Source organism: Sphaerodactylus townsendi, linkage group LG03 (genome assembly GCF_021028975.2).
Source record: "Sphaerodactylus townsendi isolate TG3544 linkage group LG03, MPM_Stown_v2.3, whole genome shotgun sequence".
NCBI classification, from domain to species: domain Eukaryota; kingdom Metazoa; phylum Chordata; class Lepidosauria; order Squamata; family Sphaerodactylidae; genus Sphaerodactylus; species Sphaerodactylus townsendi.
In genome coordinates, this window is record NC_059427.1 from 137481826 (window position 1) to 138058541 (window position 576716).

The window sequence follows — 576716 nt, forward strand, 5'->3', positions numbered from 1 at the left end:
TTAGAGGGATACTTGGAAATTGTAGACAGTTGTGATCCATCACTTAGCTACAGGTTTATGTGACATTTACAACAAATGTGTATATTTGGGGAAAGTTGACAGTGACATCTTTATGTTTCTGTTATCAAAACTTCCATCTTACAAGCCCCTTTGGTCCGAAGTGCTATTAACAGTGTCCCAGGGTTATGGCCAGTCGTACCTTTTGCTTTCTAAGTGGTACACTGATGAGAGAAGAGCAACATTTTTACAATCTCTTCAAGGCATTTGAAAACTATATATAAACTAAGTGACATACAGAAAGGTTTCAAACAACAATAGCAAGAACCCATTCTTCAATCAAGGGGCTGTCTCCTTACTTTTTGGTTTGCACATCCAAGTTTCCGCAGGATCTGCCCACCAGCAGCACTTTGAGGCACACAAAATATTTTAAGCAGCAGCAATTTTCAGCACTTAAACCACTCTTTGTATTTCCAGAGCATTTTACAAACATCCTTACATCCCCATACCGTTTGTACTTTATATCTTCAGTTGATAGAAAAGGAATGAAAAGAACGAACTACTTGGGACCATTAATCTCCTTGAAGAAGCAATTTAAGTAACATTTGCTACTCTCCAGTCTTCTGGCACAATGGTTGAATTTAGTGATATGTTACATGTACAGGTTAGTACATCAACCATTTCACATTTCAGTGCTCCTAAGAACCCTCCAGTGTATGCCATCAAGACCTGTGGACTTACTGGATTTTAATTTCCCCAATAGGTCTAGAACACCGTTTTCAGGAAATGGTGTAGCCACACCACCTCCTAAGAGGCAACTTGGCCAGCAAGCCAAAAGTGATGCTCCCAACCTCTGCAAAATACTGATACGCAGTACAACATGTTGCGCCTACCTTTTTGCTGATGCAAGTCTGTGCTGACAAATGGGGGCTTCCCTGGGATGAAAGGGCTCAGAAAGCCAATTGAAGTTGGCCCCGCCAATGGGAATGCCTCCTTTGGTGCTGCCTCCTCTGCTGAAGAAGTGCTGGGACTGAGGCAGCATTGGCACCCAGGCATCTCACTGCTGTGTAGCTCCCCAGAACTGGCATAAATGGCACTGTGCCAGTGTAAGAGGCATTTGTGCTGGCACAGGGGTCACATTGCCTCCTTAGTGGTTTTACACACATGCCACTTTGGATTGCACTATCAACAGCTAATTCAGATGAAGAAGTATCCACATTCTTCCAGCCTGTAATCCAAAATAATGAGTAATAATAACAACACACATAAAATTGTCTTTCTTTTTCTCTTTTTCTTAAGGTAAAGAAAAGCGGTAACTGCTATCCCCCTGAAAAAAAAAAAACTTTACCAGTCTCTCATGTAGCTACTGGAGAAACATCGGAATTATACTAATAGAGAAAAATTCAGAATATCCTGAAGCTTTTTCCTGATTTGCAGATTATTCAATAAATCATTATGAAAATGCCACGCAAAGTCTCTTTTTGCCTATTAAAGTTTAACATAAGAGCTATGGAAATGTGATCTGCATGAGACATTGGTTCTACTGCAAATTTCTTTATGAGTTTTGTAAATTGATTAGCTATCAAGACCTTATTTAGTCCTGAATAGGTGCTATGATCTGCTAAAAAATAAGTGCAATCATGGGTCTGAATTTTTGAACTCTCTAAATATCTATTAAATGAAAGAGCTTAGATATTTTTCATTAAAACTGATAGTGCCTTGCTATCACTATCATGTTTTCTGGCAAATCCGTCTGTATAGTTACTCACGATGACTATAGCATTAAAGTCACCACCACTGGCACTGGCATGGAAGGAGGGCAGCTATGAAAATCCTCTTCAGGTGATTTAATGACTGGAAATCCAGTTGTCCATGGAAAGAGGTGTATGTCAACAGCAGCACTCACCCACTCCTCTCCAACCTGCATGTTTTCCTATGTCCTGCTCCCCAGGACATCCAAAGTGGCCTCATCCTTTGCCCCACTGAGATCATACCAGTGGTGTGTGCTCCAAAATACTTTCTATCTGGAATGGACATCAACCATAGGATAAGGAAGTCCGTTAATTTGTTCTAGCATGGGAGATCTACCTCTGAAACCCTACCATTGCTGAGACTATTATCAACTTATTTGTAAGTAGTCTTGAAGACTTAAATGATAAAAAGGAGGGTGTGATGGTTTCCTGAGCCTAGAACCACCCAAAGGATTTCTGTGTCATAATTCACGCTTTCCTCACTAGGTAATCTCCAGCAGGAATTAAAGTTCAAAAGAATAGATCTTGGGGTAAACCTACCAAATGCTGAGTTGTTAACAGAAGGAAAGGATAAACCTACAAGGACAACATAGTTCAGTTATAAACTGAACAAACCCCAAATTTATTTAGACAGGGGTGGAGGGACAAAGACTGAGGTAAATATAAACAAAATAAATACAGAACTAGGGCAGCAGTATAGAAACAATACATGTCAGGAAAGGAGTGGGGAACACTTTCCAGGCAAACGTTATCATTTTGTTACATTCTTCATAACACTTCACACATAATCTACAGCTTTCCATTTTCATTCAGCAACTACCTCAGATTAAGGCAGCCCCAGAGCCAGAACTCTCTTCTCAATTTCGACTCCTATTATAAATCCACAATGTACACTGTAATTTGTTACCCAATCTTGGTTTCTATCAGGTATTTTAGATTTGTGGCGAATTTTAATGATTGTATATGTACTTGTGCTTGTATTTGGCTAGATGCCATATTAAACTATAAATAAAATAGACTCCTACTATGCTAACCCCTTCCCAAACTCTCCTTTTTTGTCATCAACTTACACACATAAACTTTGACAAAGCTGTCCTCACCTAAACCAGGGGTCACCAAAGTGGTGTCTGTGGGCACCATGGCACTTGCCAACACCTTTCCTGGTGCCCATCAAGTGCTTTAGAAGGTGGGCAGGGCCAGGTGAGGCTTTTGCCCAGCAAGTTTTCTGACTGGCCACTGAAAATTCGATTAACTGAGTAGATTTTTTTTAAAAAAAATGTTACTTTGGCAGCAGCTGCCATCACAGCACTACGATCTTCACTGAGTGAATGTAGGTTAGCTGCGGCAGCCATTTTACAGCTGGCTCCATCTCTTGTGGCAGCCAACAATGCTGTGCCTGAATTCCAAAGGTGCCCACAGACTCAAAAAGGTTGGGGACCCCTGACCTAAACTAAGTCTTGTCTCCTCAGCCCTCAGTTTTTTCAGAGCATTTCTCTCATTGGCTTTCATGTTGCTGGGGAAATTTTCATAGCCCCACATAAACAGTGCAGTGCACAATCCAATTCTGGAATCAATGCTTCTCAATTTTGCAGGTTAAGGCTCTCCCAGGCTAGATGAGTGAGGAATTCAAATGGGAGGAGTGACACCTTACTGTCTAAACCCCACAAAATGTCTCATATGCCCCCACCTGTATAGGAAACAGTAACAACTCTCAATGAGTCTTCTGTATAACACAGCAGTTTTCCATATCAAATTACCTGAAATGTTCAGTCACTTTATTACACATTTCCCTGTGTTCCTCCCATTTCGCTCTTGTACAAGCATGCTTAATTATACTTTCATTACGTGTTTTTAATAAAGAAACAAAAGAACATGAAAAAGGAGGGCAAAATTAAAGAATTAGAAAAACAGTTTCCATTCAATAAACTCATCATATAGTTCTCTAAACTAAATATAATCATATTTAGTTGTTCAGCCAGAAATCATTACTGTAATCTTCATTTTACAGCAGAGTAATAGGCAAAATGCAGTGGAGTTTACCCAGGCAAGCAAAGATGCTGAGAACAAAGGAAACTTGGAGCTAGTTTGTGGTTTCAAACTAATATAAGGTGTCTTTATTGAAGAATTCCATTCTAGATAGGAAAGTGAAAAGACAGGTTCTTGATTCTTATTTGAATAGATGGATGCAATGCATCTTTCCCTTCATGATGCTAGATGGAGAAGTGTGCATGATGGTGTGTGTAGGATGCTAAAAGTAGAACATTTCAAAAGCTTATCCCTCAAAAATTATATTGGTCATTATGGTGCTACTGGACCAAAACCTCAGCAAGATCTTACTCAGCCGCTGCAAACTAACTAGCAGGGTCTTCCGCACTTCCTCTCCTTGCAAGCTGCTGTTGAAGCAAAGCTATTCTGGATCTGAACTGGGCCCAGATGGGAGAACCTTATGTACACTACCTTGAATTCCATGTAAGCAAAGAAAAATATCAAACAATGATATAATACTCAAGACCACTGTATTCAATGGTGTCTGCTCTCACGTTAGTCTTCACAGAACAGCAGCTTTAAAAGCTGTTTAGTTGGATCGGATAGCAGGTCCATCTCATTCAGGATTCTGTTTCCAACAGAACAAACACAGCTTAATAGGTTAAACCCAAATCCATTTACAATTTCACAGTCTAATCGTCCGTGCTCTTTACGTTCCCACAATGCCTTGACTTGCTAATATGCCCTTTTATTTTTTTCATGCTCAAAAGTAAAATAATAATGGTGGTAAAAGACCAAAGGTGGCATATCAAAGTGAAACACAACATTCTTCTAGTTCACCTGTATCACCTGGACACCTGTAACAAAATGTCAGATAACTTCGGAAGAAATAATTTTATGTTACCTCTCACCCTTCTTGAAAACAGGAAAAACTGTTGCTTTTGTCAGTACCTCTTGATTACTTGTTATTGTCTCTCCCATACAAAGCCAGATTATGTAGAGTTATGTCAAACACACACCAAAAAAAATCATGTTACATCCTACCATTTTGTTCAGTTAAATATGGAATCTTCGCCCTGTGCAAGAGGTTTGCCTTCAGAGGGAAAGCCTCTTTTGCTGGAAGAACACTCCTTAAGTATTGGGAAAGTATTGGGAAAGTTCTGCAAAGTAGTTGGATACAGCCAACATTTGTGTACATGCTTAGTGTGATATCAGATGGAACTTCCATACCATTTGCTATCTCCGATTCACCTAAAGATGAATGTTGCAATTGATAGAAGAACTGAAACTACCTAGTTCCTTAGCAAAGTTATAAAAAGGAGTTTTAATAAAGTTCTAAATATAAAGACTCAGGCTACAAAAATATACTTACAAAAAGAAGAAGACAAAATAGTGGTCATGTGCTGAAAAGCACTTGGCAAGCAAACAAGCTTAAACAGATAAGCAAACAAGGAAAAATACAACAACACAGCACAGCATACAATCATGCAGCATAAGGATAAGGAGCAAAAGGTAAAGGAGGAGAGATAGGAAGAGGAGAGGTACGGAGCATGGAAGCGACACCATAATATACAACATTAAAGGTCAATCTCAATCAACCAGTTAACTGCTCATCTGCCTTGCATTAGCTCACAGTAACCCAATAGTGCAACTATCTTGCTCCTGCAGTTACTTAAACGTAAGAGATGCCAAATATTCTAACAGTAATTGTACAAATCAAAGATACCCAGTGAATACTCACAGTCACCTAATTGAGATTGCCAAGGTTTACCAAAGTATGGTTGACAAGAGTGGAGAGAAGCAAGCAATCCTTTAATAATAAGCAACCCCCACCCAAACAAATACTAGAGGCCAAAGATGTAAATTTGATGGACTGATTCTCAAAATATCATTTATCAAAGGGTATCATAAATACATTGATGAATAATTGTGCAATGACTAATATCAATAATTAAGAATTAACAGCACGGTGTCACACATCAATAATATATGATGGATTAGATCTAAAGTTTGGTTTCCATGAATGAAGGACATTTCCATCAATAGAACAAATTTTGCTCTCCTACCCCAGTGCAATCCACTAAGATCCCTGAAATGGTCCTATCCCCAGAAGAAGGATTTTGGGGAGATACGTGGGCTTAAGCTAGGGTGGTGGGGAGGCAGAAAAGTTCTGTTCCATTTCTAGAAGTGCCTTCCATTAACAGAAAATTTATTCTGTATTCAACCATTATTTACAAATAAACTGCTGTTGACCCAGGAAGTCTTTAAATATGGGTACTTATTTCCTACTTTGAGAAAGACATTAATCAAAATGGATTTAGTCTTACTTTCCATTGTTGATGTAGGGTCATTTTCATCAGTGGATATTCTGTTTATGTTCACCATTAATATCTGATTAATTTCTATACAAATATCCCTAATTCATATTGTTCAATGAACATTTTATTCATTGACATGTGCGTGGTTGACACTTGATGTTGCAATTTTATTTTCATTCATTGACATTAACTGGTGCCTAATTGTTTATTGACAAATGCATCCAATTTAATGTTTTAAGTGATACTCAATGCATCATATTTATATTTGGGTCAATAATACCTGGCACTTTTTTAGATATATTCCTGACCAGACAGCTGGAAATGTACACCAATTTATGTGGCCATTATTGTGACGTTGTCAACATTTATTGAATTTCAGGCATATTGTTTGATCCAATAGATCCATTCCACTAGTGAGGATGCTTTCTCAAGAAGGAGTCTGATGCAAGATGTTTTTCTGAGTGACTTGTGTTAGATGACTTTTTTTCTACCAAAGGAAAGCATGTCTGCTAGCAAAACTGAACTGTGAGAATCAACTCATACATTTTTCTGTACAACAACCTCTTCTGAATCTTCTATCGTTTTGGGGGATTTTCTAACTAAATCCATCTGTTGGTTAACAAGTGGGACCAAATAATAACCTGGCAAACATTTTTTCCTGCTTAATTAATCTGATGTTGAGACCCTAAACTAAGATTTTGATTTCATGTCCTTTTGAAACAAAGGAAGAAAAATTATTTCACGCACATATTTGATATCTTCACACTAAATCTTTAGAGAGACCAGAATATGCTAGATTGGCAGTACATTTGGAGATAATAATTCACAAGAACAAACACTGACTGACAGCCAACTGCTGAGACAATTAATCAGCATCTTCATTTTTCTCTTTTAACTTCTGAGCGTATGGCACAGAAATATTTATCAACAGAAAAAATGCAAATACTAGTGTGATTTTGATGCCACCATCAATACAGAAAAAGAATTACCTTAACATCCTTTGTCTTGTTGGATCCTTAGAAACTCTCTATGGTGATTACACTAAATTTTTTATCAATTCCCTTTGTGGGAAGATTGGCCTATTTATATAAACACTGAGGATATTCTCAGAAAACATAAGAATGTATGTCTGTAATGCTGCGTAAAATTACAGTGCCAGAGATAAAACAGAAATGATTGTAATTATTAGTACTTACAGAGAGCTTCTTATCTTCAGACATTAGTATTCTTAGTATTCACAACACAATATCATAATATATGAGAACAATTTCATATTATTTCTATTACAAATCCTATAAAGTCTCATTTCAGCTCAAGTCCACTTCCTTGGAATTTGCCAACATGCTTATCATTGGATCAAATAATAGCTCTAAATAGAACAACTCAGTTGCTTCTATCAGACGACAGCTACAGATCATTTTTCCAAGATAATGGGGTACCTCAGTGCATCATCCCCATCTGGCTGACAGAGAGACTATTTGGGGAAATCAAGGAGAAAGTAATGGTAGACTTGGGAGACAACTATACATCCTTTCAGAAGTTCACAGTCTTTGAAGAGTCTGAGACAGTGATACTTCATATCTTCCAGGAATTCCGGTTAGCAAGGATGGAAGAGACTGGTCTAAAATCTTTGAGAGGTGGATATCCAATATTACCAATCCAGATATATCAGTTGATATATCCTTGGCTGTGCTATGGTGGATTCCGCATGGCAAATATACAAAGGGTTGCAGTCTTATAAAGGAACCCGTTTTCCTTTTTCCTGTTCACATGTGTGCCATGCAGTCAGCAACTGGAGCCCATGGAAACAATCCAGGTTGCTTCCGCGCCTTTGCACGGAAACGCTTCTTTTTTAAAAAAAATCCTGCAACACATGCATAGCTTCACAGGCATGCAGAAATGAACCTTCGTCCCATGCCAATCGTCCCACAATATGATTGGTTGCACCTGCATACCTGTGCACATGCAACATTCAAAATCTTTTTTAAAAGAGAAAGGAACCCCTCTGCAATGGCAGGGCAATAATGTATTGCTGTGGATCAATCATACTTGGTGCCACGGGGACAAAACATGCTTAGGGGGCTTTGTACCCTGTGGGGCCCTCAGAGAATCTGCCCACAACCTGCTGGGCGACCTGCACAGAATGACAGGCAGAAGGATTCTCCCTAACTGTGAATGGTGCAACGGAAGGGATGGAAATAAAGCACCTCCTGCCTGGCCATTCGTGTGGCAGCAGCTTCAATCCAGGAATTTGCAAAAGAATAGCTGGTTTAGTGATTTTCAAAAATCCTGGGTTGAGGGAAATAAAATGGGAAAAACTCATTTTGGGAGTGGGACCTGTACAAAGCCCCCCCACACACACACACACATGGTTTGTATTGCACTCTACACCCACTATATTTACCCTGTGTGTAATCCACCTCTCAGTTACATCCCCTGTTTTCTTTCTTCTTCTCTACCTTTTCTGGGGCAGGACATTTTAGGCCGTTTGGTTCACTGCAAAGTTAATACCAAATAATACACATTACCATCCTAAGCAGAGTTGCACTCTTCTTAGCTCGTTGACTTCAGTGGACTTAGAAGAATCAAAGTCTCCTTGGGATTCCACTACAATAATACTATCATGTGTCTGATATTTATAATTTTATTTACTACACTTTTTAAAGCCACACTTTCTCCAAGAAGCTCCAAGGACAGCACACAAAATTCCTTGCTCTTCCATTTTATTTTATTTTATTTTTGGAAGGGAAGGGCTATGGATGGATTAATATGACTTTAAGATAGCTCGGGCATATCTGTTTGAAGTGAGCCATAAGATTGTATGCTACATTCCCACAAGAGGGCTGACAATTCTACTTTGGTGAATGGTAGAGATAAGTAGAATCAGCATACCAATGTTCCCCATTTGGCCATCATGTCATGAACATTGCTAATGTTTTCCTGGTGTTTACCTCGTTGCACTTGACACCCCTTGAGTGCCCATGGCCCTTTATTTTGGTGAGGAGCACAACATCCCTTTCATCTATACTTTTGAATGGATAGGTCAAACGTCTCCTTGGAGGAAATTTTGAATCTGTGCTGCAGGTTCTGATTGGTCCAGGGAAGGACCTCCAAACCGAGAAGGAAATCCTATCAATAAGGAAGCCTGGGTGCAGTTCTTTGTTCATGGTTTATTCAAAACACATTCAAAGCACATAATTATTTCATATCTGGATTTCTGATATGGCACTGTTTTTGTATCCTGATTTTTGTGTGTGTGTGTTACAGGTTCAGGTTTTAGTACAGGGTATTTTGTCATTCCTCCCTCCCAAGGCAGCAATAAAGGGGAGAGCAGGAGGGAGAGGTAGCCAGTCCCAGACTTAAAATGCCAGCATTGTCTCCACTGTAGGCCTCTCTCTACTGCCAGCATTGTTGGTGGCAGGGACCACTTCTCAGCTGGCAGGCTCTCACATTTTTTCAAAGCAAGCCTCTAGCTCCATTGCTATCCATATGCTATTGAACTGCCAATTAAAAACAAATGATGGGGAGGAAATGGCCACTGCAACAACCAAGCCTCATGGGAGTCCCGGAGTCTGGCCACCTGCCTGCCATTTTCCTGCAAAGGGGTGGGCTCTGCTGCTCCTAATGCCAGCAGTAGGGAGAAGCTTCCAGAAAAGGGATGCTGCCAGCATGGTAAGTCTGGGGCCAGTTTGGTCATTTCCCTTCTAAAATTTAAAGGGCCATGGGTGGACCCCAGGTCTGCCCAATCATTAGCTGTTAGCCATCGACCTGAAACAAGTAATGTTGTATATAATTCCAGCTTTGCTGTACTCAAATGCACATCCCTAGAAAGTATTTCAATCTTTAAAACCACTTTCAGGCTTGAGGACACATTGAGAAATATTAGGTATGTCCAAAGCATCCTCAGCACAAGAGCAATAATGCTATTCTTTTTAAAGAAAAAAGCATATTGTACAGTTGGTTGTTGGCATTTGCTAAGGTGGCAAGTTCTAGTGATCACTTTGCTCCCCCCCTACAGAGCTTTATTAAGGTGTGCTAAATAGCACAGGCAGCCCAAAGAATGGAGGGGGGGGGAACAAGTCATGTGTACAACAGGTTTTCAGATCAGGCGTCTTCTAAATGCCACACAGCTTTCCTTCTTGCCAACTGATTCAGGCTATCCATTTGGAAATGTTTGAAACAACTGCCTGTATGTGGGGTTTAAGCTTGATGAATATTAATTGTGCCAGATGTCCTCTAGGCCTAGCATGATGTGAAAGAGTCAGCCAGTCCACAGGTCACTGGAGTGGAATTGTTTTTGCCATCCATGAGTATGACTCAGATTAGCTCAAGGGCAACTTGAATGCTTGGTAAAGTCCATCTGATTCCACTGGTCAAAGCCAGAGTGAAATTTCATCCTTACATTTTAGTTAAGTAGAATGACGATAGATGCTTTCGAGGTACATTTTCCTATACTTTTCAGGGAAGTAGAACCAGCTTTCCCTGGATCCATCATAACATGACTCCTTAAGGACTACAGTAAAAGACATATTTGATGTGAGTCATAAGTTGTTCAGTCTTCTGTGAAGCCAAGAGGGGAAAGTATGTTTTCCATTTCCCAAGTAATCCACAATCCCTCTTCCTGCATGCAGGGTAGACAAGAAGAAGGGAAGGGCCATGATTTTCCCAATGTTGGAACCAAAAGCATTTTCTCTTTTCCAGATGGAAAGATCATGCTGTACCACCACAGAATTCAAGGTGGATTCTTGAGATGGCAAGCTCAACCTGACAAATGCACCTGGTAGCCTTTAAAAATGAACAAATGCATCATGCATACCTATCTCCATGGGATAAGTATACCATTTACCCAGGAGTGGGCAGTCACACTCCAGTTATTTTGGCCCTCCTCCAGCACTACTGTAGTTTTTTTGTCTTTCCCTTTAAAGCAACCACCACAGCTTCTCAAATCTGTCTCTTTCATGCATACATATTTTTATTTTATTTATTTATGTTATTTATAATCAACCTTTCCCACTTGGACTTAAGGTGGATTAAGCAGAGTAAGTCAATACAATCAACAGATGGGGCATTCAACACACAATGCAATAGGATTAGGGTTGTAAATCTAACCAGAAGTCTAAAAACAGAATCGAAGCAAAGCATGTTTTAATTTGATGCATTAAATGATGCAAGATTACATAATAGGATCCAAGTTTCAGCAAGCTATACACAGTAGTATATACCACAGAGCCTAATATTTTTAATTAACTTTGTGAATCACTTAGTACAGTGCAACTCCATTCCCTGTGTAGAAAAAGCCCTCTTAAATAATTCAGTTCTGCAGAGTTTGTAGAAGGCCAGGAGAGTGGGAGCTTTCCTGACCCCCTCAGGCAGGCCACTACACAAAGTAGGGGCCAAAACAGAGAAGGCCCATGTATGGGGAGTTGTAGATTTTGCTCATTTGCAGGTTCGCACTTGCAGAAGACCCTGCTCCGGAGAGAAGCTGTTGTGGCAGAAGATAGGGGGAGAGATGTTTTCATCAATATGAAGGTCCATAGGCATGAAGGACTTTGTATGTAATAGCTGGTAACTGAAGGGCAGCCAGTGAAGTGCCTCCAGGATGGGAGTAATATGCATGCTCCATCTAGCTCCCAATAGCTGAACTGCAGCATTCTGCACCAACTGGAGTTTCCAGAATGATTTCAAGGAGAGAACACTGTACAATGCATTTTAGTAGTCTAGTCTCAGTGTCAGTTAATTTACTTTCAGTGGCATGGATCAAAAGGTGAAGCCCAGAATCAAGGTGTAATACCAATCCGGTGGAGTGGGGATGGATCAACGCACTTGGGCTGTAGGGCGCTGAGGTTTGGAAGAAAACTTTTTTAGCAACTGCATTAACTTGCTTCTCCAATAATAAACTTGGTCCAACATGACCCAAGGCTCTTAACTGAATCAGCAAGTATCAACTGAACTCAGTCAAAAGTGGGGAGCTCATTGCCCTTCAAGATCGCTACCTTCCCAACCCATATTACCTCTGTATTTTCAGGGTGTAGTTTCACTTCGTTCACTTTAAGTCAGTTTACCACATAAGCCAGGCAGTTATTCAGGATCTCTATCACATCACCAGGGGTTTGCATAAGGATGTATTTAATTGTGTTATCATTAATCATGCACATATTGATGACATCCAGTCCCAAAGGTCTCAATGATCTGCAATATGGGCTTTTCATAGAGATTGAAAAACATGGGAAACAGGATTGTGCCCTGTGGAACCGAGCAAGATAGGTCCCACACTGATGACAACTGGTCTCCCATAGCAACCCTTTGAGTCCAATCTGCAAGGAATGATTTGAACCTGTGTAGTGAGCATCCTCCTGGTAGTTAATTCTGCTTACAAATACCTCAACGTGATAGCAGGATCTACTGTGTCAAAGGCTGTAGGAAAGGCCAATAAGAGCAACAAGGAGGCATGGCCTTTGTGCTCAGGATGGGAAAATGACAGCACCAGCACCCTTTCCCATCAGCCTCTACTCCTTCTTCATGCCTGCACACATACTCTCTTGCTCTAAATGGGAAAGGATTATGCTGTTTTAATGCCTCCTTCATTAAACCTGTTTTTTGGCGTCTTCCTGGGAAAATATATTTTCCCTTTGCATGTCAAGTTACAATATGGAATGATGGTGATGGTGAATTGCTTTGGGAAAACAGCCTGGGAAAGTTTCTTGGAAGGGTGATTATTTGTGTTACATTGAGCCTCAAATTCAAAGTTTCATCCTTTTTGAATTCATGGGAAATTTCTGTAGAACCTGTATTTGACATTTGACTTTGAGTGAGAATTGGCCATGTTGATAATTAGATATATTGGCGAGCAGCAACTTACACGGGGTTTCTCATAATCTCCCCCTCCCCATTACTTCCTCTCTCTTTTCTCTAATGTCTTTCATTACGCTATAAAGGCTTGTCTGTCAGTAATAATAAAAAATAAATGATTTATAATTTCATAGTTATAAGTAGGGAGCAAATGATATATTTTAACTGTGTTTATATTTGGTGCAGGGAAAATCTGGAGCCCTCCCTTTTCCCTTTGTCTCCGGGGTTTTTTTTCTCTCTGTCTTTAAATTTTTAAAAAATAAAATTATATGCAAAAAAAGCCTTGGCTCTCCATGAGGAGAGCAAGCATTTCATATGACATTGTTTTTACATTCTATTATTGCCATTTTCAGTTGATGAATGTTCTTAGATCCTAGAGAACCTGGTCACTGTCAAAGACAACTTCTTCCTTCTTTGATGACTTGGGCAACAGGCAATTTTCACAATACAAGGTGTTTGCTTAATGTATTTCAAAATGAAAAAAAGCCCACATTATGATCCACTTACTCAAGCTGAGGGATATTTAAATAACAATTCTCTAAATTGACTTCCCTATGTACAGAAGCCCTAGGATAGTAAAACTGACAGAAGGGGGCAGTGCTTCCTTATAATGTGTAACCAAAACCTGGACTGGGCAAAAGTCAGGGCCAAACTAGGCATAAGGATGATGCCACCATTTTAAAGTCCTTTCCAAAAGCAGCAAGGTGCTCTTGTTTTCCACCTTTCAGAGTGCCAAAACAGCCACACCTGGGTTTGCATAGCAATATTGCTGTGGTTGCCTAGCAATTCTCAACAGACTCAAGTTTGCATGGACATTCTTTTCTTAAAGCTACAGGTGTTGTTTCTGTTATTTCGAAGTGTTTTAACACCCCCCTTTTATACATTTCAGATTCTTCTGCAATCCTAAGACTTCCTTCAGGTTTGATGAGAAATTCCTCCAGTCTGTCTCTTGCTCCATTTTATGGCTCTATTCGTTATATCATCTATGACATGAGTCAAAAATAGATATATTGACAAGCTGGGAACTGCAAGAGTTAAGGGAGAGGGACGATTCACTCAACTCCCCCTTTGCTTACTCACAGTCAGCTCCCTACAGGCACACTGATGTGTAGGGAAATTCTTGCTTTATGCCATCCCCCCACCCCCCACCGCCATTCTGCTTGCCTGCTTTATGCCAAGAAAGATACTGACTGACTGCTTGCCTGCCTGCCACCACGCCTGCCTGATCACAACTTTTCTATCCATCCTTCTCTACTACTTCCCCCAACACCCTTCTCATTGGGCCCACCCATCTGGCTTTGGCCTCCTTTCCCACTCCACCTATCCTCTCTTCTCCCTACTGCTCTGCCTTCGCAGCAACTTGCCCTGCTATCCCTTGTTTCACCATTGCCCCCGGTCTTATTCTGCTCCCTACCCAACTGGTTGAAAGGGTGGGGGGAGGGAGGATAGCGGCTTCAGTGACTCCTTTTTCTCTCCGCTGCCTGCCTTAGAGGAAATGATAGCAGGGCTGTTGTTGTTGGTGAGCATTTGGGTGATCCTTCTCACCTCCCCACTTATGGTGAATGTAAGCTATTTTACAGAAAAGTGTTCCTGTCTTTTGGGGAGCAAATTCCCCCCCCCCCCCCCCGGCCACAATTTTTTGTCATTTTTCAAATTTTTCTGCAAGCCTAGGAAAGTCCCCAAGTTCTTCAAATGATGTTTATTTTCTATCAGCAGGGCCCTGATTAGTGGATTTATGTATAGTCAGATGGGGCCATGCTTACTATTAGATAGGTTGACAAGAGGGAGACCCATAAGTATTTTGGGGAGCCATCTCATTTTCCCTCCTCCACTATTTCCACTTTCGGTTCCCTACCCCACTCCAAACAGAGTCTCACTTTTCCCTGTTTCATTCTCTCCTTCCTGGAGACCCAAATATCAAAACAACCCTGGAAAAAGGCCCAACCCTTGCTGTGGCACCAATCTTTGGATTTAAGTATCCATATATTTGGTCATGTTGATAATTAGCAAATCAGCAAACAGGAATTTGCCGGACTTCCATGGGGTCCCTTCCACATTATTTCCTCTCTCTTTTCCCACAAAGCCCCAAAAATCTCACCTCTTTTCCTGTTTCCTCCCCTTCTTCCCACCCACCCAGCCTTCTCTCCTATTTAACTGTCCCTCTTTAGCTTTCTCTCTTTCCTGCCCCTGACAGCCTCTACCTGAGAAAACTATGGCTCTGTTGTGAGGTGCTGGCCAGACTCAGTTTTATGGTGTCAGCTGCTAGGCTAGGCCCAGTTGCATGGTGCCAACAGCTGCATCAGGACCAGTTGCACAGTGAGAAATGAACAAAGACTTCTAGGAAGCACCTCATTTTCCTCTGTATCCCCTTCCTCAATCTCCACACTTTCCCTCAAACTAGCACCCCATACCTTTACTTTCCCCACTTCCTTCTCTTCTCCTTCACCAAACAATCAGCTTTTATATGTCTTATGTTTATTTGTGTCATGTTTTTTTCAGAACAGAGACCCAAAGAAGCTTACATCATTCTTTTCTTATACATTTTATCCTCACAACAACCCTGCGAGGTAAGTTAGGCTGGAACTGTGTAACTGGCCCAAGGTAACCCAGTGAGCTTGCATGGCAGAATGGTGATTCAAACCTGGATCTTCCAGATCCTAGTCTGACTCTTCCACAGGGGCCAATAAACACAGGTGTAGGACGATTAAAAAACATTTGGGGGGGGGGACTTCACACAGATCCCGCCCTTAAAATGAGCCTTCCCCATGTTATTTTCCCCAAACTGGTTTTTTTGAGAATTGCGCTACTAGCAAGTCTTTTCAAAAATCCTGGGTTGCAGCTGCTCGCAAGCGAACAGCTGGGCAGGAGGTGCTTTATTCACCTCCATTTTTGTGGCTTACGTCTGCTTAGCTACGCAGGTGCACATGGTTGTTTAGTGAGACATCAGCATGGCTGTGGGTGTTCATTTGTGCATGCCTGTGTAGCTATGCATAGGTGGGAAGTAAATAAAAAAAGAGAAGCGTCTCCGTGCGAAGACACAACAGCTACCCGGATTGTTTTTGTGGCCTCTAATTGTTGCCTGTGTGGATGCATGTGAATGTGAAAACAGGAAAATGGGTTCTTTTATCCTGACTGCAACCCAATATACATTTGCTGTGTGAAAGGTGCCTAACCACTACACCACACTGGTATTCATGGAGTGGCTGCTGCCAGAGGCATACCAGGGGAAAATGGCACCCGGAGACATCCGTTCTCTAGGCACCTTCCTGCTACACCAGGGCCTCCCACCCCACCCCATCCCTGAGCCCCGCCCACTCCCCTCCCAACTGTTGGCTCTGAGCCAGCAGCCAGCAGTCCCTTCTGCCCTCCGCTCTGAGGAGGAGAGAAGCAACTGGAAGGCTCTGTGATGGGGTCTTTGCTTTTATATGCTTGGCAGTGGGTCCACATCCCCAAGCTTATAAAAGGAAAGGCCCCAACACAGAGCCTTCCAGTTGCTTCTCCCCAAAGGGGAGGGCAGAAGGGAAGCGGGCTGCTGGCTCGCAGCCGGCAGCCAGCAGCCGGCAGCCGGGGGGGGGGCAGGGTTTGGGAGAGCCAGCAGCCGGGAGGGGGGGGGCAAGGGATGGGGAGGTCCTCTGGCGTCCTTGGCCCCACCCATGCTGATGACGACATGGGCAAGACCAAGGGCGCCAGAAGATGACAAGGCAGCAGGACTTCTTGCTGCCTTGCTGTCTTCCTGGTCACGTGGGAGACCTATTTTGTGCCCCCCATGTGACCAGATCAGTGGTGCCTGGGGACAGAGGGTACCCCCCCCCCGTCCCTAGGCAAATACACCACTGGCTGCTGCTGAACAGCAGCAAGCAGTCACTCCTGGGTGCATCATGCAAGATGCATGGTAGTAGGTCACCTGGCTATATGTATTCTCATTCAAGGGGCAAAGTATTCCTGGAAAGGGCCTTGCTTCTCTTCTTCCTTTTACCAAGAGAAACAAATGCTGGAAGACCGGCAAAATTATTGCTGTGGTTGCTTACACATGGCCACTGAGAACAATCATTTATGGAAGCTACAAGTGCTTCAACTATTAGTTAATAGGGGTTTAATCTCTCCCAAAGTCTTTATTTTTAGCTTTCAGATTTCTCTGAAACCTGGGGCCTTTTTCAGGTGTGTGGAAAGATCTGTGTTCATTGCTCCAATTTCTGGATGTAAATATCCACAGATCTGGCCACATTGAGAATTAGATGCATCGATGATACCATGCATTCTTGACTAATAGTTCCAAGGCAACTTACAAATCTTCATGAAAACCAAACCAATAAAGTATCATAAAAACAACAGAGCTAAAAACATGAATCATTCAGTAATATTACCAAGCAGCAGAAACATAAATTAGTAGTTACTATAAAACTAGCAGTCAGCCAAAAAAGAGGAAAAAGCTGCAAACAAACAATGCATAATAATGGGTATAGAAAGAAGCAAGGCACTGCACAATTGCCTAAGTCTTCCCTTGTGTGTCTGCATGCTCTCTCTCTCTCTCTCTCTCTCTCTCTCTCACACACACACACACACACGCACACACACACACACACACACACAAACACACACACATTAATTCCCAAGCAACAGTGCAGACACACATGTGCCAAATGTTTGCAACCCTGTTTGGAACTCAGCAAAAATAATCTCTTTGTCTGTGTGTCTCTGTGTGTGTGTGTTCTTAGATTCTGCTCATAACTGGTAACCCAATTAAAATTCAGATGGAAGGGAATACACAAACCACTAGTAAGAACAGAAACACAAAATGTGAGCAAGCTGTACTTCCGGCTTTCATCTCATGCATGGATCTGCCCATAAGGAGATGTGTGTATTCATGACATGGGTTCAGCTCCTGCAACTTTCCGCATAGGAAAGCTGAACCAGTCTACTCGTCTTCAGTCCATGGATTGGGACCCTCAGGTAAGTGCCAGGAACGTGGCAGCAGGCAGCAGTCAAATCCAACCTTCTTCTGTGAGTAAAAATATGCTGCCGGCAGGCAGGGTGTGGTCAGGTCCAGCCTTGCAAGGCCAAACAGGTGGCAGGCAACAGTGTAGTGGGAAGACAGTTCAATGGGTCAAGGCAAGCGGCAGGTGAAAGCATAGTCAGGAAGCAGTCTGCAGCTCATGGTACAGGAGAATCGATAAGCAGGCTGGGAATCAGTGATAAATCAGGCATGCGGAGGTCACAGATAACACACTTGTTGCACCCAGGCAGAACCAAGCTCAAGAATAAAGCTTATATACAGAGCCTTGTCCATGAGGCTGGAATTCTGCAAGGAGTTAATCCTCATCAGATGCAGACACTTCTATCTTCCCATATCTTGCTGCAACAGAGCACTTCTCCTTTGCTCCTGCAGCAGTTGCCTCAGCTTCTGCCTCCTGTGAACAGCTGACTCATTACTGAGTTCCCCAGCAGGATCTGCAGGCTCTTCCACCTGCACTGTCATCAGGCAGGGAAGGGCTGGGAGCTGGCTCTGCTGCCTTGTCTTCCTCAGGAGCAGCCAACTCTGGCTGCACTGTGTGTTGTCAGGTCCTCTGTGTCCTGGTAAGTACCCAGGGGCTGGCTCATGACAAAAAACTTCCATATTACAACATACTCAGTTTCCCAGGAAGTTTTCTCCCCACAAAATATATAATTGTCATCAAATCCTCCCCACAAGGAGGTCAGAAAGCACTCTACCCTCACAACAACTCTGCAAGAACAAAAAAGGTCTTGTGGCATCTTTAAGTCTAATTAATTTACTATGGTGTATACTTGTGTATACTAGAACTCACTTTATCAGATGTCACTCTTTTGAGATAGATTATACTGACTGGCTCAAGACCCTCGCCCCCAGTCAGTTTTAGAGCTGATCAGGGATCTGAGAGCAAGTCTCCTCAGTTCTAGTCCAATGCTTTTGAGACACTTTAAAGACTAACCTGTGATGATATAAGTTTTCATGAGATAGCCTTCCTGGGCTGGCTCAAACTCTCAAATTGAGTGAAATGGAATTTAAACTCAGTTCTTCCAAGTCCTGATCCAGCAGTCTTGTGGCACCTTAAAGATGAAGTTATAAGCTTTAATGGGCCAAAGTCTCCAACCATGGCTGAACAGTTAGGAAACCAGATTTCCTTAATCCAGAACATTAACCATCAACACAACAAATATTCTGCTCGAAATAGCTATAATTTCTCCCTTGTTTATGCACCAGATAGCATAGATGGGAATTATAAGAATTCCAAGCTAAGCTCGTGATGTTATGGGAATTGTTAAAACAAAGAACGAGAATACCCAGTAGGAATAATTGGAAGCGCCTGAAGGCACATTGGGTATAATGGGAGGAAGGAATGCCAGTTGACTTCAGTGGGTTCCATTGTGATTCATTACAGCACACAACAGTTATCATGAAAACACAGAAAGCATTTAAATAAACCAGCACTGAGATTACAAAGAAAGCCCCCAGAGTGGAATGACAATCCCTGGAGTACCATAAGTGGTTTGGAAGTGGAATAATAGCCCCTAGAGTGGAATAATGGCCCCTGAGAGTAGAATAGATATGGAATCAAAATAATGTCCCTGAGAGTTGCATAAGTGTTGTGGAGCTAGAATGATAGCCCCTGGAGTGGAATAGCAGTCTCTGGGAGTAGTATATATGTGGCATTGGAATAATGTCCCTGGGGCTAGAATGACAGCCTCCAGAGTGGAATAGTAGTCCCTGGGAGTAGCAAAATTGTTCTGGGAGTGGAATGATATTCCCCAGAGTGGAATGATGGTCCCTGGACCCAGATAAAAGTGCTTGGGAACTGGGATTACAGCCCCCAGAGTGGAATGATAGTGCCTGGGAGTATCATAAATCTTGTAGGATTGGAATGACAGCCGCCAGAGTGGAATGCTTCCTATCCTCCGTAACAGGAACATGGAGGAAGAAAGGAGATCTGGACACTGTGGGGCTCTGCAGAAAAATAGGAAGGGGCAGGAAGACAAGATTTATTCTCCCAAAAGAATTAAAGCTCTTGAAAGGAAACAGAACCGCTAGCAAGCAGAAGAACTATTGAGGTGGACCTGATTTGAGTTTAACTGCACAACCTCACAAAATATTAATTGGAATGCAAGGCACTTTATTCCACTCCAAGGTTTGTGATTGCAGCTGTAGAACACTGATTCAAATCCCGAGGGGCCTTGTTCCACTCTGGAGGATATTTTTCCAGTCCCAGAACATTTATGCTATTTCCATGGACTGTCATTTCACTCTGAGGCCTGCCATTCCAGTCTCAGGACATTGATTCCATTCCTAGGGGCCATCATTCAGCTCCAGAGGTTCTTATCAAGTCACAGAGCAGTTTATCTGAACCAGGGACTGCCATTCCACTCTGAGAATGGCTGACATGCCAACCGCAGATTTAAACTAGTGCCAGGGACTTTCCTTTGACCCACACCCAGGGCAGGTTTCTCAAAATCCGCTCCACATTTTATTTGTAACTTCTGTGGACTGTAATGAATCTTAATAGATTGGGTGCAAGTCAATAGGCATTCCTGCCTCCTATTATACCAAAGGGGCCTTCAAGCACCTCCTGTTGTTCCCAATGGGCATTCTTGTCATTCGTTTTAGTATATCATGCCTGTTATTCATCCACATTCTGGACCAGCGCTTCTAAACAGCTGTGCGCAGCTGGGCGATCTGTTTTCCCTCTCTCGATCTCACTGCAGGAAAGATCGTCTCCTGCCCTCGCTTGTTGAAACCGCGGATCTTATAGTTCCCCCTTACCGGATCGCAGAGAAATTTGGCCAAATTTGATTTCTGCACCCCCGCCCCCGGCATTATGCACTCTTAAGAACTATAGAAGACCCCCCCCCCTTTCCCCCCATTTTTTAATTCAGCTAGATCAGCCAGATCAGAAAGATCACTTTCCTTTTAAAGCTCAAACCCAGTGCAACTTTTAAATAAGGGCATTTACTGAATGCTAGTCCTAAAAAGGGAGGCCGGTTTGCGCAGTGCCTCGTCGGTGCGCAGCTCTGGGTTTCCGCCCGCAGCCTTGGAGCTGCTTTGCCCGTCTCTCCCGTGATCTTGCGCTGCTGGCAAAGCAGGCTTCCAGCTCCGGCGGCGGGCCCACCCGGGAATCCCGGCAGCTGCGGCTCGGCTTTTGGCAGCACGCGCCACCTCCCCGCGGCGGACCTCTGGCTCGCGCCACGGCTCGCGCCCCTGCGCGCGCTGGCTCGCGCCTCCGTCCCTGCCGGGCTGTGCACGGAACGGCGAGCGTGGCAGACTGGCTCGGGTGGTCTCGCAGCCCCCAAGCAAATGCTTCCCCGAAGTGGGGCGGCGGGGGGCGGAGGAGAGAAAATAACCTCCGTGACCAAAGGAGCATAACGCAGAGCTTTTGTACAGCGCTGAGGCCGTCTGAGGCTTGACTCCCAGTTCCTTTTTCTCCGGGGGAAGCGCGTCTGCGGGCACACCGGAAAGTGGAGCAATCGTCCCATATGCGCTGAAGGAGAACCAGGAGGTTTGAGGACAGGGTAAGTATACCCCGGGTCCAATCCGGATCCAGTTTGAGGGATTCGCCTGGGCGCTCGGTGGAACGCGGTGCAACGACTTTCCTAACTATTGCATGCAAAAAAAAAAAAAAAAAAAGGACGCTTGGAGGGGAAGTTGAAGGCGTTGCAGCTTTGCATCCCAGGTAGCTGGGGAGGTCAGCTCCTGCAGCCGGGCGCTGGGCAATTCGATGCAGTTTGCCTACGGAGCAATGTTTAAAGAAAGACGCATCTCAAATTGAAACCGAGTTATTATTGCCCTACATTGGTCTGCAGATTGCACCAACCCGAACAAAGTGGTTTTATAAAGTGCCAAGCAAAACCCGAGAATGCATGTGGAGTTTTTTTTCCCGCGGGGGGGGGGGCGGCGGGAGAGAAGGAGAGAGTTAGCGAGTTATTTATTTATTTGCACTCGGCTTTCTTCCGAACAGCTAGGAAAGGGGGGGGGGGGATTGCTTAGACGAGGGAAGAACGACCCCTGCAGTTGCATTGCGGAAAACCTCCTTCTGCTCGGCGGGGAATTACGGGCGCTGAGCTGTTTTTTTGGCAAGGAGACCCGGGCTGGGTATTTGCGTCCTCGGCTTTAGCTGTCGGTGCGATCGCACGCGAAAGCCCCTGCAAATCCTTTGCAATGTGTCATCTGAATCTCTTTGCTCTCCTTTCGTAGCCAGCGGGAGAGGAAGAGGAGACACCGGGATGGTGATCGGCGCGGCGATAGCCCGGTGAGGCGTGCGGAGTTTGGGGACAACTTGCCGTCCGGGTCCCTTGGAATCGAGAGTTTCCGGAGCGGGGGATCGGTTGGGGCTTGGTCGTCTATGTCTGGTTGGGCGATCTGGTGGATTGGTCTCGCTCTCCTGGAGGAAGAAGCCGGTGCCGGCGGTCGGCCCCTTGGTCTTGGCTGGAGGGCGAAGGCACGGAAGGGATCTGGTGTGCGTGCGGCGAGAGAGCTCGGACATGTGTCAGCACATCTGGGGAATACAGGCTGCAAGTCCGACAGGAGGTTTTCGGGGATTGCAATATTGATCTTTGGTATCTTTTTTCGCCGAGGGATGCACTTGGCATGAGAAGCGGAGGATGGAAATTGTTTGGGAGGTGCTTTTTCTTCTGCAAGCCAATTTCATCGTCTGCATTTCAGGTACGCCGCGAAAACATCGCCAAGGAGAGGGAAAATATTCTCTGCACAGTCGCTCCTCCCACCCCCCCATACCTTATTGTCCCATCAGTGCTAACAGTATATATTTAAGGAAACCACCAGGATTGCATCGCATTAGTTCTAAAGTGGGGGCATTTATTTAGCAGCCCCGGAGATGTTTGGCCCCATGATTAGTTTATACAGTCCGTTGGTTGGAAGAAGGAAATGTGGTTATTACTGTTGCTGTTCTTGGTCCTGAACCTGGATTGCATTAAATGAGCTGCTCTGTTTCATTCATCTGGCATAAATGTGCAGCTTTTAAACTTGTTAAACTTCTGGTTTTGAGAGGTGGGGTGTTGTGTTTTGGAGGGTGCTTTGGTGCTCTCAAAAGCGGTGGCTTCAGATTTGTAGATATGGGGCATTTGTTTATTTTCTTCCCCCTAGCAGTTTACTCCAGGGGCGTCAAGCTTGCATGTCAGTTTCTGGATTTCTGGCATCTGTGGTTTCTCCTTCCTTGTTTTGCACACAGCAGGTAATTCCAGTTGTCAAAAGGACCTTGTCCAATTAATGTCTAGGCATGGCCTGGCATCTGCCATTGAGGATTATAGCAATTTATTCTCCAGGAAAACACACTCTTCTCCTTCAAAAGCCTGCGCTGCTCTGTTAATGTGTCACGTCATTCATACTGGAATAATTATGTTGCAGCCAGGGAAGAGCAGGGAGGGGAGGGGAGGGGAGCTTTGGAGTTTGGGGCACTTGGATCTGAGCCCTCCCTCAGAGGGGATCCTGCCACTCTGCTTTTCCTACAGATGGATTCTCATGCCTTCTTTTTTGAAACTGGAAGGGGGTATCCGTGGAGACAGATGTCCCTTTGGTCAAGCGGGGAACGTCTGGGGAGAGGCCTGCTGAGGAAGTGCCAGCAGAACTTAGACCTGTGTCCGTCTGGACGCGGTCTGGAATTTGATCTCTTCTCACTTTGGGGGCAGCTGCTTCTGGGTCCAAAGATGAGCAAATTTCTCAAATCATCTATGTGTTGCTTGCTTTAGTTTGTTAGCTATGTGTGTCCTTCTGTGCCTGGCACCTTTAATCCCTGGAGAGGTATCATGTGAGGCTATCCTTTGCCCCAATCTGCCGCCTCAGTGCCTGACCCTGTAGTGCTGACAGATGTATCAATTTGGAATCCTTATATAAGAGCCTTGGCATTCAACCGAGTGAGGGGGATTCCGCCCTTAGCTTGTTTGTACACCTTTTCTTTTATCTTACGATCATTTGACCATCAGAAAGGGCCTTGGAGAGGTTCACCAGTACCATGCTCTTGGGCAATCTGTCTTCTTGGGGAACAGTGCCATATCTGTTTTCTCTCACGTCTGACCTCACTTAGAGGGGTGAAGGGTTCCCTCCTTATCTTGCAAAACCCTCAGTTTTTTCCCTTCTCTGCTTCCTCAGCAGCAACACAAGAGGGAAACAGCTCCCTGTTTACCTGCATTAGTAGAAGGAAGGGATTTTTCCACCCCTTCCCTCTACAGTTTTTGCTATAAAATGGTATTGGTTTTGATACTGTGAAAGAGGCACCCAGCAATTGCCTCCTTTGGATATGTGGGCAAGAACTGCTGTAGAGAAAGACCAGACAAAAATACTCTTTAGCCATCCGGCACTCTCTCCCATGCACGTTTTATTACCTGGCATTAGGTAGGAATTGCCCTTCCCTAAATGTTGGGCACCCAATCTAAGATTGTATTGAGCACACCAGAATTCTCATGTGCTGGCACGTGACAGTGCAAAAGGTTTCAGACTGGTTCAGTGTCTTGCGCGTCTGGCAAAACCGCTGTCTCCTGCGCCCTGTGTGACTGGCACTGATCTCTGCCCGTAGGGTCTGTCTGCAAGGCTTCAGCAGGTTACATCAGAGCCTATGTAATTGTATCTTGAAACTTTCAACCTCAGGGGACAACTGACTAACCCCATTGCTCTTTTGAAAGAAAGTAGTTGTCCTTTGGCCCTCATACAGTTCAGTGGCAGTGGAGGACATATCGAGGACAAAACAAGGGAACTAGAGTCCCTTCTGGTAGCTTAAATAGCACAGTAGTGTTTTGAGAAGCAACGGATGGGGTGTTAGGTAGAGGGATTCTGTCTATCATCGTGTTTATCAGCATATGAAAACATTCCCTGATAACTGTCTTTTTTATTAAAAAAAAGAATATGAGGATTGCTAGTCTGTTAATTGTGTTAAGATTTAAAAATATCCAAGTACTTTATGTTTAACTTCCAGCCCTTTACTTTTCAAAAATCTCCCCTCCCCCCAGGAATCTTCAATATTTTTTACTAACAGAAGGCATTGGACTAGTTCTTTAGAGTATTCTAGTCCTACAGGATATATAGGACAGAATAGCATTTTCTAGGAGCTTTTACTGTTATGATTAGATAATGAATGAAGAGCTAGAAAACATAAAGCCAGCCTGCTGTGAATTGTTCAGGACTGACACTCAATGAAATCTTTCATTCCTGAACCTTCATTTGTTTTGCATCAAGCACATGTTCAACCTGGGTAATGTTTGGAAGGAAGAAAATAAAGATTTTTTTTAAAAAAAATCTTCAACAACAGGTAAAAACGACAACAGCCCTGTAAAAACGAAGGAGAAATAAATTTATCTCTGGAAACACAGAAATAAATTGGAAACAAAACCAGTATTTTTCTTCCTTTGGTGAATTAGCAAGCTGCAGATGAATGACTATGCTGGCTGCTTGCATGTGTGTTAGAGAGATCTGAAGCAATCCTGGGTTTTTCTGCCCTTGATCTCAATAAGTGCATAGCCCTGTGAATGGGTAAGATGATCTGGTTGAAATGACATCATGACTTTCTGTCTGATGTGGTGGTTCGAGTCCTTTGATAACATTCCTTGGGATCCGTAATACAAATGGTTGCTTTATTCATGGCATAAAACACATTTTAAAAGAAAGCAAAAGGAATTTCTGGTGTGTCCTTTTGTATACTATTATAGTAATTGTATAAGGAAAGCTTTCATTGACAAAAGCTTCTTGCCTTGGTGCAAACTCATTTTTGTGGAGTAGCTGAAATTAGGGACCTTGAGTATTTGCCAGGGTTTCCCCCTGCTTTCATTGTCCATTTTGCATAGAAGACAGACCCTGTAGAAAATTGATGGTGCCTGAAGGGGTAGGTCACTTAAGTTCTGAAGGAATGTTAAGGATGCTCCATATGCACAGGGGGACTGAGTAATTGCATGGTCATGTTGCCAATCTGCAGCCACTTAACACACTCATTCATTCATTCATTTATTCATTCATTCATTCGTTCATTCATTCATCCATGTAGGCAATTCATTCAGAGTCGAGGGCTTTTGGCTGAAATGCTGGCTCAGTCTTATTGGAGTAGACAGTTTTGGGTTGGAGAAGCCAAATACACTGTGAGAGTGTCTCCTCCCGACTCAGAATAAAATGACAATATTTGGAGGCTTCCTTATAATACAGAACAATACTTTTTTGCGGCTTGTACCTGTAATTTTTTAACAGAAGTGAGGGATTTATCGTAACAGGTTCAGAGAACAGCAGCAAACATGTTAACGAGTGAAACCCTTGTGATGAAGGAATGTGAGTGGTTTTTCCCTATCCTGGATATCTCAGGGAGACAGTTTCTGTCAGATATTGCAATGTGGCATTAACCGAATGTTGTGGAGCCTCGAGAAATGCTGCCCTAAAAAATGTTAAAATGACATCCCATCTGGCTGCGGGTCTCTGAAACCTTCAGATAATCGTGACACTGTGTAAAAGGCGTGTGGATTATGCTGTGTTCTGGCCCAGATCCTTGTTCCGTGTAATGCCACGACAGATTAATTAGCAGCAACATTCGCAGCTGTAGGTGGGATGCTCCTGATCACATAATGGCTGACACATTTCTTTGCACAGTCATTTATTTTGCACAAGCCTTGAGTAATGTTTTCATAATGTTAAAAACGAGGCAGCCAGGTGCAATAGAAAACATTAGAGCCTCTTAAACATTGGCAGTAAGCAGTCTGCCTGTAGTGGAAAGGAGGAGTCATTTTGTTGAGGTGTGCTTGTCTTGGAATCTTGTTCTTGGTTGTGATTCCTGTTGATTCAGCTTGGTACACAATATTCTGTTACAAGTAGTAACGATGTGGATGCAACCCACAGACAGTTGTATGATTCAATCTGAAGGAGATGTGTGGGACTTTGAGTATCGTTGAAGATATTCTTGAACTCCATGGTTTTGTAGAGTTGCAAGCATAGGTAATTGCCTCTGGATAGTTTTACCTTGTAAATTAAAAAATGTATATATTTTAGGCATATGGGATAAACTACACAAGCTGATGCACTCTGGCTATAACAAATCTCTCAGGTCACATTTATATATTCATGAACTGATATCATTAATCACAGTAACATATTTAATGAGTCTATGTAAGTAATATTTTCAAGTAACATCCAACAAAGAAATTTTCAATTTTTTATGGAGTTCGATATGGAAAGAAAATCTTCAACATCCCACAGGTAAGTTTATCCCATATTATTGACTGCTGCACTCACTATTTGTATACTTGATATATTTTAGGCATGCCAAGAATGAAACACATCCAGATTGTTATGGTCAAGTATCTTCAGACGTCTTGTGACTTTGCAGATCTAGAAACCCCTTTCTCTGGTGCCCAAGTAATGCTCTGTAAGCTTTGTGGAGAGAACTTGATGGTTTACTAGGTCTCTGCCTTGGAATAAATTCTTTTGGCCTTGTGTGGAGTACATTGAGTATATGTACACTGAGTATATGTAATGCAACCAAGTTGCTCATGTCTGGTATTAGGGATGGGAGACTGTTTTCTGTCCCTAACTAGCCTTTTCAGATATTCACCAGTCTTCTTCCCCTCCCTGAGAGGATATGACACCCCCCCCCCTGAATTCCTGCCTCCTTTCTTTCTGTGCTATTGCTATGGGATGATCCCACTGAAGAGGCAGGGAGGGCTTCTGATTTATTTACTTATTTAGATTTGATTTAGATATTTATACCCTGCTTTTCTCCCCAGTTGGACCCAAAATGGAGGACAGCTTTGATTCCTTGCCTCCATTTTATACAACATCTGCCCTGTGAGATAGCTTAGGGCAGTGATGGCGAACCTTTTTGAGACCGAGTGCCCAAATTGCAACCCAAACCCCACTTATTTATCGCAAAGTGCCAACCTGGCAATTTAACCTGAATGCTGAGGTTTTAGTTTAGGAAAAACCAATTGGCTCCCTCTTCCTCTGCCCCACCCGCTCAAGCAGGGGCCAGTCTGCTCTAGCCTCCAGCAAGTCCCATGCTCTGTGCCTCTCTAGCACCTCTGCCTCCTCTGCACCCCCTCCCCCCAGGAAGCAGCCACCCAGAGCACAGGCACCAGGCCCGCCAGTCGAGTCCTCCCTGCTCACCGTGGTGCGCGCACGTTGTACTCAGTGGCCCAGGTCAGTCTAGATGTGTGTGGGGGGTGATTTTCCGCCCCCCACATGATGAACTCTGTGTGCGTGTGCCCACAGAGAGGGCTCCAAGTGCCACCTCTGGCACCCGTGCCATCACTGGCTTAGGGCTTAGCTAAGAGAGAATGATTGGTCCAAGGTCACCCAGCAAACATCCAAAGCAGAGCAAACATTCAAGCCTGGAGCTCTTTATTCCTAATTCACCACTCTGACACTAAACCACACCTTTCCATTGCTAACTTTTTGGAAGAGGTTACAGTCTTGCTGCTTGGGATGGCTTTTCAGTGAAGGGTTCAGATAAGTGGCTAGAGAACTAGAGTGTCTGATGATGGGTAGGGGTATCTTTTGCAGGGTAGATTAAAAGGGGTGTTAAAGTCATTGGGAATATTTTAATTTTTAAAAGAGCTGTTATGGTTAACCCTGGGCATTGTTGCATGAAATACGTTGAGCCATGCTGGGGGGAAATCAGGATACTGATTTTGAATTAAAACATTTTGTTATTTTTACTTCACAAATGAATTAGAGGCATTCAGGGCAACATACAATAACCCCCCTGCAGCTGTTTGACATTCTTGTATCTGTAATTCCACAGACCCAGATGTCCTGTTCCATTTATCTTTTTTAAACCAAAATGTCAACTTCTTAATACATTCACAAGCCTCCCCCTGCCAAATGATTATGGAGTACCCCCTAGTGCTGGGGTGGGTGGTGAGTAGTTGGAGAAACTCTGCACTTTCCGCAGAACGATCAAACATTTGGAAGTGGCAGTGACCAGCTGGCATAATCTCCAGCAGGCGTCTTTATATGGTGCCAGTGGCTGCAGTGATTTCCAGATGGTCTCCACAACAGGGAAGGGCAGTGACTATATAAATACCTTTGTCTGATTTCAACCAATCCATTCATATGCAGATCTGAAGCAAGTACATCTACCCAGGCCTGAGTTTTCCTTTGGCTATAATAGCATGAAGCATGAAGCACCCATAAGCAGAAGCATGAATCTCCCATAAGATATGAACCTGCTATAAGTTTTATGTGCCACTACAGTATGGGATGGTCTGTATATACTTGGGCAGCATTGACTTAGTTTACTCGGTTTTTTAAAAGAATCTGAAGGGGCTTATGCAAGCACACAGCTCAGGTTTTGGTATTTGCATAACTTGGCAAACTTCAAATATCTGAAAATAAGTTATGTCCCTTGAAACTTGGTACATGGTGTACCTCATGATGTCAGTAATTCAGGCACAGAGGAAGCAAGGCTAAGATGCAGTGGAGTGCTGAAAGTAGACATTCCATACCAATTTTGGATTTGCGGTGGCTACCAGGAACAGAAGACTGAAAATAGTACACACCACACATATGTAGGCTTTGCTCTTTTTCAAGCTTTGAAAAAGCTCTCACTTTACCTGTTTTTTTTTACATCTCAAGTGTTGAAAGAAAATAAACATTTTCTAGAAAAATGTTTATTGCAGAATAGATCCTGTGTAAACTAGTGGATAGATAGAAGGCTGACAGACCATTATTATTGCCTTCATTTTTTCATTGTGTGGTTGGTATTTAATAAAACTATTGATAACATAGCCATTTATGCATGAATGATCTCCTTCACTTTGAGCGTGCATTCCCTCCAGGTTTGATTCTCAGTTACACACGTTTCCCCCACTGTGGCACTCACTATGTTCTCAGATCAGAGAATCCCTACAGTTTCCAAAACCTGTTTAACTGCAACTTTTTTCTCCCTTTGCAGGGAAGGTGAAGGAGATCTGTGTGTGCTAGTGTGCTCTTGGGTTTTCTCACTCCTCTCCACCCTCCCCTGCCCATATCACACTACCTCCCACTTTACTGGCTCCATTTCAGAATGATCAGGTTCACCTGCTGGTTGCTTCTTCTTTACAGGATAATTCTATCTCTGGAGTGGGTGAACCCATGGAATTGAGAAGGCTGAGTTCACCCTTGCTTGCTTTCCCTTCCTCAACTCTCCCCTCCCCAGCTGCTGCCTCCTTCTTTAGTCCCTCCCTCCTGAGCCTCCAGCAAGACATTATGCTGTTATTTCTCTTCCCAGGTTGGTTTGAGAGTGCCTGCAGGGTAATTCGAAGATCTATCTGTCTAGTGAACTATCAGTATATCAATGGCCCCCAAACAACTCAAACAAACATGCAAAAACCAGCAGGCAACCTCCCTAAATGCATGGCTATGAAAAAGAAGTATGTATGTTAGGTGCGGGGGGCAGGGGGATGACAGATCAGCTTGGATTGAGATACTTCAGGGGAGGTTAACACCAAATGTAAACAAAAAGAAGTTGGGGAACCCCCCCCTCCCCCGCTGAAGCAAAAATTGTTTCTCAGCCACGTGGTAGGGTGATTGGTACAACATTTTTCCAGAAGAGTTTGATGTTTCTATTCTTTACATATTTCTCATAAGTAAGTTCCACATCTGATGTTATTTTCAATAAGGATGTTTCGGATTGGGGTAGGAGAACTACAGTCTACTTCTGACAAGATAGAGTTACTGTAGTTTAGGATTCTCAGTATCTTACAATTGATTCCCTAGTTGGGTTCAGTTAGATAGGATTGTGATCTGATGAAATCCTACTTCCTGTAGTATGCTTGAGAATTAATTATAATTTGGAACAAAACAAGTCAGCCTGGTTCCTGGCTGCCCAGGTAGATCAGTGTCTGGAGAGCTTCTGTGGAGCAAACCCGTTAATTACAGAAAGAGCTGGTGGGGATATGTCAGAGAAGGAAAGCTTAATTGTGCAATAAAAAACAATATTATTTTTATCAGAGAACTAAACCTAAGGCAAAAGGCTATCTCAGTGGGTGTTTTACCAGACCATCAGATTAAAATCTGTTGCTTGTAACTATTTTTGAGTTTTGTCCTGGTATCTTACTGCTAATTAAATTACAAAAGAACATAAAGACATAATTATTTTAGAAACGCTGCTCTTAGGGCTGTAAAAGATATTGTAGTTTCTTGAAGGCACTGGTTTTTTATTCAGCGAAATCAGTCAGTCAATCAGTACTTTTGTTGACTGAAACAGCTGAATAATTTCTAGAACCAGGACCTACCTTTTATCCTACAGGTATCAATATGGGACCAACAGGAAGAAGATTATATTGACAGGGCCAGGACCATAAGCAAGTCGACTGAAGGACTTGGAGATAGGAGCAGAAGACTAAAAGAAGAAGAGTTTGGATTTATACCTCACCTTTCTCTTCTGTAAAGAGTCTCAAAGCAGCTTACAAGCTCCTTCTCTTCCTCTCCCTATAACAGGCACCTTGCGAGATAGGTGGGACAGGGAGTTTTGAGATAACTGTGATTACCCAAGGTCACCCAGTAGGCTTCATGTGTAGGAGCAGGGGGACAAATCCAGTTAATCTGATAAGAGTCTGCTGCTGGTGTGGAGGAGTGGGGAATCAAACTTGGTTCTCCATATTAGAGTCCACCACTCTTAATCACTATGCTACACTGACTCTCAAATACAAGAAACTATACCATAGTGAGAAATAAGCCAGCACATAGAGGTCCAGAGAAAACCTTTCCCTGACAAAGCTTTTTCTTGTCTTTTCTGGTTTTCTCCCTTCCCAGTCACTATGATGGCTGTCCAGGGCTTCTCACCAGTGCACTTGTGATGTGCACTATGAAAAATCAGCTAGCTTTTCGGTGGAGGATCTGTGTGGTATGCCTGAATGGTGGGGTGGGTAGTGGCTGGCCAGGAAAGGAAAGGGAAGAAAAATGAGCTTGCTCAGGGAGAGGATGCTGTTTATTGCAAGACATGAGTAGAGCTTGAAAGGATTGACTGGCTGGAGACAAGAAAGTGAAGCAGGGCTTTTGCCTAATTTTTGAATGTGCCTAAGGTAAAAGAACTCTTAGTTATTGAGTGGGCCTTGCCTTACTATCCCGCTGCTCTTCTCAGCATGTATGGGAAGGGAGACACACACTAGCTGCATGTCCTTCCAAAATTAGCAGGCAGAAAGACAGAGAAAGAAAAAAGGAAGAAAGATGTTTCTATAGGAATTTGTGATCCAGCAAGTGGGGTTTCACATCACACTTGAAGATCTCAGCTCATAGGTTCAGGTATGATTTGTTAAGACAAAATGGCTGGTTAAGGAGGTTGAGCCAACCTCAAAATATCAAGGAGAGAAGTTATGCATAACTGAAAGTAAATCTTGAACATTTCAGGCAGAAGTTTTCAATTGGATGTGTTTTAGAATTAACATATTTAAAAATATTTTCGTACGAACACAAAATAAATATATACAAGTTCGGGACCTGTAAGATCTTGTGGAGGACATCTCGTTTTCCCCTCCCTGTTTCTTCCTTTCCTTTCTTGAAAACATGGATAGCCTCTCCTTTTTCCTGTCCTCTTTCCTTCACACCCAACAACCAGCCTACCTTTATTCGCACCCTTCTTCAGCTTTCTTTCCTTTCTTCCCTGCCTCTGAAAGTCTCTGTCTGGGAAAATTACTCTAGTTGTGTAATGCTGGCCACTAGGTCAGGCCCAGTCATGCAGTGGGTTTGGTGGGGGTAAGAACACCTTATTTACCCCCCTCTATTCCCTTCCCAACACTACTTCATCCTTCCCTTGCCCTGCTTTCATTCCTTCTCACTCACCAGTCAACCTGCCTTTTATCTGCTTCCCATCTTCCACTATATTTATTATTTATTTACTTTATTTATACCCTTCATTTCTCTACAATGGGGAACAGCTTACACCATTCTCTTTTCTTCCATTTTCCCTCAAAATAATCCTGTGAGGTAGGTTAGGCTAGGAAGGTGTAACTGGCCCAAGGCCACCCAGTGAGTTTTCACAGCGGAGTGGAGATTGGAACCTGGGTCTCCCAAATCCTAATTTGAAACTCTAACCACTCCACCACACTGGCTTTTGTGAAATGGCTGCTATTGAACAGTAGCAAGCAGCTAGTTCTGAGTGAGTCATTCAAGGTACCTGGCCACTTGAATCCTTTTTCAAAGGCTGAAATAGCTCTGGAAAGGGCCCCATCTCTCCTCCTTTTATTGAGAGAAACTGGGGCTAGAATGCTAACAAATCTCAAATCCCATAAAGATTCCCTCTGCTCCCCCCCCCACTTTTCAAAGATTTTTCAAGGATTATGAGCATGTGAAATGTTTGACTGTGCATGTGAAATGTGTGAGCACAACCATCCAAAGGGCGCTTAGCTTGCTTGCCTCGAGACACACTGTTGAACTGGGAAACCCTTCCCTCCAACCCACTTGTTGAGGTTATGCCATGGTAGGAGAGAACCACACAGAGGCTGATTCCGCATGGGCCAAAAACAGTGGTGTGAAAACCGTGTGAAAACAGTATAAACCCCTTTACACCGTTTTCACACTGCTGTTTTTGGCCCATGTGGAATCAGCCTTAATCTGCCCAGAGATTCTTCCCTTGTTAGATTGTGCTTTCTGCAGTGTTTTAGAAAATGAAAGCAGTGGCCAGGGAAACATGTCATCTAATAGGTGCTCCTTCTGTCCCAGACAGGCAGTGCTTGCAATTCCACAAGCTGAACGTGTCCCCTAATGCAGACCACAGTGGTGGGAGATTGTCAAGCAGGCTGCAAGGAATGGCTTGTGTAGAGAGGAGGGTTCCATGCATAGCCTATCAAGGAGGACCCCTCCACACCTGCCGAAACAATATATAAATTGATATATGATTATTGAAGATGTTATCCAATTCTCCCTGAATTTTAATAATACATTAAAACTGGGAAGATCTGATGATTTTAATAAGAGTTCCAGTTAGATGCATGGGACATTTTAGCCATGCAACCCAACTTTGCTGTGTTTCGTTCAGATCATAGGGAGAGGGTCCTGACTGACATATCGATCAAAGAGTTTCATGGGTATATGTGAAAGAGACTTTCTGGTGGCAGCCGCACAATTAGGGTTTCAACAGTGTGTCTCGAGGCAAGCAACCTCCCACTGGATGGGGCTCCCGACCCCTTCGCTTTTAATGTTTATGAAGCAGTTGAAGACAGTTTCATTTAGAACTGCGTTTGATAAATTTCATTTTTATAAAAACTGACAGCCCTAATTGTGATTTTAAATTGTGGTCTTTTATCTTTATCTTGTGGTCTTTTATATCTATTTTTATAGGTGTTGTTTTGCTTACATTTTAAGCAGCCTTGAGTTCCTGAAGGTTGAAGGGACTTTCTGGTGGCTGCTAAAAAATGTTCTAAATTAAAAAAAATTAAAAGTCAGAATGAAGTTTTCCTCACTCTGCTATTTGAGCAGTGAAGACGTTTTACATAAAGCCTCTGTCTGCATTATACCATCAACAAAAAAACTTCAAAAAACCCCATCTGGTCCCTGCTCCCTTTCTAAAGATGTGTGGTGGGCACCAGGACCCCTGGTTTAAATATGCATGATGCAGCAACCTTGCTGAAACTCAGTAGGCTTGGGTATATCCATAGCTGGATGAGAGTCCTGGCAACTGTGTGTGACTTTGAAGGAAGAAAGGTGAGATACAAATTTAATAAATAAGGTGGTATGTTTGAGTAAGACGGGGCAACCAGGAATCCACACGGGCCTACCCATTCAAATTATATTTGTCAAGGCTCAGCTTCTCTCTAGCATTCCTCACATATAACATAAGTTTGATTCTACTAGTTTGTCCAATTCTCTTCCAATTCCCCTCCACACTGCAGCCACTGTCCTGTGTCATTTTGACCCCATGAGTCCGACAATAGATGGCATAGCCTTTTCAGTAATCAAAAGGGGCCCCTTTCTTTTCTCCTGTAGAAAACTGATAGAATACTGCCTATAGTTTGCAAATAGGTCTTTGCAATTTACAAGTTTACTATTACATTTACCACACATTTACCATTTGAAGTCTAAAAAGAACAACAGATTAGCATTTGTCAAACATTTCTGCCTGGTTGGCTGGAGACAGTGGCTTGGATCCAGAGGAATGGTTCCGCTGGTGAAAGGATTACTATTCAGGTAATGTGACTTTCTTGCTTCACCATGTCTACTGCAGCCTAGAATGCCTCCTGCATGTTTTTTTTTCCTGGAAGGGACCACAGGAACAGCATTTCAGGGGGAATGTAGGGCTACAGTGCAGGGGTGGTGGTGGTGGTAATAAGTTGCTCTGCAAAAGTGAAAAATGGAACCAGTACTTTCTTATCAACCTACATGAAAGTCCTCTGGTGAATACTATAGTGTCATGGTGGTGAACCTATGGCATTCCAGATGTTCATGGACTACAATTTGGCCATGCTGGCAGGGGCTGATGGGAATTGTAGTTCATGAACATCTGGAGTGCCATAGGTTCGCCACCACTGCAATAGTGTTTCTGCTGCTGGATACTTTAGTGTTCAGATTACAAGCTGAGTTGTTTCCCTGGAAGAGGTAATTCAGGACATTCCTAAATCAGTAGGGGTTATCTGGTGTGCAAATTGCAGGTCCTCATGCTGAATATCCCGTCATTTCCATCTGCCATGTGGGCAAATGAAATGAATACAGATATGGATGGGATGATCAATACAAGCACAACTAATCCCTGCCAGATGTCCCTGCAAATATTTTTGGTTCCCTTTTGCATAATCTTCTAGCGCTTATGGCTTGCATTTAACCCTGTCTATCTCCTGTCATCTTATTCCTGCTTCTGTGGTTTTTGCTTTGTGCAAAATCACTTGCTCTCTGACTACAATACCTCTTAATTCCTTGTTTGCCAACATACTGAGAAATTATGCACTGTAATAGAAGAGCACATACTTGTCATTCAAAAACTGATAGGCCAGGCTTAGTGTGCAAAGTCTATGGGGTTACGTGGTTTGAAGTTCCAGGTGTCATTTTTTTAATCCTAGGCATACTGTTGGTTATCTTTTCAAAAGCAGGTGTCAGATTTCATGCTGTGTTCTTGGGAGGCTCTGAATTGGGCCACTGATTGACAGATTCATAACTTAGAGAAAGAGAGCTGATTCCAGAGTTCAGCTGCTTATCTGAGGGGAGAAATAAATCTGCTGTATAGCTTTCTGTTTATAGAGATCAGCAAGTTCATGAGAAGCTAAATTCCCTTTATTGATGGTTGTGCACTATGTCTTTTGGGGACTTCTGGTTTCTAATCGGAGCTATACTCTTCTACGTCTTGGGGAATCACATCCTAAGTCACTAATGACACTGCTAGGTAAAGATCACCCTAATTAGGAACAGAAAGCTTCAAGGCTTTCCTGATGCCAGTTCTCTGCCATCTTCTACTGTGTACTAGATTGTCATTCCAGATTTTCTTCCATAGAATTCAGTGGCGGAACCATGGGAACCCAATCCTGTCTGGGTTTCTGCTTCTTGGGAGGAGCATGGCAGAGGAGAATGGAATGTTGAGAAATTGGCTTCCTCTACTCTATTTATTTTTACAGCTTTTGAACATAATATTTAAATTATGGGTATCAGTGGAAGACCTGGAATCCTGGTTTGTAGTTTGGGAGAGGGGAATAGTAGTCATTTGGTGTTATGTTGTCTGTATCCCATTTTGTATCTTATCCCTACTTGTATTTTGAAGGATTTTGAATTTTATTTTGATTTGGACACAAAATAGTTGGCTTTGATTCTGTTTGAAATTCTGTCTGATATTGTGATTTTCAGCTTGCCTAAAAACATACATTAAACTATGAAAATAGAGGTGTGGATTGGCAGGCTTTAAAAAATATAAGTTTCTAAACGCAGCACTCATGATAAAAAATCTGTACAGAAGATCAACTTACAATGACACCTTTAACCATAAATTATATAATTTATATAATTATAATTATATAGAAACATTAACAATCCTAAATTGAAAACTTCACCTTATTGCAATATCCCAACTTTACCTCCTGTAATTCACTGTTTTGATTATTTTTGTGCAGTTCTGAGTTACAATAAAAGAACTGACATTGCAATATCCACACAAATGTTTCGTGTACAAAAATCTCCCAAGATTCATTCTGGTTAAAGCATCTGTTCTAATATTCTATGAAATTATTCTTTCATAGTTTTTGAATGCTTTTATTAGTTTTTCTGCCTTCTCTAAATATTATTCACTGAGTCAGTACAACAGTTATTACATTCAGGATCAACTTGGTGGATTGGATCCCAGGTAGGATTTTCACAGCGTGAAGGGATAGTGATCTTTACCAGTTCCCCCTCCCAAAGCAGACCTCTGCCATCTCTCATGCTATTCCTGTGGGTGTCTACATAGAGAGGGTAGTGATGATGGTGGCGGGAGGCAGTGGCCTAGCGCCAAGGGGGAAAGGGGGTGCGCGACACACTGGGCATGCGCTGGTGCAGGGGCATGGTGGGGGTGTTCTGGGGTGGGGGTGGGTGGGGGTATGGTGGGACGTGAGGTGCATGCGTGCCCCGGGCGCAGTTCCCCCTTGTTCTGGCCCTGGTGGGAGGTGAGAAACTTTTGCATTGTGGACAGAAACACAATCATATGTAGAAATTCTCTATTGGATTCAGCCCACTCTGTTCTTAAAATTTTGGTTATTTCACTTATTCCAATAACATCTTCAAAAGTGAGCAGTAGTATTACAGCTGAAGTTGTAACTGAAATGCTTTGAACTACTGGATTCAAGTCCTCCAGAACCTACCTTAAAGACAAACAAGATGTTTGGGGTGTAAGCTTTCAAAAGTCAAATCTCTCTTCCAAACCTTTTAAATGTTTTCATACTTCTAGCAGATGGGGATATCATCAGGCGCTGCACATCTCCTACACAAATCTGGAATGACTTGATTACATTTATTTGATTTTGTGTAAGTAAGGTATCACTGATATAATACTTTAAAAATTCTTAAGCTAACTGCAACCAAACATTTTATTTTATTGAACCATTATTGTCTACATTTTCTCTGTTACTTATGCTCTACATACTAGACTACAATATAATTTCCTTTTTTAAACTTTTTTTTACTAACTACCTTCCCTGAGAGGAAAAAACAGTGTGTATTCAAAGTTATTTAGCCCATTTATATCCTGCCTTTTTGAGTACCTGCCTGATGTTACCCATGGGAAAAAGAAACCGAGTTATGAATAATCAAAATTTAAAGTAATGTCAAGGCAGTGATGCAGCCTCCTTTCCCTCAGCCGTCACACTGTGTATCCTTGGTTTCCCCAGGCTTCAGAATAGGGATGGAGGGGTTGAAGCAGGGGTTACTGCCCACAGGTCTGCCTTCTGCTCCTTAGCAGTATAGTTTTCTGGCTAACACTCCTTCCAACTCCCCTTTGGCCAGTCCTGGAGCCTCCATAAATGTTTTCACTCTGCCCCAGCTAGTTAACTCCCATTCCATGTCTCATCCCGCCCTACAACCTGGGCTACAACCTGTAGAACACCACCCCTTTCAGGTGCCCCTTTCAGCCCTACCTGCCATCTTTTTCCCTCTTACTGTCCCACTGCTTCATGGCATCCCACCAGACTGTCTCTCGTTTGCTCTCCCAGCAATCTGTTTGACCTGCGTTTGGCCTCAGCTGCCCCAGTTGGGTCACTGCTGGTTTCCAACTTGCCTGTCAGCTTCTGTTGAGCTGTTCTTTGGCACCCAGACTATCGTTGCAATGTTGGGTGATGATACCCTGGAGTCTGTGCCTTTCCAGGCTCAGGTGTCCAGTGTGATCTTCAGCTCCTATTTGAATATTTCTTTTAAGCTGATCTGCAAAATGTCTCAGGTGGAAATACTAGAAGAAAGGTAACCATTTTATATCAAAGTGACTTGCAGTGGAATTTCCGTATCTGTTTGATTTGCCCCCTGCTCCATTTTTCTGTGGAATTTCAGTAAACCAAGTGGAAAAAGCAAGTAAATATGTGGCTAGTTAGTAGTTAGAAAGCTCAGGGATAGTTTGTCCTAAACCTTTCCCCTTCATGGACATATTTCTTAAATTTAATTGCCTGCCATCATAGAATCCTCATTGGAATATGAATGGGCAGAGATTAAAAGTAAGATTAGAGCCTTGCCTTCTACGCTTGTAACCCATTTTCTGTATTTTTGTGGTAAGCCATGTCTTTTTTGTTTATTTGTTTGCATTTTGTAATTTTAGTATTGTTGCATTGCTCATTGGATGTCTTATGCTGTTGTAATCTTTCTCGAGTGTCAGTGAAAAAAGCAGGCTATAAATGCAATAAAAATAAAAATAAATAAATCATATAAATGTTGCAATGTATGCTAACCAAGGCAAGTTTTATCTCCCATACTACTCTGTTTGATCATTACACAGTTATAATTTAATTCTGTATTTGCCAATCTAGTTATCACCATAGACTTCACAGCTTTTTCCTTGCAGTTACACAGAACCTTGAAATGTCTTCCCAAGTTTTTGAATGAACATTCAGACTTTTGATTTGAGTTAATTTATAACCTGGATACAATATATCTATAAAACACAACACTTCTTTAACAGAATTCACTGGAGCTAGTAGAGTCAAAGCAATATAATGCACTCACTGGCAAACTCAAATTATTCGGTCTTTATGGGCATACTTTTTTCTTTCAATCTTTTGATAATAGCTAAAACCTCAATTCAAAGGGCAAAATGAGTTTGGGACATATTTCCACCCTCTGCAAATACATCTTGCTTTCCAATATTTATTAATAAGAATTAATGCAAACAGAACCTTAGAGAACATTGCAATCCATTGCAATCTTAAAATCATTTTCAAAAACAAATTTATCCATAACTTTAAAATAAGGGCCACTCAACCATATCAAAAGCCTTCTGGGCAGCAAGGAACATAAAAATGCCTTGTGTGTTATTTTCTGCTTCAGCTATCCAACTAAGTAATTTTCTAACATTATCCAAGAGGAATCTATTTTGAACAAAGTCATATTGGTCATCGTTTTTATACCTACACAAAATCTTAGTGACCCATGGAAAAATAACAAAAGCTAATAGTTGGCAGTTCACATTTAGAAATGGTATTGGTCTATAAGATTTTGTTCTTATAGCATGCTTTCCAGATCTGGAGATTAATAGGATTGTAACCTTCTTCCAGGACTGAGTTATCCCTTTATTTAATAGAGATTCATCAAATATAAACTGGTACATTTCTAAATTGTTTGCAATATTTGTGAGCAACTGTGCTATAATGATTAGAGCAGGGGCAAGTAGTCCACAGTCCATACTCCAGACCATCATCAGCTTCCGACCAGCAGAGCAGAGCAGAGCAGACCAGCCAAGTTCAAGTTAAGTCCCCAAGATGCTGTTGCTGCTGGGGCTTGGCTTGCTCCAAGTGTGGCCAAGTACAAGCCTCCTCCCTGCATACTGTCTGCTAGCACATCAGCATTTTCATAGTTAGAGGCTGCCTTTGTTGGCACTTGGGCCAAAAGTGTCGGCTACTTCTAGATTACAATGTCAGATTAGGATCTGGGAGGCTTGGCTTCTGGTAGGAACCACGAAGCTTACTGGGGGACCAGGAACCAGTGGTGGGATTCAGTAGGTTCGCATCACTTCGGCAGAACCGGTTGTTAAAATGGTGCTTGTAAACAACCAGTTGTTAAATTATTTGAATCCCACCACCAGAACTGGTTGTTAAATTATTTGAATCCCGCCACTGCCAGGAACCCTCTCTTAACCTGACCTACATCATACGGTTATTGTGACAAGGAAATAGGGAGATAAGACCATGCACACTGCCCTAAACTCCTTGGAAGAAAGGCAGCATAATAGATATTCTGTGTGGAAAAATCTATTCCAACTTTCTTATTTCTTTTGTACTTCTTAACTGATATTAAATATGTTCATGTGTTAGATAGAAGATCAAACAGTGTGGCTGAGAGAGCTAACAAGATTTTTTAACATTATTTTTTTTGTGGGTTGTACATAAGTTGTTCTGTTTGATATCTCTACAGGAGCAATTTTTAAAGTGTTGGTAATTTCTTAAAATGTTTGTAACTTGCCCTTCCTCCATTGGAAACGTGGGACATTTTGAAGCCTATCTCCATAGACTGATTTGGAATAAACCTGCTTACTTTCATAAATGAAACCTCTGAAGATCATTCTCTAGTTTAATAATGACTTTACTACTAAGATTTTGCCTGCCATTTGCTTGTATTAAAGTTTTTTTCAGTGCTCTGCTAAGGAGATGGTCCAGGGGAGATAAAGGAAATGATACACTAGTGCAGCCATTGGTAGTGGTAGTTAGTTAGATGATCAGGCATTATGTCCAGTAGAGCAAACACTGAGTGATGTTCACATGAAAAGATATTTGGATCATACAAAACTTGATTTATCATTTGCGTGTAACCAGTTGAGGTCTATAGAATTCCATTTTTAAGTCATTTTTAAGTCATGGTTGGGACACAGACAAGATATTCTGGATACATTGTACAAATTATATATGTTCCCTTTGATATACCCGCTCCAGTGCTGGGATTTGCAACAAGTTTGGGGGAAAATGAATATGCTGTAAGATGTACAGTTTGTGTGATCCTGTTGAAGCTCTTAAATTCATTTGTATAGAAGAATGAAAACCTAGCTTTTCTGTGGCTGACAGCATGGTTGGAGAGCACAAGTGCTGGACCTACCTCATTAAACTGAATATCTTGAACGAGACAGTGATGAAAGGTACCAGCATGAAATGCAAACTGCTTTTCGCATCAATATACAATTGCAGTTTAACTGGCTGAACCTTCTGAAAGTTTGGCGCACTTTTGGCTCAAATTGACTGTGTTTGGTTTATAAAAATCTGTGCTAAAATTGCAGTCAGTTTTTAATATGTAGCTGAACTGCTTTGATGGTGCAGCACAGGGGGATACTGTAGACTGACAGCCACATTTTATATAATCCAGGATATCTAATAGATCATTATTTACTTGTGAAACATTTTTGGTTCAAAAAAAAATCCAGTTCCAATCCTGTTGCATTAATTGTATATAGATGCATTAATTGTATATGTTTTTCATCTTCTTTTCCTGGTGAATTAACTGTGCATCCTTACACTTTTGCCATTATACTAGCTCTCCAAAATATAGGGTTCTGGAATAGATTCAGAAACACTGTAGTTTTACTCTGTGCTCGGCCTTGAACCTTCCTGGAAGATCTAGGGCTAGTCACGGTTGGCTTAATAATCTATCTAACAGTGGTGGTGGTGGTGGTGGTGGAGGGTCGGGGGAGATACATCTTGCCATGATTTTTTAAAAATGTCTTCATTCTCTTACATCTTTGTCTTTCTGTGTTGTTAATGACTTTGCCTTCTATAATAGCTGACATTCAGAAAAGTTTGTTAGTAAACCTAGTATATATATCAAGGTCATTATTTTCTACTCTGATTGGGAGTGGCTCTGTAAGGTCTTAGATGTAGGTCTTTCGCATCACCTTCCTACCTGATCTCATTAACTGGAGTAGCCAAGGATTGAACTGTGACTTTCTGCATATAAAGTGGATTCTGTGCTGCTGAGTCTCATTTTCTCTCCAATGTGTGTGTTAGGTGCCATCAAGTTATAGTTGACTTACGGTGACCACAGCAAGGGGTTTTCAAGGCATGTGAGAAGCAGAGGTGGTTAGCCATTGTCTTCCTTGAAAATCTCCTATCCAAGAACCAAGCCTTCTTATCTTCTGAGATCTAACAAAATCAGGCTGCACCATGTCATCTTCCCTCCCCCTCTCCCCACTAACGAGTAATATTTCTGTACAAGGGAGAACCAAATTGTTTCTGTATAATAAATTTGTAGTTTGAAGTGATAGGGATTAAGTGAGAAGTGGATCACTTAATAAATCCTGTGCTTAGTGATCAGAACAAGCAACCAGGAAAAGTAAATGGGTAGGTTTGTGTGGGAGTAGAGCTGGTGGCAATACCATGTGTGTGGATTGTATTGTGTGGAAGCAAACTGGTGGTAATACTAAGGGTGTGGTTTGTGTTTTGTTTTGGCTGTTTTATTCTGAGGTATAATTTGTGCTTGGCTTCTTGGTTCTGATGTTAAATTCTACCTGGAGTGAGTTGATACATTGATTTGAGCAGTGAATAGTTGTTAATCATGTATCACTGAATGGACAAAACCAAGTTAAAAATTGCAATTTATAGATGTCTTTTTGGATTCCTGTCTTTAAGTAGATATATGACTAAGAGAACCATCCAAAAGGGGACAAAACGGCATTTGGGAGCAGTAGGCCCTCGCACAAGGGTCTTTTCCATCCTTGGGGCACTTACCCCTGCAGAGCGGGGGACACACCAATGACTGGCTGTTCCACAGATTCACTGCTGCAGAAGTGCTGCAGCCCAGACTGCCCGGAAGTCTGGGTTGCAGCAGGGCTGTGCTGATGTCCCGCTCAGACACCAGCATGGGAGGGGATGGGCTGGGGCATTCCTGGGATTAAAAGCCAGTAGTACAGCGCATTGGCCCTTGGATGCACACCATGCTTTCTGCAATGTATGTCCTTTCAGTTCTGTGGGACTTTATGGTGGTAGCAAGGTTTCAGGACTTTTTCTGGCTCCCTGCGCCGCTGGAAAGCCCTTTTGGAGGTGGCAGAGCTCTGCTGCATTGGTGCCGTAGCCCACCGCCTCCAGGTTTGGACGAGACTGTAAGTGATAAGAATATGTATTGGCATGAATGTGCAAATATGGTGACATTTAATGACTCCTGAAATTACCATACAAAGGACACTCCAAAATATTAAACAGGTTCAGATTCATTCTTTGTATAGTAATCTAAGGAGGCATTAAATTAAAATAATTGGGATGAACAGGTGCACCATGCTCTAAAGGCAGAATTTTGGTGTTCAATTAATCTTACATGATTTCTCAGTAAAGCAAATGCTTCATGAATGCCCAGGTCCTGGACTGTGTCCAGTTTAACACCAAGAGCCAATAATTTCTCAAAGACAGTCTTTAACCATATTGACCTATAATGGTCCTCTTTCAGGAGTGCCAATAGCTCTTACTTTTGAAATATGATTATGAACAATCTAAATGCTTGTAATCATGCCATTGCCTCAAGAAAAAGTTTGCCCACTTCTGAAGAAACAACAATGCCAGCAACACAACGAGGAATATTCCATAATTTCTGCAAAAACAATAGAAGATGGTCAATATTTCATTACTCTATAGAGAATAATTGGGAGAACGTTTAAATTAAAAACTTGAACAGCACCTGGAACATAGTTTCCACCACCATTTTGGAAAAAAGTGATTGTGCTGCCAGTGCATTTTTCTTCTTTGTTCCCCTTATTGTTGGCTCATGTGGTTTTTGTTTTAGTTTAGATGGAAACAATGCTCAAATCTGAAAATTCCTTCACTTGTTGGATTTCTTAACCATTTGGAGTACATATGAACACTGTAAAATTTCTCTTTTTGGAGAAGACAGCTATTTTAGATTTCTGGTAGTTTATTTTCTGGCTGTCCTAATACAATAGAGAAAACGTTTAATTATCTTGGCAGTCAAACTCTTGTATGAGAGAGCAAAGAAATATTGTCAGCATAAAGTAAAATTGGTACATTCCAATTGGCCATACGAGGTGGATGACAGAGCTCATTCAAGAAAGCTGAAAGATTGTTCATATATAGGTTGAACAAAAATGAGGCCAAAAGGCCAACCCCTTTCCCAAGGCTAAATGGCTCAGTTAGCTTGATGCCATAACTGCAGCAGACCTGAGCTGGAAGATCTGCATGAAGTTGTTGCATGAGCCTCAGCATCCTTTTGTCAATTGTGATGTGTTGCAACTTTTCCCAAAGTCTTGTCCTAGGGATGGTGTCACATTCTCCTTTCATTAAATCATATGTAAAAGGAGCCATTTGGTAAATAAGCATATTTTTTTTTGTGGTGTAACATTAGGGAATGGTCCAAAGTTGAACTATCCCTTCTGAACCCTGGCCCAGAATGTCACCTCATTTAAGCGGATCAGTTAATTTATCTGGCAAATGTGAAGAGTATAGTTTGTCAAAACATGTTAATAAATTAATTGGATGGTAGCATCATGAGTCCAAGTGTTGACCATTCTCCCACTGAACGGAGGACATCTTGTGAGGATGTTTCTCACCATCCAATTGGGGAGGCAGGAAATAAACTTTTTTTCCTTACTGGTTGTGATGAGACCACCCATCTTTCCCTAGTTCTTTTTCTGCCTATCTTGGGAAGAGCCACTTTAAGGTTATCCTTCTCACTACTCTAATTTTATTCTATAGTCTTTTTTCTCTGTTCTGCTGTATAGTCTATTTGCTCTGTTGTTTGCATCTTTATTGCTTTATTACTAATCTCAATCCTATTAATCTCTATCCCACTCCTACTTTTTGTTTCTATTCTCTGTTCTGCTGTATAGTCTATTTGCTCTGTTGTTTGCATCTTTATTTATTGCTAATCTCAATCTTGTTGAGCTCTATCACACTCCTACTTTTTGTTTCTATTCTCACCTATTCCTTTCTCCCCCCCCCCTTCTTTGGGCAAGAAGAGTGGGAGTCAACTGTTCTTTATCTAATCAACTTGTAAGGTGCTCTGAATGGGTGTCTAAGCATGCAGGGCTGCAAAGATTCTGATCTAGACTACTTGTTGGGAGGCTTGTCTTTGCAATAGGGCAGGAATTAGCACCTGGCTCAGCTCATGACAGTGGATCCACTGTTCAGTCCATCGTTAGTGCACATGCTCAAATGAATGTCATGGGAACATTGCTTGAAATTGCTTCGTATACATCGGGTTACTATGCCGTTTGAATGATATCCTTTCTCACTGGGACTCAAGGTGGATTACATAGAGTGAGTCAATAGAATCAACAAGATGGAGCATTCAATAAACATTGAAATAGGATTTAGGTTGTAGAACCAACAAGACATCTAAAAAAATGAAGCAAAGCATAAGTGTTAACTTAATACATTAAATGATTCAAGGTTACATAGCGAGAGTTAGCCTACAGCAAACCATGCACAGTAGCATAGACCACAGTCCCTAATAATTTGTCCAAGTAACTTTGTGAATAATTCTGTACAGCGCTCCCTATTGCCTGTGTGGAAAAACCCTCTTAAATAATTCAGTTTTGTGTAATTTGTGGAAAGCCAAGGGACTGAGAATCTTCCTGAGCACCTCAGGCAGATCGTTCAGCAAGGAGAGTCTCACAATGGAGAAGACACATGTATGGGCAATTGTTGATTTTGCCCATTTTCAAGTTGGCACCTGCAGAGGGTCCTGTTCAGATGAGCAATGCTGTCATAATGGGGCAGAGGGGAGATACAGTCTCACAGATATGAGGGTCCAAGGCCATTAAGAACTTTGTATGTGATATCTAATAATTTAAATTGGGCCCAATAACTGATGAGTAGTCACTGGAGTAACTGCAGAATGGGAATAATATGCCTGCTCTATCTGACTCCCAGTAATAGTTGAGCTGTGGCATTCTGAACCAGCTGAATTAACTTATGTCTTCAGCAATAATGTTGACTCCAGTAAAACCCCAAGGCTCTTAACTGAGTGAGCAAAGGTCATCAAAAGTGGGGAGCACAATGTCCTGCAAGACTCCCCAACCAGCTTTGCCTCTTTGTCTTTCCAGGATTTCAGTTTGTTCATTCTTGGCCATTAAACCACAGCAGCCAAGCAACTATTTAGGACCTCTTCCTCTTCACTAGAATATTTGGATAAGTACAAATTTAGCTGTGTATCATCTGCATATTGATGATAGCCAACCCCCAAACTATGAGTGATTTGGCCTAAGTACTTTACATAAAGGTTGAAGAGCAGGAGGATAGCAAACAGCCCAAAATAGTGGGACATAAGCAGGCAGCACATTATGAAATGATTTACAGCAGCTGTTAATGTGCAATCAGACGTAAGCAATGAGCTGGTTGTTCTATTAAGGAGGTTGGCAGACAGAAGTTCATATGCCAAATATACCCATAGCAATGATACTGTCTCTCTAGCCTAGTTGCTCGTCTGGAGTCAGTGAGAGCTATAGAGACAGTCGCAGAGGTGATAACTTTTATTTGACTTCTATCCTGCCTTTCCCAACCAAGGTTGGGCTCATGGTGGCTTGTCAGCTCTGAAAATTGCTTAGATGACAGACATACATCTGTCTGTCTGTGTTGGTTGGAACCCTCAACTGGGCTATTGAGTCTATTCTTCTGTAGGTGATAACACCTACAGAGCTACTATTCTACTGTGCTGTATTTTGGGGAAGTAAGGATGTCCTGTCTGCATGTATGCTGAGAAGAGCCTAATTACAATGAGGTGATAACACTCAGTAGGAGAGGATTCCTTCCTGATTTTGACCCTTGGCTTGTTCCTCACTGTAGTATGCCTCCTGATGCTTGGCTTGTGTTTTCTGTTCCTAACTCTATGGGTCTGTTGCTCATGACCCATACCTTGATGCTGCCTTGTAGCTATGGCCTGCTATTGTTACATGGCCTTGATTTCACATGACTTCCTGTCATTTGCTTACAGCTCACTTAGTCTTGGGTCCAGAAAGGACCACTGTCTTCTGGTAGCTATTATACAAACCAAATTAACTTTGGCCGTTTCCGCACAGGCAGAAAATGACGGCCTGGAGATCGCAAAACACTCGTCGGTTCCAGGGCCGCCATTCTCGCATCGACGTAGGCGAAGCTGCCATGCCAGGCCGCCGCTTCTCGCCCTCGGCGCCGGCCACTGCCTGGAGCCGGCGTTTCCCCAGAGCGCTTCCTAGCGCTCTTTTTGGGGAAACGCCGCAGTGAAGCCGCTGCCAAGCCAACGGCAGCGGCTTCACTTCGACTCCCACCCGGCACTCACCTTTGTCCTTTGGGCCTCCGGGCGTCTGTCGCCGGAGGCTTCCGGGGATCACGCCCCCCCGTTCTGCGCCGCTCGAGCAGGCCAAGAGCAAGGTCAGGGGGGCAGGTCCCCAGGCTCCCCGTGGACGCGCTCGAGGCCCAGGGATTAAAGTTGGTCGCGGCGGCGCCAGCGCTTCCGCTGCGCCGGCTGCCCGCCTCTTTCCTGACCGCCCTCGGGCGCGGACGGTAAGCCAGCGTCTTTCGGGCTCTGGCGCTGTAGAAGCGGCCGGACTCCAGCCGTTTCCGCTGCCATGCGGAAACGGCCTTTCAGGAAGGGGATGGGGTGGACTTCATTATGTGTTTGAGATATTGCATATGTTATGTTTCCCTCTTTGCATCAGATACATGCAAAATTGGCACAGTAGAAAGAGGTATTCTCCTTGAACTGCCCAGATATTTTGACCTGACATTTCTGAAAAAAATATTTGCAGCTCAGGGAATAAAAAGCGGTTTTTATGGCAAAGCTGAGGTAATCCATGAGGAGCTGCAGGGCAATCTTGTTATCAGGAGAAGGTTGAAGAAGGATGGAGTTCCATATGCCCCTTCCAAGACTTCTGCTGAGGTCTAGGAACCTGACCAATTTTCTTATGAGAATACCGTCTGGCAATAAGAGTGAAATCCCTTTCTTCTTTTACCTAACAACCCACATGAGTGACTACCTGGGACTTTGAGAGAATAGAGAGGGGGCAACAAGCATATTGGCATAGCAAGGTTTGATTCCAACCCTCTTCTCTCATTTATATGCATATATTTCTTGAAGTCTATGGAACCAAACAGCAATCATCCAGCCAGTCTGCCAAAAGACCCACATTCTTAAGTCACAGACCAAATATAGTATAATAGAATTTCCAGACAGTGTAAACAGGGAATAGAAAATAAGGGGGGGGAAGGACAAGAAAAATGCAGCTCTCCTCTACCACCAAAGACCAATAGCTGGTCAGGTTGGAGAAACTATTTCTTCCATATCTTCCCTTCCACGCCCATTGGCTTTGGTTTAAAAGATTCTTCCATTGATGGAGACCTCCTTCTGTGAACAGGTGATTTCTCCATTGGAAGAAAGACACCAGTGGCTTGAACCATTGGATCAAACCTATTTAATTTACCAGGAGGGCACCCCTGTATCATTATTGAATCCAACCCATTTAATTTATAATTACACCTCAGCAGTTCATGTATTGAACCTTGTAAGTCAAGGGTTTTCTTTTCCATTTTTGTAAAGTTGATGTCTGTCTAGAATTCTAAGATTCTCTGAAATCATTAAGGGTTCAGTACATTTGAAAGCATGCCAAAGTGTAGCTTGTGCTTCGAAATGATTTTCATAAATCACCTTTAGTGCACATTTAAGCTTTGGCATTATGAAATCTAAGATTTTTTAACAGCAACAATGCAGTTGTTTTTTAATCTGTTCGAGTGAAGTCATTAGAGCAAATAAGCATTTCCTGGCTGTAGCTGTTGTGCCTTGGAAAACTAAGCTGGGTTGGTGCTTGGCTCTCTGGTTACTTCAGCGGTAGCATCTCCGATTAACAAATGCAAATAGCCCAAGGAACTCTCCTTATAGGACCTCTGAGGTTGATTGATGGCAGACAAAATAAAATTGCAAGCTCAGTGGCCTCCAATTAAGGGCTCATCTAGGGATTTAATGGTGCATTCTAAGAATACTTGGCTTTTCAGCAATGTCCTTTTGAGGTATAGACAAAGAACTGAAGCGTGGCATTAACACCTCTTTTCAAATGAGGGCAAGAAAGAGGACAGTTACTACACAACACTGCAGTAAGTCATTCATTGTGACATTAAAAGGAGAGAAGTTTCCTCATGAGGTTCTTGCCAGTTATTACTTACTACCACTCTTGTTCTATATTGATGCAGATAATTTTATCGAGCTGCATGAGGGAAGCTTCAGTTGAGGATGCAGAGAGCAGTAATGCCCTCCTTGCTTATAATATTCTTGCAGCCACCCTTTAAACCACCAAGAGGAATTTTGTTCATAACAATTTTTCTTTCTTTTTTGTTATTGTTAATTTTATTCTATTTATAGACTCAAAGTATTTAAAGCTGCCACCCATCACTATGTCAGCTCCTGCCCATAAGTGCTACCCCCCATCTATCCCCCCTTTCCACTCAGGCACATGACACTGAACTGTCCCCACCCCCCATCTAACTCCTCCAGCCCTTTTATGGCAGTGTGTTTCTCAGCTCTCACCTAGGAAACAACTGGAAACTCCAAGATTCCAATGAGAAACAGAGCACCCACTCTGGCTGCCACCTAGTGTGGTTCCCAACCCCTGTTCCAACCTCCCACTTCGGCTACTGACTCCTCAATTTCTGGGTCCAGCCTCCCAATATTGGGATTCCAGTCCACCACCTCACCTTTTCGATTGTTGGGCCGCCAGGGGAAGGTGAGGGAAGGCAGTGGCTGTGGCTTGGCCCATGTGCAGCCGGGCTGGCCACCCAACCACCAAAGGGGCCGGGCTTCTTTTACCAGTCGGCCTCAGAAGGCAGCCGACCTCAGAATGGGCCCCACACATTTCTATTGTCTAGAGATCAGTTGTAATAGCAGATTTCTAGATGGCACTGGAGGTTAACAATCCTAGTCTAGAGGCTGTGGTGGTCAGGGGAAGTGGGTGACATTTCTGTCTTCTTCCTTTTCCATCAGTGGAGTTTGGCTCAGGCAAGAGGCACAAGGGAGTGATTTTACCCCCTTCCTAATCCTCCACCCATATGACTGTTTGTCAGTGTGAGTTCTGTAATCCTGGGAATAAACTTTCTGGGGTCCGATATAGCTGCTGAGTGCTTGGGAGGAAACTGGGAAAATCAGCAACAATCAGTGTCTTTTATCAAGTAGATACAGCCTAGGGAATGGGAATTTGATCCCATCAAAACAATAAATTGCAGAGTGGAGGGATGTGTTTTTTTAATTCCAGGTAGTGGGGAACTCAGATAAGCCAGGATTTGGGGCATGGCAAGTGAGATTTCTACCTTCAAATAAGGGATGTGGGGCAACTCTTTTGAATTAGCCTCTGGTTGTATGGATATACCAGAATCTATCTCTGTTTTAGAATACATGTACATTTAAAACAATAGTTGAGGGAACCAAATTCCTTTACTGTGAAGTGCTAGATATTTTGACAGATTTCTTCTGCTACTCAAGAGTTCAAGGCTATTTAAGAACCTTGTGAAAAGGAAAGATTAGGGATATTATGTGCCAGTATTTACAAAGGAAATTGCATCTCCCATGCTGAATGTAAGTAACTTCTTTATGTAGAAGAGGACAACTGGGGCTGCAATACCATATGCCATTTGGGTAAAATGCTCTTTAAAACAAATGGAGCTGTATGCAGGCTCCACTGTGTTTCATATCTAAATATTTTAGATTAGCTTTTAAACAGCAATTTAAGTCAATGGGGTGTTTCACGGAGTTGAGGTATGGAAAATCAGCAGTAAGTATTCAGAAAAATACACTCCCTTGCAATGGCTTGAAGAATAGTCACTGTCTATTTGCATATAGAATGAGAAACAAGTAAACTTGGACAAAGTATAGTCTTCAATCATTCAGGGCCCCTGAACTTCAAGGTAAATCAGAGAGGAGTTTTCATTTTTCTTCCAGTGACACGTTTCAAAGGAATAAGCCATTCTGAAGAAGAATTTTGGGCTGTGTTGCTAGATAATGGCTGGGGTGATTGATTAAATAGCAAACTGCCTCCTGATCTGTCACACAACCAGCTTCCCTGTGCAGGTAAAAAATTGCAGATAACTAAACTTCTGTGATCAGCTCTTCCAACAACTATGTAGTGTAATAAAACTTCATGAACTTCCTTTTTTTTTGTCTGTGAGCAGCAAGGTTGGAAAGGAGAGAGAAAAGGGTGGGCTTATGGACGACAGGCCAGAATGAAGCAAAAAGAATACTGATCACTTCCCAGATTATTTTTATCCCCATCATTCAACAGAAGTCTTCCGTTGCTCACATTCTTCATTGCTTCTGGTCCCTGTTCAAATCCTGGAACTCCAAGCTTTAACTATTCATGTTTTCTTCATTCTCTTTCCCAGTTTGCCTGTTCCTTCATTCTTCCAAGGCCCCAGGCTAAGAGCCACAGGCCAAAAGCCCAGACTTTAATATGTGAAACAGAGGAAAACAGAAGCTGTGTTTTGATCTTCTATGGCTGACAGACATTTCCCAGGGTTCCTCTCCCTGATCTTTTTTCTTCCAGGGCTGCCGTCATTGATGGAATCCATTGGTCATTCATCTTTTGCTTGTATTTTGTGCATGTATAGGTTGCTTGTATGGGTCAGTTGACCATAATAAATTAAACTATCAGTTCTTCCCCAGACAAGTTAATAGTGAGGTGGCAGAGGCCAGTCTGCATTGGATTCCTTGTGCATAGCTAGAACAGGCATTCTCATTTATTTCAGCTCATTTTTGTCGGTTGCTTCTTTAAAGTTGCAAAGCTCTTTTTTCACTTTTTAAATGACTTTTTAATTGATTTTTATAAAATCTACAACAAACTAGCACAAAACTACCAAGCAAACAGACAAAAACTTACGCAGAGGAGATCTAGTCACCCTACTCTAAATAAACAGAAATGGACAATACAAATATCTTATTTGACTTCTTGCCCATCACCCACTGCAAAAATAATTCACAACATGGTAAATTTCCATTAATGCCAAGGACCAGAAGGCTTTAAAATCTCTGTAGATAGTTTAACCCAAATTTCACATACAATATACAAAGCAGATAGTAACATATCTAATTAACATCCTTATCTTCCTAACTTAATTCTGGAGCTGAAGACTGGTATATAAAATTTCTCCATCCTTCTGTCATTTTATATAATCAAAATTAGCATCTGACGTATCTCTATTTTTAAAATATCTAACATTTTAATGTTTTTCAACTAAATACTTCCTAATTTCTTTGGCTAGACATTTTTAGTTTACGTCCTCCTTCTTGAAGAATTCTTTAGTCATAGCTATAGATGTGATTCTCTGCTGTTGATTGTTGTATGTTAAAAGAAGGCCCTCCCTTTTAAGCCCAGTAATTCTTATCTGTTTCTTCTTCAGAGCATTAGTTAGAAAAGCATAATTTTTTTCCTCTTTTGTAAGATTCTCAATGGTGTCTCTCTCATCATGATAATAACCTTGTCTTCCATCTTCAAAAATGACTTTTGATGGGTCACCAATATTTGATGGAGAGTTTCTTTTGCCAAGAAGACCACTGTATCTCTCCAAAATCCACATGACCCTGGATTCTTTGCATTAACTCTGTAGACTTTTTCAGTTTTTGCTGCCATTTACTCCTCCTCCATCTTTAAAAGGTCAGCCAAAGATGAGATTATTTTCTTTTAAAGATTCTCTTTTGAGGGATCCTGTTCCTCTGCTACTCATCTTAGCCTTACTACTTTCTCCTTTGTCTGCTATCCAAGATGGAATTTGGCTTGGCTGTGAATTTTCAACTCTGTTTATACACAGTTAGTACTTTTTTCAGATCTTTCACCTCATCCTTGGTTGTTTTCAAGTCTTCTTCCAATTGAATAACTTTTTAAAACTTGGTCTTGATGTCTTTGAATTCCTTTAATAACTCCGCTGTGGTTGCAGGTATACCCCCAGTTCTTTACATGGGGTATTTGCAATATTAGATTTTTGAGAGTATATTTCAGATTACAAAGTCTGCATATTGAGAGACATAGCTTTCAGATTTCCAGATAATTCCATTATTTCCAAAGAGACTGACCTTTCCTAGTTTAGGCCATTATATCTCTTATATATTCTTATACATCTATGGTGAGGCATGGTCAACCAGTTGGAGTCAGGGCAGGCAGCAGGCAAATGCATAGCTGAAACCAGTCCAGAGTCAAGGTTGTCGAAGTCATGGAACAGCAAGAGGTAGGCAAGCTGAGAGCTGGAGGTCAGAGGGAGACCAGACCCGTGGAGCTTACCAGGAGGTACACTTGTTGCACCCAGACAGAGCCAAGCCCAAGGCAGGGTTTATATAGGGAGTTCTGGTTATTGAGACTGGGAACCTGCAAGGACTCAGTCCTCCTCAGATGCAGGTGTCTACATTTCGCAGAGTCTTCTGCCATACCTAACAGCAATGCAAGCACTTTTCCTTTTATCCTGTAACTGTAGCCTCTGCCCCTGTCTCCGTCTCAGCTGGCTCGTTACTTGGCTTGACAGAGTCCTGATGGTTCTCCCAGCTGCATGGCATCAAGCTCTGCCTTGGCTTGCAGGAAAGGACTTGGAGCTGGCTCCACTGCCTTCACCTTTTTGTGCAGAGCCAGCTCTGACTTTGCTGTGTCTTTAGGCTCTGCAGCAGAGTCCTCAATGACCAGGGACTGGCTTATGACACCCATATAGCTCAGTGTTGTCTGCTGTGACTGGCAGCAACTCTCCAGGGTCTTGGACAGGTCCTACCCAACACTTGCTCCCTTAAATTTGAGACACCATGGATTGAATCTGGGACTTTCTGCATGCAAGCGTGTGATCTGTTGCTGTGCTATGTATTTGGCCCTTGTGCTGAACTACTAGAAATAATGAGTTGAAAGAGGCCACTTTGAGAGGATTTGTGTTGAGAATTCAGGTGGAAGTTGAACTTTGATGACTTTACCTCATAAATCTTCCTGTAGCTTTTATCAGCTTCACTTGCGAGAGCCCAGAAGGACCTCTCCATTCACATCAGGAAGATTTTGATTAGAACCATGTCTGGGCAGTCAGATGTTCAGAAAATGGATTAAGGGGAATGATGGCAGCCTTCTTTAATCAGTCTCCTTGCCACCAGTCATGCTCCAGTGAGTGTGTCCTATTAAAGATAGGGGGCTGTTCAGTTGAAAATAAGTCAGACCCAGATCTTGAATTATTTGGCCAGTTTTACAAGAACTGTTTCATTATATCTTGCAGGCATGAATATTTTAGCATCGAAACTACTCTGTAACCTATAACTACAGAGTATTGGATCTCTGGGGGATCCTTGCTATTTATTGAGATTATTCTATTAGTATTTATATTGCAGCTGCCTGCCAAAAGGTCACTAGTTTTTTCCCTTGCATGGTTTTGTCCATTTTGAAGTCCATTTTGAACCCCACAGTGAGTAGCAGTGACTGCCATGGGAGCAGGCCAGTCTCAAAATGGCTGTCAGTGGTGTGGCGTGAGGCAAAAACACTGTATTTGTGCTGATACATTATGACATCCTAGGTTCTTGAAAAGAACCTGAAGTACACGAAGTCCAACACTAACTGAAGATCTGGCTGCTGTGATTTCATAAATTGAGGTAGCACTACACTACCTTATTGAGAGTGCTGAAGACAGCTGAATGGCAGTTAAATAGAGATGGTTACTCACCAGAAGCCCCAGAAGTGAGAAGCCTGAGGCAAGTACACAGCCATGGCAAAGAAAAACCCTCACACACACAAAAGCCTTCCCAAGCCCTCAAAAAGCAAACACACAAGCCCTCCAAAAATGCACACAGTTAAAAATTTGATCTTAAGAATACCCTCCAAAAGCACAGCTTACCTTTTGCTTTCTGCCTGCTCCTTTTCTGCTTCCTCCGTGAGTTCAGGGTGCTTGCCTCTGCCTCGATTGAGATCAGTTCCCTTGAAGAAAATGGCTGCTTTGGAGATGGACTTTTGGCATTATACCTTGCTGTGACTGCTTGCCTCCCCAAACCTCACCCTCCCAAGGCTTCGGGAATTTCCCAACCTGAAGCTGGTAACTCTAAGAGCAACTGATCTCTGTAGTTGGGAGAGCTATTGAGATTTTACTGCAGCTGCTGCTTGGTAGTGGTGGGCGAAGCGGATGGGCAGCTGCTGCTATGGGAAGGGAAGATGAAGCAGATGGGAAACTGGGAGGTTGATTGTGGGCAGAAAGAGATAGTGTAGGGTGGGGGCATTAAGAGAAAGAGTGATGAGGTGGGGGAAGAAAGACAGGAAAAAATGACAGGCATGAAGGAGAGAGACTAAGAAAAGGGGCAGCAAGAGGGAGAAAGAGGGAGAGACTGAGAGAAATAAGTGGAGGGCGATGAAGTAAAGATGAGGGGAGTGGAATAGGTGCTCCTTCTGGTTTCTTGCCAGTCCCCACTTGGCTACCACAATCCAGACTGGTGCAGTGTACCAAAAGCTAAAACAAGGTGGTGGATGCAGTGTAAGGATTGAGGATGCTCCCTGCTTTGCCTTCCTCCCCCTCCAGTATTTATTTCTGATCTCTGTATATGGTTGGTGTTGTGGGACATGGATGGTATAATAGAGCCCACAGGTCAGTGGATTGCATTGAGGAACAGGATGTGGTGACATTGATGGCAAAGATAAAGTTTTGACTTACTGTGTCTTATTTCTACTGTGCAAAACCTAATATTGTTGAGGTATTTTATTGCTCATTTTTGTTATGATTCAACGAGCTCACTTTGGTACGGGAAGGTAGAATACAAATAAATTCTTCTTCCTCTGCCTCATCCTCCTAATGCATACAATTGTAGGCTATGTGTGCCTTAATTCTTCATTGAACTCGGTGGGAAATGCTTTTATGGGCAAAAATAGACATGAAGACTATGAATTTCAGTTCATCTGTAAAATTCAGATTACAGGATGGTGCAGCCCTAGTCTGCATCATGGTCATGGAAGGAGAGGAAAGACAGTTTAACTCTTCTGTCTGTCTGCCAGTTTTGCTAATCAGAACAAAAAGCCTTAGCATTTTAAGGAAAATACCTAAATCATACATTGGGAAGATTATTACTCTGCTGATTGCTGTAAATTTTCAGGGAGCTAATTTACTTTAATTGGAGTAGACAGTAGGTAAAACCCTGCCAAAGTTAAATGACTGGGGATAAGACCAAGGACAGTTCTCTTCTTAGAGGCTGGTAGTTCATTGCTGTCCAAGGGTGCCCAAGTGTTTAGGACCCCAAAAGGTGCCCTGTGTGGCAGAGTGCCTCCTGTATCAGACGTGCTCTTATACGATCTTGCACTCAATGTTCAGGGTGTTCATGGAGGGGGGGTATGCTGGGGCTCATGCCAACACTGGCAAGTACCTGGAGACTTGGAGGTGGGGGTGGACATGGTCCCTTTAAGGGGTGGATGTGCTGCTGACAGAATGCTAGCGTCCTTGCACATGCCCCTTTTTGTTTCTGGGCTCTAACAGGAGCTTGGTTCAATATCCTTGCCTGATGACCCCAATTGGTTCAGTCCATCTGAGCTCTGCTACCTTCAGACAACACTGCTACAGACCACCACAGTGTTGTTATTGGGGATGCTGACTCGATTGCACCCAAAACAGCATTAAAAACCTTCTATTTCCCAGCTGGCTGCTGCATGATGAAAACCTTTAGGGAGCAGACTATACCCTTTTCAACAAAAAGAACTAGGTAGAATTGTAACTTCATCTACCATGTGCTGGACTGTCATTGTTTTAGAATGCTCCGCTTGGGTCCTAGTTTGTACAGGTGGATAAAGTTACTTAGTTCTTTTTGTTGAAATAGTATAGGGGCATCAGAGTTGTGCTGCAGTAGCACTGATATCCCTCAGGATTGCTCTGCCCATCCCTTTTTTCAGTAGATGAGATCTATATCAATGTTCAGAATTACCTCTGAAATGACAAGAGCATTACTGAATTAAATTTCAATTACTTTAAGATTGATAAAGATTTTAAGGGTTTGTTACGTTTAAAAGGAAAGATAATAACATTTGACTTTATTCTGTGACATCCATAAAAACCAAATTATCATTAACAACATTGACCAGTTGATAATAAAATTACAGCAAGACTTGAATCAGTAATCTAGTATCTTGATTAGAGAGAACTGCTATTGTAAAAATGAATGTTCTACTTCTGTGTTATTTTCTTAGCAATACTGACAATGTTAAAAGTCCAAATGAAAACATTTAACAAATATTAAATTTAATACATCCATTCACTACTTTACAGAAAATAATACGTTGCCAAGAACTGGATCAATAGGTATTCAAGTAAAGCTGTTGAACAATTGTAAACTGAAAACAATATCATGTAGGAGCATAATAGTGGCAACCTGCCAGATTTTTGTGGGGGATCTCACTTTGTCCTCTTTAGCTTGCTTGGTTGCCCCCTTCCACCTTTGATGTTATGTCCCACTGCTCTGCCCGCAAAAGAAACTCCTGGAAGTGAGGGAATTTTGTACACTGCTCTCCCGTTCTATTTTCCTGCTTCCTTTCCCATTGTCCTGGCCTCTTGCTCATTGCCCTCCCTATTATTATGTCCCCCTTCCCACCTTTTCCCCCTGACACTCCGCTTGGCCACCCTTTCTCTGTCATCCTGGCCATCTGCCTCTCCAACACCCTGCCCACCCTCTGCCTACTCCCCTGCTCACCCATCCTTCCTACCACTCTGGCCTCCCATCCATCTCCATCTTTCTCCCCTGCCACTCTGCCCCATTCCCAGCTGCCCCCCTTCCTGCTGCTCTTCCCACCCAGATATGGGGACCAGTGGAGACAGTGGCCTCCTCTTACATGCAGTGGAGGTAGTCTTCTCCTCTTACGTGCAATTCTGCCTCTTCCAGCTGTATTGGCATGCCAATAAAGGTATGTTGCCCGTGGTTGAAGAAGCAATGCTCATTCATTTTGGTGGAATTTTAACCTTCCTTCTTTGTTCACTTTTCAATTTTTTTCTGCAGATCAGGCTTGGGGGTGTCCCCCTCAAGCTTGCTGAAAAAAAAATCCCTCCTGTCTACATGGCCCCAGTCTGTGGATTTATTTATCCACATATGGGGCAATGTTGACTATTAGATAAACTGATATTGATTAATTTTTCTTCACCAATGTGCATGGTATTTTACAGACCACAAGAATTGACTGGAGTTTAAAATTTTATATGAAGGAAGGCAGTTGAGATAAGTGGGGGTTCATTTCAGTTATCTGTGCTTAAACAGTTTCAGTAGGGAAGTTGAGATAAGTAGGGTTCATTTCAGTTATCTGTGCTTAAACAGTTTCCGTAGTTTCCATAGGGAAGAATGACTACATATTATTTCAGAAGCTTCATGTAAAAAGTAGGTTTTCAGAAGGGATTTTACGTGTGAAAGATGGCATCACCAGGTGTTCTGGGAGGCAGTTCCAGACATAAGGGGCAGTAAGGGATAAAGAGAACACACTTGGATGGAGCAGGAGATCCCTGAACCACCAAGAATGGGAGAGCTAGAGAAGTGAATGTGGAAAGATAAAGAAGGGAAAGGCTAATGGAGTGTTTTGAAGGTAAGTATGAAGAATGGTGGATCCAGAAGTGGAATGAAGGCCAGTATAGGCATCATATAGTTAGAGTGGAAAGGGAGGTGAGTTTGGTGGCAGAATGCTGGACTGTGGGACCAGTCTTTAGGTAGGTAGGTATCAGTGGTGGTAACCACTGGCAGCAGTGTTTAAGACTGATTGATCAAAGAATGTGGTATAAATGTGCCACAAAAGAAACTGGTCATGAAAAATAAAGCTTGATAAATAAATGCATAAATAAGCAAGTATGTTAATAAATAAATATGCTATATATCAAGCTGGTTTGCAAATTGACTGGAATGGCACAGGCAAAGGCTGACTAGTACACTATTGCTTAATTCCTCTTGTAATTTATTTTAAGGTATTTTCAGTAGAGAACAAAGCAGGTGACTTCAGTGCACGTGATAAAGCTAGCTTAACAGGAACCTACGATCTGATGGATGAGAATGGGCTTTTCCTTATATAATTATGTAAGAATTCAAAGTTGTGATATCTTGAATTTTCAGTATGTGGGAATCAAGAACGTAGAGATGATAACTTGAACAGAGAAGATTGTATCGGGAGAGAGTAAATAGAGTTTGAGTGCTTTCCGTATAATTTTAAATCAAATAAAGGGCTCCAATCTATAGCATCCTGATGAGGTTAACACCTGAATATGACAGTTACAAGGAAAAAACCTTAGGAGAGTGATAGTTATTTATTGTCTTAACGGTAGATTGGAAATATATTTGTGAAATTGGTTCCTCAGAAATGTGGCTTGTAAATATCTCCTTTTCTTTGATAAAATGCCAGGCCTGTGTTATTACACTTGGTCAAAACTAAAAAAATTTTTTAGAAATTCTTCAACAATGGAATGCTTTAATTATCATCATAGACCAGCAATATGAAAATGTATGTGCACATGAAGGACATGCATAGCAGACAAGGGCTTCTTGAGATAGGACGTACCATCTGAGTATTTGGCTGGGTCCACTAAATACTTCTGAGGGAGTTAATGTTGAATTGCATGGCTGTTGACTACAGAAAGGGAGGGAGAGAGGAAAAAAGGTGAGACTGAAACCCCCTTTGCTGTGCACACACTTCACAGGTTGTCCAGAGACAGCCTAGGAGAGAGCAATTTTGACAGGTACTGACCCAGACCCAAATGATTCCTTTAGTGATGGCAGGCCACCTACCTAAGTTCATCCTGAGGAAAAGGGTGGAAAAGAATTTTTTTTAAAACCACAGAACTGCTTCCTGGCCAGTTCCTTGGTGTGTATAGCTGAGAGGAAAGAGTTGGAGTTTGAAAAAGACAGTGACTAGGGATGGTCACAAGCTGTGCTGTCTTGAAAGTGCACACAGCAGCGTGTTTAGAAATCCAGCCCTTGCATATAAACACACTGCCGTTCCTCTGTTATTGGAATCGATATAACTAACTCCAGCTTCCTCAGAAACTCCTGGGTCTGCAAGATTAATACGTTAATCTCCCGGAGTGGCCTTTCACAAGTAGAATTGAAATCCAAGGACCTATTTGCCGACAAGGGCATTAATTAAATCTAAACTCGATAATACCACCATACCACAAGACATGACAGCAGTTCAGTCTTCTTGTAGCCCCTGAGGCACTTTAAAGAAACACACGAAATTAGAAAGTTACTTACATGATCTATTTTATGTCTTGCAATGCTTTCAAAAGTATTAGAAATACAGTATTAAAAATAACAAAGAGTTAAATTTAGAATTTACAAACCAAATAGAACAGATATTTAAGAGTTAATACAGAGTTAATAGCAGCAGCATGAGAAATAAATATATTGAATTGTCAGCTAATATTTGATGGTTAGATGTGAAATTGTATATAGATATGACAAATTATTGTGATATAGATGAATGTAATTGGATGTGAAAAATACTCAATAAAATTATTTTTAAGAAGTAACAAAGAGTTGTATCGGTTGTCTTTGTAGATGAGGAGGAATGTCAGATCTGTTTCCTCTACTTCCCTGTTCTGCAAAGTACATCATAATTCTTTAATTATCTCTTACTTTCAAAGATAGCAGTCGTAAGCAGGTGTACTCAGAATCCTACTCAGGTATATTCCGGGGTGTTTACTCCCAGGAATGTGTTCTTAGGATGACAACATTCCCTTCAGTCCACCAAGGGCAAGTTCTTGCCACTGACCTGAAGAACAGATTTTTTCCCCCACTTCTGTGCTATGCAAAAACCCGTTATATTCGATTCTCCTTGCGGAAAGAGGGGAAGACAGGGAGAATCCTCACAGTAACCCTGCCATTGCTGACTGGTGTGACCTGAACACAGAAGCATTTTAGAGTGAATGCCAGCTATGCAATGCTATTAAGCAAATGTGCAGAAGCTTGGAGAAATCTCTTAGCCTGACATACAAGCGTTCCCACTGTAATATTAATCCCTGACCTCCCATTTAGTTTTTAAGGTTATACTTGGCTCTTGTTCTGGCCTCCCACTGTTCTCCTAAGCAGGACTATGCATACAGTGAAGTCTTACTTTTTTCCCATGTTTGCTCATGGCTACCATTCAGGGATATTTCTACAGAAAATGGCGCCTGGGGCAAACTCTCAAAGTGTGCCCTCCCCAACCTCTTGCAATCTGGGTGCTATGTCCCTATTCATGCTTAACTTATTATACACCCATACCTGAAGTTCTTATTCTCACACACTACTACCCAGTAGTGTATCCTCCATCCAGAAAGAATGGGGAGAGATGAAAGAGAAAGAGGGAGGGACAGAGAGAGAAGAGGGAAAAAGAGAGAGGAAGGGTAAAAGAAAAAGAGGAAAAGGGAGAGAAAGGCGGAAAAGGAACAAAGGGGAAAGGGAGATAAAGGGAAGCAGAGAGGAGGCACAGATCATTTTGGTAGTGGGTGGGAGGAGGGGGAAATGCCACCCACATTTCTACCGCCACCACAGCAAAACCTATGGTTGCTTTAAAATTAAGCTTAATTTACTTCCAGGTGAGCAGCACTGTGGCTGGGAAGAAAATGGGGGCAAGGATAAGGCCAGGGAAGGCCCACAGTCCCCCCCACCCACACACACACATACTGCAGGCAGTGGAAAAAAGTGCATGGTTTCTTTAAAGTTAAGATTAATTTATTTCCAGGTACACGGCAGCTGGGAGGAGACTTAGGGTGGGGAAAAGGCCAGGGAAAACACACCCTCCCTGGCTGTCCCCGCCCTGGTCTCCTCCCAGTTGCAACACTGCTCACCTAGAAGTTTCAGGCTTGCTTCACCTTCATCCAACCACCAACCTTTTGGCAGCAGTGGGATTGGTGAGGAGGTTAAGGCAGCCAGGGCACCCTCAGGCAACTAGTGCCGGGGTAAGAGCCCTCCCTTGCCACACTCTCATTACGTTCCTGCTACCATAATGTCTCTTTCACTATGTATTTCACAGTATTGCTCTCATTGTCCTTTCCTGTCTCTTGAAGGCCTGGGAATTAACAGTGACTCACTGTAGCTGGCCCAGTTCCTCCCTGCTAGTTAAGTCTGAGCTTTTGGGTGAGATCTGTCTCCTTCTGTTTACTTTCTCCTGCTTTCATCATGACTGAGCATTGGAAAGAGATATGAATGGCAAAGTTTTGTGATTCTTTTCTGATCAGTCACGGATTATTTGGCTAGTTACTGATCCAAGAAGTAACTGCAGCTGCCTGGAATAGCTTTCCTATGCAATTTATTGCAAAGCTTTTTACTGAAAACCCGTTATGGTTATGCAATGTATACAAAAGGCTCAGAGCTTTCTGTTACATAATGTTCTTGGGATGAGGTCAACTCAGTCATGATACTGACAGCAACATTCGCTTTTTAAAGAGTTGGCTCTGTGTTCCCCAGACCCAACTCTGGTTCCCCACAGCCGCACAGCACCTGTGGGGAATGTCTGTTAAAAATAAAGCAGAACCTAGAAGGCCTGGAGGGTGGGGTGAGAGTGGGGAGAGGCAAAGCCTTTCTCTCCCAGTTGTGTTCCATGTTAAAACAATACTGGTGGGGAATTATTTCCCCATTTTCTATGCTCCACACACAGAGAATATTTCATGTGGAGCAGCAAAAATGGGGGAATCTATAATGTTATTTTGGCATAAATATGGTGGGGTTGCCGGGGGGGTCAGTCCTTCCCCCCCCCCAAGGCAATTCAAACCCATTTGGGCTCTCTTTTATTTTTAATAGGCATTCTTGAACCCAGATCCAACTCTTAAAAAAGAAGAAGAAGCTAACATCTAATTTGGCCCTGACAGATATGCGCTCACAACTCCTAAGAGTCTTTTCAGGAGCAGAACTATATGTTGTCTCACTGAAAGAAAGAATGAAGCTAAATGAATCTGCAGCCCCTTCCTGGACCTTCTTGCGGTGGAATGTTCCTCTGTGGTCCCAGTGCCTGCCCAGTTCTCTCCCCCAACCCCCCAATGGGGGGGAGGATTGTTAACCCTTTGTTGCTGTGCCGTTTCACAAACCAAAATGACTCAGTGAACCATCATTTTCCCTGTTAGCCCCAGCAGCGGAAATAACAATTGCATAGGACCATTATAGGTTGGGAAAATGGCAAAGGGAAAATGGCACAACAAATATGGCTGCATCTTTTATTGAAAACAAATGGAAATTTGAGACCTCCTAGTATGAAGCTTTTGGTTCACATATGGATTAGCCTTAAGACTTAGCTGTGAAAACAGGTTTTAGGGGTTAAATAAGTCACAGCAAAATGCCATGCATTTCATTTAAATGAAGCCAGAGCAAAACTCCATGCATTTATTTATGGTAAATAAATGTTAGTTTCAGCACAATAAAACTAGACAAAGTACTCAAGAGCGAAGATGAAGAAGAAGAGTTGGGGTTTTATACCCTGTTTTCCTCTACCAAAAAGAGTCTCAGAGAAACTTCCCCCTCATAACAGGCACCTTGTGAGATCAGGGGAGCTGAGAGAGTTCTGAGAGAATTGTGACAGGATTAATGTAAAGGAGCTGGGAAACAAACCCAGTTTACCAGATTACAGTCTGCTGCTCATGTGGCGGAGTGGGGAATGAAATTCATATTTCCAGGTTAGAGTCCACTGCTCTTAACCACTACACCATGCTAGTGACATTGTAAGTCCAAGGTTTTCTAGATGAAACTTAATAACTGGGCAGTATGCAGTACAACTTTCAGCTTGCTTATGGGACAGAAGTACCACGGTCCTCCTACGAGGGGTAGCCAATAATGCTTTCCAGCATTTTTGAGCCAGAATCTGTGATTCCAGTATGTTGTGACTGGCTATTTTTTAAAATCACATTTTAAAAGGTTTTGAAATAGATTTTGAGAAGGGTTAATACAAATGTTGGTAAGAGCATAGCTTTTGTGGAATGTTGGGCAGAAAGATGCAGTGAGAACTCTCTGCTTCCCCCCTCTTCTCCATCCTATGCTGACATGTGCCAGTTATGCAATGGTGGGATTCAAATAATTTAACAACCGGTTCTGGTGGTGGGATTCAAATAATTTAACAACTGGTTGTTTACAAGCACCATTTTAACAACCAGTTCTGCTGAAGTGGTGTGAACCTGCTGAATCCCACCACTACAGTTACGCACAAGGCATCTGCTGCGCGATGGGGGCAAATGTGCATCACCAGAAGATTTCCTGTAGGACATATTTTCTCAAGCCCCACTTTCACTTTCTATTCTCCCCACAGAAAGCGAGACCACTTGTAGCACAAATTTAATTTGGTTTTGCAGCCAGAGTGGGCAGATTGGCCAGTGGGCACAGCTTTGCTCTGGATCTCTTCCCTTCGCCCACAGCCAGCCCACCCAGTCTTACCCTTTACACTCCCTCATGCTGCTTTGAATGCTTCTACTCACCCTCCTTTCTGTTACCAGCTCCTTCCCACTTCTCTAAATGCCTGTATTGATACATCAGTATAATAATAACAAAAAGTTGGCTTTTGCAGAGGAATAGCACAAGCAGGCTCTTTCTGGATCCATCCCACCTCCCCTGCTCTGCTTCTATCCTCCCCCATGATTGGAAAGGCATTTTTAAAAATTTCTTTCCGACAGGCTTCTATTTTAAAAACAAGTCTCTCTCTATTGCAGCAGCAGCAGCAAGAGAGAGAGTATGTGTGTGTGTGTGTGTGTGTGAGTAAGGGAAGGGAAGGGAAGGGAAGGGAAGAGAATATCAGTGAGATCTGTGCCTTTCAGGCTGTTGAGGGATGGACTTAAGAGAAGCAGCAAAAGGACAGACCAGTTGAGACTTCAACAACCAGCTGTGGGGCAGGCACTGGGCTGCCTCCTTATGTGTAAACAGAGGAACATGAGGAGAGCTCTCCGCAAGCCCACTGTGCAGAGAAGAGTCCCAAGTTAAGTGTTCTGTGTATAATCGGCCGTGATGAACCTTCTGCTATTATTAAAATAATAATCACAGTTTAGTGTGCAAATGAGCTCAATCTCAAATTCCAGGGAAATAAAATTAGACTTGATGCTGCGCGGATACCAAAACATTTTAGGCTCCTTATAAAATAATATATCCTCCAGTAGATGTTTTGGTAAGATCCTATTTCAGAAAGATCTTAATTTCAGAACATAATGAAACTGGATTGAATTCAAGCACAAATATAAAAACAGAAAAGTGGGCTATAAAAAAACACAACAAAGCTGATGGAGCTATTTCCCCTTCCAGCTGTAGAGTTTCTTAATGCTACTCAGTTTATTCCTGAAAAGCTTTGAAGGCATGTCTTTAATGGAGCAGAAAGATGTCTTGCTGGTAAAATCTCTTTTCTCTGGGCCAGACTGCAATTCCTTCCATTATGTTGAGGACTAGATTAAACCATGGGCAGTGTTCCTTAAATCGATGCAGTTTGTTCCAAAGTAACAGGGTAATCTAGACAATGGCACAGTAAGTCTCCCCGACATCCGTGAAAGGATCCATTTGAGAGTCAAGCCCTTCCCCCTCCATTGATCTTGATCAAAATAAAACATGTTCCTAAAGAAATTGTTCCTAATTCTGTTTACCTGGATCCCAGAAAAAAAAAACAAATTAATTGCAGCCTCTCAGAAAAAAGCTTTGCTGATGATAATTAGCTTACTTGCAATGGTTACTGTGCTGAACAGGTTACTGGTTTACAGTTTTCTGAATTCACCCCCATGCCCACAAAAAAGTCCAACAATATATGTGGGGCACATAAATAAAATAATTGTGCAATTATTCAAAATTGTAAAGTCTGGTTTTGAATGTAGAACATTGCAGAATAGTCCCATCCATCTTCCTAAGTTTTTTTCCCCCAATGGGCACAATATTGTGTGGTTTCCTGTTGCCACTGTGGCTTCAATACAGTTCAGAAGATATAGGTCATTGGCATGGCTGGTTGTCCTGTTGTGTGCCTGCCCCAGGCCCCCTGCAGTGATTTTCAGCCTTTCCTGGGTCCTGGGGCTTTTTTTGGGGGGGGGGGCACACATACAATTTCTTGGGATTATATCAATATATTTGTACAACAATAATTAAAAATGATTTTGTGAATTTCCATTTAAAAAAAGAAGTAGGAGGTCTGGATCCCCTTCTGTAACTCTTTTCCCTTATGAGTCCTCAGTGGAAGGAGCTAGCTTTTTGTATTTAGTGTTTAATGATATACCCTGCTTCCCCGAATATAAGACATCCCCTGAAAATAAGAGGTAGTAGAGGTTTTGCTGAAGTGCGAAATATAAGGCATCCCCCAAAAGTAAGATGTAGCAAAGTTTTTGTTTGGAAGCATGCCCGACGAACAGAACACAGAAAAAATAAGACATCCCCTGAAAATTAGACATAGTGCATCTTTGGGAGCAAAAATTAATATGAGACACTGTCTTATTTTTGGGGAAACACGGTAGTGAAATGATGATATGGAAATTCTGATTTTAAAAGCTCCCTGGTGGTAGGGAGAGTGAATTGCTGCTGTGTGGACAGGGTTAGGGAGAATCCAAACATTTCCACCCACAGTTTTTCTGCATTCTTTTCCAAAGCTGCGCAGCAAAGCAAGTTTCAGAAAGATCTGAGAGAAGCCGAGAAAGCCTCAGCAGATTCACAAATGGTCCATAATTCTGCCAGAAAGCAGGTTAACAACCCTGACAGCATTTAACCCAGGGCAGAAAACCTGTGTGGAAATGGCCTAAATGAGGCTTCTGTGATTTAATTAAAAATTAATACATAATTGAAAACTCCTGTTTAAAAATGCATCATTGGTTTAATCAACCTTGAACGAAGATCACATGGGGGTAAACCCTAAAGGACGCTGAGTTATTCCTCCTATTCCTAAATGTGATCCTGCAGTTCTCAGCTGGTAAAAGGAATCAAAAGCAAATACTCATATAGCACACCTTTAGGTATTGCAGTTTTGTTAAGAATTCCTCAGAGACTGCATCTCTTGCCTATCTATTCACAGTTGTCGTTATCAACTGAACTTGAAAATATCCTTGTACTTCTCCCCGGTCTGTGCTTGCTATCTCAGACAGCCATGTTTCCTTACTGTGCTGGCATTCTGTTATTTGAGGAGAATGCATTTTTCATGCCACAACAATACCATCCCTGACTGATGATTAGACAATATCCTTGGCTGAGAAAGATAACTCATTTTGATCCAGTAGGGTGAGGGTCTCCTTCTGAATTTGTTTGCTTTCCAAGCAAAGGCCTTAAAGGTGAAGTGAGCTCTCTGGACTTGTGACATTATGGAATGGTGTCATGCGTCCTCATGCTTGAGGCCAGAGGGTGTTGCTCAGTGGCAGAGAATCAGCCTTGCTTTCAGATCTTTGGCGTCTTCAGTTAAACAATCTCAGGCAGCAGTTGATGGGAAAGCCCCTTCTCTGCCTGAGAGCCTGGTTTGCCACTGCCAGTCAAAACAGAGAGCCCTGAGGTAGATGAACAAATGTTAAACTCAGATAAAGGCAGCTGAACATCCCTAAAAGCAGGAAGGAAACACCACTGCCTCACTTCTCTTGGGCTGGATCAGACTCACTTCCATACTTTTTAAAGCAAAGAGATTTCTTCATTCAAAACCCAGGAAAATATAACTCAATTGTACATTTTAAAGTTTACTGTTTGAACTTCACATCTTCTTGAAGGAAAGCTGCTAACAGGCTATTCCTTGCCCTTTTGACAACACAGATTTCCTTACTAGATTCAAGAAAACCAGAGGCACAAAATCAAATTCAGCTGTTGGTCCCCATGATTTATATGAACAAGACCTGCATAGATGTGGAAGAACAAGCCTGCATAGATGTGGAGGAATCCTGTTGAATCAGTAGAGTCTTCATTGAGAAGTGTGCATTTAGCAGGAGGGAAGGTGGCATGATATAGCCTGATCTCATCATATCTCAGAAGCCAAACAGCGTCTGTACATGGAAGGGAGACTACCAAGGAAGATTGCAGAGGAAGGCAATAGCAACCTACCTCTGCTTCTCACTTGCCTTGAAAGCTCCTTGTTGTCATAAGTTGGCTATGACTTGATGTCACATCATACATGCACATTTGCATTTAAGTTTGAGGTGGAATCCTAAGCAAAATTATTTGCAGGCAAGTTCCACAGAAATAAAAGGCTCCCAGTTTAGCAGTGTTTTGCACACCACATCCTCAGATTTTGATGCTGTTAGCAGGAAGAAAAGAGAGGCACCATTCCTGAGAGTAAATCCCAGAGGAAACCTAATACAAGACAGGCCCAGCAAAGAAAGTAATGCCACTTCTGTTATCACCTTTGAGTCCAACCAGTGGTGGGACTCAGCAGGTTCGCACCACTTGGGCAGAACCTGTTGTTAAAATGGTGCTTGTAAACAACCAGTTGTTAAATTATTTGAATCCCACCACTGAGTCCAACTTACAGTTACTTCAATGCATCATTACTAACTCCTCAGTTTCCCAAGTGAGAATTATAAAACCATTTCTGAGACAGAGGCCCTTTCCGCATGGGCCAATAACAGCGCCCTAGGAACGGCAAAATCGCCGTCCCTGTGGAGCTGTTCGCATGAGGGGCCCAGCTGCACTGCAGCTGCACTGCCCTCACTCCCCCCCAGTGGCACGAAGCCACTGTTTCCCAACGCTGTTTCCTCCCCGAGTGAGGTTTTTGGGAAACAGCGGCTTCCAACTGCTGCCGTGCGAACAGCAGCAGCTGGAAGGCGCCATTCCCCCCCTTTCCCAAACACCTTATCGTGTCCTCCGGCCTCCGGCGCCTCACACAGGCCAGGGGACATGCCCCCCCGCCCTGTGACTACCCAGCTGTCGCGCAGGGCAGGGGGGGGCGTGTCCCCTGGCCTGTGCTACGCGCCAGAGGCTGGAGGAGACGGTAAGGCGTTTGGGGGATGGCGCAACCTGCGCGGAGGCTGCGCCGTCTTCCCCACCACAACCGGGATCGTTCATTCAAACAGTCCTGGGGGGGTTGGGTCGGCGTCATGTACGCCGACCCAACCCCCAGCGTGGCCGTGCGGAAACGGCCAGAGTTATTTGGTTTTGATTTTCGTTGGGTGAGAAATCACAAGACTAAGGGTGTTCTCATAATAATTGCTTTATTATGTACAAATAAACAAGTGGTGTCTATGTGGAGGTGAAGAGGCAATTCTGCAAGTCGACAGATCTGCCACCCTTCAACACATTCTGAAGGGTGATCCTGGGAGATCCTGCACTCCAAAAACATTTTAGATTTGACTGGTTCAGGCTTGCTATGAGACTGTTTCAGTTTCTCTCTGTTCTGTACTCCAAAGTGTTGTTTTTCCAGATGCGCTCACGTAATCTGCCTCTTTCCCATCAGCTGGGAGGAGAGATACTGCTGTGTCTGAATTCTGATGGGTCACTGAGCAAGAGAGAAATTTTAAGATCATCTCCTGACAATTACCTCCAATCTGCAGCTATTAAGGAGCATTAATATTCTTTTGTCAGAGGTCCAGACTTCTATCAACTGTGTTATTCCATGCCAAACTAAAGCGATAGATCCATTCAGAGTAATTAGAAAACAATGATCTGCATCCAACCTGATAATGGGACTTCTCTCTCAAAAGCCATGGATAAAAGACTTATCCTTGCCTACAGGTTGGTTCTAATCTGAAGCAGCGGGTCAGCAAGGCCATCTGTTATACATCTTAACCTAAGAACTAACCTTTGCTCCTAACCCAGTTGCCAGTATGTTGCCAGACCAACAGTGGTGGTGGGTGTGGGGGCTCTGTTTTAAGAAAACTCGCTCTACGCAGGCCTACCCCTGAAGTTGATCCGGAAATTGAAACTGGTCCAGCATGCGGCGGCTCGTTTGCTCACGTGATTGCCTCTAGAATCACGCCCGTGTTGCACTGAAACACTGGCTCCCAGTTGAATTCCGAATAAATCTTCAAGGTATTGATGGCCAGAGAGCCTTCTGGGATGCAGGACCCTCGTACCTTAGGGACCGTCTGGCCCCATATGTCCCACGTCGGTCTCTGCGCTCGGCAGAGGCCAATTTACTGGAGATCCCCGCCCCCTCTACTTGATGCGGCTGGCCTCCCACGAGGGGCCAGGGCTTTTACAGCCCTAGCCCCTGCCAGTGGAATGCTCGCTGCCTCCAGCTGTCCAGGGCCCTACGGGACCTACCTGGGATTCGCAGAGACCCCTGTGAGACTGGAGTTATTCCGCGCCGGGCTTTTGGGGCAGGCTGCTGATAGAGTGCCCATTAACAGCTGAGACCATGTTCCCCTCTCAGAAGGGACCAGAGGAGGTATGGGTTGGTATATCCTGTTTTAAGCCAATTATGATCTATGGCGCTTCACATTTAATTGATAATAATTTTTAGTTACATGCTTGTAGCATCCACTTGTTTGTATTTATGTTGTGAACCGCCCTGAGCCCTCCGGGGGAGGGCGGTATAAAAGTGGAACCAATAAATAAATAAATAAATAAATAAAATGATATCTTATTCATCAGGCAACCCCTTGGGTATCTAGCACTGCAGTACCAAAATGGGAAGCCCATTCTTTGCATTGGCTAGTACCATGGTGGCGAACCTTGGGCACTCCAGATGTTTTGGACTACAATTCCCATCAGCCCCTTCCAGCATGGCCAATTGGCCATGCTGGCAGGGGCTGATGGGAATTGTAGTCCAAAACATCTGGAGTGCCCAAGGTTCGCCACCACTGGGCTAGTATACCCTCAAAGATGCAGAAACACTTGTCTGGACTTGCCTTTGCCCACACCTGCCTTGCAAAATCTGCTGCACCCTTCTTGAAGGGATTAAGAGAACACAATACCCCTGCCCTGAAGAGCATCCCCATCCCCAGCCCTGGACTGTACACCCCTGCAGAGACAAAGGATTTGTTACTGTTTTCCCCGAGTGTTCCTGCCAAAATTGTATTAACCCAAGAACTTCTTCCTCTGACTAATCTCTCTAATGATTACCTTATTTCCATGGTCATTGTTAGCTGTAATTTAACCAGCTACCTTCCCCTGTCAGGCACTCCCAATCTTGGCCCATGAAGCTAATGTCGCAACCTATTAGATTAACAACCCAACACTTAAGGTTGATGTTTGCCTCTTGTCCTTTCCCAAAAAAGGAAGGAATCCTCTTTGTCCTGGGAGATTAATCTCTTTTAGTGTGGCTAGAGGGTCTGATCTCCTCTATAAAATAGGCCCTCTCCATTAGTCAGTGTTCAGTGTCTGGACCACTGGTCTGGCACACTGTCTGCCCAGTATTTCAAAGCCATCAAATAGTTCAGTTGCTGCTGTGTGCCACCTGCTTTCTACCCTGCTTTCTTGGAGCTCATTGCAGGTCGCTGGACTCTGCTGTATCAGGATCTGGTACAGTATCAATCATAAGAATTTCCCCAATTTCTCCACTATTCCCTACCTATCCCCTCAACACTGCTTTTATCCCAGGACTGTATGTATGTTGTGCTGCTTTGATTACTTTGTGCTTCTGTACTCCTATTATCCCTAAATAAAAAAGGTTAAAAAATTATTCACTCTCCTGCAGAATTTCTGGCAAAAACTGATTTGCATAAACACAGGCAACCGAGATCCTGAGCTTGCCTGACCTTTTTGCTAAGCCAAGAGTCTGTTTTCACTAATTCCCCACTCTAAAAGGGAGAGACTCCCACCATTTTGAATAACAGGTGGTTCTCCAGTCTGCTCAGATAATGTTTTTTTGGACCAAATAACATCAGCTGTGCCATCAGAGACTAATCTTCCAACACGAAATATCACATTATCTGCCAAGGATGCCCTTCTACTGTCTACTGCTGTTTATATAAGCCAAACAAATCAGTTTGTGTGCAGAAGACTAAACTGACATTTTTCTGACTACAAAGATTGTAGTTATGGGTTGGGGAATTTCTGTTTCATCAGAGCATCACTGATTAGGAAATGACTCCAAATTCCTAAAAAGAGGTGGGAAAAAACAGATTGTTGAATTTCAGCAAAAAAAATGGACAAAGAGGAATTAAGAGACTTTCTCTTAATAACCCTAAAGAAACTCTAAAGACATCAACCTTCGGAGGCTAGGGAACATTTTAGTATCTCAGGATATTGTGCTGCTGACAAGAAATCCATTTTCTGAAGAAAAAGAACTTCAAAGAGGGTCTTCAGCCTGGAGTCTTTTACCTGATCTTGCCAGCAAGCTTGATAATATTTATCTGGTTCTCAATTGCTAGGAAGGATTTATCCCTTGCTGTTGGTGTTAAACTAGCTTAGAAAAGGCAGCAAAATTTTTACAGCTTCTTATAGAAGTATTACGAATTGTACTGTTTGCAGTTCTGGCTGATGGTCCTTCTATTTATGTTTTCACTGGTATCTATATTTCTGTGTGTATTTATAAATCATCCATACATATTCTTATAGGAGAAGAGGAGAAATCTGTGTAAGATTTTCTTTTTATGTTTGCATAAGACTCTGGAAAATGGCCGCTTGTCCCAAGCAGAATTAAAGAATAATTTCTACATCTTGGAGAGGTTTTACTTGTGTAATTTGTTTCCTCTCTGATGACTATTTAATTTTTTTAAAGTATTTTAATAAATTTAAAGAATATTTATATGTCCATATTAATAATAATTGTTGGTCTTTTCCACATTGATAACTAGGCACCTGCCTAGCAAAAAGTAATCATTCCCTGGGTCAGAACCAAAGTGGCCCCTCTGTACCTTTTTCAGAATAATGACACCAAATTTTAGAATTAATTTGCCATTTCCTGGACCATCTTTGTTCTAGAATGCTTAGTTTGGGTCCTGGTGCCTACCAAGTTCTGTCCTCAAGGCACTAGGGAGCATTCTGTACCAAAGATGGTCAAGGAAAAGGTGGACGAATTCTCAAATCTGGTGTCATCTTTAATATCCCTGAGAAAAGAGGGTAAGCCACAGATCATAAATAAAATGCAGCGCCATATTTCATTTGAATGTTTACGCATGCCACTAAAAACTGTGTATTTCTGTACCATTGTGGATTAGATGGATCTAATATCTGATGATGCCTTTAAGATATAAAATATTGTTCAGTTGTTTCCACTGTAGAGAGTAGAACGTTCACTTTCTTGCTGTGTTGGTGTAAAACAGCCAATGTCCTATTGAGGATTTTGCTATGTGGGCAGACTGACACTTAGGTTGTGTTTCAGGCGTTGATATTCATACTGGTAAAATGTAACAGATACGTGCTGGTGGTGCGGCATGTAGATCAGATAGTTCCAGAGATGACAGCGTATGGAAAACAGGCCTTCCAGTCCAAGGAATGTCCTGTTTTGCTTGGCATCCCAAGCACCACCTTACAACAAAGGTGGGGTGTAACAAGCGGGATAGGTTGTAGCCCATAGGACTGCTCTTTCAGCACAGCAGGGCAGGGTTCTAAGTTTGTTTTGTTTGCTGCGCATGCCACGCGAGAGCCTGGGCACAGTGCATTGTCACCAGTTCGCTGCTAAAATGCTTCCTCCTGGTGGACTCCATGGGGCAGGCCTACAATGTCCCAATAAAAAGGAATTGGAATCAGATTCTCAAGTTCCATCTCTCCTGTTCCTGTTCTTCATGCTAATTAGCTTTTTTCAGTTTTTAGTAAATCATCGTTTTCTATTCTGTCTGAATTGGCAGACTGATTCTTCTTGCCCTGCAATCCATGCAAACTAGCCTCAAAATATAACTTGCAATTCAGGTTTGGAGGGTAAGTGTTAACCATGTACAACCCATCTAATTACACAAACACATGAAGCTGCCTTAAGCCAAGTGAGACCCTGGGTTGGATTTGCCTTCTCTGTCATGGTCTTATAAGGAATTTTTTCTCAACATTGACTACCACACCCTTTTAACTGGAAATTCTGGATTTGAACCTGAAACTTTCTGCATGCAAAACAGATACTTTACCATTGAGCTGTGTCCTCTCCTAGGCCAGCATCCTTTATACCCATGAGGAGTCTTGGGCTGATTCTGCATGGGCCAAAAACAGTGGTGTGAAAATGGTGTGAAAACAGTATAAATATACACACCATTTTAAACCCTTTTACACCGTTTTCACACTGCTGTTTTTGGCCCATGCGGAATCGGCCTTGGATTTGAATTTAAATATTCTGTGATGGATGGATGTTGCTAGAGAATGGAAGTGAAGACCCAAGGGAAAAAAAGTTAACAAAATATCCTGTTTCTGTATCCTCTTTGAAAACAACTTGGTGAGAACAGTTCTAAAGATAAGTAAATAAACCTAGAACTATTTCAGCATAGCTCTGTGACCTGCAGTTGAACAAGCTTAATGGTGGACTCTTCACATATTATTACACATTTATACCTATATTTTCGCATTGTATTTATGTACTAGAATTTTAAACCACTTTTTATGTGGCAGATCATGTTTTGTTATTACTGGAACCACTTTAAGTCAGACTGCCTGCCAATTAATATGTATTCCTAAATGATGAATTTTTTTTAAAAAAATGATTAAAAAAGAAACTGTGGTCACTATCACAACTCATAAGCTGAACTGATATTTAAAACTGAGATTGTTTAATAGAACGTAATTGCAGGTTGTGACACCTTTCCCATTTTCATCGCACTTATGTAAATAAATTGCAGGGACCAAAATATTATTGGAGATGCTATTTGGGTAGTGTTGTTAAGGGGAAGAATTGTGACAGTGTAAAAGGGCATGAGGTATGCTTAAAAAGAGAAGGTAAGGCCCTGGGAAGTTGAAACTCCTTCAAATGAATATCCAGTTAGGCACCCTGAAAAAAAAATTAGTCATACATAGAGTTGACTAATTTGGATATAATGATAAAGTATAATTTCTTGAAAGTGAGAAAATAATTAATTCATGGCCTGTGCAAGAAGGCCAAGGGAGAAGAAGCACTGAGACTGAATTCTGTAAGCTTACAGAGCTAATTTGATTTTCATTTCGATTCTCCTTCCTCTGTTGCTAGCGATTAATGAGTCCTTATTTTCACAACCCTTTCTGTTTCCCTGTACTGACATTTTCCTTTTAAAAATCCACATTTTTAATGTGTTTGTTCATTGTGTATCAATTGCTAGTCCTGAGAATAGTAACTTGCAACATTTTGGGGGGTCTGAAAGTTTTCCCAAAAGCCTGCTACTGGGTTTATTCAGTGGTAGTAACAGTTGACAATTGAATCATCTCCCAAGTGTTGGCTACATGTCTCAGTTTCCAAGCTGGATGGAGAAGGCAATTGTTTTGTTAACCAACTGACATCTAATAATCCTTTTGAGTAAGCCGCAGCAATAACAAATAGCTTGAGGACACTTCCAGTACAATCAGGTGGATACTCTTTGGGCAGAGCAATCTTGGGACGGGGTTAGTTGTGTCTGGGAATGATGCCATCATGCCACATCCTAAAAAGCTTGCTATAGCCACGGCCAGCAAGTCAAAAGTGATGCTTCCCCAACCTCTGTGATATCCCCCTATGCAGCACAATGGGCTACACCTACCTTTTTGCTGGGATAAGCTTGTATCACCAAATGGGGACATTTCCAGCCCAAAAGAGCTCAGAAAGTTGACTAAAGCTGACTCCCCTTCACCTCCCAGGAACATCCCATTTAGTGCCAGTGTGGGTTTCCTGCACTGGAGGAGTGCTGGTCCAGCAACTGCATTGGCACCCGGGCATTGATTGTGCTGCTGTGTGACCCCCTTCACCAGCACAAACGTTTCTGCATTGGTATAAATGCCCCTTATACTGATGTAAGGAGTATTTATGCTAGTGCCAGGGTCATGTTACCTCCTCAGCAATTTCACCCTTCTCGGACTGCAGTATAAGTCTGTTAAAGCCAGTGGGTTTAGAAGGGTGTCACACTCTTTAGGATTGCACTGTTAAATGCATTACACAATTGTGTTAACATATAACTATGGGCTGGTTTGTTTAAGGGAAAAAGGCAAATGTTACTAGATAAATATTACTTGTATTGCATTATGTGTTTTACCCTTTCTTCAAGGAGGTCAGAAGAGCCTTTTTAGCCTTCAGGAGTTCTGCTTGGGAGGAAAGGTGTAAAACATGATGAATTGCCCAAGCCACGGCCAGGATGCACTTACACCGCCAAAGGTTCTGGCGTGGGAACCAGCATGAACAGGCGAAGGCGGCAGGCAGCAGGCTGGCTCACTGTGAGCCGCCTCTTCTAATCCCGAGCCCCACTCACGGTGTCCTCGTCATTAGCCTGCTGGTCGCAGCCCACGCCACGCTGCCCTCCGACCCCTGGAGGTGGTGAGGTGTGTTGCTGAATGGCGGGTGAGGAAGACAAATCTTCCCGGCCCGGTTACAGCACAGCTGAGCCTTCTCTAACAACAATAACAAGGGTTGTTGTTTAGAACAATGGCCGCCCCTGGGAGGAAGCGCAGTCAGGTCACCGCTGCTGCAACGGCGGCCTGGGGGCTGTGTTTTTACCGCCCCCAGGCCATCGTTAATGGGACGTGCGGAAACGGCCTTAGTTTTGCACCGGAGCAGTGTTGTTGCATCCAAACCCCACACCGTAGATGAAGGATGAGCAGCTCTTTTAGCCTGAAAGGAGAAAGCACAGACTTTCCTCAGTCAGTTCCCAGAAGTCTAGAGTTTCCTCTTTAGTGACAACTGAATTTCCCACACCAAACAAGCTTGCTTGTCCCTTCTTCTGATGCCTATTTCTGACTCAGAATTGCATCTGCCATGTAAAAAAAAGTGGATAGTTCTTCTGAGCTCTCTCAGCCTCACAGGGTGTTTGTTGTGAGGGGGTAAGGAAAAGGAGTTTGTTAGCCCCTTTGAGTCTCCTACAGAAGAGAAAGGGGGGATATAAATCCAAACTCCTCCTCCCTCCTTTTCCCTTTTCCTCCTCCTCCTCCTCCTCCTCCTCCTCCTCCTACTACTACTACTACTACTACTACTACTACTACTACTACTACTACTACCTGGAAATACAGCATTGAAATCTGCAGCATTTAGAGAGTGCAACTGTTTTCTTAGCCAGTTAGGGGCTAAGTTTGTAGGAATACCTGTGTTCTTCAATCTTTAGGAATTAATGATGAATAACCAGGGGTAAGGAAGAATAGTACTAGCTTACCCTTCTTCATGATATGTAGGGACTATTTTGGTGTGAAGAATCATTCTGTCCTGCAAACCCTTCCCTGCAGGTTCAAGTGGTAGAGCCCAGACACTTATTTACTGGTGCAAATTGCATCCACTTCTTGTCAGATGTTGTGCAATTGCAGCTCTGTAGCAGTAATTCCCAACTAGATTTTCCTCTGTGGGCAAGGCCATCTGGTCACAAATTACTGCTACAGAACAATAGCCAATAATGTCTGGAGGCTGCATGTGAGTGAAGTCCCTTATTGTACGGTTCTTGCTGTTCTTAGCCTCTTTATGTTCTAGAAAAGTCTGAAATCTTGTGAACAACTACAAAAAAAATAAAACTTTTTATATGAAGACATTTTAAAGGAGCAAAACCAATTATAATGTCTTGATGTATTGCACTACTTTGTATTCTCATAGGAAATAACCGGATGAATTACACTTACTGAAGGCAGATGATTCTTATCTTTATCCCTTGCTTCTTTGCAGTATCTGATTTTGCTTCATTCTAAATAATACATTGTGTTTTTATTAAAGAGATAAAGCCTTGTTTTTTGGGCATGTGTTTGCAAAGACAAGATGTAAATTCTCCATTGGAAATAACATTCAACTACTTTGCCTAGGGAATCTTTTTTATGCTGGAAGCTTGGAATTACATATGCACAACATTCAGCTGTCTTGTTTGGAGCATTGCAAGTCATCTGTGGATCAGTCTGTTGAGATCAGCTTTGCATCACTGCATGATGGCTTATGTATCCCCAAGGGCAACCTTGGTGGGAATGGCCAAAGACCTGCTAGTGCCAGGGCTGGAAGCAAGATGGAGAAAACTGCAGGCGTTATGTTGACCACAGCATCATAATCATGTCTGCTTTTGTTTTGGAAGACAGTTAAAAGTCACAGATCTGATGTAGGACCTGATGTAGCAAATGGACCTTTAAGGTACCATGCTGTTCATCTTAAGCCAAGAATAGCATAGAGCCGTGGTGGTGAACCTATGGCACTCCAGATGTTCATGGACTACATTTCCCATCAGCCCCTGCGCCATGGCCAATTGGTCATGCTGGCAGGGGTTGATGGGAATTGTAGTCCATGAACATCTGGAGTGCCAAAGGTTCACCACCACTGGCATAGAGTCAGTCGATTTGGAGCCTGTCATGCTGCAGAAGGAGACATCAGTAATTGTGCAAGTAATCACAATAGTGTATACAATAGTGTATGAGTGTACATCTGATGTACAAGCATCTGACACAGATTCTGGCATAAGAGGCAGGGGTGGGTAAATGGTCTGTAGTTAGAAGCACTAAGCTTCTGAAAGCTTTTACTATCTGAAGTACAGTGATAAAAAAAACCTTCTTCTGATTACCTGTTTGCATGGCAGATAACCAGAGGTGCTCTGTGTCCATTTCTCTGTGAGCAGCCCCTATTTGGTTGACGTCAGTCATCATCCAAATGGTTATGTTTAGTAGTAGTACTGGAAGTTCTGTTATAGCACACCTAAAACAGTTAGGCCTGTGACACTGAAAGTTTTATTTAATCTGTAATCTGAACTGCAAAGATGTCAGTTCATATGGACTGACAAATGGAAATAGGTATTGGATGTAGAGAATTTATGGAGCCTTTAGTCAATATAGCTGATGGAAGGATGCTGAAGAAGCAGTAGGAACTGAGTGGTGGGTAGGTAGAGACTTGAGAAAAGGGGCAGTGGAAAAGGACCATTATGGTAAGAGAGGGCTTTGAAGAACTAAATGTCAGGAGAGGTTGTATGTGTGTTCTGTTCCCTGAAGGAAGATGCAGAAGCCAATGAAGTTGATCAAGACACAAGAGTATTTAAGAGAATACAACAAAGTAGACAGTTGTTTGAAAATAATAGTCCTGAGAAAACTGTTGGTAGTGAGGACACGTTAAAAACAGGACTAGGATATGTATTGTCGAAGGCTTTCACGGCCGGAATCACTGGGGTGCTGTGTGGTTTCCGGGCTGTATGGCCGTGTTCTAGCAGCATATGCTGCTAGAACACGGCCATACAGCCCGGAAACCACACAGCACCCCAGGACTAGGATAAATCAGACATATGCTTTAGAAGCAGCAGGAAACATATGATGTTCTGGGCACTGAGGATTACAGAGATTTAGGAGTTAGGGTCCTGAAGTACAGACTGACAGGGCTTCTGCATCTTTAAGAGTTTTGTGTACAAGGGATTCTGCTGCTGTAGCTTCTAATGTCACCCAAAGGTCATCTCCATGGTGAAATGTTGGTGGTAGGGGTCAATGTTGGCTAGAACAAATCAGCCAATTCTAGATCTGCAAGTTTTGAGTGAATGGGTTTTGAAGGTGGATCTGAAAAGCTCAAATGATAAGTAGCCAGTGTAGAGTAGTGGTTACTAGTGACCTTGTACTAGTCACTGTTTTAGTCTGATGTCTCATGGGGTTGTCAAGGTAAAAATGGAACAAATACTAAAATACTAACATTTGGAACATACAGAGAAAATAAACGATGGAAATAAACATGATACCATGTCCTCCCCTGCTTTCACTGAAGATTGATACAGGAAGTTTCCTTACCCGGAGGGACAATGCTCCTGTGAATCTGGACAGGAGAATATGTGCTCCTTCAGTGATAGTACTATAAAGATGTACATACTAATTTCATTTCACCACTGCTGCACAGATTCCCAGGTCACACAGGACAAATCTGTATTTCTCTGTTGATTACAAATACCAACCTGCTATAATATCCAGCATTGTCAGGTTGTGTGCCATATAGCAGGCTTAATGAGCATCATTTGCCATGTCAGAATGCACTAATTTGATAGTTGGGCAGCCCCATCCAGAGCTCTGGGGCAGACAGGAATGGTGCCACTGTAGTACTGCCCTGTCATCTCTAGAGAACTTTTCGGTGGTGCAGGAAAGCAAAAAACAAACCCCCTTTCTGCTGCTGAAACACCTTCCATTAAGCTCAGTGGGCTTATACCACCCAGAAGAGTGGCATAAGTCCAAGCCCTGGGTGCCGGTGTCTTGGGAGGCAAAGCTGGGGTGGAAACTGACTAACATCAGCTCCACCCAGGCCATGCCTCTGGAACGCCCTGCTACAGCTCTTTGCGCCATGTCTGGCCATTATGGAGGGTCATTCACTGGTGTAAGTGTCCTGGGGAGGGCAAATCCTCCGGCATAGGGTCCCACTGTCTCCACAACTCCCTTTCCCCCCACCCCAGATTGGGCCGATGGTCTCCCATCTGTTAATTTTAGTGCTCCTCTGCCCACCTAATGTTCCTACCTCCTTTTTTAGTTTCTAAAATTTTTGTGTTCTTAAAAAACTATTTATGATTTTATCCCACCCTCTCGATGTTCCTATTTTTTCTGATGCTCCCATCCCTTCCTATTGACTCTTTCAGATACATATTTACTGTTTTAATATGCCTTATACTTTTTAATGGTTGTAAATTATCTACCGTAGGCCGTCTCTGATCGTAATAAAGATGGATCTGGTGTGAAAACCAAACATTAAAAAACAAGGAAAATTTGTAGTATTTATTTCTTTGAAGTAAATAGATCAACATTTTGACATAGTTCAGCTCAACCAGTCGGTCCTGCTTAAAATTCCATAGTATCACCCAGAGAGGGAACTTGTGTAATAATCATTTCTAATTGTTTTGGGTTCCCATTACACAAATCATTGATTCATATGTCTACAGAGTGGTGTGTACATGCAATAGACAATTAGCAGTCTTACTTAAGAGACTTCTTACTTGCAGTCCTTGCAGAGAATTGTCCTTTGACTAGGATCATGGTGTAAAAACATGGTTTGAAACTTGCAATTCAAATTGCGGGAGGGAGGGGGTGTTGTGTCATTTGTGAAGAGAGGTTAGCTAAGGTTGGTCAAAGGTATTTTTAATTTTATTAAAAAACAGAGTTTCCTTTGAAAACAATTTTATTGATGTTGAATTAAGTGTAGATCAAGAATCAGTATGAGTCTCTATAAACTGTTGATGAAATTGGTTCTGGTGGGTTTTTCGGGCTGTGTGGCCGTGGTCTGGTGGATCTTGTTCCTAATGTTTTGCCTGGATCTGTGGCTGGCATCTTCTGAGGTGTATCACAGAGGGAAGTCTGTTATACACGTTACAAAACATTAGGAACAAGATCCACTAGATCATGGCCACACAGCCTGGAAAACCCACCAGAACCAGTTGAATCCAGCTGTGAAAGCCTTCGACAATACATTGTTTCAAGACCAAAAAAAAAAAAGTCTGAGGAAATTCAGGTGTGGTTGAGATTGCAATTTATAAAACACTCTGGATACAGTGATTTGTTACAAATTAACATATCTGAAAAAAAAAACCCTAAAATTTGATGAGATTACTATGGGGGGTGGATTAAAAGGCCAAAAAAGAAAAGCTTTTTGTTGTTGCTATCGTTATTCTGATAGCTTTCTACGCAATTTCACCATTTCCCAAGATTGGTCCATGATTGAAAATATACATGAAAGGTCAGTATGTGTTGGGTGTGGGAGGCACAACCATATATCTGGCAGGTAAGATACACATTTGTGTGCACAAAAGCAGAAAAATAAGTGCTTTGCCCTGTTCACACAAAATAGCAACTGCATGTATTGGAAGGATTACCGATCAAATGCTGTCCTGTTATTTAGGCCCGGAGCACCAAATTAATAACACCTTTGATATAGAACGGAAATTAGGAGATCCTTCTGTGAAGCATCGGGCCAGTTGTCTTCTGCTGGGCAAGAGCATCTCTGGATCAAGGTTATAATCCTGATATACATTATGCTGAAAGAACTGCTGAATCAATGTACGTTGGGTTCTCTAAAAACTGAAGCACCTTATCATTGTTATTTTGGGGTATGTCTGGATTGCCCTAGGTTTATTCACCTCCAACGTAATGTAAAGTAATGTAAGGTAAATGTGAATAAACTGTATCCAGTAAATAGTTTTTACAAGGTGCTACAAAACACTATCCTGGTTTGTTTCATTCATTCATTCATTCATTCATTCATTCATTCATTCATTCATTCATTCATTCATTCATTCATTCATTCATTCATTCATTCATTGGATCAAGGCATATTTAGGCCACATGGAATATGTAGGCAGGACATATCTTCTTCTTTCTTCTTCAGGACACATTTTTTTCCTTTCCTAGAGGTTGGTTTACAGATCACAAATTTCAGATTGTGTTGGCCACAGTAGCAGTCTCCTATCAAAGTATCCATCATATTAACAGGAGAAGGTAGCGTTGTTTAAACACCAGCAGATAACAAAACAGTACCTCAGTTTGTGAAAGCAACGTGGATAATTGAAATACAGTAAAGCAGCAGGGCATGGTTATAAATAATGCAATTAAAAATAGATGTGAACAGAGGAAGTGTGAAAGGGGGAAAAGGATTGCTGGGGGAAATAACTTTTTCTGCCATCTGAAGCTTGGTGCCAGGTGAACTGTTGCAGGAAGAGAATTCTACAGCTGAGGTACCACCACAGAGAAGACCCTGCCCCTGGTTGCCGTGCAGAAGGTGGGCATGTACAGAACAAGGCTTCCACAACAGATCTTAGTTGAGAATTGCAAATGAGTGTCTTGGATACCTTCATTTTGTGTTTCTGCAGGAAAACCCCTCTCTATACAGCCAGTGGTTGTAGAACACTGAATACAAACAGTGGTTGTAGAACATTGAATAGAAATGACAATTTAACATTCTTGTACTGTTTTACTCTTTTAAAAAAATACTTTCTTTTAAAAGCTTTTAAAAGCTGTATGGTCTGTGTAATCTTTCTTCTATATGTCTTCCATAAAGTGTGTCATTGAGAAAATGCCAATGTGGGTGGGAATTTTGTAGGAAGGGAAAAAACAGACCATTCCATCCAGACAGCATGCAAATGCACTTGCACAGTGTTCTTTTCAAAAGGATCAGAGTAAAGCAAGTTTTGGAAATGGTATACTACTGGAGCAATCGTAGTCTTTGCATGTGTTTTTCTCCATACCTGAGAAATCCCCATAATATGAGGAGCCCTGAAGTTTGTCTGTTGGTGATTTGGTTGTGCTGTTTTTGTCAGTGCACCAGGGACAGAAAATTGACTGTCAGGAATAACAATTGCTGTATTTGTAAAAGCAGTTGGTATATAACTGTTCTTATCCCTCATTTAAATATTGTTGTTGGAGCAAGAGGTCAAGCTCATTAAGCTGTTCTCTGTATTTAGGAGTTAAATAATTGTTACTAGTTTTGCATGTGAATCTAGAAGTCTGAATTTGTGGCAAGTGTCCCAAATCCAGAGCCTGTTCTCCTTTGCTTCTGAATGTAATCATAAGCCCCCTTATACTTAAGGGAATGTGGTTGCTTAGGTGAGAAGTTAGTTCAACGTAATTTGTTGGCACTGATTGATTAGGCTGTTCTTAGACATAGCTGCTCCTCTGACCTCCACATTCTGTTACGTTCTTTTTAAATAGTGACAATTTGAGTAAGCTTACAATATCTGAACTCTTTATTGGGTCTGTATGGTGATACAAGTATGTGAGTTTTTGAATTATGCGGATTTCTCATTCATCCCTTGTTTCTTCTGCAATCTTCTTTTCACATTCTCCACTGCTACATGTGCTCTCAGAATCTAGATTGTAAATTCTGTGTTTCTCTTCCCAATGAAACTGTGCTTATGAATGGGTGGATTAAAACTTTCTGCAAGCAGAAAGAGTTCAGAGAAGCAGCGTTTACTATATTCCTCCATTATCTGACTTCCAACGACTGAGTGTTTGGACTTTCCAGAACAAAGCACTATTTGATCAAGGGGAGATATACCAAGGGAGAATCTTTTAAAGTCCTGCTCTCTTGTTTTTGTGAGAATGGATTCTCCCAGACTGTAGAGCTATATGGCATATTTTTCTTCCCCCAATCCTCAACATTGGCTTTGAGTCTCCACATATTAGCAATCACATCCCTCCTCCACAAAAGGATCAGAGCAGGCTACTGCCCCCCCCCCGAATAAGAGTGAGGGGAAACTATGCCCAGGGTGTGCGCGAACCCTGTGCCCCTGCTGCGGCATTGCCCACCCCGCCATGCCTTGGAATGCCCCCACAACACCCCCTTGATGGCCCAGCCATACTTCCACCACTGCTCCACCCGGGGTGTCACACACCCTGCCCCATGAGCGCAATCTCATCAGTGTAAGGGGCACCTGAACCAGTGGAGAGGGCAAAGACGCTGGCATGGGGGCTGCGATGTTCCCGTGGTGGAGCTGACCTTAGTTGCTTTCCACCACACTTCCAGACTGGGAATGACACCCTCCATAACTACAGGTAAACAATACTGAAAAGTGGTTCTGGTGGGTTTTCCGGGCTGTGTGGCTGTGGTCTGGTGGATTTTGTTCCTAACGTTTCGCCTGCATCTGTGGCTGGCATCTTCAGAGGTGTATCACAGAGAAAAGTCTGTTTCACACTGTGTCTAGTATGGTATATTGTCCATGTCCCAGGGTGGGGAACCAATAATTGTTTGGGTGGAACTTGCTATGCAAAGATGTGGCTGAGTGCATTGTATTGCGGGTGGGATTATCAATCCATTTTTTAAGTACTGGGAGCCAGGCTTTGCTAATTTTTAACGTCTCTTCTTTCTTATTGAAGTTGTCCTGGTGTTTGTGAATTTCAATGCCCTCCCTGTGCAGTCTGACATAGTAAGCTTCTGAATTGTCCAGAATGTCAGTGTTCTCAAATAAAATATTATGTCCAGTTTTGTTTAACACATGTTCTGCAACTGCAGATTTTTCAGGATTGTTAAGCCGACAGTGTCTTTCGTGTTCCTTAATACAGGTCTGAATGCTAATACTGAAAAGTGTGGTGTAAGGTTTTGGGGTGATTGAGATGGCAGGAAAGTTTTCTGGGGTGTAAATTTCTGTGTTTCGCCCATGACAGTGAAGGTGGTAAATGTTATTCCTATGAATCTGCCAGTTTCCTGGATCCAACCCTATTTTGCTTAATTCTATATTAATGGCACTAGTTCTGCCATCCACTGGTTGTGGAAAAAAGAACATCCAGCCTGAAGCAGAGCTCTGTGTAACCTGAAAACTTGTGTACTAGATTTTAAACATTAGTTTGTCTTAATCAAAAATTACTATTTCACTGGCACCTACAATAGATACACTTTTTCTGATAGTAGCAGACTGGAACATTCCAAGATAACAAACTGAGAAAGTGCAATGACAACATGTTTTTCTTAGTTTTCAGCATGGATATTGTAGATTCCTAAGAAGATTGTCGTTAGCATCTTTTCTACTTATTCACTGACTGCTCAACTAATGCCGGTATCAATATTTATACCTGGATCAACACTAATGCCAGGATCAATGTCTGGTACACACCTGCAGATGGGTAATGTTCATGGCTTGACTATAATTACATGTCGTGCTGCCACATTAGGGTACAGCCTGGTATTAGTTGTCAGAATTGAGGCAGATTTTCACATATCTCTCTTCAGCATATTAAATTCAGTGTTGATGCCAGTTGGAGCTTTTATCAGTAGCACTGCAAAATCCATCACAGAAAAGCTGTTTTAGTGTTAGTTGTTGTTTTGCATGTATAAAATAGAGCTGCTTGAGTTTGGTCCCTCTGATCAATAAAGTGTTCAATCTCCCACTGAGAGCCAAATGGGCGAAGGGAAGGCTAACATAGCAAATAAATAACCTTGCTGTTTTAGAATGGGCAGTAGAGCTGGAGGAGTCCCTTAGGCAAAAGCAGTTATTTCACTACTGTTATGAACTAAGATGGATGCAAAACTTAGTTAAGTCACAGAGAAGATTTCTGGTTATATTAACAACAGTTGTGCAAACTTTTGTAAGTGGAATGGATTCCCTTATAGAATTTTTTTTTGGGGGGGGGGAATAAATTATAGCCCCGTTTCACTTTCACAGCACATATGCAAGATGAGTTTTTGCTGTCAATGCATTATGTGACCTTGGATCAGTGAGCATACTTTTCCTCTCCCTCACATTCTACATCAAAAGGAAAACTGCCACCAGCTTATTTTGTAAATAGTCTCAAGAGGCTAATGCAGTCTGTACTTCATCCCTTCTGTCCTCATTTGTGCAGCATGCTGGTTTCTTTCTTTGAAAATGAGCACCTCATTAAAGAAGTACCAGCTTTCCAGCAATTAAGTGCTAACTTTCCCATAGTCTTTTTTGCTCATATTTATATGAACACTTTGTCATGTTCCATCTCCTGGCTGCAGCCCCATTTCATTTCTCATTACTGAAGCCTTTTCTTTTTTTTAAATTTAAGATACTTATTACTTGATGCTTATTTTTTTATTTTCTATCACATTTGTCTGCCTAATGTAGACCTAAAATGGTTTATTCCATTGTTCTCCCTTCTCCATCCTATCTTCAGCTACACATTGGCTGTTAAACTTACTGGGACATTTCCAGATGGGCTACTGCCCTGAAGGTCAGTGGTGAACCCCCCGCTGTGACCCTCATGCAGTTTCAGAATGTGGCCACCAAGCATTTATACCTTCCCCTTCCTGCAACACCTTTGCAGACTCTCCCTGCCTCTCAGCTCCCCAAAGTCCAGACAAATGAGTGAGCAGGTAGCAAAGAAAGTGTGCCAAAACTTATTTGACAGGAGCCCTTTCCACACAACACAAATACAATATTTTCAGGCATGAAATGAAACATTTCCTGGATGGAGTTCCACATGTTTTTTAGCCAAAAATGTTTTATTTCCTGTCTGAAAATGTTTTATTGGCATTGCTGTTCCCGAGTGATTTTTTTTGAAAACATTTTGAAAACATTTTCACTTGTTTGATCTCTTTAAAACATTTCCCATGCCACTCCACCATCCACGGACTTTCTCGTTGGCACCATTTTCTGAGTCATGCCGGTCATCTTGTGCTATATTTCCATCAGGGTTTTAGAATTTCAGGGGGTTGAGTCTATGGCCCTTTCCGCACGGGCCGTATACAGTGCCCTAGGGATGGCATCCCAAGGGAGCTGTTCGCATGGGGGGAGCAGCTGCTTCGCAGCCGCGCCACCCTCGCTCCTCCCCAGCGGCGCGAAGCCGCCATTTCCCCACCTCGCTCCCTGAGCGAGGTTTTTGGAAAACGGCGGCTTCCAGACTGGAAGGCGCCATCCCTCCCCCCCTTTCCCGATTGACTTACCTTTCCTGCGACCGTCTGGCACGTCGCTGAGGCCTGGGGACACGCCCCCCTGCCCTGTGACTCTGGAGCGGTCGCGCAGGGCAGGGGGCATGTCCTCTGGCCTTGGCAATGCGCCGGACAGTCGCAGGGAAGATACGTCGATCAGGCGACGGCGCTCTGCGGCGCTGTCTTCCCTGTCGTTTGCGGGACCGTTCATGCGAACGATCCCAGGGGGGTTGGGTCGGCGTCATGTGCGCCAACCCAACTCCCAGCGTGGCCGTGCGGAAGCGACCAATGTAGCTACATAGACACAACCCCTAGAGGATTGTAGCATGAGGCTTGGAAGCGTTGTAGCTACAAATCTAAGAAGTTGTTTAAAAAATGGAATGACCACAAAATGGTGGCTGGGAAGCGTTCTTAGGGGGTGAGTGTGGACAAATGGGGTTTTTTGAAAACATTTTGAAAATGTTGACAAAACGTTTTTAGGGGCTTGTATGGAAAGGGTCAGTGAGAAGTGCTGCAGATTTCTAGCAACAGGGCAGCTGAGGTCCACCAAAGCACAAAAGGGAAGATGGTAAAACATTGAAGGGTGGGGGGAATCAGGAAGCAGCCTGCTATAGGCTACTGGCAGCAGTAGAGAAGCTAGCTCACAAACAGAGAAATTGGGGACAAACTTCTGCTGGTAACTGGGAGAAGAGAGTTCAACCTCTGGCAGGCAGAAATTTCTGGTTACTGGATTCTACCGGATCTCTAAGAGGGAGTTAATGTGACCTGCCAGGAAGCTCTTGGACACATGAGCAGAAAGATTCTCTCAAAAGGTGACCCGAGAAGAGGAGAGCTTCCAAAACCTAAGGCAGGAGTTTTTGATGAACCAAGACCATCCTGTATTGGATGTTTGTATCTTGTTTCCTTGAAAAGGAAAATATAATTCCCATGATGCCTTGTGGCATTGAATGAGGAAAAGGGCAGCCGGAGATTAAAACAGAAAGCCAGACTAGGACAGCACAAAGCAGGTCAGCTAGAAACAGGAGGTTGTTGTCTGTAAATTTCTGTACTCGGGAAATGATGGGTTATAAGGCAGGTGGAGACCAAAAAAGCTGTCAAAAGTGGCAAGATATTGGTCAGTTCTGATTTGGAAGGAAGCTTAGCACAGCTTCCAGAAAATACTGAGCAGACCTCTGAGTTCACAATTATCTCTTTAACGGGTTATATATTCTCCAAATAACAATAAAGGCGTGAGACAGGGACAAATGACGCTGCCCACAGATGGAGCTTCTAATGCTGCCTTGTAAGAAACAAGGGTAAATATTTTAGATAAAAAATTTCCTTTTGCTCCTTCTTTTGGAATAGTCAAGGAGAGAGAGAGAGAATGCATTTTGCAGTCTGAAGTGGCTGCATTTGGAATACTGAATCATTGAGGTGTTCTGCCACTAAATGTAGTATTCATGTATGATCACTTGCAAGAGCAAGAAGCAGTGTATGATCCAATAGGAATAGAGGCAGTAGCAACTCTTGCCAGATTCAAGGTATCACCTGCTTGCTGAGCCAATTATACAGCAGGGGACAGAACTGAAGATGAGTTCTCCACCTGCCACTGTAAACAACTTTTGGACACATCAGTTCAGAACATTTCCTTGTGTCTGATACACTTCCTGTAGCAAACTAAATGAAAATATGTGTTATGGCATCCCAGGACATGCTCTGTTTGCTCGAGTTGCATTTTCTTTACTAACTGTCACATGTTTCTGTAGGACTGGCATCAAAAAATTGCTATGGTTTAGGCTGTCTGTTTTTAAAGCCCTTCTTGGTAGCAAGAATCAGTAACCCATTTGCAAGGTCAGACAGACTTTGGAGAAAGTCAGGCATAATGCCACCTCATCAGAGGGACATGAGATTAGATAGTGTAGGCTCATTGTGTGTGTGTGTGTGTGTGTGTGTGTGTGTGTGTGTGTGTGTGTGTGTGTGTGTGTGTGTGTGTGTGTGTGTGTGTGTGTCCAGATGCATATGTGTGTGCCTCAGACAGGATGGCCAGCAAGGAGTATTCATATGCTTGTCGCATTCTGATTTCGCAGCCCAGTGTTTTTGAGATTCCTGTCACTAATCCAGTTTTAATGCAGATTAAGGTTTTAAAAACTACCCAGCTTCCTTGCTCATCATCTAAGACCTCTTGGCCTTTTACATCTGACCAGCTGGAAGAATGGGCTAGATCAAAGCACCATGCACCCCTCCCCTTCACAGTTTCTGTAAAAACAGAAGTTCTGCTATCATTTCACATAGAATGGCCGACACTGCTTCGTGGCACTCGGAGTGAATTTCAGATGCTTATCAGATGTCTGCCATGTTCTTAGGGTGCAGTTTTCCCAATAGTGTTTTCTAAGAGCTGGTGCCAAATGTGGAGGTTTCAAGGTTCGCGGGTGAACATGGCCCTGGAGATCAGCTCCATAATTTGCTTGCCTGGTAGCATAAACACAGTCTTTGTTTTCCTGCCAGCCTCTACAATTCAGGATTGGCTCTGACTGTGTTTTTGTCCTTCCTCTGTTATTTTAAACGACCCGTACACAGTGTCTCTGGCACCTTAATCCTTGGGCAGTTGCTCTAGTGTATCTAGCTTCAGCATAATCCCCACAGAACATTAGCACAGCCCCTCTGAACTCCGCAGTTGCTGGCACAGCACGATATCGGATTGGGTTTGGTAGTATTGCCTCCCTTGAGCTTCTTTTTAGCATGCTTAACTGGATGCTTGTTGACCTGATAAGGATTTTATAAATGTCAAATAATGACAGCCTCTCCAGGTCACTGCCTGCTCCTACAACTGATATGCTTGCACTCCCAGCTAGTAGTTTGAGTACAAAACTGTTATCTGCTTTCTAGTACTTCTGGAAATTCAAGAGCAGGAAAATACATACAAATTAAATTTTTAAAATCCCACTTTCCCCCTATCTTTCCTGCATAAATTGACAATAAATAATAGAGTTCATGTGTATATGCGTGTTATAGTTATAGCTAATGCTATTAAAGAGAACAGGACAGCATTTATTCTTCTAAATATTTATATTTTTCTTTTCTCCCAAATGTGGATCCAGAGTAACTTACAATGTATATTTCTCCTCCATTTTTTATTCTCACAATATCCCTGTTGGGCTGAGAGAAATGACTGGCTGAGGTGGCTCAGTGAGTTTCCATGGTAGAGAGGAGATTTTAACATGAGGCTCCCCAATTCTGGTTCCCTACTCTGATATTTGAGTACCCTTTCCTTCCTTGGAATTTCATTTATTTATTTCCATATTTCTCCCTTGGCATGAACCAACTTTCATGGGCTTCCCAAGAGGTTTCCTAGCTAACCAGACTCAGATTTGGCTTTAACAGAGTTGCTGTATGTCTTGCTATCTGTTGGGACCCCAAAGACAATATGACAGTTTAAGAATGTAGCTCCCAGAAAGTCAAGTGGACTGTTTCAAGATATTGCTATCATGACATTTGAGTCTATTTTATGAAGAACCCAATGCTGAAAAAATGTTTTTCTGCATATCTGTACACAGGTACATCGCTAAAAATAAATAAATATTTAAGAATATGTATTTTTTGTTTCAGTGGAATTCTCAATAACCTATTATAATATTATCTAACAAAGCATTGCAATACATAAATTGACCCAAACCCACAATTACCTGAAAAGGTAAATGGTTGCCTAGCAGTAATCAATGCCATATTGAGGTTAGAGTTTTAGTTCAGGATCTGGGAGGGGACTCCAGTGTCAAGGTGTCATACGGTTGTGTAACTGGCTTAGCAAACTCTGATGGTACTCATGGAACTCTAACCCTAACGCTAACTCATTTTATGTGAGAGGTGTCAATCAATCCCACATTGAACAACTACTGAGTATTTTTAAAGAAATTTGATACGTGTTCCCCAGTTTATATTCATCAGACAATACTTTTAGGAGAGGAGCAGGGACACTGTTGGGTCCACTAATCAGAACCTGCCAATGAAGGAAGAGGGTGATGCGTAAAAGATTAATATCTGAATTGCTTGCCCCACCATTACCTCTAATAACTGATTATTCCAGCTTTTTAGTGGTAATGTATTTAATGAAGCTTCTTTCATTGTGTAATACTTCCTATCACATACCCATAATAGCGTAGAGCTTTGGATTGGATCCTGTAAGCTTTTCCACTAACGTTAAGAGCATGGTGTAATGGTTAACGTTTGGGGGCTAGGATCTTGGAGGCCCCCATCTGAATCTCCAGTCTGCCATAGAAGCTCACTACCTGCCCCATCTGGGGAATCCGCCAGTAGGAGCAATGTGGAGCCACACCATCAGATTTGCCCTTTCCAGGACATTTTGCCCCAGAGGTGAATCAGCCAGCAGGTGGCTGCCGCAGCCCTCCCTGATAGTGGGACTCAGCGTGGGTTGCTGCACCATTGTCCCTATACCCCCACTGCCACCATACCAGAGGTGGTCTGGGGGCATGGCCAGGGGAGGAGACAATGTTAGTTGGCTTCCTCCCGGACTTTAGCCTGTTGTTCCATCAGCTGTGGCTTCAGACTTATGCTGCTTGTTAAGCCCAATGAGAGTTTCCCAGCAGCGCGAAAGCTTATTTGCATTTTAAGCCTCCGCACGATGCCGGGAAGTCTCCTTGGAGGTGGCGGGTTGGTGTGGCCCCAGCGTCATAACCAAGTATTCATTCATTCATTCATTCATTCATTCATTTATTGGATGGGGCTGCGGATGACCTTGGGCCAGTCACACCTTCTCATCCTAAACAACCCGACAAGGTTCTTGTTGTGAGGATAAAATGGAGCAGGGGAGAATGATGTTGTTAGCTCTTTTAGGTCCCCCTTGGGGAGAAAGGCAGGATATAAATATCTGAATAAATAAGATGGCGGTGCCATCTAATCTAATATGCACTCCTGCATTTCTCCCATGTGGGCTTTTGTCAGTGCAGACCTCATGACCTCCAGCATAGTCTTTCCAGTGATGAAAAGGAACCCCTCCTTTCCCTTTTGTCTGCAGAAAAGCTGGTAGGATATGCATCTTAACAACAGATTTTAATTGCTAGCCCCTTTGAGAGCCCATCTGACTGAAAAGATAGATCAAAATATCAAATAAGCAAATATGTTTCCTGATCTCAAAAACTAAGGGAGAAGGTGTTCGTTCAAGTACCCCAGAGTCAGGTGTTAGAAGGGTTGAAAAGTTCTAACCTTTCATATTCTATTTCCCAATATTGCATTCTGCTCTGCTGTCACAGTGTAGTGCTACCAAGAAACAGAGTCTCCATCTTTAAAGCTATTAACAGTAACAGTGTTCAAATGTCATATTCTCCCAACACAGCTATTAAGTTAGTTTGAGATCCAATTTACAAAAACAATAGTGCGGTGTAGAGTTTTGCTCATTTTAACATCATATACGAGTCTATTTGACTGTGTTCAAAAAGATTTCATCTTTTTGATTTTTTTTCCTGCAGATGTTGGTATTAGAATTTAGCGTTTTCTGTGTAACAAGTCTAACACTCGTTCTAATACTTCCTTTCCACTCAAGAAGATTGATGATCTGATGGCTAGGATTATCTATTGTTCTTGGGTGAACTGGATTGGATGAATTGCATTCCAATCTCAACTTTTTCCCCAGGAAAGTTTTTTACTATCATTTTCATGATTTGGGATGCAAGTCTCAGCAGTTCGTCTTATCAGCAGATTTTTCTAGTGTAGATAAGCAAACAAACCAGTTTGTTTCCAGCCATAGAGTTCTCATACTGATTTAAGCAGTTCACAATTCCTGGCCATATACTATTAGCTTTCCCACCATTCTCTCTCTCCCTCTCTGGCCTTTTCCACACAGGTCACTTACAAGATTTTCAGGATGATAATGAAACGTTTCTTCTGTAGAGTTCTGAACTAGTTTCTTGCTGTTTGGTTCCAGAAACTTTTCCAAGAAACTTTTTCTCCATTGTTTCTGGAAACACTTTTACCACTGTTTCTTGCTGAAATGTTTCCAAGTTGGTTTGCCTGATATTGCAATCATACTGAAAGATTATTCCTTTCCTGGCAAAATGGCAGGCCATTTCTTACACCCCTGTGTGGTCATCAAGCCTTCCTTTCGGCACTTGCTCCACCATTTGTTTTGGGTCCCCAACCTCACTCATCTCCCCCTCTCCTCTAAAATTGTCCTGTTTTTGTGCATTCCCCCCTCACCTTATTTTTATGGACCATCAAATCAGTGAAGCTATGTAGTATCACTGCAGCATGTGCATGGAAAAAATGAAATAAATTATGGAGGCCAGAAAACAACATTTTAGCGAGGGGAGTGCAGACAAACATCAAGGTAAACGATGGGACTGAAAACACCTTCAAAATGGTGTAAGTGCTGTGTGCGGGAAATACCTCTCTCTTTCTCCGTCCTTCCCTCTGTCCCCCTTTTAACTGTTAGCCAGTATGTATCCCTCTGGCTTTGACCTGGATGGCCCAGACTAGCCTGATCTCATCAGATTTTGAAAATTCAGCAGGGTCAGTCTTGGCTTCTACTTGGATGGGAAAACACTAAGGAATACAAGGGTCGCTATGTAGAGGTAGGCAATGGCCTACCTGTTAGACTGTTGCTTTGAAAACCCTACTGAGTCACCATATGTCAGCTGTGACTTGATGCCAGTTTTCACCGCAAGTCCCTGTTGTTTGTGTTAGCTCAGTGGTAAGCAATCATCTTGGCCCATGTGCTGAAAAACACTGCCGAGTCTACCTGTGAGAAGGTGGAAGAAATACAAGAGTTGTCGTCTAGACACATTTGGAGCAAGCTGGGCCAGTGCTTCAGGGGCTTTTCTTTGACCCTACTGTTGGCTGCGTGAGTCTGGGAGATCTGATAAGCAAAAGCCGTGTTGTTGCCTTCTCCCACACAACCAACCTCATCAGCAGTAACATCACCTTGTGGGCTTTCCTTTGTTTCTGGGGGAGAAAATTGGTTCTGCTAGCTGAGCAAAATTGTGTGGTATATTCATTCAGCTGTTTGGTATCATGTCAGGAAGCAGGAAATATGATTCTGTGCTGCTAGCTGCTGTTTGGAACCCTTGTTGCACATACAGTTTGATTAATTTGCTGGACAAGTTTGTATTTATTTGTGCCTGTCATCATTTAACAAGCAGAACATCGACTGTCTTTTGGGGAGTGCTTTGCAATGAAGTCTGAAACTCTTTGATACGTGGAAAGTTATGCCAGAGGTCTTGAAGGTTTTAATTCCACGGTTTTCTTTTTTCAGCCTCATTGACAATCAGGGTTTGCCATGCAGGAGCAGGGTGAGCTTTGGCCTATCAGTTGAGAACCATCGTTGGTGGATGTTGCTGCGGGGCTGTGAATAAAACAATTATAATTATTTTGGTGCGTGGCGAATGAAACCTGGCATAAGTATTTTTTTTTCTTTCCCTTTTTCTAGCTCAGCAGAATTCACCGAAAATCCATGAAGGCTGGTGGGCTTATAAAGAGGTGGTCCAGGGAAGCTTCGTTCCAGGTAAGTGGGAAATAACAAATGTCAGCATGTCTCATTGAGTTGTACCCTATAAATATAAACGTATGCATTATAACACAAATAAGTCGGGTGAAAATCAATAGCATCCAGTTTCCCACTTTACCACAAAGCATGTAATTGATGAAGACCCCATAACTTTTTGTCTTCGTTTTCTCCTTAAACCATAAGTCAACAGTACTAATTCTTGCTTGCGATGTGAAAGCAGAAGCAGCACAAGGAAGACCTTAGATTCAGTAGTGTCACTTAGAACAAAAAAAGAGAGTAAGGATCTTTAGTTCTTCAGAGAATTTGCAAGAAGTCCTAAATAGAGTTCTACCCTTTTAAGCCCATTTAAGTCAGTGGGCATATAATATGTTTCCTGAACTCAGACTTTCCTGCTAGGGAGAATACATTAAGTAAGGGTTCTGTTTTCCAAAATAATAGGAACATCTCAGTGGCAATTCTGCTAATAGAAGGTTTTGAATGAGATCCCTATGCATACCTGCAGCAAAACGCTATAATGACTGCAACCCCTCTATAGGATTTTGCTGCCTATGGAACCACATATGGCTCTTTAAGAAAGGAAATGAAACAAAGGATATTAAGGAATATTAGAGTGATGCATGTGATGCTAGGATAACCAGTATGTAAAAGGAATGGTAGGTAGAGGTTTCAGTGGGACTAAAGACCTTCTTAGAGGTGTTTTGCAGAAAGGGAAATTATAGAAATTAACAGTTGCCGGTAATCTGAGTGTGAATGATGCACAGATTTGTGCCAATGCACTAAAACAGTTGTACAGGGTCTCTGATATATAATTATTGCCTATTGAAATAACTTGCTCAAGCAACTTATATTGTACTGGGTTTTATTTGCTATATTTGTATGTTGTAAATTGCCCAGAGCTCTTTGGGGTGGGCAGAATAAAAAGTCTAACAAATAAATAAATAAAAATAAATAAACTTCCAAATAACAAACCATGTTTGAGCTGCAAAAAGTTTATGAACTATACTTTTACATTACTTATCAGTAATGTTAAGTTGTATGGTTCTATTATTCAAGTATGCTTTCCTACACCAGCTCTTTGCTGGTCTCTTGCTCTGAATTTTGATATCGTTTGCTTCTTAATATAAAATATTGCTGACATTTAATTATAGAGATTACCAGAAAGTGCCGGGTGGTGTGTATGGGACAGATGTTAATGTTGTATCAGAGAGCTATGAATTGTCCAGCATTCTTTGGTATGTGCCCAGTGTGGACCCCCTGTTTAAACATGTAAATCCCCACACTTTCTGGTGTTAATCTCTTCTAGCACTATTGCGAACAAGTCATGTGCACTTGCTCCATGAGTTGTGAGCCACCTGTTGGATCAGAGGATTTGTTAGGTTGTGTGCATAGTTGCTGCGGATGATTTTTTACATTAAACGAAAAAGACTCCTGTTTTGATCACAGTGACTTGAAGCCTATTTAAAATAATGATTTATTTTGCTGGAGCAATCCTTGAATACATATGATTTCTTTGCTGTCCATGGGCTGATAATAGAGTGTTGTGGAATTGCTGATAAGATTAAAGATTATTTCCCCCCCCCCCCAGGGTAAGTGATCATGTAAACAATAGATTAGTTATATCTAGTGTATGAGAAACTAAGTGGTCCAAGTGAGAGGCTTTCTGAATATCTTGTTTTTTGCTGTTCCTGTATCTGGAGATGTGAGAGACCAAACCTGGGACCACTGAACCTCTTCACTCTCCTGTGTAGGAAGTATCTAGTGTAATGATCAGTGATTCCTCAATAGATCCAAAAGGCATGGTCATCGCTTCCTAGTATTGGTCTTCTGAACACATCTTAGAAATGCTTGAATTAAAATAAGTGGCCACACTGTCCCATTTCTACAAGTGTGTGCATAGCTGCCATTCTGCCTCATCAACTGCATGCCTGAAATGCCCAACAAACCTAAAACTATTCCCTAAACATCTAGGAGACGTAGAACCGAAAGTAGAACACGCTAAAGCAATTCTGCATTCATGCTCCAAGTCCTGGAGAGATTTGTCTTTGGCAAGCACTTCATAAAATGCAGCCATATGTTTTGTTCTGGATAGTTTTGTTATTCCTCCAAAAGATGACAGGCCATTTCTGCCTTTTAGTTTTGTTGACCCTTTTGCTAAAACATTACATGGATTTAGCATAAAACGAACAAGACACAGGAGATGGCAGGAACATATCCAAAAAAAGCTGGTTTCCTTGCCTAATGTTCCTTTTGCTTAAAGAATTTTTTAAAATGTGCACAGCTGGAGAAAAAGCATGTTTCCTGCTAGGTCATTCACCATCAGTTAATATACTACATTTAGAGATTGGCACTTGATTCAGTAAAAATAAAGCTTTTAAAGAATGCCTTCTATGCATTCTTCTTTAATGTTTCTCTTAAAATTAGACTTCTATTTTCATTGTTCTGCTCTTAATTTCTGAGTTAAGAAAGAGATCAATACAATACAATCATGATAGATACCCTGAACCATCTATCTGTCCAGGGCAGTTTATTTGTATCAATGTGAGATACGAAAGTAACTCAATCCTGGAAAATAACCAGAGCCACAGTCATTCATTGAGAAATGTTATCAGGCTACAGTAATCCTTGCTCTGATTTAGATGACTGAGATTGGCCCTTTGTGGGTCTGCCTTGAAGGCCCAGAACCTTCAGCTGGTCCAGAATGCAGCAGACAGTTTATTTGTGGAGGCCGGATATGAGGATTGTATCACCCTGATGCTGAAAGTTGCTCCTTTGTTTCTGGGCACAATTCAAAGTGATGGTTCAGACTTTTAAAGAGCTAAATGGCTGGAGCCTGGTGTACTTGAAGGACTGTCTCCTCCCATATTGTCCACCACACCAGTTAAGATCTGTCTTACAAGTCCTGCTGTCTGTACACGTGCCTTCAGATGTGAAGTTTCTCAGTAGTGGCACCTCGCCAATGGAATAACCTTACTCATGAGATTTACTGGGTACATATACATTACTATTTTTTACTATGTTAAGCACCAGCCCAAAATGTTATTCGTAAGGAGATCATCATTTATACCGCGGATTGGGCGGTATAAAAATCTAAATAATAAATAAAAATAAATAAATCATTTGACAGTGTGCTTTTTAACCTGAAAACTATCAATTTTAAGTTGTTCCGTGCTTTATTCAAGTTCAGTGGTACCTTAGAGACCAACAAGATTTTCAGGTTATAAGAAGAGTTCCGATTTATACCCTGCTTTCCTCAATCATGGGGAGTCTCAAAGTTGCTTTCAAACTCCTTCCCTTCCTTTCCCCACAACAGACATCTTGTGACGTAAGTGGTGCTGAGAGAGTTCTGAGAGAACTGTGACTGGTCCACAGTCACCCAGCAGGCTTCATGTGTAGGATTGGAGAGACAAATCCAGTTGAGTCCAGATATGCTTTCTGGTGAATAACCACAGGACACGTTCTTGGAATAAAATTTATTATATTTTCATCATTTATTTATTATTTATTTATTTATTATGTGATTTATAAACCGCCTCACCCCCAAAGGGCTCGAGGCGGCTCACAGGATAGCTGCACATACAACGACAATCAGCAAAACATATCAACACAAGAGTGCAGCTCAATTCATCAACACTTAAAACTTAAAACTATAAAACCCAGTATAGTTTCGATTACATATTGGTTAAAATATCAAAATATCAAAATATCAGAATATCAAATATCAGAGCGCCCGATCCACAGGCCAACAAAGGGAGGGGTAGGTCGGCCCAAGATGGAAACCAGGGCCCGACTAGATGGTAAACGGCAGCTTCAGTGGGGGGTGATAAAACCGCGGCCAGCCCCCCCAAAGGCCCGGTGGAATAGCTCAGTCTTACAGGCCCTGCGGAACTCACCAAGGTCCCGCAGGGCCCAGACAGCTGGAGGTAGAGCATTCCACCAGGCAGGGGCCAGGGCCGTAAAGGCCCTGGCCCGGGTCGAGGCCAGCCACACCATCGCAGGGCCAGGGATCTCCAGTAGCTCTGTCGCCGCCGAACGCAGCAGCCTATTTGGGACATAGGGGGTGATGCGGTCCCGTAGGTATGAGGGCCCCATGCCGCGTAAGGTCTTAAAGGTCATCACCAACACCTTGAAGACGATCCGGAACTCCACTGGAAGCCAGTGCAGGCAGCGCAGTACAGGGGTGATGTGATCTGAATAACCACCACCTGTCAGAAGCCGGGCTGCCGCATTCTGGACCAGCTTCAACTTCCGGATCAGTCGCAAGGGAAGGCCCGCGTAGAGAGAGTTACAGTAATCCAACCCCGAGGTGACCGCAGCATGGAGCACAGTGGCCAAGTCGGACTGGGAGAGATAGGGGAGCCAGCCGCCCCTGGCGGAGGTGAAAGAACGCATAACCGGGTGACATGGGCCACCTGGCCTCCATCGATAGTGAAAGAGTCCAGGCGGACCCCCAGGCTGCAGGCCGAAGATACCGGGGCCAACTCAACCCCCTCCAAGACAGGCGGCCGGAATTCCCCTGGTCTCTCCCCCCGGCCCAGCCAAAGGACCTCCGTCTTCGTTGGATTAAGTTTTAACCTGCTCTGCCTCAACCAACCAGCTACCGACTCCAAACAGTGCTGAAGAGCTACAGGGGCAGAGGCCGCCCCCCCCTCCATCAACAGAATGAGCTGGGTGTCATCCGCATATTGGTGACAACCCAGCCCAAAACTCCGCACCAGCTGAGCGAGGGGTCGCATGTAGATGTTAAATAAGAGCGGGGAAAGCAAGGCCCCCTGGGGGACCCCACAACTAAGTGGGGCCCTATGGGAGGCCTCCTCCCCGCACCATACCTGCTGACCCCGACCCTGGAGAAACGAGGCAATCCACTGAAGGACAGTGCCCCGTACTCCAGAGGTGGCCAGGCGGTGGATCAAAAGGTCGTGATCGACCATATCAAACGCTGCTGTAAGATCTAATAAAATCAGCAGCGCCGATCCGCCTCGGTCTAGCTGCATGCGGAGTGTATCTGTGACGGCGACGAGGACGGTCTCCGTCCCATGTCCAGCACGGAAACCGGACTGGAAGGGATCAAGCGCCGATGTGTCCTCCAGGAAACCCTGAAGCTGCTCCAACACCACTCTCTCAATTACCTTCCCCAGAAACGAAAGATTCGAGACGGCAGAAGCTGGGCACGCAAGAGGAGCACATCTGATCATCGGCTGGCTAGCGCCCCTGGCTGATCCGGGGACCACCCCAATCCATCTTGGGAAGGACAAAAAGGTCAGGGCCACCGGGGTCCCTGCCCTTTGTGGGCCCCTAACTGCTGGGGTGTCAGGCTCAAATTCGCAGAGGCCTCCGCAGCATGCCCATGAGCCCGCCCCACCCCAAGCCTCTTAAGGAGGAGGTCCTTGGCGTGAGGAGGTCCAGGCGTGAGCCCAGCCTCCCCACAAGGATGTGCTCCTCTGCCCAAACCACCAGGGCTGCGACAAACAGAGCAGCCAAACCCAACCCTAAAATAGGGAGGGTGAGTGGGTCAACTTTGCTTCAGGCGTCGAAGAGGCTGGAGCAACCACATGCTGCCTAATATATAGGGAGCGTGCTCCACCCTTCCAGCTTGTGCGTATCATGCGATCAGGGCCAGGACTGGCTCAGCTGCCCGGCCAGCCCAGGGCACGCATTCTCACCCACTGGAGCTCACCACGTGCCCTACCCCCTGTCGCAATTATGGCCTAGATCAGGGGTAGGGAACCTGTGGCTCTCCAGATGTTCAGGAACTACAATTCCCATCAGCCTCTGTCAGCATGTCCAATTGGCCATGCTGGTAGGGGCTGATGGGAATTTTAGTTCCTGAACATCTCTAGAGCCGCAGGTTCCCTACCCCTGGCCTAGATGATTCTAGGACCGTTATTTCACTGAATAAGAGTCTGCCACTCATGTGGAGGAGTGGGGAATCAAACACAGTTCTCCAGATTAGAATCTACCTTAACCACTACACCACATTTTTGAGAGTTAAAGCTCCCTTTAGCTTTCCTTTTTTCTTCTTCTCAGCATCTCTGTGAAGAAAGTTGGTTTGTGATAGTGTGAGTGGCCCAAAGTCTCCAAACAGCTCTAACTGAATTCAACCTTGGTCTTCCTGATCCTAGTTTAACATTCTGAAGGGAGGAATCCATTCCTGGAATTTTTTAAACAGTGAACAATCAGAAAAAAATGGTTTCTGATTCCTTGCCTACCTATAAGAAATCCAGAAATAGATTCCTCCCCAAAGTCTTAACTTGTTTTTCAATATTATACACCATCATTTTAATCTTAAATACTTTTCTATATTGCTGTTCATTTCTTTAGGACTGGCATTGGTTAACTAAAATGTATTTTTTTTAAAGACAAATAAAATTTCTTTCTGTCTGAAATACAAAATGCAAAGTGGCTTACTTTTACAGATGAAATAATTCTGATTAAAGAGAATAAACCTTTTCAGTGTGGTTTATAGCTTGCCTTCTTGGTTAGTCCAAACTGTTCAGATGATTGAGAGGATGATTTGGCAAGTAAACTTTTTATTGTAACCACAGTTGTATCTTTTATTTAGCCCAACCCAGATTGGGGTGGACGGAATGGCCATGGGAGGCAGTGCGGTCTTGTGCTGATGCATTTGGTGTCTCAGCGGGTGTAAGTGGCACTTACGCTGACCGAGAGGGCAAATAAGGAGATGGGCTTGCCTCTGGCCACTGCTTCCAGGTTGTGTTGGCCTAACTCATAGGCCAGTGCAACCAGGGGGATCCTGGGAGTGTTCCTGGACATTGGTCAGCTCCCACCGGACTTTTATTTAGCCCAGTCCCCCAGGATTGCCAGTTGTGGGGAGGAAGACTTAACTCCGTTTTCCCCACTGAGGGCTTTCAGGTGGCCAGGAAGGCTTTTTGGTTCTTCTGCCTCCTCACACCATCTGAAAGCCCTCAGGAGGCAGCGGGATGGTGTGGGTGTGTTGCGGTCCCTGGCCACCTCCAAGTTATGGATTGTGCTGATTGTTTCAAGTACAGTTGCTTTAAAACAATCTTACCAACTTTGTGTCAAGCACAGTTGTTTTAAAACAGTCTTACCAGCTTTTCCGCAAGCCAAAAAGGGTGGAGAGGTCTATTTTGGCCTTCAGAAAGACTCTGTGAAATATTGTGGGTCTTGAGTACTGAACCAGGATCACAATGTAAGGTTATGTAGCACCTGTCTCCATAAAGAAATCTCATGGGATGTATTGTATCTCTCTTGGTTTTCTCAGATTTCTCTGCTGTTTTGCCTAAAGAACTCTCAACTTTACATCTTGCATTTTGCTTTAGGCAAAATGTTGCTGGTAGCTCTAATCTTTGTTTAAAATCACAATAACAGCAAAACCCAAACATTGTCAATAGGCTTGATGAAATTTGTGTAAAAAGCACACAAATCCATGCCCTTCCAGAGAAATGTGTCTAGAGTAATGGGGATGATTTATGCCTCATGTTGCCATCAAAAACAATCATCATTTACTACAAAAGCCTGGGAGGACAGCAAACTGTCAGAACAGTGTGACCTAAGTGGGAAGGGGTGGGCAGCTTTTGCTTCCTATAAAGGGAACTGGAGCATACAGCATCCCTGTTTGGTGCACAGTTGGTTTCAAAACAGCCTTTTGGTAGTCTTTCCACATACGCTGTGAAAGAAAAAAAGAAAAGAAAAGCATGGCAACTGGGCTGAACTTGCAAAATGGGCAACTTTAGCTTTTGGGGGCACTGTTGCCAGTTCTATATTAGGGATAGATGACTATTCCCAATTTGTTTTTATATTAGCTTGTGCTTTGGTGAGTGAGTTCGGTTTTCTTTTCACTGTTGCTTTTGCGAATTCATTTATAGTTTATACCCAAGATGGTCAGTCTTTACACTGTATTTTTTCAGGCAATCATTTAAATGTATATTATGCATGAATTGTTATTATTTTTAAATTTTGTTTAATATCACAGCTGCCAATTGTTTAGCTGGTTGTTGGCCTTTCATTACCATTTGAGCCTCGCCCAGAGGCCTATGACACTGTATTGGTGTCCTAGGATCCCAGCAGGGCTGCCTTCTGAATCTGATGGATATTGATTTTGTCGATTTGATGATGATGATGATGATGATGATGATGATGATGATGATGATGATGATGATGATGATGATGATGGTGGTGGTGGTGGTGGTGGTGGTGGTGGTGGTGGTGGTGGTGGTGGTTATTTCCCACCCTTTACCATAGCCTCAGGGCAGGTATACACATACTGATTTCATGTTGTACAAATAACTTTAAAAATGCATACATTTTAGGGGGAGAAAACCATGCTCAGAAATCAGAAATAGTGTTTCATGGGTTCTGTTTGCATGAAGGAGAAGTAAAACCTAAATGATTTTTTTTTCAAGTCAAACAGCTGGAAGAAATTTCAAAATCATCCCTGTTTTACAAGCTAGAATATCCATCATTTGGGAAGCCATTTAGGAATATCCATCGTTTGGGAACTGCACAACTCCCCAGTTATGCCTTGTATCCCCAGTTATGCCTTGGGTCTTTTTCCAAGAGTGTACTTTTAAGAATGACTCTTACCTAAAAGGTTCCAACATGACAAAGAGAATTACTTTTCCTTCTATCTATGGGGAGGACATGCAGATACTGAAATGTAGAAGTGTAATGACTTTCTGTTTTCTTTTTCCTTACATTCCTTCTGGCAAAAGTAAAGTGTTTGTTTTGCCAGAAAGTAAAGTGTTTGTATTTAATCCAAGGCCACAAGAAGTCATGTGAGGCCTGTTCCTTGTAAGTTGTTTGATAGTTCAGTTTGAGATTCTTCAAGGCATTGCCTCACAGAGCTTGACCTTCTGGCCTCTTGTTTGTAAAAAGCTTGTAGTTGAGTTGAAAAGTGCTGTTGTGAAGTGTATCAAAATACCTTGTAGAAGTAAATGCGTCTTATTGCCAGTTTGCAAGAAATAGTTCTTTTTAGTTACAAGATAAATCTCAGAGGCAGTTGTGAACTGCACTCATTTTCTCAGTCACAAGGCAAATATACCACAATGTGGTCCCTCCCACGTGATGGAAATTCCTCAGAAATCATTGGTGGGTTCAGCCAATACACTTTTTTCCTCCATGTAATTAGTCTTGACCTTCTATGATACAAGATGACATGGAGAAATATACAAACAGGTGGGTTTTCCACTTTTTAGCACATTTATATTCCACCTCCCCCGTAAATATATACAAGGAACTCAGGATAGAGAGATGATCTCCCTTTATCAGTACAACGACTCTTCATAGAGCTATTGGTTAAGCGCAGAGATAGTGACTGATCGCAAGTCAATACAATGACCTTCACAGCAAAGGATAATTTATTTTATCAGGAGTTGGATCCTGCCATACTAGAAGCTTTACTTAAGACAATTGTGCCAGAGTTACTGTAAGATCAAGCACTGGTTTTCCAATTGTTGTCATATACAAAAACAAAATGCTGTCAGATGCAATCATTACAGTCTGCTTGTGAATGTGATTTGATTAAAGATGGTCATGGGTGATTTTGTGATGTGATTTGATTAAAGATGGTCATGGGTGTGTTGGACTGACTGGACTGCTTCTCACACTGAGGCTTGCACAAGCAATAATGCAATAAAATATATAGCTGACTTTGTGCAAGGGCTATTTGTGATAACTTTTGTATTCCCTTGCTCATGCATGAATAGGAATGTTCTGTGGGATTCAGCCCCAGAGTTTAATACTCTATTGAATAGGACTGTAGTTTAGCCATTTTGTGTGCTAGTTCTATCGGTTCCTGTTAGTACTGCTTTTGAGTGAGGTACAAGAAAGAAAGAGGAATATCCCTGGGTAGAAGGATTTCCAGAATCAGCTGGTTTGATGACCTTAAGTGGCACAGACTTGGTATAGGGATAGATAGTTCTTCAAAGATGTGTGCTTCAAGTCATAAATAGCTTTAAACTGGCACATTCAGGGACAGGACTTGGAGCAAATATTCCCTTTTTAGCTGGTATTGAATACTTCTGTATACAACTTCTCATTTACAAAGCTATCATAAATAATTCCGTTTAAGTGTTTCACTATGCAATAGAATAGACTTGTCATAAAACATTAAATACATGGTAATAGGTTGTATTCCAATAATGTATTAAATTCATCCATATTTGCAAATGTAAAGTTAAATCACGTTCGCTGATTAGGGCTTGTCTAATAAAAGTTAATTTTTCTATTTCAGCTTCTTAGCAAACGTTTACTATTTATTCCTTCAATACTAACATTCAGTTTGATTTCCCAGATCTTGCATATGCCGTCTTTGCTTCTGGCAGGCAATTTATTAGAAATAATCTGTCTTTTGTACTCAAGCCGGGCAAACATTTCTCAAATGAGTAGGTGCAGTTATTTCTGTTGCTCTCTAGCCTCAGCAAGACGATTTTCGATGCCATCCTATGCAGTTATTCCATTCTAAAGCTATTAAGTAAGTCTGCATAGGATTTCTGTATAAATTGGGTTTCAGTTTGGCATTTTCTGACTGCCTGCACTGACTCTGACTGTATTAACTGCAGTCATATAAAAAGGGAGAATGTGAGGATCCCAATTAAAACAACATTGAAAGCGATGCTGTTCCAATGTGGGGGATAATCCACCTCAAATCAGCATCACTTTCAATGTTGCTTTAACTGGGGACTCCAGATTCTCCCTTTAAGGTGGATTTAAAAGGAGAATTTGGTCTCTCTAGTTCAGGGGTAGGGAACCTGCGGCTCTCCAGATGTTCAGGAACTACAATTCCCGTCAGCCTCTGTCAGCATGGCCAATTGGCCATGCTGGTAGGGGCTGATGGGAATTGTAGTTCCTGAACATCTGGAGAGCCGCAGGTTCCCTACCCCTGCTCTAGTTTAAACACCATTGAAAGTGATGCTGTTTGGAGGTGAATTCCAGCATCACAGTGGCCGCCCATGGTGGGGGGGGGGGCACAAAACTCATATTTTGCACCGGGCTCCATTTTCCCTAGCTACGCCTCTGCCCAGAAGGAAGGTAGAAGGGGCTGCTGGCTGCTGGCTGGGAGCCCAGCTGGAGGGGGGGTGGGGCAGGGGAGTCTGCTGTCCCCAGCCTCGGAGAGCTGCTTTTATAAGCACTGAGGCCGGGGCGGGGCTTGGGGAGGTGTGACCACTCCCCCAGGGGCAGGTGGGGGCATGGCCCCCACCTCCGAACCCCCCATAACAAATCTGTATCTACGTCCCTGCAGCCAACCTTGCTTTCTTCTTTGATCAAGTGATGAGCTTACTGTCAATGTACCATACCTAGATTTCAGTATCACTTTTGACAGGGTTCTTCATGACATTCTGATGGGTAGATTGGAGCACTGCAGGCTAGAGTCCAGGATTGTTAAGTGGGGAGGGAATGTGTTGGAGAACTGCACCCAAAGAGAGAGTCAATGGAATTTCATCTGATTAGAAGGAGGTATCCAGTATGGTGTGACAGGGCTTGCTTCTGGGCCCAGTACTTTTCAGTATTTTTATAAATGATCTGAATGAGAGGGTAGAGGGACTACTCATTTAATTTGCAGATGACACCAAGAAGATAGAGGTAGAATTCAATGAAGTCTGAATACACTGGAAACTTAGTCTGCAAAATAGCCTGACAACCTGAATTTTGGACACTCCCCTCTACCAATATGGTCCTCTGCTCCTCCAAAGGGATAAAAGGAATACCTTGACAGCATTCTTTATTTGTACAAATTTACAGAATCATAGACTTGGAAGGGGCTGTACAGTACAGGCCAACTAGTCCAACCTCCTACTCAATGCAGATCAGCCTAAAACGTCCCTGACAAATATTTGTCCAACAGCTGCTTGAAGACTGCCAGCGAAGGGGAGATCACCAACTCTCTAGGCAGATGTTTCCACTGCTGAACTACTTTTACTGTAAACAAATATTTCTAATGTGCCGCTGATACTATAATTTTTGTCCATTATTGGGAGTCCTAACCTCAACAGGAACAGCTCCCTACCCTCTCTGTGACAGCCTTTCAAATACTTAAAGGAAATTATTGTGTCCGCCCTCAACTTCCTCTTTTCTAGACTGAATATTCCCAAGTTCCTCAGCCTTTCCATGCAGGTTTTGGTCTCTAGGCCCCAGATCATAAGTCTTCTTGTTCTCCAGACCCACTCTGATCATAGGTCCCTTTGTCCATATGCTTTTTGAAGTGAGGTCACCCAGAACTGCACTCAATACTCCAGGTGCAACCTGACCAATGCAGTATAGAGTGGGATTATGATACCTTGAAATTAGAATGTTATGCCTCAGTTGATTCAGCCCAAGACTGCATTAGCCTTTTTTGCTGCTGCAACACATGGGCAACTCATATTTAACTCACAAGCCACCGGTACCTCAAGATCTTGTTCACACACACTGCTCCCCAGAAGTGTATCCCTCATTCATTATGCATGCTTCCCATTTTTGTTATCCAGATGTAGAACTCTGCACGTACCCTTGTTGAATTTCATTTTATTCATATACATCTACTGTCTATCTGTAGGAAATATGTTACAAATAATTGAACTACATGGTGTTAATAACCGTGACATCTGTCATCATCATCCTGGCTTTTCAAGTGCATTAATGCATAAAAGGGAGGCTATGATTTTCAGAATGCCAGATTGATGTGCCAGTTTATTTCTAGCCAGCATTTTGACCCACTTAAGCACAGAAGGTGTTTGATGACAAATGCAGCAATAAACCCTTGTACTGAGAGTTCAGAGAACCTCACACTGGTTCTCTTTTCCGCAAATGTAGTAAGGAAGCAAATTGCTGCAGCTGTCTCTTTTTACTTGTGCATTCTTTGCAGTCAGATAAGTGGACGCTTGTAACACCCTTTTCAATTTCACATCCCCCCCAGAAAGTGCAAGAAAGGAGCACTTACCTCAGAAAATAAATAACAGCAAATGTAGTTGTACAGTGAAGAATGTACTGTTGTGGCAATACAATTTCATTCAGGTCTCCATTGAATATCATAATGAACAGCCTTCTTTTTGGAATTATTCTAACAAAATAATTCTCTCATCCCTCAGTTTGGTGTTCTTAACATAGGGCCTGAGTACTCTGCATTTTATCTCTAAGGCCTACAATCTTCATGTTTTTAGACGGCTGCTTTTATGCTGGTATGGTACCTGCTGTTTTTACTGATAGTTGTTTCAAAGTTCTGATGATGGGTTGTGTTTATAGTTTATTGAATTATTTTGATTGTTATAATTTATATTTTTAAAAAAAATGGCATTAGCAGCCTCGAGAGGGTTCTGTATAGTAATGGATATAAATATTTTGAAATGTAGTTACCTAACATTAACCACATTAAAATGTATTTAATAATACATACACGTGTTTGTATTTGCAGAATCATGAAACATATTTCTAGAATTTTTTTGTATTTAATTGTGAAGACATGTTAAATATATCATATTAGGAATTATAAGAAGATGCCTCTGTGCCATGGAGTCTTTTGCCCAGTAATGTCTCCTCTGGAGGGCTGTGGGTCTCCTGTCTAGCCCTACAGACTGATATGTTTTTTAACTGCAGGTGCTGTGAATTGAGCATTGGACCTTGTTCGTACTGTATTTTTATCTCTGCTTATTTATACTTCACATAAGGTTTGTGGATAACTAGCTGATACATTGCACAAGGAACTGTGTTTCTTCCCTAGGTGTTAGCAGCTGTTTAATCTGTTGCTGTTTGTGATTCCTGTTGCAGTGTTCCCTTGCAGTATTTTAGTTGTTTGTGTGGCTTCACTGTTTTTAATGTTGGTCGGCTGCTTCAGGCATGGACAAGAGGCAGGAGAGCAGTTTATAAGTAAACAAATTGAACAGTGGTTCTTGCAGCATGTCCAGGGAAAAACCTCCCATTCTTGTTTGGATTGTAAACTGACCCCATAAACAAAGCTGGGTTTTTCCCTTGGATACATACTCTTTTAATCAGGAAATCCAGCCATGTGTCATTCCTCATTTTGTGCCTTATTGGCCATGCAGAGACCAGGTTCCGCTGTGTCAACTGCACAGGCAAAACACCTTGTTGAATGTGTGGCTTTACACACATAATAGCATGCGGAGAATGAAGAAGAGAGGATACATGAGTGTGCTTGTGCTTTCTTTTGTCATGTCCCCCTCAAAAGAGGAACTTGCCCAACTCTCCCATTAGGGAGGAGATTCAGAATAGCTAATTGCCTCTTGCCATGGAAGAAATATGTCTTTTCACTTGAAGAGAGCAGGTCACTAATGATTTTGTATTCATCTACTCACAATCCCAAGAGGTAAGAAGTAGGTTGTTTGTTCTCTGTCCAGTGGGGAGGGAGTGCCCACAATTTCCAGGTCAGTTTCCTTCCACTCCTGACAGCAGGACAAGGGAAGAGCTCCACATTTCTTTGTCAATTTTTTAAAGTTGCTTTTTCCTTCACACGCCTTTCACTTCTGGATCTGTCTGCTCTTCTTCCATGCTCTACAAAAACGAACAAATAAAACCTGCTTCTTTTGTACTACTTTCATTTCTCATTTTGTACTACTTTCACTTCTCATTTCTGACTCAGCCATGGTGATGGCCAAAGCAGATGCCATCAAATGCTGCAACTTTTAAAATAGGGAATATTTGAGCAGTCGTCTCCTGGCAATGTCCACACAAGCCCACACTTCTTTTTGCTGTTCAGCAACAGCTGTGCAAGAGAGACCAATAAGTCCTGCAGGCTCTGAAATGGTGTCAGTGACCATTTGCATTTTGGCCAAAAAACCCAAATTCCCCCTGGGACACCCTGAATATCACTGAGACTTTGCTGAGGCTATACCACTGAGCATGGGCAAGCTCCAAGATGGTGAGAAAGCAGCATGTGGGATCTCCCTGCAGTTTTTGAATCAGCAACAGGGTTGGGGGAAGAGGGTCTCTCAGTCTTCATAAAACAGCAGTCCTCGATGGAATGCTTTGTCAACATGAAGTAGGATTGCCAAGAGAGAGGTGACACTGAACAGACCCACCATGTTCCTTAGAAGTGCCATTCATCCCAACGGGATACTAGTCAGCAAAGTACTAAGGCAGCCATGAAGGCCTCAAGCAGCCTCACTACAAGCAGTGTAATTTCACCCTGAAGGGCTCTGGGCGGTGTACAAAATAAATTACCATAGAACACTATAAAACCCCAATAAATGCCAATATGGAGGTTAAAACATAACAATCAACATAACCAATTAAGAAGTAAAAGAACAACGGATAGCGAATCATGACTACCATACATACTCAAGTATAAGCTGGATTTTTCAGCCTTTTTTAGGCTGAAAAATGCCCCCCTCAGCTTATATGCGGGTCACCCACCCCCCACCCCCCTGCATGGAGCCACAGTGCCTACTCATGTGTCACGAAGCCTCGTCTCCCTCTGTAACTCACGCTTTCTTTTGGGCAGGCTCTAAGTTTAAGGCGTGGTTTTAGGGAAACTGCCAGCTTTCTTTCTTGCAGGCTCTAAGTCACAGGGAAGCTGCTGCTCGGGGCAGCCTGATCTATGGTTTTCTTAAAAGGGCAATGCTGCAGCTAGAGTTAAAGAGGGGGACGAGGCATTCTCTGCTTCGCTTTCTCCTGTATTCAGCCACTTTCCCTCTCCCCAGACCCGTGCACACCCGCCTCGCCCCTCCTTAAAAAGCCTCCCAAAGGCTTCTGGGGCACTCCTTTCCTCCAGCTGTGGCTCCTTTGCCGGCTCAGCACCCTGCCTCCTGATGGATCTATCCAATGGTGGGATCCAAAAATTTTAATAACAGGTTCCGATGGTGGTGGGATTCAAACAGTGGCGCCGCTGCACACACGCACCTCCAGTCCCTATTGAGCAGGGAGGTTGCTTTAGTAACCCCTTCTTGGCACTCAGAAAAAATTAGTAACTGCTTCTAGAGAAGTGGTGTGAACTGGTTGGATCTTTCCTACCCTCGGCTTATACGTGTGTCAGTAAAATTTGGCAATAAAAAAAAATCTCACTGTGAACCCACTCTCGTGCAAACACTGTGGGATCCAGAATTGGAAAGCGGGGGGGGGGGCTTCGTTTTCTTCCCCTGCCACCCCAAAACAACAGCCAATCAGAACATTTGACACCAAGGATGTTTGTGCATGCACGGATATGCTTGCAGTGTAAATACAAAACATCCTGGCTTGTGTGAAACAAACTGGAGTATTTCCTCACCATCTTAACTTGATTCCTTCACAGAAACAGGCAGCCATGTGAAGGGAGAAACCAGGATAAAATAGACCTGGATTGTAAGCTACTGATTGTAGCCCAGTATAATTGTGCTGTGCAGAAACAGCTGAACAGTTCTTCCAAAGAGTCTTTTTAAATGTAAAAGAGGAAAGTATTCAAAGGGAATAATTTATAAAGGATTCTGTGCTGAAGGCTCTTACTTGAAACAGTTCAACCCCAATTGGTCATATTTTGCTATTAAGTAGTTTTAGAAATTGATCCAAAACATTTGGCAATATGAACGCCAGTTCCTGCACTCTGATCTCAGTTACAAAAGGATGTATGAACTCCAAGCAAGGCCTAGATCTATTAGCATCATTTTGATGGTTCCATGCCATGAAATGATCAGCATAATTTGTAACAATATTCTGCAAAAAGTGTTTTTCCTCCAAACCCACAAAGAATGAAGTATAGTTTTAAACTTAACTGAAGTCTGTCTTGACTGGAAGTTGGAGGCGTCTGAGCGAGACATGCCGCTTTACCTTCTGTTACCAGCTTGGTGCGTAGACAGAATGCTGGCAGGAGGCTGCTGTATGGATCAGCACTTCTTTCTTTGATTCAGCTGCTGTGTCTCAAAGGCCCCAGCAAGCTTTTCTATGCTAATGTTCCCAAAATGAACTTCAATCAAGGCATCTGCCATCATTCGGCATGTGGGACAGAAATATTATCAGAATTAATTAACTTAGACCAGTGCTTTGCTTCTGTGCCACTGTTCCTTGTAATTCAGAGTTGTGCAGAAGATGGACTGAGGTAGCAGTAATTGCTCCCCCAGTGCTGTGATCTGCCATTTTGTTCGGCACTTTTTGCATTATGTACCAAAACAATGTTACAGAGAATGAATGCCACCCAGAGAAAGAAGCTCCCAACTAATGTGTACCAGCAGAATTTTAAATTTGCTTTTACCAGTTCCTCCTCTGAGAGTCATACCTACAGTGTCAGGTCCTGTGTTATCTTACCAAACTGTCCATTTCATTATTTGGGGGGGGGGGGATTTCTTTGTAATGACAGATTCCTGTTCTGGCATTTAACTAGTTCACTGTGGGATGCAAGTCAGATCTCTTGAGGTAGGCTACAGAAATTCATGCACTGTGAGGTAAATAATCTCTTACAAGTCCACAAGTTTCCATCTTTGTGCTGTAGTGGTCTAATTTACGTTGTGTGTCTTTAGGTAATTGTTACCAAAAACATTGTTCTATGTACTCAGAGAACCCACACCACAGTAGTGACATCAACAAGCACTATTTGCATGGATTTCTTGATTCATATGGCTGCTTCTCATACCAGCATCATCAACCTTAGTTCTCCAGAAGAAACCAGCCATTCAAATTGTGAGAGCCAAATGAGGCTGTATGTGTATAAAATGGCTTCCACATTAATAGAATGTTGCATAAAATAACAAACTGACAGTGGTAAAAAAGCCCTCTGTAAAATAATAGTTTTCAGCCCAGTCTGAAATCAGCAAAATACTAACTAATAATAAACATCATCATAATCTAATTGGTTGGATTAGTGATCCATTACTACAGTCTCTGTCTCAGATTATTTTTGTCTTTGCAGGTCTCATATAGGTGAGCAGAGACAGCCCTTTTTACCTGGTGAAAAGCTGATTGGATCCATTATATGTGTATCAATCTCTACAATGTGAAGTCACCACTCACTGGAAATCTTCCACTTTCATTCACTTAGGCATAGTTTTGTAAACTTCACTGATACAGAGTAGGGCTGTGCATCTGGAAAAAAAGGCAATGTAAAAATAAATCTCAAAAACCTGTTTTGACCTTTTCAGATTTATTTTTGGCCAAAAAGATGTCTATAATTTAAGGGAGCTGAAAAGCTGATTCTCAAAAGGCTTTTTCCCCCGCATTTTTGGGCCATTTCATTCTGAACTCCATAAAAAAGTGGGGGAACCTCTCTTCCCCCTCACTTACTTGCTGAAGGCTGCCTCCAAAACCCACATGGGCTCTGAGATGGCAGACTGCAGAGAACTAAATGCTGGACTCGGACAGGCTGGGCCCAGCATTCAGCTCAGTGCTGCCCACCTTCCAGGGCCACATGAATTTTGGAGGTAGCTGAAGTGCAGAGCTTGGCTAAACTGAGCCAGGAATTCATCTTGCCCCCGCTGCCTCTGCCCCCTTGGACTTTGGAGGTGGCAGGGGAGGCAGCAGTACTGAAGAGTTATGCTACCTGGAACCCAATGCTTAAGAGTTATGCTACCTTGAACCCAGTGGCTTCAGTGTCTTACACAATGGGCTCGGCTGAATTGAGCCCAGGATTCAGCTGTGTGGCTCAGAATGTTGGTGGTTCAGATTTAAAAGCCCCCAAAATTGTTGAAAACACTCCAAAAGCTGGGGGAGTTAGCTCCCCCCCATTTTGAAAATTTTCAAGTTATTTAACCTGGAATCTGAAAAGTACCGAAAAAAATGCATAGTCCTAATACAGAGTTAGATTCTGATTCTCAAAAAAGATAGAAGTTGTTGATCTCCCTTGCATTTCTCTTCCGCCAGAAGTCCCGAGTGCATACTGCTGATGATCTGCTACCTCCTGAGCGATGTGTCACAGGAACCTGTGCTAAGGAGGATGCTTTTCCTGCTGCTGGGAAGATCTGCTTCTATAAACTCATTTCATTTGTAGGCGTTCGAATCTAAATTAAACCTCCTTATTTCTCAACATAGCTGCGCAAAAAGAATCCACTAGCTCAGAATAATTTTTGAGAGGTTGTTGCACAAATGTCAGCCCAGTGTGCAAGTCACTCAAGCCACTGGGTTCAAGGTAGCATAACTCTTAAGCACCCTGCTCAGTTTGCTTGTGATTTCTCTTGTGAGGCAGAAAGGTTAGCATGTGGCAAAAGGCATGACAGGATTCTACATATGAATATTCTCCACACGGAAATGCTCTTTTATTGTTGTATACTAATTTTTTTGAGAAGCCATTATAGTTTATTGCTTAAATACAGAATAATAGGATTTTTACTGCATGTAATGTTTATAGCATGCCAAAAAGCCTCTGTTTTCTTAATTATATTTTATCAAATGTTGGATTTAATGGATGGTTATGGCCTGCAGTTGCTGCTCATTTATGTTGGGGGGAAAAAGTAGAATTCAACCTACTTTGTTTTCTTCCAACATGGGTTTTTTAATCTCACTGTTGAAACTGTTCCCCCGTATTTCCTTTGGGAATTTGCAGCGCCTTGACATTCAGAAATTTTGATTCTTACTCATCAGAAATTATTGAGCTTTACCCCAATTCAGTCATTTCGAATACCCTCAGGGTATTCAAAATGTAGACCTCCTAGAAGCTGGGCTCTGTAAACCATTGCATAGTGGTTCTAAATCATACGACATAGATGGTCTGGGACTCAGGTAACATGACTAGCTCATTGATGTTGTGAGAGGCTTCTTGAACCTTGTTTAGTATGTTTGAATGGCTGCATCAGACAATGTTGCTCATCCTGAATATGGCAATATTTGTTGGTTCCCCATTCTTTGTGATAAAGATCTCCCTTTCTTTCTGGAAGTAAGAGAGCAAGTGCAGTGCACTTGGGGTACATTTATATTGCAAACCCATTAAGCATTGCTTCTCTGCAGGCCTACTGATTTGACTGTAGTTAGACTGGAGTAACTCTGCTTGATTAGCTTCTCCCTCCTTTTTTAAACTTTAGTGTTGAACTCATTATGTGCCTCTTCTTTTGTGTTTAAATTTTGATACAGCTAGGCTAAATGCAAAGTACCCTGAAGAATGTTGCAGGTCTGCTTGCAGACAATCTGCCGAACCACTGAAATCTTTAGAATTCTCCTGGGAACATCAGGCTTCTAGGATTTTAATGAACTCTTTAAATCGGTTAACTGTGATAATAAATTAAAATAAAGTAGTAGAGGAAATGGACTTCCTGATGAGTTTTATCACTTCTTATAACTTTCTATTTTTATGATGGTAAAGGTGGGGGGAGGGGGCAGAAGCAGGAAACTTTGCCTGGCTGCATATCTTTAGAGTTTGATGTAAGGACTGTTGCAGACAGTGGACATTTATCCAGGAATATCAAGTAGATTTAGAGAACACCATGAATTGGATTGTTTAAATTACCAAGAAAAATATTTAAAGCACAGATTTTTAAAATGAGTGATAATATTTATTTCATCAATGAGTTGAAACATATGAATTAGTTGCTTTAACAACTGAAGCCTATTCCTTTGAAACTAGATGGAACCATCATACAACCTTGCACCTCTGACCAGACATATCTTTGGTTTGTGTTGCAAAATAATAGACTTTAGAGAGAAGAGACAGATTTCCACCCTACTATAATTACAAATATGCAAGGATACAAAGCAAGACTGCCCAGTTGAAGGCGGCAATCCTACACGGTTGGCCTGGGAGTTCCCACTGGGGCCTTCCCCACTCACGCCCGCCGGTTTATCCACTGGGAATTACCGCGGGGTCCCTTGGCAGCTCACTGCCCAGCACTTGGGCGACGGCTTCAAGCCCGGCCTTGACGCAGCCGCTCTCTCGGCCCTTTTGGCTGGCGCGGCATTTCTGCCCCTCTTCGGAGACTGGGACGCCGGGAACCCTGCATAGAGCCAGCGGGGTTGTGGGGAAGCCTGGGTGGTCACTCCGGGGTTGGGGACACCCGCCACTTTCAGTGGCGTGGACCCTCTCAGATTGCAATCCAGGCGAAGGCCCGAGGCATGCGTGCTGCGTCTGCGCATCGGTTTCTTCCCACATTTCTTTCCCCATTTTCTTCTGGGTGAGCCCGGCGCCCTGCTCACTTGAACTCCGGAGAGTCTGCTTGTACCCATTTTGCATCGTTACCCGTTTCTTGCCGCTGCTATTCCACGGAGGGCTTTATTCCACGGGCATCGCCTATGGTTTCTTCCCTTTATTCACGGGCTCGAGTGCATGCGTTTCTGCATCGTTACTTCGTTTCTTCCCTTGTTCCGCGGGCGGGGTGCAGCGGCCCATTTACGCCGTTTGCTCACGTGTCTTCATTTTGACTAAGGAGACCAGCGCCCAGATACCCCACTCCCCTACCGAGCGGTTTGGGGCTTACGCGTATCCAGCCAAGGAGCTGCCTTCGCCCACCTACCCCGGCTGCTCTGGGCGTTTGGCTCTTTCGACGGCGGCTGGCGGCTTCACCACCATCCATGCTTCCCTCCAGCTAGCAGAGCTGAGAGTTTAAGGTGCGCGCCCAGCGCGAAGCGCGTACCCTGGCGAGCCATGGAAACTGGCAGGACAGGCTGAAACCAGCCCAAGGTCCTGCCCCTCCCTCCCGCCCAGGTCCACTTGGAGATGGTCGCGTGGCCAGAGGGCTGCTTTGTGCCTGCCACTGCCCCGGCTGCTCTGGGAGTTGCGTTTGGCCACCCTTTCGACCCAGGCAGCCTCTCACCATAGGCCCGGGCTGCAGAAGCCACGCCCTTACGCCATTGGGGCATTTAAGCGCTCCCTCCAGTGCCCAGCCGGGGGGGACAGGGAGCAGAGACCCGGCCCAGGCCACCCCTCACTTTTCTCCCAAGCAGCCGGGGCGGACCCCATGGCAGCTTTTTTTCTTAGCAAAAAGCCAAGTAGAAGCTGATGAAGTAGTTAAATTTCAAATGTGCATTGTGACATCTATACGTTTCTCCCGGTTTAAACGAGCTGTTGAGCCCCCCAAACTAACCAGGGCCAATGGGATGAGTTCATCCCTGCCCATCAGGCGCCGCGGGGACTAAAATCAAGTGGAGACCCACCCCTGACCATGTGATTGGCAGTCGTGGGAAATCTTATATATATATAAACATCCCTGGCATTGTTAGCACCAGATTAAACTAGCATTGAGCCAGTAGACCTCTGGGGAGTGGGGACCGACTGCGCTCAAAACTCCGTTTTGGGTTACGTTATACCACACGTTATTCCTCATAGGAAGGAAGGGCCCACGGGCCAGCATCTGGGTTTGTAAAAGCCAGGAATTTTCAGGAACCAAAGTACACAGAGTGATTACTTCGTGGGACAAAATAGTGTTTTCTATCTCTAATTGAAATTAGGATCACATCAATTATATTTTAGAGCAATTCATTACAAAGCTCAGATGTTTAGAGATTTGCGCCAAAATAGCCACCAGATGACTGAGAAATGATCCTCAAGGGGTGATCTTCGGTGCTGCTTCACATGTTGGCAGGGGGATAGTACAGTCCTGAAGGAATACTGTGTACAGTTCTGGTCCCTGCATTATCTCAGAACAACCTTATTGCAGCCCTGGAAAGTACATAGGTGGAGACAAACAAGATGATTTAGGGGGGTTGGAGCACACCTTTCCTATGATAAAACTGAAGAGTCTGAGTTTTTTTTTTTCCAAGTTTCAGGGGAAAAATGTGAGATGGCCAAAAATCCCCTTAAAATTATGTACCAAGGTAGAAAGAGTTGGACACAGAGTGTTTCTCCATCCGAGGTTTCCTCCTCCCCTATACCACACACTGGGAGCTCTTGGATTGGGCTGCCCACCAGCTGTAAAAGGGTCAAAGGTAGAGGCTGACCACAGTGCGGCGCTAGGTGTTTGACCCATAGATTTGATGTCACATCTAGCATTACCGGGCCTTCATGTGTTCACGGGTGGTGTTTACCTTCCCCAGTCATCTACACATTACCCCTGACCAATGGGTACTTTAATTACTTACTGGAAGATGAAAGGCTGAGTGAACTTTGAGATGGCTACCTGAACTTGACTTCTGACAGGATTGAACTCAGGTTGTGAGCAGAGCTTTGATTGAAGTACTGCAGCTTAATCAAGTCCAAGTCCAAAATAAGGCTGTTTCTGCACGGCCGTTTGAAACTCCAGCCAGCAAAATTCTGCCAGTGGAGGCGGAGGCGGTCGCCCATACGAGAAGCATCACGGACTGACCCCTCTAGGGAGGGGCACCGAGCAGTGGCGGTGAGCCGCATGGAGCCGCCTCTTCCTCCTCCCCGTCCGACTCACGCGTACATCGTGGGCGCGGCGGTCCATTATACGCTGCCCGCTCCGACTCCGGGGTCCAGAGGCCAACATGAAGCCGAGCCAACGACCAACAAAGGTAACGAACGAGGGATAAATAGTAGATGAGGAAGAAGCGTGTTCCCGGCGGTGCTGTTCGCACCGCTCCCGCCGAAGGGCTGCTGTTGAGGGAACAACCAACACTTTAAAGGGTTGTTTTTCAGAGCGACAGCTTGCTGCCGCCCTGGGGGAGAGGGCAGAAGAGTGGGGTCGAAGCTGCTGTACTGCTTAAGCGCCATATCTGCGAATGGCTCCCTGGGGGTGGCGTATTTCCCGTCCCCAGGGCTCCATTTAAGGGCCGTGCGGAAACGGCCTAAGAGGGGTCTGAGGATTTGTCTGGAGGAGAGGATGAGGTCCTCACAAAAACTTTAAGTACAATCAATGAATAATTACATTCCTGTCTCAAAACATTCTGTTTTAATTTTGTTTTTTTTGTTTTTGTTTTTGGTGAGGAAATATTCTATATTATTTCTAGAAATTGTTAAGGAGTTACTGATTTTTTTTGGGGACAGAATTTTGTCCAGTGGAAATTATAATATCTGCCCCAAAAGAGCTTTGTACCTATAGTTATTACAACACCACTAGACTGAAGCATTGATAGATATAGATACCCAAATGAGATACTTGGCAGTTCTGCTACTCATTAAATTGAAGAGATGTGACACCTTTCCTCCCAGCATATTCCTTTTCTTGCTAATGTCCTCTTGGGCTCCTTATATGAAATTGCAGAGCACTTTGAATACTAAAACAAAATCCTTTAAGAAATGTGTGCCACATTTTTTTTATTTGGCTAAGGTGAACATCTTTACATATAGATGCATATTTTATTATATCGGTATTGTTGCCCTCTAAACTGCAGTTGTTCTTCTATAAATATACTACTCAGAAATCCTTTAGACTTTCTAAATCAATGAAGTGTATCTATCAGTAATGCTAATTAGGTGGGACATGTGGTATAGTGATGGTATAGGAGACACCATGTATCTCTTGTAAGAATTTAGTGTTTTCAAAGGGGAAAGGAAACCAGTGAAATGCATTTATTCTCAAAACAAAAGCACAACTCAGTTACCTTTTGAGATGCAAAGAGATGGAGAAACTGTATTGTGCATAATAAAACCCACATCTCCATCAGAAAATGAATCAACATGAGAAATATTTACAGTTTTAATTTATGGTGCATGGAGACTTCCCTCAGAGACAAAAATACCTCATTGGTTTCCAAAGAGCCTGACCCTCCTTTATATATATTCTACAGTTATTTATTTATGTATTATTGTGACAGCGAGCAACTGTTGTAAATTTTTTTGGAAACGATGTAGATTTATAATGATGTACTCTCTAGGAGAAAATGATACACATGAATCAAGTGGCTCTACAGGGTTGCCTATTTCAGTATTTCTCAACCTTTATTCACTCATGCGCCCCTTGACAATCTGCTTCCCTAACATTGTACCCCCATATTAGCAAGCCCATTATGTAATTTTTTGCATACCCCCAAATACTCTGACGCATACTCGTGGGGGTCCACATTCCCCAGGATGGGAACCACTGGCCTATGGCATCAAGTGGTTCTGCATAGGCAAGGAGTTGGATCCAGTCTAAAAGGCAATTTCTGCTGATTTCCCATTTTTGCTGCAGACCCTGATGTGTAATTCCTGAGGGTCCCCTATCCACTGAGCAGTATTTAGGCAAGAAAGTTATGTTCTATCATTGAAAAATGTAGTCTGGATCCAACCAAAGGCCCTCCACCAAAGAGAGTCATGATATTCATTCATCATGAAAATTGTATAAAGAGTAGCCCAAAACAGTGAAAAGAAAGGGAATGCCATGTTCTCCATTGAGCAAGAGGACATCTGGGTAGTTTGGATCTCCATTCAGGAAGGCAGGGGTTAATAAAAAAATTTCCCGGGCTCCTCCTCTTTCTGAGGTCGGGCTCTTCTCTCGCTCTCCCAGTTTGTTCCCTGCCTCAGGAAGAGCAGGTTCAGTGGCTGTTTCTCAGCCACTGAAGTTTGTTTTTTCATTCTTTTTTCATCCTTTTTTCAACTCAGAGCGCTGGGAATAGGGACTGGCTAGTAGTAGAATAGCCATTTACACCCTCAAACGGCACAGCAGCTTCTCCTGCCTCCAGTGCCCCGTTGAGAAGAGACTCGGGCGTTGGAGGCTTTTACGCCAACGCTGGGCTACAGCGCTTTTTTTTTCCTTCCTCCCCTCCGCAGAGCCACAGAGACATGCCGTAAACGGAGGGAGGCTCTCCTGTCTTCGGAGTGGAAGAGCAGCGAAGGTTCCTGCGAATGCCTCCCAGCCTGGGAGCTAGCAGCCTTGGCAGGAGGGCCACAGAAGAAAGCAGCCGGGGCTGCAAGGCAAAATGCAAACGGGCGGCTCCCAGGCGAGCCCAGAGCTTTCGCGCCCAAAGCGAGGGAGCGCCGCCAGAAAACGGCGCTGGCAGCAGCCATGTATGCGACCCGCTCAGCTCCAGCCCACCGTACCCTGGGTTCCCGGGTCTGGGCTTTTTTTCACTGTGGCCACGTACGCGAAATGAGGGAGAGACAAGGGATATTCTCAAGCTGGAACCGCAGGGGAGAGGTAAGCTCTCGGTGAGAGAGTTAAAATCTGGAGCTTTTTGAATTCCTTAAAGGGGCATTTGCAGCAAGAAAGAGCTGTTATGAGAGAGGAAATGCTAGAACTTTACAGATCCCTCCCAACCACCTGCCCAGCTAGTCCCCCTACTAGTTCCATAGTAACCCTTGCAGAAGCAAGGGCTTAAGGGTAATAAGAGAGCTAGCACCCTTATGGCAAACTAAGGCGAAGCCTTAAAGAAGGCCAAAATTAATTCCCTGAACCCTCTAGCGCTCCCACTCCAGATTCAGAGCCGTAGTAGGGAGGAGGGGGATGTCCTATCAGATCAGGAGGATCTGGAGGAAATGAAAGTTACTACACAATCTTCCCGTCTATTTCAGATGGATGACTATCAATATTTGCTATCGTCGGTTGCTGCGCTTCACCTGGGGGAAGCTTCAAAGTGGAGAGGGTTCTTTCTAAGCGTAAATCCACTTACATACACAAGGGAGATGAGGAATTTTTTCCTTCCAATAACGATTCCAAGAGGGTTTTTCCCTTCCCAGAATATTTTTTTTGAGACTCAAGTCATTAATCAATGGGAAAAGCCAGCTGCTAACAGAAGGTGCCCCATTTTTTTGCGAAAAGTGTATGATTTACCTGCATATACTAATAATATTTTACAAGAAGTCCCGATTATAGATGGCCCAGTAGCTGCGTTTGCAGAGCTCAGGTCTTGTATCCAAGGATGGTAGAAGAGGGACAAATCAAAGAGACACAAGATAGAAGGGCGGAAACAACAATTCTGCAAAAGGACTCACGAAGCGGCTACGCCATGGCCATCAGGAAACCTCTACCACTACCTCCGTTGTTTCCAGAACATCGATGCGTCTGGGCAAGCGAGGTGTTGGAGATTACCTGCCTCCCACGGAGACCAAAGCCATAGAGGGAGTTAACTACCGGATGACGGGAAGGCTGCCAGTTTTACGCCGCTGATGCCGCTTACACAAGACTCATGTCTGCTTCTCCAGCGCGTTCCAGCTGACTCTTCCGTTTGCCACTTGGCGGTAGGCTGCTATGGCTGTAGAGCGTGGCAGGCGGTTCGGAGATCTAAAGCCATAATATCAGAATGCGCCTTCCAGGGAGAAGAGTTGTTTAGGGGAAGACCTCAAAAGAATTTCTAGTGGACCCCAAGGAGAAACCTAAGCACCTGCCAAAGCCCTCTCGGAACTTCGACAGGAAACCATCCCTCTAACTGTAACAGGCTGCGTCCCCAACAGGGAGCCAACCCAGTTCAAGAGAGAGACAATTTTGGCCTTCCCTACGGAAACCAAAGGCTGACACCAGGACGAGAAAGGATTCCCCGCCCTACCAGAAGAATCCAACTTACGATCGCTTCTATGGGACAATAGCCAATCCAAGGGCATGACGCTAAATACGCGGTGGGAGGAAGACTTCAAAGATTCACCGCAGGAGTGGCGATCCTCTCACACAGGCGCTTGGTCCCTGGAGATAGTAACTTCGGGATATGTAAAATAGAGTTCTGCTCTCTCTCTCCCTCCAAATTCGCTTCGCAGTGTCCCCATTATCCAAAATTCCAGGTGAGAGGTACAGAAAGCTGAAAGCCATCTCACATCTAATAGAAATAGAGAGCTGTGGAGCATGTGCCATCCAGACAGAGGGAGCAGGGGAGTCCTACTCCCATACTCTTCCACGGTGCACCCAAGAAAAGCGGGGAGTGGCGCCCAATTTTAGATTTAAAAGAATGCGTCAACCAATTTGTCCAAATAAAACACTTCAGGTGGAAACTCTGCGTTCCATTGCCGACTCCCTGCAACCGCGGGTTCCTCACTTCCATTCGATCCTAGCCGGGAAGCCTATCTTCCTTGTACACTTACATATTCGAGGGGCCACAGAAAATTCCTCCGATTTAGCGTGGGAAGAAGATCATTTTCAATTCCAGGGCTCTAGCATTCGGGCTTTTACTTTCGCCAAGAGTGTTCACCAAACTGCTCATCAACTTAGGTGGAAATTGCTCAGGGAAAGAAACATCAGACTGCACCCCTACCTGGGCTGATATCTTAATTCGATCAAACTCTCAGGTTCAAAGCCGCGTTCAGACGTTCAGGAGACCTTGCTATGCTTAGAGAGAAACCACGGCTTCTTAGTCCAACAGGGGAAAGAGTTCTTTAAACCCGGTCCAACGATTGGAAACATCTGGGTTTCATCCTAGACACCTAGTCGAAATTGCAAGATTCTGGTCCCCTCTGTAGAAACAATCGGACCCTGAGGACCAAGATACAGCAGGTTCTCAAACCAGAGAACAAATGCTCCGTCCTCACTCCTGGCCAGCCTGATGGGCCCACATGCTGTTAGCCTACTCCGAAGCCATACCCAGTGTAGGACTGGTTCGAAGATCCAGACCATTACAGAGATTCCTCTTCCTACCTTTTCAGGAAATTATTTTCCAACAAAAAATTCATCAGTAGGTTGTAGTGCACCGTAGGGCCGGTCAAGTATTAGCCTGTTGTGGTGGACCAGACCTGTCCAATCTAAACATCGGGAGAGACCTTCTGGATACCCCTCCACCTCAAACAAGATGTTTGCTCAGATGCCAGGGCCTTCAAGGTTGGGGAGCTACACTAGAGGGCAGAACCCTACTCAGGGGACCCTGGTCAGCATGGCCGAGACTCATCTCCCACATCAATGTGTTTGGAGCTGCGGGCACTGCGTTTAGCCTCAAAGCGCTTTCAACATTTGCTGGGGTAGGGAGCCCATGTTCTAGTTCTGACAGACACATGCGTCAGCTAAAGTCGTACTTGAAACAGACATTAGGAGGTTCCAGGTCATCAGCCCTACAGAGGCTTTTCGTCTTGCTTTTTCAATGGGCAGGAGGCTCACATATCACTCCATCAGAGCCGCTTGGCACATTCCAGGGCAATCCCCTGAACATTCAAGCGGACTGGCTGGAGCAGACGAAAGCCATTCACCCAGGAGAATGGTGCATCCTTGAAGGGAGGAGATCTTTCCTAATGGATCTCTCAGAGACTGGGAACTCCGATCGTGGACCTCTTTGCCTCCAATCTAGTCACAATCAACTTCCCAGATTCATGTATCAATGCGTTTCCTATCACTTGAAAGCCTGGAGGATTACACAGATGCCTTATCCTCCAAATGGCTCCTCTCGGAATTCTTTTAATGCCTTTTCCTTCTCCCTTTCCCACTGAGTCCCCAGGGGCTCCCCAAGCGGAAGATCCCAAAAGCAGGAACTGAAGCTGGACGTTATCGTCTTGTGGCCCCCTGGTGGCTCCAGGGCGCTCATGGTTCACCAACATGCTTGCTAGATGTCAGTACTCAAACCCATCCGCCTACCACCTCAATACTGACCCTGCTCAGCCAGGAAATCCTATAATTTCAATCCAGGATCCAAAGCGCTTGGAACTTGACCGCATTGAGATTGAACGAGCAACAACTAGTTTCCAGAGGCTGCCTCCCACAGCAGTATTAAACACCATGCCTAGCCTCTAGAAAAACCTCTTCCACTTAAAAGAATATATATAAACTACTCATTGGAAAGCCTTCGTCAGATGGTGCTGTGGCCGGAAGAAAGGTCTGCGCCCTCTCGGAGCCCAAGATTGGGTGACACTTGTCTGGCCTTCTTACAGGATGGCTTAGAGACTGGCTCCTTAAAGGAGACAAATACACTCCATGCAGACAGGTGGCAGATAGCTAACCTCCAGTGATCCCTAGAATCAGAAGGTTTTTCCCCTACAGTTTGCTCATCCACACATTGTCAGGTTCCTTAGGGGAGCCTCCCACTTAGAGGGTAGAGCCAATCAACCCATCATTTTCCCACATGGAGGTTACACACTAACTGTTTTACACTGTGCACTTGCTCACTTCGGCTCCCTTTGAGCCCATTATGGACATTTCCCTCAAATACCTCAGAATGAAGGTTGTCTCTTCTAATTGCCATTACTTCTGCCAGAAGAGTTTCTACAAGGTTAGCAGCCCTTTTAGATCAGAAAAGCCACCACTATGTGTTTTTCACAAGGATAAGGTAGATGCACTACCCGGATCGGACCCTGCCTTCGTCCCCTTAAGGTTAATTCCATTTCCACGCTTCCATGAAGACGTGCCAGGGAAATTTTTCTGCCAACTTTTGTGCAGGACCCAAAACACCCCAAGGGGAGGTGTATTGGCATAAACTTGATGTCAGAAGGGTCCTGAAGGTTTCTTTTCTGATTAGGGACCCAGGGAGTTTAGACCCGATCAGAATCCCTATTCATTTCCCATTGCCAATCATAATAGAGGCCAAAAATTGTCCTCCCCTCTATTAGCAGAAGTGCCTGAGAGGAGAATGCATAGCTGAGGCATATCCCGGGTACAAAAACCCAACCGTGATGACAGTCCTCGTAATTGGGATTACGGCTCATTCTGTCCATAGCACAGCATCCACTCAATGCAGCATTTAACAATAATGTGCCTGTGTCTGAAGAATATGTAGAGCTGACAGCGTGGTCCCTCTCTTTCCACGTTTGTTGTCGTCATTACAAGACTGGGAATAGTCTTCAGATGCGGCCCGCATGCAGACTAACGGTCGTAGGGTGTTCACACAACACATCATAGGAGAGGATTTCTCAGACCGCACCCTTTAATTTGTCAGTGACACTGCTAGGGGAGGTCACCCAGAATTGTCCTCTTGCTCCAATGGAGAGAAATAACATTGGTCTTACCTGTGAAGGAGACTTCTCCATTGAGCAATTGGAGGACATCTGCCCACCTGTAATAGTCATACATCCTCTCCACTAGTTTATATGAGTCGATTTTCTAGAGTTACATTTTCCCCAAGAGAACTAACTCCTCCCGGTTTTTTTTTTTCTGAGGGACCTGCTTAAATTGGGATTACGTTCGTCAGTTTTTTTTTTGTGGTTTTTTCCTTCCTGGACTATTTGTACCTTCCCCTGGTTATGGGAGGCTGTTGTTGTTCCAGGAATCCTTTTTATCTGCAAGTTTTGGTTCGGACCCTTCTTTACTCAGGCATGCACTGCTTGTTGGAGAAACCAGAACTGGGAGAGCGAGAGAAGAGCCCGACCTCAGAAAGAGGAGGAGCCCGGGAAAATTTTTTATTAACCCCTGCCTTCCTGAATGGAGATCCAAACTACCCAGATGTCCTCAATTGCTCAATGGAGAAGTCTCCTTCACAGGTAAGACCAATGTTATGTCTATTTGCATTTCAGGAAGTCATGGATTATGACAAGTAAGGGTAACAAAGTGGACCAGCTGTCTGGGCCCTGCGGGACCTCGGTGATTTCCGCAGGGCCTGTAAGACGGAGCTGTTCCGCCGGGCCTTTGGAGGGACCAGCCACTGATAGTGCCCCCCCCTTTTCTGGCTCCTACATCTGGGCCTATAACATCTGATGAGATCTGCCGTTCCTCCCTTGGGGGAAGGATTTAATATTAGGTCATCGGGCGCCACCTACGCTTATATTCATGCTTTTATTCTAACTGTTAATGTTTAGTTAGTCTCCTCTGCTTTTATAAGTTTTAGCCAATTTATGATGATTTTATGATTGTATTTATTATATGCTGTACACCGCCCAGAGCCCTTCGGGGACAGGGCGGTATAGAAGCCCAAAGTATAAATAAAAATAAATAAATAAAAATAAAATTCACTGAATATGTAGCTCAAGGGCTCCTGTATTACTTTTGGGTACAGATGGGTACCACTCTCACTTAAAAAAAGTTTGTTAAGAATAATTATACCCATATAGCAAGAGAAATGAACAGGGACTGGATAGGTTAGTTCTTGCCCTGTCTACCAGTAGAAGCTTTACTATATTTGGCATACCCACAAAAAACAGTTATTGGCCTCAGGGGCATACTGCCCTCAGGGACAGGGGTGCTAAAGGACCCCGGGCACACCAGCGGGAGAGGGGAGTGCTAAATCGCGCCACATCCCCCTCCTCCCCTGCACCGACATGGGGTAATTTGGCCCCCCTGTCCCCACGGGCAGTACTCGGCGCCCGCCCAAGCCACCCCCGCCCTGCCCTTGAGCCCTGCCCCAGGGAACGCCTTCCTCCCTAGTTTTGGTGTTCTTTGTTTATGTGTTGTCATAATTTTAATGGTTTTAATTGTTTCAACATTTTAATATTTTATGTTTGCTGCCTTGGAGACTCTGGTCAGGTGAAAAAGCTGCATAAAATATTTTAAATCAATAAATAATAAATACATATGTCTGCTGTGGGGTAGGGTGCATTGAGGAAGCTCTGGGGCACTTTTGCTGTGCCTCTCAGCTGTTGGGTGTGAAACATGGCCACACCCATAGAAACTCTCCTTCTCTTGACTCACAAAGCAGTTTCAGGACAGGATTCAAGTTGGTTACCAGGCAAGAGACTTCACCAATGTGGCCTGTCTCCAGATTGATATGTAAGGTGGCTCATTTATGTTTCACTCCCGGCCTGTTTTCATTTTTGCTAGAGGCTTCATCTGGTAAATGGACTTGTGATTGATGAGGATATTTTTGCCTGGGGTTGATTTCTGGCCTAAACTGTTGGAACGCATTTACAGAGCTTGCTGTGTGAGAGGACAGTGAGTGTGAACTGGTGCTGGTAGCCTGATGGAGAGGGGGATTTCTGTTTGGTTTTGTAGGTTCTTATTGTCTGGTTTGTTACTGATTGAAGAGCGTCTGTTTGTGTGGGGTTGATTGCTGGCCTTGCTTCCTGCTGTTGCTATGTCTGTTGAGAGGCTGGAGCTGTGAGCCTTTGAATTGTAAGGCTGTTCCTCATCAGAGGTGTGAGCTTTTGGCGTGAGCCAAAGAGCTCTTGGCTGGTGGCTCACAGTCTGGGAATTGGAAACCTGTAAGAAGTTATGACATTTTTACATTCCTATATGTAATACCTGTTTTGGCTGTGGTAGACATTAGAACAGTCCTGTAAGTTACATCAACCCAAAGGTAATTCTAGGATGAAGGAAGTTACTTGCAAGGTGACAATGAATGCTCAAGGTCCCTTTCCAGTCACCTGCAAGGATGACAGGTTTAAATTACAAGTCTAAAGTACAGGCTGGATATTTGGATTTTTTAACAATAAGAGTGGTTCAGCAGTGGAATCAGCTGCCTATGAATGTGTTGAGTTCCCTATCATTGGCAGTCTTCAACCTGAAGCTGGACAAGCACTTGTCAGGGATGCTTTAGGTTGATCCTGAATTGAGCAGAGGGTTAGATTAGATTAGATATTTAATTTATATACCGCCCTCCCCTGGAGAGCTCAGGGTGGTGCACAACATAATAAAACACAATAACATAATAATACAGTACCATAGGGCTAAATATAATAACAATACCAATTTCACTAGCCCCACAAACCAGCAATTCAATAATCAATAATACTATCAGGTTAACAGCTCATAACAGATTAATCAATTTATGGCAACACCAACAACATTAATATAGCATTTCATAACAACAATGACATGATAATTACATAACAATAATAGTATAACATTTCATAAGATAGCAATAATACAGTAGCAATGACAGTATAACATAACAATATCCTAACTACAATTCCACAGCAGTTTAAACCCACAATAAATCTTATTTCATAACAATTTAACATATAGCATCACCAACAAAAGAACCTCTTATTTAACCTGACATAGCATAAAATTTGAAAAATAGATGGCGACTTCCTAATAATTTCATAATCCAGAAACAACCTAAACAGAATGAGCTGAACAGCAACAACTGTCCTACCTACACTACCAAAACCAATTTAGTGAATACATATTAGTCTAACCCTAATTCTCATTTCACTAACTAAACTCTACCTTTGGTACCCTACAAAATCTAAGAACCCTAATTCAACTACATCTACTTCGAAATAATGAAAAATAATGACCAGGTCCACAACATTATGCGTCGTGAGTTCCAGCGTTCTTACAGGGCCACCGCCAAGATTGCCTTTATGGCCCCTTCCAACTCTGTGATGCTCGGATGTTATATCTACTTTCAAGTAGAGTTCCAGGTTCTCACCTTCCTCACAGAGAAATATTTCCACTTAGTACTTGATTAGTTCTGGGTTGTACTGTACTGACGTATGTCACACTGGTGTGCTTTGGCCATCAGGGAGGCACCATAATAGTTGGGATATCCTCTCTTTGTGACATCCCCAGTGTGTTGCATCTGCTGCACCTCACACTTGGTAGCAGTGGGCAACCTTAGTGTCTCCAAGCTAATTCCACTGTCTCCAAACTGATTCTCATGCCTCTGCAGACAAACTGAGATTGTAGCTGGCAGCAGCGCTCAGCCATCTCTGTTGCCTAAGCTCATCATCATAATAAAGTTGTGGCCAGTTTTTAAGCCAGTATGGTGTTAGTTTTTGTCTCATTATTACCTTTCCCTCTCATACACTTTAGTGCCTGCTTGAGGCAAATTTTTCTTCATCTGCAACTTCAAACTCAGTTTGCATAGTAGAATTTTGCCCGCATTTGATAACTGCCTATTGCATAATACTGTTCATAATACTGAGAAATAGAAGAAGAAGAGGAGGAGGAGGAGGAGGAGGAGTTTGGATTTATATCCCCCCTTTCTCCCCTACAGGAGACTCAAAGGGGCTTACAATCTCCTTGCCCTTCCCCCCTCACAACAAACACCCTGTGAGGTAGGTGGGGCTGAGAGAGCTCCGAGAAGCTGTGACTAACCCAAGGTCACCCAGCTGGCGTGTGTGGGAGTGTACAGGCTAATCTGAATTCCACAGATAAGCCTCCACAGCTCAGGCGGCAGAGCTGGGAATCAAACCCGGTTCCTCCAGATTCGATACACGAGCTCTTAACCTCCTACGCCCCTGCTGCTCTTAAATAGCCTCTCTGCCATAGAATAAACTATCTCATTAACATCTGTGCATCTAAGTTGTCTTGGTCGTTAATTTTCAGGTTGCACAGCATTATACTAGTTGCAATCCTGTGAGCTGCAATTGTGCAGCAGCTCTTTTAAAGTGCCCCTATTTCGACAACATTTCCCTGAACTTTGTTGGATTATTAGTAGGCAACCTTTCAGGATAGTTTGTTTTTACACATAGGAGTAATTTTATAGGAACATTCTTATCAATTAGAACAGTAACCTGAGAAAGAACTCTGAATGTTTCCTCTTGCAAGGTGAGGGCAGGATGAATCTCATCATGGGAGAAAAAAGTCAAGATCCATTAATGGAAAGTAGCAATGAAATAACATATTGCTTGCGTTCCTGTTCTTCCAACAGCCCTTAGCATTCCCCTCTCCTGAGAATCAAAGTGTCCTGGTAAATCAAATGCACCATGGCATGGGTTGGTGCTGGGGCAGAATTACCCTCCCCTCCCCACCCATTGCTGTTCTATTGGAGGAGTGAACCTCAAACCTCCCTTAGGAAAGACTACTCAAAATTTAGGATCTCCTTCTCACCCTTCCGACTCCTCCACTCTTCTGTTCCCTTCTCTCCACCAGCAGTATTATTTCCTGTTTTCAGAGTCTGACATGCCTCTGTATACATCCCTAAATAACAGGGTTGTGATTGAGAGGACTTAAACACTCGACAGCTCTTGTTATGACTTAATATGATGGTAGGGATCTGTGTAAAAGTCATTTTGAGCTTATGAAGTTAACGACAGGGGCTGAGAAGAAATATATTTTGGATTCTTCGCATACCCATTGTGGAGATGATTTCAGATTTCTCATTCTTTCTTTTTCAGCTCCCAAATTCCCATTGCAATTTTGACTCTTTTTGGTGCATAATGAACTAGTGACTCTTTGTTTTGTGTGCCATTTTGGATTTCCTCATTGTTGTTTTTATCATTTGAAATGTGTACGTTTTCAACATCAAATGTGTATATTTTCAACATTACTTGTGCATAAGCTGACAGCAATGAAGATTATGCTATATATAATATAATCTATGTATTGTGCTACACATTATATATAAAAATAAGATACATTCTGTATAAAAATTCTTTCAAAATATTCCACATGAGTCCAGATAAAAACCTTACAAAAACCACATTGAAAAGAAGAGAACCAAAATGGACAACAAAAAAGCCCCCTCACTAGTAACTAAATAGGAATCAAGTGTACATCTTTAACTCATAGTTGTCTGATGGTTTTAGACACAGGAGAAATTTGCTTTCAGTACAATGATGTGACCCAAGTCAAGTACAGGGAAGTACTAATAGTGTGATATCTTATAGCTATACTCTCATTTTTTGTCATTCCAAAATTGTAAAACTAACACTTTAGGGGTAAATCCAGGTGGAAATCAGGGGTTCAGGAATCAAATACTTAACAAGTCTTGATATCTGTACTGTAATGAAATATTTTATAAGTTTCTGCCAAGAGGGGAGACAGATCAAAGAATACTGTTCACTGTCTAATGATAGATTGGTTTATAAATGATGAATAATGACAATTTATAATTCTTTTCACTAATTAAAGAAAGTTATTCCAAATGTGAATCTGAAATGAAAGGGCGCTGTTTGCTGTAGCAGGAAAAAAATGCTTTAAATCAGAATCCATTGGGAACAGTTTTAAGATGTAAATACAAGGGCTTTTTGCTGAATTATGTAGAGAATGTATTGTTGAGGGCTTTCACAGCCAGATTCAACTGGTTCTGGTGGGTTTTCCCGGCTGTGTGGCCATGGTCTGGTGGATCTTGTTCCTAACATTTTGCCTGGATCTGTAGCTGGCATCTTCAGAGGTGTATCACAGAGGGAAGTCTGTTACACCTGTGGTAGAAACCACAGATGCAGGCGAAACGTTAGGAACAAGATCCACCAGACCACGGCCACACAGCCTGGAAAACCCACCAGAACCAGTATGCAGAGAATCTCTTACAGTGGTGGTCTTCAACCCATAACTCTAGTACTATTTGCTGCATTTTGGAAGGGTATGTTGCTAGTGCACATGTTTAAAAAGCATAGATAACCATGGCTTTTGATTATCTTTCAATACAAGCTGAGGGAAAAAGCAGTGTAATGGGATGAAATCTCTGAGGCTTGTTTCTCATTAGGGTAGACCCTGGTGCTTGGCATGTATTTCTTGCCCATTCATTGGCATGTGTCTGCTGCCCATGGATCTTACCTTGACATGATGGTGTCCTAGTTCCTGTAGTCGACCCACGTGGTCAGCGCAAGAACGAGACGAGACGCGGAGATAACATCTGGTGGAGATCGCCAGCAGCGGGAGACCGGAGGTCCGTGCTCCTAGCGAGTCTCCCGCATGCCGGTTCCTGGCACCTTTTATTGTTATTCTATCGGGGGCGTGTAGGAGGGAGGACCGGGGGGAGTTCCGGGAGAGCGGGAGGCGGGAGGTCGGGAGATCATCATGTGATGCATGATCTCACCTGGCTACGTGCGGAAAGGAGCGTAAGCGTCTGAGCCTAATCCTCACCTGGGGGCAAGACCATTGTCTCTGCCCGGTGATTGAGCCAGACAGTTCATGACCCGTGACTCATGGGGGGATGAGGAGTGGGGGTGCGGTGCGACCGGCAAGGCCGTAGGTCCGTTGGCGTCCCAACGTTCTACCACGGTGCTGCTGGGTCGGCAGTGCATTACTACAGTTCCAGTTGCCCCTCTTTCTGTCATGAATTTGTGATGTACACTTCATGTACAGTTCAGTAGGATCTGGGTCTAGGAAGGTACAGTTCAATAGGATCTGGGTCTAGGAAGGTACAGTTCAATAGGATCTGGGTCTAGGAAGGTACAGTTCAGTAGGATCTGGGTCTAGGAAGGTTGAACACCTTTGTCTTATAGCATTTGGATAAAAGGCAAATACTATCAGAAGAATTCCCTAGGAAGAAAGTGCCATAGAGGAGAAGATGCCTTTTGAATTCACAAAAATAAATGTCTGGGATGCGATCTCAGGAATGAAGATGGGGAAATATTCAGATTTTCAAAGATTACTTTTTTGTGTCTTTGAGGAAGAAAGTATTCCCAGAAGGAATGTTGAAAACCCAGCTTGGTGTTTACTTTACAGATGATAATTAATGTAAAAAAGAAAAGAAAAGATCCTAGGATCAAAGACTCATTTCTAATGGAACTACCCTCCACAACATCAACGTGCAGACAAAATACAAAAACCACCGGAGAACTGAGAAAGCACAGAAAGAACAGGGGCAACATGTTGCATTTGGCACTGATTTCAGTTCACACATCAATCTTTTCAATCATGAGTAGCCATGTTTAAATTTGGAAACATTGCCGACTTATTTTTGATTATGCATTTGCACAATCAAGGTTCAGAGTTTTTCTGCCTCAGCATTGCTGTGGCATCTGAAGGAAGGAACTGCATTAGTTGCATTATTTATAGTCCATTTTTCTTACTAACAGCAAAACTCATATCTAATAGCAGAAAGAAGGTTAAGATCAGCTGGGTCTTAAGTGACAGACCAGAAATACATGGGAAGGAGATTTGGGTATAGGGACAAGAAGGAGCTTGCTAAAATTACTTGGGTCTATGCAGAGGTGGGATCCAGCAGGTTCTCACAGGTTCCCGAGAGTAGGTTACTAATTATTTGTGTGTGCCAAGAGGGGGTTACTAATTGGTGATTTTGGCACATGATTTTTGCCTTAGTTACACCCCTCCTCTCAGCAGTAGCACGCAGAACTTGAAGCAGTCTAGCAGGAGGTGCACCGGCGTGCGTGGCAGCCTGCGCCTGCGTGCATTCGTTTCCCACCCAAGGACCGGCGCAGTGGCTGCGTCCTTGCCACAGCCCCGGCCAGGAATGCCCCGCCCCCGGAATGCCCGGTCATGCCCCCATCGTGCCCCGCCCAGCCCCATTGGTGCTACGCCACAGTTTGAATCCCACCACCATGGGAACCTGATACTAAAAATTTTGGATCCCACCACTGGGTCTATGTAAACACAGCTGAGTTCCTTAAAGAGACCTAGTGTTCAAATCCATCTCCTACCACTGCTTCTGAGGGATGGGCACTCTGTTCAACACGCTGTAACAACCACATCACCACTTGAATGTAGAAACCCTAAGTCAGACTCTTAAATCAGTAGTAACTGTATAAACAGGTACTTGCAAAGTACTGAGCTGAGTTTATTTTTCAAATTAGGTTTGATGAGAGTCACTACCTGTGGGGAATAAGAGGTCAAAAATTGTTTATGGTGAGGAAAGGCTTTTTTGTGTTCATTAAAAGAAATGGGAAATTCTTTTACATCATTATTATCTGGTGATGTTAAGAAGCAAAGAAATTTCTGAGCTGCCAGGGATTTGGCAGTGAAATCTACAAGCAGTATGCCTGATAAACTGTGTGGCCAGGACATTTCTACACATTTCTAATAATAATACTACTTTTTGTATGTTTGCAAAAGGTTGATGCAGTCTATTTTTTAAGTTACGACGAGCATTTTTAAAATTATGATTTTTAACTGTGATGTAGGTTTAACATGTTGCTGCTGCCCTGATCCCTTCTGGGGGCTCTAAAACGTAAACTAAAAACTAAAACTAAAAATAAATTTAAAATTTTTTTAACAACATACTCATATTTGGCAAGGGCTCATGGGTATGCTGTTAAAAAATTAATTCATTTTTATTTTTATTTTTATATCCTGCCCATCCCAGAAGGGCTCAAGGTAGCAACAACATTTAAACCTACATTACAATTTAAAATCATAATTTTAAAAATGCTCGCTGTAACTTAAAAGATAGCCCAAAGGCAGGACCATGCCTGCTAAAAAACAACCCTTTTAACAGAGCCAGTGGGCCTGTGTGTAGCCTGGGTGTCTGAGGCACTCATGCACTGCCTGGCTGGGGTGTGTGGCTATGTGGGGGCCATTTTGCGCCCCCATGTGACCCCATGTGGCACCTGGGACAATTGTACTTGGATGTCCCCATTGTAGCTATGCCGTGGCTGTAGTGGTCCCATGTGGAAAGCTTTTGAGCAGGTGAGCACATACACAGATACAGCCAGAGATAGAAAAATGGACAGGTTGATTGTGAAAACACTTATGAGTACAATTCATGATTGGAACCTCATAGGTCTTTGTATGGGAATGGGCTAGGCTGAGTGACTCAGTGATAGAGCATCTGATTGGCATTCAGATTACCCAGGGAGCCATGCTTATCCTACTGGATACTTTGGTCATAGCTTTGATTTAAAAATCTGCAAAGGGTATTTTGTTCTAATTGCAATCTTGGCCGTTTCGCAAAGATCGGGTAAAACATCGATAAGCTGGGTCGGCGTACATTACGCTTCAATCCTGTCCCCCCGGGACCGTTCGCATGAACGGTCCCGGTTGCGACAGGGAGGACTGCGCAGCATCCGCACAGGCTGCACCGTCCCCCAAATGCCTCACCATGTCCTCCAGCCTCCGGCGCGTCGCACAGGCCAGGGGACACACACACCCTGCCCTGCGCAACAGCTCGGAAGTCACAGGGCAGGGGGGGCGTGTCCCCTGGCCTGTGCGACATGCCAGAGGCCAGAGGACAGGGTAAGGCGTTTGGGAAAGGGGAGGGGGAATGGCGCCTTCCAGCCGCTGTTTCCCCAAAACCTTGCTGGGGAAGCAAGGTCGGGAAACAGCGGCTTCGCACCGCTGGGGAGGCGCGAGGGTGGCGTGGCTGCGATGCAGCTGCGCCCCCCATGCAAACAGCTCCCTGGGGACCATGTTTTTGCCATCTCCAGGGCGCTGTTTATGGCCCATGCGGAAAGGGCCTTAGCTTCTGTGTGAGAAGTTTTGCAGTAATTGTAGCATGAGTTCCTTCTGTTCCTTCTGGGTTATTAACATAATATGGGATTTGCATCAGTATCCCTTGATGAAGCCTCTGAAAATGCACTTCATAAAACTTAAACAAATAGTTAGGAAAACAGTGTAGTTTCTCATCCTCTGGACTCGGTCAGTGGAGCATATACTGTTAAATAAATCCTGGATAGCAAGGCTGGTATAGAAAGTGTCAAAGAATTTGTCAAAGAAGTGTCAAAGGTAACAATAAGAAACGTCAAAATAAATATTTGCTGACTTCCTTCAGTCTGGGAAGCTGGAAAACAAATATCTACAGCTCGGAAACCACATAACACCCCAAATATCTGATTCCTTCATGCCTTTCTGTTGTCTATGGAAATTACTGCTAACTTTTTTTTGGTGAGGGGAGTGTTTTAAACATTAACGTAATCATGGAATGTTTATGTTGTCAGGCAATATAGAAACTTTCCCCCACATATTTACTTATTCCAGAATGTGCTGCAGTTGCAGGGGTAGCCATGCCATTGTGATGAAACAGATATTTTTTTCTACCGTAACTTCTGTATTGTTGCAATAATATGTTCCGCCCGTTAACCCACAAAAGCGCTGCATAGTTTTTGTGATGGCAGAATCTTCTAATTGTTGGCTTCTAGTTTGGATGTTAGCACCAGTGTTTGATGTTGCCCATTTAAACTCAGAAAAACCTACTTGTTTGAACAAAAGATGTTCAAGCACATCTGTTCAAACTGCAAATCAGTATCACAACTGCTTCTTTCCAGTCCTCTTGCACAGACCAATTTTAGCAACATGTCACATATACCTATAGAGCAAAAATGTCACACTGTAGTTCCTTTAGAACTATACCTGGACCCAGAGACTTCTTAGTTTTCAGTTTGCCTTGTAGCCCTAGAACTTTATCTCTCATCACCTCAGTTTTACTCAGTTCTTTCCCAAAAGCAGTGACTCTGACATTAATATATGCTTTGAATTTCCCCCAGTAAAAATAGAAAAAAAATAGAAAAAAAATCAGTTTTTCTGCCATCTCCTCATGTTACTTAGGTATTTTTTCGTTATTTTGTGATCCAAAGGCCCAACAACCCCTTGCAGATTTCCTGCTCCTATTTGAAGAAATTTTTATTGTTTGTTTTACTGTTAAAAGGTTGATTGGCTTTTACTAATCCAGCATTGTTGGATAGTATAAAGGTGCTCAGAACTGCTGACTTCCTTCAGTCTGGGAAGCTTCTCCAAAGACAGAGGCGCTTTCCGCACATGTGTGGAAACGCACTTCCACCAGCATGAATCATGCCGGTGGAGGCTCAGGGACCATTCGCTAGCGTGTGAGCGGCCCCAATTTTCCCCTCAGCCAGAGAGGCGACTCTGTACAGAGCTGCCTCTGGTCACCGCCCTCCACTCACCGTCCCATCCAGCGTCGCTCTGGAGGGCAGCATGGGTGGATTGCTGCAGCCCTCTAGAGTGACACTGGATGGGACGGTGAGTGGAGGGAAGGGGGAAAGCAGCGTCTTCCTGCTGGTGCTGTTCGCACAGTGCCGATGGGAAGATGCTGCTTTGCAAAAACCTCGCTCATTGAGTGAGGTTAAAAGCAGCAGCTTCATGCCACTCCCTGGCAGCCAGGACGGCGCTGCTGCGATGCAGCAGCACCTCCTGTGCAAATAGCAGCCCAGGGACAGTGTTTTTGCCGTCCCTGGGCTGCTGTATTTCGCCTGTGCAGAAAGGGCCTGAGGCTTTTTGGACTAACTTCCCTGTATGCTCTAGAGTCTAGAATACTGATTTGCTTATCTCTGTGATACCTACTGGCTCTTGAGTGCTTGACACTATTATCTCTTTATTCTGAGCCAGCTCTACTGTAACTTGCCTGTGTTATTAGCTCTTTTCCACATTTTCCTTTGGTTTTTTGTTTAAAGAGTTTCCAGTTGGATTTAATAAGTTTGTCTAGTGTTTGTCAGACTAGAATTTCTTTTTCCTTTTTTTGTTGATTCTCTCACAATGCAGGAGGTAAACATAGTTGGCAGTGTTCCCCTGAAAACTAAGGCAAAATTTCCCATGTTAGTAGTGCTTTAAATAGACTCCTCAGAGCTGACATGCAGTTTACTTTTGTAGTTGCCCTATTTAATATCGTTGTAACTAGATTTCTTATTCTTAATTCCCTCTTTGGTTTGTTAAGTATTCTTTTGGTGGACTTGGGCAGGGGTGGAGGCTGGAATCTGAAGTCTAATTAATTAATAGTTACTATTAATGAAATATCCTGACCTGAATTGTCCAGACTGGCCCAGTTTCATCAGATCTCATATACTGAGAAGAGGTGGCCCTGATTAGTACTTGGATGGAAAACAACAAAGGAAATCCAAGGCTGCTATGCAGAGGCAGGCAATGGCAAACCATCTCTTTGTGTCTTTTGCTGTAAACATCCTATATGGGAACAAAATACTCATGAGAGTGCACTTCTCTCACCTTCCCAGCTAGAAGTCTGAGTGATATTTACAGTTGATGCAATGACACATGTGGTAGGCTTGAATAGGTAAACTCTGCTCCTTTTTTGGCCAGCTGTGTTGTCCAAAGTGGTGCTTATGAGCAATAGCATCACAAAAGAGTGCAGGGCTGGACTGGGAGGCGGAAACAGACCTGGAAAGGTCCCCTACCTCATCAAGTTCACTCACTGGAGGGCGGGCTTGCCACATGATTTATCTGGCTGTGGCAGCATTTATGCTGGGCAATTATTAATTTACGCCTCCCCCAATCATGATTAATTAGCATATGTGAAATTAAATATGAAACGGTTTTAGATTCCCACACTTTGCCCATTCATCATCTACTCTTAGCTCTGATTGTTTAGGGCAGTTTTTCCCCCTATCTGTCTGTGAGTGTAGGAAGGGCATATCCATTTCTCCTTGTTGGAAATAATTATGTGCTTTTGTAAAGGCACAAGTATACAGTGGGATCTTGAACCAGTCCGATGTGTACACAGATACTTGAGTGGAGGCTTCCTTATAGATAAAAGGATGAAACACACACACCCCTCCATAGGAGTAGAAAGGAGAACAACCTGTTCTCAATCTTTCATAGAGACACATATTCATAATTCTCTTCTAGGCTGGGACTTAGTAGTGCCTGATTGCTTTGTCTCCTGATCAGAGGAAGATGAATGTCCAGAGGGAGCATCTTCAGAGGATCATAGTTCAAACAGAGAAGGATCAGAAAGAGAAGAAGGGCTGGATGCTACAGTGTCCATAGACAGAGTTTTTCTATTGAAGAAGATTCGATTTTTCAGCTCTCCTTGCCTTTTTTCCACTGTGGTGGTATTTCAGAGCTGGTACGTAGCTGGTTCAGATGAGTCAGATGATTCCCCAGAGATCCACAGCTCCTACAGTTGTTTGACTGATCTCTGGTTCAACTGTTTGAACTGTTGGGCTTTCTTCTTTTAAGTCTGTGTTTCTTACTAACTCGTGGTCTGAGAATTAGTAGGTGGATCCAGCTTCACAATCTTGTCTAAATGACTTATTTTGGAAAAATACAAAGTACCTTAAGAAGTACGCTCTTGTTTGTCTTCCAGCGGAATCCCAGAGCAAACAGTCTGTTCAAGTAACAGAGCCATCTAGCATTCCCTTATCCAGCTGAAGGGGATGTCACTCCCTCATAGAGCTTATGTGTGTATGCAGAAGACTCCTTCTACTCCTCCAGGGGTAGCACTTTAGAGCTACCCCGGAGTTTCAAGTTCAAATGTCAGCTCTTTCCTGGAAGTCTTCTGAATGTCCATGAGAACCTTACTCTCAGACTGACCTTACCTTAAACACTTGAGCTTCTGAGACTGCTGTTGGTCAAAGTGTTCAAAGTGTTCACCTTCATAGATGGTTTGGCTGAGATTCATGTTTTACTTTAGTTGACAGTGGAGTCTTTCATTATATGCCAGTGGAGCTGCCTTCACTCTGAGTGTTGAGTTGGTCTTTGGCCTTGTGCAAAGATTCCTGACGGGGTTGCCGAGTCAATTGTCAGCTACCCACTGGAAGTTACTAGAGTCACAGGATACAATACATTTGGTGTATCATGGTGACTCAGAGGATTACCTGCACCATTTTCCTCTTTCTTCTGGCTTGCTATGTAACTATAGTCAGGCAACTTTCTTTTTCCCCCTTTCACCTGTAGGTGAGGGTAATCCATACAGGGTTTTTTTTTAACATATGTAGGTTTCTACATATGCTTTGTGAGGGTACTTTACAGAGCTGTTGTGATTGAAGTAGGCAGTTCTACAAATGATAGGCTTGCCTTTTCCATAAGGTTGAGAAGATCTGGGCTCTAAAGGATAGTTGTCATCCCCTGCCCCCTGCTGCAGCTGAGAGTTCATCAGATGAGGACCTACTTGAGTCTCAAAGAGATGAGCCAGCTGTGTCAACAGAGCAGGAAAGTTTACAGTCACTGGCACCTAGCTTAGAGCTTATCAGAAGTACCAGGCAAGATGCCAACAGTTCTTCTGGTTCTCCAGACACAACACAGCACTGTAGGCAAAAGCTGGGCCTTGCTCTGAAGGAGAGAAGAAGCTCTGTGCATTTGCAGGGCTGGTGATGTGCAGCAGAGTGTGCTGCGTTTTTGTAGCAGCCCTCCTGCACAAGCAGCCCAAATAGATTTAATTAGCTGCTGTGAAAGCCAAAGCTGTGGATGCAGCATGTTTTCCCTGACGCTGCCTGCCTTGCACTGCTCCGCTTCCAGATTCTGCTTTGACCTTGGACTGTTTTGTGATAACCTTGACTTTTGCTACTCCCCTTTGGTGTGTATGTTTCTCAGTGTGTGACTCTCTGGCTTGCTTGACTCTGCTTCCTGGACTCTCCCACTGGACTTTGCTTGCTTCTTACCAGCTTCAACTGTCTTAGGGGCAGCTCCCTGGCTCAGGCCCTGCTGCACCTGTTGCTATTCCTGGCCTCCTCAGCGCTGTTGCTATCCCTGACCTCCTCAGCCTCCTCAACCCCGCCAGTTCCTGCTCCTGATATCTCAGCAACTGCTGGAGACTGAAACCAGTACGCTGATTCTGAAGGACAGCAGTGGGTCCTGATCTCTTTTTCCTTGTGGTGGTGATGGAAAACTGCCATCAAGTTGCATCCAACCAGTGGGAACTCTGAAGGGTTTTCAAGGCAAGAGATGTTCAGAGATTATTTGCCAATGTCTGCCTCTGTGTAGTTACCTTGGTGGTCTCCCATTTAAATACCTTGCTTAGTTTCTAATATGTGATGAGATTGGGCTAGCCTGAGCCATTCTTGTACATTCAGATAAATGGACCAATTTTTAATGAGAGTCTCCAGGATGTGGGGTAACTCTTGGATTGTCTAGAAGACCACAGGTGTCCCAGTTTTTCAGTTAGCAAATTCCACTTTGAGGGGTTTTCATCAATATCAGTAAAAATTCCCATTCTCTGCTTGCATTTTTTGTTTGTTTACAGTGGAGCACAAAAATGACATGAAACTGAGAATTGCCTTAAAACAAGTTGAAAATGTGCACTGGCTACATTTAGACATCATCATTAACTGTTGTGTAACAGAATCTGATTAGTCTACCATAAATAAGGGACAGATCCTAATTTGTGCAGAAACTCTGTGTGCATCTTACCTTATTTCTGTCTCCTGACAAAAAGTATATTCTCCCTCCATCACTATCTGTGTGACCAGGCATCCGAAAGGGACAGTGTTGTTCAAGAAACAAGCTTTGTGAACTCAAGACATCACAGGAAGCCATAATTAGAATAAATAATGGCTGATAATGAACAAGGTATCTGGTACACAATGGGGTTGAATGCCTGTTGTGGCAAGATTCTTGGTAGAGACATATTTCCTAGGGCCCCGCTTTCTCTCCATGGCAAGCAAGACCACTTCTAGCATGACTTTTAATTTGCTTCATGGGCAAAGCAGGCAGATTTGCCAGTGAGTCCAACTTTGCCCCCAGCATCTTCTCTCCACCCATGGCCAACCTGTCTAGCTCCACCCTTCCCAAGCCCATGCACTGCTGTCCATGCCTCCCCACTTGCCCCCCTTCCATGTTGTCAACTCCTTCCTGCTTCTCTAAATGCTAATATTGAGATATTGATATCTCGATATAATAATGACAGAGAATTGGCTTTTGCAAGGAACAGTACAAGCAGGGTCCCTTTTTGGCTCCACCACACCTCCCCCGCTCTACTTCCATCCTCCCTGCTGATCAGGAGGCTATTTAAAACTTTATTGCAAACAGGCCTCTATTTTAAAACAAGCCTCTGTCTTTTCCTGCAGCACAGCAAGAGAGGGAGGGAGGGAGAGAAGGGGAAAAGAGGAGGATCTAGCACATGGTTCCCTTCTTCAGCAGCATGTAGCTTAGGAAATTGCTTTGCCTGTTTCATTTGGGGGTGGAATCATTTTGGGGAATGGCTAGAAATCAATATAACTACAATCACAGGTACATCGATATAACTGCAATTTAAAAGGCTTTAACAAAGCCCGTTATCTTGCAACTACGGGTCTGATGAGATCTGTGACATTAACAAGGAGTTGATGGGCGGAGTTGAGAGAACTTGCACTCTTTAAACACACCTTTCCTGTGCAGTTTGTCTTACCACCCAGCAGTTGAACCTGCCTGGGGAAATTAGCATGCACTGTCTTCATGCCTATTTGGGCCTACTACTACAGTCCAAGAGGAATGCCAACTGCAGCCTGCATTGTGCATATCTGGCCAGATTCGTCAATTGATGTGGTGGTCCTTTCTGGGCTAATTCTGTGTTCCCATTCTCCCTGTGAGAAAGTCACCAGGTAGGGTGTCTCACCACATACTACATCAGCACACAGTCACAATCTGTTTGTTTTCACTACTTGTTGTTAGACGCAGCATACTGATAGTTTAACTATTATAATCTGTGCAACTTTATGTGCAAGATCTGATGACTGCAATCCAACGAGAAGAGGTAAGCGGCTGTAAATAGCCTTTTGTGCATGTGGTAGATACAAACATTCCGATGTGCATCTCTGTCTGATTTATGATGCTCATTCAGCATTAGATCTTGCAATGCTGACTCTACTCTGGATTCAACAAGGTGTAAAATGCAAGGTGCTTGCAGAAAGAGATGTTTCTCTACCTTCCCCCATCAGGTTTCTGTGATTTCCCGAAAAACTGACACTGGAAGTTGGGGACTCTCATGGACAAAAAAGCCATGTGGCACGTTTGGCTGCAGTAAGGAGGAAGAATCTGACTGAATAGCCATCCTTCTTTCTTCTAGTAAAGGAAACGCAGTGTAACGAGCTCTCTACTAACATTAAAAGTATGAAAACATGTTATTCCATATGATTACCCCCACCTCTCTCTATTGTTCTTTAGGATGTTTGATTCATACATACTCTGGTAATATTACAAGAAAGGGAAGGTGGAGAAGATTCACATTTTGTACAGTGTAATGTCTTTCAATTCATTTAACTTTATACAGTGGAACCTCGGTTTTCATTGCCTTTGGTTTTCATCAATTTTTTCAGTGAAAAATTTGTCTCGGTTTTCATCAATTTGCCTCGGTTTTCATCGCTTTGCAGTAAGGTGCAGGGGTTTGTGGAGAAAAATCACCCGGATAAAGCTTCAGGCCTTGTCTGCAACTTGTTTTATGACAATGTCTTGCCCCATTTCAGACAAATCTTAAAGAGGTGTCAGAAACAGACCTCTTTGGACAGCTTTCTGCTGCGACATTAGTCCACTGGCTCTGAAGCTGTTCCTAGTGTTATTGATTGTTACTGTTTTCAGCATTAAAAACTATGTTTATTCACCAAAAATGTGTTTTTGGTACATTTTTTGGAGTGCCTAGAATGGATTAATTGTTTTTTTTCTATTTTAATTTTATTTCATTGACATAAAGAAAAAGCTTAACAATTTATAATTGTTACATGAAAAATAGAAATAAGATCTATACAATTAAAAATAACTTATTTCAGTCTATACAGTTCACAATTTAAAATGATATACTTCCAAGTAGGATACATATAATCTATTACATTTAATATATAAGCCATAGAACGGATTAATGGAATTTACATTGATTCCTATGGAAAAGTTTGCCTTGGTTTTCATCAGTTTCGGTTTTCATCGATTCTTTTCGGACGGATTACCAACGAAAACCGAGGTTCCACTGTGTCCTGCATGGTTACCTATGGCACAGTAATAATATAGGGGGAGAAGTAAAAGCATGCTGGCCTACCTCTACCCAAGCACAGTCATTGGAATGTGGGAATGCACCTGCATGCATACAGGCAGCATTTGGGTAGGCTCTGGTCCTGTGACTGGACACGTTCAAAAGAAGCAACATTGGGGATCGTGGAAACAGAACCTGGGTACATGCAGTTTGTACATCTTGCAACTGGTGTATTCTTCTACTTTTGTCATTCTGCTTCCCCATTGTTTATCGTATACTTTGTCTTAGGCTTTTTGATGTATGTATTGTTTTCTAATTTTGTAATCCCAGTCCCATGACATCGGTCATAGGATGTCTTATGCTGCATTTTCACTTTTTTAAATTCTGTAATCTGCTTTGATCCTCAGGGAGAAAGATGGGTTATGGGTAAATAAATAAATACATGCATGGGTACTGTACTCTCATTCCAGCATTCGGACCTAGGTGGTGGGACCAGTGTGCTCATTCCAGCTCCTCTGTAAATGTGGAATTTACATATTGGATATATCAGTTGAACAGGGCTTATGCATATAATTTCTTTTTCACGCAGGGAACAATTTTTTACAAATATATATATATTTTAAAATGTGTGGTGTATTTTTATAAGATACCTTTTTAATGGTAAAAGAAAAGGAACCTCTGACATTCAGAGTCAGAGACAACAGTGGCCATGAATATACCAGAGCTAATTCTCTAGCAAAGAGTGAAATATTATTTAATCAGCAGTGCTTCATACATAATTCAATTAACTGCTTTCGCTCATCAGTATTAACGAGACCTAGAGGTTGAATTTATGTGCAAGAGCTTCATAAAGGAGCTCCCAGCTTCCCTAAATTCTACCAGAATTTAATAAAGTACTGCCAATCAAATATCTTTAGTGCTTCTACACATTGGTAGCACAAATCATCCTATGTGCCTATCATTGTTTGCTGGTTCTCTAATTACGGTGCCCTCTGGGTACACACACACAATGTTTAATTAGTGTGTAGAGGACAAGGGGCATCATGGCAAAAGTCCTTCCAGACTGCTGTGCGCCATCAAAAAAATAAGTCCTCACACAATAGGGGCAATCCCCTTCTCTCGGTCGTGTGCATTTTCTAGTTTGCATGTGCTAGCCTAAATGACTACCTTCTGACCTTCAAACTGAAGATCTTGTGAACATGACAGCCCATGTACTGGTCTTTTCCCCATGAAAATTTTGTTGGCATTAAATCCAAATCCATTGGCTCAATTTGCCCAACGAACCAACAACTCAGTTTTATCTCTTGTTGGTACTTACAGGTGCTTTTGAATAGACTGAGCTGGCTAGGCTGGGTGAGGACATTGGTGGTGCTGTGTTGAGGGTATGTTTTAATGAGAAGAACATATTTGTGACTGGTAGTACAGAAATATACACCGGAACTTATCAAATAAATGCTCCAAGTCACCCAATAGGGCTGTTTATTGGAAAAGCTATCGTTTGACAGGAGGAGGTTGTCAATCAGAAGTGAGGTTTTTGAGAGTGGAGAGTGGAGGGTTAGACTTACAAATGTTAACTGAAGGTCTCAGGAGATATAACATAGTTAAAATTCAGAGGAGCAAATCTATATGCAGTTCCTTTGTATTGAGCTCTTTCTTTGGTTATCGTGTAATATTTTAGCCTCACAGCAATCAGTAGATTGAGGTATGGACTCTGGTCTGATCCAGCAGGCTAGTTCTTATGTTCTTATGTAGACTGAAAGACAGTAACTTATCTATAGCCCACCTGCAGATCTGGATTTTAAATTTGTTATCCATGTCTAAACTCACTTTCTGCACTCTGATAACAGTGGCATTGGGCTAGTTCAGATATAATGTGGTGTTACCCTAGGGCCTAGACTCACATGATTTCTGCATCCTCACATGATTCCTACATCACATGATTCCTGCAAGCCTTCTCCTTGTTTATTATGATTTGCTGCTTTGATTTCACGGCAAACTGTAATTTGTTTGTGGTCTCTGCATTGAAATTGGAAGGAAAACACCAGGCAGCATTTTCTAGTTTGGATATCACAGCAAATAATGGCTTCTGTGTTGTGAAGGAGGAGAGGGGAAGGAGGATGTAGCATTGTGTTAGCTGTGTATCTCATTGACTTCGCAATATTCCTTCCTTCCTTCCTTCCTTCCTTCCTTCCTTCCTTCTTTCCTTCCTTCCTTCCTTCCTTCCTTCCTTCCTTCCTTCCTTCCTTCCTTCCTTCCTTCCTTCCTTCCTTCCACTTCCCACTTTGTTATGTTTTCCTTCCACTTCCACTTTGTTATGTTTTCAGTTGGCTTTGAGAAATCCATAGATTTCCTCAGGAACATATATAGGATTTCCTTCTGGATTCATTACCACACTCTGCACCCAAACCCTGCCCTAAACCTGGTGTTGATAGCCATGTCAGCAGGCATGGACACCATCACCTTCTCCTAAGAAGCTACAAATCATAATCATTTCATTGGATTTGGTGCCACAATGTGGCAAAAAGATTTTCTAAGGCCAATTTTCACACTGAAATTGCCCCCTGTTGGCACGGGGAATGCCCCAATGCAATCGGGAGTTTTGCACAGCCCCCGGTGCTGCAGCATGGCTGCCATGTTTCTGCCCCAGAGCCATCCCACGGCAATGGCTTTGTTCTGCCAATTTCCTGAATGGCAAAAGTTGAAGTTCTTTTGAAATGCCCCTTTGTTACTTCGGAGGTCTCCACCGCCATGCAAAACTCCTCGGTAGCAGAAACAGGGCCAGTTTTCCTGCTCCACTGATGGACAGGTGCTGAGAAGCGGTGTCCTCCCTCCCCCTTGCAGTGAAAAAAAAACAAGGAGGAGGAGGAGAAGAAGAGGAGGAGGAGGAGTTTTGGATTCATATCCCCCTTTCTCTCCTGCAGGAGACTCAAAGGGGCTTACAATCTCCTTGCCCTTCCCCCCTCACAACAAACACCCTGTGAGGTAAGTGGGGCTGAGAGAGTTCCAAGAAGCTGTGACTAGCCCAAGGTCACCCAGCTGGCGTGTGTGGGAGTGTACAGGCTAATCTGAAATCCCCAGATAAGCCTCCGCAGCTCAGGCGGCAGAGTGGAGAATCAAACCCGGTTCCTCCAGAGAAACCTTGATTTTTAGAAAGGAGGGAGAAACCTTGGGCAGAAAAGCGGCGTCTGCAGGCGCCACAAACAGGAGGGCGGCAATTCTCTCGCACGCGCAAGGATTTTAGATTTACATTTTAGACTGGGGGTGGGATGGAGGATGGCGATCCCATTGCACACGCAAGGATTTTAGACAGGGGGCGAGGGCACCGATTCTCAGTGCCTGTCTTGTGTTCAGAGTTATGTAAAACTAAAATAGTGAAAGTGAGTGGGGGGAATGGGGCAAGATTCAGCCAATCCGAACACAGGAAATAAAGGCTGCCCGCATATGCATGAAAGAGACTTCGGAAGAGCTCACAGAGCTTAAGTGGTGCTTATGGGAAAGCCCGTTCTTGTGGGAACCATTTGGGACTTCCCATACCAGCCCTGACTCGAGCAAAGGAAAAAGCTGGCCAGCAGTGGGGAACAACGAGCAGAGCATTTAGAAAGTGCAAAATCAGCCTAAACTACCACCAGTTTAAGCAATCACACCCAGAGTGAAAGAACATACTAGTCTGAGATTTACTCATGGAATCAGCCTGTTTGTTAAATGGAAAGGAATAGAAATTGTCCACAAGGCTGTAGTGATTAGGGAAGTCTAGATTTTTCTGGAGCGTTACGTTCCTTTTAGAGCATTTATAAGACTTTGGGTTGTGGTCAATATATTGAGTGACATACACCAGCATATATTTCTGCTGTCAGTTGATATTATTGCGCAATTATTGCCTTCATATCTGTCAGTATAAATAGGCCTGTAGATGTAGACTTGCTGTTGAATTCTTTCTAGGACTCTGATTTTAATTTTCCACTTTGATTTATAGCTGTATAATTTTGCACTGAAGACTAAAATCAACGTAATGTAAAATAGTTGGGGAAAACATGCCGCAAGCTGATCCTCATGGCTGCCATTCCATGAAAAGGCTTCACAAATCCATTTTGAGTTATTTAAGGTGTGCGTGCATTTACCAATTCAGTGTAGGGCAATAATAGCTTGTTTTTCACTGTAATTTTGATTTAGCTGATTTCAGAAAGGCTTGTAATGATATAGGTGGTTGAATGACAAAATCATAAACTGTAAGTCTGGCAATGTGAACATGGCACATTTGAGTCAAAATTTCTGCAGAAAACACACAAAAAAGAGTGGAGTTGTCAATGCAGTGTAAGATGAGAGCCAGAGGGAGGAAGACGGATGACTGTTGACTGCACACTGTTTGCTGGCATTTTCTAAAAATGTGCTGATGACACCAGAAGCTTAACAGCAGGTTAGCTCAAATTACATGCAATCTAGATCTATTTAAGTATAGAAAGGCTCTTCCAACTGGATAACAAAATAGGACACGCTTGGAATGAAGTTAAGCAGGAAGATGTCACCTCGACAAGTATAGAGAGGAGCATCTGTGATAGGAAGTGGGGGAAAACACAGGAAGTGGGGAAGGAGCAAAGAAGATGCATGAGGTCATCTGAAAATGATAAAAAAAGATTTCCTTATCCCAGCAAAACGAATGCTAGCGGTTCCTATTTTTGATGCTTTTAATATCCTTGGAGAACAAAATGGGCTTGTCCATACATGTTATTCAGTGTGTTCTAAGTGTAGATGGTAGGAAATGAACAAGATTGGAAAATGTTAGTGAGTTGTTAACTGTCTATCAAGTGCTGTTGTAAGGCACATAGCTTATTCTATTTAAGTGTGAATCAGTGTCATCCTCTGATGAGTTAAGAGTAGAAGATGCAAAGATGATGTGTATGTGGGTGTTAGCAGATCAGAATAGGCCAAAAAACAGAGCAGGATATATATTTTTCATTGATTCTGTGAAGTATCATGATAGTTGCTGTTTTAGTATGGAGATCTGCAACAATACTGGGATCCCCCTGGGAATTATACTGACTCAAAACCCATGACTCCTTCTAGAGCCAAATGCTGCTCTTTTCTCATTATGCAAATCTACTGCTTTGTGCTTTGGTGGCATGGTAGATTGATTTAGATCAAGCACATTTAAATCAAGTTTCCAGCTTTCTAATTCATACATTTCTTGTATTAGCATATATACTAATCACATGCTGTAACAAATCATATATAGATTTGCAGATAAAAAAAGCCTTTAAATGTGTTAGAAATGTAACCAAACCTTCAGGTTATGCTGCCTAAATGCCTTTTTCACTACAGTATTTATATCTGCTTAAAGATAGCAAAGATGTTGTGAAGTGTAGGATTCCAAGTCAGAGATATCTGGACACATGCAAAGATGATAAGAAAGTACATGTATTTGAAGATTTCAATGCTCAGACATCTCTAAAATAGTTAGTGCATAGTGTGTACAATAGGACTATAGTGAGCCTCACTTAGGCCCATTCAGTATGGGCCAATTGAAACAAATTGGGCTCCTTTTTTATAAGTGTTGGGGGGGAGTTCGCAGAGAGGAAGTACTCCTTTGTGGGTGGGGAAAAGGCAGGAAGGGAGGGGGAAAAACCTGAAGAAGGCTTGCTGCAACGCGATCATTTTCCCTGCAAAGGGGCAAAAAAGGTCAGGTTTTCCCCATATTCAAAAAATGCAGGGGTTCACTTTCAAGAAACGTGGTCACTTTGGAACAGTTGCGTAATTGAAAACTAACCCAGAGAACCTGGCCCTTTCCACACAAGAAACACACAGCATTTTCAGGCTGAAAATAAAACATTTCTTCCATGGCTTTTTACCAGGCTGGAAGGCCTAACAAAGTCGACAAAAGTTGGCTCTATCCCTGGAAATACTCCCACTGATATAAGCACAGACTTTTACAGCAGAGAAGTATTGGTTCAGTGGCTGCAGTGGCCCCCAGGCAACAGAGAAGTGCCTGGCTCCCTGATGTTGGCGTAAGTGCCCCTCATTCTGATATAAGTGCCACTTACTTTGCATGGACTGGCAGTGATGCCAGTGCCTAGTGTTGGAGGGCATGAGTGCCTGGGAGACGCTCGAGTACGGTGGACACCCCCCCGGAAAAGGGTATCTCACACTCCCCCGACTGACCTCTCCTTCCAAAATGTGGATTCGGAGAAACCGCTGAGGTTGCAAGACCTCCTGGCTCCAATGTGTACGCGCAATTGCCAAATCCCCTGCCCAAATCCCCCTGCGCCCTTTGCCCTGTTCGTTGTCTTGTATCCAGGTGCTGCAAACCCCTGCCTGCCTTGTTTGTTTTTCCTCTTGTAAACTGTCAATAAAAGGGCTTGGGGAGAAACGGGATGGCAGAGTTGCCCCCTGCACTTGCCGAAACAACACGCTGTCTCCGCTGGTGTAAGACTACAGCCAAGATCATACCGGCTCCACAGACCCTTCACACACACACACCCCAATTGATTGCAATGTAAAGATTTTCTGGATTTTAGGATGAATTTCTTTACAATATTTTTTCTTCTTTTTGTATATCCACCATATGTGATAGAGAGTAACGTCCTCCTCTTTGCATTTGCAACATTTCCCATCATAGCAAGTACCACTGTTTTTAAAGAGATGTGAAAATGTAATGAAAAGAAAACCACTGTGATTTTTTTTTCAATTGAAACATGTATATTCATTTTCATCAACCCTGCCTGATTAAAGAAATAGGATGAGAAAATGAGTGTGTTGTTCCTTTCTCTAGTACAGGAGGAGTGTTATGTCTTAATCTCAGGAGTTCTCTAAGTAAATGGCATATGACTTGCTCCTGGGCAAAAACAATGGCCTTTTCTGCACAAGTTACCTAGAATGTTTCCAGAACATTTTTGATATTTACCAAGATATTTGTCTGCACTCATCTCTTCCAAATGTTTCATGGCCACTGTAAGGGTTTTTTTTTTAAGGAGGGGAGGTTATTTGTAGAAATTATGCTTCATTGATTCTTTGCTTTGATTCTGTGTAACTCTGTTTATTCGATGCTTCGTAGATTCAACAGCAACAACACCAAAATCTAGAAATGATGAAAATAAATGAGGTGGAAAGGAGTTAAGTCAGGGATGTGAAAAAATGGCACTGAGGGAGAAGTTGGGCAGTGGCAGAGAGGTGCGAAAAATGGCAGCAGGAAAGATAAAATGTTGTAAATATGATTGCACAGTAAGGGAAGCCGGCTCAGAAACATTTCAGTCAAAAGAACTGGTATAAATGGGGTTTAAAAAAAACAGGAAAAGCTTCTTGGAAATGTTTTCAGAAACAAAGGGGAAAATCAATGTGGAACTTCATGGAGGAAATTTATTATTTCCAGCCTGAAAAAGCTGTAAGTTACTTCTGCGAAAAGAGCCAATATTGTTTGGTTAACTGAAATATTTGCAGCCTGCTTGCCTGTTTGATACTCAAGGCAGCGATCATCATCTAGATCAGTGGTTCTCAACCTTCCTAATGCCATGACCCTTTAATACAGTTCCGCATGTTGTGGTGACCCCCAACCCTAACATTTATCCATTTTACAGACGGAGAACACTGATGCAGAGAGTCTTAGGCGACCCCTGTGAAAGGGTTGTTCTACCCCCAAAGGGGTCCTGACCCCCAGATTCAGAACCACTGGTCTAGTTATTTTTTTATTATCAGATTTTTCTAGATGAAAAAGTGTTAGCACTGTAATATAAAAACAGTCATAAGAAAAACAAACCATGTACACAGAACAGCAGTCTCAGGAAAAACATAAATGTGTTATGCAGTCCTTTGGTTTATGAAACTGAGGATTTAAAGTGCATAGGCAGTACAGCCAGTGCGATGTAGTAGTTAGAGTGTCAGCCTTGGACTTGGAAAGTTGAGATCTCTACTCCATCATGAAACCTATTATGGGACCTTTTGCCCGTCTCTCTCATCATGACCTAAAATGAAGAAAAGAACAATGATTATGTCTCTTGGAGGAAGGGTGGAATGAAAATGTAATGGATAGAAAGAGAAGTGGACTTTAAATGAAACTTTGCTTCTGAATAAGGGATCTTGTAAGTGTTTTATTTGGGTAGAAACCAAGTGAAGATTACTGTTTCTAGCTTCAAGAAATATATAGCTACTCTGAAAATAATACACTTGATTGAATACTCCAGCGGAAGTTGTCCTCCTAATGCGTCCAATCCAATTTTCAGTCTCAGTCTCAAGTGTTAATATTCTTACATTATGTGTGAATTAAGAGGAGGCTGCAGAATTCTGGTCTCAGTTATAACACTGATTATACTGAATTGCCACCTGCTTCCATCAACTCAGTGTCTGGCAGGACATCTGTCAAAGCCTTGTCCCCATGGCGTTTCTGTTTCAAGCTGAAATGTGAGTGTTCAGTGAAAAGGAACTAGGACTGGGAAAAGGACAAAAGAAAATAGCATCGCCTAATGATAGGCTGTTTCTCCTCCTCCTGTGTTTTCCTCACTAATTAAATCTCTAAAGAAAAATGTACCAACAAGGAGAGAGTAAATGCAAATGAATATGGGTACAAAAATGAACACACTCACACATTATCCATTTCATATTTTGATGGGTTCTCTCTAGTACCTTAGTTGAATGTTATTCTTGTACAGAATAGATCTAAGAGAGGTCTGATAGGAACTGAACTGGTGTAAAGTGCCCAGGGGGAACTCTACTGGGTCTTCTGCTGGCCCAGCCTCTGTACTTTACAACTTGAGCCACAGAGCCAGCAATAGTAACTAAAGTCTGCGCAGCTCAATAGCAGCATCCAGATTGCAATTTCTACTTCAGGCTCCACCTGACTGAGTCTCAATGCATTACAGCTGGAAGCAATCAGTATAACATTGGCAGATGAACAAGTGAATGAGTGGATATGGGGGCAGATCTTGGTTTGTTGCAGGGCCCGGTTGGACACTGTCTTTGGGCAACAAAAGGTTTGCCTCCCATTGACTGTGAGAAGAGTATCATTTTCAAGTATGGGTCGCTGGCTGTTAATGATGTGTTCCGCCAGTTTGAGCTGAGAGTCATATTTTAATGTTCTAAGCTTGTTGTAACCCGCCCAGAGCCCTTTGGGGATTGGGCGGGATATAAATCCAAAAATAAATAAAATAAAAATAAATATTTCAGGCTCTATAAAACCTAAGCTAAATTGTTTCCTCAGTCTGGACAACTGTCAATTGTGAGCAGACCTAGCCCGGACTGAGTTTAAGCCTGAACCTTCCTCGATATTGGACCTTGTCTGTTTTTGACTTTATCTCTAGTTACTAGACACCCCACTTTCTCCTTTGAAAACCAGACTACACAGTGCTTTAAACTGGCTTTTGGACCCCCAGACTGAATCTTGCTGTCCTAACAATCACTGAAAACAGTCAAGTTTATATCAAATGCTGATTGGCATTCATTTCTTCATTGGTGAGTTGCCTTCTCATGGACCCAATGTTGCCATTTCTCCTATAAGGCAAAGCAGGGAGTGGGGGAGAAAACTTGGAGGACAGATAGTTCAGGATCTGGACCTACAAGGCAGAGCTGTCCCAAACATTGGCATATTGGCAGCATTGCCTGGAGCTAAATCTTCAGGGGCTGGTCCTTTGACTAAGGTCTCAGAATCCAGGGCTCAGGGTGTGTTGCGATCCAGCAGTGTCAGTTTCACCTGAGCCTCCTGGTCTTCCCTCAGGGTGGTCCTGATCTCATCCTGGTCATCTTCTGAGGAAATTGTTCGGGAGTGGGCCAACATTTTTTTGTTAGCAATTGAAAAAGGCAAACTCTATGCTGGGGATCATTAGGAAAGGAATTGATAATAAAACTGCAAAGATTGTCATGCCCTTATATAAAGCAGTGGTGCGACCGCACTTGGAGTACTGTGTCCAGTTCTGGTCGCCGCATCTCAAAAAGGATATTGAGGAGATACAAAAAGTGCAGAGAAGGGCAACAAGGATGATTGAGGGACTGGAGCACCTTCCCTAGGAGGAGAGGCTGCAGTGTTTGGGACTCTTTAGTTTGGAGAGGAGACGTCTGAGGGGGGATATGATTGAAGTCTATAAAATTATGCATGGGGTAGAAAATGTTGACAGAGAGATTTTTTTCTCTCTTTCTCACAATACTAGAACCAGGGGGCATTCATTGAAAATGCTGGGGGGAAGAATTAGGACTAATAAAAGGAAACACTTCTTCACGCAACGTGTGATTAGTGTTTGGAATATGCTGCCACAGGAGGTGGTGATGGCCACTAACCTGGATAGCTTTAAAAGGGGCTTGGACAGATTTATGGAGGAGAAGTCGATTCATGGCTACCAATCTTGATCCTCTTTGATCTGAGATTGCAAATGCCTTAACAGACAAGGTGCTCGGGAGCAACAGCTGCAGAGAAAGTGCCATTACTTTTCCACATCCTAGCACGTGTGGCCAGGCTCCCCAAAGGCACCTGGTGGGCCACTGCGAGTAGCAGAGATCTGGACTAGATGGACTCTGGTCTGATCCAGCTGGTTTGTTCTTATGTTCTTATGTTCTAATTGGGTTGTGAATGTACAAAAGAGAAATTTCCAGGGAGAAGTTTTGAATGCTTTGCTGTTTTGAGACCTTCTTCCTGATCTTTATTTGTAGCCTAACATATTGCACTGAGGCACAGAAGAAGTTTTGTCTCCCTTGTGAGATCTTTCTCCTACCCTTCTGCCAGGAGCATGTGGTAGTTAGTCACTGAAAAACTGCAGGTTCGTTGTTATGGCCTCTTTTCCCTCTGCTCTACTACAATGATCTTGATTAATAGCTGGAAAAATACCGATTGTCACCTCACTGATGGGAAACATCATCCTGATTTTGAGAGTTGGGGACTTGGGGCTTCCACCATGAAAAGACTTCTTCTTTGGTGGCAACTCTGGTATTGTAGAATGGTTTTCCTGACGATGTAATGATTTTCCAGCACTGGTGGAAGTATGAATTGTTTAATATTTTTAATGTAAATAGATAACCTGTTCCATGTCATTGATACTTTGTTTTTTCATTCTGGTTTGTAAGTTTTAAATTTTGTTGCCTCTGTATTTTGTTTTTATTGTAACCAATCTCAAGTCCTTAAAAAGTCAGTATAAAAATGTTTTGAGTAAATAAATAAGGCTGTGTGTACACAAAAGTAGATCCCACTGACTTCAGTGGGACTTAATACCAGGTGAATGTACATAAAACTATAGCACTTGTAACCATTGATGTGTTTTTATTTTTGCAAGGGTGGTGCTTTAAACACATTCAGAATATCATAGAAATTAATTATAACATTAGCTATACACCTAAAAAATCAAAGTGGGTTCTTTCATTAGTTTGATTCACCAGCAGCTGCTTTTGATTTTGTTGATATGGCATTGTAAACTTTCCCTGGTGTCATCAAAATGGAGATGGATAAAGCCATTGTGTTTCTGTGAGTGGCCAGATTCTTCTGGGAAACCCATGAGGGAGAAATGATAGCTGTAGTCCATCTGAACTGTACACCATGTCAAAATGCCTTATGAATCAGAGTTTAGGGCTTCTCTCCAGGAATACAGTTCAGTAGTCAAGAGCTGTCAGCTGCAAAGGGAAAGTAGGGTGCTTTGTTTTATGGCTGTAAAGAGTGTAATTTAAAAACTGAGGGAGATACTCAAATCTGGTGGAAACAACCATAAGATCAGAGGGCTACTCTCATCTAAGACATTTTTTCTGACAGCTGAAGTTCTTAAAAAATGAAATGCAGTTTTCATTTTTCCATAACTTAGATTTATTAAAAAGAAAAAAAATAGAAAAAGGCACCAAATTAAAGTTAATGCAGTGATTGCTGCGTCAAACCATTCCAAGCATTTCCTGTGAACTTAAATTGAAACTGGTTTTAAGAAACAAGGATGGTTTTTCCATTCACAGCACATAGCTTAAGTACAAATAATTTTCCATAGTGCTTTCAAAGGCAAGCTAAAGGCAGAATTGTTTTGATTACCAAATTGCCTTTCTGAAAGCTGAGACGCCGTCATTGCGTGCATTGTTGTGATAGATCAAGACAGAATTTTGATTTTTTTTTCACTTTAAAAGCTCTGCATTTACCCTGCTGAGTCATAAAAGCTCATTCCATTGTCTGAATATTGGAGTGAGGTGGTAAGTCTGTAAAGAAGGAGGGAGAAATACATTTCTGATTTCAAAGTCAATGTTTCCTTCTCCTTATTTAGTCAATACAGTTGAACAGAAAACAGTATGGATGTTGGGCTGAAGAATGTGTGACCTTAATATGATTACTGACTTAGCCTCACTAACTGTGCTTTAGAGGAAATCTAAACAAAAGGAAGAATACGAACGATAGTAAATCTTTACTTAATAAGGCTTCAGCAAATTATTTGTACAAAATTCCATAAGTAGTATTAAATCAAGTTGGAACATCTTTTTATTTTACTATTACTTGGAGCATGCAACACCCTCTGCTTCTCTCCCACCCCTAGAAAACAAAAATAGAAGTAAAATCTATATGACTGCTCTTGCCATTGACATGATCATTATTTTTTATGAATGTGTTCAGTGTTATGTAATGTACGGCTGTGTATAGGCATGGAAAACTGAAATGCACATTGATGACATAATTTTGAGAATCGTGGTTACATCAATAGAATAAAGCTCACAACTTCCATGGACAATAAAATGGCACCATTAAAGACAATCCTTATAAAAATCAACTTGAAGGTTCAGACCAGTGTACAGCATTCTAAACTGCTCTTGACAACTGCAGCATTTAGTCTTGAACAATATCCGATAAGGTCAACTGAACATATAAACCATTACAGGTGTCTTATTTATGGTACTTATTGTATTTATATATTCGCATAGTTGTCTTTTTCCACCAAGTATAGGTTTAGCTGCCCTTACCAGGATGGCCCAGATTAGCCTGAGCTCATCAGATTTCAGAAGCTAAGCAGGGTCAGCCCTGCTTAGTATTTGGATGGCAGACCACCAAGGAAGCCCAGGGCTGCTGTGCAGAACTGGGAAATGCACCGAGGAGGGGAAAGGCAGTGATATAATCCCTTCCTCCTTCTTTCCCAAGAATGAAAAAGATCCTGCGAAAATCTTCCTGCTGATGAACTGCTAGAGTCAAATCACTATGGGTATGGGTAAAACGTCCCCCTGTGTCCTTAACACTGGCCATTAATGACAGGTCTCCCAAAAGCAGTATACCATATATACTCGCGTATAAGCCGACCCACATATAAGCGAGGCACCCAATTTTACTTGCGTATAAGCCAAGGGTGGGAAAGATCCATCAGGAGGCAGGGTGCTGAGCTGGCAAAGGAGCCACAGCTGGAGGAAAGGAGCGCCCCAGAAGCCTTTGGGAGGCTTTTTAAGGAGGGGCAAGGCAGGCGTGCACGGGTCTGGGGAGAGGGAAAGTGGCTGAAGGCAGGAGAAAGTGAAGCAGAGAATGCCTCGTTCCCCCTCTCTAACTCTAGCTGCAGCATTGCCCTTTTAAGAAAACCATAGAACAGGCTGCCCCGAGCGGCAGCTTCCCTGTAGACTTAGAGCCTGCAAGAAAGAAAGCGTGAGTTAGAGAGGGGGACGAGGCTTCGTGACTCATGAGTAAGCGCTGTGGCTCTGTGGGGTGTGTGTGTGTGAGAGAGAGAGAGACCCGTGTATAAGCCGAGGGGAGCATTTTTCAGCCTAAAAAAAGGCTGAAAAATTTGGCTTATACGCAAGTATATATGGTAATTCTTCTTTACATTTTGCAGTCAGGAAATGTCGCTATAGGCAGGTGAGGATTCTTTCCCGGGGTATTCCTATATGTACATACTGTTGAACTAAAATTGAGTCACAGGTGAACCATAGTTAGCAAAATGAGAATTATAAACCATTCAACCTTCACTTAGATCATGCATTTGCTAGCACCGATTTTATTTACCTCATTAAAGTACATTTGGCAATTGTATCCTGTCCCGTTCATAATCTCTAATGCAGGAAACTGGGACAAAACAGCACTTAACTGTCATCTTTGTAATATTATCCCTAACTCATTTATCCATCGTATTTTTGGCTTTGTATGCCAGCCACCTATAGTGAATCCTTATCAAACAGGAACGAAACTTGTTCAGCACTGAATAGACAAGGATTAGCTTCAATTAAAATAATTACTCTAATGTTTGCACAGGGCTTTGTACATGAAAAATGTTCTAAAAGCACCAGAGCTTTGTCATTATTTATTAGACTTCAGCTTGATTGTGGCACCATACAGCTATCAGCAGTTCTATAAAACGCTCTGTTGATGGTGTGTGTATATGTGTGTGTTTTGGCTGTAATTGAGATCAATGAAAATCTTTTTAGGAGACTTGTAAGCTGTAATAAACCTAATAGACTGTAATTGCTCAAGGTACAAGTCAGTGCGGTAGGTGCTTAGAATTGTATTTTGAAGGCCTACATCCTTCCATTTTGCATCAGTGGCTAAGGAACTGCTGCAGTATAATCCATAAGTGTTTAGCTTAGCGAGAATATTTGGGCTCAGTGGGAGGAGCCTATGTGGTGTGTGGCTTCTGCTTGTGCCAGTATTTCCCTGGTTTCTTTGAAGGAGGGAATTTCTGTAGGGAACAGTCATAGCATATGTTCCTCCAAGTCCTATGTAGCTAAGGGCTTCTGAAGCAGGGCTAGAAGAAACTATATTGCAGAGGCTTCTGCACCAACCCCATAACTTTTGTGAAAAATCTCCTACAGCTGGTGCACTTGTGGGGAATGAAGCCAGATGGAATGGACTGTGCCACTTCAAACTATACATGGAAGACCAGGCGTCAGGGCTGCTAAAGGCCACCATAGGTCCCCGGACAAAAATTCCATTTGAGCAATCCAACTACCCTGATCTAAAATAAATATAACAAAGGCCCACTCGTCACAGCAACTGTACAGCAGGTTTGTCAGTCCCCTGCTTAGACAATAAAATGCTTGGAGGTTGTAGGGTTGCAGTCGAGATAAAGTAATCTGGTTTCCTGTTTTTGCATTTGCATGCATCTGTGCAGGCTGCGATTGGGGCCCATGGAAACAATCTGGGTTGCTGTCGCGACTTTGCACGGAGGCACGTCTGGGTTTTTTGTTTACTTCCAACTGATGTGTAACTATGCAGGCATGCACAAACGAACCCCCACAGCCATGCTGACATCTCACAATATGACCATCTGCACTTGTGTGGTTACACAAATGTAACCCGTGAAATTTTTAAAAAGGAAAATGGAGGCGAATAAAGTGCCTTCCAGGCCATTTGCTTGTGAGTGGCTGTGTAACCCCTATGTTCAGAATGGGTTGACCCAGCAAGGGGGTGGAGACTCAAAGCAGCAGAAGGCTGCAAAAACTGGTGAAGTTGGAGGAAGCAAGGCTACCAGGCTGGGACCTTGATTTAATTCTTTATAAGCTCTTAACACCTTGTTTAAGGTAACTGCAAAGATTGTTGGGAACTAGTGGGAAGGGAGTTGTTTATTTTTGCTATATTTGTAAATGTTAGAACTTATTGTTTCAGGGCTTGCTATGTATGTAATTGATGGGAGTTTGTTTGGGGACCTTCATCATCTTGGATCCCATTCACCAAGCCTCTGAAGTCTTCATAAGCCAACCACCAGCAGGAAGAATTGGACTTGGCATTTATCAGTAGATTGTCAAGATAAGGACTTGAAATGCAACCTAGAAGGACTGTAAATTGTTAATGTTAAATGTTAATGTTAAAAGTATTATTTGTTAAGGAAGTAAACCATTTTGTTTTAAAATTTAGTTCTTTGCAACTCCTTCCAAGTTCTTCCCCACAGAACCCACAGTTAGTGGTTACAGCTGCAACCTGGGACTTTTGAAAAGACTCGTGAATAGCGCTATTCTCAAAAAACCCAGTTTGAGGAAAATAACACAGGACAGACTTGCTTTAGAGGTGTGATCTATGCAAAGTGCCCCTACAAAACAGTTTTTTTTACCGTTCTAAACCCGTGTTTGTTGGCTCGTGTGAAGTGGATCAAAAATCACTTGGCTTTCTAATATAGTGAATAGAATAGTAATTGTTACCTGGGAACAAGCACCGCTGAGTAAAGTGAGACAAAGGTCTCTTAAACAGTATTAAGCTGCAAAAAGACTTCAAAAATATTTCTGCTAACCAGAAACAAACAAAACAAACTTATAAGATGCTTAATGGGGGAAGGAGAATTGGGGAGATGTAAGAAGTCAGTGTCATCATCCAGGTGAACTAAGTCTCCAGATGGTGGTGTCTTCCTACACATACACTAATTTTAGAAAGTGACTCTAGTCTCAGATGCTAAAAGCCAACTAGTTCCAGCTCTCTCTTCCCATCCTACCTCATCCCCTACTCTCCTGTTGCCTCCTCCTTAAAGAAGAAAAAGAAAGAAAGCAGGAGAACAGGACAGATTGGAAAACTGAAATTACTCTGGCCCAGTACATGCTCTTGATCAGGTTGATGGTACACATTCTTAGTAGATCAAAGGATACATACCTGACTAGCTCTTTTGGGAGTAAACCTAATCAGGTATCCTTAAAAATGTAATCCTAATTAGGTATCCTTAAAAATGCTGCCATTTATTCAGTGGAGCTTATCTCCAGTTTTCTGTTCTGTTTCTTGCATATGAGCTTTTAAAAATTTAACATGTAATAGTAATCATATATTAATGTATTTTAATGGAATTGCAGCTTCTTTCTTTCCTTACTAACATTTTTGCCATATCTGCAGACTGAGAATTCATTGCATCTGATAAAATACATTGCCAGGAGCATCAAAGATTGAGCTAAAAGCTTTAAAATCTATATAAAGTATTTTAATTAGTTCCGTTTTATATAATAAACAATACATAAACAAATGAATACTAATGTGCACTTAATAAAAATAAAAAGAACAATAATGAAAAAAACAATAATGAAAAAAATGTGAAAAGATGAAAGTGAGGGAACAAGAGAAGAAAGAAGAGAAAACAAAAGAAAAAAATATTATATACATATAATGTAGACTTCCCTAACTCATCGAGAGAATCTCCAAAGAATTTTCTAAGTTACCAAGGTGGAATTTGAAATTCTGTAAAGTTTTCCTTCTAATAATACTATTTTATACAACATTCTTGTAGAAATTTGTTAATCAATTGTTCATTGCAGTTATTTTCCAGGTATACTATATAGTCCTTCCATGTCTTCTGGAATCTAGTGACTCACTAGACTCACCTTTCACAAAATAATGATATTGTTTATATGGTGTACACAAACCGGGTTGTTAAAAACGTAGGGCCAGAAATACAGGCCACGGGGAGGGTTTTAGATATCTTAAATTGAAACTGATTTAGCTCTTTGAAATATTGTTGTTATTTAGATTCTAATGTGAGCCAATTTCACTCATGAAAGACTCATGATTTGTGTGACAAAGCAACATCAGACCCATCTGATGTAAGGTATATAAGATCTTATAATTAACAATTTGTTAAAAAAAATTCAATTATACTAACAATATTGGCTATAATAATTAAGTTCTCCTTTTTTTTCTCCCTCTTCTTAGGGTTTTAGATTAAAAAAAATCTTGTAAGGTATATTCCTGGATGTGTTTTCTTTAATAATATTGTTTTATATTTATGACCACCTCAGTATTCTGTCTCATTTCTTCCTTTTTTTCCCTGCATGTGTGAACCAGATTTCTGTAGAGACTATAGTGGAATGATAAATGGCTGATCAAGGGTGCATTTTCTGTTTAGTATTGGTGAAACAATTTTTGCAACTTGTAGACCTGTTTTTCTTAAAACTGTTTCTTTGGAATGTATGGTAAATATCTAAAACCCCTAAGAAGTACAAAGATGGAAGAACAAGGCCATAGGTGCTCTCATTCAAGACGGGGGATTAAGGCAAGTGCTGTCGTGTTAAAATTTCAAATCAAACCTAAGATCAGACAGTAATACAGGAAGGATATGAGCTAGTGATCAAAAGCTAAGGCTCATTCCGCACACGCAAAATAATGCACTTTCAAGCTGCTTTCACAACTGTTTTTGCCATTCCGCACAGCTTCAAAGAGCCTTGAAAGCAGCTTGAAAGTGCATTATTCTGCGTGTGCGGAATGAGCCTAAGAGATCAGCCCATTGATGAGTGAAGATGTGTGAATAAATAGCAAGCCATAGGGCCATGGATTGTGGAAGTAAAAAGTGGGGAGCAGAGAAGGAAGCTGGCTTTAGAGGCACTAGGAACATGAAGCTGTATTATATAGGGCTGTGTGTTTTTTGCCCCTGCATCCTGATGCCAGATCATAACTTCCAGGGAATAACCAGTCAAGATTCTCCTTCAGTGTTTGGCCATAACCACCATCCTAACCACATCACTGTCACAGTTAGAACCATCCTTTTATTTTCCTCACATATGTACCAGTAACCATCATAAAGCATTTCAAGTACACATTTAGCTGCCCCTTAGACTTTCAATGATAGCATTAAAAAGGCTGTGGGTAATACATAGTAGCAGAAACCAGATGGACACCTTTCCCAGGAGTCAGGAGGTGGTGTCAATGCTTGTCTATTTTTAGCAATTTGCTGTGACGTGACAATAGAACAGAAAAGGTGGAGCTATAAAAATTAAAAATAATATTTGCAACCTTGCAAATGTGCTTTAAATGTGTTAAAGAACCCAAACCTCAAAAGGTAAATGTGAAACAGCTAAATTGGTTGCACAATTAAAAAAAAGACCATGCATGTTTTGACCCATAGAGTCACTGCTCACAAGACAAAATATACACATGTCCATAATCAATACATAATAATCTTTGTAGCAATCAATGCAGGCTGCATGTGAAATTTAAGTATAGAAAAATAATATCAGAAAATACATTTTAACAATAGGTTATAACCAAGGGTATAACTCTGTAGGACTACACTATAAATTATGTAAAATGAGCAAAATAAATATAAATATATTTGCATAATTCATAAACTGAGAGGACAAAGTCTTTGTAGACAGCGAATGAGGGTTACTTTGGCATGAACTGTTTAATGGATTGGTTTAGTATAGACTTGAGAAATTATATATTTCAGACTTCTGCAATTTTGTCAATGGCAGTCCAGTCTTTGTTCATGGCTGCTTGTATTATTCAGACTTGTCAGTTGCTGCACATTAATGCAGAATTAGCTTTTTGGGACAATAGAGGGGACAGGGTAAATGTGTAGTTCTTATTATTACAATAGTAATAGTAACTATTACAACTTAACTTGTAGGCACAACTACAAGTTAAGTTTGACTAAGTGACTTGCCAAAGACCATTTTAATTCACTGCATAGGTAAGTGAGCACCTGCATCTAGATCAGTCGCTTCATCATCATAGCATTCATAACAAGTAACACATAACCATAAAAAAAACTCCTAGACAAAGGGATTTTTAGGATGGGTCAGCAAAACACAAAATAACAAAACCCCTGCACTTTGTAGCTGGATTTTACTGTGTGAAATAGCAAATCCACTTGCAAACAATTGTGAAAGTGGATTGAAAGCACATTATTCTGCATGTGCGGAAGGGGCCAGAGTGTCAACATGCTAGGGTAGGCTGACCAGACGTCCCGCTTTTGGCTGGACAGTCCCACCTTCAAACAATTTGTCCTGCGTCCCACGGGTTATTTCAATTGTCCCGATTTTTGGGAGGCTGCCACACTGCCTTCTGGGGCGCAAGGCAGTGCGGCAGCCTCCCGCGCGCACAGCCGCAGGAGCACGGCCTTCTGAGGCACTGCCGTTTCCTGCCCTGTGACAGGGCGGGAAACGGCAGCGCCCCAGAAGGCAGTGTGCTCCTGCAGCTGCGCGCGCACGCGTGGCCGCCTACCCCCCCATCCCGATTCACAAAGGTGACCATCTGGTCACCTTATGCTAGGCAGCATGTCTGAATAGCATGAAACCACAAGGTCCAACAGGTGTATCAAAGAGCCATGATGAAGCAAGCAAAGAATGCATGAAATCAGGCTGAAAAGGCTAAACTTTATGGCCTGAAGGTCTGAGTTGGCTGGAGACTATTGACCAATCAGATCTGTGACATTGGTTAATTATGTAACCCTGTTACTAGCCAGCTGACACAGAGGGGCTGAATAATGTTTTCATTTCTATCGGAAACATTTGACGTGAGGAAACCAAGAATGGCATAAAGATTCACAAAGTAGATTTGCACAACAGAGAAACAAAATGGAACTGGAATGGTGAAGTTTTGAAGTTGAGCATCATCTTTAGTCTATGATATTGACTGAGCCCAGGACTGAACTCCAAGACCTTCTCAGTAGAGATAGTTTTGATGACATACATGTGGCCTATTAACTGAGAAGTCATATTCACTGTTTCTGTGATAAGCCTCATCATATAACCTTATTTCCTTATGTTGTCAGCACATGCCCCATTCCATTTGAACCAAATCTTTCTTTTCTTCCTAATCCTTTTCATCCCAAGAGGGCAACAGTTTTATTCTGAGGATGATAGGGAAGCTATCAAATGATGCTGCCATGGGGTAGAATAAATTCAAAAATAAGATGTATGCTGTTCTGTTTGAAGGTCACAAGTAATAAAGCCTCAGAGGTACTATCTTCTGGTGAATCTTGACTGTCAGAAAGGAAACATACATTATATTTTACAAGTCCCCCCTGGAAGGTATTGGTGTTCATTCTATATGAGCTACAGCCAAGTCCCAAAGTGTAGAAAAAGAGGCCATTTTAAAGTTTTAGAGCTGCACACCGACACAGTATCATTAAAATGAGTAGATTAATGCAGTTTCTTCTGCATTGGTTTCCTCACCCTGGACTTATACCATATATAACAAAAACTACAACATCAGAATTATGGTATGGTACATTTTTGTATGTTCAGGTTCTCACTGGACCCCAGCTTTAAAAGAATCTGCTTTTGTTTTGCTGTAGCTGAGATCCTTGCCTTGAGAATTATCCCATTAATCACTGATTATCAACATTAATTAGTTGAGGAGCTTTTCCTCCAAAACAGCCAGTTCTAAACAAGAATCAAATATTTGATGTTGGATCCAATGATTCCCTTCTGCTAAGACTCAGAAGAAATCTTTGTGAAAGGGAATTATTAGCTCCAAGCAGATGGAAGGAAGAGATTGGATCCAACTCACTGAAAAAAAAGTTTTGTATTTATTTATTATGGGAATGTCCTTTGGGTTAGAACTACTGCAGGAGATGAAAGAACCTGAGACATTTCCAGTGGGTTTTTGATTTTTTTTTCTTTGAATACTAGACTCCTTTGCCAGATCACAAACTAATTTTGACGTTCCCTTCAGTTTGTTTTGGTTGGCCCTATGCGGCGTATAAGAAACATCAGCAAGACCTTTGGGCAAGAAGGACATGTGGAACTACTTGTATATTCTTTGGATCTCTGTTACAAAGTCTGTTCAAAAACTTCGATCATTGCAGCGCTTAAATATTTAGCATTACAGTGGAACCTTGGTTTTCATTGGTAATCCATCCGTAAAGAATCAATGAAAACCAAAACTGATGAAAACCGAGGCAAACTGTTCCATAGGAATCAATGTAAATCCAATTAATCCATTCGAGGCACTCCCAAAAACATACCAAAACCACATTTTTTGGGTGAATAAACGTAGTGTTTAGTGCTGAAAACAGTAATAAACAATAACACTAGGACCAGCTTCAGAACCAGTGGACTAATGTCGCACCAGAAAGCTGTCCAAAGAGGTCTGTTTCTGATGCCTCTTTAAGATTTGTCTGAAATGGGGCAAGAAATTGTCATTAAACATGTTGTAGACATGGCCTGCAACAGCTTTGTCCGGGTGATTTTTCTCCACAAACCCCTGCACCTTACTGCAAATTGATGAAAACCGAGGCAAATCAATGAAAACCGAGACAAATTTTTCACTGAAAAAATTGATGAACACCAAAACCGATGAAAACCGAAGGCAATGAAACCCGGGGTTCCACTGTATTAGATTTGCAAGTAAGTTGAAATTGCTAGGGCTATGAGGAGGAATGGGCAGGCTTTCTTTTCAGATCTTCCCCTGAACTGAGACTTGGCTATTCCAGTATGTTGTCTAGAAACTCAGAACTGTAAGTGGTTCTTAGAACTGATGAAAAATCACAGTCACATTTATGGGTGTGAAGAAAATACAGAGCATGCAGTACAAGTATCCTTTCAGCACATGTGTCATTTCAAGATATATAAAATTTGTTGAGTCCACCTTTCTCACAGGGATGCAAGACAGATTACACATAGCGAATCAGTACAATCAACAAGTGGGACATTCAGTAAACAATGAATTAGGATTTTAGAAGTCTGGAACCACCAGAAAGAACTGGACCATAGTGTTAAGTATTCATGTGACACATTAAGTAGTACAGAAATTACATAAATAGAATCCAGATACAATAAGCTATACACAGCAGTATAGACCACAGCTCCTAATAATTTATTCAACTAACTGTCCCCCTCCCCCCCAGACTACACTTACTGTTGTAAATTACAAGGGATGGGAGGGGGCCTGTTATGGCTGGTTATCGTTCTTAAGTTTAAATTTGTTGTGTGTGTTTAATTTGTGTTTTCAGTTTGTGTTAGTTACTACAAATAGTCTTGGGTGCTTTAATCCAGTTTTTGGTAAAAAATAAAATAAAATGCATGTATTAAAATGCCCACACTTATTTAATTATGCTACTCCTGTGTTGGGATAGTCAATGAGATTTTAATGTAATCTAATTTCTCAATGAATTATTTCAGAAAGAACATTGCTTAAATTGAACTTGCTTTTGAAGCTCATAATCATATTTTTACTGATGATGGTTGTTGTCAGTGATTTTAAAGAGCCCAGTCAGTATTCACGCTTTGGTTAATCACTGATGCCACACACTGTGATCTTATATTAGTACAAGGAGCAGAGCATTCACAAAGTATCTGATAGTTGGGACTGTCGTACCAAGGACAATTCCCCCTTTCCCAGTGTGACGCTGTGATACCAGCAAAGCTGAGATGCTACAGTTCACTTAAGTGCCAAATGCCATACATGACTCTTCTACCACCAGTTTGTAGGATTGGGTTACTTGATTTCTGGGATCTTGAGAAAAGCATAAACTCATTCTTCTTATGATCCAGTTTATATTTAGAGACAGGAGTTAATTTCCTAAACATGCTGGTTTACTTTGGAAAATCCATTCTGATTTTCTTCTTCAGTATAAAAAACAAAGCTGAGTCTTTAGTTTTGCTCCCTTTTCTTGTGTTGATTTTTTTCCTGTTAAACCATATGCATTTTCCATCATTAGTATGTATAAATCATGTACCTCTATCAGTATCATGATCAAAACCAAACAGTCATCAGTGATGGCAACTATAATGAGTTTGATCGCTCAAAACCAATGACAGTGACAACACGTAGAATCAAAAAGAAATGAAAGTTGTGTTGACTCTTCTGTATTCATGCCTGCCCTCTGGTATTTATTGTTATTCACTTTCTACATCTTTCAACAGTAAGCATTCCACCTGAAGTGTGCAACTGTTGAGCTAAGTGTAGCGTATTCTAAAACCCTTGTCGTAACCAGCATATAAAACATTTTGGCCTACATGTGGAGGACATTACTTGAGTGTCATTTAAGTCAGTTTCATTCGCAGAGTTAGTTCAGTAAAGACTTGTAATGACTAAAACAGATTTGACCAAATGTGTCTTTAGGCCTTCACTGTTAGTGACTTGTGAAAGACTAAAGACACATTTAATTGCTCTTGTTCTTGGTTTTTATATCTTCCTGCAGTGCCCAAGCAACCCTTTTTAAAGCAAATGTGATTTGAAACATACAACCCTGCAGCCTTGCAGAAATTCAGCAAATCTTTTTGAGATTCTAGCAGAGGCCCCTGTAATTCCTACTAATGTTTTCCTTAGGCAGGACTCTTCCCATTCACCTGGGATCTGCCTTTAGGCAAAACTGTATTGCCAAGAGGCAAAGAGGTTCTTTTCCACTAAGAGACTGGAAGGCAATAAGCATGCCAGCAGTGAAGGAAAACAATTTGATTGAAATCTCTATAATGATGAGATTTCAACAAGACACAAGAATACCAGTAATCAAAATGAATAAGAAAGTATAATAATAAAATGATTTAAAAAAATAATAAAGCAGATAATATACCCATACCTCTTCTGCTACAGGAACCCAGAAGAATGAAAGCATGTAGGAAGGAGTGATGAACTAACATTTCTAGATTACTTTCGTTGGTTCCTCCTGAGAGGGAAATGGCAAGTCTACAGTCAGGCAGTTGATGTTTGACTTGCTGTTAGGATTTCTTAAATTCTGATGGGGAAATTGAAGCAGTGTGTTTCTACCAATGATTCTCAGGGGGTCTCTCTGCCTACAAATTATCCTTGAGAACAGTACTAGTGAATAGGCTTGAGCACCAATAGAATTTATTGGTAATTTTCAGGTTCAGGTGTTTTGAACTCGGTAAAGCTGAATAGAGCTGGTAACTATCAGCTCTATTTGACTCTTACTGAAAATATTTGGGTTAAAAACCCAAACCCTAAAGGTGGGTGACAGATCCTGCATGCAGGGCTGATATACATCAGTCCAGCATGAAGGATTAGGCCTTCTGTCCCCCCCACCCACCCACCCACCTCTACTGTCCTAGCCCGAAAAGGGGAGGAGATCTTTTATGCAAGGCTCCTCAGCCTGGTATGAAGGATTGGGGCCATTGTCCACCCACTGCCACTGCTGTCACAGCCTGAAAGTGCTGTGACAGCAGCAGAGGCGGGGGCGGATCATCAGCCCAGCACAAAGTATTTGGGCCACTGTTCCCTGCCTGTGCTGTGTAGAAGCTGATAAAGCTAAATCATGTTCAGCTTTATTGGCTCCTTGACTATTTAGCTCTGCTGTATAACCCAGGGTTTTTTTTATCAGTAAATTAAAAGCCCAGGAAAAAAAGTGTTTTTTCAGGGTTTTTTGGGGTGTTTTGGATTTACCAGATCCCCAAGCCTACTGGTGAACATGTCCACCTCCTCTGCAGTGTGGAAATATACCAATGGAGTGTTCCTATATCCTACCAAAAAGAAAAACAAAGAGGTAACGATGACTGCCTTCTGTCTTTACTAAAATCTTAAACAGCTTTTATAGAAAGATTATTGGAAAACTGTTGCCTGGGGTGACCATATGCATGACTACTTCATTTGGAAGATTTGATCCAAATGTTCATTTTAATTGGTCATCTGACATACCCTTTTTGTTGGAAATAGCCTGTATTCTTTCAGATACTGCAAAAGCAAACTTCAATGTATATCAACTATTGCTTTCTTAAGTCATTATGTGCACATCTTTGTGGATATCTATCATTAAGCTGCTGTCAGCAAGTTGCCTTGTAACTCAGGTGAAATTAATATTTTAGTATTGAAGTTTCATCAAGTGGAAATAGCTGTCATTAACCCTAGACCATCCTAACTACTCTTCTGTGATGATCTACTAGTTGCATCATAATCACTATGATTTCATTATTCCATATAGCATAATTGCCATAACTATATCCATCCATTTCCTTGTCCCCTTTCCTTTACCTTTTACCTGATGTCACCTCAACAATTCCTGTGTTTTATGGTAAAACGTTTAATATTGTATATTATTATGATATCTAGGCTCTGTCGATAAGTCTTCTGTCTGGTCTGCAAAGAAGTATGTAGGAACAGCACCTTTGATGAATCCGTTTGGACTATACTATTGATAAGAGTCTGAACTGCAAACGTTACACACGGGACTATCACTATGTGTATATGTTTGACGTGTTTATCTGTTTTTTATGGACAATTGTTTTATTGTAATATGGAATGCCAATAAAGGCCTGAATTATTAAATGCCATGACTATTTTCTTGCCATGATTATCACTTAAGACTAAGATACATATTGGGACCTTCATAGCTTTTGTACATTGTGATCAAAATTCTATACAGTTGTCAGGGTATAGATTTCGAACCTATTTAGGGTGCATGTGGTAGAGAAAGTGAATAGAGAGGACAAAATAAAGTTCTTTTTAGATTTTAAAACATGGTTGTCCAATCACAGCATACTTATGGCAACCCCATTGGGTTTTCAAGGCAAGAAACATTTGGAGGTGGTTTGTCATTGCCTGAATCACGACCCTGGTATTTCTTGGAGGTTTCCCATCCACATAAAGAAGCCTGTTTATCACAAATTAGTTTGGACTCTTCCTGTACCTTGTCAAATGCTGACTAGCAGATGGAATCTTCTGAACTCTTGTTTCACCTTTCCAGTATAAGAGAAGATGAAAGAGAAGATGAAAAGAATTTGAAAGAGAAGATGAAGAGATTCTATTTTTTTTCCATTGACTGTACATGCATGTTGCTGAAATATTTGTTTGGGTCATGTTAACACTTGTACAGTTCTTCTGTGGTAACCTGTGGAGACAAGCCCTGCCGAAATATTGTAAGCTATACACTCCTACAGGGATACTAATTGAATGAAATTCTTTTGTGATTCCTTAAGTTCATGAAATTAAACATTAAATTAATCCAGTGTCTTATCAACATCTTCTTTGTTATAGTCTGGTTTTGATCCCGGTTAACCACAAGCGCTTGCAATCTAATTACTATGGTTTCAGTGCCAAACTTGTTAGGTGACTACTTCCCTGTTGGTGCTTCAGTTCTTGGCTGCTGCAGTGAGATCTTGTTGAACATCCAGGTCTTGCATTTGCATGTTTTGATCTCCACAACATGACTGACAGATATGGCTGGGCAAGTCTGTTTTGAAACCACCTGCTATACACCAGTCCACTGAACTGGCTAATTACTATTGTACACATTTCAGTACCCTTGGCAGGCATTTGAAGGGACTGAAGGATATACACTGAAGGAAATCTAACTGAGGTTTTACATCCAGCTGTTTGTCTCATAGGTTTCTCTCATAAGATGGCAGTGAGTAACTGTTTCCTCCCTTATAATTTCTTGTTTCATAAGGAAGTGTTCCAGGCCAGAATTGAACTTCATCAGACTTGTGACACATCACACAATCCACTTCTCATCTTCTAATAAAAAGAGAGGATCTGGGATCAGTGCAGTGTGATATTGTCTTGAGTTGTTAATTTGTGTTACAATTTGGTCTAGTTTGTTGCTTGTGCCCCTTTTTCTTTGTAGATGTCTTGAGTGCTCCATTAAAGATGTTAAAATGTGCCTCAGGATTAAGGGGGGGGATTCCCCAAATAAGCCGTAGTAGTATTTTTCAGCATTTTTAATCCCCCCCCCCAAAATGGTGGTGATTTAAGGGAGCCCAAAATCAGATCCTGGGCTGTTCTGGCCCCCTTACTTAGCTGCTGGCTAGGTCTTGTAGGTAGCAGATGGCACAGACTTGAATGCTTGGCTCAGCTGCAACAGATCCAGTGTTCAACTCTGTACCTCCACCAAAATCTATGTGGTCTTAGAGGCAGCAGGCTGTGCAGAGCTGAACTCTTGGCCTGAGTCCACGTTCAGCTCTGCACTGCCTTCCGCCTTTAAATCCACTTGGAGTTCAGAAGCAGCTAGAATTTTTGGGGTTTGGGTTTAATAGACTTGAACATTTTCAAATTCTCAGCAAAAAAGCTGGTATAAGGATTCTGCCTTTTTTTTTTTTTTGAAAATTTCTGGGACGATTGAACTTTAACTTGAAAAATACTGAGAAAAAATGGTGCATACTGCTATTTGCCCAGGGCAAGCCACCCCAGATGTCCCCATTGCAGCCATGTGTCTGCTCTGGGTAAGGCTTGAATAGCTGGTGCGGAGTTTTGGGCTGGTCTGTCACCAATATGCGGATGAAACCCAGCTCATTCTGTTGATGGAGAGGGGGGCGGCCTCTGCCCCTGCGGCTCTGCAGCACTCCTTGGAGTCGATCGCTGGGTGGTTGAGGCAGAGTAGGTTAAAACTTAATCCAGCGAAGACGGAGGTCCTTTGGCTGGGCCGGGGGGAGAGACCGAGGGAATTTCAGCCGTCTGTTTTGGAGGGGGTCATGTTGGCCCTGATGTCCCTGGCGTGCAGCTTGGGGGTCCGCCTGGACTCCTCATTATCAATGGAGAACCAGGTGGCCCATGTTACCCAGGTTGCGTTTTTCCATTTTCGCCAGGCACGGCGGCTGGCTCCCTACCTCTCCCAGTCCGACCTGGCCACTGTGATCCATGCGACGGTCACCTCGAGGCTGGATTACTGTAACTCGCCCTACGCGGGCCTTCCCTTGCGACTGATCTGGAAGCTGAAGCTGGTCCAAAATGCGGTGGCCCAGCTCCTGACAGGTGGTGATTATTCAGATCATATCACCCCTGTGCTGTGCGGCCTGCACTGGCTCCCAGTGAAGTTCTGGACTGTCTTCAAGGTGCTGGTACTGACCTTTAAGGCCTTACGCGGCATGGGGCCCACATACCTATGGGACCGCATCACCCCTTATGTCCCACATAGGCCACTGCAGTCGGCAGTGGCATAACTGCTGGTGATCCCTGGCCCTGCAACAATGCGGCTGGCCTCGACCCGGGCCAGGGCCTTTACGGCTCTGGCCCCTGCCTGGTGGAATCCTCTACCTCCAGCTGTCCGGGCACTGCGGGACCTTGGTGAGTTCCGCAGGACCTGTAAGACAGAGCTATTCCACCGGGCTTTTGGAGGGGCCGGCCGCAGTTCCATTGCCCCCCATTGAAAATCATTGCCCCCCCATTGAAATCAAAGCTGCCTGTCTGGACCACCTTGGTTGGGCCCTAATTCCATCCTGGGCCCTGCCTACCTCCTCCCCTTCTTCTTTTTTCTTTTTTGGCCTTCTAGATCGGGCGCCTGTGTGTGTATGCTTTACACAATTTTGTTGTTTTAATTTACTTATTGTTTTTAACTGCTGTTGTGTCTTAATTGGATTCAGTTTTATGCTGTATTAAATTGCTGTTGGAAACAGCCATGTTGTGAGCCGCCTCGAGCCCTTCAGGGATGAGGCGGCCTACATATTTAATTAATAAATAATAAATAAACAATAATGAAAGGCCAACAACCAGCTGTGATAGTAAACAAAATTAAGTAATCATAACAACAACAATAATAATACCCAACAAGAAGTATGGTTATGGATTCCAGATTTCTGTCACTATGACTACATGACAGGTGAACTCTTTATTTACCATGTTGGTTAAAACATTAGCCCTGTTGCAGTATTAGTTCAAAGCAAGAGGAATTTGTGATCAGTTGATTTCTTTTCAAGAGCTGTGTGGTTTCTGATTGTGCTTCTTAGTCCACTTTGTAAATGTGCAAGCTTTGGGTAAGCTTAACTTTCTCTAAATATGGAGGGTATATTTGGGACAAAGGAAGGAAGGAAGGAAGGAAGGAAGGAAGGAAGGAAGGAAGGAAGGAAGGAAGGAAGGAAGGAAGGAAGGAAGGAAGGAAGGAAGGAAGGAAGGAAGGAAGGAAGGAAGGAAGTGAATGGAAATGGCTTTTTTCCTGTTTCTCCCCTGCAATTTTTTAGTGTTTCAAACAGGAAATGTGGGGAATGCTGGAAAAAACCCTAGGAAATATGAATGAAGTGTCTTTTAAGACAATCTTTTATTTACTCAAAATGTATAGCATGAAGGTTTTTTGTAAGACATTCTACAGTATAAAAGAATAATTACTTACTGGGGATATACAGTATTTTCATATACAAATTTTATTGTGGCTAATTGTTCCATAATTGAAATTCTGTAATGTATATGATAAGAATATACTTCTGAACAGTTCAGTCTTTTCAGCATTACAAAGTTCAGTTCTGTGTCAAAATATGTGGCTAGCCCTGTAAAGGGAATATGAAACTGTTACTGTCCAAATATTAGTTCATTTTGTTTACTATATATTTTCTGTTTTCAACTTTTATATTTTCCTAACGCTTGGATGGGGAAAACGATAAGAGAACATCAGGGGCGTAATGAGGCAGCCCTGGGCAAACTGTAGCCCTGGGCAAAACCTGAGTTGGATGCCCCCCTCCCCCATGGGCGGCCATTCCACCATGACCAAATTCTTTTTGCACCAGGACATTGGTGCCTGCAGGGGGTGCCTTTTTAGACATATCAGCACCATAATAACCCATTCTTTGCTAAGGAGATGGGGGCACCCCCTTTGAGGGTCCATAACTTTGGACCCCCTAAAACAAACTGCACCAAATTTGGGGGTACCATAAGGACAGTTTCCAAATGATACCCTGAAATTTTGGTGCTGATACATCCAGAAATGCGCCCCCTGCAGGAACATCCCAGAAATTTGCCCAAGAATCTTTGTTCTGCATTGAGTTTTCTGCATTGCTGTCCATGGGGGTTGCAGGCTGTGGGGGGCACATTTCTGAAGGCACAGTCTCAAAACTTTCAGGGTCTCATCAGGAGACTGCCCTAATGATACACCCCAAGTTTGGTGCAGTTTGGTTCAGGGGGGCCAAAGTTATGGACCCTCAAAACTGTAGCCCCCATCTCCTATTAGCTCCCATTTGAAACAATGGGGGATGGGGCACCTCTTTTGGGAGTCCATAACTTTGGACTCCTTGAACCAAACCAAACCTCACCAAACTTGGGGAGTAGCATAAGGACAGTCTCCTGATGACACACTGAAATTATGGTGCTGATATGTCTAAAAAGGCACCCCCTGCAGGCCAAAAATGGAAAACCACTAAAATACCCAAAAACGAACCCAGCATTTTGATGCCCCCCACAAGGTGATGCCCTGGGCAGCTGCCCACCTTGCCCAATGGGCATTACGCCAGTGGAGAACATAGAGGGCAGCAGCCTACAGTTGTCTCTGTACTATAGGGAATATTTGCAATTTTGGTGGTGGTAGGAAGTGCCATCATAACGCAGCTGACTTATGACAACCCTTAGGGTTTTCAAGGTTGGAGACTTTCAGGGGTGGTTTGCCACTGACTGCCTCTGAGTATGCTAAGAGAGTTCTGAGAGAATTGTGACTGGCCCAAAGTCACCCAGCAGCGTTTACGTGGAGGAGAAGAACCTGACTTTGTCTTGTTGCTGGTCTTCTCCTTGAGTCATCCCCTCTTAGGAACCCCATAGTCTCCCAGAACACTCCTTGAATTAAGATTATTAACTGTCTTTTGTCTCAGAAACATTCATAAATATATCATGGCAGTGGTTGAACATATCCGACCTTATGGATCTTACATATAGAGAAGAAGAATTTGGATTTATATCCCCCCCTTTCTCTCCTGTAGGAGACTCAAAGGGTCTTACAGTCTCTTTTCTCTCCCCCCCCACCCCAACAAACACCCTGTGAGGTGGATGGGGCTGAGAGAGCTCCAAAGAGCTGTGACTCACCCAAAGTCACTCAGAAAATATCACATTGAGCTTGGAGTTAGGATTCCAGAGTTTAGATCAACTTCAAACTCAGTTCATGGACCAGAAGAAGAAGAAGAGTTTGGATTTATATCCCCCGTTTCTCTCCTGTAGGAGACTCAAAGGGGCTTACAATCTCCTTGCCCTTCCCCCCTCACAACAAACACCCTGTGAGGTAGGTGGGGCTGAGAGAGCTCAGAAGAACTGTGTCTAGCCCAAGATCCCCCAGCTGGTAGGTGTTGGAGTGCACAAGCTAATCTGGTTCACCAGATCATCCTCTACAGCTCAAGTGGCAGAATGGGGAATCAAAACCAGTTCCCCAGATTAGAGTGCACCTGCTCTTAACCATTTCACCACGCGGGGTCTCAAACACTGAACATTGTTCCATCAAAATAATCTTGCCAGTTGGGGGAGGGCACTAACTGGTAATGTAGTGATGTCACCAGTGATGTGGTGACCTCACTTCCAGGGTAACCAGAAGTGATGCCATCATGTTGCCAATGACTCTCTAGAATTCAGGCAAAACTCTGTTGTTTAACTATAGAGTTTTGGCCAAACAATAGTGTGACCCTAGTTTCATGATGAAGACACTGCCAGTTGCCCTGGAAGCGATATCACTGGCAATGCCAGTGGCCACTCTCCCCATTTTTCTCCCTCTGTGCAACTGAGTGGTGGCAGGAAGTATCCCACCAAAGTGGGAGACACGACAACCCTGCATTAACCCTGCCACCCTGTCTGCTCTGCCCATCCTGAGCTCTTCAGGATCTGAAGCAGAGAAATGTATTTCCCAGTACCTTCCACATGATAGTCAATCTGATTTAATAGAGTGTCAAACTAGTACTTGGGAGACCCAAGTTTGAATTCCCCTTCCACTGTAAAACTCAATGGGTGACCTTGGGCCTATTGCTCTGACTCAACCTTACCTACCTGTAAGGATATTGAGAACCCTGTTGTTGAACCCTATTGTGAACTTGTTGAACCCTGAGTGTTACCCTGTTTTTTAGAGGACTGGTGAAATCAAATGTATCACTAGATCCCTTTAACTGGAGAGGCTAGAGATCGAACCTGGGATCTTCTGCATGCAGAACATGGAGAACCTGGGACCTTCTTTGTCCTATCAGAGAGCCACAACATCTTCCTTGCCTTACTTCTCCTCTACTGTTTCATCTCGCTTCAAACCATCTACTTCATAGGCAGTAGTAGTTATTTTGCAGAGCACAGAAGACAGATGTGATATATAGATAGTGTGGGTCATTGCCATGAAAATTACAGGAAGGCAGTTTGTAGTCAGTCTCATCATAAGTTGAGGTAAATCATTCTCAGTGCTTAGTTTACTTTTATACTAATTCTAATTACACTGGAGACAAGAACAATCTAATTATATTTTAGGGGGAAAAAACCTTCTGTACAAATGCTTCTTCCTCCAAATCTCCATCCCTACCCATGAATTGCACAATTTGCAAAGTGGAATTAAGCGTACTTCAATCAATGTAATGGAAGAAAATGCTTCCTTTTTGTTACCTATTGCCATATCCTTAGTGTATAGCTGAAAATAAGCAAATAATCTGCGAAGCCAAAGGTTGCTAATTGTGATTGCTACATGCATTTTTCCCAGGTAATAATCTTAATTGAAAAAAAAATGCTTTAAAATTATAGCTCCCGGTTTTTGCATAATTAAATGCTAATGTCCAGTGGGACATTCTGGATTGGCTCTGTTTTCCTAACACAGCAAAATTAGGCTAGGAGAGGACTTGTGTGTGTGGTTTTTTAAATGCTATAATTTTACAATTTTTGTTCTCCACTACAAGATCATAATTGGAAGGGATCAAAAGGCCATGTAGCACAATCCTCTTGTGAGAGTGGACCATTGATACACACACTCAAGTATGCTATAAAGACAAATGAGGCTTTCGGAACAGGATAGAAAGCTTCATATGTTCAAAGGAAGACCCACAATCTGTAGAACAATGCAAAAATAGAAACTCATTTCAGATATTCTCTCCACCCCCAGTCATTTCAGGTATACACAAAATCTCTTTCTATTTCTCATTTCTCATTGGCTGGAGATACCACAGGGCTTAGTTAAAGAAGTGGTTTTCAAGGAGTGTTCTGGGAGACTATGGGGTTCCTAAGAGGGGATGACTCAAGGAGAAGACCAGCAACAAGACAAAGCCAGGTTCTTTAGGGTTCCAGAAAAGTTCTCAAGTTGTAGCTGGTGTCCAAACCAAGCAGCCACCCACACAATTTGCCAGTACCATCCCTACTGGTTCTCTAGAACTTCAGATTTTGTGGGAATCTAAAAGACCAAACTAAGCATGTGCAGATACTGCAGGGTAATTAAAGAGGTTGGGTGGAGACCAAGGGGGATTGGCTCTGCCCATAACCCTTACTTGCTGATAGCCAGGAAAAGGATCAATGTTGTGGTTAGTGCCTCCCTCCTGCTTGAGGGGCTTTTGGAGAAGTAGGGAGTATTTCCTCATTTTCTGAAAAAACAATGTGTTGCATACTGTTAGGATTCCCATGCAATATGCAGATGTTGGGGTTCATTGGCAATCATGTAGGGGCTCCTTGGCAGATGGTTCAATAATGGGATTCCTTTTGGGCAGAAAGTTGAAAAACCAGTGAGTGAAAGTATCTTATAAAGCACTATCAATGCAGTCTTTGCTTTAGACTTTTAATGGTTAGACTCGTAAACCTTCATTATTCAGAACAAAAATCCCATCTTCCTTTTATGCTACCATCTGAGTGGCTGAATGGAAGTAATGCTTAATTTTGTAAATAAAATCTCAATATTGTCAATAAAATTTTAATGTTTTTAAACTTGACAAAAGAACTGTAACTTGTTTCCTTTAATTCGACCATCCAATATTAAATGTTGCTTCTAGAAGGCAGCTTTGCACTGTTAATTTTTTTAATGCACTCCTAGAAATGTTATAGATGAAGGAGGTGTGCATGTACATCATGAACAGGCTTTTGTCAGAGAGCCATGACTGGCTGCAGCTCTCAGTTGTGTGTACATTTAAAGGCAGATGTGGGTTTTCTGTCTTTGGAACCAGTGTTGATGTTCCTGTATCAATAGTGAATTTGTTAGTTTTTCTCAGAAAAGTATTGAGGTTAGGATGTTGTGGGTTTTCTGGGTTGTATGGCCATGTTCCAGTAGTATTTTCTCCTGACGTTTCACCTGCATCTGTGGCTGGCATCTTCAGAGGATCATTGAGCTTGCTAGTTTGGCCCTATTTTATTCAAGATTGGGCTGGGCTGAGGCATGCAATCTTTATTGCATATAACCCAGTGGGAAAAGTATCTACAATCTCCAATTCATCTTGCTTGTCATTCTGTTTTTCCTGATGGGGCCAATGTAGCCTATTAGCAAACAAACCCAGGGCCCAGCACTATCAGGCTAATATCTTCTCACCTTTATCAGGTCTTGTCCTGAGATAAACTTGACCACTCAGAACAGAGCTGGCACATGATGCATCAACTTGCTGCTGTTGCCAGGTCACTAGTCCATTATGCCTGATCTTTTTCCAATCGTTGCTTCAGCTTAGGTGGAGAAACTGCCTCACAAAAGTACTCAGTGACAACAAATAGGCTTTTCACCACAATGAGTTAGTCCAGAGCTGGCCCTGGATGCCCAGCAGCCTACAGGAACCCACAGGGAAAAGCCAGCACCAGTAGCCATGATCTCAGGAAAGACACCCCTATAAATGAGACAAAAGCCAAGAAGAAGCAGTAAGGAATTTCTTCCTGTTAGCTGGCAACACCTGTGAAGAGGGCACATTGGCTGGCTGGCTGGAGCATTTGTTGGTTTATTTACTATCTTTGGGAAATGCTCAGATTCTTTCACAGTGGGCTGGAGGAAAAACGCCCATATGAGAAATCTTGCAGCGACAGACATTTACTTCCATTGTGCAGAAGATGTTTTGTGCATAATCGGTTGGTGTCTGTTGTGAATAGGGGAGGAGAGGGTGATTGTAAGCCACTTTGAGACACCTTAAAGATACAAAAACCAACTCTTTGTTATCGTCTTAAAACATCCAAGCATTCTGTAATATTTGCCCTTTTCTGTTAAAAACAGCGACCATTCTTCTTGCAGCCAAATTTGAAGTGATCTCAGCTAATCAAGGTGGTTTTTAAAATAAATATTCTTTCAATAGGGTTACTGAAAACCTTGTTAGCTTTTTAATGGATTTTTGTAATTTCTCCTCAGCCTGGTCAAACTGCTTCTTCCTATAGCCTTTTGGCATCTGTTCTCTGGGGGATAAGAGTGTGTGTGTGTGTGGGGGGGTCCTTTAGATGCTTCTTTTTATGTTCTGGTGTGGTTGTGGCTCTAGATAGGAGTGATGACATAACAGTGAACATATTACCATAATGTAAGCATGAGAAATAGACAAAATATAGGTATGCTGGAATATCAGCCTTCTAGTTCATAGGTAAGAACTCATAAAAATAAACTCTGGTTCCACTTTGGCACAAATGTGGATAGGAGAGAAGCAGATTAGCATGCTTTTCCATGCTTATTTCTGCATGATGCCCCACTGCATTTAAGCACTGAAAACCATTGTGGCTCAGAAAATATCACATTGAGCTTGGAGTTAGGATTCCAGAGTTTAGATCAACTTCAAACTCAGTTCATGGACCAGAAGAAGAAGAAGAGTTTGGATTTATATCCCCCGTTTCTCTCCTGTAGGAGACTCAAAGGGGCTTACAATCTCCTTGCCCTTCCCCCCTCACAACAAACACCCTGTGAGGTAGGTGGGGCTGAGAGAGCTCAGAAGAACTGTGTCTAGCCCAAGATCCCCCAGCTGGTGTGTGTTGGAGTGTACAGGCTAATCTGAATTCCCCAGATAAGCCTCCACAGCTCTGGCGGCAGAGCGGAGAATCAAACCCGGTTCCTCCAGATTAGATACACGAGCTCTTAACCTCCTACGCCTTCTGCTCATCGATAGTGACTGTTTCCTGATTTGCAAAATGGCCACACTGAACTTGCCACGCAGTGTTGATGCATGAACAAACAAGTTAACAGCTATGAAACACTTGACACATTCAGAGAGCTCTGTGATCAGTTAACAGCGATTGATACTTTTGTGCAAACATAACCAAAGAGCCTTTGTTTCAATATATGAGGCTGCTGTTGCTGGCATTTTACAGGTGATGAAACATGTAGACGTGATCATGAGACAGGCAACATTAAGCTGACACCCATTCTCAATAATTAGATCAGTGCACAGTGATGCAAGAAAACTTAATAATGAAGCTGATAATTGCATTGGCAATCATTACCATGTAAAGTACAATGATGCAGTAGCAGTTAATATTGCTTCCAGAAATTGGGGATCTATATTTTTCTGTAAAGATTTGTTATTTCCAAATATTTCTGTTTACTGTGAATCAGTAGAGGAAATGAGCAATCTAAATAGCTGGTAAGGGAGGGAGCAGCAATAACTAGGACAGCAGAAAGAGTCATAAAGCCAAGAAATGGTACCTGTGAAAGAGAACATAAGGGCATCTTTTTTCACAAGCATATGAACCACAGTTCCCCTCATGTGTTTCACACAGTGTCTTATTCAAACCAAATCATCAAAGAATCCATGTAATAAAGATATATACAGGCTCCATTTAGACATTGAGAAAAATCATGGTTTAATTAAACTATCTATAATTAATGTGATTGCCTGAATGCAGACCACTCCACAGTTATGTTAGTGTAAAGCAATGGTTCTTAACCTTGCTAATGCCTCGATCCTTTAATACAGTTCCTCATGTTGTGGTGGACCCCCAACCCTAACATTTATCCATTTTACAGTTGAAGAACACTGATGCAGACGGTCTTAGGTGACCTCTGTGAAAGGGTCATTCGACCCCCAAAGGGGTCGCGACCCACAGGTTGAGAACCACTGATGTAAAGTGTTTTTAAGTTGCAGCTGACTTATGGCAACCAAGTAGGGATTTCAAGGCATGAGACCAATAGAAGCTTTCCTCTGCATAGCAACCCTGAAATGCCTTGGTGGTCTCCCATCCAAGTAGTAACAGGTATGACCCTGTTTAGTTTCTGAGATCTGATAAGATCAGGATAACCTGGGCCCTCCAGGTCAGGGCAACGAAACTTATCCTCAGCAAAAAGACAGGCTATAGATAACATACATAAAGACACCTGTAATGTGTTGTGCGTTCAGTTGACCACATTGGATATAGTCTAAATGTGACAGCGTATTTTCAAAGGCTTTCACAGCCGGCATCAACTGATTGTTGTGGGTTTTCTGGCCTTTGTGGCCGTGGTCTGGTAGTTTTAGATAGATGTGGGTAAAATGTTCGAAGCCAAAACTACCAGTCTGTGATCACACAGTCTGGTATACAAATATAAGACTATTTGCCATCAACTGAATTTTTTCTAAATAAGAATGCTTAACGTTTCAGGTGTAGGTCTGAGTCTTACACTGACATAATTGAAGTCCTCCTGTCCCCCAATTGGGGTCAGTGTCCTTTGTTCTCCCCGACAGAGATGAAGACAGTACAGTTGGTAAAACGAGATGTTGCGAGGAATGTCTTTTTTGCCCATCATCTTTTCATTCAAGGATTACTCTCTTCTCTTTCTGACTGTGCTGTCCCAAGTCAGTTGACTGATGTTTCTCTTAGCTTCTAGACTGGATAACAGTTTCACCTTTGTTATGAGTCTGCCCTTAAAGAAGGTATGGAAACATCCATCTGTTTTAAATGGAGCCACCCATTTTTAAACAATTGTGGACTAGAAGGAACGTATATCTTCAGTTCTAAATCAAGTTCTTTGGCTGCCTGTTTGCTTCCAGGTTCAGACTGACAGACAGGTTTTTCGCTTAGAAGCTCTAAGCCAGGGGTCTGCAACCTGCGACTCTAGAGCCGCATGCGGCTCTTTCAGCCTTATACTGCGGCTCCACGTTGCCTGGAGGTCAGAGGGTAGCATGAGTGTGTCCCTCCAGCCCTCCAGAGCAGCTCTGGAAGGAAAGGTGAGTGGAGGAGCCGAACTGGAGGCAGCTCCATGCGTGAGGGTGCCGCTTTTCTCGTCCCCTCCAGTCACCTCTCCTTCCAGTGCTGCTCTGGAGAGCTGGAGGGACATGCCCACACTGCCCTCTGACCCCTGGAGGTAGGAGGGTAGCGTGGGCGTGTCTCTTCAGAGCAGCCGCCATCCCCCCGCTGCCATCCCCACAGCCGCCATCCCCCCGCTGCCCCATGGAGAAGGCAGATGCCTGCTCTGTCAGGCAGAGGGGGTTTCCCTGCCCAGCGCCTCCGCCTCCCAGCGCTGGAAGGAAAGGTGAGTGCAGGGGCCGTGTGGAGCTGCCTCTCCGGCTCAGTAGATCTTCGGGGTCGTGGAAAACGGGTCCAAATGGCTCTTTGGGTAGTAAAGGTTGCCGACCTCTGCTCTCAGCGAACACACTAACACCTACATGTTGAAGGGATTATTGCTCCTAGCATGAACTTTTATGCTGCATGACATCAGCCAGCAGACATTGCTAAATGCCCTCAGGACAGGACAGGCAACTCTCCTCCTCTGGAATAGTCTTCTGGAGGAGCTGAAGATATAGAAAAGTGTTTGTTTCTGATGTCTTTTATTGGCTCATTCTGCTGGTCTTTGAATTATGGCTGATACTGGAATGTGGCTGGTATTGTTTCTTGCTGGCTGTATTGTGATGATTTATTTTACACTGATTTTGTGAGACACCTCGAATTTCCAGAAGGCATAGGGTATAACATTTTAAAAATAAATGTTTAAATAATGCCACTCTTTCAGAACAAATCTGTAACATAAATATTTCAGTAGGCCATAGTTATAAAAGAAAAAAAGCTGCAGGAACTATAAATGCGGGCACCTGAAAGAGTTGCTGGATGTCTTGCAGGTTTATTGGGGCAGTAAAGAAAAACATGATAGATTGTTGGGACTGTGTTATAATCTTTTTTTCTGTTTGTTTGTTTTTGGATAAAATGCCTTTTTTAAAAAGTGACAAGCTTGAATAGTTCTGACCAGCCTAATCCCATGAAACCTGGGAAGCTAAGCAGGGTGGGTCCTGGTTGGTCTATGGATGGGAGATCACCTAGGAAGACTAGGGTTGTTGTGCAGAGGAAAGCAAAGGCAAACCAATTCTGTTTATCTCTTGCCTGGAAAACTCTGTGTTTCTGAGGTTGCCATGTGTTGGTTGAGACCTGGTGGCACACTCACACGCAGTGTCCAGTCTTGGCTATTACCTCATTTTGGGATGGGAGTTGCAGCTAGGTTGAGAAATATTGTTAATGGGGAAAAATTACATTGCTGCAATAAGCTTGCCACTGCAAGTGTGAAGAAACAGGTTTTTGCAGACTTTTGTTGGTCTGCTATTATCCCAATATCCCACTGGCTTTCAAATAGAATAGATTATTCATTTTGGTGTCCTGCAAAAATAATTCCAAGGAATTAAGGCTGTTTCCGTGAGAGTAAGTGCTATTGAAAACACTGTTACTTTCACGAAAATGTGCACGATGGCAGGTTGCACAAGCCTTGGAGACTAAGAGGAGGGGATAAAAGTTCTGTGGACTTCTAAAAGCTCTGTACATTTGAAATGCAAAATAATAATAATTAAAAAAATAAAAAAGTGTAGTTCCTGCCTGAAACATAAGGGGGTAGGAGAATCCATCTGCTTGGTGGAGTAGCCAGCAACATCCCAGGAAGCTTATTCTCTAATCAGTCAACTGATTGTGCTGTTTTGTCTTTGAAATTTTTAAAATATAACTGAGAAGAAAACGATTGCAAAGCCATCTGCATCCTCCCTTGTTGTGCTGTGCCTTTCCTGATGTCAGAATGAAGGCCAATTTCGAAAGTACCCAGAGTTACACTTATCCCTACAGAAACACTTGACAGCTTCAAATTGGAGGCAGGGCTGCAGAAGAGGAGAAATATCTTCTGTGGCACCAGTCAAAGAAGATGTGCCAATCAACCCTACTAAATCCTAGGATCCAGATGCATGCCAGTTGGCCCACGCTTCTGCTTACTCAGGACCTTAAGAAGAAAGACAACATTCAGCTTGATCAGCTTGATTATAGAAGATGGATTGCCTTCATGGTTTTAGCACAGATGTCAAACACCTTGCACTTAATTATCACCTGAACTGGTCCCATCTTGGTACAGGAAGTGAGATTTGCCACAAATAAACCCCCTCAGTCACTGCCAGAACCATACCACTGTAATACCTCTGCCTGCTTCGTACATCCTTCTACAAGCTACCTGACTGGATAGGACTTCTGCTGTTTTAGCCACTTTTAATTGGACCTTGACTCCTCATTTTGCTGGACCGCTTCTGTCAGGAAGGAAATCTGAACCTCACTGTCCCAGTATTGGCAAGAATGGAACTGTTCCCCATTGTGGACCACACTCACCGAGTTCAAGTGCCTGTGTTTGCAGATAGCTGGATTACCCAATTTATACCTTTCAAGCAGAGTAACACCTATTCCTAAAACATCACTACTACTGACTGTCTCATTTACTTGCCAATATTAATTTCTTATCTGTTTCTTTCTTGTACTGGCAAATAAGTGGAAATAAATAAATAGGTTCCACTATCATGAAAGAGGATTCAGGCAGTCTACACATTTGAGTGCAATTAATTACAGTTCAAGCTTGGTGGTATAAGGAATAATTTTAGCACAGGAACATGACGGAGGTTGTTCTGCAGCTGTTGCTGTGGCAGGTAATAGCTGTGTGCTTTCTGCAGAACATTAACTATGATACAGCCTAGAGGTGCCAGAGATATGCGAATTGGAAAACAAAGTTACTGGAAACAGATGGTGCAGAAACGTAGTAGATGGCAAAGGCCGCAATCCAACATTTCTGTGCATGTTGCAGCCAAAGCTTTTATTTTGTAGGCCCAGTCTAAATAGTGGTATTAGTAGTTTGGTGGGCAAGTGAGAAAAGAGGAATGCTAAAAACCTGCTATGTATCTAACCGTTGTTTTATGGTATGTAATGAGTATGCAACTAAGCCCAGAAATTACATGATCAATTATTAAAGTAGTTGCATCCATATGGAATTCTCCTACGCACGCACGCACGCACGCACGCACGCACGCACACAAACTCTAACTCTCTAGCTGGATTGGCATATAGAAGTGAATGTATGAATAGCAGGAAAATATATTTTGGAGTATGGAAACAAAACCTTCCATGACTGAATAGAACCCCTTTATTCAGAAGCAGTACACCTTGATACCAGATTCTCAGGACAGAGGAAAACAGGGCAGGTCTGTGTTTTGTGGGTGAATGCCTCCCAACATCTGCTTGTCTTAGGCAACAGAATGCTGGACTAGATGAACCTTGCACCTGCTCTCAGGGTTATTTATATGCCCACATGGATTGTTGAAAAGAGCAGGTTACAAAAATCTTTACCTAGACAGATTTTTCACAAGGATTGTATGTAGATGTCAGTGGTGGGATTCAGAAGGTTCGCACCACTTCGGCAGAACCGGTTGTTAAAATGACACTTGTAAACAACCAGTTGTTAAATTATTTGAATCCCACCACTGGTAGATGTCTTAATATAACAAAGTCTAACATTTGTACTCATATTGTTTTTGTCTGTTGTTACAGTGATGCTTTGATACTTCAGTTTTAAGGAGCTATCATGCTATAGATATACAGGTGTCTTTTATTTTCTTCTTAAGGTAGCTTTGCTAGTGTACCTTCGGGCTGCAGATGTGTGCTACTTTTTCAGTCTAGTTCAGTGGTGGCAAACCTTTGGCACCCCAATTGGCCATGCTGGCAGGGGCTGATGGGAATTGTAGTCCATAACATCTGGAGTGCCAAAGGTTTGCCACCACGGGTCTAGTTCATGCATTCTAGTTTGATGCTGATGGGAGTTTCTATAACTTTCAGAAATGTAACAAAAGTAATACAAAATACTATGTAATAAAATTATAGCATTGCATACTTTAAACTAGAGTACTAAAATATATCTATCTGTAAATAAAGTCTAAAATATGACAGCCTTTTTTACCATTCTCCCACCATATTATTCAGTGCTGGAGAGTAAGATCCCCATTCCAAACATTTTTCTGATCAATTTAGACACTTCTTTTAAATGATGTTGATTTTGCCACTAAGTAAGGGACTGGGATGCATCTTGACAGCAGTTTGCATTCACATAGTGTGTTAGAGGTGGACTTGATTTTGAAGCTGTAAGTCATTTTTTTCAGGGCAGTCAAACCTCGACAGTGGCACACAAACCTCTACAGTGGCACACCAGACCCCTTTACTTGGCACCTAGGACCAGATGCGTAGCGGCAATGGGGGCATCCGGATGGCATAGCAGCAATGGGGGTGGGGGCAGTGTGTCGGGGGCAGGAGGGGATGTGCCAGCAGCTCATGCCCCAGGCACAGTTCCCCCTTCCTTCGTCATTTCCCGGGGCCAAATCTTTGCCCCAGCAACTGAGGCAATGGCAGCCTTGCTGGGGCCATTACAGCAGAAGAGGTCATGAGGCGTGGTTTATGCCTGTCACTGACTTTCAGACCTGTCCAGGCAATGACTTTGACCTCATGCAAGGGGTGGGTGCTCCTGCAGGCTGTGTCTCTGGCCCGATCCTGATTTTAGTGTGCCCTCACCTCCCATCCAGCCATATCGCAGCTGTTTGCAGCTGCAGCACTGAGAATTTAGCTGAGCAGTTGGGTTTTCTGGGCTTTCTGTCTGCCCAACCGTTCTGCTTTCTTGCCCTACCCACCTTGGACTGAGGGGCTACCATCTTCTGCTGAGGGCCAGGGTGATGAGAGCTGGACACTTGATGAATTTTATTATTTTGCTGGTTTTTAATGTTTGGGAGATGCCTTGAGGGTTTGTTCTTTTTTAATAAAAATACAGAATAAGCTTGACATGATACTGAGGAAACTGAACATTTTTTGGATAAATGTTCCTTTTACTTCAGGTACAATACAAGGGGGAAGGGTTAATCCAGGGGTCCCCAACCTTTTTGACCCTGAAGGCACATTTAGAATCTGGTTTGGTGGTTCAGCAACAAAATGGCTGCTGCAGGAGGTGGAGCCAGCCACAAAATGATTGCCATAGCTTAACTTCAGTAAGACAGTGGAGATTCTTGTGTTGTCATGACAGCTACTACCAAATATATATTTTTTAAAAAATCTGTACAGCCAATCAAATCTTCAGTAGTATTGCTGGACAAAAGTCCTGTCTGGCCTTGTTCACTTCCAGAAAAAGTGTTGGCTGGTGTCTTGGCATCCACAGGTACCTCTGGGTTAAGCTTTCTACCTTGAGCCACCCTGTGATCACAAACCTCTCCTTGGAACTATTTTCCCCTCAGGGAAAAACATATGGGTTGTCCCAGTTAGGGTTCATTCTAGATAAGAGCATGTTGCTAAGTTTAGACAGTATGTAAATGATCAGGGGCTGAGGAGTCAGACAAGTTTGGATAGGGTTGTTTTTTGTCTAAAAGCAAGTTGACAACTTAGGGATACTTTTAAATACAAAATGAGAGGTGTGGCTTGAGTCAGATGTTGTGTCCAGTTGATGCCCATCCTTCAGGGGCAGCATTTGTTCATTGTTCAGAGTTTGGAAAATGGGCTGTGGTTTGACTTGTACTCCTTCCTTAGCCCTAATCCAAATTCAGCCCATCCCCTTCTTATATGTCCCAATATCTTGTCTAGTTTGGTCCTAAGACTGTGGAATATACATAAATAGAAGTCACCTTTTGTTGAAATAAAGGTGCATAAATATTTGACAAGGATAGTATGTAATAGCTTTCTTCTAAGAGAGATGAGTTTGATGGCTTATGAAATCTTTTCAAGCTCTGGTGAAAGGCCTCATACTCAGTATGAAATAATAATGGTAGTAGTTTAGGGGTTTTATAGCAGTAGGTAAGACACATAAGGTTTAAAACTCAATAAGGTGGCAAATAGGTTAGTGATGTAAGATCATAAAACATGTGCTAGACTGCATATAACATCATCATCACCACTTTCCAGAATATGTGGTTGACTGGTAAACAACATTTTCATTCTCAATGAGGTCAAGAATATAGGATGTTCCTACTCAATCTGACATTGCAAAAAGAAAAGAAAGAACTAGTACACAGTTTGCAATAAAGATCAAATAGGAAAACCGGCTGGATTTTGAAGTACACGTTATGAAAGGGACATGCCAGGTGTCCCTCAAAGGAAACTATAGCCACTGCACAGACTTTGGCAGTACAGCTTCCCCTCTATAATTCCGATGGAAGGATCTTTGAAACATGGCATTTACGTGGAAGTAGCTGTTTTTACTCTAGTTCTGAAACCTACTACAGTCCCATTAGTGGACAGGAATAAGGAAGGATTAAAGTTTAGTGCTGATATATGAGACTAATTTATGCACAGGGATATATTAAGTGTGTACCCATAAAACATAGCCCTTTGAGGCACAGGCATAATTAAAATGACCACACTGTTTCACCAGCCATGAAGTCATTAAAGGCTGTAGTCATTTATCCAAATGCAGATCTTCTCCATCATCTGTTATACTATTTGAGGTATTTTCTATTCGTTCTAGTGCTGTGAGAGCTGGCACAAAATACTTTCTTTTCATGCAACCTTCAGATACTATTATTTATACATCTTGTCAACTCCATGAGATGACAGCAAGTTGTTGGAGAGCTGAAGTCACCTTGTGCCTCCTGAAGGTAGCTGCTGCTAATCTGTAAGTGCTGTAAACAAACCAAAGGCAGAAGGCAAATCTGCACAGGCAGAGAGGCTGCCAAGTGGTGAAGAGGCAGAGCCAAAACTCAGGAATTGCTCTTCCACAACAAAATACTAGCATTTCCAGTTACTGATGGGAGACGAGGGAGGGGAAGCCAATGGCCCCTCTCCAACCAGAACCAGGAGAAAAAGCTCCCAGGAGTGAATTAACATCAGTGGTCTTGCTGAGAGAGCCAAGAGCTAATTCCTTATATGGGCAGCCTGATCAATTCCGCCTGCATTTGAGTGACATGTTACTCCAGAAGAAAAGCCAGGCTAGAGTCAGTAACTTCAAAATGAACCCCTACAGCTACTTGTTTCATTTCATCCTTCCTGGGTTGACAGGTGTAGTACTACCCTAATTATCCATAGTAGTGGGACTGTAGTTCACCCAAGATCAAACCGCAACTTTCCTCTCCTTGCAATAGTGATTCAGGCACTAAGACTTTCAAGCACTCCCATCAGTGGTCCCTTAAGTGGTGTGCATGGAAGAGGGGTCAAAGTTTATGGTAATAGTCTCAACAGTATTGTATGAAACACTGAAGTGACCATTTTGTATAGTCATCAAGTACTCAGGATAAACAGGTAACACTAGTAGACTGAGGATATGTCCTTTAATTTCTGCTTGATTTCCTCTTGTGGGAGACAAGACCAAGTAAACCATGCTTTTAAATGATTTATGGAAGGAGATTAAGCAGGAGACTTTTTATTCTCTTCCCCAATTTTATCCTCACAACATCCCAGTGTGGTAGGTTGGGCTGAGAAATATAGTGACTATCCCAGGGTCATTTATATTAAAGTGGTGAAGTGAATCCAGGCTTTCCTCAGTCCCAAGATTCACAGGTGTGATGAAAATCTGTTTTATTAAGTCGATAAACTTAAACCTCATGGCTTACATAGCCTTAGTTTATCTAGGTGACTTTCAGTGGTGGGGGTTTTAACCCTTCAACCTCAATTTCTCTCTTTGAAGCATGGAGGTCAGAGGGCAGTGTGGGTGTGAGCCCCCTGGGGGTTGGAGGGCAGTGTGAGCATGTCCCTCCAGCCATCCAGAGCTGCGCAGGGAGGAGAGGTAAGTAAACGAGACATGGAGGGGCCAAAAGCGGCACCCTCACACTAGTGTGGTTCGCACTGTGCCGGCGGGAAGGCGCCGCTTTTGAAAAACCTTGCTTTCCGAGTTAGTTTCAAAAGCGGTGTTTTCATGCCGCTTGGGGGGGGGGGCTAGCCAGCTGGGCAAACAGCGCCCCAGGGATGGTGTTTTTAGTGTCCCTAGGGTGTTCTTTTCTGCCTGTGTGGAAACAGCCCATGTTTTGGGATGGACATGGGCAGGTTTATAACAACAGATCCTTATACTCATTCACACAGTTGATTATTTGCACATATTTAATCTTGAAAATCGAGCCCAGCTATTACATAAAGGCCAATCAGGTTATATTTGCAAAGCAGTTATTCTTAGCTTATATAATTATAGGGGTTTGAGATACAATCTTAAGCTTCTTTATTGAAGTTGGGAATTGAAACCGGGGGAAAAAGAGCTCTATGTACATCATTAAAGCAATCCATTCATTACTTCCACCTACTCAATTTGAAGAAAATTATAATGCTAATGTCCTGGATAATCACATGACCTTCTCAGCTTTAACAGAAAAGCTAAAGGTAAAGCCATAACAGCTTTGAGAAGCATAAGTCTTAGCCACCAAAATACTTGACAAAAAGTGAGAGAGTATTAAGAGATGTAACCAGTCATGGCAAAATGACACATCTGATTTGTGAGCAGTATAGGCCTTATCATGGTAATTTAAAGAAAATGAGAAACTGATTATCAGAGGAGGAAATTTTGAATTAAAATTCCCATTCAACTAGTTTGTATTCATGTTTCTTGCCATGGATCATAGCACTGGACTGAAGACTCTTTCATAGAACAAGACGCTTCTGGGATGGTGATAGATATTTGAAGATACTTGGACACTGGGTATCTGCAAATGATTATTTCTCCCACTCTCCAATTTTGAACCTCTCTTTTTCTCTCCATCCTACACTACAGCCTTCACCAGAGGAAGTGGGGCATAACACTTCCCACACTCCTTTTCGTTCCATTAATGGCCAGTAGAAAAGGAGCACAAAAGGACTGCAAAAATATCTTGCTGGGTCTGGCACCCTTCTCATCAGGAAGGTTCTAGGGAGGGGCCAGAGGAGTGTCTGGCCGAAGTGGAACATAAAGTATGGAAATCACACTCTTCAAAACCTTCCAAGAGATTGTTTCATTGGGAAATGGACAACTGTGGGAGAGATCCTGGTGATTTCCCAGAGTTCCCTGGAGCAATCTCCAACATCCCAGTGTGAAGAACATTGTGGAAGCCAGAACAGCAACTGTTTTGCATTCCTTTTAACCTTGCAGATGCCCGTGAAACTTGTGTTTGGTCACTCTCACTGGAAAATGTTGGTGCCTCTGAAACAGTCTCCTGTTTCCTTCACAGTACTTCACCTTAACAGTACTTTTCTGAGTGGCAAATGGAGAAAGTCCATTTGTGGTAGGTCCTTCTCTGGACTCTGGGCCTTGGGAGAAGTTGATTGTGGCAACTTTCAGTGCCAGTTCTCATTTTAATCTCTTCTCCTTGAAAACACACAATCTAGAGGATTCAGCAATCTCTGCAGACAAGTCCGCTGTTGAACTGTTTGTATTCACATTTAAATGCGTTTGTCCTTTTGATGCTTAAAATCTGTGTCCATTGTCCTATAAAATTGTTCCTTGTGCTGTTATCAGTTTGAAATGATAAGCAAATTCGATTAAAAAGGAAGATGAATGTCGTGAAGTTTAATGCACAGAATAAGAGAAAAGACACTGTGTGGCGCATTCAATCACCAGAGATTTTGAAGTGAAAAGAGATGGTTTGTTTACCCATGATGATACTCTTGCTTAAAAACTTCTTCTGAAAAGGAGAATTGATACATTGTCTAGCATTATACCTTTATTATTAATAGCTCCTTTGTTACACTGTTTGCATTGAAGGAAGACTACTCTCCCCAAATAAAAGAAGACTAAATTTAAAAACTGGTAACTCTGAATTTCAGATGGCCCCCTCTCTGTTCCTTTGCCTTCTGGCTGATAAGGAACCAGATGACAACACTTACCAGTTGCCTTCCAAGGCTGCTTGCAAACCCACAAGCAAGCTGATGGGGGCACTTCTCTCTGTCCCTGTACATTGTGGCAACAGCTGGAAGGCACAGAGACAGAGGGTGATGCAGTGCTGTCTAGCCCCCCTCCCCCCACACAGTGGAAGAAACCTCCAAGGCAAAGAGAGAAGAAGAGGAGGAGGAAGAGGAGTTTGGATTTATATCCCACCTTTCTCTCCTGTAAGGAGACTCAAGGTGGCTTACAAGCTCCTTTCCCTTCCTCTCCCCACAACAGACACCTTGTGAGGCAGGTGAAGTGAGAAAATTCCGAAGAACTGTGACTAGCCCAAGGTCACCCAGCAGGAATGTGAATGCAGAAACGCATCTGGTTCACCAGATAAGCCTCTGCCACTCAGGTGGAGGAGTGGGGAATCAAACCCAGTTCTCCAGATTAGAATCCACCTGCTCTTAACCACTACACCACACTGGCTCCTGAGAGCTGCCATATATTTACCTGAATGGAAGATAACCCTCCCTCTTTCTACAGAGTCAAAAAGGAGGGTATGGTCATCTTCGTTTGTAGTAAATACTATATAAATTTATCCTTTGTGTATATGCCTGTTGGAGGCCTACTTGGAGGCATTTTATTCCTATGTTCTATTCTGCCCTTCCTTTGAAGCAGGGATCCCCAGCATGGTGCCCGTAGACATGATGGTACCCACCAGCAATTTTCCTGGTGTCTCCAAATTTGTTTTTAGAAAGTAGGTGGGGCCAGTGGGGATTTTTGAGTTTTTGATGCTTATGGCATAATGTAAACAGTGGCTTGATGTGAAGTATTTTACCTGGACAAATAATGGGGTGATATTTTAAAGGCATAGAGCCGTGGTGGCGAACCTTTGGCACTCCAGATGTTATGGACTACAATTCCCATCAGCCCCTGCCATCATGGCCAATTGTAGGGGCTGATGGGAATTGTAGTCCCCAGCATGGTGCCCGTAGACATGAAGACAAATGAAGACAAATACTATCAGATAAGGATTTTTTTAGCTACCTCAACATGTAGACTTGTTTTGTGTTTATGAAAAAAACACCTCAGTAAAACAGCCTTATAAGGTAGGTTCAACTGACTTGGTGAGTGATCCAAGAACACCCAATAAATTCATATTTTATCGGAGATTTTCTCTAAATTATGTCAAACCTTAATCTGGCACTCTAACTGCTGTACAAGTCTGAACTGAAACCCAAATGTAAGGGCTGAGATCCTTATAGCTGGGTAGATCCATAATTTCCTATCAAACCCATATTTGTTTTACTGACTGAATTATGTGAAATGCCTCATTTATAACTTTATTAGGATATAAAATTGTACTGTTTGGCATATTGATGGGATGCAAAAGTATAAATATCTTCACTGTCTACAGGAAATATTGCAAATATTTAAGAAAGTGTTGCAGATTGCAGATACCATAGCATTTAGATCTTTTTTCTTTCTTTTTTTGGCTATGTGAGTTGTTGGCAACATAGAAGTTGAAAGTAGTACAAAAATTCTGTAATAAACAAAAGAATTATTTGGCTAGAAACTCTCACAGAGTCACAATATGCAGGACTATCCATGTGTTTGAATATTACAGGTTCTCCAGCCTGCAAGTACATAACAATGGTGGGGCAAGCCAGGACACTTGCCCTAGGCGCCACTCAATCAGGGGTGTCTTGGGCCTGGCCACCCCTTTGTGAATATAGAAGAGCTCTGCCACCACCTGATTTCCCACTGGAGGACTGGTCCCTTTAAGATGGGCGCCACCAGAGTTGTGGAGACACCTCTTGCTTGGGCTTGCAGATTTCTATGGGACACTTGGACTGCACCCTACCTCCACTAGCTGCTGCGCCTCCTTGTCTTGCTCCTGCTCCCACTGCCCAATGCCTCTCCACGGGCTTGGAGGCTCAGGCTACATCCTACCTTCGCCAACTGCTACTCCTCTTCCTCTGCTTCCCTGTGCTATTTCTTCCCTGAGCTCAGAGGCTTCTACAGGAAGCTTGGGCTGTGCACTTCCTCTGCCAGCTCCTCTGCCTCCTCATCTTGGTCCTGCCATTGCCACCACTGCCTGACAGGCCGCCACACACCTCCTCCTATTGTCCCTGGGCCACTTCTCCCCCCACCTCCTCTCCACTAGGCTCAGAGGCTTCTTTGGAAAGCTCAGGCTGACTCCTATTCAAAGGCAAAGGTGCTTGCAGGCCCAGTTGCCATGCAAAGGTAATTAACTTTAACCAGGGTTGTTGTCTAGGGTGGGGTGAGAACCAGAGCTGGCTTTAAGCCCATTGGAGTATATGGTATAGGGAAGGGGTGTGACTAAGAGGGAGGGGAGGGCGCACGTGCAAACATTGGAGGTTTTGCTCTGCTGTTCTGTCACTCCATCTAATTGGCCTGAAACAGCAGGAAAGGCAGCCTGCTCTTTTTTTAAAAAAAGAGATTTAGTTCTGCATGTCACCCTGTTCTCTACAAAGATGGTAAAAAACATCCTAAGGGGAAATGGCGTATTCTCATCAGATCCCTTAATTTATCCAGATGTGATACATGCTTCTAGTGAGGATTCAAGACTTTGTTTCATTCAATTAATTTCAGGGACCACAACTACTATAAGCTTTAAAAGTAATGGTAATTATATCTGCCTTAATTAGCAAAGGTGTTCTGCTATGATGTCACTGCTGTGATTCATGCAAATCTATTGAGCACACATTAGTAATAAAAGACAGACTGACATTTGACAACCCATTGGCTGTGATATTATTTGATCTTTTCAAGTCAGGTGGATTTGGTATGACAATTGTTTTTAAACATGAAGTTGAAAGGAAAATTATTTTTAGAAACTGCGGAGGACTCTTGAAATTGAAAGGAAAATTAGTTTCAGGAGCTTTAGAAAACTCTTGGAATGTGTGCTTCAGTGCTGAGATCATATTGTCGGGTATCTCTTAAGTGTTTTGAGTGAGAACAGATGGCTTATTTTACAAATGATTGATTAATAATGCATCCTTTGACTGATGCAAGTGAGATTGTGGGATTATAATGTTGCAAAATGAAATGAGTCAAGTGTCAAGACAGTCTTGCATTGTAACCCTTTAATCAGTGGTGGGATTCTCAGCCATAGTGGTGTCTTAAGCACATTGACCTTACCAAGCCAATGGCTGCAGAGTAGCTCCAGAAACATTTAGGCTAGAGATAAGAAAAGGTTTGTTTTAATGAGTAGATATTGTTTTTTGGGGGGAAAAATCTGGAATAGTTTCCTCAAAACAACTGTGGAAATAAAGGACTTCTCTGTGTTCACATCAGAGTTGGAATAGTTTATTAATACTATCTTATGTTTTTATATTCTGGTGCTTCAGTTGTGGTGCAGGGTACAGTCTAACATTTTGGTAACATGCTACAAATAGATGCCTGGAGCAGCACAAAATATAGCAACTTCCTTTTATAAGTTCGGCATCATATTGAAAGAAATGATCTCTGTTTGTAATATGTCTCCCCACAGCTGAGGCTATTACAGTTGTCTTGCTGCACTGATCTATTAAAGAATATAAGGGCATTTCACATTCCCTTTGGGATTTTTGGGCACAGTTGCCACCATATCAAAAATTCAACCCATTGACCATCTGTTTAAAAGTTTCAATTACTAGTGAATAATAATCAGGCAAGCCAACAGTTACAGAGCCCATGCCTACAATGACATATTCCAGGGAGAAACTGAAAGAGCACATGTAATAAGATGTCCGTTTTTTCTTTGGGAGGGGAAAGAGGGAAACCTTGTTTGCTTTCCCCTGAATTTGCCCATTGTTACTCCCTACCTTGGGCCCTGACATGCGTAATTATCTATAGTTTTCATCTTTTATTACTGTTACCTCATAACTATCACGAAGAATAGACTTCAAGGGTCAATTTCATCAGTATGAAAATGAACATGAGTTGGTTAACTGAAGTTTCTTTTTCTTCCTTACATTAATCTACACATTTCAGCACCTGCTATGCATTTAAATCAATTTATTTCATTCATGGCACTCGTTGTTTAATTGGCTTGCAAAGCTACTCCAGTCTATTATTGGGAATGTTTGTTTGTGCTAAATACAAATTGGATACGTGCTGTTCAGAATCTCTTTAAGAAATCATTAATTCTTCAGATTGCAATAATGACAAAGTAAAACAAAATTGATTCTGGTTAAAGTTTGTTGGTAAAAGTTGCAGATTGCTTTGCATGTTGCCTTCTCTAGTTGTGATTCTGACAGCTGTGAAAAAGAATGCCTCTATTTTAAAAGCATGAGTATTTGATTGCCAGTAGCCATGGCACAGGGACACCGAAGCTATAAAAGCCTTCTAGTGCTGTTGAAAATTTGCTTGAGGGAGATGAGTCTAAAAGACCGAGAATTGTATAAGCATGCTACAGAGTAAGAATTTACTGCCCGCAGTGGAAGATGGCCATTAAGGAAGTCTACTTAGATAAAAATTTCATATAGAAACTAAAAAGAATTATTTGCCTTCACAAATTAAAAAAAAAGTTAACAGATTACCATCCTACTAAGAAAGGCACCTAGACTTACAATTTGGATCAGTTTTTTTTAATTTTAAATTTGATGATCTTGTGGGATTAGCAGAAGTCCGTCTTAGCCTTTGGGGAGTTGGTTCCAGCGGTGGGATTCAAATAATTTAACAACTGGTTCCGGTGGTGGGATTCAATTAATTTAACAACTGGTTGTTTACAAGCACCATTTTAACAATCGTTTCTGCCAAAGTGGTGTGAACCTGCTGAATCCCACCACTGGTGGGTTCAACAAGTGGTGCATTAGAGGGATGCTGGGGGGATTGGAACGAGCTGAGCTTTTAGCCAGATGCTTGTCAGGTGTCAGAAAAGGGGAGCACCAGAACCCTCGTCCTTCTTGTTATGAACATCACCTTCTCATCTACCAATCTCATTCATCTATTAGGATTATGTCACATAGACTTTCTCAGGCCTGACACTCCTCTCTCCTGTGGTCATAGCTCATAAGACATCCAGGCTTCTTAAGCTCATATTATACAATTTGGCAGTTTGACTACCATGGCAACAATGCTGTGCTTTTGGACCACCCAACTCTGATTCTGTGTTTGAACAACTGGTAGCAGCAACTGTTTGAGCATGTCTGAGAAACTGGTAGCAGCACCTTCTGTTAGCCACTCAATATGACTCCAAGGTCTGGTTTACATATGCAGCAGAAGATGTCAGAGTGCATAAGTGATAGAATAGACAATGTCATTTCAGACTTCAGGGAGGGATCACAAGTTCCAAAATTTCTCTGTATGGATAACTCCTAGAAAATTAGCATATAATTCAAAGGACCTTCTAAGAGGCTTGCTTCACTGTGTCCAGCAAGGCTCCCCTTATTTCTGTTGAACCCCCTATGCAGCACAATAGGCTACACTTGCTTTTTTGCTGGCATAAGTCTGTGCCAGTTGATTAAAGCCAGGAATGCCAACTTAGGCACTTGCACGAACTCTTGCACCACAGGAGTGCTGGCGCCACAGCTTTATTTTGACCTGGGTGTCATGCTGCCAAGCAGCTCCCCAGCTTCAGTGTAATTGCTTCTGTGCTGGCAGAAATGCCCCTTATGCTGGCATAAGTGGTATTAACACTGGCACCACAGTCACACCACCCCCTCAGTGGGTTTTGCCCTCCCCCCTTGGATTACATTGTTGGTTCACTAGTTGGAGAAGTGAAGAAAACTTGCAATATGAAGTTGTCAAGTTTGCTGGATGCCCTGCACAAGCTTGCATGGGCAGAGTGTACATAATATATAAAAGAAACTTCATTACCTGATATGCCATGTACCCTGAATGTACCATAATAGGGTGCAAGGTCTTTGTGATCTCTCTTTGAGGGCTTGAAGAGGCCCTCTAACTTCTTTTCCAAATCTCTAGTCATTTACAGATCCTATCCTTATCTTTCCAATTCCACTGAGTAAAGTTTCCAACTCCACTGGGTAAAGGAAGAATAACTTAAGTTGGAACAAGGTTCCTCAGGTTAAAGAAAGGCTATTTGGAGGATGGTTAGATTCACCCCTTTGGCAACAGTCTGACCTAACTAGGAAGAGTGCAGCATTCTTGGATCCTGAGGGCCCTTCCCTCAGTTATACTGCCTAGAGGTTTAATGGTAGAAAGTCTAGCCGAGAACACAGTAGATAGGATGCTGCCCGTAATAGGGGCAAATTTTGAGTGAAGCAAAGCTTTTAATTTATTCATGCTGTCTGAAACTCAGCATTCTTGAAAGGTCTTATTTTCTCTCTTTACTTATTCCTCTTTGTTGCATTTACAGAGATCAGAGATATATCCTTTGTTGGGGAGGAAAGTCCATACAAAATAACACATTTGGTGTTCTTTAATCTTACTACCAAAGACATTTTCTCCAGTGTTTGGAGATTGAAATACTGAAGGTCTGTTTCACTCACCCCTTTGATATTGCACATCCTATTTTCAACTGTTGGTACTAATGCATTTTGCATTAGCATTACACAACAGCAGAGGGCTTGCCTCTGTCACCCAAACATTGAAGTATGTTGAATGGAATTTGCTAATTTAAATAGTGGTCTTGATTCTGCTTGATTGTAGCTATCTTATTGAAACCAGGGGAATAAATTAGCTGTGCCTAATCTCAGTTGTGACACAATGCAGCTGAATGAAAGGGCTATAGGGTTGTTAAACCTGGGTTGGGAAATTCCTGGAGATTTAGGGGAAGGTTGGGTTTGGGGTGAGAGCGACCTCCGTGGCTATAGCACCATACAGTCCACTATCCAAAGCACCCTTTTTCTCCAGAGGAAATGGTCTCAGTCAACTAGAGATCATTGTTATTCCAGGAGATCTCTAGGCTCCATCTGGAGGATGGCAATGCTAGTTGGCTGCAAGGTGAGAGAGTGCTGAGATGGTCTAGAAAAGACTGTAATGCTTCAGCTTGCAGAAAAGCCTGCAGGGATTGCACTTCTTAAAGAATTTTGGAGATGGTAATCTTGCATCTCATTAGAATAGAACTTTTATTCATTTTACTAGCAACAAGGCCCATTGTATGGAAAAAATACAACAGGCTCTACAAAACTAATCCTCCCATGGCAAGAGACATGGATGGGGCATATCTACAAGAAACCATGCTCCCCCAAACATCTCAGCTTTTCCAAAAAGGGGCAACAGGGTGCCTGTAAAGGGTGCCTCCATTGGCACCCCCCCTACCATTTGCAAAGCTGGCTCCCAGTTTTACAAAGGGGGGAACCAGAAGGGTGCCTGTGAAGATGGGGAGCCCATTGTGTGAAAAAATACAATGGGCTCTAGCAAGTGGGAACCCGCAAGTGGAGACTCCAGAAAATATTGTCCCTACCTTCCCCCCCCTTCTTTGCCTCCATCCTCCTTTGTCTCCATCACTGTCCATCCTGCCACCCCTTCTCTTAACCTTCTCTATTTTTGCCTCGCTATCCCAAAACTCTTTCTGGTCTCTATCACAGCTCTCTCTTTCTGCCCCACTACCCCAGTTCTTAACTTTCTGCCCTTCTATCCCAGCTCTCTCTTTCTGTGTCTTTCTGTCCTGCTACCCAACTCCCTTTCTGCCCCTCCCCAGCTTTTTCTGTCTGCCCACTTATTCCAGTTATCTCTTTCTCTCTTCCTACCTCAACCCTCTATTCTCTGTTTCTGCTACCCTACCCCAGCTTTCATTCTCTCTTTCTGTCCACCTATCCTAGCTCTCTCTTTCTCTTTCGCCCTCTCCCCAGTACTCATTCTGTTTCTGACCCTACTCCAACTCTGTCTTTCTCTCCCCTCCACCCCGCCTAATTCTTGGTAGTTTGCCTGGAGTTCTCTGGGTTGGTGTTGTGATGCCTTCCTTCCCCCCAGCCCTGCTCTTTTGCCTCTGCTGGAACTGTTCCAAGTTCGGTGAGACCCTCCCCCTTCCCCTACAAACAGCCTGGGGTGGAGTGTTCAGTCTTGGCTGCTGATGTCAAACTCACTGCTAACTCATTCAAGAGTTGGCTCAGGCAAGGAGTAGGACAGCCCTGTTAGGACTCCAGAGCTTTGAGAAGTGTCACCAGCTGAGTGAGAAGAAGTCTGGGAATTGTAATCACGTCGCCCCCTCTGTATGTGAGAAATGGCACCCTCTGGACTACATCTCCCAGAGACCTTTGCTTTTTCTGATTTGTCCTCAGGAACATGCTACTGAATTATATACTAAAATTATTCTTTAAAAAAATTCTTTTTATTGTATGGAATGTTTATATAACCATTACATACAATATATTTATTCAAACTATACATTTTCCCCTCTTTTCCCCTCCCTCCCCCTCTTCCTTTTCCCTGTTATTCAAGCAAGCAGCAGAAGGTTCATTCTCCATGTTCTCTTTTCCCAGATTTCTTCATTAAATCCGGCTTCTCTCATCCAGGTCTCAAACATTGTCCATATCTTCATAATGTCTCTTATTTCTCTTGCCATAGCATATTTTTGCCATCATCTCAAAAATTTCTAACTATATTTGTTCCCATACATATTCCAACCATTTTGAGATTGAGATTGTCCATTTCTTATTATCTTTCCAGCCCAATGCTATCACTGCATGTGCAGGTCTGATCATAATTTTATACATTGGTCCCAGAGTTCTGTTTACCCTTTTATCTTCTATTATTCCTACTGTTAATAAATCATTATTTATATCAATTTTCACTTTTACTAATTGTTCTATAATATACTTTAAAAAAATGTAGTATGCTCCCTGTTCACCCCAATGCCAACATCTTGGGCTCAATCCCTTAATCATATAGGCTAGTTGTATTGGGGTTCTATACCATTTAAGTATTACCTTTCTTTCCAGTTCCACATATTTTTCAATCTTTATCTTATTCATACTGTCCATGATTCGTTCTATTTTTTCATCATCAAAGAGTTTTTCTTTCTCCCATTTTTGCTTCAACATTCTCAACATAAAATCCTTATCTTCCAACATATATTTATAAACTAATCCCAATATTTTTCTTTTTAGTATTTCATGGCTCTTCAACCATTGATTTATTATACAATCACCTTTTATTCTAAATTTCTTTAATCTTTCCCAAATCCCTCTTAATACCAGCCAATTCTCTTTCCCTCCAATTTCTATTAAATTTTGTAATGATATAAGCTCTCCTTCATGGACTAGATCCGCCACTTTTTGTATTCCTTTTTCCTTCAGGTTTTTTTATAATTTTCCATCCTTCTTTTCCAATCACGCTTGCCACTGGAGCACTGTCCAGGATGCCAGGCATCCATTTGCTTCTCCATTTTCCCCATATTTCCATATTCACTTTTCTTTGTTTTACGTTTTTATAATCATTTGTTTAATATTTGCCTATTCCTTAATTTACTTCATTTTCAAACTTTATCCATTTTTCTATATTATCTTCTTTTATGTCCATGAAACTTTTTTATCTGGAATGTTTCAAAATATTCCTGTGTTTTCGGTATTCCCCATTCTAGAAGTTTATTTGGCATATATACTACTTTGTTCATTACTCTTGCATTTTTCTTATCAAACACCCATGCTTTCAGTTTCCCATCCCATTCCTCAAATTGTTTTTTTTTTTAGCAATCTTCATAGGTAAAGTTCTAAATAAATAAAACATTTTAGGTAATATACATTTCTTTACTGCTTTAATTTTCCCCATTATAGATAGGGTCTTTGACACTAAAATTATTCTTGATGGTTATTTATCTGAGTTGTGTTCTCCTTTCCAAATAAACATTGATCTTGCACACTTAAACCACCTTGTGTCTGTCTGGTTCCCTCATTGTGCCTCAGATAGTAATCCACCCTTGGATGGGTTTATACCCAGGCCCAGATTTTATCCCCTAAGACTCTTACAATCTTGCCAGGGACCTAGTTGAAGTATGTGTGGGGGTAGGCAGGAAATTGTGACAGTGAGCTTGCTCAGTCACTCTCAGCCTAACCTACCTTAGTGGTTGCTATAGGCACCTGGTGGGCCACTGCGAGTAGCAGAAAGCTGGACTAGATGGACTCTGGTCTGATCCAGCTGGCTTGTTCTTATGTTCTTATGTTCTTAAGAATAATATGGAGATGGAGTGAGCTCTAGGGTGGAAGGGCAGAATGGGAAAAAAAGATAAATGGTAATTCTCAGTAAGTTTTTTTTATAGCGAATATCCCAATTGTTCTCAGTGTAACAACATGGATTATGATGACTTCTCTTTTATGAAATGGCATTGGCTATATTTCCATTTACTGGGTAGTGGCATGTGCAGAATAAGCAGTATAAATACCGTGGTGTGTGTGTGTATAAGAAGTGGATTTTGTTGCACCCATCGCCCTAGCCACCCACTGCCCGAGCTTCCTCCTGCCCACAAGCAGTGGGAGTGTGTTTCAAAGCTTGAAAAAAAAATCAGAGTGCGTTTCAAATCTTGAAATAGTTGGTTCTGCCTTACCAGTAACTAAAGAGATCATTAGATACCTTGCTCATGGTCCATTTTCTCTTCACATTCCAAGTGTATTTTTTCAGCATGTTCCCGGACTTTAGTTTTACATTCCTCTACTCTCTTCTCCAAGCTGGAGAGATTTTCAGTTGAAAGTGGCGCGTTGTCATAAAGATACTTAATGATCTTGTAAAAGGAATAGTCCTTTCTTAAAGTAGCATTAAAGGATTAACATCCACGTGTGGCCCATCAGGGTATCTCAGCCAGTCAGCCTGTAGTAATCAGTTACAGAACATTATATTATCATCAATAATGGTAAATATCACTTCTAAAATATGTAAGAAATGAGCTGCAAAATCCAGCTTGTTTCAATGGCAAAGATGACTGGGGTCACAAAACATAGACAGACTACTCATGGTTAAAAGAAAAGTGGATTTTGTGTTTTGCAAGCTAACAGTCTCTATAACTGTGCAAGAGTATATGTTTGTGTGGACATAAGAAAGTAAATACATGGTCAAGAAATGTGGGACTCAAAATGTTTTGAGTACATAACTTAGCCTTGTAATGCATAATTGTGCCTCACCCTTGAGTCTTGAGGAATCTTTTATCTCTTCCCTTCTGTCAGTAGCACAGAGAACAGCAATTCAAGCAACATCTTACATTTGAAAAATGTAGTAATCAACTTCACTGCCAAGTGCTAGAATACAGCACATTTATTTAGTTAAGAACACTTATATCCTGCCTGCTCAGGCAATCAGCCTGAAGGGAGTTAACAATATAAATCAACAGAACAATAAAATCTATCAGTGCAACAAAACATAGCACCAAAATTCCAAAAAAAACCACAATCACACTGGCAACACTAAGTTAAATGTGCTTAAAATAATCCTAAAACAACTGTGAAAACCTATTAATAAAGAATATTTATAATGCTCTATCAACAAAACAGTATTCAAACCAGCCGATGAAAGAATTAAATAATAAAAACTGAAAAGAAATCCAAGTAAATACAGTTTCTATGTATTTAATTCCTAAATGTGCCTTCTTCCTGCTAATACTTCAATTGGGAGATATAAGGCAAATTCACCCCCCAAAATGTTTTTATTAAACTCCCAAAGTTTACAGAAAAATCTGAAAAGAGCAGCCACGGATTTGGCAAGGCTACCATTGCTGGCTGGGAAGAGGACAACGTCATTACAAGGGGCGAGGGGCATCTTAAAATACGAGGACAAGCCCCTCGCCCCCTCTTCCTCCAGCAGACAAGGGCAAGTTTCCCATCCACCTCTCCCTCAGGAAACTTGGACAGCGACGCTGCATGTCTTCTTTGTCATAGCCAGATGGGAAGATTGCACATGGGAACTGATCTGTGGGAAGGGGAGCCAGGGAGTTACCCCTCTTTGGGGATCCTCTGTAAGAAGTTATGGGGTGGAGCAAGCTGCAGAGTGAAACTCCCAGGGGAGGGGGCATCCAAGGCTTGTGCCCCTTGACAGTAAAAGGATGTTCAGCATGTGGCCCTTTGCCCAGCTGAGTCCAGCAGAAGATCCAGCAAGTGGCCATTCCACCCTGCTGAGTTAAAAGATGACAACTTCCTCCAACAGGCAGGTTGGAGGAAAGGGCTCAATGGGGGCAGCAGTTGGGCTGCCCAGAATACAAATCAGATCCCATGCTGCACCTTATGCTTCATAATTGCATATGGCCAATTTTTACCCCACAGCAACATATGTTGAGCAATTTTTTCCAGGGAAAAGGTGGGGGGATCATGGAGCAAGGGCAGTCCCATCCTCAGACAGCAATTAAAAAACAGGGGGTTTTAATCCCTCCAATTTAAAGAAAGAAACCATCGTCAGAGCATGTGCAGACAATGTAAAAACTTACTTCCTTTTCAGCCCATGTGCAGCAGCAACTATGTAGGGAAGGGAGTTGCAATGGGTCCAGCTACAGAAACGGGAATTTTGCTGGGGAAAAGCATTAGCAACAATGGGTGGAGATGATAAGAGGAGGGAAATACATTGGGGAGAGGGGAGGTTACAAACAAGAGGTTTGTCAACACCTGTCCTGAGGCAGCAAAGCTGGAGGCGGGCAAGCATGCAGGGAGACTTCTGATGCTTTTGTGAGGGGGGGGACTTCTGGGAGACTCACCGCAGCTGTTGATGTGTATGGGAGGTGAGAAACTGCTACTTGTTTGCACGGAGTGGGAAACTACTGTGTAGAGGGGTTGCCATTGCTGTTGTTGATGAGTGTGTGTGGTGGAGAGAGCTGCTGGGCTGGCAGGAGAATCACCTTTGCCATTGTTATTGTGCAGGGGATGGGAGAAGCTTGTGAGAGAAAGAAAGATAATGAAGGGGGAGTTGACTTGTTGGGATTGCCTGAGGGGGAAGAGAAAGAAGGAACAATGGGCTTGAGGGAGAGAGACGGAGGAAGAAACAGTATGGGAGAAGAGGAGTTTGTATAATGTACTGCCTTTCTTTCCTGTAAGGAGTCCCAAAGTTGCTTATAAACTCCTTCCCTTCTTCCCCCCACAGCAGACATATTGTGAAACAGGTGGAGTTTTGAGAGAACTGTGAGTAGCCCAAGGTTGCCCTTACACATGGAGTGAGAAAACAATTCCAGTTCACCAGATAAGAGTCCACAGAGGAAATGTGCTGGTCAATCTCACTTCCCTCACTAGAAGTTATGGAATTGGCTCTACCTGATTCTCCTGAGTCCTGGACAGGTTGATATAAGTGGGGGCAGTCCTTAAAGGGCCCTGATCCTTTAGTCTGTGGATCCTCAGCCTTTTTGAGCCTGTGAGCACATTTGGAAATCTGACACAGAATGGTGTGTTCAACCACAAAATGGCAGCCGCAAGAGGCAGAACCAACCACAAAATTGCTGCTGCAGTTTACTTTCTGCCACACAGGGAAGTTCCTTGTGCTGTAGTGGCAGCAGCTTCCATTGCAACATTTTAAAGATCTACACAAGTAATCAAATCACCAATAGCTAATCAGAAAGAAGCCTAGCTGGACAAAAGGCCCACCTGCCCTACCCACTTTCTAAAAAACACTTGGTAGGTTCTAAGAAACATGATAGGGAGCTGCGATGGCTTCCATAGGCATCACTTTGAGGACCCCTGCCTTAGCCATTTACATCTAGAACTTTTAATTGGGTTCGGAAACCAACAGGCAACCAGTGCAGCCTATGTTGTGGTTGCTGCTTACCAGTCAAACTCTTTGCTGCCTCATTTTGGACCAGTTGGAGCTTCTGAATCATTTTCAAAGACATCTGCTTGTAGAATGAGTTAAATATTGTTGCCTAGTTTTTACTCCGTGACTGGGGCCAGATCAGACTGCCGCAAGAATAGCTGAGATTGGTGGATTAGTTTAAGTCGGTGGTAATAAAAGAACATGCATGTGCAGTGGACTGTTTCTGCCTTCTTCTGGTGAACTTGGTGAATAATCAGATTTAGCTATCTTGCTTTTTCTGCAAAGAGCTTGGGGCAGTATACGTAGTTCTCCATTTTATCATCCTAATAATTACAGCAGGTAACCTCCTGACATTCAGGGTCTGTGCCTCACAGGAAGAAATGGCAGAATAGAATAGAATAGAATAGAATAGAATAGAATAGAATAGAATAGAATCTTTATTGGCCAAGTGTGATTGGACACACAAGGAATTTGTCTCCGGTGCATATGCTCTCAGTGTACATAAAAGAAAAATACATTTGTCAAGAATCATAAGGTACAACACTTAATGATTGTCATATAGGTCTAGTAAGCAATCAGGAAACAATCAATAGTAACGAAACCATAAAATGTAAAATCATAAAATAAAATGAAATAAAATGAAATAAAATGTAATGTCAGCACAGGCTATAGTCATACAGTCATAAGCGGGAGGAGATGGATAATAAGAATGATGAAAAAAAGTAGTGCAGTAATTATATAATAAATATATAATAAATAGTTTAACATTATCGAGGAAATTATTTGTTTAACAGAGTGATGGCATTCGGGAAAAAACTGTTCTTATGTCTAGTTGTCTTGGTGTGCAGTGCTCTGTAGCGACGTTTAGAGGGTAAGAGTTGAAACAGTTTATGTCCAGGATGCGAGGGGTCAGTAAATATTTTCACAGCCCTTTTTTTGACCCGTGCAGTATACAGGTCCTCAATGGAAGGCAGGTTAGCAGCAATTGTTTTTTCTGCAGTTCTGAATTGATCACCTGTCAGCACCTTAAACTTTTGGAAAAAATTGGAAGGGACATAGTAGATGCTCTAACATTTACAAAAACTCTATGGTAAAATACCAAAGCATCTAAAGTCACCACATCACCACATGATATCACCAGGTCCCGCTCTTCAATTTCTCCACAGGGTTGCTAGCTGTGCCCTAGCAACTCTACTCAACAAACTTATGAGGTGGGTTAAGATGTGACTGAGATTGCGACTGGCTCAAGATCACCCAGTGAACTTTATGGTTTAGTGGAGATTCAAACCCAGGTCTTCCCCAGCCTTAATTTAACTCTCAAATACCATATTACTGGCTCACTAGTTTAATCCAAATTTATAATCAAATAGTTTCTGCTGTGTGATCTCATCAAAGTAGGAGTGCCAGCCTCCATCTGGGATCGGAATATCCCCCAGAATTACAGCTGACTTCCCTACTAAAAAGATAAGTTCCCTTGGAGGAAAAGGATGTTTAGAAGGGTGAACTCTGTGACACTGTACCCTTCTAAGGTCCCTATTCTCCCCGGTCTCTATCCTCAAATCTCCAAGAATTTCCCAATTTGGATATGGCAACCCTACCCACTCCCATCCCAACCAGTGGCAACCCTACATCGAACTCAGTGATTCCATCAAATTCAGGCCTACATGAATAAAGATCTGCTGAGACAAATGCATCCCACCCACCATGTATGATGGCCCTCACACTTTGAGTTATTGTTGTTTGCTGTGGAAGGCAAAAACATAGCAGTGAGGTTATCAGATGTCTGGAAGAATTGTTAAAATATGTAAACCTGGCTTTCTTTACACAATCATGGCAGAGTCCAACATAATATAATATCAATAACATGTAAAACTTGCATGGTGACTAGAATCTGGATATTATACACGTAAATAAAAATTACATGGTCTTCCACCAAGTTGGGTAACAAAATGCATTTTGAGATGGGCCTCAGGGTGCTTTAAAACAGGTTTGCAGAAAAGGAAAGGCTATGAAATTAGGGTAACCCTCAAGCCACCCCCACCCCCTTCATGGCATGTAGTGCCAGCAACATATCCACTTCTGTTATATCTGCTGCTTCCTCAAGCACAGTGACAATTTCTGTGCTCATCTGCTGATTCACTCTTTGAGAAGGCCAATAAGTCAGTACAAGGGGAAGGAAGTGAAGCTGGAAATTAAATGTTTGAGTATTATCTGTGCAAGCAGAAGAACTGAACAGATGAATTTATCTGCGGGAGATGTGTTTCATAGCACACAACTTGCTGAAACTGAAGGATCTGAGCAATTTGTGCTCTCTTTACCTACTCATTTGAAGGCTCTTTTTGGATTTACTGTTGGGTGATCATTGTCTCTCGGACTAGTTTAACCAAAAGTGTTCTAAAATTATTGGGCTTATCGTAAAACCTTTTCTTCTGAAATAAACGTATATTGAGGCATTTTGTGACAGAAACATTCACTTAACGCCCATGATGGTAGTCATAAGCAGAGATCCAGATGGTTACAGATCTATAGTTATGGACATTCACTATGGTATGCCCAGTAATTTATTGCTATACATTATTATGGGTGTAGTTTACAGAACAGCCTGTGAAACAACTACCACCTCTGGGTGCCTGTAGTAACAGCTGTCAGAGTAAATGACTACAGACATCCATAGAGAGCTTCCCTCTGCTTCTCAGTGCTACTCCTGCAACTCCAGTTAGCAGTACCAGCATTTAGAATTCTGGGAGGATACTCTCAATGGATGCCTACACTTCCTGGTTCTGACTGCTGCTGCCACAGTCACCCAGAGATTTCTGAACCAATGGTAACTATATGAACCAATCTATAAGTATCTCTTTCTTTGATTTGTTTAGCTGAACAACATTAAATATTTCTTTAAGATGTGCCTTACTTCTTTACTGTTTGCTCATTTTTAAAAATAAACAAAGCGTGCTACACAGTACTATCTTTGAGCCCAGCCAAACGTGATGGCAACCGCAGGCACACCCTGTGGCAACTGACACCATTTTAGAAGCACTTGTAATTCCTTAAAAATGACCACCGAGCCCCTGATTTCAGATCAGGCTCCCAGCAGCCCCAGGAGTTTGCCCCTTTGTGATTTTCTGGTGCCAAAACAGGTGCCATAGTGTGTGGGTGGACAAGAGCTAGAACTGCCATGCACCTGATTTGTATTGGGGCCTTGAGGTTTTAAAGAACTGCAACTGCTTCTAAAGCAGTTTTGGCAGCCACAGGGTGGCCCCATGTCTGCCATCACATTTTGTCTGGCCTTTTCTCTAGACTAGAGGGGTATCATGATTTGTTATGTCACGCTGCATTATCCCACAGCTCTTCAGCTTTCAGGCTGGGGTGATTCCATGGATTCTGGAAAATGGAAGACAGGGCATGTTATAGTGGTTAAGAGCAGATGGACTCTGATGGGGAGAACTGGGTTTGATTCTCCACTCCTCCACATAAGGAGCGGTCTCTTATCTGGTGAATCAGATTTGTTTCCCCACTCCTACATTTCTGCTGGATGACCTTGGGTTAGTCACGGTTTGTTCAGAACACTCTCAGCTCCTTCTACTTCACAAGGTTTCGATTCTGGGGAGAGGAAGGGAAACGAGTTTGTAAGCAACCTTATAACCCACAAAAGTTGGGTTATAAATCCAAACTCTTTCCTTCTTTTGTAATATTCATACAACCAAATAGTGATGAATTTAATGTAACTTTTGAAGAGAATCTGTATTCCTTCTTTACATTAACTGGTCTTCTGTTTCCTTAGAATCTGTATATATTACATACAGTAAAAGTATAAAGGTTATTTCTTGTCTCTTTTTTTACCCTTCCCACAAACCCTTCTTGAAATATGTTCTTCTTTCTTTTGGTTGCAGTTCCTTCCTTTTGGGGCTTGGTGAATTCAGCCTGGAATCTTTGCTCTGTTGGGAAACGTCAATCACCTGTCAATATAGAAACCAGCCATATGATTTTTGACCCCTTCCTTACACCACTCCGCATAAACACAGGGGGTAGAAAGGTAAGGCAACTGGAATGGCTTTGGTTTTCAAAATAAGTATTACACATACTGAAGAAAATTGACTCCTTTCATGATTCTGTTAACATCAGTGGGATCTTGAGTTTTCAGGAAAATTCTACCATTTCTCTTATCAAAACCAAACAAGCACCATGAGTAATAAATTCTTAATTACATGTCATGATATACCTTACGTACTACTCTTACAGATGGGAATTGTTCTTAATCATTGTGTGCTTTTCCAAAGAATGGTCACATCTCGATGCTTTGTGAAGTTGTAATAGCATAAGCTAGTGAAAGAGTACCTTGTTCACTGCATTCTTCCCTAAGCCTTCCGATATTTAATGAACCAAAGCATTTCCCATCCCCCAAATTGTGGGCCTGTTCCCAGTTACAAAATTACCCCCCTCCCCCCCTGTGCCTTGGGTAATGCTTTGGGGTTGAGTAGGCCACAAATATGGATAATATATTTGCCCATTATGTGCAGTGGACCATGTTCCTATATTGCCTATGCAAGTGGATGACCCTTCTTGTGGCATGATGTTGACAGGGAAGGTGCTGCTGCACGGAAAGAGAGAAGATATATCTGTGGTTTTCTAGGAACACGTGTTCCCTTGCTTTTCACTGTGCTGTTGTGGTTACATTGTCCATCCTTACAGTACTGCATGAGAAGAGTGGTCTCATATCCATGAAATGACTAGATAGCACATAAAATAATTGGCTTCTTTCAAGTGTTTAGCCAGCCAAGTGAGAGATTTCACTCACAGATTGTTTAGGGTGGGGATTCCTGCCATAACCAGCTGTCTTCCTAACCCCCTCCCTTGTCCATGACAGCAGAGCTTCTCACCACTGACAGACAGTGACTTTTCACTCTTGTCCCTCTGGCTGTTTGTTAAATTAGGGAGTATTAATAGTTTCCTTTGAATGGAGCTCCAATAGAGAGGAAAGGGCAAACCATTTCAAAGCCTTTACAGATTATCTCTGGCTTGCTGTATTTGGAGGATGTTATTTTTGTTCTTTCATAGAGGAATATCAACCAAGTCAGGTGACAGCTGTTCTTATGCAGAGACCTCTTGAAAGTAATGCTAATGTCTCATAGTACTTATGGAAATTGTTTTGTCTATGCATGCTTAGGACTTTAGTCCTGTTTGTCAAAAGCTTTCTAAGGTCTCTGTTTCTTCGTTGCTAAAGAAACTGAGTTGTAGCTGGATAATGCATCTAGTGCTCCTGGACAAGTGGGTGTTTGATACTGTCCTTTTCTATAAACTGGAATATGAGCACCTCCAACAACCTGAGCTCTGCTGGATCAGACCAGTGGTCTATCTAATCCATCATCCTTTCTCACACACTGGCTGTCAGTTCCTCTGGAAGTCCAACCATAAGAACATAAGAACAAGCCTGCTGGATCAGACCAGAGTCCATCTAGTCCAGCATTCTGCTACTCACAGTGGCCCACCAGGTGCCTTTGGGAGCTCACATGCAGGATGTGAACGCAATGGCCTGCTGCTGCTGCTGCTGCTGCTCCTGAGCACCTGGTCTGCTAAGGCATTTGCTATCTGAGATCAAGGAGGATCAAGATTAGTAGCCATAGATCGACTTCTCCTCCATAAATCTGTCCAAGCCCTTTCTAAAGCTATCCAGGTTAGTGGCCATTACCACCTCCTGTGGCAGCATATTCCAAACACCAATCACACATTGTGTGAAGAAGTTTTTCCTTTTATTAGTCCTAATTCTTCCCCCCAGCATTTTCAATGAATGCCCCCTGGTTCTAGTATTGTAAGAAAAATTTCTCTCTGTCAACATTTTCTACCCCATGCATAATTTTATAGACTTCAATCATATCCCCCCTCAGACGTCTCCTCTCCAAACTAAAGAGTCCCAAACGCCGCAGCCTCTCCTCATAAGGAAGGTGCTCCAATCCTTCAATCATCCTCGTTGCCCTTCTCTGCACTTTTTCTATCTCTAGGGCATAGAGGCTGAGTCCTTGCTCTGACATTGATTCCTGGCTCTGGTATGTAGGGGTTTACTGCCTCTGAACATGGAGGTTTCCTTTAGTCACCATGGCTAATAGACATTGATAAACCTATCCTCCATATCTGTCTCATGAACATCTATGTCATTTTCAGAAATTAAAGCTGGATCAATTTGTTCATTTATAATGTATTTATTATTTCTATTAATATGCTGCTCTTTGGCTATTATTCCCCAAAGCATCTTACATTAAGTGAAAAATATCAAATCATCAATATTACTAGTAAGAGTTTTAAAAAACCCAACAGTCAAATCAATTAAAGCAGTAAAATTAGCAAGAGGATGGTGTGTTTTTAATGCTTCTTGTAAAGGCAGGGAAAATAAAGTTTTAACTATCCTTCTAATCTAAAAGGTCTAGATTGTGTATCTGATGGGATTCCACAGGAGCTTTCTTAACCATTAATATGAAAACAAATGATTTGTAACAATTTTTTGATCTTGTCGAAGGCTTGCATAGCCAGAATCAGCTGGCTGTTGTAGGTTTTCTGAACTGCTAACCTGCATCTGTGACTAGCAGCCTCCGAGGCATGTCATGGTAAGATGTGTCTCTCTCTGGGCACAGTATGGAGTATGCCACAGAGAGAAACTGTGCCATGGAGAGAAACGTATCTTACCATGACAAACCTCTGAAGATGCCTGTCACCGATGCAAGCAAAACATTAGGAGGTGATACCATCAGACCATGGCCACACAGCCTGGGAAACCCGCAACAGCCAATTTTTTTGAACCTAAACCAACTTTTTCAAAATGGGGACAAATTCTGGAGACTTGTGGGACTGATGGTTAAAGGCTGAGAAAAAGGCTGCAGTTCCACTAAAGCAAATAAAAGTAACAATGCCATTCTAAGCAGAGTTACACTCTTCCAAGTCCATTATCTTCAGTGGGCTTTAGAATCTCTGACTCTGTCCAGGATGGTGCTGCAAATGTCATTGAAATATGGAATTTTTGTTCTTAGCAACTCACTTTTTCATACAGATTTCAGTACTGCTTATGAGTAAGTCAATTCAGCTGAATTTGCACCAAAGGAGTTTGGGTTGGATGCAAAAAGGAGTGGCATGACATGCTCTGAATAACAAAGATTTGAATATGAAATCCTTGACCAGATATTATGAAATGAACAGAGAGAAGTATTTTTTTAAAAAATGTTGCATAACTATGCTTCAGAAATTAAAATAGAACACAAAGTATGTTGGTTTCCCCTGTGCGGGCTCAGCTTTTTGCTTATACACAATGCATTGATTTCCCATAGGCCCTGTTTAGTGTTTAAAGCATTCATGACTAAAATTGTACCAATGCAGATCTCTACAGAGACTGTCTCCAAATGACTGTTCCTTTCCTCCCGATAATTTAATGCTAATGAGTGGCATGTAAATGGGTCTCATTGTAGGTAAGCCTAAAATTGGGATTGTACCCTGCAAGGAAGGCTTCACTTGGAATCCCATCAAGGATTCTGAGCCCTGAAACAGGAATAAAGATTATACTTTGTATATGTTGTCAGTAAGTTTAGACGAATGTAAAACTTCTTAGGATTATCTTTGCACTTTTTTTTTCTTTTAGGTGGAGTCATAATTTATGAGTTAAATGTACATATAGGTATCTTAAGTGAGGGCCAGACATATTAATTTGCCTGAAAACATTGAGGATTCTCCCCGTGATTGTTGTAATTTTGGAATGCCTCTGCATAACTTCAGTCCTCTAAGATACCAGTGATAGTCGGAAGATCAGAAGTTCTGTTTAAAATTTAATGCCTGCGATGGAAAAATAATGTGCTTACCGAGTCTCTCATTTGATTGTTTGCTAAATGTTGTAAATATTTTAAATATGCCTTTTAAAAGAGTATTAATTTGTTATGAATAATGTATAATGCATATTACGCATGGGAAGGAAAATTATTACCTGTCATTCAGTATAAACATGCAAGACACCTTTAAAACAGAGAAGGATAAAGTTGAAACACGGTGAATTCAAAATATTAAAAAGCAACAACAAAGAGAAGCTCCCCAAATTTCTCGTGTTAGAAGATACTCACCAGCGTTTCTTGGTTGGGAGTCCATTATGGTTAAACCACATCGAAAATGGTTTACAGTAATTCATAGTGTAAACATGATGCCAGAGAGCTATGAACTAGGTTGACAATGCATACCTTTTTGAAAATCATTCTTACAGTTTTGGGTCTTGTCTCATGATATGCAGTTTGTTTGTCAGAAGATGTATAATATATAAATTAAAGTGTTCTGTAAATGGCGCTGTGCTCAACGCAATTGGGATTTCAAATATTGTAAGTTACTTTGGTAGCTATATTGGGTGGCTAAAAAGGATGATAAAATTACAATAAACCAAGGATCTGCCCTCTGTTGTTTGGCTTAACACTCACCCCTACTTATGACTCTCTGCTTCAAGTTGATTCCCTGTATTGTAGGCTCCAAAGCACTTGAGAAATCACTTTTATGGTCCAGAGCAGGAAGTAAAATCTGGAGGGTTACTGGATTTCTGTGGCTGGCATATATAATTGGTGCAATGGTAGAACATCTGCTTTGCATGCAGAATCTTTCAGGTTTAGTCCCTGTATCCAGTTCAAAGGATCAGGTTGTAGGTGATGTGAAAGTCCTCGACCTGAGACCCTGGAGAGCTACTACCAGTCAGAATAGATAACACCAACCATGACAAAGAGTGATATGACTCAGTATAAGGCAACTTCATGCTTTCTTGTGTTCATTTAGCCTTATGGGGTAAAAATTATTCAGGCTTGTCCAGTCACCAGAGCTGGAAGAAGAGGGATTCATCACAATGAATTATATAGGAACCTTATTCAAAACAGAGTGTTAGGGATACTTACAAAAATCTCTGTTACTGGATTTCTTTGCTGAATTTGATTTATTCTCAAGGATTGAATAAACCTAGCTACATTCCCCTGCTCCTTATTTCCCTACTGACAAATTGACTATTTAGTACACATTTGGGGATGTGTGGATCTCTCAATGCACTGCCAAAATGCCCAGGAGCTTGGAGGTTGTACAGCCTGAAGAACAGCAGATCTAAGAAGCCTGTGTTTCCTCCCTCTTTTCTCCTTCATCCCACCCCTACAAACAAGAGCAAGATAGCCAGTGTGGTATAGAGGTTAGTGTTGAACTAGGATCTGGGAGACCCACAGCTCTAAGAGAAGAAAGCCAGAGAAATTGACTACATATGCACAGATGATGGGTTGGATACTGACTAAATTTACCACTAAGGGAAGTGGAGAGACAAATCCCACTGATTTCCCCTTCCTGGCACAGACTTCCCCTCCCCCATGTTTTTTTTGAAAATTTCCTGTTTTCCAGAAGCAGCATTTTGTGAAGATCAGTGAGCTGCAATCAAGGAAAGGGAAGCAGGAACAGTCCCTTCTGCTAGTTAAATATTTGGCCCGGACCTAACCCAATCAGAGAACAATTGACTGGTTGATTCACTCATCTGTGTATGTGGCCTGAAAACAACTTCAGGGCTTGGAGACTTAAGAGGTTTCCTTAAGAGATGTTCTTGAACGAGTCTTTAACATAGCTATATGAACCAAGAGAGAAGCAGAAAGAGGGTTTTTTTCTCCCTTTTTAGATGATGTCATGAAGTCATTCCTTAGTTATTTACCCTGTGCCTTCATTTTATTACAAAGAGGATCTTGAGCTCCAAAAGACAGTGTGTCACTGGTGCCCCTAATTGGATTCCAGGATCTGAAATATCAGCCTGAGATGCTTAATGAGTTTACATGCAGATGAATTCCCCCAGAAGGAATGCAGATATGGAAGAAAATCCACATGTTGCCATTTTCTCATAATAATGCTGCCTTTGTCTTCTGATTAGATACATTTTAGAAAATTCAACGTGCCCATTTACAGATAAACTCGGCTTTTTAAAACGAAATTGGGGCTCATTAATTTACACTTCACATTTCTCCACTCTTTGCAAACAAGTAAAAAAAATCAATTTATTCAGATTCATTTATCAAGACAGAAGTACTGGCTAGTGACAGTCTGGCAATACATATTCCATGACTGAAATGCCCAAAAGAGCACTTTTAAAAAAATGATAAATATAGCTAATGTATTATTTTGGCTTTATGGAGTAAAACGGACATGAAGGAAAAACAGATGCTTGAGTTAGACCTTAGGATTCTGAAAGTAGGTTTTCAGGTACCAAATCTTTTGCTCAGACATACTGTCGCTATGTTTAGGCACAAAAGCAAGGCACAGCTGCTGAACTTTCTACTTCATTTATTCATTAACCCTCTTGCCCATCAGCATCCTTCATCTGCTGTGCCAAGTTAAAGATCCTGGCCTAATATAGGCACTGTCTCCAGGTAAGGATTTGGAACAGTACATGTACTGTTATAGAACTCCTACACAAAATTATTGGAACTCTGACCTCCTTTGTGTTTACCCTGGTAATTTGTGTATGTGGTACATGTGATTCTTGTGACTCCTCTGTGCACATGCTACACTTTGGTATACTGTGGAAAAAAAATCCACCTTAGGGTGAGACAGTGGAGATTAGCTAGCCACATTGTCCAACCAGGCACACCTTTGAGCCACTGGAAAAGTACAGCTGACAACCACCTTCCCACACAAGCTTTGATGTGCAAGATAGAGACTCAGAAGTCTCAGAGAGGCATCCATTTTGTGTTCAGCGGTGCCTTGTTCTTATGGCAGTTCCTGTTCCCCATACTACTTATGACACCCTCTCACGGGAAGGGGTCTGGAAAGGCTCCTGAACAGACAAGTCCTCTTATAACTGGAAAGTCACAAAAAAATAGGAATTATAAATGGTCAGTTCCCGTAGCAGGGGGATGTGAGCAGTGGAGTCCTTCAGGGGCCCATACTGGGACTGGTGTTTTTTCAACTTGAACCCAGTATCATGCACTGAAGCTGAAGGGTGGGAGATTCAGGACAAACAAAAGGAAGTGTTTCTTCACCCAACTTATAGTTAACTTGTGGAACTTGCTGCCACAAGATGTCACAGGTGCTAACTGGAGGATCTTTAAAAGGGAAGTGGCAATTCATGGAAGACTAAGCTATCAATGGCTACTAATATCCAGTATCAGAAGTAGTTTGCCTCTTAAAATCAGTTGCTGGGGAGCACAGGTGGGATGATGCTGTTGTAGTCTTTCTGTTCATGATCTTCCTAGAGGTAGCTGATTGGTCAAGGTATGAACAGAATGCTGGGCTAGATGCGCAATTGTTCAGATTCAGCATGATGCTCATGTTCTTTTGGGTCTTTCAATAGGGTGTGTAATTTGTATGCAGAAAGTCCCATGTTCAGTCCCTGGCATTTTTGATGAAAGGATCTCAAATAGTAGATGTTCAGAAAACTCTTTGGCTGTCCCGGAGTGCCACTGATAGTGTAGCTCATATGAAGATGAATGTAGCTCATATGAATCACCACCCTGAGTCTTTGGGGAGGGCGGTATATAAATATAAATAATAAATAAATAAAATAAAAATAAATAAGACAGTCAGACAATTAATTATTGTCCAGAGCCAGTAAAGGTATATGATGTTTTCACCTTATGAATCTACTAATTACCAAAGGCATTTAAAAATATTCCTCAGCAATTCAAAATTATGGAATTGATCCAATATCCAATCTCAAAAGAATTTCAGTAAGTTGATTATACCTCAGGGTGGATAAAAATTGATGTTTAAAAATGGATTTTTAACATTTAAACTGGATTTTTAAATAGTTTTCTTTTTAAGATACATTATAGTCCAAGGGTTATCCATCATGAAATAAGGATTAGTTTTTAATTATGTGGCATGAGCCTTTCTATTCATGCAATGTTTAAAATTTTTGGTAAATGAAATTCCGTTGATTCATTTACAATGTCATGCTCTTCCAGAGGTTTCTGTTCTGTATTTTGGGCAGTTTTTCCATTTGGAAAATATTATCACAGATGCTTGGTTTTGCAGTTCTCAAAACTGAATTTCTGCCTGTATAGATAACATGTCTCTTTGTCAGGCCTGCGCCATGCTTGGCCTGGCAGCTCACACGTACACAGTCTGAGTGCAGATGGCCCAGCTATTATCATCGCCCAAGGCCATGGGGGCTCTTCTTGCTCGCAAGTAACTAGCTCAATAGTGCTCAACTGTTTCTCCTTATCTGCCTTCCTGAGGGAGTAAACTGCCTGTCCCAAAAACAATGTCTCTTTCTCACTCTCCTTTCACATGCTGATATTATGGGAATGCAAGGGTGGGGGGATTCTGGGTTGAGTCAAACTGTGACCTACAGGTATATACCAGGGGCCAGAGAGCCAAACCTCAGTTTCGGCTATCTGGCCATGGGGCTGACACAGTTCTAATAAATCTCTTGGACCCTTCTTGAGACTTGTTATCGACTGGAGTAACTGACCCTTATGCTCTTCTTCGCAGTGAAATGTAATAAAGTAAATATACAGAATTGTGGGGAAAAACCTTGATTCCATTGTACCTTTGCAAATATATGTGCACAAAATCAACCCCTTACATCTTAAGTTCTAAGTTGCAAGTAATTCAATTAATAGAAGATGGTTTGAAGTGGAATAGTTCTACACTAACAATAACAATAATGATGATGATGATGATGATGATGATGATAATAATAATAATAATAATAAAATCTTTTATTGTCATTATGCACGCACAATGAAATTACAAGCCTTCCCCGATGCACACTCTTCCAGACCTCACATCCCACCCTCCTCCAACCATCACTACACAGCCCCAACCACATCAGTGCGAAACTATGGAGTTCAGCATAACCATGGCTCTTGAATAAAAGCTGTCTTTGAGCCTATTTGTCCTTGTTTTTATGATCCTGTATCGTCTTCTAGATGGTAACATTTCAAAAAAAGAGTATGCCGGATGGGACGGGTCCTTGAGAATATTCTGAATTTTCTTTAGGCAATGGTGTGGAAGAGAACATGTGTAATGGTAGCAGACCATTAAAAAGACCCAGTTTGGGGATGCAGTTCCTCTACCTATGGCTAAGGCAAGCATGCATATAAAATGCAAACACAAAGAAATGCAAGACCTGGTGACCTGAATGAAACTCGAGATAGATAATTATGAAATTATTGCAAGGTGAACTATGTATGTATTTCTGGTAGTATGACTTTTCATGAGGGTGTAGTGGTCCCCTCAAATGGCTGTGAATACCATAATGTCAATGGGACCCTTGACCAATTGAATGTGGTTGATTGACACCAAGGAAATAGAGGCACTTACCCCACCCATTCTAAACTGTTATCTTGGAATATTGCAGGGTGGCAGAATAAAGCTAGAAACCTGGATTTTTCCCAATTTTTAAGAGGTTTTAATTTTATGTTATTACAAGAAACCTGGTCCCCCACACCAATCCAGTTTCCTGGATACCGCTCCTTTTGTTTACATGCCCATAAATCCAATGCAATGGGGAGGTACCAAGTTGGGTTATAACGATTGACGCCAGATTGAACCTTAGCATAACTGAGTTGTATCCTTGCTATAAATTGGCTCAAGCCATTCTGGTTAAGGGGAATTTTTCTAATTTTATACTAATAAATGTATCTCTTCCTCCCAGTCTTGCTAGAGATGCTCTCCATACACAATGGCTATACCTTTTTAATTGTCTAGAGAGCCTTAAAGCACAGCATCCCGGGGCCACAATTATTCTTATGGGTGATCTCAATGTCAGAGTCGGAGGGAATGAGCAGAATTTTTTTGTGTCCCTGAATCTAGATGAGGAATTGCTTCCAGAGTTTCTTCTTGTTCTAAGAAACTCTCGCAATCATTCAACCAACCAGGCTGGAAAAACTAATAATATAACCAAACCAGTAATTTTTATATAACTGTAAAACTAATCCAAATGTTATTATTCTAAAAATGAAACCCTCATCTGGTTGTACATATCAGGATTATATCAGCAAGAATAAGTCTCTATGTAGAAAATCCTGATTTAAATCAAGTTGTCCTGACTAGCAATTTAAATTGCGATTTGATTTGTAATTTAAATCTATTTGATTTAAATCAAATGCACCTTGTTATGCCTTAATATAGGTTCTCTTTTTAAAAAAAGAACACAATGTGTTAACATAAATAACAATCCATGTTTGAATTTTTTACTGGTTATAATAAGAAACTTAATGGAGTAACCAGAACTAGAATCTTGGATGTGATGAATAATAAATATTATGTAATGTGTGCATAAAAGGCGCAGTGACCTAGCAGTTCTTTCAAAAAGTTCCATTGGTTTGCCAAATTTGAGTTATGGTTGAAAAGCAGGCACTTCAAGCAGAACAGTGGAACAAAAATTATGTATACCATTATCTTGGGTGCACTTCACATGCTGTTTTATGCATTGCTAGCCTTTCATAATTTGTGATCAGAATTTTTCAGTCCTTGGTGTTAAGAACTCTACTATTAGGGTACAAGGCTAACACACTTGATAATTTAACACTTTTAAATGTCTCTACAGTTCACTATTTTTTTGAAAACATTTGAAGTACGAAATCCATTTTACTTTGGAGGTTTGGATTGTACAGAACCTTTACTGTGAGTTTTAGAATAGTTTTTCTCTCTCTTGGAAGAGAACAAATAGGGGTGGGGAAGTCAGTTGTGCTTCAGTCTGACCCAGCCAGACTTTAGAAATGGTAGTTGCTTCCTTACTGGATTCAATGAAATACTCAACTCACTCCTCTAGGGAACAGAGTTTTGGAAGAGGGACAGCCCAGACCAGGCTAAGGGGGGGATTTGCCCCCTCCACCATCGTAAAATCATCAGCCAGGCATGTACAGCAAGAAGGAGAGTGGGAGAGATGTTTACAATTTTCTTTTGGATCCCTTGTTCAGTCTGTTGTTGAGCTGAAACTAAACATGTGGGCATTTTCTTTTTAATAAATGTTTCATAACTTCTAATACTGGTAGCTGTTCTCTGTACTTCCTATTTCGATTCAAACACATTATTTTAAAAGGGTACCTGGATAAGGTGACAGCCCATCAACTGGCAAGTTGCTAATCCCTAGTGGTGCATAAGGGCACCCAGACTTTCCCTTTGGTAGTGGGAGATGTAGGCAGAAGGTGGGGACTGAAAATGGCAGTGCCATGAATGGAAATTGGAGCCCTGGCCCTCTCAGTGAGTAATTCCTCGAAAGGCTAAGTGGTGGCAGTTTATGAAACAAAAGAGAGAAAGAAAAACCCCTTGGAGGGCATGACAGAACAGGTCCTGCAGGTTAGTGGGGAAATTCCACTACAAGATCTTTTTTGAAAAATGTGTCTTTCTAGAACAATGGAGTTTTCAAATATCTTCAGGAAACCTTTCCATAATGTCTCTGCTGAGGTACAGTTCCCGGTTTGCGATAAAGCCCTAGATTGTTGCACATTAAACATAAAATCCATAGAATTCTAGAATTGGAATGGACCTGGCAGCTATTTTATTCCATTCAATGTGGAAAGCCTGAACCTCTGACTGATGCCTGACCAGCCTCTGCATGAAGTTCTCCAGCAAAGGGGAGTCTCCTCCACATGTAATTAATTCTATTGCAAGGAGTACTCATAACATTCGGTAGTTTATTCTAATGTTCACCTGCTAATGTAACTTTCTGTAACTTAAGCATATTAGACTTGGTCTTGTCCGTGGAATCAGCAAAAGAGCAAATCTTTTCTGTTTCTGGTGTGTCCCAGACTCCCAGCTCAGCACCTCCATGGTCCTGACATGCCCTGGACAGGGCCAGCGAAGACTTCAGGACGGTAGAGGGAAGATTGTTCCCTCTGCCGCCTTTCTCACCCTGCCTCTCTTCTGCAGTCTGGAGCTTCTTGAGATATTCTCCTTAGTCTGTTGTCTGCCCCTGTGTGAAACCTGCACAAAATCCCATGCTGACCCTGAGGTCCTGTGAGCCAGCATGGTGTAGTGGATGAGAACAGGTGGATTCTAATCTGGAGAACTGGGTTTGATTCCCCACTCCTCCACTTGAGTGGCAGAGGCTTATCTGGTAAACCAGATGTGTTTCCGCACTCCTACATTCCTGCTGGGTGACCTTGGGCTAGTTCTTTGGAATTCTCTCAGCCCCACCTACCTCACAAGGTGTCTGTTGTGAGTGTGAGATGAGTGAGTCTTGCAGGAGACCAGGAAAGAAATTACTTGTAGTTGTTGCATCTGGTTGCCTTGCCTGTTTCCTCACCAAACTGTGTGGGCTCAGCTGCTGTTGCTGTCAGCTGGTTTAAAGAAGCTGTGTCATTCCCTTGACACTGTTGATCGGTGAAAGCAGGAGTTGATGCCACCAACTGAGTCCTTGTCTGGGGACAGGGTGTACTAAATCTGGGGCTGGCTCAGTCATGGGGAGGCATCAGTTCCAGACAATATTCTTCAGCAATCTGAAGAGTGAGACAGTGTCTCCCATCAGTCTTCTTGCTAAACGCACCCATTCCTTCCACCTTTCTTTTTCGTATACCCCCTACCATCTTTGCTGCCTTTATCTAAACCCGATCACATCTGTCTACAGTACACCCTTTTTAGGAGCAATACCCTTTAGAAGCAATACCCATTATATGTTTTACAGTTTATACTCAATGCATGTAGAGTGTTGACCAGATCTATTGAGCTTCACCTATATAAATTAAAAGTAAACGCTATCAGTGATGCACAGCGCCTGTGATTATACATCACAGGATGTTGGAGGCTGAAAGACAAAAAGCCACCATATCAGGATAGCCCAACAAAAAGGGCATGTTAAAAATGGGGAGCACAACTGAGTGCACCAGTAGAAGAAGAAGAGAGTTTTGGATGTATACCCCACCCTTCTCTCCTATAAGGAGACTCAAGGTGGCTTACAAGCTCCTTTCCCTTCCTCTTCCCACAACAGACACCTTGTGAGGGAGGTGAGGCTGAGAGAGTTCCAAAGAACTGTGACTAGCCCAAGGTCACCCAGCAGGAATGTAGGAGTGCAGAAACACATCTGGTTCACCAGATAAGCCTCTGCCACTCAGGTGGAGGAGTGGGGAATCAAACCCAGTTCTCCAGATTAGGATCCACCTGCTCTTAACCACTACACCACCCTGAAGCCTGTGACAAGGTAGCCATCTCTTATATTTGAACAATAACACTGTGACTTCTGAGGATATGCAGTATGCAGAGGGACCTTTCAGGATCCTGTACAGTAAGGGGTAGCATTGATGGGCTTCACTTCGGGTATCAATTAGCTGGTCATTATATTATTTTAACTTGTTACGCATCCTAACCATTTGGAACAGAACTGAATCCAAATGCTGTTAGTGTTTTTTTTCCTCAAAAAAAGAAATATTTAAAAACAATGAAAGCCTAATGTGAATGATTACATTTTATCTTTAAAGTTACTGAAAAATAATTTTAATAAAGGCAATATGAGCATGTGCTAAACTGTATTCTCTGACCTTGATTTCTTTGACTCACAAAGCCTTGCTGTCTTGCCTGCCTTGTGTCTCTTGCAAGCATGGGAATGCATCCATCTACAGATCAACCCCATTCACATCCCTTTCCTCCCGTCATGCCCTGCCCTTGAAATATTTTGCAGTGCAGAACAGACATCACTCATTGTGCTTCTCATTCACCTAACAAAATAAATTTTATTTCAGCAGAGTGCATGGCTGTTTCCTATTGATGGGGGCAAGAGAACTGTCTTGAGTGGAGAATATTTTAATGAGACCCAAGGCGCAAAATGGATACATGCTCCCATCTATCGCTGCAAGCCTTTCTTAGCATAATGAACAATCCAGCCCTGGGCTTAACGTTAGTAGGAAGACACCCATGGTTTGATTGAAGTAGCATCTTTTTTCCCCCTGCCATCTCAAAAGAATCGTTCCACTGGACATTGATGTTTTGAGGCTGAATAAATCAGTTTGCACTGGCTACAGGCTATTATTTAAACTCTGTAATGCTGTGTGGGTAAATGAAAACTATTCAGTTGTATCCTTTATAGCTTTCTTTTGAGTGCACATTCCAAAAAAATGTAATTGCACAGTCATTTAAAATAATGCTTTTATAAATAATTGGTCCATACAGCGTATGTTGGCACAAAATAATTGCAATACTAGAAGTCTCCTGTTTCCGAAGTGGGGATAAGGATAGGGGGAGAGATCGGTCAAATGGGTTCTCTGACAGCTAGTTTTGATTCCATGCTGTTCAATCAATTCAGAGTATTACTGGCATTTTTTTTTCCCTCGAGAGTGTAATTTATGACAACTGCCAAGCTTTGCTTTGGTGATTACTAAAAGGACAGATACTGGCATGAGCCATATTTCAACACTGCAGGAATGTAAAATGAATACTAGAAATGGACCAGGAGGAATGAATAGCAATAAGACATCAGTGTCATCTGAAAACTGATTTGTGATTGATTTTCTGAGGTCTTAATAATCTGATTCTTTGATATATTGTGTTTGGAAATTTAATAAGTTTGACACAAATGTCAAAAAGTTTAACAAACAAAATGCAAATTATAGATTTGCACTGTATAACACCTATTATTCATGTGGTACTTTATTTACCCAGCTTTTTTTTGAGGGAGATCCTTTTGGGAAAGAAAAATCAGTTTCAAAGTTTCATTTGAACTAGAACTCTTCCTCCCAATTCAGGATATATTTAATCACAGGGGTTTTAATCAATGGGATGATCAATAAAATTTCAGAAACTTCTTATGAGTGAAGAGTATGCTTCTGAAGCAAAAATCAGTTGTGTTTCGATGATACATGCATTCCACATAGCAGAAGTACTTGTATCTCCCTAAGCTTCGTGGTGATGAAGCCTGGAAGAAATCTGGTGGCGGGAGGATTGGGCGATTCCACGGCTTCCACCCTGGGTTCTCAGGCAGGTGCACTGCAGCCAGGGCTCTGACTTACGCTACCCTTTTCAGTAAGTCCAGTTAGCCTTATCCATCAGCCACAGAGGAGGTTGTATTTTCTGCCTTCCTGTGCCATCAGAAAGCTCTCTGGAGACAGAGGTGCGGCAGCAGCACTGTTCCCGGCCCCCTCAGACTGTGGGTTGGGCTGTAATTCTGTTATCCTTTGAACTCTCTTGGGAGTAAGCCCCACTGAACTAAGTAAGGACTTCTTTAGAGTAAATATTAATAGGCTTGCACTGTTGATGGGAGCAACTTTTCAGCCATCAAAATGTGTTTAATTAGGTTATCAAAACTGTTAAATGATGATTTGCATTTGTTCTGCCCCCCAAGTGAATCTGTTTTTGGTGCCCTGTACTTGGCTAGGACAGAGAGGGGGAGACACAAGCCAGGCTCAACTGTTCAACAATAGATTTATTACTTAGGAGAATTAAGACCCTAACTCCTCCCTGTGGCACCTCGCTCTGACTGACCGGCAAGAGCTAAAACAGGGGATTGCTGGGTAAAGAGGAGAACTGCCTATTGGGAAATGTCTTAAAGGGACAGAAGCTAACTAAAATACCCTCCCTTAGAAGACCTAACAATGAACTAAAACCATGCTAACTATGGGGAAACTGAATCTTAATGGGGGAAAAACAAAAGCCTCTGTGGAAGTATGACAGCAGTGATAACTTAGTTGGTTTTATTTGTGTTTTCTAGCTGGGATATCTCCAAGAGCCAGAACTCAGATGTCAAATGGTCATTGTGGTTCCACCTATTACCCTAATTCCCATCTCTTTTTCCAGGCATGATTGCAGCTCCAAACGAAAGGTGAACACAGTAGTATCTCCAGGGAAGTATCTAGTAACACAGTGAATTGTTGCAACAGTTGCTGACCCCCTCCTAGCAATGATTGCTCCTTCTGACTTAGGCCTGAGCTGACCTCCCCAGTTCTAAACTTCTATTATCCCACTGTTTTTTCTCTCAGCTGTTTTTTCTCCCTTTTTATTGCTTCAACAGTGAGAATTTCTAAAATTCATTCTGGAACTTGATCATGTATTGTTTGCTTCAGTTTTCATTACACCTAGTTCATTTGCATCCCCTCCCCCACCTGTATATTCCCAATTCACTCATGGACATTGGGTAAAAAACCCTTGTTGTGATTGTGCATCAGTGTATTTTTAATGTATATTTTCACCAACATACTTTTTGTGCTGTGTTATTGAAATACAAGTACCCTCTAGTGGTAAAATGCTTCACAAAATTAAGCTTGATGCAACCATATGTACAATCAAATCACAGTTGCTTTCTTTCAGAACTTTATCAGTGAACACACGCAGATAGGGGTAAATATAAATGAACTGATGGAATTTTGAACTGTTCAAAGTGAAAAACTGAACTATTCATAAAGCACCAGTTCCTGACTGCAAACTTAACCAAGCAATGTGAAATAAAAGCACCCAAAAATTCAGATGAAGACAAAATTTCAGAAGGTCCCATCCTCTGTCTTTTTGCTTCTTGTCCTTTCAACTCATAGAAATAACCAAAGGGTTATTTATGGTTAATATGGTTAACAAAGTTTATATGATACAACATTCTGTGTTGCAGATATTCTTGTGGACGTATGTTTTGTTAAATCAAATTTCTTATTAAAATATCGAATGAGAATGAATTTACATTTCTTCTATTTTCCAATTGACAAGTGGTCTTCAACCACTTTTCTAGAGCTGAGAAGCACCCAACATGGGACCCACTGAACTGTAAGCATTTCACAGTAAGTCATGGAGAATCACAGACACTTGACATCAGAGCCTTTGGTAGGAAGACCGTTAGTCTGAACTATGACTTAACTGGGGTCTAGGTAATTCCAGAGCATGTGAACATCTGTGTGGGAATCACCATATTTCTGTTCCTTATTCTGTTCCCAAAGTTTGTGATAGTGCACACAGTAAAATTAAGACGGGGTTCCAGGGAAAATTCCACTAAGCGTGACAAAAGGGAAGCAGCCTGAGTAGGACTACCAGGAAGTAATCAAATCAGTCCCTTCCCCACTTGAAAATTCAAGGTGTTGTCTTAGTGCCGTGGTGGCGAACCTTTGGCACTCCAGATGTTATGGACTACAATTCCCATCAGCCCCTGCCAGCATGGCCAACTGGCCATGCTGGAAGGGGCTGATGGGAATTGTAGTCCATAACATCTGGAGTGCCAAAGGTTCGCCACCACTGTCTTAGTGTTTGGCTTTTATAATGACATATCTTTAATACACAGAAGGATCTAATTGGCAATCATCCTATCTCCAACCTATTATTTCCTCCTGACACTGTCATCAATATATTTCTGGTTCCTTGTCCACCCTCCAGACCAGTTGTGTGACCAGTCATTCCAGTCACTATCTCCCATGTTACTTTTACATCTGTAATTTCCTGCCTAGCCATTTAGAATAAAATTCCCCTATAAAATTCAAACCTTTTAACCTTGTCCTGGCCTTGTCCTAAACACTTCTACAGTATAAATATAGCCTTCTCCCTCCCCCGAAAAAAACGCACACAGAATTCTGCAGCAGTTTTTCTGGACTATTGACCAACTACTTGTGATGATGCACAGGTCTCCCACAGATTTTGAGCCAGTCTCGATCTCTTTCCTGTTTTTGCCCTTTCCTTCCATAGTGGACCTTTCAACACTTCCATGACCATCAGAACAGCTTGAATGTTTTCATTTGTATTTTATTGCACTTTATTGCTTAGATGTTAGGTTGTTTAGGGTTAGGTTTACTCTGTGAGTGAGTGAGAGAGAGAAACTATGGTTTCTTTTGTTTCTGGTAATCTCCCCATTCCCAAAAGCAAAGGGCTGCTACCTTGATATACAACATGCAGTGGCTTTTTAAATATTAGTTTGACCCAGGATAAATGTGTGTGTGTGTGTGTGTGTGTCCGCGTGCATGCGTTTAATGTTCAGTGGGATGCTCCAGTGTTGGAGGGGTCATACAGGTGTAGGCCATTTCAATAACAAAGGCCAGATGGGCAACAGATGAAGAGAGAGAGATTGAAAAGAAATACAGTGGGCGACACTGTATTTCTGGACTAAGACAAGAAATAAGATGAGTGTTGTGAAAAACAAGACTGTTTGCACATAAGGTATTTTCCCTTTAAAGCTTCAGCTATCCAGACTTGTCTTGGCTGCTTTCGCTGCCAGTTCAGATATTGTGCAAGGATTCCCTGCTATTCCGGATGGGCTTTTTTGTTGGAATATTTGTGAAACTGAGTTAGCTCAATAATCATGCAGAGTCAGTTGCTTACTGAAATAAAGTTTACTTACTATAAAAGAAGGGTAGGGTAACTTGGGAGAAAACAAGAAATATCTTTCTAAGTAGCTAGCTCCAACAGCTAGCCTGTTGCTTGGCTATTACATGTCTAACAAGCTACTAGAGAGCATGTGCAGAGAGTAACAAACAATATAAACCTATGGCCTATGTGCAGACTGGCATGTAGCCCATGCCAGGTCTGCTTAACCAATAGGTATCAATTGCTTGGTCACTGACTTGTGACCTCACTAACTAATTAGCATGCAACAATTAACTCCTTCATTACTGGATTGTGTGACTGGCACTTGCCAAATCCCATCATTTTTCCTCAGATTTTATCGTTTTGATTTCCACTCTCTGAATTTTTAGTGGGGCGTTCTTCAACCCACAGCTATTTTGTTCTGCCCATTTCTGAGCATCACCACCATATTATGCAGACCCTGCCTCCCCTCCCCTCCGCTTTCCTTTCCTTTACACTCACACTCCCCTTCCTGGAATTGTTTTGCTTCTTTAGGAGGCTGCTGGTCTGCTGACCCGTTTGCTCCTCACCTTCAGTCTCCCCTGGATCCTCCCCTTGCTTTTCTCCTTTACTTTTCCCATTATGCACTCACTCTTTCTCAACCCTGCTCCTCCTGTTGCTTCTTTATCCATCTCCTTATCACTTCTCATCCTCTCTACTGTTCCCTTTTTACTTTAGACCTTCCTATATATCCCCTCTCTTGATTCCCCTTTAAACCTGTCCCCCGCCTTCCAGTTCTTTCACTGGCATACCTAGTCATCTGCATTTAAACCTTACAGCCCTAAGAAAGAGAGCTCTTCACTACTTCTCCCCTTTATTATGTCACCCCTTCTGCTTCGAGCCCCTGCCATCCTGTGTCTTAAATATTTCCCATTATCAAAACATTCCTGTCAAGTCTGCTTGACTCATGAAACCCTGCTCAGTGTTCCCACCCCCACTTCTAGCAAAACTCTCCTTTTTCTGCCTTTTGTTTTTCTTCTGGTCCCTTCATCCCCAGGGGGTGTTCCTTGATGGTGTCACTCCCGTTCCTACTTCCTCTACCCTTCAAACTCTTGTCCTCTCTTTCCCCTGTGTTTCACCAACACATCTCTGTGGCGCTGATTCCGTGTCCTCAGAAGCTTTCGAGCCTCCACTCTTGTCTGAAGAAATCTTCTTTTTGAATCTCTCTCCCTCCTTTCTTGTCTTGTATGTAAACAACTTTCTTTATTTCTGCTTTGATTCTTGTGTCTCTCCTTCTCCACTTTGCCTCAGGGACATCCTTTCGCATCTTTTTATTTTTTTCCCTTGTCTAACAAAGAGGTGGTGGATGACATACAGAGAAGGCAAGGCTATAAGTTCTGAAGGAAAACACTGCTGTGGTGAATGGTAGCAGCCAGTTTGGAGTTGCGGTTTCTAATCTTGCCATGGGGAAAATTAGCAGAAATGGTGTATGTGTAGAAAACTATGTGTAGAAAAGATTCAAGTCAAGTGGCAAAGCAATGAAGGAATTCTCTCCAGTGCTTTATTATTTTACCTTGCTATTCTGCCAGACCTCTCAGCATGTTTGCAAAGAGACACAGTAGGCAAGGCAACTGTGCTTTACTTTACTTTATATTAATTTCTACCCCACCCTACAACAGCCTAAGGGTAGAGCTTTACATATTACCAACAGGCCTTTCCAAAAAGTGGCCAGACTTGTGGTTCTACGAGGGCTCACAACTCAGGGTGTGTGGCTTATACCCATTCTAGTTTGAAGACCACTGAACCCTTCATACCAGTCAAAGCCAAATCTTTCATCAAGAGCCAGCGTGGTGCAGTGGTTAAGAGCAGTTGGACTCTAATCTGGAGAACTGGGTTTAATTCCCTACTCATCCACATGAGCAGGGGACTGTTATCTGATGAACCAGGTTTGTTTTCCAACTCCTACATTCCTGCTGGGTGACCTTGGGCTAGTCACAGTCCTTCAGAACTCTCTCAGCCCACCTGCCTCACAAGATGTCTGTTGTGGGGAGAGGAAGGGGAAGGAGCTTATAAGCCACCTTGAGTCTCCTTACAGGAGAGAAAGGTGAGGTATAAATCTAAACTCTTCTTCTTCATTTTAGTTCACTTGAAGATTAATCTCTGTGTTGTGTTCCTGTCTGACTATTTAATTGTGTTTTATGATTCTGTTCCCACTGAATATTCAATGTATAAAATAAAAATAATTTTACAAATAATAGAAAAATCTGTAAAGGGACAAATTGATAAATTATACATGTCAAAGAACAGCAGAATAAAATTTCAGTGGCATAGCCTTAAAAACAGATTATAAGAAAGCAGTCTACAGGTTTAAATTATTCTAGCACATATCTCAGTGTGTCTAACCATACATAAACCTGTGGGAGGAGTATTTTATTGGACACAAACAGTTTAAAAACTATTTCTAAATTAGAATTGATTTCATAACTGGCTTATGGAATCAAAACTGAGGGCCAGATAGACAACTCAGAGTCAAAACATTGGACCCACCATCTTTTAAACCTCAGTACACATACATTTCATTTCCAGTCCCTTGAATCATAGATTGGTAGGATTATTGGTAAGGCAAAAACAGAAAAAAATACAATAAATACTAATACTAATCATTTAAAACACTTGCAAAAAATCTGGCTATAGCTCTTAGCCAGGCCACATTATTCGAAAATAATAATTGCAGTATAATGTAATTGCCAGAACACAAAACATCAGTGTTAATAAGGGATCCCAGTATATCACATCCGGTTCTGCAAATAATGGACAACATAATGAGATATGTGAGATAATCTCAAAACCACCAAATGCACAGGAACACTTTCTTTCAGTCCTGGAAACTCCTTTAAGCCTTTCTATACATTTAGCTTCTGGGAGTGAGTTACATCTTGCAAGGAGAATTAAACACCTATGTTGTTATTGTAACCAAATAATTAGCAACTGTAAAAGGAGTTGTAGGGTTGTAACCGTAATACAAAGGAGAACACTTCCTATTCGAATCAAATAATAACTGAGACCAATCATGTGACAAAAGTACTTCTGATATGGTTTCCAAAAGTTATCCTGAGCAACAACTAACTGAATTGTAATCTAAAACTCAGTAATGTCCTTGCATTGACCGGAGTCTAATCCCATGTAGGGAGCAGGAATGGGGTGTAACCAGTGGTGGGATTCAGCAGGTTCGCACCACTTCGGCAGAACCGGTTGTTAAAATGGTGCTTGTAAACAATCAGTTGCTAAATTATTTGAATTCCCACCACCAGAACAAGTTGTTAAATTATTTGAATCCCACCACTGGGTGTAACGCTTGCACTCCTGCATGGTTTTGGAAATCAAAACAGATCTCCATATTCTGTTGCTGTTCTGCTAAAGCTAATTACCATATTTGTATGTGTGGTTTCATTTAGTAAAACTGCAAGTGTGGAAGGGTTAAATCCCTTGTCCCCTCCCTGCAAGGCCTCAATTTGAACTGGGGCCACATGCAATTGTAATTAAACAATGACAACAACGGAAGATCCTTGGCCACTGTCTAATCTAGTTGAACCCTTAATGGACAGCATTCCTCAATAAGGGTCTCATTGTGCATCAGCAGACCAACTTCAGTGATCCATAGTATATAAAAAGTACTTCTGATATGGTTTCCAAAAGTTATCCTGAGCAACAACTAACTGAATTGTAATCTAAAACTCAGTAATGTCCTTGCATTGACCGGAGTCTAATCCCATGTAGGGAGCAGGAATGGGGTGTAACCAGTGGTGGGATTCAGCAGGTTCGCACCACTTCGGCAGAACCGGTTGTTAAAATGGTGCTTGTAAACAATCAGTTGCTAAATTATTTGAATTCCCACCACCAGAACAAGTTGTTAAATTATTTGAATCCCACCACTGGGTGTAACGCTTGCACTCCTGCATGGTTTTGGAAATCAAAACAGATCTCCATATTCTGTTGCTGTTCTGCTAAAGCTAATTACCATATTTGTATGTGTGGTTTCATTTAGTAAAACTGCAAGTGTGGAAGGGTTAAATCCCTTGTCCCCTCCCTGCAAGGCCTCAATTTGAACTGGGGCCACATGCAATTGTAATTAAACAATGACAACAACGGAAGATCCTTGGCCACTGTCTAATCTAGTTGAACCCTTAATGGACAGCATTCCTCAATAAGGGTCTCATTGTGCATCAGCAGACCAACTTCAGTGATCCATAGTATATTAATGGAAGCCTCATCCATCATACAATGAACTGGAAGGAATATACTGGAAAACTTTTGATTTCCATGCCATTTAGATCTTTAGTAGCACCTTGATTTTGAGCACTGAAAGTAATGGGAATTCAGTTGAAATGAACTAGTGGTCACAGGAGTCTTAAGGCAACCAAGAGACAGTGCACATGCTGAAACTTTCAAATCTTTGTCGGGGCAGTTCCATATCTAACAGATTAGCAAGCTAAGAATTGGCATGCATTGTGTATAGCTGCAGTTGATGTGATCCCACAAAACAGCATAGCGGGACAATAAACAGTAACCACAGCTCTTCAGAAGCTCAGCTATAACACAGGATGAAGTTTCTGCTATTGTGTGGTGTGTGTATGTAAAAGCAAAAATGGAGCCAAAGCTGTCACAGAACATAAACTTTTGAGGGGAAGCCAAGATATTTTATTTTGGGAAAGCAGCATCTAATTTAAAGCGATCTGTTCTACTAAAATAACTGCAATTCTGTGAAATTAACATTTTATTTTCTCCAATGCCTAATTAATATTGATACTATACACAAAACTGAATTATTTTGTTAATACAGATGGATGGAATAGTAAAAGTCATTCCATTGTTTTAATATTCAGAGGGTAACAAAGTTGTGTCTGCTGCTCTGCTTACCAGAAGAATTTATTTTATCAATTTATATATGTGGTTTTACTTACAGAGTAAACTGAATTTGAGGACAGTAATGATTTCTAGATGTAAAGCTTCTTAAAGTAATACTTAGATTTGGTACTATCAGCAAGCCTCCATTTTTTTGGCCTTTCTCTACAGTTTCCCGTATCTTCTGTGCCAGTCATGTAAGACCCGGGGTGGGTGAGGATGGGCAGGGGAACATTTGGACTATTTACCATACAGAGACCAGCAGCCAGCTGAGAAACAGCAAAATTTGGCATAATTCCATATTATATCAGGAACAAAGGCAGCCTCAGAGAAAAACAAGATTATCCTTTTACTTAGCACTCAGCCTGTTAAACAGGACCCATCAATAATGTATTGAGAAAAATTTGGGACAACAGACTTTCAAATGCCTGACCACTGAAATGTCAGGAAGAATGAAGCCCCCATTAGCAGTTTTCATTAAGAGGTTCCCTATCCAGAAGAATCTAACTTGGATGATGGAATTTCCCACCAAAAATTCTAGATCAGTGAGGTAACCACCTCCAATACCCCTGTCCCCTACAGAGAAACCTCTCCTCATTTTCTTCACTGCCTAAGTACTTTTTTTGTGGACTTGCCACTAGAACCTTAGCAGCTTAGTCGGCATTAGGATCCAGGCTGAGCATTCTATAACAAAGAAGATCTGGCATGCTTTGCTCTGTGGCAAAGGAATATACAATCTGCTAATATCCTTATGTGATACAGAGTATAGCAAATGCCATCAGGGTTATAGCAAACCAGAAAATGGCAATCATAGAATGTTGGGTGGTTACAAGCCGAGTCTTCTCATTTGTGGAGGCAGCCCTATCAGATATTCCCTGCAAACACAAAGTTGATGCTGTGACCATGGTTCCCTGTTGCCTGAGCTATGGTACCCCTATCACCTCAGGGACCTTTCTCAGGTCTCAGATCCCCTCAATCTGGGTAGCATCCCAGTGACCTACTGTTAGTGGTTGGTTGGCCTTACAAAAGGAAGCCACCAACCAGCCTTCTCCTCCCTGACCCCTGAGGCTTTTATAACTTCCTTCTTCCCTAAATCCCACCCCTGAGCCTGCCCCTTTGACCGGGCCCTTCCTGGGCCTCTGTCTTTAAAGCTCTGCTATCTATGCCAATAAAGGCTCTGCTGGCCTTTTCTCTGTTATTTGGCTCCTGGGAGGAAAGTGCTTTTTCTGCTACTGGGCTGGCTTCCAGCTGGGGAGAACTCTGAGACAAGTCCTGCCTTTGCTGGCCCTGGCTTGGAAGAGCTACTGCCTGTCTCTTCCATCTCCTTGGGCTTCTGCTGCTAAGTTCTGGGTCAGTTGGGGAAGTCTGGAGGTCTGGACCCTGGACAATTGATGCATGCTAGGTTCTTCTTAAGCACATTTTGCTCCTTTGACATGAAGGAAGGTCAGGGTTGACTCTCTGTTTCAGGGAAGAGATGCTTTGGGCACTAGAAAACACATTGGTGGTCACCCTGACATTCATAACCACTGTGTTGGGGACCCCAATCTAGAATATGTGCATTTCATCTGTTATCAACAGGTACTGCCTATGGAATACAAAAGTCACATGTACATGTATTGCTCATTGTTAATGGTGGGAGCCATCTCAGTCCTTGATTCTATCTTCTTTCTTAGTCATTGATCCTGTATTTGCTACTTCCTACTACTTGTTAATGGGAGTAGTAATACTTGTACCATTACAGTCATACAATTATATTCTGTCCTGATCACTCATTTTAAAACAAGTTTTACAAGTGTACAGATGGGAGAATCTACATTACAGTGTATGGGATTATTTCTCATACCTAATGCCAATAAAGGTTATTGTGATTGTGTGATTGTATGGGATTATTTTTCTGGACTATTTGCAAAAAAATGTTGCATATGTGAGACTGTCCAGATTTTTCAGCAAAAAAGCAGGGGCTGTGCTGTCCTCATAGAGTTGCAAGGTGTCACTTATTATTGAGAACCTGTTTGGTATGTTGGTTAGAGTCTTGTATTAAGATCTGGAAGACCCAGGTTTGGATACCTACTCTGGAAGCTTGTTGGGTGACCCTAAGCAAGTCAGCCACTCTCAGCCTAAACGACCTTAGAGGATTGTTGTCAGGATAAAATGGCACAGGAGAACAAGCTAAGCTGCTTTGGTTTCCCATTGCAGATAAAGGTGTGGTATAAATTAAACAAATAAATACATATGTAAAGGGAAAGATACTACTTTATAAAATTAGGTTGCTTTAAATATTTAAAAATCTGCAGGTTTCTGGATTTATTTACAGTCATAACTTATTCTTATTGAATTAACTTTCAAACTACCACCACTGAAAAAAAAATCCAGATTAGTTGATTCATTGTGCTCACAGTACCACATTCCTTGGAGATCTCCCATCCAAATACTTGCCAGGGTAAGCCCTACTTAGCTTCTTAGATCTGATGTATATTAAACTGTCTCACTATCTAGTTCCCCTTCTTCAGCGGTAGAACTCATTGCAAATATTTCAGTATTTTTCCCAACCTATGACATCAGCTTTCTAGTGAAATGCTCACAGAGCTCTTAACAGCTTCATGATTCCAGTTGCTCTCAAATTCTTTTTGATTTTTTAATTTCACAAGACTTCAGCCTCCAATACAGAAACATTATGAAGGAGAGCAATAGGACACCACTGATGGTGACTTGGAGGGTGTGGAGGAATAACTGGGCATTCTAACAAAGAAAAACCAGTGAAAAAATAGCAGTCACTGCTGGGGATAAGAAGAAGGAGAAGAGGCAAGGAAAAATGCTGGTGCAGGAAAAAGGAAAAAGTCAGGGCCAAGAGTCAGCCAAGGATGAAAGCTTCCTCCTTCACCAGGGATGAGGTAACATGGCCATTTTTTATTTCATATTTTGCCCCCCTTTTCATTGCTAACGTTGGCTGATTCTGCATAGGCCAAAAACAGCAGTGTGAAAACGGTGTGAAAATGGTGTAAAAGAGGTTAAAACGGTGTAAAAGGGTTTATACTGTTTTCACACTGTTTTCACACTGCTGTTTTTGGCCCTTGCGGAATCAGCCATTATTTGTGTGCTTCTTCTGTGATTTTTTTGTTATTTATGTGTATTTACCACTTTGATGGGGATAATCGACTCAGTAAACTTGTGAAATTTTTGTCCTGAACTTTGGCATAACCCCACAACCCCAATTTTTTTGTCACACTGGTTGAGATCTGCCTTCTCCTTTTGTATTCCCCTTGTACTGGCATCCTTGACTGGATAATTTTGAACTGCTTTGGCAAGTGGATCTTTTATAGTTGAATACATGCCTTAGCCTATCCATGAAACTATATCAAGTATGGTTTCGACCAGCAGTACTCACTTCCTGAGTCATAGGGAACTACACTCTTACCGATCATCACACAAAAGACCCACACTTATTTCCACCCCTGGCATAAGACGTGTATTTCAGGTAGGCTTATAGCTTACATGTTCTTCCAGTAGTAACTGTTTCAAAGTGGGAACCACCTTTATTTATATATTTATATATTAAATTTGTTAAACCGCCCACCCCCAAAGGGCTCTGGGCGGTGTACAATAGGCGGTAGGCGGGGGCCGTATGAGAGAAGGAGGGGGAGATGCGATTATGCTCGCCCCCCCTTCTGGCCTCCAACCTATCCCGAGGAATGAGGGTAGTGGGGCTCAGGCAATCCCTGCTTCATCCTTGGTGTTGATTAATGCCAGGTCCATCAATAATAAGACCGTGACGCTCCGGGATTTTCTCGGAGCTGAGCAAGTGGACCTGGTCTGCATCACCGAGACCTGGGTGCATGATGGTGAGCAACGCCACACCACCACCACCCAGCCCTGGGTTCGAGATCGGTGGATACATACCACCTTTCTAATCAAAAGAGCACTTTAGCTATGGGCAGGGGCCATATTGAGGAACATTGCTCGGAAGAGCAACACACGGCATGTCCAAGAGCCACATGTGACTCCCAAGCTATTGAGCGTCACTGACTTAACCTGTCAGACAAAAACCCCAGACATGCCGAGAATGCCCCTTCTTCTTTACAGCACGTTCTTGACTTGGCTGACTGCAGTTCTTCCAAGGGACCACATGGTATGTTCATACTTTGTCAAATCTAGTTCTTGCTCTTTATGTGTAGTGTGTTCGGCAATTTTTTTGTCTTTCCAGGGTTATAAATACAAGATAATAATGTAGCAATCCTGTGAGTAGGGACCCGTTTCCATGGGGTGGGAAATATTGAAAAATGTGTAAAATACAAATCAAGGATAAAGAGTCCTGAAGTTTAACAGCCTCAGAGGAGACAAGAATTTCATAACTAAATCTCTTCTAGCAGCCAGGAGCTGTCAGAATGATAAATCGGCTAGTCTTTAATATCAGTTTACATAGCAGGGCAGGAAAAAAAGTGGGGTGGAAGAGAAGCAAACAATAATTCATACAGCAAAAGCTGTTGGCATAACCATTTCCGACTTTTAAGATGACAAAAGTAAAGCAATCTAGCACTAAGGCCGAAATTTTAACCGGCATCACAGATAACACTGTCAGAAAATCAATAGCTGTTCTAATGCCCCCGGGGCTGTTCTGTCACACGTCCTAAGAGTTACTAGGTAGATGTATGAAGGGTTTGCTGGTTAATGTTCTTGCCTTGCACTGTATCATTTTGTGAGATTGCAATAGTTATCTTTAGATCAATGTTAGATTATTTCAATTTTTTCCCGTTATCTTCAGTATGAGTAGTTGTGAAGAGGGAGTCCAGGATAATATCCTGAAGGTTCTAAAGTCACCTTGTAAAGTAGGTAAGGTTAAAAGACAATAACTGGCCAAAGGTCTTCAAATGATTTTCGTGGAACTCAAGTCTTCCTGATCCAACAGTGCAATCCTAAGAACTCTTTCATGGGAGTAAGCTGCATTGAATACACCTGTGTAGGGTGCTGAGTAGACCTGTTTAGGAGTGTTCTGTTACAGTGGAAAGTTAGACCAATTTAAGCCCATTCATTTTAATGGGCTTAGACTGAAGTAACTGCATAGGATTGTTCTGTAAGCTTGTTAATTCTGCCACATCACAATGATTCTCATTGGGTTGACAATGGCATTTTAATTAGACTTTGATTTTTTGGTTTATAAAGTATGCATTTTATTATTTGTTGGTCTCAGTTATCTTTAATTTCATTCATTTGCCCATTTCAACAAGGTCTTTCAGATCTGATACTCAACTTTGTTGGATTGTGGCAGGGATTATTTGATTCCTCCAAATAAAGAATATTCTGCACAAGGAAAGGGTATATTACCAGTAGGTGGAAAGACTTATCCTTTCCGTGATATACTTTCCATGTACAAGGAAGTTTTGTTTAAATCATTTTTTTTTCACTCTCATGCATATCTTCGATTAGCATTAAAGTCCCATGTATATGTCATGATCATATTAAACACCATTGACCAATACAGTCCTTATTATAATATATTAAATGTATGCAATGGAATTTGACTATACATCTAAACATCAGCCATGTTTGAGAAAACATATCTTCACCTGTGCTGATTTGATCTTTCTAATGTTTTCCCCCAATAATCATTTAAATGTGAAATCTTTGCTATTGCCAAACCTGTGTATATTTTGTGATATCTCTGTTTCTGATGGTGACCAGTAGTACTGCACCCTGTGGCTTTTCACCTGTTTGAAGAGTATATGTTGTACTGCGATTCCCTCATAGCTAGGCTGCTGTGTTTGCTGATAGCTTTAAAAAAAGAGCAGAAAGGGGGAGGTTTAACCCTGAGCAAGGATGGTCGTCATGCATAGGTTTCAATCCAAAAATCACTGACATACATAATCACATTACACACATAACATTTTGAAACCAATGTGTCTTGCTCTTGTCATCGCCAAGCCTTAAGACTACCACAACAGTATGTTTTGGGTTTTTTTTAACATGCCCATAAATCTAATGGGGTATTTCTCTAAGGCCCTTTCTGCACAGCAAATGCAAAGCAGGTTGCAGGCAGGCTAAATAAACCCGTTGTAACTGCGGCTGTTCGCATGGCTGGGGGTCCCATGGTCAGCGAGTGCATTGGCCAGGGTGTGTGCCTTCGCACAGAGCCGCTTTTCCCCCACTCATTTCCCTCCACTGCATAGCTACGAAGCCTGGCAGGCAATGACTTGCACAGCCACGCTGCCATCCTTGTGCCACTCCATAGCTACACAGTAGCGAGGTGGGGACTGAAAAAAAGGGAAGCACAGCCAAGTAATGCGATTCCCAGGGCAGCCGTTCACTCGGCCACAGCTGAAATCCACATTAAAACAAAAGAATCACGGATAGTGCAATTCTTGAAAAACCCATGTTGCAGGGGGAAATGTGGAGCTGACTCGCATTAGGAGCAGGATTCGTGCAAAGTTCCCCCCAACACAAGTTTTATACCATGGTTAGCCCGTGTTTATTAGTCCATGCAGAAGAGGCATAAGAGATGCCAGTGCCAATGTTGAATGGCAGAATGGTTAGTTGGTTCATCTGTCTGAGTCAGGTAGCCATCCAAGTATCATTGCAAGACAATTTGTCCTTGAGTCAACTATTCTGTGTTTCTTGAAATCAAATAGGTTTCTGCTAGATGCCTCAATAATTTCATCATTCTAACAAGAATGTATAAAAGGAACTGTGTAAGTGTTATATTTACTAACCAGGCATTCAGAGATGCACATCTAGCTCATTAACTTAGTAGAATATTACTTTTCCTGCCAGTCAATGAGTTTAAGAGCCCCTATTCTCTGGCGACAGGCTGCAGATGACTTAGCCATCAACTTTCTTGTGTTTGCATGCTATGCTTGGACAATTATGTCATGTTTAGTGACGGAAAATGTAACAACATTTGAAAGCCTGGCTTTCCTATGTGGGGGAAATTGTTTCCAGCTTATTCAGCACTTATTGAATTAGTATTGAAAAGATCATTTCATGCCTGGTTAAGTGGTAAATCCAATTCATTTGCTAGTGAGACAAGGTAACAAATGTGACTTTTAATGCTGTTAATTATAAGCAAAGAAGAAAGTGACAGGTGTTAACAAAGAAAGCTGAAGAGGGCTGTTTTTTCTATTAGTCATCTGACCTTTCACTTGTCACATGTTAGCCACGGCTGCCATTTTGTTTGTTGTCTTAATTGCAGACTTTAAACATGATCAAGGCAAAAATAAATGCTTTTAAGTTCCATAGCTTTCAATATAAACTAATCTGCCTTGAGTCCATCAGAGGATTAAGGCAGGCTTAAAATGTCAAAAATAAATAACAATAAGAGCCTGAAGTAGATGCTTCTTTCTCTTGCAGAAAACAATGAGACCAAGATGTACTTTGCTTTGGTTGGATTGTTATTATGAAAATGGGTAGACAAACAATATCAAAAAAATAATGTTGTCAATAAACTTTTATAACATATAAACCCTATAATCCTTCTGGAAAAAGCCAAAAAAGCCAAAACACCACAATATCATTTTGTATATGAACCATATTCCCTAGTCTTATTCTGTCTTCATGTAACAGAACTGTAAATCTGTCTACCTTTTCTTCATCTTATCTAGTTTGTTAATTTAATTAACTGTTTCCCAGCATTTTACAATCCAATCCTCTAATGGTGGCATGTTTGGGGATTTCTGCATCTTAGTTATTTCAATCTTTCAGTTGTAATTAGATTAGAAAGCATTTCTACCTCTGGCTTTTTCACATCCTTTATATAATACCCATGAAAAATTAACAATAGGTCCATAGGCAATTGATGGCATATAATTATTTGCATCATTTATATAACTTAATTTCAGAACTTGTGCAGAACATCATAGTTGTAATAAAAATGAATAAACCTGCTTCATGCCATATACATTTCCAATAACTCTTTGAAATCTTATACCTTTTTTCAATTTCACAGGTATCAGATAGCACCTGTCCTTAAGCTTCTAATGATTTTCCTTGAAGTTGGTCGATATAAAAAGCAACAAACCACTGTAAAAAAAGTTTAGTTTATGCTTCCTTTTGAGAGTTGATTTCTTAAATCTAATTCCCAGGAATGTTCCTTCTTCCTGTAAGGTCTCAAGAAGAAAATGATACATTCTTTTTAATAAGATTGTTGTATGGCCAGGATCTTTCAACCAAATTATTAGTGTGAAGATATCACAGTTTCCTTGCACTGTTGTAAAAAGAGTTTTATGTGAAGAAACCAAAAGCAATATGAGTATCTTGCAGGCTTCAAATTACACCCTGTTGCAAGATTATTGTGAATAATAAGCGCAAATATTTTTGATGGACTTTTTGATAGTTCCCAATTTGAATTAAAATGTACATGGAATTGATTTGCATTTGTTTGTTTTTTCTCCAGTTATTCAGAGCTGGAGAAGTAGAGACGTTTCATTTTCATTTTATAGATCAATCATTTCTTTTCAACCATAGAAGTGTTTAAGTAGAACAGCCACATCATATTGTTCAGGATTACAGTATTAAGCCAAAATCAAAGATATCAACAGTGATTCAAGATAGCATGATATAGCATAGTGACCTCCCGTTCTAGCTTCTTTTGTTAAGCTTTGAATGATCAGATATGAAATGATTGGGTTTCCCGGTCTATATAGCCACAGTCTGGTAGCTTTTGCTGCTAACATTTCACCTGCATATATGGCTGGCATCTTCAGAGGCATGTTATGGTAAGACTAGCAGCAAAGCCCATTGCGGTGGAGATGCAATGGGCCCTAGTAAAGGGTGGAAGAGGAGGAATCTCCTCCCACAATGGGCTTTAGTGGGTCTGTACCAGCCCTCACCCCACCCTTGCATGTGGCGTGACACTTACCTTGTTCTGGATGTGTGGCATGGGGTGGGAGAGGTGTGACTTGAGGTAGGTCAGAAGGTGAGGATAGCATTTCATCAAATGTTCAAACAGGCCATTCCAGAGGACTGAGAAGAGACAAGAAAAGGCCTGATTTCTGCTGGAGGCCACATGATCAAAAATGGAAGAAGGAACAAACAGTAAATAACTCTGGGCAGAGATAAGCTACCTTTTGTTACATGCAGTTACGGGCATACTCTTAGGTTTTAGAATATGAATTTTATGATAATATTAATGTTCACAGTTCTTCCCCTGTATGCAGTCAGTGCTGCCATTTTGAACTAGCAATCATGAAAGATCACTTTGGTCTGGTTCATTGTGTTGTCAACTGTGCTCAGGAATGGACCTTTTTAAACTGAATTATAGGCTTCATTCAAGCATGCACAGGTACCACACTCAGAACTTTGAAGGCTCTCTCTTAACAGTCAAAATCATACTGATAGAGAAAACGGAATAACTAGCATATCTTTTCCCTAGAGCTGTTCTTCTCCCACTATCTTTCTTCTTTGTGGATAATCTTCCCTAACATTTGTGTGTGTGTTTGTGTGTGTGGGAGGGAGGGAGGGAGGGGGGATTAGCTGTGAAAGAGACATAATCATAGATGAACTCCTGAAGGGTAGATAGAGTTTAGCTAGCAACTGAACTTTAGTGAGACTTACACTGACGTAAGAGCCCACACCTGCAGCAATGTAGGTAGAACATCACTCTTGGCCAGAGATCCAAATGAAGCCTTTGCAAATCCAGGAACATGAGAAGCTCAATCAGTCAAGGCTGCAAATAATGCACAAAGTAGGATGCATGGAGATGCTGTAATAGTCCAATTAAAATAGGTAAAACACAGATTGAAATATACAAAATATTTTTTTTAAAGTACTGAAGATTTAAAGCCTTCAAGAAATAAAAACTCACACGAATAAAACAAACACAACAAAATCTACTAAAACAATTTACCTTCTAGCAAATGTTTTCTGGAGTAAGACTGCCGTATATATCTCCCCAAATGTAGTGAGTGATGGCATTATTCTCACTCATTCTGGCTGGCCATTCAAAAAGACTGTAACGGCCCATTATCTCCATTCAGTCATAAGGACAGTCTTAAGGAAAGGCATCTTCCACAAGAGGCTATCTGCAGAATGAAATAAAACAAAAATCCAGTGACAACAAAATAATAACAATATTCATTTCAATATGAACTTTCGTGGACTGCTGCCCATTTAATCAAATATGTGATGAAAATGTTATGGGGCATGTTGAGTTGTCTGTACAGCTCAGTTGTCACAGGAGCAGCTTTTAGCTATGAAGCCTCCAGAGAGAGCAGGACAGTTTTCCTGCTATTTCACATGCTCTGAAGATGCCCCCCCCCCACACACTCAGTTTCTTTCTTGCCACCATTGCAAGCAGATGCCTTGGCATGAGTTCCTTTTCTACAGATCATTTATTTCCTTCAAAGTGTTTTTTTTCTTCTTCTGTCAGTTGTGGAGTTGGGGCTTTCATTTTGAGGGCTGAGGTAGTTTTCGCTGACCAACCAACCCCCCTTGGTGGTTTATTGTGGGGATGGAAAATTTTCTCCCCTTTCCAGGTTGATTTATTTGCCCAACCAGGCCTCTAGAGCCTTGTTTAAGGAGCGCACCCCATTCTCTACTAAAATGACTCAGACTGGTGAGCATATTCATGTTTGATATGCCTATGTGAAACCCATAATGTGCAGGTATATAAGATCTGCCAAAAATTCAACCCTGAAGGCTAGATCGAAGAAAACCTTCAGGCTAAAGGTAGCACTATTTGAGAGGGCATTGGTGTTGGCTTCCCCTCAACCAGATTCCAAAACAGCCCTTCTTTGCCTTAGTCTTCTTTGAACTGATCAATGCTGACAACTCCATCTTCAGAACTGACCCTGTCAACCTCAGTGGTTCTGGTGATTCTGATGACAACTACTTCAAGGCATTGCCCTGCACCATCATCTGAATGCACTTAATCTGAGCCACCTGCAAGGAGATCAAGGGAATCTAGGGAGTCTAAGAAACCAAAATGAGCTCATCTTTAACAGCACATCTTCCACCTTGAACCAAGAGATCATCCTAATCTTGCCCAAGACCTCCTCCATTCAATTGGAGTCACCAGGGACATCTATTTCTGAGTCAGAGCTGGAGCCCCAGGCAACCCAGCTGTGCAACTTCAAACCCAAACTATGAATCCAAGCTCGGTGCCATGATCATGAGATACAACTGGATCTTCTTCAGATCACTAGCTCATGTGCAAGGCTGGGTAAATTTTTGAGGACAGAGGCAGAGAGACAATTCATATCAGACACAGGGCCAGTGGGCATCATGGTTATCAGAGCCTGCAGATGAGGCTTCCACTTCTCTCTTCTTCTCTGAAGGATGGTCTGAAATGTCTCCATCTTCTGGATGGGAGAGCATCCCCTCCATGGCTAAAAGCTGAAAAATTCTCCAATGACAGGCTTGTGTGTAGGTGCAGCCCCTGTGTCTGCCTAGAAAACTTTGATTAACATCTGTTACATGTAAGGGCAACTCTGTTCAATGCCATTCTTGTCTTGTAACCCAGGTAGATATGTTTTATGGTTCAGGACATTGGAAAAAGAGGGCTTTTGCTTCTCTGCACCATCTGATTGAAAATATGCCTCCATGAAAAGGTTCTGAAGTCCTAGGAGGGAAAAAGACAGATATAATATGGATACCACTCGTCTTTTCCCTTTCTAGCGTTTAAAGAAGCCTGGTGGTGATTTCCAGTGTGGGAGGAAAGAGTTACCCTCTTCTCCTCAGTGCTTCGGCCCCAGTCTATATCAGCACACACACAACACACACACACCCGGCAGTGACTGCTTCTGGCAGCTCAGTTACATTTCTGGGGATTTAAATATAGAGATTCCTGGCGTGTTCCATCCATTCGTTTGGCACTTTTCCTGACTGTGCTTCCCAAGGTTTTCTGAACAATTCCTTTCCATCTCCTTTTTAATAGAGTAGGTATCCTGTGCATTGTAGCATATGCTACATCAGGGGAAGTTTCCAGTGTAATTTTGGCAAAAACAACGAAATCTTTTCTTCCAGTACAGAGATTTCTTGAAATAATTTATCCAGATTGCTGTTTATCTCCTATTCAGCTCTAAATAGAGTTATTTCTGAGCTTCAGCCAGTTCCTTGTAACAGTTCTGCCCCTTCGTTTCTATTTGACAGTCACAGGAAAGATACTGGCTGTTGTGAGATTTCATGTACAAAATCAACAAGTTGGAGTCTCTGGGATTGTTGTGATTCCCAAAACTTCTCAATTTGTGTCAAACATCAGGATCTCAACTTGCCGTTGAGTTTCTTTCCTAGTTCTTTTCCATATGGGTGGGACTTGTCTCAAGAGAAGAAATAGTCCATCTTGTAGACTCATCAGCTTGCAGGGACTGCTTCTGCAACTGTGGTTTCTTGCATTTTCTTACTTTTTTATTTTACATCAAAATGTAAACACATGTGACACTGAACATGCAACTTCTCCAAAGATGCAATAGCAAGCTTGATATATAGCCCAAACTGGTCCAGGGGAGCCAAGGTTAGGGACCCTCAAATGGATAGCCCCCATCTCCTGTTAGCTCCCATTGGAAACAGTGGGGGATGGGGACACCCACTTTGGGGGTACATAACTTTGCCCCCCAAACCAAACTTCACCAGAGTGATACCCTGAAATGTTGGTGCCGCTAGCTTTAAAAATGCAAGCCAACACGTGAAAAAACCACCAAAAATACCACCATCACCCCGCTCAAATACCTTGCATTTGGATTCGTTCATATTTGGGCAGGACATATTTTTACAATTTTTGCCCGAATTTGCCCAGATTCGGGCCGAATCTGGTATTTGCTTCATCCAAATCTCCAACCCTACCCAGTTCTCAATAGTTGACTTCTGGATTCAAGTCTGCCCTCTATCTATACAAATTCATCCTGCATCATGATACTTTCTGTCACATTTTAACTGTCTTTTCCTCAAAGGAGCATAGATCTACATAAATATAAACCCTTTACTCATTTTATTCCTCTGTGTGTGTGTGTGCGTGCTTGCCATCAAGTCATAGCTGACCCCATAGTGTTTTCAAGGGAAGAGGCGTTCAGAGGTGGTTTGCCATTGCCTGCCTCTGCATGGTCTGAGAGAGTTCCGAGATAATTGTGACTCGCTCAAGTCACCCAACAGGGTTCATGTGGAGGAGTGAGGATTCAAACCCCGTTTTCCGGGTTAGAGGCCACCACCCTTAATTACAATGCCTCATATATGAAATTATATACACCTTTCCACCGGATTCTTAAAATGAAGAAATTATGCAAACTTAGTAAATTTTAAGATCTCTTAGATCTTAGCATTACGCTGATAGTGAGAAGTAACAATAAGTACTCTTTCCTCTGCAGATAAATAAAAGAACTTCAATCTTAAAGCTGTCTGCTTGCATTTTAGAGATGCAAGTAAAAATAGATGGAAAGGAACACCTGGTATACATATCTTGGCAAGAGCATGTATTCAGCCAAATAATTGAGTTCAAAGATATACATTTTTGAAAGGTTTTATTGGAGATTTTAAAGAGAATCACAGAGTTGGTGTAGCATAGCATCCAGTGAGTCCGTCAGAAACTCACTAGATAGCTTCAGGTAAGACACTCTCCCTTGGTCTCGAATTTACATCTGCACTATGGAGAGATAATAGTAGCCTACCTTGTAATACTTCTGTGAGGTTTTCAGATAGCCGCTACCTTGTGCTTGAAATTAGGGTTGGAGATTCGGACAATCTGAATCCAGGTTTTGACTGAATCTGCACTGATTTGAACAAGGGGCAGTGGGAGATGAACCCTACCCTTTTTGGGTGCCATAGAATTGAACCCCCTGAAGCAAAGTTCCCCAAACCTGGTTGGTGTCATCCAGAGACTCTCCTGAAGATACCCTGAAAGTTTTGTGACTGTAACTTCAGAAATGTGCACCTCACAGCCAGAAATTCCCCATTGACAGCATTCCCCATTGACATAACTTTGGCACCCATGATCCAAACTGCACCAGACTCGGGGGGGGGGTCATCAGGACAGTCTCCTGATCATACCCTGAAATTTTGGTGTCACTAGCTTTAAAAATGCTGGCTTGTGTGTTTCACCGCTCACTCACCCCAGTAGGCTTCATGTGCAGGAGCAGTGAAACATGCAAACTGGAATTTTTAAAGCTAGTGGCACCAAATTTCAGGGTATGATCAGGAGACTGTCCTGGTGACACCCCCCAAGTTTCATGCAGTTTGGATCATGGGGGCCAAAGTTATGGACTCCCAAAGGGGGTAGCCCCTCCCCCATTTTTCCCAATGGGAGCAAATAGAAAATAGTGGCTACCGCTTTGGGAGTCCATAATTTTGGCCCCCCTGAATCAAACTGCACCAACCTTGGGGGGTGTCACCAGGACAGTCTCCAGATGATACCCTGGAATTTTGGTGCTGCTAGCCTTAAGAAATCACCCCCTGCAGGCACCCCCAGAAATTCCTCATTGGCAGCAATGTAGTGCGCAGATGTAGAACAAAGAATCTTGGGCAAATTTCTGGGGTTGCCTGCAGGGGGCGCATTTTTAAAACTAACAGCACCAAACTTTCAGGGTATCATCTAGAGACCGTCCTTATGATGCCCCCCAAGATTGGTGCAGTTTGGTTCAGGGGGGCCAAAGTTATGGACCCTCACATGGGTAGCCCCATCTCTTTAGCTCCCATTGGAAACAATGGGGGATGGGGGCGCCCCCTTTGAGGGTCCATAACTTTGGCTCCCCTGAACCAAACTTCACCAAACTTGATGGGTATCCTGAAATTTTGGTGCCGATATGTCAAAACATGTGCCCCCTGCAGGCCAAAACGTGAAAAAACACCAAAAAAATAAAAACGCACCCGAAATTCCTGGTTTTCCCCACAGATTCAGGCCAGTTCGAATCTGCAAGGTTCAGAATTCGGCTAATCCAAACCCATTAATACGAATCTGGGCCGAATCTGAATTGGAACGAATCTGGCTGGTATCGACCAACCCTACTTGAAATCTTTATTCTAACTTCTGATTTATTTCAGCAATCCATTCAAGGTGCTGGTCAACTTTTAAACAAGAATTAAATACATGTAAAATTTACAAAGCTAGAAAGGTAGGAGGCAGATGTATGGCCTGAACAATGTGCCTTCTACTGTTCTGTCTTTTTAAATTTTGTAACAACCTGCTTGGTGCACTCAAAAGCTTTCCCAATGTTTTATGTCAATTTGATTGATCCTAACAAAAGTATTACATGGATTTCATTCATGTTTTTTGATTTAGCATGGAACAATCTAAATGTGCAGTACCGGTATGAGAACCCTGTGGTGTAGAGCAGGGGTAGGGAACCTGCGGCTCTCCAGATGTTCAGGAACTACAATTCCCATCAGCCTCTGTCAGCATGGCCAATTGGGAATGCTGACAGAGGCTGATGGGAATTGTAGTTCCTGAACATCTGGAGAGCCACAGGTTCCCTACCCCTGGTGTAGAGTGATAAGCTGAAATACTGCAGTCACAGCTCTGCTCACAACCTGAGTTGAATACCAACTGAAGTCAGTTTCAAGTAGTCTGCTCAAGGTTGACTCAGTTTTCTATTCTGAGATCAGTAAAATGAGAACCAAGCTTGCTTGGGGTAAAGTGTAGATGACTGGGGAAGTCAATAGCAAACCACTCCATAAACATAGTCTGCCTAGTAAAGGTTGTGATATGATGTCACCCCATGCACAGGGGCATTGCTGCCTAAAATGGCACCTGGGGCCAGCACAACAGCTCACCCTACCCCTGGACCACTTGGGCAGGTCATGGGGGGGAGGTTGCTTTGCCCAGTCACCCTCCTCCATAGGAACTGTACAGTGCCCCAAACTCCATGTGTCAGGGGTTCAGTTGAATGCTGAACTGGCCAGAGTTTATCTGGGTTCACCCCCTCCCCCAACTCCACATGGAATTTGGTGGTGTGGGCCTGTTCAATGCTTTGAACTCACAGTATAAAGTTCGACCCAGCCATGCTTAGTCCATCAGAGGACTGAGCAGTTGAGCTCAGACTACCCTCGCATTTAATCTTATAAGTCAAATGATATCGGCTTATAAGTCGAATGATAAATAAAAAAATGTAAAAAATCTGGCGTGGTAGTGGTTTACAATCTGGAGATCCAGATTCAGTTTCCCACTCCTCCACACAAAACTGGCTGGGTGACCTTAGGCCAGTCAGAGTTCTCTCAGAACTCTCAGTTCACGGAGAGGTAGGCAATGGCAAACCAACTATGAACATCTCTTGCTTTGAAAAATCTATGGGGTTGCCATAGATCAGCTGTGACTTGATGTCACCTTCCGCCACCACCCATCTGACTGTTCAATTTTTTCAGCTTTAAAGATAAACTTTTGAAGACTTGCATGATTTGGGACCTTCAGATCAGAGGAATTATCCACATCCATATAAATCTATTCCAATCCAATCCAAAAACCTTTATGAGGCATAAAATAAATCTATTCAACCATTCCAATGATCATCCATAGGTTTCTTGATTGTTCCATCTACTAGAATAGTGAGGATTACTTCCACATGAGTTTACGCATTTCTGTTTTATGGAACAAAGGTGCAAGACAAGCATGTTCTCTTTAAAGTTTCTCACAACTATGGAAAGCCAGGTTAAGTATGCTTTTATTTTTTTCACTGATAAAAAGTTAGCAATGTATGTGGGTAATTAAAGAGGCTTTTGATTTTTTTTGTTTTATTTCATATAATTGTGTTTTGTGCTGCTTTGAGTCCTGCAGTACTGAAGAGAAATGAGATACAAGTTTAATTAATTACCGATTATACTCACGTATAAGTCGACCCGTGTATAAGTCAAGGCACCTAATTGTGCCTTGAAGAACTGGGAAACCTTATTGACTCACGTATAAGTCGAGGGTGGGAAAGGTCCATGGGGAGGTGGGGCGCTGAGCAGGCAAAGGAGCTGCAGTTGGGGAAAAGGAGTGCCCCAGAAGCCTTTGGGGGGCTTTTAAAGGAGGGATGAGGTAGGTCTGGGGAGAGGGAATAAGCTAGGGGCCATGGAGGGTGAACGGGATGGAGGTGGTGGAGGAAAAGGCAGAGGAGAATGAGAATGGGCAGCAGGCAGCAGACACCGAAGCAGAGAAAGCAGGCTAAAGCTTGGTTTCAGAGAAGCTGCCTGTTGGGCAGCCTGACTCTATGGTTTTCTTAAAAGGGCAATGCTCGAAAGGTTGCTTAAGCCTGAGTCTGCCAGGAAAGGAAAGAAAGGGTGAGTTAGTGAGGGGGCCTGCCAGCCGGCAGGAGAGAGCAAAGATAAAAACTAAGCAAAGATAAAAACTAAAAAAAAAGTGGCTGAAAGTGGGGTGGCAGAGAAGAAGGCAGGACAGGGGGAACACCACACAAGAATTACCTGTAAGTGGGACCCGCGTATAAGTCGAGGGGGGCATTTTTCAGCCTAAAAAAAGGCTGAAAACCTCAACTTATGTGCAAGTATATACAGTAAATAAAGCAAATATATAACATATGTACAGCATTTTGTGATCAAAATAACCAGTCAAAAAAGAAAAAACAAATACTGATACATGGGCAGTGCAGTCTGCAAGCCCGGGATTTACAATGTGGCTGAACATTGAGATGCCTCCCGGAAGTTTGTTTGTTTGTTTGCTTGCTTGTTTGTTTGTTTGTTTATTATTTTATTAGATTTATAAGCCGCCTCACCCCCGAAGGGCTCGAGGCGGCTCACAAAATGGCTGTTCTCTTAAGACAGCAGATCAACAAATCATTACAAGAATACAACTTAAATTCATTAAAACTTAAGCAGCAGGTACAAAAAATAAATACAGAGTAAAACAATAGAAGTTGTTAAAAACAGGTGCCCGATCTAAAGGCCAGCAGAGGGAGGGGGTGGGTAGGACCCAAGATGGAATCAGGGCCCAACCAGGATGGAAAGCAGGCAGCCTCAGTCTCAGTGGGGGGCGGTAGAACCGCAGCCAGCCCCCCCAAAGGCCCGGTGGAATAGCTCAGTCTTACAGGCCCTGCGGAACTCACCAAGGTCCCGAGCATTGTCTGGACCAGCCTGGAGGTAGAGAGCATTCCCACCAGGCAGGGGAGCCGAGGAGCCATAAAGCGTCCTGGCCCGAGCTCTGAGGGCTCAACCACATCAAGTCGCGAGAGGCCATGGGGGGTCTCCCAGCTAGCTCTTGCTTTTGCCCCCGACACGCCTGGCAGCCTACTGTGGGACATAAGGGGTGATCTTGCTTGGTCCACGTTCATGCTTGAGGCTCCCACTTTTCATATCTCATTCGACTCTCTTTGCTCCTTCTCACATGCTTATACTGGGTTCCATTTCAATCCCTTTCCCTTTGAGCATACAAAAAAGGATATGGGAAATTCTCATTCAGAACCACAGTGTGGTTCTCTTACAGATGTATTTTATTATTTGTTTAATCATTATGTTTTGGGAGCTTCCACAGCATTGTACTTTGAATTAATAAAAGGAGAGTGATTTGTACTGAATGAATGATCTTTGTGTCTCCTATTATCTGTATCAATGATTTCAAGGACTTGGGGTTTTTTTCTGGGTGTCAGCAAGGTACATATGTAATTACAATTATTTCTCCCTTCAGTTTGAAGTGTACCAAAAATGCTGTTGAAAATCTAGCTTTGGTTGTTGTTTTTCCCTCCATGCACATTAGAAGCTTCATGGGATGATTCTTTTCTTGTTCAAAGTGCTGCACTTCTGTGGAGTATTTCTGAGGTATATATCTTTGAGTTGTGGCATGACGTTCCTTACTTACACATCATTTGTTACCAAATACCAGTCTGAAGAGGTTGTTGAAAACATTTAATGTTTTGGATGCCTGGATAGAATCTGACTTGTAGTCAAGAAATTACCTTTAATTCACCTCTTCAGTATCTTAACATGGGCAAAAACACTATTTTGAGATGGCAAGTGATATTTTCAATGTATCCTGTATATATTTTATTTGGTTGAACCTTGAAAGCTGCCCAAAATGCCATGAATTCACACTGTATAGCATCTTGATCATATGCCCTTGAGAACTTAGTTCTATGATGGGAGGTCTCTGATCATTTCTGATACCTTCATACCTTGACATTAATTCCTTCTATTGCAGTTGCATCTAGAATCTTTATTGAGAGCCTTATCCAAACTTTCATAAGAGGTCTGCAAAAGGACTGTGATAATTGGGTGTGTGATGACAGCATTGGCCCCCAAGAGTAAGATACAGAGACTATTTCTCCACAAACTGGTTCCTTCATCAATGGGCTGCAGAATGGCAGTTTTCTAAAGTTCTAAACAAATAAGAAGTAAGGATTCCATGAGCCACCTGAATCATATGCCACTGTAACGGGCTATGTGTAGCACAGGGTCATGGTCCAATTAATGTTTTCCTTGTTAGCTTGAGGAATTAACATAGTATTCCTTGCCACAGATGATTTATGTATTTTTGAGGGCTGTGGTTGAACAGACCTGGCTTGACCTGCAGGCCGTACACTACCCAGCCCACTCCCCCCCTCTCTCTCTCACCTGACTTTTGTAAGAATTTCCCACTGTGGAGGGTCAGGACCCCCCACTTCCTTCCCAATCCTAATGCCTAGCTTCTGTGTCTCCCGCTTCCCCTCTCCTGGGTAACACAGGTATGGTTTATGACCTAGTTCACCCCTGCAGACTTGCCAACTGCCAGTCTTCCTCCTGGCGCCCTCCTTTTCCAATAGTGTGTCCAAGGCGGTGGAGGTCTATCTGATACAGAGAACCACTACCAGCATCCAATGTTAAAAAGTATTTATTAAAAAGAATATATTTACAAACATACATTTAGCACAGCACTAGACTGAGCAAGGGATTCCAAATGAGAGATAAGCGTAATTCCTTGGTCAGTTTCTCCATACATCCCCTATCAGTTGTTAAAGGAAGGCAGGATCTTAAGCTTAGAATATTACTGATCTCATAGAGTTCCCATTACCTGGAAGATTGTGCCAGTTCCCTGGTCAAACACATGGTCAGAATAGGTGTCCCCTCCAGACTCCAGGCCAGAACTCTATCTCCTCCCTTGGTCTCAGTTGGAAGAGCAGCTGCCCATCTGCTCCCAAGAGTTTTATAAGTTCCCAATCCCCATCCCCTTGACCTGGACAGTCTGGGCCAAGGAATCCTTTCCTGCTAGAGCCAGATGTCCTCTTCCTGATGTCCTTCTATCATTTAAGTCCTCCACATCTGTAATACTTTCTTGGAGAAGGGAGGAGGCTTTACTCATCCCATTGTCTCTCACTACCTGTATTAGCCTCTCTAAAGGGTGGCTGGGCAGGGCTCGCAGTCTGCTCAGAGGAAAGAAAAAAATGTTTAAAATTTTCCCTTCCAATCTCAAGGGAGGGGGAGTCATTTCTCCACAAGGGCATTTTATGAATATAATAAAACAGCAGATCTCTCAGACTTTAAAAGATGGCTGCCATAAACATAGAACAATGATGCTGCTATTTTTTGAAGTACCTGCACAGTAATATTTTTTAAGTGGCTGGTAGCAGCAAGTATGCCATACTCCCTTTATTGTCACATCGTTGCTTTTTCCTTTTCCTATGACAGTGTAACTAGCATTTTCCTTTCCATTCTGAGTGCTCCTCTTTGGTGTGTTTAAGGTGTCTTTGAGTTTTATACATTGGGATTTTAATGTATTTATATATTTTAATGGTGTGAATTTTTTGTTGGAAGCCAGCCTGAGCCTGATTTGTTGAGAAATAAACAAACAAACAAACAAATAATGGCTTTTTGTCCTCCATTCAGAGGCCTGATGCAAGATGCCCCCTAAAATCTGTTGTTAGGTTTTTTGCTGTGTACTTTCAGGATAAAAACACTCAGATCTGCACGGGATTGGATTCCACTGTTAAACAGGTTCCTGTGGAGGTGTCTGGAGCACTGTTTGGACCAATTTTATTGGATCAAATTTAAATTTTGACATCTGCGGACATGGACAAATTGCTTGCAGAGATATAGTCTACTACAAATCTCCTGGAACCTTGTCCATCCTGGCTTATAAAAGCTAGCCGGAGGTGGGTTAGTGAGTTCAGAAGGTGATGAATGCGGTGTGGGGCAATTATCACTTTGTAGCCAACATCCCATTTTTTGACAAGGTCCGGGAGATAGTGATGCAGGCATACTTGGAAGAAATTGATTTTCTGAACCCATGTCAATCTAGTTTTCGGTGGTGTTATGTCATGGAAATGTCCTTGGTCGCCCTGGCAGATGAGCTTTATCGGGACAGAGGTGGGGGAATACTACATTGTTGATTCTCCTTATTCTCTCAGCAGCTTTCAGTATCATGAATCATGGTATTTTGATGGATCAGATCCAGGGAGTGAGGTTGGGGGGCATTAAGATAGCATTAAAGGACTTGTGCTCACAGTCCTGGGAGCTCCCTTATTGGGTTCCTCCTGGCTTGGTCCTGTCCCTTGCACTAGTCACCATCTACATGAAGCCACTGGATGAGGTCATCAGAGGATTTGGAGTCAAGTGTCATCAATATGCGGATGACACCCAGCTCCATCTCTCCGTTTCATCAGAGTCAGGAGAGGTGCCCTGTGAACTGGAAGCAGTTATGGGCTGGATGAGGACCAACAAACTGAGGCTGAATTGAGACAAAATGGAGGTTCTCTGTGTTCCAGGCCCCCAAGTCCATGAGATTATGGAAAGCGGATGGGGTTGTATTGCCCCAGAAGGACTGTGTCCAAGACTAGGGAGTACTCCTGGAAACATTGCTGTCCTTTGAAGTTCAGGTGGTGGTGGTGGTGGTCACAAGGGCTTTCCAGCAGCTCTGACTGGTTCGCCATCTCCACCCCGTTTTTGAACAAAGAGGACCTGGCTATTTATTCCAACTGATTTTATTTTGTTTCTTTTATTTTTTAATTTAAATTGAAGACTATTATTACAACATATACCGGTAGGAACAATTAGTAAAGTCGAAGTCTATAGATAGAATTTATTACATAAATGTCTAACAGTCAGTGGTGGAGTGCCAAGGGGGAGGGGGTGCGTCATGCACTGGGCACACGCCTGGAGGGTGGAAAATTGCCCCACCCCCTCCGCCTTTTCCCCATCCCCTCGCAGCCCCCCACGGCGCCCCCCACGGCACACACACACACTGCCCTTCTTCTCACACTTACCTACGTTTCTTTTCTTTTTTTAGTACTTTTTGAGGCTGAAAAAAGCGGTCTCTTCACAGTTCAGGGAAAAAACTGCCTGAGGATCTACAGTTCCCAGGAGATCTTGGGGCTCACAAGGTCTCCTGGGAAGTATAGTTTGTCAGGCAGTTTTTTCCCTGAACTATGAAGAGGCCGCTTTTCAGCCTCAAAAAAACTACTAAAGGAACCTAGATTAAAGATATTGAGAGAGAGGGGCAGTGTGTGATGCCATACGCGAGAGGCCAATGAGAGGCTTTTGAAAAACACACTGCACACCGGGCGCAGTTTGGCCCAGCTACACCTCTGCTAATGGTTTATTTCCATACTAGGCTTCATTTCAGTACATTCAAAGTGCCCAATCCAAAGGAGGAGGGAACGGTAGAACAACGTCTATCGACGGGACTGCCACAATGCGTCCAAAGAGGCTAGACAGTGCAGACACTGGGGAGAAGGAGAAACTTTTTCTCACCCATGAAAGCCCATAACACCTTTTTTAGAAGGTGGTGTTCCCAGGCCAAAAGTGCATTGGAATGCCTCCCACCATGCCAGTGCAGGTATTTGCACTAGTGGCCAGCTGCCACATTCAGCTTCCAGGTTTGGGTGTTGTAGCAGCTGGTCGCTAGGGAAAGTCCCTTGGCACAGATGTCAATGTCGCTTTACGTAGTGCTGGTGGTATAGACACCAGTGTGACCCTTCTGCCACTTCCAATATGGCTTCAGCTCCCTCCCTTTGGATTGCAGTTAGTCTTATTTTCATCTGTGTTTCATAGTTTAATAGTTTATTTGAGTTTAACAGCCTGTGGGCCATACACTCATTTTTAAAAAACGTTGACAGCAAACTGCAAAACACAGTTTTGCCACATCTACACCCAGTTTTGACTTAGACCATAGGTGTCAAACTTGCGGCCCTCCAGATGTTATGGACTACGCTTCCCATCATCCCCTGGGTCATTATGCTGGCAGGGGATTATGGGAACTGTAGTCCATAACATCTGGAGGGCGAGTTTGACACCTGTGATTTAGACCATTAAGAAGCAACCTAAATTTCACAACATCAGGAAAGGGAGCAAATTTAGCTATCCAGTTAGAAGCTTTTCCCTTTTTGCTTCATATTTAGAACAGTCAAAAAAACACATGTGCAGATGAATTGAGCACATTCATTTGACAGTCACAGAATCTTTGATTTGAAGGAGTTAGTGAATAACGGCCCTTCATCTCAGCTGTTGGGAGTGCATTACAGTGTGTAGTCATATATGCTTGGCTCAGTTTAGGAGCTGTTAGTAAATAGAAATAAAGAGGTCATATATAGAAATACAAAGGTAAAATGGCATTAGCACTAGGTTTAATACCTAAATTTAATGAAGAACACTTTCTCGTGGCATTTGTATCATTCCAGTCACATTTAACTAGATTTTGAGTTTCTGAATACATGGTGTGAGTCATGGCTTAGTTAACCCACCAGTGGACAGCACCCTAACTGGTCCATTTTGCCCTCAACTTATTTTGCTCCAGAGTACAGAATATCTCCCTAAATTTGTCTCAGCTTTTAATATGGGCCAGGGCATTGTCTTACCTACATTTTTGCATCCATGGCAACACTGGCAGAGATGGTTCTCCACTCATTAGATGCCCACAGGGCTTTGTCTTTTTAGATAGACAGAACTGTAGGGAAACATGGATGCCAAGAGGAACCCTATCCAGTGAGCACACTCCTGGCCGAAGTCTCTTCTTATCTTGACAGAGCTCAAGGGTCGTTCACATGCCCAACCTCTCCTCCTGGCAAAAATGTAATCAGGCCAAAACTGCTGACTGGCAGACATTCTGGCTCCTGCAGGTATGTGCTTTTGCTGACCAAGGTGAAACAACCTTTGCCTGTAACTGCCGCTGTTCCCATTGTCTTTTACCCTGATAAGCTCATAATAAAGGGTGATGGGAAAAGGCACTCATGAGAGAGAAGCTGAATGCCTCTCCCTCAGTGGACCCGCACTCTGAGTCTGTCTTCCTTCACAGAACAACCCCATTTCATAAAGACCGCAATCTTTTTATTTGTTTTGAGGTAATCTGAAGGGGCATAATGTTTTCGAGCAAACATTGTCCAAATGACTCACCAAGGCCATTATTAAAGCCTATGACATTGCTAAGGTTACATGCCCTTGGGGGTTTGCACCCATTCTACCCGGGTGCAAGCCATTTCTGCTGCTTGATGCTCTTTATGATATTTTCTATTTATTTTAAGCTGCTGTGTGTATTATCAAATAGAGAGGCAGGTTTACCTTCTAAATAAACAGCGGTCTTACCAAAAATCTGTTAGTTTCCTTAGAAATTCATGTGAGCAGAGCAGCTTTTCAGTTGTTTGAGCTTCAAATTTCACTTTAGAATGAGGCAGCTGAAGACAGCTTTATTTTGGAACAGCATTTGAGTAATTTAGTTTTTATTTATTGACTCTCCTAATTAAGATTTTAAGTTATCTTTTATGTGTTTTATGACCACTTTTTTATTTATATCCTAAGCTGCTTTAAATGCTGCAAAGTAGAAAGGCAGCTAATAAATGCTTTAAATAGAAAAATAAGTAAATCTCTCTCTGTGTGTCTCTGTGTATATGTATAATATATGAATACATACACACACACCTATTAGAGTCTTTTCCCCATTGAACAGGAAAAGTCTGCATAGTGTGAAAGGAAGATGAGAAGAGCCATCTGACCTTGTTAAGTATTGACGGAGTTTGAGGGAAACTTCAGTTATTTGTGCAGAAGTTCATGCTTTTCTTTTCTTTCTCCTGGAATTGAAGTGTTCTCTTTCTTCTTCTTCTCTTTCCAGCCATGGTCTGTTCCTACTTTTTCTTTCAACGAAGTCCCTGTGTTGTTTGAGGAACAATACAAAGACATTATATCATGCACGTGATGGGATTTCTGAGCCTTCCAGGCACACATCAGCTTTTTCTTGTTTGTGACACAGTACACAGGGAGAAGATGCTTTATGTGCTCCCCTCCTTTTTGCATTATCCAATCAGCCCATGGAGCTGCTCTTAGCTCCAGCCAACAGGTAAACTTCACAGTGGAGATAATAGCAGCTTCTTAGGGAGATTTGAGAACATGAAAACAACCAGGTGGGCGGGGCATCCTCCCTGCATACTAAGGTCACAGAGTTTTTATATTCAACTTTTCTCTTCCTTTAGGAATCTTAAAGTGGCTTACAATCACCTTTCCTTCCCCTTCCTACAACATACACCTTGTGAAGTAGGTGGGGCTGAGAGAGTTCTGGGAAAACTGTGACTAGCCCAAGGTCACCCATCAGGAATGTAGGAGTGGAGAAACAAAATTTGATTCACCAGATAAGAGTCCACCACTCGTGTGGAGGAGTAGGGAATCAAACCTGGTTCTCCCCAAAACTTCTAAAAACTTGTGATTCAAAATCCTCAGGCAAGTAATGTGTACTTTGTAATGTGTACCTGGAGCATCAGTACTTGTTTTGAACTTAAATAATACTGTAATGAATGATAAAACATCTTTCTTCCCCTTTGTCCATACATGTGAGTGCAAGGTACCATCAACTCACATCTGATTTACAGGTATCTGTGCAGTTTTCAATGCAAGAAATGTTCAGAGATGGTTTGCCATTGCCTTCCTTTGCATAGTGATCCTGAAATTCTTTGGTAGTCTCCCATCCAAATACTAATGTGAGTAGGCTAGCCTACCAGTTGGTAAATAACACATAGTTTAAAACAAAAATCCCTCTTATTCTAATCTATCTCTGTATGCAGAACAAAGGTTTACTGATAATTCTGCTAAAGTTCAACCACTGGAACATGAGTCAGGATGAATCTTAAATGTGGACAGTGGCTCTTACTCTGACATTATATAAAGACACCAAATTCATATGACCAGTTACATAAAAGCATATGACTATAGAGGCTTTGTTGTTCCCTTCATGTGCAACTAATATTAACTGCCCTCCTCCACCAAACACAAAATGAGGAAAGATTCCTTTTCATGAGGATCATTCACTATGACTGCAAAGATGATTCATGTTAATAGATTCTGCTGCAACATCATAGTACACTTCAAGGCCATCTTGGATAAAAATATTTCGGCTAGAAGCGTAGTACATTAACATCGTTGAGCACAAGCATTGTTTGACAGAGTGAACCTCTAAAACTGTCTATTCCATGCCCTATAGGGTCTCCCTCTGTGTCTTATTCCCTATTTAGTGTCTTATTATGTAGGGAACACTTACCTCAGGACTCTTCTCTATGCAGTGGGTTTGCAGAGGGGTCTCCTTTCATTTCTCTGAGAGGAGGCAGCCCAGTGCCTGCCACACAGAAATCTCAATCTTTTGAGCGTCTCTTAATTTTGCCCATCAAAAGCCTTAAAGGCACAGATCTTGCTGATATCCTCTCTTCCTCAATTCTCTCTCTCTCTCTCTCTCTCTCTCTCTCTCTCTCTGCTGCAAGAGAGACAGAGAGAGAGGCTCGTTTTTAAAACAGAAGTTTGACTGAAAGAAAGTTTTTAAAATAACCTTCTAATAATCAGGGAGGGCAGGAGCAGAGGGGAGGAGGGTGGGGTGAGCCAGAAAGAGATGCTTTTGCTGTTTCTTTGCAAAAGTCAACTCTGTGTTATTACTATATCAACGGATCGATATAAGCATTTAGAACAGCAAGGACAAGGAAGTGTGCAAAACAGTGCGAGGGAATGGGGTGGGGGGTGAAACTAGGCAGGCTGGCTGTGAGCTGAGGGAATTGGTCCGGGGCAAAATTGTGCCCCTTGGCAAATCTGTCCACTCTGGCTGTGAAGCAAAAATTTTAATTCTTGGTAGAAGTAGTCTCACTTGGTGGAGGGAGAATAGAAAGTGAAAGTGGGGCTTGAGGGAATAATCTGTTTAAGAAATCTTGTGGCAATGCATATTTGCCCCCATTGCGAAGCAGATTCCTTGTGCATAATCAGTCAAAGTTACAAAAAATGGCACACAGAATGACCTACTTGGAGAACAGAAGAGAAGATCAAGGCCTTATTGGAGGAGGGCTATTTGCTTACTATAAGAGAGCAATTAATTAACTCTCAATCGGAGACCTTGACCTTTTTCAGATTGTTAACAGGTCATCTGACCACTCAATTAATTACCCACAAGGACCCTATAGTCAGGAAGAACTCATGGTTTGATCATGAATGTAGAAGGGAAAAAAAACAGCTTTGCTTGGCCCAGATAGCTTTAAGGAAAGACTATAATTCAGGGTCCCTACAGAATCTGGTTAAATTGAGGTCAGAATACAAACAATTGATAAAAAAACAAAAAGTTAGATCATAGTAAAATGCTATGGTTGGAGCTTATTAGAACGATTGAAATGAAGCAAGAGAAAAGGTTCTGGGAAATAATTGCAAGTGGCTCAGACAAAACTCCCTATGTTAACAATGCTGTAATATCTCTTGATGATTGGCTCAGCCATTTCTCGACCCTGTACAGTGTGGAGGACATCAATACAATAGATGAGTCCCAATCACACTGGGTTGATATAACGGATTCCTTACCCAAATGGGACCCTGTGTCCCCAGCTCAATGTAAACAACTAATCAATGCCCTCCCCTATGGAAAAGCACCAGGGGAGGACTTTATTCCCCCCGAGGTTTTTAAACTAGATGTTGAGTGGTGGAGCCATATTTTAGCCTGCGTATTTACAAAGTTAAATGAGATATGTAAGATCCCCAGCAATTGGAAGCAAAGCATAATCGTCCCAATCTTCAAAAAAAAGGAGACAAAAAGCAACCGGGGAATTATAGACCTATAAGTTTGCTGGATATCTCCTATAAGATGTATACGCGACTACTTCTTAATAGACTTAATGACTGGGCAGAGGAAAACAATATATTTAACATAGAACAAGCAGGCTTTAGGAAAAACCACAGCACAATCGATCATTGCATGAGCTTATCAGTTATAATACAAAAATACACAGCCTGTAAAAACGGCAAACTCTTTGTTGCATTCGTGGACCTATCCTCAGCATTTGATTCTATTGACAGGTCGATCCTGTGGCAAAAACTAGGTAGGACAAATATTGATAGAAAGCTTCTAGCTATTCTGATAGAGTTACACACAGATATCACAGCAAGAGTGAGAGTAGGAAATAAGGGCCAACTGACAGATTCAATTCAGTTGAGGAAGGGTGTAAAACAAGGTTGCTTGTTAGCCCCATTCTTATTCAATTTCTTTATAAATGACTGTTTACAATCTATGGGAGACCCTACTTTTTTCCCTCCAGTTCTGGAAGGGAGACAGATACCAATACTCTTATATGCCGACGACATGGCTGTCATGTCAATCACCAAAGTAGGAAAGAAACAAATGCTGTCTAGATTAGCAATGTACTGCAGCATCAATAAACTAAAAATTAATGGCAGCAAGACAAAAATAGTTGTCTTTGGAAGCAGAAATAAGAAACAGAACTGGAAAATAGAGCACCAGCTGGTCGAGCAAACCTCCCTATATAAATATTTAGGACTAACCTTCCAGGATTCTTTATCCTGGAGGGCCCAAATAAGGGAAAAAATTTCCAGCGCAACTCGTCTGTCCAATGGGCTACTCAGATTTTTCTTTGGTAAAGGAGGCCTACTGATTCCTCCAATTCTTAAAGTGTTTCAGAGTAAAGTGCTGGCACAAGTACTGTACGGAGCAGAAATCTGGGGTTGGGACATCGCCACAGTTGGAAAACTGGAAACAGTCCAAGATATCTTTCTGAGAAAGATTTTGGCCCTACCACCCTCCACCCCCGCCCCGTTGCTCCAAATGGAAGTAGGACTACCCTCCATCAGGACTAGAATCCATGTAAGAATACTTCTGTACTATAAAACCCTGGCAACTCTAAAGCCCAACCAATTAGTAAATCTGAGTTACAGACACATGATGAGAACAAATAGGTGGAAGGACCAAATTTCTCCCATACTAGCTCTCTATGAAATTCCTGACCTGGAAACTATTCATATATGGGACGTCAGTAAAATTTGTGACTGGCTTTATAGTAAAGATGCTCTACAAGACAACCAACTTGCTGCCATCCAGAAATACTCCCCATGGTTCTCTCGTGTTAAAAAGAACAAATGTTATGCACAATATCTATCAAATCTCAAGGAAGCAAACCTAAGAAAATCATTCACTTCCCTGAGATATCAGACGTTTAAATCAGAACATTTACTGAGGAGATTTGCTAAAATACCAAGAGAGCTACGAGTATGTAGATGTAGCTTAAACAAGTGTGAGGACATAATACACTACACACTTCATTGTCCATTTTATTCTGCTATCCGTAACAAATATATCAATGATATCCTGTCAGGCCTGACAGGCAGTGAGGAGGAGAAAGTTTGCTTTCTGATGGCTGATGTGTATGCTGAGGTTACATCCAAAGTAGCAATATTTATGTTTCTAGCAGCAAAAATCAGAGAAAGTTCAACTGATGTTCAAACCACAAAAGCTAAGTTGTAATAAAGGTGGTTAAAGATTCCTAAAATTATAATCCTGTTTTAACTAAATTTATGATATTCCATTTAATGTTATATAACTGCATTGCTTCTGTACTCTAATGCTTGAAAAACTCTCATAACATGTTTTATACTTTTGTAATCTGAGGGGAGGAGGGCTTTGGCTGATGTATCCTTGTATGTGTATATGGCCTAAGGCTAATAAACACTGATTTGAGAGACCTACTTGGAATGGCTCACTAAACCCAGGAATCTCAGACTCTTGAAATAGTATTAGTTTGTGTCTCAGGATTTTTTCCTCAACCCCGTCACAAGTCACTAAGGCACTGTTGTCTCTGGTAAGGTAATCTGCTTATTTTCGGATACCTAATCTAATCCTGCCCCTCTATGGGTGCTTAAACCTTAACTACCTAGCCCTATCAATGTCTGAGCCCTGTCTATATAGCTCTATTGATATAGAATTAGGAATTAGGAATTAGGGAATTGGCTGAGACCCATGGAGAGCAGAATTAGAAACCAGCACTCACATGACTCTAGAAGCACCTAGTGTTGTGGCATTATTAAAGATAAGCAGGTATTGACCAGATTAGTTCCTGAATGGGAGACCAGTGGGAGCCACATATTGTTTGTTTTGATTTTTATAAAGAAAAAAAGTTTAAACGACTCAACTAGTGATGGTAAACCTATGACACAAATGTCAAAGATGACATGTCACAATGTTCTGGGTGACACCAACTTTCACCCACACTACTGACAACAACTATTCTCCCTATTTGAGTTTGAGTAATTTTTGTAATTATTTATTTTAAAAAAATACATACCCTGTTTCCCCAAATATAAGACATCCCCTGAAAATAAGATGTAGTAGAAGTTTTGCTGAAGTGTGAAATATAAGGCATCCCCCGAAAGTAAGACGTAGCAAAGTTTTTGTTTGGAAGCATGCCTGACGAACAGAACATAGAAAAATAAGACATCTCCTGAAAATAGGACATAGTGCATCTTTGGGAACAAACATTAATATGAGACACTGTCTTATTTTCGGGGAAACACGATAGCACCACACATGTTTGGATTGTATTTTTTGAATAAATGAATATGTAAAGTTTTTTTTTCCTGATTTGTTTTTTGGGGGAAGAGTTACATGCCAGCAGATGCAAATGTGGCATTTTCTGAATTTTCGGCATGCTGAGCCCAAACGGTTCACTGCCACTGATCTAAATACATCATTAGTTTCTTCTTCTTTTTTAAGAAATGGAAGAGGAAGAAAGAGGAAGAAAGTAAGAGGAAGAAAGTTTTTTAAGAGGAAGAAAGTAATATGAATCTGTTGATAAATACTGTCTAACCTGAGATCTGATGTAAATATATGCACAGTAATTCTATTGAACTCTGGGTGTCTCATTTCTGATGTAATATGCTTCGGATCATGCTGCATGTTTTTGTTCCTGGTTCGTATCTTTCCTCAGCTTGGATCTCACTCAGTGGCCTTTAGCTACTCACTTCATATCTGCAATAGAAGGGCGATACTGATCTGTTCTAAGTTGAAGTTATATGTATAAAGTGCTTTGCATAATCAGAAAGTCCAATGTAATGACTGAATATTTTTATCTATATTGATTTGCTGCTTTCCTATCAACAAGGAAGGATTTCGAATTTAAAGTTATTTCTTCTTGAAATGTTGAGTCTGTAATGCTAGGATTTCCCACCCAGAGTCAGATAAAGTTTGGCTGAGGTTCCCTGGTCTCTTGTGGGTTTTCACTGATTCTGTATGTAATAGCAAACTATGATGTTCCAATCAATTATAATGAGTGACACAGAAACCAAAAATAGCAATTATTGATTTATTTTATTATTGCAAGCTATTCCTGTTAACTTGCCTTAGATTCATTTCCCCTGATCTTAAATTAAAATCAAGTTCTTGTGCTGCTATTTCACTTTGCACTAGTGAGCAATGTGATCAGGAAACAGTGCTTACTGTTGGGAGGCTAAATTGTGGAAACTTATTTCTTCAGAACCTTTTGATCATTAGGTAAATGTTCCAGCAATCAGCCGTGCTAATAAAAGTTCCCCATTAGTATGTCTTCAGTGTAGATATAAATGAATTCATAAATAAATTTGAAAGTTAACAGCTTTAATCAGTTACACCTACATCATAATATTTTCATTCCTGGGCAATCATCTAGTGATTCAAGGAAGAGCATGTCAGCAGATTTAGGGGTGGGCGGAGCAAGGTTCCACTTATTTGTTCCATTTCAGTGCTCTCCTGTGCAAAATTAGAATCTTCTCCACATCGAAAGCTAGTATGTCAGGAAAAAGTTTTTGCTTTACCTGTTTTCTTTCAGTAACAATTTCAAATATATGTACGGTTCCCCTGCCATATTGTGAAGTGGTACAGGACTGAAAGGGTTCTGTGTATAGACCACACTGTTCCAACATGTTTGAATTGTCTCTATCCACAGAAGGGGGATGGAAATGAGCCAAATTGGCTGAGACCCATTGTGGCTGCATGTATTACAGGGTTACATAAGAACATAAGAACTAGCCTGCTGGATCAGACCAGAGTCCATCTAGTCCAGCACTCTGCTACTCGCAGTGGCCCACCAGGTGCCTTTGGGAGCTCACGTGCAGGAGGTGAAAGCAATGGCCTTCTGCTGCTGCTGCTGCTCCTGAGCACCTGGTCTGCTAAGGCATTTGCAATCTGAGATCAAGGAGGATCAAGATTGGTAGCCATAGATCAACTTCTCCTCCATAAATCTGTCCAAGCCCTTTTTAAAGCTATCCAGGTCAGTGGCCATCACCACCTCCGGGGGGCAGCATATTTCAAACACCAATCACACGTTGTGTGAAGAAGTGTTTCCTTTTATTAGTCCTAATTCTTCCCCCCAGCATTTTCAATGAATGCCCCCTGGTTCTAGTATTGCAAGAAAGAGAGAAAAATTTCTCTCTGTCAACATTTTCTACCCCATGCATAATTTTATAGACTTCAATCATATCCCCCCTCAGACGTCTCCTCTCCAAACTAAAGAGTCCCAAATGCTGCAGCCTCTCCTCAAAAGGTAGGTGCTCCAATCCCTCAATCATCCTCATTGCCCTCCTCTGCACTTTTTCTATCTCTTCGATATCCTTTTTGAGATGTGGTGACCAGAACTGAACACAGTACTCCAAGTGCAGTCGCACCACGGCTTTATATAAGGGCATGACAATCTTTGCAGTTTTATTATCAATTCCTTTCCTAATTATCCCCAGCATAGAGTTTGCCTTTTTCACAGCTGCCATGCATTGAGTTAACATTCCCATGGAACTATCAACTAAGACACCCAGGGTTGAACATGATAGTCCCACATGATCTAATACTGATGAGATAGATAGCTTTGGCAGAGGTTCTAAATAGCCCAGTCATTATTAGTTGAAAAAAAATTGCTGAGACATTTGCAACTAACATTTTGTGTGCATACTGGTGAATGGTCATACAGTTATGCACAAGCCACTAGCCTATATACATGGAAACCAACTGTTAATGATGTAATGATTCAGAATTTACTGATGATGAACCAGAAGGAAAATAATGGCAACTTAGGGGATCCGGTCGTGAAAGCCTTCGACAATGACAACTTAGTTAAAATGCATTATGCTTAATGTGCCAGTGGAATGCTAGGAAGTCTAAATTTGAATACCTATGAGATTTTAGCCATCTTTTTTTTCCAAGAGTGGAAACTGTTACCAGCCTTAGTATGCATGCCTTGCTATCATTAAATTAGATTACATTGAACATATGCTGTGGCATAAACATGGGGAGGTGGGGACAACAACCAAACTCCCAGGCTAGCCAAAGGATGTAGCTGAATAGCTCTCATAACAGGCATACACAGTACTTAACGGCTAAGAAGCATGGCCAGTTTGCCTGTTCTTTTGGCCATAAGCCATCTAATATGCTCAGAAATCCCCAGATATAGACAAATTTGTAAAATAACACTGTGATCCTATAATTGTAATAAAAGGAATACTTATTAAATTTGCAACTGAATACTGGTATGTAGAACAGCTAAGCACTCTGTGTAGCTCATCCAAAATTATGGAGGTCCTTGGGACATGTTGAAAATGATCATTTGGAGCTCTTTGTGTGGGTTATCTCACATGGAACTTTTCCAAAAACTACAATGCTATTAAAACAAAACCACTCCAGGAGATTGAGATGCCAATTACTTCCTGTAGTACTAAACACATTTCTCTTTTATTAGCACACAAGTATTTCCTGATTCAATATGGGATCAGGGTTTTGTGGTTACATCAAATCGGTGGTTAATTGCTAAATAGCATAATGCTTGGATTCAGTCGTGTCTGAAGCTATATCCTTCTAACCTATAAGACTTATAGTCTAATTGCAGGTGTCTGTTATAACTCAAAGTTGTTCATTCATAAGGCTGCCTGCCCAGTATTCCTTGGAGAACAGCAGTTCCACCAATATGCTTGCAGCTGGATTGTGTTGTAGCCATCTGGTCTTACATAGATGTGTCCCATGAGTATGGTGTTCTGATTCCCTAGATAATGGTATAATGGTAGTTTTTTTCCTTTGGCTAATTTTATTGTAAGAGTTGAGGTGGCTGTATACATGGAAAAATCCTTGCTCATATTCATGCTGTGTCCCTGCATACATAGTTTGGTAGTGCCTTTGGTCGGGTGGGTGTAAATGGGAAGTTCTCACAATGGAGAGATGTAGGGTGTCCCCCAAAGATCTGTTTTGGGACCAGTGCTCTTTAACCTATTCATAAATGACCTGGAAGTAGGGGTGGGTAGCTCGGTGGCCAAGTTTGCGGATGATACCAAATGATGTAGGGTGGTGAGAACCGCAAAGGATTGCGAAGAGCTCCAAGTGGACCTTTATAAATTAGGTGAGTGGGCTAAGAAATGGCAAATGCAGTTCAATGTAGCAAAATGTAAAGTGATGCTCATAGGGGCAAAAATCCAAACTTCATATACACGCTACAGGGGTCAGTGGTATCAGTCACACACCAGGAAAGGGATTTGGGCGTCTTAGTTGATAGTTCCATGGGAATGTCAACTCAATGCATGGCAGCTGTGAAAAAGGCAAACTCTATGCTGGGGATAATTAGGAAAGGAGTTGATAATAAAACTGCAAAGATTGTCATGCCCTTATATAAAGCAGTGGTTCTGGTCGCCACATCTCAAAAAGGATAGCGAAGAGATAGAAGAAGTGCTGAGAAGGGCAATGAGGATGATTGATGGACTGCAGCACCTTCCCTAGGAGGAGAGGCTGCAGCGTTTGGGACCCTTTAGTTTGGAAAGGAGACGTCTGAGGGGGGATATGATTGAAGTCTATAAAATTATGCATGGGGTAGAAAATGTTGACAGGGATAAATTTTTCTCTCTTTCTTGCAATACTAGAACCAGGGGGCATTCATTGAAAATGCTGGGGGGAAGAATTAGGACTAATAAAAGGAAACATTTCTTCATGCAACGTGTGATTGGTGTTTGGAATATGCTGCCACAGGAAGTGGTGATGGCCACTAACCTGGATAGCTTTAAAAAGGGCTTGGACAGATTCATGAGAAGTCACTCTATGGCTACCAATCTTGATTCTGGTCTGCCTTAGCAGACCAGATGCTTGGGAGCAATAGCATTGCTTTCACATCCTGTATGTGAGCTCCCAAAGGCATCTGGTGGGCTACTGAGCGTAGCAGAGTGCTGGACTAGATGGACTCCGGTCTGATCCAGCAGGCTGTTTCTTATGTTCTTATGCATTCTTGAGATAATTGCACAGGGACCAGTTGATATGTTCATCAGTGATTAAGGAAATGTGCTGCACACACTTAACAACATTCTTGCGTAGGGGTTGAACTACAACAATGATGATAGGATTTTGGTCAGAAGTCCCTAGCCTTAACTGCAATTAAGACCTGTAATCTATACATCTAACTCTGAGGTGAACCCCCTGCCTGGGTGTGTGGGGGAGGAGCTTGTATTTATGCTTCTCCTTTCTTCCCTGTAAGGAGTCTCAAAATGACTTACAAATTCCTGCCCTTCCTCTCCTCACAACAAATACCTTGTGAGATAGGTGGGGCTGAGAGAGTTATAAGAGAACTGTAACTACAGAGGTGAGATTCAGCTGGTTTGGCCCAGTTCGGGCAAACAGGTTGTTAAAAGCTCCCTTTGCTCTCCCTACCATGGGAGAGGGAGCGACGGAGCTTTTAGCGCCTCAAAGTCCAGGGTGGGGAGAAGACCTCTGGCTTGGCTTTCCTCCCTTCTCTGGGTTCCTGGGGCAGGAAGGAGACTTCCCGAGCCGGTAAGCCCAGGGGAGTGGAGGCAACCGGGCACAGCAGCCAGGTAAGTGGGTGGCAGGGGAGCCCAGCGGTGGGAGGGCGAACCGGTAGCTGAATAATTAGAATTCCACCACTGTGTGACTAGCCTAAAGTCACCCAACAGGCTGTATGTAAAGAAGTGGGGGAACAAACCTTCTTCACCAGATTAGATTCTGCTGCTCATGTGAAGGAGAGTGGAGAGAGCAGGACAGTTTTTCCGCTTAAAATGTAACATGCCCCTCTCCTTCATTTTCTGCTTGCTTAAGAGGATATAACTCAAGGAATTCTAGTTCACTCTGAAATGTTCTTTGTGAAAAGCTGAAGGCCAAGACTGGTAGCAGTTAAGGTAAAGTAAATAAAATAAAGCTTCACCCAGCAAGATTCATGTGTAGGAGCGAGGAAACCAATCCAGTTTGCCAGACAGGAGTCAGCTGCTTATGTGGAGAAGTGGGAATCAAACTTTCTTCTCCAGATCAGAGTCCACTGTTTTTAGCCACTACACCACAGATTGGATGCACACTCACACAAACAGATGTTTCTGCAGACTTAGGAAACCTCCTAGATTTGCAGAAAAATCTGAAACTTTTTTAAAAGGGGGGATTAAATCCCTCTAATTTTTTTTTAAGTATTGCCACCTGCCCACCCAGAGCAGTGCTGGGTGAACTGGCAAGATAGCAGGGCTAGAAGGGAAGGAGGAGGCCCCATTGTATCTCCTGGAGCAGTATCAAGTGAGCTAGCAAGAGAGTGGGCCTGAGGCAGGAAGGAGAAAGCCTCATTGCAGAGCAGGGCTGGGGTAGGAAAAGAAGGTTTGCCATGCTCGTCCAGAACATCAACAGGCAAGCCAGCAAGACAGTAAGACTAGGAGGGGGAGCAGGCCTGGAGCCATGATGGGAGGGGATGGGATTCCCTCCATGAGTTTCATGGGGCCCCGTTGTATATAAAGAATTTTCACATTGTATTCAGTTGACATTGCACTATCATGCCAGAGAGATGTGTGAAGAATTATTACTGGGTTATTATTCATATTATATTTTTATCCTGCTTTCTCCAATGAGCTAAAGCTGTTTTAGATTTATTGTATTTATTTGATGTCTATCCTGAAGTTTCTTCAAGGATCTCATGGTTGTATGCATGCCCCTCCCCCCGTATCCTTCCACGAATTCTGTGAGGTGGTTTTAGTCAGAGAGATAGTAACTGGCCCAAGGTCACCCTGTGAGATTCATAGGGAAACTGAACCTAGGTCTGTCTGGTAATCATCTGATGCCCTAGCCATGCTGGCTTTCTATGTTAATATCAAACAGAACCTTTTATTTCTCCTTGTCACCAAGGCTGTTGTTAATTACAGTGAAACCATACGGCAACTGACACTATATTCTGCACATATTACTAATTGTCCATACAGCAAAATACCTGCCAAATAATGGTTAACATAATTCGAGAGCCAGAAAAAAAATAATAGAAATTCTAGTGGTTTCTATATAAACCCTTCAAATTCCCATTTCATTAAAAATTCCCCCTCTGCAGCTGGTAGCAGAGATTAGGATGTTTTGCCATCTGTGCAGATTAATGTTGACTGAAAGACAGTGAGTGCAACAGATGAGGTAGCTAGCTTTCAAGATGGAGGTGGGGGGAAGAAGATCCATCTAAAACACAAAAAGTCAAATATTATTTCCAGCATTCTTCATCCTACACCTGTTTCATTTAATCATAGTGGCAGCTCAATTGTTTTCAGGCACAGAAATCCAAAAAAAATTTGTATTCCGGTGGGGGGGGGGGTTGACACTCCATCAAGCTGTTCTGTGGCTTGTGATTGCACAGAATTAGCAATGGATTTTGCTAGGAAGCAGATGAACTTACTTTGGAGTCTGATCTTTTCTGCCACTCTCCAAATAAAGTTTCTTCGCTCTGACGTGTCGCCAATCTGCGACACTGGGAAGAGAATGCCAGATGTGCTGTTTGCAGGAATATCCCTCTTCTGGTTCTTTCTCCTTGATTAGCCTTTCATAGTCATTCCAGGGGAGGCAGCATCCTTGTTTATTGAAATTAAAATTTTAATCAAACCCATGTCACTGCAATGTCCTACTGGGTTGTAATTATCAAATTACATTAGACTCCTGAACGGCAGAGAACAAAAGAAAGACAGCGTGGCGTTCTGCGCATGGAAGCTAAACGGGGGTGGGGGATTGGCAGAGATAGCAGGGGCTGGGATTTAGCAATAAAATTAATGAGTTTTCTGGGTTTGCCAGGAAATGTGATCATAGTTTGGATTATTTCTTGAGGACTTCCCAAATCCTCCAAGGACGTGATGGGAGTGACCTTGAGCCTCGGGATTATGCTGTTGTCGATCTCAGGATCATGCTACGTGATGAGAAGCCTCCTATGATCTGTCCGTTGTTGGTCTGTACTACTTTATTTTAGAGGATTAAATATTTGAGAGCTTCTCCATGTTAATTAAAAATGCAGAAACACCCAGCTCCCTGCTAATGGAATATGAGCACGCCGGGAAGAAATGTCCAGCCTAGTAACCACAAGGTAGCATTAGCTAGTTTTTTATATCACATTCATTTATTTATATCACTGCCTTTCTGACTAGTAAGGACACTTCAGATGTTTCACAAAATATAAAATCACATATTAAAACTAACGACAACCACTAAAGGAGCAGCAGGTATATCAATAAAAGCAGTAAAAACATAACAAATAGTCAAAGCAATCAACAGTTTAAAGCAGACTGGCAGAATCAACTGGCTGTTGTGGTTTTTCTAGGCTGTGGAATGGTAGTTTTTGCTCTTAATGTTTCACCCACATCTATGACTGGTATCTTCAGCTTGGACTGAGAGAAACAGACTGTGGCATGGAGAGAAACATGTTGTACTTTCAGATGCCTCTGAAGATGTGGTCAAAACGTTAGGAGCAAAAACTACTGGTCCACAGCCACACAGCCCAGAAAACCCGAACAGCCAAAAGACAAACAGGTTTTTGTTTAAATCTACGAGCAAATCAGCTATCTGTTAAAACTAAGAAGTAGTAAGAGGGCTTTTGGTAGTCCTGAAGTGACAATGAAAGAAACCAGTTCTTATGTTCTTAGCAGGTATATTCAGAATCCTACTCAGGTGTAGTCAATGGAGTTTCCTTCCAGAAAAGTGTTTTTAGGATTACATTACACATCATGCTGCCTGAGGGAGGAAGTTTTGTAACCTGGGGCAGCTGCCGAAAAGATCCTTCTTTGGGTGATACGAATTCACCTCTCCTAAAACATAGGAAAATTCGGGTGTCACTTGCCACATTAAAACTAAAGAAGCAAGTTAGCCTTCAGTGGGACAAACAGAAAGGGTCCTGGGATACAAATCAGAACATCTCCAGTTCATATATTTCCTGTCCCAATCATTCAATAGATGACCTTGGCAAAATACAATATTTTGACCTCAGTTTTGCACATACATCCTTACACAACGGCATCAAAGAGATGGCTGTGTATCATATAGGATTCTTACAAGGATTGCAGCATGATAAATTAAAGCACTTTGCACAAATTAAGGTGCTATATAAATATTAAGTACATTTCTAAATGTATCCTCTGTGACTCTAAAATTATTGTCACTATTTACCCAGCTCTCTCGTATAATGCATTTAGACACTGATTTCAGTTAGCCTCATATAAATTAAAAGTGCATTGCTGAAGCTATTAGGGATTTAATAAGGAGAGCTATTTGATATTTAATAACTTGGATTTTGGCAACTGAAACATTTGACATTTAAAATGAAATTTCATATCATGACTTCCTACAGATAAAATCTGTAAACTCCATATATTCTTCTAAGTTCTAAAATACATTGTTAATCATAGTAACAATTTTGATTCATGATATTCCAGTATTTGCTGTTGAAAAAGAATTAGCAACATTTTATCCTGTTTTTAGAAAAGGTGATTGTTCACATAAATTAGCCAATATGCTAATTTCACATGGCATACTATAGATACATAAATTGTTGTTAATAACCCTCACTTAAAAATACTTATTTCTCCATAATGCTTTTTTTGGGGCCTTTTGTATTTTCAATCATCTATTAAAACCTTGAATCTGTTCTCATCTCAGTTGAAAAGAAGTAAACTATTCACTAATAGTTTGTGTAATAGTTTGAGTACCATTTGTCAAATCCTGAGGCTGTGTAGCATATTATCATAACCCACTAAGATCTAAAATTGCTACCAAATTTCAAAGCAAATTTGAAGATTCCTTTTTGAGTACAATCTCTAATAAAAGATGGAGGATGTGAATATTAACAAGCTAGCCAGTTGCTTACAGGATGTGACATTTACCTGGATACAGCAACTAACATCTTTTTTACACTGTACAGTGAATCTTGTTAACCCTATCACAAGAGGTCAGACTTGGGTTGGGTTCTGAGAAAATGACTTGAGGAAAAGATTAGAACATTCCTTTTTGTTCATTAGGTCTTCATTTGCTAAGTTGTTTGAATGGACTTAAAAATTGAGATGAGATAAATAACAATAATTCAAAACTCTTGTGAAAGTGCAAGTAATCTGTAAGAATCATAGCAGCAGACCGAAACTATGGCTGTTTCTGCACAGCCCAAAAACAGCGCCCTTGAGACGGTAAAAACACTGTCCCTGGGGCACTGTTTACACAGCTGGCCAGCAGCACCATGCTCACCCTCCCCCCCCCAAACAGCATGAAAATGCCACTTTTGAAACACGCTCCCTGGGTGAATTTTTTTAAGCAGCGTTTTTGCACCGCCGCAGTGTGGAGAGCACCACTTTTGGCCCCTCCGGTTTCCTGTTCACCTACCTCTCCTCCCTGCGCAGCTCTGGATAGCTGTAGGGACTTGCCCATGCTGCCCTCTGACTGGAGGGCAGCACGGGCATGTCTCTCCAGCCATCCAGAGCTGCACAGAGAGGAGAGGTAGGTGAACGGGACAACCTGCAGGCAGCTCCATGTGGAGCCACCTCTGCAGGTCACAGCAGCCTCAACACTGCCCGCACGAGACCATGCAAATGAATTATGCCAGTGGAGAGCCGTTTCCTGCTGCTGTGCAGAAACGGCCTACCAGTCACATTCTGTTACAATGTGAACTATATGCCCTTTTGAGGAATTCCTGTCTTGATACACACCTTAAGGATGTCTCCTCATTAACTGACAGTGCGAAAGTTCGTTCTCTTTTACTAGATTGCCAGTCCCAGAGAACAGCGGATGTAGCAATTTTTTTACTGCAAGCCATGCAACTCCATTCTCTCCCAACCTAGGCAGATTCCACATGTGCCAAAAACAGCACTGTGAAAACTGTGTGAAAATGGTGTAAAAGAGTTTTCAACCATTTTACACCATTTTACACCATTTTCACACCACTGTTTTTGGCCCATGCGGAATCTGCCATAGGCCCAGATCCACAAGATTCACATCTTCTCCCTATAGTCCCCCTCACTACTTTTTACCCTCTTTTCCTGTCCTCTCATTTTTCTCCTTTTTTGTGTCACTACCACTTTTATCTCTCATTTCCTCACCACTTTCCACTTCCCCTTACCCCACTCCTCTTTTTCCTTCCCCTCCCTTTCCTATCTCTTTACCAAATTTTGTCCCTTTCCTGCCTCCACCCCATTTTCTCACCTCCCTGTCACTACTTGCAGTGCATTTCTAGGCCAAAAGCCTTCAGTTTCAACCCATGATATTATGAAGTGTTGTGAGATCTCAGTCACTATTCTCCATTGTATCATTTCTTTTCTTATTTTTCTGCCAACCTATGGAATTTTCCAAATTTATTAAAAAAAAATCTCCCTCTTCTATACATAGCCCTATTGGGTGGATTTTAAAATCTACATTCTGGAGCCATGTTCAGAAATATCTGTGTTTTGTATGTATTGTGTATTTTGTGTGCTATTTTTTCTCCCCCCCCCTTTTTTTTGGTTTATTTGATTTGATTTTTGTTCTTTTCTCATATGTATTTATATTTTTAAAAATTAAGTAAAATTAATGTCTAATAAAGAGCTTGTATAAAAATAGCAAATTTTAAAGAGTTCTGTTCATGGTTGCACAGCAAAAGCTAACTGCTTTGATTTCAATCCACAGTAGTCAATGATACAATTGAACAAATGGTTGGTACTGTCAACTGCCATAGCATTCAGTATCTTCTATGTGTTGGGGTGATGGTCAGTGTTCAATTAACAATAGTCAAGACAACCTTTATTGGCATATCAGCATAAAGACAGACAAGGGGGAAAATCATACATAATATAACAGAGTTTGAGAATTGGCTGCAGTGTTATGGAACTCTTACTCTGTTTGTAGATACGTCACAATGGCAAGACAGACATTTGGCTGTTGTCTCGGTTATATTAGCAACATCATTATTCAACTTTTTATTCAACTGTTGGTCTGACAAACTTTTTTTTCTTTGCCAGAACCTGTTCCAAAAAAATTAATGTGGTTGTCTCATAGAGAGGGCGGTACAAAAGCACATGTTCGGGCAATTCTACACAGTTCATGGTACATATGCAAACGTTCTCATGATGGGGAATTTTCAACTGTCTGCCTTGCAACAAAGCAGATGGAAGTACGTTACATCTTGCATGAGTAAGGACTCAGCGCTAATTGTTAGTTGTATTAAATACTTTGCCATACAAGCTACCTTGGGGTAGATTCCAAAATAGAACTTACTTGCTTCTCTGGTTGGATTCTGGTACTGTTGGTCAATCAACCTCCTTTTCAAGCTCTGAAGGATTTCATTGGCTGGTAACATTGCCAAAGCCTCAAGTGACTCAACATAGAGTAAGTATTTTGGCCTCTATGGAAGCCCACCACTCAGATCTTTGGAGAGTGGGCAAAACTTCATACATTAAACTCGGGATCTCCAGGTTGAATGATAAATGTACCCAGGACTTGAAGATCACTAACCATGCCCTGGTTTCAAGAAGATGTTGACCAGCTTCCAAACACAAAGCAGCACATGGCACACAACAACCCTTTCAAGAATTACTGCAATCTAAGTCCATGGATTTGAGTGGGCTTTCACTAGAATGACTCTGCATAGGTTTGCATTGGTAATTTCCCCTTCACAAAATGTTGTTAGTGCAACAGCACTCACTGTTAATTGGAGGAAGATTGCATGGACTCAACCAAGCAAGATTGTATTTTAGGAGCTCTTTTGCATTTGGAATTTCATTTAGCTGCTGTTTCCACTTACTGATTACTATGAAGTGATTCCATGTGCTAGACCTGAAAGCTAGAGATTGTGAAATAATGGTTTGGAATCTTACTGGTAGTAACTATAACTGGACAGTAGATCACAGTATGTGATTGGCGTATTTGCCAGTTCACATAGTTCACATAAATGCATAGACTGTATCCAAAACTGACTCCCAAAATCCAATTATTTTGGAGAGAGATCTTCTTCACTACCATCTCATTTCAGATGGTCTTTTTTCTGTTTGACAGTAAACTTAAGTTCTCAAAAAAATTGTTTTCGTAGTATTCTTTTACTTGTTCTCCACTTATGGAGACTTTTTTTGTATTTTAATTTTGACAGTGCTCCTTAATAATCAGTAAAAGTTCTTCTTGGGTGAATAACTGAAAGGGAATGTGAAGAAATTTCACTCCCCTGCAACAATTCTCTTAATTTAGAGATCACAGGGCTGTTGTTTTTTTCTTCTGTTATATAGTGTGATATTTGTACGGCTTTTCCTGTCTAAATTGATTTGAAATATAATAACACCACAGTGGACGCCACAGCACAGGACTGCTTTTGATCTTGCTAATAATACCTGCTGTTCTTGTGGCAGTAAAATGATGAAATGAATTGAAGAACAATGGAGTAAGGCAATGAATGGCTGGAAAGCACTTAATCTGTGTCCAAACCAATCATATGAGTCACATTTCATTATCTCACTATTTATGTCTGTGTGTTTTCTTTCATACCTGTTTCTTCCTCACAGAACGTGCTGGTTTCTTGGCCCTGAAAAAGACACATTTTCAAAATGTCAGGGTCATATTATTTCAAAAGAGGTCATGGTCATATTACCTGACAAGAAGGGTGCAAAGTACATTAGGCTAACAGAGAGCAGGTGGCCCAAAATCACTTGGGAATTGTTGTGGCTGTATAAGGACTTGAACCTGAGTATCAGTCCTCCACTTCTGGGTTTTCTTTGGCCGTTACCGCATGGTGCTGTTTGAGGGTGGATTCCAGCATCACAGTAGCTGCCCATGGGGGGGGGGGGCACAAAACTCGGATATTGCACCGGGCTCCATTTTCTCTAGCTACGCCTCTGCCCAGAGGGGAGGGCAGAAAGGTGGAGGGAGGCCAGCGGGGCAGTGGAGTCTGCCGTCCCTGGCCTTGGAGAGCTGCTTTTATAAGCACTGAGGCCAGGGGCAGGGCTTGGGGAGGCATGGGCATGCCCTAAGGGATGTGGGTGTGGCCCCCCATAAACATCTATACCTACATCACTGCTGCCAGGTCAATTCCAGCAACTGCCTTGGGGACCTACATGGAGTTCAGAGACAGGCATATTTTTCAGATCTAAATTTAATGGGCCATTTTGGAAAAACTGAAATCAACTTTATGTTACAGGATTTTCAAAAATGTCTATTAAACCTGAACCTGAAAAATACTGTGGTTTTCCCCCCACACTTAATGTTCAGTGATTTGCCATCTGTAGAGACTGAGAAAATTGTCAGACATATTGAGCTCCTGGCTAATACTTTGATATTCACTTATAATTTCTAATTCAGCAGTATCTCTTCGGTGTGTCACTCTGAAACTCCCTTATTGAATAATGTGGGCTTTCAATTTTAGAAAGTTTAACTAATAATGTTTAAAAAACTTAGACTGTTAAACTCCAGGAGCTTCAGATAAATAGCATAATATACAGTACATATAATGCAGCTGGTTAAAAATGAAGGAAATGGATGAAACATAACAAATACAAAAACATCACCTCTTCACCAGCTTAATCCCACTACAAAACCCAGTCCAACATTTCTCATACCAAGTAGCCACATGAAACTATAGGGTAGTATAATGTACATTTCTTTGAATTACATAATATTGCTCCCCTATATAAATTGCACACATGCAGAGATGCACACACCTCTATCTACTGTGATAGATATCTTAGAATTTCTGTTGAGTAGCTTTATGTTTGCTGTGTGCTAAACAAGTGCCTCAGAGGTGCTAGGATAATAGATAAATGGAACTTTTTAGAATAGGAATTATAGAATAGGAATTTGTCCAAGACCCCAACAGTGTTGTTGGCAGAACTATTACAGTAGCTTGGAGTTTCACGCAACCCTTGAGTGCAATCTACCAAGACTAAACTATATGTTAGTATGAAATTTATAATGAAAGTCAGAGAAATAATGGTTCTAGAAACTTCCATTAGAGCAGCAAAGATCTTTTGACACACAGTGTGCTTGCGCGCTTGATACATTATTTGCATACAGTTAATTATTTTTTGTGGCGATTGCATTAAAAAATAGCTTTCTGTGAAGGAGATAGTTTATGAAGCTAATTAAAGCACTTTCCAAAGTTAAGCACTTTCTTTCACAGTTAAACTCCTTTTGAAAAGCAGATGAAAACTAATTTCTTTTTACTCATATTGTAGACACTTTCATTGTTCAAAGTGGCTAACATATTGCATGTTTAAAAGTGGATTTTTGTGTCCTTTTTTTCCCTCCAGCTTGTATCTATCGCTTTGTTCATTTCAGAAGTGTTTTATACAAATCTGATCTGCTGGGTCTAAATAAACAGGGGAAAACAAATAATTGATTTCAAGACTTGTGTATTTTTATTTTTTTTAATCACTTTCATTCCTTTGAAAAGAAATCTTTATGGGCATCCTAACAAAGAGCAAGATGGGATAGCTGACCACATTAATCCTTGTTATAAATAGCCCTAACTTCTACAAACATCAATAAGAAATACTGCTGATTTTTCCCTACACATCCTTAGGCCCATTCTGCACGCGCCAAAAATGCTGGTGCGGGGCCGGTAAAAACACCACCTGGGGGGAGAATTTCACATGGCTGCGGCCACTGAAATGGAGCTTTCTCCCCCCCCCCCCAACCGGTGGGACAAGGGTGTTTGCATAACTCACTGAACTAGTGAGTCTTTTGGGAAACACCGTTGTGCACCCAGTGCCGAGCAAACAGCACTGGGGCGGCAGCGCCACTTTTAGGCACTGCCATTTTTCTTTTAAACCTACCTTCCCTTCCCTGCGAATGCCTCCTGCCCTCCAACCCCCGGGTGTTGCCTTGGCCAGGACCACTCTTATGCAAGTGTGCAAAAGGCCCCAGGGCTGCACCGGTGTCATGTACACTGACGCTTTCTGCGCCCATGCAGATTGGGCCTTTGACTTCAAAATTTCTTATTATGTGCAATTTTCAGGAAATTAGGGCCCAAAATACCCACTATCCAATAATTATTCATGCACATGAATAATCTGCAGACTACATATTTTTGATTGCCAGAGAATAAGCATGAATTTCCTAGGGCTCTAGTCATCATAAAAGTCCACAGTTGGTTGTTGGTTACTTCCTTTTTATGTATGTGCAGTTGGACACATCTTTTAAATAACCTTAAGTAGTGATACCTTGCCTGCTTTTTGTACCTGTCCCTACCTTGTACCTGTAGCAGTCCCTACCTTGAATTTATCACAAGATTTATTTTCTTGATTTATGGGCAAACACTGAGTGATGGTGTCAGAAAACACAAGGAGACACTACTATAGTAAGTCTCAAGTTCAAAAAAATCTCAAATTTGGGTATTTTTCTTCTGATAATCAGTTGTGGTGGTAGCGAATAGAGTGGTAGCTGCATGAGAAAGTTTGTAATTGTGTAAACAGACACATCTGAATTGTTTAGATATGAATGAATAGCTCATCAAATGATTAGCTCACTGATCTACAGCTAATGAGCTGGATAGAAGATGAATTGAGCTTTGCTGAATTTCACTGGATTTGCTCTCATCCCTTATTTCTTGACCTATACAGGAATTCTGCCTGTATACCTTCTTTTTGCTCTGCCATACTGAACGGTAGTTGACACAAATTAAGTGTCTCCAATGGATATTTCATACCAGCTGCAGTTTGAGCTTTCAGCGGCCCCTCCACCTTGTTTTTATGTGAAATCAAAATAAATAATTGTGCTGTCAGCAGAGGGTACATATAAGGGAACTGTTTTGGAAAAATAATGTGTGATATTTCTGTCCTGTGTTTTATAAATTGAGAATCTGAATCATAGGCTCATTCCGCACACGCAAAATAATGCACTTTCAAGCTGCTTTCACAACTGTTTTTGTCATTCCGCACAGCTTCAAAGAGCCCTGAAAGCAGCTTGAAAGTGCATTATTCTGCGTGTGCAGAATGAGCCATACAAAATTAACTCAATACTGCATGTGAGCATAGCTTGGTCCTAGACTTGAACTAGATCTTAGGGGAGATGCTTGGTTCTCATCATCAGTTCCAGATCTTCTCCTCCTTTCTGTTCTAACCAGATAAAGCACACGATGTGATTCACAACTTTCCGCATCCCTGCAACCATAAGGTGGAGTGGTGGGAAATGAAGAAACATGAAGCATGGTAATGCCATATCACATGTTTTATATTACAGACATGTTTCGAGGCAGAGAGAAAAGGAGAACTGATCCAATTTAGTTCTTGCCTTGCTGTTCTTCCAAGTTCACAGTCACAGTCCACTCTGATCATTTCAGTCCTAAAATTGATAGGGAGATTTATATGTGCATCTTTGTTTATGAAGTTGTGCTACCTTAGAAATTTTAAGCCTGTTACATGTTACCCAAGGCAGAGGTGTCAACAGAAATGGCAACCACATGTCATTGCTCTACATAGAACAATAAAGAAAAGGGCATTGTGCCTTGGATAGCCATTGCAGTGTTTCCTTTTTCAAGAAAGAAAGCCTCCTCATTCTCTTGAAAGGACCCTTCATATTTCACATTGTAGGAAGAAAGTAAAATTGTGGAAGAGAGGTGCCACTCTTGAAATCTTGAATTCTGTATTGGGAGTGCCCTATAACCTGAAATTATAAGAAATTTGAAGAAGAAAGAGATGGTGAGCATCCAAGGAAAAATAACTTGCATCAAGATGTTTTCAAATGTTTTTAGATGTTTTAATTAATGTATTGGGTTTTATTGCCTTGTGAACCGCCTAGAGCCCTTTGTGGATTAGGCGGTCTATAAAATCTAATAAATAAATAAATAAAGATCTACAAATCTATGGAAGAGTTCATGGAGAAAAATGGTAGACATTTTGATGAAACATGGATCTAGTGAGCATTATCAAGTGACAGTACCATATTATATTACCTGAAAGAGAATAGATAGTTGTGGTGTATTCCCATTATGTACTGATATCCACAACCAGCTCAACTGTGAATTGCAAGATTTTACTCAGATCTTCAGCATACGTAATAGTAAACTGGCTGGCTCATACACAGATGATGAAAGGCACAAAAACAGGCTAGCCACAGACAAAACAGGAATCTTACATTCTCAAAGGACTTCTCAAGGCACGCACATACACAAAAGTAGGTCTTTCAATTAATCCAAAGAAAAAAACGTGGCATGATGGTGTAGAGGGACAGGATTTTTGACTGCAGCTGAAAGAGAAAGGGGAAAGGAAAGGTTAACATAACTAGATCCCTGCTGGATCAAATCTGAGGTCCACCTAATCCAGCATCCTGTTTTACAAATGGCCAACCACTTGCCATGGAGAGCCCACAAACAGGACACAGAAGCCAAGGCCTTCCCCAGGTGTTGCCTCCTAGCACAAAATAGAGGTTTAATGCCTCTGAATATGGAGGTATGAATATGTGAGTGCACTCAGTTGGATCAATGGGTATACTTCATCTTTGAATGAAATCAGTTCTCTGAATTCAATAGAAGATTTCAGTGCCAAAGATGACTGCAGAGGAGGAATAGTCTGGACGCACACAACTGAATATATATAGATAGCACTATAATAATCCAATTTGCATGGTCTCCTCTGTTTTGTTGTTTCATTTTTAATATCCCATTGCAACAATCCTAGTTATTCTCTGAAGTCAGCGAACTTTATTTTCCATTGATTTTTCCATATTGCAGAATAGGTACAATGCACAATTTGATAGAAATGTAATTTAAATGTGTTATGTATTAAAGTCAAATTGCTAGGGGAGCTCAGCAACAGCACTGATGCCGAAAATTATCTTTTTAAATGAAACTGTAGATTTTTAATTGCTGTTGTCACTTTAAGGTAGAATCGTTTTTCAAGACTGTTAGCACAATCCTTGTGCAATATTTTTCAAACTTCCTATTTTCAAGAGAATTTGTTCTAGGGCTTCTGATGTTGATCTGCATGTGAATAATAGATTGGTAGGCATGGGAGTAGAGCTACCATAGTGCAATGGTTAAAGTTTTGGATTTGGACTGGGTAAACCAAATTCAGACCATCACTCATGCCGTGGAAACTTGCTAGGTAACCTTGGGCCACTCACACACATTCAGCCCTGATCTTGACTCCTCCAAGGAATACCAGGGTTGTGATTCAGAGGCAGGCAACGGCAAATCACTTCCAAACACCCGTTGCCTTGAAAGCCCTACTTGGGTTGCCATAAGTCAACTGTGACTTGACAGCAAAGAAAAACAAAGACATGGGAGAAGATAGTCCTTAAAATATCCCAGTCTGAGGTCATTTAGAGCTTTGTATGTCAACAGCCGCAGTTTTGAATTGAATCCAGAAACAAATTGGCAGTCAAAGAAGATGGAACTATGTCAGAGAAATGTGCTCCATACAACCTGTTAATATTCTAGCAGCTATATTTTGAACTGGTTGACGATTCTAAATGTTTTCTAGCAGTAGCCTTTCATAGTGTGTTCCATCTAATCTGGATGTCACTAGGCAAGAGTGAGGATGGCTTGTCTTTTCCAGGCAAGTGTGCATTTGGTGAACCAATTAAAAAGGGAGCAGATGGGGCTCAGTGAAGGATGCTCTGCTTTGCATACTGAAGGTCTCAGATTCAGTCCCCAACATTTCCAGTTGAAAGGACCAGACAGTAGATCATGTGAAATCCTGAAGAGCCATTGCCAGTCTGAATAGTCAGTAGGGGTACACACTGATAATTTTTATCAGGAACTTTCAAATTCAGGTTTTTAAAAACTGCGAATTTTTGGTAAAATCAAATAAAACCAATACCAATTATCTTTATTCGGCTTTTTATTGCATTTTTTTGGGGAGAGGGGGGTTTAAAAATCTCCCCACCATGACTTCTCAAGTCCAGATGTTTTCTAGCTGCCATTTCTCAATCCTCGGGGAACTTGGAAAGCAGCAGCAGCAGGAAGAACTGAATGTTTCGCTGGACTGAGCCTAGAGCATCAGTCAGTCCTCCCCACTCCCCACCATTTCCCAAGCCATTCAGGACTTGGGAAGCGGCAGGGAGAACTGAATGATGTGCTGGGTTGTATTTGCCGATTATCTTGGGGAGTTTTTTTCAGTAAATTAAATCACACCCCTATTAGTCAGTACAACCCTAATAGCCAAATCACCATCCCTAATAGCCAGTCCCGATCTCGATGGTCTGAATCAATACAAGGCAGTTTCCTATTTGTTCATATGTCAAGACACTGTCTTTCCCTCTGCAGTTGAGGAAGAAGTTCAAGGCACAGTTTTTTTAGAAAACTTATTTGACTGACTGCTGGTTTAATCAGCTCTTGTTGGTTTTAGGGGGATGTTTTAGCCACCTATGGCACCTTGGAAATTGCTTTGAGCTTTTTTAGGAAAAGCAGAGTAGAAATATATTAAACAATACATGAATACACCAGAGCATCCCTGGCCAGCCTGGCACATGTTCTAAGCTGCACACTGTACCTCTCTGGACATACTGTCTAGTCTTTTGGGGGGGGAGGGCTTCCCAACATCCTGTATGATCAAGCACACTCAGCACACTATAACATGCTAAATTCTCTCCCATGGTTACAGCAGTAAAGGGAAGGCATTTTTCTTGTATGCTGTCTTACAGTTGCTAGCTCTGGGTTGGAAAATATCCAGAGACTTGGAAGTGGAGCATTGGTTGGGTGAGGTTTGGGGAAGGGCAAGACCTTGATGGAATGAAGTCCATCCTCCAGAGCAGGGGTAGGGAACCTGCGGCTCTCCAGATGTTCAGGAACTACAATTCCCATCAGCCTCTGTCAGCATGGCCAATTGGCCATGCTGGTAGGGGCTGATGGGAATTGTAGTTCCTGAACATCTGGAGAGCCGCAGGTTCCCTACCCCTGCTCCAGAGCAACCATTTTCTGCAGGTGAAGTGATCTTTGTGGTCTGCAGATCAGTTGCAGTTCCAGAAGATCTGCAGTTCCCACCTGGAGGTTGGCTACCCTTTCTCTGCTTGAAGAAGCCCACAGTTTGCAAACCACCATATTAATGCAGTATGACAAGGAATGGTTTTGTTGTTGTTGCTATAGCTGAGAATCTATGTTCCCAACCAGTGATTTGAGCAGAGATTTCCCAGTCAAAGCATCTCACACACAGTCTGCAAGACTGATTGATAATGCAGCGTGATATAGTGGAGGATAAATATTGGCATAGCATATGGTCAGTTTAGCTGAAACGCTTCCCAAACGGAATGCTTTTTAGAGCTGCATCTCCATGTTGGGTAGTTGCTTCTGTTAACTATGGATCTATTTTAAAGGCTTGCAGCAACAACTACAGCAGCATTATGTAACTGGGTGAGATGGTTTATAATTTAATGCTGCTGGTTATTAATTATTAATTCACCTAACAAGTAGTGGTTGTTTCTTTCAATGTTCATGCTATTAGTTGAAAAACAGTGGAGCAGAAAGGAAGCTCAAAACAATAGTGTGTTTTTCCCCCACCCCAAGGGTATTCCCCCAAGCAAAAGAAGAGATTGTGACATGTTTCATCAGATTATATTATACTTGTGTGGTTTAAGAGATTTTCCAATTTTATCTATTTATAAAATTACTCAGAGTTGAGGATTAAAGAGGAAGGTTTAATGCAGGAAAGCTGATTTAAGACTGAGAATCTTTCTTAGCAGCATCCATTTAAAAGTTAATCTTTGATCATCTGCGAAGCTGATTACCTAACATATAAAACCTATAAAAATGAGCCTTTCTTTTATTATGCAACAGAGAATATTTTTTGTTTATGTACATATTGATCACACTCGTAAATGTATCAGACTGTGGACGAAGCAAAAGCGCATGTGTTGTGGCCAGAGAACGGCTTCCCTACATCTGAAAGGAGAAAGAGGAAAAGAAGTGCTTCATTATCTTTTCTCTGAGCAGTGAAATAAGATCACAGGATCTTAGAATCAGAGGTGGAAGGGAACTGAGAATATTGAGCCCCTCCCTGTGCAGAAGTGGGATATATTCCACCCAAGAGGATGTATCAAATGATACACTTGATCTTGCCCAGAGGCTTGCTATTTAAAGATGTCTGACACAGCATGTGCTGGTGCTTTTTCACTCTACACTTTAAAAGCTCCAAATGGCTTCACAGTCCATTGCGTGCCTTTTTGCAATCTCTTGTTTGGAAAGCACATTCTTACTCTAGAAGATCGCAGCTCCTTCACGCATAAAATAATACAGCTTAGTTCACAAATTATAAGAGTGCATGCTGACTTTCTCTTTCTCTTTACTTTCTCAATATTTAATTTAATTTAGCATTACTACCTATAGAGGAATCTCCAATGTTTTTTTATTAATTCTTTGAAAGGGGGGAAAAACACAACAAATCTATATGAGGAAAAGCACTGAATCAAGTTTTCTTTCTTCAGGGATATCATGCCCCTTTTTAGCTTCTCTTTTTGTGACCCACAAACATCTACATCTGTCAGACTCCCTAGGAAATGTTTTGGTATGTTTTGGTATGACTTTTATTCACAAACTGACCTTCTTACATGGTTCTCCTAAGGACCACTCTGTGCAATTAGTTGAGGTGATGGTTACGACATAATGCAGCTTCATAAATTCACCAGCTTAATGAGAATTCACCAGCCATGATAACAGCACTTCCGCAGTCTACCAAGTGGAAGTGTTAAGCATTATCTAGATTTGGAGGACATGTTCTTGAACTCAAAGTCACCACCTAAATTATCCTTTAAAAGGGGGTGGAGTGTTCTTGATAGTCTCTCACAGGTTTCATTTGAAGTCCTACCTATATGTCAGGCAGCCCAATCCAGAGCCCTCGGCAGCATGGGAAGGCATTTTTTCAAAAAGCCTCTCTGCCACCCAATTGTAAGTCCAAGCTGCCAGTGTTGCAGCAGGAAAAAGACCAGGTGGAAGCTGACTGATGTTGTCTCCCCCCCGTCCATGCTTCTGGAATGCCTCCACTACACTGGTGAAGGTAGCAGGGGCAAAGAAGCACCAACACAGCTCTCTGTGCTGCATCTGACCACCATAGAGGACAGTTGCAGCTGCCTGTCAATGGATTTGTTCCTCCACTGGGCTTAGTACCCTGGGGAGGGCAAATCTGCCAACACAGCCCTGCACCGCCTCTTTGAATGGATCCAACCCCTTTCCCCTTTTGGATTGTTCTGACAGGCTAGTGTGATGGACCACCTAAAAGCTAACTAGGAAGTAGCAAGAGAAATAGCAATGTCCCAGTAAGATTCTGAGACATTCAAGGTAGCATTCCGCACTTAGAATTTACATATTTATCAAGTTTATAATGAACGCTTAAGGATCACTTTTGTGAGAAGAACTCAGGTGAATCATGATGGTGCCCTATGCCATCCCATATTTTCAATCCCCGCTTAGAATATTCCGCTAAGAAGTTTTTCATTGGTGTCCTTACAATGCTGGCGTGCAGCTTCTATTCATTTCAGAGAGGGTTGCACAAAATAAAGCATATGTGCATTGTTTCCATTGTCTTGATAGTTTTCTTTGTTCTCTTTGCTCTTGTGGTCCATATATTCTCAGTAAACTTCCTACTTTGCATGCATTGTTTCCAAGTCTTTTTGTACAGCTCTAGAAGCCCCTACTCCATGATGTTCATCTAGATTTGCTTGTCGTGTACTACTAAAAGTTTTCTAAAAACTTATTTCTTCACTATAGCATTTGTGCCCAATCTTTCATCATTACTGGATTTCAATTTTTAACATGACATCTGGTTTCGTTGTAACAGATGGTGGGTTTTTTCTTCTCTTTTTGTTGAGCATCAGTTGTTTGAGGTGGTGTAGTTATAAATATTATGAATAAGATATCCAATAGAACTCCGTAAAACCATGTCTGGTTGACCTTATCTTAGAGTCCATTTTCTCTACATTAAGGACTTACAGATATGTCACTTTCATGTTTTGTAGTGATGCTATGGTGAATCCTTTAATTGTACCCTTCTCGTTGCCTAATTATCTTTTTCTTTATACCCTTATACATTTATACACAATTGATGGGAAAATAACATTAAGATGGATGTTTTTTTTTGGGGGGGGGAATGTTTGACTTGAGAAAACCCAAATATTAGGAAGAACTTCCTGACGGTAAGGGCTGTTTAACAGTGGAATTCGTTGCCTCAGTGTGTGGTGGAGTCTCCTTCTCTGGGAGGTTTTAAGCTGAGGCTGGATGGCCATCTGTTGTGCTGCTAGCAGGCAGGGCCATGGCCGGGTCTGACCCTGCAAGGCAAAGCAAGCAGCAAGCACAAGTGTGGTCAGGTCACAGTCCCAAAGGGGCCAAGGCAGGCAGTAGGCAAGGTGTAGTCAGGTCACAGTCCAATAAGTCAAGGAAAACTGAGGAGAAGGCTAGGAATCAGTGCAGAACCAGACACACAGCAGTGACAGGTAACAACTTTGTTGTACCCAGGCAGAAGCAATCTCACAGCAAGGCTTATATAAAGAGTCTTCTTCAGGGGGCTGGGTTTCTGTGAGGAGTTAGTCCTCATCAGATGCAAAGACATCTAATCTCCTATACCTGGCTGCCAAATGAGCACTCCTTCTGTGCTTCTGCAGTAGCAACCTCTGCTTCTGCCTCCAATGCAAAGCTGGCTCATCATTGGGTTCCCTAGGAGGATCTACAGGCTCCTCCACCTGTATGTCATCAGGCAAGGAAGCACCTGGCATTGGCTCTGCTGCCTGGTCTTCCCCAGGAGCAGCCAACTCTGGCTGCACTGTGTCCTCAGGTTCTGCTTCAGAGTCCTCTGTGTCCTGGTAAGTACCTAGGGGTAGGCTCATGACATCTGTCAGGAGTGCTTTGGTGGTGTATTCCTGCATGGCAGAGGGTTGGACTCCATAGCCCTTGTGGTCTCATCCAACTCTATATTCTATGATTCTATGATACAAAAGAAGGCATGAGAAGAAAGGTGTATGAGCTCAGTTCACTCAAAGAAAAATCAAAATGGTGATTTTTAAAGCCAAACTAGTAAGTTGCAATTCTCTGTAGTGTTCTTACTGTGGGTACATTTTGGATGAGACAGATCCCCTCACTCTCAGCTTGCCCAAGCCACTAACTTTTACTTCTGTATTGTGGTCTCAGCTCAGTACATCAAGATAGTCACCTGCTGAGCAATCTGGTTTTCGTTGCTTTTGTTCTTCTTTCCTTCAGGATCAGTTTGCCTTCACCTAAGCAATCTTTTGGGACCCTAAGGTCAGTTCCAATTTCAAACTGCCTCCTTTCTCTTCTAGCCATCGCTGGTTAGCTAGTTAAGTGAGTATGTGTGAGAGAGAAAGAGAGAAGAGAACATGTTTTAGCTTCCCTTTCTTCTCTCTCTCTCTCTCTCTCTCTCTCTCTCTCCCCACCACCTCCCCACCTTCTCCCTCTCATCAGAACTGTCCAACTAAGCATGTCCTAATGGCCAAAATTCCTGAGTTTGATCTTCTCAAGAGATCCAAATTACAATATACCCACAGATATTAAGGGTTTTATTTTTAAAATGCTAAGTTTATACAAATATAAACTTTAGAAGGCAGAGATAACTGGCAACAATTAGTAGCAAGCTGAATACTAATAAAATAGTTAGTAAAGCTTACATATCCCTACACTTAGAGTCTGGGATCCCAGACTTGTTAAACAGAGAGCAGAAAACCAGTATTTATGAGAAAGAGTTGTAGGGGTTTGCCTCCTGATTCTGAAGTCCTGACATATTTGTATTTTGGCGTCATTTATGATTTTCCCCTCTAGTTGGGGAGTTGTTTTTCTGGGCTTAGAACATGAGGTAAAAGTTCAGAAAAGTACCAAGATGACTGTTGTCCAATCGCTTCAGAAGTATAAATTTAAAAAAGGTTTTGCACCAAAATCAGCCTATGTGCCACTCAGTACTGAGTGCAAAGGGATGAAGGCAAGGAATAATTCATGAGGGAAACTGATAGATAGGCCCTGTGATGAAGTTTGGCCTGCTGATTCTGCCCTTTCCCAACTCATCCATCAAAATAAAAATGTCATCCTTTTTCTACAATGTTGGTTGGGGATATTTCCCCTCTCTCCAAACAGATAAGCTTATTTATACTTTTGCAGCCTAGTTTGAACTGTATCAGGATTGGACTCTGAAGAAGCATTAACATCTTTCATAAATGCATGCAATAAAGGGGAGGTAGAGAACTCTCTTTTTGGGCTAATGTGAAAAGCCAAAACAGGAATTCCAGGCTGTGTTGTATGGCAAGAAGGTGAGTGTGGCCTAGGAGCCCAATCATGACCCGTTCCAAGTTTTCTTTTGTCATTTTAAATAAATAGATTCATTTTCCAGATGACTTTCATAAAACTGTGACATTCAATCTGGAAGGAAAATAGAACCGAATATATAAGGGGTATGCAAAAACAAAGACTGGGATTCAGAGTTGGGTGTTCCACTGTTTTGAAAACCTACTTCATTTTCTCTAATACCAGAAAAGTAGTCTTGTTAGTTAGTCTGATAGTCATTTCCATTAGATCCAATGGAAATGCATTCCTGGACGAGATTCATATATGCAAACATACTCTCAATTCAGATGACATTTGCAAGGGCTGTAACTCTCACCCAAGAAATCTTCCCTGCCGAAGTGCAGACAAAGGGGGACTGTTTCGTTTCAGAGGCAACTAAAGTCATTTTTTTTGCAGAGCAAGCAGAGAAAATATGACAACATTGGCAGGGGAATCAGTCTTCTTTTTTCAAGATCTCGAGCGGCAGGTGGGGTGCATTTGTTATTATACAAAAACAGCATGCAATAGAGAGGAACTAAACCATGAATAGTACTCCCCCCTCTTTTTTAATATCAAATTTAAAATCAATCAAATGGCAGATTATTTGAGTTTACTTCAGGAGCCCAAGCATAGATGGATAATCACTAGGGCTCGATGTAACTCCTTCCCTTGCTCTATGCTACAAGGAAGGTTCCGAAAAATCGACCTGCAAGAGCGGAAATGTCCCCTATTGTACCACGCAGTGGATTTCGGAAACCATGGAACATATATTGCTCGACTGCCCCAAATACGAGGGATCTAGGACCAGACTTTTTGCTCTTTGTCCTGTAATCTTTAATGAATACTCTACCGTGGGGAAGATTACGTTCCTATTAAACAATTCTGCCTCCTCGAGGATTTTTAACTTTTGTAGCCTAGGTTCCTCTTATGGAAACTTTTTGCAGAAATGATTACTCTGCGGATGGTCCCTCATGTATGCAGGGACACCTCTGTTTGGACAATGTTGGCTGTTATATGGATTCTATGCCTAATAAAGGTTTATATATATATACATGAATAGTACTTGTACCTCATTGCATTCTGTCACTTTCAGCTTTTTCTCCCAACCCAGATGATTTCCAGTACCAAAGTCTGGCCAGGAAAAAATTGCTTTGAAGAGCAGAATAAGGTACAGAATGGTGCATTGTTTAGCTCCAGTTTTGTTTGGCTCCCCTCCCAATCACCTCATTAATTTTCCATGTGAAGTTGTTTATTGGGTATCAGAATATTTACTTGCAAAGGACCAGGCTAAGATTGAACATCTGCTGAATCCAACTCAATTGTCTTGGTCACTATGATGCAGCTTCTTGTATTTGTTCACAATATTAAAGAATGGGTATAGTTTGAATTGAATTTTGATTAGTAATGTTGCAACTGCACATCCTAATTTGAATGATACATAAACAATTACAGGTGGGGGACCTGCAAGTACTTGTGGGGCCATCTTATTTAACATTCTCCACTATTTCCTCTTTCCTTACACATATGGATGAAATAAGTAATGGCCGGGTGCTCTGGATTATTTTGTAAACCCAGCAACATTTTAAACGCTGCATTTTGTAATTCTTCTTCAATACACTTTTCTCTTACATTGCTGTTTTTTTTAAAAAAAAACACTAATTCAAAATATTTTTGAGTCATGTGCACTTTCAGTACCTTCATACTTGGTATCTGTTCACTTTATTTACATACGAATACATCAACTAGGCTTGTATCCATTTGTACTCAAAGTCTTGTTGAGCAAAAATAATTTTAATTATCTAGACGAGAAATTCAACTAATTATGATCATATCTGCATTAAATGGCAGTAAAACGGGTCACAGCTTTTGTTATATGAACATTCTGTGCATGGAATTTATTATTTGGGCTTGTAATGTGTTTCCACTGAGTTGAAAGCAATATAGTTAATTTGTGTGTGTTTGGAAGGGAGTGACATTTCTGACATAAGCAATTTTAAATATGCTCTGAGCATTTAATTAATTAGTGCAGATCAGTGCAACCAGGTATACAGTCCCCACGAAGTATCCTGCAGTTAGTGTCCCATGTGGATGAAAGGCAGTATATGCTCATCACCCATGTAATCTTGTCCTGAACTACATCTTTATAAATGTCTTCCAGAACATTTAGGTTTATGCTACAATAGGAATTTTAAATAAATAAATCTGCATCAAATATTCCCTAATTCTGTTCTGTCAGATGCAAGTATTTCTGAGAAATACTTGATCATACAAATGTTCACATTTTTCAAGTCTTTTCGTTACCATCATTTGCCCAGACTGATGCTACTTATCCCCTCCCTCATGTCTTCTGCTTCTTTCTCTTTCCTTGATTAACTCCATGAAAGATAGCAGCCAAACAGGGATCATGTTGTGAGCAGGACAGGTCATAATGCTGTTTATTCAGTCAGATCTAGCTATAAGATAACATCACTGAAGACTAGTGTAGTCAGTTGAGAGTGAGAGCAAACCAGGAAAATATAAATGAATAGTAGAGTGCTGATAGACTTGAAAAGGAAATTATTTCAATGCTGCCAAAGAGTTACCAAAAAAACCTTAATGTCAACTCAACCTTGATACAAACGGTACAAAACTTTTATGTAGTTGATGGAGCTGGATTTAAAAGCAATTTGCCTGTTAAACATGATGTTGTGTTATACATGATTGTATAAGATGACCTTGATTTGCATTACCGCCAGTTCCATTATTTCTGTAAAGAGAATGTAAAACAAATAAATCAAGGCTTCTCTGTTCCAATTAGAAGTACCGTAGCCTTGACATGTGATGTATTCATATAAATACAAATTTAATATTCATCTTACTTGCATTATCTGAATGGGGCTTACCCTTGAATTTATTGTGTTTACTGTATCCCAGAATGTAATAGGATCAAAATTGCACCCCTTCAACTTATAAACAATGACGGGGACTATGCAGATCAAAATCTTACAATAACCAGTTGCATGCTGCTATCATATGTATCATACGTGGGTAGAACCAAATTTGTATTTTTGCCCTACCTTGCTCTGTTTGTAGTAATCTGTTTTCTGCTATTCTGTTTGGCCATAACTCTAAATCATGAATTTATCTGAATGAATATTGCATGGCCACCCCATCAGATGTCTAGATTCTTTCCCATTCTTCCTGTTATTGGCAATTCATGGTTTGTCTGTTATTAGTTTGCCTGTTGTTGGCAAATCATGGTTTGCCAATACAGTGAATCCAACAAAACCATGATATGCGCAAAGCGTATTTTGTGTAGAACTGAGAATTGCAGTCAAAATGTGATTTTCAGTTCTGGATTGCAGGAAAATTATGGCTTAATCCTGTACATTCCTTCCATTTGGGCAGTCCACCATGAGCAGAAAGCACTTCAAACCTGAAGAATGTGCTCCTGGGGGAAAACTATAGGTTGTGTGGCACAAGAGAAATTCTTTTGATTCCTCTTTGCCTAATTTCTCCCTAAAATCCAGCAGTCCATTTCTGCTTTTCTTTTTTAGAAGTTGGAATATGTTTTGAATCAATTCTGTTTTGATCAAAAGAGAAATTTTGGGATAGGAGAGGCAAAAAGGGAGATGCTACAAAATTTCCGATGTTCCCTGTGCAGATGCTCAGCGGCAGGTCATGTCTTCCCAAACCTTCCTAGGACACCATCCTGTGGGGTGTAACATCAAAACCCTTCAAGGGCTGAAATTACAAAAGGGTGCACAAAAAGGTTACAGAAAATTACAAAAAGAACTGCAAGAGTAATTGCTTTTTTTGAAAGTAAATCAGAGACACCAGTGGTTGTGCGTATGTTTCAGGAAAAGCAATTCCACTCTCCATAACAACACTATTTAAAGCCGACAATAAATCTTTGTTGAGAAAATGATTTTCTACCAGTAGAATGGCACATCCTCCCTTCCCTCTTTCCACTACAGACCAAAACTATCTTCATCATGCTGGTCCTGTGGGACAGGGGGCCTTCAGGAACACCATATTGCGAAAGCTGGTGGACGTTGTTCCCTTGCCATCTTATCTTACCAATAATAAAGCACTAAGGGATGGAATGTCCAACAACAAACCCTCCACCAATGAGCAAGCAGGACACCCTCTCCAGCTCTCCCGCCTCTGCTCTGGGGCAGCAGCACTTGGCCACTGCTGCTTTGGGGCTGCACAAGCATGCTTTGGGGCTGCACAAGCATCCTTGGCCTCCCCATCCACCACAGAAAGCCCTCCTGCCCTCTTCTGTCCCAGCCCCAGGCCAGTGGTGCCTTGCCACCACTGCTCTGGGATGCAGAAGCCCCATGGCCCTCCCTTTCCACCCCTCCTGCCCTTCCCCCCAGCAACCCTCCCTGTCCCCAAACAAGCCCTCCCTGCCCTCTCCCCCACCCACACCAACCACCCCAGCTCCAAACAACCCCTCCCCACCTCCCCGCCTCCCTGCCTCCCCACACCCACACCAACCACCCCCCTGTCCGATCTCGCCCACCCTACAAAGACAAAGCAGACTGGTGGACCAGCAGCACTCTATAGCTGCCCTGCTGAACCTGCCACCTGCCTTCTCATTCCTCTGCCCACCTACAGCCCCACTGCAGAGGAGATGTTTCCTCTTTGACCCTTTGCTAGGACCCAATGCATCTCCCCCACAATGGGCCTGACCTTGCCACCCACCCTATCTAGGCCCTTTGTATTTCTCATTCTACAGTGGGCTTTACTGCTAATTGGTGATATTTTTCATGACATCCCACCTTGTGGCTTGATAAGCTCTTTCACACATGCTGAATAGTGCATTTTCAATCCACTTTCATTGCACTTCAACAATCACACACCTCCAACTGCAAAATGCATCAAAAGTGCATTGCAAGTTTATTGTTCAGCATGTGTGAAGCCACACCACAGAGATAAATAGGGAATCACAGTATATAAACAGAAGTAGTAGCATTGCAAGTTGGACTAAACAAAACTTTGGTCTTGCATCTAAACTAAATCTCTCATGTTAATTGAGCAGCCAGTTAATGAAGCGATTAAACAAGAAATGTTTATACACTATCAAAATCTCAGTATAAGTAACTCTTTGAAATACTGGGGAAGATCTGAGATAAATATACAACTAAACAAACAAATGCTGCCAGCTCCTTAAAAAAAACATCTTTAATGTAATCTTTATTTCTGCAGAGTAACCACAATTTCCCTCACCAATTGACACTGGGCTTCACTAAATGAACAACTGTTTGTTGATAGATCTGCCATGAAATGGATGAATGCTTGCTGCACTAGTGCAAGACATTTGCCATGGGTGCTGCACAGCTGAGAAGCCATTCATATACTGTACTAACAAAGGACCATTAGAAGTGTTATAATGCTTTTGCGTTTGAGCAAATTTGCCTTTGTGGGATCGAATTTCATGTGACCGATGTTCACAAGAAACACTTAAATTGGTGAATAATTCATATGGAAAACCTAAACTGGTTAGAACTGTAGTTTTCAAATACGTTCTCAAAATCGTTGGGGATTTCCTATAAGGTTACCAAAGGATCCACAATTAGAAAAATGAGTAATTACAGGCAAAGTTTTGTGACAAGATACTATGTCCAATATTTCCTCCTGAAATACACAGCAGAGGGAATGTCCAGGGCGCATTCAATAATTTCTCCATAAAATAAATAATATTACAGACCTGTCAAGTACTCCACATAAATTCAGAATGTTCTCTAGTGTGCGTGCCAGAATTCCTTGCCATGTGTAGAGGTTCCCTTGACACATAAAATCAATGTGGAAATACTTCCTATTGGTTTAATATCTACTGTGTTTCATGATGACCATCTTTCTCTCTTTTTATGGCAATAAGAGCATTCACATTGTGCCTGCAAATTGCATAACAAGGGGCTCATTTTGTGTGTGTGTAAAATGTGAACATATTTTTCCCCACTGGTCGATTGGATTATGTAGGCTAGAATGCACCTCTTTAAAAATGAGAGGTCCAAAAAGCTGATGACCAATGAGGAATCTTCAGGCTGGAATATTTTACCTAGCGTTTGCACACCATTCAAAATCAAACTCTGTGAATTTTATGAAGCTGAAACATGTTAAAAATCAATCACTCATGGTTCATATGCTACTTTTAAAATAGGGAAATAGGCATTTTAAAGATTTGTTCAGTCTTAAAGTTGCCTTGCAGAATATCAAAGATCTATGTGTCATCTGATTAAATTGCGTTCCATAGATTTCTCTAGTCAAGTTCATCAAAGAACGCATTCCTCTTTTTCTAATGATGCTGAACCTAAAGTTCTTTTCTGAAGTACTTTAATTTTCACTTGGTCATTACAAGAAGACAGTGACTTAATGAACTGCAAATAGAAAAAGAAAGTAACATAAATCATTTTTTGCATCCCTTTTGCTGTTTTATTAGCATAGCTACTCTTTCATTATTGGAATGCCTTCAGTGATTTCTCCACATATGATGCTGAGAATTAAATTATACTGCACTTTCTGCAAATCCACATACCAATAAACATTTAAAATCATTAGGAAAAAGTAATCAAGATAAATTAATGCCACGGAAGTGTAATACTTTATGAACTACTAAAATAGATGTTGCAGTTACAATTGCAGTTCCAATCATAGTCAGCTGATATTTATTGTAGAGTCAGAAATGTGGTGGAGCTGCAGTTTTTCTGCTTTGTTGGGAGGGGATTTGCTTCCCCAAGCCATAAAATGGCTATTTTGAAGATTAAAGGGTTTTTTATAAGAATATTTTGTGAGCATAATTGAAGAAGGGGTGTCAGGATTCACTTTTGCATTTTACCTCTGTGTGCCAAATGGGTAGGTAGTGCATTTTGTGACTAGAACTGATAGTGCATTTTCTTTTAGGTAGCTGATTTGCCTTTCTGAGTAATAACCAGAAGTAATTAGCTGTAGATAGGCAAGAGTTTGTCCAGGGTGGTAGGAGGGTATTGAGTATTGAAATATGGCTGAATCCAAAGGTTCTGTATCCCCAGTGTAACCATACTTATACCAGCAGATTGGCAGTTCCGTTAGTGGAAGAGGATTTTCCCCTGATACCCCAGACTCTCCCTATTCATGAGGGTCCTCCTAGCAATAGAGTTTCAATGGATTTAATGGGTTACATAGGGAGGGAGAGATGCTTTCCTCTGTGAGAGTTTAGATCCAGCCCATGAGCATCTGAGCAGTTTTCACCAGCATTCACCAATCCAGTCTCAAGCTATCTTCGGGCGATTTCCCACTTAAAAAAAAATGCTGAGGCAAACCGATCTCATATGAATCGCAGCTTTTGAGCACGCAGCCGTTCTCCCCACTTCAGCTTGTACCGTAGGAAAGCTTCACTGTCTGCCGTGGCTGCAGAGAAGCAGCACTCGCCACATCCGCGTGTTTGCTGGTGATCGGCAGGGCGGGTCTTTGTTCTGATTGGCTGGAGCGCAGCTCTGGAGGCTGAACTTTCCTGGCTTCCCTATTGCCCTGCGCATCATCCAAAAGGCACTGTTCCAAACAGCACCAGAAATGATGCGCGCTGAGGGGGCGCAAGAGCAGCAGAGTCAGGGCGGCTGCATTGTCTTCGCCCCTGTAGTGGGGAGGGCAGCTGGACCCCGCGTTACTTGGGGAAAGTAGCGCGCAACAAACAGTGAGTGGGGAAACAGCCTTCATTTTGTTTGTTTGTTTGTTTGTTTTATAGTAAATGCAATGCCAGTACAAGAGCACATCATTCTGGCAGGGTCTTTCAGACCATTTCTTACAGAGCTGATTGCACCTTTACTACTATATCAGTAACCTCTTTAGTATAAGGAGATTGATAGTTGTGTAAATATCATGGTGCAGTGCACGCTCGCATTTTACCCTGTAGTATTTCCTTACCAGTCTTTGTACTTAATTGAATGCATTCCAAACACCCTGCTTATATTAATCTCAGGCACAGATCCAGCCTTCTTCTATATATTTCCCTGAGGATGAGCTTTGAAAAGCCTTGCACACAGACACCAAGCAGTGTTTGCAGCAAATGATGCTGTGTTAATATTCACCTTCAAAAGAGACCCTTTTGTTCACTCATTTGTCATGGTTGATCCATTCCCTTAATGGCATGTTAAGTTAACTTGTTAGGAAAAAATCAGATTATTTTCAGTCATATGCTGATTGGGTTTGAAAAACAACTGCATTGCTGTATGTCATAATCTCTCTTGGGGCTGGCCGACATGCCACCATGCTGTTTTTTATCCCTTCTGTTACTATTGCGTGATCCGGCATCTTTCATGGCATCTGCATAAGGAATGTGCACCCTACCTGAGATTAAATTAATTTAAAGCACTTCTGTTGATCACACTGAATAATAAAGCCACCTGAAGCAAAACTGTGGCTACTTAACAGCACAGTCTGGGGTGTGGGGGAGAGCTGCACAGGGGATGGCATAGCAGTGGTGCAGCTGAGTTGTATCCTAAGTGAGTAGCTGCCCCAGGGTCAACACAGGGATGGAATGGAGAAAGACAGCAGAGGAGAAAAGGGAACATGGTATAGGAGCAACAATGTGGAGAGGGTGAGGTAGAGACCTTGACAGACAGGTCAGCCAATAGCCAATGGTTGGGGTGGAGGAAGGGGGCAGGTGCTAAATGCAGAAGGCAACCAAGAGGTGGGGAAGGGGCTGAACCAAGCAAAGGAGGGTGGGGGAGGGGCTGTGCCAATGTGTCCCCAAAGGAGGCCACCAGAGGATGGGGTAAGGGAACCTCCAGAGGCAGGCCAACTGCGCAAAGCTCCAGGGCAGCAGTGGTGCAAGGGGGGAATGGGGTCAATGCTGCCACCGGCACCCTGAGGGACAGCTATGTTGGTGAAGGTGACCCCTGTGGATCTGTTCAAGGGATGCTGTCAGCAGATAGGCAGGAGGTGATTCTGTAGGGGCTGCCAGCAGGTGGACTGCATCCACTCATGGTTCCTTTCCAGGGGCCCTCCATTGATTTCCCCCCATATGGATGACAGAGTAGGGGAAGGCCTGGGCCACAACCCCACACCTGAGGGCTGAGGATGGGGACAGCATTGCCCCATTTGGCAGAAGAGGGAGCTGGCCAAAGGTGATAGAGAACAGCAAGGATTTGCATTGGGCACTGGGACCCCAGGAAGTATCATTGCAGGAGCAAAGCCAGCATCAGACAGAGTCAGCTCTCAGGGGATGACTCAGCCCTCTCAGTGCCCCCTGGAGACCCAGTGATAGAGATTAGTGTTCTTGACTGTCCCTAAATTTTTGTTGGAGTGAGATTGGGATGGCATAAACGGAAGAGGGAGGAATTTCACCGGTGAAAATGGCATATTACTTATGTTAGTCGAAGGATCACTATCTAAGGCACATACCCCAATTAGTAAGTATTCCTGGTGGGTTTTCCCCCCTACCTTTATTAATTTACTCTGCATGGATTGATTTGTTTCCACATCTGAATCTTGTGCATCTTATGACAAGAATGAGGGATGGACAGATTCTTTCTGGATCATTTAACATAGAATATAAGAGTATAATTTTGTGGATACAATAGATAAGTCACCAGAATGAAGTTCTGAGCATCATCCAGTTCATTTATTTCATAAACTTTTCACAGCTCAGTTTTCAAAACACAACTGCTACATTCATGTACAGTTCCTTACTGATTCTATTTCTGAAACATGTTTTTGAATGCATACAGAATTAATGTTCAAAGATAAAAATAATGTGTTGGGTGACTAAGAAACCATTTATCCCTTGTTTTGCTATCCCATAGTAAGCTAACTAGGAGCCGCATGGCGTAGTGGTTTGCTTGCACTGCCACTCACACAATCAGGAGTTCGAGCCCCCTGTGGGTCAGATATCCCGGCAGCTGGCTCATGGTCAACTGAGCCATCCATCCATTTCTTGGATTATGAGTAAAGTGATTGTAACTATCTACATAGCTGAGGGGGGGGTAAAGAAGATAGCCGTAGGGGAAAGCAAATGGCAAACTACCCCACAAAAGAGGCTTCTGCCTCTATGAAAATCACTGCTTCGCGAGGAAGTGGTGCCCTCTGTGGAGTCGAATTAACGACTGAAGGGAAAACTTTACTTGAGTAAGCTAACTATATGATAAGGAAATGCTCTGAAAAAGAAATTATTTTTATTGTCTGTATTTAATGTTCATTTTCTCTAAGAAAGTATTTATTTTTTAAAAAATCCAGAAGAAAAGTCTTTCAGAAAAAGAAATACATAGTCAAAAAAATAACAACAGTGGTGGTGGAGCTACACATCAGTTTCTATTTTTTTAAAACAAAAAAGGGCCATGGAGTATCTGAAGTTCAAAGCAGCAATGGTTCTGAGGGGGCTGTTGTTCTGACTGACTGTGGATTGAGATACTAGAACACACTAGGGCATATTCATGCTTGACGGATATTGAGTGTATATATAGTTGAGTTCCTAACTCACTGAGTGATGAATGATGATGGTTCCTGAGAGGGAATTCTGGAAGAATGTTGCACATTGGTTTGACAATACACATGCAATGTCATCAGTAAAACACCTGGGTCAAAAGGTGGAGACATTTTGAGCTAGCTTTATTCCCAGCAGAGTACTGTGCAAGCAAAGTAACAAGACTGTGTGTCTCTGGTAAATATGTGCACATATTTATTGTAAGTTCAGGCTTACACAAAGCTATAGGACATTTTGACAACCGTAAAATAGAAGGGCAAACTAGCTCACCTCTCAAATTCATTGAAAAAATGTTGCACTATTCACGCTGAATAGTTTACATTTTTTCTCATAAAAAGATTACTAACAGAATCCTTACCTTTCTTTGGAGGGGAGATTTCAGAACATATTTCAGAACAAAATATCATGGACTTAAAATTTAACACGATGCCCTACAGATAAAGATTTTTTTTTTTTGGAGAAGCAGTTCTGTACTTCATTTCCAAACAGGAAAAATGTCATCTGGTCGACTGTCATAAAATAGATACCACACCCCCTTTTATTATATGTGGATGACACCACAATTCTTTCATGCAAAGATACTTAAATAGAGCCATAGAGCAACTGAGCAAGTTAAAGTCTTCAAATTTTGGGGCATTACTATTCCACATAATCTAAATTGGTCTGCTCATCGACTTCGTGTTACTAATCTGGCTAAACACTCTCCAACATAAATAAAAACACTTTTTTTCAAGGTAATCAATTTATTCCAGCAGTAATTGAAAATTTTAACGCAAAGGCTTTATCACAAATTTTATATGGTAGTTCTATAGGGATTATGTCTTAATAAGGCTGCTGAAGGCATTCAAACCTCTTCAGACAAATTTTAGGAGATCCCAAGTGTGTTATCTAGCCATTTGTGCTGAATTGGGTCAACGTATGGAGGTTAAGGCTTGGATCGCAACTTTTACATATTGGATTAATATGTAAATGATATTGCAAGTGAAATCACCAGTGGAGAATGTAGAAAATTAGTCTTGTTCGCTTGCCTTTTGTAAAAGAAGGAGAATCTGACAAAACAGGTAAATAATGAGCCATTGAGGAGATATGTTCTCTGACTGATTCCATTGAAAAGGTTCAGATGGCAAATGCAGTAGGATTATCTAGACTGAGGAGATGGGGTAGTGGAGGTAATTCCCAGTGTTACCCTTGGAACTAAAGTTCTAAAGGGATGCCTATCAAATCACAACTCACCATTTAAGAATATGTGCTACAATTTTATCACAATTGTCTTTCATGAGTCCACTACTGTAGAGCAGCGTTCAGGTCAGTAATTCTATGCTACATATATTACTGCACTAAGGATAAGAACATTGTTTCCAGCACTGACAACCTGATGTATACACAATTATCATAAATCATTTTGGATGAATACGCTGCAGTCAGGCTCCAGTCTAGTTGGGTGGAATCTGGAACTTTTGTTGTCTCCATAGCTGACAAATATTTAATTTAGCAATGAGGTTCTCCCAAAGGGTTTAAATAGTTTGTGATTAGATCCTTCTCCATTGAGCACTGTACTGAACAGAAAGTATTAAAATCACATTTAATAATGATAATCCCAGAGATTTAAACTCTCAGTGATTTACTCCCATGCCATTTTTTAATCATAGGAACTGGGCAGATAGCCATTGCTTCACTATCAAGAGAGGTTTAGAATGAAATCTATATTTGCTCTTCAGGGCTCTTTATAGACAGTTTGAAAGGGTATATTAACAATGAGTTGACTATAAATAGAATTGGTGAATTCCTATCTTATAAAACCTTGTAATATTTTCTCATTTTTCCCCCCAAAGCAAATGTTGTCCTAGTGCCTAGTTACAGCAACAGGGGGCATACATTGAAAATGCTGGGGGGAAGAATTAGGACTAATAAAAGGAAACATTTCTTCATGTAACGCGTGATTGGTGTTTGGAATATGCTGCCACATAGTCATTATGGTTATCTACAGCCACAGTGGTTCCTTGTTTTCTGATATCTGTCCCTTGTTAATCTTTGTTCCTGTTTTAAATTTAGGGAAATTGTTGAGCTTTTCCTTTAAACGTGAGTTAGTATGCACAGATTCACTATAGTTCTTCAGGTTTCATGTCCCACTTTCAAAGCTTCTAGAAATAAAACCTTTAATAGTTGTTTGGATGCAGCTGTATGTGTATTTCTGCATGTAGACACTGAGGCCTGGCTTAAATGTGACGCTGCCAGGAGAGAACTTGGTTTTCAAATGCTATGCCAGCAATATTGGTACACTAACACAATGGATTACTGGCATAGAAGCAGTGGTTGTGCTTTGACTGAGAAACAAGGATGAATAAGAGCTGTATGATGGAGCTGTTTTTGTTCTTCCCCGTCAGGGTGATTTTAAAATCAGGCCTAAGGTGAAAAGAAGAGTACCACCATTTGGAACTCTAGATCAGGCAGCATTAATCCACAGTTGAACAGGTGTGGGATTCAAATAATTTAACAACTGGTTCCGGTGGTGGGATTCCTTTGGGGGTAGGGCGGTTTACCAAATCGAATAAATAAATAAATAAATAAATAAATAAATAAATAAATAAATAAATGATGTATTCAACTAATTTAACAACTGGTTGCATACAAGCACCATGTTAACAACCGGTTCTGCCGAAATGGTGCGAACCTGCTGAATCCCACCACTGAGTATAGGAGTCTTCTCATTTTCATTTATGAAATGTAGCAGAGTCTATTACTATGGACATTTAATTGACCTGTGTGCTAAGAATGCATATCTGAGGCACAAATATCTTTGCTTAGGAAGGGGGATACTGTAGATGATGCTGCTGCTGCTGTTATACAGAAGAGCAATGGTGGTAGAGGACATGCAGAATGTCCCGGGTTCTAGCTGAAAACACCAAGGATTAAACCTGGGCCATTCTCATGAAGCTGTTGCTTGAAAAGCAGTTGCATGAGACTCTGGGCAGCTTTTTCGAGTCAGAGTAGATGGTTCTGAGATAGATGGACAAATGATCTGATAGCTTCATCTATTCTGAGGGGCAAGGGATGCATGTCAGCAGTAGAGCACATAAATCCCTAGAATGTCCAGTTCAAAAAGATCTAGATAGCAGAGACAAGAAAGGCCTCTGTCTGAGAACTTGGAGAGCTGCAGCCAGTCAGTGTGAAACTGTTTTCTGAGACAGTAGAAGTACCCATAACTTTGATTGCAGTTCACTCTATAATATGCTTGAAAGTAGGCCTTTTGAAATTGTTGAAAATTCTGTACCCTTGGCCTATTATGCATGGAATGCTTACCTTGGAACCAGTGGTGGGATTCATAATTTAACAACTGGTTGTTTACAAGCACCATTTTAACAACCAGTTCTGCCGAAGTGGTACGAACCTGCTGAATCCCACCACTGCTTGGAACTCTCCTTTGCACAGTAAGCTTGCAGAGAGTTCCCCTTGCGTTTCTTTGTTTACACACAAGGATACACTTCCTCCTTTCCCCAGATCTTTTCTGCAGAGAGCTTTCCAAGCCTGGTTCTCTTAACTCCACCCTTCAAGTGATTCTTAAAGGTACAGATCTCATTATAACTGGTAGTCAAGACTCCTGGCTTAACCCTTTAAGCTGCATTAATGTCAATATTATTGTCCCAAGAGTAATCCTCCCCCCCCCCAAAGGAGGCAAAGCTATTCCCTGGATCACAGGCTACTAAAGGAAGAGGCTGTCCTAGAGCAGATATTCTCTCCCTCTCCTCATCCCTCCTCTCCACACAACACTTACTGCTACTGCCAGAGGACAAAGGCTTGTTATTTCAAAGCTCTGTTGATATCAGTATCTCAAAATATCAAGAGAATTAGTCGCTGTTGTGTGAGTGAGCTTCTTTTTTGCTACTTGAAGCAGCTGGCAACATGGAAAGGGGATGTGGGGGAAGGCATGCAAAGTGGTGTGAGGGAGAGAGAAGTCTGGCTGTGAGAGGAGGAAAGATCTCTGGGGCAAAGCTGTGCTCATTGCCATATCTGTCCCGCTCTGGTGGCGAAGCAAATTAAAAGTTGTGCTAGAAGTGCTCTGCCATGGAGAGAAGGGAGTATGAAAACGGGGTGTAAGGAAACAGTCCGTATAAGAAATGTTGCACTGGACGTTCGCCCCCATCACACAGCAAGCATATTGTAGGTAATCAGCCCTTGTCTATTACTGTGTGGTCTTTTTCCATTAGTATCCCATGTTTTTGTGTAATTTCTTTTAAGGCTTGCGTACCAAATTCTATTTGAATTCACCCCTCTTACTTTTTTAAAATTTCAGAATCTGTAACTGAATATAAAATTAGAATCAGCCCTGACAATATCACCTTGAGCAAAGAAATATAGATTTTAACATCCCATACTTTGAAATGTTAGTTCCCGGTATTATCATTCACATCACAATTCCATACACATCTATGTCAGACATATTTGTTTTGGAGGTACAGAAAACACAGGCAACTCCATTTGCATTTAACAACTGGCGTTTTTGTGAATTGGGCTCAAAACCTGATTATTTCCCTGCTCCAGGGGTAAACTAAAGGATCCAAGAACCCTACGCAAACTCTATCCTTCAGGGACCTGCATCTTTCTGGCTTTCAAGACACAAACTCAGAAACTCACTATTAAAAAAGGAGAGCCAGCCTTTTCCCATTATCCTTGCCTCTGTAGTCTGACTGAAATTGGATTGTTCTGCTATCATGAAAGTGCCCCACTCATAGTCACAAAGTAGAATGTTGACTGCTAGCTTGGATGGCTTTAAAGTGGATAGAACAAATTAATGAAGGAAACATCCACCAACGGCTGAATAGGACCTCTGTGTTCAGAGGATCCCTGTGCAGACCTTGGAGGGTCCCTGTGCTGTATCTAACCCCTTCAAACCATGTGAATGTGTTTTTAGAAGTGGCAAATGAGAAGACCCAAAAACATTCCTGTGCACCTTTTGTTGCTTCCGTGCCAACAGAGTACCCCAAGCCCACTTCAGAGTCAACTGTGCTGGAGAAAGCAGCTTCTGACCCGACCCCCCCCCCCAAGTTCATCTGCCTGCCATTTCTGCTTTTATGCACCCATAGGTCACCATATGGTTTTCTCTGCCCTCCATTCTATGATGTTTATGAAGGAACTCAACATATTATATCCCAGGGTAAAACCATCCACTCTCTGTTGGGATTTGTCCTTGGTGTTAACCCAGATTATACATAAACCATTCAAGATGTTGACAGTCCCTTCAGCAGGTTCCATCCAGACAAAGTTGTATTATGCACAAAGTTGTCCATGCTGGCAGGGGCTGATGGGATTTGTAGTCCATGAACATCTGGGGAGCCGCAGGTTGCAGATCCCTGATCTAACCCAATATCTATGTAATTGGATGGCTTGGATGGCTTCTTTTTGGATAGTAAGTAACTGTGTATGCAAAATGCCATAAAGTTTCATCCGACTTATGGATAGAATTTTCAAGGCAAGAGACTAACAGAGGTGGTTTGCCATTGCCCTCTCGGTATAATGATCCTGGACCTCCTTGGTGGTTCCCCATCCAAGTACTAACTAGGAGCAATGTACTTAAGTGTCTGAGATCAGTCAAGATCAGGCTAGCCTGGGCATTCAGGTCAGGGCAGTAGTTAACCAGTAATAATCAAAATTAGGAAAGCAATGAAATAATCACAGGCACATTTATTGTTTAAAATCTCAGAAGCAACTCTTATAAGCAACTCGTTATGTTTTAATGGGGCTTTTAACCCCATTATGTAAGCTGCCCTGGGACTTCAGTATAAGATGGGGTATACATTGAATGAATGAATGAATGAATGAATGAATGAATGAATGAATGAATGAATGAATGAATGAATGAATGAATGAATGAATGAATGAATGAATGAATGAATGAATGAATGAGGAACGTTTAAATCTCTGTGTGTTTTATGCTCTTACAATAAACAATCTCAGCAAGCAGTTTGATATGGAAAAATTAGCCTTTAAAATGACATGTAGGAGATATGGCAATGGAGGAAATAGGTATCTGCTGATTTTTCTCTTGGTATATAGATTTATATCACACCTTTATTTCTTAATATACAAAGGGGTAGGCATATTGTTTTGGATCCAGAAAGTGGAGTTCCATTCCCAGAAAAAAACCTTCCCTTCCTCTTGCTGTCTTCTGCAGCCATTCAAGGTAGCCGACAAGATGCTCTTAACTAGGGAAGCTTTCAGGAAAAGCATGAGAGGCAGCTGGAAGGGGAGTGCAGTTTGAATGGGAAATGTACAAAAGCTGTGGATTCTCCTCCTTACACAAGTGGAAGGGTGTCCTGTTGCACAAGAACGCTTTTTGATCCTAATTGAATCATCATGACCCAATGCAGGCAGAAGTCAGAGATGAGCAATATTTTGGGGACATGAATGAATATCTCACTAGTCAAGAATATTGTGGCAGAACGTAGACCATAAAAAGACCTGTGGAACATGAAAAGCTGTTATAACAATCCTTTGCCTGAGCATTTGTAGACAAGACACTACTTCATTGGATAAATGAATTGAATGATCTTGATGTAATGCAATGTTTTTAATTGCTTCAAAACGTGCATTATACTTGTAAGCTGCCCCATCCCTCTGTGTAAATCCCGACCTTTTAAAATACAAAACAGGCTGTTCAATTTTTAGTGTGTTTGTTTTGGGATTTTGGTTTGTTTTGCTAGTCTTGTGTGGCCTCAATTCTATATCAACAAAGCTAAGACAAAAGAGTAAGTAAAATCAGGGCTTGTTTAAAACAAGCCAAGATCTTCTCGTCATAAATTAGGAGTAAATAAGTCTCTATTTTTGCTTCAGAGCCATGGTGAGAGACAGCAGCTCAGTACTCTCTGCTGACAGGTTCATGCAAAATTCAGCACTGCCTGTTACCCCTTGGCAGCTATTCTATGCAAGAAAAGCTGTGTCAACCCTCATCAGCAGAGGTGGCTGCCAGTGGAAGGTTTGCTTCAGTTCTTCTGGAATTTCCTCTTTCACTGGATGCGGTGTGGGCACTTTAACATCCCGCTTAGACAGATAGGCAGCTGTTCTGGGTCAAAAGGTCTTCCCACTGGTACTAAAACTGGCAGATGTTTTCTGTGCTCATCGCAGTGTAGTGACAGTTTGCGAAAACAAAGCTGTAAGATGAGCAGAGGAACGGGCTCCCAAATGCATCCTACATGATTGACCTTGTATACCTTGTGGTGCTTGCCATCAGCAGCGTAGTTAGGTACAAAATCAATTGCCCTCTTCGTGGAATGGGGCAGGAGACCAAGTAGAAGAGCTCTGCCAGATGTAATAGCTTCAAAACCACCCCAATCCTATTGGCTAAAAATGTTCGCTCCGTGTGCAGCAGCAGTGAAAAAGGCAAACCCCATGCTCACAGCTCAGAAAAGAATTGGGGGAAAATCGCCAAAGCATACTGCCCTTGTCTAGGTCTGTGGTGTGGCCACATGTGGAATGCTGTGGCCAGTTCTGGAGTTTGTAGCATTTTTTAAAAGGTATTGCAGAGCTGAAAAAGAAGAGGGCATCTTCAGACTGTAGCTTTGATCTGTTTTTTCTCCACAGACATTTCTATTATAGCAGGATTGTGGCGATTGTTTCACACTGCCTGCTTTTATGTGGAACTTGCCCCTGTGCATCATGCTTTTGTTTACAAGCTGTTCAATTTTTAGTGTGTTTGTTTTGGGATTTCATTTGTTTTTGCACTTGTGCTATTGCGCTGGAGCAGTGGTTCAATTTAACACCCCCATAGGTCTCCATTCGTTTATGCAGTTACCACCCCCAAAGCCCGCTAACGAATCATGCTTTGCGTGTCCTGTTTAATTATCTGCTTTTGCACATCAGACTGGTTGTTTTCTTTCCCTTTTTGAATTGTGGGCAGTAAGTAAAGAACTCAACATAGTTATGGCTAAGGGAATATAGCTTTGGAAGGTTAAGGGCTAAGGCAATATTTCTATGGAAGGTTATTGTTAAGGTTCTTCAAAGCACCCTTACACTGGTCTTCTTCTTTTCACCAATAAAGAATTTTTCTGTGTTTGCATTCTGTTCATCATTAATGTGCACTGATTTTGTTTACAGAAAGTGTGTGAGTAGGAGGGTATAACATACCCCATACTGGCACCTCCTTTGGCTGGCAGAGATTAAAATCACAATCATGATTAGCCTGCCCACCTGACCCTGGTCAGACTGCCAGCTGCCTTGGTGTCACCTCAACTCGCCTAACCACATTACATACGGAATTTGAAAATAGCACCCAGGCATAGTGTTCAAGTGTGCTTTAAGGATTGTTCCATGAGGCAACAAATTAATAATTGGTGGCTTGATTCAGGCCTTCTGATTGGCCATGGTGGTTCATTCACTGCATGTGCGGTCTACCAATTGTCTACTGTAATGATAGCAGGCCATTTAAAAAAAATCACTGTCAACCCCCACTCGGAGACGGAATTGTGAGGTGGGCGGAACACTGAAATGGCAGAGTCATTTGGGAAGAGCAAAAATCTGGACTCAAGTTGCTTTTTAAAAAAAAGATTGAAGGAAAGCAGGTTTCAAAAAACCAAGAGAAATAGTAGAAAAACTGGGATAGGCAGGGTTGCTAATCGATCTGTGTGAAAATGAGGAGAAATTTGTCACAAAGAGAAATGAAACTGGAACATGAAGGCTATTTGGAAGACTCCAAGGACAATCAAGATGATTAAGGGTTGGAGCACTCTTCCTATGAAGAAAAGCTAGAGTCTGGGACTTTTCAGTTTACAAGAAAAAAATGACTAAGCGAAGGGACAAGGATGGAGAAAGTTTAGAAAACATTGCCTCTGTCTCCCGTATAATACCAGGCTTTGGGGTGGAGCACCCAATGCAGTTTAACGGGCCCTGCAAGGGAAATGGGAAACTCAGCATAGACAAGTTAGACATTCTTCCTGCAGTGAAATACATTCTGGCAACTATGGAATGAATAAACTGTCCAGTAGGTTGTTGTGGGTTTTACGGGCTGTGTGGCTGTGGTCTGGTAGATATTGGTCTGGTAGATCCAGTAGAGTCTGATTTGTTGCTGCATGCTAAACATGTATTCTAAACCGTGGTTTCTACCTGTAATGTGCTCGATGTGGTTTGGATTAATGTGATTTGTCATAATGTTTGAAAGTAGAAATCCTTGTTTTTTCAGTAATATCATGGTCTTCAATACAATTGCTACTTTCACTGGAAGCTCACATGAGTTCTGTTCAGTATTTATGCCGTGGCATCCATTCAAGTCACTCCAGGGGAAACTCTTATTGTTTATAGGGATGCTGGCAAAAGTAGCCTATGTCATCATGGCTTTGGGCACTCAAGCATGCAGTATTGTTTGGAAGAAATTAAAAAGATGTTTATTCTATGTAACACCACAATATCTCAAGCCTTCTCTACTGGGCTGATTGGCAAACCACTGAGTAACAGGCAAGGCAAAAGTAATTACATCTCTCTCTCCACCACCATCCCCTCCCTTGTAGTCACTGTATTTGCTAGTAATGATATTTGGACGGTCATTTTCTAACCAAGTAAAACAAACAGATGCATTAATAAAGGGGGAAAATAATTATTTGTCTCTTGCAGTCCCAGTTCTTTTGCTCACCCACAATCCAACTTCAAGGAAATGGTTTGGTCGGCATTTTGCATGTAGGAAGGACTGTTTCTTCTGTCTGTGCACAAAGATGTGAGGTTACCAGCTTTTTTTGGCCAACCATGCTCCTGGTCTCCATCTCCCCCCATGCCATCTCCAGCTACCCTGAGCTGGAAAATGTTAATACTTCTCCCTTTTCTTTAAGGGAGTTCCTTTATTCTCGCTTCTGTTTTCTCCTTCTGACCCTTGGAACACCAACTACAGTGCCTTCTGTGTACAAAAGTAAAGTATAAGGAAATTGCATTTGGTATCCAACTATTCTTCTGAAGCTGTTTTGAAGCAAAATGCATTTTTGCATGTCTAATTATCTGCCTTCTAACAAGTCCAGAGAGATGCCTCCCTCTGCAACTTATAGTTTACCTATATATTGGTTGACTGGAACTTTAATTGTATTATCATTGCTGTAAGCCACTCTGAGCCCAAAAGGGAAAGGGTAGGTTCAGTAGATAAAATAAATAAATAATTCACAATGTGGCTACTTAAATCAAGACAGGTTTTTCTACAAAACTGAAAACACTCCTGGGTTGAAAAAAATCTGAAATCTACAGATAAAAATAGGGTGCTAAATCACTTTTCCAGTAATAGAAGCAGTACCTATAGCTTTAAGAAACAAATGCCCTCAGTGGCCAGTGCTAGGCAACCACAAACAGTATTGTCTGACTTCAAGCCTTGGGCTGATTCCGCATGGGCCAAAAACAGCGGTGTGAAAACGGTGTGAAAACAGTATAAACCCTTTTACACCATTTTAAACCCCTTTACACCATTTTCACATTGTTTTCACACTGCTGTTTTTGGCCCATGCGGAATCAGCCTTGGTTTCTCTCAGTACATGGCAGAGGGAGGGAGCAGAATCTTTTCCAAGACTGTTTTAGCTTTTGAGAAAGAGAGGACTTCCTCAAGCTAGGCCTTGCAGCAGCCACTGGTAAATTGCTACTATAAAACTTCCATGACATACTCAGGTTGGCAGCTTGCTATTGTTTAATAACAGCCACCTCAGAAGTGCAGTGTGGTGAAGTGATCACAGTTTCAGTCTAGAATCTGGGAGACCCAGTTTGGAATTCCCTGTTTGCTTTGGAACTTCACTGGGTAACCTTCAGCCAGTAACATACTGTTGGTCTGACTTATATCACAAGGTTGTTGGAAGGGTAAACTGGAGGAGAGTAGAATGATGCAAGTACCTTTGGAGAAAGGTGGGGTTTAAAAGAAATAATATAGTTGAAGATGAGGTCAGATAAAAGGTAGGTTTGCTGGTGGTGGGAAGGAGAGAAGGAAGCAGGGAAAGAGAGATGGTATAGGGGCTTCAGGAAGGAGAAACAGCCAGTAGTGGGGGAGAGAGATGTGACATGCCTTCCCATAAGTCCTTTAGGTTTCCCTGCTTGTGCCTTCTCAAAATGAACTTCTAATTGTACATTTTCAGTTTTTGTCTTTTGTATAGTGCTATGTATTGTCATGAGCTTCTCTAATAATTTTATCTGAATTACAGGATAAAAATTTAATAATAATAATACCCATGTTAGTTTGCAAGACATATAATATTTCAAGAAAAATACCCTGGGTCCTTCAAGCTAGATGACCACGATTAAATACATGAAATGCTTTATACTGAAACAGACCACTGGTCCATCAAGGCCACTACTGATTACTCAGATTGGCAGTGGATCTCCAGGGCCTCTGGCACAGGCTTTCACAGCATCTACTACCTTTTAACAGGAGATGTGAAGAATTGAACCTGGGTCCTTCTGCATGCCAAGTGGATGCTCTGTCGCTGAGCCATGGCCCCTCCTCCCTCACCTGCTTTCACCTTCCTCTTCCCACAGTAATTCCATGATGGGAGGCCTTCTAAGCAAAATGTCACAAGGCACAGGGGGCTGCAGAAAGTTTTTCATCTGCAAACTGGTGCAGATGGAAGTAGACAGTGAAGAAATATCTACACTTGTACATGCTTTTGGCTGACAGTTCATAGGCTGCGACGTCATGTCTTATTGATATTCATAGCTGGTGAAAGTCTAGAAATATTTGCGTACTGCTAAAGCAGATGGAAGCACAGCAGGTAGATAAATACTTAGCATCTCCTTTTGACAAAAAAAGATGAAAAATAAGATCGTCAGGAAGCAACCTGAAAAGATCACTTGGTATCTGTCATAATGCCTCACAGAGAAAGTCATTGTCCTTGACAGATAGCATGAATTTCTGTATAACAGTTCTGCTCTCCACATCTCCAGTCTTTTTAATTCCTTGCTTTTTGCTGTTAAAGTCTTCTACTCTAAAAAGTAACACCATGGCTTGATAGTAGACTAATCAGTGTAGTTCCTGTCCCAGATGGGATTAGTGCAAATTAGTGTGAAAGCCATGATCTCTGCCCTTTCAGGGCTAGAGTTGGAAACCATATTTTCTGGGCTGCACATCCAGTGGCACGTAAAAATCAACTGCAAGGATTACCATCTTGTCATTGCCCCTTATTCAAGTGTAGAATCGCCAGAGCTGAGTCTTCAGAAAAGCTTGGTTACTACCACCATTCAAGTATAGTCCTTTCTAGCTCGGTCACGCACTCAAGTGCCAGCATCAGTGCATATTATTGTTTGGAGGCATGCTAGCAGGGTGCAGGCCTTTTACTAGATCTGTTTCAGACCATAGTAGATTCCAGCAAATCCAGGTTGGATCTAAAATGGTTATTTTACATGGTCTTCTGTGACTTATTGTCATATTCAGCTCAGTTATTTTAGTAGTATTTCCCATGTTGTTGCCTTGGCCAAAACACCTGAGTTTCAGCTTTAGTTATATAACTAGTGGAGCATATTAATGAAATGTTTAATCTAAGCTTTTTCACACATGAGCTCAGAATCTTAAGTACCACAGTGTAGGCAATTTGTCAAGCATCCGTATTCTTTCCTCTTATTTAACTTCCATGTATCAATCATCCCCAGTCTGGCAAGGGGGTACTACTGCAAGACAATGAGGTATGGAAAGAAAATTAGAAAAGGAAACCCCCATTCTGCATCAATTCCCCCTACTGACATATTTAGAGCACTGAGAAACTCCCACTGAATGAGCAAAAGGTGGGCAGGAGGATGTGTTAGTTGGGCTACCTCACAGTTGCAAGGAGTGTGCCTACTTGTTGTATTAAGAGCTGGTGAAAAATATGTGTGCGTTCTTTGGAGAACAAGAGAGCACAGCATCTCTAGGGTTAATTCGAGATGGGACTCCTAATAACAAACACTTGACCAAAACCCAGTAGAAACCACTGAGACTGTCAAGCATTGTTCAGAACCCAGTTGCTCTAGCACAGGGGTAGGGAACCTGCGGCTCTCCAGATGTTCAGGAACTACAATTCCCATCAGCCCCTACCAGCATGGCCAATTGGCCATGCTGACAGAGGCTGATGGGAATTGTAGTTCCTGAACATCTGGAGAGCCGCAGGTTCCCTACCCCTGCTCTAGCAGCAATTAAACCCACAGCTGTAATACAAGCATCAAAATGCCTGTATAAAAATAGACTAATCTGCTAAAACCTTAGGTGAATAAAATGGTCTTCACCTGGTACTTAAAGAGAATATGGTGAATGAGCATCTCCGGATAAGGAGACCTACTAGAGGAGACCCTGTCAATCACTCCTAAAGTCAGAGGCAACTAGATAAAGGTTTAAATAATAAAGCAGTGTTTAAAATAAAAAATGTATAAAATATTTATAACAATTAAATAAAGCATCTAAACATATATACAATGATTCACAACTATCAACATGCACTTTCTAGCACCACCTTTTCATTTTAGGCAGTCTTTCCTTTAAAAAATAAATAAATATTACAAGCCTGTTCCTGTGTATATCTGTTTTCAACAGCAGTGGATCTGGGTTTCTTGTGTTTGGAACTGGCTTCGAGAAGGGGAGGGGTTATTTAACTGATTTTTGGGGATAATATTTTAGTTTACAGAGCCAAATTCTGAAGCTAGTGTTGAAAATACTCTAGAAATTTCAAACTTTGATTGAACTATTTTATCCTGTCTTGGCTTTTTCCGTAGCTTAAAAAGAAAGACAGTTCTGATTCATCTTTCACAGTATGGGGACTTGTCAGTGTGATTAAGCAAGCATAAGGAAAACCATGAAGATGAAACGTATTGTGTTCTGAATCCTCCGTCAATTGTCTAGAGCTTCATGCCGGTGTAGAATTTGACTTGATGAGTAAAAGAAAAATGTTCTTAAACCTTACTTAATTTTAAAAAAAAATCGCTTCCAAGCTGTCCTATTCGTGCCACTGTGAACATAGCCATGCAACATTACTGATTTGAGACGACTGATGTCCAGCTGATTATGCTGACAATGTTATAATTGTTTGTTGCTCTTGCATCTTAATCAGCCTGCTTGTTCATTGCTATCTATTTAACTCAAGTGCTGAATGGAGTTGTCTGCGTGTGCACATTTAGCTACGTATATTTCAACCTTGTTAATAAAATCAATTTGTTAATCTTGCATTTGCTGGGAGCAGTAAATGCTTGATAAAGAATGGAGTGCTAAATAGAGATGGGGGTATGCAGAGTCAAATAAAAACATGGTCTTTTGGAAAGCAGCAGGATCCTATTTTTCTGTTCTTGTCATAACTTTGTGAGGCATGGCTACTGCCTGTTGTAGAGCCAATGTAGTGTAGTGGGTAAGAGTGGTGGACTCTAACCTGGAGGACTGGGTTTGATTGCCCACTGCTCCACGTGAGTGGTGGACTCTTATCTGGAAAGCTGGATTTGTTTCCCTGCTCCTACACATGAAGCCTGCCGGGTTACCTTAGGCTAGTCACAGTTCTCTCAGAACTCTCTCAGCCCTACCTACCTCACAAGGTGTTGTTGGAAGAGGAAGGGAAGGAATTTGTAAGTTGTTTTGATACTCATTATGATTTAGTCAAACGGCATAAATTCAAACTCTTCTACTTTGCCGTCCGAGGGTGGAACTCATTCGGGACGAAGTCCCTGCCCAATAATCACACACGCAATTTTGGCTGGGGTAAATCAATTGGCCATAGCCATTCTTTATTAATCAAATAGAAGTGTGAGGCGCAGCATGGGTCTAAATCTGATCATATAAGCATCACAGCAAAGCTCATGCGGGTGGATGCGAGTGGATGCCTCATACCGGAGCTTTGCTCCACTGTGGGGCTCTGCCTGGCAAGAGGTACTCCCCAGACATCTTGTTGGCAGGGTGGTAGCCCCTTGCCACTGTCAGCCATTCCTGAGGGGAAGGAGTAGCCCACTAGCTCCCTTCCCTTGGCCCTTCCAGATCAATACCCATGTGCCAAACCTCTGATAGCTATGACAATCTAGCATGCATTAACAAAGCCACACAAAGTAAGGGCAAGGTGGGCGGGCAAATCACTAGCCGACCCAACCACATAGCCGGCACAAAGGATGGCTTGGCCCTTTAAAGTCTCAGGCTACCCTCCCCTTTCCTGACATGGCCAGGAAAGGCCCTGGCCCAACATGGTCATTCACCTCTTTCCGCCCTTGCTGAGGTCGAAACAGGGAAACTCTACCTTGCCCACCCCCCCCGTGGTAATTCACAGCCGTCTTTTCTTCTTCTTCTTCCTCTTCTTCTTCTGCTGTGTGACAACTGTATCTGCCTACAATCTTGCTGAAAAGCAGCTTGCATATAACAATTCAAGCCAGCAGTACTGTATAGGAAAAGATAACGAATATTGTCAGAGACAGTGGCCATTTAGAGAATATCTCTCTGAAGATGTTTCTCTCTGCTTTCAGAGAGGAACGGGCATGCCCTCCCCATTGGCAAGGATGCCAGATCACTAATTGCTTACACAGTTTTCAATCAACAAACCCCAAGGAATGAAAGTGATTAGATTTTCCCCATGCCTTAAAGAAAACACCATCACATCTATCTATTGCTTTGTGCAACTTTGTTTAACCCAGTGACTTTGGGGACATTTCCAAATTCTCCAAGTAATGAAACACAAAAGAAATTAATATCACTTTCCACTGGCACAGGATCATAGTTTTTGTAAGGAAATGAAAAAAAAGTCCACTTTCGTCTCACCCTCCCACAACCCAAACATTATTAAGAACAAAAATCACATTAGAGTTGAAATAGAGCAAGATAAAACTCGGCATTAAAGTATTTTCTCAGAGAAATCAGACTGTTTTCCTGAACACTGTACAGCATAATTTCTGGAACACGCACAATCCTTTCCTTCTCCCTATCACATTCTTATAGATCCAAGGAAACTACTCATGCATATTTATAGATGGTACTGTTTTTGCTTCTTCTCTTGATATCTAAATGTGCAGGCGTAATTAACAAATACCAGTCAATTTGTTGTTCATCTAATCATAATTAGCCATTTGTTCTGTGATAAGGATCTAACATATCACTTCTAACTGCTGCCCAAATTGCTGAACTATTGTTTTTAGTAATTTTACATTTCCCCTTTATTTATAGAAATTATATTACTCTCATTTAGTTAGTTTTACAGACATATGTTGTTGTTTTCTTACACCTGAACATTTCTGCGCTGCTTAGTGGGATTTGTTGCTTGCTACAGTAATTTGTTGCCTAGGGATTCTGTAAGCTACATACGATTCCTTTTTTATTATTTATAAATCATCATTTTACAAACGGCCTCACAATTTGGGATAACTTATGATATTTGCTAGCAGTAATAACCACATTTAAATTAAAGTTGGCTCCTCCAGCATTATATCATAAAGTGGGAAACATTTTAAACATTTTGATATTGATCTGATCCCTGCTGATGGAGTGCTGTGGTCAGACCACTGTGCCCTGAAGGCCCGTCTGAGTGTTCCATCCCCTCCTTATGCAGGCGATGAGCTGATTTATGCTCCCCTGCAGAGATTAATGGATTCTGTTGGCTTCCAGAATGCTCTGTGGGATCCAATGCCCCCTGGCAGTTCACTAGATTTGCTGGTGGATGACTGGCATAGCCATCTCTCTGAAGCCATCAATGTGATCACTCCCTAACATCTTCTCCCTCCCCCTCCCGCAGTCCAAACTAGCCCAGTGGTATATCACAGAGCTGTGGAAATTGAAACAGGAACTTAGACAACTAGAATGGGCTTGGTAGCATACTTGTGATGAAGCTACAAGTATCTAAAGGTGTGACATAGGTGTTGTAGTATGAGGACGTTTGATCTGTGAAGTTAAGGGGTCAACTAGACAGCAGCTGTCCATACTGTTTTGGGCGATTAGCTTGAAATGCTGGAAAGATACAAAGTAGTGCCAGGTTTTGCTCCAAAATCACTTAGGAATCTGTGATTTCATTCACACTGTCTGTGATTATTTTCAGGCCTAACATTCTGTTGGTGAAGATCAGGATTGGTACTTTTTGTGACTTCCCAGGGTCAGGACACAATTATTATTTTTCTTTATTCCCTTCCCCCTGCTCCCTCAAAAACAAACAAACCAACCCGGAAAAAACAAAGAAAAAGCTTTTTAAAAGGATATATGTAAAGACAAAAATGTAACCAAGTTCCTATAAATGGTTTCCCAAGATCTAAAAAAAAGTCCATGCACTATTGCAATCTACATGCCCTATGTTCAAATATTGATAAAGTTCTACGGTCCTCAATGCATTGATTTACCAGAGGTGGGCTTTTATCTTTCCAATGTTGTTATATGACATGTTAATCAGTTCTTTGCCAAAGAATTGCTGTGCAGTATGGGGAAGGATGTTGAATATATCTCAACTTTAGATCCATGAAGAGAGCAGGTATAAACTTAAAGACAATATCCCATTGATTTTGCTAAACAGAGTTATCTACTTATTTATTTATTTATTTATTTATTTATTTATTTATTGGTTCCACTTTTATACCGCCCTCCCCCAAAGGGCTCAGGGCGGTTTACATCACAATAAAAGCGGATAACAGGATAAAATACTAAAAATTCATAACAGTTAAAAGCAGCGTTCCTAATTTCATTCATTCCTGAGACTTTGCATGTCATATTTATTGACCGACATCAAATATGTTCCTATAAATGTTGTAGGTTTTGTTTTCTGCCTGGATGAAGTTAGAGTTTCTAAGAGCAAAGAAGATTCTAAGACAATGTCATAGGGCCATATTTAGATGCCAACAAATGTTGCAACTGTAATTATTGCATTCTAAATAAGAGTGTAAGTCATGTCTGGAACTTAGCTCAGAAAATGGCAAAAACTAATCATCATATCCTATCAGTAAGTCCAATGTAAAAAATCCTCCTATCAGTTCAAGCCTTCCACAAAAAAGATCCCCCCCCCCATTTTTAGATCTGGATTGGCCCATAATGCTAATTTAGCATTTGAATATGGACCAAATTGATATTGTTGCAGAGATTACAAGAGGAATTGAATCCACCATAGCATAAGTAGACCCAAATGCATTCCTCTTAGAGATGGATCCCAGACAAGAAGCCTCACAAAGAGCCCAGGATGGATAATCCACCTGCAAGGAGCAATTCCAATAATTAGTACAAGTTAACAAGTATACCTGGTGACAGAAACCAGGATCAGAGAACCCAAATCTTTCTTCATTAAATGGAAGCTGCATCATATTTAAAAAATGTGAGGTAGGGAGGATCCCATGTAAATTTCCAAAACAAAGTATTAATTTTATGAATATATCTGCAAAGCATATAGAATGGAATTGCATGTAAAATATAGGTATAATATTCATTTTAAGTGTATTTTTATTTTAAAACAAATTAAACAAAAATATTATTGTATAAGAGAACTATATGTGGAGTTTACTTACATCTATCAACATCTTAAAGCCCAATCCAGAGGGCTTCCAAGTGATGAGGGGGGGCTGCAAAAAAAAGGGGGAAAAGCAGCCACCTGAAAGCCCTCCATAGGACTTCACTCTGAATCACATCCTGGCTCTAAAGCCTTGGTGGATGCTGACTACAGTCTGCTTCACCCCCAGGAATGTCTCCAGGCCACCCCCACTGCACTAATGGGGTCAGCTGTAGTGCAGGAGTGCTAACATCACAGTCCCAGCATCACAGTCGGTTGTCTCAGAGCATTGCAGCATCCACTCGCTAGCTTTTTTGCTCCCTCACAGGGGTAAGTGCTGCAGAGAGGGCAAATCTGCTGGTGTGGGTGTGCACTAATTATTTGAGTCAATTCAAGCCAACCTTCCCCCACTCCACAATAGGCCCTCTAGAGTTTCATCATCATCCAACATCATATTTAAGAACTTTACAACCATTTTTTAAAAAAAGTTTAACTGTAGCATTTGTTGTTGCATGGGGATGTTTGGAGACTCATTTCGTCAGAAAGAATACTAACACAACTTGTTGGAATAGAAATCGGCCGCAGCCCAAAATTTATTTAACACATAACCAAGAAACCTTGAAGCTGGGCGAGCATACCAGAGCACATCCTGGCCCCCAGGTAGCAAACCGCTGAACCTGGTTATAGGGCAGCCCAAGCTGACCCCTTAGGCCCTTCGGACAGAACCCCTGTCCGGCACATCCCCCAAGGGAACGGAACAGGAAGTTACTAGGTGCCACAAGGACGCAAACCCAATTTGTGACACCCCTCCCTGCCGGGCAGCGAGCTCTCAGCGCAGCCCCCAGGCTTGGCTTTCGAGAGCTCTATCGCCACCACGGACCTCATAAGGAGGCCCCCGAGGTGGGAAGGTCCGGCATGCAAGCTTCTGCCTTCCCCAAATAGGGATGTGCTCTTATGCCCTACCGCCACCGAGCTGTCACTCCAACAGCTCCCGCCCCAGCTTGAGCAGCCCAGAGTCTCACAGCTCAGTGCGTGCGCCAAAGTCACTGCAAACAGAGCAGAATGGATTTCGCCAGCTCAATGCGGGCAGCGAGGCTTACTCCAGCAGAGCATGGCAGACATCAGGCAGCCAGATGTCCTGGCCCCCAATCCGATAAGTGGACTCCGGCTGGCAAAAAAAAACAATGCTGGCAGAGCATGAGACAAGAATCAACATGGGGAATAACATCCCTCCCATGCTCAGTACCAGCCGGGCTGCGGACCGACAAACTTTGGACCTGACTTTGTTAACTCTGGCCGGAGCCACGGCGTTTCCTCCAAGTCCTCCGCCTCCAGCAAGCACGACCAGAACAGCTTGGATTTCGCATCTTGCGGCCGAAGCAACTGTAAGTCTTCCCTCATGGCGTTCTGCAACGCTACTCTCTTGAAAGCCGGAATGTCATTTTCCCCCAGCTGAAGAACTATTGCGTCTGGGAAGCCAAACTGAAGCACCGGAAGTTCCACGACTTCGAAGAGCAGAGAAGACCACCGCATGCCTCGCCTACGCCAGCCAGTGAATGTCCAGGGAGGTGTCCAGTCCAAGGTGTTGTCCCCAGCCCGACTTCTTCGCATAACGCCCAGCCCAGTAAACAATGCTGTGGCCAACCATCCAAACAAGGTAACGACAGGCCACCGGAACTATAAAGAGAACAAAGTTACAAGGAAAGGTGAGGCCGGACATAAACACGATAAGCTAAAGATCTCCAGCGGCCTAAAGCCTGAATTTCGGTTGCAGATTGTCCCTCTTGAGAGGCCGTGGTAGCTGCCCCAATCCGAAAGGAGTGGGAACCGAACTGCTCTGCTGGGAGTCCTAAAAATTGTAAACACAGCCGTAACACAGCCGTGAATTGAAATCTGGACACTGATGCTCCCATCGTTGTGGATAAACAGGGGACCCTGCCCTGCAGGGCGGACAGCTAAAAACGCAGCTATCCTAGCGACCGGACAGGGTGCCCCTGGTGGGGAGGGGGCCAATGTCACTCGTTCCTCGACGCCGCTGGTCAGTCTTGGACCCCGCCAACCATATGAGTAAGTTTCCATCGGGCCATGGACACATCAGCCCCTTGCAGAGCCTTAGGAGCCAATGATGTGGTGGACGGGGCCACTAGCTCACCTACACCGAAAGGCCCCATAAAAGCCAAGGTAAACAAGGCCTGGAACAGTGTAGACTCATAGGCAGAGTCACAGACTGATTCTGTGGCGTTAAGTAAAGTTCCCAGGAGCTCCTTGGTGATGGACGCCTACTATCTTGGCGGTCTGGGGGAAGCACGCTGCCACCCGGCCACTGCTCTTCTAGCTTCAAGCAGCGGGAGTGGTCAGTGATCCCCAGGGCCTGGCTGAAAAAGGAAATGGCCACTCAAATGGACCTTAATCGTCCTGGCAGCCAATTGACTCTTGGGTCCCTCAAGTCAACCAAATACCGGAGCACCAAATCCTTAGCAAACCCCTGTCGAACAGGCTCAGCTTCGATGGAAGTCGCAAAGCAAAGAAGGTGCTCAGGGCCCCTTCATACGCCAAGCGACGGGTAGCTGGAGCCAGTGACTGCAAGACACCTTGACTATTGGACTGCCTCCAAGACGCCACAGAGGGTCGGGACCCCTCGCCGGAGAGTGGCTGGCTTCGGGAGCTAGGGTGCGAAGGCGGCTGACCTGACGAACTGAGACAAAGCTGGCTATATTGTTAGTTATACCTGGCAAGAAAACAGCTTTAAAGGAGATGTTATTAATCAGGCAAACCATTACAAATTCCCTTACTAGCCGCATCACCCGCTCTGACCGGCTGGACTGCCGATTTACCACCCTAACCACAGCCTGGTTGTCACACCAGAACTTAACCGCGTGGTCCCGAAACACATCCTTCCAGATGTGTACCGCGGCCACCAACAGGAATAACTCCAGGAAAGTCATGTCCCGCAAAATTCCGGTCTGTGACCATGCTGGCGGCCACTCCCCTGCACACCACTGGTCTCTGAAATAAATACCAAAGCCTATCGAGCCAGCTGCATCGGTGTGAACTTGAAAACTATCCCGCAACTCCCAAGGAACTTGCCAAAAGGAAACTCCGTTATAACGCTCCAGAAAACGTAACCATACCCCTAAGTCTTGGCGAAGACCAGAAGTAACCCTGACGTGATGATGGGGAACTGAATAGCCCACCAAGGACCTTGCGAGGCGGGAACAGAAAGCCCTTCCCGGGGAGACAACCCTGCAGGCAAAGTTAAGGTGCCCAAGCAGGGACTGTATTTCCCGCAACCTGCATTTCTTTTTTGCACAGGTGTCTGCGATCAGTGCACGTAATGTTGTCAGCTTGTCGGGCAGGGAAGATGTTCCTGCCACCGTGTCCAATTGAATTCCTAAGTAGGTTAAACAAGACACAGGCCCTTCAGTCTTGTCGGCCGCCAAAGGAACCCCAAGCTCATACGCCAAGACCTGAAATGCTGACAACATCATCGCGACATTCGCCAGAGCCAGCTGCACCTACAAACAAAAATCATCCAGATAATGAGTGACTTTCGCTGATGGCATGCGATCCTTGATTGCCCATTCCAAAAAGGTGCTAAATTTTTCAAAGGCTGCACAAGCTATAGAGCAACCCATGGGCATGCATTTATCGACATACCAATGTCCTTCAAATTGAAAACCTAACAGTTCAAGTCGCTTGGGGTGTATGGGCAGCAGACGAAAGGCTGACTGTATGTCACATTTTTCCAACATCGGAGGCAGTTCCCACCTCCCGGATGAGACTCACTGCTTCATCCACAGTGGCATACCGAACAGAGCAGATGCCTGGGTCAATGAAGTCGTTCACCGACCCCCCTGCGGGGTAGGACAAATGTTGTATCATCCTATACTCCCCGGGGGCCTTTTGGGTACTACCCCAATGGGGGAAACCCGGAGGTTGGGTAACGGAGGCTGTGCAAAGGGACCTGCAATTCTGCCCGCCAAGCATTCTTTTGCAATTTTGGCAGCCACTACCGCAGGCAATTCCCTGGCTGATTTTAAGTTGGGAGCTGAGGTTGCCACCCTACACCCTAAAAATGGGATGTGAAAACCAAATTGAAATCCCTCCTTTAAGTACAATGCGTCTTCCCGACACGGATACCTGTCCAGCCATTGGCATAAAGGTTGCACATGCACCGGGGAAGGGGCGAGACTCTGCAGAACCTCCGGGACTTCAGGCCTTCTGGACGGGGAATGATCCTCCCTGGCCGCCACCGTCCTTCTTAGAGTTGCCGGAGCCAGGGTTCCGGCCACGTCGAAAGGGAGGCCGAGCCAGTTGCGGGCATTGTACTCTGGTGTGGGCCCCAAAGCAACGGGAACAGCTGTGCTCGAACCTACATTTATCCCTCTTACAGGAGCCTTGGTTAAAGGCCCAGCAAGCCAGGCGGGGAGGGTCCCTCTGACCAAACCCTTTTTTTCTCAGCCCCTCAGCCCCAGTTGATGCAGTAGCACCAGATGACGCAGTTTTAATTACATTTGTCATCCACGTCTGATCGTGTATTAGATCCCACCTGCGTCCCGGACGATGTGAGGCACTCTTGCGGAATGCCTCATCGTACTTGATAGCAGCCGCATCCCCTGATAGGGATCGTGCCCTCAAAACATTGGCCCAGTGAGCAGACAGATGCCAGGCCCTTAATGGGTAAGCAGCTCCTATCAGAGCCATATATTCCATGAACCCGCACTTTCAGCCAGTTGTCGAAGGAACGCTCTGCTCTTTCTGGGCGTTCCCTCTTTCTTCTGGCTGAACGTGAACCGGTCTCTTCTGGATCCTCTTCCGGCCGCAGAACCGTGAAGATATCCACGTAGTAGCCATCTAGGGCTCTTTCTCTTAACTTTCTCGGCAAATGGGAGCCTGGGGGGTCCCCAGGGTCCCATGCTGAGCAGAAGGCTGAAGCCCCAGAGTTCCCAGCACTGTCCTCTACTGCGAGTTCCCCTTTCCTCCTTTGAGTAATCCAAAGGGGAAGAGCTGGCACCTTTTCCCCTCTCTCCCAATAATCCCCTGCTGCCTGTGCATGGGAATCCTCATCTGTAGACTCACCAGATGAGGATGAGCTAGGGGACCGTCGGGAAGACTTAGAACGACGAGAGGCCTTCCTCCCCCTCCGTCTGGTTCTGGTTCGCACCCCAGCGGACTGGCTGGAAGAGCCTGCTGCGCCTTCAACACCGCCCGTCGGCCCTGGCAGAGTCCCAATCCCCGTTGCCGACTCTGGACCCTGAACTAATGGGTCGGCAGGTGCCGAAGGAGCCCAGGCCCCAGGAAGTGCTTGGTAACCCAAGCTCTGATGAACCTGGGCGTCCCCAAAATTGGTGACAGGGGGACCCAAGCTCTGCTGGACCTGCGTCCCACTAAACTGACTGCCAGAAGCACTTTGAACTTGAGGAGGCCAAACATATGGGAGCTGGTTCCCCGTGAAACTTCCTGGCCATTGTCCAAAACCAGGGGAGGGGTTGAATTGCCCCAGCCATCCCATACCAGGTTAACATTCATGCCCATATACCGGAGAATAGGGATAGGTGTATGGCATAAAACAGAGTTTCCAGATATGGGCGGCCCACTTTGGCCATGAGGAGGCATGAGGACTGAGGGACTATTCATCCCGGTCAGAATAGAGGAGGGCGCAGGAGGTCCCGGAGTTCCCGGCCCCAGCTGCCCAGCACCTCTATGCTAGACCCCTGCCCTAATCTTACGGCCTCTGGCCTGATTACTGAGGGTGCTCCAGGTATGGCAGGAGCCCCTGCGCTGGAAGAGGAGGAGATTGGACCTATTGTAGTAAAAGGAGCGGCCATCTCCCTGTCAGGGTGTGGTATGGCTGATTCAACTTCCGGAAGGGGGGCAGGAGCGGTCCCCACTTGCCCCTGTTCTAAAGCCCTGAGTGGCATTGTTTGGCCACCTTTTCGTGCCCTCTTCTTTGTGCCTTTGGGCTTCGATGCCATGGCACCGACTAATTCTACCAATAAATTGCTGTTGTTAAGTCAAAACTTCTATCCGCCTTTGTCTGCTGTTTGTCCCTTTTTATATATCTAGAATAGATATATTTTCAATTTAAACAATTGTAGTTCTTGCAGCGTTACTGTGGCCTCAAAGGCGGAGCCAGTCACACAGCTGCCACCTCTAAAAACCACCCCCTTCTATTGGGCTTTGTAGCAGCCTGTAAAGCAGCCCGCCAAAATTTGTAACAAAATGGCTGCTGCCTTGTGGGGGCTTAAACTAACCAAAATGGCCGCCCGCCAAGGAGGACGAGAAGAACACGAACAAGTAGCCAAATGCAGGCTAAAATGGCCGCCGTTCCACTCCCCCCCAGTAAATGAGGCTGCTCCGCAAGGCCCGACAACCAGGCCCGACCTGCCTTCTTTAAGTTGTTTAAGGCAAAGGAGCGAACGAACGGGCCCTTCGATCGGCCGCTGCACAAACGGGTCCTTTGATCGGCCGCCGCGCTAGCCGGACCCTCGGAATCGACCGGTCGTACAGGCGGTCGAAAGGAGGCAATTCCCGCCCCTGGGGAGAAAGCCTCGTTGCCGCCTTCCTAATCCCGCTCCCCGCTAGACAAACAAAACAACCGGCCGCGGTCTGCTGGTACAGCCAGCCGCGACCGGCGCCTCCTCTCAATCGGAGGGAGGGGGGACAGGGAATCGCCGCCCACCCGGGCCCCGCGGGAGAGAACCTCGCCAAACGCCCGATCAGCCGCCCCTGCCTAAAGGCAGTAGGCAACAGCAGCAGCCGCGCGTCTGTTGGGCCGGCTCCGGCCGCCGACGGCGCTCCGCGCAATCGGGGAGGGTGCAAAGGAAAGGAAACGGCAACGACGTTCCTCGCAGGCTCGGCAAGGCCGATCCTCTTCTCCTCAAGGCCGCAAAAAAAAGGGAGCTCCTATTCGTCTCCCTTAAAACGATCTGGCCTTGAAAGAGGCCCAACCCCCGCCGACACAGCCTTTTAAGGCTGCCAGAGGCCCCTGTCACGTGCCGGCACCCGGCCACGTGACCGCCTCATCCGGCCGGCGGGAGGAGGAAGAAGCCTCCAATCGTCCCTCCCCCCTTGCAACGGCGCCTCCAGGCTGAAGCCTGGGGCGCGATTTATGCTTTTTTAAGCAATTTAGCTATTTAGTGTCCCAGATCGTGATCTGTGTCGTCCCAGAAAAGATTCCATTTTCTTTTATAATATATGTAGAAATATATATTCTGTATATATATGTATTTACTTTGCCCCATAGAGATAATTATAAGTTGCCCATCTGTCCATATCCAAAGATATATCAGCAATTAGCTTGTTAAATTTTAGCATAATCATGTGTATAATATTTCTAGGAATTAGTATTCCAAGACTACTAATGACATCTGGGCACCACTTAAAAATGTCCATAGGTAAATATACTCCATAATATGCTGTATCCCAATGGTATCAACTCAGATTTTGCCCAATTAATTGAGTATCCAGACAACTCTCCAAAGGTATTTATTTTATTCATTAATGCAGGAATGGATTGCAGCTCTGAAATGAATAATAAAATGTAAAAGAATACTTATAAATGTCAAATTAATATTATTGTGTCTAATGGCATAAACCAGAAGTTCCAAATCGAAATTAAAAATAAGAGGAGAAACAAAGCAACCATGTCTAGTACCCCTTTCAAGGGGGAGTGGTGTGGAAAATAGGTCATTAGTCAGCACCCTGGATCTGGGACATGAATAAAGAATTCTAATTCATGTCTAAAATTTTGAGGAAAACCTAATTTTTAGTCAATGTAGCAAAGATAAATATCCAGTGTTTTGTCAAAATCTTTTTCAGCTTTAGATGAAAAAATGGAAATTTGACCAGATCATCTATTTAAATTAGTCAGATCAGTGACCTGTCTATCAGCGCAATCGGGGGGGGGGGGTGAATCTCTCTCTGGAGGTGGCATGAATTTACACCGTTGGATTTGCCCTCCGTCAGTGCTCCCACGCTGCGCTGGCATGGTGGGGGCATTCGCAGGGTGAAGCTGACTTTAGTTGGCTTCCACTGCTCACTTGGTCCCCTTATGCTGGTGGGCCCAGGCTTGGAGATACGCCACATTTCCTGTGGTGTATTTCCACTTTTCCCTATGAGGGATTTTCAAGTAGTGCTTTTTAAAAAAACTTTTTGGGCTTCCCGCACTGCAGTAAAGCCCTTTTGAAGGGGCAAGGTGGTGCTGGGGTGGTTCTGTCCTTGCCCGCCAGCCCAGTCTGGATTGGGCTATAAAACTGTCAGAGCCTTGCCTACCTTGTGTAAATTCTACCTGGTCGACATGTACCAAAGTTGTAACAGCCTTTTGGAGTCTACCAGCAGTTAATATTCTAGGATCTACATTAATCCAAGAAATAGACTGAAAATTTGCACACCGTGTATGGTCTTTGCTGGGCTTAGAAATCACGTTGGCAATGAGCCAAACTCAAAAATCTCATTATACAATTGATAAAGTTTTGGAAATTTGAAATCAAGAAGTTTTGCAATTAAGAAATCTGCAAATGTTTTATAACATTCAATAGACAACCTGTCATCCTGGACATTTGCCATTATTCGTATCCATTATCACTGTCTTTATTTCATCCTTGCAAGACTCAGCAAGAATCTGTTGCTGACTGATATCTAAATATTGAAGACCAAAGTGAAGGAAAAATGTTTTCAAATATTAATTCTGCAAATTTAGAATGTAATTCAGAATAATACTTACAGAATTGTAGATTTATTTCACTAAAAGTAGTACATACTATATCCTTCTCATCTTTGATCATAGGAATATAGTTCTTATTCTTTTGCTGTCTTAAACAATATGCTAGAATTTTACCTAGCCTCTCACCACTTTCCCAATATGATTGATGCAAACAAATTACAGCATATTCTGCTTTCACTGATAGCATATTATTTAGTTCATATTTAACTTTTTTGCAATTCCAAATAAAGATGTGGTGTGGGAGAAATAGCAAGCTGTCTTAAGATATATTTAATCTATCTTTCAATGTTATTTCCTTCATTTCTCTAAGCATCTTGTTATGACAAACACATGCAGTGATTTCTCCTCAAATAAAAGTTTTACATGCATCCCATTCAGTAGCATGAGTACTGACTGTTCCATTATCTGTATTAAAATATTCTGATAACTCAGCCATCATCTGATTTTTAAGAATAGTTTAATGGGAAACAATTATGATCCACAGAAGAAATAAAGTTATAATATATGTTTATTGGGTGCAATATATGCCAAGGATCAATCACACCATATAGGCTTTAAATGTAGATCTCACCAAATAATATTATGTGCAGGGGTGTGTGTTTCTATCCAAAGCTGTATCTAGTAAACTTTATTCAGTTCCAGGGCCAGTTTTCTTGCAGCAATCTAGCTAGACCAGGGGTCTGCAACCTGTGGCTCTCCAGATGTTCATGCACTACAATTCCCATCAGCCACTGCCAGCATGGCCAGTTTTCTGGCATGGGCTGATGGGAATTGTAGTCCATGAACATCTGGAGAACCACAGGTTGCAGACTCCTGAGCTAGACTATGCCTGCATTCAGCAGCAGATACTGTTATTTATCTTTTATCCAATGAGAATCATTATGTTACATATATAACATCACTTTATGCATTGGCAGCTACGAAGATTCGTGCTGATGTTTAACATGCTGCAATCTGTATAATGCCCTTTTCTAACAATTTTAATATTGTTTTTATTTCTGCTGAGTAATCTTTTTATTATGTTTTATTTTTACCATCTTTTATTGTTATATTTATTACCACCTTGGGAGGGTTTTTTTTGTCTTTGGCCACATCCAATAAATTTTACCTACCTACCAAAATTGTATCTAGTATGTCATTAAAATCTTCTCCCACCAACAGATAGTCATATGTAAAATTTACCAAGTGGCTGAAACACTGATGAACAGCCCAATCCAGATGGGGGGGGGCATGCAAATTCATTTGAGGAGGCAGTGGGGGCTGCACCAAAATGGTTCCCCCTTCACCAGTGGATGGGGCAAAAACATCAGTGGCCAGCTGCCCCTTAGCTCCATGGCAGCAAAAGCTAGACATCTGGACCATCACAGAGCTGTGCTGGCATCCCAATTAGATGCCAGCATGGGGGCAGACCAGGGCGAATCAATCTTAGTTGGCTTCTTCCCTGGGTTTGCAGCTAGTTGCGCCATGGCCCGGGTCCTGGACCATTAAGCCCTATGGAGAACTTTCCAGCGGTAGGTGGTGTTGTTGTTGTCGCCTTTTTCTTTCTACCCATACTGCCGGAAAACCTTCTGGAAGAGGCAGGGCAGCACTGGGGGCTCTGGATTGGGCTGGAAATGGGTCTGCAGTATCCACATTTGGACCTTACATATTAATCATAACAATGATAAGATCATAACTGCTATGGAATGTAATTACTAAAATAATAAAGCAACCATTTTGAGCAGCAATCACTTTCTGGACCTGAAAGAAGCAAGCTTGTGTGTTGATACAACAACACCTGTAAAGCAATTAGATCTGCACATATACCTCACCAACCCAGTCTTTACACGTAATTCTTATCCTCTCCATTGTATGAGTTTCTGTCAGGAACACCAAATCAGCTTTAAGATCTTTCAACATAAAAAATAACCTTTTTGTGCTTTTTAGAATCCCCCCATAACATTTCATGAAGTTACATTGAACATAACTCTTGAAACTAAATATACCTGATCCACAATGCCAATCCTGGACTTCAGAAAAGTTACAATCATATAGAGAATGTTACTTTCTATAAAGTATTTACTACAAAAATAATATAAAATACATATGAAATAAAATTACCAAGATAAGCAAAAATGAACAAACCACCACATTAAAAAAAAACTATTCCCATCCCTACACCCCCACAAAAGGGGAAAAAGAAAAAAATCTCTCCCCCCTCCCAAAGTAAACAACAACAAAATTTTGCATCCAGGTAAGATTCCAGAGTTCTATACAGCACTGGCCATTGTCATCCTTCACTGTATAGGCATATATGGACCAATTTCAGTAAAATAGATTAAAACAAATTGAGGTGGGAATGAGTCACGAAAATGTTTGTTTAAAGCCTGAAAAGTAAATAAAGATAGGCAGAAAAAAATACAGCAAGCTGCTCCGACTGGTATCTACAAGCAAGTGTTAACCCCAAACAGTTAAAACACAATACTCGAAAGGAAAAAATAGCTCTATTCTGAATTGAGCTGATTAATATAGAAGTGGACAATATAATATTTTTAAATGATTGTAACTAGCTTTTTTCCCCAGAATATTGTAATAGGCTATTAATTTCTCTGCAATAAAGTCATGAGCATTTGGAACAATGGAAGCTGCAAAAGCTCATAAAAATATTCCCATATATCCCACCAGCTAAAGCTGACCCGCCTTATCAGAGTTTTTTTGAAACATCAAGAACATGAAGATTAAATTGATGAGTGTAGCTCTCAAGCTGGGATGTCTGGCTGGACAGGACATTGTACAGAGCTGAGACTTCTATTTCATGAGCCACAGTTCAATCTTCCAAAGCCGTTATTTTGGACTCCATCTCTTGAATTTGCACATTGATAGACTTGATCGATCCTCAAAGCTGCTGAACTGAATTGTCGCTCATCCTATCGTTATCAGAAAGTTGTTTTAGTTTTCCAGACTGATGTTTAAGTTCTCCAAACTGATGTTTTAGTTCTTCAGACCGCTGTTTTAGATGTTTGGGCTGTTTTTCCAGCTGAGCAGCCATTATTTTCTGCCAGAGAATTACCTCTTCTTGACGGTTAGTAGCAAAAGGCTCAGCAGCTGTTTTTGTTTTTCCTTTTGCGCTCATAGTTTTGAAATTGTAAACCAACTTTTCGAGAGAGATAACAACAACAAAAAGTATGATACTAAAGCGAGAGCAAAGAACCACAATATCAAACATGTCCCAAATCAAAGCATGATATGAAGAAGAGACAGGAGTGCCGTCTTAACAATACACAATGAAATCTGCATATTATGCCCCCTCCTATATCCAGAAAGTCCTATTTGAGAGGAAGAAAATAGGATCTCAGGAAGAAGGGGATTGCTGTGACATGGACTGAAATTGCCATGAAATGAAAAGTACAAGATAAAGGGAAAGAGATTGTTCTAAAAGAAGAGATGGCTCTGAAGTTGCAAGATTATTTCAGTTGTGGCTGACGCATATATTTTCCAACCTGCTGTTTAAAATATCCCAGAGATGTAAAGTCATAGATGTTTCTGCACTCGTCACAGGGAATTCCTTTGATCTGTTCTGCACTGCAAGTGACTCTTGGATTTTAAAGATAAAGGGTGAGATATCAAAGTGGGAAAGAAACAAACCATGCATGTAATATGAGAGAAACTGGTAGCTGAAGAAGCATTGAGAAGGCATGGATAAGACAAAAGCATAGAGGCTGAGGGAAGAAATGGGGAAAGTGGACAAGAAGTGCTAAGGGTATGTTGTAGAACAGGTAGATTCAAGTCCAGTAGCACCTTAGCGACCAACAAGTGTTTCAGGGTATAAGCTTTCCACTGAAATCATTGCTTTATTGTTACTGTTTTCAGTGGCTTGAAGACCAGGGGAAATAGGTAATCAGTTTTCTTTTTCAGATACTCATTCCACTGAAATTACAAATTTAATAAGCCCTGCCTATTCTTGAGAAAGGAAACAAGTGGCTAGGTGATTATAAATCAGCCACAACAAACCATCTGAATTTGGGTGGCACTGGCATTTCATAGCCCTTTTAAGGAGGAGGAGGAGGAGGAGGAGGAGGAGGAGGAGAGTTGGATTTATATTTGAGGAGACTCAAAGGGGCTGACAAACTCCTTTCCCTTCCCTCCTCACAACAAACACCCTGTGGGGTAGGTGGGGATGAGAGAGCTCAGAAGAACTGTGACTAGCCCTAGGTCACCCAGCTAGCAAGTGTTGGAGTTCATAGACTAATCTGAATTCCCCAGATAAACCTCCACAGCTCAAGCGGCAGAGCGGGGAATCAAACCCAGTTCCTTCAGATTAGAGTACACTCTTAACCACTACGCCACTGCTGCTTCTCAAGAAGGAGGAGGAGGAGGAGTTTGGATTTATACCTCACCTTTCTCTCCTGTAAGGAGATTTAAGGTGGCTTACAAACTCCTTTCCCTTCCTTTCCCCACAACAGAAACCTTTGAGATAAGTGGGGTTGAAAGAGTTCCGAAGAACGGTAACCCAGGGTCACCCAGCAGGACTGTAGGAGTGGGGAAACACATCTGGTTCATCCAGGGGTGTAGCTGCCAGGGGGCGGGGCAGGGCATCTTGCCCCAGGTGTGGGCCAGTGCATGGGCATGGAATGGTCATTCCAGGGCATGGCGTGGTGGGGGTGCAGGGCACACACATGCCCCGGGCACAGTTCCCCCTAACAAGGCCCTTGGTTCATCAGATAAGCCTTAGCCACTCAGGTGGAGGAGTGGGAAATCAAATCCGGTTCTCCAGATTAGACTCCACCTGCTCTTAACTACTACACCACGCTGGCTCTCAATCTTTGTTGTAGTTTGTTTGGGGGGTTTCCCCCCTCTTAGGTCTCATGGGAAATCAGCATCAGCTTCTGTTACATTTAGAGTATGATGCAAAGCACAGTCGCCTTCTAAACCCATTGAGTTCAGTAGACTTGAAATGGTATAACTCTACTTAGGATTGCATTGTTAAAGAGCAGTTCTAAACAGGTCTACTCAAGAGTTAGTCAGTAGGATTTACTCCAAGGATGTTAGTCAGTAGGATTTACTCCAAGGAAAGAGCCATTAGGACTTAGCCTTATGAAGTGCCATTAGGGCTGTAACTTATGACTAACATTCATACAGTGCAAATATAATACTTTACAGTACCCCAGTGCAGTTTAGTGATTAGCATAGGATCTGCTATAAAGTTTTCTGAGTGACCTTGAGCCTGTCATTCTCTCTATATATAACTTACCACACAAGGTTGTGAGGACAAGATGGCGAAGGGAGAACCATATATCTGCCTTGCACTTCCTGTTGAAGGGCAGGATAAAACCCTGATAGACTAGAAGATTAATATATCTGTACTTATCTCTACTGTCTGATTCCTAATATGAACCAGATCACAGAGAAATAAGGGCAATGTTGTCAACCTCCTGTACTTTTTCCTACATTTAGAACATGAACTGGTCCTTATCAAGATTCCTGCTACACAATGCAGTTCAAATGATTCCAAGTTTTTTTCCCTCTTTCAATGCTGTTTGAGTACTGTATGCAGTTCTAGTTGTTGCATCTCACAGAGGATATTGCAGGCCGTGGGGAAAAAACAAGAGATGATTAAGGGGTTGGAGCACTTTTCCTGTGAAGAAACACTGAGGAGTCTGAGATGTTCTGATTTAGAAAAAAAAGCAACTAAGGGCACTTTTGCACATGCAGAATAATGCATTTTCAATCCACTTTCAATGCACTTTGCAGCTGGATTTTACTGTGCTAAATAGCAAAATCCACTTGCAAACAATTGTGAAAGTGGATTGAAATAGCATTATTCTGCATGTGTGAAGGTGCTCTAAGTGAAGACATGATAGAGGTTTATACAATTACAACTGGGAACATGCTTGTACTTGTGCAAGGAATCTCATTTGCCTCTCCTCCAAGTATTTCCTCTTTCCCTTTCCTGAGAGCCCCCGTAGCCCCCCCCCCTTTCCCTGCTTGCTTCTCTCCTTATAGGGTTGCAAACCTCCAGGTGGGGCATGACAATATCCTGGAATCACAACAGATCTCCCAGCTATAGATATTTAAGAAAGGGTTAGACAGATTCATGGATGATAATACCATCAATGGTTACTAGCCATAAGTTCAGAGAACCTCCATATACAGAGGCAGAAAACCTCTGAATATTAGTAGTAGAAGGGAACATCAAGGGGAGACTTCAGTCCCTATGTCTTGTTTGTTGACCCTTCACGTTAACTGGTTGGCCACAGCATGAAACAGGTTCCTGGACTACTGGTCTGATTCATCATGACTCTTCTCCTATTCTTATTACTTTAGATGTGCAGCACCCTGCAGTCAGTTGCTTGCAGAAGTGTATGATGTCACTGAATAATCCATGACCCAGTAAAGCTTGTCTGGAAGCACCAGTGTCAGGAGCTGTGCCTGGGTATTGAAGGGCATTCCCAGATTGATGCTTTTGTAACAATTTGCATTGACAGGGATGGCATCTGGGCGATGGAAGTGTGCTTTCACTTCAGTGTAATTGTTGCAAGATATTTGTAAACCGTAATGGAACTTTCCTTTCTCTAGATCTTTATGGCTTCATGTGTTTGTAGATAAGTAGGCTGACTCTGGCGGTTTACTCCCAAGGGAAAACGGGAAGTACCTGAGGAGGTAGACAAGCCAGGTGGCTGTATCTTTCCCTATCACCAAAATAACTCTTTTTACACATTCTTTGGGAAAATGGATGGGGGGATTTTTGGGGGATTAGGGGTTAGCAAAAGCCAGGTCTGGCAGAACTAGCTTTCTCAAGCTGGGTATTTCATTGCCTTTCAATGAAAGCTATTGATTAAGAATCCAGAGTCTAGTAGTAGTAGTAGTAGTAGTAGCAGCAGCAGCAGCAGCAGCATTAGTATTAGTATTAATAACAATAATAATTTATTATTAATTATTGATTATTGATTAATTAATATCCTGACCTTTCCCTGTAGGGCTCAGGGCGGGTTACAGCATAAAACGTAACACTTTAATGGCTGGAGGTCCGAGACCTAACAGCCAGTCAGGCAAACCACAGCAGTTGTATATACAAAAATGTCAGTTCATACAGCTAGTGTGCCCATGCATTCCTCTATTGGAGCATGAGTCCAGTGATTATCCCACACACTCCCATGGGCAACTGCATGTGGCCTGAACATCTGACCCATGCCTTTGTTAACCCAGTTTCTAAACAATAACCCATTAACAAGAGTTTGGTGTTTCATCGCTTCCTTTTCATTTTCAGAGCCTGTGTCAGTGGCAGGGATTAAAATGGTCAAATGCCAACTAATCTTGCTCAGTTTCAAAGCCAGGCTCTGGTTGCCAAAGGATGAACTGCACATTAATTAGCTCTCTTCCAGTATGCAAACACAACACAGAACTGCAAAGCTCACTGTTTTAGGATGAATCCTTTAATCTTGCACAGTGTATGCACATTTTGCTGGGATTTCTGATTTGTGATAGCATCAGTTGTTTCTCTTCTAAATTCTGATCTGACTGAGGAATTTGGGAGCGTATGTATGTACATGTGTGTGCTCCAGCTGTTAAAATAATACGAAGCATTAGTGGGTAAAGAAAGAAAGTTTTGCCCAAATTTAAGCAATAGTTTGTCATTTCAAGAATGGCATTTCATGCAAGTACCTTGACCTTAGATACTTAAACTTGGACCCACTAACTAGTCTACAATTTGAGTGCCCCCGTGGCCTTCTCATGTCGTTATGCCCTTAGAAAAAGAGAGAAAGGAGCCAACGTGTCTCTGGCATCATGGCCTGCGTGCTGAAGTGATAGCCCTGGTATCCTTTGTATTGCTTTAATATCAATATTTCTGTAACACTTTTTCCTACACACAACAGGTACAGGTGCTACATCAGTAAATCTTACAAGGCTTCTAGGTAGGCCCACAGCTGTCTGTTGTGGCTCCTGAGCGTTAGGCCTCCCTCCTCTCTGTTATTCATGTGGCAGCTTCTTCTTTAGCTTTAGGCTCTAGGTGTTCATTTTCCCACACCTTCCACTGTGGATTTTGTGGATTCTCTTGGCCTCCCGTGGGTATATAAAAGGGGGAGGGAGGGGTTGAAGCCATCAGTAGTCTTGCTATTTTATGAATTATTTTATGTAAATTATATATTATGATGTTTTAAATTGTTTTATTATTGATGGACACCGCCCTGAGCCTTTGGGGAGGGCGGTATATAAATATAATAAATAAATAATAAATAATGTTATTGAATTTAATCCTCTCTTCCTTTATTGCTTACAATCTGTTGTTTTCACTGCTATTTTTTATAGTTTTTACTGGTGATCTTTAACCACGTTGCTGTGAATCATTTCTGATACCGCCTTTGATATGGGATGTTTGATACAGTCATAAAATATTGTGTTTTTTGATGCTTTAAATGCTTTTTTCTTTTATTAGTATTGTTCTTTCTTTTATTATCTTGATGATTAAGATTGGAAAGTGGCTCAGTACTCCATGTGCTCAAAGCATGCAACATAAATGCTTTATACAATTGACCTGCAGGTGTTGTGAAAGTATGGGGGTGTGCGGCCTGCTGCTAAGAGACAAGTCTCTGTGTTCCTGGAGCAAGACACAGGATACCAGAAGCATTTTTAACTCATTTTAACGCTGGCCCTCAGTACCAGTTGTCTTCTTCCTTATAGGGTAGTTGCATCCCATCCTGTTCCAACCACCTCCCGTTTGTTTTAGGGTTTTGATAAATCATTCCACTCACCCATTGGTTTGCAGGTGGTATATCTCCATTTTCAAAGGTGTGGCACCCACAACTGCTGAAACACCTTACCAGTCAGGTTTGACCTCATTGGACATTACTTCCTTAGGGAATCCCACTCTGGAAATACCTGGATTAGCTCCCTAGCCATTCCTTCTGACAAGGTATTCCTCAGTGGTCTGTCTTTGGGATCCTGGATACTATAATCTACAAGGATTAGGTTGTGACTTTGCCCTCCCACACACGTACACACTAAAAATGCTCCACCAGTCCCACTCTATCCAGGCCCACCCTATCAAAAGGGGTGTTTATAATGGACATTGGCATCCATGCCCTCCTTCATACCTTCTGGTTGGTTGCTCTGGTTCTCAGGACAGGAGGTGAAATACCTTTCAACCTGCTTCCAAAAGCCTGACCAGTAAAACCACTGGCTCAAACAATCCCAGGTTTTCTCCTCATCCTGGTGTCTAGCAAGGGGTATGCCATGAGCCAAGTGAAGCATCCTTGACCTAGATGGAGCTTCTTCCCAGGTACAACCCTATAGACCAAGTTCTCATTTACTTAAAGTAGGATCTTTTTTTTCCATGGAGTCTCATCCTGGGACTTTTTGAGGCAACTCAAACTTTGGGGTATTCCACTGGCCTCGTAAACATCCTTTCTTGGCACATGGATATTGGAGTGGAACTGGGGAGTGAGACAAAAGTTGCCTGTTCGTATGCACAAACATGGATCAATGAAAAATGTGTGGGGCCCACCCACACATACCCATTATCTTCTAGTTTTGCCATTCCGCGCTGATGAAGACAATTCCCATTTTTCCCACTTTCAGCCTCTGTATAAATAAATGGCATGATGTTTTCAGTGTTTGCTCCATTTGGCAGAAGTTACTTGACAAACAGTCGCATAATGAACCCTTTTCCAGATGCATCAGGTTTCACCTTCTGCTTGAAACTGGTTTAGTCCACAGCACATGAGCTGCAGTCATCCAAAAAGATGAGTGAAAACAGGAGGTGAGATGTACAGGGGAGGAAAGTCTACACTTTGAGATTTTCCCAGGCGAGCTTCAACATGCTCCTCACAGCCCCCATATCACGAGAGATTTGTAAATGTTTCTAGTATACCAGTTGGAGCAAACTGTTTGTTCCAGCAGATTGTGTAGCTAACCTGATATGAAATCCAGCATCAACGGAAGCTAAAGGTATTAGACATATTATTCCCGTCTAACATAGCGCTCTCAAATAAACAATTATTGTAAAAGGAGACCTATGAATTGCTTGGTGGAGCATTGCATGCCTCGTAAGAGTGATTTATCTTAGGACATTGATTTGATTGAAGGTGCAGTTCATGGTAGTAATCATTCACCAGACTATTGTGCAATAGAGCTTCCCACAGGATTGTGTCCTATTGATTGAATTACACAAAAGGATGTTCTTAGTGATTTTCCCCACAATACTGTGATATACTCTGAAGCAGAGATGGGAAAAACCTTTGTGTTTGGGTTATCTTTTAAGCTGCTGAAGCTGAGCATTACTGTGGCTGCTTTTTGGGTTTTCTTTTACTTTCAAAACCTATTTGTTTTTGTTTTAATAACTACATGAATTCTGTTTAAATCACTGTTACCTGGAGTGACTTTTGGGATAAGCTGGAAGCTTAAATAAAGAATGAACTACCAAATCTTTTTAGATACATGCAGCCATGGCACAAGAATTACATTGGAACTGGAACAGCACTAAGGCATGTTTTCCAGGGGAAAAGAAGCAGTCTTCTAGAGCTGATTTTGCTCAGATAGCTACAAAGATAATTTTCTATCTGGTGGTCAAGAACACCTGGGTTCTCTTAGGCCACAGAATGGTGCTCTCGTGGACCCAACACAATGTTGTCCGTTCCACACAGCTCAAAAAAGACGTCTGTGGGATGTCTTAAAAAGAGGCGACTGCCTCTTTTCATTCCGCACACCCAAAATAAGATGTTTGGGGGATATCTTCTGGGTGCTTTCCAGACAGCAAAGGCATCAGAGGGAAAAAGAGGTTTTTTCCTGCCTGACTGTTTTGCTCTCTGGTCAGTGTTACCCTCAGCTTGCACCCAATATTTTATGTGCCGTGGAAGGAATTCACTCAGCTGCCTTTTGCTGAAGGCTGCGCCAGGACGTTTGCTCTGCAGGCTCTGACCCTGGGCACCTTTTCAGTCTAAAAAGTACATAGTCCTGCCAGTTCTGGCAATATATAGTTTTCATTTTTAAATGACCTTTTAATTTTTTTAATGAACTATCTACATAGCTACGCAGACACCAGTATGAGAATCTTAGCAGCCCAGAAGAACCATTTACCTCCCATTGAAAAGCATTGGGTTGACCTGCCCTCCACCGACCAATTTAGCCTCAGGATTGGCGACTGTGGAGTAAATGTCCTGGGGCAACCTTCATCAAATGACAGCAGGGAGACTCCCTTCAGCTGCACACAAAATGTCAGGTGCAAGCTGAGTGTGAAACTGACCAGCAAGCAAAATGGTCAGGCAGGAAAAATAAGATTTCTGAGCTCTGTATTCTGCAGAACCAGGCAGGAGATGTCTTGCAGGTGTCTTTAAAGTGCTCTCCAAAAAAGGTGCCTTGAGAAAGTTTTGAGGATGTCTTGGGAAGAAAGCTGTGCAGAGTGCCTTCCCAGGATGCCTTTTTTAGCATCCCCAGGACATCTGGTCTGATCCAGCAGGCTCTCTGGTCTGATCCAGCAGGCTATTTCTTATGTTCTTATTAGCTTTAAAAAGGACTTGGACAGATTTATGGAGGAGAAGTTGATCTATGGATACCAATCTTGTTCCTCCTTGATCTGAGATTGCAAATGCCTTAGCAGACCAGGTGCTCAGGAGCAGCAGCAGCAGAAGGCCATTGCTTTCACATCCTGCATGTGAGCTCTCAAAGGCACCTGGTGGGCCACTGCGAGTAGCAGAGTGCTGGACTAGATGGACTCTGGTCTGATCCAGCAGGCTAGTTCTTATTTAGGTTGTGTGGAACAGACCTGCGTGCGTGCGTGCGTGCGTGTGTGTGAAGTGCCATCAAGTGGCAGGCAACTTACAGCAACTCCAACAAGAGGTTTTCAAGCCAGTGAGAAGCAGAGGTGGTTTGCTGCATTCCTTGACAGAATCTTCTTTGGCGCTCTCCCATCGAAGTATGCACCCAGTTAGCTTCCAACAGGCATCTTCAGTTGGTAATGAGGAAAACTGGAAAGAGTCCTGCTTGAAGAAAAAGTTAAGTAACAAAACCAGCACCAAAGCTTTTTGCATCCAAGGGGCTTTCTTCCAGCCTTGAAACATGGAGAGCCCCAACCCTTGGTGAGTGGATCCCAACCACATTTTCCATTGGCTGAATTCAGTTTTCCTGTCTCTGACTGCAGTCACCTGATCTCATCAAAATGCTTCTCCTGGTGAACAGGGGATCCCAAAGAATGCATAAAGAGAGTCGATAGCAAGAAGGGAAATCAGTGGACATGGCCAATTAAATCTGGACCCAACACAGGATCTTTAAACCAACAATCATCTGAGTACCTCTGATTACCTTCTTTTGTTCCCAGCCAGTGGTGGAAGGTATATATAGTAGGATGTATGGAAAGAAAAGTTGTTTTACACACATCTTGTGGGCTCTCCAGGAGATATTCTGAACTCTGTTTTCCAGATATAGCCATCTGCTCCTGACAGTCAGCTCCAGTACTTTCAAACATATATAATATTGGAGTGTTATGGGTTTCCAAGCTGTATGGCCATGTTCCAGTAGCATTTTCTCCTGATGTTTCGCCTGCATCTATGACTGGCATCTTCAGAGGATCTGATGGTAGTAAAGCAAGTGGAGTATATATATATATATATACCTGTGGAATGTCCAGGGTGGGAGAAAGAACCATTTTCATTGGTTAACAGGGTGCAATTAGCAAGTGTGATTTGCATGTGTTGAGTGGAATCCACCCATTTTAGCATATGTAAGTAACAATGAAGTTGCATAATCAGTTAGTGAGGGCATCTGCATAGTAGTTGCCTGGAATTTTAATCCATTTGATTGCTTCCTGCCTGGAGACATCTTGTGTCTGGGTGGTGTTCACTAAACATTGTCTTGATTCTAGTGTTTTTAAGTACTGGTAGCCAAACTTTGTTCATTTTCATGGTTTCTTCCTTTCTGTTGAAATTGTCCATGTGCTTTGTGGATTTCAATGGTTTCACTGTGTAGTCTGACATAGTGGTTGTCAGAGTGGTGCAGAATTTCAGCATTTTCAAACAACATTGTGTGTCCAGCTTGGTTTATCACGTGTTCTGCTATTGCTGTTTTTTCCGGCAGAATTAGTCTGCAATGCCTTTTATGTTCTTTGGGTGCTGCGTTTCGTGGTCCCTATGTAGACTTGTCCACAGTTGCACGATACGCAGTAGACTCCTGCAGAAGCTAGAGGATCCTTCTTATCCTTTGCTGAATGTAGCATTTGTTGAGTTTCTTAGTGGGTCTGTAGATTGTTTGGCGGTTATGTTTCTTCAACAGTTTCCCTATATGATCAGAGATTCCCTTGATGTATGGTAAGAACAACTTTCCTCTGAATATATTATTTCAGAACCCCTTGTCTTCACAGAAGTTTGTGAACATGGGTAGATGCCACTAACCATAAAATAAATGAATACAGGGAACACAATTGGGTTTTATATAGCAAGAGTAGACTGGGCCTTACTAAATATGCATTTAGCATACTCTTTGTTTCAGCTTTTATTTGTACTAAATGGTTCCTTTGCCTTGAGAAGTGGTCTGACATCTTACCATGCTTGCCTTTAAGGCCAAAGACAGGGCTGCTTGGTCATGACTGGAATTCACATGCCATCACGTTCACATGACGGGAAGACAAGGGACAAACAAAAGTGAAACACTGAAGGACTGACTGGTTTGAGTGGCCAGGATAGCTTCCATTATAAGGGTAGTTGCAAGAGAAAGTTTTTGTGGCAAGGGGGGTCCCTGAACCTGACTGTGCTAAACAGGAATTTGCCACTGAATGAACATACCTTGCCATCTTCCTGTGCTTTTCAGCAAGTGTGCAAGGAGGGACAGGAGGCATGACTGTCTTGTTTTCTGTGTATGCACCCTAGCAGTAGCTTCCAAGGACTGGAGACCACTGGCCTAAATATGGGTATAAAAGGAGCCTTTCCTTGTTGGAACAAAACTCATTCTGTCCAGATCAAGGCTTCTCACTTAGGGAAAGGGAATTGTTGGATATCCCCTTCGGGGATAGGGCGGTATATTAAATTTAATAAATAAATAAATAAATAAACCCACTAGTTCTAGATTTTCAGCACTTTAAAAATAGTCCTCAGTCTAGTTATGCTAAAATGCAGGTTTTAACCTTTATCGATCTCTGTATACAACTCTCTTTGATTTTGTTATTGTAGTTTAGGTGACATTTCCCACAATTCTGCAGGCCTTGGAAGACTGAGCTGTTCCATCAGGCTTATGGTTAAGGCAGCTGTGGTTGTACCATCCAACTGACCTCCCTCTTCTCCTCCCTATTGTTGATATTGGTGGGGTTATTTTAATCGAAACTGATTTTATTCACCATCTGGATTTTACTTGTTGTTATTCATGGTTTTATGTTTCACTGTATTACAAATGTTGGGAGCTGCCCTGAGCCTGCAGGGGAAAGGACAGAATATAATTACAAACAAACAAACAAACAGACTACACAGGTGTCAATCTAAAATGCAGACCAGCTTTTCTCTAACAAACCAGCCATAGTGCCTGTTTTGTCTGTGCATTTCTGCGTTTCTCATTCTGAATCTCTCCCTCTTTCTGTCATATTTGTGTACTACCAATTTCTTGCTGTTTCCTGTCACTGAATGAGATACCTTCTGCAATTTCAAAGCTACCTCACAGTTGTAAGCCTCTGTAGGGGCTAAAGCACATTTACTTTTCACTGAAAGGGTCTTGGGGGCCTTGTTTGTAAATACCTTACCGTTGGGCAGCATAAATTCCATTTGGCTGCAGGTTAAACTGTGAATGCCAGTCTCTCTTTACACAAAGCTGGGATGTATTAATAGTGAAGCAGGGCGATAGCTGTGAAATCAGGTTTTGCAAATAGGGAGGACTATGGCTTATTTATTTAAATAAATGTGTATTGGTTGCTTTTACACATGAGTACTCAGGTCAGGTTGCACCAAATAGAACTGTAAGAAGCACTTAACCCATATGAACCCATGTTCTAACCTCATAGACTCTTATTTCAGTAGCCTCCACTTTCTCAGCAAGGTCCAAAGTCTTTTCAATTATGGCGTCAGTCCTGTGAGAGGGGCTGCTGGAGGACATTTGCATGGCTTCCTCAGTGGCAGCTTGCCAGAAGGCTTGCAAAATGGTTCCTTTCCAATAGATTCCTTTGGCTGATTTATTATTTTCCTACCATGTTCAGTAGAATTTGTGGTATGTTGTTTAATTATGCTGCAAGTCACTTCTGGAACTGAATAGTAGTCCTAAGCAAGCTTTATTAAAAAGTCCCATTTTACTCATTGAGGCTTATTTCCAGGAAAGTGTTTTTAGGATTGTAACCTGTGTCTTCTTTCACTGTGGTGATTTCCTCACTAGCGATTAATCCTGGGATAGTCACCCGAAATATCGCAGTTGAACCTTGGAACACAGATCAGTCCCGTTTCTGGTGCTCCTTCCCCCCCCCCCCCTTATCATGGGATTTTCCTGGACCTGCTTGTATATGCACCTTTTTGAAAAAACACTCCAATGGGAGTTAATAGGAGATGGGGGCTACACATTTGAGGGTCCATAACTTTGGCCCCCATGAACCAAACTTCACCAAACTTGGGTGGTATTATCAGGAGAGTCTTCTTCTAATACCACCCAGGTTTTGTGAAGTTTGGTCCAGGGAGTCCAAAGCAATGGACTCCCAAAGGGGGTGCCCCATCCCCCATTGTTTCCAATGGGAGCTAATAGGAGATGGGGGCTAAACATTTGAGGGTCCATAACTTTGGCCCCCATGAACCAAACTTCACCAAACCTGGGTGGTATCATTAGGACAGTCTCCTGAAGATACTCTGCAATTTTGGTGCTGCTAACTTAACACCCCTGACAGCAGGCACACACACACACCCAAGGGGCAGGCCTAGATGTCTTCACTAGAAACATACTGCAGTGAGGATGTTGGAACCTGGATGAAAAGGTGTGAATTCTTTTGAAACTTGGTTGTATCTAGATTAAATTTTCAGTGGGAATTTAGCCTGTATCTGTTTCTCCCACTTTTTTTTTCAAGGCAGGAAACTTAACAGTGATGGCATGCCATTGCCTTCCTCTGCACAACAACCTTGGCATTCCCTGGTTATCTCCCATCCCATTAATAATCAGAGCTGACCCCTCTAGGCTAGCCTGGGTCATCCAGGTCAGGATCTATAGCAAATGAGTACTATAGCATGGACCATGTTAACAGTATGTGTTGGTGTTTTAAGAACAGATTTTATAGATTTGAGCCTGGTGTCTATTTTGCCACTTTTCCAATTCAAGATACTTGATAAATCAGAGAGTCACAAGAGTCAAAATGTTCTTCACTCACTCTTCAATGCCAGTACTGGACTCTCCACTGGAGATCTCTAGTTGAAAAGCACACAGGATATAAGAGGTTGATATGTCTTTTCAGTTAGAGTATCTTGCAGCCAGGTGTGTTGTCATATATATTGTCAGAAAAGTATGCTGTTGGCTCCCATTTGATTGAATCACATTATCAAGTCTTGAGACTGAAGTCAATAAGTGGACTCTTATAGCTGAATCAGAAGTTTTATTGATAACAGCAAGTACCTGGCTTTCAGAAAGCCAGTTCTGCCAGGCCACAAAAATACAGTTGCTTCAGAGTTCCCACCATAAATCCCCCCTCCTTGTTTTCCGTAGAATGTGAGAATAATACAGCAGAAAGAAAGGAGTTGAGCATCTCAAGGCCAGCGCAGAGACAGTCCTCAGTGACCTGCCACCCCCTCCTGCTGGGAAGGCACCAGGATTGCTTCTAGTTAGCTACAGTTACAAGCATCAAAGGAAAACAAAAGGAAAGGAAAAGGTCTATTACCATGTCAGAAACTGAAGACGACTGCCCCCTGCCCTCGGGCAGGTGTGAATCCCCACACCTCACCTTGCCCCTTTGATGGCAGGAGGAACACATTCTGACAGCATGCCACTATGGCTCCATCCATAATGAGCATTCATGGCAACATCACTATCACGGATGACTTGAAAGCAACAACAGATTTCCCTGTTCTAAAGGTCCCACTTTGCTGTTGCAATGTTGAATCAAGCCAAGTGGAAGTATGCCACTTGGATACCATAAGAATTGGATCTTAATAAATGCATTTTTAAAATTTTCTACCTTCCAAGAACCCTTCAAGAACTCTTTCTACATTGTCTGTCATGTGACCCTTAATTGCATGCTGTGGAACCCTGCAGAGGATTTTGAGACCTGTTTTAGGGAGCATATGCCATTCATTCTTTTGGGGACATTCCTTTCCTCTGTGTGAACTCAGAATATCACAGAGACTAAACACATGCAATAGACCTCTTTATGTGACCTTGCTAAGAGAAGATCAGTAATGGCAGAACAGTGAAATTTCCAAAGAATTGCAGGATTCCCTGTAAAACACTGGGTTCCCAAGACAGTTGAAGTGTATGCCATCTGCAGTGGACACTTGTTTATCCCAGGCTAAAAGTTTGACAAGCAGTATGAGAAGTGCAAAGAGCAATAAGCTGGAGAAGTACTTGCAGCTCAAAAGGTCCCTGACACAGCAGAATTAAAGCCCTTGGAGAGACTCTGGTATCAGATCAAAGAGGATTTTGAGAAACACAACAGAGTGTCTTAATTAATTTCTAATCCTTTCCTATCCTTAATCTTCTTCCCTCTCATAGGAAGATCTGGCTTAATGCATTCCTTGTGCACATGTTTTGCAGGCAGTGTGTATTGCCTTCTTAGATCTGTGATTTGTTGGAGGCATTGTGTCAGTGAGAACACTATTTATTTCAGGCTAGTACTTAAATGTTCTAGGCGTTGTGTAACATGAAGAAAGAAATGTTAACCTACATATCCCAAAAATGCAAACTTTGTTGCACTGTATTGTTAAAAAAAAACCTCTCCATTTTTTTAATACATGTTAGAGTGATAGTAAAATCTAGATGTCATATTTGTTAGGAGGAAAAATGTGCGTATGATATCTCTTCTCTGTGGCGTTCTATTGCTGACTTCAACTTTAGCTTTGAAAGGACTAGGAGAAACGTAGCAGCATTTTGGATATATAAATTAACATTATTTCTCGTTCATCAGTTGGCCAACTTTGTATATTATTGTCTGCTCAGACTGGCAATGGTTCTTCAGAGTTTAGGCAAACATTTTTTCCCAGTGCCTAGTTCTTGAGACCCTTTCTTAAGATCCTTTAATGGGAGTTACCACAGTGACAGACAGACAGACAGACAGACAGACAGACAGACAGACAGACAAATAGCTCTTCCAGATCTGTATTTTTCAGAATTTCAACTCAATGGCCTTTAAGAGTAAGGAAAGTCAGATGGGATGAATAATTCAGAAGTTTTCCTCCCTGTTTTGAATGCAAGATTTTAAAGAATTATATAATAATTTGAAAAAGAATTAAAAATATTCTGTGTACTGGCACAAATATGTAAAATGAACTCATACGAAGAAGACATCTCAGTTCAAGGCTTTTTACATTTTGCATATAAATACAGAGAGTGTGCTGAAGTCGCAGTGGCTGTGGCAGAGTCAAAATTGAAAAAAACATGAAGAGAATGTGGTTCTTGTAAGGAAGCTGGTTTGTTCAAAAATCATTTGTTTTGTGCAACCAGAGTACTGGTATAATAGTGAGAAAAGATGCACTTTAAAAAAACCTAAGGCAAAAATATGGAGCAAGGAAAGTGTGCAGGCACAAGTGCAAAATTTATTATCAGCAGTCCAAAATCCATTTTTGTTGCTGGAAAATGACCAGAGCAGAAGGCACTGCAAAAATCCAATGTGGCAACTGAGCAGAACTGGGGAAATCTGTTTATTCCTAAAAGCTATCCACTGAAGAGAAATCCCTGTTATTCTGATTTTCATACAGAGACATATTGACCAAGGCAACCACTGAATTCACAGTTAAGGCCCATCTCTCTTTTTTTCTTGCCCCCTACTGGCTTGCTACTTAGTAGCCTGTTACATTGTTAAGCCATGGAAAGAACAACAAAAGAAATGTGGATCTTTTTCCTAGTTAGCAGATTTTCTCATTGCTCTTTGTTACTTCAGATATGGTTAAAAAGGATTTCACTTAAGGTTGGGAAAGACAGACTCACTTTCTTATATAGATATGATTGTTATTTCCCCCTACCTCTTTGCCTTCTTTATCTTCCCACAACAGAGATGTAAATAAGGCAGGGGTTCTGAGAGATGCTCTGGATATGATGTGGAAAGGGCAGAGATAAAATGATCTTCCCATTCAGTGTGCTGCTCCTTTGGAGGAGAGGTACACAATTAATTGAAGATAAAGCAGAGGAGCACAGGGAACAGGTACACAAATCAGGTGTCTTGTCTCTCCTCCTGTTTCATTAATCATATCTGGGATGGCTGCGAAGTTCTCTCATATAAGAAGTGGATTAAGAATGGAGAAGGCGGGAATTAAGAGACACCACCATTGTAATACAGTGTCTTTCTAGGCTTTGTACTTTTGTATGCATCCTGATGTTACTTAATCAGTAATGTTGAGTTTCACAGATAAAATGTGTAGACCTCTGTAGATACAGGACACATGACACTGCTTGTGAATCAGTTGGTTGGCTTGAGGAAGCACCTGCTGGATGGCTACTGAGAGATAAGCAAGTGTTGAATTCATAAACAAGCTTGTCCCTTTGGCAGTGGGGATCACATTAAACATACAAGAACCTGCTGGGTATACATGGAATTCTTTGCCTCGTGCACACTTCCCTTCTTTGGATCCTGACCATGGTTTCCCACTCAGCCATTCTGCATCTGGATTGAGAGTGACTTGCAAAGATGTAACATTGCAGAGCAGTGCATACTCCTGTTATGGCACTGAATTCCCCAAAGCCCCCTTGAATGAATATCAACAACTGTAAAAGAGCTGTGGATTACACAATGGTAAAACCCAAATGCATGAATTCAGTTGCTTGCTGAGGCAGTTTGTGTCCTACTTTCCAAGACTTTCATAGCAAGCAATTACGTATAGGCTCTGCTTATTAAAAAATAGTGTGCCAAAATCAATACAGCAATATTTTTGCAGAAGAAAATTGAATTTATTAAACAGGTTTGGCATTTTAAAGATGATTAAATGCCTTGTTTATTGGGTATCAGAGAGACTTTCAGAATATTTGGCACTGAAAAGAAAGAACATAATAAACTTTTCAGACTTTAAGTAAAATGAAAACATTGATTTCTTTTTCCCCCCTGAAATCATAAAAGGAAGGCTTGGATCCTAGTATCATGTTAGGTAGTTAAACATATTACAGATTTTTACTATAAGAGAAAATGATAAAGAGAGGCAAGTGTGTATTGAACTGTCTGTTTGGGATATACAAGGAAAGCACCCAGCCAATTCTGAACCCCCAAAGTTAGTCTGCAAGTACGTATTGGAAAGAGGGCTGAGCAAGATGAAGGATGGACCACTTTAGGTACAAAAGATAAAGATGGTGTAGTAATGCACTGCTGACCCAGCAGCACCGTGGTAGAACGTTGGGACGCCAACGGACCTACGGCCTTCTGGTCGCACCGCACCCCCACTCCTCATCCCCCTATGAGTCACGAGTCATGAACTGATACTGGCTCAGTAACTCGGCGCAGGGACAATGGTCTTGCCCCCAGGTGAGGATTAGGCTCAGACGCTTACGCTCCTCTCCGCACGTAGCCAGGTGAGATCATGCATCACATGATGATCTCCAGGTCTCCCGATCTCCCGCTCATCTCCCTACCCACCTCCTTTACACGCCCACAATGAAACCCTAATAAAAGGTGCCAGAGACCAGCGCAGGGCAGAGTTGTCAGGATCCGCGAAATCCAGCGCTTCCTGTTGCTGGCGGCTCTCCACCAGATGAAACCTCCTCCTCGTCTTCGCCTATTCCTTAGCGACGACCATGCGGGGATGACTACAAGCTGGTGCCGAAACCCGGGAATCCTCGAACCTCCACCCTGCTCACAATCGGTCGCCTGGGGAAGGGCTTCGCGATGCCGAAGTCCGCTGGATCGGCGCATCCAGGGACCACCGTTTCGGTATCGCCTGGCTCCTCTGGATCGGCGCATCCAGAGACACGCGTCCTAGGACACTTCTCTCGTCCGACGGAACACCGGTGAGTATGGGAGCTTGCAAAAGCAGGGCTTATGACAAGCACGTTAACGAACTAAAAGCGTTAGCGAAATGCGGCAGGGTCTCCATAAAGAGAGGGGAGCTGCGCAAATTGGTTGAGGAGATTGAAGCTCAATGTCCATGGTACCCCGAGGGGACATTGAATCTTAAGGATGAAACATCGGTACTCTTCGCACAGAGCCTCGCGCGCCGGTGTCACTGCTACTGACGTGGAGACAATGTTATGTCGCCATCAGCCTGCAGACCTATGAAAACTCCCTTGCTGTGAGGCCGCCCTCCTTCGATCTTTCACCTTCAATTTCACCCCCCGAATTTTCTCTATCCACTAATTTGGGCGCTTCTGTCCTCCTTCTGCCTCACTTGCTTCCTCGCCTCCCTCAAACTCTCCACATTTCGCACTCCGGCCCAGCCGCCTCCTCCTCTCGCTCCGCCTTCCGCCCCACTTCCTCCCTCATTTTCTGGAGCCACCGCACCGTCAGCGCCACGTAATGGCCCGGGTTTCAAAACTCTGGCAGAGCGCATTAACCACGATCTGAGGAAGGAAACCCTGACGGAAGATGATGCCTACCTCACTCGCGGTGTCCAATGCCCGCCTTTCCCCCGGTCCTCCTGCCTCTATGCCTTCGCGGATCTAATCTAAGCTCAGCTGATCTAAATCTCGTTGCCTGCCCCTCCTCTGCGTTTCCACTTCCAGCTCTGCTGCGTTCCTGCTATTTCAGAAATCACCATGCCTCCGTCAGTGCCACAGAATGGCGCGCATTTTAAACTCCCTGCAAAAACCACTGATGTGCGGCCGGAAGGAATGCTGGCGGACGAGAACACCAACATCGTGCCACTATGCCCCCTCCGTCTCACTAACCAACAGGCCTGCCCTGCTGAACCCTCCTCAGAATGTCACATACAGGACAATGAGGCATGGAGAGGGAAAGACGTTCGCACGATGGCCTTAAGCCTAGAGTCCTTCATAAAGAGGAAGCCCCCTTGGCCCCCTCCAGCCGTAAGGTTCAAGCCAGATTTCATAGCCTCTGAGCACATACAGGGCCCTAAGCTCCAAGCACCCAGTAACAGCAAAATCGTCAGTACCTCAGAAGGAGCAGGATCCCAGCCTGCGGAGGAGCCGCCCTGCGAGACCCAGATGGTGGGCTTCTCGAGGTTGGGTGCAGCCATTCTCATAGAGATTCAACACGTGCCTGCCTCTAGGACCCTGTTTGAGCCAGTTTGGAACCACGCCATAGAGGACAAAGGCTTGCGCAATTCCCCCATCGACCCCCAACTAATCTTTTCTTCCACAGCAACACGAGGAACTGCCGACCCCTCCCCCCTACGGGGGTCTGGATGCTTAAACTCATGTTATTTCCTCTTAGGTTTGTCTTCAATTGTCTGTTCAATGAAAATGATCCAGTTTGGAAACACTTCCTATGGAATTAAGACAAGGACTAACCCCACTTCCTTTTCACCCCCGCTTATATTGATAAAATGCTCTCACAGAAATCCCAAATATGATTGAGTCGCCTTGTTTAAAATGCTCTCACAAGAAAACCATCTTCAGCAAGAGAGAGAGAGCAAGATCTTGAGTCAAAGTTGCAATCCTCCTCATTACATTATATATGCTCATGTATGCTTATGTATGTTCTGTGTGTCTTGCCCTTTTAAAAGGGACCCCTAAGGTTCTTCCCTCATGAGAGGAAATTTCCCCATTGCCTCTAAGCTATGCTCTTATGCTTCAATTTAAAGTTTCTCTTCTTTTGATTATATGTGCCAATGCCTTGAAAGGTGTCACCCATTCTGCCTCAAGCCACCTCCATTTTAGTTTTAACCCTCAAAATTCTTCTTCAAGCCTTTTCTTGAGAACCTTTTCCTTTGTCTACCTGAGCCTACACTGCCACATTGGCGTAGCACAGGCTTGTATGTGGAGCCAGAATTATTTCCGTGCTCCCACATTTTCTGCTGAGTGCCCTCCCTGGCTAGTCACAGTGCCTGGGGGCTCTCTCAGCCACACCCACCTTACACAGCCTCCGCTGTGCAGGTAGGAAGCAAGTTCAAACCCACCAGAGTCCCTTACGGGAGGTGGGGAGTTAACTTCCAAAGCCCTCCTTTTCTTCTACGTACCCCTTGCATTCTCTCAAATGGGCTGACTCACCACCTCAACACCCAGGATTTGAAAAGGGTTTCAGAGTTGCTCGTGTGATCAAAACTCAAGCCCAGGAACTGTTTTCTTTGCATCTTCTCTACATCTTTCCTATAGATGCTATATTACGATATGACTATAATTGTGAATTGTTTAAGTTGCTTTGCAAAAAACCCACACCTTAGACGGTGATTGGGATCGTTTTACAAACAAACATCCGACCTGGATATGACCTCTCCCTTCTCCTAAGCCTTCGGGCAATTCCCTGCCTTGTATCTGCGCCTTGAATGTTGCAGAGTGATGGATTTATCGGAATGGGCCAACTGCGCCCTAGCAAGCTTGGCCAAAACAAACGAAAGAAAGGGGAGTAGTTCCCCCCCCCTATTGACCCAATCAAGGTCTCATCCAGCAGACCATATCCAAAGTACTCTTCTCTATTCTCTATCAAAAAATTGCCCCAGGGCTCGAGCTTTCCATTGTCATCTATAAGAACTAACTCAGCCAGCACGCAAAAACCCCTGGGGGAAAAGCGTCGCTTGTTTTTTCTCTTCTATACAGGAGTCCAGCTTCGCCATGCCAGGCCAGCCCCATCCCGGAGATGGAGCTGGGCCTCCCTGGAGGATCCGACCCCGCCGCCCTGTTGAGAGAGCCCGATCACCCCCCAGCCTGGGCCAAGATGGGAGGGACCTCTCTGGAACCAGTACCCATTCTTCCACGGAGATCGCAACCCTCGCTGCCCCCCAGGGAATGGCAGCCTGGGCCAGCTATGGCTCAAAGGTTGACGCTGTGTGTCGCTGCTCCTCATCTACAGCAGCGCCATTCTCTCTCCCTCTCTGCCCCTGGCTGAAACTTGGAATTGCAGCCAGGAACATTCCTGATAGATTAACCCTTGGAACTCTCCGGCTGTTTTCAGCCTCCTGAATAATTGTTGGACCACGCCCCCTCTCCCAACCTTGCTCGTGAGAGTCACTGAACCTGCAATGCTAAAGACTATCAGTAGCTCTCCCTACGCTCTTGAGAAACCCATGGACTCTAACGCCATCGCTCTGTAGCTTTGGTAGTCAAACAGCAAGAGCCATTGGACAATTATGCAACCGCGGGTTGCCTTCCTTCCTTACATCTAGCCTATGTACTGTTTAGCTATGTTTATTGTTTTCATTTATATGATGTCGCCTATCTACAAACATGCATGTCTTGTATATATTGTTGCCGACGCAATGTCTGATGCCTTGCCCCTTTATGCCCATTGGAGCCGACCTCCAAGGGAATTGTTGAGTACTATGACCCGACTGATTATTGAAGTTACTGCATGCCTTAATTTTAGAAGTTATCGTATTTGCTGTTGTTGCATTCCCGCCTATCTGCCTGCCGGGACTCTCTACTGCCGTCTCACCATTGTTTTGCATCAGGCTTCACCTCGGGAGCCCAAGCACCGGTGCCGGCTCCGCCTCCCTCGACCCCCCTTCTGTCGGGCCCTTGACGCAGCGGCTCCTAGGCCAAGGCGGAGTATGTTTCCCTTTCGCGACTCCCTTGTTAGGAGTCCCCGGACGCCTTGTTTCATGTAACACTAAGACTATCGACCGTTCTGGCCACCTGCAATGTCCTTCGCGGTAAGTCTACCAACTTCTACCTCCACCGGCTTCTGGATGCCCTGGCCTCCGAAAGGCAGCAGGAACTTCATCAAAGCGACCTTAGATAGTATCGTGTCGCTATTGATTACTTGCTTTATTTGTTGTTGCATCCACCAAGGTTGTGAGAATGTACGCATAATATGTGTTGCTTTAACCTCTCTGACGAATTTCCCCAATTGAAGGATTCATATGAAAGTAATGGCGTGAGCTGCAAGAAGTTGTATCTAATCTGAGGAAATATGATGTTTTGCCCCATTGGTGGTCAGCCCTCTGGAGCTGGCTGCCGGGAGGATGGTTGAGATGCTATTGTACAGCTCTGCATTGGTTTTAATTGTATGCTCCTGGAATTATATCGGATCTTGTTTCGTTCAGTGTGGTGTCTAATGTTGCCTGTAACGGTGTATGTAAAGAAGCCCTCGAAGATTTCCCCTGCCCCTTAACCAAGTTCTAATGCTACACAAGCAGCTCGGTCGAAGCTTGACCAGACGGGCGGAGGAGACGAAGCGTCCTTTAAATCACCCCTAGCATTTCGGTCCCCCTTCTAAAATCGTAAAAAAGGAGGAGATGTAGTAATGCACTGCTGACCCAGCAGCACGCGTGATGAGTAGAAACGTTAGGACGCCAAGCGGACCTACGGCCTTCTGGTCGCGACCGCACACTACCCTCATCCCCCCTATGAGTCACAGGGTCATGAACTGTCTGCCAGAGCTCCAGTCACCGGGCGCAGGGACAATGAGTCTTGCCCCCAGGTGAGGATTAGGCTCCAGACAGCTTACGCTCCTTCCTCCGCCCGTAGCCAGGTGTGAGATCATGCATCACATGATGATCTCCAGGTCTCCCGGTCTCCCGCTCATCTCCCTACCCACCTCCTTTACACGCCCACAATGAAACCCTAATAAAAGGTGCCAGAGACCAGCACAGGGCAGAGTTGTCCAGGATCATCAAAATCACAAGCTTTCCTGTTGCTGACGCTCTCCACCAGATGAAACCTCCTCCGCGTCTTGCCTATTCCTTAGCGACGACCCTGCGGGGATGACTACAGATGGGATGCAGGTAAGTGTTTAAAGAAGATGATGGGTTAGCAGACCAGAAGGCAGAATAGTCTGTTGCAGTGATAAGTGACTGAAAGCAATGACCCCAGACTCACCTGAGGACAGCATTGGCCAAGACTTGCTCACTGAGCTTCACAGCTAGTTGGATTTAGAAATCCGGGTTCACCTCATTTTAGTTTTGACATTCTAGCCATTACTCAACACTGCTTCTCAGTTCCAGAATCAAAAAGATCAGTTGCCTATCTTGTGGTAGATCTCTGCCCAGTGACAATATCACCCTCCAAAGTCCCTTTCTGATTCTGAGCATGGAGTGCAGTGACGGAACAAGCAACAGCCTACTATACTCTTTCTCACCAGAAGATGACAGGAGATTTGTGAATTAATCCACCATTTCCTGGACCTTTTTTGTACTAGAATGGTCCATTTGGGCCTTAATCCTTACCTAGTTCTGTTCCCAAGGCACTACTACACAAGCAGAGCATTCTGGAACAAAGAATGCCCAGGAAATGGTAGATTAATTCACAAATATCCTGTCATCTTTCAATAAGAAAGTGTATAGAAGTGAGGCATCTTGTTCAAGACTAACCTTCCCTAGCAATTTTATACATGGCAACCAGTTCTGAAAGAACTATATATGATAGTACCAGCTGCATAATTAAATGTGGGCTGGTGAAAAGAAACATCTGTGCTACATAGGCCCTCTGGTCTGCAGGCCTTCAGCCAGAAATTGAGATACCCTTTGATGACTGTGTCATTGCCAAACACCAAGGCCTAAATGCAAGAAACTGAATATGAATCTGTTTCATACTTTTTCTTATATATATATATATATCTCAAGTATCCACACAAAGAACAGTGTGCTGTCATGGCCATGAAGATAGAAAGGACTGATATAATTGCCTGAGGAAAAATCCTGCTCTCTTTTCCTCCATTGGTTTGTACAAAAATTCAGCAGGAACAAGAGACTTGGACCCTGGATGGTGGAATCACTTGGAAATGGTGGCTATATTAGTTAGAATTCAGAAGGAGCCTATTTGTATGACCAGGAAAAGGAGGAAGAAAGGGACAGGGAGATCCTGTCTCCATTTTATGTTTTAGGAGAGATGTAAAGGAGACTGGCACCCTTGCCCTTTCCTATTAATCAGGTCTAACTCCATAGGAATGTCCATCTTCTGTGAAATAACACTGTGGACCACTTATATCCACTCAACTCTAGCAAAGCCAAGCAAAGAGATTATTCTTATTCAAGGAGGCTGAGACACAGAATAAAGACTCCCTATTAGTCTCAAGGCCCTCTTATTGAGTAATTTTGGTTGTATAGAGGGCATGTCATGTGTGCACAGACATTTTAAAAAGTTAAGAAAACTTTTGTTGCTAGTTTGAGGAAGCTGCTTCAAAGCCAACTCAGATGGTTCTATGAACCAAGCTGTTGTTCTCAGACTGCAGCTGGTTAACTGTCCTTAGGTGGTTAGGTGAGGACCAGGCTTAATCTGCACTTGACTGAGCTTCAGATTCATTCCATTGGCCTCTGGGTAAAAGGTTCAATGTCTGTGCAAGATACATTTCGACAGTGTTTTTACATGTATTTATATTGCTTTAAAATGTATTTGTATTGGCTGTTTTTTTACATGTATTTATTTTACATGTATTTATATTGCTTTAAAATGTATTTGTATTGGCTATGTTTTAAATGATTTTGGTTATGCTTTATGGAAACGCTGTGAGCTGTCTTGAGTCTGTTGGGGGGGGAAATGGCATACAAGACAGAAAGTGGCATACAAGACAGTTCACAGCGTTTCCATAAAGCATAACCAAAATCATTTAAAACATAGCCAATACAAATACATTTTAAAGCAATATAAATACATGTAAAATAAATACATGTAAAAAAATACATGTAAAAAATGAGTCTTCTGTGGCCATTGCATTGTAGGTCAGCTTATTTTGTGTAAGATGTGTGTGAAAATATTAAATGGGTGAAAGAAAAAATCAGGCAGAGCAAGAAGCAGCCAAAGGAAAAACAGTATACAAATTTATCAGTAAAATGTGCATTCTTATCATGCGCCAACTAAGGGATTTTGCAAAAAAAAAAATGAGGTCACATCATCTGTTTTACATTTCATTTTTGAAACCAAAACTTTTAGAAACCTGATTTGCATCACTTGAAAGTGCTATTTTGGGCAAGTGAAAAACTTTGCAGGCAGCTAAGCATGGATGGGCTTTCCAAAGGACTGTTTCCAAGCACTAAATTCTTGGAATGCCGAAAACAACAACACATTTTGAAATGTGAACGTTTCACTAATAATCCTATTATAAAAGGTATGATTGCTTTTGACTTTCACTTTTATTACACAGTTAAAGTAATATCGTTGTTCTCAGGGGGGCAGAATTCGAATTATGTATTTTCTCCTGGTTCCCGTGTTTCACTGCATACATTGTGTGCATGCATGAAAAAAGGCTGCAAAAAAGGGGCACTCTCTTGCACACTGGAAGAAGTGATAGGCAAAATAGCATGTATCATTTGCATGCTGCAAAGGATTCGCCCCTATGCAAAATTGATTTTATTGAGGTCAAGTTTCAGGTTATTTAAATGTCAGTTTGCCTCCAAGGTAAAGCCTTAGGCATTTTCATGTAGCTGTGATTTGTTATAAGTTAGCATTATTCCAATACCCTTAGAAAAACTTGGTATCGGTGAGTTAAAGAGGTGAAGAATTGCCTTGATAGATTGGACCAGGGGTAATGTGGATGGCCGCTGGTCCCTCTCCCCCAAAAAACCTGCTGCTAGCATCATGATCATAGCTATCTCATCCTGCTTGATGGAAATATGTCCCCCGTCCTCTGGGACTTGGCCAGCATTGGCGAGGGAAGGGTCAGCCAGATCCTTTGTGCTGCATCATGGAGACTCTGTCCCTGCCAATGCTTTCCAAACCCTTCACGGGACAGTTGTCTCCTTCCTGCCTGCACCAAAACGAGGGCGGGGAGAGGGAGAACTGAAGAATTTTGGGTTCAGGTTTTTTAACCCAAATATTTTGAGCAATAACCAACTTTATCTGGCTCTGGATATTGGATTTCTTTGGCTTTGCTGACAATTTCCAGGTTTTAAAAAAACCCTAAACCCGAAATTTACCAATATCTTTTATCAGTGCTCATTCTTTCACCTTTTTATTGGGTCCATGTTCGTCAGCTTCCTAGAAGCATCAAACTGGACACTTGAAAATTAGCATTCTACATGGCAAACGTTTGGTTTGATCCAGTATGTTTTTAAAGGAGGAAGAAGAGAAGTTTGGATTTATATCCCCCGTTTCTCTCCTGTAAGGAGTCTCAAGGCAGCTAACAAACTCCTTTCCCTTCCTCTTCCTACAACAGGCATCTTGTGAGGTAGGTGAGGCTGAAACAGTTCTAAATGAACTGTGACCAGTCTAAGAACACACAGCAGGAGTAGGGAAACAAATCTAGTTCACCAGATAAGAGTCTGCTACTCATGTGGAGGAGTGGGGGATCAAACCTGGTTCTCCAGATCACCTGCTCTTAACCACTACACCATGCTAGCTCTCAAACAGAAATCAAAGCAACAAAGTACTTCAAATAAAAAAACCCCTTTAATGGCATATTATAAATAATTAGCAAAGTGCATAAAATCATAAACAAATCAAAAGTTTGTTTATGGCAAGGAAACATCCTATGTCTTCAGCTTTCTGTTATGGAAGACATAGTGAGTTCTGTCAACCATTATTATAGATAGGAAATGAACCTTCGTAGATGTGATTGCTTCATTCTTATCTGCCAACAAAAGCTTCACACAGTCCTTGTCAGAAAGTTCTTTCTGATCATCAAGCAATTAACCAAGGACAAGTGTTCGGGCTTCTTCATGTAAAAACAAAGTACTTAAACCAGTTTGGTGTAATGCAGTGGTTCTCAACCTGGGGGTCTCAACACCTTTGGGGGTCAAATGACCTTTTCACAGGGGTCGCCTAAGACCATCGGAAAATGGACTTTTAATATTTTATATATACCAATTTTATGGTTGGGGGTCACCGCAACATGAGGAACTGTATTAAAGGGTTGCGGCATTAGGAAGGTTTGAGAACCACTGGTGTAATGGTTAGAGTGTTGGATTAGAATTGGAAGCTCAAATTCCAGTTTAAATCACTCCTCTACCATGAAACTCCCTGAATAGCATTGAAGGCTTTCATGGTCAGAATCAACTTGCTATTGTGGGTTTTCCAAGCTGTGTGGCCATGGTCTGGTTGTTTAAGCTCCTAACATTTTACTGAGATCTGTAGCTGGCATCTTCAGAAGCATTTCACACAGAGATTACTGTGACATGCTACTGAAGAGGCCAACCACAGAGGCAAGTAAAATGTTAGGAGCTAAAACAACCAGACCATGGCCACACAGGATAAAGATGCGTAGGTGGATGAGTTAACAATGTATTATGTTACAAAAATTAGTACAACTAAGATAGCACCTAGTATATTTTAGATTCCTTCCAAGTAAATACCATTTATTGATCAATTTAAATATTTATATCCCACTGCATGAGGGACCCAAGCAGGTTTTTTTAAAAGTGTAATAGGTGTGCCGAACAGCAACAAAATAAAAATTCAGTACAGCTCCAGGGCTGTTCCAGGATTGAACAAAGTCAGCTCATGCAAATCCTCAAACTAAGCATCAAGAGACATAAGCCCTTTGCCCTTCAGCCTGTGCCAAAAGGCTCGTTCCTCTGGCCAAGCCCAGACTTTTAATACCTGAAAGGAGACAGGAAACAGTTCCTCATCCTTGATCTTCTCCAGCCAACAGTCTTGTCCCTGAAATTCCCCTCCCACATCTTCCGCCTACTCCTTTCCACATCAGACAGACTGCGTGCAATGGAACTAAATTGTGCTATTTCCTGCAACTATACCTGATAAAACCAAGGATTACTTACAAAGATTTGGGGTGATGATATTGAATACATTTCTGTTGTGGCTTTGTTTCGTGATTGTTGCAGTGGATGGATTTTGCTATATTTGTAGTTTAACATTTGCAGAGGGCAAAGGGGCAGCAAATTAGATTTCTCTCAGTTTCTCTGAATTTTACTTCAGTTTTGTTTTTGGAATAACGAGGCAGAAACGTACATACAAGAAAGTTGAAACAGGTGATGCAAAGGTGGTTATTTTTTTCTCACTCATAATATCTGCATACGTTGTAGTATTAATAGAAAGATTTGCTAGATTATGCAGCACAGCCAATATTGTCAACCTTCCCATCTCATATTATATCTAGTTGTTTTCTTTGTACCAACATCAAAGAAATGTAATAATGTTTCTTAATTTAAAATGTATTTTACATTAGTGGATTCATTTTTTTATGATGAGGTAGAATCATCTTCCTGATAGGGATTAGAATGTGGATCTTCCAGATATCTAGTCCAGCTCTCTAACCATTATACCACACTTGCTCTTTTAAACAACTACCATCACACTAGTTTCAGAGATTTTAGTGCGTATCCTAAAAAGATGGGATTGCTCTCCCAGCCTGAATTGCAGAGTGTTTGAATGAGGAACAACAGTTTGCTTCTATTGTTTTTATTCTAGTGCCATAAATCTTCTTTACCAGTGAAACTGTATTGTTCAGACATTAATCTTTTCCTTACCACAGATCAGAAGACATCCTGATGAAAGTTAACTCTGCTCAAACAAAAAAAACTTCCAGAGATTAAATGTAACACTCCAGTCACCACTTTTCATCCAGCAGTTGGCAGTGTTCTACTATTTCCACAGCTGGAGCAAATCTTGCATACTGATGGCAGCAAGGCAGTTCTGAAGGGTGATACAATTCCCAAGCCCCGCTATCAGTGGCGCTGTTCCACTCGCCTGTCTCCAGCTTTAGATGTGAATCAAGTAAAACATCTTTTGATTATTGTATAGCAGTGCTTTTGAACTTTAAGAGATTATCAGCGGCAAGGAGAACTGCTTGCAAGGAGCAGTAAAAACAGGGCTATTGCTGTTTTGATCTACACTTGCCAAGAAACCAGGGCAAGCAAGGACTATTGGCAGGAAACAAATAGAATTAAGCCAGGATACTGTACCAGATTCATACATAATGTAAAGCCATTGTTCGGAGTCACTGTGATTAATAAATCAGTTTCCAGTTCTGGTTTGATGTAGTTAATGTAGCGGCCCTTGTTCACAAAATCAGTTAGCTCCAGTTAGTTGAATTAAGCACCCAGGTTTCACATGGGCTCATTCCGCACATGCAGAATAATGCACTTTCAAACTGCTTTCAGTGCTCTTTAAAGCTGTGCGGAATAGCAAAATCCACTTGCAAACTGTTGTGAAAGTGGTTTGAAAACGCATTATTTTGCGTGTGCGGAAGGGGCCATGGTGTCTGAACCAAGTCTCTGCCTTGGTTGTATTTGTTCCATACTTGGAATCAGTATTGTCCCTGTTTCTCTATGGGAGAGTCAAGTCTTATGGGATTACAGGAAGACCTGGTTTCTTCCTTTTGCCTATGAGGTTTGTCACTGACAAAGCTGTTCTGCAATAAAGATCTCTCTTGTGTGCTGGGGCTGGAACCGAACTATCCTTCAAGCCAGCCATTTACACAGCACAGTGCTGAGCTAAATAGGGTATGAAATCCAAATGGGGAAGAACAACACCTTATTTCAGCTAATGGCTGTTCTTGTATAATTCTTATTTTAATCTACAGCATGAATTTTAATAAGAGAAGAATAGCAGCAGTTAATGCCACACTGTAGTTCGCTCGCCTTTAAAACAAATAAGAACATTTTTCAGATAGCATTTAACCAATGTGTGATGTTGCATAAATAATATGTAGTGAGTTTAGTAAACAGAGAGTAATCATGGTAATGTATGTAGATTGAGAAATTCTTCACAGATACAGTGTGGGGGTGGGGGGATTACAAAGATTTATTAATTCATTTGGGCAAGCAAATAAATCAGGGCTTCATAAATGCAAAGGTCACTGCCCCTAAAGTTCTAGCCAATGCTTTGTTGCATGAGTTATGATTCTGTATTGGAATGACCTTCTGTAAAATTTAATGAAAACTAGTTGAACTTCCCAGTATTCCTCAACATCAGATGTGGGTGTGGCTACCTCCTGATGGATCAGGTGACTGAACTATGTCTATCTGATGCTTATTCAGGTTGTTTCTAAATATTTGCAAGGAGAATGATCCTTACATGTCTCATAGCACAGATTTGACGTTGCATTCAGGAGCAATGCAACAGGTTGCTCTGGAATGTGAAACTACAAAAGGGTGGAAGTACTGGGACCAGAGATGCCAGCAAGCAGCTAGCAACAGGCAGAAATGGGAGGGGCAGTGACATGGAGGGGCACCATTAGCATAACAGTGATTTTAACATTTATTTTCTCCTGCTAGCTGATGGAGTGGCAGTTAAGAGTATGCATTTGGATCCCACTTCTCCCAGTATAACCCAGACCACCTCCCAATATAATCCCCAGAGGGTAAACTCTACTGGAAAAAACCTGTTGGATATCCCTGGCACTAGAAGCATCCAACTGACCTCAACCAAGGCCAAAACATTTTCCGTTTTACTTTTATGTTCCTCCCTCCTGTGGTAGCCACCCTGGAGCTAGGGAATTTTAATGTAATAATTGTAGGGAATTTTAATGTAATAATTGTATCAAAATGAGAATTTTGATGGGATTTTAAACTGATATGAATCTAATACAATATCCCTATACATAATTGCCTAAGGAATGGAATGTCTGGCAATAAACCCCCAGTCAGTAGGCATGCAGATCTCATGAAGCACCCATTGGTGGGCAACATTCCATCCTGTCCCCGCCCACTTTTCCCTGATCCAGGAGCCTCCCCCCCACCCCGAACAACAAACCAGCATGCCAGGGCAGCGGTGAATTGCCACCCGCTGCCCTGTCAAGCCCATCACCAGCCTCCACATTACACCTTCCCCCACCCCCAAAAACAACCCAACCTAGCATGGCAGTGAATTGCCCTGCCACCCTTCCCCCCAAAACAAACAGCAGGACCAATCTGACAAGGACAACAATCACCAACCTTGGGTAAGTCCAGCTGGGGCTCGGGCAGAGACTGGTCTTGGGCTGCTCTTCTGGGAGAAGGGAAAGGCGGTCTCCCACCTGCCCACCCGCCTTTCTATCTAGAGTTCAGTTTATTTTAATTTAAAACAGGGTTTTGTGCTAGTATTATATAAATCTCATAAATTTTTGAGGGGGCTGTCTTCAAAGCTATGGCAACACAACTAGAGAAGCTGTAATATGTACATGTTTGTGTTGCAGTAGCTTTGCAGACATCCCACTCAAAACTACACTTGCATAGGATTTCTAGGCTAAACAAGCTTTATTCATCTCCTTTTCACAGCGAAATAGCAGACAGATGAGCTACAAGCAGAGGGGAATCACCATGGGGAATCACCATGGAGAATCTCCTGCAGCACACAAAATGGTGGATGCCACTGTGAAACTGACAAGAGCTCTGTGCAGCAGGCAGGAAAAAGATCTGTTTTGGCTGACTGTGCTTGTGTTCACCTGTGCTATGAGAACACAAAATCCCACAACAGATCTTTTTATAACGTCCTAAAGACGTTATATTTGTGATGTGTGGAATCCACCAAGGATAACCAGAAACTTTTGGCTTCAAGGTTTAAATACAACTCAAAAATTTGCAGGAAATTTCAGATTTTTAAAGGAGCTGCTATATGGTTAGTTTTGTATTTCTCTTTTGCCACTGACTTGGTTTGTTGGCACCAGCAGCCACCTCTAGAGCTATCCTACAAGCAACTCAGGGAATCGGCAGTGAAACCTTCATAGTACTTCATCTTGTGCTGTTGAAGTGGGCCTGGCTTCTTGCCTTCAAATTTCAGATTTCATGGGAAGTTCAATAAAATTATAAACTTTACTACCTCTAGAACTGTGAGACAGTTAGATCCCAGCCTAGAGCTGCTGTACCTTTAAAAAAAACCAGCCTTCCACTCTAATTAATGTGATATCCACAACTAAATTTATAGGCCAGTTTCCAAAAAATCCTTTGTCTTCCAAACCCTTTTTTATTTGAAATGTTATTGTAGGTCTTCAATCACAAAAACTATACGCCCCAGTGAAAACAGCATATTTGTGTGGGGGAAAGGGGGCAATCCAGGGCTGCAACGGGAAAGACAAGAAAATTGGTGGAGATTGTTACTTTCATGGAAATGCTCCATTATATTAAGGCTGTGAGTCTATGAAGGGTAATGCATATATTCATCATTTCAGTGAAAACAGATCATCCAATTCTATAATCATTTCACAGGTGATGCCAGAACCATTTGATGACAGAATCCTGGTAATCCTCTGTGAACCAATATTTGAAATACAGCCTGAGTGTTTTATGGCATTCTGTAGGATTTGCCTTGGCCCTTTTGTGCCACATCACATCACAGTGCTGTCAATGTAGGTACAGCAGATGCTGTCACAAATCATCTATTGTGCAGATCAACTAATGTCAGACGTGGAAATGTCTTATCTTTTTTTGTTTAACTGTACCACTGTTTTTAAGAAACATGATTCAAAGGACCACAATAACAGCAAAAGTATACAAAGATATCTAGATTTCTGTTAAGACACAAGACAGAATTCAGGCAAAAAGACTGAAAATATATTCAGCATTGCCGGGCATGCAAAAAAAAAATCCCCCAAAAAACAGGACAGGCTTAAAAAATCAGCCATGGCAGAAGAAACCTCAAGAGGCTTTCAAAAGAACCTTCCTACATGGCATAGCAGTGCAAGAAGCCAGACAAGTTACTTTCTTCAACACCAGTGTTATTTCTCCTGCTGTGGGTTAGAAAACTTTGAAATCCCATGCACAGGGAAGAAAGCAGCGATCCTAGCTTAGGTGTAGGAAGGTATAAATATCACTCCCCGAAGAATTATTGAGATTTTAAAGCTGAAATTCCATACATCTAATGTGAATGATGGTAACTCTGAGAAAAATCTGCATGACGAGAAAAAGAATTATGACACAGCCTCATCCACATTGTTTGCTGATTGTGGCTTAAAGCAGAAGTCCAGAAAGTTGGACACAATGAAGTAGGTACCTTGTCTCAGGATCTAAAAATGTCAGAGTTTACAGTTGTCCAATACTCATACCACCTATGCCATATGAATGGTCAAGTACACGCCAGAACAGACATTACTGACATATCTGGACTGTGGGGAGTTAGATATTCACTGAGCTTCTTTCCTCACTGCAATGAAAATGCCTTGCATTTATATCAGGCACACAAAAGATTTCTTCCTTGCCTTGCAGATATTGCTTAGACATTTGTATAGCACTGATGTACTCAGTATCCACCCAGCATTACAGTTTTTCAGTGTTCAGAGTAAAAGCTAATATGTGATTTTAAAAAATGCAGTCAAAAGCAGAGAACAGTCTATTTGTCTTGAACAGAGGATGTGCCATCCAGGGCTAGAATTGTGTTAGCTAGCAAAGATCCTGTAATTATATGGTTAACATGCCTTGGAGCCAAGTGCAGACTACTTGTGTTGAAAACTGTGATGAACAATATTTTTATCCCCACCATGTGCTAAGACAGAAGGTAATCGTATATGTTGGGATTCCTTCTGTTTCAAAGATGATCTGTTCTGCTTTCAGCCAATTGTTTTTGATAAATTTTTCAGTAAGAATGAATTTCTTGAGTTTCTGCTGTAAGTATGATATAAATAATTTATCCTTTGGTTGAAATATTTGCCTTTTGAGTGCCTGAAATTTTGTATGTGATGCTGTTATTCAAGTCCCGTACAAGGAATACTTTAAAATTCCTACTTATTTAGAGGCAAACTAATCACATTTATTGTGTTTCCCCATATACAGCTGGCTTAAATATTATATATGCATTAACATTGTGTGTGTGTGTGTGTATAACATGAAATATATGTTCTTATTAAAATAATTCATTGAACAGCAAAATGATCAAAGCACAAAAATGAAACCCTTAAGGGTTTGTAAATTGACTTCCAGTTTTTATTTTATTTTTAATTGCTTCTAGATCAGCCAGGCAATATTTGAAACAAAACCAGACAATATTTGAAACAAAAATCTGAAATGAGCTAAGTCTTGCTACCTTCACATTATTTATTTTGCTTTGTTTAGGTCAGTGGAACAATGTATAATACAGGGAGGCATGTTTCTCTACGACTGGACAAAGAACATTTGGTCAACATCTCTGGAGGGCCCATGACATACAGCCACCGCTTGGAAGAAATCCGATTACACTTCGGCAGTGAAGACAGCCAAGGGTCAGAACACCTACTGAATGGACAAGCTTTCTCTGGGGAGGTATGTCAGTGGGCTTATAGCTCTGAAAAGAGCAACAAAATAAGGCTGGTGTGGGTGATTGTTTTTGTTTGTAGCCTCACTTATAACTTGCAGTTCAACATTTTAGAAAACACAGATATTAACTTCAGTAAATTCTTGCCGTTTGTGGGAGATGAATTCCCAGGATCACTCCAAATGGTGAAATCTGCAAATACTGGGAGGCAGGGTTCTCTTGCCCCCTCGTAGCAGAACAACCAAATTTCCCACAAAATGTAACGAAGTCATGGTTATGATGATGACACAATTGAGGTAAAACCAGATTGGAGATTACATAATACGATCAGACTGAAGACTTCAAATATATTTAATGCTAATGTTTACTTTGTGCAGAACAAAAAGGGGGAGGACATTTGAGTAGGTCAGCTTTTGTCAACATTTTGCTGTAGTTTGGAACCGGAAAGCAATATCCAAGGGAAATACACAGCATGAGCATCAGTTTCCAAACTGTATAGTGGGGAATCCTGGAACTCCATTGCAACTTATTACAGGTTTCTTGGGGGAGAGACATTTCTAAAATTGGAAGGACAAATGAAAGAGATTATGTCTCTTCCCTTCACTCCAAGCTAAGTCGGGAGGAGAAGTGATTTTTTTTCTGTATTGGAAATGAGGAGAAGAGACAGATTATCCTCACCTTTTCTCTGGGGCTTAGGCTGATAGCTTGGGGCAGGGAGAAGAGAATGGGAGAAAGCTGGATCACTACCACCCCACCATCAAATCTGCAACATATTAGCAAACTTGTGAGGCAGCAAAGTTTCCAGGATTGAAAATCAGAAGAACCTGACTTTGACCTATTTTGTTCAAGTCAGCTGCCATTTTCTCAGCAGGAAATCAGAAGCCAACTCCCAGATGATCTTTCCCGTCGCTTCTTGATTATGCCTAACAAACCATATACCGGTATGAGATGAACTGGCAGGTTTTTGAGCATCTCTAGATGAGACACTGTGAAGTCTTTGCATGGAGCTCCTTGCTTGATTTTTTTTTCTCTCTTTTAGGTAGCTAGTATACAGGATCCTAATTTTTATTGGTGGGGATTATGTTTTTCTCATCACCTCTGACCGGATGAAATGCAATGTTTGGAAAACAATACAGGACTTGATACAAGATAATCCTATGGGAGGCCATTTGGGCTAGGAACACATGCAAATAGAGGCCTTGGAAATACCCCTCCCAGCATCAAATGGCTCCCAGACAGAACCATTACATTCCTAATTTGAATTAAATTTCCATATACTAGCATATTTTAAAATACAAAATATCAAGAGTTCCATTCATACAACTCCTGGTGTCTTATCTGGATTGGCTCACTGTGTGTGTGCTGAGTGTACATTTTAAGTAAAACGAAGAATCTGCTTTTGCATACAACATATGGTTCTTCAGTGGACAAGCTGGCATGAAATGATTACTGCAAAGAGAACCATCAAGGGAAAAGGATAAGGAATTTAAAGTCAGTCCATTATAAACTTAGTAAATTGGGACTGGTTGTTTTTCTAACCTCAGTGGTTTATCTCTAGCCATTAGAAACAAAGTAAATATTCTCTGTCAGCTATAAGCATTTAGTTGATATCTCTATAGATTTTCAGGGGGTGTTCCATAAACAAAAGGACAGGGAATGCAATCAGCCAGAAATATCTCTTTCATAAGCCCCAGTTATATGAATCATAGTTGTAAGTATATTCTGTACACTTTGCTAGAGTCTGCAACATTGCTATGGGCAGTCTTCTGAGGATCAGGTGCTAGATTGAAACGGTGGGAAGCCCAATTGTGATCAGTGCCAAAAGATAGTAGACAAGTGTCTTCAAAAAACGTCATCAGAAATTTAAGGCCATGATATAAGGCAAGATGGAGTTGGACAATACTGGAGATTCTGCTGAGAAGATAAGATCAGGGTGAAGGACAGAGGGAGCCTGAGAAGAAGTCAGGTAGGCAGATTCTCTTGAAAAAGGCAAGCCAGCATGGTTGGGACATGCAGGCAGGAACATACAGGATCACCTATTTCACAGTGGCCCAGAAGGTCTTAAAGACAATTAGGGTAGGATCACCAGGGGTGATGGGAATCTGCACATAGAATCAGACTTGAGAATCTAGGTTAAAGAACATAACCTATTTTTCTGCCCTTACAAAGTTGCTTTCCCACGTCAGGGATCAGTAAGGAGGCTTGGAGAATTTCTAGTTTGAGTTTAGATCAGTCAGTCATTGACCAGCAAGGTACAAAAGAATTAAAATCACAAAAATTGCAGAAATTACAAAAATATAGATTAAAATAGATAACAAAATGAAGATAATAGGCATCAGAAAATTCAAGACAGAAGCACATAATAATGAGTAGAGTGTCCAGCTAATAATAAATAAGAATTACCTGGCAGATCCAGTGGAGCTCTGTCGGGCCTTCCTGATTTTACTAGATATCCAGGCAAACTTGGCAACAGAATGCGTTAGTTGCTTATTTGTATCTGATAGCAGTATTTTAATCTTTTCTTTCTTAGCCAAAAAGGAGTTTGCCTGGTTGTGGGGAAGAAGCATCCAACGTATCTCATCATAATATGAGCATTCAAATAGTATATGTTCTGTATTTTCAACACCTCCTATTTGATCGCTGCAAATTCTGCCCTCAATTGGCACTCTGTTATAAATCCCATTGGTATAGTAAGGAGAAAGGGCATTATAACGGAGTAGGCTGTAGGCTCTATGATAGTTAAGGTTAAACAGAGAAGTAAGATAAGGCATTATTGAAAGTCTATTTAGCATTATTTTACTGAAAATTGGGTTTTGGAGTTTATTGAGGTCATGTTGCCTCTCGACATCTCTAATTCTAAGTTTAACAAGATCCCTAGCTCTGTCATAATTCATACTTGTAATTAGTTGTTGGGAAAGTCCATAGTATGACAGTTTCTGTAGTACTGCTCTAAGCCATGGGGGAATAAATGTATCAAGCAAGACCCCTCTGGCAATAGCATAGTCTGAGCCAATATAGTATAGCGTCCATAATTTTGCCTGTACTGATATTAGTCCAGTCTCTATATGCAATGCAGCATTTGAAATGTTATTTGGAAGCTGTAGAATAAACCTCAGAAATTTTGATTGGGGACGTTCGAGATTGCAGAGGGAGCAGGTTATGGTGAGTGGTGTACCATAAGATAGTTACGCCAATGAATTAGCCTTGAATAGTTTGATGGCAGCCGGGATATGACGACCACTTCTATTCCAATAATAATTTCTAATGGCATCAGAGCTTTTAGATGCATTTGCAATAACATATTTAGTATGAGCCATTTGAGTTTAGATCTATTTTATATGTAAGAGGACTTCCTAGTGGATTGTTCCTGTGCTGATATTCCAGTGACAGAAACCAGTTCACAAGGAAGGCTTCATAACACAATTCAGAATTACACATTGATAGTTGAACCTACGTAATAAAACAGAAACAATAACAGAGACAACCACACAGACTCCAAGGTTAAAGAGAAACTCAAAAAGCAGATGGCGATGACCTAACTATTCTCCAAGAGAGATTTGTTTTTTTCTGGATATTTAGACACCTGTGTAACTTCCAAGTATGCGGGTATGTGTATATGTATCTACGTATCTATGTGTATGAGAGGGTTTTACATTCCCTCATTGCAGATATATACAGAACGCCTCTTGAAGATAAACAACTATTTTACAGTCCGGACCATCTATCGCTAACTGGTGATGAGTCAATTAATGCCCAGCATTTTCATTGCCATCATGGAACAATGAGTGTGTGTGGGGGGGGGGGGGGGGGGAAATTGTAGCCTTGTCAAATGATGTTCTTATAATTGATGGTTATAGTTTTCTTTGCTTTACAGAGTTATATAGCTGTATAACAATCACGATCAGTATTTTAGTGAAATTACTCATGTTCTAAACATCTGATGACTATGTGTCTACTTTAAATTCACTGTTTATTGGGGGTACTGAATGAAATATTTGATGTTGTTGTTTAAGCACCAGACATTCCAGTAATTTAAAAGCAGTGTGTGCATAACACATTTCTATATTTAGAAGAATATTAAAGATTAGACTGGAAAGAAAACAGGAATAAAACATAGCACTGATTTTGAGATAAAAGTGTGTTTTGGTGATCATTTTGAAGGCCACATTAGACAAGATGATTTTTTGAGTCTTGTCTGGGGATCTGACTTTCATACCATCACCCACACCTCATGCTGCTAAGAACTCAGTTCCCAAGTATGCATAGCCCTGGTTGTGTCCACAGTGGGGAAAATTTTTCCCTTCACCCCATTTCAGGCTGGAAAAATGGTGTAGGGGGAAATTGAACCCCTTTTTTCCCCACACCAGGGTCACAATTGAAATTGGGACTCTGCAATGAAGGATATGGCTGATGGAAACAGAATCAGTCAGGGAACCCAGATCTAGCTCTCAAATATCATCTAGCTGAGCCCTGCATGATCTGCTTTGAAATAACAATCTCACTATTGAGAGACATTTAATGCCATAAACTGGGACAGAGAAAATATAAACATCACTGAAACAAAACAGTGCCAGAATTGAGTGAAAACTGGCCAACAATTTTTAAAGGAACTGATCCAGCCACTCTGCTATGGGTACTATTGGAGTTACGCCACTTTCGTTATAAGACTGTAGGAGACTTCCACGTATGAAACAATGCTTGTCAAAGAGGGAAAAGTGCTTTAATGAAAATTTTAAAAAGGTGGTTTGCCAGGACTATAATAAGCAAGGTGCTTCAAAGAAATAGGACAGTCATAATTTTCTTCTCAAATGTGGTATTCCAGAATAAGGAACACATCTTTTTGTAACAACAAATATCATTCACATCTGCAAAATGGAATTGGGTTTACAGAACATGTATCAATTCAAAGTCAAATGAACACTCCATATTAAGAAGCATTAATAAAGACCAGGCTATATGTGAAATGTAAACTATGTAATACAGCTCACTATGGGCTTAATTAAACTCTTGAACTTGCAGCTCCAGATGGTTTATTAAGGGGTTTTAATTTTAAAAAAACTAAAACAAACATTCACAGAATACATAATTAAAATATATTAATAAAAATATGCTATAATTTTATCAAACACCTGTCAGGTGACATTGCTTGGCTAAGCTATAACTTCAAGCTCTAAGGCCAGCTGTTGCTGTGGTGTAAGGAGAGCAATATAACAGATTCCCCGTAAAAGGCTGAAGTAGGTGCTTCCCTGCTGAACTTTTAATACAGAGTACACTGAGGCCAAATTTTCATTAGTTGGTGATTGACTAGTGATGCTCTGGATGCCATGCACATGGCCGTGTATATATCATTTTTGATAAACAACCATCATGTCTCTCTACTGAGAAGCAGTTGCCATTAAACAACTGTAGCGGACCAAGAGTTTCATTGCTTGGTGAACTGTGGAATGAATGTGTGCATTAAGTGCTATCATGTTGCTTCCGATTTATGGTGACCCTATGAATCAGTGACCTCCAAAATGACCTATTGTTAACAACCTTGCTTAGATCTTGCAAACTGAGGGCTCTTTGATTGAGGCCATATATCTCAGGTTGGATCTCCCTCTTTTCCTCCTGCTTTAAACGTTTCCTACTATTATGTCTTTTCCAAAGACTCTTCTCTTCTTCTAATGTGACCAGAGTACAATAGCCTCGGTTTAATCATTTTAGCTTCTAGAGAGAGTTCACACTTGATTTGATCTACAGTCCATTTATTTATTCATAGTTGCCTATGATTATCATCTCATCTTGTTTATGAGTGTGTTCAATTTCTTCCTGGGTACTTTCATAAAAACATTCAGTTTCTTCAGCCACTGTAGTTGGGCTGTAAACTTCAATAGGCCGAGAGCCACAGTGGTGTAAAAAGGGGCTGGGCCCCATCACTCATTTGCCATGCCTCCCCAATCAACACTAGGGGTTGGTCACAAGACTTTCAAATGTAAATTTTCTATGCATATGAAGCCTGCTGGAGGACCCTGGGCTAGTCACAGTTCCCTCAGGACTCTCTCAGCCTGACCTACTTCACAAGATGTCTGTTGTGTGGAGGAGAAAGGAATGGTTATGTCCTGGCCTGTCCAAATGCTAAATTGGCCTGAAAAATTCCTAGGTCCTCAACAGCATAAGGGGAAAGGTTTTTTTCTTATATTGTCTCATTTCTTTCCCTGTATAACTCCAGTGTCAGTGTTGGGTAATTGGTAGGTTTAAACTTGCACACATTATACTTTCATGCACAATGAATTTAACACATTAAATAACTACTTTGAATACATGTATATAAATTAGCTAGGGCAGCAAGTTTTAATTGATTAATTGGTCCAATTAAATTGTTTAAGCTTTAATTGCCCATTACAATCCTGCTATTACCCTGCTTTGTGGATGAGGACATTTTTGGGCTCTTGAAAAGTTGAATAGCTTGATTGAACTAATGGGAAGCCCCAAAGAAATGTGTGTCTGTGCACTAAGCTGAGTAGTTTTTGTGAACAAATTCTGTCCATCTTTTCTGTCTAAAATATGACAAAATAAAAGAGAGAGAAAAGATGAATGAGGATGGGTTCAGGGAGGACAAAAAGGCCAGAGGCGTTCCGAAAAAGCTTTGTTGGTGTACTGGGTTTTGAGGTGTGGTAGGAGAGAGAAAGAATGGGATGAACAGGGGGATGGGGAGCTGTTCCAGGTGTTGCAATGGAGGAAGGATGCAAATGGAGCAACCGTGGTTGCCTTCTGCACAGCGTTTGCCTTGATATCTGTTTAAACCCCCTTTACTTGAAAGAAAAGAAAACCTGCATGCTGTGCAGAATGAATTGTTAATCTGGAGATGGATTTTTTTTTTTGGTCTGCCAATGAACATGTGAACTAATTACAATGCTACATTCCATTACTTGGTTTCATCTTTCATTAAGAGTTTTAGTGTCATTTGTGGCAAGTGCCCTGGAATGAGTAATGGCTGAGAGAGTGTGGGTGAAATACGACAAAATAGATCTTTCCAATTTTGAAGGTAAAAATTGGTGGAAGAAACTGTCAAGAGAGTATCCATCTTGGAGGAGTTTTCCAGCTTTAGCTAGTTTTCTGCCTCTACAGGTGCAGGGTACAGCACCCACCCCCCACAGCAGTTTATCTCAAGGACAAGTGTCCAGGCAAACTTAATTTGATCAAACCGTACAGCTGAGAGTTTTTGATGGGAGGGGTTGGTCATTCATGTCCTGGAAGCTTCCATTAGAATGGCCCTAGGATTGGTTGTAAAAAGTCACCAGTTAATGGCCAGCGTTTTCTATAAGAATGCTACAGTCTAGGTCTCTCTCTTTTTTCTTGTTCCCTTCTCCCCTCCTTGCTGCTGGAAAGAAACTTCCACTAAGGTTTAGAAACTCCAGACCTCAAAAACAACTATGTTATCATAGGAATTCAGTAAGCAGTTAGTATCTTAGCTTTGTTATTTTCTTTGCATCCTTTCGTTACTGAACTGTCTTTCGTTTTAAACAGCTTTCTAATTTTCTTTAATAAAACTGAATTTTACCTATAGTTTGATGTGCGTTTACTAGCCATACCCAGAAGCACTTGGTCGTGTTATTGACAGCGTCTGGCCTGCTGTTACACAGACCACAGTTAATGAAGTGGCTAAAACTCCAGGAATATGGGATAGTAATAACAGTTTCCAAATGCCAGCCAAATGTCATTGGAATTAGACCACCGGACTCCATAACTGGTTCTCTTTATAAGACTCTTGTCAGAGTTTAGTACCGGCCGTCTGTTAAGATGAGCTGTACATCAGTTTAAACACAAACAAACCTCTGCCTAGACATTCCTAAGACAATCTGGTATGATTCTTATTTTGCAACTGTAGTTTAAATATTTACAGTTTTAATAAATTATCTATCTATCTATCTGGATCATTTTTAAAAGGTAGGCTTTCAGGTCTTTAAGTCCTACTGAAAATTCTTTCTCTCCCCTCAAGCTGTTCCAGGGCCCCTTTCCTCCAGCAGCAGCAGCATTTAAGGGGGCATTTGGGGCTGCAGACAGAGAAAGAAGGCAACAAAGTCCTCCTCCACAGACAGAAATCCCAATTGTGCATTGAAATCTTCCATGGGATTCAACATGTTGTTTTTACACATAGTGTTTTAGCATGTATATTTACCTGAGGGTTTAAAAAAAACTAGAACTCTTGCATGTTTAGGGTTGCCAGATCTCCCCTGGCCAGCAGTGGGAGACTGGAAAGCAGGAGGGTACAGTTGCTAGAATCAGATTGGGAAATTCCTCAAGATTTGGGGTGGAGCCTGTGGAAGTCAGAGACCTCAGTGGGGTACAGTGGCATACAGTTCAGCCTTCAAATCATCCATTTTTTCCAGGGAAACTGTTGTCTGGGTATGAGTTGTAATTCCACCTGGAGGCTGGCATCCCTATAAACAAAGCATTTGGAAGTATGTGGAGACTGATAACCTTTGACTTAATAGGGAGGTAAACTCTGATGGCCATTTACCACAGTGTGAAATAATCGTTTCTTAAGATGGTCATCTGTATTATCCTGCCAAATGATGGGGAGAATCTTGCCACTATTTTGTTTCCCTTGATTTCACATGAAATACAAGAAGTATGGCGGCACACCATGTAACAGAACAGATGTATTTTTATTTGTTTGTTTATTGCATTTATATGGTGTGCTTCCTCTCCCCCTTATGTAGACCTGGTGTCATCATGGTGTAGTGGTTAAGAGGGGTGGACTGTAATCTGGATAAGTGGGTCCTGTCCTGGAAGTGTGTTTGATTCTCCACTCCTCCACGAGAGTGGTGGTCTCTAATCTAAACTAAGAAATTCACCAGTTCTTAATGGAATAAAGTATTTTCTAATAATCCATAATCACTTAACTAGGAAAAATAATGTGTATGCACCTGTGGTCTGATTTGCATTGAGAATCGGTCCCCCTTGGATTGGATTCTTGGTTACACAATCATTTTACCCTCTTCAGAACTCAATGCAGCTCAGATCAGAGTTTTTCCACGGCTTCTGAAAGTGGGCAAAGTATAACTCCGCCCCCCCCCCCCATGTGGTGGGCAAGCAAAAAAGCGGCTAGGTTTAGCTGGGGATATCTCACAGTGGAAGAATTTTAACAGTTTAAATACACAACCATGGAAGGAAAAGAGACGCAGGGTAAGCACTGTAAGCATAATGGAAGTTTGAGTCAAGTAAAGGGTTAAAATGAGTGACTATTTATTCCTGGAGAGGCTTCTGGCTATTGCTGAAGCTCTAAAACTAAGTTGACCATGCCAGCAGAAATCCAAGGAGGGGGATTGGGCAGGAAAAGCCTGGATGTGATATCACACCTCTCTAGAACTTGGGGTGGGATGTCAATTCTGGATTTCCCCTGGATGTGACATCACAATGTGAGTCCAGAAGCTTGGGGCAAAGGATCTCTCATCCCCACTTGGGTACATTGGGTCGATTGGCAATCCTGGCTAAGACTACAGTGAAAACATGAGAAAGCTAAATTTCTCGCCCCTCTCAGGAACAACCCATAAGAACATAAGAACATAAGAACAAGCCAGCTGGATCAGACCAGAGTCCATCTAGTCCAGCACTCTGCTACTTGCAGTGGCCCACCAGATGCCTTTGGGAGCTCACATGCAAGATGTGAAAGCAATGCCCTTCTGCTGCTGCTGCTGCTGCTCCTGAGCACCTGGTCTGCTAAGGCATTTGCAATCTCAGATCAAGGAGGATCAAGATTGGTAGCCATAGATCAACTTCTCCTCCATAAATCTGTCCAAGCCCTTTTTAAAGCTATCCAGGTTAGTGGCCATCACCACCTCCTGTGGCAGCATATTCCAAACACCAATCACATGTTGCGTGAAGAAATAACCCAGCCTCAAGGAAATTTGTATACCTAGTCCCCTTCTTCTGTGCAGTACTGCCCTCCACATAGCCTGACTGGCTTTACAATCTGAGTCTCTCCAGCCTCAAATTGATTCAAGATAAAATATTAGCATTCACTTTGGCCCTCAGAACTGTAGACCTGGATCCAGCTGTATGCTCTGGAAGATTCAGAGTGGGGTTGGGGATTCCAGTAAACATATCCCCATCTTCAATAACAACCTGGTTTTTAATGTCAAGTAGAATTTGAGCTGCTTTTCAAAACGCCCAATACCTTGTTCTTTGTGTGCAAAACCTGTTCTTTTTATCCCAGATAGAGACTGGAACAATTCTGTGTCCTCAATGACCGTGTTCTTCTTTTTATTTCCCTTGTATTTATGATTGTAGTTGTACATTTTTTCCACATTCATTTTGCAATCTCAGTAACATGATGAATACTATCACTGAGCCAGGGTCTTAGTATAATGCTGCTCTTGTCATATTGTCATTTTAGAAGAAAAAATAGATTGCATAAATAGATTTTATTATACAAATAGAGTTATGTGATATCCAAGCATGTATGGGCACCATGCAATTCTGTGTTGTATACATTTACGTTTCATAACATACATTTATATTTCTACCCACTTGAATGGAAGAAGAAAAATAAGGTAGTATTTTCCATTAAAAGATTTATGTCTCATACTCAAGGATTACGTGTGCATTTTATAGAAGACCTGATAAAACGGAGAAGAGCCTGCATTTCAGGCTGCAACAAAATGAAAAGATACATTTTGCTTGATTCGTCAAGTAATCATATTGTGTGATTAGTTTTTCAAGTCTGGAAAAATATTTCAAATTCCTGCACATCAGCTTCCCGTGTTCAGCTCATAGCCAAACACAGAGCTGAAAAGAAAGTATTTCTTGAAGTGTAATGTTGCAAACTGAGGATATGGTCTACTTGGCTATCACATTACAGATAGATATGGTCTATCTGTAACATTTCCTCCAAGAATCAGTGTGTCTGCATCTTACTCTTTTCTTCAAAACCCTATCAGCTAGGCTAGACTGTCAGAGGATGACTGGTTCAAGATAATCTACTGAGGACTGTAGCTGAGTAAGAGTCTGAACACAAATTTCCTCCACCCTAGTTCGATACCCTGACAACTAAAGCAAAATGGAGAATTGTATTCTTCTAATAGTTGTAATAAAAATAAATGTAGAGTTACAGTTGACTGAAGATGTAACCTGAGAGAGCTGACCAAACTATAATCAATAAAATCTGCATGAAAAGCAAATCCAATTTCTAGTTCAGGTTGTCAACTGCTTGGAGAAAAAATGTGCTTTCAGTTTAACAGCATTTTAAATGCTATGAGAAATCTGTTGCCCATTTCTACACATTAAGAAGGAGGAGGAATTTGGATTTATACCCCACCTTCTCTCCTGTAAGGAGACTCAAAGTGGCTTACAAGCTCCTTTCCCTTTCTCTCCCCACAACAGACACGTTGTGAGGGAGGTGGGGTTGAAAGAGTTCCGAAGAAGTCTGACTAGCCCAGGGGTAGGGAACCTGCGGCTCTCCAGATGTTCAGGAACTACAATTCCCATCAGCCTCTGTCAGCATGGCCAATTGGACATGCTGGTAGGGGCTGATGGGAATTGTAGTTCCTGAACATCTGGAGAGCCGCAGGTTCCCTACCCCTGGACTAGCCCAAGGTCACCCAGCAGGAATGTAGGAGTGCTGAAACACATCTGGTTCCCCAGATAAGCCTCTGCCACTCAGGTGGAGGAGTAGGGAATCAAGCCCAATTCTCCAGATAAGAATCCACCTGCTGTTTACCACTACACCATGCTGGCTCTCGTTATATTTTTTCCAGGCCTCCTGGTAACCTTATTTTTAGTTCAGTTATAAAATAAATTATTCATAGGAAATTAGAATTAGATCATTAGTGCCTATTGGTGATTGGGTGTTTTTGGATTAATATAATTTAATTGGAAGGTCAAGATTTTCTCAGCATAAAAATAAAACTTTTTTCATTGTGAGGAATTTGCTAAGGCCTCATATAATCAGCTCACTTTGTCAACAAGAATATTTTCCATGTTTGAAAAGCAAAATCCTAATCTCACGAAAAGTACATTCTTGTGGGATTCGGTGAATCTGATAGATGCTAATGCCTTCATATGAGACAGATTTCTTAACTCGATAAACTAAACAGCCTCTGGCTTCCAAGGGATTGTATACAGAGTACATGGCTGGGGCTTTACAAACCCAAACCAGCCAACATTTCATAGACAAGAAAAGGAATATTTAGGAGTGACTTGATCTTTTAACTTAGAGGGAAAGGTCCCAGTGGCCTTGGAGGGCTCCTGGCAGCTAGGAACAAGCAGATGCAAGCCCCAGCAGACCAGGGTATCATGTTTTAGGTAAAGTATGAGTGAAAGTTCTAAAAGAGAACTGAGATGCAAGACATAAATTAGAGTATAGCTGAATAGCTCAGACAAGGTCCTGGCCACATATTGTCAAGAGAACAGGTGCAATCCAGAAATTCATATTAAGGAACCTGTACATTACCTAAATTCCTGACTCACTTCAAGAGCTCTTTAGACAAGAGCTAGGGATTGAAATAATTTAAATAAATTAATTAAATGACTCAGTTCTCCATGTGCAGCCCCAGGGTGGTCTGAAATGCCCGTACGACACTCTACTGAGCAGCTGTCCTGTTGAGGTAGGAAGGAAGAACCTTGAACAGTTCCCTGGGGGCCAGGAAGAATTACCCAACACCGTAAAATTAACATTCTGAATAGACCCAAAGAAATATTTAGCATTTAGATAGTTTTTCCCACGTTCTTGCAGAGCTTCAAATACTTCCTTTGACTAATGTTTACTGGTTTACTTGTGGCAACTTTATGTCACCTTGTTGCAAATTTGTGTAACTGAAAACTTGTGTGGAATTATTTCTTTGTCTTTGTGTAATAATACAAAATCTCAAGTGACCATCAGATTAATCATACTCAGTTTGAAAAGTCATAAGAAATAAGAGCAGCCATGCTGAATCAGATTGATCAATTTAATCTATCACCCTGTTTCACAAAATGGCCTACTTAAATACTGCTAGGGCAGTCAGCATGATGCAATGACAAAAAAAGGTTAATGTGATATTACGGTGTATCAACAGACGCATAACATCCAAATAGCAGGATGTGATTGTCCTGCTGCACTCCTAGAGTGCTGTGTATGGTTTTTGAGACTTCACTTCAAAAAGGATCTGGACAGAATGGAACCGGTGCAAAGGAGAGTGACAAGGATGATCCAGGACCTGGAGACCAACTATTAGGAAAGGCTGAGGGACTTGGGAATGTTTAGTCTAGAGAAGAGGAGATAGAGGGGGCGCATGATAGTTTAAGCATTTCAAGGGCTGTCACTTAGAGGAGACCCGGGAGCTGTTCCTGTTGGGAGTAGAGGATAGGACTTACAATAATGGGTATAAATTATGGGGAGAAAGGGACAAAGAATTACAGTAAGAGTTGTGCAACAGTGGAATCAGCTGCCTAGGAAGGTGTGAGTTTCCCCTCTCTGGCAGTCTTTAAGCAGTGGCTGGATAAACACTTGTCTGGGGTGCTCTAGGCTGATCCTGCATTGAGCAGGGGGTTGGACTAGATGGCCTTTAGGTGACCTTCCAACTCTATTATTCTAATAGCTCCCTCCACAACCTGAAGAGCCTGGATACAGTGCCACTCCCATGCCATGGTCTTCAGAGGGCTTTCAGGTAGAGTGGGTAGGCAGGAAAAACAACAAACCTCTCTGGTTGGCTGAAAGTCCTCCATGGGGCTGAACAGACCATTTTGGTTGCATATGTCCAAGGCACTGGTAGCAAGCAGGTATGCAGAAATACAGAGAGAAAGAGGGAGAGAGGAGGAGAAAGAAAAAGAGGAAGGAAGGAAGGAAGGAAGGAAGGAAGGAAGGAAGGAAGGAAGGAAGGAAGGAAGGAAGGAAGGAAGGAAGGAAGGAAGGAAGGAAGGAAGGAAGGAAGGAAGGAAGGAATTCCAAGAACCTGCTTAAACTATCATTGTAACCCTGCAGCATCCCAGCACTGTCCTAGAGCCATTAAAAACAAACAAAAACAAAGTGGATTCTCAACACCATGGATAATAATACCAGTGATGAAAGTATCCTTCAAAAGGAAGGAGCATTCATTCCTCCATAACTGTAATTAACTTTGCAAAGCATTCTAAGTTGTTGAAACAGGAGCTAAGATTCTCTTTACAGAAGTCATGCTGTCCCCTCATTCAGTGCATTTTTTATTCCTCCCTCATTCCAAGGAGCTCATGGCACTGCAATTGCGTGTGCCCCCTTCCCTTTCTTCCTTACAGCCCTGAGAAGTAGACTTGGCAGAGAAAAAGTTACTAGCCAAAGATTACCCATATGGGGATTTGAAATGAGCTCTCCCAAGTCTTGGTCTCTCTAACCACCCCACAGGCTCCTAGTTTTCAGTAAGTTTGTCTAGTCTGGTCTAAGTAATGTTACCATTTTCCCAGTGAAAGTTAGGTTCATGGTCTGTACATTTCCTTTTTGAAAACTGGAGCTGCATTGCCTTTGCCTGCCTTTCAATATGATACATTTTAGTCAAAAGCTCAATAACTTTGGCATCTGAGTTTGTTACAGCTGTCTCGTTAAAGCCATCTGTTCCAGGCAGCTTGATTTTTAAAAACAATGAATTAGTTGACATCATTTTTCACATACATCCTCTGGAGATTGGTTGATTGATCCTTTGGAGAAAGTGGTATATAATACAATCATACACAAAGTTTTACCTCCATTGAATGAGTTTAGAATGGTGTGACTCCACTGTTAGGTCTTCCTCAAAAACCTTACATAGTTAAAGCTAAATCAAATAATTAACTTAGCTTCTGATATATTATCTCCTTTCAGTGCATTCTTTATATCTTTGCCATCTAATGACCCAAAACATTCTGAAAGGGTTTTGTTACTTTTGGCTTGTTTTAACTAGACCTGCTTTTCCTGAGAAATCCCACCTTTTGAAACTGAATATCACAATATTGAACCATTCTGTTCACATATATTTTAAATCTGACATGCTGTGGTTATTGTTCCTAAGGGGATCAATAACTCTTCATGCACACAGTTCTAGATATTCCTAGGGATTAATACTAATTTGGAAATATTTTGGTAATGAAAGTGTGGCAAGTTACCAAATTTCAAAATAATGTTTTATATATCAGTATTCAAATTATGGACAGTAGTTTACACCAGAAAGTAACTATTTCACAAGTAAATGTATCATACATAGACAATACAGCTCTCATTTTTAAGAAGCTGCTATTATAAATCAATTAAATCTGAGGATCTCTTGTGGGCAGACCATGGTGATACAACATATCCTACCAAAAGACTGAGGTGCAGGGATAGCAGTACTCTTTTCTATTGACAGTGTACAGAGAATTTTCATCGGTATCTGTTAGTTTCTTTTGGAGAGGCCAAACGAACAGCTTGACCATTACTCTGTTTGATCAGCAGTATCAACATTTACATTATACTTTTAACTAGAATCATTTGAAGTTTCGCAGTTGGTTGTCATCAGTATTCTGATGACACCTTGCTCCATATATTTCTAACAGCCCAAACAATTGGATGGTGGAGAACACTGAAACTGAATCCAGACAGGACAGAGGTGATGCTGGCTAGAAAGTCTGATGCTCTGGAACGGCTGGTGTCCTGCTCTTTGATAGCTTGAAGTTGTAATATTCAATCAGGTAAACAGCTCTGGGAGGGTTACTGAACGAAGATCGTCTCTTCACATGGCACAACTGATATTTTCCTTGCCAACTGAAGTTCAGATTCTGAACAGTTGGCAAGGAAAATATCAGTTGTGCCACGTGACCATGGCCAATTGGCCATGCTGGCAGGGGCTGATGGGAATTGTAGTTCCTGAACATCTGGAGAGCCGCAGGTTCCCTACCCCTGTTCTAGACCCAATTGCTTTGGCTATACTGATCTATGCTACTATAGCCACATGGCTAAATTATTGTAATAGGCTCTCCACGGGGCTACCCATCAAGATGTCATCAAGATGACTCAGGTGTATCAGATAGTATAGAAGGCAGGATCTCACCTGCTCACACAAGTAAACAGATGTTAGCATAGTAACCAAAATGTTACCAAAACCTTAAAGCAACTGCAACAGCTTCCAATTTTCTTGTAAGACCAATTCAAGATGTTGGTGAGACCTCAAATCAAACATTTTATTGGCATAATAAACGATACAGATTAGTAGTGATCACTGAGTAAAACAATCATGGTTACAACTTAATGACATAGCACAGGTACTTAGCCACTGTTTCAGAGATAGTGGAAGAATAATTGTTTAAAAGTTTTTTTAAAAATTGTTGATCTGATAGACTTTCTTTATTAGCGAGTAGAAGGGTCATCAAGTTGGATGTGATTGTCTTATAAAATGGGCACTATAGAAGGATATGAATTACAGATTCAGTCTGCTTCATGCTGCAATCACAGATTCTGTCCTGGTAGGGAATTTTTAGACATCTTCCTGTTGTTACAGCTAAAGGAAGCACATTGCACCTGGCCAAGGAGAGAGCTCTTTGCTGGTTGGGTAAGGTTAATTGACTCAGGTATTTGGCCTCACTAGCTATGCTAAAGGGAATTCCTAAAAAATGGGGAGAGCAGGACTTATTTTCTGCACTGCTGAGATACTGGAATTCCTGATCAATTAATCTTTGCTTTAATAAGCAAAAGATTTCATGGGCAGACAGCAAAGCTAGTGACTCTAGTGTAAATCCCAATGTTAATATTTTTGTTCTACTAGGGTCTACCAGTCAGAGTTTTGAAAATCTACAAGAGACTGGTATGTTAGGCTTGAGTCCTCAAAATAAAGATGTAGCCAGAACCTGAATGTAGCAAGCCAGGCTCTGGTCTCTAAAAGACATTGACAAGTTTGAAGAGGATAAGGTAGGTCACACAGTATAGCAAGCTGAGTAACTTATATAGAAAGCAGGATTGTATATGTTTAACCGAGCAGTTCCAAGCACCAATCCATATAGGAGCACCATAGAACAACTGCTGACCTACCTTGGCATTAAAGGCCTTAAGGGCAGCAGGGATATGTTCGTGGCCCCCTTATAGAAAAAGCGGATTATTGCCGCAACACTGCTCTTGCTTGCTATGATCGCTATGTCCCAATGAGTTGCCTAGCCTATTTCATTACGGAAATGCAGCCCTAAGTATTTGAATTGCTAACTTGCTCCAGGGAATTCCCATATAAAGACCAGGAGGTAGGCCTCCAAGCTCTTGAAAATATGAGGATCATAGATTTCTCAAAGTTCAAAGCAAGACTATCACTTGTGCAATAATCATTGCAACAGGTAAGGAGACAATTGAGGCCTATCTTGGAGCAAGAGAAAAGGACTGGTCATCAGCATCGAGCAAGATTGGGATATGTACATTACCTAGTCTTGGGCAATGTGAGCTTATTTCTGTTAATGCAGATGCAAGGTCTTTTAAAAAGATTTAAAAGTACAGGGGTCAAAAGACATCCTTGCTTCATGACTCTGTTGACGGGTATTTTTGGAGTTAGTTTCCCGAACATGAACATTTAATTTGACAGAATGTAGCCCTGTAGAGTGACTTAATTAGGGCTAAGAGTCTACTATCAATGCCCAGTCTGACAAGCTTTCTTCACAACAAGTCCCTAGAGACAGAATCAAAGGCCTCCTTAAGATCTAGAAAGAGTGCTTACAGTTTTGTCTTTTCCTTTCTACTATATTTGCAGATTAGTCGGTAAAGGACCATGCAATGGCCCAAAGTGGATTTGCTTTCTAAAGCCTACTTGTTCCGGCCCTAAGATCTTATTCTGGGTAATCCATGCATTGAGTTTAACAAGCAAGTACTTGGCGTATAGTTTTCCTAAACTGAAAGGAGGCTAATAAGCCTATAGTTGAATGGTATCAGGTGATTGCCCTTTTTGTGAATGGGTACAACTATTGCACAAGTCCAGGCTGGAGGTACTGACTCAGATGCATTGACATTCATAAATAGGGCTGCTAGAAGAGGCACCACCACTCTACATATGCTTTAAATAGTTCCGGGGGTAGGGAATCAGGGCCAGGTGATTTCGATGGTTTTAATTGGTCAATTAGTAGTTTAATTTCTGGTGCTGTAACAGGAGGCCATTCTGGATCATTTTCCAGAGGAACTTGTACCTGCTCAGCTGGTTCCTCGCTTTCAAAGGTATATAAGTTCAAAAAATTATTGATACCAATATTTTTAATTGGACTGGGATACAGGACATTGAGTAGTTGTTAGAACAGAGACTGTTGACCAGAAGTGTTTAGCATCATTTGATATTGTTGCCTGGATTAGCTTTTCCCATTGCAGATTGATGGCATTGAGCCTCTTTTCATTTATGAGTTGGCTAAGTTGTTGTCTAAGAGTAAAGTATTCAGGAGGTAGGCTGGCACATTGATTCCCTAAATCTGGTACAGACCTCGGATTTGGCCCTTTAAGTGTCTACACTCCTGATCGAAGCCATCATCAGGATATCTGTTGGCCTTTTTTGCAAGGTTATCTGAATGTGACACCAGGAGGGCTGCAATAGTCTGTACTAGCTCCTTGTACAACTGGAGTGTCTTTGGTGAGACCTATAAAGCTCAACATCTCTTGGGATCCAAATATCTAAAAAATTCTTCTCCCAATATGACTCAAACACACATTAACATCTGCTCAGTTGTCTTTACTGACAACCCCCTCTTTTAATGAAGTTTGATTACTGTGAAGGGATGAGCATTTTCTGCAGCAGTTCCAGTTGCGGAATGGATTGCCAGAAGAAATCTGGTCACTCCCAACTTCATTGTCCTTTGGGAAAGCTTGTAAAATGTGATTTGTTAAGTTGGCATATGCCTGGCTGTAAAGTTGCGTGTATAGGATGTGTTGCTCTGGAACTGTATTAAACAGAGTGTAATTGCAAAGTCCAAGTTAAGTAGCAAAGACTTCAACTAGTTTCAGTGCAAATGTTGTTTCTTTTATGCTTTTATGTTGGAAGCTGCTTCGACCTTTGGAAGTGCAGGATATAAATATTTAATGCTGCTCAGCAGTTTAAAGTGCAGTAGGTAGAGGAAAGGGACACTTCCCCATTGGCTGTCTTTCCACTCCACTTTGTCCCTAACCGAGCTTTTCCTAAATGTTTGTCCTCTCAAATGTACATCTAGAATTCCATGGAAAACAGCCAGTGAGAGGGGACGTGCTGCAGAAAAACAACTAGCCATGAAAGAGTTAAACATCCTTTTCTCCTTACCTCCCTTTTGTAAAAAATCATTCTCCCCAAAACAGAGTTTTCATGTTGTTGTTTTTTAAATGGCTATCAGGATTTCATGCCTTGCATTTGGGCGTAATGTGTAATTTGCCGCTAAGAAAAGAGCTGTTGTTGCAGCTCCTTAAAATGTTTATTAAATTAGACCATTTTGGTAATTTTCTATTTTGCTTCACGTACTTATTTGTTCAATTATCAACTTCTGCTTATTCCTATTGGAATCAGAATTTCAAACTTCATCAGCTCAAAACTGGGTAGAATAACCCCCCCCCCCATCTCTGAAATACTTCCTTTGAATAATTAAGATGCTGAAAAGTCTAACCCTCCTGTGGCATTATAACATTCATTTTCCCTTAATTGTTTTCAGTTGCTAAAGTATTACTTTAACTTGCTTCAGGGGTGGTTTGTCTTTAAATAAAGAGCATGTTATGTCCAAAGGCAAAAATCTTCAGTTTTACAATAATTCTTAGGCAACCTATAATGAATTCTTCATTACAACCTCCCCCCCCCCGCCACCCCCGCCACCCCCTCATTTTTTATGGTTGGCCTCTAAGGCCAAAATCTAGTATTGGCTGCATCAGCAACAACAAGAAAAGATGAGGGGGAAAAGCTGTCAGAAAAGGATTCTCATATTTTTTTCGTGGTACAAGTGCATCTGAGGACCAAACTACACAGTACATCTCACAAAAAGTGGGGTCGGGGTTTCCCCAATCTAGCTAACTTTTTCCATAGTTGTACAGCAGCTAGAGAGCGTTTCCTTCCCAAATGTCAGACCTCAGATCTATATCCAAATCAGACTCTATGCCATTAAGGTTAAGAAATCTTTATTATGGAAAAGACACATGGAAAAGACACATAGGTTGGAATTAAAAAGCTGGTTCTGGCATGAACCAGGAAGCACCCCAGTATATGAAACTCATTCTTCCTCCCCCGGCTCCCTTATACGCAATACAATCCCACAGTTCAGAGAGCACTAAAGGCAGGAATGCCAGAATGGCCAATGTCAAAAGACACAGATAAAGATGCCTCGCTGTGGAGGCCCACACAACAAAAAGCAGTTTGCCTGGTACCATTGACCCCCTCCCACTCCAGGGCCTGCTTGATGAGTGCCAGGCCGCAGACTGACATCAAAGCTCCATAGGATCCAATTCAGATCAGAATGAGAATGGGGAGTTTCCAAACCTCCCTCATCTGTGATAATTTTACCCAAACCAAAACAACTGGGAGATAATATTTGCGCTGAATATTTGCACTGTGCTGATATGCCATGGGGCAAAAAAAAAAAAAACAGGTCATTTTGGCTCAGGAAAACAATGTGGCAGCATAGGAAACTCCCTTCACCGTATATTGGGGTCCCAATCCCAATCTCAATCAAGACCTGAGGTCAGTCGTGGAATTCAACTGGTTCACACTGGTTTGCTAGAACCGGTAGCTTATTTTTTGTCTAGTTTGCAGTACCTTTAAGAGGACCTTTCTCTTTAAGAGCTGAGTTTTAATGGAGAGATGGAGGCCAGGCTGTAAAAGAGAGCTTGCCAGGTGGGAGGGGGAGGGGGAGGGGGAGTGGAGAAGGAGGAGGAGGAGACCCACCACTCACCTTCTCCTTCCCTACCAACTGTCCCCGCCCGCCAGACTGCTCCTTCAACCAGCGGACTATTCAGACCCAGCCTGGCCAGGCTGCCTGAGACCTCCACCGAGCCTCCAAAAGTAAGTAGGGCAGGAGGTGGGGGTGCGGCCCAGGCCCTGAGGACCCGCCAGAGGCCTTCCTTCTCCCCACCCACCCCAAAAGACCAGATGGGCCCTCAGGGGCCCAACTGGCTTATGGGGTGGCTGGGGGAGGAAAGGGAAGAGGCCTTTCCTTCCCCCCCCCCCGCCACCCCACAAGGCCAGGTAGGTCCCTGAGGGCCCGGCAGAGGCCTTCCCACTCCCTCCCCAGCCCTCAGGGCCCAGCAGAGGTCTTCCCTCTTCCCACCTTGCCACCTTCTCTAATCCCTACGCAACCCTTGCCTCTCTCTCCGCACCCCTAGCTCACCTGGCATTGTTCTGAGAGGTGGTGGTTTTGGGGTGATCCATGAGGATCCATGGGTTTTAACCACATTTTTGTGCCACTATGGTGGCACAGAGCATGGGATGCAGGATTGTTGTGTTCAGACATGTGTCTAGGGGTATGAGCTGTGATGTGCAGGTGATTTTTGAGTAACCAAGTGGAAAAATCATGAGGATCCACAAGTAACCATGTTTTTCAAGCAGGTTTTTGCACAACTGCAGCATCACAAAGCGTGGGATGTGTTGTTCAGACACGTGGCTAATGGCTGGAGTTTTTTTTAAAAGAACTTTATTTTCAAACAGTTTAAAAACAAAAAGTTCTGTCCTCAATAAAGAACTATTACAATTTCTTTGTTACTATTTTCTACATTGTAGGTGCTTCTAGGTGCTGGGGCTCAAATCCAGTTTCTGAGGACTCCAACTTTCTGTGAGCACCTTCTCCATTGTTCTGTCAGGGTTCTGCATACCAAAACACTTTTAAGCTGACCAGGGTCCTCACGCGGCAATCGTGAGGCTATTGGATGCTGCCATTGTCTGACCAGAAGTCCCATTTCCTCCAATGTTCAGACATGTGGCTAATGGCTGGAGTTGTGATGTACTGGTGATTTTGGGATAACTTAGTGCAAAATCATGAGGATCCATGATTTCAAGCAGGTTTTTTCATTAATATTTTAAAACTCTTTCTTATAACATAATCTAGTTTTCTGTATCTCTTTTATTGTTTTTATTCAAGTACTAACTGTATGAAATTATCAACTACCTTTCAGTATTTTTTAAAAAATACTTATAACAGTCATTAGGGCAGCAAAACCGCTCATTATGTTATTTGAATTCCACCACTGGAAGTTCGGAACCGGTTGTTAAATTATTTGAATCCCACCACTGCCTGAGGTGCTTGGGTAGTGACATTTTCCACAGCTGCCATGCAGTTGCAGGGAAGAAGCAAAAGATGAGTTGGGTTTTTATGCCCTGCTTTTCTCTCCTGTAAGGAGCTATCATGCATGTACAGACTGCAAAGTTCAGCCCTAGGTCAACAACAATAATCCTTACTCAGGAGTGTCAAGTCCAAACAAAGGCAATCTGATCACAAATCCAGGAGTTCAGACCAAGGTCAGCATGAAGGGGATAATACACAAACACACATGGCTCAGATAGTAGCAAGCAGACCTGTTGCTTCCACACAGCCTCCCGTTTCCTAGCCTCTTTACACCAGGTGCTGCCCAAGCAGCTGAAAATATCGGGCACCTGGCCATCATGTCAGCTCTGCTCCTGCAAACACTCTGCTTTGCTGTTGAGGCTGGGGTTGTGCAGGGCTGCCAACCAAGCACTGCTCCTTTGACCCTGCAGGTTGCTATGCAGCTTTCTCCTTTGCCACTCAGGGGGTTCAGAATGGAGGAAGACCAAGCTGGAGTCTCCATGGAGCCTGCCACCAGGAGGCTGAGGGCTTCTGAGCTGGTTCCTGACTGTGGCTTAGGATTTGATACCACAGCTTCCATACTGGTTTCCAGTTGTGGTTCTGGGTCTGACTTAACAGGACCCTCTCTTCCTGCGGCTCCACTGCTGCTGGCTGTGGGTGGAACATGATGCCACTATCTGGTTCTTCATTATATATATACACACACATTGTATATATATACACACAAGCTGTAGGCTACTGAGCATGCCCAAATGTTGTTGCTGCAGGTTGGAGAGCCTTCAAGAATATCTGATTGGGATTCTGCAGAGAAGGGGGCACTGGGTGAAATCAGTGAAGCTTTAGTACTGGCACATTTTTTTACAACAACAAAAAAGCACCGGGCTTGCCACATGCTTGAGAGAAGTTAGTCATCCAGAGCATGCATTTGTTAGATGTTCAGTTTTGGTTGTTGTTGTAGTTGTTTTTTAGAAATCCCACCCTTTGCAAAGAGTTATCATAATCAGAAACTGTCAGCAGCCTCATTATCGGTGGCCTTTTTTGTCAACCATCCAGCCTCCCACATTGTCCCTTTTATTCAACATGCTTTTTAATTTTATGAATGGGATGATTGTGTTAAGAAGTTGAATACATGTTAACTGGATATCTTTCTGTTTGGAGTGTTCAAAGCCACCGAAGAGTTTTTGCTTAAAGAGACCAGAATGGTGTATTCACCAAAAAAGAAGAACGATGTTTCTAATAACCACATGCGGGCTGCATCTGCAGATACTTATATCCTCTGCTTGAGTCCACATGGAAAGATTTTTCTCCAAACTTGGGACACTCTCCAAGTTTGCAGAAAACTCTAAAAATAATTAAGAATATATTGGGGTGTTTAAATCCCACCCCGGCGGAAAAAGAAGTGTTGTGTGCACCTGATTCCTTCAGGCAGCAAGGGTGGAGGGGGTGACCAGGAGCAGCAGTGATTGGGAAAGAGAAGCTGCAGCAGGTGGTGGGAGGGTAGTGGGACCTTAGCACCTGGTAATGGCAGGAGTAATTGTTGAGGATGAAACTACAGCGGGCTGGAGGCCAGGAGCTGCATCAGATCCAATGCCAATGATAGAGGCAGAGTTGAGCCATGGTGAAAACAGCTGGGATTGGGAAGGAAGGAGTCCGTCAGGGACTGGGGGGGGAGCAAAGGAAGCTAAGAATGACCAGTCTTTGTAACTTTTTTTAAAAAAAGAAGCTGTTTGCCTGGTAAATTTTTTCTCCCCTTGATTGGTCCACCCATTCCCCTCCCACATTGGTAAGGGAATCTGGTGAGACCTCAATCATAGACAGCCCACAGATCCTTCCCATAATCTAATTTCAGAGGATGCACAGTGATCAAGGAGAATGGGAGACCTCCAATTGGAATTGGAGTTGGAGTAGAGGATTCTCCTGTTTTATAGTGATAGAAAGCAGTCGCGGAGCTACCAGGGGACAGGGGGTGCGCCATGCACCAGGCACACGGCTTTTGGGCTCATGGGAGGTGGAAAATTCCCCCTGACTTCTCCCCCCCCCCACAGTGGCGCCCCCACTTACTTTAGCAAATTAAGCAGGCTGGAGAACAGGCCTGCCTGTTCTGGTGAGATCTACATTTCCCAGTAGTTCCCAGCTTGCTAGGTTTGCTAAAGTAAATGGGGGGGTGCTGGGGGGGCGCTGGGAAGGCGAAATAGTCAGAGATTCTTAACCACACCAACTCCTTTGAATTGACTCACTATGCCATTACTATAAATCACTGAAATGATGGTGGGTGAAGATGGAAATATACATTACCATCCATTCTCCCGAATTTGGGGCTGATGAGTATCCCTGGCATGATAATTCCACCTTTCTTTCAAACTCAACAATTCCTTTTTGCCATCTCCTTTCACTTCAACAGACTGCCTATTTCTGTTCCCTCCTGCTTTGCTAGGATCTATGAGGAGTCCAGGAATTCCCAGCCAGTCTTTATAACTCTTTTTGAAAAATCTGTCTGTAGTGGATTCCGCATTGGCCAAAAACAGCGGTTTGAAAACAGTGTAAAAGGGTTTAAAATGGCGTAAAAGGGTTTACAACGTTTTCACACCACTGTTTTTGACCCATGCAGGCTGGAGGAAGATTATTACTGGGTGTCAAGCTCCCCAAGTACTCATTCAGAGGCAAATGGTGCGTGTTCTGAATCAAACACTCCATCTAAAAAGAGTTTAAAATATTTTCTGAATGTATTAAAAAAGGAACAAAGCAGTTCATTAGCTGTGATATCTGCATTTGCAGATGGAATGAAACAACAGCTGAAAAATTGCAATCAAGGAGAGGATTAAAGCCTGTCCCAATAATATCCAGTCCAGGAGATTCATTTCTGCTCTTGCCTTGATTCCATGAAGCAAAATGTATATCTGAAGTCAGACCCAGCGTTCCAAAGGAATGCAGAGTTCAATCAAAGCAATGATGCAGCATAGCAGAAGGGCTAGCCAAAAAAATGTATCAAGATAGATAGCGCTCTCTCAATAACATATTAGAACTAATATATCTAAACTCTAACCCATGTGATGCATTTTAACCAATGGGATTGCTCCCTCTAATTAAGCCAAAAGCACATGTTGTTATCTCAGCAGTTTGCAGGTGGAATCATTTTCAAACATCAAAAGGATTTTTAAAAATTAACTTGTTTGGAGGTCTTGGTGACCTTGATAGATGTACCAGACACATCATTACAGCTGTGTCTGGTACAATAAGAGAACAGACAAAGAGTTTTAGATTTCTAAAAATCATTCAAATACAGCTATGTCAACGTAATATAGCAATACTTTTTTAAAAATACTTTCTTTACGCAGATGTGCTGCCCAGTGGTCACTGTGAGACAGCAGACGTGCTGTCCAGTGCCATTTCTGTCCCCTATGCTGCGCCTCTGCTTCCTTCAGCCAGCATACCAATAAACAGACTGTGGCCCAATTTTATTCCATACAACATGGTTGTCTGTGTTGTCTTTCTGCACCCTCAAGTGCATTCTCCCCTCCTCAGGTGGCAAGGGGTCACAAAGTGCTAATCCCCACTACCGTCTTAGCCAGGTTTCAGAACACAAACTAACCAGGTTTGAGGGACGACCTCCCCATTGCTTGTGTGGCAGATTCAGTTTCTAGTGCTCGTTCTCCCCGTTAATCTGCGTTCTGTTAGGACCTGGTTGCAAGTGGCATAGACCCCCATTAACACGGTTCAGAGCTGATCTGAGGGGAGGGATGAGGGTTGAAACCCTGACTTGTTTCCCGCCCTGTAGTGTGACGTGGAATTCGGGAAACCAATCAGCGCTGGGCGAATTCCCACTTGAAAATTGCAAGCGGATCCAAACCTGTTCCTTGCGAATCCGTGTCCTCCTCATCGCAGTTTCTCCCTCCCCACCACAGTGAGCAGGCAGGAGACATTCCTGGGTGCAGGCATCGTTGCAATCCCCACAGCCATGTGATCGCGCTTCATTGCCCTAACCTGATTGGTCAGTGTTCAATTGGGCGGGACCTGTTAGCCACTTCAGAAACACTACCCATTTTACCCATTAAAAAACCCGTGCGAACAATAAAGTGCAACCTCTATGAATACTTGTTATTTACTGTATAACAGGGGTCCCCAAACTTTTTAAACAGGGGGCCAGTTCACTGTCCCTCAGACTGTTGGAGGGCCGGACTAAAAAAAACTATGAACAAATTCCTATGCACAAATGATTGTAAAATGTTTGATTTCACCTTTCAGCCTTTCTGTCATGGTCTATTTTTAGAACAGTGACCAAAGTATGTCAAGTACAGGGTGGGCTCCAAATATTGTTGGGGAAGCTGTGGAATACCTTCCCCTGTAAAAAAAAAAAGCAGAACTTTCCCAATGAAGCATTCCATCTAACCCAGGATTAGGTATCTTCCTGGGTTCTTCCTCCCTAGCAGCCAGCGAGCGATTCACCAGCCTGGCTGATGCCAATGGGAGTGAGGCGGAACAGAAAGCCTGAGAGCAACACATGGAGTAGCTGAGAGGGAAGGGTGGAGCAGGAGTTGCCACGTGTAAGGTTTCCAACTCTGGGTCAGAAAATTCATGAAGATTTGGGGGTGACATCATGTAATTGCAATCAACAGCCGTTGGGGCCGGTTCCTCCTCTCCCTCGAGCCCCCTCTGCACATGAATGGAGCCATCGCCGCCATGCCTGGCGGGCCGGATAAATGCCTTCAGGGGGCCACATTTGGCCCCCGGGCCGTAGTTTGGGGACCCCTGCTGTATAACAACTATTTTCTGAAAGTTTTACCGTTAAATCGGTGAACGGGCGACCGTTTAAATGGTCAACTTTCCACTGTTGTTTCCCACAGTCCCCTTAGCGACCAAACGATGTGCGTGCATAGCAACAGCGCCGGGAGCACTGATTGGCTGCGCGAAATGCGCGTCACGCTCTGGGGCGGGGACAACTCCAGGTTCCAAACCTTGTCCCTCCCCTTGGAACAACCGTAAACTGTGATAACGGGGTCTGAACCACTTTCATCCAGGTTCTGCCAGAATGCGGATTAACAGGGCGAACGAGCATCAGAAACGGTTGCTGCCACAGAAGTCATGGGGAGGACATCGATGAAACCGTGTTAGTAAGTGGCCCGAAACCGTGCTAACGATGCAGTGGGAATTCGCCCACTGAGATGCGTGCACAGCCTTTCCTTGGTTTCATTTCCGCTTTTGCGATCGGCCAGCAAAAGGGGATGCAAACGTTAAACAAACGTGTAATTTTGAATCGTTAATGGTTTACACAGGTAACGATTAACTGTTTGTATAGTTAAACAGTTAAACGTTAAACTTTTACACGCTGGTTTTTTGATCACGCCCCTACAATGTACATTTCCACAGTGGGAAAAGGTCCCGCCCCATCAAGGCATGCCAGCCAATCAGGGGAGTCCGGCGAAGCGAGCTCGCCTGGTAGTGGGGATTGCTAAGAGTTCTGCAACCAGGTGTGTCTGCTGTGTGCTCGCTGTGGTGAGGTGGGAGAAACTCCAATGAAGAGGACATGGTTTCACCATGAACAGGTTTGGATCTGCGTGCAAATTTCAAGTGGGGATTCGACCAAAGAAATAGGAGAGCGGAGGTTACAAAATGAGGGAATGGAATTAAAACACTTGTATGTATGTATGTATATATGTATGGTATGTATGTATGTATTATGTGTGTGTGTGTGTATGGATGGATGTATACATTTATCCAATTCCATACCATTCTCTCTTTAATTAAAATAACTCCGATGAATAGTAAATCTTCCCTCCAATCAAGTAAAGCTTTTACTGCAAAACATTTTTTTTCATTCTTACAGCCAACCATTCCCCCTATTAATAACTTTCTGAAGTACAAACAAATGCACCATTTTCAAAGGCAATCATTTCTGTCTAGGCAAACTCCATGATAAAGGAGATAAGGTGATGAATTAAGTAATACACCAATGGGCAGTTCGGTGCAGGCTGACATTTTTCAGAGGAAATTTGTTTTTCTTTCAAAATTATTGCAGCAATAATAGCCATACCTCAAGATATCTACATCTTGAAATTCTGCATTAGGTGTCAACTTAGCCACCAAGTAAACACATTTGAGTTCTGTAAGAGAGACAAAATATGTTCCAAGCTCATTTTCCCCCTATTTATCTCCTACTATCTCATCTCCTTTTATCTTTTCACACTCTTATCTTTTTGCAAAGCAGTATGCATTAACGCATACCAATCTGCCAAGAAGCGCTGGATTAAAAGCCAAAAGAAAGGATTGATCTAGTTCATTTAAAAAACAAATCCCCCAAATGCAAACAGTGGGGATGGGGAGGGAGGAATCTCAGAGGAGGTTTTATATGGGTACATTAGAAGGCATATACTGCTGTTCTGCTGAAAGTTCTGCTTGCGGCAAAGTTTCTTACAGTTTGAGCTACAAACATGAACCCAGTTGATGTCAAATCTCCTTTATTTGTCCTGCTTTAAATATCTGAGGCCTGAAAACTTCCAGACACTCCCTAACTTTTTTGGTTTAGCACAGACATCAGTTTAGATTTAGCTAGTCCACATACAATCGATCTACGATTGACAAAGAAAAACCTTTGAAACTTTGTGAACTTTATGTCTCAGAGTCAAGTCAGAGAACACAATGAAAGAACTGTAGCTGGGTCTTCAGTGAGGTTTAGTTGACATACAGAAGGGAATGAGGTAGCCTGTAACTTGGAAGGTGGCACTTCGGAGGAGAAGCCAGCAGTGTAAAGCTGGACATGGCTGGGCCAAGCCCAAAGTTCAGTGTGTAATGTCACTTTGGAGGCAGCGCACATTCAACACTGCATCCAGCCAGGCTGCAAGTAAAGGAGGGAGAAGGGATTTTTTCCTTTCCATTTTAAAATAAAAACCTAAAAAATACAAACAAGGTGTGTGTGTGTGGGGGGGGGTCCCTGCATCAGATTTACCAAACAGATATACCACCCATATTAATAAACCAATTTCAAACCAAATTATGGTTTGACAGACTCTAACTAACTATAGTTAGTCAAATGTTTTGCATTCTGACAGTGACACTAATCACAGGTTAATTAAGCCATAGTTATGTGTGATTTCTCAACTGAGCCCCTATACTGGATTATGTAGAACTTTGTCTGATCCAAAAAGGAAATGCTGATGTTTCCAATGTTTCTGAAAAAGAAAAAAATCTCTGATTTGTAATGTGGATGACTTGTTGTGTGCTAGTCTGTTGTATTCCTATTGTATGCTCTTCTATTTTATCCTCACAATGAGGTAGGATAGACACAGAGAAGGTGAGTGGCTGGCCCAAGGTAAGTAGGTTAGACACAGAGATAGGCAAGGTAGGTTAGACACAGAGAAGGTGAGTGACTGGCCCAAGTTTTGATGATAGAGTGGGAAATCAAACCTGGGTTTCTAGCACTCTAACTACTTCTTCAAAATGTAGAAGAGTTTGAAGAAGAGTTTGGATTTATATCCCCCTCCCTTTTTCTCCTGTAGGAGACTCAAAGGGGCTTACAATCTCCTTGCCCTTCCCCCCTCACAACAAACACCCTGGGAGGTGGGTGGGGCTGAGAGAGCTCCGAAAAGCTGTGACTAGCCCAAGGTCATTCAGCTGGTGTGTGTTGGAGTGCACAGGCTGAAATCTGAATTCCCCAGATAAGCCTCCACAGCTCAAGTGGCAGAGTGGGGAATCAAACCCAGTTCCTCCAGATTAGAATGTACTTGCTCTTAACCACTACGCCACTGCTGCTCATGTACTTGAACTGTTAGTGCCAAATTATTGACTGTCATCCACACTGTACAAGCCTAACCGTTATCATGAATGGAAAAGTGTTAAAGAAGTCATCAAGTCACAGTCGTGAGATTTTTCAAGATTGGAGCCAGAAAGCCACTGTTTGCAATATCGCATACACACTGACTTTCTGCACTACCTTCCATTAACTCTGAAGCCATTCATGAATCCCGTGTTTAATAAAGTAAAACGTTTTGCAGTCCAAGATGGTCTCTTTTATTATTCAAGTTTATTCTTGAACAAATAGATTATTGTAATGTGATCACTGATATTAAACAAAAGGAATCTACATTGCTATGAAAGTTTACCACTGATAGTACATCTGCCAAGTCAAATATGCTTTAATGGGATTTTCTTTTTTAAAGTCTGAGTAATATCTGCTCAAAGTGCTAATACTAACTTCACTGAAGCATTCGGAATAATTTACTATACATCTCTAAGGTCTGTGTAATGCTGGTATGGTAATTACCTTTAAAATGTCTCTAAGCATCCCTTAAATAATGTGTAATTTTTGTTGGAACTTCAGTTGGAAATGTAGTGAACCATTTAATTAATCTGACAGTTTTTACCAGTCCCATCCTACTAAGCAGAATTATGCCCTTCTACGTCTGTTGAAATCAATGGATTTTAAAAGGTATAACACTGTTTAGGATTGCACTATAAATATTCTAGAGATATGGATTGATTACACAGTGGCTGCTGCCAGTGGCGTAGCTACAAAGGAACAGGGTGCCAAGTTGTGCATCAGGCGTGCACCAGCGGGTTACTGGGAACTACACTTCCCAGGAGACATTGTGTTCATGTGATTGTTTGGGAATAAAGCAGCCTGCTCTCAGCTCTGGAAGGGAGTGGGGAGAGTGCTCTAACTTTTTAGAAGCCTTCCCCATGCAAGACTGCACTGAAGACACAACAATAAACTAAACTAAGGTAAGGTAAGTGGGGGCGCAGGGGGCAGGGCCAGGTGCCATTTTGCCCCAGGTGCCAGTTTGGCCTCCTACGCTCTGGATGCTGCCAATATAATTGGAGAGTTTTTTTAAAAAATACTGCTCTTATGAATGAACCAAATAGTACAACAGCATTTAACACTTGATCTTCATCTAACATTATTCATTTCATACCCACAAATGGTATTATTTCCATTCTTTGCCCTCCTCCCCTTCTAAATTTTCTTTCAGGCTTTAGCATCCAACCGTACTCCCAATTCAGAAAGCCAGTTTCTTCCTTTAAGACCCTAACTGGGCAGGGAAATACCTGGATATTTGAGGGGTGGAGCTTTATGTGTGCAGGGTTTGAGGAGGGGAGGGTATAATACGGAAGTCCACCTTTTAAGTGGTCCTTTTCTCAAAGTGAACTGATCTCAGTCAGTTGTAATCCCAGAAGATCTCCAGCTATCACCTGGAGACTGGCACTCTAAGAGGGGAGAACAGAACCCCCCCCCCCCCAAAAAAAACAGAGGAAGATCTGGGGCTTGTCACGAACATCTTATATCTGTTTACTTATTTTCCTTGACTAGACTAGCGTTGCAATCCTAAACAGAGTTGCACCCCTTGTAATGCCATTGATTTCAGTAGACTTAGAAGGGGTATAACATTATTTAGAATTGCTGTGTTAATCCTTTTGTTGGTTGATACTTCAGAAGTTAGTCTATAGCCTTATTCTCCATGCCACAATCCTTTAAAAAGGTTGATGAGAATCAAGAGGAACTGAGATTGCTTATTTGTGCCACACTAAAGCTTTTAACTCCCAAAGGGTTAGTGCATTCCTAAGCAGAATATGAATGTAAAAGCATCTAACTCTTCTTAGGATTGCCCTGTGAATCACATGCTCCGTGCCTTTCTGGTAGGACGATATAATAGGTGACATTCTAAAGGAGTCATTGTTCCCTGTGGATAGGGTACATGGGTAAAGGGGGATTGAAACCAAGGATCATTGTCAAATTCTGTCTTTGTGTGTGTGCGCGCGCTTGTACATTATGTTAGTTTTTCAGTTGGTCATAGTTTGGCCTTTAAAGAAGTTTGAAGTACAAGAAGTACTGTATACCACCTTAACGGCTATTTTCTGCAGACTGCAGCTGTTGAATGAAGGTGCAAGAACAGAACAGACAACCAAGTGGTGGCATGTTATTTGCTTTCTGCCTAATCAGAGAACACTTTCCTGAGAGTAAGCCCCATTGAATAGACCTGCTTAGGCATGCTCCTGTAGACAAGCATTTCTGTCCCTTTAATACTTGAAAGAGCAACAACTTTTGTCCCCACTTCTTTACAGGCTACACCTGTTTTCTCTTCTCTTGCATGGTGCAGACTGAGGTCCTAATTCTGCATTGCATGGCAGTATAACAAAAGAACTGTCCTGCTGGAACAGCGGACCATAAACTCTAGCATCCTGTTTCCCTCACTGGCCAGCCAGATGAAATCCAGAATGGTATAATGGTCAAAGGCAGATTAAGATTTGAAAGATCCAGGTTCAAATCTTCAGGCTAGGGAAACTCACTTTGGGACAGTCACTCTCTCTCAACTTTTTTTTGAAGAATAATTTATTTGAAAGAAATGAAACAAAAATCCTTGCTGACAAACTGAAGTTTGAAGACAACAACAAACTAAAGAATGGGGTATCTTTGCAGAAAAATCACCCTTACCAGATAGTGGGCTTTCTGCCCGAAGAACAGGGGCGGGGGAGGTGTTAAATTGGATCACTGTTAACATTTGTTTCTATATTGGCTAAGTGCCCATTTTGCTATGTGAACCTCTTAGGAGTTTAGCAATCCTGATGAATCCCATTTGGAGCCCCGTTAAGGGGCTCCTAAAGAATAGCAATATCCTCCATTGTTAAGCGAGGCAACATTTCCTGTTACTGAATTGCTTCAGAATCAATCAGTGACTGCATTTGCCCAGGGAAAAGCTTTTTTTTTTTTGTGCAGCCCCTAATGCTCCCTTAATTGGTTTGCTAAACCTTTTACCTTCGCTGAGTGTCTAGGAGGCTTATGGTTTGGGTCTGAGAACCCTTTTAACTCTTCTTTCCATTGCCCGTTGTCCTTCAGGAAAAAAATGGTTAAAGCTTGCCTTTCTTCTCAGTGGCACAGTGTGTGGAAAGGCATCTTGCAAAAGGGTGTCCTTTGTAATGCAAGGCCTATCTGATCTGGAACCACTTTCATTTTTATTGTATGTAGAGTTTGTGGATTTGCCCCCTTAATTAATCAAAAATACTGAGTATATGCTTATAGTCATGCAGGCCAATAATGAATGCATCAAGACAGCAAATTCTCATAATTTCAGAGGCTGTGTTTTGAACAGGAGCCAGTACCATTAGTTGCACCCAATAGGGCATATCCAACCAGACAGTTCTTCTGATGGAATGGCATTTCCTTTTATGGGGTTGGCAATTTCCACTGATTATTACAGATTCCTACGTTGTCCAACTTATTACCATGTAAACAGGCAAACAGCTCTCTTGCTCAATAAAGAAGGCAGCTCAGCTACTTATGCCAGCTACCATTTGCTATGCTTTGACTAGTGCTTCTGGTTCATAAAGAGAGTCTTGAGTTTGCCAAATCATGGTTGCCAAATAAATAGCCTATCTTTTTCTTTTTTTAATCCTATCGTTCTTCAAAGGTTTGCCCCACCTCCGTTTTGTCCTCACAGAGTTTTTAGGCTATGAGAGTAGCTGGTCCAGGTTTACACAGTTTCATGGCTAAGCGGGGGGTGGGGTGGTGTTGAATCTGGGACTGCCCAGTTCTCAGCAAAGACCTCATGAAGCTATTCAGGCTGTCAATGTGTGACTGACTCAGGGCCATCCAGTGATTTTTGTGGCAGAATGGGGATTTAACCTCCCCCACCCCCAATGTCTTAAACAATCATCCCTACCACTCTACCACACAGCCTCTAGCAGTATCATTCTGTCCCTTTAACAGATACTTGCTTTGCAAATGTCATCAGGTGGAGTTTTTCCCTTCAAAGAACAAACAATTTTCATCTGCTAATTGCAGCATAGGAAACTGCTACTACAAAAGGGCAGCTCCAAGCTGTCCTTACTGTTCGTGCTGGAGAGAGGGAGTTAGAGGAGTCTTGGCAAGGTCTCTCTACAGATCTGCTAATGCTTTTCATGGAGGGAGAGTGAAACTCTCAGAGCTGCAAGTAATTGAGATGTAAAGTAAAGGGATATTTGGAAGAACTTGAGATCAGGCAGAATGCTGAAGGCTAGATGGGTAGTCTTCCTGACCCAAGGCTACCAGTAGTCTAGTCTGGTTGGAGGAAAAATTCAAGAGAAGGAGGGGTACTTCTGGGACACGCTGTTCAAGCATACTGCTGACAGTGGCTATGTCTTCCTAAGTAGGTAGAGTAGGGTTGCTAGCCTCCAGGAAAAGGGTAGAAATCTCCCATTCTTACAACTGATCTTCAGGTGACAGACATCAGTTCACCTGAAGAAAATGGCTGTTCTGGAAGGTGGACTCTATGGCAGTATAACCCATCAGAGTTCCACCCCTCCCTAAACTTTACCCTCCTCAGGCTCTACCCCCAAAGTCTCCATGCATTTTTTAACCTGGAACTGGAAACCCTCAGGTAGAGCCACTTTGCAATCGCTCCTATATCGAGAATCTCTACAGTCAAATGGCTGGTTTCTGTCCTGCCCAGTCTAATGAAGCCACTTCACTTGTGCTCCATTTGTTCCCTTATTCAATGATCCATTCTCATTTTTATAACATTTTTAAAGGACATGCCATTCATTTTACCAAGTTTTAAAGAACTCAAGTTGGGGTGTGTATGTTTTTAATATTGACTTTTAGGGTTAATTGTTTGTTGAACTTGTAAAACTTACTGATACTTTGTCTGTCTGGACATCATTCCTTATTGTTGAGTCATTTACATAAAACATGAGGCAGCTGCACTTGGATATGTGTTTGTTTTTCCTCTGGTTGCCCACCTGGGTTTCATTTAGCTGTATACCTGTTGCTTTCTGCCCTGAAGATACAAACAACTTACTTTATTAGTGGTCATCGTAATCCTTAAATCTTCTTTTAAAGTTCAAAAATCATGAGGTGAAATTTTCTTTCTTTGTGTCAGAAATTGAATAGTAATATCCTCAAGGATTTTCAAAACTTTAATAAAACATTCATTCCAGAATGCTGTTGGCTATTTTAAATCATGCTGGGCATCTTCAAACATGCCTTTGGTTGAGCTTCAGACTTTATGCTAATATCATCCTGTGTCTTTCATTGCCAATTGTTTTAATACCCCATTACCACTGGGGAAAGTCAGATGCCTCATAGACTTTGCACGGTTGCTTTCAGTGGAACGCAATGGCTGCTTCTTCTTGCCACTGTAGGATATACACCCTGTCTAAACTGAGCAATAAAAGTTTTAAAAAGAACTTTGTAAGATACTTTTTAGAGAAAAATAATTCACTTAAAAGAGCCAACATGGTGTAGGGTTAAGAGCCAAGGATTTTAATCTGGAAGACCATGTTTGATTCCCCAGTCCTCCACATGAGCAGTGGACTCTTATCTAGTGAACTGGATTTGTTTTCCCACTCCTACCCATGAAGCCTGCTAGATGACCTTGGGCCAGTCACAGTTCTTTCAGAACTCTTTCAGTCCCACCTATCCCACAAGGTGTCTGTTGTGGGGAGAAAAGGATAAGGCATTTGTAAGACTCTTTGAGACTCCTTAAGGCTGAGAAAAGCAGGGTATAAATTCAAACACTTCTTCTAAACTCCAGACCTTGTGCCTCTCAAACATTCACTACCTTGTAAATGTAGCTCCTTTTTTCCAACGCTGGAAAAATATGCCCTTAAACTCTGGAAATCATTGAGACTTTGGCCCCTTTCACTTTGCCAATCTAAATCAGCATTATAAATGTGTGAAGTTAAATTTGTGTTATGTATTAGAAATTTAATTTTTTTTAAAGGCTCAGCTTCACTTTGCAAAAGCATAAACTTTTTTTCGTTAAAAATCCTTTGTAATATCTTTCCATTAGTAAATGATATTGTCCCTAGTTTCTAGTTTCTAGTTTCTTATGCAAGGTTCTAGTTTCAACACTTTTATTTTATTTATTTATTTTGCCATCAAGTCACATTTGACATATGGTGACCCCTGATGGGGTTTTCAAGAAGTGGTTTGCCATTTCCTGCCTCTGCATCATGACCCTGGTATTCCTTGGAGGTCTTCCATCCAATTACCTGGCAGGGTTGACCCTGCCTAACTTCAGAAATTTGACAAGATCAGGTTATTCTGGGCCCGCATCATATGCATCTGATTAAATTTCCACTTCCTTTTGGAAGACAACAATCTGAGAACATAGCAAATGCAGTCTCAGATATCAGTTCTTAAGCTGTGTTGAACAGCATATTTGGTCCATTTCCAAAATAGCAACAACAATTTAGAATTGACTTGGTTCCTGCTTACTCTGGGGTAGGGTGGCATCTTAAAGCTAGGGTTATTCCCTCTGACTGCTTAGGGAGGAAAGACCAAAACTTCCACTTCCTTTCCCCCTGCTGGGAACTTGTGGTTTAGTTTGAAGACTTTTCAAGCTAATAGAACAGTAAGAAAACACATGACAACTTAGAACAGGAATAGGCAAAAAAAAACCCACGTTGCTATAACAGGAAGGTATTGGATAATAATAGCAAAGAAACTGGGGACAAATCAGGAAAAGAATCAAGTTCTTTTCTCTCATTTATGGAATATTCAGACTCATCGGCTTATGATAACAACTTACTGTTCTCCTGATTTCTGTGTGTATCTGTGAGCTGTTGCATTCTTCACTCCTCCACTGTTCAGATGGGCAAGATGTCCTTCTTTCCTCTGAGTGGAAGGAACCTTCATGGCAAGTTTCCGTTCTCACTCTGAGTGCGGAGAGCATCCTAGAGCTTGGGACTTCCAATAGCAGCATCCTTAAGTCTCTAGACTGGAATTACATCTCATGCTGAAGAACTTGGGTGTCCAAAGATCATGTCAGCTGAAGAGAAGGAATTGACCTTGTAATACCTAATGAAGGTTGAGATGGAAGACCATGTGGCCCTCTTGCATATTTCTTCAGCTCAGGCTTAGTGATCGAATGCCGAATGGGTGGGTGGGCTTCTCAACAAGTGAGCTGTGTTACCCTTGGGAACGGAGAGGTTGCTGTATATGCCTGAGCAATGCACTGCTTTATAGTGTAACTTATGGGCAATCTGGACATTTTCTCGTCCTCATTTAGTACAGTTAGGGAAATAAACAAGAAGTCAAATTTCCTGATGGATTTTGTACTTCTTGTGCAATACTGGATTTAAATGAAGAGAGGCTCTAGGCTATTCCACCTGTGAGGCCCTTCCCAATCCCCCACCCTCATGACTAGAAAATGGGGTTCACTTCTGTGATATCCTGAAAGGACAGACTCAATATAGAAATCAATGCTAGTGTCAAATTGTAGCCTTTAGACAGTATTATTCTGAAATGGAGTGCAAGGAAAATTATTGAAGGGTTGTTTAGAGATTACAGTGCATTATGACAGCATGTGTAAGAAATATGACAGTGTCAAAAATATTATACACCTTGGCTGGAGGCCTCCTAGATTTTGAGGCACTAGGCTTCAGTCTGCCAAGCATGGAGGTAAATCCAGCACTGATTTTATGTATATTCTAAAAGCCCTTTTTAGATCCAGGGTGTGCCAGGCCTTCTTTTTCACATGATTAAATCAAGGACAGAAGTACAGTAGATGAATCTTCTGTCTTCTGTGAAAGGAATGGGAATTAATGTGGGTTCTGGCCAGAGTACCACCTTGTCACTGTGGTATACATAGAGGCCTTTCAAAGAGCACTTGAAACCCTTCTAGCCAAGGTGACCATTGTAAGGAATAGGTTCTTAACTGAAGCTACTTAACAGAAATCTTTCTCAATTGCTCAAATGGAGGCTTGGTGAGAGCAGAAAGAACCATATGTAATCTCCACATAGGGAATCTATGAGTAACCAGAGAGTTTGTTTGGATCACTTCTTTGAGAAACAACATGATGTGTGGATGTCTAATCAGTTGGACTCCTGCTACCTGCAGTATGATGGTGGCTATGGCTACTACTTGTCTACACAGAGTAGATGCCTTTAGGTATTACCAGATCCAGCCTTGAAGGAAGGCTAACAGTTGCTCCAGTTCTGGGTTTAGTGGATCAGTTGTCTTGCGCTGACAAAGACCTTCCATGAAGCATTGTATATATGTCTTGTGGGTAGTTTCCTAGAGGCCAGGATGGTTTCAGCCACTTCTGAATCATATCCAAGTCTGAGCAACTTGTCCTTTTCAAGGGCCATGTGGCCAGATGGAGGCCCTCTGGATCCAGATCCCAGATCAGGCCCTGCTGTAATAAGTCTGGGCTCACTGGTATGCCCGAAGGCTCTTGAACAGAAGGTTCCACTAGGACTGGAATCTAAGGTTTGAGAGGTCATTCCAGAGCTATGGCCATAACCAAGGCATGTTCCTGTCTGACTTTCCTCAGAGCCTTTGGAGTAACTAGTAGGGGCAGAAAGTAGTTCCTGCTGTCATGGGGCAGTTAGTGAATCCATTTTCTGTGCTTTCTTACCTCAGAACTGAAGAACCTTCATAGTAAACTTCCAAGGTTCCATTTTCATTTATTAATAAAGGATATGTTTGTTAAGATTCATTAATAATTCCAAGAAGATAATTTTTCCCTTTTCCAACTGTGAACTGAAAAAAGGAATACTAGTTGGACCTTAGCAGGCTGGGTCTTACATTTCTATCTGGAGGGAATAGAGCACTCATCTATAGTTGTCGGTGTCAAGGGGTTAATATATGTCCATAGTCTTATAGGAGCAGAAAGAGAAAATGTGCACTAGTCTAATACTGCTTTTAAAAACTTAAATTGGTTTCATAATTAACAGTTAGTTATTTAGTATGTCCTAGGTTTATTACCTATCTAAATCCAGGTCTCTTTTTTTGCATAGGCTCATATAATGTATAATAACAGATAGATTTTATTGTTGGCCATTGGCCATCACAATTTCTTAAAATAAAGTAAAATCTATACAATCCATATGTACATTAAAATAATCATTTTAAATTAAGTTCGTTTAAAATCAGTAGCATTATATGCTGGCATCAGCTTTCAACCTCATTTTCCTGGCCACACATGCAAATATAGCCACTCATCTTGAAATATAGTGGTCACATGTGTTTTCCCCATGGCCAATATATCCTGGGATAAGGAAGTGAATGATCCCGCTTCGGCCATGACTTCCACATGGCTTCCGGGTCTAACTCGACCCCTCCCCATGAGATTTCTCTTATCCCGCACCTTTCAAAAAATGATAAAATGGAAAGTGCTTCAAACATTTAGGTGTGGTGTACCAATACAATGGGAAACCCACAGCCCACATACAATCAGTTATTCAGTCGGCTCAAAGAAGCTCGCAGACAATCTTAAGGTTTTTTCGCTCACAAGGGGACAGATTTATCCTAAGTGCAATTAGACTGTTTGAAGCCAAAGTCAATTGACCTATGGTGCTCTGCTGACAATGACTTCGGATTTTGTGCCATTGTAGAAAGTCTTATCGACCTTTCTCAGATCCTTCTTTAACACACCCAAATGTACAGCTAATGTACTACAACAGTGGTGGCGAATCTATGGCATGGGTGCCAGAGGTGGCACTCAGAGCCCTCTCTGTGGGCATGCACAAACAGGGTGCGCGCCCCCCACACACACACATCTAGGCTGGTCTGGGCCGCTTGGCTCAATTATTAGCATTAAACCTAAGACCTAGGTTTGGGGAAGCAGTGTAGGTAACGCTGTTAAACCCCACTGATTTTCATGCAAAGAACTAAAGCACAATCCTTTACCTGGGAGTAAGCTCTGTTGCTGGCAATGGGGCTTGCTTCTGAGTAAACCCTCCTAGGATCATGATTCACCCGTCGGAAGAGTTGCACGGTTGCTTCAAAGCAAAGCCACAGATTACCACCAAGCTTACTCCTGAGTAACCTATGCCTCGGAGCCAACTGTTTTTTCTAAACTAAAACCTCAGTATTCAGGTTAAGTTGCCGTGTTGGCACTTTGCAATAAATAAGCGGGTTTTGGGTTGCAATTTGTGCACTCGGTCTTGAAAAGGTTCGCCATCACTGTACTAAGACAAGAAGCATGGATGGCCAAAGTTGAGACAATCTGTTGGAGACTAACCATCTGGCCCCATATGTCCCATCTCGGCCTCTGCGGTCAGCAGAGGCCAACTTGCTGGTGACCCCTGGTGACCCCTGGCCCCTCTATGATGCGGCTGGCCTCCACTCGGGCCAGGGCCTTTACAGCCCTGGCCCCTGCCTGGTGGAATGCTCTCCCTCCAGCTGTCCGGGCCCTGCGGGACCTTAATGAATTCCGCAGGGCCTGTAAGACTGAGCTTTTCCGCTGGGCTTTTGGAGAGACCAGCCACTGATTGGTGCCCCCTCCTCCTCTCCTCTCCCCTTTTTAATTTAACAATCTGGGGCTTTGTCGTTCCCTTTTAGAGGGAGTTCTGATTATTTGATGCCATCCATTTTTCTGAGCTGCTGCCGTTGTCTATTTTTATGATTGTATATTGTATTTTAAAGTGTATTATTATCTTCCATGTTGTAAACCGGCCTGAGCCCTTAGGGGGAGAGCGGTGTATAAATCTAATAATAAATAAATAAATAAATAAATAAATAAATAAATAAATAAATAAATAAATAAATAAATAAATATTGGCTCAAAGTGCTTTCCCATCCCCACGGATTAATGCCCTCACTGCTGGTGGCGACACCTTATCCTGGATGGCTACAAAAGATAATATTAAAACTTAGACAGTGTGGTCTCGATCCTGTGCAACTTTTGGAGCTAGATAACCGCGGAGCAATGGCCATTGTTTGTCAACGCTTTAATGACATTGAGATGCAAATAGACTTCCCCCTGTTACCCGCTTTATACAGACCATTAAAATCATGGATAGGTATCTCAGCTGCATCTTATCTGTCTGACATAACTTCGGCAAGAAGCCGATGGGCCTTTTTAAGAGCTCGCTTTGTCACCTTCCCAACAGCTAATCTGATGGGACAATTTCAAAACATTCCATGGCCCAGGAGAACCTGTGTGTGTGGCTCAGGGGAAGTGGACTCAATATCACACATCTTATTGCACTGTAAGTTACATCACGCATACTCAATTATAGATAATTCAGACACAAACTTTGTAAGATTGCTATTAGAAGATCATGTTCCCTCTGCATCACAGAAGGTAGCCACATTTTGTATACTGGTATATAACAAGCGTAGGCTATTATTAAGACAGAGAACTGCATGGTGTGATGACGATTGTAATAATATCTGAAGTCAATATTTTTTAATGTTATTAATGAATAGATTTTTATTTTGGATGTTATATTTTGGATTTTTTTACAAATGGAATGATATGTATTTATATATATTCTGACTTTAAATTATTGGCTGGCCTAAAGGCCGTGATAATAAACTAACTAACTAATGATAAAATTGGTGGTTCTTTTAAAAAAACTGCACCGCTCCGACTCCCATGCAAACATCATGGGAGACGGACTGGTTTATTTTTCCTGCCTTGCTGGCTGCAGCCAATTAGAACTCCAGAAAAATGAGATAGTTCATGCATGCACGGCATCACTGGCAAGGAAAATGAAAGTAAACTGGGGGCCATGCGTAATCACCTGGAGTTCATCCTCCTGGCCTGAACATGCTGATGGGCTGCTGTGCAGAGGGAAGAACCGAGATGGAAACATCCCAGTATGTATGATCCCAGCTTTCCCCCGGGATGTTTTGGCCATGGGGAAAACGCCACAATCTGCTAAAGAAAAATCAATTTTTCCTGCTGGCTCCTGTCCTTTATTAATGGCATAAATCCAATAATGTACATTTTCCTGGGTTTGTCATACAGAAAACATTTTAAAACATAGTGTATTAGATCTTCTTCCCTACCACATCCACACATACAGTTTTTAACTTATTTATTTATTTATTTATTATTTAGTTTTATATACCGCCCTGTCCCCGAAGGGCTCTGGGCGGTGTACAACAGTCAAATCATAATACAACTAAATACAATTAAAACTAAACAATTAAACTCCAATATAGGTAGATTAGAGTAGAGTAGAGAGCCTTTTGCAATGCTGTGGGAACAGAATGGAATTGCAGATTAGCCAACTCAGTTCTAAAGACATATGTTGATATATTTATCAGGTATTCTGATCTTAGATGATCTTGTTTAAATAGCTTGAAATAGGGGGCCATCCTGGACTGGTTTATTTTATTCCTGTCTAGTCTTACGTCCATAGTGAATTTCCATTCTTTTAGACCTTTCCCTTGGTTTGCTTTACCAGTCAGATCATTCAGAATGGTATATCTTATTACTGGTTCGAGCTGATAAGCACCCCACGTTTTATCTTGCTCTACTGTTTTTTGAAGACTATGCCACCTTAAAGAGTTGAGCGTGTTTGATTTATGTTTGTTCCAGTGTTTTATGACTCTGTAGTCTATATTTGCTTTTCGGGTTAGTGTTAGGGCAACCTAATAACCAGAAGCAAGTTCCTATATAGCCGTGGTGGCGAACCTATGGCACTCCAGATGTTCATGAACTACAATTCCCATCAGCCCCTGCTAGGGGCTGATGGGAATTGTAGTTCATGAACTCTGGAGTGCCAAAGGTTCGCCACCACGGCTATATAGAAACATTTGATCCATTAAACATTTTAAAGCCCTAGTTTTGCTTCCAGTGTGCCTCTAATGAACAGGAGGGTTCAGAAACCCTTCAAGCCAACTGTCTATATTAGAACCTATTGATCATTTAAAAAAACCTTATTCCTATCCTACTGATGAGTTATAGTGAAACGACTATTTAAATAACAAAGTACCACACACTGAAGTTTTTCAGTAGGAAAAAAAGTTTAATCAGAATCATATACCTCTCTCTTTTTTCATGACCAAATTGATTAATTTCATCCCACTCCAACCAATGCCAAGATCACAAGCCAAACTAGTGGCCATGGCTATTTTAAAAGTTGCTAAACTGAAGAGGTTACTCCAATATCCAGCAGCCATAGCAGCAGTTAGATCCAACTCCCCATCTTCTCCCTTTCATCTGTCAACTAGGGGAAGTATCTGAAGGCAATGGTGAGTTCCAAGGATATTGTCAATGTTACATCTGCTTAAACCTTCTACTTGTGATTTACACTTTCCACCGAGTTAACTGCAACCACATCTGGAGTTAGGGATAATCTTTAGCTTTTTCTAAACAAAGCAATCTGGTTGATCACATAAAATTTACTTTGCCAATATACAAACCGCTCTAAAAAGAAATTTAATCAAATAATATAACAGATGATCAGTAGATCTGTGGATTAATTTACTAATAGGCCTTAGATAAGAGCATCACTGCACTTGCTAATCCTTATTGAACCAATGTTTGAGAGAAGAGTATCCTGCATTGAAATGAACCAGAAAAATAAAAATAGGCATAACTTTAAACTACTTTATCTGGGTAACAAGATTTTCTTGTACCCAGTATTACGTTAACCTTGTTATAGTTATTTTATGTTTTAATTAATTTAGATATTTATACCCTATTTTCCTCCCAAAGCATCTTAAAATATAGCCACCAGATTACCTTTGTATTATATATTATTATGCAAGCAGCCTAATAATATTATATAGAAGAAGAAGAAGAGTTTGGATTTATATCCTGTAAGGAAACTCTCCTGTGAGGAAATTCAGGGTGGCTTACAAACTCCTTTCCCTTCCTCTCCCCACAACAGACACCTTATGAGGTAGGTGGGGCTGAGAGAGTTCCAAAGAACTGTGACTAGCCCAAGATCACCCAGCAGGAATGTAGGAGTGCGGAAACACATCTGGTTCACCAGATAAGCCTCGGCCACTCAGGTGGAGGAGTGGGGAATCAAATCCGGTTCTCCAGATTAGAATCCACCTGCTCTTAACCACTACACCATGCAGATCAAATGTTAGACTTGACTCTCAGTTCTTTTCAAAATAATTGAGGCAATGTAATCTTGAGAGGGAGTTATACCATTGTTGGTCACTTTAGCTTCTTTGTCTCTTTCTGAACTAGAATGGCAGGGGAAGAATCACCCTCTAAGAAACTCTCTTTTGAAAGCAGAAATTGAACATTTGCAAAATAGCATGGACCTGGGCCAGAGTTTCAGGCACTGGTTCAGATTCTTTTTTCTGTTCCAGGAAAACAATAGTTGAAGTTTTATCTGATTTCATGCTCCTGAGAGAATATAAATATATATAGCAATGAAATTTCCTCAGCTCTTGCTTCCACCAGAGCAAGGTTCCTCACTTAACAAAAGAGCATTGTACGATCAGCACTCAGAAAAAAAACCCTATAGCCTAGCTTTTATGGTATACTAACGGATATGTCAGGTCCAATGGAGGATGCCTTCTTCTGACAGAGCCAGTCTCATTCCACCAGAGCAGGACTCTGTACTTAGCAGAAATATATCATAAGATTCAGCCAAGGGAGGTAAAGATGGTACGCTAGAAGTTTCACTGCCCTTGTACTCACCCCACTATTGTCTCTGATCACAGACTGCACAATGATTTGTACAGCTTCAAAAACCTGCAAATTCTGTTCGGTTGGAGATGACAAGATAATGAAAAAATGCATGTACTGTGAGGAATCATATCTTTGTCAACATTCCTGAGAATAGTTCCCTGTCTCTGATTTCAATTTGCTACAACAGCTATCATTTGGTAAAATTTAGGGTTCAATCCACAGTAGTGTGAGAACTATTCTGATTATTCAGTGGGACTTCCTGAACCCTCAAAAAGCCACTCCAGAAGTTTGAGGGAGTCCCTGAAATAGCATAGGATGTGGTTCAGGAAGGTCACAATTGGAGGGAGAAGGATATATGAGATCTCAAATACATGTCTCGCCAAATGGAACTATCTATGGTACTTTGAAGCATGATGGGAGGTTCACCTGGCCAAATTTTGTTTAGTAATAGAAGAAGCTTTAATATATTTCACAAGCGGTAAGACTAGTCTATCTGGATTGCTCTGAACTGGTGTTTCCGTGATATGCAGTCTTAGAAGGAGGAGCAAAGATGTGTTCTGGATTCTCTCTTATCTACAATAAGAGTAATTAATCTTAATTCTATCCCTCTCTCTGAAAAAACACAGGCTTTTATTCCTCAAGGGAAGCAAATAAGTCTCAGTTGTTTTGTGGCAAATTAATCGTACAAAGGGAATCTTCCAAAGAAAATCAATAGCTTATAACAAGAGCTCAGAAGCTTAAAACCAGAACTGAAAGGGGATTTTCCTTTCAGGCTTCACTGAAAACAATGCTCTAGCTACTAAATGTGCTTGTTTGTGGAAAATACTGCCCAGCTACAATCTGGTCTTCCATTTTCTATTGAAAACATTCCACAGACTTAACAGAAATACAGCTTTATACAAATATTTGCAAAGACCTATAAAATAATAGCATTTGGGTTTTTTGGCATTACCGTTGTTATTATTACATCATCATGAATATACATGGAACATCACCAAGTTTTATAAGCAAAAACATTCCCTAGTCCCAAATACATTGTCATCATCATCATCATCACCATTTTATACTCTAATAGTGAAGTCGTCAAAATCTTTGGTTTCTTAAATCCAGTGATTGCAGCTGTTAATGCGCCAGACAGATCTTACTAAAAACCTGCAAAGGGCCCCAGGGTGTAGAAAAAGCAAAATCTGGAAAAAAAAATGGGGAGTTAAAAAAACCAAAAATGATAGAAGAAGGGCTTGTAGCATTAAACAACATATTCCCTCAGTTGCTGTTGCTAAGCAACCAGGCTTCATTTTCTGTAAAAGGCAGGGAGAGGGGAGAGGCAGGATCCTTTCAAGACCTGTTTTGGTCTTTGAGAGGGGACTCACTGGAGCCAGGCCTAGGGTTGCCAGCTCTAGGTTGGAAATTTCTGGAGATTTTGCTTTGAAGTCTGAGGAGGGAAGGTTTTGAGGAGGGAAGAGGCCACAGCAAGTTACAATGTCATAGTGTCAACCCTCCAAAGCAACCATTTTCTCCAGGGGGGCGGATTTCTTTCGTATGGAGTTCAGTTGTAATTCTGGAGGTTGACAACTCTAGGCCTAGCAGCAACCTCTGAGTGACTTGATACCATCAGACTCATAAGATTCAACTGGGCTTGGCTGCTTGTTACCTTATGAAGCAAATAAGTACTAAACATAACTGGAGATGGGAGGCAGATAAAAGATACATTGGTGAATGACTAAGAAGGAGTGAATTAGGTGGGAAAAGGTATGGGGGTTGCCAAGGGAAGGGAAAGAGGAAATAGTGTAGAAAGGAAATACAGGGGAAAGTGATGTGTGACCCCACAATTCCATGAGGGTTCCCTACCATGCAAATCAACCTAGCCCAGCAACCGGGGCCACAGAACTAGCCCACAGTTTCCCTAGGTAGAGATCTCTGTGGTGAGGGAAAGGGGGCAGATAAAGGTAGGTTGACTTTGGAATGGGAAGAAGATAAGATTGCAAACTCCAGGTTAGGAAATTCGTAGAGACTTGGGAGGGGGTAGAACCTGGGAAGGATAGGGTTTGAGGAGGGAGAACAGAGTATTAGTGTGAGTAATTGGAGGAGAGAAGGCAAGAGAGAACAGATGTAGGACAGCACTCCCAAGATCCTGTTTTTGCTGTCTAAAATGCCTGGGGTTATTTCTGCAGCTAATATTACCTGCCTTGATCTGTATGTACCTGCCCATATTCTGAGACTGTCTGCTTCTGCTGCACAGATTCACAATTAGCAAGTATATTGTTTTGGAAGGCTTTCTCAGCAGCCACCCCTAATCTTCAAAACTGTCTTCCCTTGGAACTTGGCTTAGCCTGTCATTGTCGATATTCCAGCATCAAAGCCTTGTTTGTTTTCAAAGGCCTTTTGAAACGTTTTAATCTGTTGCCCTGATTTTAAATATTGTGTTAACTGTACAGGCGGCCAGATATTTGGTGGTGTTTATAAAGGATGGTATCTAAGGTGCCACCTGCCTGGTTGTTTTACCTATGTTCTTCTGTTCATGGCAATGGTCAAAGGAACAATAATGGGGTTGGATATTGTGTAAATTCATGTTCCAATGCCTTGAATGTTGTTTCCTGTAGCTGTATTTGTGCTTTATTCATTGATGAGCCACTTTAAGTACATTTCAGAGTGGAAAGATGGCATATAAATGCCCTAAAATCTACATATGTATAATATTCAGATTCTTCCACAAAATGTATTCAATTAAGGATCATAAGAACATATGAACATAATAAAAGCCATGCTAAATTAGACCAAGGCCCATCAAGTCCAGCAGTCCATTCACACAGTGGTCAGCCAAGCACTTCAGGAAGCCCACAAACAAGATGACAACAGCAGCATTATTTTGCCTATGTTCCACACCACCTAATAGGCATGTGTGACGGACTAGTCCACATTGAAGGGTTGGTGTGTGTTAAGGTGCAGATTAGCTGGCTTTAGCAACAGCCAGAAATGTGTAAGTACGCTCCTTATATGGAGATACCACCTGATTGGCTGGGAGAGGCGCAGTTTGCCTATAGCCTCAGGTAGGGGGAGCTAGAAGGGCTGGAAAAATAAAACAGGAGAAAGCCTGTCAGGATTATTATTCTGAATTCTTAAGCTTTTGGATCTTGATCTGAAGAGAAGTCTGACTTTGTCAGCAAGAGCTCTTTGAGCAGTGTACAGTTTTGCTAAGCTGAATTGGATCGGAGCCTGTGGAAGGTGACCCGCAGCTCTGTATACCGACAGAGTGTATCTGTCAGTGCACAGTTCCATCCAGTCTGGGAGTGAAGTCCAGCAGGGGAGTGAAACCCAAATAGGGACCTGTAAGAGGAAGGCTAGGGAGCCAAGAGTCCTCTAAGCTCCAACATGTAGTGTGGGACCGTGGGTGTACTAGTAGCTAAGAAGCTGAAGACTTTAGTGAGAGGAAAAAGTACCCTCAGTGGGTGCCCGTGTGTGACCAAGTCTGTGTCAGTGAAACTGTTTGAAAAATCTGTGAAGTAGAAGCTCTAACTTTCTGAACCTGCAAGCTTATGAGACCTCTCTGTTCCATCTGAGAAGCAATATCAATTTCTGTCAAAATAAAGTTAAAAATCTGTTTTTCACGTTACCAAAAGTACCAGCATGTGTCTGTTTATCTGATTGGGGGAGTGCCTGTCTGTATTACCTCCAAGCCCCCTCAACAGAGTTTCCTTCCATTTTTAAAGAGGCTCTGTTGTTTACTCCTTCAGCAGCTTGTGTGGAGAGTGAGGGAGGGGGGGGTTGTTGGTTTCGTTGCTCCTCTGATACTGGGGAAACTTTGATACTGGATCCATTTGACTAGTAGGCATGGCTATTCCCTTCCTCCATGAAGGCATCCAGAGGCATCTTCCCAATATTAAACACCCCTGTCAAGAAACTGATGGTTAACACAAAATACACAGAAGACAAACAAGCCCCTCAAGGCAGAGCGTGCTTTACCATCAGCACCTTCTGTTTTAAATCAAACATTTGTCAGACTGGACATCTCCACTGATCACAGTTGTGTTGCAAATAGCAGAGAAGATTGATAATCCATCCGATGCTGGGTCCCAGCCCATTTAGAGAGAAATCTAGAGGTGACATTATGTCACAAAGCAGCCATGCAAGCTCTTTAGTGGTATTTATTTCAAATGGTAATGCTGGTTCCACTTTAAGAGGGAAGTACAAGAAAAGGTTTTCAGAATGCTGGCAGAACCCTTGTTGAGTTCTAAGGAAAAAAAACTTCAGAAAATTCTTTAGAACTGCATTAAGATGGCATATGAATATTTCTCATGCTATCCACAGTGGAAGAGCATGCTTACAGTCATGATTTGGGGGACTTTAGACAGTGCCTCCAATCTAGAGATGCAAACTGCTGCAGCTCTTTAGTGAAACATCAGGGGACAGTAAGGGCTGTTCGACAGTGGAATGCACTACCTCGGAATGTGGTGGAGTCTCCTTTGGAAGTTTTTAAAGACAGGCTGGATAGCCATCTGACAGGAGTGCTTGATTGTGTGTTCCTGCATTGCAGGGAGTTGGACTTGATGGCCCTTGAGGTCTCTTCCAACTCCATGATTCTATGAAAAAATCCAACAGTGTCTCTTTCAGAAGCTCTGTCTGTTAAAATATAAGACTTGTTCCCTTCCTATCTGAAATATTCCTGAACCAAAACTTCAGAATCTCGTGTGGCCCCCATCACAGGGAGGACGGCAGCTGTGGAATCCTGGGGTCACATTATAGTCAAGTGGGAATACAGAAGGGATGTAATGGAGAGCCATAGTTAAGATGCTTGGATCACTGTGCACTTTACATAGTTAAAAGAGAGAATGGGACAGTAAAAATTAGCACTGTGAGAAAAGGTGAGTTATTAGGAGTAAAGCAAAATACAGGCTCTGACTGTATAAAATGGTGACTGATGTTCATTACCAATACAGTGTTGCCATCACAACTGTCTTTCATACTTGAATTACAATGAACCAGTTCTGCTTGCAAAGCTTACCAGTATGACCCTACCTGAGTCCAATTTTGGTCATGATATTAACAAAGGAAACTTTTCAGGTAACCCTAAGTATTCATATAACTCCGTTGTTTGAGTTTGTAAGTATAGAAGTTAGATAATTTTAAAGTCTGCTTAATGGTCTTCTGCCCCATCCCTTTTAGGTGATTCTTTATTAAAACTTTTGTGTTCTGCCTTTTCATTCAAGGTAGCGTCCAATAGTAGTAAAAACATCCCTAGCTGAAAACAATATTAAAATAGCAAGCCCCAAATCCCTACTCCCCTTTAAAAGCTGCCTAGCATTTAAATGCCCAGCAAGCACTTCCGGAAAATCTCCAAAGACTGCCCCCCCCCTTTATTCCTTCACCATTCCATGGAGATTGAACCATGATGGAAAAGACCACAGTTCTGATCAATGTCAGACATGCCATCCTTGGTGTTAGGATAACCAACAGATGGCTGCCTGATTATTGTAGTTGATGCACAGAGTCATATGTAAGGAGATGATCCTTCAAAATACATGAGAACATGGTTATGAAGGGCTTTAAAGGTTACAACCAGCACCTTGACTTGAACTTGGACTGTTAGTTTCAGAATGGGTAGCATATGTTCCTGGTTAGTTGACCCTGACAGCTGTCAGACTGCCATGTTCTGAACTAGCTGTAGTTTCTGTAGTGTATGTTTCCACCATTAAGCTATAGCTTGGTTTTGGGGGTCCCTGCTTAGCCTGTGAAATGGGGTCTTGGACATCTTCTTCAAAGGCTGTCCTTGATTACACTACTGGTTTTAAAAGTTTAAAAGTTAGTGTTAGAATTATGCATAACCTCACTTCCGGAGTTGGTTGGAGTTGGTTCTGCTTCCCATTGCAACCATTTTGTGGTTTATTCTACTTCCTGTGGCCGCCATTTTGTGGTTGTGCCCACGACTCTGGGTCAGAATTCTGAAGGTGTCCACAGGCTCGGACAGATTGGGGACCCTGGTCTAAGGGTATTATTTATGCCGTAGTATCTGTTTTTAAAACAAGGCACTCCCTGCTATATTTAGGCTGTTGTTCTCAATCCTCCATTTCTTTGCTAGTCAGCACGTAATTTTTTAGCACAGGATGAATGTCTTGTTGGAGTGGTATCAGTATGCGCTGTTCAATTCATCTCACTTTCTTTAACTCCAGCTCCCTTCCAGTACCTTATGCTTAACTCTACCAAAGCTCCCAACCCTGTGAACCATTTTTGCTGCAGTATACACCAAAACACATCCTTTTACTCACCTTATAAGAACAGCCATTAGAACAAGAGCAGCAAGACCTTTGCAGATAACATGTCCATGTGTTGACTGACTATGTATAGAGGGAAAGTGGTCACGAGCTTGCTAACTCTGCATCCAGGCAATCATCACATTGTGTGTTTGTGTGTGTGTGTGTGAGAGAGAGTGTGTGTGTGAGAGAGAGAGAGACAGAGAGAGAGAGAGTGCGCATGCACAAATTTGTGGAGGTAGTGCTTGCACACTCACCTCCTTCCCACAATCAGCAATGTTTAAAAAGCAGCATCTCTGATCATTGGAAGAGGGCATAGATGCAGCCACTGCCCCCACATGTTCACACCATTAAGAAGACTCGTCAGTTTGTAGAGGCATGGTCAGCAATCTTCCTCTCCATACAATGAATCACTGGGAAGATGGGCTAGCTGCACAGGGCTGCAGCAGTATCTGCAGATGTTGCTATAACATCACCATGAGTATTGTTGAAGGCTTTCATGACTGGAATCACAGGAGTGTTGTGGGGTTTCTGGGCTGTATGGCCGTATTCCAGCTGCATTTTCTCCTGACATTTTGCCTGCATCTGTAGCTGGCATCTTCAGAGGATCTCTGAAGATGCCAGCCAAACTCACAGGCAGCTCAGAAAATGCAGCTGAAACTACAACTTTCCTTCAGCCAAGCCACAACACTCCGCTCACTACTATGAGTGTTTTTCTCTGCCTTCCCTTTCCTCAGTGACATCTACTGATGAGGAAAACCAAGGACTGTAGATTCTCTGTTGGCCTGGATGAAGAAAATACTCCCAAGAGCAAAAATCTAGTACCACTTGACCCTGGTTGTAGGTAGCACAGTTCAGAGGGAAGGGGAGGACCTATTTCCCACATGACCTTTGTGGATTTCTCACATGGCCTCTCAATAGCAGCAGTTGGAGCAACGGAACTAGATGAGGAAGGACATCTTTATATCTAATTCACGCATGTGCCCTCTGCCTGTGGATACTTAAACTGCAGATAAGAGGCAAACTTCCCAACAGGTTTTCTGCATACTTAGGGAACCCTCTGGGACTGCAGAAAAATCTGAAAAGTTTTTTTAAAAAAAATCCCCCCCAAAAAACTAAAGAAAGCACTATCCCTTAAAGGCAGGTGGTTCAGGTGGTAGAAAAGCCTGGACTCAGCTGCTGTGGCTGGGCACAACAGAGATCCACAGTGCAGCCCAGGAGCACAGCAGTGGTGGAGCCCAGGAGCCCGTCCATGGCAGCGTAGCCTGGTAGCTGCCATCAGGCCTGCCTGCCCGCCCGCCCATTGCTGTATGGTAAGTGGTGGGAGGGGAGATAGGATTTCTGTCTCTCGCATGGTGCAAAATCAGTGGTGGGATCCAAAAATTTTAATAATAGGTTCCGATGGTGGTGGGATTCAAACAGTGGCGGTGTCGCACACACGCACCTCCAGTCCCTATTGGGTTGCTTTAGTAACCCCTTCTCTGCACTCAGAAAAAAATTAGTAACCACTTCTAGAGAAGTGGTGAGAACTGGTTGGATCCCACCTCTGGTGCAAATGCTAGGAGCCACTTTGAATGTGAACCATCAAGCAAGCCAGGAGCAGGGGACTTCACCATGCCCACATGCAGCAGTTCCAGACGAGCCAGTAAGACAGTGGGGCTGGAGGGGGAACCCTTACTGGGTGAGGCAGTGAGTGAGCCAGACTGTGTGGGAGGAGGCTTCACCATGCCCACATGCAGCAGCTCCAGGCAAGGCAGTGAGAAAGCAAGCTGGAGCAGGAAAGGCCTTGCCAGGTGAGCCAGTCAGTAATTGGGGCTGGCGTGGGGAGACCTGGAGTCATGATTGGGGGGCACGCTGGTTTTGCAGGGCCCTACTTGTTTTACACTATTACTGCATCATAGCTTTCTCTTATTATGAGAAATCTGGGAGGCCTGTTGCTAGGTGAAGAGGAAGCACTTAAATACTTACAGTGATACTAGTTCTACCCCTCTGTCAATTCCTTCTTCTCAGTGGCATCCTCATCTACTCACATCTGTTCCTTCCATTTCTTTGCCTCCCTACCTCTGCATCCTTCAGTTCTTTTTCCTGCCCTGCCCTCTTTCTCTGCCCATCTCTTTACTCTAGTGTCTCTCTGCCACCAAGACATCCCATTCCTTCCCTCTTTGTCCCTCTCTTGTGGCCCATTCATTTAAAAAATGGCAACTTTAATACTATGAATTACCACTGCTGTAATGAAATTGGAATTGTTGCAATCCCCATCTGCTGCTTTGATTTAGAGTCATGGGCCTTTCATTATAAATGGTGTTTAAATCTACTTGCCTTGAGATTTTAAGTCAATTTTATTATTAAAATTTCTAATGTATTTAATTAATTCAGCCAGAATCAACAGCAGTGTAAATACACAGAAGGGAAGGAAAGGTGGTAAGAGTCCATAGTCCTGGAAGCAAAAATGGGTCATTATGTGATCAAGTTTTCACCAAATCATCTGGAGAATAACTGGGGGGGGGGGGGGAGAGAAGGGGGAATAATTACTTATCGCCTACACACAACTCCATTAACATGATTGCATAATACTACACAGCTAAGTTAACTTTTCAAAACTATAATGAGATGAGAAGTATGCGGGGAAGGTCGTACCAATGTTGCCCTACATTCTCATGTACTGTCCTAAGATCCTGTTATGCTCCAAAGAGAAAAAGACAAAACAAAGAGATGTGGAACCGAGAGGAACACTGTAAAACATATTGTTCAGGTAAAATGGATTCCTCCTTTCCAGTGAACTATTTATATGGGTATGCATTCCCCTGGCCAGTGCATGAACACAAGTAGTGAAGAACAGAAGTATTTAGAAGAATTCTGAAGGAATGGCTCAGTTCAGACTTCATGCGAAGCCATGATTTTGTTAACTACAGTTAGTTTGTGAAACAAGGAATCAGTTTGCAGATAATCAATGACGTCCTGGTTTGCCTTGAAATATGCTGGCTCATCACCTTCATGCTGTAGATAGAAAGAACAGTGCTAGGAGTGCAGTTGCGTAGCTGCCACAGGGTGGGGGGCGGCGCACCCTGGGCGCATATCATTGGGGTCATGTGGGGGCAGAAAATTGCCCCCTTGCCTCACCTCGCCAGGCCCAGCAGAAGCTGCTGCTGGGCGCCTCTGCCCAGCACCGCTCCACCAGCTGCTCTTTGCAGTTGGCTGAACTAAGTTAAGTGAAGGGTGGGGGCAGTGGTGGGATTGAAATAATTTTTCAACCGGTTCCGGTGATGGGATTCAAATAATTTAACAACTGGTTGTTTACAAGCACCATTTTAGCAACCGGTTCTGCCGAAGTGGTGAGAACCTGCTGAATCCCATCACTGGGTGAGGGCACGAGGGGGACAACCCACCACGCCCCCCATGCACCTTCCACCACCCCCTTATCTTAATTCAGCCAGCAGCCCAGCCAGACTGCTTTTTCAGCTGGCTGCTCTTTGCAGCTGGCTAAACTAAAGTAAGTGGGGGCGCAGGGGGCAGGGACAGGGCTCCATTTCCCCCCCCCCACACACACACACACACAACCCTTTGTAGGAATGTCAAGACTAAACCCCAGGTTATTTGTACATGCAACAGAACATAGTTAAAATTGTGGTTAATAAATCAACTTCTAGCTATGGTTTCAGACTGTAGTTGGACAGAAATGTTCTTTGGATGTTAAGTATTTTAGATATGTTTCCTGGAAGCTGTGCATAGATCAGTCCCACACATTAATTATAACTTTATTGCAGGGGTGTAATGCCCATTGGGCAAGGTGGGCAGCTGCCCAAGGCATCACCTTGTGGGGGGCACCAAAAATGTAGGGTTTGTTTTTGGATATTTTATTGGTTTTCCGTTTTTGGCCTGCAGGGGGCGGAGTTTTTAGGCTAGTGGCACCAAAGTTTCAGCGTATCATCAGGAGACTGTTCTTATGCTACCCCCCAAGTTTGGTGCAGTTTGGTTCAGGGAGTCCAAAGTTATGGACTCCCAAAGGGGGTGCCCCATCCCCCATTGTTTCCAATGGGAGCTAATAGGAGATGGGGGCTACACCTTTGAGGGTCCATAACTTTGGCCACCATGAACCAAACTGCACCAAACCTGGTGAGTATCATTAGGACAGTCTCCTGATGAGACCCTGAAAGTTGTGAGACTGTGCCTTCAGAAATGTGCCCCCCCGCAGCCTGCAACCCCCATTGACAGCAATGCAGAAAACTCAATGCAGAACAAAGATTCTTGGGCAAATTTCTGGGATGTTTCTGCAGGGGGTGCATTTTTTGACATATCGGCACCAGAATTTCAGGGTATCATCTGGAGACTGTTCTGATGGCACCCCCCAAGTTTGGTGCAGTTTGGTTCAGGGGGCCAAAGTTATGGACCCTCAAAGGGGGTGCCCCCATCCCCCATTCTTTCCAATGGGAGCTAAGTAGATGGGGGCTACCCTTTTGAGGGTCCATAACTTTGTCCCCACTGAACCAAACTGCACCAAACTTGGCGGGTAGCATAAGGACAGTCTCCTGATGATACGCTGAAATTTTGGTGGTGATATGTCTAAAATGCACCCCCTGCAGGCACCAATGACCTGATGCAAAAAAAAAATTGGTCATGGTGGGGTGGCCACCCATGGGGGGGCATCCAACTCAGGTTTTGCCCAGGGCTCCAGTTTGCCTCATTACACCCCTGCTTTATTGTGTCAAAAATGATGATTTTTGGAGCAATCCAAAGCAGATTGACTCGGAAACAGTCTCCCATTTTAGTCAGTGGGACTTACTCCCAAGAAAGTCTTAGGATTGCAGCCTTACCATGTTAGTTTCTCACATGGGGAAATTTGGGTCTTGATAAGCCAAAACAACTGTTAGTCTTCAATTATTCTTTCCAGCTTGGTAAATGGCCAGTCTTGCCATTCACTGTACTTCACCATCTACTTTCCTCAAGGCTAATAGCAGATATTTTAAAAATCATTTGAAAGTCCAGTCCAACAACAAAACGAAAACAATATAACCTAACCTTAATGCTACTAACTAGCATAAAACAACACAGTCATAAAACCTTTAGATATCATACTGTGAAATACTCTGTAAAATAAAGTGCCTGGAAGGAAAGGAAGGGGTGTGTTGGCCTCTTAAAGTGTCTCCCAGTTGCATCCCAGTTGTTGTGCTCCTCCTGTTCTTGCCTGAAGGAACATGGAACAAAAGCCCTCTGTGAAATCTTAAGCAACCAGAAAAGTATGTCATGGAAAGTGCATTCTCACAAGTATACCAAGGCCCCTTCCGCACATGCACAATAGTGCACTTTCAATGCACTTTGAAGCTGGATTTTATTGTGCAGAATAGCAAAATCCACTTGGAAACAATTGTGAAAGTGGATTGAAAGTTCATTATTCTGCCTGTGCAGAAGGGGCCTGAGATTAAAATATTGCATTTGCAAGAAATGCAGGGAAGCACCTTCAAACAGAGGTGGTGGATGAGGGAGTTCTTAACACTTCCCACACTTCCTTCTCTGTTGAAAATTCCATATCCAACCCGCATTTACTCCATTTGGACACATTTCCAATCTCAAAACATTATTAGAAAAAATTAGTTATAGGTAGCCAGGATTGGGGGAGGACAGCATTTGCCAAAAAGAATCATTGGCTGAAGGAAGATTTAAACACCCCTTTCTCTTTTCCCATTCTATACAGTGTTGCTTGTCTTTTGCATTATGAGGCAGAGATAGGATTGGAACTCTGTGCTTGGATCCTAATTTGTAGTTACACCATTAGCTCTAATAGCATCTGAGCTGAAAGAAACCATTCAGTTTACTGCTGGTGTTTTGCACCCTAACATAATTTAGGGAGTGGACTTGCAGTCAGTGTTTCTACATACTTTCAGGTGATTATAGAACCAAGAGCTGCCCCTGCTTCTCCTTCACCCTTTCTCCTTTTTAATTACAGCTTCCCTTTCTTGCATCACATCACTGACTCTGACACTCAGAGTTAGTGGAGAGGAACATCCAAACTAGATATCATGACCTCTTTCTCTCCTGAAAGCGTTGACTGACCTTGACTACAGGAGTGAGCATCAGCAGTAAATAAAAATCCAGAACTTTGCTGCCAAATCCAACAAAAGAGTTGCCAATGAGGACATAATCTCAAAGTCATATGACATAGAAGTTCAGTACATTCATAAATGGGTGGCTAATGAGCCTGTAGCCTCTTGTCGCTATTTTGTAGGAACCCTCATTAATTCTTTACAGGGCCTTTAGAAGATAGACCACAATAGAACTACGTTAATGTTTCCTCCAGCCCTGCTGGCTGCCGAAACTTTGTTGATGATGACTTCATTGCTTTTGACATTTTTACTTCTTTGGCCCAAGCTACTTGGGCTGCTGGCTTTACAAAAATAACCTACTGTGCCAGATTTTTTTTTTTAAAAAAGGTCAAGTAACACCTTTTTTCTGATATATGGAAAAATAAAATAAATTATGATATTGAGTCAACAGTTTTGACCTTCCTATTAAAGTTTTTTTCTGATTTTAAGCATTCCCTCAATTAAATGGAAAGGTGTTGCAGGACCCAAGAAGGGCACTCAGGCAAAAACCACAGACACGATAACCTTTTAAAGAGGCCTCAGACATTTTATTGAATACAGGCAAAAGGAGCTAAGATGGAGCATGGGGGCTTGGGGGTGGATCCCAGCATTGGATGACCCATTGTAAAATCTATGTACACCCCCGCTAGGTGACAAGCGTACGGAAACCACTATCTGAACATATATCTACCCAATAAGTGGGTTAACTCCTCGTATGGTTTCTGCCTGTAATATCACCAGTTACTGTGACTGGCCTTGGCATTATACAAAAGTGTTGAAAAGCAGAAGTTTTATTTATTTATTTCAATAATGCCCCACCACTCTCTCCGACAGAAACCTGAAGTAGCTTACATTCGGACAATGATGCTTGTGACTTCCCTGAGCTCCACGTGGATCTGGCGACCATGAATCTCTGCAAGGCAGAAGCCCAGTTTCCTTTCCAGGAGATCACATTAGGGCCATTAAAAGGATTGTGTGAGAGAGACTTTCTCATGCACACACATCCAAAGTCAGCTTTTGTACAAAACCCATTCTACATGTTTATAATAAGAGAGCAGATAGCTGCAGTAGGCTCTCAGTTATCTTTGATATCTGGAAAGGATAGTTTTTGATCACTACTCAATCATATTCTTTGTCAGAGTTGAATGAGTTAACAGGTGTGTTATCCCACACACATACACCAGTCACCTGTGTGATTAGACCAATTTATTCTGTTAAAACCTCTTACAGTCCCCCGCTGCTGTCGCCATGGCATCCTTGCAACCAAGTTTGGGCTCTACCTCTTTTTGGAAGCCATTCAGTGCAGTTGTTGTGTGGCTGAGGGAACAAGCAAAGTAGTGTGAATCACAGATGAAATGTATTGTGTAGTTTGCTTCTTGGGGGGGGGGGGATTCTCAGTCACTACGTATTGCTTCATAGTTTGTATCAAGCCAGGATAATTCATATTCTGAAAACCCAAGTGAATTCCCCAACCATATATTACTAAATCTGAGGAAGTCCCCTGTTGGAACTTTTGAAATAAGAGAGATGTATGAGGTACATAGGGTGTTTCATAGAATAAGACCCCTCCACCTCCATATGTTTGCTGCTGGTGTGTTTTTTTGTTTTGGTTACTTGCCTGACTGTTTATATGGTCCTGGGTTCTTGTTTTTTAATCAATTTCCCATAGTGCACTAGAGACTAGCCCAGTTAAGCTTCAAATATCATCACATAGGCTAATCTCATTTGTTTTGTGAGGAAACGGCATCATAGTGCCTCCTACCCTCACTCTAGTATCTAAAAAGAACGTGTGCCTAGTGTAGTGGTTTGAGTGTCAGAATACAATCAGAGAAACCTGGCTTCAGATCCCCCCTGAGGTATAAATGCTCAGGAGAATGCTCATGGACTGGTCAATCCCTCTCAGCCTAACATACCTCACAGGATTGTTGTGAGGAAAAAATGGAGGGAAGTCCCATATATATCATCTTGAGCTTCTTAAAGAAATGGCAGGATCAAAATGCAGTAATTTATGTATATTTGTATAAAATATACTTCATATTTATATTATATTTATGTAAAATATTTTATATATTTATATTTACAATGATGTCTAGCAATGAAGGGGAGCATAATTTTGCCCCTTATGAATTGGAAATGAACACAATGTCTGTGTTCACAACCCCCACATCCTCTGCCAAAGGTAGAGTCTTAACCCTCTGATATAAATTACAGCATCCAAAGGGTTTTTCCCCATGTTTCTGCTTTTTATTTCCTTTGTAAATGCATAGGCTGTCTCTCCTGAGGCCTACTCTTAGCCACTCACAAAGTAAAAACAAATACAATACAATAATTTTTGAAAACCAGACAAAATCATCATTATTAAAACAAGCCATAAAAAAATATGCAGAAGCCTAAAATAAAACAGTCTGCAGACTTGAGATGAACCATGGGAACAGCTTTAAAAATGGAACTCTTCAGTTTAAACTCTGAGTAAGGAGAAATGTTTCGGCCTGGAACATTCAGGACTGTAAAGTAGGTGCTGGGTCAGCTTAAAAGTCCTTCTGCATTCCAAAGGCAAGGTGAAAGCAACAAATATAATTTTAAGCAGATAGTAAATATAGGACTGTTGAATTCCTAGAGGGCTGCCATATGTGGTTGGAAGGCAGCATTTATCTTTATGAATAACAAGTTGAGCAGCCGTGGGTTACAGGTGGGGTTCTCAAGCCTGTGATTAATCAAAGCCTCTAACTCTGGGTTGGTATTGTGAATTCAAACATATTAGATAGATAGATATTTATTATTACGGCCTTTTGGCCAGCCATATTTGGCCAGCCATATTTGATTTACATGGTTTAAGTCTGCAATGTCAATTTCTGCCTATCGTGCTTGTGCAAGGGGTTTGTCTCCAGCCATTCCCAACAGTAGCTCGGATTGCTGAAAGGACTTTTACTTGGTGCTTATATTCAAGGGCTATTGCAGTGAAGAATCAGTGCCGACTTCTACAGTGCATTTTGCATCTCAATGTGTTAAATTCACTTATTGACAATGGAAAGGAGAAATGACAGGTGCGGTGCCAATACAAGCCAGATGGTCACTGTGATTATTAAAATCATGCAGGCTGCAAAATCTCTGGCAAAAAAAAAAGTACGATTATGAATTTTTACAAGCTGGGTAGAGATCATGTTGCAAACAAATCTGCATTTATAAAGAGGGCTTTTGTTTGAAAAAGAGAGGAATTTGATTCTCTAATATTTGACCTTCATTTCTATTTTTTTTTAAATTTAGGTTCAGCTAATCCACTATAACCATGAGTTATATACAAACGTTACAGAAGCTGCAAAAAGTCCCAATGGCTTGGTGGTAGTTTCTATATTTATGAAAGTAAGTACAATTTCAGCACAATTTCATATACATCTGGTTATATTTGCTGTTGTAGTGGCCAACACCTGAACCATGGATCCTGTAACTTTGAAAATCAAATTTCCTCTGGGAATCTTGCTCTAGTGGAGGGTACTCTGGTCCCCCCTGGCCACTGACATGATTGGTATGCTCTTAATGATTTCCCAATGAAAAAGCCATCACTGTGATGAGTCCCTCTGTATGCAACTTGCCTGTTTCAGAGTCCTTTAAAAGGTTCACTCAGTCTTCTTTATTCTGTAGATGCTTTCACAGCATTCTTTTTTAAAAGACTCTTTTCAGTATCTCTCTTTTCAGTTTCTCTTCCCATCCCATCCTCATTTTCTTTCTTTTATTTTTTTAAATGGCTTTTAAAATGGATTTTTAATGTGGCTGGTAGTTTCATGTACGCTGCCTAGGTGCTAGTTTCTCAGGCTGAGGGCTACATGCTGTAGTTACAAAATGAGCATTGGAGGCCCATAAAAATCCCAATACAGAATCATGACTAGTGTGTTAAGCAACATTTATATACTTAAAGTCAAGATAGATGGGCTTCCATTGTGTTTAATACAAATGTGCTATTTTCTGTCCCAACTCACCTCTGAAAATATGAATTTGCATGTTTTTAGTGAAATTCATTTTGAACTGGTGACAAGCTAATGTTTTTGTTTCCCCATTTTTGAAGCAGTGCTGACATTTTTTTATACAGTGAAGGATGAACAGCTACACATTTAAGCATATGGATGATAATTTCAAATTTTGCTTATTACTACCATTTATAGACGTCTTCTGAAAAAAATCACACATAACCCTAAAGAAATTAATTTCTTCATAACCATATCCAACAGGTAGAAGAGAGTGCTGTCAACTGAAATATAGGGCAATTGCTAGAAAAAAATTGTGAAAATCAGCATAAACATGCAGGATTCATTTTTAAAACAAGATTTTTAAATGAATACGGAGTATTTCAGATTTTCCCACATGCAAAGATAAAACTTTGTAATTTAACTGAGATTCCACTTAATTCTATTCTTGTGCCAATATTGATGATATGGTTTAATCCCAGCACATGGTTTCTTAATTGGCATTGGCCTGGAACTAGTTAAGATATTTAAATACCTGGGGATTCATTTCCACTTTAGAGCAGATTGGGCAAACGATAGAGAGGCAGCTATCAGGGGATGTCAGAACTCTGTTGATGCAGTTGTGCAGTTCTTTTTCTCTAAAGGACATGAATTCATACCTGCAGCCTTAAAAGTCTTTAATGCAAAGGTGACACATCAACTCCTTTACAGAGTTCCCCTTTGGATTGGAGCTTGGAATAAATCTGTAGAGAGGGTCCAATTCAAATTTCTCTACAAGATTTTTGGGGTACCCCACTGTGTTCCATATGCTGTTCTATGTCTCGAATCAGGACAGCACTTTTTGGAAACCAGAGAGTGGATGACCATTTTAAAATTCTGGTCTCATCTTTGCTTTAATACTGAAGCTGAAAGCCTCACCTATTTAGCCTTCTCTGAACTTCAATCCTCCGAATGGTGGAAATTTATAGAGGCCAAAATAAACTCTTTAGGTCTCTTCTTAGAAACCTTTTTATGCAATCTGCAAATGAAATTTGGCTATCCCTAAAAAGAAGTCTACTGGACCAGGAATACCAGTTGCTGTTGAGTGAAGCCAGGACATCTTGCTCACCCTTGCACTTTGGGATCTATCCTGAAATTAGCCTCACAGCTAAATATTCTATCCCAACTGTCAGAGACCAGCCAGAGATGGAGCATTACTCGAGCTACATGTAATTCATTCCCCTCTGCTGTTCTTAAGGGCCAGCAGTTGAATATTCCACTTCAAGATAGAACATGTGCATATTGTCAGGATACTGTTGAGGCCCTCAAGCATATTATGTTTTCTTACCCGAGGTATGCGTTACCTAGACTCTCCCTACTTGTCCTGGCTCTAGGGAATAAAAAAAGTTGTTCGAAGCATACAAAGACTATTCACCTGCTGAATAATAGTGATGCCAAGATAACTGGAAAAACCACTGAATTTTTATTAGAAGTGCTCAAGTCAAAGACATAATGGAAGCTTGATCACCTCTTCTTTAGCAACCTTATGTGCTTTGTCCAGTTTTATGTCCTGTTTAACGCCCACTCTGTCATGTATTTTTTTTATTTTTACTGATATGCCTAATAAAGGTCAGTTGAAGTTGAAGTTGATCATATGGTTTTACAATGAAGAGAGACATGGAATGTGTTTAAAACATTGTCACAGGAGGGGATAACAGCTCCAATCCCATGACTTTTAAAGACTTTCATTGTACACCATTTTGTACTGAATCATTCCTGGAACCTACAGCATTGCTACCTCATTGAATTTCAAGCTTAAACTCCAAAATGTCAAGTGTTGATTCATTCGTATGTAAAATTCATAGTCAGACATCTCTTCACAATCCTTGCAACTATTTTGCTGTGAATCATGACCACAAAATGAACACCAGAACCAGGAGTCAATTCAAGGACGTAGGTAAGGGGGGGTTCTCGGGTTCAAACCCCCCCCCCATTCATGTCCGAAGCTCCACCCACCCATTTGTGAGTTTTTAAAACATTTTTAGTGTTTTTCGGTGTTTGGCCTGCAGGGGGAGCATTATTTAGGCTAGCAGCACCAAACTTTCAGGGATTGTTTGGGGGACTCTCCTGATAATACTACCCAGGTTTGGTGAGGTGTGGTTCAGGGGATCCAAAGTTATGGACTCCCAAAGTGGGTGTCCCCATCCTCCATTGTTTTCAATGGGAGCTAATAGAAGATGGGGGCTACACCTTTGAGGGTCCATAACTTTGGACACCCCAAACCAGAATTCACCAAACCTGGCAGGTATTATCAGGAGAGTCTCTTACTGATGTCCCCCAGGTTTTGTGAAGTTTGGTCCAGAGGGTCCAAAGCTATGGACTCCCAAAGGGGGTGCCCCCATCCCCCATTGTTTCCAATGGGAGGTAATAGGAGATGGGGCTAGAAGAAGAAGAAGAGTTTGGATTTATATCCCCCCTTTCTCTCCTGTAGGAGACTCAAAGGGGCTTACAATCTCCTTGCCCTTCCCCTCTCACAACAAACACCCTGTGAGGTGGGTGGGGCTGAGAAAGCTCCGAGAAGCTGTGACAAGCCCAAGGTCACCCAGCTGGCGTGTGTGGGAGTGTACAGGCTAATCTGAATTCCCCAGATAAGCCTCCACAGCTCAGGCAGCAGAAGTGGGAATCAAACCTGGTTCCTCCGGATTAGATACACGAGCTCTTAACCTCCTACACCACTGCTGCTCCCTTTGGCTACACCTCTGGCTACACCTTTGAGGCTACAATTTTGGACCCCCTGAACCAAACTTCACAAAACCTGGTTGGTATCATTAGGAGAGTCTCCTAAAGATACCCTAAAAGTTTGGTGCTGCTAGCTTAACAATTGCACCCCTGACAACAGGCACTTCTCACATTTCCCCAGATTCTCCTTTTAAATCCACCCCCTTCTGCATGGATTTAAAGGGAGAATCTGAGGTCCTCAGTTTAGAAGAAGAAGAGTTTGGATTTATATCCCCCCTTTCTCTCCTGTAGAAGACTCAAAGGAGCTTACAATCTCCTTAACCTTCCCCTCTCACAACAAACACCCTGTGAGGTTGGTGGGGCTGAGAGAGCTCCGAAAAGCTGTAACTAGCTCAAGATCACCCAGCTGGCATGTGTGGGAGTGCACAGGCTAATCTGAATTCCCCAGATAAGCCTCCACAGCTCAAGCGGCAGAGCTGGGAATCACACCTGGTTCCTCCAGATTAGAATGCACCTGCTCTTAACCACTACGCCACATTGAAAGTGATGCTGTTTCAAGGTGGGTGATAATCCACCCCAAAACAGCATCACTTTCAATGTTGTTTAACTGGGGACCCCAGATTCTCTCTTTAAGGTGAATTTAAAAGGAATTTAAGAGGAATTTAAAACTCAGATTTTGCATTGGGCTCCATTTTACCTCTATGCCTCTGCCCAGAGGGGAGGGCAGAAGGAACTGCCAGCTGCCGGCTGGGAGCCCAGCTGGTGGGGGGCAGGGGAGGGCAGGGTGGGGGGAGTCTGCCATCCCTGGCCTTGGAGAGCTGCTTTTATAAGCGCTAGGCCAGGGGCGGAGCTTGGGGAGGAGTGGTCATGCCCTAGGGGCGGGTGGGGGTGTGGCCCCACCCCTGAACCCCCCCATAAAAAATCTATACCTACATCCCTGAGTCAATATAAATAGAGACCAAGACATGAGGTGAATATAGTTCAAAGAGTAGCAGAAAGAGAAGCAGTTGTGTGGACTGGCAAAGAAGAGAGCCTTTGCCATGTCAGAATATTCCACAGAACCTCAAAGCACATTACTGATAATTAAAATTTGAAAAAACATAGATATTGTACCTTAAGGCTATGCTTCCAGCAGTCTTTCCTGCTGGCTGGAAATGGGACACGGTAGGAGAGGCGCTTTTGATTTCATGTTTAAACAGGAACATGGCAGCCTTAGACACAGTGAAGGTAAATGCCCACATAGCACAGTTCACGGGACTGGTTTATACCTTTTAAATTCCTAAACATATTAGGGCCTTGGTACTTGAATGACCACCTCTTCCCATACTGTGAAATCCACCAAGGCATCCACATGAGGTGGGGGATGACTAGAGATGCCATTTTCAGAGGTGGCATTTCCCCTTTGCCCTCCCCCTTAAAGCACACCTGTTTTTTAGATGTGAAGTCAAAACTGGGTTTTTTGTTTATTTGAACCCAGGCTTTTAACTCAGGTGTTCTATTTATTTTGCTGTTTATGATCTGCTTCTGGTCTAAGGTCTATTTTATGTCTATATATATTTTAGGGAGCACAGTGGTTGCTTTATGCACCTGACTTGTTTTAATAGCTTGTTTTTAATATTGGTAATGTATGTGGTTTTTCATTTGATTTTATGGTCTTGTTTTTACTTTTCAGCCACCTCATGCAAGTCTCTCTGGAGAAGCAATATATACATTCTAATTAAATGAAATAATATAAGTAAAATAATAGCCACAAGGTGAGGGTATGGCCCCTACTTTTTCTGGCAACGTATCTGCAGTAATGGAAAATAGCCAATGTTACCCCATTCTGCCCTTTCAACACAATCCCTCAACCCACTTGGCGATTAGTTTCTGAGCATCCTGTCCTACAGGAATTAACTTTCCTGGGGTCAGAAAGAACTGTTCGGAGGATGGAAACAAGGGAAAGAAAGATATGCCTGTTCTGACACCTTCTACTGTCAGATAACTGGATCCAGGCCTGTGAGGTGGATCTGGTATTTTGGTTGTACTAAGAGTGGAGCTTTCCCCAATGCAAGGAACATTCCACTAGTGGAATGTTCCTTGCTTCAGAGGAAGGCTCTTGTTGATTTTAGTGGGGAAAAGGCAACAAAATAGGGACATCTAAAGACAAAGGCAAACAATGGTATGAATTACTGTAATCAAATAATTGACTTATATTAATAAAAAATGTGTAACAGAATAAATATCACACTGATGGATATGTGTTTTAACCATGACTGAGAGGTTGGAATAAATGTATTTCTCTAAGGGCTTGCTATATAGCAGATGCCATATTATTATTGGGAGGAGTCATTGATGTCACAATTCTATTGAACTTGCTATAATTATTTTAATATTGATTTTTTTTGCCTCTGCTGCTATAAGACTTATAACAAGACACATCTGGAACTATGTGCAAATCAAATAGCTGTATTTTTCCAAATAAGAAGCTTATGGTATCTTGGTTTTGATCATGATTTTTTACCCCTCATAGGTATCTGAATCATCAAATCCATTTCTAAATCGTATGCTTAACAGAGACACCATAACAAGAATAACGTATAAAAGTAAGTTGCTTTTGACTCACCATAGAAACATCTGTATAAGGACAATGTACAAGATATTCAATAGTTGTACCCCATGCTGCAAAGTATTTTTAATAGAAGAGCTGTTTTAGTTGGACCTGAGAAGTGGCTGTGGGGCAAATACATTTTTTTTTAGGGAGAGTTCACATATCTTCTTCAGGATCTCCCAGGTGGCATATTTTCTATAGGTATTTAGAAACATCTCCCCTTTCTATACGTGGTCCCATTGTGAGGACCATTTTCAACCACACTCTGAGGTCAAGCCAGATTATGATTAGAGATGCCAAAGACAGTTTTGTGGTACATAAAAGCTACTTTTTGCATTAACTGGTATCTATTAGAGACATTTTCAAAGCAAAGAGGGGATACCCAAAAAAAGCATTGAAAGTAATGTTCTTGTTGTCTGGGATCATGGATTATAATTTTAAAAAGAATGAATTTTGATCCACATTTTAGAGGATTCTGTCGATCTGAAATAGCTAGCTTTTTGAAACTCATATTTAGGAAACTTCATTTGTGCAGTCAATATTTAGTCGCAGTTCTTAACCAAATCAGATAATTCTGTTCACTTTAATGCAGCTGGAATAAAGGATGTGAAATCAGTTCAGAACTATAGTTTACACTGTGGTTTTAACAGCATCGTGAGGGCTACGTAGCACAGATCAGGAAAATCCTAATACTCAGGAGCTACCTTGGAATTTCAAAGTGGCTTTAAAATGACTGCTTCACTTTTTTGCTAGTAACCTCCCCTCCTCCCTATCCCTCCTACTATATTAATAATTTCTGAAGAATTATTGTTTTAATATTCCAGTCTTATATGAAGATCTCGGGGGTTGGGGGGGGGGGCTCAAGCTGCACTTCAAGTTTTATTCAGTTATTATTTAACAGTACTTTTTTGAGGCTCGTTAACTGTTTCCTCCCTGAATGCTCAAAAAAAAGAAGAAGCTGCCCCAAGATGCTTGAACCCACATTGGGCAATAAATTTTGGTACCTAGAAGTTATGCCCCCTGGGGGTACAAGCAGCTATTTTCAGCAAAAAAAAAATAGCATAATGGGGCAGCCCAATCCAGAGCCTTGGGTGGCTAGGGACCTCGCTGCTGTGGTGGCACCCTGCCGCCTCCAGAGGGCTTTTTGGTGGCATGGGGAAGGTGAAAAACACTAAAAAAAACCTCCCCTTTGCCCCTGGAAAGCCCCTCGTAGGGCTTACTGGACTTACACTATCCAAAGGGTGGCATAATTCCAAGACCAAGGCTGCACCATAAATGGCTGCAAACCCAGGATGGAAGCTAACTAAGGGTGACACTACCCCCAGGAATGCATCTGCCATGCCCACACTGCAGCACTGGGGTTTAGCGGTGGCATGGGAACACTGATGCAGGGCCCAGCATTCTGGGAGGCTGCAGCAACTGTCTGCCAGCATATTTGCCCCTCTGCTGGAGTAAGTGCCTTGGTGAGGGCAAATCCATTGGCGTAGGCCCAACACCATCTCCAGGACTCACCTCACCCCGCCCCCACTCTCGATTGGGCTGTAGGAGCCCTTTTTTGTTCAACCCCAGCAGCTACATTTGGGAAATAACAAGACAGGTTATCAAAAGATCACAGGAAAAAAACAGTGTGTTGCCTTTGTTCTCTTTAGGTATCTATATCACCTTTCCGGAAAACTTCAGACATTTATCGTTGGTTTCAGCTGAATCTGGAGTGCAGTCCAAAGGGGGGTGGGGGGCAAATGGAACCTTGGCAGCAGTGTGGAATTGGGTTGATACAGGTGCCCATTGCACCAGTGTAATTTATTTATATTTATTTATTTATACGTCACATTTAATAGACCGCCCACCCCCGAAGGGCTCTGGGCAGTGTACAAACCAGTTAAACAAAGCCATTAAAACTCCAGTTACAACCATAAAGCAATAAAACAAACAAAATCCAACCTTGGGTACATAAAACAAGATGACATGACAACATCATCAGTTACTCACTGAGGGCACATCTACCGGCAGAAGGGCTAGCATGCTGGCAGCCGGGCATGGTGCAACTGCACAGTGCCTGAAACTGGATGCTGCCGCATGCACTGGATGTACCTCAGACAAAATGGGTTCCTCCAGTGGCTCCTTTTTGACAGTAGGTGGAAAAAATGGGTGGAAGCAGCCCCACGGGTACTTTAGATCCAAATTATTCAGGAGCATTCAAAATAAATCCAGCATTTTGTATTTGGTCCAAAGACAAATTGAAAATCAAGAATAGCTGGTGTAATATCGGCAGCATGTGTTCAATGTGGCTCATTCTTAGCCAATGCCTCATTCTTAGCCAGATAAAGTTGCTGAGGCCCTTCTTCTCAGTATGAGTAGTGTTAGTTTACCAGTATAATCACCATCACCTCAGCAAGACTCCAGTACTACAGAGTTATGGTAAAGACATGTCTTACTGTGCTTTTAGGTTACGTGTGCTGATGTGAAGTAAGTGGATCATAAAGAAACAGTATGGACTATGTTCATGGTAGCTAGTGGTGGTTTTTAAAATGATAATCAATGTAAGAATTTAAACTAACAACCAATGACGAGTGCAAAGGAAGATAGTAGATACATATTGGTTGTAAAACAAGTGTTAATGTCTAGGGCTTTGTAAAAATTATTATGAAGTTAACACAATATAAATAGTACAATAAAAGTTCTCAAGTTCAGAAATTGTCCCCAGGCAGAAAGGAGTCAAATAATCAATGCAAACTGGTGGTAGGAATAGTGCTCAGAATCTACCATTGTCTAGAGATACACTAGTGCAGAGGAAATAGGCAAACTTTATGAGACATAGGAAGCATGTGAAAAATACATAGATAGTACCAGATCTTTGAATATTATGAGTTATTTATAGATTTAGTAAAGGGGCATGACAAAGACATATTTTTGTGGGATGTTGGCCTGAGAACAGATGGCAAACAAGGCTGATTCTATAAGCAGATTGTTTTACTAAATCAAATGGAAGCTCTGCACACAGTTAGTGTGAGTTCATTGTAAAGCAATGATGTCCTTATCTCTAGCATCCTACACAGAGGCCCCTTCTGCACATGCAGAATAATGCACATTCAATCCACTTTCACAATGGTTTGAAAGCGGATTTTGCTATTCTGCACAGTAAAATCCAGCTTCAAAGTGCATTGAAAGTGGATTGAAAGTGCATTATTCTGCATATGTGGAAAGGGCCACAGATTGGATACCTGTCCATCTTTGAGGCAAATATCAGCATTACTGTTAGTTAATGGTGCTTTGTCTTGTCTTCTGTGAAGTCAAAGTACTAAGAGACAGAAGAATGGAAACATAATACACTTCACTAGAAGGGGCAGGAATAGTATAAGGACATCTTGTACTGAAATGATTCTAAGAAAAGGGTACCTATATGATCCATAATGATGTGATCTATTCATTACAGCTCCAGAAATATAGGATGTCAACTTGACGTAGAATGCTCTGGATCTGATAGACTGAAGAACCACTCCTGTTCCATTCTTTGAATCAGGGCCAGTGATGGGCTAGACAGTGATGGACCTGATGGAATGCTCTCCCGCCAGCTGTCAGGGCCCTGCAGGATCTTAACGAGTTCCGCAGGGCCTGTAAGATTGAGCTGTTCCGCCAGGCCTTTGGGGTGGCTGGCTACTGATGCCCCCCCTTAGAACATCAGTGGATCCTGCCGTCCCCCTCCCCCTTTTGTTTTAGGGGACTTGATAGTAGGCGCCATCTATTAGGTTGATTTTAATAATGCTGCATTTTAATGGGATGGGGCTATTTTATATAGAGCCAAAACTTAACTAATACTTAATGGATTTTAGCTTTTGATCTATGTGCTCTATTTCTGTTCTGTTCACCACCCTGAGCCCTTCAGGGGAGGGCGGTATAGAAATATAACCAATAAATAAATAAAAATAAATAAATAACTTGCCACAGTGATGGGATAGATAGACAGTAAAGGAAAACTTAAGGTTTACAACATCTGTCTCTCTAATGGACTTCATAATAATTGCCTATAGGAATAGCCTATTAAGCACAAAACCAGTTCACAGGATTTTAGTTTGCATTAGTAGGCACACTGTCAAAACGGCTTCTAGAGCTGTAGTTTTGACTGCTACAAATCCCCACCATTCTTTGGCTGGCCTCTGAGGTAACTTGACAGACTATAGGTTGGACATTTCTTTTAATGGATCTTTTCTTAATTTCAGTTCTGGACCCTGAAAGAGCCTTTTGTCACAATCAAACAATAAAGTATTAAAGCCTTAACAATTTATTAATAATTTATATATACCACTTCAACCAGTATCTCATTTCATAAATATTTTTACATTTAATAATAATGTGTAAATCATGTTTTCTGTTGGTCTTGAAATTCTTGGTTAAGTATCCTGGTCACAGAACTCATTAATTTTGTCATTGTTGCATATTCTCTGGCAGCTATCATTAAATATCAAAAGAGTTCTTCCAGATTTCTTGAAATGTTCTTTGGAAGTATGCCTAACAAAGTAGTCTCAGCTTCCATAGCAAATTCATGTTTAATTTTTTTCCCTGCATGTATATCTTTCCAGATTTTTTTCACTTTTCTACACTACCACCACATATGATAGAAAGAACTATTGGCTTCTTTGCCTTTCTGACATTTTCCTTTGTAATTTTTGTTCAACTTCTCAATATCTTTGGGAGTGATATACCAACAGTAAAACACTTTGTACCAGTTCTCTCTTAAGGTTTGGAAAGCTGTGAATTTTATTCCTTTAGTCCATAAGGATTTCCACTGTTGAAAAGATATTTCTTCCTCAAAGTTCTGCATTCACTTAATCGTACACGTTTTCAGTTACTCTGTTTCTGTATCATATTGCATTAAAAGTTTATATATTGGATCTAATACACGTTCTTTGTGCTGCAAAATTTCCTTTTCAAATTTTGTCAGTTCTCTTATCTTTCCTCCTGCTGAGTTGATTACCTTTCCCAACCTTGAAACTGTTTGGGAATATAATGACTGCATTTTTGCCTTCATCTGTTAATCTCTGCCAAGATTTAATTTCTCCTTGAGCATCTATCATCTTTTGATAATTATGTAATGTATTTTTCATCACCTTCCTATTATTATATGCTTCTATAGGTGTCATCAGTTTGAATATTGAAGGATGGGCAGCCCAATTTGGGTGGGGAGGGGCAAAATACTATCTGGGAGTGGTGCCAGCCCACACTGATGCTTTGCTTATCCCACCAGTGTAGGTGGCACCTATGTCAGCAAGGAGGGCAAATGACAGTGGGTGGGTGCCACAGAGCCATGCAGCACCCTACCTGGAAGAGGTTGTTTGCCCCAGAGCCACACCAGCATAACTTTGGATGGCAGCACATCTGGGGGTGAGTTAGGGGTGTTCCTGAGGGTGGAGTCGACCTTAGTCAGTTTCCACTGGGCTTTTGAGCCAGGAACACTTTTGGCACAGGAGTCCGACTTATGTCACTCAAAAGGGACTCTCCAGCCCCTAGAGTTTTTCTCATTTTTGTTGCCTTCCCATGCTGCCATGATCTCCTCTGTAGGCAGCATGGCAGTGGTTCAGTCCCAAGCAGCTGCATCCCTCTGGACTGGACTGTAATTCTCCTTCATTTTTCATCCCAGGATTTAGTAATCCTGCTCTTAGCCTACTAGTTCAATTCAATTCAACCTTTAATGGCATACAAAGCAGCCTACTAGTTATCTCATCAGATTTATATACCTAAATAGAGTTATAAATCACAAACATCTCAAAACTTGAATTACTATCTCTTGAAAAAGCAGAGTTGATGACTCTATGAAGGTCTAACACAGCTTCCTCACTAAGTGGAATTAGAACTTCAGATAGATGTCAGAGGTCATTTAACCAGATTATGCTAGGGAATCAGTTTCTAGGCAACTCACTTCCTTTGTCCATCCATAGAGAACTGTAGAACAAGAATAGTGCCTCATATCTAAGACTCTCTGAACACTGAAAATAAGCATTTTGGAAAAGCAGTTAGGTTAGCTTCCTCCTTCATGTGCTGACTTTCAACAGCAGGAAGCATTCAAACATACAGTTCTCTTATCTTCTATCTGAAGTGGAAAAGCTCTAGAAAATCTGTACCATGTGATAGTTCTGAACATGTCGCTTGGCTTTTATAGCATAATGAATGGCAACTCCACAGTGATATAAGCCAGATATGAGTTTGTTGCATTGTTGGCTTCAATTGCTTACAACAGCATGATATAGCCATTACTTTTTAATCAGCAGAACATGATCTTACAACTTACCCTTTTCAAAAGCATTCCTCCCTTCCTGGATTCCTAGCTAGAGAGATGGATTGAGAGAGGGAGACATAAATGTCTACTTTCTATCAAGGTTCTGAACAAGGCAAAATTACAAAGGAAATCAACTGCTGTAGATGGTGAGACTCCCTCGCTCAATAAGTACACCACAACGACAGGCTGGAAAGGAATGGGCCGCAGCCCGTTTATTAAACAACAAACATATAAACAAGAACTATTTACATCAGAGCTGGGCGGCAAACGGGTCGCACATCACATCCCAATGAATGGGAAACTGGCGGGAAGGGAAGCCCAGAGATCATACTCCTGAATGCTTCCACACTTCCCGCCCCTGCTGAGGAGACGGGCACCGGCTGAGCCCCAAGGCCGCCCCCAGCCCGTCTTCCTCCCGTGCTTGCTGGGGTGTCGGGCACCGGCTAAGCCCATGGCCGCCTAACGGCCCAACCCAACCCCACTCCCTGGGGTGTCGGGCAGCGGCCCGGCCTGCCGGCCCGCCAGCCTACCATACAACCCTCATAGCCAGAGCAAGCCTGCAAGGCCCCAGCCGGAAGGCTCGTTCTCTCCCCAGATGTAATAGCCGACACGTTTACCATCCCGCCAGGACTCGCGACGATAAGGACCCAAAAAATCCACGCCAACCCTAAATTACAGGGAGGGTGGGTGGGCCACGCTGTATTGGTTCGCGCCGCCGGGGAAGAGCGCGGACGAGAGAAGGCGTCTAGATATACCCAGGCTCCTCCAGCCTTTTTTGATTGAACCAATCATTGCACCCGTTTCTGCAGCTTGCCGAATTGCCATACATGCCCTTAATCTTGCTGCGTTGCTCACCACGGCAGCAATGAAACGCCCTGGTTGATGGGTGCATCTTATTTGCTGTAGATGGTGAGCCTCCCTCGCCCAATAAGTAAACCACAGCGACCGGCTCGAAAGGAATGGGCCGCAGCCCGTTTATTAAACAACAAACATATAAAGCAAGAACTATGTACATCCAGAGCTGGGCGGCAAGCGGATAAGCATCACATCCCAATGAATGGGAAACTGGCGGGAAGGGAAGCCCAGAGATCATACTCCTGAATGCTTCCACGCTTCCCGCCCCTGCTGAAGGCAGACTTCCGGCTGAGCCCCAAAGAGCGCCCAGCCTGTCTTCCTCCCGTGCTAACTGAAGTGTCGGGCACCGGCTAAGCCCATGGCAGCCTAGCGGCCCAAGCCAACCCCACTCCCTGGGGTGTCGGACAGCGGCCTGGCCTGCCGGCCTACCAGCCTGCCCGCCCCACCCCCCGCCCTCGCAGGGCGCCAAACCTGGGAGCCCCAGCCGGAAGGCTCGTTCGCTCCCCAGATGTACAACACCGTTTATAAAACCACGCCCATGAGCTGCCCACCCTTGCGGCTCACCGCCCAAGCTCCTCCAAGCCTGAGCCTGTCTCTATCTTAACCACCGTGAATGGTAAACTGAACTGACTGAAGCCGCAAGTCCATGCCCCGTGGGACAGGCGAGACGCCATCCGGCTGAAAAAGGTCCACGGCGTCCCGGGTGATTTCGGAGTGTTCCGCCGCAGCTCCCCCGAGGGAGAGCACCACCTTGGCTGACGCCTTATTGACTTTTCTGCAGGCCCTGTCCACTGCAGAGGGATCCAACGCATCGGCTCCAATGGGCCCGCTGCCACCATCACCGGACCAAACCAAGGTCATATCAGGCCGATTTATAGCAAAGCTCCCTGAGCGTGGCGGCCACCGCCAAACACAGGTCAAGGCCCGAGCCTGGTGAGGAGATCTTCCTCCCCAAGGTGGATGACCAGGAGGTCGATTGTAGCCAGCTGAAAAAATGTATTCAATGACCTTGGGCTCTGGCTCATGCCAAAGCATGTGCCCCTGCCCCATCCAGGTACTTCTTATGTGCGCCCCGAGTCCGAGATGCCGGTATTAAGAATTGCAGGCGTAGTCCCCGACTCTGTTAGCCCGAGGCTGTGCTGACCCACACCTGCCCGATGGGCAGTCTGCTGGCGTCCTAGGCGGCACTGAGGAGGGAAATCAACAAGTCAGGTGTGGTAGAATGTACGCCCGAAAGGCCCCTGACCGCCACCTGCCCAAACTGCGGATATCCTCCGGGGCCCTGCCTTCTGCTGCGGCGGACGTGGCGGCCCCTATTCTGAGCAGGGTAGAGCCCGAACTCATGACGGTGGCCCAGCTTGAGCCAAGCATGCCCTGAACACCGCCAGCATGTGGAAACTGGTGAGGGGGGACCCATCCTCGTGCACCAAAAGCATGCCGCCCATGCCGAGGCCTGTGCATTAGCCACTCAATATGGGGAGGGAGGGGGCAGGTGGCGTCGCCCAGTAGGGCTGGCATATTGACCCAGGCCCAGCGGCCCTCTTGGTCGGTTTTCGAATGGGCCAGCCAAGCGTAGATCATGTCCCCCGACAGGACGAGGTGTTCCCTTTGCAGCGCGGTGCTGGAAAGATGCGATCACTGGTAAAGGCGACCAGTTCCCCAGGCCTGAAGGCCCCGTGGTGTGCCAGGTGGAAGGCTGCGGAGAAGAGCAAGCGCTCATAGCGCGAAGCGCACACCTGCCCAAGAGCCCCAGTGACCGCCCTCAACACTTCCTTGTTGACTGGAAGCCTGAGGTCCCTCTGCCTGGTGCCCACCCGCCGCCACCCAGCCACTAAGCGTGGCCGGACTACAAACGCCAGTGGCGTCAGGAAAACCGGAAACCTTGCGGTAGAAAGCGATGCCCGCCAGGTGCACCCCCATGGAGGTGCGCGGGTGCATCCCCTGCCCATGGAGCTGGACCAAATGCTCGAGGAGGAGGGCGAGTGTCCACCCCACCGCAGACCGAGCGCCCGGAGGCCTTGGCTCAAGCTCAGGAAATCGCGCACGGCTCCGTCGTATTGCCTGCACGTGGCCGGTGCCGCGAGTTCAAAACACCTGTGATGGCGTCTTCGTTGCCAAGGCTCCAGAGGAGACGCCGGCACTGTCGCCGAGAGCGGCTCCGCCCCGAGGGCGTGGCGCGGGAAGCGATCCACCTGCTGGCGAGATAAGGCATCAGCAATCTCATTCTGCAAACCTGGGGCAAAAGCAGCTTTGAAAGAGATGTTATGAGTGAGGCGGGTGAGAACCAAATTGTGAACCAGAGCGCATGACCCGTGCCGATTTGCTTTCGATTGTCTGTTTACCACCACGCACCACTGCCTGGTTGTCGCAACAGAAAAGCACCCGTTTGTTAAGCCAGAGGTTGTGCCAAGTGTGCACCACCACCAGGATAGAGCTCAGCTCCAGAAAAGGGTAGAGATCCCTGGTGATTGCCCTGCGCGTGCCACTCTGGGGGCCAAAGGCCCTGTGCCCACTGACCCCGGAAGAACACACCGAAACCAAAAGCCCCAGAGGCATCAGAGTGCACCTGCAACTCCAAGCCAGGTTCCAAAGCTGATTGCCACAGAGAGATGCCGTTGAAGTTTCAGATGAAGGACAACCAGACCTGTAGGTCTTCTTTCATGCCCCAGGAGACCCTGATGTGATGGTCAGGGGACTTGCAGCCCGACAAGGACCTCGCCAGCCGGGAGCAGAAAGCCCTGCCCGGGGCCACCACCACTGTGGCGAAAGTGAGGTGGCCGAGTAAGGACTGGACCAAGCGCACCCTGCACCTTCGGAGAAGGAGAACGGACTGGAGCAGTGCTGAAATGGCTGAAAGCTTATCAGCCGGGAGAGACGACGGGCCTAGGACCGTGTCCAGGTGAATGCCCAGGTAGCTGAGGGCAGTGGCGGGCCCCTCCGTCTTGTTGGGAGCCAAGGGGACCCCCAGCTCGGCGGCCAGGACCTGGAAAGCCTGAAGGGCCAGCTCACACTCCCGGGTGCCCTGCCTGCCGATAAACAAGAAATCATCAAGGTAATGGGGCACCAGACCGGAGGGCACCCGCTGCCTGAAAGCCCATTCAAGGAAAGTGCTGAAGAAGTCTCAAAGGCGGCGCAGGCAAAGGAGCAGCCCATGGGCATGGCAATGTCCACATACCAATTTCATGGGAAGTGGATGCCCAGCAGCTCGAAGTTCACAGGGGAAATGGGCAGGAGCCGGAAGGCGGACTGAATGTCACACTTTGCTGAGGATGCCCCCGGACCCGCCTGCCTGATGCAGAGGATGGCTTCGTCCAGGGTGGCGTAGCGGACCGAACAAACCTCTGGGTCAATGAAATAATTCACGGAGGATACCGGCCGAGAGTGGGAGAGGTGTTAGATTAAGTGAAACTCCCAGCGGGGCTTTCTTAGGCACGGCGCCAATTAGGAGACCCTGAGGTTGGGGAGAGGAGGGTGGCCGAAGGGGCCCGCCATGCGGCCGACCTGGATTTCCTTGTGGAGCGTGTCAGCCACCACCCCAGGGAGACCGCGGACAGATTTTAGATTGCTGGCTTATTGCAAAGCCCTCCTTGGAGCTTGTGGTATGGGATCACGGAAGCCAGAAGAGAAACCATCCCCAACGAGCAGGCGCCCAGCCCCCCTGTCTGGATAGCGGCACAACCACTCCAGCAGCACCCCCACTTGAGCGGGTGTAAGAGCCAGAGACTGCAGCTGAGTAGACATCTCCAGTATTTTGCGGGGGCGGGAGCACCGCCCTGGCCACTGACATCTTTTTGGGAGGGCCCGGCACCGGGTGACCGGGCCTGCCCGAGAAAGGGAGGAGGCGTCCATGCGACTTGGGACAGCTGATCCTGCTGTGGCTGCCGGAACAAAAAGAGCAAGAGTGCTCAAATCTACATTTTGGCCGCTGGCAAGCAGCTTTGTTGAAGTCCCAGCAGCCTTAGGCCCCACCCGCCCCGGGTGAAACTCTGCCGAGGTTTTGAGAGCAAAGGAAGGATCCGCCGCCCCTCCCATGGCGGAGCTGGACCTGACCATCCAGGTTTGGTCGTGGATGAGGTCCCAGCGGAAAAGGCGCAATGCGAGGCGTTCTTCGCGGATGGCCTCGTCGTAAGCGATGGCCGCAGTTTCCCCAGCCAGCGTGAGCCCGCAGCACATGAGCCATGTGAGCTGCCAGGTGCCGAGGCCCGCCAGAGATACGCAGCCCCGATGAGGGGCCAGGAGGTCGGTGAAGCCCTGCAGCCAGTTGTTAAAATTCCGCTTCGGCTGCTGCCGGGTCCTTCCGTTTTTCCTTGGCCTTCCCGCCCGACAAAGCCAACTCCCCCTCCGCGCCGCGGGAACTTAAAGATGTCCACGTAATACCCATCCAGCGCCCACGCTCCCGGAGCTTCCTGAGGAGAATTAGGACCCGGGCCCGGGTTGCAGCGATGCGTCTTAGAGCCGGGCCGGGGGATGGCGCTTCGCCGCCCCCGAAGCGCCTAAACTTTGCAAGCCGCGGTGGGAGAGCAGGGACTCTCTCCCCCCTTTTAAATTCCCCTGTAGCCTGCGCATCATCATCCTCAGTAGACTCACCTGGCGGCCGAAAGAGCTGGGGGATCGCCTGGAGGAACAGGGCAGCCCTCATGACCGCTTCCTCCTCCTGCCCTCAGCCCCGAGGGGCAGACGGGCGCATCCACCGATGTGGACAGCGCTAACCCGATGGCGAAAGATGCGAAGCTCCTCTGCTGCTCGGCTCGAGGCCCCGCCCGGCGCCCAGCACCACGACGCCGCCGGCGCGGTCGGCTCAGGGCCCCCGCCCCCCGCGGTGGGGCCCGACTCGCCAGCCGCCCCACCGAGGACTTGTGAAAGATGCCCCAGGGTCCCCGCCAGGTTGCGGACAAAGGCGGAATCGGTGCTTATATGGCCGACATGTTCGGGCGAGGAAGATGCAGACGGTACCCCAAAGGACCATGAGGAGGGCCCCTCCTGGGGGAGACTGCCCCGCCAACGACCGGCCGTCCCCTGCCGATGGGAGACAAGCCCGAGCCCGCGGCACGCCCTCGCCGCTGCTATCGATTAAGCCCAACAACCGAGACGTCGTCCGGCGTCCCAGACCCAGTCTGAGCCCGGACCCTGTTCAGCAAGAGCACGCACTCTGCCCGATAGCACCGCCGCCACAGCAGCAGGCTCCCTGCTCTTGGCAGCCTTTTCGGCCACCATTATGGTGGCTCGCGAGACCAGCCCAGAAGAAGTGAAAAGAAAAGAAAAGGTTGAAACGCTTGAAGCGAGGAGGGGCGAAGGAAGAAGGAAAATCCAGCTAAGAAAGGAAAAGAAAAAAGATGATCAGTCGCCTTCCAGGCCTTACGCGAGGCATGAAACACCGCGACCACGCCTTGTTGGTTCTCGCCGCCCGGAAAGGCGAGACCGAGGAAGGCGTCTAGATATACCCAGGCTCCTCCCGCCTTTTTCGGTGGGAGCCAATCATTGCACCCGTTTCTGCAGCTTGCCGCCAGGCCATGCATGCCCCTTATCTTGCTGCGTTGCTCACCACGGCAGCAATGGCTGCCCCTGGTTATTCAGGTGCATCTTATTTGTGCTTATTGCACCCAAGATGATGATGAAGAAGAAGAAGAAGAGGAGGAGGAGGAGGAGTTTGGATTTATATCCCCCCTTTCTCTCCTGTAGGAGACTCAAAGGGGCTTACAATCTCCTTGCCCTTCCCCCCTCACAACAAACTCCCTGTGAGGTACGTGGGGCTGAGAGAGCTCCAAGAAGCTGTGACTAGCCCAAGGTCACCCAGCTGGCGTGTGTGGGAGTGCACAGGCTAATCTGAATTCCCCAGATAAGCCTCCACGGCTCAGGTGGCAGAGCTGGGAATCAAACCCGGTTCCTCCAGATTAGATACACGAGCTCTTAACCTCCTACGCCACTGCTGCTCCACTGAGCCACCTGATAATGGTGTCTGCCTTTCCTTGCACATATTCACTGTTCAAAAGGCAGCCAAGTTTTGCATCAGTGGGAAGTAGAATTCCTATTTGCAACTACACAGCCTTCTGCCAAGCTGACCTATGAAAAAAAATTCAGGGTTGATAGTCTTAAATGGACTCCTTTGACCACAATTTTCATCAAATTTGTCTCCTCCACCTGATTTCTCTCAAACATGGAAGTTTGTCTTTGTCCTGTCCTTGTTATTTCTGCCCAAACTCTATATTTGGTTTCCTGTTGTGCTCATGCTCTGTGTCCAGTTTTGCAAGTCAAAGCCCAGCATTTTATCAGGTTCAAAACATCATTTCACATCTGCAGTGCAATAACCCTTGAAATCCGCATGACTGATTTCTGGATTACAATATACTCTGCACAGTAGTTTTGTACTTAAATACCCGTGGTGTTATTGGCAGCCCAAATAGTACTGACTACCTATTACCCTACAGGAAGCAAATTGATCTGACAGTGGTTAGAGGCAATGCCAAAACCTAAATAGTACATGATTTCAGCTCAGATTTAACTTGTCATCTTCATGAGTGCATAAATCATCAAGAACATTGCAAAAGCTGTCCAAACTGAATCAGAATAGTACTGTGCTACAATGGCACAGCACTAGTATCTTTGCTGATCCCTTCTAATACTCATAGAACAAATTCACCAGTAGAAACATGGCAGCATGATAGATTTATATGAGGAGTCACCTCCCGCACTCCACAGAAACTGGTGTTACTTGTGGTCACTCGGAGAGAGCCGCCTTTCTCCCCTCCCCCCCACCACCTTGCTCCATTGCAAGGGGGTGGCCCTTGGAAACACCTTGTAAAAAGACTTATATGGGCAATCAGTTCAATTTATTGATGGTTGTAGTGGGTCACTTGTTGACTTCTGTTTGGCCACCATAATCGGTGTATTTAGTAGCAAAAGCATGCATATGTTTTGGTTTGTCTTCATTGCTTTTGGTATCCAGCTTACTATTACAAATGTAGCATGGTTGTTGGACTGAAAGATGGATGCTATTTCTGCATTCTACCACAATCTAGATTCCAGTTAATATTATTGCCAATGGCCAACTGTACAAGGCCTTTAACACACAACAGATGGAAGAAACCGACAACCAAATCAAAGATACGGTACTAATTGTTCCTTTGACAGGCAAAAAGACTTCCATGAACAGTTCCCAGGTTCAATCCCTTCCATCCTCAGTGGAGAATCTAACACAAAATGGTCCGAGGAAGAGCCCACAAACTTTGGAGAGCTGTTGCCCATTAGAGCACACAATATGAAGGTAGGCTGGAGTCAGTATAAGGCAGTCTTGTCTGTTCAGTGGGCAACATCCCAAGCATTGAAACTAATAGATTTGGCTTGCTGGTTCCCAGGATGTGACATAAAGCTTAATGGCTGTGCCACACTGATTACATTTCTCTATTTATAATAAAGTATGTGCATATGGCAGGGCAGGTTGATTAAACATGAGCCAATAAAACCGATATACTTCCAGTTTGTTTGGTTGCACGCATGCTTATACTTTCAGTCCTCTGGTAGAATAGGCTTCCATTCTCACCAAACCAGCCTCACTGAAAAATAATAGCGAGATAACTAGGAGATGCTGGCCTTTTGAATTTAAAACACCTCATTTCATCTGAAGCATTTGATGCTGTGCATCACTCTCTGTGCTTCATAAATAATGAACATGTAGGGAAAGGAGAAAGAGCGAGAAAAAAAAACCCCAGCAGTGGTAAGTCAGAAACCATTCACAGACATAAAAATGAAAAATCATCCTGAGCCTCATTTCATTCCCACAAAAGTATCATTCGTTACCTTACAAATATTTATTGCTAATAGAGTTCAGGTGTAGACAGCAATTTCTAGGTGTTAACATTTTAGCACAGTTCTGTTTCAGTAATGCTACAAAATGGTTTTTATACTTTCATCCGGAACCTGTTTTGGCTTGGAAACAAAATCAGCATCCCAGGCTTTGCGCCAATATGGGAGGAATATGTAAACAACTGAAATGAAGCCATTTATGTAGAAGAGAGCAGAGTAGCCATCCGTGGGACCAGAGCAGTGCCTCACATTTAGCTGGAATGCTCTCCGTATCCATTATTTCTACCACAACTATACAGTTCCAGCGTGTGTGCGCAAACATGAAAATTACTCCTTCCTACTGTTTATGGGAAACTGACTTGTAAGATCAAACACTGTCTTTTTTTGTGAGAAAGAAAGCAGCATAATGTGGATCAAGAGTTATGAGGTGCATGAAAGTAGGAGCTGAAATAGGTAGAAAAGAAATCTATAATTTCCTTCACACACATAAAACTGTCTCATACTCAAGTCAGACCATTGCTCTATCAAGGTCTACTCTGACTGGCAGTAGCTCTCCGTGCTCTCAGGCAGGAAGCTTTCATGTCACCCATTGTATGATTATTTTAACTGGAGATGCCAAGTATCTGGGGACACAGGAAACTCTGCATGCATGCAGAGCAGATGCTCTACTACTAAGCCATGGTTCTTCCAAGGCAAAAGGACTATATACTGGATGGGGCAGCCTTCAACATCTTTATAGTTTAGGTGAAAATGCTGAAATACCAACCCAACTCAACACTCATTACAGGCTCAAGGTCTTCATATATTTTCTGCCTTCTTCACATTTGCTGCTGTCTCTGTGGTTTACCAAACTGTTGTGTCATGCCCTATCTACAGGAGCACCAGGCAGCCACACTATACTGTGGTCTACTTTCTGTCCTGTACTATTCTCATATTGCTCAGCTCTATGACCCAGTAGATTGCGGATTCTCCTACACCTCATGCCTATCCTTCAAGCCTTTTTGCTCAAATCTTCCTTTTGGCTGTTGCTTGGATTTCTCTCTCTCTCTCTTTGGCCTTCTGCTGAGCTCCTCCTGGCTTTCATCTAACATAGTGGTTCCCAATGTGGGTGGTACTGCCCCCTGGGGGAGGCAGTGGAATTACTTAGGGGGGCACTAAGAGGCAAGGCAGTAGCAGGGGGTTGCTGGAGGTGGGCCCCTTCAGTTGTGGTGTTCATTTATTTACAATAGATCAAGCAATAGAAATATCCTGGTCAATCTGGTGGAAACTATCAGAAATTTTTTCTTACTTTGAAAAGCTGGTATCATTGACTCAAGTCCATCAATTTAGTTGAATAAACTGAATTGAATAGACATGCAATTAATTGTTACTGTTTTTAATTTAATTGTTATTATTTTCCGTACTAATCCACTATTTTGAATAATGCTTTTTATAGAGTAGGGGGCACTGGGGATGAGTTTATGGAACCCAAGGGGGCAGCAACCTGAAAAAAATTGGGAACCACTGATCTAACATCAAGCCTTCCATCCTTCCTCCAGTTTTTGGTGATCAGGAGCAACGTAAAGTACATGTCCTGAGGCCTCAACAGGAAGAGAAAGCTCCTTTGCCCTGCTGCTGTAGCAAAGCAGCACCTACTGCACAAAATGCTGTGCTTGGGATCTATCTAGAGTTGCCTAGTTAGGTATGGCTGGCCCTAGAGAATCAGCAGCTTGTCCTTTGCTGCTTTCTTCAAAAGGTCATCCAGGACTTAATTCTCAAGCTACTTATTCCAAAAGTGTCTGTGGAGTCAGTAGTTTATAGCATGTGCTTATCTGTCTTAGAGTAAGCCTGGGCATCTAGTGAAGAAGTGCTGAGCATCTGCAAAAGTTTTTCAGTAGCTCTCTCCCCTTGTACTGGCTGTTATTAGGTGGCTTCCCAGTTCAGGATAGAAGGGAGGCATCAAGTGAGATCTGAAGATTTGTCTTTGAATACATTCAAGAGAACTTGTTGTATGTAATTTTCTTTACATATTATGAGGTAGATTAAAAGACAGATATTCTGTCTCAGTGTTGTCAGTCACCTGTTTTTGTTCAAATCAGTTCCAGCCTTTGAAGTACACAGTGATAAGTTCCATTTAATGGTTTATAGCAACAGTCATTCCATGTATAGAATCACGGAGCTGACACAGAGGTAAAAGTGCTCCAGGAAACAATTACATGGGATTGTCATAGGAGCTTGCCGGTAATTCTTCTCTGAATATTAGAGTTTAACAACATTCTTTTGAGGGTCATCATAGTCACCTCCAGATTATACCAGTGGTCGCCTGCTGTTACCTTGTAAACCTCCATTAGCCTTCAGTGAATTACTTTTAGCCACTGCACAGAGGTAAAACTGTGTGTGTTCAATACAATTTCAGTTTTGCAGAGCCAGCTCAGATGAGGCTCCCCACCACCTTTGCACTGACAGGGTATATGTTGCCAATTGAAAGTGGTGCCTGAGTTCAAAATGCAATTCTGTCCCAGAGGATAAAGCATTGCTCTGGGATCAAAAAGAGGGTGCCACTAATGGGCATGGGCAAAACTCTCATGTCTGTTAAATGGGAGTAATACTGCAGCGTGCAGATAAGGCTGTTGTGAAGGACAGGGTAATAAAGATAGTTCGGCATTTTGCTTTATAGATACCAAAAGTGTGACAGGTGGCAATCTGCTCATTTGGCTTTTAAAGGCTCGATCTCTTTCTAATTATAGGCTGAGCATATAACATATTCACCCAGAAATCCTCTACAGAGGGATGGCTCATTAATTAGCAAGTAAGGAAGGATGTGATTAAAAAAAATGGGAAGCCTAGTTGTTTGCTTAGCAGCATATTTTCTCATTGGCTTGAGCATTCTGAGTGAGCTCTCAGTGCTTTCCACACTCCCACTGCGCACACTAAAGGGCATTAGGCTTCACTGAGCAGCTTTATTATCATACATTAACCTTAACAAGGTAGAACAATCTTTTTCTGCAGTGCAAGGGTAATTAAATCTAAACACTCTTGGCCTTTCCAGGATTTGTTCAACAACTACCCAAAAAAATTGTGAATCAACTCTTTTCTCTCGTCAACCACAATATTCAGTATTTTCCCAAGCGCCCTTTTCCACCTACGTGTAATGCAGTAAAATACAGTTCTGCTAAATTCAAATTCAAATTTTGTCATAAGCATTGGATCACCTCTGTGGCATATTTGTGTGAGGGGATGTACTGAACCCACTACTGTCCTGGCAAGCACCAATAATTGAAAGATTTGTTCACAGAGCTAGTCAACAGTAGTGGCTAAGAGAGACTGAGCTATGAACTAGAGACAGTTAAAATCATACTGCTTGCAAGAGCTCAGTACATGAACGCATCAACCTTCTTCATGCAAAGTTGTTTCTTTGCCGCTGAGTGGGGTTGCTAGGTTTCCCTTGGTCACCAGCTGGGAATTGGGGGGGGGAGGGGGAGGGATGCTAAACCTAGGAATAGAACCTAGGGGAGAACAGGGATCTCTTTGGGGTACAATGCCATACACACTCCAAAGCATCTATTTTCTCCAAGGGAACTGATCTCTGTAATCTAGAGACGGTCTGTAATTTCGAGAGATCCCACCTGGGGAGTACCATCGCTCTCACTGAGCCACAGTGACTCCCTAGCATTGGACATGTTCATTTCCCCATCTGTGGTCGGAACAAGAACACTGATTTAAATTATAGTTCTGTTGCACTAAGATAATAATGCACTTTGAACACTAAAAATATCATCTAAGTAATACACTTCCTTCCTTCATTTGCGCAGAATCATCCTGTTATGGAGAACTTTTCTCAGACACTTACTTTCCAGTCACAAATAACACCACTCTTGTTATAGAAATTTACTGCTTCGTAGGTTAGGCATCTGGTGAACAGGAACAAAATTGTGTTGCTAGTTATGCTCCAATTGTGGCATATTCTCTCCAGAAATATATATCATTTTACATTGTAGAAAATGGCACGACACTATTGTCAGGATATTGAAAATTGCAAGGTGGTCATATGCTGGTCTAGAATGACTGGAATGTAACAGTCAGCAGAATTGTAAAGGTCGGAGCCTCTCTGTCTGGGTCTGCAGTGATTGGCATGTAACAGTCAGCAGAATTGTAAAGGTCGGAGCCTCTCTGTCTGGGTCTGCAGTGATTGGCATGTAACAGTCAGCAGAAGTGAAAAGGTCGGTCACAGGCCATGGTGATTAGATCCTCTAGCTAATGATTTGCTGAACAAAACCATATAAGAAGCCAGCATACCCAATTCAGTACCTCTCCTCGTTCCTTCAGGTTTGGGCTCAGATTGTTGTCAACGAGTAGAGAGTGGATAGTTATTGTTACTTCTTTGTTCCTTTGAGAAAAAACAAGAGATAAAGTATTCCTGTTGGAACTAAATCTACTGTCTGAGTGTTTCTTTTTGTTATACTGCAAGCAGTTACCTCCTGTTCTAGCAAGGGTGAGTTGGCACCTAGTCCTTCCTCGCCACAGCACTAGGCCAACAATTTGGTTATGGGCCCAGTATCCTAAATCCACTGAAGCTAGAGAGTACGAGCAGTGTGACACGATGACATCCACCATGTGCAGTTTGCCTTTTGAACGGCTGACTGCAGGGAACTACTCAGCATGGAGTGTGAAAATGCAGGTGAGCTTTCTATAATGCGGAAGATTTATGGGCTGTAGTCGAGACCCCACCAACCCAGGCACAGCAGCAGAGGGCAGATGCCAGAGCCAAGGCCCATAATGTTGGCTGTGGAAAACTCCCAGCTCATCTATCTAATGGCTGCTGAGAAGGCTTCTGACTGCTGGAAGGTGTTGAAGGACCTGTACCAGACGAGACTGCTGGTTCCAAGGTAATCTTGACCAGACGCTATACAATTTGAAGCTGAAAGAGGAGGAGGTGAAAATGTGGCCAACCATGTCCAACAAAGCGCGCATTAATCTGCCGAGCTGGAAGACAGAGCGCATGACTTTCACTGAACAGCATAGGGCCTATATTGTACTATCTTCCCTAGATGACAGCTGGGACAATTTTGTCTATAGTATGCAGAGCATAAAGGAAGATGATTTGACTCTAGACTATGTGACTGCACAGCTTCTGGAGCTCCAGAAACAAAGAGAGTTTTGCCTCTGAAGCCATTGGTGCCAGAGAGAAGCCTGCTGTTTCCAGAGGCAAAAGTGAAACCCAGCTTCCTGAACTGTCCAAGGTCACATGCAGTTCGGCGTTGTTTCCGCTTTGTGGCTCTACTAATCATCTTCTCCGAATGCCCACAGAAGGGGAGAAGAAGGGGCCAGCTAAAGGACAACGGGAAGAGTGAAAGAAGGAGCACTACTTGACGGCATTGCTGAGAACCGATGTCCAGAGAAACCAACCCATCTGGCTCTTGGACTCTGCCTGCTCAGAGCATGTCGTAAATGCTCATCACCTATTGACTGAGGAGTCCGGAGGCGTGAAGCATGTCAGCTTGGCCGATGGATCACCAGCTGCTGCCACGCTGCAAGGAACTGCCTACATACCATGTCTAGGTAAAAAGTTGCAAAATGTGTTGTGTGTTCCTGGACTGGATTTTTGTTTGTTGAGCGTCCCAAGTTTAGCTGAACAAGGGTACAAAACTATATTTGATAGACAGGTTTGTACAGTATGGCAGAATGACATAGAGTGTGCAAAAGGTACACTCTGCGACAAAATGTATGTTATGACTGATAAAGGGCAAAATGAAAATGTAATGAATGTTTCAAGTCTAGCTAATAAGCCTATGCATGATGATTGTGTGCACTATCTTCACAGAGTCCTAGGATATGCCTGCCACCATCAAGCAGTTAAGTAAAAGTATGTGATTTGAGTGTAAAGCCCTGCAAAGCATTCCTAGACTGTTCAGTCTGTAGTGGGAGTTAAGGTGAAATCCTATCCAATCCCCAAAAGAGCTGGCTACAGACAAATGGAAAGACCATTTGAACTAGTCCATGCAGACTTAGCTGGTCCTTTTCCAATCAAGCTTAAGGGAGTGCAATTTATATATATTTCTGCTGATTGATGATTATAGCAGATATTCTTACTGCTTGCTGCTTGAAATCTAAGGATGAAGCCTTTTACAAGGTTTAAAGGAATGGGTCTCAATGATTGAACGGAGGTTCCTCACAAGGTGGCTTGCCTGCAATCTGACAGAGGCGGTGAGTTCATGGGGAACAAATTCCAAACATGGCTGACACAGAAAGGTATTAGCCACAGGAGAACAAATCCTCTCAGCCCGGCTGAAAATGGCGTGGCTGAGAGGAGATCTAGGCATTCTTCAAACAATGCGGGATTGCATGATAAATGATGCCAAGGTTCCATTGCATTTTGGGGGAGAGGCTGTCTGAGCTGCCACACATGTAATAAACAGGTTGTGGAGTTCGCTATCAATGAAACACCACATTTTCAGAATGTTTGGCAAAAGCATGCCTCGAAACACCTTTAGAATATTTGGGAGTTTGCTAACGCCCTCATTCCCAGACAGCAACGGAAAAAGGACAAAAGAAATGGCAGAGACTTCGCTTTGTAGGATATCGCAGAATACCAAAAGGCTATAGATTTTCATTGGGTCATGGAAGAATTGCTATCTCACGCAGTGCCAACTTTGAAAAGCATACAGGTTGGGAACATGTGCATCAAAACTCTGAAGTGTTCTTACCACCAGTAAGCCATTACACAGTACCTAGTGATAGCATCACAACCCCCACTCCCTGTTCAAGGTCACACATCTGCTGAGCCTTAAGCAACAACAGAACAGTGATAGTGATCAGGAAGGAAGCCAGGGAGAGGAGGGGGGCTGAGCAAACTGGAGAAATAGCTATACCACGCAGGATCAGAAAGAGCAAATAAAGGCATACCACCAAAAAAAGGTTTATGGTACAAGAAGTGAGAGTGTGCCAATTAGGGACAGAACCACAAGGTTTCCATGATATGTTGAAATGTCCACCTGAGGAACAGGAAAAATGGAATCAGGCTATGGACAATGAGTTTGAATCCTTGGTGAACTTAAAAGTGTTTAACATTGTTTATAAAACTGCTGAGAAGCGCATCATAGGTGCAAGATGGGTATACAGGAAGGTGAACCTATGTACCCGATGGGACTTGCAAATATAAAGCAAGATTAGTCGCACAAGGCTTCTCTCAAACAAAGTTTGACAGTTATGATCAGACTTATGCACCCACTGCAAAGGCAGAATCCATGAGATTAGTGATTGCTCTGGCTGAGCAAAGAGACTTTAAAATGAGGCATTTTGATTTTGAAACAGCTTATTTAAATGCAGATTTGCAAGAGACCATATACATGAAGCAAGCACCAGGTTATGAGCATGAACAAGTTGATAAAGTTTATAAGCTCAACAAAGCTTTGTACGGGCTGAAACAGTCAGCCAGATGTTGAACAGGTGCATACAAAGCTTTATGTGAAATGAAATTTGACCAAAGTGTGGCCGATGCCTGTATATATACCAGAGGTACTGGTGATGAATGTATCATTTTGATGATTTATGTTGGATGATCTCTGTGTATTGCAAAACAGACAACCAAATCAAACAACTTTACACTGAGTTGAGTAAACACTTTAAGCTGAAAGACTTGGGGTATCTAAAGCAATACCTGGGTATTCAAGTCAGTAAAATCTGAAGAAGGGATGTGTTTCTGGACACAAAAACAAAAGATAGAGGGTGTCATACAAAAAGCTGGTCTGCAAGATGCCAAAGTGGCACAAACCCCGATGGCGGCTGATTTTTGTAAGCAAGATAACAGCAAAGCATTTGAAAGGCAAGACCTATATCGTTCCTTAATTGGTAGCCTGCTGCACATTGCTAACTGGACAAGACCAGACATAGCTTTTGCTGTAGGTTGTTTAAGCAGAACAGTTGCAAAACCTACTGAGAAAGACTGGCAGGGGCTAAAAAGAGTCATTCGTTACTTGAAGGGAACTGCTAGCTATGGTTTACACTTTTCTAACCAAAACAACAAGGACTTAGTGGTCTATGCAGACAGCTCATTTGCAGAGGACTCAGGTTGTAAATCAGTGAGTGGTTATTATATGCAATATGGCAGCCATCCGATTTGTTGGAGATCTCGGAAACAAACAACGGTTGCCACTTCAACTGCTGAGGCAGAGTATGCGGCTCTTAATGAGGCATGCAATGAGCTACAATGGGTCATGCAGTTGCTAAAACCTGGGTGAGAAATGTGAACAACCTATAACAGTTTTGAAGACTCACAGACATGTATATAGCCATGGCAGAGAACGAAAACCTTAAAAAGTCGTACTAAACATGTAGCTGTGAAATTCCAAAATGTAAAACAACTGATACAGTCAAATATGATTAAGTTGCAGTACTGTGAATCATCTGCAAACATAGCCGACATCTTAACAAAGCCATTACCAATACAAAACATAATGACTGGGCGTTAGGTTTGGGATTAGCAGATGTACACTTGGGCAAGGACTCTGTACAAAGTGAGTGAAATAAGTAACTCTGTGTACTGACTATGTACTAACTATGTAATGAGTGTAAATAATGTGAATGACTTTTGTTTGTAATTATTTTGTTTGTAAATATTATGTAATGAGGCAACATTCCAACCAGATATGAGAAGGGGTGTCAGGATATTGAAAATTGCAAGGTGGTCATATGCTGGTCTAGAATGACTGGAATGTAACAGTCAGCAGAATTGTAAAGGTCGGAGCCTCTCTGTCTGGGTCTGCAGTGATTGGCATGTAACAGTCAGCAGAATTGTAAAGGTCGGAGCCTCTCTGTCTGGGTCTGCAGTGATTGGCATGTAACAGTCAGCAGAAGTGAAAAGGTCACAGGCCAGGATGATTAGATCATCTAGCTAATGATTTGCTGGACAAAACTATATAAGAAGACTGCATACCCAATTCAGTACCTCTCCTTCACCTTCAGGTTTGGGCTCAGATTGTTGTCAGAGTAGAGAGTGGATAGTTATTGTTACTTTTTGTTCCTTTGAGAAACAAGAGATAAAGTATTCCTGTTGGAACTAAATCTACTGTCTGAGTGTTTCTTTTTCTTATACTGCAAGCAGTTACCTCCTGTTCTAGCAAGGGTGAGTTGGCACCTAGTCCTTCCGCTGTGCACTAGGCCAACAACTATTTTGATTTTTCAGGCTTATGACAAGTCATAATACAATTTCTTTCTGTTTTAATGTGGGAAGAGACTGTGCCTCTGTGGTAGAGCACATGTTCTAGATCAGGGGTCTGCAACCTGCAGCTCTCCAGATGTTCATGGACTACAAATCTCATCAGCCCCTGCCAGTATGGCCCAGGTTCATTCCTGGCATTTATAGTTGAACAGTCCCTGGGACTGGGAGCAGGGCTGGGAAACAATCCTTTTCCATGAGCCTTATACAGCTACTGTGTATATTGAGCTAGATAAACTTGTGGTCTAATTGAGCTTAGCACAGCTTCATATATCCATATGCCAGATACAGTGATTTTAACTGTTTGTGGATTTTATTGCAAATGGTTTTCATTCAGTATTGTGTACTACCTTTGAAGGCCTTGAAATCCAGAAAGGTTTTAAATAAAATAAGTGCTGTATCTAAATATTTTCGATTTTAAGGCCGTCTACAAAACTCTGAATACTGTAATGTTTAACAGATTTATTACCTTTCCTGTTGGTGTACATCAGGGTGAGGACTTCTAGATCATGGGCTTAAACTTAATTCTCTCTCCTTTTGGATTGGTAAATGATGGCAAGTTGTACTTGGAAGATCACCAGATCTTTTATAATAGTAGCAGATATCCTAATCAGACATTATGCATTAATGACATTCATCTTTTTGCATTTTACTAATTGTTTTGCACCTATTTATTCTCTAGATGATGCATATTTACTGCAGGGACTTAATGTTGAGGAACTGTACCCCGAAACCTCTAGTTTCATTACATATGATGGATCCATGACGATTCCACCCTGTTATGAAACAGCAAGTTGGATACTAATGAACAAACCTGTCTACATAACCAGGATGCAGGTAAAAAAAATGTGCTCTTGAATCTATATGACTCACTGTCTACTAGGATTGCCCTGAAAAGGTCCTAGCCAGTGATTTTGGATGGCCATTTCAAATATGTGAATTTCAACCTCCTTTACCTGTCCAGCTCCTGGCCATGGGTACTGTTCTGTCACTTGCCCATTCTCTCTCCCCTACCTTCCTCCATCTTTAAGATTCCTTCCTCTTGCCTTCTGCTCTTCCTCCTGAAGTACAAAAGTTACTCCTATTTTTAGAAGGCATACTATTCAGTTCACACAAGCAAAACTTAGACCAGTTTCACTTGTGCCACACTTCATGTGCTCTTCTAAACAGAGCTATACCCTTGTAAGACTGTTGACTTTAGTATAACACTGCTTAGGGATTGCATAGCAAGTGAACAGTGCTCTATAGGTCTACTCAGAATACTTCTCAGGTCTATTCAGCAGAACTTACTGGTAGGAAAATATTCTGAGGATTGAGCTGTTAAGAGTGCTTTTGAGCCTCCTTCCTGCTATGGATGTGAACCTGTAAAAGAGGTACAATTTTAATGCACTTATATCAGATTTTTTTTATTATTGACTGATAGCCAAGGTGAATTTTCAATCCATTTTAGCCTTCCCTTGAGAACATCTACCATTTGGGAATGGCTTTTAAAACACTTTAACCTCTTTCCCCTGTATATATGGAAGAAGCACCAGGTTTGAAAGGTTTGAAAAGTGTACCATTATAGGGGTTTTTTTTGCTTCCTGACAGTGCATTCTGTTGTAACATGCATTTATAGAGCCTTCTAGAGGTGGAGGAGGGGACATTTCAAGCCCACAAAGAGAAAACATAACTGCAATAGTGCGATTTTAATGAATAATTTTCATTCATATTTGTAGCCTATGCAGACACTAAAACAAAATAACTCCAAAAAAGAGCAAACTGCTCTTGAACTGTTCCATAAATTGAACTTAGATGAAGAAAACCAAAATATCATTTCTGATACATTGAAGTTTTCACTATTGTCCCTAATTGAAATGTCTGAAATTTGTATTGTCGAAGGCCGGAAACCACACAGCACTCCACTGTCTAAAATTTGCTTACAATATAAAGGCAGCAGAATCCAATTTTGTTTGGTGGAGAATTTTTTTTAAGCACATGTTACTCAGATCCCTGATTATAAAGAATCAAACTATTTTCCCCCTAACTGTATGTTTATGAGTAAACCACATACTACGCATCCAGAACAAATTAACAAATGTTAATCTTTTGAATGACATACATGGGGGGTGATTTATGTTTTGGACAGATGCATTCGTTACGACTGCTAAGCCAGAATCAGCCTTCACAGATATTTCTGAGTATGAGCGACAATTTCAGACCAATCCAGCCTCTCAACAACCGATGCATTCGAACAAACATCAACTTTAGTTTACAAGGGAAAGATTGCCCAAACAATAGAGCACAGAAACTACAGTATAGAGGTATGCTTCACATGTGATTTCTATGAAAAAGAACTATTTCGACAATTTTGTGTGGCCCCTTTTCCCATGTGCTTCTAAATATTCAACAAAATAATATGCACAAGAGAAAATTTAATGTGACTAACCAGCTAAGCCTGGTCTTAGAGTGGACTGGCATAATTGGCACAAAGATATCGAACTGAAGACTTTTTTTTTTTAGAAACAATGTCTACAAAGGAGAGACAGTTGCTAATTTGGAAGGCATCTCCGCTGTGAAATATTCAGAAAAGTTCTTCTATCCTGAAGCAGTTCATGTGTGGGGGAGGCAAATGCTGGAGGGCCAGTGTAGCATAGTGGATAAGAGCAGTGGCTGGGTGACCTTGGGTTTGGTAGGTGGGGCTGAGAATTCTGTCAGCCCCACCTACCTCACAAGGTGCGTGTTGTAAGGAGGGGAAAAGAAAGTGATTGTAAGCCAGTTTGGGATACTTTAAAGGTAGAGAAAAGTGGAGTATGAAAAACAATTCTTCATCTTCTTAATTGTATTTAACAGAAATCACAGTGAGTTCTGGGCGCCTTGGAAGTAACCGTATACAGGAGTCTGATGAGAAAGTAATACCAGTGAACTGGCCTGTCCGAGAGCAGTCTTATTCAGACTCCTACTCAGTTCTTTTCAATAGGGCTGACTTCTAGGGAAATACCGGTACTCTTAGGATTGCTTCATCGTTTGCAAGTGAGCCCTCATAATTTGAAGTTATTCATTATCAGGAAGGCCACTAACAACTCCTTAACTCAGAGCCCTTACATATGCCATTTGTGAACAAAAGGCTCAAAACATTTCAGGAAAGAGAGGCTCTTTTTGTGGAACTGTGAAATTATCGTTGGTGTTTTGACATGATCTCCTATGCTGATGTTGCCACCACGTTGACTAACCATAGTGGGAAAGATGTGGCTGATTCAGAGTTCTGATCACCAATAAATCTGTTTCCATGGAGGCAGCCTAAGTAATTCAAAATGTTTGAGGATTTTGAAAATAATTTAGAAAAATACTTTTCTCCCTTTGAAGTCCAGTCTCCTCACAGCACAGTGTTCAAAGGCCCAGTTTTTACAGTCATTTTTAAATCATAAAATCATTATTTAACTTGTGTTTATCGCCGTTTTTCCAGAGGGAATAAGTGTGATAGAGCCAATATGGTGTAGTGCTTAGAGTACTGAACTAGGACCTTGCAAAAGTGGGTTCAAATTTGCATTTAGTCATAAGGCTCTTTTGGATCACTTTCAGCCAGTCACTCTCACCTTAACTTGGACTGCAGGGCTGTTGTGAGTTAAAAGTGGAGGAGTAAGAAGCCATGCATACAACTTTGACCTCCTTGGAAGAATGGTTCTGCAGATTTGTGTCCACTGCTCTTAACCACTATGGGAACATGTTTGAACATAATGAACGTTCATGTTCATTAAGACCTGGATGGCCCAGGCTAGCCTGATCTCATCAGCTCTCAGAAGTTAACCAGGCTCAGCCTTAATCAGTATTCGGTTGGGAGAGCACTAAGGAAGTCCAAAGTTGCTTTGAACTATGTTAAATGGAGAGTGTGGTATGAAAAAAGTGTTCAATATACAGTCAGTACTGTAGAATATTCTGCTTCAGTACATAACTGAGTCCAAATGAGTTTTTTCTATCTAAAAGGGATTAAATATTGTATTCTTCCGGCTCTATTTTTCTTTTCCCCACGCTTTTCTCTGTCGCCCCCTTCCCGCAGTCCTGGTAATAATGATGGGATCCATGCAATAGGTTGAATGCCACAACTTTCTGCTACTTTCAGTTGTATAACTCCTTCTGCCAAGCCTTCTTCCAACAAAGAAAATCTTTCTCTATCAGAACAGCCATCAGATCTAGCCTATTTTTAACAAGTGTTTTCGTTTGCTTGCAGTATTGGGCCAAAACAAAATCTATACTCTTATTTTTCTGATTTTCTGTTGTCATACTGTTGCTTTTCTGACTAGATGTAATTATGGAAACCCACTTTCTCTTTTTTCCATCCCTTTGCAGTAAATGAATGGCTGCTGAAGTAATTAAGACGAAAGCAGGAAGAACTCTTAACCTCAGTGGAATGCTACTACTGTGAATTGACATAATACAGAAAGCCCCCAGCCTCATTCAGTCTTCGGTCTTTGTACTTCATAGATGGCACACACGGTCGTGCTTCCCTTCCCCCCCCCCCCCAAAGAAAAGGATGCCAAGTTGGAAATTCACCTAAATGAAATCTATTCGTATGATCGGTCATAATGAAACAAAAAAAAGACACTATCTACCGTTAACATGAGTACAATTTTGATACTGTTTTCCTGAAACTACTATAGCTCACCAAGGAAAGACTTCGCAAACTTTGTACATATGAAATTCTTCCTCTGTACCCCCTCCCCTTCTTCCCCTTCCGATCATCCTTCCATTAAAAAATGGTGGTTCACTACTGCATCCAAGTGGATTTGTGTTCTGTGTGCCAAGTAATCCTTGAAAGCTCTCATATCACTCTCATTACTGGTTACTGGCAATGCAGAACTAGATGATTGTAAGGGAAACTTATTTCTGGATCATGGTCCTTCTGTTTATTTAATAACGGACAGATACTGAGATAAGTTCTGTAAATAGATAACTTGAAGAATATAAAGGAAATTGAAATATTTTCCCCTCATCACATAGCTGTAGTAGGAACTGCCAAGACTGGAATTAATCCATTTTTTTCTGTTTCTTGTTTTACAAAGGTCATACATTGTGTTTGGTTACTGTTAACAATTCAATAAATGTGTTTAACAAATTAATTTATTACACTTGCTTTGGCTTACTTTCTCCTCTTGAAAATCAAAGTCTTGTAGGCCTCAGATTATATAATAAACAACCCTCCCTGCCCCTAACTTGCACTATTTCTTTGGGGTCAGTTTGTATAAACTAATAGCAATTGGGAATGTACTTAAATAAATGAGAGTAACTTTAATTCTACTGTATAATTTAAGATTTAGGCATCAGAACCTTAGAAGGCAATTCTAAAATATTGTGGGCCTCATTCAGACAGTTGAAAGCATGACCTTAACACCCAGGTCAGCATCTAATTTAATTTAACCATATTCAATCAACCAGCAGTGGTGATTCCTAATACTGAATTGTTTGGCTAAGGATGGAGATGTGCATTATGTACTATTCCAAAATCCTTTTCACTGGCATTATTTCATTTATGCTACGTAGCCTCTGGTGCTGCAGTTTAAAAGGGGAGACCAGCATTTGAGAAGGAGCTATTTAACTCTTTCCAGTCATCCCATTTTCAGATTTTCCTTCGCCCTCCCTAATCCCACAAGCTGATTGGGGGGCTGCTGACGGAAAAATGTGGACCCACATGTTCCTACTACCTTTTCCCTACACATCCAGTTAAAGAATTCTTCAGTTTATAATCCTGGTTTTCAGGAGCAAAGTCATTAACCAGACTGCCTTGCAACAGTTGGGAAGGAGAGGGCACAAGAACCTGAGAATCTTTCAGGTTTGCCCATATGACAGGTTGTCAATCCATCTGAATCATGGGTCCCTATGAGTGTGAAGAGCCACAAAGACTTTGGCAGACCTCTCTGTTTAAGCTTCTGCCCTGATTCCTCCCATGTTTCTGTAGCTTGGGCCATGAATTGAAATCAACAGCTACTGCAGAAGGAGCAAATTCTGAATGGGGCACAGTCCTGGTCATACTTCCATAGGAGTGAACCTGCTTGAATACAGTGCAGCATACGTCTGAGGAAACATGCATAGGACTGAGATGATCAGCACTGTTTCTTTTTTCACAGTCAAGAAAAAGTCACACTTATTATTGAGTGTAGCTAGTTTCAGTGGTGGAGGCTTCCACAGTCCTGCCAGCTGCTCTAAAAAGGAGCTGTAGAAATGTGAGTTTTTATAAAAAACCTCTGTGGTTGATTCCGCACTTGTGTTATCGACCTAAGTTCGAGCTGCGTTCGATCTAAGTGCTCCGCACAACCACTGGGATTGACATGGTTTTGTACCAGCTTCGCCCCGTGTAATGGTCAAATTTCCGACTCCAGTTGGGAACTACTACTTTTTCAGGGAACCACGCTCGAACTCAGCTCAATTCCAGTAAAGTGCGGAATCTCTGGTGCCAGGAGTCCCCCATTCAGCCAATCACAGCTGAGTGTTTCGGGCATGCATACAGCTGGCCAATCAAAAAATGCCACCGTCTCTCCATTCCTGTGGCAGTTTTTTTATAACGTGTGTGGGGATAGACAGAACATGGCCATAGAACAGTAGCCAATCGGAACGGAGCGGCGAAGAGGCACAGGATGATTCCGCCCTCCGAGCGGGGATCAAGCTGGTTGCAGTGGGGAACAACAATGGCTTCGACCTAGGTCAGTACCCTTCTCAGGGAACTAGGTCGAATCTATTTTACTCATATGCAGAATCGCCCTGTATCTGCTATATTGTAACATCTAACTAAAGCTGGTGAGACTTGAAGTGAGCAACTTGCTGGTTGACTTACTGCCTCAGCTCTCACAAAATGATTTGTCACAAGAGGCCAAGAAATGAGAAAGAATATTAAAGTTTGCCATTTTCTCTTCTGAGAGGGTTACCAATAAGGAGGGAGATCGCTAGGCTGCAGAGGCTGGGGGGTCAGCAGAAGGATGAAGACAAGGGTGGGCACAAATCCCTTCCTTTGGAGCCACTGAGCAGGTCACAGATGGGTAGGGTTCTTATGCACCCGCTATTACATCAATTGCAAAATGTCTCGTTCCCTATCTAAGGCTCAGCACTGCTACAAAACATGATAGTAATGGTGATGGAAGATTTGTTTCCTTTATTTAGAAAACGTCTGTGTCTCCTATCCAGTGAACCTGCCCAAAGCAGCTTACAAAATGAAACATAATACAAATGTCAAACATTAATATTTTAAAGTCAAGCCCAGCATTTGGATGGTATGGGCACTGTCCAATTGATTCTTGTTGTACACATGCTGCAGCTGTATTCCAAACAATATTCCAAAATCATCCTAATTGGGTATGGCTTCAAATCATCCCGGCAACAGCTGCTGCAGCTTGACTGTTATGCATGTGTGACATCCTAGAAATAGAAATGCTTCCTTGGAAGAAAACATCTGGATTCATGGACACCTGAAGCTACCTCATACTGAATCAAACTATCAATCCATCAATGTCAGTGTTGATTATATAGATTGGCAGTGACTCATCAGGGTATCTGGTAGACCCTGAAGGATTTTTTGAATGATCCTATATCTGAGACTTTTAACTAAAGATAACTGGGATTGAACTTGGGACCATCTGCTCTACCACTGAGCCATGGATCCTGCACAACAAATACACTTTTTTGCTGAATATACCAATCATCTGAAAAAATCCTTTAGTTACACCCATTTCCTTCACTAAAGCTGTAATTGAAACCATGCTATCTTGTATAGTTTATAGATTTTCTTTACAGACACAACAGGATTCAAGCCAGTCAAAAGATTATTTCCGAATCCAACAGAGAACCTTATAAAAACTATGTGCCTACAATTGCATAAGATTTTCTCTACTTAGTTGAATATATAAGGAGATCCGTATATGCCTAAGCACCATTCCGGAATCATCTGGGTTGGAACTTGCTGCTGTGATCCTACTCCTCTCCACGTCCCTCCATCCCCCTCAATTCCCCTTGTAACATCTGACAAAGGGCTTATCTTTCAGTCTGCCAGAATTCCTGTAGTCAAATTTGTTTGTAGCTTTGGATTCCCTACTATAAAAGCATCAAACTGTCCTTATTTTGCAGATAGGAGAAAGACATCAAATTACGTTGCACAGAAATTGTTTTATTTATTTTATTTTTACTTATTTATTTTTGCAGTTATATCCCGCCAATTCCCAGGAGGGTTCGAGGAGGCTTACAATCAATATAATAAAACATATAAAAACAGTACAAAATACAAATGCTAACATCAGGTTTTTTAACCTTTTTTTACAGCAGTGTTTCCTTCAAAGTAAGGCTTTCTCTTGGTTTTTTTTTTTTTGTTTACCTTCCTCTCCCAAAGTGTCTCCATCCACACAGATCCACTATTCCTCCCCCCACGTGCTCTTTTGTTGCCAAGCATTTAGGGAAGTTGCCTGCTGGGGTTTGTTGTTTGTTTGTTTGGGAACCATCAGATCTGTACCTAGTTCGCTGGAAAGACAGATCTTCAGACTCTCCTGCAAGTACTCACCAGCTTGGAAAGAGCAATAACAGCAATACAGTTTTCCTGGAGGCTTGAAAGGGAAGGGGAAAGGAGGGAGGGAAGCAGCAGCAGCAGCTGCAGGGGGAGACAAGGAAGGGAAGGCAGGCAAGAGCGAACTCAGCCTTGTCAATTCGACCAGGTTCACCACTTCAGTGACACATATAACTTAAACATTTTTAAAAGGAGCCAAGAAAGCAACCTGATTATCCTGAAATGGTGGCTGACAGAGTGGGTGATAGTATGGGAAGGGCAGGAAAAGACTAGGAGGAGCAAGAATACCTGGGTAAATGCAAACATATATGGATCTCCTTCGCTTGCCCTGCGAAGGAGAGTTGTTCTGGAAGAGGTTTAAGAAACCATAGATATTCTCTAATCTAAAAATGGGGTGAGTGCCAGAGAGGGGGAAACATGTATGTAACCCAAAAATCAAGCCCAAAGGGAAGGCATGCTCAAAGCGAAGGAGATCACATGCGCATAAATGCCCAAAGATAGTGTGGCAAGGTGATGACATCAGTGCAAGTAGTACAAACCCATGCTATCTCCAAGAATGTTCAAAAGCTGTTCTCGTTGGTCAAAGGCTGAAGGGAACATGCACTTATTTGTGGACCTCAGAGATTAATATGTTCTAAAGTTAACAGTATGGAATGGAAGAGAGAAATGATTTTTAGAAATAAAATTTGGTCCCAGAATTTACCCTTTTTTGCTATTTTTTTGCTATTTATGTGCACATCTGTCAATTGAGGAGAACATTCCATGCATCTGAAGAAGTAATCTACAAAGATGTTTTGAATCAGTGCTGATTGTCAGTTATGGGGTGGATGAGAATAAAAAAGCTGAAATGTAATCCCTACAAGACATAGGTTTTCCGGGTTAGTAGACACGTAGGCCAGGAACTTGAGATCTGTCCTGGTTTGGATGAAGTTATACTCACCTTGAAAAGCCAGGTTCACAACTTGGGAGGGCTACTTGACCAGCATTGGAAAGTCAGATAACTGACACATCAGCTGAATCTTCTCCTGGTTCAGTCAGATCTAGCCACAGTGATCTATAACAGTGGAGCTGAATCCACATTAGAAGTTGCAGAAGGGTTGCACTGGCATGGACGCCAGTGCCGAGGGATTTACCCCAGCATCCAGCCACCCCAGTACCCAAATCCGGAAGCTGGGTCCTACAGCAGATGTCTGTTGCCACAAATGGCCAACATGGTGGGGGAGGTGTTCCAGGGGCATTCCTGGAGGCACTTTCAGTCAGGGAACTCCTCCACCCAGCAGTACAGACATACGCCACCAAAAAAGTGGCATAAGTCATTCAAAAGAATGGGCCATCTCCTGAGTGTTTTCTCCATTTCCTCTGACACCCATGTTGCCAATTCCCCCTTTGGATGCTATCTTCTTAAAGCTACCCTTGAAGAGTGTTTGGAAGCTGCAGCTAGTGCAGAATGTTGTAGCTAGATTGCTGGTTGGGGCGAGCTACCAGGATCACGTGACCCCACCCCAATACTACAGCAATTACACCAGCTATCAATACACTCCCAAACCCAACTCAAAGTGTTCCTTTTGTCCATTAAAGTCCTGCATGGCTCAGGAACAGGGTATCTGAATGTGACCATCTTCTCCCATACATTCCTGCCCAGGAATTAAGATCCCAGGGAGAGGGATCCACTAATCAAAGAGAGGACCTTTTCAGTGGCAGCCCCATGATTACAGAACATCCTCCCTAAAGAAGTGCACCTGTTGAAGACAGTTTTATTTAGGACTGAATTTGACTAATTTAGTTTGTCGTTACTGGCAGTCTTGATTGGAGATTTTAAATTGTAGTCTTTTATGTGTTTTTGTCATTGTTGTCGTATTTATATTGTAAATCACCTTGAGTTTTGCAAAGTAGAAAGACAACTAATACATGTTTCAAATAAATAAATGTTTTAAAGAAATAAATAAGTGAAGAATTCCATACCACAAAGTTCCTTGTTTTTGCTGCCCTCTGAAACATCCCACTGCACATGTCATATGATTCAGCCATTTGCATCCTTTCTCAACCTCTGAAGTTCAACTGCCTGAACAATTTTGACCAGGGCAGTATATATTACCTCTTCACAACCATCCCAAAATCACACCAAGTTTCCACTCCACTCTTCCTACCAGGAAGATGTAATGATTTTCTTTACCGCGTTTCTCTTTCACAACAACCCCTTGAGATAAGGTAAGCTTACTGACAGGCCCCAGATCATCTGGTGAGTTTTAGGGCTGAGAGGATATGTGCACCTATGTTGACCTAGTCCTATACCAGCACACTAACTTCTATACCAGGGGTCTGCAACCTGCGGCTCTCCAGATGTTCATGGACTACAATTCCCATCAGACCCTGCCAGCATGGCCAATGGGCGTGGACGCCAATTGGTCATGATGTTCTGTAATCATGGGGCTGCCACTGAAGAGATCCTCCCTTTGATTTGTGGATCCTTTGATTTATGGATCCAATTGGCCATGCTGGCAGGGGCTGATGGGATTTGTAGTCCATGAACATCCAGAGAGCCGCAGGTTGCAGACCCCTGTTCTATACCACACTGGCTCTCAAACCAGTAATATGTTTCCATGGTTTGTAAAGGTGTTATTCAAGGAATGAATAATTTGTTATTCATCAACTAAAAACTGCAGTATAAAGATTCTGTAATTGCACCAGTCAATACAGACATTAATTCATTTTCCATGCTTAGGACAGTTGTAACGACCCAAGTCTGATATTAATATTTCTGTCCATTAGGTTCTGACAAGTTTTTCTAAAGCACAAGCGTTCAGTTGCACGGCTAGCAAAATCAATACAATTTTCTGGTTGTTTCAGCAGAGGCTAAGTTATACTCAGAGCCAATTTATTGTAGGCTTCACACAAATTTATTCAGTAAGGAAGTCTCTATGAGAGTTTGCAGCGTGAAAGGGGATAACAACATCTTCCTTTTTCCTGTGGTGCCAGACATCAAGTCCAATTGTATATGTGTCAGATGTACAACTAAAGTATTAAATGAAAATCAGGATAATGAAACTCTCCCTTCCGATGCTAAGCATTACTAGAATTACAAACCCTTTGGAGAACTGATGTTCCATGTATCACCATTGTATATCCCATTCCCACGCATATTTACTTTACAATAAATTCCACTGAGTTTCTGGGGCTTCCTCCCAAGCAATTGAGCAAAACATTACAACATACCACAACCACCACACTACACACACACACACACACACACACACACACACACACACACACACAATCTAATTTACCACAAAACTGATTTGGACATTGCAAAATGCTCTTGATATTTCTAATATAAATTGCTTACAGAGCAGGTAGAATCACTTTTCCTGAGGGTTTTCAAGACATTCAACACTGTCATGTTCATCTGGATTTCGTTTCCCAGAGTCTGTATCCTCTCAGTGAGCTGACCCACCTAATCCCCCATTCCTGATTTAAAGCCTGAAAGAGGAGTTAAATTGAGTACCCTGCTTTGGAGACAAGTGGAGTGTCACATTTGTGAATGCTTCCCTGTTGTTTTTTAAACGTCCTGCAAAAAGAAATGAAACAGTTGGCCAGAACCTTTATCTATGGTGTGCTTGTTTTCTAGTTGCATGGAAGGGTTATTTTTCCCTACAACTGGCTACTTGGGGGGATGAACTGCAAGTCATTATTCCCTGCTAAAGTCACTTCCTTCCCCCAGACCTCACCTCCCAGGTCTCCAGATCTGAATCTCCAGGAATTTCCCAACCTGGCAACCCTGAAGAACTGATCTCTGTAGTTGGGAGATCTGTAGTTGCGAGTTGTGATTCCAGATCTCCAAGCCCTACCCAGAGGAGAGAAGGAGATAAGAAAACGGAAAAAGAGGAGTGGTTCTTGCTGCTAAGTTTTCCAGAACTTCACTCTGTTCTCCTCTCCTACTTTATCAAATATACAAAATACAAATGTAGAAAAAGGCAGTTTATGTGTTTACCATTCAGACACGAACTCTTGAGTTAAAATTGAAAGTCAACAACTTCTCTGATTTTTTGGGTTGCAACATTTTCTAATATTATCGCGTCCTTTCTGGCTCCTTATAGTCAGTAATGGTTGTTGAAATTGTATGTTTGAAAACATATTGAACCAAACCATAGCACAGGAACATGAGTGAGAACAAATGTTTATCAAACAAAAGGAAAGACATGGAGTGTTAGCACAGTAGTCGACTCTCCACCTCCTCCCTTCAACTATATCCATAGTATTTCCCATTTTATGATACAATAATACAGCGATAAGAGAGGTTGATTTCAGCTCTCTGCTTCCTTTCAGGCATAATTTGAAATGTGACAGTAATGACTAATGAGCAACATTTTCAGACACTCGATGCCAAAGATTTCCCAGACTGAGGGCCCCGTTCATTAAACATTTATGCCGGGTGCTTTTGCTCCATGAACTGCAGACAAAGCTACAGAAATGAAATTTTGTCGACAACATTTTCCCCAAATGCCAGTCTCCTGCTGCCAGTAAAGGAAACATTCAAATGAGCCAGTATTATCTCTTCTCTTTTAATTCACCCATCACTGGATGTTACAAACTGGAAGTAGTATCTCAAAGCAAGGTCTATTCTGGCCTGACAGAGTATGAGATAATGCAGTCAAAACATTTCTTTTAAATGCTGCCTTTTATTCTACCCCACAAATAGCTACTTGATTAAGAGGTCATTAAGAGTGACTACAAAAGGCTGGTAGCAACATGAGTGTCACTTCCAAAAGCTGCAGGGTGTGCAGCTCTTTTCATATCCACATAATTTGGAACCTACCAATCAAACACAACCCTGCTAAGATTGTATTGTGGCTTAGCCAGATATTTGATAGCCCTTGCAGTGGTTCCAAGAAAGCAGGAACAAACAGGTTCACTGAGCCTGGAACAACAAACCTTTGTGTGCCAGAAAAGGTTGCATATTATTTTATTTTTAACATTTACAAGATTTTAAGATTCATTTTGAATAAAAGTAATAGGGATGGGCATCAATATTTTATTCATACTTGATTTACTTTGTGTAAGATTTATGGATATACCTTGTTCATTTGTGGGCAATGGAGAGAGTGGGGAGAGGAGGTAATTAATATACCACACACTACAGAGTGGGGAACAATAGACCACAGCTTTAATAAACACACATTGGAACAGCCTGAGGACAAATCCAGCATCAGGCAACCTGCCAGCCCATATACCCCATTCCTTTAGCCCAGGGGTAGGGAACCTTTAACACTCAAAGAGCCATTTGGACCCGTTTTCCACGGGAAAAGAAAACACTAGGAGCCGCAAATAATTTTTGACATTTAAAATAAAGATAACACTGTATATATTGGGTTTTTTTACCCGCTCATTCTGAGAAGCACATGGATGCATCTGCCATGCTACCTGCAGGGCAGGCAAGGATGGGGCCAGCGGCTTGGCCTCGCCGCTCCAACGGGGCGGGCGAGAGGGGAAGCTGGGCAATTGGTGCGCCCACTCTGCTGCCTGCAGGGCAGGCAAGGATGAAGCTGGCCCCTATTTTTCATTGTTTCCAATGGAGAAAAAAGTGAAGTCCCATAAAACTGAACCCCCAAACCAATCTTCACCAAACTTGTGGGTTCTTCTAAGAAGAGTGAATTTTCCTCCTTTCTCAGAATCCTCAAGTAGAGGTAGGAAGCTGTTTTTAGAACAGGAATGCACAGTGCAGGTAAAGAAAATGGAATCCTGCCTTCATCACCTCTTTCAGCATTTTTCTATTACTCTGACTCACTTCTGGTATCAGAGTCTGGCTGGGAGGAAAACTTCTTCAAACATCAGAGTAAGTGTAGCTGTCTTTACCCAATCTATTCTGTTTTCATTTAAAGATAGAACCACACCCACCATAAATATAATTTCAGAGGCTGCTCCTTAAATAGGACAAATTGTTTCCATTTTAAAAAATGGAACATAAAGAAGACCCTCATTAGAAAAAGCTCAGATGTTAAGGAGGCATGGAAATGCTCCGAGATGCTGAAAACTTGGGTCATTTGGGTCAAAACTGGGTTATTTGAATATGACCCAGAAACAGAGTAGACGTCAGTATGTTTTAAAATCAGCAATACATGAATATGATGACTGAGCAATTGAACTGTAGCACTCTGCTCCATCTGAGGGTCTGAAACCACTTTCAAGGTCAGCCCCATGCAGAGGGCACTGTAATAATCCAGTGTAAAAGTCACCAAAACATGGATAACAGTGGGGCCATGAGGAGGGGCTGCAGCCTGCTAGAAGAGCATTTGCCTGCTCTACAGCAGGCTCCAGGTTCAGTCCTTGGCATCTTGAGTCCAAAGTAGCTAAAACCATCACTTGCAGTACCAAACAAAATTCATGAATCAGCCAAAGCTGATAAAAGGCACAGCAATCCTTTGACAATCTGGAAGTAATACTGGATCTAAGAGAACACCCTCCCCCTCGAACCCTCCCCCCCCAAAAAAAAATGTGTCTTGGGGAAAGGAAGACTAGAAACACTAACCAGACTAGGCATTTCTTTTACTCAATGATCACTCAAATACCCCCAGTCATCAATGCTGTCTTCTCTGAATTGAGTTTAAGTGTATCCACCCACATCTAGCCCATCACTGTCCCTAGGGAGGCTTCACCTGGATTTGATAAAAAAAAGTACAGTGTCAGGTGCTGATATCAGATTGCAGTGCCCCTCTCTCAGTTCTCAAGTAACAGCAATACAGAGAGAATTCCACAAGTGTAGTCAAAGTCAAACAATTCAAGTTGGGAAAGCCAGAGAATGTACAGAAAGCAGTAATACAATACGAGGGTCAAAGCTCCAGGAATTTATCAGGATGGTGTCAGCAGGTTCAGTTTTAATTGAACTGGAGTTGCCTCCATGCCCAGCAACCCCTTCCCAGAAGGCTTTATAGCCACTCACAAGGACCTCACACATACAGCCTGCCTCTCAGGAGCTGTCCTACAAAACCACATCTTCGCTTTCAGCTCGCAGCGTGTGCTGAGCAATCAGGCACACTTCGTCGTTGCGCCTGCAGTTCTGACCTCAATCTCTTTCAATGCGGGGGGGGGACTGGTGACCCTGAGGAGCTCAGGCCGGTGGGCTGGTCCGCTTTGACTGTTGGAGGTGCCTCTGAGTGAACTGTTGGCTTCACCAGTGCCTGGTCTCCTTGCTGGTGGTCTGCTACCAGCTAGCTGCACAGGGGCCCTTCTCCTCAAAGTGGTCTGCTGCCAGCTACCATGTTTCTCCGAAAATAGGAAAGGGTCTTATATTAATTTTTGCTCCAAAAGATGCATTAGGGCTTATTTTCAGGGGATGTCTTATTTTTTTTCCCCATGATTTTGCACCTCCTCCTCCACATGACCAAATCAGCTGCGCTGGGGAATCTGTAATTAGGGCTTATTTTTGGAGAAGGTCTTATGTTTCAAGCATCCTCCAAAAATCCCGAAAAATCACTCTAGGGCTTATTTGGGGGGTAGGTCTTATTTTGGGGAAAACAGGGCAGCTGCACGGGGGCCCTCCCTGTCACTGGGCTGGACCTTGCATACAGTTGAGTATTATCAATATACTGTTTGGCACAATCTCCCAGATGTTAAAATGCATGGGAGATGAAGTGGAGCCATCTGCATCCCATAAGATAACTTCCCTGTGGAAGAACCGCTATATTTGGCATGTGATTCCTATTATAGCTGTATGGAAATCTGGTCACAATTAAGTTCCAGCCATTCACAGTAGTCTCACACAGGTGCCTGGAAATCCAGTCAAGTAGAATATTGGCTCTTCCAGTCTTCCAAGCAGTTTTCTACTCACAGCTGTCTCATGCTGATCACCAGAGCCAATTGAATTAAACAATATATCTTCAAGGGAACAGAAAGGATGGTAAAGAAGAAGAAATATGGCACAGAAAAGTAGCAGCAGCCAGTGAAGCAATGATGCCAAACACCAACAAGAAAAGCCAATATGGCCTAGTGGTTAGTGTGATAGACTAGAATCTGGGTGTCCCAGGTTTAAATCCCCAGGCTGCCAAAAAAACTAATTTGCTGACTTTGGGCCAGTCACTGTTTTCCAACTGGACCTACCCCCACAGAGTTTGTCAGGATAAGATAAAGAATAGTATTCTAAGTCGTTTTCGTTCTCCATTGGAGAGAAAAAACAAAATATAAATTCACATAAACAAACATAAATACAGCATCAAAAATATGAATGCTCAGCAAGGTCTCTCTCTTCTTTGGTACTCTGACTGAATCATATACATTAATTTCCAAGCTGAAAGAGAAACTAGGGGGTATTTGGTGCCATTCCGTACTTATTTGATCTTGATCATAAGGGACAAGGTGACCTATAACTCTAAATAAATGCAAATAGGTAACACTGTGGGTTTTGTATTGGGTACATTTAGGCTAACCTGAAAATCTAGTCCGAATTTGGCATGAAAATAATTTTATCATCAGTAAATGGCACTCCACCAGCAGAACTGAGTATTATCACCATGCGCTGCACTATACTTCACAGCAGCCGCCTATCCGCAGTCCATTGCCCAAGGCTACTAGCAGGAAAGAGAGCCAAATCTCTCACAGACAAGAGTCACTGCAGTGCTAGCACGACTGTGACAGCAAATCAAGCTAAGATAGATGGATGTGCTGCTGTCTCTGTTCTCTCTGTTTCATGAGAATCAAACCTGAAGCCAACTTTCAGCATGTTCGGTATATTCAGAATTAAGCCTGCACAATTTATAAGCCAATAAATTGACCCCCACCCCCACCCCTACCCATCAACCCCACTTGATGGGCCCTGTGTTTGCAATTCTGGACCAACAGCAATGATTTATCAAGCTCCAAAAATGACATTTGCTAGCTGGTTTACAACTTAAACAGGTTTGAAACAAGATCCTTTTGATGCCTGTGCATGGTTACACTAAATGGAAGCCAAACTGGGGGCACTCCATGTCTTCCTTTGCCTGAAGCTTCAGACCTCTACGTCAGCTTTTCCTTTTCCACCTGCACCAAAGTCATGCCCTTACACTTCCAGGCTAACAATATCAGCAAAATGGCCTCTGCCTATCAGGTGTTTTTTCAATCAAATTCTTGTTTCATCCCACTGCACAGCTCATAGTGTTAATAGTAGGCTTGGAAGTATTACCAAAGCATGCTGCCCTACCACAGGTAACTATGGCTCTGTTTGCGCAGTTACTGAACTGAACAATATGTTGTGCAAACAGATGTCATAGCAATGTGAAGTTTCGGCAATAGAAATGCAAAAACGTGACAGTGAACGTTCTCAACAGGTGAACGTACTGTGTTTGACAGCCATGATCACTCATGAACTGAGCTTCACATCTGTTTGCTTTCCACAGCTTAAGTCAAGTGCCTACCAAACAGGTTTATGACTATAGCTACAGTAGTGGTGTTTCATTTCCTTGGTTCAGTGAAGTTTCATTTCCTCACCGTGCAGGCATTTCTGCATCTGCACAGTAGATGAAATAGATTGTTCCCTAGGGTCAAGTGTGCGCGTGCAAGTGTGTATCTGTTCTGTGCTTATGGCGACCCTATGAATCAATGACCTCCAAAACATCCTACTATTAACAGCCTTGATCAGGTCTTGCAAGTCTGAGAGATGTGGTTTCCTTTTTTGAGATTTAAGAGTTGATGTACTTGATCTAAGATGAGGCAGATCCTTTTAATTTTTTTGTGGAAGGCTGAATATAATTAATGGATACTGTTATTACCTTAGGAATTGGGGGGAGAGCATTGAGCTCACATTTCTCTTTTCCTCAAGCATGGTGTCTCTTTGAAGTGTTATAAGAATGCTGTACAATGTTTCCAGAATACAGTCTGTCACCAGATTACAGAATACACCCTAATTTACTATTTCCATATTTTGTAGAGACCAACTTTAAGAAAGAAAATAAAGCAGGATTTCTATTTCTATTTGTTAACATTTATTCCCCACCCTTTACCATGGTCTCAAGGTGCATGCATAACTCTTCTGGGGCACCTCTTCTCATGGAGTAATAGCAAAAGCTTGCAAAGCAAAGGGGTCAGTGTTGTGTGTCCTCAGTTTAAAGGCAAGCAGCAATGTCTGTATTCTCTTATTTTCAGTCTTTAAAAGAAGGGTTTAGGTGGAGGGCTCAGGTGTGCAACCAGACTGGTCAAAGAAGGAAAAGGTGACCCAGGGTCCAGTGAACAATTCCAAAAAGGCAGCAGAGGAGTTCAACATATGGAATTGGGGGGGGGGGGGGCAGACTGCAAAGGAAAAGTTATTTTAGAAGTGCAGATCTATCAGAAGTATTGTTTACAATCAGAGAGAAGCCTAGACACTTAGGAATAGGCGAACCACTTGATTGGCTGAGGCAGACCTGCACTCTGATTGGGTAAAAGATCTGATGACACCGAGAGAGAGGAGGATACTCCCTGTGTAAAACATTCTGAGGGGCTTTGGGAGTTTAAAGTGAACGGCTATATCCCTTTGCTGGACTTAGCACATAGCCTCTCTGAGGAAAGTAGTTCAATCAGTGAAGTAAACCTGTCTGATTCTACTGTGGACTGCTCTGTGTGCTGTGGTTTAAGCAACATATATTTATGAGTTTTCTCTAAAGAGAAGCCGTTTCCGCACGGGCATTTAATGGCGGCCTGGGGACGGCAAAAACGCCGTCCCCAGGCCACCATTCGCACAGGGGGCGCAGCTGCTTAGCAGCCGCACCGCCCTTGCGCCGCCCGCCCGGCCCGAAGCCGGCGTTTCCACAGTGCACTTGGAAGCGCACTTGTTGTGGAAACGCCGGCTGGAAGCACGGCAGTGGCTTCCAGGTGCTTCCCCCCCCCACTCCCTCCCTGCACTTACCTTGTCCCTAGCCCTCCGGCGCGTCACCAAGGCCTGGGGACACGCCCCCTGCCCGGCCACGCTGGAGCAGTCACGCAGGGCTGGGGGGGCGTGTCTCTAGGCCTCGGCGACGTGCCAGAGGGTCGGGGATGCGCCGGGTCGGCCGGGCGACTGCGCTCCGCGGCACCGTTGTCCCGGCTCTTTCTGGGACCATTCATGTGAACGGTCCCAGCATCGTCGGGTCGGCAAAATGCGCCGACCCAGCCGCTTCCGCCTCCGTGCGGAAACGGCCAGAGTGTTTTATGTTTCTTTTGGGGTTTTCTGTCTGCGAGGGCTGAGTGAGGGTACTGAAATCAATGTACAAAGCCTGATAGAACCCAGAGTGTTTAATCCTTAAGCTAACAGATATTTTGGTGGCTAATATATCTTTATGGAGTTATAAGTTGCATAAGAGGCAAGAGAGATATAAGGACACATTAGATATTATGGCCTCAACTAGGAAAAAGCAGCCACTTTGGAGATAATGGAGTTATGTGGAAATGTGAAAGTTATGTCTCTTAATATACAAGCTTTGCAATCTAAAGTAGACTTCCTAAAAACTAGTACTGGAAATATCCCAAGTAAAGAACTGAACAATATACCAGCAACAATGGCTGAATTGTTAGTGGAGTTCAAAGAGATTAAGAATGATTTTTTAAAAAGTTGTACAGCTGTAAGAAGACTTTAAGACAACAAAGGAGAAGGTTAAAGTTTTTTTTGGGGGGGGGGATATTAACTTTAGACAAATGCAGCTGAAACTTCATGACCAGGCCATACTTTGCCTCAAATTTCAGATAACAGACAAAGCTTTAATGTTAAGGTGGGTACTAGAAAAACTAGATCCTTCAAAAGAGAATCTTAAAAAGAAAATTGCCTTAGCTTTGGCCAATTATTTGAAGATAGAAGAGGAAAAGATAGTGGCAAAAATTGAAAAAGTCTAAAGAATTAACTCAAAGAATTCAAAATCATGGGGGCTTTGCAGAGATATTATCTTCACCTTTGCAAAAGAAACTTCAGATGAAATTTTAGTTGCTCATCGAAAATCACTATCAAGGTAGAAGATAAAGATATTATCATAATGAAGGAGATTCCATTGAGAGTCTTGCAAAAGAGAAAAGACTATGCTTTTTTGGCTGAAGCTCTTAAGAAGAAACATCTAAGATTTATTTGGCTTGAATGGGAGGGTCTTTATGTACAATGGTCAGCAACGGAGAATCACTTCTACAGCAATGACTAAGGATTTTTTAAAGAAAAACAAAGATCTTATTTAAAGATACCTAACTGTTGAAATATTTAAGTTTTTGTTTTAAAATTAGGGAGATAGAATTATTATGCAGTTAGGGTTGTATCTATTTTTTTAGAAATGGAATTCTACAAAGATTTTTAAGCTTTCTGGTTTCTGATATTAATGGAATGTTAATATAATATGGATAATTTCTGCAGTGGATGATGGGCAGGAAGCCAAAATAGTTATGTGTAGTTTCTTCATGTGTAGTGCAGAGGGTAAAATGGCTGGATCACTTGTGTGTTAATTTTTGTTTGTTAGTTTCATTGTGGTTACTATAAAATTAATAAAAATTATTTTTATTATAAGCCGCCTTGAGTCATTGAGATATGGTGGGATATAAACACAATAAATAAAAACAAATAGTTAATGTATAATTAAACATTTAAGCTTAAAATAGCCCGGAAGTTCACTTCAGCAATTTAGCCTCATTTGTGTTCATTAGTCCCTCTTCTTGATGGCCTCTCTAATCTAATTTGGGTGGGGCTCACACAGAGGGAGTCAGTAAGAAAAATAAGGTATGGGTAGGAAAAGAAGGAAAGCTAAGAGCCAAATTACTTCCATTTTGAGGCCTCTCCCAAAGGGCCATCAATTGCCAAATTACCCTAAATGACTGCACCAGGTGTTAGATTGTGGGTTCGATGCTTACTGCAAAATAATCCTTTTTTGCAGACTTCACTGCCATTTAATAGGCTTTCCTAAGTGTCCTATAAGATGTTTCTACCACTTTGTCATGAATCCTCTGTCAACTTCGCTGTTGCCATCTTAGTTGGAGAAAGGTACTCTTTAAATTAGATGTCTTATCTTTCTACCAACTTCAACAAGAATGTGAACAGAATCTACTTGAATAAATTTAAAGTTTTACCTTTTGCAATTTACCTCCTGGGAGGGTTGATTTACTTCACTCAATAATGCACTTCCATGACTGGAAAAACTCTGCGATATTAACCAAAATATAACCCAAAACTCATACCATACAAATTGGCTTGTTGAAAAAATAAATTAGTCCTACGAAGGAAATGAAACAAATTTACCATTTGTGGGCATGGATCCTGGGTTCAGAAGTAGAAATAATAATTTCAACCAATTTTGTTACTGACGAAAGGTAAACATGGAAGTTTATACCCAAATAAATGTGTTTACTCCTTAAGATGCCCCTGGACTTCTGTTTTATTTTACTGCAACAGACTCACACCGTTACTACTCTGCAATGATTAATGAATGTGGGTCTTTGATTAATGATCTGATTGTTGCACACAAAGTGGGGCTCCTCTCCTGGGATAACAATTTTGTTAGCGTTAATGTGATTGAATTAAGTGCAGTCTTGCTTCCTCTGCAGGCTCTCTGCCTTTTGTCCCGGTAATGTCTAGAAATCTATTTATTTGAATGATATGAAAACTACCATATTTTTGTATTGTCAAAGGCTTTCATGGCCGGATTCAACTGGTTGTTGTGAGTTTTCCGGGCTGTGTGGCCATGGTCTGGTAGATCTTGTTCCTAACGTTTCGCCTACATCTGTGACTGGCATCTTCAGAGGTGTATCACAGAGAGAAGTCTGTTACACCTCTGAAGATGCCAGCCACAGATGCAGATGAAATGTTAGGACAAGATCTACCAGACCACGGCCACACAGCCTGGAAAATTCATAACAACCAGTACCATATTTTTGACCACCATGATGACAATAAAACTCACTTCTTAATGTGAAAAGATGAGCTAACTAGTTTTTAAAGCTTAGTATAATACCTTGATAAGATAGGGCAGTACTGAAGGCAGATTTAATCATTTTACTTATTTTTATGCAACATTGCTTTTAAACTTGGGATCCTATTGCTCTTGAGACAGGAAATGAGGCAGTGTCATCCTGAGCAGAGTTTGCATACTTCTGAACCCATTCATTTCCGTAGAAAAGTGTAACTGTGTTTAGGATTGCACTAATCACTCATGCACCTAATCATATATTTTATGTACAATTACTAATCCCATCCCCATGAGGAAAGAATGCTGAGGAAACATAGTTTATTCAGCAGAGATTTACCTTGCTTGGCTGCTTGCTTGATCTAAACTAGCATGCAGAGAGATAAATTGCAACCTTGTAGAGGTTTGGCATGGAACATACACAACAGACCTCCCCCCTAATTAATAATACAACAACTGAGCATTCAAACCTAATATTTAACAATTAACTAGGGATGATACCCTGTTCTCTGTCATTAGTCAATTGTTCTGCCAGTGTAATTACAGGTTCATCCTATTAGGAAGTTTTCTCTCCAGTCGGGGCTTACAGTTCTCCTGGAATTACAACTAATTTCCAGACTAGAGAGATTAGTTTCCATTGAAAAAGTCTCAGCTTCAGTAGGTGGATTCTTTGGGCATCACTTTCCTGCTAAACGCCTTCCTAAACTCCCCGTTCCCCTACCTCCAATCCTAAATCTCCAGGAATTTCCCAACCTGGAGTTGGTAACCTTAAGTAGTGTCTTTCCAATTTTGAGGCAGATATTTCAGCAAGCATTTTAGATTAGAGATTTATTGGACAGCCACTCAGATTCTTATTCACAGATGGATATGCCTGTGGATTTTTGATTGTCGGGATATAAATAGCTAGAATATTCTTCAGTTTTCTCCCTGAAGTTATCTAGAACAGTTCACAACAGTGGATAAAAATCAAAATACAACAGAAAAACATTTGAATTGAATAAATCAACCTATAACTATTTTTAAACCAGCCAATGAGCCAAAGGCCCAAGAGTTTGCACCTAAACTTTATACCTGGAGAAGGAGCAAACAAAAGCTCAGCTCAGATGCTGCAGCTGGCAGCAAAGTTTCTCCCAATCCACCCTTCTTTATTTAACAATCCAATGGTAGAGGATGATTCCTCTACCTGTTATGGCAATGCCAGAATATACCATATGAATTCAATTACTTTGCAACTTGAATTATGTTTGAACTCTATTTTCATCAATTTCTATATTCAAAAAGGACAGGTTGAGTACACAGTGTGAGTACACAGCATTCAAAGCTCTTTGCTTGATCAATCTGGTTGTTAATCACATCTCTCCACAGGTCAGGTTTTAAAAAGCACATGCATGAATTAAGGGTCAGGATGAATGGCACAAATATCACACATTTCCATTCATCTTTAAAATCTCTATTTAGATCGGGGCTCTATGAGACGGGGAGTACAGATTAAAGTTCTCTATCCCCTATGGCTTCACTAATCAAAAGAGGAACTCTCAAGTGTGATTATTACCACTTTAAATAGGGAAAGAGAGGCCTTTTCAAACCCCATCATTTTTCCTTTTAAAATCCTGACAACAGCGCTAGGCCCATAGTTTCAATTGGCAAAACCAGGGAAATGGGTTAAATGGCTACCCACCTTCCCAGTTTTCCTCTTCTGTTCTTTCCAAATGGCCTTGATCTGAATAAAGGCAGAGCATAAAAAGCAGGATCCTTCATCCACCAAAGTTACACATTTTTCCTTGAATACCCGTAGGGTCAAAAATCTTGTCAAAAGAGTGATGATGAACTTCCACAACTCAACAAATCAGACTCAAAGCTTCTCAGACTCTCTGTGCATATTTGGCTTAAAGATCTATGAACAGTAATTGCAGGTTGTTCTTGTTCATTGGGTATTGCATGGGAAATTACTGTTCCAGTTTCAAAGACAGCCATTGAGATGCAATGGTTGGACAAGGATGTGAGAGTTTTGGATTCAAATTCACACTTTGGTATGAAACTTGCTGGGTTATCTTGTGCCAGTTATTCTCCCACTCTAATCTAATTCACAAGGCAATGATAACAATAGAAAATAGACCATGAATTCCACCTTGACTGCCTTGGAGGAAACTTGGGAGCAAACATGGTAGAGAGCCTGGAGAATCAGCACCTATAAAACTTCTAACCCCATAGTAAAATGACTAAAATGCATGCTGAAATGGCAAGTTGCTTCATCTCCTGGAAGGCCAATGCACAATGTTTGTCCCATTCCCAGAGCTTCCCTTTTTATTACAATTGGTCCAGAAACAGAATCTTTATTACAGTCACAGACCAGTATTAACCAACATAAGTTGAATATAGTGTACCAATTAAAAGAAAACGAAAGGCTTAAAGCTAAAAACAATAGGCACAAGGGGACAATAAAATTAATAAAGTACTGTAACTATAACTTTCAGATCTAAGCCTATTTTATGCTACATTGTATGTTGTATCAGAATTGGAATCTGTGAGCAGCATGGAGGTATAAAATTGTCATGTGTGCCCTGGTAATCTACATAACAGTCTTGAGGTATGGCCAGTACATAGTGAACCTAGCCCGATTAGATTTAAAAAAACGTTATGGGAACAATTGCCAATCCAATAATTAACAGACTGTTTAGTTGCCAAAGCACTCTCAGAACTATTTTTGTATTTTTCCCCAAGTGCTCTTTGCAGTTCACAAGTATATCTTTGCTTGTCTGAAAAATTCACATTTATCATTGCTTACTTGCATTTTGAGTCCTTCCAGTGTTTCGGAAACTTGTACCATAGTCTTCAAATGACCCTCACCATAAGATCCCATAGCACATATGTTATCTGGGAAAATCTACAATTTGGTAGACCTTTCAGTACCTCCTCTATGGCCTCTGCCAAAATGAAGGTGCAGACTGTACTCCAAATACCAATCACTTACATAGGAACATTCCGCTTTTCTGTGCTGATGGCAAGAATTGTTCTCAATTCCTCCTTCTCTACTTCCACTTGGAGATAAGCCCAGGTCAAACCTAATTTGGGGAACATCTTTTCTTCATCCAAAGATAACAGAATACCTTCCATATGAGGTAAGTAGAAGGGTTGTGTTTTAAGCACATACCTTGAAATCTCATCAGAACCTTACAATTCTGTTTTTCTTTATAACAGGAATTACAGGATGTCACAGTCATCCACTCTGTCCAATCACCCTTAGTCAATCCAGTCCAATTCCTGTGTTAATGCTTCTCCAGCAACAACTAGTATCAATCACTGTTGGGTTTTACTGTGTCTGTGAAAACTATTCTGGCTCCGCTGTTTAATTGCAAGCCCTGCTCATCAACGTGTTTCCGACATGGGTGTAGCACTAGTGTAGCAGTAATGATATCAGTATCATTATCAGTAGTGTATCAGTAATGATATAGAGATAACTTTGATTTCATTATTAAAGACCAAGAGAGATATTTCTTGGAATTAATGCAGATGAAATTGGGAGAGTCCATATACATATTTATATATTTATATATACATATTAAATATACGTATTTATATTTGTAATCTTTGTAAACTGTTTGTTAAATTGTTTTTAGGTATTAATTTATTAAAAAATAAAATCAATATCATATGTTCTCCTAAAAACAAATGGACTCAATTCCAAAAATGTGGGACCACGGTAACACTGCCCACACCCACCAATCATGGGTAGTACGCTAAAAGTGTCCCTGTGTCAATTATATATGGAACCAGTCAACCAACACAACACGATGCCAGCAATCTCCCTAACAGGGGTATAAAAAAAGGCGAGGTAGACATTTGGATTTGGGTATATCACACCTGAAAAAGGTATTTTTACATTTTTGAACAATACCAACTGAAAAGGATGAACATACTCTGTGCAGTCCAGCCCTAATACTCCTGTAATCAAGATCCCTCAAATGTCCTTTGAATGACTCGATTCACAGCTACTCATAGTTCTGATCATATCATTGGTAATAACAAGGTGTAATTATTTAAATTCCAAGTATTTGTCCCAATTGCTTGTATGATGATCCAGCATAACTAATCCAAGAAGATCTGATTCCCACACATGCCAGCTGGGTGACCTTGGGCTAGTCACAGCTTCTCGGAGCTCTCTCAGCCCCACCCACCTCACAGGGTGTTTGTTGTGAGGGGGGAAGGGCAAGGAGATTGTAAGCCCCTTTGAGTCTCCTATAGGAGAGAAAGGGGGGATATAAATCCAAACTCTTCTTCTTCTTCTTCTTCTTCTTCTTCTTCTTCTTCTTCTTCTTCTTCTTCTTCTTCTTCTTCTTCTAAATTTGATATTGATATCCTAATTTTCAAAGTAAATGCTCTCCTTCAAGCATCAAAAGAGATCTCAGCTCTCAAAGCTATTCCTGCCACACTTGTCAGAGTTCCCAGGGTATTGTGTAAAAATGTTAATAATGCTCCCTCAATATTATCTGTTATCACACTAATCCAGTCCCCTACAGCATACAATACCTGCCTAGAAACTTTAGCATTAAATGTTTTAAATGTTTTAAGTGGTGCAGGAACATATTGTCCCCCAGAAGAAGAATAAAATCTCAAAACAGCCTTCCCAGTACACATGACTGTTCTTATCACAGATTTCAAATATTCCTTCCAAGAAAGATTTGCTTGAAATACAACTCCTAAATACTTGCTCCATAGTTCACTTGCTACTGCCCACCTATATTTTGTCATCCATCATTTTTTACAAAATAGAAGGATCTTTGGCATTGACAAATTAAATAACAGAAGATTGAGACTATATCCTTGCTTCACTCCTTTGTTCCACAGAATAGTTCTAGTCAGTTCTCCAAATGGACAACATCCTATATGAACTATAGACTGGTCACATAATTGTTGAATCAAAAATAGAAGACACTTGTCAATAGATGATTTCTTCAGTTTATCCCATAATCTCTGCCTAGGCACTGAGTCAAAGACAGCTCTAAAGCCAACAAAGGCTGTAGCCAACATGCCATCCTTTGAACTGTTATAGTTATCGACAGTAAACTGAAGAGTATGACAATAGTCAACTGTACTAAGAATCTACAAAATCCAGTCTGCTCTCATGTCAAAATAACTTCATCCTCTACCCATGATAATAATTTCTTATAAAGCATAGAAGGATATAATATGCTCACCAGCAGACTTATTGGATGATAGTTACATGGATCTCTTGGATCATCTTTTTTGTAAATGGGGATTGTTACTGCATTGTCACCAAGAGGCAGGCACAACACAAGAGAGAAATTACTTACTGACTGGTCTTTGAAGCATTTAAAAAAGAGCTCTACGTATGTTGCACCAGTACAAGCATTTGAATCACCAGTCAGCATAAGTTCAGCTGATGGATTCATATCTTCGGTTTTATGATTATAATGATTCCATCTGCTCAGTATCGTAATACAGCTAGGCATATAGGGGGGAAAACATTACAAGTTCTCCACTGTACATCACACTGAAACAAAGCACATAAACCAAGGCAGAAAAGACAGCAAACAAAGGAATAGCGGCTTAGCATGTATGGGATCTCCAGTTCAGGTCCTGCATGTAGTTAGCTAACAGAGAGCCCTTCCGCACTGTAGGATTCAACCTTAGTTTGACGTAGGTCCGACCCGGGTACACTGCACAGTCGTAGAGTTTGACTCTTTATCCCCCCCTCCCACCACCACGTCAAATTTTCGAGCTCTACTGGGAGCTACAACTTTTTGGCAAACCCAGGTTGCACTCAAGCCGAAGCCGGCACAGTGTGGAATCTCCCTTGCCTTGACTCTTCTGGCCAGCCAATCACAGTGTACTATTTTGGCCATGCGCAGATCGGGAGACTCGCGGAGGCGAAAAGCGCGCCTTAAAAAAACCCTTCTCGTGCACGAAGCAATGGCCAGAAATTGTAACAGTTATCCTGCATCTCTGTGGGTTGGCCAATCAAACACGCTCCCTGCCACCCTCCCTCCCTCCCTCCTTTCTGGTGGCATGTTCTGACAGGGGTGGCAAATTGGGGGGAAAAGGGGCGCGCACTCACGATTCCCGCCATAGAATGGCAGCCAATCGGGATTGAGGAGCGAAAGACGCGAGGAGGTAATCCCGCCCTCTGAACTCGGCTCCAGAGAGATGACCCGGCTGCTGTGTGGAGTAACAGCAGAGTCGAGCTCAGGTAACAATTTCCATGGACACGAGTCGAATCTAAGTCACCTCTGCTGTGTGGAAAGTCCTGGAAGAAGTCCTAGCTGCTACTGAGCTTCTTTTGCGTCACATACCATCCCTGAGGATGGGCTGTTCATGCCCTGGGTGCAGTTTCCCCTCGCTCCGCCTTTGTCAAAAGGCATTTCTGAGTCATTTCATCTCTCATACCACAGTTTGCCATGTATTAAGGAAGGCTGATTGTGGGCACTATGTGTTTTTGGTTGTGCAAAATAAGTGCACCCATGGCTAAAAAACAAATCAAAACCTTCTGCACAGCTCTTAAATGCATCCAAATTAATCCTGATCCATTACAATGTGTACTTTACCACTTTTTTAATGAGAAGGGGAATCCACCCATCATTTCCCTATAGTTAAAATTATAGTGAAAAGGGGGGACCAACTCTTCTGTTGCATTAAATGGAAAGAAACCGTTGTCAGCCAGCAAAATAAGCTAATAAAAATGATACAGGGAGTAGCACCACCATTACACCCTGACATCAGAAACCATCAGTTTGGAAAGATGGATTTCTCTGGAAACACATCATACAGTAATAGGAAGTAAAGTAAAATAAGGACAGCTCAGCAAGACTTTATGAATAGTGTCAAAGCACATAAAACTTAGCCTGTAAGGAACTCAACACCAATATCTACTAGCTAGTCTTACAAGTCTACTTTACCTGTCTATGTTGTCCATTGATATATAACTAGAATATTGGTTTTCAGTCCACAGTCTGCAATGAAACTGCAGACTGATATATAACTAGAAAGTTATAATTCCACAGGCTTACACCTTCCAGTTCTCAATCCTCTAAAGATAAAAAGTCTCTTTCCACCTCTCTCTGGTGCTTTTGAGAAGGAAGACTATATTTTGCCATTAGAAATAATTATATATTATTCATTTTAAAAGAAACACAAAAAACTAAGAAGGGGATGAAAAGGAAAAGAATACAATTAACTTCACTCTAGGAAATAGGATTTTGCACAGGATTTTGTAGAAACTGGGCCTTTCAAGAGTGTGCCATGAACTGCAATTCAAATCCCTCCTCATTCATCTATGCAATGGGGGACCTTGAGCAGATCCTACTGGCCTCAGTCCAAAGAAATTTAGTCGCACTTAGATTTCGTTAAAATCAGTGACTCAAAGTAACCAGAACTACTGAACCACACACATTAATGTCAACTGAATTTAAATATAACCAGCTTTCCCTCACACAGGATCTACTTCTCCTTCTGTTCCCACCCATCTTCCCACTGACCCCCTGGGCTGCCAAGAGAATGAGTCTAGGGGGGGACCATATCACAGGGTCCTGAATCATTGAAAGTCATCAGTTCTGTCTGGGAACAAAGGGTTGATAGAAAATTCATTACAGAGATTCTATGGCTATGATGTTTGTTGAGCAGAGAGAGAAAAGAAGGGAAGTAAAGTTATCATTAACAGGGATAACTTGTTCAGGCTGGGTGGGATAGCACTGTCGTTTCACCTCCCCATAGCCAATTCTATTGACAGAAAGATCTGTTTAGCTCCACCTTTCATACAAGGTCAATTCCCTAGTGACACATGCATGGACCTTGGCAACTGGTTCTGGAAAATTCAAGGTGGAAGAAAAAATTTCCTTCCTATCCCTTTCTCCTCTAGTCCCACCAGTGCAAATTAGTTTACTCTGCAGCATGCAGAGATTGCAGCTGCACCAATTTTGTGGCAGTGGCTGGCCAGAAAGTCATGGGGAAGGAAGAGAACTGCTCCCTCCCTCTTACTTTATCAGGGATTCAGACACATTTTAGTTTCATCAGAAGTATTGTGCACACACACCCACACCCCCGCAGTATAGAGTTGGTTTAGAGGTGAGCAACTTTTTTTTGGTAATTTTTGGGTTCAGCATCAAAAGACCTGAAAATTTTCAGCAGAGCCAACAACAACAACAAAAAGCCAATACCCTTTATCAGCTTTTTGGGCTTTCTGAATTGGGGGGGGGGGAGGTTTAAAGCCAAACCCAAACATTACAAGCCCTGCATAGTTGAATGCAGAGACTGGCTGAGTTGACCTCTGCATTCAGATGTGCAGGGCTGCCTCCCTACTTGCAAAGTCAAAAACAGCTTTGCAAGTGATGAGAGAGGGCTGCCTGTGGAAATTAGAGTTCATGGTCTCTGCAGTCAGCCCCACTGGTGAAGTCAGAATAAGTTTCACAAGGTAGGAGGAAGAGTTTACTACTGAGGGTTCCTGATCTTTTCAGGCAGCCTTGCTGCTCCCCTCCCCACTTGGGAAGTTGGGACTGGCTTTGCAAGCATGGAGAGAATTCCTGGTCTCTGCAGGCAACCTCGCTGGTCCCATCCCTGCTGGCGAAGTCGAAATCAGATTTGCAAGACCAAGGGAGGGTTGCCTGCAGCAGATACCTGGGTTCCTGATCTCTGCAGGCAGTCCTGCTGGCCCCCTCCCTGCTGGCAGAGTCAGAACCAACTTTGCAAGCAAGGAAAGAGGGGATGTCCGTGAGACTGGGAATCTCCCAACCCTGCAGGCAGCTAGGAAAGATGAAAAAGCGAACACCTATTTGGCTTTTTGGAGCCAGGCGATTCAGCTCTGCCAAAAGGGCTTTGGGAGTTGTTATGGTCATTTGGGTTTATTGAATGATCAGCCTGAGGTTGGATCCTACCAGTGTTGTCACTCGATCTCATCAAATTCCTCTGTTCCATATGGCTTTGGTCCACATATGTCCCATGATCCCCAATATAGTTCTGGGGTGGTCAAAACCCTTTTTTGCCTTCAAAAAAGCTGATAGCATTCCATCTGTAGTCCCCAGTGTGTCTTGCATAATAAAGATGAATATGCGGAGTTATGAAAACAAATGAACATTCAGAAGCAAAAAGGCAACATTTCTCTACTAAGAACTTTTGGTACAATCTTGCAAAAATTCCTGGGAGTAAGCCTCACTAAAAAGACCTGAGCAGGATTCTCAACAGACCTGCTTAGAATGGTGCTGCTAAACTCCTGCTATGCATTATTGTCTATTAAGATAATCTCACACATGTACACACATACCATTATTTATTAAAGTATTTCTACTCCACTTGTCTCCCTAGTGGGCACCCAAAGTGTCTTTTATAACACCTTTCTCCCTGCTTTCATTTTATCCTCACAACTACCACCCTGGGAGTTAGATCAGGCAGAGAGAGCATCTGGGCCAAGGTAACTGAGCAAGCTTCCATGGTGGACTATGAATTTGAACCTGGTTCTCCTACCATAATTGCAATACTAGGGGTTTTGTACAACCAATGCAGAACTACACAAGATTTGCACAATAAGTGGCTAGCTGTCAAAAGACTGGATATCTTCAAAGTATAAATCAAAATAATTTACAACTGTACACAATGAAATCATTCAAGTTTAATTCCATACATGGAATTTTTCATTCAGTTCACACTTTCTGAGCATAAGTCCAAATGAAAAGAGTTACAGGAATAACTTCCTATTACAACTTACTTGAGACAACACAATATATACAAAGTCTATTGTGAGCATACACCCCAAGTCTTTCTACTGGGGGTACTGCTGATTCTTCTGTCTGAACTAATTGAACTAGTTGGCTCCCGGGTTGGTGCTTGACCTTGCCATATCTTTGATGGCTCAAAATATTTTTACAGCTCACCAAGCCTCAAACATTCACAGGTATTCAGTTTTCATCCATGAACAGAGATCTCCCACAAAGTGTCTAAATGGCCTTTTCAATGTCCTTCTTGTGAATGTTTCAGGTTCAGTGAGCTCTAAAAATATTTTAAGCCTTCAAAGATACAGGGAGGTCAGGCACCAACCCAGGAGCCGGCTAGCTTGAATAGAACTCTGTTCAGACTAAAAAATCAGCAGTACCCTCAATAGAAAGACTTAGGGGGTATATCCTCACAATAGCTTTTGTGTACATTACTTTGTCTTAAGTATATTGCAATAGGAAGTTATTCGTATAACTCTTTTCAGTTGGATTCATGCACAGAAAGTGAAGACTGAATAAAAATTCCCACATATGGAATCAAGTCTGAAGGATTTCACTGAGTATACAGTAGTAAATTAGTTTGATTTATACTTCGAAGATATTCAGTCTTTTGACTGCTAGTGGCTTATGGTGCAAATCTTGTTCCGTTCTCCCTGATCTTAGTCTGACACTCTCACCACTATGCTGCATTGGCTTACAAAGTGTGTGAACTCCTGCCACATGTTGCATTATCTTTGCAGACCCTAGCATGAAATTGGAAGTGAACCAGAAAGAAAGGCTTCTTCAAAGTGATTGATTCACACTGTCAGTAAGATATTGAGAGACGTCTGAGAACTTCATTTCTGAAATTCTGCTCTGCAATTTCTCTGGCTTGTAGAAAATCTCCTAGTACAGTGGTGGCGAACCTTTGGCACTCCAGATGTTATGGACTACAATTCCCATCAGCCCCTGCCAGCCTGGCCAATTGAGCATGCTGGTAGGGGCTGATGGGAAATGTAGTCCATAACATCTGGAGTGCCAAAGGTTCACCACCATGGTCCTAGTACAAAATGGCTTCAGTGTATGAAGAATGTAAGTTAAGTCAGCAGCAAATGCACAAGAACTTATTGCTAGAGTGGGGGACTAATCTTGCATGATTCTCTTTTTAAATATACCGTATACACTCACATATATGTCAACTTTTTCAGTACATTTTTTGTGCTGAAAAAGCCCTCCTCTGCTTATACGCAAGTGAGGTGTATTTTAAAAATATTTTAGGGTTTTTACTTTGTCAGCTGCCAGGGGGTGCAGTTTTTAGGCTAGTGGCACCAACATTTCAGGCTATCATCAGGTGACACTTCTGATGATACCAGCCAGGTTTGGTAAAGTTTGGTTCAGGGGGTCCAAAGTTGTTTCCAATGGGAGCTAATAGTAGATGGGGCTACATTTTGAGGGTCCATAACTTTGGACCCCTTGAACCAAACTTCACTAAACCTGGGTGGTATCATCAGGATAATCAATCAATCAATCACATCTTTATTAGCATAAATCAAGATAATACAAGCTCATGTATATAAAAGTCAAGTTAATTCATGCAGAGAAAAGTTTGCACACTCATGTAGATATGCTTATAATGTACTAATATAGTATAAATAGCACAATTGGCAGTAATAAAAACAGGAATAAGTTAACACTTTAAAATAGTTGTCAGGAATAGAGCTACCGTACATGTTATATCAGCATTATGGTCTCCAAGACGAAAATGTATGGCGACAGTAGGGTTAAAAAAATTTCTCGCTGCCAGTAAAGGGTGGATTAGTCAAAAACGTGCATCTGCATTTATTTGGCATTCTAGGAGAACATGGGTAAGAGAGTCAATAGAGCCGCAGCAACAATATCTTTGTTTTGGGATTTGATGATACCTTCCTTTGGTTGAGGCTGAAGGAAAACTCCTGAATTGGGCTAACATAAATGCCTGACGCTGGTCAACAGGTAAAGTAGATGCAAGATAATTAGCTATAACTCCATGCTTAGGAAAGATGCCCAGGGCACGAGGAGAGCAGACTGGGATTTTTGTTGAAAAGAAAGTCTGGCATTCATGGTCTTTCAGTCTGTCTTTAATTTGGCAAAAAATAAAATTCTCATTGGTGTTTTGGAAGATTCCAATACTCCTGATTTTATTGATAATTACCTTGGACCAGTTGGAAACGTAATTATCTTTGAGTAGATGTAAGGTAATGTCGTCATCCTTGGATCTAAAGTGAGTCTTGAGCCAGAATTTTATTGTATAGATCCAAGCTAGGGTTTCAACTGTAGACAGTCCACATTCGAGGCACAGAGTGGTAAAGGTGATACTGTTGGGGACTCCCATTACTCTTCTCAGAAATGAAGCTTGAATTAGATCGCTTTTGGAGTTGAGGGCATTGATCCATATGGGGATCCCATAAAGGATCTTTGGAATCACCTTTGCCTGGAAAATCTTCAGGGTAGCAATGATAGATTGAAAACCCTTCCCATGATAGAATTGGACAATGCCTGATAGCAACCTTTTCCCAGAAGTAATGGAGCAGGATAATTGTACTGACCACAGGGAATTGTATTGGAAATTTAGGCCTAAGTATTTAAAAGCTTTAACCCGATTAGGATAGATGTTATTGATTTTCCATGACATCTGTTTCCAGCGAGTTGAAAAGACTACTATTTTGGATTTTGCATAATTAACCTTTAGTTCGTTTAAAACACAGTAATTGAAAAATGCTTTTAGATATCTCATAAGGCCAACTCCGGTTTGTGATAAGATGGCAGTTTCGTCTGCATACAGTAACAGTGGGACAGGCTGGCTTCCTGCTTTCGGAGGATGTCCTTCCACCATGTTAAGATGGTCTTGCAGGTCATTTATATATAAGTTAAATAAGTGCGGGGCCAGCACGCACCCTTGTGACTCCTCTAGAAGTCGGTATAATAATCTCTTGCTGATACCAGCCAGGTTTGGTAAAGTTTGGTTGAGGGGGTCCAAAGTTATGTTTCCAATGGGAGCTAATAGTAGATGGGGCTACCATTTTCAGGGTCCATAACTTTGGACCCCCTGAACCAAACTTCACCAAACCTGGGTAGTATCATCAGGAGGGTCTCCTAAAGATACTCTGAAATGTTGGTACTGCTAACATAAACATTCCTCCCCTGACAGGCACTCTCAAATTTTCCACAGATTCTCCCTTTAAATCACCTCACCCCCCCCCCCACCCCCCGTCTGAGTGGATTTAAAGAGAGAATCAGGGCTTACAGAGCTAGTGTACTGTTTTTCTTTGGAATAAATATTCAAAAACATTTAACCTACTGATGCCTCAATTAATGTAATTTTATTGGTATCTATTTTTATTTTTGAAATTTACCAGTAGCTGCTGCATTTCCCACCCTTGACTTATACATGAGTCAATTTTCCCAGTTTATTGTGGTAAAATTAGGTGCCTCGACTTATATGCAGGTCGACTTATACACAAGTATATACGGTAGTTCTGGCCCTTTATACAAAAGTTGTGCTGATTATAAAGAGGAGATTGGTTCCCCCCCCCAATGTCTTGCAAAACTTCCCACAGAAACTGATGCAAAACATAAAATAAAAAAGAAAGAACTGAATGTCTTTTGTATCTGATGTAAATTGAAAATTTACCCAAAGCAACTACATTTAATTAAAGCTCGTTTTGTAATATTTATGCACATCTATAGCAAACGGCTTCTTCCTTATTCAAAGTTACTCCCCAATTAACATACAGGGTGGTAAATTCTCCTCCATGAGTCTGCATATAGTGGCTGAAGAGACAAAGGAGCAGGCTGGTAATAACCTCATTAAATTATTATACTGCACTTTACAGCATTATGCAGATTTTCTCCTCAAATTGACCACAGATTTCTCTTAAAATCTCATAGTTCCTACTGACATAAGCACTCATTTGCTTGCACAGAAGACTTTCTAGGGATGCTGATTTCCCTCCTACTCCCCTCCCCCAATTTATTCTAACACTTTTAGAACACATTTCATTACGTGCTAATTACACTGGCTGGTGATGGTTGAAGGGAAAGCATGTGTGACAGGCACTGATCTCCTCATAATGGCTAAAGAAATCCATATATCACAGTCCTGGTATGCAGATGCTGCTGTCTTCGTGTGTGTTTTCTTTGAGCCCTGAGGATTTTCATTTTTTAAGTTGTTGCTGCAATTTTTCATGCTGTCACTTCCCAACGTGCATATTGACAAGAATGTCAGGAAGTTGCCTTCCATGCATTTATATATATATATATTTTTGCTCCCACTGTTATTCATAGCTTTGTAAATAGCAAGAAAGATGATTTATTTTTAAGGGGCACATGAATTCATGGCAGACAACGCATTTAAATTCATGTAATAGCATAATTAGCAAGAGGTTCTTGGGGAAGAAACTTGTTTTTACAGGCCATTGTTGTCCCTCTAATACTCGACCTTTGTTTCCAGATTGGGGAGAGAGGAGGGTGTCTCCATAGATCACTTCTTGGAAAGCTGGTGATGCATTTTCACACCAACGTGGTCATAAAAACTTTAATTAAATGTTGTAAAAAAAATGCTAAAGACTATTTGTTTAGCAGTCATAGCTGCCAGACAGTCAGCAGGAACACTTTCTGGCTGTAATTGAGGGGGTTGGGGGAATAGCTTGCCAGAGAAATAAAACTTTCATTTTTTTATCACTTCAAAAGCGGGAATCGAACAGGAAAATGAAATGAAGTTTCCTGAAACAGGGCTAATACTGTTACTTACACGAGGCTTCAACTGGGGTAGGCTACCTGTTTAGTTTAATAGCAGTAATAATAGTAAGAGAAATGTTTTATGACACACAGTCTCCACACGTTAGGTTAAAAATAAAGTAGGACTATGACAAGGATTGTATAATTTGGAATTCTGTGGGTTAATAGGACCCTAGCAACCCTATAGGGTTGCCATAAGTCAGCTGTGATTTGATGGTGCACACACACACATGTCATCATCATTATCATCCCAAACCCTGAGTCTCATGGGAGAAACAGATGGATGCTACAGAGTGGGGCCTCATGCTAGCATGCTACAGGAGCTGGTGAAATAGTGAACAGTGGTACTAGAAGCAGAACTTCTACATGATACTAGGAAGGGTGCCACATGACATCTGTGGATATGTAGTCACAAGCATGTGGTTTTAAAGAGGTAGACTATTCATTATATACAAAAATAGCATGAAAATGAACTCTGGGTTACATGTAAAAAGAGATGGAGTTGTTCATATCAGATTACTGCCTCTGCTCTCCAGTTTAAATGTGCAGCAGTTACAGTAAGCAGGCACAGATAGAAATCTTACAAAAAGGCATCAGATCTGCGGACTAGGTGATAACCCTGCCATAGAATGGAACCCAGGCTTAACACCTGGCAATCCTGGAATAATGGTTAATTTCTCCTTTTGCAACTTTCCTAGATCTCCTCAACTGTTTGGGCTGTCAGGTTGCCTTCCAGATGTGTACTGCTTATGTAATACTCCCCTCAGAAAGACTTGTTTGGTCCTTTCACTCCCGTATTTTAGTTGGGAAACAAACAGCTCAATCCAGATTTTTTGTGTGTGTGGGAGGGGGGTGATTGGGCTGTGGAACTGGAAGAGGGCTGTGCCAAAATATTTGCCCCATCTGCCACCAAGAGCCACCCCCACTGGTGGAGAGGGCAGAGGCACCAGCAGCCGGCAGCCCCTCAGCTCCATGGTGGCAAAACCCAGAAGTTCAGGCCACCAAAAAGCTGCATTGGCATCCCAACCAGACACCAGCATGAGGGGGTGGGGAGAAGACTGCGGCCTTCCATGGGGTAGAGTCAAAGTTAGTTGGCTTCCACCAGGGTTCTAGCCTGGGAACGCTGTTCCCCATACCTTCAGGCTTAAGACACACTTTTGTGCAATTAAAGCCTCTTTTGGAGCAATCTGGATGGCAGGAGGGTTTTTCCCTCCCTTCTGTGCCACCCAAAACCCCTTTGGAGACAGTGCAGCACCACATTCATTATACCACCGCTGGATGATGCACCAAACTGGATTGTGCTGAAAAGCAACCACTTCTGGAATACCGTTGCTGCTTAATTTTTACTGCTGCCACTAGTTTTACCGTGGGCATAATTTTTATGTGGGCATTTTTTTCAGTTGAGAACAATATCTGATTTGAATTATAAACAGCATTTTTTAATATACAAGAGTCCTTAGCTGAACCATTCAGATGTTTGTAGTACATTACTGGACAGTTGTCGTATTAGTTGAAAACATTACCATGAAGCAGAACCATTGCATTTGAGGGTTTCCAGAAGTCTTTCATAGACACCACCATACCACACCAGTGAACTATTTTAGAATTGAATCACAGTGGAGATTCTCATAAGAAAGCTTTCTAGTTCAGCTGCAGAGGTTGATGTGCAAACAATCAGTTTGTGTGACTAAGTGGTTAGATCCCAATGAATGCCACTAATCATTTCTCAAAGCCAATAAGACCTAGTGGCCAGGTTTTTCTGCCTCATTTCATCAACACGTCATCTTCCAATATCTAACCTGATGCAGTTGCCCATTATCATGTTAACATTTTTGAGAGAGAGGAGGACAGCACAGCAAAGGTTTTCAGCAGTAGAATCGGTTGCTTAGGGAGGCAGTGAGCTCCCCCTCCACTGACATTCTTCAAGCAGCAACTGGATGAACACTTGTCGGTTATGCTTTAAGCTGATCCTGCACTGAGCAGAGGGTTGGACTAGATGGCACGTAAGGCCCCTTCCAACTCAACGATTCAATAATCCTATGATGGAAATGAAAATGATTAATGTTTGCTTTAGGCCTTTTCTCTATGACTTTAGAGATGCACAAACTGGATTGTGCAATGAAACAAGTATACATGTAATTAAAAATGTAGGAACTGTTAAGATATTCAGATTTATTTTCCACTCTGGTCTGTCCCTTAAAAAAAAAGTACAAAATCAGCCCATTAAATCTTCATTTTCTTTGCCATTTTTTACTTTCAGGTACAAGGCAAGCATGAATATTTAAATATATTCTAGCATTAATTTTAAGGTGTGTGGAGAACTCAAGATTTTCTTGGCTATCAATCTGTGCCTAATATAAAATATCACATAAAAACTCTGGCACCTGGAGCTATAACTATGCACTTAGAATAAGTATATGGTTAAGAATAAGTCAGATAGGCTTAATTTTTGCATTGAAAAAAATTACCATTGGGGTCTCTTCTCTCCCCCAAGGATTTCACACTTCATGTGTATGTATTTCTTTTTCCTATTAGTGTTCTTGCACTGTGAGAAGTTTTCCTCACCTTTTGTTGTAACTGAAATAAGGCTCTGGAGGATAAGGTTTGAAGAATGCAGAGTTTAACTGCAGTTATTTGTAGGACTAATGCAAAGTAGGTGAAACAGGACGGGCATATCTGGAAGACAAAGTGACTTGCCTGCGACTACATAGCAAGTCAATGGCCTTTTGAGTTCACTGTGAGTACTACAACCACTCATTCTCTGGCAGCTTGATCCTAAGAGTCTATTTTGGCTCCTGCAATGCAGACTCAAGCTGTGATTTGCACTGAGGCAAAATCCTATGATTTGTAAATGCAACTGAAATAAGTTGATAGTGACATCTCTCACAATAGAAATTTAGTATGAAGAAGATGAGGTATGGGACTGTGCCTGTAGGGGTTCTCTCAAGTAGTCTTTACGCCAACTCTCACTGTGGTTGTTACTGCATTTTATGAGCACACTGATTCAATTTGAAAATCCCAGATTCTGGGGTTCTTTCCTCTTGAGACAGTCTTGGTTTCCTGCCCATACTAATCAAATCCAAGGGAAATACTATACTGCCTCTAAAACTGACACCTGGTTGGAAGGTCAATTGTGTAAAAATAGTGAACAAATGTACTGGAAACATCAGCAATGAAAATGAGCAAAAACAAAAAGCTTACAGTGAAGCCATGTAAAAACAAATGACAAACAGCCTACATATACATCCCATCATCACACATGCTTCACTCCTCCTGCAAGTCTTCAAAAACTCTCCTGTGTGGGATGGTTAGCTCTCACAGCCAGCAATGGTACAGCCTTCCATAAGGGTATCACATGCACCCATACAACTATCCCCAAGAGACTGTACAGTACAGTAGTTGGTCTGGGCTTTGTGAGACACAGATAGAAGAAGAAGAGGAAGAAGAGGAAGATGAGGAAGAAGAGGAGGGGGAGGAGGGGGAGGAGGAGTAGTTTGGATTTATACCCACCTTTCTCTCCTGTAAGGAGACTCAAGGTGCCTTACAAGCTCCTTTCCCTTCCTCTCCCTGCAACAGATACCTTGTGTGGTAGGTGGGCTGAGAGAGTTTCAAAGAACTGTGACTAGCCCAAGGTTACCCAGCAGGAATGTAGGAGTGTGAAAACACATCTGGTTCACCAGATAAGCCTCTGCCACTCAGGTGGAGGAGTAGGGAATCAAACCCAGATTAGAATCCACCTGCTCTTAACCACTACACCATGCTGGCTCTCTTTAAATCCTCCCCCACTGCCAGGGAGCTTACTGGGTGACCTTTGATTAGTCACACTCTCTCAGCCTTAGCTATCCCAGAGGGTTGTTGTAAGGCTAGAACACAGGAAGGAAAAACTCCCCTGAGTTCCTCAAAGGAAGGGTGGGGACAAATATATTAAATACTCACATGAATTGCTGTGCTTATATAGCTTCTCTAGTTCCTACGGCTGGATCATTTATCAGGATTGAGCAACAACTGGATCCTCAATGGCTTTTGTCCTCCAAATGGGAATGTACATTTGGAAAAGCAGAACCAAAAAAATCCACAAAATACCTTATTAGTATAAGTCCAATATTCAGCTGTGCGCCATCTGCTGCCTCTGAGACCTTTATCGAGGCAGCTGGAATTCTGGGGAGTTGGGGTTAATAGACCCCCCCCCCCAAAAAAAAATTAAATATCTGAAAAGTCACACATCCTGACCAATACCAATACAAGATTCAGCTTTTTCTGATTTTTTTAAAAAAATTCTGGGTCCATTAAACCCAGGCCTGAAAAATACTGGAAAAATGATGCACATCAATATATCTAAACAATTATCTAAAGATTGGAATTCTGCCAAACAAATTGAACCATGGGTTGTCAAGATTTATAGTCAGTGCCCACGCAATCATAAAGACATTCTAGTGATGGAGAAAAGCATACATGTCGAGTTATTGCATTCGGAATCCCAAGCTACGTGTGGTATGTCTATATTTTTCCCAGTTTTTTTTAAACCTTAGTTTTTCCTTTTCCTTATGAATGAAACTGTAGCCAAACTTTTAAGCTTGACTGTCAGGAGTTGAGAAAAAATGGCTTCAGCATCCAAGTCGAGAGTAATGCATTTAAAAATATGACCCAACTTTTTTCACTACACAAATAATCAATTTTTTCACTACACAAATAATCAATTAAGCCCAGATCTGTTTCATCACTCATCCATATGGAGAAAGTATACTTCTGTTCACTTTATTTAAAATGTGCAAAAAGGCTGATAATTATTAATGGAAGGGCAGAAGAAGAGTTGGTTTTTATACCCAGCTCTTCTCTACAGTAAGGCATCTCCAAGTGGCTTACGATTGCATTCCCTTCCCCACTTGCAACAGGCACCTTGTGAAACAGAGGAGGAGGAGAGAGTTCTGTGAGAACTGTAACTAGTACAAAGTCACCAAGCAGACTTCTCGTGGAAGAGTGGGGAACCAAGCCTGGACACTATTCGTCATCACTTGAGTGCTTTTCTTTGACATTTGACAGATCGTACTTTTCTTTCAACCTTCTGGGCAGATTTTTTTCTCTCTCTCTCTCAAATCACATTATGAAGTTAATACAGTTCATGCTTTATGCACCACCATACACTTAACAGCTTCAAGCATTTTTGAAAAAGCTTACCGGAAAACCAGCATTTTGCCATTTTCATCTGCTGTTTTGCCTTCTGCAGTTGAGCTTCTGAAACTTTATGCAGTGAAACATTTAACACTTTATCCTGTTTATATTTATCAGCATAAAACCTTGACTTGTGTTGGAATGGAAGGACTTTTTCTTTGAACCAACAAACCTGGCTGTTTTTCCCTTCCATGTAGCATGAAGAATAACTTATTTGCTTGACCAAATCCATTCACACAGCCAGAATCAGAGCTTGTTTTCCATACCTGATTACCCTCAACTGCAAGCCTGGATTACATCAGGGTGTTTAAGTGGCAATCTTAATGTTCTGGGTTGCCAAGTCTAGCTTCAAAAAATTCTGGAGATGGATGTGGGGGTGGAGGACAGAGTTTGGGTGAGGGAAGCTCAGATGGAATATGGTGCCATACCGTCTGCTCTCCAAAGCTGTCATATCCACTTAGAGGTCAAGTGGTCCAGTTTTACGGATCCCTGAAGATGATGCCCCCATCTTTCCTCCATTGTTTTCAATAGATTCTCCCCTTCCCCCCAAAAAATCCAAGAAAGACGTACCAGTATGAGAATTCGGAAATATTGGGGAATCCCAAAAATTTTCATGTCCAATATATTTGAATCTGAATTTTCCCAATGGCTTTTGCACATCCCTAGTTGGGATATGGGAAGTGGCTGCTGTCTGAAACCATATGGTAAAACCACAGAGTTCAAGCAATTCCCAGAGAGGCATGGCATAATTTCTGCATTTTTCTGTAAGTGATGTCACACTGTCAGCCTGATTGCTATTTTTTCTCCCAGCACCACTGTGCAGCAAGGGGAAACGAGCCACTGTGCAGCAAGGGAAAACCCCTCCCCCCGCCCTTGCATGCCTCCCCTCCCTCACTCCCCTTCCCTTGCATGGCACCCCTCCCCCTCCCTCCCCTCCCTCCACTAGGGTGGGCCATGTCCAGATGTCGGACCCACTCCCCACTCCCTTGCATGCCACCCCTCACTCCTTCCTCTCCCTTCCCTCACTCCCCTTCCCTTGCATGCCACCCCTCCCCCTCCCTTCCCTCCCTTGCATGCCACCCTTCCCTCCCTCCCCTTCCCTACATGCCACCCCTCCCCTCCCTCACTATTTTTAATGTTCTTTGTCATGATAAAAAGTAGTAAAAAGTAGATAAAAAGTAGATAAAAAGTAAAAAGGTGGCTGGCAACCATATTTTGGAAGCAGTGAGCAGTATAAAACCACTCTTCTCTGCTGACTGTCAGAAGTTATTGCAACTGAAGAGCATGGTATAGTAATTAGAAAGGGAGACCTGTATTTGAATCCTTGTTGGATGATCTAGGGCCAGTCACATATTCTTAGTCTAATCTACCGCACAGGGTTAATGTGAAGATAAAATGGAAGAGAAGAAAGCAATGTAAGTCATTTGGGGTCATTTGGGTAGACATTAGATAAATAAAATTTAATGTTCTGAATGCCCCCCCCCCCCAATATCTGTAGGTTATACTTAGGAGGGTTATCTCCCCCATTAAATAGGTTAACTTTCACAGGCTAACTTTCAAGGCTAATTATCTATCCACAAGACCAATACGTTTTCTTAGGTTTGTAGAGTTCTAGGTGGGTTCTAGAGCATGTTGCAGAAGGCGGGGATGAGGACAGTGTGGTTTGACAATAACAGTGTTAATCTTTTGCAACAGAAGATGTAGATAAAACACTGATGGGAGAGGAAAAATGGCAAACTCTCAACTGTAACTGCTGCTGCCTGAATCATTTCTCTCATTGTTGTCACACTTCTCAACAAGAAGGATTTCAATGCTCCAAGTCTTGAGGCAAAGGCTGATGTTTCAATTAAAGCTTCTAAATCTTGTGTCTCTAGAAAAGTTCAATATTGCTGTTGCTAATCTCTCTTCCCTCAACATGCTCTGAAAGCTTGATGGGTCTGACCTTCAATCTTTGTCTCGGCTTCCTCTACTTTATCTCTATTCACTTTGTGATTCTGGAAATATGCGCTTTGGCAAAAGTTCATGTCTTCAATTTCCCCAGGAAATTTGCTATCTGCATCTTCATAGGGCAAGAGGGGTGACATCTTTCTCTTGGTCTGTTTCCCACCACACTTGTGTGCCTGATTTAACTACTGCCAGAATGGGAAGATTAAAATAGCATCCTTTATCAGGGCAGGAAAAGCACAACACAATCCCTCTAATGAAAAGGGAGGGGGGATGCCGGTAGAGGTGCACCACTAGACCATGAAAACAAACTAACTGGAAGTATATCTGGGTGTTTATGGAACCATGCCAGCTAATTTGAGTAATACCAATTGAAATGGTTGAGGGCACAAAAGTGACCATGTTGCAATGTGCTGTTTTTAAAAAGTTTGAGCTTTTTGCTAAAGGTTAGCTACTTAAAGGAGTAAAATATGTATTAGGCCCTTTCCGCACGGGCCAAAAACGACGGCCATTGTTCTGGCGGTAAAAACGCTGCCCTCGGCCGCCGCTTTCGTATTGAGCGCTTGCTGCAACGCAGCAGCGCCGACCTGACTGCGCTCCCCCTCCCCCAGGGCGGCGTCAGGCCGCCCTAAAAAACAAGCCTTTAAAGGGTTGCTTTTGAGGGGAAAGCGTGTTCCCTCGGCGCGGTGCGAACAGCACCGGGCTGGGAACACGTTGATTTCCGCCGAATACAGCTAAAGCATTCTCGCCATTTAGTCCTCCGACCCTGGAGGTCGGAGGGCAGCGTATGCATAAGGCGACGCCAGCAGGCCCACGACGGGACATCATCGTGCGGGATGGAAGAGGCGCTCCGCGGCGGAGCCACCTGCCGCCTGTCGCTTGAGGCCGTCAAGAAAGCTGTATGCGAAAAGTCATTCAATAATCAGCGGTGAATTCTGCCGGCGTGGAGGCGCCTCCACGGCCGTGCGGAAACGGCCTTAGACTCTATCAGAATTGTTTGCATTGTATACCACTGAAGACCAGCAAACATATACATCAAAGGAACTGTAAAACCATTTCCCCTGATACCAGGCAAAGGTAAATTGTAGCCACAGTACAAACATCACAAAAAACACAGGACCAAGGATAATGGGTACATTTTGCTCAGAAATCTCTACGAATACATAAACTCCTTATTAGGTTGGAAGAGTTTAAATATCAGTTAATAGGGATATCTTCTGAAAGGTAAACCCTTGAAAAAGCCAGTGGTACATATGGCATGTGATTGATTAGTGAGACAGATGAGGGAAAATGAAGGGGGGGGGAATTATGTGTATCTATAGAGCTAAAATTGGTTCTGGACAAACAGGGGTGAAAGTAATGTATTTTCCTACCCATACTATTGTATTGCCACCCCTGTCCCCTCACTCATATTGCATCCTCAAAGGTGTATCCCACTGTAGTACTTGTTCCTTTGGCCTCCAAACAAGGGCACAGAAGGTTTGTGGGCAGTCTCATCCTACTCCTTCCAGTGACCCTTTTCCTGTACTGCCTGGGAAATATGGCCAGTGGCATTATCCTCAGCCATCTCCAACCCCATTTTAGAGCAAGCGTGGAAAGCTTCACATGCTTTCTGATCAAACCTGTCCTGTATGTTGTACAAATGAGGTCCAGAGTCTTCCCAGGCATAGCAACAACTGTACTTGATATGGGTGCTACAATAACTTTATGCTTTCAGACACACTGAGGAAATGTTTCCCTCCAAAAGATAATCAGTCTATCCCCTCAGGAACTGAGTAGCCCTTACTTTATGAGCATATCATGTGAGTTATGTTAAACAGGTATATAAAATAAAGGACTTTCCCACAGAGCTGTAGAGTGTCACTTTATTTCCACACTCTATTCCTTGTCAGAAATAATTTGGCACCAGAGGCTTTTGAACAGCTTAAAAAAGAACGAAAAAAATATTTATTAAAATTCAATTGTTTGGTGTTGTCACAAAGAGAAAACAGGTAAGTTTCAAAATCAGACAGTGATGTTGTTTCAGTTTAGACACTGCTACAAGATTTGGACATGTTTCAAGTAACTTAATTTACAGAAAGCTTTAAATAGTTTTCCTTAGTAATTTATAATTCCAGTTGGGTCTATGTGCCTCCTGAACTAGAGTTATTAGAATTTCTTCATTTCTAGATAGCTTGAGAGCATTTGTTTACCCTGAGGTAAAATGTTAGCAGTTTGACCAGAGTAAGGACAGTCTACCATAATGACATGAGTCGCACGTATTCTCCCCTTCTGTCCCACAGAAGAATCCCTTCCCTTTTTGGTACTGATTACATTAGAAGCCTCACTGCCTCTCCCCTTCAGCACATCTTTCCCAAAGATAACCAATATCTCGGTGTGTGTCTGTGTTAGATAATTCCCTCAGAAAGCCAAGCTTTCAGCCAAGAGTACAGACCTGTTCACTCTCAACCTCTGTCTCTCCAAAACTCTCTTCCAACTGATTTTTAATTTAAATTAGCCATCCTCTGATTAACTGGCACTCTCTCCAGCCAATCACACTTAGGCTTCTATAGTTAACTCTTTATATTCAGATTACCTCTGTTTACACTTTAGATTACCTCTGTTTACACTTTAGCTAAGTCCTGGAATCTTTAGCAAAGTCCTGGAAACAGATACCTCTATTTACACTTTAGCAAAGTCCTGGAATCTGTCACAGATGCCCTTTCCAAGTTCTTTGACTGTTGTTGCACATTTCAAAATGATCTTCCCGTAATAGTTGAAATCAGGGGGAGAGGAAACATCCACTCCAGGACACCAAATCTCCTCACAGCTGCTCCTTTCCCCACTTTCTTTCTTTATTACTCCAGACCAGCCTGTACAGTTAACTTTCATCCCTGAGGACGAGTCACATGTTAACTTCAGAAATGGTTTTTAAGCTCAGAACACCATCATGCAAAATATAAACTGGAAATAAAGGAGAGGATATGTCTCAGCATGTGCTCTGTCTTGTCCATGATCACAACTTTCCTCACTACTGAACAGCCAACTATGCACATGCCACAATAGAAGAACACACGCATATATACAGTAGGGATTATTCAGAAGGACTCATATATAATAGGCATGACATGTGAATAGGACTGATCATGGCTACTGAGGGAAGAAAACTAGGGGTACAACATTAACAGGGCCAAAGTAATGGGAGGGGGGGCATTCAAAGTATCAATGGAGGCCAGTAAAATACCTATTCTAATGAGGCATCTTGTGTGCATTCTTTTAAATACGAAGGGGATTTGAAGGTGGTATGAGGTGTGGCCCAAAGGGAATCTGTATGGGGTCCTTTGTGATTGTTGACAGTCCTGAGATTGAGCCTGGTCAAACACACACACACACACAGAGAGGGAGGGAGGGAGGGAGGGAGGGGAGGGGAGGAGGGAGGCCGCCGCGATGAACGGTCTCAAAACCTCCTCGGGAGGTACCACCTTCACTATTCGGTGCCCCTCCGTCATTATCGCCGGTGTCGGGGACATGCCCCCCTTCGCTCCTTGGCGCCGCATCGCCCGAGTCAAAGAGGGTAGAGGTGGGGCGCAGTCCCCAGGGCTTGGCGACTAATCGGGAGGGCCACGGGCAGGTGGTAGGTTACCCGACATGGGTGGAGGGAAGACGCTTTGAGCCGCCAGTCGCCCGCGACAGCAGCGGCTCCAAGCTGCCATTTTCCATAAACCTTGCTTGGAAAACAGCGGCTTTGGCGCCGTTGCTGCTGCTACAGCTGCTCGGTGGGAACGGCTCCCCGGGGATGGGGTTTTCGTCATTCCCAGGGCGCTTCGTATTTTGGTCTCGCTGCAGAAAGGGCCAGAGAGAGAGAGAGAGAGAGAGAGAGAGAGAGAGAGAGAGAGAATATAAAGCACATATTTAGGGTTCTTTTTCTGAATAAGTCAAATAAGTTTCTGAGTAAGTCAATTGCTGCTTTTGAAATTTTGTTTTGCCTGGTTTTCAGTGTTCCATCTGGATTTGTTTTTTGACATTTTTATTCTTAAACACTGACAAGTTGTCCTAAAATGCCTCAGCTGAGATCTCAGTCCAAGAAAGGATGTTATCCTTGCCAGTTTAGTTTTTTTTTGTCAGGTCTGTGCTGTAGTGCCAATGAAAACCACTTCAACTGTGAAGGGAGAAGAAGCTCTTTGGCAAAGTGAGATCCTCCAGCTGAGCTCATGTTTACTGCAGTGTTCTCTTTTGGTTGTAACCAATTGCTAGGGTTTGGGAGCCTTTCAGGTAATCATTTTCCCAAATGCATCACCACATCAATAAATATTTAAGCAAAACAAAAACTCTCCAAGAACATAATACCGATATAGGGTTGGAGATTCGGACAGTCCAAATCCAGATTTTGACCGAATTCGCATTCTCGATTCGACAGATTTGGATCTGAGCAGGGTTCAAATTGAGCTGTTCAGTCTCCATCAGATCCTAATCCATAGGATTCAGATCAACTACCAAATTGCGTTTTATTTTTTTTTGCTGTTTGTTTTGGTTCGCAGAGGGCGCATTTTAAACATATCATAATCAGTGGCCTCAGGGTATCATCAGGATCTTGATGATACTCTAAGTTTGGTGAAGTTTGGTTCAGGGGGGTCCAAGGACTTCAAGGCCCCTATCCCCCCATTCTTTCTAATGAGCTAAGGAGATGAGGGCTACCTTTGAGGGTCTATAAGTATCCCCTGAACCAAACTGCACCAAACTTGGGGTATCATCAGGGACACCTCCGATGATGGGCCCTGAAATTATGGTACCGATACATCTACAAATGCATCCCCCCGTAGCACCCCCCCAGAAATTTGCCCGATTCTTTGTTCTGCAGTGACTTAAAGGCTGCATTGCTGTCATTGGGAAATTTCTGATAGAGGGCTGTGGAGCGCACATTTTCATGGTAAACCCACAAAAACTCTTCAGGGTATCTTCAGGGAGCCCTGGATGACACCATCCAGGTTTGGGAACTTTGCTTCAGGGGCAGTGATGGGCCCCACCCTTTTGGGTCCCATAGACTGAACCCCCCTGAAGTTAAAGTTCCTCAAACCTGCGGTGTCATTCAGAGACTCTCCTGAAGATACCCTGAAAGTTTTGTGACCTACCTTTCAGAAAGTCGCACCTCATAGTCTCTACCAGAAATTCCCCTCTATTGACAGCAATACCACAGCTAAGTCACTGCATAACAAAGAATTCCGCAAATTTGGGGTGCCCAGGATGCATTTTAGATGTATTGACACCAATAGGCGTCATCAGGTGACTGGTCCCGATGACACCCACCAAGTTTGTGCAGTTTGGTTCAGGTATGGACCCTCGTGTTGGGTGCCTCATCCCCCCCATTGTTTCCAATGGGAGCTGATATAGATGGGGCCGCTACTTGAAAGTCCATAACTTGGTTTCCTGAACCAAACTGCACCAACATTGGGGTATAATCAGACAGTCTCCTGATGATACCCCTGAAATTGTGGGAAAGCCAATATGTCAAAATGCTGCCCTGCAGGCACCCCCAGAAATGTGTCCAAGATTCTTTGTTCTATATCTACACAATCCATTGCTGTCAATGGGGAATTTCTGGGGGTGCCTGCAGGTGGTGCATTCTTAAGGCTAGCAGCACCAAGCCTTCAGGGTATCATCTGGAGACTGTCCTGATGATGCCCCCAAGCGTGAAGTTTGGATCATGGGGCCAAAGTTATGGACTTCAAGTTCTATCCCCCCCATTGTTTCCAATGGAGCTATTAGGAAATAGTGTTCTTTGGGAGTCCATAACTTTGGCCCCCATGATCCAAACTTCACCAAACTTGGGGGGCATCATCAGGACAGTCTCCAAATGATACCCTGAACATTTGGTGCCACTAGCTTTAAAAATTCTGGTTTGTGTTTTTTCACCTCCACATGAAGCTCAAGGAGGAGTGAGTGGTGAAACACAAACCTCGCCGCTGGACAGCCTGGCTATCCACCCCCAACCTCACTGAAGGTGAAAGGCCACACTTAGAATAGAGAACGGACATTGGTTATCCTGTTATTAAAACTGAAAGCTCCATCAGAGCCAATACCAAAAGGTAATCCACAGCTGTCCACATGAGCAAGGCCTGTATTAAATAGGGGGGAGGATTGATGTGGTTTCAGTGACTCATTCACCGATGCTAGTTTTGGGTTCAGATGTATCATATGTGCCCCTATTATGGGATATTCAGTATTTGTCATGGTGTATGCTTGCTTATTTGAGGGCTCTGTTTAAGTGACCTCTAGTTAGCAGCTTTTGAATGAGAAGATCCTGAAGGACAGCTCGACATAGGACACACAACTTCCCTTCTTGTAATGATGAGCTATGAATGAATGTCACTGCATTCAGGTGTATCCGGTGCCTGGCAGCCTCGATATGGGGAATCCGACCCCATACACCCGAACTGGACCCGAATCGGAACCAGGGCTGAATTTTTTTTCCATTTACCAACCCTAATTATTACCGAACGAATTCAAAAACATAATGCTTGATAAAATGTGGATAGATACAGTTTTTGTCATCACAGATGTTGCTGGAATCTACCGTATTTTCCAGAGTATAGGACGACTGGGTGTATAAGACTATCCCCAACTTTTCCAGTTAAAATATAGAGTTTGGGATACTCACCGTATAAGTCTGTGGCCAACCCTCCTACCCCTTCTTGGGTGCTGGGATCCTCGCCTCACCCCCTGTGCCATCAGGTGGACAGCTGTGACAGCCTCCTGCCAGCATGCTAAGTTGTTCAGTAAACCAGCAAGCCCAAACCTGTCTTGCCTGGCACCGCTGACCCTGATAGAGAGAGCCTGTGCTGGGCTTCACAGGTCTCTTCCCTTCTCTCAGGCCCTTCCTCCTTCCCCGTATATTGGTTCTCCTGCCTCTTCCTTTCTCTCCTTGGTTCTCTCCTTCTCTCCTTCCTACTCTCCTCTCCTTACACCCTCCCCATTCGTAGCCATCCATCTCCCCCTCACTCCCTCTCCCTTTGTGGCCCCCCACCTTTTCTCCTCCATGCTTTTTATCCCCTTCCGACTCTGCTCTCTCGGGCAGCGCCTGGCCTGCCTTGTCAGCAGCGCCTGGCTCCATACTCTCAGGCCCGCCAGTTCCTGGCCTGGCAGAATGGGAGGGCTGTCTGTCTGACACCTCCCCTCCACATCCCTGCACCAGCCTGGACCTGCAGTGACAGGGTCCCACTGGCAAGTCTGCCAAGTCCAGCCAGTCTCGGGAGGGGTTGGTCTCCTCCAGCCAGTCCAAGGTGAGGAACCCCTCCCATGAGCCTGGGGGGATGGGTCTCTGCCAGTGAATCTGGGGAGGGGAGGTTCCCTGCTCCTGGACAGCTGCATGTGGCGGGGATACGGCCGCAGCCGTTTTTGAGCTCCCCCCACCATATGCGGCGACCGCAGATTCTCCAGTCCGGCTCAAAAGTTTCAGCACCCGCCCTATAAGATAACTCCCAGTGTATAAGATGACCCCTGACTTCTGAGAAGATTTTCCTTGGTTAAAAAGTAGTCTTATACGCCAGAAAATACAGTAAGCAAAATATCAGTTTGAAAATAAATTGCAGTCAGTGTAGTGGTCTAATAGTCAGGTGTTAGTTTTGGACTCTGGTCCATTCAGTGGACTTTCATCAATCAGTCACTCCTGGAATCAATCTCAAATCTCTCAAAAGACCTCGCGATGCAAGTGGAGGAGAGCTGGGGAGCAATGCAAAGTCAACAGCAGGGTACAGAGCACCATGCCAGCTGCGCTCCCGGATATAGCACCGGACATTTTTACTGTGCAAAATCAGTGAACATGAGTTCCTTCCCCAAGTCTCATGCTCCTAATGCTCCATCCCTAAATCTCCTGGAATTTTTTAATCCGAAGCTGACACCCCTAAGGGGAACCTATCGTTGTAGTTGGGGGTGTTTTGTGATTCCAGGAGATCTCCAGGTCCCACCTAAAGTTTGGCAATGCTAGAAGGAAAGAGGGAGCAGGAAAAGAGGACCAGCTACGAGGGCTTTCAGGAAAAAGAAAACAGTGGAGGGAGAAATGAGATACCTCTCACAATCCTTGAAGGTTTCCATTTGTATATTCTAATAGCGAAATCTGCCAAATCTCAGGATACTTAAATTCGGTGACTGGAGTTGTGAGAGAACTGTGAAAAATGTCCCAGGGTTGCAGAAAAATCTGAAATATTTTTAAAATGGGAGTAGAAAAAAAACGCAAACAGAAAAAGGAATTTCTGCAGCTTTAAGAAACAGAACCCTTCAGTAGCTGTTGCAAGGCAATCATTGCATTCTCAGTTTGTTTTATGTCATTAAAAGGCAGGTGGAGGGCCATTTTCAAGGCTGTTTTGGTGTTTGAGATAGGACTTATTGGTAAAAGGTTGAAAAGGAGAGAATGAAGCAAAGAAAGGTAAGTGGATGTAAGAGGGGTTGCCAGGAAAAGAGAAAGCATAAATAGGGTAAATAATGGGAGGGGGGGATACAGGGGAAAGTTATGTGCCCTCCCCATGTCCTTGAGGGTTCCTGATCATGCAAGTGAGCCTGGCCAAGCAGCCAGCATCATGCAAATGGGCCACAGTTTTCCTAGGTGAGCTGCTGCAAAACCCAACAATCGAAAGAGATAAAGGGATGTTGAGTGAGAGTAAGTAGCAAGAATAGGAGAGACTATTTCTTGTTACACAAAAACTGCATGTCCCCTTCTCTTGCCCATATGCAAGGGGCATCAATACACTGAGATCTGTCTTTCTGGTTTTCAATCTAGATAGCCAGTTCCCAACATTCCTGAATATTTGTTCTCAAGAGAGAGAAACCTCCAGGGTAAAAAAAAATGTCACATACATTCCTAAAGGTGGGTTTTCCCATAGAGAAAGGTGTAACGATTTCACATGCAACTTATTCACTTTAAAAGGATGTGGCGAAATGGGCTTGCTTATGGCTGGCAGGCCCTATTTCACGCTCTGCACTCTCCCAGGGGTTATCAACTTTCTCTAGGGGAGGGCTATCTTTCTCCCAGGGTATGCTGCCACCACCTGATCCTTTGAGGACTGCCCACTGGGAAAGCCCAGGATTTCCCAGCTTCCTCTCTCAGTTACAAGGCCTCTGCCTCAGTTTCTTATTCACATAGCGTGTCCCAGACCAGGGGGGCATACGTGGTACAGAGAACTTTTGTAAAGTTTGAAAAATAAGTATTTATTAACAGAAAAACAATCATAAGAACTCTTTGGCAACGCTATCAACGCTAAGGAAAAACAAATAAAAGAAGACAAACCGCAAATCCCCTTTCCCTTTATCTAATACATACCCTGCCTGCTAGATGTTGGAAAGCAGGGTAGGTCCTCAGCTTAAACAGTTACCACTCATGGCGAGCTCACATCTCTAGGCTGAGCACACGGCCTGGAAACATGACCTCTGCCTCCAGAGCCCTTCTCTCTTAACAACCAAGAACAGCAGACAGCCAGAGAACCAAAGAACCTTCTCCCAGGTTTCTGCCTGCTTTTTATAATACCACCCCTTTGGGGGCCCTTTACTGGTGTTGCCAGGCACACTGCATTTTCTGCCCTCCAATCTGAGTCCTAGGATGCCTGGTTGGAGAAGGGGGGGCGAAAGGAGGGGGGGAAGCCATTTCTCCACAAAGGTCAAAAATGATTTTGACAAATATACTACATGATTCTGGGAGAATATATAGATATATCTCATTATCAGTTCAGTGTTCATTAAAATATAGAAAAACACATTTTCAATTATCTAATCAGATTCCTTTCTATTCTAACCTTTGATCTCTTCATTCCTATGTTTATTCCACGTAGGCAATCTTGTATAGCTAGTTATGCCAAACAGGTCCATAAAGGTACCCAGAGCCCTAGAGTGGGCAAGAGAAGGGGACATGCAGTTTTTGTGTAACAAGAAATAGTCAAACAAGCCAATTTGATTTTAATGTCGAAGAAGAAAGCTTATGTGGGAGAAATATGATTATATGGGTTATATTTGCTGGTATGATTATGAAATATGACGTATGTATTCTTTGTACCTATAAAAGATACAAGTCTTTGTCTAGTTGTGTGTGACTCTTACAGAGAGCTCACCCTGTCAGAGATCTATTTCTGCACAGTAAAAAACAATCTTTCTGTTTAAAGCCTGATTCTTTGGGTTTCTTTCCTTACCAGTCTTTATAAACGTAACTGCACAGGACCAGACATGGGGTCTGACCTGACACTGTGAAGTCTCACTAAGCAGGTTTATGACCACAAACTTAATCCTACATTTACTAGACCAAGAATGTTGACAGCATTCTTGGTCTCACGAAAAAGTTTACATGATTCCCTGTTGTGCCCTCATTTTATCTTCATGACAACTTTGTAAAGTAGGTTGTACTAACAGATAGCAACTACTTTAAGTTTGCCCAGGGGTTTACATGACAAAATGGGGATGTAAATTTGAGCCTCACCTAGGCCTAGTCCAGCACTTTTACTAGTACATCACACACAATCTCATAATGAAGTGATGTCCTATATTAACATGTGTTTTCTTTCCAGTAAGCTCCGCACATACTTTCAAAGTCTGACAGGAGAGGTAGTGGATACATCATATCTACAAAATAAATGTGAAAGGTGTTTACATTAGTGAAAATTAATTATTAAGAACTTGAAGCAACATAGGTTATAAATAAGGTATGAGCACAGGTATTTATTCTCCTAATCTAAAGGAAGACACTCTAGTGGGAGAAGAATATAACATATGCTATAATTTCAGCATGTTTTTATTAGTACAATAAGTCTCACCAACAGCATGGTGTACTAAAATTATACTTGAGGTACCATTGGGTATAATGCAGTCAAACACATGAACACAAATCAGTAATGCAGCCAGCATTGGCTGGTTTCAGAGGGAGTTAGGCAACTTCACCTGGAAAATGGCATTTTTGTTTTAAGTGGAATGGGCAAAGAGTACATTGCAAATAAATTGCTTGAAAATGTTATGCATTCTGCAACAACTAACTGCTTTGGGCAAATAAGGCTTATTGTAAAGGCACAAGCATGAAGTGAACTGTATAATATGCATATAGTTCTTGTTAAGGTTGCCAACCTCGGTGTGTGTGCGTGTGTGTGGTCTCTTGGAATTACAATTGATCTTCAGACCACAGAGCTCATTACTGTTAGCATAAATTTAATATATTAGCAGATATTAGCAGAGTAGCATAAAAGAGACCAATACACAGTTGCTTTTTATATAAATGAATTTTATTAACTATTAGTTAATTTTATTAACTACACTTAGTTACACCTTTTTACTTCGTGGTTTCACATTGTGGCTATACACCCCTCAAACAAAGGAACAGACTTTATAACTTTCTGTCTACGTGACCAGTGGCACGTTAGCAATGCCAGACAAACTGACCAATAGCTTAATCAATAGACTGGCCATAAAACTGTGACCTCAGTAACTAGTTTGCATGCACACAGTTAACCCTTTCATGTCTGAGTTGTGACAAACTCTTGCAAAAAAACAACAATTACCCCTGGAAGAAGTGGTCGGTTCAGGATGATGACATTAGATCCCTCCCCAAATGATCTTATGGCTCATCACCTTGCTGACATTGGAATCCTGGCAATGGCTGATCTCATCTCTCCAAGGAGGGGGACAGAGCAGTGCAAAGGGAGAAGCCATTGCCACGTCACCCTTTGGTATGCAGAGTCCTACAGGGAGCGATCGTCTTCCTCATGTTGTTGAATATCAACATGCATCCTCTCATCCAGTTGGTTTGGAGTTTCAGGCTGCAGCAAAATTTATTTATTTTGTTTATTTCCCACCTGTTACTGCCATATCTATTTAATGGGCAGCCAGCCAGATGCTGCTCTGGATACATTGGCTAATTGTTTGGAGGGCATGGTGAAATAGTTTAAACAGATGGCTGAAATCATATTCATCAAAGATGGTGGCTCTGTGAGTGGGTCAAGATGACTTGGGGAAGGGCTGCCAACTCCTGACTCTCAGCAGAGTACAACTAACACCTATGCCAACCATTAAGCGTCGGTGTGATCTTAGATGGCCAACAGAGCTACAGCTGCTGACCAGCTGCTTGGCCATGTCACTAGGGGTGATGTAGGCTACAGCTGTGACAGACAGTGGTCCTTCTGCTTCTGTGCTCCACTGTGTCTCCAGGGAGAGATGTGGTATCTCCTCAGGATGTTTGTCATCCAAATTGGTTCAATTGGCAATTGATGTCTGCATGTTTGTGCTCTGCTTCTCTCTGTTCCCACAAATCAGGTAGAAGCACCACGGAGGAGGAGGGTGCTGGCTCTGTGCTTCTGGCCAGGTTCCGTTCACTGCCTCTGGTGCCCACAGCCCCTGGACCCTTCCTTCCGAGCAGGTCCAGAGCAATCCCCATGAATCCAGGCTGCCTGGAGAGTGTGCGGAATGCCAGAACAGTATATGAGGCTATCTGGGGAGGGGGGGAGAGGGCCAAGAAGACAGAAAGAAAAGTGGCTGGCTGGTGAGAAAAAAGAGTTCAGTGCTGCTGTGGGGAACAAGGAGGAAGGGGAGGCCTCTGCTAGGTGGGGTGGTGGTGTTTGGCACCAGGATGTTACGTGGAGTTGTGTGGACTAATAATCTTGTGGAGGCAACAGATGTAGGAAAAGGGCTGGCCTTCAGGTGTAAAGAGGATGGAGGCTTCAGGACAGCACAAAAGTATTTATCCTTTGTTATAGCATTTATCCCTTTTACCCTTGCCCTCCTCAAGGTATGTAGGCAAATGGGAATGGCAATATGTAATCCTTACTGGATCAAGTCAAGGTCCATCTACATCTAGAAATCACTCATTTGTGAGGCCTTCCCTTGCAGCATTTCTCCAGTAGTTGATGCTCAGAGGTATACTGCCTCTAAACCTGGAAGCTCTGTTTAGTTGACATGGCTGACAGCATACCTTTCCATGAGGTATTAATGTAATAGAAATGCAAAGTTAGAAGTACCAAAGAATCATAAATAGCCCACTGCAGAATATAGCCACATTTGGTAAAACGTCTTAATGAATACTCAATTAGACCTAATAGAATTAATGTTGGCTGAATCCCTACTGGGAAAATAAACCTTGTTCCCCCAGGTTCCATCAGTTATAGCACCTTTTTATCCCAGTCTCTGCCTCCCCACTGCAGTGTGCGTCTGTTGAGGGGGTCAAAGTTAATCCCAGGATCAAAAACTGTAACTATTTCCACAAGCCTGCAATCTGCTCTGTGGTTCTTCCTGATTGGCTGTTGTGTTGGGGCAGGAACACAACCCTGCTGCCCCTCCCTTCTGCTTGAGGAAGTTAATATTTCTGGCTACACAGCTTTGTAGGAAGAAAGGAAGTTCTATTTTTTAACTTTTTGGCTGTGCAGCTTTGTTGGTACACACACTCAGCGCTAGCTCTACTTCTCTTTGTAGTTTCATGCCTACGAAGCCATGACTCGCACAAAAAAAATCCCCTTCGCGTGCTCTGTGCCCAGCCCACTGCACTGTGATTCCCACCTTCTAAGGCAGGAAAAATGAACTGTATAGTTTTTCTGCTGCTTCCCCACCAATGCGGCCAGTGTTTTTCAAAAAGGTGTACCTTCTTGCTGGTTTTTGAAAAACACGGGGTGAGGGGGAGACTGTGCACCAGGGCCGGGATGGAGCCGAGTTGAGCACTGAATCCGTGGGGACTTCTCATCCAAACCGGGACTTTTACAGTGAGTATCATGTGCTTTTTTGATTGTGGGGAATCATCCATTGATAGGCTATTTTAGACTTAATCAGTTGTGTTACTTTCATCATAAGACTCACATAAGTTTTATGGCTCCAGACAGTTTTTCTCTGAGGGGAGGGGCAAAAATGGCTCTTTTGATAGCAAAAGTTGGTGACCCCTGCAGATGATCCTGAAGAGGAAAGGCATTCCACATGTGAATTGATATATCTTGTTCCATATGTACTCACAAGTTTCATTTGTCTTTATGTTATTTTACCTGTCATAAATCATCTGAAACCTCAAACGATTCTAATTTAATATTTTAGATCGGCAAAACATTTACAACTTAATCTGGTTTGTGGCTCAGGTTTTGAAGAATGGAAGACACTTTGGCATACAAGAGGCCCACTCAGAACTGAGGAATGAATCAAAAGGGCTTACCTTCCAGAACTGCTCACTCCTCCACTATGCAAGGACTGTCAGCATTAACTAATAAACTGAGACTGAGTTTGCCACAATTTGAAGAAGAGGTGAGTGAGTTATGACAGAATTCTTTGATAATGGTGGGTTGCCCTTTGTTCCCCTGGTATTCTGCTCCCAGCGTGAAACAAAACTTCCCTATATAGCTGTGTGGCCGTGGTCTGGTGGTCACAACCCAGAAAACCCACCACAACCAGTTGAATCAGGCCGTGAAAGCCTTAGACAATACATTTTCCTATGTAGTTTACCCTATACACTTAACAGATGCCCTTTCATTTTCTCTTTTTTCTGATTAACTTTTATAATAAATGTACAACTTTTTAACAGTAACTTTTGTAATGAATTTATTTTTCACAAGAAACAGATAACCTTCAGTGTCACCTTAAACATTATTGTAAGTTTCCTGTTTGGGCCCCATGGGGCCAATATTCAGCACTTTCCAGGTCCATTCCAGTGATCGTCAACTCTTCCCTTATTTTTTAAAATAATATTTTATTTTTAATAATATTTTTATTATCTTTTCCCTTCTTTACCTTGAATGTATGATTCCCAGGGAGCAATCTAGTAGATAAGAACTTCTTCTTAGTGCTCTCTCAGTCAACACTGTGAAGTAAGGAAGACTATGAAGATATAATTATTGTTAATATTATATTTAATATCCTCTTCCCACTGGGGCAGGCTCAGAGCAGGAAGTATGGCATCCTGCAATCCTTCACTGGATGCTCAAAATGGAAAAGGTTTTCAGTGTTCTCATCACAGGAACGTAAGTTCATGTTTGTGGGCCACTTAGCTTTGAGACTGTGTCTGAGGGATATTCTCAACACATATTCTTAATAGAAGTCAAAGGAATTCACATTAGCTAGAGATAAATATTTATCACTAATGAAAAGGGAGAAAGATACAGTGGCAGTTTTGTGTACTTACAAGTCCCCCTTGAGGAAGAAATCACATTTGCAAACAGTTCAGTACAGCAAAAGGGATAAATCCTGCCAATATAACCCATGCACATTTTCTTTAAACTATCAGTTAAGCAGTAATTACATGGGCATAACCAGGAAAAAGTAAATCAAGATAGTCCGCTGTTTATTTCAAAGCTTATTTTTCAGCATGTAACTCAGAACCGGTCCCTTGAAAAGGTTTCTCAGTGAGAAGATCAGTAATCATGGATAAAAATATATTATCTACCATTACTGAACATTCTGTGTAATAAATTTTCAAGGGACTTAATCTCAATGGTGTGTTCAGTTCTCATGAAACAACAGCTAATCCCAACATGGTTGGTTGTTGCATTCCACATCCTGCCAGACACCCAGAATTCTTTCCAATATGCAGAGATTCTTTGTGCAGTGGACAAAGTGTTCCCTGTTTTAAAAAATCGTTTTGTCATTTTAGATATTTATGTCCTATTTTGCTCTCCAATAAACACCCCAAAGTGGCTTACAACGTCATTCTCCTTTCCTCAATTTTATCCTCACAACAACCCTTTAAAGTAAGTTAGGTTGAGAGAAAGTGTGACTGGCCCAAAGTCACCTGGAGAGCCTCCATAGGGAGTGGCACCTGGATCCCTAGATCTAGTTTGACACTCTGACTACACAATATTGGCTTCCACAATTTTATGTGGTAAGGACTCCCTGAAGAAAGAGAGTTTGGGAAAAAACTGCATAGGGAATTAATCATGCACTCCTACGTAGCTAGTCCCAAATATCACACCCCACTGGTCATGATAGATCTATTTTAAAACAAAGAAACAAGTATCCAACATATGGGAAATGTGTGGAAGAGGTAGGTTTTTCTATTCAAGTCAGCCTCTGTTGAAAAACATCCCTATCTACAGCCTGCACATGACATATGTAGTCTGTTTCATCAGCTTTTCACAGGTACATGAATGCTTCATGACCATCTGGAGTTCCGTTTTATAGCAAACCACAGTCGTGCTGCACATCAGACATCGTGAGATTCAATGAGATCATGTCTGAGATTCTCACCACTGTGGGAAAAAACAGGGTTGCACTTGTCTGTAACATTAATCAATGTATCTTCTGTGGAGGCACACATTGAGAATGCACATGCACAGTCCTTCCATGGGAAGATGTTTCTAGCTTCCCCTCCCCAGCCAGAATGCAATAGTGTTTCCTGCCTAAATGGTCACATGATTTGCAGGAGCAGCACAAGAAGAAGAAGAAGAAGACGACGGAGGAGGAGGAGGAGGAGGAGGAGGAGGAGGAGGAGGATTTTAGCAAGCTAATCACCAAAAGGAGGTGGGTTGATGGTCTCACTGCAATGATGATTGGAGGATTGCTTTTCCAATCTCTGTCTTTTCTCACCTGCAGATGAGATGCTTCAAGAAAGTGTCTCCCAAAGAAGGATTGAAGCCTGCAGATGTGGATGATACTATAAGAAAGTGTCTTCCAAAGAACAGGTTGCAGCACTGCAGATGTGGAGTGGACCCTTATAATGGAATGCAGCTCAAGAGCCCTGCACTGTGGTGGAATGAATGTGAACATAGGGGCAAGCCATGCCAGCAATACTGTAAGTATTTCATGATGGCCACAACCCACTGCAAGACAGACTGTGCAGAAGTGACTTCCCTTCTGAGAGCGGAATAGCAAATGAATAGAGCGTATCATAGCAGGGGAATTCCAGAGGTGTGGCCAGGAGCTTCCACCTTGGCATTGCCTCCAAGTATGCAACAGCCATGCCAAAAGGGTGGCGTAAGCCCATTTACCCCAATGGAGGACTTTTTGGTAGTGGGATGGTTTTGTTTCATAGTTTTCCTTGCCACGCCACTGAAGAACCTGCTAGAGGTGGCAGGGTGGTACTCTAGATTGGGCTGTTCGTCTATGAGAGAACAGAGACGCACCGTCTACAAATTGTGGTAAGAAGATATTGTGGCCGGCTGAACATTCACTGAAGAGATGCTAGCCCCTCTGAATTAAAAGTAGGTATAAAGTCTTGAAGTGAGCAAGATGTTTGCTTTAAACTCTGAGTTAGCTCATATAATAATATGCCTCCACTTAGAGGTTCTGTACTGCAGTAGAACCTCCGCAGCCCTAGTAAGAAGCCTAAATCAATGGGCATAACCTTGGAATCCTGTGATGCAACAAAATACCATTTGTTAAGGGGTCCTGTGCCAGCAGTAGAGGTAGTTACTTTGCACCAGCCACACACTGCACCAGATTCTTTTCTGAAAACCATATCTAGTGGGGCCAAAATGGTGCTATCAAGATGCCATTGCTCACCCATATCTTGCCCAAAACTTTGTTGATAACAGGGAAGGCATTTCAAAAGAGCTCTTGTCAATGTTATCTGGAAAGCATTCCTTGTGGATTGGGGGTTGGGGTCGAATGGGTAATAAAACACAGATGCCTTTGCTGAACACTGAACAGCAAAACAAAATCACCTGGGGAAGCACACAAATTTCAATGATGGGTAACAGGTACAGATCCAGAATTGACCACTTGAGGTTGGTAGAATGGGTCCAATTCAGGTTGCCCACAATGATATTCAGAGTACCTGCTATATGAATGTGCCCTCCATCATTGCCTCCCAAATAGCCATTGCCAGTGTACACAACATTGTTGAGCTAGTTCCCCTTTGTTCATATAAAACACTGTGGTAATGTTGCCCCTTTGAATCAAAACTTTCCCCCTTCATAACATATTTGCAAAGAGAACAAAAGGACGTAGCACATAATTTCAGAGCATTAATGCTCTGTAAATTCCCCTGTAACTTTTACTCTATAATTAATGCTCTGTAATTCCCCTGGGCAGTGCCAGTCTCTTAGGAAAGACGCACACATTGAGCCTTGCCCACATGGCTAATTTAAATATTTTCTGTGCTAAGAAAGGAGCTGTGGTTCTACACTGTTGGAAGGGCACTTCTATGTTCTTTCCAAACTGCGCAATATTTTCTGTGCAATGCATGTTCTGGGTTATGACAAGATGAAATCTCTATAATTAAGTGTAAGAACACTTCAATTTTTCTCTCCAGGAACCAAAATGGATACTATACTCAGAGGTACTGCTTCTGTGATGATAAATGGTGGTTAGATTTCCTCACAAATATGGGTTGAGTTAGTAACTGCATGTCTCTGTGCCTCAGCTCTCCTTGTAGCCATGCCCAAGTGTGAGCTATCTTCTGGATATTGATTTCTATACTTCAGTAGTTGCTATCCCACTTAGCCAGCACTGAAGCACACTCTATTGATTTGAGTACAGCTTCTAATGGCAAGGAGCAGCACATGATCTGTAGATGATGGACAGACAGCAGTGTCTTCTTAGGTCCCCTAGCAAGTGCCCCTTATGCTGCTGACATAGCAACATTCTTCCCCATCCTGTTTCATTACTTTTAACCTTTGGGTGAATACTAGCTAGTCTTCTCTTGTTCATTGGTGGTGGTGGAAAATTCTGTCAAGTAGCAGCTGACTTATGGCAAGCATGTATGGTTTTCAAGGCAAGAAACAAGCCAAGGTGGTTGCCACACAGTCAGCCCTGGTTAGTTCTTCACTGGAGGACCTACAGAGAAGCCCAGTTGGTTGTGGTGGGTTTTCCGGGCTGTGTGGCGGTGGTCTGGTGGATCTTGTTCCTAACGTTTCACCTGCATTTGAGGCTGGCATCTTCAGAGGTGTATCACAGAGGGAAGTCTGTTACACACGGTGTGACAGTATGACAGAAGATGCCAGCCACAGATGCAGGCGAAACGTTAGAAACAAGATCCACCAGACCACGGCCACACAGTCCGGAAAACCCACCACAACCAGTTGAATCTGGCCGTGAAAGCCTTTGACAATACAGAGAGCCCAGGATTGCTATACAAGAGTAGGCAATGGCATAAAGAACAATCAAGTCCCAGATGACTTACAACAGCCCCAAAGATGTTTCAAGGCAAGTATTTAAGTGGAGGTAGTTTGCCATTGCCTTTGCCTCATCCAAATACCAACCCTACCTAGCAAGACTTTAGAATCTTGTTTACCTGGGCCATCCTGGATAGGGCTATGTTGTTTGTTGACTTATCCCTTTTTCACAGATTCAGAGGGTACATCTTGATAGTTTAGTTTCTTAGAATGTGGTTTGTGTTCCTTTGGCCTCTAGTTCAAGTTCATCTGGTACCTGTGAACAGGAAGAATTGTGACAGAGAAGAAGAGAGCTGTACTTTAGAAAAAATAAACTTAGACCCAATTTTAAATTTCTGCCAAGTGAAGGAGCATTGAATTTCTGGCATTTCAGGAGCACTGACCTGGGTAAATGCTGCGGGGAGGGCAATCTGCCGGTGCAGCCTTGCACCCCTCCCCCTTTGGATTGGGTCATAAACAACTTAGCCAAAAATAAATACAAAAACCAATGTTCTAGATGCCCCTGTCCTCCCACCCCACCCCACCCCCCACACACAAACAGCTTCTAAATTGCTTTTCCTCTCAAGTGATTTCATTAGTTATTCATGTGCTAGCTCAATGTTTTTGAACTTCTTACCTTCAGGGAATGCTTTCCAAACTAACTTGTCTGACAAAGAAACTCCAAGCATCTGTCACAGACCCCAGCACATTGCAGAAGATTTTAGGGCATGTTCTAAACTTTAATCTATTATCACCACAAAGTATGCAATATTATCATCAAATTTTCCCCAACCTGCAAGTAAAAAAGTAGGACATAGAAACAGCACTCTAGACACAGCATCTTTATTTCTATATGTATTTTATTATAAATATACAATGCTCAGATACACATTCAGGGACACCCTTGTGCCCTGATGGTTGTTAGACAACTCCTGCATATTAGGCTGAATTCCTTTTCTCCATGCATTTTTTTTCTTAAGGGCCTGGGGAGCCGTCTAGGATTTTATTTTCAGGGTGGGATAAGCAATATAAAACAGCTCTCCCCATCTGGCTGTCAGAAGCCATTGCAAGTGCTGCAAAAGAGCTACCTAAAATCCTAAATGCCCTCATTTGCCCCAAAAGTTCTGAATGACCCCCAAGACTTTTAGACTGCCCCCATTAAGAATCACTACTCTAAAGTATTCAGTTCACACATGAACAGTGACCTGGCATTTTTCATTCTAGTGGTAGCCATGTAAGCATACTGGAGCAAAATAAAACAGTAGTCCAGTGTTACCCTAAAGACTAACAACATTTAAACTTTCAGTCTCCACACATTAACTGAGCAGCATATATAGGGTTGCTGGCAACCTGAAGGTAGTGTTTGGGGTCAGGAACATTCAAAAATGCTTTGCTTTGACGTGTCATCACTTCTAGGGTGAAACTAAAAGCAACATCATCACATCACATCAATACTCTAATACATCAATACTCTAAGATGTCACTACAATTCTATGGTAAAACCATAGTATTACCCTGATACGACATTACTTTTGGTTTTGCAAAGAGATACATATTTTTCCCTTGTTGTTCTATTGCCTCCAGAGGAACTGTTTGTAGTCTGAAGATCAATTGTGATTCCAGGAGAACACCAGGCCCCACTTTGAAATTGATAAACCTAAGAACATATAATAAAATGATTCTATGAATGGAGCTCACTGTGGCTCATTCCGCACACGCAGAATAATGCACTTTCAAACTGCTTTCAGTGCTCTTTGAAGCTGTGCAGAATAGCAAAATCCACTTGCAAACAGTTGTGAAAGTGGTTTGAAAGTGCATTATTTTCCGTGTGCAGAAGGGGCCTTTGTTTCTTAAAGCGAAACTGACTGATTGGATCTACATCCCAGGTGGAGAGGTTAATTTAAACCACCCTCTGCGCTTTCCTGATCAGAAATGGCCCCAAGAGAGCTGCCATTGGCTATGGCAAAGAACGGTACCCATATGGCACCCACAGCAGCATTTTTGATTTGTGGGTCCTGAAAAGGTGCCACATGATAGTTTGGTTCTGTTTTTTTTTAAAAAAAGCAGAACTGCCATTCATGAGATTTCAATCTACACATGTAGCTGTGCCATAAATGAATTATTTAGGATTGCCAATTGATTGGCAGAAAAGAAAGCCCAGTCCCTTTAACAGAGGTTTATTGCATGGAATTGAGCAGTTGAAGCTTTTGAACACCCGAATAGAATCATAGAGTTGGAAGATACAAGGACAATCCAGTCCAATCAAAGCACTTCTGACAGATAACCATTCACCCCCTGTTTAAAAATCTCCAATGAAGGAGACTCCACCACCCACCAAGGCAATGGATAAGAACGTAAGAACATAAGAACATAAGAACAAGCCAGCTGGATCAGACCAAAGTCCATCTAGTCCAGCTCTCTGCTACTCGCAGTGGCCCACCAGGTGCCTTTGGGAGCTCACATGTAGTATGTGAACGCAATGGCCTTCTGCAGCTGTTGCTCCCGATCACCTGGTCTGTTAAGGCATTTGCAATCTCAGATCAAAGAGGATCAAGATTGGTAGCCATAAATCGACTTCTCCTCCATAAATCTGTCCAAGCCCCTTTTAAAGCTATCCAGGTTAGTGGCCATCACCACCTCCTGTGGCAGCATATTCCAAACACCAATCACACGTTGCGTGAAGAAGTGTTTCCTTTTATTAGTCCTAATTCTTCCCCCCAGCATTTTCAATGAATGCCCCCTGGTTCTAGTATTGTGAGAAAGAGAGAAAAATTTCTTTCTGTCAACATTTTCTACCCCATGCATAATTTTATAGACTTCAATCATATCCCCCCTTAGCCGCCTCCTCTCCAAACTAAAGAGTCCCAAACGCTGCAGCCTCTCCTCATAGGGAAGGTGCTCCAGTCCCTCAATCATCCTTGTTGCCCTTCTCTGCACTTTTTCTATCTCCTCAATATCCTTTTTTGAGATGGGCCACCAGAACTGAACACAGTACTCCTGCGCGGCTCAGCATCCACTGCCTCATATCAGGGCATGACAATCTTTGCAGTTTTCTTATCAATTCCCTTTCTAATGATCCCCAGCATAGAGTTTGCCTTTTTCACAGCTGCCATGCATTGAGTTGACATTCCCATGGAACTATCAACTAAGACGCCTAAATCCCTTTCCTGGTCTGTGACTGATAGCACGGACCCCTGTAGCATGTATGTGAAGTTTGGATTTTTTGCCCCTATGTGCATCACTTTACATTTTGCTACATTGAACTGCATTTGCCATTTCTGAGCCCACTCACCTAATTTATCAAGGTCCGCTTGGAGCTCTTCGCAATCCTTTGTGGTTTTCACCACTCTACATAATTTGGTATCATCTGCAAACTTGGCCACCACACTACCCACCCCTACTTCCAGGTCATTTATGAATAGGTTAAAGAGCACTGGTCCCAAAACGGATCCTTGGGGGACACCACTCCCGACATCTCTCCATTGTGAGAACTTCCCATTTACACCCACTCTTTGTTTCCTGTTTCTCAACCAGTTTTTAATCCATAGGAGGACTTCCCCTCTTATTCCTTCATTGCTGAGTTTTCTCAACAGTCTCTGGTGAGGAACTTTGTCAAAAGCCTTTTGGAAATCCAAGTAGACAATGTCCACCGGTTCCCCCCTGTCCACATGCCTGTTTACACCCTCAAAGAACTCTAGTAAGTTTGTAAGACAGGATTTGCCTCTGCAGAAGCCATGCTGACTCTTCCTCAGCAGGTCTTGCTTTTCTACATGTTTAATAATTTTATCTTTAATGATAGATTCTACTAATTTACCAGGAACAGATGTCAAACTGACTGGCCTGTAATTTCCCGGGTCCCCCCTAGATCCTTTCTTAAAGATTGGTGTGACATTGGCCATCTTCCAGTCTTCAGGGATGGAGCCTGATTCCAGGGATAAGTTGCATAAAATTCCACTGTCAAAACCGCCCCTGCTGTCAGGAGAACAGCAGAAAACAAGCTTGCTCCATTTTCAACATGACTATCATGTCACCCCTTAATATTTAAACATGGCTATCATGTCATCCCTTAACCTTCTTTTCTCCAGACTAAACATACCTAGCTCTTTCCCCAAACCTTTGGTACTGTTTACACACTTGGTACTTCCCCAAACCTTTTGGTACTGTTTACACACAAATCCAACTACATTATTACTGAAAATGTGACACTTGAAACATGACAAACTTGTGAAAACGTGGTGTCAGTTACCCACCCAAGTTTGGCCATCTTTCCTTCTTCCTTTTTTAAAATTCCAAATTGTACACAACATCCATAATCACATCTAATATTTCAAACCAACCATAAATTGAAACAGACATTTCTTTACTAAGCTGAGGAATTGTTAGTCTTTTTAATATTCAGGTCATTTTCAAGGCCCCGATGAAAATTAAAACTGTGGAAGTAACAACTGTTCTTAGGAAAAGCAATTTAGCTGCTGCTGAAAAAAATCTAGAATATTGGCTTGTGTATTTATTTTTGGCTAAGGTGTTTATTCTGACATGTAGTACTTGTATGTAAACATATTATGGTTTGTCTGTGAAATTCTCAAATCAAGAGACAAAATTGGCTTAGACACTCATTTTACCGTTATAGAGGATACCCTAGGCATTTTCTTCAAGCAGCATATTTAAAAGCACTTGTGAAAAACACAGATAAGAACTCCAAAACAGCAGAAAAGCTGACCTTGACAGGTTTTTCTGTAGTATGTCATTAAACTTTGCAGTAGCTGGACTCTCAAATAGCACAAAACATAATTGGACCATCTGCTCATGGCATGGCTGTTTGCTTTACAGCATGGTTTTGCCACAGTTTTCTGTTTAGAGGGGAAGTCTCCTGCTGCGAAGCATCCCCAGCCATGTTGATCCCATCCACCATTTTGCCCATCTGCCATCGTGGGGAGGTTGACTGTCACCCTTGTTCTTGTGGTTCTGACTTGGTTCTATCAAGAATGCCACAGACCATGTCAATTTCAGGGGTTTATTGCCCCACTGATAGACCCACAGTATGAAACTTTTTTTAAAAAAGGTCAAAATAAGCACATAATCAAAAATCCAACCCAAAGGGAATGTGCACTCAATTCGAGATAGACTACACATGCATAAAATACCGATATCTCTGGCTGTGACTAAAAACCTATCATTTGAAGAAAATGATAGAAGAAGAGTTTGGATTTATACTCCACCTTTCTCTCCTGTAAGGAGACTCAAGCTCCTTTCCCTTCCTCTCTCTGCAACAGACACCTTGTAAGGTAGGTGGGCTGAGAGAGTTTCAAAGAACTGTGACTAGTCCAAGGTCACCCAGCAGAAATGTAGGAGCGTGGAAACACATCTATTTCACCAGATAAGCCTCTGCCACTCAGGTGGAGGAGTGGGGAATCAAACCTGGTTTTCCAGATTACAATCCGCCAGCTCTTACTATACCACGCTGGCTCTCAGTTTTAAAATAATTTCTTATTTCAAAAATCAACTGGCCCATAGTGATACTTCTGTAGTAAACAATATGCAACAACCAGGCACAAATCCACCCATGGGTCATTTTAAATGTGGAAATTGTCCATACTGCAAATTTACATGCAGTATAAAAGTATTTCCAAATCCTACGGATGGAAAACAGTATGAGTTAAGGAATATAACAAATTATAATTTTTAAAAAAGATACGTTCCATTAAATGCCCATGCAATAAGCAATATATGGGGAGGGGGACCTCTAAGTGCTCGAAAATAGTTATCTGGGGCCATAAAAGTAACATCTCTCTTGGAAGTACAGGATCACCTCTGGTTGAACATAACTATACTACCACAGACATTATTTGGGGGGCTATCCAAAAAGTACCAGGCCAAAATGACAAGCTACTAATGAGAAGGAAGTCAGAATTGATCTTTAGGTTGATTACACATGGTCCAAATATGCTGGGATGAGCAAGGGAAATATCCCGGTTAAGTTTGCATGGTTCCTGATCCTAAAGCAGGTTTGTCCCATGATATTTCCCTCATCCCAGGTTTTTCAAAAAATGCTAAAATGTCAATCTTTTCCTAAAATCCTGTGTTGAATCACTTCCTTGCGAATGTGACGGGAGCAAAACTGGTTTATTTTTCCCACCCCGCCACCTGATCTCTCTGTCTTACATCATGTCAGTTTCATTTCTGCTGAGTTGCACCTGCCCTTTCCGAAAAATTCCTTAAGCAAGTTTTCTGCCCTTTGACAGCTCTTCCAGGAGCCAGTCAAGCAAGCCCATGCGGGAAAGCAAGAGCATTTGCCCCATTCCAGCTCGCTCTCACCAAGCCCAGCCAGCCCAGTCCGGTGTCATGAGCCAGCCCCTGGATACTTACCAGGACACAGATGACTCTGAGGCAGAACCTGAGGACACAGTGCAGCCAGAGGAAGCTGCTCCCAAAGAAGTCCAGACAGCAGAGCCAACGCCCAGTCCTTCCCTGTCTGATGACCCACAGATGGAGGAGCCTGCAGTTCCTCCTAGGGAAACCAGTGACGAGCCAGCTGTGCAAAGGAGGCAAAAGCAGAGGCTGCTACTGCAGAAGCACAGAAGGAGTGTTCATTTGGCAACAAGGTATGGGAGAAGTCTTTGCATCTGATGATGATTAACTCTTTTCAGAATCTCAGCCCCTTGAGCAAGGCTCTCTATATAAGCCTTGCTGTGAGCTTGCTTCTGCCTGGGTGCAACAAGTGTATTTCCTGTTGTGTCTTTCTGCATGGTCTACTGCTGATCTCCAGCCTGTTTGCCTGATTTCCTGTGCCGTGACATGTTGGACTGACCCGTGACTACACCACTGCCTGCTGACTGCCTGCACCCATTGGACTGTCTTCTAACTATGTTTTTGTCTGCCACCTGTGCTGTTCTGTGAGACTGAACCTGACCACGTCCTGCCAGCCTGCATTACATCCCGCAGCTCTGGGCTCATGTTCCCAATGGAATCCTGGGAGGGATCTTCTGAGAGCCAGGCAAACAAGCCCAAACAAGGGAAAACACCAGCGTTAGCCCTATTCTCACACTTTAGGGACATGCCCCCAGAGGTCAGAGGGCAGTGTGGGCATGTCCCTCCAGCCATCCAGAGCTGTGCAGAGAGGAGAGGTAGGTGAACGGGATGACCTGCAGGCAGTTCCATGCGGGTCACTGCAACCTCAGGATAGCCTGCACGAGATTGCATTATGCCGGTGGACAGCTGTTTCTGTCACAATGCAGAAGTGGCCTATGATTCTAAAGCAAAGTGGACCCTTGACTTAATTCAGCAGTATCAGTGGTCCAGGAAGCACTAAATATCACAGAACATACTGTGCCAATATGATTAAAAAGGAACACCAAAGGGTGAGCTGACCTTTGTGAGAAAAGTAAACCTTGCTGTGAAAGTAAGAAGACAAACTGCAATGAATTGCACTAAGTTTCTGTTTCATTAGCTATCATTCCAGGAGATGGGAAATCGCCTTCAGGTTTTTGTATTCCCCTGCTAGACAAAGGCACAATTGAGTGAATTTCATGTTGAATCCCTTCCCCCTGTAGATCAACAAGAGAGTCAGAAACATTAATCACTCCACCAATTACAACAGTTTTAGTGTGTTCTATTGGGCAGATCAAGCTAAGAGGGCAGAGAAAACTCATATGTTCAAAACAAAGGCAGATTCTCCATGGAATGGCAGCTTTTCTGCTTTAGTTCTGCATTAACAAGACTTCATGTTTCTTCAGCTAATTTACAGCTGGCTGAACTGCTAGGCTGGCAATTAACACCTTGCAGAATTCCTACTTAGGTGACAGCACAGATGCTTATTGGTGTTATGATGCAAAACTTGCCTCTTGTCTTGACCTCTAAAAAACACACCACCAAACAAAACTTTAGTTCTTCTAGAACTACTTCTGAGCATTTCTTGACAGTATGTAAAACATGATGACTCAAATAGGTTTTTTTAGATCTGGATAGCCCAGGATAGCCCAGTCTCACCAGGTCAGCCCTGGTTGGTATTTGGATGGGAGACCACAAAGGAAAACTACGGTTCTACCCAGAGGCAAACAACGGCAGATTACCTCTGAATGTATCTTGCCTTGAAAACCATAGGGGTTTGTCATGAGATGGCTTAACATGATAGTAGAAAGCCTAGGCCGTTTCCGCATGGAGGCGGAAGCGGCTAGGTCGGCGCATTTTGCGCCGACCCGGCGACGCTGGGACCGTCCGCATGGACGGTCCTGGAAAGAGCCGGAACGCCGGCGCCGCGGAGCGCTGGCCCCCTGCCGACCCAATGTGTCCCCGGGCCTCTGGCTCATTACCGAGGCCTGGGGACAAGGTAAGTGCCGGGAGGGAGTGGGGGGGAGGCATCTTGAAGCCGCTGCCGTTCGATCGGCAGCGGCTTCAAGGTGGCGTTTCCCCAACAAGTACGCTTCTAAGCGCACTGGAGAAACACCGGCTTTGCGGCGGTCAGGTGGCGCGAGGGCAGTGTGGCTGCGATGCAGCTGCGCCCCCTGTGCGAATGGCGGCCGTCCCCATGCCGCCATATTCCGCCCGTGCGGAAATGGCCAAAGTTCTTTTGTAACTCAGCAAAAGTATAGTAGGAAATCAACATGATAGGCTGCCTCCTCTCAGGTACACAGACACATTGGTGATGGATGCATACTATGAATACCAGTAGAGTGTAGTGGTTAGAGTGGGATTTGGAAGACCCAAGCTCAAATCCCCATTCTGCCATGAAGCTTGCTATGTGAATTTGAGCCTGTCACCATCTTTCAGCCTATCCTGCCCCATAGGGTTGTTGTGAAGATAACATGGAGAAGAACACAGTGATTTAGCACCGCTTCCTTGGAATAAGGCTGAAATAAAAGTATACTAAATTAAATTCAAAAAATAAGTCTCAGTATGATGGGATAGTCTTGTATTGCTGCAGTGTGAAGTTGTACTGTCCCCATGACCACTTCCAAAGGGATAAGCACTTAACCAGGCAGGGCAGGGTAATCCTGTACATGGATCTGAAAATAAAATATGTAATGCTGTGGTCTTTGAATACTATGGCGACTGTAATGTAAATAGTTCCACTGCATTCACTGTTCGCTTACATAAAATGTCCAGTCTCAACTAACTTCTCAATTTGGTTGATAATTACAGCATATGCAACATATGCCACCAACAGACAGAAAGGGGAGTGAAACTGAAAACTACAACCACAAGAATGGTAACAGTGCAAATGTAAACAGAGTTACTCTTCAAAGCTTATTAAGTACAATGGACTTACTTAAGGTTTTACCTAAGATTACATTGTAAATGTCCTAAACACACACATATAAATATATCTCCCTCATAAATATTTATCCTTCTTTCAAAGAGCTCAGAGAAGTATACAGTTCTCTCTCTTCCGCTTTATTCTAACAGCAACCCAGTGAGGTAGGTTAGGCAGAGAGAGAGAGAGAGAGAGAGAGAGAGAGAGAGAGAGAGAGAGAGAGAGAGACTCACCCCATGTCAGCATACTTCCACGATACTGAGGAGATTTGGACCTGTTCTAAAATCCTAGTCCAGCACTATGCAATGTTATACAGGTTCTCCTTAAAATATTGTAACATGGTCCCATTTATCCACAAGTGGTCTCCCTAGCATTGCTCCTTAAGAAAGAGTCATTGGTGGTCCTGAAAGAAGATATGGCCACTGTTTTTAAAAGGAGAATCAATTGATACATCTCTACTTCTTTCAGTGAGGCTAAACAGATAACGTGTGAGTGTGAGTCTGGCATATTACCTGCTGGACTCCTACAAGCATGATAGACTGTAATATTTTGGTGCCACCTTTCTACTCAGTTCTGGGTTCCCAAAATGGCAATAACTCAAAAATATTTCCAAATCTTTATTTTGCTATACTATAAAGGTAAAAAAGTAAAGTTTCCCCTTCAGTCATATCCGACCCTGGGGTACCACTGCAAGCAGTGATTTTATAGGCAAGCTGCTTTTGTGGGGTAGTTTGCCGTTGCTTTCCCCGGCTATTCTTTACCCCCTAGCTATGAGCTGGGTACTCATTTACTGACCAAGAAATGGATGGTTGGTTGAGTTGACCATGAGCCAGCTGCCAGGATATCTGACCCCCAGGGGGCTCAAACTCCTGACCGTGTGAGTGGCAGTGCAAGCACTTAACCACTACGCCACACGGTTCCTTTTGCTATACTATACCATCCAGCAATGCCGTCCTAAGCAAAACTTCTAAGACTGTTTAACCGGATCAGAAGTATGCAACTCATCTTAGGATGACACTGCAGATAAACTTGAGATCAGAAATATATGATGAGATACCAGTCTCCTATCATGATTCATGAAAGGCATTTGTTTATTTTTAAAAAATCCTGCTGCTCTATGTAATAAAATGACTGTAAACTCAATAAGCCAACACAACAGGGATCATCAGCAGTATATTAAAACAGCAACCACCTAAAATTAGCAGGGGTGTTGCTCTTTTAGGTGGCATAAATCCATTGAGCCCTATGGAGAGCTTTCCAGTGGTGGGTTTTAGCTGTTTTGGGTGAATCAGTAAAGCATTGATTACACGGACCAACACAACATTGTTTCAATGAATGAGCAAAAAACCCAAACATTATGTCAGCCATTAAAAAGTTTGGATGAAGTGAGTGCAGACCAACATTGTGGTAAAGGGGAAAATTGAGAACAGTGGGCCACTCCCCACTCACCTCTTTTGTGTGCAACCCCGCAGCGACCCCGCGTAGAGAAGCATCCGCGGCTTTTGACCACGGAGACATTTGTTCCCCACTCATCAGCCTTTCAGGAAATAGCGCGGGGTTCTACAGCAAGACTCCCATTGCAATCGAGCGTTCTGGTTGGCTGGCACGCGTGTGCGTCACGTTCACATGGAGGTCGCAGCTGGCCGAAGGCGGGCCTCCATTTTTGTTGGCTGAGACAAGAAGTTGGTTTCGGTAGGCTGGAGGCATTGTTTTGAGACGTCGGCACATGCTGACGTCAGTATTAAATCGCCGGTCGCGCTTGCTTCAGTCGGAGCTTGAGTAAAAAAAGAGCAACGTTGGCACGTCTCGTGCACACATCACAATTTCCCCGAACGTGCCATGAAACGAGGATGTCGACTCGTGTCTACATCAACACTTCGTGCACTTTCTGACGGGGACACCCTCCCTTAACAAAATGGCGGTTCCTGTTTCCTGATTGGCCGGAAAGCTGTGCGTCACAGCGAATCAGCCGTGTGAATCAGCCGAGGTTCCCCACCATCCCGCAGCACCTAATTTGACGCGCGCCAAGGAGGTGGGAGAGCGGCAAATTCTTGGCAGCTGCGCCGTGGCCGCTGGCGATGTGGGGAGCATCCAGGATCCCCGTGTCTTATAAAGAGGTGACCCCGCAGCTTATGGTGAGTGGGGAGTGGCCCATTCTCAAAATGTTCTGCACAACTTGTGCAGAAAGGGCCATAAACAGCCTTCCTCAGGTTTCTGCAAACTGAAGGCCATGGCTTTCTTTATTGACTCAATCCATCTTGTACTGGGTCATCCTCTTTTCCTACTGCTTTCAATTTTTCCTATATTATGGTCCTTTCCAGTGAGTTTTGTTTTCTCTTGATGTGACCAAAGCACAATAACTTCAATTAAATCAGTTTAGCTGCAGGGATTGATTTGTTCTAGAAGCCATTTATTTGTCTTTTTGGCTGTCCATATTTCAAATGAATAATTTTTCTTCCTGTCAGCTTTCTTCACTGTGCAATGTTTGCACTTGTACAATTATGAATTACTTTAATCTTGGTCTCCAGCAACACATCATTACACTTAAGGATCTTTTCTAGTTCATTCATGGCTGCTCTTCCCACTCTTTATCTCCTTCTGAATTCTTGTTTGCAACCCCTCCGCCACACCTTTGGTTGATGATTGAGCCAGGGAATAGAAAATCTTCAACTATTTCAATTCCTTCACTGTCAAATTTAACATTGTGTAATTCCTCAGCAGTCATCACTTTGGTCTTTGATGTTCAGCTATATTCCCAGTTTGGCACTTTCTCCTAGCTGAAGCTGGATCAGCTCAAAGTCCTGTTATGAAGTTGAAAGCCCATATCTTCAAAAATGATTATACTTATTGGGCATATTTGCTAATTTTCAGCACCTATGATCCTGGCCTGATTGTTAATATGGCCCAATTGTGAGATATTTTCCTTAGAGATGATCAAATCAGAAAATGGGTAGATGAGATCAGAGGGTGGTTATTTAGTAGACCAGTCATTCAGTGAAATAGATCATATTCATTTTCATAGATTATATTTGCATGAATCTGCATACTGTTATTTTGAAGGAAAAGTACATACTTCATTTTTAGAAGATACTGCCATGTCAGCAGACATTAGAAGAGGGATTCCCTTCTGCCTGAGATGGAATCCCTCTTCTCACATGGTGTTAAACATATGTAGGTTTGATAAATATTTACATTTAAAAAAAATACATTTGTTAAAAAGTACTCCCCTGTTAATCAGAAATACTATTTAATCAATCAAAAGGTTTATAATCCATGAAAAAATTATTGTTCCACTGTGAGCAATTATATCTAGCTAGGAACACACACTTCACAGCCATTCTATAGTCACTTGACTAGTGACCAATCCATTCCCAAGCTAAATTCAAGGTTTTGGTTGCTATGTACAAAGCCCTTAATGTCTTTCGAACCACATACATGCAGGACCACCTTTCCTGCTGTGCTATGCCACAATTTGAGCAAAGCCTTCTAAAAGTACCACTCTGCACTTGGGTAAGAAGATCAGAAACTGCCCATTCACATGAATTCCAACCTTGCAAAACAGCTTGCCTGAGAAGATCAGGAAGAAAAGGTCAGCAAGGCTCCCATACATCTATCACTTTGCAGAATGTACAAAACTCAGGAAGGCATTTTGATAATGCAATTACAACACTTCAGGACGTTGCTTTTATAATGGAATAGGGTGGTATTCCATTACAATATTTGTTGTATTACCTTGTTTTTACTGTATTTTTCCCATCATTGTAATCTGCTTTCTCCATTACAGTATGTCATGCCTTAGGCAGATTTTGTTTGTTTGTTTGTTTGTTTCCATTTCTGTAACCCTAATCCTATTGCCTTGTTCACTGGATATTTTAGGCTGTTTGAATTGTTTTCTATATTGACCCTGAGACTCAGCAAGAAGAAATTGGGGCTGTAAATGTATTAAAATTAATAAGTAAATAAAGCATGGAGTGTGTGATTAGACATCACAAGATTTCAGAAACACTGTCCAAATTAACCTTGCAAATAGGGCTACCAGTACCCTAGATCAGGAGGCTTCCTGATGTTAGACCCCAACCTCTGCAACTATTCGGTAGGGTGGTGGTGAGGAAATCACTATCGCTCCAACAGTGTGATATCCCTTCTGTGGAAAAATCCTAGAGTTTCCAGTGAATCTTAGAGCATCATGCAGATACAGTGATGTCACTTTCAGGGCAAACTCGGAAGTGACATCATGCTGTCAGAATCATAGGGCCCCCATGTGTCCACCCACCCAGACTAGCTGGCAACCATACTTGGAAAGATGGGGGACACTTTAGTGACAAAAGGTTTGTAGTGGATGATCATCCATATGAATGCATAAAAGTATCTTACGGTCAATCCATAAACTTACTCAGTTAAGATTACACATAAAAACAAGCTAGAATTTGGATAGATGGTATATATATGCTCTAGATAAATATATACAGTGAGTGCACATGAATCCCTCACTACATGTGCAAATTAACATGTAATGCAGACCCCTTGTTTATAGTCCCATAAATTCTTAGCCTTATACCTAGACTAAACTTTCTGATAATGGGAAGGGAGGGATAATTTCTACTGATTCTTCCTTCCTACTTTAACCTTCTCACAATTTGTTCCTCAGGGTCTCCAATCCTCCAGGAACAGTATTTTGTGGTGATTAGCAAGCAGCAACAGGGAAGGAACAGCAGAGAAGTTCTATTCTACTGATGGAAAATTTAATCTGGAACTGACCTGAGTGTTCTTTCTTTTCAAAAAGGGGAACATGAATTCAACCTATGCATATACAGCTATAAATACATAGCACTCGCATCACACTATTGTGTGTGTGTGCAGCGTGTGGTGCTTCTGTGCATCACACAGAGGGAATTCTCAAGTGAAAGTGGCTATAGTTCTAAGCACACTTTCCTGGAACTAAACCTCATTGAAAAAAATGGGACTTACTTCTGAGTAGACTTGCTTAGGATTGGCATTCAGCAGAACTGAAGGGGGATAAGAGTTCTTTGGTCTGAAGTGCTTTTCCCCTGCCAGACAGTGGATTATGGGCACTTAAAACCTGTTTTTGGCTTTGCTCCAGAGAGAGCTCTTAAAAATTAACGCAGTCTCAAAAGAGCTGCGTGATTGACAAAACCTATTGTTTCAGGCCTCTGAAATCCACGATGCTGTTTATTCCTCGTTGAATTTTTATTATTTTACCCCTGCTTGTCTTTCTCCAGTACACTGAAAAATCAGTTCTTCCCTTCCCATCAGTGAAGATTCTCAGTGCCTTGCAGATGAAGGCTTTCTGCAGCAGCACATCCTTTCATCAATCACATCTTTCTCATCCATGCTGTCCAATCACTGTTCCATAATGCTGTTTACTAAAAAATGAAAAACAGGGAAAAAAATAAGTAAAATGTGCTGAGGTCAACACCCCAGTAATAACCAGAACTAGAAACCATGAAAGCAAACACATACCTCAGCACAAACCATCCTATTATTCTGTGATCAACTCAAGAGGGGGAACAAAAATAACCCTGAAAAAAATAGAGGAAGAGCCTAAAAGCTCTGTAATGTTTTTTAAAAAAAAATCCTTTGTAAAATGTTAATGGGGCTGTTATATAGATAGACATTGTATAGGACAGTAAATCACTTTGAAAGAGACTATAAAGGGAAAACATGTTTGCTCAATTTATGGAACCTATATTACTCCCCCCCCCCTTTTTTTTTAATGTGCCAGTACATATTAGGGAGGTGTGTAAAATCAAAAATTCAGCATCTTTATTCAAAAGCAAGTCAGTCTCTACTGGGTGAGACTTAGTTGCAGGTGAAGGTGTAGTGGAGAAGAATGACAGCAGGATCCTCTGCATGGATACTCAAAAGCAAGTTACCCGCAATTTTAGTGAGACATAACTTCAAGTGAGTGTGCCCAGAATTGAAAAACAGGACTGCGCTTACCTGCAATGGTTGTTCATCAAGCTGTCTTATGTGCATGCACACAATGGGGACTGCACATGCGCAGGCTAACCTCAGAGGTAACTTTCCATATTCTACAAACTGAAAAAGTGCTCCTCCCCCTCAGCATGCATGGTGGTGTTTTCCCACTGAAATCATTGTACATTGTGGGGAAGAAGTACCATTTCCCTTCAGTTCTCCTGAGCCACTGGAAACTCCAGGAAAAAATATGCAAGAAAGCTCCCATTGGGCAGGAGGGAGGGGATGTGTGCATGCACAGAAGACGACTTGATGAACAACAGATACAGGTGGTGTAAGTCCTGTATGGCCTATGGGGAGTGGTGGGATTCAGCAGATTTGCACCACTTTGGCAGAACAGGTTGCTAAAATGGTGCTTGTAAACAACCAGTTGTTAAGTTATTTGAATCCCACCACTGGAACCAGTTGTTAAGTTATTTGAATCCCACCCACTGACTATGGCAGTGGTTCTCAACCTTCCTAATGCCGCGACCGGGTGTTTCAGTGATGGGGAAGGGGGTGTTACTGGGCTTTCCCCTGCTCCCTGTGTCACCAGAAATCTCCGTTGAAGGTGACGGGGCAACACTGCATTGGCGTCGCAGCTCGCCATCTCCAGGATTGGATGGATCCTCTGCATGGATAATCAAAAGCAAGTTACCCACAATTTTAGTGAGACATAACTTTCAAGTGAGTGTGCCCAGAATTGAAAAACAGGACTGTGCTTACCTGTAATGTTTTAGGCTCAGCAATTATAGAGACTTTGCCTATATTTAGAAGAACATAAATGCGATGTGAACTCAAGTTGTTAGGACAGAAAATGCTGGATGTGAATCACATCATAGCATATCTATTTTTTGCAGGAAAAATTACTCAGAACAATTGGTTCATCAGCCTGTCATTTATCCGTCTAATCTAGTTTAATCTTGCCCTTCCTCTAAGGAGTACATGGTTCTCTTATAGCGAAACATCCTAATACCAAGGACTAGGAAATAATATAAAATACCTGCAATTTTATTTTATTAAGAACACTGGTAAGATAATTTCCTGGCTGCCAGTGAGAACCCCATACCCCATATGAACCCTGTTGAGATGTGTGAAGGGAAAATTTCATGAGAAGTGCACCTGGTGCAGCTTGGCTGCTTTCTGAAGGGTGCTGTTATGCAATCATGTATTAAAATGTCCCAAGTCATTCTCTGATGATTCAAGAAAGTTTATGTTGGATTGTCACATATATCAACTTCCTGTCTTTTATGGAAACATCCCAACTACTCTTATATTCTAAGTGAGCAACTCACCATGTGCAGTTCTATATGGGTGTATCCCAGTGCAAATTCAAGTCCAGTGTTTTTAATGGACTTAGACAGTGATTCAGTGTAAGTGTAAGATTGCACTATCAATCTATCTGTGAAGTCCAAAAATGTTTTAAAAATGGGTTTTTCATTTAGAATGTGAGATACTGTGTGTTACTTATATTTACTTCCTTTATATATTATTTTGACATTCTCTCCAGTGGGGACCTGTGCGGTAGGTTAGACTGAGAGTGTAACTGGTCACCTAGCAGCCTGCCATGGCAGATTCAAACTGGGAGGGGAAGATGGTAGACTGTGAAACACTTACTGACCATTTCACGTAATAGACTCGCATTTGACTTGGGACCTGAATCTCCCATTGATGTGTGTAAGTTCAGTCAAGTTGCATCAGACTTATGGTGAGCCCAGCAAAGGGCTTTCAAGGCAAGTGAGAAGCAGAACTGGTTGGCCATCTTCCTTGGTGGTCTCCCTTCCAAGTAACAACTTTGCTTAGCTTCACATTGGCCGTTGGGGCCTTCCCAAATCTCATGGGGGTTCCCCTGGCGATGGGGAGTGCTGGAACTTTGCCTTCAGGTGGGTGTGGCTGCAGGGGTTGGGGGCTGGGGAATTACTGTAAGGCAGACCATGAGGGCACTGATGCTGTCAGCAGTTTGGACAAGGTGTGGGGGCATCCCAAGCACCTGCTGTGCAGCAATGGCCTCCAGTACTGCTTCCCACCTGCTGACTTGCCCCACAGCATCTGCCTGTTCATTGGTCTCAGCTCTGGGAAAAAAGAGCATGGAACAGGACTGTAAAGAGCAAAGAAGGAGGTCAGTTTTGTTTAGGGGAAGAACTCTGGTTACAAAGATGACACTGCAGGAGCCAAGAATCTGAATTGCTCCAGACTGGGCAGGATCCCTTGTTTGACTATCAGGTCCCAATTCTCCTGAGGATCTGAATTCTCCTGAAGAGATGGGAGCAGAATTCAAGGTCAGACTTCCTTGGTAACTTGGTAACTTGGTAACTGAAGTCAATTCATGGTGGAAATGATGGACTCCAGTAAGGGTAGGGGAACTAATTTTAAAACTAGGATTACTTCACAGACCATCTGGATACATTCCAAAGGGCGGAGCAGGGAGACACTTTGGAGAAGACAGGTTTTGAACTCCCAATCTATTCATAATAGGGATTTGTTGCTAGAATCATTTAGCTTTGAGATCCAGTGTGGGGTGAAAGTTAGAGTGTCAGAGTAGGGTGTCAGGTGGATGTCTTCTTGGCCAGTCATTTTTGCTTAGCCTATGCTACCTTATAGAGTTGTTGTGATGATCAAATGGAGGAGAATCAGGTTGTAAACTGCAGGTTGATGACAGAGGAACATGACTCTGGATACTTTCATCACTGTGTCTCCAATCAAATACAAGGAATTTTGAACAAGAACAAGGACCGAAGTTTAACAGTTTGAAACATCTCTCCAGCTGCTCAGGTTTTAGTCAAGCCATGTTTTTTCTTGCAGTAAAACTTCAGGACTGGATTGTATCCCATGGGTCTTCTTTTTTTAAAAAAAACTGGTGCTATTCATGTGACAGACATGAATCACTGAGTTAGGTTACACCAATTATAAAGTTGTGCATATTAGTATATTTTAAGAATACCATGAATTTTCCTGCAACATGATACAATGAAATATTAATATTAAGTAATAATTGACAAAAGCTCAAAGTATCATTCTGATCTTTTGTCAGTTCAAGCATGAATTTGAAAACACGCTGAGTTTCTAATGAGTTGGAAAAACATATATCTCTATAACACATGGTTATTTGTAAATGCGTAATTTTAGACTCTTGACAGACTCTGCAGCTGCTCTATGCAAGTTCACCAAGAAACAACAGTGTGACAACAAGTTTGAACTGTCAAAGTCAAAGTTGTTTATTTACAGTCAGCAACCAATAGTACAAGATCAAGGTACATCAGTTTCAAGATACCGTTACCATAGTATATATATAGACAAAAGAGTACTAGAAGCACTATTCAGAATGTTACATAATCTATAATCTATAATAGGAGTACTAGAAGCACTATTCAAAATATTACATAATCTATGGTATTTACAAGAAGGAATATTTGAAACACTAATATAATTATTATTGTACTTATACACTGTCAGTGACTATTTACTAAAAGGTCAACTCGCAAGAAAAGCAAGCAACAGATAGAATACATTAATTATGACAAAAAATAAAACATTTAGTATAGCTACACTTGTAAGGTGCCTGTGCAGTCTTACTAAAACCTATAGTGACATTGCTAAAAACTCAGGCCTCCAACAAGGATCACAATTAATTTAGTCTTCCCCTCCCTTAACTATTCAGCCGGCAGAAGTCTCTTATTGTGTTTACAGATTAAAGAAAAAAACGGGCCAAAGTTTGAACTGTTTAGAAAATTAATTTGTGCAAATGGGGATACAAGTGTAAATAGAAAAACAAATGCAAAATCTGAGTGGCAGACTTAAGTTGATGTTTTATAAGCACTTGTATTCAGCTTCCAGTCCTGAAAGAGAATTCAGGATGTGCCCTAACATTCAGAACTGATTGATATCTCGACCAAGGTGGTATCATCAAGAGTCTTTTTTCTTCCTTTGATTTTGTGTTACAGATTTCACCTACAGCACCAGCACCAAAGACCAATGCCAAAGCTTTGTGCCTCCATATAAGAATTTTCCCATTACTCCCTGTTCTATATAATAGGAATTTTGTTGTCTATGTGGCTGTGGTTTTCAAAGTGTAGGATGGAACCCCTTTGGGAAGGATCTCATCCTTTGGCAAGTAAAGCCTTTCTTCCCTAACGAGTGAAAGGCTGAGTGCTTTGAATCCTATCCCAGTGGAAGACCTCACTGGTCCACACTGGATTTGGGAGGGATGGCTGGCACTGTCTGCCCCCTCTTTCTCCAGGCATTCCAACCTGATTTGAGAATTATGGGAACCTGTTACTAAAATTTTTGGATCCCATGCTGCATTTGCATGACTTCAGGTTCACCTGAGAAAAAACAGATATTTGGTTGGAGGAGGGCAGAAATAGAAGGTAGTGCAAGTTTAAAGGCGGTGCAGCTCCAGCTTGGAGACCCCTCCTTGGAGACAGGGCTGCAGCTGCATAAGGTTTACATCTCTTAAGCCGTAGGAAGCAATGCTAAAAACAACCACATTAAAAACTGTCCTTAATCAGTAGGCTGCATAAATTCTCATCATATATCAGTTTTTCAGGGTGACAGATTGCAAATATCTATTTCCCATTCTGGTCCAAAAATGCTTTCCCTTTTACAGCATAGCTTCTGAGATGGCAGCCTCAGGACACGCAACTGTAATTTTGAAAATTACAGCATGCAAAAAATGATACACTGGGGTGCTATAAAGAAGCCTAACGAAGCTTGGCACTACAAGTCAGGCATCCGCCCCATAATAAGGACAAGCTACCAACATATTTATTATGGCCTTTTACTAGTCAACCAGCATTAGTTATATCCTTGGTAGTCACATTAGATTACAGCCACAGCAGATTTTACTAGAGCAATATTTCTAACCAGACCTGTCAGTCACGCTGTAATGATTTGTTCTTGCATAGCCAAGCCAACTAGAATAACACGAAAGGTGATTCACTTCCTCACTAATAACTTCAATGTTTTCTCCAAGATTTTGTTCAGATATTTTCACAATAAATTTTAATCTTCATCAAGCAGGATGGGTGAGATCAAGAAATAAAAATGTCAGAACGAAGCAAACAGTTATTGATTGGCCGGGGAAAGCTGATTTCCTTAAAGATTTTGCTTTGTGAAAGCTCTATTACATACAATGTATCAAAGAAAGCACCTGCAGGTTATTCTCAAAAAATAAAAATAAAATGCACATTATGCTAGAAAGATACAAAACATCAGCTGAAGAACTATAAACTGAACTGGCTGTGCTTCTTCAGATTTCAAGTGGGGGCATCTATCCTGGGCGGCTGAAGGACAAAGCTCCATGGGCCCTGGTCACCCTGTGGAGCTGGCTAATTGCTGCTTGTCTGTGGCTATAAATTCATAAATTCCTTTTTTGAGGGAAAGGGTAGAGAGAAGTTTGAACTTGGACCCGTCATTTTGAACACAGGATGCTGCTTTATATTCACCCTGTGCAGACAATCCAGGGGTTTATCTACAGAAAATAGCACCTACGGCAAGCTATTTTCCTGCTGGCTGGCCATGCACCACGTTGCTGGCTCAGGGAGGTGGGAGCGTCTCTCTGAAGCATGGCTTCACATGGGGCAGGCAGAGTGCCACCACTGGCTGAGTGGCACCAGGGCGCAGAGGGCAGGTGGAGCAAGGCAAGGTACATAGACAGCATAGCTGCAGCAGGTGGATAGGCAGGGATGGCACCCTTTCCCCTTAAAGGGGCTCCCAGAGCATGTGCCATACGTGCCCTATTTTAGATATGCCATTGACTTTACGACACTGAATGGGGAGGGAGAACTGCCATGAGTTTTCTGTCTCCACCCTGCCTCTGTGTGATCGTCTTCTTGGTGCAAACATGCAGAGGTAGTTCCCATTCTTGTAATAAGCAATGCTGCTTTTTTAAGATTGCTGATCTCAGGGAAAGGGCATATGTGTGAGACATTCTCCTCTCACTTGCTCTATGGGAACAACCCCTACAACTTTTTTTGTAAATTGGGTGTGCCCCAGTGTTGGACTATTGAGAGGAGATAACAATTGTTTAGCTCCCACTCATGAAGCACAAGGCGTGTGCAACTGAGGAAATTGGCTCTCTGGTTGTTGGCTCCCAATATGTGTAACCTTTGGGTCATGCACCTGTGAATAATGCACCATTCCCATATCTGGGATACTGAGAGGCATGAAGATGATAAGGCTGTGCCCTCTTGTTTGTTTATATAGAACATAGCTGTCAAGTTGTCTGTCACTATTTGGATGATCTTTCCCCTTCGCATGAAGATATGGTAGTCAGTCCTGAGAATTGGAGGGAGGGGTGTTATGCCTTTCCAACACAATATTATCACTTTTTGCTGGGGGCGGGGGTGGTATTTGTTTTCAAAAGAAATGTAGTTTCCAAGTCAGACTGAAGAGTTGGATTTTGTGTTCCTGGAACAGATGACCAAACGTTCAGAAAGGAAAGTAGTAGTAATGGGAGATTTCAATTATCTTGATATTTGTTGGGAGTCAAACTCTTCCAAGACTATAAAGTCCAATAAATTCCACACTTGCCTTGCAGACCATTTCATGGTCCAGAAGGTAGTGGAGGCAACAAGGGTATCGGCTATTTTAAATCTGCCCTTAACCAACAATGATGACCTAGTTAATGGGGTGGATGTGGTAGAATTCTTAGGTGGGACTGACCATGTTCTCTTGGAGTTTGTTATATGGTGGAAAGGGGATGCCAAGCATAGTCAGACATGCATTGTAGGCTTTAAGAAAGCTGATCTCAGGGAACTTAGGGAACTATTGGATGTAATCCTGTGGTTAAGAATACTAAAAGTGAAGGGGGTGCAGGATGGATGGTAGTTTCTTAAAAGTGAGATCTTGAAGGCACTATTTCAAACAGTTCCCATGAGGAGGAAAAATGGGAGGTGTCTAAGGAAACCAGGATGGATGTCTAGAGAACTTTCAACTGAACTAAGATAAAAGGGACATGTACAAGAAATGGAAAAAGAGGGAAATCACTAAAGACCGTTTCTACATGACACAATCATACCTGGTTACAACTGGTTGCTTGCAATCTGTGTCTGTTTTATCCTGGTTTCTCCCTTTGCATGGCTGCCCATTTTGTGAAGGAATCCAGTAAAGACTGGGAGGAAATAATCCAATTTCTTTCGCACGAGCCCAGGACTTCTGTATTTACATTGCAAACATATCTGAGCACTCCCAGTGTCCCATGTTCTGATTGGCTGTTGTTTTTGAGTGGCAGCTTGAATGAATGTCAGGTGGGGAGATTAGGGGGCAGGTGGAGGGGTGGGGAGATCAGGTGGCTGGCCAGGAAAAATAAACTGGCTCTGCTCCCAGGATGTTTTGCATGGTAGTGGGCTCGCCCCAGGAGTTTGGAAAAGAATTGCCAATTTGACAATTTTTGAACACCCCAGGAGGAGGGAAATATCATGGGGCAAACCCACTTGAGTACCGGGAAGCGTACAAAATTCTTGTATGGAATGGGGTATTTCTCTTGCTCAACTCAGGATACTTAGGCCATGCAGACACAGCCCAATAGGAATTCTAACAAATAGCCAGGATGTGTAGGAAGAAATTCAGAGAAGCTAAAGTGCAGAATGAGCTCAGACTTGCCAGAGAGGTTTTTAACAATAAAAAGCTTTTTTTGTTATGTCCATAGCAAAAGGAAGAAAAAGGATATGATAGGGTCAATGCATGGAGAAGATGGCAAAATGCTAACAAGAGTCAGAGAAAAGGCAGAACTACTCAACACCTGCTTTGCCTTGGTCTTCTCCCAAAAAGATAATAGTGCTCAACCAGGGGGAAGTGGAACAGAAGATGCAGAAGGGGAAATTCAGCACAGAATAAATAAAGAGTTAGTACAGGAATACCTGACTACTTTAAAGTAATTCAAATCTTCAGGCCCTGATAAACAACATCCCATGGGATTAAAAGAACTGGCAAAAGTAATCTCAGAACCATTTGCAACAATCTTTGAGAATTCCTGGAGACCAGAAGTCCCAGAGAACTTGAAGTGAGCTAATGTTGTTCCCATGTTCAAAGGGGGAGGGGGGAGGACCCAAACAATTACCGCCCAGTCAGTCTGACATCAATACTAGGAAAGATTCTAGAGCAGATAATTAATCAGACAGTCTGTAAGCACTTAGAAGGGAATGCCCTGATCACTAAAAGTCAACATGGGTTTCTCAAAAACTATCCATGCTAGACTTATCTACTCTCTCACACACACTCTCTCACTCTCTCTCATACACACATAGAGTGACAAGCTTGGTAGATGAAGGGAATGCTGTTGACGTAGCATATTTTGACTTCAGTGAGGCTCTTGACAAGGTTTATGACATTCTTGCAAGCAAGCTAGTAAAATGTGAGCTAGACAATACATCTGTTAGATGGATTTGTAATTGGTTGACTGAGTAAACCCAGAAGCTGCTCACCAATGGCTTATCTTCATCTTGGAGATAAGTGAGTAGTGAGGTGCCAGCTTTGAACTGCAGGCTTTGCCCTGCCAGATCCAGCTTTATACCACTGGCTACACCTCCAAAGTCCACATGATTTCTGAGGCAGAGCTTTAGAGGTGGAACCAGCAGTATAAACCTGGACCCAGCTAGAACAGAGCCCACATCCACTCAGCTGAGGTGTCTTAAATATTGAGTGTTAGTAGCCTCATGTGGATACATGTATTTGAATTATATTATAATGATTATACAATCATCCTTACCTCTGAATGATACTATTGCAAATCTGATTCTATATGGCTTCTAGTTGTTCTGTGTTCTGGGTGTAGTTGACTGTTTAACTGTTATACATGTTCTAAGAAATTTGCCAGCTGCCCTGGAGACCACTTGGAAACTTTTTATTAAAGTTGATTCCTTAAATAAGTGTGATACAATGTCCTATTCCTCCTCTGTGAAGTTCAGACCAATGTGTACAGCCTCTCCACTTCCTTAACAACAACTTTGTGAGGGTAGGCTAAACCAAGAGAGATTGACTGACTCACAAGAACCCAGTTAGATTCATGGTTTAGTGAAGATTTGATCATGAACACTTGAAACACTATAGTGGCTACACAGAGATAGGCTATTGCTTCCAAAGAACCAAATATGTCAAGTATTATCAGTTACTGCCCCAAAACTAAAGAATCCCTTTCCACTACAGATCTATGATTATCTAAGCCTTTTTGGAACGGTTAGAAAACATACCTTTAGCTGGTCTTTGGAATGAAAAATTAAGTTAGGAAAGATTAGGGAAATTGAAATGAAGGTTTATGTGGGAGGGTTTTATTGTTTCCTCTCCCCATCTCTTATGGATGGAGTTGGCTATGCAAAGAAATAAAATAAGTATTTCCAGATCAAGTACAATATTGGTCACATAGAAGCCTTTGTTGATAATCATTAAATGGGAGCCATGCATAATTTTATTTCATTTTTTTTTGTTTGGAACCTGAGAAACAGGCAGAGGGGGAGTGAATTTGGGAACTGCTGATGCAAATAATTTAACTAAGCATAAAATATTACAAGCAAGGAGTGCTTGGCAGTCCCTGTCATTTACATTCCCCAAGGCCCATCTCTGTAGGCACCGTTCCAAGCCAGAAATGAGACACAGAGCTTCAGTAATTAAAAGGATATTAACTGACTTTTTAGATTCCCAGATACACAGCCAGCAGCACCATAGAACTAATGTGAGAAGCGACTTTTTACAATTAGTTGTTCAGTGAATGCATGTTAATAAAGGCCTTGTGGAGTTTTTGCCCAATTTTTGCATTGGAAAGCTACTCTAAAAATCCCCCAAGGTGCTTTGTCATTTGCATCTTGATTCAGATACGGTGGGACTTATTTTGGAACAAGTCAAGTCCACACAGAAGAACTGCATTAATTAAAATGAAATTCCGGGCAGGTGCTTTGTTTACAAATTAGAAAAATACAGTTATTCAGCCTGCAGAGGAGATGGCTGTGCAAAACCTACAGAGCTGCTTGCAAGATGTATAGAATTATACATACCGGTATCTTTATCTGAAATCCTTCTGTGCTTTACCAATAAACAAGTGTTTCCTAGAGAGATGCCTGTCGATGAAATAACTTTGTATAATATGACTCAAACATTTCTTCGAGAAACTTGAGTTTTAAGAAAAGATTTTAGAGAGGAGAATCAGTTCATATGCTTTGCTCCATATGTCCAGGTTTTAATAAGGACAAGTGACCTTTCCTCAGCAGTGGAGTGAGCAGATCTGCAGTTAACTACATTATCTATACTGGTGTCTCAAGCACTGAGGAGACCAGGAGAGAAGAGAGATTAGGAATCTCATAGGTATCAAGAATTATTGGTAGGCCAGTCAAAATCCATGGGTCCCAAGCAATGGCCAGTACTATCAGTTGTAGCTGCCAACAGCATAACAAATATTTACTGCCCATCCCCATTCAATCTGATCTTGAAGCAGATTTGTTATTAAATATGATCATCAGTGAACACAGGCAAAAACCCCAGACTGTTTCTTCCCAAGGAAAAAATTGTTGGAGTACAATTTCAGTCCTCCCAGCTTTCTCTAGTTCTGTCAGTTCTCAATAACTCTGGAAGGGATATTTCCCATGTGTTCAATGTGGTGGTAAGGAGATACTGGGGTGCCAGAATTTCATCCAGTTACTGTAGTTGAGGGCTTTCACAGTGATATCTCATGCAGTGATAAGGAAGTCAATTTGTAGATGGCAGCTACTCTTGAAGAATACAAATATAGAGGCTGCCTGTTTGGCAACTTTTGATCTTAGCATTCTGGAATGTAATCAAGAACTGCAATAAAAATTACAATCTGCTTTACAGATTACATATTAATCTAGTTTTGATATGACTAGAATTGCCAACATTTTTACCAGTCTCTGCATTCAGCATCAACTTGATCTTCAGGCATTATTAGGCAATCCTGCTTCTTTGACAATACAATACTGCTTTTCTCTATGCTATGAAAAGCTTCATTGGCTAATTTCTGCAAATCAGCTTGCCGCTACAGAGAAGCATCTCTAATTGAGTCCTGGAGATTTCCTGGATTGCAGTTGATATTTAGTTTACAGAGAGAAAATGGCTGCTTTGGGTAGACTCTACACAGGGTCAGAGTGAGGGGAAACATGTATGCACCCTGTGCCCCTGCTGCAGCACCACCTACCTTCATCCCAGAATACCCCCAGAATGCCCTGCCACATCTCCTCCATGGCCCGGCCACACTTCTGCCACTGCTCCTCCCAGAGCATCACACCCCCACCCCACCCTGTTGGCGCTACATCACTGACACTACAGCATTATAACTTGCTGAGTCCCTTCTTTCCCCAAACTCCACACTCCTAAAACTCTACTACAAAATTAGCAACCCTACTATAGAGACAGGAACAATATTGTTTCTAATCAGCTGGCAACCCTAAACTTCACTGTGTTATTGTCCCAGAAAAAAACACAATGGATTTTAACAAAAGCATTAAGATTTCCAAGCTAAATCTGGTTAATGAGCAGTTTCTAATCATTGTTTCTCATATCACACCAAAGGGTCATTGGTGTTAATTTGCAATCATTCAACATTATTCAAATGTTGAAAATCATTTTTTTTTACATTGGACATAACTGATATTAATCTTACTGTTTTCTCTTTAAAAAGTACTTTAAACGTCTCCAGTGATAGATTATATTGAGCAATGAGGTAGCAATTTAAACGCCTCAAGCAAAATCAACTTGCAGGTCCATTACCACAAATCTTTATTTCTACAAAGACTTCTTCATAAGCTTGTAATAACACTTCTTTCAGCAAATACTTTTTAAAACTGCAAATATTTAATATGGAAACCATTTGAGAGTTATATGCAACTCTAAGGAGGGGTAGCTGCATGTGTCGGGAGGTGGAGTAGCCATGTTGCCTCCAAAGAGACTTGCACTACAGCCAGCAAGCTGACAGGGACACTTACCTAAACCCACATGGAGCTACTCTATGCAGCACCATGGGCAGACCTACCTTTTTGCCAGTGTAAGTCTACACCGGCAAATGGTGGTGTTCCTGGGCTCAGGAAGCTGACTGAAGTTGGCCGTACCCCAAGAATTCCCCCTTCTTGCTGGCATGGGCTTCTGCACTGGAGTAGCACTGGTGCAGCAGCAGCACTGGAGCCTGACTGTCACACTGCTACGTGACTTCCCAACACCAGTTCAAATGCCACATGGCTTCCCTTGTGATAGCACAAATGACATTCACACCAGCACCAGTGTCACAGCGCCTCCTGAGAGGTTTCACACACACACACACACACACACACACACACACACACACACACACACACACACACACGCCCAGGATTGCATTGTTAGTTTTCTCTCCCTTGCCCTGACAGTCATTATTATTCAATGTATTAGTGTCACAGAGTGGTATTCAAAGAGAGAAGAGGATTTATTCTGAAAGAAATCAGAAGAAAAATCCCATTCAAACAGGCAGCCCCATCCAAAGGGGGCAGGACTGAAAGGGCTCTAGGGAGTGGCATGGCTTTGCAACAGTGCATTTACCTTCTCCAGGGCACTTAGCACAGGAGAGGAGGCAGATGCGCTGGTAGCCACACATCCCATAGCCCTGCCGCCGTAAAACCCGGAGGTTTGGGCTGCAGTAGGGCTGAGCTGGTGTCCTGTTTGGATGCCAGTGTGTGGGCCAGTTGTGTGGCGCACCAGCCCTCAGACATACGCCACACTTTCTGTGGTATACATCCGTTCAGCCCTCTGGGGTTTTTCTGTGGGAGGGAGGTCAGTGGCTTTTCCCTGCTCCCTGCACCACTGAAAAGCCCTTTTGGAGGTGACAAGGCAGCACTGCATAGGAACTGTGGCTTGTCACCTCCTGGTTTGGATGGGCTCTTAGTGTGTGAAGGTACAGATCTGAGGACAAATTGCCCTTAGTTGGTGTGTAGTATATCTGCTGGAATATTTTTACCTGAGGATAAAAAGAAAACTTTCATAAGAGAGAAAACAGAAAAGAGATATGAGAAATAGCATATTAAAAGTCTTTCAAACCTGACTGATATTTAAAGTATTATAAGAAAAATAAGATGCACCTGAATAACCAGGGGCAGCCATTGCTGCTGGGGTGAGCAGCGCAGCAAAATAAGGGGTTGCAAGGTAGGAATTGCATGCTGCAGAACCGGGTGCATTGATTGGCTCCCAGCCGCTTTGGCGGGAGGAGCCTGGGTATATATAGACGCCTCTCCCGGTCCGCGCCCTTCCCGGCGGCGAGACCAGCAAGGCGTGGTTGTGCAAAGGGTTACGCCTCGCATAAGGCCTGGAAGGCTGAGACTGGTTCGCGGCCTCTAAACTTGCCTTGCTTTTCTTTCCTTTTTCCGCCACTTTTCCTCACCTTGCTTGTTCTCACTTTTATTCCTTTCTTCTCTTTCTCTCCTTGCTGAGTGCGTGACCAGTCTCATGCTTCTGCATGGGTCCCCAAAGCGGGCCAAGAGCAAAAGAACCTTCGGCAGAGCCTCTCGGAGCCCCTCTTAAATAGGGTTCCGGCCCAGACCGGCCCGGGGTCTCCGGAAGGCGGCCCGGTGGTCGGGCGGGGATTGGTGCAGCGACGCCGGGCGGCTCGCAGGCTTTGGGTCTGTCCCCATTGGCCGGGCAGGCCCGGCTGGCCCAGTGGAGCACCCTTCCTCGGCGAGGGAGGGCTCTCCCACGGCCTCGGCGGAGCCGGGCCGGGGCGACGCGAAGGCACTGATCGCTTTTCCTGGTACGCCGAACTTAGCGGATCGGCGCTGATGCACCCTTCTCGCAGGCCCCCTCGGGCCCGTGTGTGGGCCAGCGAGAGTCCCGGGTCCCCAGCTGGGTGCAGGGGAGCCGGAGCCCTCCCATCGCCAGCTGCTGCCGGCGTGGCCCGGGCAGGCACCCTCGGCGGGCAGGCGGAGGCCCTCCAGCTCTCGCCCGCCAGTCAGCTGCGTCCACATCAGTGGGATCAGATCCGGCCCTCCGCTCGGGAGAGCAGGGAGGAGGAAGCGGGTCGTCGAGGCGCTCCCGGTCCTCCGTGGTGACGTCTCCCAGCTCTTCATCTTCGGGTGAGTCCTCTGAGGGACGACGCATGCCCAGGTTGGGGAATTTTTCTTGGTTCCAAGGGGAACACGTGCACAGCTTTCTCCCATTTTGGATCGCAAAACGCAGGTGCTTGGGGGGTGCGGAGACGACCTCTTCCCAGCCCGGCTCAGGACGACCGGCTGGCAACCCGGCCTGGGTCCTACATACATCCCCAGGAAGACCTGGGAGCAGGGCGGCTCGACGGGTACTATGTCGATATATTCAAGTTTCCCCAGCGGGGAGGGTGAATATGGCTTGTCGGAAGCGGACAGAAAGCGGCGACCCGCAGCCGAAAGCCGTACTTTTAGCCCAACTGGCTGCAGGGTTTCACTGAATTCCTGGCCCTCGCTGGGCCGCTTACCCCCCAAGCGTGGCTCTGGCACCTGGCGGCCCACATGTCCCGACGTGCTTTCGCGAAGCTTCGAGCATTTCTGGGCCGGGCGCAGCCAGCAGCCATTGCTCTCTGATGAAACCATCCGGAAGAACGCTGGCCCCACAAGAGCCGGTTCCGCTGGGACCTCATCCACGCACTTTCAAACCTGGATGGTCGATGCGTCCAGCCGAAGCCTTGAAAGGGGCCGTCGAGCCATCTGCCCCAAAAAAATCCAAGCAAAGCAGCTTCGAGGGCATGGGGCAAAAAGGGCTTTGTTGGGAATTAACCGGGCGCTAAACGCCAGCCGCCCAAGTGCAGGTTTGAGCATGTTTGTTCCAACTGTTCTGGTGAAGAATCACGGGCAGAAGCCGAAGCTGCCGAGCGGCGCTCCCTCTGGCGCGGGTCCGGGTCCCCTGGCGCCCGGGCTCCTCACAAAAGATTCCTCGGTGGTCAAAGCAGTGCCCCCGCCCCCGCAAAGGAAACATTGGCTGACTTTCTTCTTTCCTTGCAACTGCAGTCGCCTTCAGCCTTTGCTGGTGTGGTTGCAGCGCTACTCCAGGACAAGCGTGCGGCAGCGCCTGCTGGGGCAAGGTTTCCGTTAATCGTTTCATAGACCCCGAGGTCTGTTCGTTCGGTATGCCACCCTGGACGAGGCCATATCCTCCATTAGGCAGGCAGGCACTGGTGCCCTTCTGGCAAACTGTGACATTCAATCTGCTTTCCGGCTCCTGCCCATTTCCCCCCTGGACTTCGAGCTGTGGGCATCCATTTCCAAGGCAGCTGGTATGTGGACTGCTCTTTTGCCTGTGCAGCTTTTGAGACTTTCAGCACATTCCTTGAATGGGCGTTCAAGCAGAGGGTGCCCTCCGGGCGGGTGACTCATTATCTGGGTAATTTTTTGTTCATCGGTGGGCAGGGCACCAGGGAATGTGATTTTGCTTTGCAGGCTTTCCAGGCCCTGATGGCTGAGCTGGGGGTCCCCTTGGCTCCCAACAAGACAGAGGGGCCCTCCACTGCCCTCTGCTATTTGGGCATCCACCTGGACACGGTTCAAGGCACCTCCTCGCTCCCTGCGGATAAGCTCCTGGCCCTCCACCTACACCCTGCTGCAACTCCGTGCTCCATTTAAAACATGCAGGGATTTCGCCAGATCCAATCCCTTACTGGGCCCACCTTTATTCTCGCTTTGCAGGGTGGTGGCGCCTGGCGAAGGCGTTCTGCTCTCGGGCTGGCCTGGTGGGTCCTTGTCGGGCTGCAAAGTCCCCTGATCACCACATCAGGGTATCCCGGAGTCTGGAAGGAGGATCTGCAGGTCTGGCTTGGCGTTCGCTTCGGGGCTTCACCAGCATTTCCCTGTGGCAGACACCTCTGGAACCCGGGCTTGGAGTTGCAGGTGCACTCTGACGCCTTCCGGTGCCTTTGGTTTTGGGGTTTACATTCAGGGCCGGTGGGCTCTGGAGTCTCTGGCCCCCGGCCTGGCATTCAGCAGGGTATCACCAGGGATCCTCACTTTTCTGGAGCTGTTTCCCATCTTGGTGGCGGTGCACGTCTGGCTTGCGACCTTTGGCAAAATAGGAAGGGAGTGCTTTTCTGTGCGTGATAACCAGGCTGTGGTTACCGTGGAGGTGAACAGGCAGTCCTCCAAGTCGGCCACGGGTCATGCGCAGTTGGTTCGGCCAATTTTGGTTCTTACCTGCCTCTCTTTTAACATTTCCCTTTAAAGCTGCTTTCGTTCCAGGTTGTGCAGAATGAGATTGCTGACGCCTCTATCTCGCCAGCAGGTGGATCGTTTTGGCCTGGCCCCCGGGGCGGAGCTGTTCCGGGCGCACAGTGCCAGCGTCCCTCTGGGAACCTTGGCAGCGCAGCAGTCATCACAGGTGTTTTGAACTTCGTTGGCACCGGCCACATGCAGGCAGTAACGTAACCGGAGCCGTGCGGGACTTCGTGGAGCTTCGCCCTGTGACCACCGGGAGGGATGTCCGCTGGCGGGTGGGACCGCGGGCCTCCTCCTCGGTACCTCGGATCGGCTCCATGGGCAGGGGATGCAACCCCCGCACCATGGGGAGATTGCAGCCATGGGCATCGCCTTCTATTGCAGGGTCTCGGGTTTTCCGGATCGTTACCAAGGCTATTGCGGTCGATGCGCCCGGCTGGTGGCTGGTTGGTACGCAGAGTGGCCATCGGCCCTAGGCAGAAGGGATCCTCAGGGCCCAGTCACCAGGGGAGGTGCTTCGGGCAGTCACCGGGTGCTGTGGCAGGTGTCGCGCTTCACGCTATGAGCACTTGCTCTTCACAGCCGCTTTCCACCTGGCACACCATGGGGCTTTCAGGCCCGGGGAATTGGTCAGCCCCACCAGGGATCGGCCTTCCGGGACCAGCGCTGCAAAGGGAGCACCTAGTCCTGTCTGGGGACATAGTCTGGCGCGGCTGGCTCATTCAAAAACCAACCAGGAGGGTCAGCGGTGCTTGGGTCACTCATGCCGGGCCCTACCGGGCGATCGCCTCCTGCCCTCCTCTGACCTCCACTCATCAGCGTGGTTCCGGCACAGGCCACGTGGTCGGTGGCATGCTCTTAGTGCATGAGGATGGGTCCCCCTCACTAGGTTCCAGTTCCTGGCGGTGTTCCGGGCATGCCTGGCCCGGAGCTTGGAGCTACCGGGCCGGGCTGGAATTTGGCCTGCACTCCTTCAGGGATAGGACGCCGCCACGGGCCGCTGCACAGGATGGTAGGACGCAGGGAAGACATTTGCGCTTTGGGCAGGTGGCGGTCCGGGGCCTTTCGGGCGCACGATCTCGGCCACACCTGGACTTGTTAATTTCTTTCCCACAGTGCGCCTCCAGGGGACGCCGCAGACCGTCTATCGACAGGTGTGGGTCGTGGGGCACAGCCCTCGCCAACCGCGGTGCTAGAGAGAATACGCCTGCACTTCTTTGACTGGGGCCGACATCTCCGGACTCGAGAGTACGTGAGGATTATTGTGTGGATGGGGTAGGGGCACATGCTGTGGCATGAGCTGGAGCCCAAAATAATTGAATATATTTTCCAGTCGGCCACGCCCGGACCTATTGGTCATTCATTTGGGAGGAGGACCTCCTGCCAGGTCGGCCTTGACCTGCGGTGTGCTTGGCCACCACGCCGGCGAGCTTTGCCAGGCATCGGCCTGGTATGACCTTAGTTTGGTCTGAGATGCTGCAGCCGGGTCCACTGGAGCCGAGCTGTGGATCCCACTGCCGTGGACAGGGCCTGCAGCAAGGTCAACAAGGCGGCGACGCCAAGGTGGTCCTCTCCCCTTGGGGAGCGGTGGCGGACCACCTCCGAAGTTCTCCCGGGACAACAGAGACTTCTTCGAGCCAGATGGCGACCGCCCTGACCCAATGGGGTTTTGGACATGTGGCTTCAGTCCATTCAACTTACTCTCCTCCGATGGTTGAGATAGGGACAGGCTCAGGCTTGAGGAGCTTGGGCGGTGAGCTGCGAGGGAGGGCAGCTCGTGGCGGGTTTGCAACGGTGTCGCACATCTGAATGAGCCTTCCGGCTAGGGCTCCCAGGCTTGTGCCCTGTTATGGGCCGGGGGGTGGTGCGGGCAGGCTGGCAGGCAGGCAGGCCGGGCCGCTGCCCGACACCCCAGGGAGTGGGGTTGGGTCGGGCCGGTAGGCGGCCATGGGCTTAGCCGGTGCCCGACACCCCAGCAAGCAGGGCAGGAGGATGGGCTGTGTGCGGCCTTGGGGCTTAGCCGGTGCCCGTCTCCTCAGCATGGGCGGGAAGAGGGTGGAAGCAAGGAGTGTTATCTCTGGGGCTTCCCTTCCCGCCAGTCCCATATGATGGGATGGGATGTGCGACCCGTTTGCCGCCCAGCTCTTTTGTATATAGTTATTGCTGTTATGTTTGATATTTCAATAAACGGGCTGCGGCCCATTCCTTTTCCAGCCTGTCGTCGTGGTGTATTTATTGTGCAAGTAAGTCTCACCATCTGCAGCAATAAGATATTGTACTTAAAAGGTACTTGTAACATCTTCCAAAATCCTGAACAGCTCAACTAGCACTTGAAACAGTGTCAAATTATATCAACATCTTGATAGGAAAATACTGTCTGTTTATAAACTTACTTGTTTTGTTATATTAGTTAGTTCACTAAACCAAATAGTTATTACAAATAAATTTCAACTAGTTCACCTTTTTTAAATCTGTTAAAAACTTCTTTTACCTGATTTATTTTTTCTGTCCTGGAAAGGTAAATTAAGAAAATGACACTCTCCTGCTTTCTAGGTGATGGCTGAAATCTGAGCATAAGAAGCCCACTTCATTATTTATTCATTTTAGGAAAAAAATGGGGAACAGTGATATTATGAAATAAAATCACTCAAATGCTACTTTTTCTAACAGAACTACTCTTAAAGGGCTAGTCAGAGTCTGAAGGGACAGGTAGTTATAGTTTTGGAGGGAAAAGTCTCCTCAGGACACTTGAGGGCAGAGGGTATGTTTCAGCTGCCATGATATTTTTCTGCATGTTCCATTTCTTGTTACTGATCTTCATGCTATGATCTGAATTATAGATACTATGCATATTTCTGAGTTGGTATCAGGGCTATAGCTGGGGGTGGGGGCATTGGATGGACCAGCTCATGTAAGGTGCCAATTTCCCCCAACTAAAATAAAAAAAAAATTTGAATTTATGACATGAAAGCTTCCATTAAATAATGAGAATTTACTTTCATAACAGGAAAATATTTGATAAATGGAAAGAGAATGCGCTGATAGAATTATATATACATATACTGAAGGGAAAAAAGGATAAGCAATTTAATCTCTTCATTTTCTTTTTCTACAACTATTACTTTAAAGTATTTGAAGTTGCAGTTTTCTTAATTGTGTATTGCACAGTTTCTTGTTTGATAACAACATGTTTACAAAGGGAGGACTTGCTGTTGCCTTGCATAATTGCATATACATTTATCATGTATGTTTTAATTTATTAGCTGCTTTGGTGGCCCTTGTGAAATTAAAAAAGAGGGATATAAATTTTGTAAAATAAACCAACAAACACAATATGTTTGCCTTCCTGTCCTGCCCACGCAAGATTCCCACTGATAGTTTTTGAATATCATTGTCACTCTTCTCATGCCTTAGAAACCTGAAAATCTTGTTAGAGGCCTGTTCCACATGGGCCATTAAGGCCAGTGTGGGGCCAGTAAAAACGTCACTGTGGGGGAGGACTTTGCACAGCTACTGCAGCTGGAGCAAAGCCACAACAGCCCACCTCCCCCACAACGGTGTTTTTCTGACTCAATGAGTAAGTCTCTTGAAAAAGTCCACCCAGTGCAGAGCATAGCACCCCGTGCTGAGCAAATGGCACCGAGTGGATGCTGCCATTTTCCCCACACCACTTTAGTTCCCCTCTTACCTCCTCTTGGCTGCCATCGCTCTGCAGAGGCCAGGGGACATGTCTCCTGGCCTCCGACCCCAGAGGCATCACCATGGCCATGGGGGCGTGTATCCTGGCCTCTGCAGAGCAACAGCAGCTAAGAGGAGGTAAGAGGGGAACTAAAGTGGCAGGCCCCATGCAAAGGCGGCTGCGTGGGCTGCAGGGGGACTGGGGCCATTTGCATGACAGCATGCGAACAGCCCCAGGGGGTGCACTGATATCAAGTATGCTGGTGTACTGCCAATTCTGTAGGCCATTCGGAACGGGCCTTAACTATGCTGGCTGATCAGGGCAAAGGTGCTGAAAAGGAAGGGGAAAGATTTATATAAGAAAAATGTTCATTATAAATGTAAAAAAGCTTCCAAACTTAAAAATAATTGCTCTGCTCATCATACAGATTTCTAACACTGTGAATTCATAGAGGCCAAATATTCACAGAGGTTTGGCAAGACCATTCAGTGGGCTTAAATAAGTTATGAAGAGGTCACTTGTTTTCCATTCATCTTTCTGAAGTACTGTCTGGAACTATGACAGCCTCATGTAGCAAAGAAGGCTGGCTATAACAGTGGATATGTTTTAGAAACATGCACACAAAGACATATCTAGGGTGGGGCAAGTCAGGTCTCGTGCTTGAGGTGGGGCAGCCCAGAGCCCCCCACCCCAGAAGCCTTGCCCCCCACTATCAAACTGCCCCCGCATCCTGAACTCCATGTGCAGTTGCAAAATGGGGGGCAGTTCAAAGCTTGGCTTGGTCAGGTCTAGCTTTAAACTAACTCAACCTCAATGTCCACAGTTTAAAGCTGGATCCAGCCAGCCAGAGGACAGAGGCCAGCCTTGAACTGCAGACCAAGTCCAGATTTTTACTGCAGGCTTCACCTTCAAAGTCCTCATGACTTTATAAGCAGAGCTTCAGAGGTAGAGCTAGAAGTATAAAGCTGGACCTGACTATGTCACAGCCTGAAGTTGAAGGCTGGGCTCAGCCTACTAGATTCAGCTTTAAACTGCAGGCTTTAAAGGTGGAGCCTGTAGTTTAAAGCTGGAGCCGACCAAGCCCTGCCTTGAACTGCACCCCATTCAATTCCACATGGAGTTTGGGGGTATCCTCAGCAGTGCTTGTTCTGGGTGCCACCTTTAGCCAATATGTTCCTGCATGCACACACAAGCTAGAGGAATATAAGAAAGTACAGAGAACAATCTGGAAATCCTTATGCCCAAAATCTCTCCGTCCTGGAGGTTGAGTTTCCCCTCCCTTAACTGACTCTTGGTATTTCATGTTTCTCAAGATATTCAGTTCTTATCAAACAAGTTCAGAGGTGTCTCTCTACTCCCCCCCCCCCATTAATTAATTTACAACATCATATTTTTCTGTTTACTGGAAACTCTACCACAATAGCCTGTGCCATACTTAGGACAATTTTTATATTGTGTTAATATATAAAATTAAAAGCAATGTTTACTTCTAAGTTAGTTTTTTTTAAAAAAACTGTGAACTAATATTACTTATCAAATATGTAACATCATTATGAATAGTTTAGGACATTAAAATAGCACTTTAGGCAAGGCTATTTTATTTATGTAGATATACTTATGATATATGCATATGATACAAAGAACACAGGCATACTTTGAACAAGATTTTGGTGTCTGATGGCTTTCAGCAAATTTTCTTATGTTAGATTAGATACTTCTTTTCACTGTGTAACTTTTTAAGGTTTTGGAGGGAGAGTCAAGATGTATCCTCAGGGGAGGTTGAAAAGTAAGAATAACTTTCCTTTACTGGCTGTCAGAAATGACTCCAAGTAAGGAGTAGTGGCTGCCTCAAAAATTCTAAAGAGAATGCCCAAAAGTTATCCTTAATGATAAAAATGATTTTCCCAGAAAGTAAAACAGAAATCAGACTACTAAAACACACACACACCTTATAATTTTCCTGTTATAAAAATAACATATCCTTCTTAATAATTTAAGAATTTAACTATTCTAACATCTGTCAGCTGCCGTTGTACAGGATACCAAAATGTATGACCATTTGCCTGGGTGACTTCTGAAACCTCCTCAGACTGGTGATGATCATATGGTATGTCAGTGATGAGTACAACAATAATTCTAACTGTACATGTGACACCTAATAATTCTAACTGTATGTGTGACATGTGCCATTGACAGTGCAATCCTTGTTAAAGTTACTTTAGTCTCAGTCCATTATTTTCAATGGTTTTAGACTGCTATAACTCAGCATAGGATTGTGCTGCAAAAACCATAATTAGAATTTGTGTAAAAATCTGTAACAGAAGGTCCTCTGAACCTTGTGGTAGTACTTAATCTGAAGCTGCCATTTTTCTCCTGAGTAGCAATTACTGGCACAGGCTCCCAGCAAGGCTAATGTGAGTTTCTGGAAGGCGTCCTTTAACCTCTGCAGCAATTATGTGGCAAAGAGTTCTTGTTTGTCATAGTTACACCCCATTCTTTCTCTAAAGAACTCAGGGTAGCATATACAGAGTTCATTTGATGTTTACAACAAACCTGAGAGATACCCAGTAAGCCTGGTATCTGAACAGGAATTTGAAATTTCTTGCATCTAAACCCATCACTGTAAGAATGACCCTGTGGTGCATATTGGAATACATTTATTCCTGTGGATGTATTACCCTGATGTCTACATCATCAGGTTTAATTGTGTTGCTGGTCTACAGTTCACTGAATAAGTAAGTGGGAAAATTGTCCCTGAGGCATTTGAACAGCAAAACTAGATAGGGTCTCCAATGCAAAAACCTGCAGCAAGTTGGAGTTATTAGTTCAGGGAAGAAAAATGGTGGCATTTTGGGGAGATAATAAATATTTGACTATAAAGGAATAATATTCAGTAAAAGCTGTTTTATTCTATTTATTACAGTTATGTAGAAAAGCTAGTCTATAAATATTTATTAAATAAATTTAATATACTTCTTATCCTTTGTCAAAGAAGATGCTGTTCCATTTTATCCATCTCAAGCAGGCTAGTCTGAGAGAGAGAGAAAACCTGGCTTGACTTACCCAGTGAAATTCATGGTTGTGCATTTGAGTCCAAAATCTTATACACCCCAACACCAAGCTAACACACCTACACATACTTTATGTAGATGTCAGCCAATCATCTTAAAGGTCAGCTGTCCAGTCTCAACTGGTTTCAGTAAGTTTCAGCTAGGACCTTTGAAGTTACATTACCCATTATCCTCTGGGAAAATCTGTCACTTAGATCATTGCGATCATTCTGCTCACAAGATGCTCTCATTTAATTACTATAACGTATACTGGGGCCAAGCCAACCAGCAACCACCAGGCAACTTTCTACTATCTGACTTCCATGATTCACCCAGGTCTGGCTGCTTGCTACTATTCCACAGCAGCCACCCCACAAAAGTAAGTATGGTGCAGTGGTTAGAGATCCAGCTTAGGATTTGGGATAGGAAGCTTGAATCCCACTCTGACATGGAAGCTCACTTGATGACTTGGACCCAGTCACATACTCTTAGCCTAACCTAATTCCAAAGATTTTTGTAAACATGCAATGGAAGAGAATGATGTAAGCTCTTTGGGGTCCCTACCATGGACAAAGGCAGGGTTTAAATAAAGTAATAAAAAAATATGGTTGAATGGTGGGACAGATAAAAGATAGGTAGGATGTGTCGGTGAGAAGGACAAAAGGAAGCAGGGTCAAGGAAGATAATATGGGGCTAACTGAAGAAAAGAAAGAGGAAATAGAATAGGGAGTAAGATAAGGGTGTGAGAGATAAGGAAGAGTGAGGTGTTCCCCACAAGTCCTTGCAGGTTTCCAACTAAGCAACTTGACCAGATTTTTTCCAAGGATAGACCACCAGAGGGAGGAAAGGAAGAAAAACTAAGGGCAGGGGGACAGATAAAGGTAGGTTGGTTAGTCAATGGAAAAGTGAGAATGAGGCAGGGATAGACAATCTATGAGGGCTTTCACGGAAAGGAAAGAAGAAACTGTGGTGGATGAGAAAATGAGATGCCCCCTACAAGTCACCTCAGGCCTCTCACGTGTGTGTGTGTGTGTGTGTGTGTGTGTGTGTGTGTGTGTGTGTGAGAGAGAGAGAGAGAGAGAGAGAGAGAAACTTTGAAAATATACAAATTTTAAGTAAGGGTTCTTTTGGTTAGGTGAAAAATACATTTTTAAAAGCTGACTTTTGTTGTACCTATTGCTAGAAATATACATTTGCTCAACCTACGAAGGCAGCATTTGTGTTCTCAGCTAACATTTCCAGGTGATGAGTTTTCCAGGAATGACAGGGCAAAGCTATGAGAGGTAAATAATCAAACAGAAGAGAGGAAGGCACTGTTCTGGTAGACCGACATCTGTGTGACCAGGGGATTTTATATCTCTTTATGAAAAATTTAAAAGTTGTGGACGATGGAGGCAAAAAGCTTTCAGGAAAAGCATACAACTCCTTCCCAGTTGTTTTTCAAAAGAAGAAATGTTTTAAAGCACAACAGGAAAAAGAAAGAGAATGGGAAAGAAATATCTTTTTACACCTCCCACTCGTCCTGCCTTCAATATGAGCTGCAAACTAGCATCTCTGACACCATCTGGAAGAATTTCTGACATCTGACATAGCTTGTTTGCTTGAAATGCATAGCTCACTCCAGGTAGGTGAGTTTATGCAGCCATTTCCATCTCCTACTTAGAATTAACACAGTGAAACGAGATACAAAAACAGGGATGCTTTATGTTGCAATACAATACAAGAAAACTATAGTTTCAATAAATAGTCATTCTTCCACATCTCAGATGAAAATGAAATTTACATATATCCCATTAAGATTTTGGTCTGTGGTTTCGATAGTACTTAACACTGTGGTTTATGGTGCTGTAAATTGAATTACTGCAATACTGTTCTGCAATAGCAAGTCAGGGAAATCTTATGAAACCAGGTGCATCTAGTCTATTTCAGACTGTTTCCCGTTGGTCCTATTTCTAGTGTTTCTTTCTCTATATTCATTTCCATATTCTGCATCCAACTCTGCACTGAACGTCTAATCCATCTCTCATTGGTAGCAACCAAGTCACAAGGCATAAATCCTTCCTCCTAAAGAACTACACATCCCATTTTGTTGAACCACAATGCAGCAGAAAGTTGTGTGGTGCAGCAACATCTTAGGATCAGACTGGATGTGATGCCATCACCATTTTAAAATGATTTTAAAATTCCACTGCAGTGGGTGCTCTTGTTTTCTTCCCTTTGCGCCTTTTCAAGTGCTGAAACAAGTTCTTCTTTGGATCTGAAGATTTATCTTCACTGAAAACTTTATACTGTTCTTATTTTTAAAATAAAATGTCTAGTGGCATACCTGTATCACAGCTATAAGCTAGCTGAATAGGCATTACTAGTCCCCAGAAACTCTGGAAAGTATAGTTCTGTGAGAAGGGAGAAGGATATTTGAGGTTCTCAGGACCTCATAAAATTATAGTTTCCTGTATTCCTGTATAAAACTAATTGAAGTATGTAGTTTTGATGCACCCTTGCAAACTTAATGCATTTTTGAAGATTGATGTTCATTTGATTTTGCAAGCTTATATTTCAGCAAAGTTCTTTGAGTTCTCATTTGTATTTATCCTCATCTGTTACTCATTGCAAAACACTGAAATACAGTAATTTAATAATGCAGAAATATTCAGTGTGATAATTTTACCTGAGAAATCTTCACATATAGCTAGCAGCCTCTAACTTGTTTTCTTTTGTGCATGCTAATGAAGAGCCTTAATAAATATATTGCCACCCATATCTTTTGTGCATGCTAATGAAGAGCCTTAATAAATATATTGCCACCGAACAGCGGCCTGGGGACGCCTTTTTTGGCGCCCCCAGGCCGTCATAAATGGGCCGTGCGGAAACGGCCTAATATATATCCAATTGGAAACAGGAAGGTTTTTTAAAGAATTTAATTTGTCCTCTATGCTTAAAAAAAACCCCAACTGGTAATTGAGAAACTCAGCAAACCTTATCATATGTATTGTACTTGTGGAAAGAAAATATACAAAAGGGGGTATTGTATAAACTGAGCCCTGAACTGCTACATAAATTGGAAATTGCATAAATTCTTCCCTAAAGGAAATGGGGCTAATTGATCTCTTGCTATTCATTTGTATTCTCTTGCTATTCATTTGTATTCTAACAACAAAAGGGCAGATAATCAAAAGCACTTGACAGGGATTAGTTAAGCTTCCTTTGCAGGTTTTTTTCTCCCCTGCTCCTCAGACATTGGGAGGCTCTGTGCCAAAGTCATGTTCATGCAACAATACCTGACTGAAAGTATTTGCTGCTAGTGGCAACCAAAGGCCTCCTCTCCTCCACCATTTTGGGGAGTATCCCAGCTCTTTCCCTTACTTCAAGTTGAAGACAATCCCCTTTAGTCACCAGAGTGATATATGCTGATTTTATTGAGCATGGCTGTATAATGATATTGGTTGCTTGTTGTTGTTTAGTATTTTAATATTTGTATAATTTACTGAATTGTTTGAAGGTGATTTTATACCTATTTTATCTGGAAGTTGCTGTGCAACCCCTTGTCTGAAGGACAGGGCAGAAATATTTGAGATAGGCAAATGAGCAAGTAAACAAAAACAGAGCCAGCAATAAAACACAAGTAACAGATGGAATACCGTATGTACATATTCGAAGCCTAGGTGGATAGGACATCAAATGATGCCTAAATGATGATAATACAAACTAAGTAAATTTGAGTAGGGAAAGAGTTGCACAGAAGAAGGCTGAGCGGGTAAAGCTTGAGACAACTCTACCTAAGCACAAGGGTTTTATTAGGTTAATGGTTAACATACCTCTATCTGTTTACATCCACCTTTTAAAACTGAGGCCTCCGTACCTGCTCCCATCAAGTAGAGTTCAGTGGGCTGTAAGTGGCAAACAATTACTTGGATTTGCCTGAAGTTATCACAAGGATTGGTTCAGAGTCCTGGAGAAGAGGTGGAACTTTTGGGGATGATTGCCATGGCACCAACACATGAACAACTCCTTAAAGTGAGTCAGATAATTGACCGTGACTCTCCAGGGTCTCAATGTGAAGGATGGGCAAAGGCTTTTCAGTCACCAATTTCAGTCACCCTGACTTTCAGTCACCAATTTCCTGTACGCCTTATGCCTGTTTGGTGTGTGTCTGTGCAGAGCAACTAACAATCAAATAGAGCTCATGGATAACTGAAGAAGCCATAAGAGAGGGGAGAGTCAGAAAGAAAATCTACTATATTGTCACATTCAGATCAGATAGGCTTGCATCTCCAGAGTGAGCCTTTCTCGGGAGACTTTGGCTGTCTCAGAGTCTGTCTTGAATACAAACAGACTAAAACAGGGAATGTTTGGAGATAAGGTTTGTTCTTACAGATGCGTTCTTTGAAAGTCCTTTCTCCGGAAACAGAGGATATTTAAGTCTGACTTTGTGATAAAGCACTAATTAAAAATATATAAACTGTGCCATGGCCTAGCAGCATAAAAACTAAAAAGATGCCAAAATAAAGAACTTCAACCCACAAAATAGTTGCAAAATAATTCCTGTTATCAAAGAGCTGCATTGACATTACTCACAACTGTAGTTTTAAAAAACAGAGCTTCCAAAATTCCCATGAACTAAACCTGGCACAATCACACATAACAATCTAAGAGGGACAAGGGAACAAAATGGTCCCACACTGTCAACAAGGGCACAAAGATAGACAGCGATAAGTTCAAACACAAAATTTAACTGTGAACAGAGCTTAAAAAATAATACTAATAAACTAGTGTTAGAACTAGTATTCTGAATTCCCAAGAAACAGCCATTCCACAGCACAATGTGATACTACTTTCCAGTGTTAACCTACCAGATAATATATCTAGACCCGTTCATGACCTCCCTTGCGCTACGCATGCGCGCAAAAGAGTGCTTGAGCGTGGCGATGAAGCGCATAGCTCGTTAAGCGGCTAAGCTTATCTGCGAGGCGGAGGCTTGGAAGACGACAGGCGGTATGGCGGCTCGACTCCGCGCAAGCAGCGCGCTTCTCATCCCGCCCACTCACGGTGTTGTCCTCACCAAACGCCCTGCGAAATTAAGCAGCAGCCATACCGCAGCGCCTCAGGCCCCTGGAGTGAGGAGGGACAGTGAAATTAAGAATGGCCAGCGATAAGAAACGTTACCGATAATAGAAGCGAGAGCGAGAACAGCGTCTTCGAAGCGGCCTTGAGGATTCGCACCGCGCCGCGGGGAGAAAGAGCCGCTCCCTCCCAACAACAACTCGCTTTAAAGGGTTGTTGTTTAAGCTGAAACGGCTTGGCCACAGAGGAGAAGAAGAGTCAGGTAATAGCGCTAGCTCGTTGCAGCAGCGTATATCTTGAAGCAGCGGCCACAAGGGGCGCCTTTTGGCGCCAAAGGCCCGTCATAAACTGAATACGATCTTGAGGAAACGGCCTAATATATATCCAATTCCAATTTGGACATTCTGTCTACAAACTACAGATAGGGGTCACACTCACCTCAAGCAGATGTTTCAGCAGATCTGGGAGACCTCCTAGGTCAGCAGAAAAGTCTGAATTTGCAGGAGGGTAAATGGGAATTATGAAAAGAGAAGAAGAGGTAGATTGTCAGATGCTGAATTGTTAAAGCTTGCATCACATGTACATGCACAGCTGGGATGGTTTAACCAAAAAAAAAGGTTAGCTTATCTGATATAACTGTTCTAGAAAACCATTTACAACTTAACATATGAGTTGTTATGTGTACAGGCAAAAAAGGGTGTAAACTCATGTATGACCATCAAGTTACTCTATATAAAATTCATAGATTCTTTAAACCTTCTACCTCAAGCATTAGCTAAGCTTCCTGCAGCTCTAGGGTTTGAAGAACACGAGAGGTACTTCCCACACTATTTTAATACATGTGAAAATCAGGATTATATAGGACCCATGCCTGCCCCTCATTGCCCTTGTTTGGACTGAAACAGCGAGTCTGCTGTGACCATTTTCCCACTTCCATGGGGGACCCATAACAGAGGTGTGCTGCTGTGTCAAGGCTTCAATGATCCCTGCACACATATCATTCATTGGCTGCCAAACACAAGCCATTTTTCAAACAGAGAGGCGGGAATGACCATTTTTTTCCTGCTTAGCACCTGACATTGGAGTAGAGACTCTATTGGCTGGCAAATATCAGCTTGGTTTTGGCAGAAGACCTGAGAACACTCAGCTATTTTGCCAATGTGGTCTTTTCAGAAGGACTTGAAAAGTGCTTGTGGCAGATCTGTATTGAACTGGGAGGGAGAGAGAGGAATGAGGGAGTAAGAAACATTTTTCTCAGGGCTGTAGACTGAGAAAGTTTTTTGGAAAAGCATACCTGTGTGCTGGGAGAAGAAAAGAGGGTGCTGGCAGCTGTGCTGAATTGAGAGGTGGGGGAGAAAAAAGCTTTTCTGGGCTAAAGAGAGTCCTTCTAAACTAAGCTTAGTGTGTCAAAGGGAGGACCGGCTGGAGGGTGTTTTTCTGTAAAGTCTGGTGTGTGTTTTTGAAAAGCCTGTATTTAATTGTATGTGTGTGCCTTTAGAACACACAGGGAGTTTTAGAAGGAAAGGGCGGGCGGTTGTGCTTTTGGAGATGTAAAAGGTCAGATTACTGTAAAAGTCTGTTGAGCGTTTTTAAAAAGCCTGTATTTAATCGTGCGTGCGCGCATGTGTGCCTTTATAATGACAGAGTTTTAGAAAGAAAGGGTCAGGGATCTTTTTGAAGGGGGAAAAGCTGCTTCCCAAACTGCCAGGAGATGTGTGAACACAAGAGGGATGAGGGAAGCAGTCTAGAGAGGTGAGCTTGCTTCCTACACTCTGAAGTGGAGAGAAGTTGGGCTGCTTCACACACCCCGTCCTCCACCAGTGCAACCTTCAGCATAGCAGGGGAACTGGGCACAGATCCACAATAGTTCAAACACATGCCCTCCCAAGTTCACTCCCAGCCAAACTACAGTTTTATATTATTTTATTCCACTGTATCATATTCAAGCACCAAACACAATAGCACAAACATTCCCCATAAATCAAACACCCTTTAAAGTTCTGCCTCCCAATCTGTGCCACAGAGCCTTAAAACTGTCAACTGTCGAGTTGTGTGATGATGAAGGGTGTATTCACTTCTCTGAGGTAATGAGAGCCACCCACTGAGCAGCAAGAAGGGAATCAGGTGATTCCCCCCAAGTGAATATCCTGGCATCCCCCATCCACTGAGCAGCAAGGACAAAATTGTATGATGCCCTCCATGTGACTCTCTCACGCTCCAAGCAGTAAGGAGGGATCAGGTGATTCCCCCCCCCCGCCCCAACAACTGTCTTAGTATTCCCTCTGAGCAGTAAGGAAGGCGTCAGATGGTTAATTTTCTGTCTGAATCTCCCACCACCCTCCCCCCTGAGCAGTAAGGAGAGAATCAGGTGGTTTCCCACCTGTGTGAGTCTCCCAGCACCCCCCCCCCCATTGAATAGCAAGGAGGGAAACAGGTGATTCCTCCCCTGCATGAGTCTGCAGCCTCTCCCCCCACACCTCAGCAGAGAGGAAGGAATCTGGTGATATCTGTCTGCGGGTATCATGGGTCCCCACTTGTTCTTATGTAATTCCCTATTTTTTTCTTTGACAACCTTGCTGTATTGCTAAAAAAGAGGGTACTACCAGTTGAACTTTGGTATTTGTTTCAGAAATTTATCTCTTGCTTTTATTTCAGGACTATACAAATGAGCTTCCAGTGAATAACAAAGGCATTAAAAACATGGAAGTGGATAAATTAGCCAATATTCTTGGTGTCATGAGGTAATATTGCTAATGGGTTGGAACAGAAATAAATATGAAAGTATATTTCTGCTGATATCAGTACTTGGAGAGGGGGGTTATTCAAAATAATAGTGGAATAGAAACCTCAGTGCAGATGGGGAAACTGGCAACTTGATGAGGGAAATTATTTCAAAAGCACAATATCTATTGTGCATGGATTCTCCATTGTAATTCTGCATTCTATTACTGCTGTGAGAATGACAGCTATAGATCCTGCGTGGAACCACCCTCTTTTATTTGCAATATGTTAATCCCTCATAATCTGTGCCACAAAAAGCTCCATCCCATTAGTAATGCTGTACTATAAAATTCAGAAATACATTCCTATAGCAAGACCTAGAGTTGAAGAGCAAAAACATTGATTTCTTACAAAGATGAAAAGCAAAGCAACCTACTAATGCAAGGGTTGGCAACCTCTGGCATGAATGTTGAATGTGGCATACCAAACCATTTTACTTGGCACTCAGGGCCAAATTCCTGCCCAAATACAGCGGCACTGACAGCGCTGTTCGTCATGCACACATAGTCCATAGACAAAGTTCAGTCTTAGGTCAACCCTGATAGTTCTTACAAGCATTGAGTCCCAACAAGGGCAATCTGATCAACACAAATCCAGGGATTCAGGCCAAGGTCAACATGAAGGAGATAATCCACAGACACACATGGCTCAAGTGGCAGCAAGGTGACTTGTTGCTTCCAAACTGCCTCCTGTTTCCCAGACTTTTTTTCACAGGGTGCTGCCTTAACAGCTGGAGATAGCTGACACCTGGACACCTGGCCATTGTGTCAGGCCTGATCCTGCAAACAGTGATCTTTGCAGTTAAGACTGGGGCAGTGCAGGGCTGCCAAATGAGCATTCCTCCTCAGTACACAGCCTTCTCCTGTGCTGCTCACAGGGTTCAGGGGACACAGGGGGTGCGGGAGTCAAGTGTCACTGCCCCTGCCCTGCCTTTGAGAGAATGAGGGGCTTCCGAGCTGGTCCCTGGCTGTGTCTTAGGGTCTAATTTCACAGCCTCCATGCTGGCTTCCAGTTGCGTCTCTGATCTAACTCTACAGGTTCCATCTCCTCCTGTGGTTCCACTGTTGCCAGCTGAGGGTGGAGCATTATGCCCTGTTTGGGACAGCAGTGCAGGAAAAGAAAACAGATTTGGCTTATGCCTGTCCTTGACTTTCAGACCTACAGGTGCAAGTAGTGCTTGTTTCCTCCTTTTGGTTGCTAGTACACCAACATCTTCACAGGTAGATGATGCATTTTTTTCTGTTTGGCATTTGGATCAGAAAATGTTGCCTACCCCCTGTACAATAATGTAACCTGTCCATCGCCACATGATTATCCAGAGGGTAATTAATGTTCCAAATTCTGAAACAAAATGAAGAGGAACTTGCAATTCAATTAATTTGCTTCTACTGTGGGAAAGGTTCTTTCATTTAGAGGGTCAGCATCAATGTGATTTCCTACAGAAATTCTGCTCTCAGCACAATTTCAAAAGTTTTTGTGAATACATGCTCCGAGAAGGCCATGTTTTTGTTTTATGCCTTGACTCTGACTCCAACCCTGTCCTCCTGAATGAAACTTTCCCTGTTTCTATATCCCTGATACTGTTGGTTGCTAAGCAACACTTCAGAGGCCATACTCTTTTCCCAGACTAATTAATGGACTTCACCTAAACTTCCAGAAGATTGCTAAGCAACAAGCACACTGACTATTTCCCTTACATAATACCACTTCTGATGCAAAAGTTAACAAAAACATTGCATGTATGGTTAGGATACTATCTGGGTCAAAGGAAATTTATTATTCCAAGCTAGATATGAGCTCAGTTCCCTTGTTTCCATTATAGCTCTTCCAATTTTTTCCTTTGAACTACCTTCTATTCCTTAATAACTCCAATGTAACTAAGAAAAATTCCAAGCTTAATTCCAGAACTGAACAGTGTGGTATATTAGTTAATTTATTAGTCTCAAGTTCAAATCTGCTCTCTGCTATGACATGAACTAGGAGAATTCTTGCCAGTCACTGTTTTCTAATCTACCTCACAGGGTTGTTGTGTAGATAATAATGGAAGGAGAAGAACCATGGGTACCACCTTGACCTCTGTGGAGGAAAGGCAAGATAAACATGTGACAGATAGACAGGCCATGCAGAGTTTTGGCCCCTTGATTTCATCTGCCTCTTACAAAGCTGCTTCCACCAGCCCAGGCAACTATCTCCTGCCTTTCCTAAGACTAGAGGTCAGCCACATTGCTGCTTTCACCAATTTGTATTGTTACTTGAATGTTGTAACCTCTTCATGTTCTTCTTTTGGAGGAACAGGTGGGAAGTAAAAACAGGTGGGCCCTCACTCATGTTATCAGTGTTCCTGTGCATATTGATAAACCACTGCAACAAACAAACAATATTGGTGTGGTAATTTATATGATGGCATCAAGACTCTTTTTATATCCCAGAAAAAGAATCTTGATACAACTACACAAAATCACATTAAGATTTTTTGATGTAGTGATTAATCAATGCACATATGCCTATCGGTAACATGGGGGAGATTTAAATGAACTGAAGATTGTGACAAACTGAACCCTCTACTCAAAATTAAAACTGATTGCTGGAGAATCCCTAATTCATTGGTTTTATTTTCCTACCTTCCCAAAGGTGGTTTTTCATCCAGTTTTTTAAAATCATGGTATAAGTCTTTTGATAACTTGTGCCAATCAATCAAACTGAAGCTTGTAAATAACAAGTTTTCCACATGATGCATTTTATGTGATTTAACAATATAAATCCATTCTGACTGATTGAGGTTTGAGTGGCAAACTTCACATGACAGACAATAATAAATCAATGAGAAACACATTTGTTTTCTCCTATAAAATTAAGTGAAGAACTGAGCTGACCCTTACTACATAGTCCCACCACTTACTCTGCCTATCACTGTCAATGGGAGTGTTATCACTACAAATCACTACTTCTTTCAAAAGGCCACATGTTTTATTTTATACATACACACTCCTTAGATTATAAGAGGTATATGTCTTTTGTACTCAGATATCTGTACATGGTACAAAGTGGAAAAGTTGCATTAGATCTAAGAGAAGTCTCAGATTTAATAAGACTCAGATAACTTATGCATGACATTTCCAACTATGCAGCATGATTGATCAGTAATGCTAATCATACTTATTTCATCATGCTGCAAAGATAACAGGCATTCCAATTCACAGCCCAGGGCAGCCAGGATGGTGCCACTGCCATGCCACCCTGCCACCTCCAGAGGACTTTTTGGCAGCATAGGGAGGCAAAAAAGACACACACATACTAGAAAACTCTCCATAGGGCTAGATGGACTTACACTCCCCAAATGGTGGTGTAAGGTGAAGCCCCAGGTCATGTCTGCAAAGCTTGGGCGAAAGCCAATTAATGTCAGCTCCACCCTTGGGAATACCCCACCCTGCCTCCCCAATGTCAGTTTAGCTCCACAGCGACACCAACTTCCAGGTTTCACCACTGGGGAACTATGGGGTAGCCATCCGCTGATGCTTTGGCTCCCTCTTCCAGTGGAGGTGCCCCTTGCTCCAGTGGAGGGGGCAAACATGTCAGTGCAGTTCCATGCTAGCTCTACAATTCAATTTGCACCCCCATAGGATTGTACTGCCTAACACTTAGTCAATTCATATCTTCACATTACAACCCAACATTTTAAAATAATGCCTTCTTTCACAAAACACCAATATTCATCTTGTTAATTCTAGTTTTAATTCTGAACTCTACACCTCCTAAAAATCCACCAATTACCTATATTCAACATATTCTCCTTTGTCAGTGGCAAATGTTTTTATTGAGTTCTTAACTAATTAAATAATTGGCATTAATGCAAGCAAGACAAGGCAAGCTTATGATGTGGATCCTTCTTTTTAATCTATGTAATTGCATTAAAGCTTTTTAAAAGGTAGACAAAACCAACAACCAAAATCACATACCAATACCACACCAAATAAAAACACAGTTAAAAATTTAACACTAGTTCCCTAATTATAATTATAGAATTAATTCTTTATTATTATTAATAAGATTCACACTTTTTTCTATTGTGTCTATTTTCTTAATCTTCTAATCCTCAACTCCACAAATCATCTGTTCATTTTTTTTCTGTCCTACACAAAAAGTGTGTCGGGGTTAGCATGAATTTAAATCAATTATTTTCTCTTTTTTTTCAAGAGGTAAGCTTAGCCATCTCAGCCAATTTCAATATCTTCACACAAAAATTCTTCTATTGTAGGTTTAGATCAACAATTCAATTTATTACAGTCAAAGACCAGCAAATATTGTAGGTTTAGATGTTTTCTATTTTTGCACATACCGCATTCTCACTGTTGATATCATCTAAAGTTTCATAACTTTTATCAAACTTTCCATTCAACCCAAAAGTAAAGCCTCTGGTTTCATTTGTATATTAGTCGTTAAAATCTTCTGGATTAATAAACATATTTGTACTCAAAATTCTTAAGCTTTTTTTACAAGTCCACCATAAATGGCAGAAGGACCCTTGATAATGTTCATATTTCCAATACACATTCAAAATATTTTTATACATTTTTGCCAATTTATCTGGTAACAAATACCAATAATACATCATTTTATAACCGTTCTCTTTGAGACTAATAGCCCCATCCAAATGGGAGTTGGCAGGCTGTGGCACAGATGTGGCACCCCCTGCTGCTCCCATAGAGACTCGCAAAGTTTCACCTGTGGCATGCTGGTAACTGAGATTGGCTTCTCCCTTGGCCATGCCCTTGGCCCCCCCACACTATACCTTCAGTGACAGGGGCCCTGGGATGCTGACACAGCAACCAGCATTGCATTCCAGGACAGGGGTGTGGTGTGTGACAGTGGCCACACACCAGTGGCAAAGTAGTTTGTGAATACATTTAATGCTGTATTGATGACAAAAGTTTTTTTAACTTTGAAATTGTTATGAAGAGTTGACAGGTAAGAGTTTGGCTCTGGGAAACAATAACAAAAATGCTACACTGGTCTCAAAAAGATCTTTGATCTTTTCAGGAAGAGAGAAATAATATTTCTAGTGGGGCAATCCAGTACATTTATAGATACATTGTCAAGGTCTTCTTGAGGCTTAAAGCTACAAGATTCACAACAAAAAATGGAAAAACTCCAAGTTGTTATCGTTATTATTAACAGTTTTAGAAATATCTAAATACTACAAATATCCAGAAACCAAACTGATTAGAATCAAAGAGCTGGGATGGGTAAAACACTAAGGTCCCTTCCACGTAGGCCAATTAACCTGGGTGTAGGATGGTAAAAAACCATTTTAGGGGAAACTTCGCACAGATCCCACCCCTAAAATGAGTCTGCCCTGTGTTATTTTTTTAACAATTGCGCTATTCACAAGACTTTTCAAAAATCCTGAGTTGCAGCCACTCATGAGCGAAAAGCCAGGCAACAAGTGCTTTATTTGGCTCCATTTTCCTTTTTTAAAAAATTTCATGGCATACATCTGTGCAGTTATGCAGGTGCAGGTGGTCATATCATTAGACATCAGTATGGCTGATGGGGGGGTGTTCATTTGAGCATGCCTGCGTAGCTATGCATTGGTGGGAAGTAAATACAAAAAATAGACTCCCCTCCATGCGATGGTGTGACAGCAACCCAAATTGTTTCCGTGGGCTCCGATCGATTCCTGCACAGATGCATGTGAATGCAAAAACAGGAAAATGGGTTACTTTATCCCAACTGCAACGCTAAATATTAATAACTGCACATGATTCTAAAAATATTACATAAAATTATTTTTAAAAAAGTATTGCCAAGCTGTTGCGATCCATGAGGTTTCTACTGATGAAACTGGGCAATGTTCTGCATATCAAAATCAGGAGGAAAAGTCTCCTTTTTAGTTTGCTCCACTTCTATTCATCCCAAACCTTGCGAAAGTTTTTTAATTGGTCCCCACTTGTTCAGTTCTTATCTGCCTTCGATCCAAAGTGGGCCTTCATGTCCATAATCTTCTTTTCTTACGTGTGTGTGACATGCCATCGTTTCAATCAACTTATGATAATCCCAACAAAGGGCTTTCAAGGACACTGAGAAGCAGAGTTGGTTTGCAATGCCTTCCTCTGCAAAGGCTTCCTTGGTCTCCCTCCCAAATACTCATCCTATTTATTTTCCCATCCTGTACCATGCTGACTTCCTTCCTTGTCTCTCTTACGGACTTTCAACTATTTTCAGTTTGATTTAGTGTATGTTCTTGCACATTGGAGGGTTGGTGACATTATGTACAATATGCAACAGTTGGCATGTAATGGTCACTTGTATACCAAATAGCGTGACAGATGTACAGTTAGCAAAAGTGATCAAGATTCTTGGTCTGCACATCATCCATCTTTGATTCATTGTGCTGAGTTACAAGTTCTTTTCTGTTGACTGGAGAAAAAGGTATAATGTCAAAACAAGACCTTTCTTTTCTGTACAGTCTCTTTTCTGGAGCTATTAAGAGATTACATTTTATCAAAATACAGAGGCAGCCAGAACAGTAGGAAGAAAAAGCATAGATGTGTATATAGCTGCATGCTGTTCAAACACATCTGACATACAAAAGGATCTGGATATAAAAAGTGAAAGATTCAGCTTTTTTAAATTCATTTAAATCCATCATGAGAAGTAACACAATCCCCTTTGAGGATGGTGACCACATAAAACAATTAGATCTTTTAAAAGGTCAGGTAGTCTTTGACTGGTGTTCTCCGAGCCTTTCATGACACTTAATACTCCTGTTTCCATTTTTTTGGTGTGATTTAGTGTAGAGAAAAGTCGACAGCTTATCAAAATCTGCCAGGTTATTCTAGGCCAGTTGTGTCTGCTGCTGGAAGCAAAATTAAACCTTATGACTCCATTTCCCCAGGATCACAAGCTGGTGTGTTCAAGGGTTTCTTGGGCTTCCTTGTTTGTGTGAAAGAAATAATAAAACATGAATAACTGTCAGAGAGAAGTCTACCCTGGAACATTGTGTGATAACCTGGGACTGCAGGAAGTTGTGGTTCATGCATCGCAAATCATGATTGATTTGTTTTCCCTCTACAATGTCAAATCATCATTAGAAATGTGTGTGCTTAGAAGAGGCAAACCTGTTAATGTACTGGAAAACCTAGCCAAAGATTTTTCATCTGGCTAACTGTGAATCAGTCAATGGTAGATGTGCTGCCGCTAGATGCACAATTAAAGAACAATATATATTTTTTAATTATTGAGAGCTTTAAATGAAATACATGGATGTTGATCTCTCCAAGCCTGTTTTTTTCTTTCCCCCATTGAAAGTGCCAGGGATTTTTTAAATATGGGCTCCTCTTATGGTCAGCACAATTCCAGCACAATTCCACATTTCCCCCCAGGAAATTCCAGCACAATTCCACATTTCCCCCCAGGAAAATCCCATAATGAGATTAAAAATTCCTGTAACTCATCCTTGCTTGCCTGTTCTTATGAATATATATCCCTCTAAGGATAAAACATTGCAGATTCTCTGTGCACAGACTTGGCTTATCACCATCGCTGAGGCATGTTCATAAGAGCAAAAAGGACTAGGCTAGGGGGAAAACATGGGTTTCTGCTTCATGGTGACAAAATGAATGAAAGGAATACTACAGAACCAATAAGAGGATTTGGCAAATCTCACTATTTCTGATACATATATTATTGATTGGTAATGCTTATGCAATCTTTGGTAATTTCTACAAGGGTTATTTGAAGAGGAGGGCATTGCACCACCTTGTTCCACATGATTCCTTGAGTTTGTGCTCCCAAGAGCAAGACTTTCCTATTACTCCTGGCCAATTGTGGAGTTGGTTTTGTGTGAATTGGGTGTGGTCTCATCTCTTCTCCAGCCTCCTCCAATAGCTTGTCTTCTGGATGACCTAGCCCTGTGGTGGCGAACCTATGGCACTCCAGATGTTCATGGACTACAGTTCACATCAGCCCCTGCCAGCATGGCTGATGGGAATTGTTGTCCATGAACATCTGGAGTGCCATAGGTTCGCCACCACTAAACAGGCTAAGACAGTGTGATAGGTCTTCCATAGGGTTTCCAGCTCTGGGTTGAGAAATACTTGGATATTTGGGGGGTGGAACCTTAAGAAGGGAGGGCTTGGGAAAGTGAGAGACCTCAGCAGGGTATAATGCATTACAGTCCATCCTCCAAATCAGTTATCATCTATAGGGGAATTGATCTCTGTTGCCTGAAAATCAACTTTAGCAAGAAATCTCTATGTGCCACCTACAGATTGGTAACCCTACCCCTGGAGATGTCTGCCAGACCCCAATTAGCTAACCCCAAATGCCTATCAGCTGGACCAGGCCTGCTTCCTCTGGGCCCACCCATTCTTACTGTCTGCTCATGTTGCTGGCTTTCCCTCCTTCTCACTGGCTGACTGTGAGGTGGTGCAAACACGCCTGCTGTCATCTCTCTGCTGCTGGACCAGACCTTTGGGGCCCATGCCTGCTACAGTGAGTCTGAGAATGCTACTGTGACAGACTGCAGAGAGGAAAATGTCTGCAATAACAAAAAAGAAAAAAAATAAAATGAATGAAATTTCTGAACCAAAATAATATTGAAAAACAAATGGAGAATTACTATTTGTTAGTGGCCCTGACCTAGAAAGCCCAGGCTATCTAGGCTATCTTATCTCATCAGATCTCAGAAGCTAAGCAGAGTTGATCCTGGCAAGTATTGGATGACCTCCAAGGAATACCAGGGTCATGATGCGGAGGCAGGCAATAGCAAACCACATCTAAACATTTCTTGCCTTGTAAACTCCATCAGGGGTATCCATAAGTCAAATGTGACTTAAGGGCAAAAAAATTGTTAGTGATGGAAAATACACTCACATAGTTGCCAACCACAGATGATGGCCCATAAAATATTGTTATAAGATTCAGGTGCAGTTCCATAATGCCTAATATCTGTCTTTAAAAGATATCTAATTTTATTTCAGATGCAAAGAATTGTGTGATTTCTGCTCCAGTTTCTGGTTTAGTTTAGTTTATTGGTTTTTCATAAATGTGCACATACTTCAGTACCATCTTCTTGTATGTAGAACTGAGGATGTGAACAGTTGTTTTCAGACAGTTCACTCCCAATATGAGGTTTCTGTCCTTCATGTTTTAAAACAGCCTCCTTTTCTGACTTCTAGCAGCTTTGATTTGTTCCCACAACTTTTCCTTGAAGTCAGTGTTCAATAGATAAGGATCAGGACAAGAATATGGATTAAAGAATACAATTAGTAAGGACAAGAATAGGGATCAAAGATTACAGCCACTGGAAGAAAAGATCTGGGAACACTGCAGCAGCTGAATTGGAAAAGACAATGAAGTATTTTCTCTATCTCTATATTATAGTTGTCAACACTGCCACATGGATGTGTGTTCACAGTGTTACTGAGTAAATGGAGCTTGACTTAGAAAGTAATTTGTCTGAGAGACCATTTGTGTGGTTTGGGCAGATTTCAACAAAGCCAAGTTAGCCTCTCTTGTCAGGGGTTAAAATCCACCCAAAGTATGTGAATACCTGTACAGGGTTTACCATATGGAGTTCTGTTCTCATCAGAATGGGCAGGAGCTAGGTGATATTTAAGTCCCTGACATGTACCCCATCATAAACATAGGATTTGGGTACAATACTCAACCCACCCACCTTTGACGTCGGCTCTCTGCGTTTTATTGTTTAATGTTCCATATGTAGTTATGCTAGTTTTCCTGCTTGGAACATGGAAATAATTTTTGTCCAATTTCTGCATTGATTTTTGGGTATTGTGTGTTTGCCTTTCCCGCAGTGCTTCATGCAGTTTGCCAAAGCATTTGGCTGGTGGCTTTGAGAGACTTTTTGCTTCTTTTGATTCTTGGGGCTTTTTTACTTGCTCATTTGCATTTGGCTGCCGTGGTTGATTGCATTTAATTTTTATCGTCACACAGTTTGTTTTGTGTGGGTGCTAGTGAAGAAGCAAAACATATCCCATCTGGGGAAGGGGATACTTTAGATAAGAGCAACAGCGCCCAATTTGGAACACTGCTTGTGAAAGAGAAGGGGTGGAACACTTCCTGGAGAGCTAGGTGGCCCAAGAAAATATAATGCTTCCAGTCTGAGAGAAGAGGCCACAATTCAGAGTTTAGTGGCTGCCTGGGAGTCCACTTCATTCAATCTTTTACATGTATGGAAATGGATATGACATGACACCCAATACAACAGTTGTCATGACTTCTGGAAAGATCCTTCATCTACTGCAGATATAAAAGCAAGGATATTTACCTTTCTGCAGTGACATCTATTCATTAAGATTCCTCTGTAAAGTTGTGGCCATTTTAAATTCTGAAGTATACCTTTGAATTTTTTTTCATTTTCAGTCCACTTTTCTTTTTTTTTACATAATACTTTTTATTAATTTCCTTCTTTAAAAAAACACTGAACATAAAACATACATGAAACGCATAAGACATCAACAAATATATTTAGGGAGCAGGCATAAGCAGATCTACTCAAAAGTAAGTCTCGTTTTGTTCAATGGGACTTACTTTCAGAAAATTGCTTTTTAAGATTGCAGTCTTAGTGATAAAAGATATATTGATAATAAATTATAAAATGCACCAAGGTAATTTTAATATTGTGACTTCTAAAAAAATACATTTTAATAATTTTTTTAAAAAAATATTATTATTTCTGATTTTATTAAGATCATTAAGATCATCTATTGAGTAAAGCCAGTCACATAGAATGGGAGGAAAATAACTTTTAATGTACCCCCTTTCTGATATTTATGTTTTATTATTACTTATTTGCAGATTAATCCTGAAACTGAACTCCTTACTTTTCTTGTTTTTAAATCTTTAAATATTTTTACTGGGGAAAATGTGGCAATGACTAATCAGCTCCACACAAACACAGGAGGACTATAGACAATAAACGATCAAGGGAACTACATCTATTCAGATGCCTCACCTATTGACCTTGCTATCTCCATTGTTACTCACATGCTACACTGCATTGTTACTCACTTGCCAGGCCACTCCTATTCAGATGCCCTCACCTATTGACCTTTACTCACAGGTATATATACTCCACTTGCTTTCCTTTACTACAATCAGATCCTCTGAAGATGCCAGCCACAGATGCAGGCGAAATGTCAGGAGAGAATGCTGTTAGAATACGACCATACAGTCCGGAAACCACACAGCACCCCACTGATTCTGGCCATGAAACCCTTCGACAATACATTTTCCAACTAACATCAGCTATTCTCTATCAATAGTTTGGTGTCTAGAAAGGAACCATCTTCTCTTCTGTTCATGATTAAAAATATTACATATAAAGGGGCCAACCCAAAAAAGCCAAAAAGGATTGAGAGATAGTTGTGGTATGACAAGAAGAAAATACATAAGAAATTTTTCAACCATTATGTTAGATGAAGTCTACTATGGATATGGTTGAAATATAAGGGTTACTCCATTATGGCTATTTCCAGTTGAAGCATTTGCCAGAACAGAAGTGAATATGCCAGAAAAATGGCCTACATACAAAGACCTGCTGAATTTTCAAGATGATAGATCTTGAAACCTATGAACAATTTAAAAGATATGACTAAAAATTGGTTTGGTTACTATCAACTGTTGGAAACATTCAAAGATGATTATAAGAATACTGGTTTTAACCCACAAATGACAGATTTTGAATGCAATCTATGTAATAATGATGACAAGTTGAGCACCAAATTGTATAAGATGCTATTAAAATGGGATACAGAAGATGAGGTGGTTAAATCTGTAATGATTCAATGGTCTAAAAATGTTGGACATGACATTCTGATGTTAACGATGGGAGAGACTGTGAAAGAATGGCTTAAAATTTACAGCATGTTATAATTTGAACGAAAACTGTTCTAAAATGATGTATAGATGGTATTTAGTGCCAAAAAGATTGGCAAAGATATATTAAGGTGTGTCAAATAGAAGATGGAAGTATCAACAATAAGTGTATTTTTTTATATGTGTTGGACTGTGGACATGCAAAAAGGCTAAGGCGTTGGGGGATATGATACTTAAGGAAATGCAAAATGTTTTGAAAGAACAATTTTGAAAAAATGTGAGGCCCTTTTGTTGGGAATTATGGGAGACGACTTTCCCAAGCAATTTAGAACTCTGTTTATGTACATGACAACTACAGCAAGGATTTTAAATGCATAAAAATGGAGAGGCAACAAGATACCGGCAAAAGAGGACTGGGTTTTGAAAGTTACAGAGTATGCAGAAATGGTGAAGTTGACAGCATTACTAAGAGATAACAGTTTGGACAATTTTTCACAAAACTGGAAATCTTTACAGGGTATCTTTTGAAAAACCAGTCAAATAGTGAAGTAGAAGCAGTCTGTGAAATCTAAAGAAAACAATAGATTGTAATTGCCAGAAAGCATCTAAGAAAAAAAAGATTGAATCAATGTCTTAATTATGTGCATGAATCTAAAGTAAAATTTTAGTCAAAGATGAGATAGCTGTAAGTCATTATATGATGTATAATGGGTTGTGTTTGGGGGGGTTTGCTCTTTTTATGTCTCTGTGTTTTCTTTTTGTGTGTGAAAATAAAAGCAATTATTACAAAAAAAAGGATTGAGAGGCGGGAGGATGAACAGGGGGAAATTGACTATCAAAACAAAGACAATTCAATTTGCCCAAGATTTGTGAGATTGTCTGTGTATGTGTGTGAGAGAGAGAGTGTCAGGTATGAATGCTCTCATTATACATGTCAACAGTTAAGTGGAATTTGTCATCAATTTTGGAAGGAAATTAGGCTATAGCTGTCACTTTCCATATGCCAAGATGACTTTTCATGACAGACTTATTAAGGAAAGAGGTTTTCATTACAGGGTAATTTAAACACACTCAGTTTATGCATCATTTTCCTTCTAGTTGTTAGCAAAGAGCTGTTGAACATTGTGTATGCTTGAATGTGTAAGGTGTCAAGAGGGCAGAACCACATATTAAATCGAAACAGTGTTCCTACTCCCGTATTTTCCTAAAAAAGTAAGCAGCATCTTCTGCCTTTAAAAAAAGGAAATGACAACATTAACAAGATAAAAGGTGGAGTAATAGCTTAAAAGTTATGCTTCTGAATGGTTTTTCCCCCAGTATGGACCAAAGTGTTATCATACATTTACTCTATCACATTTTAATCCTACCCACCCTCCAAGACTCTCAGGGTAACATTCATGGTTCCCCCTTCCTTCATTTTTAATACCCACAACTCTATGAGGAAAGGAACTGTGTGACTAACCCCATGTCCCCAATGAGCTTGAGACCTGAGTGAGGATTTGAAGTCAACCTCTCCATTCTCTTTGCATCACATTGTGAAGCAGATCATAAAGTAGGAGATCAGGGAGTCTCATTTCACAGGCCTGAGAAAAGAGAATTCGCTGGATTCCATGAGGCAAATCAATGAACACTATGGTTGAAACATCACACAAAGCTGTGTGAACAAAGTCTTTTGTTGTCAACCAGTATTGATCAGAGTTTCATATGATTTTATATAGCAAAACAGTACTTTATTCTTCAGCACTTTTTTCACAGGCTGCACCTAAGAGCACTTCATGGCTTAAATATTGTAGTAACAAAGGTAGTAACAAAAGTTGTAGTAACAAAAGGAGGGGTTGTTTATATATTGGTTGTTTTGGCTTTTGAAGGAATGAAATGCCTGGGAGAGATGTCAGAAACACCACAGGCCTCTATTTAGCAGAACAGTTGAGGGAAATTAAAGTAAAAACAAAGGACATGATTTCAATGCATTTCTTTTTTAAGACTCTCTTTTATACCATAGGCACACTATGGAACTAAACTGGTTTTATAATAATCTTCTCTGCTCACAGAATTAAATTTTTATGAGGATCAGGAAGTATAACAGAATTCTCAGTATTCTAACAACCAAACCTGGATTCTTAAGGAAATGCCAGTAGAACTCCCGACA

At 42.5% G+C, this 576716-nt stretch overlaps 1 protein-coding gene across 2 annotated transcripts; it reads left to right on the forward strand.

The window, feature by feature from the left end:
• Positions 1–21114: 21114 nt before the first annotated feature.
• CA10 (carbonic anhydrase 10) lies at positions 21115–458943 on the forward strand. 2 transcript variants are annotated; one of them, XM_048488424.1, is made up of 10 exons: positions 21115–21421; positions 22104–22571; positions 94940–95014; positions 209265–209407; positions 363492–363677; positions 423722–423817; positions 429647–429719; positions 454526–454680; positions 455972–456146; positions 458170–458943. In XM_048488424.1, the coding sequence occupies exons 2-10, from the start codon at positions 22511–22513 to the stop codon at positions 458190–458192; spliced, it is 987 nt and encodes a 328-aa protein (XP_048344381.1). In that variant the 5' UTR covers positions 21115–21421; positions 22104–22510; the 3' UTR covers positions 458193–458943. The 2 variants fall into 2 exon arrangements, with proteins under 2 accessions (XP_048344381.1, XP_048344382.1); XM_048488425.1 differs by lacking the exon at positions 21115–21421 and having other exon boundaries at positions 21954–22571.
• The last annotated feature ends 117773 nt before the right edge of the window (positions 458944–576716 follow it).

Coding starts and splice junctions, on each gene's coding strand:
- CA10 (XM_048488424.1), top strand. CDS start 22,511: ATGGAAATTGTTTGGGAGGTGCTTTTTCTTCTGCAAGCCAATTTCATC. Junction 95,015..209,264: donor CCAGGGAAGCTTCGTTCCAG/GTAAGTGGGAAA, acceptor TTTTGGTTGCAG/TTCCTTCCTTTTGGGGCTTG. Junction 423,818..429,646: donor TAGTTTCTATATTTATGAAA/GTAAGTACAATT, acceptor TACCCCTCATAG/GTATCTGAATCATCAAATCC.